At 43.5% G+C, this 576716-nt stretch overlaps 3 protein-coding genes across 3 annotated transcripts; all 3 read right to left on the minus strand.

Moving 5' to 3' along the window:
• Positions 1-34448: 34448 nt before the first annotated feature.
• On the minus strand, positions 34449-82229 carry Anxa3 (annexin A3). The gene is made up of 13 exons (XM_057771885.1): positions 82120-82229; positions 78708-78760; positions 67174-67261; positions 63221-63315; positions 59740-59853; positions 53379-53469; positions 49904-49983; positions 45907-45963; positions 45468-45561; positions 43781-43876; positions 42116-42174; positions 39635-39757; positions 34449-34941 (listed from the first exon to the last, which is right to left on the minus strand). The coding sequence occupies exons 2-13, from the start codon at positions 78720-78722 to the stop codon at positions 34882-34884; spliced, it is 972 nt and encodes a 323-aa protein (XP_057627868.1). The 5' UTR covers positions 78723-78760; positions 82120-82229; the 3' UTR covers positions 34449-34881.
• A 4514-nt stretch (positions 82230-86743) lies between these two features.
• Fras1 (Fraser extracellular matrix complex subunit 1) lies at positions 86744-437343 on the minus strand. The gene is made up of 73 exons (XM_057772897.1): positions 437323-437343; positions 337060-337167; positions 329064-329156; positions 321054-321213; positions 317930-318063; positions 312027-312110; positions 310043-310144; positions 309552-309743; positions 304994-305083; positions 302556-302591; positions 301035-301182; positions 299893-300036; positions 298545-298679; positions 283798-283941; positions 276270-276410; positions 274233-274373; positions 272295-272471; positions 259365-259505; positions 255596-255739; positions 234372-234524; positions 233594-233740; positions 228999-229145; positions 226788-226928; positions 226017-226157; positions 224359-224499; positions 221233-221503; positions 217415-217499; positions 214488-214814; positions 203047-203200; positions 197739-197926; positions 193793-193909; positions 187007-187121; positions 185183-185320; positions 182823-182855; positions 179309-179440; positions 178227-178352; positions 175995-176242; positions 170787-170935; positions 170418-170580; positions 168752-168887; positions 163409-163599; positions 162284-162437; positions 160948-161211; positions 158353-158541; positions 156453-156572; positions 156026-156205; positions 146010-146134; positions 145612-145752; positions 143932-144159; positions 141098-141211; positions 139261-139411; positions 138089-138248; positions 136017-136185; positions 133776-134022; positions 132198-132542; positions 130306-130466; positions 129020-129167; positions 124034-124239; positions 118900-119056; positions 116525-116725; positions 114283-114470; positions 112937-113212; positions 109707-109939; positions 107115-107275; positions 104341-104555; positions 102025-102175; positions 100910-101017; positions 99874-100033; positions 98946-99062; positions 94400-94566; positions 93132-93337; positions 91283-91429; positions 86744-90277 (listed from the first exon to the last, which is right to left on the minus strand). Exons 1-73 carry the CDS (start codon positions 437341-437343, stop codon positions 89684-89686), a joined length of 11961 nt encoding a protein of 3986 aa, XP_057628880.1. The 3' UTR covers positions 86744-89683.
• A 130312-nt stretch (positions 437344-567655) lies between these two features.
• On the minus strand, positions 567656-568524 carry LOC130876185 (peptidyl-prolyl cis-trans isomerase NIMA-interacting 1-like). The gene has a single exon (XM_057772637.1). The coding sequence runs from the start codon at positions 568518-568520 to the stop codon at positions 567957-567959; it is 564 nt and encodes a 187-aa protein (XP_057628620.1). The 5' UTR covers positions 568521-568524; the 3' UTR covers positions 567656-567956.
• Between the last annotated feature and the right edge of the window lie 8192 nt (positions 568525-576716).

Genomic DNA, 576716 nt, shown 5'->3' on the forward strand with positions numbered 1-576716 from the left:
GCGGTAATATCCTTTTTATTTCCTGTCTAATGCTATTAGACTAGGTTTTCTCTGTCTTTCTTTTGGTTGGTTCGGCTAAGGACATGACAGTCGTGTTTATCTTTTCAAAGAACCAATTATTTATTTTATTTTTTCTATTTTTTCCTCTTATATTCTTTACTATTTTCATTGAGATATACATTTTTCTCCACTCCCCTCCCTTTCTTTCCCTTCCCCTTCTACCATCTCCCATGGTCCCCATGCTCCCAATTTACTCAAGAAATCTTGTCTTTTGCTACTTCCCATGTAGACTAGATCTATGTATGTCTCTCTTAGGGTCCTCCTTGTAGTCTAGGTTCTCTGGGATTATGAATTGTAGGCTGGGTTTTCTTTGCTTTATGTCTAAAAGCCACTTATGAGTGAGTACATTTGATATCTGTCTTTTGGGTCTGGGTTACCTCACTCAATATGATGTTTTCTAGATACATCCATTTATCCACAAATTTCAAAGATGCCATTGTTTTTTTTTCTGCTGTATAGTACTCCATTGTGTAAATGTACCACATTTTCCTTATCCATTCTTCGGTCAAGGGGCATTTAGGTTGTTTCCAGGTTCTGGCTATGACAAACAATGCTGTTATGAGCATAGTTGAGCACATGTCCTTGTGGCTGATCTCCAAAATATACAAATTCAAGAAATTGGTCATTAAAGGAACAAATAATCCAATAAAAATGGGGTACAGATCTAAACAGAGAACTCTCAACAGAAGAATTTTTGTAGCACAGATGCCACTCTCTAGATGCCGAGGATGTCACAGTAAATGAAACAGAGCAAAGCCCTTCCTGGGGGGCTGAGAGTGCAGTTCAGCATTGGGACAGTTGCCTGGGATGCTGCCAGTCCTCTGTCCGACCTCAGGCACTAAACACTAATTCTATGAGTTAACAGGTGAAGAGAGAAAGTAAAACCAACGCATAGTCTATTGGTGATTGCTCAGCATAACAGAGGTAAGCGTGACTAAGGAAGAAAGAGGGATAGTGTCAGGACAGATATCACCTTATTAGGACTAGCTCATAGGAAGATGAGCCAGTAAAGACCGGAGGGATCCATGCGGAACTGTGGAAGCAGAATAGACAGACCTCCTGAGATGTACATAGAAATCATGGCAAGAAAGAGCCTGGCATAGTCACAGAAGAGCAAAAAGAACAAATTAGTTAGAGCAGGGATCTCCAAAGGGCATGGGTAGAGAAGCGGAAAGGAACAGGTTTTACAGTCATTAGAAGAATATCATTTTACAGTTAACGAAGCAGAAGCCTCTATGAGATGGTCAGAGAGGTAACATGAGCTGGCTTATATTTTACTAGGAACATTTTAATTGCTGTGTTGTGTCATTGGTTGTAAAGCAATGAAACCAGTAATAAATTGTTGCAACAGACTCATGAGACATAATGAGGATATTTGCTGCTGGATTTGACATGGTATAGAAGAGTCAGAAAGATCTTCAGGTTTCCAGCATGAGAAAGCAAAGAGATACTATTCCAATTCATTTCTATGCAAAGGGCATAGGAAGAGCCAGTCTGGAACAGCTACGTAGTTTGATTTTAGACACACTAATCAAATACCAAGGCAGTTGTATATCAAGCCAGGATGTAGGGGATAGGGAATATTTATAAGTTGAAAATATAATTGGGCATTGCCAACCTATGCATGATATGGACAGAAGAGAAAACAGCACGTGTGTGTGCAGGGAAGCAGGCAGGAGATCAGACGTGGTGTAGGCTCATGGAAGGTGTCTGCTGTGTAACTGCTCGTTTTCCAGTGGAGGCGAGGCTATCCGATACTCGGTTGTAAAAGGTAAGAGCGATTATCCAACACCATACCGGAATCTAAATGTTCTCTTCTAAGATCCCTGGAGTCCCTTCTCTGAGCATCCCGTTTATCTACCGTTCTTAAGTCTCGTTTTTTCTCATATTCATCCCCTGGTACAGTGACCATACAATATGATCCGGTCTACAGAAGGAATTTGAGTTTCATGTCTTGGAAACGCTACCAGAGTGCCAGGAAAGACAGAGGAGGAGCCACTGCTGTGTGAGAGACCCTGAAAAGCACCACCAGAGGCAGGGGAGGGCAGGATAGAGCCAGTAGCTAGGAGAACAACAGGAGAAATGAAGAAAGTAAAGCTACTGGGGAGTTCTGCATACTTTCTGACTCCTCCCAGCAGTGATTCAGGGGACCTGTTGGGTGTTCAACCTCACAAAACACTGTTTGTCTCAGGCTAGTTTATCTGTCCATAACTTTAAAAAGATTAGATGGAATTCTGACTCCTAACCCCATTTATTTATTTTGCTATTATTATTCTACATGTGTGGGTGTTTTGCCAACATGTATGTTGTGTACCATGCGCATACTTGGTGCCCATGGAAGCCAGAAGAGGGTGTTTGATTTCCTGGAACTCGAGTTACAGATGGTTGTGAGCTGTCATGTGGGTGCTGGAAATTAAACCTGGGACTTCTGGAACATCAGTCAGTGTTCTTAACCAAATAAGCCATCTCTCCAGCTCCCATAAGCTCATGTATTGATATGAATCCCAAGGAAATGATTTTAGTTGTGTCAAAATGTTTATAGATATGCATGTTCATCATAGTATTACTTAATGAAAGCTAGAGGCAATCTAAGTGTGCCAAGATGGGAAGAGAGTGAATAAATTGACATATAGCTATAAAATAAGATATTATATATCAAATGAAATGATTTTATAAAGTATTTAATTATATGGGGGAAATGACTTTATAAAATAAAAGGTACTATAAAGTTTTATATAATATGGTCCCAACTTTTTACTTTTCCATGTTCAGAGGACAAAGAATATAAAGAAATATATATACATATATAACAATTATGTCAGTGGCAGTTTAAATTTTTTATGTACCATATTTTTATGCTTTTTATTTTTTCCTTAGAGATATTTTTATAATTATGTTTAATTTTTATTGGTATTGTTAGACAAAGATTAAGATGAAGGATCCGCGTTATCCCCAGCACTCCTGAGAGCTCTCTGACTTATTTTAATTCTAGACGCTAATATTTGGTACCTTTTTCCTAGAACAAAGGGTCAAACAGAAGTGACTGTGCAAAATGCATCAGGGCAGTAGCAAGAGCTGAGCTGGCAGAAAATGCGTCCACTGGCGTGGGCAGTGTATAAATAATCTCCTTGGAACCCTGGGCTCTTCATCAGCCTGGGGCTTCACCCATTGGAGCTGGCAGCTGGCCGTGCTGCTCTCTGAGCACCTAGGACTCTGTGCCTAGGCTGATTATTCATCACATCCCTAAATTCCTTGAAGCTGAGCCATTTCCTGTTGAAATAGCTTCCACAGACCCCACCCCCAACCCCACAGCCACCTCTGGCCCTGGACTGACTGAGCAGGCTGTTCTACAGGGCAGGACATAGTCTTCATGAAGGTGATGTGTTAGTCTGTCATTAAAAGGGGGGAAGGGCAAAATAATTGCAAGACACAACTCATCCACCTGCTTAGGGAGCTGTGGATAGTCAAAGCAGATGGTGCGCATTCCTCCACTGGATCAGTGCAGTGTTTTCTGCACTGCTAAATCTGCCCCCGTTTTTGTTTGGAAGGCTGAATTCACCATTCTTCTGCTTCTTCAAAATTAGGAAACCACACAGGGCTCCCAGCTCTTGGAAGGCGACGGATTGGCTTCATCTTGTTACTCAGCATTGTGTTTCTTAAAGAAATGCTGGCTCCACACATCACGCCCAGTTCCTAAAGTCGGAAGATCCCCTGGGTGTGCCCAGAGTCGGCAGCCGAAGGAAGAAAGACCTGAAATGGACAGAGTGGAGGTAGAGACAGGCTTTACAACTCTGATCAGCTCAAAGCAAGCCTAGTCAGCAACCTAAACTCCTCTGTCACTTAGAACCTTCCTCTGCCCCTGGCAGTAATCCTGTGACTCTTCTAGAACACCCCAAATGCAGACTCATCAAGCCTAACACAGATTTGTGTGTTTTTAAAATACCTAAGCTATTTTGTGTTACGTTTTTTCCTTGTTCCACCCTTATGTGTGGCTCCAAACTCATCAATGTTCTGTAAACGAGAATGGTTCTGTTTGGATTGCATGCTTGTCTTTTAGCAGGAATACTTTGAGTATATTAAATAAAAGTCTTGACTTACATGAATCTCAATCTGAGGAACAGAAGAGATATGAAGATGCTGGGGACTGTGCAACTCATTGCCCTCCCTGAGTTTATAAGAAAAGGCCATAGCCCAGGCTGGTTATGGCTTCTAGGAACTGTAGCCTTTGTTGGCCTTGGTATCTGTCATTAGATGAAACCACACTGGTTTCAATAGTCCATCTACTACCGCCGTAAAGACACTGAGAATAGCTAACCGTGTTTAATAATAAAACTCTGTCTCTGAATAATAAATAATGAAATGATAATGGAGATCTGTGTTTGTTGCCATGGAAGGATGCTATCAGCATGCCAGTGTGGAGCAGCGAGAACAGCAAGTTCACACCTACAATGTAATTTAGGATAAGCAATCAGTAGCGAGTTCAGCAAGTTCACACCTACAGCGTAATTTAGGATAAGTAATCAGCAGCGAGTTCAGTGAGTTCACACCTACAGCGTAATTTAGTATTAGCAATCAGTGGCAAGTTCAGCGAGTTCACACCTACAGCGTAATTTAGGATAAACAATCAACTTATTGCCTAAAGAATCACCCAGATGCAACTTCAGAGAGAGACAGAGAGAGAGATAAGTCTAGAAGTCTAAGAGAACCTGATGAATTTGAAGCAACTCATTTCCTGAGGGTAAATCCCTAGCCCTTTTGGTAAAGGGTTCTTTCTTCTCTCTCCAGAAACTTCCTCCCTCCCCTCTTACTCCTTCTCTCCCTTATCTTCCTCCTTTTCTAATGCCATGACACAAACTGAACAAGAGAATGGCAAATTCTCCAGTACTTGAAGGTATATTGGAAACACATCCAGAGTAGAAAGATGGGAGAGGCTGCTGACCTTAACCAAGAGCTGACACTTTATCATAGAGAAAGGACACACAATGGAGTAGACATCTCTTCAGCCCTTCTAGAGGACTCACTAGAGGCTGCATAGAGAACAATGGAGAAGGGGGGAGCCTGCTCTTCCACACCCCTTCCGGGATGCTCTCTGGAAGCGACTTGTCCTGCAGACATGAAGGGACCTAAGGAAGGAGAGTTTGTTAGCAGCAGAAAGAAGATGAGGTTTGGAGTCAAGGATTAGAAGGTAGAGCTTCATGTTCATGGCTCGTGGCTTCCTTTTGACCAAGTCAAACGCTTCCTGAGACCCAACTTCATCTTCACGACCACCACTTAGTGCTGTAGGGAGAAGCGTCCTTCTGCGGAACTTTCTGGCATTATTGATTTGCTTGGACTGACACCCCATGTTCTTGACCTCCCAGGCCGTAATTTGTTTTTAGTAAAGTGATTCTTTTTTGTTGTTGTTGTTGTTTTTGTTTTTTTGAGGCAGGGTTTCTCTGTAGCTTTGAAGCCTGTCCTGGAGCTCCCTTTGTAGACCAGGCTGGCCTCGAACTCACAGAGATCCGCCTGCCTCTGCCTCCTGAGTGCTGGGATTAAAGGTGTGTGCCATCAATGCCCAGCAGTAAAGTGATCCTTGAGCAAGAATTGTTGAACAGATCCTTCATGCCTTGGAGTGATACTGTCTCCTCATTTTATGAAGGAGTAGGGGTGAATAATAAAATACTTGCACAAATCATTTCTCAGATTTACAGTTGTTCTAGTTTGAGTCCTCCCTCTCATATCTCATTTTTCTAGAAGGATACTTTCTCCTTTGAAAGTGCAAACACATTCTGACAATGCCAAGCGTTCTAGGACTTTTTTCTTTTTCTTTCCTCATTTTTACTGTTCTTCTTTTCCTTTGGGGATGACCTTGGGGATGGCCTCTTGCTGGGCTGCCCAGCTGGTCTTGATTTCCTAGATTCAACTGCTCTACCACCTCAGTCTCCCACGTAGGTACAGATGTGTGCCACCACACCCAGCCAGTGCCAAATCTTCCCACTCACAGGGAGGCAGGGGTGGTGCTGTGGGCTACAGAGGGAGGAGCCTCTTTATTGGGCTCTGCTGAATTGACTAGAGCTAGAAGAGGTTAAAGGAGACACTGGAGGGCCTCTCACACAGGTGTCCACAGGTAATGAGGAGGGAACTGGAAAGGGCTGGCTTGGCCTCCCTTAGGAGAAATCCAAACAATGATGGAAGCCAAGAGAGAGCATGTCTCTCAGGGGTGATAGAAATTGAGACATCAAGAGAGAATAAAGTCAAACATTCCTTTTAGAAGGAAAGAAAAGCTGAGAAGAGAAATGCCCCAGAATAAAAGAAAGTCAGAGACAAGCTTAGAACCGGCTGTTCTCTACTTGTGTGGTCTGTTCAGAGACACACTAAGAATCTGGGTATTCTTTCTCTACTTGTGTGGTCTGTTCAGAGACACACTTAGAACCAGGCTGTTCTCTATTTATATGATCTGTTCAGAGACATGCTTAGAACCTGATTGTTCTCTACTTGTGTGTTCTGTTCAGAGACACACTTAGAACCTGGCCGCTCTCTTGTGTGGTCTGTTCAGAGACACACTAAGAATCTGGGTATTCTTTCTCTACTTGTGTGGTCTGTTCAGAGACACACTTAGAACCTGGCTGCTCTCTTGTGTGGTCTGTTCAGAGACACACTAAGAATCCGGCTGTTCATTCTCTACTTGTGTGGTCTGTTCAGAGACACACTTAGAACCTGGCTGCTCTCTTGTGTGGTCTGTTCAGAGACACACTTAGAACCTGGCTGCTCTCTTGTGTGGTCTGTTCAGAGACACACTAAGAATCTGGGTATTCTTTCTCTACTTGTGTGGTCTGTTCAGAGACACACTTAGAACCTGGCTGTTCTCTACTTGTATGATCTGTTGTATTCATCTACGAAACTGTGGTTATCTGGAGTTAAGAGCCTGGTGGGGAGGACTAAAATGGAATGTTATGATGTATCATGTTATATCATGAGATGAACATCCTATAATTTATATGTGGTAATATATTACATATGACATAAACATGGTAATGGAACCTACTAATAGGCTTTCTGTATTGTGATAGTAAACCTATAAGCCGCTATCTCTGACAATGCAGTAGGTCGGATCAAGCCGAATTGAAAAAGTAAAAAAACAGGTTTATTCGAGCAAAGCAACTCCAGGGTGAGTCCTTCAACTCCAGAGACCAAGGCAGGAGAAGTCACACGCCTGAGCAAAGCAGGGAGTTTAAATGTCCTATAATCAAGGGGTGATGTGCCTGCCACAAGCTGGGGTTGTGCCCAAGTATGGTCAAAAGCTGAGCACTTTAGGCAGGGTCTTGGGCTCTGGCAACTTCAGGGGAGGAGCTGCTGTAGCCACCAAGAATTCTGAACTGGGCTTTTTGGTGCCTATTCTTTCTTGGAGATTCTCTGAGAGGGTGGGGTTTGGAGAAAGAGAGGGGAATAGGGCTTTCTGGATTATGCTGGGGCAAGCAGGAGGTTCCAACCAAACCTCTATAGTAAATCATATTTATATAGATTAGTGATAATATATAAAATGATATATGGTTATTATATTTATACATTATTCATTAATGTTATGTTATAATGTGTAAAGAAGAATATTACTATTATAATGTTAGAATTAATATTCATAATGTAATTATGTATAATAATCTTAATTCTATAATATGGCATTACATTTTAATATAATATTTTTATTAATTCTTTATGAATTTCAGGCATGCATATATTTTTAGCATATTCACCCCCATTCTTCCTACTACCCCTTCAACCTCACTACCCTTTCCCAATTTTGTGTCCTCTTTTGAAAAAAAATAACCCACCAACTTCAATTTGTACCACTCATACTCATGAGTATGGAGTCACCCACTAGAGTATGGTCTGCCTACCAGAAGTTATATCCTTAAACAAAATTGTCTTTCCCTGCCCGAAGCTATCAACTGTCTATCAGAAGGAACCCATGTGTCCCTGCTGCTCATGCTAGCTAGACTTTGTGCAGACAGCTAGCTACAGCCGCTATGAGCTCATGAGTGAGTGGACTTGCCAAATTCAGAAGATAGTGCCATTTGTATGGATAGTGGGACATATTGCCAAGACTTTCGCAGGAGGCAGAGATGACTTAGTAAGTAAAGGTGTTTGTTATGAGCCCGACCATCTGAGATTCACAGAACCCACATGGTAGAAGGAGAGAAGTACCTCCCACAAGCTGTCCTCTGACCTCTACAGGGGTACTAAGGTGAGGGCAACCACACACATACACAAACACACACATATTCAAACACATACACACGTTCACACACATATATACACACACATACACACATATACTCATATGCACATTTGCATACACAAATACACACACATACATACATACACACATTTCTACACACACACACAAATGTATTAAAAAGCTTTATATTTTAAAACATACTGCATGAGGCCTGGGATGTTAGATCAGTGGTATGGTTTTCTAGTATATGTAGGAACCAATCATGATGAGCTGAATAGAAACAGACCACCCAAAGGAAGTTCTAAACTTCCACCCATCATTATCTGCCAGTGTGGGACCTAGCCAGGATAAGCTTAACGGAGGCCTGAGTCTCAGTAGTTCACCCTGAAGCAATACCTGGTTGCAGGAAGAACCACAAACTGAGATTACCCAGGCACCACTCAAAAAAACAGACCGTCCAAAGGAAATGCCTAACGTTCCAACCGCTGTAGATAGGATCACCTGCCAGCACACACTCACCAGGACACCCCTAGACAAATGTCAGCCAATCAGGAGTCCTGAACCTTGGAAATCCCTCACCCCACCTTTACTACTATAAAAACCCAACTCTAACTGAGCTCAGGGCTCTCTAAGTATTCCAATATGTTGGACATACGGAGAGACTGAGTTTGCAAGCTTGTATAAAATAAAGGCTCTTTGCTTTTACATACAGGACACGGTTTCCTTGTTGGTTTTTGGGGGACGTTGTGGATCTGGGCATAACAATATACATAAGATATTGAGTTACATCCCAACACTGGACGAAGAGGAGGAGCAGGGGAAGGAGGGGGAGGAGAGGGAAGAGGCCCACATATGAGGAACAGAAATATCATTGGAAGTGAGGTGTCCAAGAAAAAGGAGGTCTGAGGTAAGAGTTGAGATTTCTGCAGGGAGATCACATACTAACAGATAATTTTGACTTTTCCTACAACATCCTAGGGCCTGTGACACCTGGACCACTCACAACTGAGCTCTCTCTGGCTGCGGGCAGAAAACGATACTGTGGATAAGCCACGGACATCTGATTTGTAGGTTTCTTCTGGATCCCTGCGACAAAGAAGGGAAGGAAGAGACAAGATTTGTCTGGTCCTGATGACAAGGTCCGGATGTGACTAGTTTATAGCAGAAAATGGAGGATATACAAGGTTTGGACTGAACGATCAACGTTTGCTTAGAGGCACAGCTGTGCACCTACACCCTTCATCCCTGCGTGAGACTTCAGAGCTTCAGGCCTAAACAGTGCCTCAGTTGAGCTTGTTTTCTAGAAATACAAATAAAGTTTCTGAAAGAGGTAAAGCTAATAACACTCCTTGCAAGGTAAGAATGCAAATGAGCAATATATGGAAATGCAAAAGAACTTTAAACAGAAGACGGTATCTCCACTCACCTTACTGCAGGGGAAGTGTATTTTAGGAGCTAGTTAGGCAGCCCACAGGGTGAACTGTCCACTTGCTTACTGGACTGGCTCATTTGTTAGTGGCTTTCTCTCCCTTTCTTCTCTCCCTCCCTCCTTTCCTCCTCCTCGCTCTCCCCACTTTATTGAGAAGGTTCAGTGTCGCCAGAATCTTGAGTCTGTATCAGTTGTCTCCTTCTCCCATCTTGTCATCTTCATTTTATGATAAACTTTCTCAATAAAGGTTTTCTTTTCTTTTTCTTCTCAGTCAATGTTTCCAGTCCTTAATACCCTTCAAAATGAGACTGGAGACCCTAAAGATTCAAAGTCATGATGGCAAATGTGGAAACAAAGTATGGACGAAAGCACAAGAATCTACGAATAATTGGCAGATGAAAAACTGACAGTGGGGTCCCTTCCTGTCTGTGACTTCAAACCCTTCTAAATGCTGGGTGCTCTCGGGGTCAGCACGTGCTATGCCTCCAACCTTCCTTTGTCCTTCCCTGACAGTGTGCACTTTGAAAAATATAATTAGTTTTGTCTTGGAGTTAGCCTGATATTTTATGGCCAGCATTAAACACCTAAGGGTGCAGCAGTGGCATGCAAACTTTGGTGTTAACCAACAGATCTCTAGTTAAGACTTAATTAGATTTCTGTACAAAAAAGAAGTCATGCCTGGTACTGGAAACCTAACCAGCTCTCTAGAACTAGCAAAGTCGTGGCTCTTGGAAGAAAACCTACAACTATTGCTTTATCAAATCAGTATAGTTCCTGTCTATGTTCTAAAAATTTATCCTTATAACCATAGAGAAGCTCATCAACTGGGCTAGGCTGGCTGAACAGGGAGCCCCATCGAGCCTCCTGTCTCTCCTTCCACAGTGTCTGGAATTCAAGTGCTCACTAACACACCAAGCTTTTATGTGGTTTGGGGGAGCTAAACCCAGAATCTCGTGCTTCCAAGGAAAGTCCTTGACAGACTTTCTGTTGGCACCACAGCCCACCTCTGCTGCCCACAGCCCCTCTGCTCCAAGATAGCAAAATGGACTGGCAACTTTGGCCAATGTGGCACATTGTTTTTTCAATCTTCACTTTTTTTTTTTTTAAGACAACCCATCCAGAATAAGAGGCTCTCAACCCTCATCTAAGTTAAGTACATTCCTCAAATTTAGATAAGATGTAACAGCAAGAATTTGACCTAGGTTCTCACGGATTACACAGACCATGCTTTTAACCTTTCTCACTCTATTGCTGGCCTAATAAATCAATCATGCTTGATACAAAAGCTACAGAACTCAGTTGTATGATACAAATAAGAATAGAACAAGAAACAAAGAAGGGAGTGGTCCCTACAAGGTTGAGTTAAGAATGACTGTACCTTTGTACTTCTTCTCTGCAGGGTTCAGTTCCTGCTAAAGCTCTTTGTATAAATCCCCAGAGCCAGAACGGCTGGAATTGCTGCTTACCTCTTTCTAGGTCATAGTATCCAATGATCTGTTGTGGGAAGAAACAAACCTCGTGGTGTTACCTGGGCCCCAGAACATAGCAAGGGTTTCCTCACTGTAGCTCTTGCTCATAGTTTGCAACTGTTGGTGTAGAATCTTTTCTGGACCTTACCTCCTAAGACAATCCAAGGCATGGCAGGAAGTATATTTTCAAGTACGTAAAGTGTGAGACTATGCAAAAGTCATGTCAATCATATTCCACAGGGGAAGACTAGCTCTTTTAATTAAGGTATAATTTAATCATAATATGGCATTGGACCTTACTTCTTCAGTTAAATGGGTTTTGTCAGCTTTATATGTTCATACAGTCACCAACCAAAACAGGATAGAAACCATATTTATCAAACCAGAATCATATTGTTTGATTTTTGTGTCATGCACCTATTTTTCAAAACTTGGCATGATGGAGATTTATTAATACCAGTAATCTGTGTTTTCATTCCCAAGTAGTAATGACATATGACAATTTGTTGATTTACTCTCCTGTTGGTATTGATTTAGGCTGCTTCCACTTGGGGGTTCTTAGGACTAAAGATGCTGTGTGAACATGCATTGTTGTTATTCTTGGGTAAGTATCTAGGATGGGAACTGCTGGGTCAGAGGGCAGCTGTATATTTATTCCTGTGAGAAGCTGCCAAACAACTCTCTGGAGGGTTGAGCTATTTTACATGCCTCCCATCAGTATTGCTTCTACACTCCCAGAGGAAAAGCTCTCACGAAGTCAAACTGTGATGACATCTTAGTAAAGAATATTTACCATGATGTCTAGGGTGGGAAAGATTTCTGTGGGAATCATCTGGAAAAAAAAAAAAAACCAGCAAAAAGAAGACGGCAGATTGGCACTCACCAAAGAGAGTTTACTAGGAAGCTGGCTCTTGGGGACCACGTGGGCAGTGGGCTCCATAGCTACCAATCAAGGCTGTATTCTTTGCTGATGACTTTCACGCCACATGCCAAGCCCTCTGTCCGTGATCCAAGAAATCTGGGTAACTTATTGTTTTTGCTCAAGTTGTACTTCATTGAAATTCTTTTTGGAGTGTCCCTTTTGGTCACAAGTTCCCTTTCTTGTCCATGAGCCAAGGCAGTGGAGCTGAGCACAGCAAGCCTTTTAATCCCTGCTGCGAACTGTACTTTGGGTTCCTGGTACCAAAGTTGGCCAAGCTGAGGAGCTCGGGTAGCTTTCCCTGGCTGTTACAAGTTGAGAACACATTATTTATCTTTTGGCCTCTTCCCCCTAGATTATCCTTAGCCAGATTTTGTTTTGTTTTGTTTGTGTGTGTGTGTGTGTGTGCACTATTGTGTTCAGTAGAGGGCAAGGCCTTTGGCACTGCTCTAAGGTTATTTCATTTGAGACCAAACCTTATTCTCTAAGTCCTTTTTATAAGGTGATCATGGCAGAGGCCAGAAAGAGTGGGAAACGGCATTGAATAAATGACTCTTAGCTTTCTTCAGTTCTAACTCATCCTGGCATGACTTCTATTTGATTCAATCCTGCTAGGAACAGACTTGCTAATGTAGATGGCCAGGGTCTTTATTGCTCTAACCATACAGTCTGCTCATGTTCCTGTGTCACACATTCTTAATATCCAGTTCTGTGTCTTCCAGTGCTGTCAAAAGAAAGTGTCCAGGGAACCTTACTGTCTAACTAGCCATCAAGTGTTCATCCCTGAACCACCTCCACAGTCCAGAGGAGCCAGTTCTGTGGTCAGGTCTCAGCCTGACATCTGTCTCAATTACAGGAGGCAGATTCCTCAGAGATGAGAGGACAAGATGGCAGGCGTCTTTCGTAGAACACCTGTACCAGGTTTTCAGTATGCCCGGAATGTTCCTGGGTATCTTGTACCACCTGTCACCCTCACACAGCTCCAAGTGTGCTTGTCATCGGCTTTCAGATGATGTCACTGTACGAGGATTACTTCTCTCCACCAACACCCGTGTCCCTTTTGACTGCCCTTTAGCTCTTATGATTTATGAGTCTATATTCATTTGTGTGCTTAATACCTCAATTCCTGGGCTCTAACTGCAAAACCCAAGACAGTGTCTATGTTGTTTATTACATTTAGGTTTTCAAAAGTATCTGCAGAATAATCTCAGGGCTTGTGCGGGCTCCCCTAATGTTCCTTTTATAGTCAAAGGCCAGTAAATGATCATCTGGGTGAGCTTTAGACTCAGCTGTTTAAAATAAAATATCTCAGTTCAGAGACGATACGTGGCTCACCAGTGCTATTGGGGTACAATGAAGTCTTTGCTACGGTTTCTGGGGCAGAGGCAGACATTTTTTCCTTGGCCTGACACAACTGGAATTGGAACTCTGTAGTCAGTTTGCTCCCAGGTGGAACCAGAGACTGAAGCAAAGGAGAGAAAGACAGATTTCAGAGAAGAAGAAAAACCACAGCCTCACAGTATATTCAGAAGGCTGGATGCCTGCATCTCATACTGTTCTTGTGTTTTCAGCCACACAACCCAAGAAAATCCACCTCTGTTTATGTCTTTATCACCTAGAAAAGCATTAATATATTCAGATGAAAATATTAATTGAAATAGTCCTTAATAATGTATTCGCACTCAATAGTATTCCTGTACTTTCTTAAGAGCAGGAATAGTGAGTTCCTGGGAATTTACTGCAAGGAACAAAAGATCAGCTGCTGCAAAACTTAACTGAAGTGGCTGGAGGAACGGTTTAATGGTCAAAAGCACCAGCTGCTTTTACAGAGGACCCAGGTTCAGGACCGAGCACCCACATCGTGGCTCATAACCATCTTAACTCCAATTCCAAAAGAGCCAATGCCTTTTTGTCCTTTTATCTCTGTGGCAGGTATGTGCATGGTACGTGTAGTCAGAACACTCACACACATAAAAACTAAAATAAACAACAAAACAAGCAAAGCCACTAAACATCATGTTGGTCGCACCTCCCCCCAGTCCGTGTTTCACCTGACTCTGTTCTCCTTCCAGTTACTGGGGTAGACACCTCCTCTCATCTGTAGGACAGACAGACTTACACTATGATGGTGTCATACCTTGTCAGCTATCAGGTTTTCCAGGATTTTCCCTAAGTTTTTCACTTTTAAAAATTTTATTTTTTTTTATGTTAAGGATTGAACTTGGGACTTCGGATAAAGTAGGTCTAAAGCAAAATTGTCTCCCAGCTAATTTTAGGTGTTTATTTAGTTCACAGCTACAGAGCCTTGGAACATTGTGCCGGATTCATCTTGGCTCTGTGAGGGCCATTGGCACCATGGTGTGAGTGGGAGGAGGAGGAGCAGACACAGCCAGACAGGACTCTAGAGAGTGATTCAGGGCTCTGGCTCCCTCTTAAAACAACTGTCTCTGGAGAACTCAGCATCCCATGATGCCTTTGTTAACCCGTCATTGGGCAGCAACCTTGCTGATTGAAGAATCTTCTACTTGGTGTCTCCCCCTCCCGTTAAGATCACCACTCCTTCGCGACATCATCACAGTAAGTCCCAAACCTCTGACCCATGAACACTTTGGGAACACACTTAAACCATATCCAACCTTGGGGAATTTGGTGTTCTAGATGGCGTTAATACAGCTCAAATTCCCTCCAGCTGTCTGAACCTACCATCCTTACTCTGTCAAAGATCACTGCAAATCGACCTGGGGTAGGCGGGGGGGGGGGGGGGGTGTGGGGACGGCAGGAGGTGGGGTGAGGCTTGTGGGGGGGACGGGGATCTTTCAGAGAACAGAATGCCTAGCTGTTACCTTGTTTACAATAATGTGCTGTCCCTAAGTTAGGCCTACATAATCACTCCCTTTTCAGATGGCCATCCTCACAAAGACAAGACCAAGGAGAAATTTCTACAGCATAGTCTGAAGGACAGAAATATTTCTTATACAGGAAAAATTAGTTGGCAGCAATGACTTCAGTTACAATGTTTTACTTTTATTTAAAAATTTAAAACACGCTGCCCTTCCCATCAACTCCTAAGGCAGGTTGCAGAGCTTTCCCTGAGGTCAGAGGGGCAGAGGGGCAGCCACCAGCTGTGAATAGACCCTGCACCTCTCCTGGGCAGCACAAGAGAGCCAACCCTGTGGGCAGAGATGTGGGTGAGCCAGCCCTGGAGTTCTTTGCATGGGAGAGCTGTCGCCATTAATCATCTGTCATAGTGACATGAGCCCCCCCCCCCAAACACACTACCCATCCATGCCTGAGGCGGGGGAGGGGGGGAAGCTGACTCTGAGGTCAGAAGGGTGGGAACGCTGCCCTGGCCACCAACTGTAACACTGGGAAAGCAGGCCCTGCACCTGCCTCAGGCATGGATGGGCAGGGTCTGGATGCATAAAATGAGTGGCTAACTGTAACCATCGGTCACTAAAATAGAGCACTTCCTGAGGGAGTTCCTGGTCACAGTTTGGCGTGCATGACCAATATCAACAGAACCGAAACCCAGCTCGTGTATCTCAAAGACATTTGTGGTTGACCATAGTAGTTAGAAAGAGCTGAACCGGGAGGAAAGGAGAGTCGAGATACTGATGTTCGTCATTCGTTCCTTCATTAAGTACTGTAGAGTACTTAGTGAGCATCAGGTCCTACTGCAGATGCCGAGAATATGCTATCACAGAAAGAATTCCCACTCCGCTGTCATGGAGCATGCTTTCCCAGAAGGGGAAGATATGTAATACACACATAAAAAGAATGGCTTGGGTTTAAGTAGGAGACAGATCGAGACAAGAGAAAGGAAGTGCCCGGTTGTTCTTTCGTGGAGGGTAGCTATGGATAACGGACCATTGGAAGAGAAACCAAGGCAATTTCCTGTTCAGGAGGGCAAGAACAAGGGCCCCCGAGGTGGATGGAGGGTGCCTGGCCTGCCTCAGGAGCAGCGTGGAAACCTGTGCTGCTGGGGCAGAGCGAGGAAGACAGGAGTGAGATGGGAGGAATCCCAGCTCCCAAGGACTGGGCTTGCTGCTTTCTTGGATGTGAGTGCTCTCAGACTCTTCTCTGTGGGTCTGTTGCTTTCAGAACAGCATGGGAACAACACAGAGCTCTAAGTGCAGAGTCCGAGACTCATTGTCACTCCTAGCCAGAGACACCAGGTGTTCCCTAGGGGAGGAAGCAGAAAGCCTTTGGTTCTCAGCAAACTTTAACTTACTTTCCATCAGTCTCCCTGGTCCCTGCCTTTTCTCACAGTGTACTGCTAAGTCCCTGTGATGGGCATGTCGGGGCAGCTCCTCTGTGCTGGTGGTTTTTCCCACCTCGACATAAACCTAGGCAGATCTGGAAAGATGGAATCTTAGTTAAGAAAATGCCCCCCTTAAAACATACACACATACATACACACATACACACGAACACACATACAAACACAAACATACACATACACACATAAATACACACATATATACACATACACATACATACACACATACACACACACAAACTGCTCTTGGTCATGGTGATCACAGCAGTAGAAATTCTAAGACACATTCCAACCAGCTTCATGGGAAAGTCTGGTATTGTAATGACTAGAAAACTTTTTCTTTCTCATTTTAACTAGTACATGAAAGCATTAAATTGTATGTTTGAATTAGGTGTCACGTGATGTTTTAATACACCAATACACTGTATGCTATTTAAATCAGGTTAAACTTATTCAACCCCCTGGGACACTGATCATTTCTTCATGGCAAAATCAAAGTCCTTCCTTCTTGCTTTCTGTCACATAGAGAACATCGTTGTGATCTGTAGTATGCCATTGTTCACAAACATAACAGAACTTAAAAAGTTATAATTTGTTGTGCATGTATGTGTATCTGTGTGGGTGTATGTGTGAAGAGCAGTGCTTGTGGGCGTTGGAACTCTGGCAGGTGCCTTTATCTACTGAGCCATCTCACCATCCACAACAGAATTTCATGCTTGCATCTAACTGCGATTCACCCACTGAGCAGCCCTCCCCCAGCACCTGGGTCTCCCCAGACAACTGCCATTCCACTCTCAGCTGTAGGAGACCATACACACCCGAATGTCTTGTGGCAATTGCCGTCCTGGCTTGTCTCACTTGATATCATCTTTAGTTTCCTCTGTGTTGTCGCAAATCACAGAATTTCATCTATTTTAGGGCAGATTCGTAGTCCATTATGTCTGAGTAGCACACGGTCTTTGTCAGCAGTTGATAAACACTTAGGTTATTTCTGGGTTTTGCTACTGCTACTAGCCCGGAGACAAGCACGAGCATGCAGATACCTCTTCAGGGTGATGGCTTCATTCCCCTTAGATATTTACCCCACTGAGGGTTGTGTTCCCACCTGCTGTGTGCACAGCGCTCTCTTTTCTTCAGATCCTCCCCAGCATCTGTTATCTTTAGTCTTTTTTATTGTAGCCATTCTTGCAGAGGTGAGGTGCTATCTCCACGTGGTTTTGATTTGCGGTTCTCTGATGAACATTTTGTCATGTACCTGGTGGCCACTTTTACTTTTTATTTTGAAGGGTATCTAGTTAAATGCATTGTTCTGTGTAAAGCTGGTTACTTGGTTTCTTGCTGTTGAGGTTTTGAGAATTTGTGCATTCTGGATATCAGTCTATGTAGCTTTTTGTCACTTACAGAAACACCCTAAGTGGTAAAAGTTTAGTTCTGCTCGGTTGAGAGGCTCTGGTGTATGGCCAACAGGTTCCATCACTGCTGGGCTATTTTGAGGTAGTGTACCGTGGTGGAAGGATGCGAGAAAGCTTAGTTGTTGTCCTGACTATGACACAAGCTAGAATCATTTGAAGAAACTCAGTTGAGAAAATGCTCCCAGTTGATTGGCCTGTGGTGAATTTTCTTGATTGATGATTGACGGGGGAGGGCCCAACTCACTCTGGGTGGTGTCATCCCTGGGCTGGAGAGGGAAAGGGACACACAATAGGGCAATGGGAGAGGGGATGAGTAGGTTCAAATATAATGGCACACATGTTTGAAAACGTCATGATGAAGCCCATTATTTCGTCTTTTAGCCAAAAAAAATAAAAAAATAAAAATTTGTAAATGACCAAAATTAAAGCATTTTTCAAAAAGAAGTTATATATGTCCAGAATTCAAATGGTTTAGAACAAACATCTCCACTCTAAAAGGACAGAAGAGGGCATAGAGAGGAGGGGTAAGAAAAAATGAGATCAAAACTCCAGCAGGACAAACATTAAAGCCTCTGGTCTCATGTCCAGCATTCAGAATGCGCGTCGTGGCATGGCATGAGCACACAGGGCTTGGGCAGCGCCCTTTGCGGGCTGCAGTCTCCTGGGCTGGCTCTGCTCACTGCCGGAAGTTTTGTTCCGCAGATATTTATTATTGCTGCCATCTCTGGTTTCTTAGAATCTGTGGCATCCACAGCTTCTCTCTCACAGTTCCATGTACCACTCAACAGATCTCCACAGGGATTCGCACACAGCCACGGGCTGCCTGGCCCTCCAGACGTTCCTTTGAAATCTGGCTAGAAACCTCTATGGCCATGTAATAGTTAATAATAATAATAATAATAATAATAATTCTTTCTCCTCGTACTCTTCCTCTTCTTCCTTTTGCCTTATTTTTTTAAACTGTATGTATGTATGTGTGTTTTGCCTGCATGTATGTATGCGCACCACATGCATGCCTCATGCCTGCAAAGTCCAGAAGAGGAAGTCAGATTCCCTAGAGCTGGTATAAATAGCTGTGAGCCACTATGTGTAGGCGACCCAACCCAGGTCCTCTACAATATCACTGAGCCATCTTTCTAGCCCCTTGCATATTTTAAAATTGATGACAGAAACTATGCAATAAAATTTATGTATCTATTTTATTCTTTGCCAGCTTCATACACTCATATAATAAACTTTAGTCTTTTTCACTCCTGGTTCTCTCTCTCATCCTCCTCTGACCTCTAGATGAAACCCATCTCCCCCTTTGTTTCCATGACAGTAAAATTCTTTCTTTCCATCCTCCTATCAGCACAGCATCACATGGGCAATGCCAAGGTCTTCAATTGGCTCAAACAGTAGTCAGGTCTCCAGGGCTGTGTCTTCTGTGGCCTCTGATAGTCTGATTGCTAATCACGATGAGAAAACCTTGGGACTGTGACTTCCTAGGCAGCCTTGTGTGGGCAGGATGCCACAGCAGAACTTCCTTCCCTGGAGACAATCTTTCAAAGGAGAATAGTTTTCTACCCTCAGCCCACAATAGATGCCCTCTGTTCAATCTGGGAGTTGCCCACAGGGCATCTTTTTGTCCGCGTACACAATGCTTGGCTTCACTTTCCTGGCACATAGCCCTTCACCTCTTTATCAGCCATACTTACTTCCTTAGCACCAGCTTTGCAGAGTCCTTGTTGTTGTTGTTAGCCAGGCTGCGGTTCTTCAAATCCTTCCATGCTGCTTTTTATTCTCAATCCTCACTGCACCCATGGCTATAAAAGCAGGTATCAGTTTCCCTGCTACAAGATAAATATAGCCTGCTTGGGATTTTCCTTTGCCAGATGGATTAGCAGCACTGGCTCATTCGCCTTCATCTTTGCCTGGCCCATCATCTTCATGGACCACAGAATCCACATGAAACTCTCAGATTCTGGAATCTCAGCTTTGTTTTTTGATCTGCCTCAGTCAATGTCCCTCACTCAGGCTTGGTTTTTATGCTGTAATTTATAGCCCATTTACAGCATGGCCTGTTGTCTTAGTAAGGGTTTCTATTGCTGTGCAAAGACACCATGATCAAGGAAACTCTTATAAGGGAAACATTAAATTAGCGTGGCTTGCTTACAGTTTCAGAGGCTCAGTCCATTGTCACCATGACAAGGAGGGTGGTGCTGGCTACATCTTGATCAGAAGTTAACAGGAGGTCAATTGTGACACTGGGAGTGGACTGAGCACAGGAAAACAAAGCCCACCCCACAGTGACACACTTCATCCAACGAGGCCACACCTACTCCAATAAAGCCACACCTCCTAATAATGCCACTCCGTGTGAGCCTGTGGGGGCCAATGCCATTCAAACTACCACACCTGACATTTCTGTGATGCCAGAAAGGAAGCCCACATCCACCTTTCTTGGTCTCTCTCCTGCTCCACAACATCTTTCTTGCTTTCTTCACTAATTCTGCTTGCCGTTATTTCTTCCTGTCTTGTTTTCTGATTTAGCTTCCCTATATGCTCTCATACCCTGGACCTGACTTTCAGAACATCTTGGAAATAAACTCAGAGTTAGTAGGAAGGTGTTGTAATAAGAGCGGCAGGGCTGCATCCCCAGCACCCGGCCGCCCGCATGGCTTTACCAGAAATAATTACACGGAAACTGTATTCTTTTAAACACTGCTTGGCCCATTAGCTCTAGCCTCTTATTGGCTAGCTCTTACATATTGATCTAACCCATTTCTAATATTCTGTGTAGCACTACAAGCTGGCTTACCAAGAAAGATCTTAACCTGCGTCTGTCTGGAGTGAGAGAATCATGGCGACTCACTGACTCGGCTTCTTTCTCCCAGCATTCTCTTCTGTCTACTCTACCCACCTAAGGGTTGGCCAATCAAATGGGCCAAGGCAGTTTCTTTATTAGTTAACCAATGACCTTCCTCCATCATTTCCCCTTTTTCTGTTTAAACAAAAAAAAAGAAGGCTTTAACTTTAACAGCAAAATTACATATAACAAAACAGTTATCAAGTAAAAATTACAATATTTACATCTATTTTATCTTTATCATAACTAAGGAAAACTATAACTACAATTAACTAACCATTCTTCAACTCCATCAAAGACTCCAGAAGGATATAATATTACCTAAGTAAATGAGAAGTAAGCAACTTACAAAATGCTAGAAATCACAGAGACATCTCGCTGTCTGGACAGTCACCCAAAGTTCCTCTGTACTGTTGGGGCCTTGTTGGAGAAAGTGTGTATCTGTGGAGGCCGGCTTTGAGGACTCATATATGCTCAAGATACTGCCCAGTGTCTCAGTTGACTTCCTTTGACCCCTGGATCAAAGATGTAGAATTTAAAGCTCCCCTCCAGCACCATGTCCCTTGTCCCAGCCTGCATGCCTCTATGTCCCACCGAGATGATAATGAAGTAAACTCTGAGACTGGAAGGCCCTCTGTTAAATGTTTTCCTTTATAAGATTTGCCATGGTCATGGTGTCTCTTCACAGAGCAATAGAAATCCTAAGACAGTTCATAGTGTCAGTTCATAATAAAATGGGTCTTTCCCTTTTTTTCTTTTAATTTTAAAGAGATATTTATTTATAAATGATGTTAGGCTTTGAATCTAGAACCCCCTGCACACTGGGCAGCTATTCTAACCTCGAGCTCTACCTTTAGACTCTCTCCTTTTCTTTTGCTACCCTATTATTCTCTTCTCTCGTTTATATTCCTCTCACATGTTTGCAAGCATCCTCTCCTTTCAGAGGGAGGCAGAACTGAACATGCGGCCCATTTCCTCCTCAGCGCTGTCTGCCCTGAGCTGCACCACAGCTCCTGCCTCTCCATCTTCTCCATCTTGTGGTGACTTCCTAGAACATCAGCACAGAATTCTTCTTTCTAAAATTCTTCTTTCTTTAGAAGCCTCCATCTCTTCCTTTAACTCCTCAACCTAGTGAGCTTAGAAGGTTACACTTATTAATTTATGGTGATTGCTGACACAATCCTTCCTGTTTTAGAATGATCATGCTTCAAATGGGCTGAGAGAGGCACCAGGCAAGGAAGGATTCCAGGCAAATGCAAGCAGGACTGAGAAAGAGAAGGATGCTCACACAGGGTACGGTGTGAACAAGTTTCCGCCGTTAGACCTGGGCTCAGTCTCACTGGAAGGCGGAGGGAGCCAGGAGACTCAGCATTGTCCATGGCTTCCCATCTCTCATTGGCTGAAAGTTGCCTCTGGGACATTACTTCCTGCCATTTCTGTTCTGTCCTAGATGGTGATGGCTACAGCATGGATTTCACAGCCAGATCGGCAGCAGAACTGTCATGCACTTGCATCAAGAATGGTCAGCGTGTGGAGTGTTGAGTGTGGCTGAGTTTGAATTAGATGTGTTCTCTCTCTCTCTCTCTCTCTCTCTCTCTCTCTCATCAAGAATGGTCAGCGTGTGGAGTGTTGAGCGTGGCTGAGTTTGAATTAGATGTGTTCTCTCTCTCTCTCTCTCTCTGTTTGTGTGTGTGTGTGTGTGTTAAAGGTTTGGTTTCTAGCACAGGTAGTGTTCAGAAGCGCTGCTTTTAGGAAGCAGTTGGATGTTGAGAGTTCTTCCCTGATGGCTCCCAAATCCAAACAGACTGTTGGGAAATGGCAGGACAGTGGAAGGGGCTGGGTTAGAGGAAGTAGGTGGTTGTGGGCATGTCTTTGAAGGGCATTGCATCCTGGCAACTTTTCGTGTCTTCTCTCTGTTCAATGACTGCCATGAAGCTATCTTTCACCATGTCCTGCCATCATGATGCTCTGACTTACAACGCTCCAAAAGCCACCAGTCACCCAGCATGGACTGAGCACTGTGAGACGGAATGAAAATAGCTCCTCCCTCCCTTAGTGTCAGCTATGTCAGACTACAGGCATCATGTCACAGCCTGGAGGGAATCTGACTGACACAAATGTTGGGAGCACGATCCCGCACACCTGGCTCCCACAGCACGTCCCCCACATGTCCCCGCACACCTGGCTCCCACAGCATGTCCCCCGCACATCCTCACACACCTGGCTCTGAAGGAACATGTAATCTCTGGTCTAGCTTGTTATCTTTTTTTAAAGAAACTCTGCTTTTATTTTATTCCCTTCACCACAAAATTTGCTGTTGTCCTAATTTTTGTAAGACAAACTGAGAAATTAAAAGTATGTAACTTCACAAAAGTTACCTAGCTAGAAAGTTCTGGAACTGTGACTTAATAACTTGAAATCAGTGTATTTTCTAGTACAGCAGAAGCCCAGTGTATTATTTAGTACAGTAGAATGTTGGTACACCAGTCTTTGTTAGCAATGTCTTGGGTAAGAAAGGATGGCTTCAGAGTAGAGGTATTTATTTTGGAGCAAGAGAGAAATTTCTCATTGCAAAAGAGTTACCACAACTGTTTCCTAACTCTGTTTCCAGTGACCCAACTTTTCTTTGCTTTATAAATGATTTATTTCATTAAGAAATATTTTTAGGAGCTGGAGAGATGGCTCTGTGGTTAAGAGCACTTGTTGCTATTGCAGAGAATCAAGTCAACCCATCCACATGGCTGCTCACAAGTACCTGGAACTCTAGTTCAGAGGTTTTGATGCCCCCTTCTGGGCTCTAAAGGTACCTTACACACGTGTGTGTATAAATACACGTGCAGCAAAATGTAGGCGGAGACATTTTCAAACAAATACATCCTGTGTATCGGTCATATTACTGGCAAGCCCTTTCCTGCCCTTCTGGCCAACCCCTTTTGGTTTTCTACAGTTTTGTTTCTACCTTCATGTAATTGACAAATGTTAGAAACAATTTTATTTCTTTTTCTGCAGTGTATAAGGTTTTAATTGTAGAGCCATTTTATTCTTTTGACAGGTTTATTCTTTTCCGAAATTAATACGCGTTTTTGAGGGAATTGTGAATGAGATCCCCTCTCACTCTGTTTCTTTCCCAATATGTTTGCTATTGGCATATAGGAAAGCTACTGGTTTTGTATGTTAATTTTGTTTATTGTATGGTTACCAGATCTAAGAGTTTTCTCAGTCTTTAGGTCTCTTGATATATAGAATCACACCATTTATAAATAAGGGTACTTCATCTTTCCTATTTGTGTCCATTTTATGTCGTCTAGTTAAGATTTTAAGCACTGTATGGAGTAAGAGTGGAGAAAATGAGCACTCGCTCCTGGCTCCGTGCATCGCTCCTGATTTCAGTGGAAATGGTCTCAGCTTTCTCCACTTCAAACACTGCTGTCTTGACTGGAGTTTTCTGTCCTACCCGATCCTGCAGCCGTTAAGTCCCAAAGAATCACATAGAGGTCTACATTAGTTATAAACTGATTGGCCTATAGCTCAGACTTCTTATCAACTCTTTTAATTTACATTAGTTCATTATTCTTGCCTATGTTAGCCACGTGGCTCGGTACCTTATTCAACGAGGCAGTCACATCTTGCTTGCTCTGTGTCTGGGTCACGACTGCTGAATCCTCTTCCCAGAATTCTCCTGTTCTCATTGCCCCGCCTCTACTTCCTGCATGGTCTCCCCACCTATATTTCCTGCCTGGTTACCAGCCAATCAACATTTTATTAAACAAATACGAGAAACAAATGTTCACAGGGTAAAACCATTGTCCCACAGCGTTGCTGGCTGTAGATTGGCCCAGCAAAGCCTTTTTTTTCACAGTGTTGCCATTCTATCCTAGTCTGCTGGGGCTCTTATCATGAAAGGATATTGGATTTTATCAAAATTGTTTTCTGCATCTGTTGAGGTAATTGAAGATTTCTGCCCTTCAGTCTACTTGTGAAACATATTATATTCATTTCTTGCATATGTCAAATCATCCGTGTACCCTTGGAATGAAGTCAACTTGATCATCGTAAATAATCTTTTGATATATTCTTGAAGTCCATTTGCAAGCACTTCGTGGAGAATGTGTAATGTGTTCATCGACTTGCTAGGTCAGAAGACTGTTACCCTTACCAGAGAGCCTTGTGAATTTCTAAGAAGGTAAAGCACAGTAAACAATGTCTGGCACGTACGGTAATAAGCACTTAGTTTTATTCAACAATTACATGTCAGTCACCCTAATGTGTACTAGACCAGGCTAGATGCTGAGAGAACAATGGTGGACCACAAGTATTCACTGACGCAGCTTTGAGTCAGCTTGGGAATGTGACTGTGTACCACATTCTCAGGCTGACTTTAATTATACGAAGCCATCAAATAATTGCAGCCTTTTAATTTTGCAAATCAAAATGAACTATTGCTCAGCAAGTAATGTTGGCATGAAAAGAACACCTTCAGTATAGGACATCTGCGAGGCTTTAATAATCTAACAACTGTCAAATTCTAGGCATTGCTGTGTGTGGGTCTATATTTTCCATGAGCACAGACTGAATTTTTACTTCTGTACATGCAGAATGTAAAGTGGTGTTTGGTTCCTTTTTTGAATTCATGTTCTTCATGCAGTATTTTGACATATTTTATCCCCTCCCCATCACCTCCCAAACCTTGCTCCTTCCCCATACACACAATTTCATAGTTTTTCTCCTTCCTTCCTCCCCCAACCCCTTAAGAAAATAAAAACAAATAAGCAGACTTTTGAAAAAGGAAACCAATAAGACAAAAAGTTTACAAAAGTAAACTAAAAAAACATGGAGTTCATTTTGTGTTGACCAACTACTCTTGTGCAAGTGGCCTGCTTTGGAGTGTAGTTGATATACCTGGGGCACTCCATTGGAAAAACCTTATTTTCCCTTTCCCAGCAGGCACCAATTATATAGCCTCTTGGGTAGGGGTGGGACTTTATGTCCACCTCCTCTTCTTGGTGCTGGGATTGTCTGGTTTGGAGCTGTGCACGTTCTGTCATAGCCTTGTGTGAGTTCTTGTGCACAGTCTCTGTGTGTTTGTATATGTACCAGTGCTACTATGTCTGGAAGATACTGTGTCCTTGGAGTCCTCCATCACCCCTGCCTTACAATCATGTAACCTAGGATGATCTTAGCTTTTCCAAGATTTGATTTTCTAACTGTGAAATGAAAATACTATCTTCCTTGTGTCGCTGTTAGGTTTGAATGAGATGACAAATATTATCTTCCTTGTGGGGCTGTTAGGTTTAAATGAGATGACATGTACAGATTGCTCTTGGCGCCCGGTAAGAATGGTGGTGTCTGCGAATCACACACCCTGAAAGGGTGCAAGGTGATGATTATGGAATCTTTGGGTCAGTTCATTGAGAGGAGCCTGCGAAGTCACAAAGCCAAAATCTAAAGGGAAGCTGGAATTCCCTCTTTGCAAGAAAGTCAAGAATATGCTGGAGCTTATGACATGAAAGTACTGCATGGGGCTTATGTAGAATTTGGAGGCTTCTCCTGGTTTTCCAAGAAACTAATAGCAAGTCTTCTGGGTCAAAATGGTCTTATTTTGGTATTTTATAAGGCCAATGAGAATGGGGGACTGGGAGCGGGTGGTACCTAAACCAGTGATTACCATGTTTCAAGTCTTGTGTTGGGTGCTTTAATTTTGCCATCTCACTTATTTCTGTATTGATTTATATTTCCTGTCTACTATCTAAACATTCCCTCTTTCTTGGAAGTTCAGCCTTCCAGGTAATCTTTATAAATTGCATTTTTTTTCTGAATTAGTTGTATTTTTCTCTTCTTTCTTAGAACTGGAGAGGGGATATGATGTAAGGTTGAGTGACCTGTCAAACATTATACATCAAAATGGTGTTATTTGAGCTCAGAATGCACCCTAGCCTTTGTTTTATACCTTGGGAAGAAAGGTTTGAGAGACATTTCTTGAATAAAGGTAGGACAACCATATCAAGAAAGTCCAGAACATCCCAAGAAAAACCAGACAACAGCACTGTCCAGAGGCAAACCCAGAAGAATCTGTGGTGTGTCTTCGTGGGGGCTTTCTTGGGGTGGATTCTGAATCTGGGAAACTTTGGACTTCCCAGAAGTTTCTGGCAATACCTGATCCAGGCAGACTAGTTACTCAGGACACAGGAAAGAAGACAAGAAGATCAAGTGAGAAAGTTTGTTGTCTGGTAGCTAGGGAACGCTTTGTAGCTGAATGAACTGCAAACAGACCAAAGAGGGCAGGCAGCAATTTTCTTCATCCTGTTGACAAGAGCTGGAGTTAGCCAGGAACTAAAACAGGACTCAGAGGAGACAGAAGGTAAAGGACGATGTGGCAGGATAGAAAAATGTGGGACAGGAGAAGAAAAAGGAGTCCTTTACCCTTGAGTGTGGTTGAAGACTCAAGTCAACTGAATATTAAGGATTCCAGAATAATTAGCAGCAATTTCTGTGAAGGTTGTCTACTTGGAGATCAACACTTGGGAGGCAGAGGCAGGCAGATCCCTATGAGTTCAAGACCAGCCTATTCTACAGAGTGAATTCCAGAACAACCTAGGCTAAACTGAGAAATCCTGTCTCAAAAAACAAACAAACAAAACAACAACAAAAAAGAATGTTAAAACAAACAAACAACAAACCAGGTTTAAGGCTTAGCTCTACACGGCTCTAGACAAGGCTTCACTTCTTTCCTAAATGTTTCCCAAGAGTCTCTCCCATGAGCAAGGCAATTATTAACTATTTGTCATGACAACACGCTAATGTCCTGCGTGGGCAAGCTCTTATGGGTTGTAGCCCTGCAAGGTACACTCCAGAAAGTACCCTGCAATGAATCTCATTTGAGTTAGATAGTGCTGTAAAGACACAGCGATTTTAGCAATCACCCGAATCCTGCAGGAGACTGCTGTAAAGTTAAAGGGACAATGAGATGGAAGGCTCCGAGAAGCAGATATGGGTGTGTCTAGTCTTCATCCCTGCACTGAAGACTCTTCCATTGAATCAGGTCTGGTCATTCAAGGCCGCAACATGAGTTACAGGAACTGAAGGAGGAGGATCAGACACTGAGGCCAGCCTAGGCTACGTAGCAAATTTAAGGTCAGTCTGGGCAATTTAATTAATCTTGTCTCAAAATAAAAAGCAAAGGGAGGGCTGAGGCTGTCGTTCAGTGGCAGAGTGCTTGCCTTGAGCGTGTACAATCAGCCACCTCTCCAGACACCTAATGCCTAGTTCTGCAATTAGCAAAAAGTGTACAAACGCTGTTGGAGGTTACACAGCAAACCCAGATCCCCCCCTCCTCATGAGTATAATACTGCCTTGCTAATTGGCCAGTACCATCTTTATTATCCTCCTTCTCCATGTAACTTCCTCAGCAGGAGGGAAGGTACTCTAAAGAGTCACACTTGTGCTCCCTCCCCTTGTTTATCAGCTATTGAAACATTGAACCTCAAGGAACAGAGTTTCCCCAGCAGGCTCATGCAGAAAGAAGGGAGAGACTGAAGACCTGGTTCCAAAGGAGGATCTTGTCTCCTAGGGAAGAATTTCACAGGGTCTGACAATGTGTGGGATTATCTTGTAGAACGGGTTGGAGCTGAAACAGTGACCAGCCGGTGACCACACCTTGGCCAAGAGTGATTAGCTGTGCACACGTCTTGCCTTCATTCTAAGCTGAAATCTCACAATCATGACACAAAGGTGGACTTTGGAGTCACTGGACCTGAATATTTTTTTTTCCCAACGTGACTACATAAATGAGTCTCTCATCCCTACATTTCACAACTGTCTTTTTAATTGGCATACTGTGGATGGGTGGCCAAGCTTCGTTTGTGAGGACTTTCAGGATACAGATTGTAGTCTAAATGCCCTGGTGACATTTGTTAGGTCTCAGGCTGTCCAAATATCCAGAAACCAGCTCAAGCTGGACTGTAGGATTTCCGGCGATTAGTGAAAAGCCAGCATTCGCCCCATGAACTTGTGAACCTGGTTCCTATCTACCAAAAGGAGTCATTTCCCTTACCTCTGGCAGCAGGGGCTCATGACTCTCTGTTGACAGTACCTGTGTCTGTGTCCAAGTTCACCACTAGCCTCCTGGTTCCCTCAGCCCCTGTTCACCAGTACTTGTTATACATTTCCAAGTCCACCTAGTCTCTCCAGACCCCTCTTTCCAGGATATACGTTTTTTCTCTTTAGAACTTTTTTTTTTTCCCTCTGTCCCTGCTATGCTCCCCTCCCCCAGCCCTGGCCTTGTCTGCCTTGCTGGTTATGTCCAGTCTACTTCTTTTTCTCTCTGCTCTGGACCTTAATATTTCTCCAGATGGTTCTGGATCTTTTCTCTTTCGCACCCACAATAAAAAGCCTTCTCCCTAATGGAAGGGTCATGCCACCAGTGTCTGTCACCAGTTTCTTTATGGTACTCCAACACAACATTCTGTCCACAGAATAGCAGTTCCTTGAAACCAGGAAATGCATGGCTGCATTCACCCTCCTCGCCCTAGCACATTGCAATAGTTCCATGTACTAAGTATCAAAAGAATAAAAGGCCGGGGCAGTTTGCTTAGAGTGGTAATAATCAAAGTCACCATTTTCCATGATGAGGTCAGTCAACACCTGCTTAAATAGGATTTGCAATGTGTGATCTGGGCTTTTCTTTTGTGGGCTTGGCTTTCTAACATAACACAGCACCAAAGAAGTAGATGTTTCCACACTGGACGTCTGTGGAGGCCCTCTGAGGTAGACATGGTAGACCAGTGTGCCTGGTCCTCTGAAGGGAGGTGCTAATTGATGCTCATTGTGTCTCTCCCTTTGTTCTCTGTCTTCTCCTCCTCTATGGGGCATGCTTCTTCATGCCGGAGCTGGCTAAGCTCAATACCAGTTTCAGCCTTCTCTCCACCACCAGCTCAGGGGGGTCAGTGTCAGTTGGCAAGTCACCACTGCTGTTTTAATGCAATACCAGGCCTCTGCAAAATCACTTTGGACTGTGGTTTTGTTGCTTGTTTGTTTCCCTCATAGAGTTTTCCCAAACAAAGCACACACAGTTATTGACAGCCAGTTTTCTTGAGTGGTCTGTATACACACACACACACACACACACACACACACACACACACGAAGCTGAACTGACTGGGTGGCTTGGGTTGGGCTGTCATTTTCTTTTTTTTAATATTTATTTTGTATTATGTATACAATATTCTGTCTGTGTGTATGTCTGCAGGCCAGAAGAGGCATCAGACCTCATTACAGATGGTTGTGAGCCACCATGTGGTTGCCGGGAATTGAACTCAGGACCTTTGGAAGAGCAGGCAATGCTCTTAACCACTGAGCCATCTCTCCAGCCCTGGGGTGTCATTTTCAAGTGTGCTTCAGCAGTTACCCAACAGAAGTGCTATTGGGTGACTGACCTCTGAAATTCCCTCTCTTTGATTTTGGAAAGGTGATTGAAGAACATGCAAGCTCTGGTCTGGGAGCAGGGCTGCTCATGGTGAAGAAGCTGCCACCAAGCCAGACTTACCTTAACTGGAAAAACAAAGGACCAGCAAAATGGCTTAAGTACAAAGCGACCAACACTCAGTCAGTTCTCGGGGACTGGGGGGATATCCAGTGGGTGGAAGGATCTGAGTCTACTCACTAATTGGGTAGTTTTGAAAAGAAATTTGGGGTACTTTCCACGCTTCAGAAAGCATGGCTTGGTAAGCAGGGACTTGCCAACGTCAGCTTGATCTCCTCTCATAATTGCAAACGCAAGGGAACTTTATAACATCCCACGTCCCCTAGCTGAATGAGTACAAGCCATTGTAAGTTTTCCAAAGGAAGCCAGAGAACAACAGCTAGCATTTACAGAGCACTTTACAGGGTGCAGGCCCTGGGCTGAGCATGCTAAACTGACTTACTGAAACTTCACACGTATTTACAACAATCAAAGCCTATGCCTCCTGACTGGACCATGGACCTGTTGTTGGAGCCTGGAATCGCCAAGCTGTACATATTTGACTCATTGTCAAAGGAATATTTCCCCCAAAGACTTCCAATGACAAACTTGAAGATGTTATTACTGTGCAGGACAAAGATAAATCTTATTTATTTTCTCTTCAGATGTGTACTGAGCACTTACTGCTGATTTCTGCGGTGCTGGGGACTACAATCAAGGCACGTCCCTAGCGCACTACCTAATTTTTATAGACCTTAATCCTTTATATTCTTCATGCCATTTAATATTCATAAGTCTTTGAGGCAAGTACTATTATCCCTAACTACAGTATCAGCTAGTAAAGAGAGGGAGGGGTATTTGCGAATTATGTACTGATTTACTATACAGTACATATAAAGACAAGATGTGAGCCCAGGGCAATCTGATCCCCAAACCAATGCATTCAAGACAAATTATAATTGGAAAAATTGGAGGTTATCAATGATATGCAAACGATATGAAAATGAATGGCAGAGGACACACAGAAGAAAAGCCGGGATTGTGTTACTTGAACATTTCTTTCAAAAGCCCTTACAAGTAGGCTCTTTGCAAATCATCTATCCAGTATCTTCATTTGCCGTTTTGTGCTGCACCCAATTTCTAGACCAAGCATATTCTTGCTCCAGAATCTCTTGCCTTCCTCAGTTCACCACATCACAAGCCCAGGGCTCCTCCCAGCTTGCAAGGCTTCTCCTTCGCTATTTTCAGGGACTAAGCACAGTGCTCAGTGAGCTGACATAGGCGATCCATGGCAGGGTTAGTATATACAACATACAAACGCAACCAGAAGTTTCACATGTTCCACTGAGAAAGCGTTTGCCGTGATGGCAAGATGCCTGCGCCGTGACGCACCCTCCATGAAACACGTTTTGAAGTAGTTCCTATTTGAAACAAGCAAGTCAAGTTGGCTTTGCCATTGGGACACAAAGCTAACCGTTTGGCTTTGAACTTGACCTGCCACCTTGTGGAAACTGGAGGCAATGAAAACTTCCAGTCTTGACTAACACACTGTAATAAAGTATGCAGTCAGGTAGCAGCAGCTTCTTTCTTCTTGAGGTAAGATCTCGGAAGTGTCCCAGCAGGTGAGAAGATACTCTCCAGAGAGGCAACTTTGCCTTCTCTTTGGCTATCAGACCGTGGAGACAATGAACTCCTAAGGAATTTCCCCAGTCAGGTCGAGAGAAGGAAAAGGTTATGTCAGCCAGAAAAGGAGCTTGTCTCTAGAAAAGAGACTGCCAGCTTGTCAGGCCCCCTTGCAGGACAGACTAGAGCCTAGACAGTGTGTCAAAGGTGGCCGGGGCGATACCTTGACCAGGACTCTTAGTTATGCGTACCGATTTCCCTCTATTGCAACCTTAGTGTCTTAGGTATTGATGTGTGGGGCCACTGACTAGTTTTCTTGGTTCTTCTTTTGAATGTTGCTGTTTTCAGTTTTTCATTATTACCTATTTCTTTTTCTTTTTTTATTAGATTTTTTTTAAAAAAGAATATCAATCCAAATTCCCACTCCCTCTCTTCCTCCCATTTCCTCCGCACACCCTTCCACTCCACCCTCCTCTAATCCTAAAAGAGGGTAAGGCACTTTGCTTTGTAGAAGGTCCAAGGCCCTCCCTATGACATCTAGGCTGCTATTTCTTTAACTGATATATTGAGGAAGTGTGTCACTGTGGGGGCAGGCGTTGGGGTCTCCTGTATGTTCAAGCCACACCCAGTACACAGTTGCTTCTGCTGCCTGTGGATCAAGATGTAAAACTTTCAATTCCTTCTCCGGCACCTTGTCTGCCTGCATGCCACCATGACAATAATGGGCTAAGCTTCTGAAACTATAAGCTAGCCTCAATTAAATGTTTTCCCTTATAAGAGTTGCTGAGGTCATGGCGTCTCTTCACAGCAATAGAAATCCTAAGACACACCCCTAACCAAGAAGCTATTTGCAAGTGATACCTGCTGGGAAAGGGCGAATCAGTTTTCCCCAGTGGAGCCACACTGTCACTCACACCTCAGGGCAGTACTCATGCCCAAGAGTAGTTGGCCAATACAAAACTAACACAATGATTTCTTTTTTTCTTTTCTTTGTTCCTTCCTTTCTTTTTATGATCTTTTTGTTTCATTAGGTTTTGACTACTTTTTTTACTGTTTTTTTTTTGCTTGTTTTGATCTTCTCTTATGTGTGTGTGTGTATATTTTGTGGGTTCTTTGCTTTGATTTGTTTTATGAAAGAGAGAGAAAAAACATAAAGTTGGGTGGGTAGGGAAGTACAGAGCATCTGGAAGAAATGGGGGAAGTAAAACTGATTAAAATATATTATATGAAATAAGTTTAATTAAAAGAATATTAGTTAAATTTAGTAGGGGTAAGTACAGACATGAACCACCAACCATGATTTAAAATACAATTTTTGAGGGTTATGGTCTATGGAATACCTTTTTTATTTTAAATCTTCAAGATCTATTTTTATTATTTTTAATTATGTGTATGTGGGGCAATGTTCACATGAATTCAAGTGCTCTTGGAGGGCAGATACTTCTGTAACCTTCTGGAACTGGGGTTACAGGTGGTGGTAAGCTGCCTAACATGGGTGCTGGGAACTGTATTCAGGTACACTGGAAAAGCAAGAGGACACTGAACTGATAGTCCATCTCTCCATCCCTGTGAATACCTTTTTAAATACTTTGCTTCAGTATAAAACAGTCTGTGGATAAAGGGTCCAAGTATTCCTCAGAGACCTGCCAGAAAAGGCCACTTCCCTTAGCGTGTACCTGTGGTTATATATCCAAGCCCATGCTTACCTCCAGGTCTTGGGTCCTTATTCAGAGACATGTACCTCTTATGCATTTCAAAGCCCACATCCTGTCCCTTCTCACCTCCCCTCTAAACACCCAGGTTGCTGCTGCAGCTCACAGGGTTCACTCCCCTTGGCTACCTGTGTTCCTTATACATGATTTTCTCATGCCCATTTCTCTAGCCCTGACCATGGCTGTCTGCTTCTTTTTCTCACAAATGCTTCTGGCGGTTTTCTCTCTCTTATTTATAATAAAAACCTTCTTGCCGTTCATAAAGTAGCTATTTCAGTCATTTCTTTACTGTGCCCTCTCTTACATCTGGTGCTGAGACCTGAGGGTCTAAGTAAAGACAGAGAAGCTGAAAAAACTGACCGATCCACGGGTGGGAGGAAGGTTTTTACTATAGATATAAGATATAGAATAGTCAGAGGCCTTTGGGAAATTCTGAAACAGCCATGGCAATATCTCTGGGGCAGAGAGGAAAGGGGCAGACTGTCAAATGCCAGAGCTGCCTCTCTCTGGAGCGGAGAGAAGAGCAGGAGTAAGAAAAACCTCATGGGTCATACAGAAAAGCAGCAGCTGCGGGGTAGGGGAGGGAATTCTGTGAACTGGAGCAGTTTGGTAGGGACCAAGGAGCCGGTGGATTAGCGCTGGCATTGGGCATGCACTGTAGTACTTGGAACCAGATGCCTCATCCACCAGAGGAAGGGGAGATGGGGTGGTAGCTCTTGCTGGCAGACAGAAATCCATTTCACAGATTCCTGAGGAATGCTGGAAGTATCCTCCAGCAATCCTTCTGTTTTTCCTGACAGCATCCAGTTCAATATTATTACCTCGTTTCCTGACAAAACTCCACAGGAGACCATTCTCCTCCCCTGAGCCCTGAGCCTCAGCCACACTAATGTTAATGGACTTCTTCATATCTCCTGCAACTTCGCAAGGATGATCCCAAACTACTCATCCCCCTGCCTCCACCTCCTAAATGATGGAATTGTAGGTATACACCAGCATGCCAAACCACTATTATTTTTTCAGACCACACTGATAAAGTAATAAATAGAAGTAGCAGCAGCATTTACAACAGGCATATCTTTAGATATTTGCTGACACCAAGCAACACACAGTATTGGTAGATGCTGAAAGCAAATGCACAAATTATATTTAACAAAAGCAACCATTTTTAGAATCCTGATTTATCTTTAATGGCTTCAGACTACACCGATGCCAACATTTTAAGCAAAATAGAAAATTATTAGTAGGTCTTTAAATGTAGGTTGAATTTCCCTCTACATTACGAATGAGGTGCTCTAACATAAATTCCTGTTTGCAATGGTGACGATTCCTATCAGGCAGACAGACTACAGTCTTGCTTTTGCTTGCACTTTGGAATGTTGTAGAAAAGTAGTAGGCAGAGCCTTTGCCATCGTGGAGGCCCTCGGTCGGGACAGTAGCCTTCGGAGACCATCTTCTTCAGTCATCTCCTCCACAGATCTTCAGGAGTATGGCCCTGTAGTCTCCAGAAGTATCTGACTGCAAAGGACAGGACAAACAGAGAAGAATATGCCGTAAATGATGGGGGAGTTAGAGGTGAATGAGACCCCACAGTGCTAGGGCACGCCCTTGGACAGGAGATGGGTGAGCTCCCCTGTTCAGCACAGCACACGTCATTCTTTCATAGTGAGTGCAGCTCCGCTTCTACCTATGTTGTTCTCTGCAATATATAATGTTCACATCCTCCTGAACTTCAAATAGGACTTTAAAAAAGAGGAAAAAGATTTCAACGATTACATGATATTACATAGTAGGTGCTAACAAAACACCTAAAAACTACAGTTTAGTAACACTGAATGTTAATTTGGCACTTCTATTTGCAACTCAAACACTTACCCTGGAGAACTGGAGGTGTTACTCAATAGTTAATGTGCACAAGGCACTGGATTGAATTTCCAACGTAAAAAGCTCAAAGGAAAAGCTGACTTTAACTATGGCAACCCTTATACAAACTCTATGCAGCGGGGTATGAACTCTATTTCAATGCAATAATTAAATGAGAAATACAGAGGGTAAGAAAGGTGGCCTCAAATCAGAGAGCCTGGTCGTTCATTCTTGTTGTGTAAGTGTCCTCAGAGATTCAAACGTTCCATCCCGCAGGCAAGCTCCTTAAGCTGGAAGGTAAACAACTCAAAATAGCTTTAGGAAGTCCCCGAAACTGACCAGATTCATTAGGCCCTCCTCCCTGTCAGAGTAAGCAATAAAAGATGAGAGTCCCTCCCAGACAAGCCGCGCTGCAAAGACTGTGAGACCAGACCAGCTACCCAGGAGAAACAGTAACTAGCTGGGCTGCCTAAAAGATTTAGACCGAGTCACTGGGAAAGGACACTCTCTAACCTGTTGAGCTGCCTGCCGTTTGCCCCAATTTCCCAGCTTTGTGAGCTGTCACCCACGCTGGGGTGGGCCTTGGCATAGCAGTCTTTGAGTCATTTCGGATCCTGTAGGTAACCCCTCACCCACATTCCTGTCAGTAACCCAAATAAATCTCCCTGATTCACCAAGTGGGACCTTGGTGGTGTCTGTGCTTTGGTCTATCATGGGATCCCTATCTGGGGCTAGAAGACATGTGTTGTGTCTCCAAGAAAAGTTTTGTCACATAACAACTCCACTTTGCACTGGTGAGAGGCACCACATCCCTGAAAGGAGGCTTAGCAGCCCCTAAGCCAGCAGAGGAAGGTTCTGGTTGAGAAAAGATGACCATGCCAGTGGAAGGGGTTAGTGCACAGTGGTCACATTCTCTTTGCAAAAGACAGCAGTAGAGGCAAAAATCTCAGCTTTTTACCTGGATTTCCTTAAAATTTCTTATTTGTTTCTGTTTAATCCAGTCTGTGACCACCTCTTACCATTTAAGTTTACATGTGGAAATGTGTAGCTAGGTAGATATTAGAGTAAGGTCAATGAGTGGTAAAGTCACTGAGTGGAGATGGCGGGCGTAGCGTCATAGTAGGAGACACAACAGAACGAATGCACATCCTGTTGCTGTTGCTGTTGCGGATGGTGGAATGAATTCTTCCCTCCCTTGCTTTGCCACATGCAGCCCTCTTTCGAACTGATGGCAGCCAATCACACTCGAGTTTTGTATTTAAAGATGGCCTTCCAGTCGCTCTGAGCAGAGATGTGCACAAAGGCGGGGGTCTGACTGGTCATGAAAAGCCGTCTCACTGTGTGATGGCTCATCGGGCAATGGTGCATGCCACCAAGCTTAGCGGTCTGAGTTTGATCCCCAGAATTCACAGCGTGGAAGGGGAGAACCGCCTCCACAAGTTGCACGCACACTTGCACGCACACACAAACATACACACACACACACAAATAAAAAGATACCCAAGAAGCTCCCAACACGACTGTGATTTGCTGTGCCACTAAACAAATATGTGTCCTATATCTTGCCTCATCACCCTCTAGACAGTCTGTTTATATTGCACTTTAGAAATGCTATTTCACAAAATATTTTGCTAGGTTAAAAAGAACTTTGTGCATTATTTATATCTTTGTAATTACATCCTGTTTATTGTCCCCCCTCCCCCATCTTAAGAGTCAGGTATGGAGCCGGGCATAGTGGCACACACCTTTAATCCAAACACTCCAAAGACAGATGTAGACAGAAGTTTCTGCCCCAGCTGGTCCCAAATAAACACACACAATGTCTCTCATCCTCACATTAAAGTAGTAACATTTATATGTATTCATAATCTCATAGGAGAAAAAAATGTTTCTCCTTGTAACTTTAGCCCCGAGTCTAGCACATGGCACTAACTCAATAGACATGTTTCTCCTTGTAACTTTAGTCCTGAGTCTAACATACAGCATTAACTCAATAGACATTTGTGACTAGAACACAGCACAAATTCTCCGACTTCAGCACTCTGGGGGAACTCATTTCACTCCTGCCTGAGCATTTCCTAAAGCATATTTTTCTAATTAAGCAACTGACTTAAGGTTCCTTTTTCTTCTGTCTCTTATCAAGGATCTGTTTCTAGAATGCATCTTAGAAGCCTGTTGACCAGAAGATTCCCGAGAAGGCACCCAGTTCCTGTTGCTGACCCGATAGGCAGACTCATGACCAATTGCTCTGAGAAATATTCCTTCCCAACCCCAAAATGTCTTTTCTACCTATTCCTGTACTCCATTTTCCATAACGCATATCTAGGACTTAGCTAGATTATGTAGTTCCAATTATCACATATGTTAATGTCTACTTTAAGCCTTCATATGAGGTTTATATTGTAGGCTATAAGAGTACTTAGGGTAGTCACTACATTGTCCTTACAGAGAACTTTTTTTTTAACTGACCAGGGGAGTCTAACAAAAATGTAGTTGCATATAACGTTCCATTAATATCTTTTTTTAGACAGGGCCTCACTATGCAGTATAGGCTGGCCTCACACCAGAAATCCTCCTGCCTCAGCCACTCCCAAATTATAGGTGTCATTAGCATGTGTCATCACACCTGAACCGTCTTGTCAGATAAAGATGTGGGTTTTTCTATTTCCATCTATGTTCTTCCCTTCCTTCTCCTCTTTACCAGCCATCACCCATGAGAGGGGTCAATAAACAGTTAAATGAATAGTCAGAGAAAGCAGAGGATGACAGAGTCAAAGACTGGGGTGCACACAACATGGAGTTCTACCTCCTGAGATTCAGAAACAACCATCTCTAAGGATCCCGCCGTCCGCTCAGGAAAACGTGGACGAGATTACCCGACAGTGCGCACAGGAGGTAGAGAGAATGGGAGCTGTAGTATTTCACAGCACAGACTGGACTCTTCGTGACAGATTTTTCTTTTTATCAAACTGCAAATAGTTTAAATGTCCCCTAACACAATGAGCCTCCCTCACCCAGACCATGGGGGGACCGAGAGCCACGGCTTAATCAAATTTTCTGGTTGGCCGAGGGCGAAGCAGAAGCCCCCCTGGTGAGTCAACCTTGTTACTGACAATTGTTATAAAACGTATGAGTCTGCTTTTCTGCTTTGGCAAGCACAATGAGGGTAACATTATTGAATCTTCCTACAATGACTGAAGCTATTATAATGTGTCAGGCAATTCAAATGGGATCCAGTGTGGGCTGCTGCTGAAACTCATGCTAAGCCCCAGGGAGACCCTGCTGCTCTTTGGGATCAGTTATGATTTCAACTTACCCACGCATCTTTCTCTGTCAAAGTTTAGCGTGGAAACAAAGGCTCTGGTTTGAAAAGCACAAAGGAATTGGTAAGTGGGTCTAGCTGACTGGTTGAAGTGAATACATTCATTCATTTGTTAAAAAAAAATCATTTGTGGGCCCTGAGGCTAAAATGCTCCCAAGGTACTCAGACAACCAAGTCAACATCTGTGCCTGGTTAAGGGTGTCTGTCATGGGTAGGGCTGCATCCAACTACTCAATATGACACAGGAATATGGCCTAGGCCAGGCCTTCCCAGTGGTCATGGCTAGACATCACATTCCTAAGGGAGCAGGGTTTCAGAGTCCCAGAGGTTGGAGGGGTAGATCCCGCCAAGAATCAGGATGCGCACAGTATAAATAATCCTGCAGCTGTGCACCCTTCTTAGGACTCTCAACACTTCCTGCCGGCTGCTGATTGCTATCCCATTTGTCCTGGCCTCTCTGGGTGCTGGTTCTCAGCAGGTACCAACCTGATTCTCCAAAGCTGACTTTCCTGAGCAAGTTTGTAGAATATCTAAAAACTCAGAAATAGGAGAGTCATGCAGCCTGTGGAGCCCAGGTGGAGTCAATGCCAGACTCGACCTCTGTGCGTGAGTCAATGTGGTACTGGGTGACTGGGCTGGTTAAACAGCCTCACTCTAATGATTGAGGGAACAAGTCTGGATTAATTCTCCCAACTATCACAAACTTTTGGGCATTCATTGCCCACAGAAGCCAGAAAAGGCTGTCAGATCCTCTGGGTCTGGAGCTGTGGATGGTTGCCATGTGGGTGCTAGGAACCAAATCCAGGTCCTCTGCAAGAGCAACGAATGCTCTTAACCACTGAGCCATCGCTTCAGTCCCAGTCCCTCCTTTAGTGGATGTTTCGGTAGAACTGTTTTAAACTCAGAAAACACATGGACAAGGAGAGAGGAATCTAATCAGATCTAGCTATGTTTGAAGGACTGGGAAAGGAAGATGATGAGCAGAGGAAGGGGAATTATGCCTTGTTATTTCCAGAGCAGACTTACCTGAATGGCTGAGTATAGAGAATAACCATAATGCTTCTTGAACTCCTGTCGGATGTCCAGAAGGTCAATCTCTGATCTGGAAACCATTATTCTATTGAGAGTGAACTCATCCGTTCCAGCACCCTGGTATCACAATGTCATACAGAAATTCCGTTATGAGTGACAAGTCATCGTGCACAAAACCCTTAACCATAGTAACTCCTCTTTCTTCATTTAGCTCTAAACCCCACCACTCATTTGTTAGACAAATAATGTGTGTTGAGCCCCTGTAATGAGCATAGCCATGCTACAAAGAACACAGAGAAGATAACCCCATGAGCCTTTGATGCTATGAAGGATCAGGCTGGAAAACAAGGCGCTGAAAATTAGTCTGGTACTAAGCCCAGCATGCATGGGGGTAGGCACAAAATGGGGGTAGGTAACTGTTAGCTGCTGGGGGAAGAAAGGGGCAGTGTTCTCTAAACGTGTAGCCACTGCTAAGGTTCCCATGCTCCAGTGCAAGGCTACACAAGCAAGAATATTAGGGCAGCTCAAATTGACCTTGATCAAAAAATAAAAGAAAAAAAGGAACTCAAAGTTGGGTACAAAGGGAAGAGGAGTGGATTCTGGAAGAGCTAGGGGTGGGAGGGTAAATATCATCAAATCATGTACCAACTTCGCTATGAGCTAATAAAATTGTTAAATAAAAAGTAATTAAAATTAGTCTGATAGATGGGAGATATTGAGTTTGATAGAAGTGTGTTTTAGCGGAGCCTGAGAAAGACTAAAGATTAGGAAAGGTCTGCTCTAAAAAGTGAGGTACATGCTGGAGGCTAAAATAATCAGTTGGGAGTATGCTGGACACGTGAGGCATGCCTGTGAACCTGCGGTTCCAGCCCTGGAAAGACTGCGGCAGAGGAGCCAAGGCACGCATGCTATACATGTCTGTATGCATCAGGGAAGGAGGAGGGGATTTGTGTAGGAAGCAAAGATCGCTCTAGCAAAAGGCTCTCCCCTCTGTGGTGTGTGTGTGTGTGTGTGTGTGTGTGTGTGTGTGTGTGCGTGCGTGTATATGAAAGTATGAAACTTTAGGAAAAGAGATTACACCACATCTGAGGATATATAAATAATGAACAGCGCCAAATGATGCGTCTGGAAGATCTAGACCTTGTTAACCATGAGATAAAATTCTAACTGTATCCCACACACGTAGGTAGAGCTGTTGCAATATTTTAAACTAAGAGTGCTGAGATTAGATCTTATCTGTGGTTGTTTTCAAGACAGTCCGTTTGCAATATGAAGCAGATCCCAGGGAGAACCAGAATGAGGACCAGGCGTAAGAGGAGAGATCCTGAAACCCACCCAGATGTGACCACTGCAGTAAAGAGATGGGCTATGGCAGAGCTGGAGAAAAGAGGGAGATGCGAGAGATGCTTGCCGGTGGGCAGACAATGGGGGAAGAGCACGAACAAGCTCAAGGAAGCTGTTCGGTGAATACTGGCTCTGTTGATTGATGTATCCAACAAATGCCAGCTGGACACCTACTGTGTACCAGGTATTCTCCTCTGCACCATGCACACAGACGTGAATGGATTCTGTCCCCATGGAGTTTATTTTCTACTAGATGGAAATAGCAAACTATCTGATTATTTTAATAAATATTAAAAAGAATGAGGAACAAAGCCCAGGGAAATAGAATGCAGAGTGATGGAAAGAGAACAGTTGGCCACATCGTCGAGGGAGGGTTCTTTCAAGAGGAGACATTTGAGCTGAGACCTGAAAAGACGAGGAAAAGCCAGCCACATCTCAGATGGAGGAACCCTACAGATGGGAAAGGCAAATACAGAGACGCCAATGGAGAAACAGCCTTGGTGACCAGGGAACGGCAAGAAGTAGGAGTTGGCTGAGGCAGAAGGAACAAGGCTGGGAAGGTCATGTTCGATTTCCAGAGCTGAGCAAGGCCAGTTCTGGCAGGTACAGCTATGAGCACTGGACACAGGAACCAGGATGGGGGGCAGAATGAGGCGAGGGGAACGAGATGTTCAGTCGGATGCTACTATTACAGCCACGGGAAATGTCCACTAAGACCGAGGAAGCATTTCCTCTGAGCTTAGCCGGGTTGTCGGGAATGAAGACATGAAAAAAAAAAACACGAGTCATCGGTATCCTCCTCAGGGTGCTGACTCGGCTGGGTTCACTTGGAGTAAGAGACCTGGAGAGGCCAAGCCTCTCAGCGGCTGTTTGAGGTTTACATTCTACAAGTTCTCCTTCCTACACAAAGGAAGTGAGGGAAATGATTCAGCTAACGTTTTACAAGCTACCTCCATCCTGACTGGCGCATTTATTATTATACTTTGAGGCAAATTAGTAGAAAAATTAGCTACAAAAAGAAACTCACTGAAATGGAAAAGAAATATGATATTCCACCAATATTAAACAGTATTTTTTTTCTCTCCATGAGGGATGTTATCTATGAGTGCAACACTAAAATTCCAGACCAACCTTCAAAGCCTGATGAAGTCTTTCCGCTAAAAAAGCCGGGGTATTCCTCGTACAATGTACTGTTTGTTGTTAAATAAAAAAAAAAAAAGCAAAGTAATGATTAGTTGCACTTAATAGAAACCAAGTCCATCTCAGAACTGACTTTTACTTAGAATGAGAGAAAAGCTGCTAATCCTGGATTTCAAAGCCTTATAATGTTATATTTGCACCTTTAGGATGGGAATTATCTTCAGGGGAAGATAAAATTATATGCCAAAGACACTCCCACATTGTCTGACTCATCTCCACATCTCAGACACACTGCACCCCTCATCTTATTCTCCTCATCATAACCCCTGCCATGATAAAAAAAAAAAAAAAAACCCGCCCCAACTGAGCTCGAGGCTCTCCAATTTCATACCTCTGTGTCAGACACACAGAGGGTCCAAGATCGAGCTTGAATAAAGGGTCTTTGCTTTTGCATATGGATTTGGTAATCTTTGGGGAACTCCACAATCTGGACATAACAAACTATCTCCCCACAGCTAGACACATACATGCCTTCTGGGCATAGTCCTGCCTTTTCTTCATATTCTAAAGTGGAAGATGTGTTCTTTGTATCTGAAAATAAGGGAAGTGGCAGTAACTTAGCAATAAGGAAACTTACTTTAGCACCCAACATCATCGGAAGGGAAGTTGGAGGATCCACTTCAATTATAACCATCACCAAAGTTCACAATTGCCTATTTCCTGGCCAAACTGTAACTTGGCAAAAGCTCCTAAATTCTGGCTTGCCAAGATCTTGAGCAAGCATTAAAATGAAGGCCATATCTTTTCATCCATTCACCTCACAAACTCAACTGCTCACAGTTCAAGGAAGTAAATCTGACCCCCACCAAGTGTCTTGTGTCACCAAGGGGATGAACATGCCTTGAAGCATTGTCAAAGGTTTAAAGGAGATGACATTGGTGAGGAGTTTAACGTGATACCCAGTACACAGAAGTCGCCTAAAAATAAAATTTCAAGCATCGTAGTTAGGAATCCCTCTTGAGAGGTGAGAATTGGCAACTGGAGGAAGAATCCCGGGTACCGCTTCACAGAAGAGATCAAGAATGCGGCTGTCTTTGAGTAGTGCCTCGTCCTTTGATCTCACCTTTCTTTTGAGGTGCTCTCTTAGTGCCTGGGGGAGCAAACTGTGAGACCTCACCACATGTACAGCAGCATTTCCGACCACTCATTAGTGGCTGTGTCTTTATGGGCATGGATTCAGCCTGATTCATCAACCAAAGAGGAAGAGATCTATAGCTCTGACCTTGTCTCTAGTCTGAGAGGAAACTGATGTCTTCCAGACTTAACCACATACAGTAGGATACCAAATTGATTAGGGCTCAGTTTCAACAAGGCTCTATAAAAATGCCAGTAGCATGTAATATTCAGCTTTCAAGAGAGTATAATCTAGACAGGATAACAAGCCAAGTACAGATTTAAAAGGCAAGGTAGGAAGCAAGTACATAACTTTTCCATGCATTATTTAGCAATATTTGTTGAGATAGCCGTTTTTACCGTAGACTGCTGGGGGTTGTAAAGCACAGAGACGGATCAGTTAGGATGCTTAAAATTAGCTCACCTTGACACTGACTTCAAAGAAGGAGAAACAATGTCACACATTAGCACTCTAGGGCTTACCTATGGCCAGCAGCAGGTCTTCAAAATGCCCAGATAATTCTCCTTTAATGCTGTCCTCAATGTCCTTCTGGCTAATATTTCTGTACTCGTCAAATGCTAAAAAGGAGGACCATAAAAATATTTAAAGCATCCCAGAGGGCCACACATGAATATATTTTACATTTAAAATGGCAAGATGCAGCAGATGAACCAGCAAGTTCAGAAGCTCAGCCGTTAAAAGCTGAACATGATGAAGACTGAACTCCTTAGGCCATTTCTTCAGTCGTCTCCCGTCCCTCCAGCCTGAAGCAGTTAAAATAGTCTGAAATGTTCTGTGACAAATAACTTACCTGTTTTAAAATTATAGCACCCCCAGGAACCAATGTTGTGGCCAGAGTCAAATGTGCTTTACATGATAAAAAAAAGTTGACTGGGAAGATTTTTTAAAACATTTAATATTAATTTTATGTTGTGTGTGTGCACGCATGTGAGTGCACACGTGAACACATGCATGCAAGCATGTATGCACATGTGTGGAGGTCAGAGGACAACTTTTAGGAGTTGAGTTTCTTTTCCCATGACATGGGTTCCAGGGACCAAACTCAGGGCCACATTCATGATGGCAAACACCTTTACCAGAGGAGTCATATTCTAGCCCTGTCTGGGAGGGTTGTGCTGAGGAAAGCAGTCTCTAAGGCACTATGACCCACTTCCCACCGACCAGAAGCAATTTAAATTTCTTGATCAGTATTGGCTTTAAGTAAACCAGTACATATGTGATCTAGTGTACAGCAAGATTTCATAAGTCAAGTAAATTTCTTTTCAAGGTTTTTGTTGATGCTTTTTGTTTTTGGCTTTGTTTTGTTTTGAGATGGGAGTCTTACTTATGTAGCCCTAGCTGGCCTGGAACTTGCAGAAATCCTACCTCTGGTAGGATTAAAGGCATGGGTCATTTAATACATTTTGAAAAAAAAATTGCTAAGAGATGTAGGAGTCACTCTATCTCTTTTTCAAACCACGACCTTAGTAATATTGCACCATTATATCCCCAAAAATCGGTGTTGAAGTTAAAGAAGTACAATTTCAGAATTAAAAGTCACAGCAAAAGCCTTCTATTTTCTCAGTTCAGCATCGGGTTAGTCCTGCATTGCTGTTCTCTAAACCTGGAAGCCATTGCCATAATATGGTCACACTAAATGGAGCTCCGTGCTTCTAGAACAGCTCAGGGAGACACATGAGGGAGAGGGCGGGTGGGACCCAGTTACTGGTCTGAAAAGAAGGGCTGGTCCTCCCTCCCACTGATTTCCATTCATACCAGAGAGAAGCCACTGCCATCACCATTAATCCATCCACCAAACCCTCTCTCATCACCATTAATCAACCAATAAAACTCCCTTTCAGTGCCTGACTTTCTCAGAAGATGGTGGAGCTGGCAGAGATAGGTTAGGAGTTTGGTAACCAGTGCCTCCTCCCAACAGCAGCCAGCCTTGCTGCTCTCAGCAGGAGAGCCTCTCTCTTCTCCATTCTCGTCTACTGCCTGCTACTCACAGGGTAAGCAAACTACTCAGTCTTCAGGGCAAAACAAAAGAGAATGTCGGTGCTGCCTTGAGTTGAAACGCAACTTCTCCATTTGGTTTCCTAAGAGGTTTCTACGTGAACTGTGAAGACAGCTGGACAAACAACGTAGAGCAAGAGACTTGAGTCGTACTTAGTTTCAGCTGAGGGAAGCTCCGTAGACACAGGATCTCGGTGAATTTGTCTTCATCCGTGCCCCATTTGTTCTCACCGGCATTATAGAGGATCTGGACAGATGGAAGAAACCCGGCATGTCATCACAAATGCACGTATTTCTCTATTCAAGGGGATGGAAGGAGAAGAGTGGGGATTTTACTTGACTTGACTTCAGAGACCAATAAAACCACCTAGGATCCAGACTTCAAATCTGAAGGTCAAATGCAGGACCTAGTGGTGGTGGTGGTGGCAGTGGTGGGTGGTCACCACCACAGTGGCTGGCAGAGGCTGGGCTGGATGACACTTGTCCCCAGGCTTTGACTTAGACAGGACAAGAGAGGACAGCCCTGGGCAGTGCCATCTTTTGCAGAAGCCATCAATGGTGTGTGTAAAAGATTCTTCTGGCTGTTACTAACCTGGGCATCTTTTTTGGCCAGATGTTCATCCACTTTCAGACTTTCATCTCTTCTACCCTAAACCAGCAGGGATGATAAAAAAAAAAAAAAAACCAAGGTCAATTCTTTAAGGAAACAGAACTCAAACCAGCAGTTCATTTTTGGTTTTTCGAGACAGGGTTTCTCTGTGGTTTTGGATCCTGTCCTGGAACTAGCTCTTGTAGACCAGGCTGGTCTCGAACTCACAGAAATCTGCCTGCCTCTGCCTCCCGAGTGCTAGGATTAAAGGCGTGTGCCACCACCGCCCGGCTTCATTTTTTTTTTTTATGTAAACATGTAGCAGAGACGCATCAGGCACCCTTGGCTGCAGATCTGTCTCTGCTACTGATAGCATAGCAGGCACACAGTCTAGGGCCTCCGTCTCCTCTGGAAGCTCAAAGGTGTTAGGATGGAAAGACAAGGCACGGACAGAAAATATTTACAAAACATATCTGATAAAAGACTAATACTCAAAATATATAAAGAACTTTAGAGGCCCAGTAAGAAAATAATAAACAACCCAATTTAAAAGAGAACAAAAGACCAAGGGGACATCTCACCAAAGAAAGTGTATAAACAGCAGGAAAGTGTATGGAAACCACTTTTCATCCTGTCCCTGGGGACTAACACAGGATCTACCGATAACACCAAACGCTGGGGAAGACCGGAAGCAACAGGAGCTCTGTGTTCATTGCTAGTGGAGACATAAAGTGTCACATGCGCTTTGAGAGTCCATCCAGCAGTTTCTTACAATGCTGGGTATGTTCTTACAGTATGGTCCAGCGACTCTGCTCCTTGACATTCACCTAAGCAAGCTGGACACATGTCCATACAAAAGCTTGCATATAAATATTTAACTGTTTATAACTGACAAAAGTTGGAAGCAGCCAAGTCACCTTTCAACTGATAAATAGTTTATACAACAAAGTACTATTTGGTAAAATTAGACGCAAGCTGGTCGGTTGTAAAAAAAAATGCAATATCCGTTTTATTGGTAAATTGCCATTTGCTGTTTGAGGTCACTGAGAAGTTGGCTCTGGAAACAACACTTGATGTGGGATTTCATTGCTCAATAAAGAAACTGCCTTGGCCCATTTGATAGGGCAAAATTTAGATAGGCGGAGTAAACAGAACAGAATGCTGGGAGGAAGAGGAAGTGAGCTCAGATGCAGGGTAGCTCCTCTCAGAGCCAGACGCGATGCAGCCAGCCGCCAGGTCAGACATGCTGAATCTTTCCTGGTAAGACTGGTGCTACACAGATTATTAGAGATGGGTTGATCGGGATATGAGAATTAGCCAGTAAGGGCTAGAGCTAATGGGCCAAGCAGTGTTTAAAAGAATACAGTTTGTGTGTTGTTATTTCAGGGCATAAGCTAGTCAGGCAACCAGGAGTTGGGGCGGCAGGAACACAGCCTGCAGCTCCTCACAACAAACACTGATTCTCCATGTTCAGGCTCAAGCATGTTTATGTCGTGTGTCCTCCGAACGCCCCTGTCCTGGGTCAGGCTGACCCCCTGACTCTTTAACGCAGAGAGGGAAACCAGCAAACATCTAAAGGCACTAAAACATCTTGTTTTTGAGAATAACTAAAATGTGTGCTGTCTCCATCCAAAGGTGACTATTGTCTATCCCATAATATTACGATGTCCACAGTGGGAAAGAGGAGGCTGAAGCTCACTGTGGAGAACACTCTGCCCTGCCAGGAACTTTTCTTAAGCGTGACTGAGCAGGGCATCCCCAGTCATTTGCGCTAGCTCAGTGGTTCTCAACCTTCCTAATGCTGCAACCCTCAACAGTTCCTCGCGGTGTAGTGACTCACAACCATAAAATTATTTTGTTGTTATTTCATAACTGTAATTTTGCTACTGTTATGAGCCGTAATGGAAATAGCTGATATGCAACCCCAAAGGGGTCACGATCCACAGGTTGAGAAGCACTGTGCTAGTCTATTTGCTGCCTGATGATTGTTCTTTTGCTTGGAATGGGGCCCAGGACTCTCATCCCAGATTCTAAGCTGGCTGTTTCAATTGGCTTTTCCCATTTGACTTCTGCTGAATCTTTGTGATTACCAATTTGACAGGGTTACCTTTTGTTACTCTCTTAAGTGGGATGCTTCAGTGGTTTCTGCTGGATGTTGAGTGCCCAATTTGATGTTTTTCTGTCTCTCTGCTACTACTTTTGATTTATTCTTTTATTTTTACTTGCTATGTGCTTGGGCAATCACTCGTTCAAAATAACTAAACCCCAGCTATTATAGGTGGGTCTGCTAAGTGTTGGGAGCTGGTCTGGAAAGACTTTGTAAGAAATGACATCAACTACTGGACACTATGCAAGAGGCAAACCAGAAGCAGAAAGATGAATAGCTCCTGTGGAGAGGAGAAGGACAACAGACACAGGCAGAAGACAGACTTCCTGAAGCAGTGGAATCATTCTACATGAGACTGCACGGCCGGTACATTTGTTAAAGTCCGCCGACCATTTGAGTAAACCCCAACTGGCTAATCCCCTTCTATGCACTCAGCACCTCACTTACTCTCTCTTAACCTTCAGAACACCTTAAGGGATTAATGCTATCTGAAGTGTAATTTCACAGGCATGAACACGAATTCCTTAAAGCTTCAGGGGACTTGTGCAGGTACAGAAAGCCATTAGGTGGTGGGAGGTTCCAGTTCTGTTTGATGTCAAACCAGCCCTGGAGCTCTCTTACTCCTGCCTTCTGCCTTCTGTGGGTGAGCTCATATCACACATGGAGATGTGCACTGCCTAGACCTTGTCTGCCACCACCCTTCATCTGTTCGGGTCTGTGGATTCAACCTTCCTGAGGTTTGCAGCAGTTAAAGCACCTCAAGCTATAATGAGGGTGAATTATTTCCAAGCTGCATGATACCTCACTTTGGCAAGTGCTGCTTCAGCCACCATGCTGAGCCACTGGGGACTTGTTCACACATCAGGCACTGTGTAAATCAGCTGCAAGAAATCAGCGAGACAGGGCTTCAATCACGTCCTCTCTTATACGAGCCCAGGAATATGTCTCATCCTTGATTTTATCACCTTGTTTTTTATGTATATGGGTGTCTAGCCTGCATGTGTGTTTGGGCACCATACACATGCCTGAAGAGGAAACAGGATCCTCTGGGACTGGAATTACAGGTGATTTTGAGTGTTGAAACTCCAACCTTGGTCCTCTGAAGAGCAGTCAGTACTCTAAACTGTTGAGCCATTTCTTCAGCCCCGACTTCAGCATCTTTCAAATATATAGATTATTGATTACTATATGCTTGCGGGGAGGCTCAGTGCAAGTGTAGAGGTCAGAGAACGACTCTATGGAGGTGATTCCCTCTCTACTCACGTTTCCGTGGGTTCAAGGGATGGAACCCTGGTTGACAGCGTCATCGGCAAGTCCCTTTACCTGTGACAGTGCCCCGGCAAGTCCCATCTTTACTACTAAAATCAAGGACCTTTCAAGTAAAGTGAGCCAAGGCCTCCTCTGCTCACAGAATGTCTTTTCCAAGGTCACAGGGACAAAGCTCTGAAACAGATACTTTGTTTCTGGATTTACTACCCATCTCTGAGAACAGTTCTTCTATGTCTTTACACTTAATTTAAACAAAGTAAGTATTCTTTGGGATCCAGAGGGAAATCTACATGTTTTAAAGGTGCAAACACGCTGAAAATGAGCAATTACGAGTTTCTGTGGGTGGCAAATCAGAAGAGCATGCTGTGAATCTCGGTGGAATCATTTCTAATCTACAGATAGATCTGACCCAACCAAGACATTTTGTTGTACTTACGTCACCAGATAAGCTTTTGTGATCTTCGTTAAATCTGTTATTGATGTTGGCAATGCAAATGTGATGTGAATGAATCATTTCACAGGAAAATGGAAAACTCACTCTATTCGGTTTTGTTAACTTTCTGAAAACGATTTCTGAGCTTGCAGCTTATTGGGGAAGGTAAATAATAAAAGGTAAAACCTTACATCTGCCAGAGTCAGCAGAGCTTTCCGGAAGTCACCAGATGTTTCAGAACTAATGTCATCTCCGAGACTCTTCTTATACACTGAAACCAAACAAGAATGAGATTTAGTCATGAGAAACAGAAAAGGCTGCTACACATTAGAGCGTGGGACCAGGTATCAGTGGAGCACGGTGACCGAGTATTCTTTCTGTTTGGCGTCCTGGTACACTGATAGTGTGGGAGTGTGTGGTACAGGCATTGCTCCGGCGGTGATCTATTTCTGCTGTGTGCTCTGAGAGGTGAACACTGAGAAGAGCTGTCTTCTCCTGTCTAATATTCCTCTCTAGGGCTGGGATTAAAGGTGTGCACAATTACCACTGGTTTCTATGGCAAACTATTATGGCTACTGAGATTAAAGGTGTGTGCCATCACTGCCTGTCCTGTAAAGCTGACCAGTGGGGCTATTTTACTCTGATCTTTTTTTTTTTTTTTTTTTTTTGGTTTTTTGAGACAGGGTTTTCTCTGTGGCTTTGGAGCCTGTCCTGGAATTAGCTCTGTAGACCAGGATGGTCTCAAACTCACAGAGATCCGCCTGCCTCTGCCTCCCAAGTGCTGGGATTAAAGGCGTGCGCCACCACCGCCCGGCTTACTCTGATCTTCAGGCAAGCTTTATTTATTAAAATACAAATGGAATATCACTACACAAAACAAAACAAAGCCCCAACAAACAAACAATGAAAATAAAGGTAGTAGAAGAAGGAAGGGTGGATATGGTCACTGTTCAACACACAAATGTATGGAAACGTCACAATCATACTCATTAATATGTGCAACCAATCGGTACCAAAATTATGATAAAAAGAAAGAAAAGAAACATTCAAAAACAATTCCAATACAGTTGAAAGTACCTCATGCACTTTGAGGCATAACAGCTGTGGCTGTTTGAAGGAAAACGGCCCCCAAAGCGAGTGGCACTACTAGGAGGTGTGGCCTTGTTGGAGCAGATGTGGTCTTGTTGGAGGAAGTGTGTCATTGTGGAGGCGGGCTTTGCAGTTTCATATATGCTCAAGCCACGTCCAGTGAGACAGACCACTTCCTGTTGCCTGTGAGTGAAGATGTGAGACCTCTCAGCTACCTCTCTAGCACTATGTCTGCCTGCACACTGCCTTGTTTCCCACCATGGCAATAACAGGCTAAATCTCTGAACTGTAAGTGAATCACCCCAATAAAATGTTTTCCTTTATCAGAGTTGCCATGGTCCTGGTGTCTCTTCACAGCAATAGAAACCCTAACTAAGATAGCAGGGTGAGAGTGTGCAGATGGTGTTGCATTAGGAAGGGGTTTGAGCTAGGACATAAGAGTTCTGGATCCTGGATTCGTGTTCTTTCACACACCAGTAACTTCAGAATACTGGGGAAAGTTGTTAGCTGTTTATTTAGACTATTGTGTCATTTTGTTGATGAGAGAGCTTATTACTTTTATAAAAGCTAAGTTGATGACCTCCTGTGATAGATTTGTATGCATGGGTCACTTTTCCCATTTCCCATTATAGGACTCCATAAAAACTTTATACTCTTTATTACTCGTGTGTGTGTGTGTGTGTGTGTGTGTGTGTTACGCATGCACATACATGGACCATTTATAGCAGAACTTTTGGAATAAGTTCTCTCCTACCGTGAGTCCCTGGAATTAAAACTACATTTCCAGGCTTGGAAGAATGTGTGCTTATCCACTGAGGTCATCTTACCAGGCCAAAAACTTAAGTATCGTAAACACTAATTATGTACGCACTTGTGCCTATTATTAGCCAGGTCTCATCTACTTCAAATTCACATGCTGCTTGTTAAGTCTCCCTGATGGCTGGGAGCGAAGGGAGACCAGTGGGCAGGGAGAGGAAGAAATGTGTTGCCCACCTGCCTTTGCTGTTAGTGCCAACCTGAGAGGAAGTGCAGGAAGTTGTGTGCAACACCAGCTTCGGACAGGTGGGGTCCTCTTCCTGGAAATCTGAGTTCCTCCTTACACCTGTCTTCTGAGTTCCTGGGGTACCAACACCAGACAGGTGGTACTGTCCTTCCAAATTTACAATTTCAATTAAGCCCAACTTCTTTGCCATGGAGTCCTTACCTCGGGAGTCCTTACCCTCTATCTTCTATTTCTGTTTTGTTTTTTTTTTTTTCTGTTTTCCAAAAGTAGGGATGCAATTATCTCTAGTAAACTCTCTCTGTTAAAATACCTAGTACTGTTTGTGTTTTTTTTTCTGATTGGACTCTAATTAGTGCGTCAATAACAAATTAGTCATCTATAATTGAGGTACCAATCATTTAATAAGAATTTCCCAAAATAACCTTTCTAATCCCCATCTGGAGTACAGGATTCCCGTTTCCGTGGGCTTCTCTTACAGCAAAAGTGAGCCTCTTATAAACACAAGTTTAGAAAGCCTGGCACCATCACGGTACTTAGAGAACTCTATGGACCTGTTGTGTAAGTGCTCTTTGGTCCTTGGTTCTTGGGACAAATCTTCACTTTCCTCTGGTAACTGAGTCCCTTATTAACGTTATTCTTCTGAGTTTTACTAACAAGATAACTGAGAATAGAAAGCAGTAGGATTAGAAAGGCTTTGAGTCACTTGACATAGTCAGTCATCTCAGCCTCTGAGGGAGCCTATAGGCTGAGCTCAATCACATGGACAACGATTAAACCAATCACATTTGAGGAACAAACGCTGATTAAAGCCAATGGCTCCCAGTGTTCAAGTGAGCATGTGGGTGGTGAGTGCTGTCAATATGCCGAGGGTGGAAGATTTCTAGTGGGGCCTCTGAGACCTCTCTGTGTGTCTTGTCATTTGGCTGGCCATGACTCACTTCCTTCATAATACCACTGTCATTGGGAGGACGGTACTTTCTGGAGTTCAGGGTGACTTTTAGTGAGCTACTAAACCTGAATGGACAGGGAGAACCCTGGATTTGTAGGCCACTGGTTAGACACATGTGTGGCCTGGGAACGTCTGAGCTGGTGACTGAGTTGATGGGAAGTGACCGAGGTTTTCATACTACCTCTGAGTAGAGGCAGAATTACAGTGTGAGGACCTGATTTTTACACAGACTTTTAGGACTTCAGCCAATTTTATTGAACCTAAATGCTCAGCACGTCCTCTAAATGGCTTACCAAATTTCCCATACCAAAAATCAGGATTCTGAGTGGTTTTTAACTTACAGAAGAAGTATACGATGACTCGAGACTCTAATATTGATGAAAATGGTTGATTCAATGAAGTGGTTGCTGAGGGCAAAGTCCTCTGAAGCGATACTGCTGTAAATGCAGGATGTTATGTGGCAGATCATATTCTAACTTTCCCTGGAAATGCACAGTCCCTATCAGAATGCACATCTCTTTCCATGGCCTTCTCAAGATGTTTTACGATAGGCGAGATGCTAGGAGCAACAACTTGGCTCACACATGTGCAATCAGTGGTAAAGACAAGAAGAAGACAAGGTCACCTGTATAATAGGCCTGTGAGATCTCCTTCATCTGCCTGCTTGTCCTGGTGGTTAAGATTTCAATCAAGGCACCTTCATCAGTCCCAGTTCCCTAACAAGGAAAAAAAAATCTAAATTTAAAACACTTAAAAAACTTAATTTCATGCTTTTCAGCCTTAATATCTTATTTTGTACAGATGAAAGAGCAGCTCTGAGTAAATCGATGTAAGATCTCATATTGCTCTACAGTGGTTTTCTGACTTTTCCATGCATCTTAGAATTAAAACAAAAACTCATCTGGAGTAAACCCACATCAAGTGTGCCCTACTCCAATGTGAAAAGAAGTCAAATGATTTTACATAGAGGAAGACACCTGTGTCGTTAACGATCAGACACGATGGCCTAATAGGTTCCGCCTACTAAGCCTATGCAGCTCTCCGTATAGAAAGGGCTCCACAGCAATTGTGATTGCCTTCATCCTTGCACCTCTGGGCAGGGCTGGTCAGCATGTCCCGGCCTTCTCAACCACAAAAGTTTTCAGATCTTCAGGTAAACGTGTGTCATGGGCCTTGCTGGCTTGGAGCCCAATTACCTCTAAACCTTGTCTATATCAAGGTCGCGCACTCACACTGTACGTTGTTGCAGCGGGACGTGGTCAAATAAAGCCAGTGAAATTTACAAACAGAGACCCAGTTCTGGCCAGAGTGCCTGCCACCGGAATCATTCATACAACTAAATTCTGACTAAGGTAAAATATGCAGAAAAACTGTAGACGGGTACTAGGAGCGTCCTTACAGAGAAGCTATAACCTTCTGTATCCCTTCCTTCCTTCCTTCCTTCCTTCCTTCCTTCCTTCCTTCCTTCCTTCCTTCCTTCCTTCCTTCCTTCCTTCCTTCCTTCCTTAATAGTTGACTATGGCTGCCAACTTTAGCCAAAACGTATCCAGGGGCTAAGATGGGAGAGCCCAAGACCAAAGGGTTTTGATACCGGTACTGCCACCATTCGCAGACCACAGTCCTTACTGTTGATTTCCTCTTAACCAAAGAGACCATTTTCCAATACAGGTCAGTGAATCTGGCCAAAAGAATCACAGCTGCTAAGCTCTACCCACGTGGAAGCCATTGACAGACAATGCTCACGTCTCACCTCAGGACTGTCTGCTGCAACAGGGACTATTTGCTAACCGTCTCCAATTGCCACACCTTTGGGTCGGCCCTAGAGTTCATGACAAAGACTTGTTGCTCTTGGTAACTGACCGAGCAGATGTAGGTGAGGTACCAGAGCTGGACTGTTCCTGCTCAGCATGGACCTCCTCTCCTATGCCACTGCTGCCTGCCGCACTTTCTCAGAGATGGGCCATGTGCTGGGGCTCTCCCCCAGGGGTCAGACCCTCAGTGCGGACTTAAGGCTCACTTGTTTTCCCTGCTGTCTCTCTTTATCCTTCACAGGCATTTCTCTCAGAAAACCTGCATATCAGCTTCCAGCTGGCCACCTGCTTCTCAGACGCTCATACGCCTTCCAGAAGAAAGCAAGGACCCTCTTCTTGAGGATGGGAGGCCAGAATCTGGACTATGTTCATTTCCCATCTACTTTATCTCAGACTTTGATATAGAATAAGAAATAGAGACTACAGCTTGTAAGGTTCCCTTAGCATAATAAAGACTCACATCTTAGTTATATGAAAAAAAAAAGACAAAGAAATGTTCCTTAAAAAAAGAAGAGAACGTTTTTAGGCGGCAATAAGAGAAATAGAAAGTTCTTTCTATGAGGGGCCCTGTGGTAATCTACAAACAGGGTTCACTGCTCACTCACTTCAGAAAACCCCACAGAATTATATAAATTAAGAAAGAGGTACAAATCTTAAAACCTACCTGCCAAACTGCCTAGGCCACCAGGTGCACAACTACTTACCAACTACTCGAAGAATATTACTTTATACAAGTCACATGGAGGGCGTTGTGGCTGGATGTTTATAATTCCAATAGTTGGAAAGGCAAAGCAGGAGGTGTGAGTGAAAGGCCATCTGGGCCATGCAGGGAGACCTTGCTTTGCTGTTTTACTTTTTAAAAGGGAACCATCCCACTGACACAGTATAGGACTTGAGATAGGCATGCCCAGGAAGAAATGGGATGAGACACAAGGTCAATGGCCCAAAAGAGGTGCTGAATTTTTGCAACACACACTTGAAAGTGCAGAGCATATACTGAGATTCAGATTGTGTCGCTTCTCTGGTCATTCAACATAACCAGGTGAATGAAGCACCCAGGCTCCCCATGCTCTCTGAGTTAATAGGATCAGGTTATCTGAGCTACCTGCATGGAGAGGACCCTCAACAAAGATGAACAAACTGCTTCTACACCAGAAGAGAAACATGCACAGAAGAAAAGGGGATCCCATAAAAGCAAAACAGAACAAAAACCCCCAAAACTTCTGGTGTGGGAACAAATTCAGTATAAAGTAAACACAAATGAAAGTTAAACAAAAGACAACGGGTGTGGGAGGTTCTTCTGTATATGTGGCACTTTTATTGGTTAATGAATAAATCTGTTTTAGCCAGTTTAGCAGAATATAGCTAGGCAGGAAAATTAAACTGAATGCTAGGAGAAAGAAGGTGGAGTCAGGGAGAAGCCATGTAGCTGCCCACAGTAGACAGACACACCAGAAACTTGCCAGTAACTCATAGCCACATGGCGATACACAGATTAATAGATATGGGTCCATTTAAGATGTAAGAGTTAGCCGAAAATACGCTTAAGCTATTGGTCAAACAGTATTGCAAATAATATAGTTTCTGAGTGATTATTTCATGGTCTGGGAAGCTGAGAATGAACAAGAAACTTTCACCTACAAATTGGCACACCAAAATGGGTAACTACATCCCCATAAAAACCTGAGAGAGCTTGCAAAGGAATTCTAGACATGAAAAAACAGAGTCTAGTGCAGCTTCTTGGTAATCACATTTTTTTTTTCAGAGAAGCAAGCATAGGCATGATTCCTTTAAAAGAGGTCTTCCTGATTCAGCAGTAGCAAAAAACAAACAAACAAAAAACATGTGGTTTCGAAATGGCAGCTTCCTGGCCATGTTCCCAGCATGAACTCTGGCTTTTTCAGGAGGCCAAGCACTTAAATGGGGTTTGCAAGCAATGTGTTACAAACTGCTTATGGTGTGACACAGACCCACTGTCTACCTGGAATTAGGGTGGTGTGCATGGTTCACAGAGGCAGTGAACAGACCACCACCATGTTGGACTGGGTGGAGCCAAAAGGCAAAGCAGCTTTGGTCATAGCCACGCTGCTTAGCTTAAAAATAAAAAGCTCTCCTGGTCAGAAAATAATTACAATATGCATGCAATAAAGACAAATCCAGATGGAAAAAAACCTCTAAATGAACCACAGTGTGTTTAAAAATGTACATAGGCTTGGAAAAGAGAAGAAAAAGAGTAAAGAGACAGTAAATGTAATATAAAAGAGTACAGTCATAATAGTGTAAGAAAAATTACCAATGTAAAGATGGAATATAAACAGGGAATCTGGATTATGTATATTATTGTTTTCTTTGAATTTTTTGACTGCCGAGAGACATTTGATTCTGGAGACTGCTAAGCTAAAACAACATAAATGTTTTAAAGGTTTCTTGACTTCAAAATTTGAGTCTAAGGATTTGTTGCTTTGGAAAGAGGGTTTTCTTTTGTTATCCACAGAGGATGAGAACTTGTAGAATCTTTCAAGACTAATGTGGTTTGATGGACCAAGACCCACCGAAAGGTTGCTGTGAATATCCCCCAAAATTACCCCCAATGAAAAGTAGGAAGCAGTTTGGAGAGAACTACACCCAAATTCTCAAATAAAGTTTATAAATGTTTCTTTACATTTAAAGGGGGATAGGCTATAGAAATGAATAGTTTGCATTGCTATGGATCTTGGTTTATTGATACACATTAAGGTCAATTTTATTATATGTTTATTTCTGCTCTTGATTAAGGTGTTTGTGTAGCTCATTTAAAAAGTAATGTATAATTAAGAAATATAGGTTAATAGATAATCATCTATAATAGTCAAACTTGTGGTCATGCTAATTAGGTTTTTTAGATATATAGAGATAGATTTCAACTAGATAGATGTTCTTCAAATCTTTCAAAGACCTTCAGAGTATGGCATTTAAAATGTTTTAATAACTTAGGACTTTTAATGACAATGATACACATCTGCTTCTGGCAGCACTAGCTACTTCAAGAGGAGATGGGCATCAAAGAAGCTCCTCATAGAGATTGTTAGCCATTTGGGCAAGAAACTGCTCTTGCCTGGACTGCTTGACTAGAGTTGCAGGACCCACAGAAAAATGACTGCTGAAGTTACCTAAAGAAGGTGAGACAGTCCTTTGGGGTTCCTGCTTCATGAAAGAGTCTGCCAGAGATTCTGCAGGACACAGAAGAAAGTGACTGACAAACTGCCAGTATAGGTGAAACTGTCTTTGAGATTTCCTGCTTCATGGAAAAGTCTGCTGGACACTATGGGCCTGTGGGCTGAAGATGGATGCCCCAATGACACAGAAGAACTTTGGGTGACTGTCCAGGCAGCGAGATGTCTCTGTCAATTCTAGAGTTTTGTAAATTGCTCACAATGTACTTCTTGTTAACTTAGGTAATATTATATCCTTCTGGGGTCTTTGATGAAGTTGAAGAACAGATAGTTATAGTTTTCCTTAGTTATGATAAAAGATAAAGTAGATATAAATATTGTAACTGTAATTCTTGATTGATACCTGTTTCGTTATATGTATTTTACTATGCTAAAGTTAAAACCTTCCTTTTTATTTAAACAGAAAAAGGGGAAATGGTGTGAGAAGTCCTTCTGTCTATGTGTTGCTTTTATTGGTTATAAAGAAGCTGCTTTTGGCCAGTGGCTTAACAGAGTAAAGCCAGGCTGAAAGAGATACAAAGAGAGAGTAGACAGAGTCAGGGGATGCCAGGTAACCACCAGAAGGGAAAGATGTGGGCTGCGAGCTGGAATCTTGCTGGCAGGCCACAAGCTTCATGGTAAAATATAAAATAACAGAAATGGGTTAATTTAAGATAGAAGAGTAAGCCATAAATATGTTTAAACAATACGCCAAGCAGTGTTTTAATTAATACAGTTTCTGTGTGGTTATTTCAGTTCTGGGCAGCCGGAAAAGAACATGCGGCCTCCCCCAGCAGACAATAACAATAAAATCAAGTAAATCATTTCTGCGGAAAAGGAATCCAGATGGAGCACCATGGATACAGACTCCCAAGCCAGAATGCTCGCAATGCTCAAGAAGCAGAGAAAAGGCCAGCAAGGCAAACTCCGTGGAGTTGGGAGAAGAGGAGTGCGGTGGTCAGTTTTATGTGGCAGCTTGGTTGGGCTACAGTCCCTGGTTATCCAGACAGATTAATCTGTGTGCTGCTGTTGAGGTATTTTATGAATAAAGTCCATTGATTTTAAGTGGGATGCACTTCAGACACTCTGCGTTCTGACTGGGCCTGATTCATTCTGCTAACAGCCCTTAAGGGCAAGCCAAGGCTTCCTTGTAGAAGGGGCTGTCCCCATAGGCAGCAGCTTCAGAGACTGATGAGGGATCCGGTCTTCCCTGACCACTTTGCCCTGCAGTCTAGTCCTTACACCCAAACTCACAAGGTATACCCAGTGCCTTACAGTAAATTTCTTAATGTAAATGTCTGCCTAATGGCTCTGTTTCTCAGGGGAATGCTGGCTGGCAGGGCTTTTAAAAGAATTGCAGACAGACAAGATGCAGGATTGGGTGAGGAACATAATAAGAAGTCTGGTTTTTAAGTGTTCACTGGAGATTTAGGGTGATGAATGACATCGCCTCGCTTTAAAACATCTTTATAAAAGCAATTTTGCTCGTCTCATAGAGAATAGTTTCAAATGGACAGAAGTGGAGCAGAAGGTACCTTCTTAGGGTACTGATACGGTATAATCAAGAGGTGCAGGTGGTCACAGCAGAGTGGAAGCCGTGGATGGAGACAGCCGCTTGCAGTAGACTTTAGAACAGAGCTCATGTGGACGTGGTGAAAGCCTGGGGTTCTGAAGGGTCAAGGAAAGCAAGGGGCTAATAATAAAAATCATAGGGCCCAAGTGACGGATAAATGATGGCATTTATGTTCGATGAAAGAAAAAAAAAGACTGAATATTTAGTTTAAAAAAGAAGAAAGAAAGAAAAGAAATGCAACTATCCTCACAGCTCAAGGACATTTGGACTCTGGACTGCACAGAGCTCCCAATAGTTACCCCATCCCTTAAAGAGTGCAATCATAAATGGCATCCAAGCCCACTAAATCTCAAGTGAGTGTCAGTGGAATCGGCGGAGCGACAGTTTGTTTAGTTTGTTAAGGGCTTGTACCTTCATGGATTTCTTCAGTTGCTTTGCATCGAACAGGGCTGGTGCAGTCACAAGAGCCACCATGACGTGCTCAAAGTGGCCAGAGAGGTCACCCTTCAAGTCATCTTTCAGCTCCTGAAATAAAAACCCCAAGGAGGAAATCATGAAATATGTTCTTTTCTCTTTCTCAACAGCCACCTAGGGAAAGGGAAACGCAAGGATAACATCAAGCGGCAGCTTGCCCCTCCATAGGGAATAGCAGGAATGCTGAGAACATCGCGATGGACACTCATCTTCATTTTATGACGTCTCCACCATGTCCTGCCTTACACAGTCATTTGCAAAGCCCAAAGGAAGCCTGGCAAGGGCACCGGAGTTTGGGACTGCACATTAAAACGCTGTTCCTCTAAGTATACCAACACAGTACACATGGACCAAACGACCACACCGAGCCACGCATATGCATGATTAAAATAATAACTGATAACTAGGAAAACAGAATGAATGCATTTCCTAGGTCCTTGGTGCTCTCCAAAGGAGGGGAAGGGAGGTCGGGAGAGGGCTCTCTCTGGTAAGCTGTTCCTGAGTACCTTGCTTCTCAGAGACCCCTGGGCTCCCCAAAGAAAAGGGAAGACAGTGGCTGGTCGGTCTCCTTTAATGGATCCTGGGGCATGCCCTGTAGGACTCTAGTGTCCTTTGGCACGGCCTCCACATAGTACATTAGAGTCTGCCCCCCCACACACACATCTAAGGGCAGGGACGTGGTTCCTATTTCCAGTATTAAAAGGAGTGACATGTAACAATTTGATTTCAGGCCTGGCAGCCAGCAGCCTCTCGGGCAGTTCTGATGATAAAGCTGCCCTCCACAGACATAGTCGGGTCACGAGATGGACCAAGAACCACCCGGTCTACTGTAACTACAGTGAAGATTTTTTTCTCTTCAAATGCTGAATTCTGAGCCTGGAGGTGGTGGCGCACGCCTTTAATCCCAGCACTTGGAAGGCAGAGGCAGGCGGATCTCTGTGAGTTCAAGGCCAGCCTGGTCTACAAGAGCTAGTTCCAGGACAGGCTCCAAAGCTATAGAAAAACCCTGTCTCGAAAAACCAACAATAAATAAATAAATAAATAAATAAATAAATAAATAAATAAATAAATGCTGAATACTGATACCATCTGTCCTCAACCTATCGGCAAAGAAATCTTACCCCACACGCTCTCATTCCATCACCCAGTGAGAAATGACTGTTGCCCTTCGCCTCCGTTGATTCTTCCTTCTCATTTTACAGCGTTCTGAAAGGCCACCGACCTATCTGTCAGGGGTTTTTGCCCAGATGCTGACAATTCATTCATTTGAATACATGATCAAGGGGGCCTAATCAATGCTAGACATTTAAAGGTAGCCGCGAAGCAATGCTTATGCCTAAGATGGTTACCCTAACAGGAAAATAAAAGTATTCAAGATGAAATTCAATTTTACTGTATAGTATATTAGTGTGTGATAAAGGGTGCCTGAGAAAGGAGCTTTAACGCCTGGGGGGACCGGGGATCATTCTCAGGTGATGTCTCTGATAGTTAACAGCCTGACTGCTCTGTGTTTTACTCCTTCCTTTCCATAATCCATGACCCACAGCATCCCGAACAATCTTTCCATCTTCTTTGTAATTCTGGGGATGCAACAAAGAGCCTCAGAAGTGCCAGGCAAGCATTCTGCCATTCAGCTAAACCTCCAGGTCCCCAAGTAATCTTTTAAGACTAAACATTGGGTTATATTATCCCCCTGCTTACATACTTCCAATGGCTCCCAACTGTAGAATAAAACCAAGACTATGCACTGACTCTTAGAGATAAAACCAAGCCGAGTGGCATGCAGTAGTCTTAGCACTGGGTAGGAAAGATGCTGAGGTGGGAAGATTATTTTAATACAATTGCTCAGGACCAGACTGGCAACATGGTAAAATCCCATCTGAATATCCACAAAGACAAACAGTCCGGCACAGCGACACACGTCTATATATACACAGCACCGATTGTCCTCACAGCCAGCTAGGCAGCAGCATCCTGCTGGCACTGTTTCCTCACCCCGTCACGGGAGCCAGTCACCAGTAACCCTCATCATCCCATTTTTCGCTTTATCACACTTGCCAATGACTGAACTGCTTATGTTTCCATTAGGATGCTAGCTCCACAAGAGAAGGGACGAACTGCCTCTCCTACTGTCCGACAGAGACAAGACTACTCCACAAATAGACGACAAACCAATTGTGTGGCAGTCCTGTTCCTTTTCTGTTTTATTTTGCTTTCTGAGACAGGGTTTCTCTGTATACCTTTGGGAGCCTGTATTGGAACTTTCTGTGTAGACCAGGGTGACTTTGAACTCAGAGTTCTGAGCGCCTCTGCCTCTTGAGTTCTGAGATTAAAGGCGTGTGCCACGTGTGTCTTGTTCTTAGGTATTTATTTTTGGATACTTAGTTGGTTTCCATCTGTTGAATTTACTGAGCCTGTGCTTACATAACTATTTTAAAATTAAAATAGAAACTAAAGATTATCTAAGACAGTCTTTGCCAGACAGCTGTTCTGGTAGCTCTTTGTGGGAAAGCTATCCTCCATCCTGTATGATGTTTAACAGTATCTCTAACATCTGGAATCACCCTCCACCCCATCATAAGGTCTCTATGCAGTCTGGGGACGTGTCTCAGGTGGAAGAGTATTTGTCTAGCACTCGCGAAGACCGGGGTTTGATTCCCCAGTATCACATAACCCGGGCCTAATGACTCCCGGCTGTAATTCCAACACTTGTAAGTTCCAGGCCGGTCTGGGCTACATGAGACCCTATCTCAAAAAAAAAAAAAAAAAAAGAAAAAGAAGCCGGGCGATGGTGGCGCACGCCTTTAATCCCAGCACTCTGGAGGCAGAGGCAGGCGGATCTCTGTGAGTTCGAGACCAGCCTGGTCTACAGAGCTAGTTCCAGGACAGGCTCCAAAGCCACAGAGAAACCCTGTCTCAAAAAACCAAAAAAAAAAAAAAAAAAAAAGAAAAAAAAAGAAAAAGAAAAACTAAATCTCCCTTTTAGGCCAAGTGTCCTGTAGGGAGGGGATTCACCGATGGCTTGGAACCATTTTTGCAACTCTTCCATACAGTTCCTCGTGTTTGTTGATCCTCAACCCTAAAATTATTTTCATTTCTACTTTACAACTGCAATGTAAATAAGTTCTGAGCAGGATATCTGCTATGGGACCCCTGCGAAAGGCTCATTTGACCCTAAAGGGGTCACAACCCGCAGTTTGAGAACCATTGCTCTAAGGTGACGTTTTTCATTCCACAGTGAAGACACAGACGCCCCAAAGCCATTGCGATGGTGAAATGCAAAACCAAGACTCAGAGGCCTGGTTCTCGAGTGGATGCACATGGCATCTCCTGCCACACTCAGTCTGAACCCAAAGATCTGCGAGTGCCCCACAGAGGAAGACCCAAGACACGGGTGATTGTCTCTTCAGGGTGGTACCTGTTCATACGTAGCTTGATACTCCTTGGTAATCAGCTGTCGCTGCGCATTCGACCGCTCTGTCAGGATGCTGATGAGGGTTTTCTCGTCAGTTCCTAAATGAGACCAAAGTCATTTATCAGCTGAGGGTTCTCCGTATTAGTCATCAAGTACTTATAGTAAGGCATTTTAAATTTCAGTTTACAGTTTCTTACCGGGCTAGAATCTGTGTGTTCGCCTGGGTTTTGTTTTTGCTTGTCTGTTTGTTGTTGTTTTGTTTTTGGAAAAGAAGTTTAACTATTTGGGCGATTTGGGAGATGGAAAAATAAAAACCTCAGTCATTGCTTGTCTAGTCCTCCTGTGCATGCAGAGAGGAGCACGAAAAACCTCCTGCTTCACCCTCAGGAGGCTGAGTGACTCTCACGGAATTTCAGCTCTCACTCCATAGCTGGCATCAGATCTTCTATCCTCTCAAGGGCACAGACACAAGAAAGATTTATTAAGAAACAGATATCTATAAGGTGCCTTTTTATTCCTTGTTATAGTGAGAGTTACAGGGTCCCCATACTGTGATAGACAAAGCTGCCCTAAAGATGACATTAGCACTCAAAGATCCTATTTCATTTGTCAAAGTCACAGGGCTTCTAAGTAATGCAACAATCTCTCATCCCCAAATACGATTTTTGCTGTGGTTTGAATAGGAAATGAGCCCCCTTCACAACTGTGTTGAATATTTGGCCCCAGCTGTCATTTCAGAAAATGACAGACATCTCACGGGGGGGTGGGACCTAGAAGATATAGGTCATTAGGGACGTTCCTTTAAAGGTTATTCTCTCTCCTCTCCTCTCTCTCTCTCTCTCTCTCTCTCTCTCTCTCTCTCTCTCTCTCTCTCTCTCTCTTTCTGCGTCTTGTAAGCCTTGAGGCAAGGAGGTAAGTAGTTTGCCACGTGATGATCTTACCACAGGCCCAGAATCAATTAAGGCAAGTACCACAGACTAAACCCTCTGGAAACCACGAGCCAAAATCTTTCTTACTGATCACAGGACATTAACCACAGTAACACGAAATCTGGTTCACACCTCCATGGTGCATTTCACATGCGTGTGTTTGTAAGGTCAGATGGGGCAAGAACTGAGGCCAGATCGTCTGAGAATGTCCTCGATGCCACTAATCTTCGGTAGAATACTATGGCAACTGTGGGAGTCTGTGTCTACGTCACTGGCTGGAGAGAACTGTCCTAAGATGGGAAGTGCCGAGGGGCTTGCAGGCCTTGGGGGTGCATGACTAGAATAATGGGAAGATCAGCTGGGATTCGAGGCTAGGTTTCTCTGTGCCGACGTAGCACCCGTACACCATATCTACAGAGCCTGTGACTGCACTACACAGTCTGTATCTGTGGAGAGGGGAAAAAAAACCTGTGTGCTTGGCTGCCTGTTGGCCTCCCAGTGTGCTTGCCTTTGATCTTGTGTTTTCTACAGAATCAGATTGCAGCGTACTTGATCTGTGAGTCTGGTAGCCAGCTTAGACCTGCAACAGTATCGATACCAATGCCCAGTTACTGTGCCTGTCCATATGGCAGCATGTCCTCACGCTAGACTTCATCTCTGGCTTGTTTTTACTCTGTTCATTCATCAATGTCAGAACTATGGATAGAGCTATCCAAAAACAAAACAAAACAAACCAACAAATCAACAAATCCTTAGGAACTGGGGCTGGGGATGGAGCGCTTGTTTTACTTCAGGAAGGCCATAAGCCGGGAATGGGAACTCACACCTACAAGGCCAACACTCAGGAGGAAGATGCAGGAGGATCGGAAGTTTATGGCCATTCTTCCATTCAGAGTGAGTTCCAGGTCAACTTGGGACACATGCCACCTTGACTCAAAATATATTCTGGGAACTATTCTCTGTTCTTTCTTTTTCTACCCCCTACACTGCAGCGCTCATCTCTACAAGTCCTCTGTTACCCTGCCCTTATTCTTTACTTCTAGATAATTTGTATGTTTCCTAATCTCTGTGTGTGCACCTATGTGTGCGGATATTCACAGAGACCAGAAGAGGACATCAGCTCAGCTTAGGAGTGGTTGAGAGGAGGAAAGTGATGTAATTACATCTTAATAAAATGCATAAAAATTTTCAAAAGGAACAAGCACTAAAATATTAACCAAAAAGTTTGAAAGATAAGTGAAAAAAGTTTTCATTAAAAAAACAAACAGTCTTGTATAAGAGAAGATAATGCTGACATAAACTCTTAAAAACATATTTCACAGAATTACACAGGTTGTCGTTAAAGCCACACTGGAAGAGGAAGAGTCCCTCTACAAGCCAACAAGCAAACAAAGAGCAAAAACAATCCCCCAACATGAGCAGCCACTGTAAGGCTGGAGCAGCTGTAACAGGGTACTGAGATGGGTACAGACAGAAGAGCAGGGAACTCATAGCCAAGCAGGGTCTCTGTGAGTTCAAGCCCAGCCTTGTCTACAGAGAGAGTTCCAGGCCAGCCATAGTCACACAGAGAAACCCTGTCTCAAAAAACAAAACAAAACAAACAAAAGCAAAACAAAAGGTACAGAAGTCATGAATCCTAGGAAAAATACTAAGCTTGATTTTTGCTAAAATATAAAACTGGATAAAATGTTTTGGTTTTGGCCATTTCATGGCTGGAGATTTTATTTACAAAAGGTTGTATACAGAAACCAATGACCACTAAGCAACAAAGCCTCTCTTGGCACCCCTGGAGAAGACGGTGCAACTTCATGGCACGATACTTGGAACCCCTAGAGAAGACAGTGCCATGTCAAAGGGCTAAACCATGTGAAGAAGTCATACATGAAAGAGGAAACAAAAAGAAAAACTGATGCTTGGCTTTATCAGTATTTAAAGAGAGGGGATGGGGGAATTCATACAGCTTCAGACCTAGTCAGTGGGAAAAATGGCATGGTACTTGTGCAGCCTGTGTTAAACAGTATGGAACACAGATCAAGAGAAAGTCTCATGCATTGTGGAAGGAGTTCTATGTATTATTATTATTATTATTATTATTATTATTATTATTACTGAGTGCACACCACAGCATGCACATGGAGATTACTCAGTTTTATGGAGTCAGTTCTTTCCTTCGACTGTGGTTTCTGGGGATCGAACTCAGGATGTTGAGTTTGTGTAACAAATACTTTACTCTCTAACCTACCTCATCAGCCCCAAGAGTTATCTTTATAACCATTTTGGAGAATAAATTGGCAATGATTCTAGATAATTTAAAAGTGAGTATTCTGGTAATTTCCACCCAGAAATCACAACTCTTGTCATGTCCTGGAGAAATACTAGCCAATGTGCACAACGGAGTTAAAGCAGGGACATTCACCAAGGACTGTCACGCAGTAATAGAAAAGAATTATAGGCAATTTGAATGTTTCATCAACATTCCAAGTTTATGATATAATATACAATAGACTACTATGCAGTTAAAATTAATGACCTAGAGCTAAACATATCAACATGAATAAATCTCAAAAACATTATGTTAAGAGATAAAACCAAATGGCAACGGAATGTATAGATCACTTCTCCAGTTTGCCTGGTGGAAAGTATAAAAGACGGTGCGTACATACGTATAGAGCTGTGGTATCGAAGGCCCACAAGCATAAAGTCTAATTTAGGAAGATGATTTTCTCTAGGTAATGGGGTAAGAATAAAGCCTAGGAAGAATGGCCAGGGACTGTGTCTGTAATGATTTGTGGTTATGGCGGTGATAACTGTTGGAAGGAGCTAGGGTGGTGTTCAATTTTAATTACGTCAACATTCCAAATGCTTTCTTTACTAAAACTCACTGTCCATGATCTTCTCATCACAGCACACTTTAAAATGTCCGCTGACAAATTCTCTCATTCAGGATTCAATTGCGGCCAACTGGCTTCTCAGATGGGAACTTCCCTGGTTGGCTTCAACACTTACAAGGGCTTACAAATCACTCACCGATTCCTTTGATTGCTTTCCGGATAGCTTCAGCATCCACTGCTGGGCTAAAGCCTGGATAATCTCTTATGGTTCCTCGGGGTCCAACCTAGAGGGAAAGTTCCACCAGGTCAAAACCTTTACTTATATTGCATTTAAATGTACTCGACTAAATGTTCATCTCAAGTGGTCATTATTGAAATCATCTAGAAGTGTTTATGTTGTTTAAAATGCCACTGTCCCCAAAGGCCCAGTGTGTGACTAAATAATTGTTCTTTGTCAACAAGAAACCCACAGCCTGAACCCAGCCCAGAGGCAGCGTGCTCAGAGATATTGTACTGGCACAGCTCGGGGAAGATCCCAGCAGTTTTGTGTTTGCATAGTTAAGTACCTGGAGCAAATGCCTTTAAATTGTTAAGAGGTCCATGGCAGAAGCTTCTGGTTCTCTGAAAGAGCAGCAAGTGCTCTTAACTGCTGAGCCATCTCTCCAGCTCTAGTGTGCATCTGTGGCAGCCTGGCTTCTTGTGTTCCTGGCACAGTGCAACAGTTTCCCCTCCCTAGACACACAGGCAACATGGCTTCTGCTCCATGTAAGAAGAATCCCCTCCCCAGCCCATGGCCACCAGGAGCATACGTTCTTTTGTGTAACAAGCTGCACACATGAAACCTTGCTTCTCTAGGGCAATGAGTTGTTTCAACACCTGTGGCCCTGTATACAAACAGCAAGAACACTTCCATTGTCTTCATCCACTGTTATTTCCCTGCAAGAATTCTCAGTATGCTCCTCACCACGCCTCGCACAGAAGCAGATGTGGTTGGGAAGTTCTGGGATGGTTTAATTAATGTTGACCACTGTCCTTGGGGAATGCTACTCTGAAGGATTAGTAAGTGAAAATGCTATTAAGATTGTCGGCTCTTGTGCACTGTTTAACAGATGTGTGATTGAGAGCCATGGATTGTGTTTTTCCTGAGAACTCCACTGACATCCTGGAGCTTCAAGAATGATATAGAATTATTTAAAAAAAAAAATAACCACATTACTGATTTTAAGCACATAAATTAGAAACATGACAGTAAACTGGGAAAAAGCATATTGCTAAAAGAATAAAATAAAATATTCTTTTATTTTATATTCTTTTATTTAAAATATTCTTTTATTTATTTTATGCTGGAGAAACAGGATGACAGACAAAGGGTGTTGAGAAGATTCAAAGTTAACAAGTACTTATATAGCATACTCTGACCTTATAAATAAAAATCTGTGCTAATAGCAGTAACATTTAACATTTCTTTTTAAACAGGTCTTTCTATCCTCCTACTGATGGTATTGACTGTGTTGTTATGAACTAATATGGTCACATTTCCCCTCTTTTAAAGTCTAATATTTTCCTGAAGGGACATTATCTTGTCACACTACAGTGAAAGGAGAATTAATGTACCCTCACAGGAGCAATGAGAGCCTGCTGACTCAATATGTCAGAAGGAACAATTTGTTGCAATGTTGTCAGACATTGTTTAAAGTACCCCCAATAAAAAAAAATTGAACTAACGAGTTAGAATGTGTGAGATGGGAAGACAATAAAAGCGGTCTAATCAGTCACTTTAGCATGATCTTCAGACAATTTTCTTCCCTCGATGCTTAATAAGCTTTATAAATTGGCAGAGCCAATTGGCTTCATTTCATTAAAGTCCACTCCTACCACTGAGCTCCTGTGTTCCCCTTATCTGCTCACCTCCGATGTTGGGTGTTCTGGAAGGACCACTTAGGTGCCCAATGCTCGGCACCTTACACACGTCTATAGCAGCCTCGCTACTAAGCATGATCATCTCTGCACAGACGGCATCAGGATTTAAGGAGACTGCAGAATTTGCTTCCATCCGCTCATCTATTTAAGCCAGAGATCTGCGTTTGCAAGGAGTCTTTTCTGTTCTAAATCGTCCTTGGCATCCTTTTCCTGAAATATCTCTCTGTACCTCTAAGGTGACATTTTAAAACGCATGTGACCATGCCCCAGATTTACTTTAGATAGACTGAATTTTATTTTGAGGAACCAGGTGCTAGGTTTTACTTTCTTATGAAGTTCTATTTGTGTGATCCTATCCCATGAAGATACTCAGCATGGCTACTTCTGAGTACAAGAAGGACAACATTATGGCCCGATCCCCAATATTCGTGTATTACAAAGACTTTTTGGAATTTACACCCTCGCTGTGACCTCTGCACTGCCCTCTACAAAACAGAGGAAGATAAAATTCCTAACTTATTATGCAACTCTTTCTATGAGATGATGGGGGAGGAACAAGTTATATAATGAAGGATTCCTCTCCTTCTTCCTCCCCAACATACACACACATCTGTCAACCTGGAAAAAAAACCATGGGATGTGGACATGAGTGTAATTGTCTGTGGACCTCAAGGACATTGGATCCCCTGGAACCAGAGTCAGAGATGTTGGTGAGCCACCTGATTTGTGCCCTGGGAACTGAACTTGGTCTTAACTACTGAGTTATCCCTCCAACTTCCTCTGTTTTAAATAGAAATCATTATATATACCTTATTAAGGCCACACTTTCCTGCAGCCTCTACTTCTCCACCTGCTGTGGCCTTGGGGTCTCCCTCCTCCTTGTGGCTGAGACCCAAGCCCAAGAAGACTTTGATGATAGAAGTGGTGCAGAGCTCCGTCTCCCACACCAAGTTCCCTTCAGGACTGCAGGGCTTCATCCTGGCTCCCTATGCTATTCCCTCTTCTGAAAGGTCTCAGCCTCCCCTCTATGGAGCTAAAACCACTTCCAAAATTTCCTTACTCACGAAAGCACCGCCACCATCCACAAGCTCTCTCACCTTAGCACACCGCACCTTCCCTCTGATTGCGGCACTGGCAGTTTTCCTCTGGACGAACCACGGAACGTAAGATCCCGTGTCCTCATCTGTCAAACTGCATCAACCGAGTCCCCAGCAAAGAAGGGAAATGTCGGGTGGGGAAGGGCAGCTGCACTCTGCTTGTCCCCAGGAACACACGATCACGGGTGAGTTTAACCTCTCCGCAGACTGCTGCCTGTAGCGTTCCTCAATGTTTCCAGTCTTACAGATCCCCCCTCCACACACACACACACACACGCGCGCGCGCGCACACACACACACACACACACACGCCTTGGGGAAGGCAGGCAAACACTCTAGCACTGAGCTACATACATCTCCAGCACCAAAGGTATGATTTTCATTTCTTCTACGCGAATCCCGTGTTCCAGAATGTTTCATTTTGCCAATATTCATTGCATCCACCTACTTCCCATTTCCCTAGTGGTTAAAGATATATTTTACAATCAAAGCTTCTAATCAGCATTGTGATGGTGCCATTGGTGTCAGTGCCACTATAATTTCACTAAAGGAAGAAAGGCAGATGTGCTTTTGGAAACTCAGAGCTGAGACGTGAGTTGCACGGTGTTTTAGTGAGGATATGTTTGGCTTTGTCCCGGTACTTGACAAAGAGTTTCAAAATCCCTGGAATTTCCTCGGTGGCAGGGATGCCTTTGCTCTGAGACCTGGGTGACTCATCATTGGTCCTTGCACAATGTCAGGATGGGAGTTGGTCCCCAGAAAGACTACGTAACTTAATTTCGAGGGCTGGAATTGGAGTCAGCTCCACCTCTTGGGAAAGAAAGAAGTCTAGATGTTGAATGCAATACTATAATAACAATTTAATAATTTAATCATTCATGCCCAGTTAAAACTCTGACCACTGAGGCTCAGGGGAGCTTCCCTGTCTGTAAAGAGACGCTAACATGCAAGCAGTGCAGTACACTCGGATTCAGTGGGGGAAGGGCATGGAGCTGCACACACACACACACACACTATGTCTTTTTAAATAGCTGTTTTTATTTTATGTGCGTGGGTGTCTCACCTGCATATATGTCTGTGCACCATGAGCTCGTCTGGAGCCTGCAGAGTCAGAAAAATGAGCTGGAGGCAGATAGGACCCACCATGTGGGTGCCAGGAATTGAATCCAGGTCCTCTAGAGGAGCAGCCAGTGTACTTAGCCACAGAGCCATCTCCCCAGACCCTGTTATTGTGTCTTAATAGGAAGTTACACCCTGGAGCTGAAGAGACGGCTCCATGGTTCCTCGCACTTACATCAGGCAGTTCACAACCATCTGTAATCCCAGCTTCAGGCGATTAAACATCTGTGGTTTCCCCAGGCACATGCACACATGTGTGTACATACACACAGAGACACGGGCACTTACACACAAATAAAAATAAAATAATTGTTTTTCAAAACGTTATATTATAAGCTGTTCTACTTTTGAGGCAACATACAACTTCAGCACAGAAGACAAACTGAGGCCACAGAGATAGAATATTTATCCACAACAGTGGCAGAGTTTCAACAGCTTTAGCTAGAGAGCGGAGAAACCAGCCATTCCTTCCTCAGAGGAATGTACCAAAAAGTGCCTGAAAACTTCTTCCTTGACCCTCTTCTGCCCGAGGCCCTAAGGGCAGGACACAGAAACACAAGCTGTGGGGTTCTTTCCAGAGACCTCAGGTGAAGCTGGTGACTCCTGACTGCACCACAGAAAAGAATTTGGGGATGAGCTGGCATGAAGCCTGGCTTAAGCGTGGGCATTAAGGAGAAAGAGGTGTGTGCATATTCAAATGTCAAAAGGCCTTTTATACGGACAGTCCTTGCATCTCAAGAGTTGATCATTCTTTCCTTTCTGGTAACTGCTATTAGATAGGATTTCAGCTAATGAGATAAACCATGGGCCATACAGGCTGCGTACGTAAGGTAAGGACTTTCTACTGTAAACCAAGTACACAGTCTTGCTTTTGAGATTCCCAGAAAGCTGAGTTCTCATCTAGGAAAGACTTGAAGGGCATATACTTAGTTCTTAAAAGCATAGCTCACTGTTATTTTAGCATTCTTATTTAAAATAGCTCCAGGAAAAAGGAAAGTGTCTCAATATAGGTAACCTTCACAGCAAACGTCATCAATTGTGCTGGAATCTGTGACTTTGGGCTGGCGAAGACTCCAACCGGAATGGGAGACTCCTTGCCTTTCTCATACCTTCCTAAGTTTCTCTTTTAATCCTGAGCTAATTACAGTAAACTAACCAGACACCGGTAACCCCAAACTGACCTAGGTGTGTGCGGGAATTGTGGGGGCAATCACATTTGTATTGGGGTGTGTGTTTGCTTTTGTGTGCCAGGAGAAAAAGAAATCCCACTGAGAATGAACACAGCTGCAGCCTTGGACACAGACTCTGTAAATAACAAAGTTCTTAAGCTGTGTTTCACGTAATGCATCCGGAATCCTCTCGAGAACAGCTTGGAACTAGCTTTAGAAAAATGGATTTGTGCAGAAGTGAGTTTGTCCAGCCAATGACCTTTTGATGTCACAAGCTCAAAATCCCCAAGTCCCCAGGGCAGCACAGGACAACTCCCCTAGAGAACAACGGTGACTCAGGAAGCAGTGTGATGCCCATTTCTGCTTGTGCCGTACAAGACTCCCCGCTGCACCATCCAACCAAACAGCAGTTACCTCCCTCTCCTTCTTAAGAGGCCCCCTGCTACAGCCAGGTGGACGCAGCTCTGAGTGCCTAAGCTCCCAGGGTCCTTGCCAGTCAACCATGCAATAAAGATTATTTTTTCCTTGCCACAGGGCTGGTCCATATGTGAGTAGGGTGCAAATCTGTGTCATAACAGAACTTTCTGGAAAGAATATAAGCCCAGAGGGCTGGGAGGTAGCTTAGTTAGTGAAGTGCTTGCTTTGTGAGCATGAAGGACTGGGTTCTGATCCTCAGCTCTAGTATGCATTTAATTAAATCTGTAGATTGTTTTTGGTAAGACTGCCATTTTTACTATGTTAATTTTGCCTACCCAAGAGCATAGGAGATCTTTCCACTTTCTGGTGTCTTCTTCAATTTCTTTGTTCAAAGATTTAAAGTTCTTTTCATACAGGTCTTTCACTTATTTGATTAGAGTCATTCTGAGATATTTCATGCTAGTGGCTATTATGAAGGGTGATGTTTCTCTGATTTCTTTGTTTTTTCTTTTTGGAGAGACACACTTTTTTTTTTTTTAAGATGTATTTATTATGTATACAACTTTCTGCCTCCATGTATACCCACATGCCAGAGGAGGGCGCCAGATCTCATTACAGATGGTTTGGAGCCACCATGTGGTTGCTGGGAATTGAACTCAGGACCTCTGGAAGAGCAGACAGTGCTCTTAACCACTGAGCCATCTCTCTAGCCCTTTCTCTGATTACTTTCTCAGCCCATTTATCATTTGTTTAAAGGAGGGCTACTGATTTTTTTAAGTTAATCTTGTATCCTGCTACATTACTGAAAGTGCTTATGAGTCGTAGAAGTTTCTTGGTAGAATTTTTGGGGTTGCTTATGTAAACTATCATATCATCAGCAAATAGTGAGAATCTGACTTCTTCTTTTCCAATTTGTGTCTCCTTTGATCTCCTTTTGTTGTCTTACTGCTCTAGCTAGGACCTCAAGAACTATATTGAATAGATATGGAGAGAGCGGACAACCTTGTCTATTTAGGAGTCTTGATCATGTTCTCCACAGATGGGAGAATTTTAAAGGCAGGGGGAAATCACAGACACAACAGGCAGCAACAGGTAACAAACTTTACTTTAAAAGTAGAAGTGTGTGTGTGTTCCCATGCACTCTCTCACACATGCACACAATCGCAAAGGACATGGTCAACAAGACAAAAGGACAGCCTACAGGATGGGAAAAGATCTTCACTAACCCCACATCAAACAGAGGGCTCATCTCCAAAATATACAACAAACTCAAGAAATTGGTCACCAAAAGCACAAATAACCCAATTTTTAAAAAGAAGGAGTACAGACCTAAACAGAGAACTCTCAACAGAGGAATCTAAAATGGCTGAAAGACATGTAAGGAAATGCTCAACATCCTTAGCCATCAAAGAAATGCAAATCAAAACAACCCTGAGATTCCATCTTACACCTGTAAGAATGGCCAAAATCAAAAACACATGACAGCTTATGCTGCAGAGGATGTGGGGTAAAGAAAACACTCCTGCATTGTTAGTGGAAGTGCAAGCTGGTATAGCCCTTTTATATCACTGTGACAATTTCTCAGAAAATTTGGAAACAACCTTCCTCAAGACCCAGCAATACCACTTTTGGTTATATACCCAAAGAATGCTCAATCATACCACAAGGACATGAGCTCAACTATGTTTGTCATAGCCAGAACCTGGAAACAACCTAAATGTCCCTTGACTGAAGAATGGATAAGGAAAATGTAATACATTTACACAGTGGAGTACTACACAGTGGAAAAAAATAATGACATCTTGAAATTTGCAGGCAAATGGATGAACCTAAATAACATCATACTGAGTGAGGTAACTCAGACCCAGAAAGACAATTATCACATGTACTCACTCAAGAGTGGTTTTTAAACATAAAGCAAATAAAACCAGCTTACAAATCACAATCCCAAAGAACCTAGACAACAATGAGAACACTAAGAGAGACTTAACATGGATCTAATCTGCATGGGGAGTAGAAAAAGATAAGATCTCCTGAGTAAATTGGGAGCATGGGGACCATGGGAGAGGATTGAAGGGGAGGGGAGAAGCAGGGAGGGGAGCAGAGAAAAATGTATAGCTCAATAAAATCAATTTGAAAAGAGAAAAAGAAAAACAAAACACAAAAAGCCTTCTTCCTAATCATGGAGCAGCCATATCCATGGCTTCTTTACTCTACGCTTGATTACAGTCTTTACATACATGCTCACATGTTCACAAGCACTTACACACATGTGCATACACGTGAACACATGCACATAAGAATTAATATTATACCTGTAATATTATAATATTTTACCTGTAAGTATGAATTTTGGGTAAATTTTAAGCCTTCTAAAATACATAGTTCAGAAGTAGTGAGAATATTCACAGTGTTCTGAAGCAAGTCCAGAGCCTTATCATTTTGCAGAACACAAATTCTATACTGGCTTAACAATATGTCTTCTTGCCCTCCCGTGTTCCTGGCAACCACAGTACTCCGTGTATTTCTTTAGATACCGTACATAAGAGAAATTATGCAATGTTTACCTTTTCATGACTGCCTTATTTTACTAGCTGAACATGCTCAAGCTTCGGCCACTTTTAAGAAGGATCCATTTTAGGGCTGGCTGATGATCTCGATACTGTAGAATAGAGAACATTGTGTATCCTCTCCCCTGCTCATCCAGAGGGGGATGCTTTTACCTCTTAGCTTTGAAAAAATGGACCACCATTAAAATCAGCTCATATTGCAGGTAGAACTGTGAGGCTAATTAAAAAGATTTGGTAGGTGTGTGTGTGTGTGTGTCTGATGGGAGTGGCACTAAAGAACCCCACTCTGTCTTGAACTTTCTGTGCAGCAGAGAATGACCTTAAACTCCCGACCAACCTCCCAAGTGCTGGGGTTACAGGTTTAGTGTGACCACATGCAGCAAACATCCCATATTTTTTATGCAGTCCCGAGGATGGAACCTAGAATCTTAGCGTATGCTATGTGAGCACTCTACCATGGAGGAACATCGCCAGCTGTGTGGTTTATCGTCTCAGTTTATAGTCATTTGTACCACTGACTAAAACAGTCTAAAGAAATGCCCCATGGGTAGGTGGATCCCGAAATTCCTGAGAAACCACCACACTGTTTTCCAAAGTGGTTGCACAAGTTTGCATTCCCACCAGCAATGGATGAGTGTACCCCTTTCTCCACAACCTCTCCAGCAAAGGCTATCATTGGTGTTTTTTATTTTAGCCATTCTGACAGGTGTAAGATGGTATCTTAAAGTTGTCTTGATTTGCATTTCCCTGATCGCTAGGGAAGTTGAGCATGACCTTAAATGTCTTTTGGCCATTCGAACTTCTTCTGTTGAGAATTCTCTGTTCAGCTCAGTGCCCCATTTTTTAATTGGGTTGATTAGCCCTTTACGGTCTACTTTCTTGAGTTCTCTATATATTTTGGAGATCAGACCTTTGTCTCTTGCAGGGTTGGTGAAGATCTTCTCCCAGTCAGTGGGTTGCCTTTTTGTCTTAGTGAGATCAATGGCAATTGGTTTTTGATCCTACTGTACGTACTGGCTTTGTGGGAGCCTAGGCAGTTTGGATGCTCACCTTACTAGACCTGGATGGAGGTGGGTGGTCCTTGGACTTCCCACAGGGCAGGGAACCCGGATTACTCTTAGGGATGATGAGGCTGGGAGACTTGATGGGGGAGGGGGAGGGAAATGGGAGGTAGTGGCAGGGAGAAGGCAGAAATCTTTAATAAATAAATAAAATTTGAAAAAAAAAAAAAAGAAATGCCCCATGTCTCATACTCAACCAAGGTCTCTCTCAGTCAGCTCCATATCAGTTTTCTACTGGATCAGGGTGAGCATTTTTGAGAAGCCTCTTTTCGCCTGCCCCTGGCTCTGTTAGAGATTCATAAAGTCAGAAGGGCTTTCTGGGATAGAAAGGGGAAGGTTAGCTTCTTGGCCAGTGCATAGCACACTTGGCCCTGCACTGGCCCTGCCGAGGGCATGCCACACCTCTGCATGCTTTTCTTTCACCTTCACATACTCATAAAAATGTGTGCTCATGGCTTAAAGGTACAAGAGTAGAGAGGCGGGCACAATGGAAAGAACCAGCTGCCCAGGTGCCACCTAGGGAGTTGTCAGCAACACTGTCTGCGTGGATCTCTTTCGTGTCCTTTCTTTTGTACTGTATCTGCTACAGAGCCACTGTATCTAGTACTCCTGTGACTTGAGTTTTTCATTGAGTAACACATTTTTGGTACAGCTGCTAATGCCATTCTATTGAGTTTAATATCTCCACATCCCTTTTGAATGATTGCATTAAAAATGACTGCAAATTAAAAATTGTATCTAGTGGATGCTTGTTTATATTGTCTGCATATTTTCAATAATACAGACAAACAAGCTTTTGCCCACATTTTTCAACCTTATTCACATTTATGATATATAATGAGAAGTCGAATTACTGGGGTAAGGACACTAAATTTAGCAAGGACAGATATTGACCCAAACACTATGCAAAAGTGTGACATAGACTCCTAAGAACAGTTTGAGAGTTCCTGTTGAGTACACAACTTTGTCTTGCTATTTTTTTCCAGTTACCTAGTTCTTGGGTAGAAAATAGGCCCTTGTTATGCTAAGTGGTGCTTTAGTTCTGCAAGGTTCTGTGGACATGTGTACTGGAGACTTGTAATTCTTTTCACGTGCTACTTTGTGTATACAGTTTCCCACTGAGCTCATCTTTTAAAATGTCTTTATTCAAGTCATTTGTATGTTACATAAATGAATCTCCTGCCCTGTTGTTCTACAAATGCCTCTCCTGGAGGTTTTCTTCTGGCTCTATTTAATATGTTGCTGCCACAATTACAAATATATACATAAACAGATAAATGCTTTGTAGACTTTTGCTTTAGGCTTCTAATTGCAATTGCTTTCCCCATTCCAAATTCACTCTAGAAGATTCACTTGAATTTTATTGTCTTTGTTTATATGCATGTATTTGTTTTTTTGTTTAGTGTGTGCGTGCGCACGTATGTGCATGTGTGAGAACACGCTCAGGGCTGGGTAGGTGCGTGTGTGTGCAGGTGTGAGTCCATGCCCAGGGCTGGGTAGGTGCATGTGTGTGCAGGTACATACAGAGGCCACAGAGCATCTGCTGTCATTCCTAAGGAGCCCCTCCCCTTATTTTTTGAGACAGGGTCTCTCACAGGACCTGGGGCTTGCCAGCACAAATACTTTACTAACCAGCTTATTTCTATATTTTACGCATCTAAATTTTATTTTAACATATGAAGAGAGATGGAGTATAGATTTATTTTTCCCCCAAGGAGCTGGAAGTTTCCCTAATTTTACTACTGGAAGAAACTACCTTCCCTTGTCTGATAGTAAATGTCATCTTTATCATCATGTATGTCGAGTTATGCACTAAATTTATTCTCCGTTAAGACCTCTTTGCCAAGTATGGAACTCTATAATACCTTTAAAAACTGCTAACTTCTCTGTGTGTGTGTGTGTGTCCATGTACACAGAGGTGTGTGTGTGGAGGGGCTGTATGCACATAAGCAGGGGTGTCCTTAGAGGCTGGGGCATTGGATCCCATGAGGCCGAAGCTACAGGTGACTGGAAGCGTCCTGATGTGGATTCTGGGAACTGAAACTCGGTCCTCTGCGTGCAAGTGTGCTATTGAATCATGACTCCAGCCCCTCTAATACATCGTTTGCTACTCGTTCTTTTTAGATGGATTCTCCCTAAATATCTCAGTTCATTCTCAAACTTGACATGCCTTCATTTTCTGAGTTCTAGAATTACAGATATATGCTACCACACTGGCTTATAATATATTCTTTTATTATTTATTATTTTTAGATATTCTCTAGCTTTTGGCCATAGATATTACAGTTAATCAACTTCCAACTGTTTTTCCTGGTAGTTTGATTTTCTGCGACTCACGTAAGTCACTGTGTTGTGCAGCTTTAGCTCTTTTACTCACCCAGATAGATGCCATGACAGTCCACCTTGTGTTCAAGCTGAAATCACAGTAACCTACAAAAGAAACAACAAGCTGTACTGTGACTCAGAACAACATCTCCAGACCAACTCCTAACATTTAAAATCCAGAAAACAGGTTTCAGCAGTTAATGGGAAATTTCTCTGGAAGGGGGTGTGAATCTGAGCTCAGGAAACCCACTTCCTGGGCAAGCATTTAACTAGGCATTTCCCAAATTCAAAGTATTGGCAAGAGTCCTTCAGGTCTGGTCACCTGTCCTCAGTACACCAATTAGAAAGAGACAAGTAATAATGAAAGTATAGAAAGAAGATTTACTCAGAGTGGCCTATTGGGAAGGAAAACAAACATGCCCCCATGTTTGCCCTCAGACTACTGACGCAAAAGTGGGCAGGAGGCATGAACCCCCATGCTTGCCCTCAGACTACTGACACGGGGAGGCGGGCAGGAGGCATGAACCCCCATGTTTGCCCTCAGACTACTGACGCGGGGAGTGGGCAGGAGGCATGCTCAGTCCAGCAGCGCTGCCTGACCAAGGCAGGGGCCTGCCATTACTGCTGTGGCTCCAGTTTGTCCCATAAGTTGTTAAAACTTTGTAAAATCTCTTCCTGGGAGACAAGTTGTCTGACTTCCCCTTCCTTTCCTCAGCATGAGACTTCTGGGGAAGATTTAAGTCTTTGAAGACCACCATTTCAGTAGTGTGGTCAAAGGGAGGCGCTCCGGTGTCTTCCCCTCACCACCCAATTCCCTAGGCCTTACAGCATCACAAGGGGGGTGGGTTGGACCTGGACCCTTGAGGGCTCTAAGATAAGAAAAATGTAGTTCTCCACTTCCACATAATATAGGAATACTTTCTGGAAGCCTCTTTTTACTTATTTAAACCTAGTTGTCAGGGCAGTGCCCATGTCTGTAGTCTGAGCTTATGAGAAGCTGGAACAGAAGGATCACCTGTGTCTATTACTGATTTCTTTTAACCTGGACAGAGTGACATCATAACAAGGAAAAAGAAAAGAATAAACAAACACTCAGGAAGTTGTTCCTCACCCCAAACCAAGATAATCCCAACTGGCCTGAACATTTTCCAAAGTCCAAGCCTATGCAGCTTGCTAAAAATATCCATCTCCAGTCTTTGAGGAAGCCAGGCTAGTCCCAAGTAGGCACAGATGTGAAAAGGCCTCTTCCTTGGAGCCAGGCACACTAGCCAGAGTAGACATTACTCAGGCCTGCTGGCGTGTCTCCGGGATTGATTTAGAAATAAATATGACCTGCTCCCACCCATCCTGGCAACAAAATATTCTAAAAATTCAATGGCAGCTCAAGGGCAAAGTTCAACAGGAAATCATATTAATAGCTCCTGAAGATATTTAGCCCCTGACTTTGCCCGTTCTCTGTGCCCTAAGCAGCCAGCTCTCTGGTTAGAGTCCGACCCCTCTGTCTCTCTCCATATAGTATGCAGTGGGTATGATAGAAGATTGCTTCCTGTTGTCATATAGGAAAGGAATTTCTATTTTGGTTTTGAACACAGCAGTGTTCAGAGATCCTGACTGGTCCCTCTAACCTTGGCAGCAGACCAACCCATTGTTGATTTCATAATTTAATGAGCATCTGGGAAATGAGGGAAACTTAAGGGGTAAGACTCCCTAAGAGAGGAGGGCCATGACAGTGTGCCTTACAGGTCTCCATTTGCCCCTGGGGCCACCCTCTCCTGCTCTCTGCTTCTTGGCTGCACAAGGTGGGCCTCCTCCTCCACCACTGACTCCCGTTGCCAGTATGTCCTGACTCATCTAAGAGAGCTTAGCAATGGAGCCAGATGACCAGAACTAAACTAAAACTTCTAAAACCATGAGCTAAAAGGCACCTTTCCTCCAGTTATATTGTTTCTCTCTGGGTATTTTTGTCACACTGAGAAGAAACTAACACATCTCTTAAAGTGAAACATAGTTTGAGTCAGAATTTCCTCATCTGTTAAACAGAGAGACAGCTGATGCTGGTACTGAAAAAAAGATACATTATGAAGCCAGCCAGTATCTTTGTTTTACTATGTGCCAGGTGATAGGAAAAATACTGGAATGTGATCCACAAAGCTGGGGATTTGTGCAATGTTTATTCCCTGGTGTACATGGGGAAAATGCATTCAGTGATTTAAACATAAGCCTCAGCATATGCAAGTGAGTTAGGGAGGCATCATAAGTAGGAACATCTCTGCTTTGCCTAGGAAGACGCTGAGGCACAGAGAGTTCGGACAAAATTCCCGCCACAGAGCTGTTGGGTTGATCCTACTGAGCCCAGGCATCCAGATCCCAAAGAAATGGACACTAATCCCATGCCCTGCAGTCCCTGACCTAACTGATGCCTAGTGCTTATTGATCCAATATAATCTGTAAATTACTAAAGAGTATTACTAAACCACTCTCTAAGCGTTTAAAAAGTAAAGAATTACTCCATAGTGGAAGCCAAATGACCTAACAGGAGAACTTTAAACACATCCTTCCGGAAAGGGAATTTGTGGCTACATAATTTCCTTGTACTTCCTCCAGCTCTCAGGTCTACAGATTTCTCAGTAGGAACAGCTAACTTTCCATACAGTTTAAAATTACCTTTCTGGGCAATCTGAAATTTTCCACCTTCAGGAAAGCCAGTAACAATTTTCCACAGAAAAACCTTTTAGTCTATTTTTTAATGATATTTGTTAGGAGTAGAAACTGAAGTTTCTTCCGGGGCAGAAACCCTTCTCTTGCACAAGCCTCCTGGAGAAGAATTTTGTCCCTTGCTCAACTTTTATCAGCAGAGGGGCTCCAGGGACCCAGAACTTCTATATATGGTCATTTGCAACCTACCTGGATGCCTCACCTGCTGAGTCAAAGGCCAGGGGAGTGATTCATATCTAGGGGAAGAATGCTGTACACTCAGAAAACATTTTTTTTTTCCAGAGAAAACCGAATTTCCCCAACTCTCCATGTCCGATACCCTAATTCACCTTTCTCCTGCCTCTAAAAAATAAAAGTAATACAAACTGCACTCGTGAGCTCATAGGAAGGGTGGGGATAAAGTTCTCAACAACACAGAACTCCGAGTAGAGGCTCCGAGGCCCGCCCCTTCCCCTTCTTCTTCTTTCAAATGTTTCCAAGACTTTTAGGAATGAAGGGCCCGACGGGTCTGGATCCCCTGGAAGCGAGCTCGGGTCACCAAGACCCGGAGTTTAGTAACTTCCTCCAACATTGGTGGCCGGGTTCAGTCTCCTCCATTCCGACCGAAGGGGAAGGGAAGTGGGCTTGGTTGGGGGGAGAGACAGGGAGGGGAGAGTGCGGGGACCAAGCTGCGCTCGCGGACGTCGCGGACGGAAGAGGCTGGGATTTGCTGCCCCGTGGGCGCAGCAGGGAGGGCGTGGGAAACTTACCCTTAGGCGCAGCGGCCGCGAACCCGAGGGAGAAGCTGCGGGAAGGTGTACGCTCGGCTGTCGCTCCGGGCTGGTCTGGATGGCGACCAGACCGCGACTGCGCCCTTCCGCAGCCCCTCCTCCTTCCTCCACCCAGTGGCCGCCCAGGCCCCGCCAGAAAGAGTCCCTGGGAGCTGGGAGCTCTGCCTTGACTCACCCATCACGCTCCCCCGCCCCAGCCACCCTATCCCCTGTACTCAAACCTTTCCTCCGTCTTTATTCCCACTACCTTCTATCTATTTCTTCAGGGATTGGCTTGTTTCTAGACATCGTGAATTCAGAGTTCCTCACAGGTACTCTAAGTAACACTAACCTAGCGGGTACTTCGTGGCAGGCACCGTTCTAAATCCTGCATAATAGCCACTCTACAAAGTGGATGCTGTTTTTTAGACTCTAATCCCCGTTTTACAAGTAAGGAGATACAAAGGCAAGGGAGGTCAAGTCACACTGAAAGAAGAGCGGAGCTAGATTTGGAGCGCAGGAATCTGGGGAGTCCCCACGGTTAGGCCTGTTGACTCCCGGGTGAGTATTAGCGCTGGGGAGGCACCGTGGTATTCTAAAGGCATTGGAAACCTCACTATGTCAAGGAAAATAAAAATTAAAATCCCAGTATAATGGTCAATCTTATCAACTCGACACTAGCCATAATCATCTGGGAGAAGGAAACCTCCATAAGATGGGGCTGTAGGCAAGCCTTTTTCTTAATCGGTGACTGAGGTGGGAGGGTCCAGTCCGTTGTGGGTGGTGCTACCCCTGCGCTGGTGCTCCCGGGTGCTTCTGGACTGAGGCGTCCTGGCGAGCAAGACAGGAATTAGCGTTCCTTCCTGGGCTCTGCACCAGTTCCTGCTTCAAGGTTCCCGCCCTCTGCTTCTTTCCCTTTGGGGATGGAATGTGCTGTGCAAGTGTTCGCTGAAATAGACCCCTCAAGTTGTTTTTGGTCTTGGTACTTTATCCCCGCAGTAGAAGCCTTAAGGCAGTGTTCTCAACTTTCCTAACGCTGCAACCCTTTAATACAGCTCCTCATGTTGTGGTGACCCCTAACCATAAGATTATTTTCGTTGCTACTTCCTAACTGTAATTTTGCTAATGTTATGAATCGTAAAAATGTGTATTTTCCGATGGTCTTAGGTAACCCCTGTGAAAAGTTGTTTGAGCCTCACTGGAGGTCTCGACCCACAGGTTGAGAACCCTTGCCCTAAGACATGAACTTAATGCTGGGAAGTCAGGAGTAGTTGTGTGTGGGAGGAGGTAGAAGGGAAAGCTGACGGTTATCGACTTTGAAGATAAGGAGTTACATTCATTCTTTTACTTACCTCCAAGTTGTTTATAGTATGCAGCATCTAACTAAAATGGTAAACTTCTGGTTCTGAGGGAGACTCTGTGCTGAGGGAATAAAGCAGAAAGCAATGCTGGAAGACATACTGCTCTGGTGTCTGCATGCTCAGACACACAACCAACATAGCACACACATACATGCACACACCATGACCTCCGTCAACAACGGCAACACCACCGCCACCAACAGCAACAAACAAAACATAAAGAATGTACGGAAGAGGAAACAAGCTTAGGCGAGTTGAGTGAGGAGGAAATTTACCCATGAGCCAAGTTAGTGGACAATGGTCAGTAGTAAATCCAGCCCTGGTGTTACTCTACGTCTGTGCAGGACTGAATCAGGAACCACATTGGGGCATAGTTATATCCAGTCATCATATGTAATCTTAGACATAATATAGTTCCAAATATTTATGTAGTAGTACAATATAATACTATTTATGAACTCTTAGTTTTTATTTTTGCATTATTTATGTGTGGGCCTATGTGTGCATATCTGTGAGTATGTGTATGTGTGTGTGCAATGGCATGTGGGCTCAAATGGTGTGTGTATATGTGTGTGTGCAATAGTGAGTTCAAATGGTGTGTGTGTATATATGCATGCTTGTGTGTATGCAATGGCATGTGAGCTCAATTGCTGTGTGTGCATGTATGCTTGCATGTGTGCAATGGCATGTGAGCTCAAATGCTGTGTGCATGTATGCTTGCATGTGTGCAATGGCATGTGAGCTCATATTGGGTATGTGTATGTAATGGCATGTGAGCTCAGATGGTGTGTGTTGTATGTGTGTGATGCTTGTGTGTGTGCAACGGCATGTGAGCTCAGATGGTGTGTGTGCATGTGTATGTGTGCAATGGCATGTGAGCTTAGATGGGGTATGCGAGTGTAATGGCATGCAAGCCCAGATGGTAGGCTTAGTGGCAGGTACCTTTACCCACTGACCCCTGTGGGTGGTGCTGCTGTCAGGTTTGAAAACTTGAAACAAATGGCCAGGGTCATAGAGTTATCAACAACACACTTGCCCACATGGGACAGATTGCTGGTCAGAATAAAAAGTGGCCCAGTCATGTGGAAGATGATTTAGGTGATTTTTACAAAGGTAAATATACTCTAATTATATAATCTAGGAATTGCACTTGCTGAAGTTTGTCCCAATAATGTGGAATCCATGCATTCATTAAAAACTACACATGGATGTTTGCACCAGTTTCCTTCATAACTGCTGAAACATGAAAACATCCAAGAGGCCCTCAGGAGGTGGAGGAACGGTGGACGGTGGCACATCATATATTGGAATTCTACTCAAGGCTAAAAACAGATAACAATCAAGCCATGGAGACACCTGGAATGTGTATCACGGGGTATGTCCCCTCTGTGACACTCTGGAAAAGACAAAACTGTGCAGATAGTGCAAAGATCCGTGACTGCCAAGAGCCGTGGAGAAGGAAGTGTGAACAGGTGAGGCACAGGTCATGTCAGGACAGTAAAATCACTGGCCAGCGACTCCAAAAGAGGTAACGGAGCACTGAGGTTTTGTTTTGTTTGTTTTTGTTTTTGTTAGTCCGTAGCACCTAACAGGGACTTTGTCTTCTTATCTGGGGAACTCCATTCAAACATATGTATGGTTTTGTATTCGAGGAAGCTTCTGCTGTAGCAACTCTTCTTTCTTCTGTGGTGCCAGTGCAGCATCAGCTGCAAACAGTTGGTAAGAGGTTTTCGTGTGACTTTTTAAATGAGGTTTTTAGTGTTAGCTATCCCCCTCATGTCAATCTGAACCCTGTGAGCCACGATATAAACCAGCCCGACTGAATGCTCCCAGTAGTGTACTAATGGCATGAGTGTCAACTTTGAGACCTGCTCCAAAGGTGGAACCCATGTTATCAGGGCCCAAACTGTCATAGGACTTAGGAGGGGACCTAGTACTCTGTCTGCTAAAGAGACACAGTATTAAACCAATTCCTACTGATTTTTTGTTATACCTATAGCAACTCTTCTCCTTGTTAAGGCTTTGAGATTCTGGCGTTTGAAATTTTCAAAGAAAATTATCTAGGGCACCGGCCTCAGAGTTGTTATGAGGTCGAGGTGGAAATCCTGATGGGTTCACGGTACTTGGTGTTTTCCAGACATAACTCAATACATCATTTGACCTTGTCCTTAGACTGTGACCGGGCTATTTACTCAAGGCACCATTCTGATAAGCTCTTGTAAGCTCTCTCTCCAGCTCATTTTGAGGAAGCATCTATAAAAGACACTCTGGTATCCCGAAATTAAGTGGTGACATACTAAACTATATCGTGGACTTCTCATGACCTATAAAGTCCTCAGTCTCATGTGTCTGAACATAGTAAGATAGTCTAGATATCAGTTTTCCACTAAAAATCATACAAACCATTTTAAGTTCTAAATGGAAATGAATATTCTGTCACTCACAATTCCTAAACATTACGGTGATGAAATTGCAGGTCTCAGGGGCATTTTTGTAGCCAATCACAAGAGTTTAGAAACTGGTTTCTGGACCTGTTCCTCCATGTGCTCCACAGACAAGGACCCGAGAGCTGAGTCTGCTGCTAGGCAAAGGGTGACAATGGGACAGTGTGGGGAGATGAAGATAGTTAGGCCCTGGGGTCATTGATAACTTAAGGGCTTGGCTATGGCATCCCTTCCCTGGGTTTTATGAAAGTGTGCTAAGCTTTCAGGCCTTGCTGAGTTTGCAAATGTGCCCACAGAGCCATGCTGATTGCTGTCCTTGGCAGTTTTTCATATTATCAGAGGGTAAAGACACACAAATGCGCAGGCTTGCAGAATGCCAAAATTGCTTGGGCTCACTTCCATTCTGTCTCTGCCATTGTGTCCTTCACGAGCCAGTAAACTCTTGCTTGAAGATTCGACTATCTCCCGGGTATTTGGGGCACTCAGCAAGCCTTTGCTTATGCAACAAAAAGGGCACAGCCATGCTCACACTGTATCGGAGATCTTGAGAAGATTCAGAGACAACATTCACCCTACTGGATTCGCATGGAAATTAAGTTATTTCTCTTTGTTTGGACTGCAAAAGCAAAGCTAGATCTGAGAACATGAATTTATTCAGCATCTTGCTCTTAGCAAGGTCAATATGTTTCAGATTCAATACTAGTTTACTTTTGCTCTTAAAAAAAAGCCTCGAGTTGCAGAATGTTGCGCCAGCTCAGTGCAGTCTATACTAACGAGATGAATAATGGAAAAAGAACAGAGTAAAGCAAACAACAGACAACCAGGCTGCCATTTATTATTGATACAAATTTATATAGTGGCATATGTTATTGGAGAAATCAGAAATTCATAACACACAAATTCATACTGGAAATTAAAAAATCACTTGAGGGTCAAGAACTCAGGTTGACAGCACCACAAATGTTTTCCTCAGTCTGAGCGGGTGAGAACTAACCAGGGGTAACAAATACCTACAGGAGACTGGGAGTGATTGTTAAGACTGTGCAAATGCTTTCCTACACAATTTCCTATCCGAAGGGAGGAACCTGCAGGAGCTTTCAGAAGACCCTGGTACAATAAGGGGGCAGGCAAGGCAGAAAAACGGTGCTGACAACTGTTTCTTTTGACCTTCCCAGCCAGCGTCTGACAGCAAGGAGCAATCTTGCTGAGAGTTTTTCCGTGCCTTCCCACCTGAAGGTAGGATATAAAAGGTTAGTAAAGCACACACAAGGCATTCGTGAATAAGTAAGAAACGTGGAAAGCGGAGCTTTCACTGAAATAGAATCCGCAGTAGTCATCAAACTACCCAACCCCAAAGATGAAGTAGAAAACACAAATGAAAAGAACAGTTCGACACCCATGGGGCAAATCTCAGCCTCGCACCGCTCAACACTCCCTGTGGAAAAAGTGGGCATCCATTAGAGAAGAGCTGGCTTCTAATAAACGTCTGGAGTGGCCAGGCAGGATGGCAGGGAGGCAGGGCAATCTCAGGAACTTTTCCTTCGAGAGTTAACCACGCCCATGTCCTGTGGGCCTGCACAGGCTGTCTCTGTCACTCCCACCCTGTACCTGAAGGCCTCTGGGTTCAGTCCTCCTTCCCCCACTGGGCTCTTTATGTCACCTCCTCACCCATCCGTGTCCCACCGGCTGTGGAGGAAGGTGTGTGTGAGCAGCACATGGGAGCCCATGGGAATTTGTTCCTCTAATGTGTGAACATCCCACCAGGTGTGAGCAGTAAGGGGCTAAGTGGGGATGGGAAGCTGCTCTACAGATGACCAGCTCCCTGTCCTTGCTCTAGCCTTCTTGGTTGCCCTGGAGATTTAGTGCCTGGCTCACTAGCTTTGTCACATGAGATGGGTACCAATTCCAGATTCTTGAGGCTATTCCAGAATTTCTGCCCTGAATTATGGAAGCTGGTTTGCAGCAGCACCTGAGCAGCCAGGAGCGTCCGTCTGGGCTCAGTCCAACACACACTCTCCCGAACACACCACACTACCCTCAGAACGTGAAATCGGCTTCCCCCCTAATCCGTTCTAGATGCCAGCACACAGCTCACATATGATTGCAGTCTTTTCTATTCCTTCCTCCTTGGGACCACCACCAGTCATGCCCACCTAAAAATGTGCTTCCCCCCTCACTCTCCCCATTGGAGGACTATTTCCCAATCCAATCAAGTACAACAGAGAGAACTTCTACATGCCCTGTAACACTGCCAGCAGACGTGCTCATCTCCATCCTGCATCTGCTCGCTGCCACTCATCCGTCACACCATCCATTTGCCCCACTCAGCAAACATCCCAGGCATGCTGGTAACGGGCAAGGCACTGCTGAAGAACGAGGTGTGGCTGGCACAGGCTCTGTGCTCAAGCTTGGGGGCTGCAGAGTTGTCTGTCCATTTCTCATGGTTCACTCATTCTAGATTTTGGGAGGAGTCTGGAATGTTCTCAAAGAGTTTGGGTCGTTTCCATACAAATACAACACAAAGCAGATGCTGTGATATTTGCTCAGTGATAGGATGTGCCAGGCATCCGAACAGCACTCACTGCTGGCTTGTGGGACTGGGCCTCTGGCTGAAAACACAATGCGCACGCCTAATGTTTGGCCAGTAAGGTAGAAATGAAGAGGAAAAAAAGGCAAGTTGTGTGCACACCACACGCAGAATATTCAAGTTGATGTTTGAACACTATGCTATGTAAAAGCCACAGGTTTGTGGCCTTGTCGTGAACTGATATGGGGAAATAAAGCGCCTGAGCTACCAGAAAAGAACCCCCGGAGAGAAATCCCAGAACTATAGTGCCAGGGACAGTGCCTCTATGCGCTGTGTGACAGACAGCGAACAGGCCCCATGTGTATCTATAAACTCTGGTTTCACTCCAGCTTCTAGTGAACTTGCTTATTCAAATGATTTACTTACTTTTCAGAAACACTCACAAAACTAAAAACCCAAAGCACATGGGTTCCTGTTGCATTGCTGCACCGCAGAAGGTCTGGGGAAGCGGGGGAAATGTGGCTGGTTTGTAAAAGCATCTCTGGCACGCCAAAACTGTGGTATTTTGCAGCACTCTTCAGGGCCCTGACTTGAGCCCTCCCCGATTTTAAGTATGCATGGACATGCACTCCAGTCTAAAGCATGTTGAGATCCCCGTTCAAAAAGATCTCTAGAGAAGCCAAGTGTACTTAGAGGGCAGGATGCATAGGACATCAAGTGGAAACAATGCCCAAATGTCTAAGTGGCACCGATTAGAATTCTTAATGGAATCTGTCAGCAGGCTGTACTCTGCTGCCCAGAAGTCCAGAAAAGCCCACACAGTAGAAAGCTGGGGGCAGAGGAAAAAAAAAACAAAGGCTCTGTATGCTCAGATATCTGCTACCCACACTATGTCCAGCACTCTTGATTTGACCGGTAAACCTAAAAGTCCAGTGTCTGTCCTAATCCTAAAGCACTTCTGTGCCCAGCCTTACAGCGTGGCGCTGTGCAGCCACTGAGACTGTTACGGGGACCTGTGCGTATAGCTAGCTCTGCTCCGCTACCCTGGGGGTCTCGGTGGTTCTATTTCCTGAGGTAGCTCAGTTGTGAGTTCTATGCATGCGATGTGTGCTGTTCACCACTCAAAGCTAACTTTCCCTTTTTTTTTAATCTGAAGGATTATAAAAATACCAGTATTTCTCCCTGTTTTATCAAAATGAGTTTAGAAAAAAAATTATACATGGGTCTTCTTGTTAAACTTCTGTTCCGTCTTGTAAATTGTTGTGGACTCTGACTTCCAGATTCATTTTTTTGACTTTAGCACCTTTGAAGGTATACGAGCCCTCACAGTCACTCAGGATGTTGACATTGCGCACAGTGCAGTACTGTCTGTTGACGTTCTTCTCTACCTTGTCCGTGCTTCTCTTGGCTACGTCCACCTTGGTATTCAGGGGGTATTCCTCCAGAGTGTCCTCTGGGGGCTGCTTCTTCTTCTGTGTCTGGCATTTTCTGGTGATGAAACAGGCCACCAGCAACAGCAGAAAGAGAAGCATAATAGCAGCCAGGGCACTGCCAATCGATGCTCCAGTTTGGGACAGGGAGGCAGCTACGATGGGCTCCTGCATATCTAGGTTCAGGGACTTCATGTTGGTGCCGTTCTTCACTTGGTCTCCTTCGTTGTCATAGATGAGGGAGTCATCAAGAGACAACCAGCCACGGGGATCCACCAGGTCCCTTCGGTGGCGTCTCAGAGAGGCTGTGAGAGAGCGTTGGACCCGGGGCCTCGAGATGCTGTCAGGGCCAATGACGTAGATCACCTGGAGATACCACTGGTGCCCTGCTTCCACCTGCAGAGGAGAGAGGCAGGGAGACTAGCGTGTTATCTGGGAGCATTCGGATGGGAGGAAATGAAGACACCTGCTGTGACAGGGCGCAGAGAAACGGTCTCAACTAAGGGTTGCCAAGGATGCTCCTTGTTCCAAGATACAGGGAACTAAATCAAGCACCAGGGATTCTGTTTTATTCCAGATTACGGTGATCTCGGGGCAGCTATACACATTCTTTTCACTGTCCCTACTCATGTGGAATAGTCTAAGAATTTGTCATGGTCTCTTTAGCTTATGCTTATGAGTTATTGGTCCTTATTAATAGCAGTGAAATAATACTATAATAATACTATTAACTACCATATTCTCTGTGCCCTTCAACTGCTCCTTATGCTAACTTACTATTTACTGATGAACTTCAGTTAAATGAAGTCAGTCAACAAATTTTCACTAAACAATTCTAAACATAATATACAGCTTCGTGACAAAAATTGCTGAACTGGAATACTTTCTAGATCACCCCTCAGAGGAGGACCATCGAGTACTTTATTGCCCCCTCAGCTGCTTGCCTGAGAACTTCACGGCTTTGAAATAACTTCAAAAAAGCAGCCCAGAAACTCTGAAACCTAAGGTTGTGGATAAATAACCACTTGGAGACAGAAAAAAAGTGCAAAATCTAATCTTGGAAGGTCTTGTTTGTTGCTTGGGTGTTTTCTTTCCTATGTGGTGCTAGTCACTTGCGTCCCTCTAACTTGGACACTGTGACTTTGTTCGGTGTTTTCCAAAGGCCTGTGAAATCTGCTGGTCCACTTGACTGCCCCAAAGCTAGAAATTCAAAAGAATTCAAGAAGAATCAGAGCAGCCCATATACTGATGGACAATGAAAGATGCTCAAATGCAAATCAAAAGATTTTATCCTTGCTTTGGTCTGCTGGGGATAGGGAAAACTTGGGAGTGAATGATAGGTTTCATAACAAGGATAAAGATCTCATGGCAAGAGACTTATCAAAAGAAACTGGCGGTCACCTTATAGAGGGCGTCTACTTTGAGGGTGAATCCATCCACACCTGGCATGCTACTGACCACATGGAACTCGGGCAACTCAGAAGCAAAGTGGGCCTCAAAAGGCACATCGTGGAAGTACTTGTCAGTGACCTCCGGCTGGCTGCGGTCCTAGGATGGGAAAGAGGAAGAGGCAGGGCATGTGAACTGGAATACTGAGATGGGGAGGATGTTCTCCCTGCTTCTCTGGGTTGGGTGAGAAGTGTGTGCTGTGGACAGTTTTCCTCCAAGTGAGTGCTGCCTCTGGACACTACTAAGGAGAGCTTCTGGTAAGTTCTATTTAACCAGTGTCTCAGAGGCCACGTGTGGCCAAGGACAACTATAACGTCGATCAACACAAAATTACAAACTTAATTTTTTTTTCTGTTGTTAGTCATCTGTGAAGCCGTTGACAAGAGTCTTGTATATGAATTCATTTTCATGTCTAAAGGCTGGACATGCCCAGAAGACCAGCAGTTCTCAAACTACTTGGCTTTAGCACTCTTTCCATTGTTAAAAGCAAAGGCCTCAAAGAACTTTTATTTATGTGATTTTCTTCTATCAATATTTACTATATTAAAAATTAAACCTAAGCAATTAAAAAAACACTCTTGTATCAATTCATTTTAAATTTACAATGAAAAGTTCATTATGTGCTAACCTAAGTAAGATTTGTTTTTTAGTGAAATATGCCCACATTCATCTTTGTTCCCAAAGAGACTCTGGTTTTTTTGAGATTCACAACTGCTTTTGTATTCAGTCAGTTGTGATAAACTATCTTAGCTGATACATGAAGGAAATCTAGCTTAAACACAGTCGTAAGTGGGAAAAAGGATGTGTCCATTGACGACATTTTTCAGGTAATTGAGGGAGACTGGTAGACAGACTGACAGAGAGATGAACTGTGTGTGGTAGAGGCATGCTTGTTTTGGAGTGTGTGCTTGTGTGTGGATGTCTGACATTGCTATGGGGTATATCACTTCCTCACCTTATTTTTAAGATGAATTTTTCACTGAGATTGGATCTCAGTGGCTGGTTAGACGGGCTGGCTAGCGAGCTACAGGGGTCCTCCTGTCCCTGTCTTTTATAGGACTGGGATGATAGTGACCACTCCTTCTGTGTGCTCTGAGAATCAAACTCAGGACCTCATACTGGCATGGACAGCACTTTACTGACTGAGTCAGCTCTCCATTCCCTGGGTAGCCTTCAAAACCTCCTCCTCCTCCTTCTATTTAGTTAGTTAGTGTGCATGTGTGTGTGTGTGTGTGTGTGTGTGTGTTTATGGTGGGTGGGTATTTATGTACACACGTATGTGAATGCTTGAGGAGAGGACATTTGCCAGAAGAGGGCATTAGATCCCCCGGGGGTTGTGAGCTTCCTGATGTGAGACCTGAGAATCAAACTGGGTCCTCTGCTAGGCTAGTACATGCTTGTGACCATTGAGCCATCGCGCCAATTCCTAAGGAACATGGACTCTGAACTCATACTAATACACCTTCTGGTGAGGACACGAACGTGCAAAGGTGGCACCATTATACTATGAGGAGGGCAATTTCCACCTTGTAGACTCTTAGAAGGAGTGTGAGGACCACTCGGCCTTTGAACCAGACTTGAAGAAACACTGGCTTAGACTTTCCTTTTCCTGGAATGTCAGCAACTGCATGTCATGCAGCCCACCATAGCCAGTAAACTGGCCATGTGCTAGGTGACTGATCAGAGAGAGAAAACAATAAAAAGAAATACAGAGAAAACACTGCGCTCTTATTGGAATTCACAGCCGAGACACTGGCTCACTAGGCTCCTTGGCTGGCGTTAACAGTGACGGAGAGCCTACCAGCAGGAGGAATCTGTGCTTCAAGTGTTTGTTTGGCTGAATGCATCCGTACTGCGGCCCTTCGTTGTAGATTGTCCCAGTGGGATCAAAGAAAGGCACGTAGCCGTCCTTGCCAGTGCAGAGATAGACTTTCTCCAGCTGCAGCTTGTAAGCAGAGTGAAGGCTTTGTTCTGGGTTCCAAAGGACTCGGCCATAGAGGATCTGCCCTGCAAAGATCCAAAGAAAGACACCAACCTAATTGGACTCTGAGGTTAAAGAGGAAGAACTGTCAAAGGCAGAGAGGATTTGCCATACGTCCTCAGAATCAAAAGTACATCTTCTATGAAGAGCTCTGATTCCAAGAGTCCCCCCGAAATACACATTTACCGTTCACCACTTCTCTAATTCATTAATACTACTGGAGCATTTGTTGTATTACTAACCACTCAGCTGTGCACAAGGGATGCAGAGGTGAGATGCAAACGAGAAGGCAGATGTGAGAGCAAAGAGTTTAATCCCATTGATTGACAACATTTATCAAATCCAGTATTTGCTGCACTAAATTTTTTCTCAAGCAGTAAAACTCATGGAGGCGGTGGCGGATTTCTAGCTGAGGAAACTGAGGCACTGAAGGGCGGAGCTGCTGAAAGTCACCAGGAGTGCCGGAAGTGAAGGCAGGAGGACTCAGAGAGATGCAGAGCAAGGGGACTTTGGCTTGACAGTTCACACTAAGAGCATGTACAACGTTGTACATCACCTGCTACAACTGAGGAAAACGCTTTATACTGAAGACTGAGTTGGCAGGAATCCTAATATAGGAACTGTTTTTTGAACAGCATCTGAAATGGTCTCAAGTTCTTTATGTATTTATTTAATTCTTCCAAGAGTTCAAAAGAAAAATCTCAATCATTATTCCCTTAAGTAGCCTATGCTAAGGAGGTCCACAGCATCGACAGTACAGCTGGGATCTACCCCTGCAATCTTTCCAGGGAATTCAGAGCTGAGATAACTTAGCCAAGTTAAACATCATGTTAGAATTAGATTGGAAATGCCAATCCTCTTCCTACCCAGAACAATGCTTTCCCCCAATGCCAATCGCTACAGCACTGAGACTAAGCATGTATTTTATAAGTTGATGGAAGAATGGGAGTCATTCCCTTACTTCTATCTTGGCTGCCCTGGAATGGAAGCCTGGGAGATGTTCCCTGCAGAGTTTACTGACTGACACATAAGCAGAGAGTCTCCTCTCTAGGCAGAGCCATTTCCTGCGGCTTGAGGAAGCAACTGACCTTTGGAAAAGGCGCCTTTGTAATCCATTTCTGCCAGTGAGAAGTCAGATGTGTTGGGGTCCATCAGGAACACCTTCTCGTTATTGCAGAGCTGAAACTCGGTGTTGAGCGAATACACGACCGGCACGGGGCGGTTGGTCTGCTGGAACGCAATGGGGATCAGGAACCTAGATGGGGAGAGGTGAGAGCTCCTTGAGGGCAGAGCCAGTTTCACATGGCATCTGAGCTGTCCTCTTGGCCGCCCTTCTGACAGGGTACGCAGCTTCACCATGGGTGCCGACCATTTACTGAATGTATTCATGAGGAAAATGTCTTTTATTTGTTTTTATTGCTTGAGAAAGGGTCTTGCAGGATATTTGATCACACTGTGAACCCTGAGTTTGTGTCATTTACTGGAAAAACCTGTGCGCAGTGGGGCTCAGCCCTAGCACACACCTTTAATCCAAGAGTTTTATGCTTCTTGTAAACAGAATTAAATAAAAACAACATTCCATAGGCTAAGAGGAGGAACAAGCAACCAGCTGACAGGAAGTAACCACAGAACATAAGCAGGAGTCCGAAAGACGGATAAAGAGATGCACAGGAAGTAAAATGAAGGGACATTGAGTTTGGTGGCCTTTTGGTTTGAAATGACAAGGGGTAGTCTCTTTCTAGGATGTTGGCAAAGGAGAAAGGTCAGCTAGCTGTTTTCTCTGCTTCTCTGAGCTAGCAGGTTTTCACCCCAGCATCTGGCTTCTCAGTCTTTACTGATAAAATCAAATGGTTGAGATTTAATTAAAAACAACGTTTAGATTTAGATGAAAACTACAGGGTCTTGTGTAGTTTAAGGCAGCTTAGACCTTTCTTCTTCTTTCATTCCTAACCCTAGGATAAAAGGCATGCACCCCACCCACAGTCAGCTTCTACAGTGTTGACATCACTCCAACACCCTACCAACTGAGCCATATCCCTGGCCCCAGCCTCTCTCTATGAACAGGATAACTTAGTCTTTAGAACCTTTTGGTATCAGCTGCACATTTTCCCCTCAAAGTGGTGTGTGTGTGTGTGTGTGTGTGTGTGTGTGTGTGTGTGTGTGTGGTGTATGTTGTATGCATGTATATGTGGGTATATGCACATGTGGTGGCCAAGGGTTGGTGATGGTTCTTCCCCTTAGTCACTCTCCATGGTATTTTTTGAGGCAAGGCTCTAGAGAACCCAGAGCTCACTGATTTGCTAGACTTGCTGGCTCCCAGAACTTGCAGGCTGGATCAGAGTATGGACTCATATCTGAATTACATGGAGAATTCAAATCCAGCCTGACTGACAGCAAGTAAGACTCTGTCTTAAAGGCTGAGCAGAAGAAAACACCTCCACACAAAATACCACAAATAAAAATCGCTAATCACTGGTACTGTTCTATTTAAGACAGGTGCCAAATATATGTTTGTCACACATGTGTCCCCTGAGAAGCTGACACCGTCAAAAATGAAAAATTTTAATGTTAAACAAATTCATTAACGTGTCCAAACGTGACTTACCCTCTGTTCTTCATGGATTTCCGGACACCATCCCTCCCGCCTGTCTGTGGCACACTGGGGCCTCTGGTCTTTCTGAATTCCATTCCACCAGTCCCCTAAAGTGGCTCTTTGATTACCACAGTGCCCCAGCTAGACTTTTCCGAGATTCACGCACCAAGTCCTGAACTCTTTTGGTAAATTTTTTGATACTCTGTCACAGGCATATACGAAACTGTTAAAGTGGCTGAGAACGCGAGACTACATAGGCCATGGACATGGGGGAACCTAATATTATGCCTGCTAACGGTACGCAGCAATAAAATGATGTCCCATAACATGCTGCTCTCCCTGAAATTAGTGCCGCTGTTCAACCCACATCAGAGATGCTTCTCCTGGCAGTAGATGGGAATTAACACAGAGACCCACGGTGGACTACAAACCGAGAATGGGAAACTTGGGAGCACTCTTTCCTGCATGGGAGGTCTTTACCGAAGCCTCAGGGATTTGCCTGGTCACCACGTGACCTTTATGTGGCTGACTGGGATACTTTCAAACATTACTGCCATCAATTATGGTGGTTCAGTATTCGGACAGAGACCATCTAAATCTTCACCTCCTTTCTTGCCAAGGGCTTTTTCTCCACGCAACAGCAGCTACGCTATTTACTTTCTTATTGTTACAATGGATAAGCACCCCAGAGTCCATATTCAAACACCTCACATGCTGTCCCCTATCTTTTTAGCTCCTCTCTTCTTTTATCGCACCATTAATCTTTCCACCTGCAGCAGGACCTTCCTGGACACTCTTCCCGGAATGCAAAGGACCTGGAATACTTTACACAGCTCTGGTGGAGATAGCCACACATAATTACTTCTTTATAAACACTTGGGAGATTAGCCCGCCAACTTTTTAAGTTAAATCTACACCTACCATATGACCCAGCCATCCCAAGAAAACAAGAAACATGTATTCACATAAGGATTGCACATACATACGCAGGACAGATCTATTTAAAATAGATCCAAGCTGGAAAGAGCCCAAGTGCCCGTGTAATGATGAACTGATGGACCGCTATTTCCATAACAGGCAAGACAACTCAGCAATGGCAGAAACTGCTTATACAGTAACACAGAACACCAAACAGTCACGCCACAGAAAAATAACTGCGGTTGTATGATAACACATATGGCTCCAGAAAACTCACTCTCCTCCTGGTGACAGAGAGCAGATGAAGGGACACCTGGAGAAGGGGAGGCGTGAGGGGGCTACAAAGAGGCGTGAAGAGACTCCCGGGGGAAATGGCTGTGTGTTGTCTTGATCGCTGTAATGTTTCACAAGGATACACACGTGTCAGTATGTATTAAACGTGTATGTGTGCAGCAGGACTTCGTTGGCCATAAATAACACAACAATTTAAAGATAATTTAGCCTGCTTGCCAAGTCTCTCTGCTCACTTCCTCCTTTCCCTCAGACCTCCATGTTTCCCTTGCTTCAGGCCAAGGCTGGGTTTAGTCAGATGCCTATCTTGCCAGGTTTAGTCACCCAGTTCACTTCTCTGGAACCCATAGGCTCTGCCTGCACTGTTTAGTGGATGAGCTGACTGTCTTGGCTCCAAGCTAAAGCTAGTCCCTTCCTTCTTGTCCAATGACTGCCCGTTTACTACCCTCAATGACCAGCTCCATCCCATGCACCGTTAGCTCTCTCTTTCACAGCAGCATGCAAACATCTGGAAGTGTTGTCTGCCCTAAACCACAGCCTAGTAAAAGCTCTTAAAAAAAATAGGGCTTCTCATCTGTCATCAGTTGCTGTACCATTTCCCCAGCATTCTTTTTAGAGAAACCCCTTATGCCTATTGCTCCTGCTTGCTGACCTCTCTTGAATTCACCCCATCCCCCAAGGTTAGCATCTTGTGTATCTCACCAGTCTGTGTGCCAACCCGGCATTACCAAATCTAGCAGCTGACTCTCAATCTTTCAACAAGAAAGTGATGCCTCAAGTAGTTCTCGCTTGGTGCCAATGCTGTCATTAGCATCTTCTCTCAATGTTTTTTGGTGGTGCTACGTTCTCAGACAGGTGGCACTAAACTATAAGGTATTTGAGACCTGGGTGGTTTTTAACACACTGTTGTAATGTAATTTTATAACCTTAGTGTTCAGACCATGAAAAACACTTGATAAGACCTAAGCGAATACTCACATGGAATGAAGGAATAAGGCAAGCCCAGTGGGGTCTGAGGTCCAAGGTAGATACAAGCTGGTTCTTTTAAAATATTTTGTTAATTTATTGAGTATTTGAGTGTTTGCCTAAATGGATGTCAGTGCACCACAAATGTGCCTGATGCCCCTGGTGTCCAGATGAGGGTGCTGAAGCCCCTGGAACTGGAATTACAGATGACTGTTAGTTGCCATGTTGGTGCTGGCGTTCCCTAGAAGAGCAGCCAGCGCTCTTAACTGCTGAGCCACTGCTCCAGCTCCATATAGTTGGTCTGTATTCTTCTCCATAGTTTGTGTGTATAAAGCCTCTATGAACATTGGATTAGTGGGTGTGGGACACTGCTCCCAGGAGATAGAGAGCTAGGTTTCTGTGGATGTCTGGTTACAGCATTCCACCAGCCTTTCCTTATGTGTGTTCCTGTTTAAAGACCCCTTTATTCAATACACATTGTTGATTCATTAGCATCAGACTCACAGCCACCAGCACAATAACTCGTGCCTGAATGGAGTTTATCTAATACTCTATAGGGCACATGACAGCCCTTATGTGCTTAGGAACAGTAGAAAATACATCAGTTCTGTGCTTAGGAGTCACTCAAAACAGCAAAGCCACCGATGAAATGTACACAAATAAAAACACGCAGCATCCAATAGACCGTGAGGGATCACTGTACTCAGAGAGCTGATATCAGAAGTCAGAGGACTCTCTTGTTGAGCTCTAGCTGGGGCTGTGCCTGTTATGTTTTGTGCATCTGAGAATTACAAACATGTGTTAGCGAGCAGGAGAATTCTTAAGTAAAGACACGGAATTAGCGGGGAGCACCGATATTGGCCTACCTCTCTGGGGCATGTGCAGTGCAGGCCAAAGGCTTCTCTCCCGGGTCCACCCATGGCTGTGTGGGCTGCACGGTGCAAGGGATCAGGTAGATGGTGTATTCCCCCGAGTAGTCCTTCCTGGAAGCAGGCAGAGCAGATTGGTGCCAAAGGCAACACCCGATGGTGACTTAGCCCCAGAAAGACACGGCTTCATTGAGCAGGGTTCAGGAGGCATTTATGTCCCGACAACTCTGTGAGAGCCTCTTTCAGGGACTCATCTCTGATTATGCCAGCTTCAGAGTATTATCCCAAGGTGTTAACAAAACAAAGCATTTTCATTTACTCCAGCCCTTCCTATGAGGAAAACTATAAAAGGCGCACTGCTAATAAAAATCTGGAAGGTTCGGGGGATGGCGAATAGAGAGTTCAGAAAATCTGCCTGGCAATTCGGCTAGTGTTTCTTGTCGACTGACAATCTGCTAACATATTCTTAAAGGCAAGAGCTTCTGTCTGTTAAAACGTGGCTGTGTCAGGAGATGTTACGGAAAAGGAGGCAAATAACACGGAGACAGAGCATCTCTGCAGAGCAGAACGGAAGCGGTGTCCTTGCAACACCCACCTCCACCTGACTAGATCTCCATTTCAGGGTCCCCTTCCCAGACTCCATGGCCTCCTTCCTTTGCAGAGTTGAAGAACACAAAACAATGGATTCTCCCTGGGGGTCACTCAGTGGGAATTTGTGTGCTCATGGCGAGACACAAAATTCTCCAGAAGCCCTAGCAGCCATCACTGACTTGTTAGTAGCAGCTCCAGCCCTGGCAGCTTAAGAGGAAGGCAGGAGAACGTTCAGAAACATCTGGAATAATCCTCAACTGTTGATGTTTCAAGCTCATGAATAAAGTCGAGAACTTCTCAGATCAACCCCAGAAGCTTCCGTTGTGGTATTTACCTGTTGTAAGAGCTTGTGGCTCTCCAGAGTTGATGTGGGGAATCAAACGTCTGAGCGCTCCATAAAAGTTGCAGGTCAAACTCAATTCCTCCTAGGTGGTCTGGAGTCAGTATGAAAGACTTCACATCTGGGAGAGTGTGATGCTCTATCACGAACTGTCCTGTTTCGAGGCAAATACACTGTGACTCGTGAGTTTACTGTGTTTGCCTAAGGACCTGACTTCTGTTTTTATAGCAATATGCCCTTGAGGATACATCTGACAATGGCTGAGATAGCATAGCATCTTATTCCAGCCCACCACCCTACTCACAGTGGCAATGAGGGTCACATGATATACACATATAAGCACAAGTGGAAATGTGCTGAGCTCATATGCAATTTTATTGATATTTATGGGACCATGGACACTGAATATACTCAGCTTTGAATCTCAACAGACACATTTTGGGGTCTTAGTGTTTTATAGATGGAAATATCAATGTTGGATATAGTCATATTCATATCTATTCAGGGTTTGGTAGAAGAAAACAAGTGCAGATGTCGCTAAGAATATAAAGGTGATTTTAGCAAGACATCATGGCCCTTAAACTTCAGTGTTAGCATTCAAGGGATAGTGACAGTTCTGGAGGGAAAGAAACAACCAAAATGTAACACGGAGTTTGACTGAATCTACTTTCCTTTATGAGTATAGATATGAAGTAAATGTAAAGAAACATAAAACAAGCAGGAAAAGCATCTGCAAGGTGAGAGGCTGTTTGCACGGGACTACTGGTCTGTGTCGGGTGCACTGTGTGTGGAATGGTACCGTGATTTCCTTGTTCTTAGATGAGGTCTACTGAAGGGTCAAGGGTAATGGACACGAAGACGGAAATTTCCTTTCAAATGAGGTTGCCCAAAAGAGTGTGTGTATGTTCGTACATGGATGGTAAAATGTGAACAGTTATTTAATTTTTCTTCATGGTTCTTATCTTTGACTTTTCTGAATGTTTAAAGTATTTTTAAATAAAGAAGTAGGAAAAAATCATGCAGAAATTACCCCTGAATTTGGCATGGGTCTTGAACTCAATGACGAGACGGCCATCCTCTCTGATGTAGATTCTTATGATCTGAAGCCTTGCCGAGAGCACACTGTCTGTCTGGATGCCTGGACAAGCAACCACACACAAAACAAAGTCAGGGCATGGAGAGGACCTCCCAGATAGTGACCTGCTTAGACATTGTCCCAGAGACATCTCTGAGAGGATCCAAGTATTTATGAAAATGTAATTTAGAGAAAAGTTATTTATTCCCTTGACAACAGACATGAGTGCCGATGGAAATAATACGCAGCTCATTCTTGGTTCTGCTTTTCCAGGTTCACCGTCCCTGTAGGAGCACTTTATCTATGTGGTTATCACTTATCCCAGATGCAGGTTAATCCACTTTAGAAAACAATGGAATCGAAACTCCAGGCACCAGAGTGCCTCCATGACATATTTTCTTTTACTTTTAGGACCTAGAGGAGTCCCGAATTCTGACATCTACATTTTATACTCAAACCATGGAGAGGACAGGGAACCTTGTAGAAAGTCAACTGTGGCTTGACACGCAGTAAGTGGAGGCAGTTACAGACATGATTCCCAATGGGTTCAGAATGACCAAAAATAAAATATAATCAAAGGAGGAGAAAAATAAAAGTTATGAACTCCTCTCCTCTCAAAAAGACAAGAGCCAAAGGCCCAAGGGTTGATTTGGTTCAGACAGGAGAATGCCAAGCTCTTTTCCCTTGGAGAACATAAAACAAACATGATTTGAGCTCAAGCCATTTGACGAAAGGCTGCATCTTCAGTTGAGATAAGGCCTCTCTAAAGAATGCTCCTGAAGTTCTTCAGCATCTCTCCCACAGATGGAGGCTGTCGCCCCTAGAAAGGGAAGGGTGAGCAAGGGAGCAGCGGAAGTAAGGGCCGGTGGGCTTGGGGTCATGCTGAGCACAGGACATTGGAAAGGGGAAAGAATCAAAGAGAAGCCTAACAGAGCAGCATACTCTCTAGATCCTTGGCAGCCTTTCGGTTTTTCTAGAAAGCCATGGAAACATAGCTACTGTCAGAATTCATTGCTGAGTTAGTCACGATCAAATGTGAGGTAGAGCAGCTAAGGCATCCCTGGGCATACCTGTCCTCCAGAGAACCGTGTCATAGAAGAAAGAGAATTCCATCTCCGTGTGGTGCTCCAAGGAGGCCCAGCCCCTGGGGGCTGTCACATAGATGTAGGACACATAGAGAGGCACGTGCACTGTTAGGAACGACTGTGCTGAATCCCTCACCTGCCGAGGAAACAGTGTGCAAGAGACAGGCTTACGTCTTTCCTGAGAGGAAAGGATAGACAACATCGCCTCTTGGCTCAATGTCCACCCGCTCCCTTGGTCACTGGCTCATAGAGTAATTCCTCATCAAACGCCTAACCTGCAGTTTGTCCTCAAAACATAAAGAGGGTACATGGTGGCCAAGAGGCATCTTCAGAAGAGGTGACCTCCAAGGGCTTTGCTGAGAAGGTGACACTTTGACACAAACACTTTGAAAGAGTTAAGAACCATCTTTGCTTCCCATCCTCAGTTTCTAGAGGCATTCTCTGGAAACGTGAAGCCTCACAGGCCAAAGGATGAGCCCGCTGACTTGTACCGTTCTGTCAGCGTGCTTGACCCGAGATCCGCAGGAGACGCTGAGCAATGGTGATCGGCAAGGCACCCAAGTCCTGTCCTCTGGTATGAACACACGCCTGGCTCAGGTGTCTTTGTGAGCATCACAGTCTCGTGCCAGGAGCAAAGGCCACACTGTGACACCTAGGAAGCTCACCAACAAGTTCAGGGCTGCAAGGCTCCCTCCCGCCGTTCCCTGGCACAGACAGTATTGTGGAGACATGGTTGACAAGATTACCATTCAAGGGAACACCACTCTCTGGGGGCTCCCTCACTATCATTACTTGGGTGCACTAACATATGTTTTACTTGGCCATGAACAAAAACTGGATGGGAAAATAACAAAATGGTAGCAGATGTACAAGTGTGGATGGGAGAATTTATTTAAAAAGTCATATTTTTTGCTCCATAAATATGTATTTCTTCTATAAGAAAAAGCTAAGTTAATAAGTTTGGAACAATTCTATTGTGTTATTGGGCAAGTACTATGAGATCTTGATGCATGTGTTTTCCTCTCCATTCTCACTGGTTTCCTTTATCCTAGATAATGTTTCTTTCTAATCTTTAAGAACGTTCTCCGACAAATATTTCATGCATACTGAGCCAACATTTAATGTGGACTCAGGGAGTTGTCTCCGTCCTAGTTGAGAGACACTGAATAAGACCTTATTTTCTGTTTCTCTGGTGTTTCTTCAATTACAATTAGCAATTTCTATTATTTCTAGAGAAACGAACAATAAAATATTTCATTTTTTTTTTTTCTGTCTTAAATTTTAAAAGTGGACATAAACACTTCTTGCCTTTGGGACTTTTTAAAGACTGTTACGAACAAAAATACCCAGCTCTGCAATTGAATAAAAATTATGGCGACCAGGGAATGTTAATTTTCGAGGGAGGAATAATAAGGTTTGTGACTGTTCACACCCTGGGACTATGTGGGCCAGGCATCTGCAGAAACAGAAACAAACGCAGGCCGCCTGGAATTTTCATCCAGTAGAGGGCAGTGCTGCACACAAAACCAGAGGCCCCGGGCACAAAGAGAACATAATGAGAGAAACTCCCCAAACGATTACACTCTCTCTACAGATTCTCTTATTTAGTGAGGTTACACTTGTTTTTGGAATGGAAAACAAGCAGATAACAAGTTTTGTCTCACTGAGATAAATGCTCAAAACTTGGATGGGCCTTGGGAATTAATTTCCCCATGAGACAGCTTGGTCCTACTGTCGCTTTTACAGAACTGCCCGACGTCTCTGGCTTCTCCCTAGAAGAGCTGCTGTCATCAGGACTGTCCAGTGGTTTGCTGAACATGCACACATACACGCATGCGTGTGCATGCATCGGGTTGTGAATCTGGGCTAAGCATGGAGTGAAAGCGCTCAGAACAATGGCCTCTTCCCAGCGTTGCAGAATCTAGAATTGTCTTCTGAGAGGCCTGCCACCTGCTATTCTAATTCTTTGCAAGCGGGGAAGAGAGTACACGCACATGAACAAGCCCAGTATCAAATGTAAATCTTCTCTACATTCCAAAGGATACACAGAGAAAAGAACCACACAGACATCTAAAGAAGCAGGTTCTTGATTGTTGTACAGATGACTTGCCACAGTAATTTTCTTAGACCTTAACTTGATTTAGAAGACTGCGGGGCTATTTTAACCACAATACCGCCCAAGACCCAGAGAAAGAACTTATACAGAATCTATTCCCTACCTGGCTAGACCAGTTAGGACCGTTATGTGCTAGCTGAACAGAGTTGACACGGCACCCAAGCACAATAGCCCAGGGCACCCACCTGGAAGTCGGCAGTCACGGAGCCCCCACATACGTCGATCAGCTCGGTCATGTCATAGAACGCATCGAAGGTCCACACGCAGCTCTTCAGGTTCAAGTGTCTGTACAGCTGGATGGTCTTAGGCTCCCGGACGCTTGGGTCAAACTGGAAGGGGCGGTCATAGCCGGGGCCCAGGGCAGTGCTGTGGAAACCTGCATCATCCAGGAACCCTGCCTCTGCAGGGGAGGGAGAACAAGGGACAGTGACGTGGTCAGAGCCTGCCAGGAGCTGGGTGAAGGGGAGATTGCTCAGCTGTTCATCTCAGACTATGGCTGGGTCTCTCTTGGAATCCCAGTGTGCAGTGAGATGAAGAGGAAACCTCCTAAATGGGTGAGCCACCTGCTGGGGGCTGAGGACATGGCTCAGCAGGCAGACTGCTCCTCACAGAATATGCATGAGGTCCTGATCGGGGATCCCTAGCACCTATAGAAAAAAGCCAGGTATGGAGGCCATGTATGTGTAGTTCCAGTGCTGGAGCATGGAGAGACGTGTGTGGTTCCAGTGTTAGAGCATGGAGGCACATGTGTGCAGATTCAGTGCTGGAGCATGGAGACACATGTGTGTAGTTCCAGTGTTAGAGCATGGAGACACATGTGTGTGGTCCCAGTGCTGGAACATGGAGACACATGTGTGTGGTCCCAGTGCTGGAGCATGGAGGCACATGTGTGTGGTCCCAGTGCTGAGCATGGAGACACGTGGGGCCCTGGAACTCAGTGGCCAGTCATAGAGCTCCAAGGCTTACTGAAGGGATTGTGTTTCAAGAAGTAAAGGGGAGAATGACTAAGGAAGACACCTTTAATGGAGCTTTGGCCTACACATGTGTACAAACACACACATGCAGATGAACTCGCACATATGAGTGGGGGTAGAAAAGAGAGTGCACTGAACTGCCTGTTGTCTGATATTAAATAGGGCACTGCCCCTCTAGGAAACTCAGGTACCCAGGAGAAGGACGAAGACAACATGACATCATGGATGAATAAAGCAATTTCCCAAGTGTTTCCCCAGCTCCTGTGACTCACCACTGGTCTTCCTGAAATTGGCCTGCTCTATGGATCAGAGCCACGAATAACTATTTTTAAGACCAATTTGAAAAACAGCCTTATGAAAAGTCGTCAAACCAAGATCTGACTTCCTTCTCACCCTTCCTCCAGTAGTCCCTGAACTCTTGTGGGGATAAAACTGCCTTAATTAGTAAATAAATAGTTTGCTAAAGATGTCGGACTCAACCTTACCCGCTACGGGTCAGAATTATTAGATCAAACGCTGCCAAGCCTGTGAGTTGCTGTGAAGTACAGAAGACAGTTGAATATTGGTACAGTTTAGAACATTTGAAATGCAATGAACTGTCTCTCTGTTTTTATTTGTGTGTGTGTGTGTGCATAGATGCACACACCTGTATGTGTGTGTATAAGACTATGGCATGGAGGTCAGACGGCAACTTGTGGGAGTCTGTTCTCTCCACCTACCATGGTCCTGGAGACCAATCTCAGGCCATCAAGCCTCAAGGCAAGTACCTACACCATCTGAGCATCCTGCTGGCCTCAGAGTATAACTCTTAGAGTACTAAAAGTGGCCATTGTATTTAAAAGAGCTAATGTATACAGAATGTCTGCCACCAGCAACCAGCCCTTTGTCCTGTTTGGGACTCAACTGACCTGTGATGAATTTAAATATCTTTAAGAAGGGAGAGGTAGAGATTTTCAATTTTTAATCACGGTGGTTTCCTTCATTGCCTATGTATTTGGACCAATTCACCTTTCATGTGTAGTTCAATGGTTTAAGAATAATTTGGGCTCAACTAATTCTACTGTACAAAGACCACCACTACCAAGAACGGTACCTAATGAATATGTAAGAGCAGATGAATGCTCTTCTGTCTTCCAAACCACTGTTGAATGATTCATCAGTTGAAGCGGTGGGGGCAGGGGGCAGTGGGTGGGCACACATTTCACGGGCACTAGCCAAGGCAAATGGAAACAGACAGGACTTTCTGTACAGTGCAGTGTCTGCTGTGGCGAACCAAGACGTGATGTGTGCCGTTAGCTCTTGGCTGCGTCAGGCCCTCATCTGCTGCGGAGTGCCCAGCCAAGGTCAAGCTCTTGCCAAGAACAGCCCACCGGTGACAGGGGGAGGTGGGCTACCCAGCATTCTCCTCAGCCTTTCTCTCTTTGCTAGGCTGCAGCACTGTTGGGCGTTTCCCTCTACCCAATCCTGCTTCTCCCCCTTACCTTTGAGTAGATGCTGATCTCAAAAGAAAACCGTGTTCCCTACACTTTATCTCAGTTCCTGCTTCTAGAGTATCCATCCTTCAGCATCTAACGCTGTACTCTCTAAAGGTGTTGCTGTCATGGGATCCCAGAACTAAGAATGGTCTTCATGGGTGGGGAAGTAACTCATATTTACCATGGAAGCATTTTAAACTTAACAACACATCGGATCCTCCCCATTTGACTGGTAGAAAGAGCTGTTTTTGCATCACAGACAGATAAGAACACGGTGGCTGAGAGAGGTCAAACCACTTTTGTTCAGTCAAGGTAATGGCTCAGAACAGGCTTGGAATCTAAGTCAATTGCATCCGAGAGCCCTCCTTTGCCTGCTTACTTCAGTTGAGCCTCCCCGTGTTTGGAGGCTTTCAAAGAAGGAAAACTTGATACAGAGTTAAGGGTTAGAAACCACACAAAGTCTGTTCCTCCCCATGGAGTCCTGCCTCCAGCGCACAGGAGCAAGCTCACCTGAGAGTCCTCGCAGGTCACGGGCGGTGACTAGATTGGAGCAGACGTGCTGGTGTCTGTAGATGGACTCAGACAGCAGGAAATGCAGGTTGTGCAGGGGCATGGTGGAGATGAGTGGCAGCATTCCGTCCTGGTGGGGGATCTGCACGGAAATGTGGATTCTGGAAGGGAGAAGACAGACATGTCCGGCCGTGGGTTGGAGCAGCCGACTGGACACATGACTTTGTCGTCACCGATTTGTCTTCGCCAGAGAATCTAGCAGTTTTTATCCCCTTGAAGCAGTTTTCCATGTGGGATTTGTATTTGAACACGAGCATGTGGATCAGTGGTTCTGAACCCCCCGAATGCTGCAACCCTTTAATATACAGTTCCTCAGGCTGTGGCGACCCCGGCCATGAAATTATTTCCATTGCCACTCATAACTGTCATTTTTTAAGATTACAAATTGTAGTGCAAATATTGGTGTTTTCTGATGATCTTACGAGACCCAGGTGAAAGGGTCAGTTGAGCTCTGAAGGGGTTGTGACCCACAGCTTGAGAACCTCCGGGTCACATGCAGGGTCACTTTCACTCCCAAAGGATCTTCAAGACTCATGGCAGTCAGGAAGCATAGGAGTCTTTTTCTTTCTATACAGGATAACATTACACACACAATTACTTTGAAGCTTCCATTTTCGTTAAGGGGCATCCTGTGTCTTTGGGAGCTAAGGCTTTAGTGACTGATGCAGCTGCTGTGCCTGCTCTGTCTCCATATATACCAGGGGCTGACATGTTCACATGCTTCTTTGTATGTGTGTGTCGTGTATGCTGTCACGTGTGTACATGTTTACATGTGTGTAGGCATATGTGCACCACGTGTCTTCATGTGCTCTTTAGGAAGCTAGAAGCTGACATCAGACGTCCCTCTGGATCTCACTCCAGGTCAAGGCGGGGTCTCTTGCTGAGCCTGGAGCTCATTGGTCTAGCAGTCTTGGCTAGCCATGTTGCCCTGGTGAACCCCAGTCTGTGTCTCCTGAGTGCTAGGATTACAAGTGGCTTCAACAACTGCTCAGTTGATTTCACACGGGTTCTAGGGATCTGAACTCCATCCCCCATACTGTGTGCCAGGTGCCTTTAGCCACTGAGCCATTTTCCCGGCCTGTGTATGTTTTTAGGCATTTATTTTAATAATAATAATGAATAAAAAAAGGTTGAATTCTTAAAATTTAAGGTCAGTTTCTTCACTTAGCTACACTAACCACAGTGTCTTTGTCCTCTCTCTTTCAAGTCCTCCCGCCCCCGAACCCCTTGCATTCCATCTGACCATCCTCCATGTGCAGCAACCTTTGGCTCAATCTCTACTCCTCAGCGCCGGAAAGCCTTTGTCCCAGGCTGTGTGTAACTCATTTACACTGGTTGCTGTTTTCTTGTGTGTTTACAGACTGCTTATCTCGCCTCCCCACTCCCGAGGACAAGGACCATTTCCTTCATTGCCTTTGTCTCTGCAGTGCATGTAGAATACAATTCAAAATAAAACATGAACTTAATAAATACCGGTTAAAGCCCGGGACGCAAGCAGAGCCGTACTTATGGGCTGCATTTGTTTTCATTGCACAAGTTTAAATTTTCACGAAGCTTATTGAGTGTGGGCTTTGAGTTTCTAAAGCTCGTCTGCGAGCTCATTTTTTTTTTTTTAGAGGAATTCAGACATGAGACATAAGGAGCGTGGCTCTTCACCTAGGAGAGGGCCGGTGCTGCCTGCATTCTTCTGTTACCGTTCCCTAGCAGAAATAAATCCTACTCTGCTTGAAAAGACGAGGGATTTGCATACACTCGGCCCCACTCAGTTGTTCATAAAGGTAGATGCTTAAATTCCATGAAGATTAATGAATATGTATGACATGGAGGACTTCGCCTGCTATGCAACGAATGAAAGTATCCGTCTCCCATTAAAATCGTGGGGGCAGAGGGAAAAAAAAAGTCTAGTGACTTGCAGTTTTGACCGGGTTGTTACTCATTAGTTCAGCAAATATTCAGCAAGTGTGTCTTGGGGACCAGCGGCACTGAACTAGATGGAAGAGATACAAAATAGATCATTTGCGGTCCCTTCCCTTAAGGTTTTCACCATCTATCACACCACATGGATGCCAAGAACGATGATAACACACTGAAAGCAGCATAGATGGGCATCAGAGGATTGGAGGAAATGCTAAAAGTGTTCCTAGAAGAGAAGTCGGGTGTTCCACATTATAGCACAAGAGAACTTAATTACGGCAAGCAGAGGGAGTGGAAGAGCTGGGGTTGGGGCTCTAAAGCATGTAACACCAAAGCCTCTGGAGCTCTTGGGAGGTAGCGTGATTCTCTGCAGGTGGCTGGCAGGGCAGGGCAATGCACAAGGTGAGAAGACAGGCAAGTGGCCAGACCTCGAGGGGCCTTTGAAGAAAGCCTTTCTTCTGGGGCTCTCTAATTACCACGATTTAAACTTGCAGAAATGTCTCTCACTGATCTCGCTGATCTTACTCATCTGAGATGGAAAACACACACGGATACTTGTAATCCATTCATGGGGGCAGGGGTGAGGGACAAAGTGGGAGGGGGAAGATGTTGCCTGACCTGTTAGGATGCTCTTTGTGTTTGACGTCCAGGTATTTCAAGGTGGCAATGAAGGACTGTGCCTGGAAGCCTCGAGCTGTCCCAGCTACGACTGGGGTGTGGCAGATAGCACTGTCTGTTCCAATGGTAACAACATTGCTCCTCAAGGGGGTCCCAACATGGCCCACCTTGTCCACAGCCTTTGCCACACAACGCACATGGAACCTCCGGCTGAAGTAAATGCTGTCTAGGACCTATGGGACAAAGCACCACAGATATGAATATACTGCATAAGCACTGTAAATGATGGGTGTGATACAGGAAACACTGTTACAGAGTTAGCTATAGAGGCCATCCACCCATCCATCCATCCGTCCGTCCGTCCGTCCGTCCATCCATCCATCCATCCATCCATCCATCCATTCATCTATCCATCCATCCATCCATCCATCCATCCATCCATCCATCCATTCATCTATCCATCCATCCATCCATCCATCCATCCATCCATCCATTCATCTATCCATCCATCCATCCATCCATCCATCCATCCATCCATCCATCCGTCTATCCATCCATCCATCCATCCATCCATCCATCCATCCATCCATCCATCCGTCTATCTATCCATCCATCCATCCATCCATCCATCCATCCATCCATCCATCCATCCATTCATCTATCCATCCATCCATCCATCCATCCATCCATCCATCCATTCATCTATCCATCCATCCATCCATCCATCCATCCATCCATCCATCCATCCATGCATGTATGCATCAACCCACTGATACATACATCTGCTCATTTATTATGTAGTGCCAATAATATCCATCATGAACCAAGCACTATGGTCAGAGAAGTAGATACTTGTAGTGTAAGAGGAGGAGACAGAAAATGGGCAAGTAAACATGAACAAGCATCCAAAGACAGTGTACAGTAACTGTGTCTGTTGTTCTCCTTAGACCGGAAGTTCAGCATCAGGGCAACACAACTGCTTCTCACATTTTCCAGCAAGACTCGCTGGCCTCCAGGCTGCAGCTGCTGAGAATATGCTGTAATGAGGTTAAGCCTGGACACATGGGACTTATTTCTTTATCTTCCAGGAAAAAGCTTCCCCTCAGAATCAGCCTTTCAAGAGTTAATGGAAGAGGCTAAGATATCTGGCCAATGACATCCCAAACTCAAAACCTTGGGCACAGAATGCAGCTTGCTTCCCAAGGGAATGTGTGTCTCCGTCTTGTCACCCCGACAGCAGCAGCCTTTCTCCTCCCCTATTCCTAGAAGTTCTCCACTACTGGCTGATCAGGGAGGCCGACTGGAGGTGTTAGTTTCTGATCTCTGTCAGTCGGATACTTAATAAAACTTCATCTTTTTGCAGAAATCTGTTGTAGCATCCTGACTTCTGTGTGTTAGACAGCGAGCCCTTCCTGAGCAACAGAAGCAGAGAGTTTCCCAGCACTCCCCATGACATTGCAGAGGTCATGGCATCGTAAAAGCTTGAGGCTAAGAACTTGGCCTCTGATGCCTCTTGGCCTTTGAAAGTCTCTCGCTATGGATTCCTTCCCATTTCTAGAAATGGAGAAGCAAGGGGAGCAAGGGCAGTTGAGAGGCAACGTAGGTCCCTGTCACCTGGACATGTCAGGTGGTGTGTGCACACATGGGAAGTACAGGTCAGGAAAGTTCTGTGTGCCTAGACCTCCCACAAAGCAAGCACATAAATGTTAAATTCCTCCCGTGGAGACAATTTTCATTGAAGTCCATTAAAAATTAAAGAAAAATTTCCCATTAAACTTTTTTTAATTAGTTGCCATCTCTTCATTTATTTATACATGGACTTAGTCTAGGAGGGATGTTAGGCATGGTACAAAAATGCATAAACACAATGATATTAAATAAACAACTGAAGAAATGGGCATAAAGCAAAGGAAACTAGGTAAAGGGTATTAGTCACCAGTTCATTGCAGGAGAGAAGTTAGAGCCACGATGCTATAAATTTAGTACCTTGAAAAACGTGTACTTTTGGCTCAAATACAAGGTTCTGTTTGAAACAAAATTAGATACTTATAATAAACTGTTAAGTCTTACTTTAAAGGGTTCTCTCTATATATATTTCTCTCTCTATGTTTCTCTCTCTCTGTTTCTCTCTCTCTATTTCTCTCTCTCTCTCTCTCTCTCTCTCTCTCTCTGGACCTCTGTTGTTTGTCACTGTCCTTGTCACTCCAGGCTAATAAGATTCCAGGGATATTTCTGTTCCCACCGCCCACTTCACCATAGAGTCACTGAAATGATGTGCTGGCCGCCATGTCCAATTTTACATGGGTTCTTGAGATTCAAACTCAGGTTCTCGTGTGTGTATAGCAAGAGCTCTATCTCGTAAGCATTTCTTAAGCCCTTAAAAATTTTAATAACACAGAAGGCAATTTAAATTTGTGCTATATTGCAAAATAACAGATTTCCCAGTCTTTGTAAGTTGACCTGGTGACAATGTCTGTAAGTGACCCTGCTCTGTTGGCCCTGTCCTTCAAGAAACACAGTCTGAAAATGATCTCAGAGGCCCAAAACTAGTCAGGAAAGGAGTTACAGTGAAAATGCATAGACATTTTGCTATGTGTCAGTCAGCTAGAGTCTGCATTGAGACCGAGTCTTGACTGTCTTAAAAACCGTATCCCTGGTGGATGAGGATATCTGCTGTGGGACACGTCTTTCCAAGTCTGGGCAAACAGAGCAGTGACTGCTCTCTGGTATGCGGTGGGTGGGGTGTAGGTGTGCTCCACCTAGGAGCTTCTTTTCCTGTCCCCCTACAGGGCTTTGTAAATGTGGGAGAAATCTGAATCCCCAAGAAGTTTATATCCAAATACTTACTGAATGATTAAAACTAACATAAAAAGGAATCACTTAATGGCACCCACCTGGAATCCTGGTCTAGCTTGATCTTTTATAAACCACACTGGTCAGTGATCTTGTCAAGTGGCCAAGTGGAGGAAATATTCTACAGATCAGGAGACTAAGACAGGTCAAAGAACAACTTTATATTAAGTGGCCGAAAGGTGGGCAGACCTGGGATTTGTAAACAGGCCAGGAGACGACTGGCTTAGCTCTCTTTCAATTGTACCTCTCTTTACTTTGTCTAGCATCTAAGCCTAGACCTGATTATTTGTTTTACTCTAAACGCCACACACGGACTCATGGGATTTGACAAGAGCAACACTAACTCTTTCCTTCCTAATGGGTTGAGCCTGCCTTACCTTGTGGTTAACGCTGGTGAACGGTGTGTTATCAGTGATGGTCTCAAAGGGAGACCGGGCCCCGTTGCCATCCGTGGGCGCTGCCACTTCCCAGCTGAACTGCACAGATGTTTGGTTGATGCCAGCCTCGCTGCAGCGGTCCTTCATGACGGCATACCTAGGGAAGTGGGGGTCACAGGGCGTGACACAGACCAGCGGGTAGCCTGGAGATGGGGCTTTCTTGACTCCTTCCTTTGAAACCTCTTCCACATGATCATAGTCAGCAAGGGTGACGACCTAGGAGAAAGCAGCAGAGTTTCAGGTTGGGTTGAGGAACGCGAAGATCAGGGAACTATGGCGGCCTTCAAAGACCACTACAACCTCTTAACTCCTAAGGATTCTGTAAGCCACAACAGGAAATGGTAGTTCCTTGCCAGGCAAAGGTGAAGGTACTATATGTGGAGGAGACCCCCCCCCCCCCGAAGCCTTCTTAACATACCAGCTGCATTCCGGAAACTGGAGTCTTATCTCTTATGAGAAAAAAATACTTTAATTCTTTTACGCATTGGATCGCAGATTCTGTTACGAGCAGCAGCTGCTAATTTAGAGTTGCATTAAACTGTTGATGGTGCAGAGGGGCATGCTTGTCCAAGACAGAAAAAAAATAATAACGAAGGTAGCGTATTTGTTTCATAGTCAAATAAGAGATAAATTTTGAAATGATCATCTCTAATACGTAAGAGACGAGTTAGGGGAATTTGGAAGAGTAGTTCTGATTACTTGACTCATGGATTCAGTGTCCACTGGTGACCTTTGGGCATTTTCTCCTTAGCAGCGCTCATTCTATTCTACCCAAACTGAGAAACATGGCACCACATCTCCACGTGTACTTAATTCTGTGTGCTAAGTATGGAGGGTGATAGCTCTGTATAGTAGCATTGCTTTCTTACTCTCCCACCAAAGCAGTGAGAAGATAACCGAATTGCACTTTCTGTCTTTATACAATCAATATGGCGATAGCTTGGGTCTTGCATCAGGAATGGGCTCCTGCACCCTCCACACTATTAGTATTTGCACCAAATAACTGCTTTTTGTTGTTGGGGGCCATGCTGTGCACTGAAGGGTTCTTTGTAGAATCTGTGGCTTTTACCCACTAGTTGGTCATAGGACCCTGTGTGAGAGATGTACCAAGCAGAAATGTCTCCAGACATGGTCTGCCATTCTCTGTAGGGGGTCAGTGGGCAGAGAGATCCTCTTGGTACAGTGCCAAGAGCAAAGAAGCACACACTGTATCTATCTCCTCCCCAGTTCTCAACTACAGGCCACTGAGACATAAAACCAGCCATCCTTTGGAGCAAGCAACTCACAATGGGTGGTGCTGGCAATATGAGACTTCCTGCTGCCTCTTGGTCTAGAATCGTCACAGTGGTAGTGGTCATGTCCCCAAGTACTGCTTCCACGGGATCATCTGGGCCAAGGACTAGAGAAAAGGATTCATGCCATTCTCGATCTTCGTTGGACAGGATCTCGACTTTGAAGAAGATATGATCCACACCTTTACCAAGGACAGAACAGAAGGAGCAAAGGTGAGGGCACGCACTCAAGAGTGTGCAGGCTGGCATGGCTCAGACATCACATTAAAATATGCCCTGTCCTTTCAGGGACTTCTCACAGATGCAATGTCTGCTAATCACGCAGACCCGTCTCAAGTAGAGGCTGTTTTATAGACCAAATTCTACCTGTGGTAGAGACTCGGATCTGCAGATTCACTATTCAACACCACATAAGGATTAATGGCCCCTGCCTGACACAGGCTGGTTGTAATAAAAATCCATGATCCAAAGTACACTTCATCCTGGTTACTCTTTTTATCCTTTTTCTTTTTTCTTCTTCTTTTTTTTTTTTTTTTTGCTTAATTTTTCTTTCCCTTTTACACTTACACACGAGCTCTCACGTGACTGTAGGGCTTGTGCACAGAGGCCCTTCGAGGCAAAGGTCCACAAGCTGCCTACCAGGCCAGGCTTTGCAAAGATAATAACACAGAGGACCAGATGCCGGGAGGAGGCAGGAGACGGCTTTAGAGGTTCACGCCTTCTCTTGTAAAGTGCAGGGCAGTAAGGACCTTTCCTCCCCTCCCTCTCGCATCTGGTCTATGCTGCTTCTGACCCGTTCTTCCTTCAGGATCCTAAGCAGCAAAAATAAAGAGTAAGGAGCAATAATGCAGATGTGGAAGGCTGGCTACAGTTCCAGCAAACAAGCTGGACACACAAAAGATGGAAGCAGGGCTGCCTAGTTCTATGTCAACTGGACACAAGCTAAAATCACTGCAGAGGAGAAAGCCTCAGTTGAGAAGATTACTCCATAAGATCTGGCTGCAGGCAAGCCTGTAGTGTATTTTCTTAGTGACTGACGTGGTAGGGCCATTGAATGTGGGTGGGACCGTTCTTGGGCTGGTGGTCCTGGATTCTAGAAGTAGGCAGAGCAAGTCACAGGGAGCAAGCCAGTAAGCAGCACCCCTCCATGGCCTCTGCATCAGCTCCTGCCTCTAGCTTCCTGCCCTGACTTTCTTCAGTCATGGACTATGATGTGGAAGTGAAAACCAAGTAAACCCTCCCCTCCTCAGCTTGCTTTAGGTCATGGAGTTTCATCATGGCGATAGTAGCCCTGAGTAAGACAGCAGAAAGCCCCATAAAGCTCCAGCAAGGTCTCTGAGCTGCAGGAATCACTATCCATTTCCTCTACCAAATCAATGCATCAGAGGGTCAATTGGTCATGACTGGATTTTTTTGGTTCTCCCTTCCCAGACCTACCACCATTTTTGTCTCTAGGATAAAGTATTTTTGGAAACTTGTGACAGGCTATCCTATTTCCCAGTAGATGTAAAACCATTTGCACATTGCTATTATGTCTTTCAGACTTTGGTAAGCCCTAAAGGGATCAGAACAGCATTTCCACCATATATCAGATGATACATGTGCATATATTTGTATTTAAAACTGAGTGTTGCTTCACCCAACTAAACAAAAAGCTAACAAAAATCCTTTCAAATAAAACCAAATGCCCAGTGTGTTTTATGAATGGGTACTTTTTTTTTATAACGAGCTAAATTTTTGCCTGCAATCTCAAATATATATTTAGTAAATGTTTTATTCTATTGAAGCTAGTACATTCTAATTCAATATTTTATCCTAATCCTGTATTCAAATATAACATGTTTTCCTCTCCACTAAGAAAACCCCAGCTGGTAGTAGTGGCGCACGCCTTTAATGCCAGCACTTGGAAGGCAGAGACAGGTGGAAGTCTGTAAGTTTGAGGTTAATGTGGTCTACAGATCAAGTTCCAGGACAGCCAGGGTTACACAGAGAAATCCTGTCTCTCAAAACAAACAAAACAAAAAACAACAAAAACAAAAAGATCCCTATAAACGGGACTGGTGGGAATGGGAGGGACAAGAAAGGACAATGCGGGGAGGGGTGCATATTATCAAAATGCATTATATTCAGTTATAAAAATAGCATAATGAAATCTATTATTATGTATAACCAGTACATGCTAACATTAAAAACAAGAAAAAAGAAAACCCAAAGACTGAAATTGGCCCTCACTTACCAGGACTGAATTTCAAGACTCGGCTCTTGGGGTGATAATCCACCCCAGACTGGGCAGAGCCATCGCGTGTGCTACAGCGGATCTTTGAAGTCCGGTTCTGATCACCTCTGCGGATGACCTTGATGCTCAGAACTGCGATGGCATCTGGCCCTGCAGGTTCCCGGACTTGGTAAGCAGCCTCTTCAAATTCAATGGTAGGGGCTAAGGAAATGTGGGCAGGAGAATAAGAGCAAGTTAGAATAGCTCAAAGGATCAAACTCCGAAGGAACTAGCTGCTAGGGACCAGAGAGAGCTGTTCACAGTACCACGGCCAAGTGGCTAGCAGTCATAAAAATCACCAGCATTTACCCCTCAGTAACGTTTTAGACAAAGGAACTCATCTGGGCTCCTGTAGGATTTATTTCTCACTTGATTCTTATTAAAACAAAAAAAGAAGTTAAGACTTTAAAATGTTTGCTATCCAAGCTTCCACTGTGACATTATAGTTCAAAGAATGTTTTTAAACTAAAGCTTTTAAAATTAAAATTTGCACAGTTCATCAAGTGACTGAGACATAGGTACTCAATAAATATCTATTGATTGATTGCATAAATAAACTTTTTAGCTAAAGGTACAAGTTTTTATGGTTTATAAGGTATCTCATTTAGATATTCCTTAAGTGAGCTAACTCCATGTTTTACTTCTGGGCCTTCAGACTGCTGTCTGTGTTTTGATCTTCCCTATGCTAGCTTTTCCTAAGATCTCAATATTTATTTCAGTCAGTATACTTAGCTTAGGAGCACAAGCTTTCTTGACACAATGTCTGAGACACTATTGTTGCTGGAAAATGATTCATAATAATATTCATTTTTATCCCATGAATTCGAATTTCCTGACGTAAAGGATGGCTAAAATGGTGACAGAGAAGAAGCTAAGATGAAGGGAAAATTGAGAGCAGTTTTTAATTTTATAATCATCTTAGCACATTACAGAATATTTTAGAAGTTTCTCATCTCTGTTTTTTCTGTTTTCCAGAAACTTTCATGGTGACTTTATAGTTTTAGGAGAGAAGGTCTTTGAAACAGGCTGAATTTGTTACCTTTTGAATCCTTCTCTTTCATCTGTATTCATGTATATGTATACACTGTGCAGATGCCCAGGGGGTCAGAAACAAGCATCGGGTCCCTTGTGGCTGGATTACAGGCAGCTGTGAGCTGCTTCAAGTGGCTGCTGGCAACTGAACTCCTGCTGTCTGCAAGAGCAGCCATTGCTCTTACCCGCTGAGGACCTTCCAGCCTCAGTCTTGCTGAGTCTCGATCATTGTGTTTTCTTTGGGTCTGAGAAAGATTCACCTTGGGGGTTGAACCTAGGTTTGTATACAGTACTAATTCAACTACAAGGCACTCTCCGTGTGTGTGTGTGTGGGGGGGGGGTTGTGTGCATGTAGAGGCAAGATGTCAACTCAGGTGACATCAATAGTCATCTACTTTTTTTCTGAGGCAGGATCTCTCATTGGAACCTGGGGCTTACCAACTAGACAAGGAACGCTGAAAACCCCAGGGCTTATCCTGCTTTCACTTCCACAGATCTGGCTTTTTATGTTGATGTTGGGTATTGAATTCATGTTTTAACCCTTATGTTTGAGAGTCAAACACTTTACCACATGAACTATCTTCCCAGCCCTGAGGCCAGCTTTTCTTACTGATGTCCCAGATGGCTCCTGACTTTTCATTAGGACCCTAGGAGGTTTACCACTCTCAGAGTAGTTAAGAATACAGATCCTAGAATCCTGCAAAAATCAAGGTTCTCATCCAGTGTTGCTGCTCAGAGCTGTGTAGCTAAGATACAAATTAAGTGCTTTGTGTAGGCTTTGCTTTTTCATATCTATTTTCATAAAAGTAATGATGTTTTCATTAAAAAACAGGTGCTGATTTCCTTGGGTGTCTGGTCACTCTGCTGGTCACGTGATGTTAGAATTTAAAGCTGTTTGTTTTTGTCAGTGTGAGGAGTCAATAGGAAATCAGACTTTGCCAGGAAGACAGCACTGTTTTGGATCAGTTCTCAACGATGTCTGCTTGTATTTCCAGCCCCCTTCCAGACCTGGAGCAACTTACACGGTTTTTATTTTCCGCTCTAAGATCCCGGTTCTAGCTTTGAACCATATCTGTTCTCTATCTTTGACAATGTAGGGAATGATGAGATCAAGGGTTCCTGTGAACTTCCAGGGCCCCGCAGAAGGTGACTCTTTGTTACAAGCATTCTATAAAAATATTCAGAGGTTGCCGTCCATAGGCACTTTCCTAGCTCTTTCCCTTTCAAAACACTACTATTATCCGTAAGCCCTCAGTTTGAGTCCTAGCAACCTCAGAGGGCTAAAAGGCATTCTCTGTTCTTACCATCTTCGTCATTGGATATGGTGACAGTGGCCACGCTGATCTTCCCGACTCTGGCTCCACTCCAGTGGTTCCCGAGAGGACGGCCAAGATGGACTCTGAACTGCTCCTCAGGCTCAAACATGGAGTCATCATGGATGTAGACAGTGCAGTTCTTCACCTACGACCAACACACAAGACATACTCAGCCTTGTAGAAGGAGACCCGTGATATATGGCTTTCTTAGATGATACTTTTCTCTCTTTGTAGAGAGAACTGGCACAGACTCAAAAGCATCTCAATGGTTTCATGTATAAAATAAATTTGTAATTCTAGCGGTTTGTGCCTGAGTAGGATGTACCTATATGGTAAAGCTTGCATTATAAAGACATTCCAAATCACTAGAAATCTTGGCGATTAATTTATGAAAACCAAGCCAATACAATAACAGCCCACCAAAACACACCTGCAAATACTTTCCCACAAGGTGTCTGGACAAATGAAGACATTTAACATGTTATAAAGGGCGGAAATCTAATGATGGGAATCGGCATACGGCTCTTCGCCCTGGAGGTTGAATAAACTCCCTTTCCTTTGTGAAAATGGAATAACTTCTTAAGGAATTCAGAAAGACACCATCTTAAGCTAAACATAACGTGAAACGCTGAAGATTTTACATTTTCTACCACATAGCATCTCATCTGAACACTAGAGGATGGAAAACTGGGACCAGAACCCAAGTTCTTGGTGGAAGTAGGAAACCGAGCATTTCTCAAACTGAACATTCTCCACTGAGGATCATGTTTCTGAGAAAAAAACCCAAATCATATATTTTTTTTAACATATAGCAGCCTTAGCAATAGATTCATGTGATGGGATGTGGGATATCGTTGCCTGACCACTTTATATTTACTACCCAGCTGTCTTTCACAGGCTGTGTGTGGGCAGGAAGGAGTTCTAAACCATACTTCTCAAAACCACGCTAAATGTAAGACTTCCCCGCGAACATCTGTATGTGGCTTCTCAACATCGTTTCATGTTCCTCAAGAAAGACTCTTCCCTACATCTTCACATCTTCCCTACAGTAAGAATTCATTATAGAATATATGAATTCAGTAGTGATTTTTCAATCTGAGTGTGCCGAGGAATTACCACGGATTGTAGAGTGGGTAGCGAGCGGTCTATTCCATCTCTTCTATTAAATGAAAAGCTATTTCTTGGGGTAGGCAGTGGATTTTTTTTTTTTGAGCTGAAAACAAATGCAGATGCACAGACTCGGAGCTCAAGAACCATTGGCAGTGTTTGTCCACGCCCCTACACTCAGGTTCTAACTTGCCACTACCAAAATTCCCAAACCTGGCACTAGCCTCTGAGTCATGACTCTTCGTAGCTTTATTTCCTTTTTGTAGTGAAGATAAGCACAGGAGGAAGAACTCTGCAGTAGGGGAGGCCTTCTCAGGCTAAGGGTCAGAGGATTCACAAGACTTTGATATATTTGGTTACATCAAAATGGGACACTTCTGTTCAGCTAGAAATATTATGGCTAATTTAAATCAAAAACACCAAGGATAGCCTTTGCTGGAGAGGTTGTGGAGAAAGGGGTACCCTCATCCATTGCTGGTGGGACTGCAAACTTGTGCAACCACTTTGGAAATCAGTGTGGCGGTTTCTCAGAATAATTGGGATCAACCTACCCCTGGACCCAGCAATAGCACTCTTGGGAATATACCCAAGAGATGCCCTATCATATGACAAAAGCATTTGTCCAACTATGTTCATAGCAGCATTATTTGTAATAGCCAGAACCTGGAAGCAACCTAGATGCCATTCAATGGAAGAATGGATGAAGAAAGTGTGGAATATATACACATTAGAGTACTACTCTGCGCTAAAAAACAATGACTTCTCGAATTTTGCATGCAAATGGATGGAAATAGAAAATACGATCCTGAGTGAGGTAACCCAGACCCAAAAAGAAGATCATGGGATGTACTCACTCATAATTGGTTTCTAGCCATGGATAGGGGCCACTGAGTCTATAATTTGTGATCCTAAAGAAGCTAAACAAGAGGGTAAACCCAAGGAAAAACATATAGATATCCTCCCAGCTATTGGAAATAGACAAGATTGATGGGCAAAATATTGGAATCTTGGGGGTGGGGTGGGATGGGGATGAGGGGTGATGGGGAGAGAAAAGTGTGAAGGAGAGGATGAGGGGAACTGGGGGAATCGGGGTGATTGGGGATAAAGGAAGGTTGGATAGGGGAGCAGGGAAACTCATACCTTAGTTAAGGGAGCCACCTAAGGGTTGGCAAGAGACTTGAACTTGGAATGGCTACCAGATGCCCAGGGCAATGTCCCCAGTTAGTTCATTGGGGCACCTGTGGATAGGGAACCTGAAATGAACCTATCCTATAATCATACTGATGAATATCTTGCATATCGCCATAGAACCTTCATCTAGCGATGGATGGAGATAGAGACAGAGACCCACACTGGAGCACCGGACTGAGCTCCCAAGGTTATAATGAGGAGCAGAAGGAGAGAGAACATGAACAAAGAAGTCAGGACCATGAGGGGTGCACCCAACCACTGAGACAGTGGGGCCGATCTATTGGGAGCTCACCAAGGCCAGCTGGACTGCTACTGAAAAAACATGGGATAAAACCGGACTCTCTGAATGTGGCGGACAATGAGAGCTGACGAGAGGCCAAGGAGAATGGCACGGGAACTTTCATCTGGTGATGGATAGAGAGAGAGACAGAGACCCAATTTGGAGCAACGGTCTGAGCTCTTAAGGTCCAAATGAGGAGCAGAAGGAGGGAGAACATGAGCAAGGAAATCAGGACCACGAGGCGTGCACCCACCCACTGTGACAGTGGAACTGATCTATTGGGAGCTCTCCAAGGCCAGCTGGACTGGGACTGAATAAGCATGGGTTGAAACTGGACTCTCTGAACATGGCGGACAATGAAGGCTGATGAGAAGCCAAGGACAATGGCACTAGGTTTCGATCCTAATACATGATCTGGCTTTGTGGGAGCTTAGCCTGTTTGGATGCTCACCTTCCTGGACCTAGATAGAAGTGTGAGGACCTTGGTCTTCCTGTAGGGCAGGGAATTTGGACTGCTCTTCAGTATCGAGGGGGAGGGGGAATGGACTGGGGGGAGGAGAAGAGAAGTGGGGATAAGGGGAGGGGAGCGGGGGGAGGGGGCAATATGTGGGAGGAGGGGGAGGGAAATGGGAAACGGGGAGCAGTTGGAAATTTTAATTAAAAAAGAATAAAAAAAATTAGAAAAAAAAGATTTTTAAAAAGGAAGTATATAACCATACAAAATTAAAATTGGAGTTATACATACAAAAACAGGTCTAAACCACTTGAGAATCTCATTTAAATCATTATTTTCTCTCTCTCTCTCTCTCTCTTTTTTTTTTTTTTTTTTTTTTTTTGGTGTTTTTCAAGACAAGGTTTCTCTGTAGCTTGAGTGCCTGTCCTGGAACTAGCTCTTGTAGACCAGGCTGGCCTCGAACTCACAGAGATCCGATTGCCTCTGCCTCCCAAGTGCTGGGATTAAAGGCATGTGCCACCACCGCCTGGCTCAAATTATTATTTCTTGAATTTAGGAGTTAGAGAAAACAGCAGGAGAAGGGACAAGAAATGTTTTTTATTTTCTTTTGTACACTCATATAAATGCAAAAGTAGATGAGAAAGAAATGTTCCTATATGTAATTTAAGATTTGGACTTAGCAAATATCCCTTTGTCTTTATAGCCACTAAACTACAGCATTAACATAAATTATATTAGAACACATCCTTGCTTCTAATTTTATATTATCATAGTAATTTTTTAAGTAGTTTGTTTTTATTTTTAAATATGTATGTGCATTAGTGTTTGGCCTGCATGTATGTCTGGTAAGAGAGCTGGATCCACTGGAACTTGAGTTACAGACAGTTGTGAGCTGCTGCGTGGGTACTGAGATTTGAACCTGGGTCCTCTGAGAAAGCAGCCAATGATCTTAACTGCTGAGACATCTCTCCAGCCCCTATCATAGTGATTTCTAAATTGATAAAATTCAAGTATATTGTGGAAATTTAATATTTATTATAACACAAATAAAAATTTTGGGTAAGTAAAAAAAATGGTTAAAGTTGGTTTGGGTCATGGTGTTGTAGCACATCAATAGAAAACCCTAATGAAGAAGCTGGAACCAGAAGTGGGTTATTGATGTGACAGACCTGACCATGAGTTTTGGGAGAATTGTGGAAAGACTTTGGAACCTTGGACTAGAAAAGCCATTGAGTGCTCAGAGTGTAACGAGCTATCACTCTGAGAACACGGAAGGCAATGCCGAGAACAGGGCAGATGATGGGAGGAGCATTGCATGGAATGAGGATTATGTGCCTTGAATAAAGGGTGCATACACCTGACTTTGCCATGGAAACTGAGACTTGAAAATGGTTAGTGCAGTTCTTTCGGTCACACTTCTAAGATTACAATGAGATTCAGAGGCAGTTATATATGAGAGACAATGAGTGCCTCCCTTGAGAGTTGCTTTAAGTTAACTGAAAAGGATGAGCAGCTACTATGCCCACTGTCAAGACAACACTTGAGGCTGTATAGTACAGGCCTCTTGGCTCCTGTGTTGAGATCTATTTGCCCTGGGACAAAGACCTTGACAACAGAGAACTCCCTTTCACTGTTGGAACATTGGGCGAGGTTTCTCTCTTACAGGTTCAGGCTAAGAGGTCTACATTTGGTTCTGTTGGGTTCCATCTAAGCTTCCCAGATGTATGCAACCAATGATGTATGTGTTTGGCTGTAACCAAAGACAAAGAACATAGCCAAGTGGAATAGGTGGTGTTAATAGCATTTTTATCAATTTGTAAAGAACTATAAGAGCTAGGTCATGCCGGGCGGTGGTGGCACACGCCTTTAATCCCAGCACTCGGGAGGCAGAGGCAGGCGGATCTCTGTGAGTTCGAGGCCAGCCTGGTCTACAAGAGCTAGTTCCAGGACAGGAACCAAAAGCTACAGAGAAACCCTGTCTCGGAAAAAAAAAAAAAAAAAAAAAAGCTAGGTCATATCTCATTTACCTCATGGACAGACCAGGGCTACAAGGAGAGAACGTCATTGCTAGCCACCATGTACTCACTTACCTTCTCCCCTTTCAGGAATGTAATCCGGGAAGAGTCTGCATCCCTTCTCTCCTCAAAGTCCTCCATGACCTGAGCAGAGTGGCTCTGAGTGTAGCACCTCACAGATGACTCATAACTCAGGTCCCCACTCCTGATGACAGGAACGTGCAGGACACCCTCCTTCTCCTTCACCAGAAGCAAGTCCTTGGCAAACTGCATGCTGGGAACTGGTCAAGGGATGGGGAGATGGGGGCCTCGTCAGTGGGAGACAGAAGACACAGCAACCACAGTGGTGCTCCGCTAACAGCCAACCCAGGATGGCAGAGCACAAATGCTAAGGGGATCTCAAGGATGGCTATGGCTCTCCCTCCAATACAAACAGGTGACACACACAAAAACAATACGACAATGATTTGACTGTGCCACTTTGCCCACTTTCCTCCTATGGATACAAGAGAAAAAAAACAAGGTTGGTGACAATTTAAGACCCCTCATACAGATCCTGGCGTCAGAGAGACACTAGGGAAGAGTAGAGATGCTAATAATGAAAAACAAAACAAAACAAATAACCAAACAGGCTCAATCAATTTAAAGCGCTTTGAGTTTGTTTTGTTGTTGTTGTTGCCAGATGTTACTTAAAAGTTAAATCAGCGATCTAGATTTTTCTCCAAAGTTAGTAACAACAGTAAATAAATGCTACAAAGAAATTCCATATGGGGTCCAACTTATTTGGACCAAACTATATATATATATATGTATCTGTATGTGTGTATATGCATGCATGCATGTGTGTGTGTATGTATGTACATGCATGTGTCTGTGTGTTGAATTTCACAGGTTGTAACTGAGTTGTGATTAGAGCTATGGAGTAAGCTGCGAGTTAGCTGCTCCCTGAAACCTGATGATCTTTTTGACTTTAGAAAGGAGTCCAAAGAACGGTGGCTGGAAACAAAGGGATTAGAGGAAACAGGCTTGACCTTCCATGCTGGCTGCATGACAAGGCAAATGACGTAGACTTTCTGAATGCTGGGGTTTTAAACTTGCAAAGCAAAAATATGAGCCTCTCAAAGGAGGCTGAGGGGACTGGCTTTCAAAAGGTAAGACCTGGATGGAGGGGGGAGGACCTTGGACTTCCCACAGGGCAAGGAACCCTGACTGCTCTTTGGACTGGAGAGGGAGGGGGAGAGGGAGCGGGGTGGGGAGGGAAATGGGAGGAGGGGAAGAGGTAATAAATAAAAATGATAAGAAAGCCAGAAACTGCAAACAAAACAAAACAAAACAAAAAAACAAAAGGCAATGCAGACATGATACTCAGGGTTTACAGGAGTCAATCAAATATGGTAAGTTGAACATATTTTGATTTGCACGTGCCGCCAGATTCATGCTTCTTCATCCAGGGAATTCTTTTCCTCTCTGTTGCCCCAGGGCCCATGGTGATGCTCTACACTGAGACATTTCCCCAAGCCCAGTGTGGTTGACTGCGGGTTATCAGTTTCTCCATGAACAGTGCCAGGAGTCAGATGTCAAAGCCTCCTGAGATGAATTTTGTGTTCAGAGCTATAGTAAAGCATCCCCAACACTCCCATCACTCTCTTGACTGTATTCTGCACATGCTCTCCCAAACCTAAAGAAAGAGGTGCTGGGAGCAGGTCACCTCTCTGCAAGCTCATACCTAGAAATGTCTGTTTGCCTTCAACTGATTCTAGCTTAGAGGGGTTGAATGTAGGAAGGAAAAACCCATCCTATTATCAGAACTGAGCCTACTGGTATCAATGATAACCTCACAAAAAGACAGTAGACTCCTCCCCAAACGATACTATTCCTAAGTGAAAATTAGTGACTACATCTTAACTATGTAGGGGTCTGTCACTCAGTGCAAGGTGTTTGACACCAACAGAGGTGTGTTGCCATGGGGAGAACAAAACAAGAGGAAGGCTGTGTTGCTCTTGGCATGTGTCAAAAGCTTAAGACTGGCCTGGCATGCCCCATGCCAGAGGAGAAAGCTAAGGGCTGAAGTGGTCATATTTTCTCATACATTAATCAGCCCCAGATTCTTACAGAGCTGTAAACACTCTGCTCTCTCCATCTGTGACAAGATATTCACTGTCACTTCTATCCCTACATGTTGGAGGTTGGAGACATGGACACTCCTGTCTGCACAGAAAAAAAAAATGAATAAACACCTCCTTGTCTTTCAGAAAGCCCCAGACACCAGGAGGTGGGTAAAAGACAATCAGACAGTGGAACACGCTGTGTGTGGTGATCAGGCAGTGTAGATCACGATTTGTGTTTAGGACTCTCATACATATTGGTGCCATCTGTCAACTGTTTTTCAGGGCAGTGCAGTCCTAGAAAGAGGCAGCAGTGACCAGGGGGATGGGTTTTCCAGGATTTCAGGGGCCTTTCTTTGTTCTGATGGGGTACATAAATGCATAAAGAGAGTATTTTCCAAAGCACGTGGGCTTGCAATGGACATAATGCATGTATCACTGAGCAGCTCTCTTATCACATTGGTTGTACATGACTAACATATTTATTTACATAAGTCTTAGATCCGGAAATAAAACACAGGATTCTGTTCTCTATTACTGATACAATACTGAGCACCATATTCAGGCACACAAAATGTACCATCGACACTATTTATTATTCTGCCCATCTTTTTGGTCATTGACAAAGTGAATGTGATAACAATGCCTGCTATGTGGTGGCCTCTTTTCAGGCAATGGTTAAGTTGGAGAGTTAACAGCGATCCCACCTGATTCTTTGGAGTTAATGAGTAAGGACTACTCCGCTGTATGAACAGGGTACAGAGGCTACAAGATCTTTCTCGTCTGCCGGTAATATTCATATGCACATTAGAATCTAATTTCAGACAAGGTAAATAAAACCAAGAAAACCTAAATTATTTAGGGTCCTGAATTTAGCACAGTAGCAAAAGAGAAAAGTACCCAAGACTGCATCAGAAACGTGAGCAATCGCATCAGAAAGGTGAGCGGTTGCCTCTGGGAGGCAAAGGCTGATTTTATACGGTTCTCAAGTGAGCAGACATTGCCTCCAAGAGGGAAGATGCCAGCTAAAACTGCATGGGGAAAGACAGCAAGGCAGGGGACATGGAACCAGAAGACAGAACAGGATGGCTCAGATCTGATTTTTTGCCTCTGCATCTCTTCACATGGTCTTACACACACTATTCAAATCTCACTGTCACAACTTGAATGGCTACTGTGAAGGTCAGACACAGTGTGTGTAAACCTCTGTACCCCAAAGTGTGCACAATGAATGGTCTCAACAACAACAGATGACCACAAGGAAGAGAGGTGACCAACCTAAGAAAATACTGTTGGCTACAACGATCACTAAAGTATGCTTGTGGGTTTCTTTTCTGGGGTAAATTCTTGATATAAAATACATGTGGTAGCCTTCCTAATAGAACAGAAGCATTTTTTTTGTATATCAGATTCATAGAATTGTAACTCCAACACCTACCAATAAAATAATGGGGAAAAATGAAAAACTTTTCTATGTTCCTCAGAGTGCAATGAAGATTGTATGTGTTACTGGAGTCTGACGGGTTCATATGATAAATTATAGACATGCCAAGAACAAATGAACATGCCATAAAATCTACTGTGTGCCAGATTACAGAATTTATCTATATGACATTCTGGGAAAAGCAAAAACTTCAGGGACAGGGAGCAGATACATGGTTGCTAGGGCTTCAGGTAGGGGAGAGACTGCCTACAAAAGGCATGAGTGAACCCTACAGGGGGTGGGGACTTCTCAACATCTTTACCATGGTGACTGTGTATCAATGTCTGTTTTCAGAGCTTGTAAGACTCTTTTACTCTTTTAGGGCACATTTTGTAATTTATGTAAGTTATACCTTAATGATTTGTTACATATTTATGTAGATACACAAATACACATACACACATAAACACATACACATTCCTCATAAAATGCACACTAAATGATTGTTTTGGGGCATGGATAATTGAGAAGTAAAGTATGAGGAAGATTAACTTTTCACAGTGTATCTTTGCCATTTGCAGTTTTTGCTCCTACACACATGACTATTTAAGAATGAATAAAAACATTAAACATTATCCCGTGGCTTGTCTCTTCCTACGTTAGGGGATTTTTTTTTTCAACCCTGACTCTGTCATCAGCCACTGGGCCTGCTGCTGAGAGTCCTCTTGCCTCACTTAGAAACTATGACTCGATCTCCAGTCTCCAGACCCACCTATGGATCCAGATGCTCTGAAAGTGCTAACTTCCCTCACTGAGAAGCAGCTTTCACGTTCACTCTCTCACGCACGTCATGTCTTCAGAGGTGACTGGGTTTGGCCCTTTACTGCTTCTATGATGTTTGCCTCACTCACGTACACCATGTCTTCAGGGGAGACTGGATCGCGGTCGTTCACTGCTCTGTCCACTTGTGCATACGATTTTCACTACTGCCAATATTGCTTTCCTAAACACCTCGCACCACTTCTGCTCATACCACTTCCATGGCAAAGCCCTTTGGCCAGCACATAAAGCCCCACAGGACCTGACTCACTGCAACTTCCCGTTCATGCCTCTGCTCACCTGCTGTCCTGTTCAGTGCAGAACTCAGCATTCCAGTTCCCCAAATAGGCATCGTTGAATATTTCACACTTGTCTGTATTTACCTCTCTATTTAAAACAGGCTTTCCTTCATCATCCATGGCTAAAGTCCTATCAGAACCGACACACCTCTGTAAAACCTGCTACATCAGACAGTGAACTTCTTGAAGATAAGGCCTAATGCTTACGCATCTCTCTGAGCCCGCTAGAGTACTGGCAACATGAGTGGTTGTCTCCTCCGCGTCTATGCAAGCACACATGCGTGCATTTGTACATGGATATGTATACACACAGATCTCATGAGTGAAAGTACGGATGACATACAATGTAACGTGCATGGAAATTAGGAAAATATAGAAATAGGCTTTAAACCAGCAGGTATCCCCAATCACTTACCGTCTTGGAATGTGTCATTAATTGCAATGACAGCCTGAAAGGGTTTGGTCAGTTCTGCTCCTTGTGCTGAGCTGAGGAAAACCACAAATGTCTCCAGTCCTTCAATCACTGGGTATTGTGTGTCATCCAAGATAGTCAAGGTGCAGTACTACAGGAGAGAGCAAAGCGAACTTCACAGAAGGCTCAATACCTAGCATTGGCATCTTTGTTGTCGTAAAGTAAGCTTATTTTCATTTAAATTCATAATAATAATCTCATTATCACATTCTCACAATGTCTATTCTAAGCTTGCACTGTTGGATATTTGGTGCTAAAGAAGATTCTCTCATGGATTTGTGCAAAGTGTGTGTGTATGCGCATGTGCCATGGTATAAGTGTAAAGATCAGAGGACAATGTGCAGGTGATGGTTTTTGCCTTCTATCATGTGGGTACCAAGGATCAAACTCAGGCCATAAGCTTTAAGATGGTGAGGACCATCTTGCTAGCTTCTGTTTGTCTCTATTTCCAAAGAAAGTAAGAAATGAAGTGTTGTAATATTTTAATATATTGAAGCGACTCAGAAAGCAGGCAGAAACTGCACTAGTGACATTCTGCAGGAAGAGTCTAAAGTAGAGGTCTTCACTGAGTTCCTCCAGTTGGAACTCAAGGAATCCCATGGAAGATGGGGGACTGTAGGAGTCAGAGGGGGTGGAGGACCCCAGGAGCACACGGTAACTGAATCAACTAAGTAGACTCTTGTGGGCTCACAGAGACCAAAGGGACACGCAAGGGCTTGCAGGGTCTGCACCACATCCTCTGTGTGTGTGTGTGTGTGTTGTGTCTGCCAGCTTGGTGTTTCCGTGGGACTCCTGACAGCGGGAGCGAGTGTGTTTCTGGCTCTTGCCTGCTCCTGGAACTCTTTTCCTCATAATACCTTGCCCAGCTTTGGTGTGAGGGCTTTTGCCTTGTCTTACTGTATTTTGTTACATTGTGTTTGGTTGCTGTCTCTTGGAGGCCTGCTCTTTTCTGATGGGAGATGGAGGGGGGTGTATCTGGGGGAGAAGGAAGGCGGGGAGGGTGAGCTGAGGAGTGGACGGAAGGCAGCTGTGGTCGGGATACAGTTTATGAGGGAAGAATCTATTTTCAAGGAAGGAATGGAAGGAAGGAAGAAAGGGAGGAAGGGAAGGAGGGAGGAAGTAAGGGAGGGAAGGCGGGATGGAGGAGGGAGGAAGGGAAGAAGGAAATAAAATACACTGGTAACAATGAGACTCTTGACCTTGAGGTGCTTTGGCTGCTGTGGGCTCACCTGCTCAGTGATACCTGGCCCAAACTCCACCTTCCTTGAGCTTGGGACATAGTCAACTCCTGGAGTGGCAGAAGCTGGGTCTGAGGGTCGTGTTGCACACCAGACAGATGTGAAGGTGGAAAGGTCAGTGCCATGGCGGATGACTGGAATCTTCACTGTGCCTGGAGTAAGGTAATAGCGGTTTTTTAATGTCCAACCTTGAACCACAAGATCAGCGGGCATCTCAGGACACTCATCCCTCAGTACAACAGTGACGGAAGCTTTCCCACTCCCGCTGTCTAATGTAACCTTAGCCATGTTCCTCCGCGCCTCTGAGCAGAGCTGAGAGGCATCATAGCTCCCTTTCCTTGACCCCAAGGTCAAGAGGAGACTCACAGGAGGGTCTCAAGGGGCGGGGGGTGATGGCACTGAAAAAAATAGCCCTCTGAAAGAACAGGTTTCACATTCACCTGAGGCATGACCTGCCACCCAGAATCCAAGCCTATCTGAGGAGAAAAAAACACTAAGATAAGAGCCTCAGCTAGAAAAGTCAGTAATGAGCTCAGGGGACCCGGGGCTGCATGTTCTTAATGAAATGTTTTAACTGGGTTGATTTTCTTGTTTATCCAGCAGTGCACACATCATTACTCAAACCATATAGGCTTATTATCTTAGGAACAAGCCTCATCTTTTGGGTTCACCATATGTGCAGTACCCTAAAGATATTTAATTCTCATAACCATAGAGATTGAGAACCCCATCAAACAACACATTCTCAGTATAAGTCACATATCTTTTTGTATATAAAGATTTTTTTTAGAAACTTATCTACTTGTTTTTATTTTAACTGTATGAATAGTTTGTCTACATGTATGTGTGTATTGGTATCCATGGGGACCAGAAAAGGGTACTGGATCCCCTGGAACTGGAGCTTCCATGTGGGTGCTGGGGCCCAAACCCAGGTCCTCAGAAAGAGCAATAAGTGTTCTTAAACACTGAGTCCTCTCTCTAGTCTCTGGCTGAGTAAACTCAGGCCATTTGTTTGACTTCTGTGGGCCTCAATCTGCTTTTCCATGCAATGCTACCTGATCCTCTGAAGATGGAATAAGAATGCACAGGGCTCTCATGACATCATGCTTGACATTCAGTGTGTGTTAAAAAATATTAGTACTGGGAACTAGAAGGACAGCTGGGTAGTTAAGCGAGCTTGCTGCTTGCATAGAGGATCTGATGTCATCCCTGAGCTCTGAGAGACCTGCAAACCTGTGAATGCATTGTGTGCATGCATGCATGCTTGTGTGTGCAAGCATGTGCATGCAAACACACGTAAACACAGACACACACACTAAATCTTTAGAAGTGTTAGTTCCCATCACAGCTCAGAATCCCTTCAAAGAGTTAGAAGGCTTTGATTTTCAATACAATTGCTGTCTCCCTCTGCCAGTGGCATGTGATAGACTTCGGGACCCTTAAAAGCCACAAGAAGGAAAGGGCCTGGGCTCTAAAACAGTGTATAGAAGAAACTTACCAGTAACTTCCTTTGCGCTGACATATAAACGATAATGACCCATGTGTTAAGACACTGAAACTTGGAAGCTTGTTTCAGCAGTTGACAGTACACTAACTATCTATATCCTCAGTGATTCACATTGCTCCACTTCACAAGCCATAATAATTAGGGCCATATTGTCCCTCTGGGCCACAAAGTAAGACCAGACCCTGAAGCTCCATGCCAGTTACTTCTCTGCCATTAACCAAAAGAGCAAGCAAAGTGGGTAGAACTCTCTTTTTTCACTACCTTCCATTGCTGGTCTTGACGGCCTATTGTTCAAGACCAACAATAGTGCCCCAAAGGAATGACATTCTCCACGTCTTTAGGACATTGTTAAACAGGAACCTGGACTCCCAATTACCTGCATCCTCACTGATTGTGAAAGCCGTGTTGCCCAGGGAGACAGTCGAGGCATCATTGGGCCCACTAATGAGCACCTTGGCCATTGCCAGCCTTCCAATGCGGGCATTGTCAGAAGCATCAGCCAGGGCGATCTCAAACTCCTCTTCCTCTTCATACTCGCTGTCATCAATGATCATGACATCACAGGTGGACATGGTGACACCGGGTCCGAATATCACACGACTCTCTGCAGACCGCCCTCTGGACTTAAAATCAGAACCTGATTCCAGAGCGTAGAGACTACTTCCCATAGCCGATTTGGGGACCGTGTAGCAAACGGCAGACACAATGCTGCTTGAGTCTCCTGCAGCGCACACGGCGAGAGAGTCGGAGCATGTGAGTGAGTGCTTCTCACATGTGAACATTTCTAGCAACTTAATGAGCTTTTCCCTCTGACACATTCCATCACTATTTCTGCTCAAATCTGACAGGCAACCTTCCTGAACTGCAGTTTCTATTAAGCCTGTGGTATAAACCGCTTGAGGATTTAATATACCCCAGATACTTCCCCAAATAACTTGGAATGGATTTCCTATTCTGTAAATTTTGTGCTCTGTTAATTCACAAGACTCATTGCCCACCATCTAAGACCACAGCGGGTGGAAAGATAAGAGGCATATTTGGTACTTTAAGTAGCAAAGTAATTGTGTCCTGAAGGAAGGGAGTTGAGAACAGTTCACTGCCTCTCTGGGGAAACTTCTGCACTTTAATTCCCCGAGAGAAACAAGCTTGTTTGAAGAAAGGAAAGACGAAACAATACAAAACAATATAAAAGAATATAAAGACACAAATGGCCTCGCTCATTAGTCACATCCCTTGGTGGCAGCCTGCTGCAGGCCTGGCGTGGTGGCCCAGAGCAATCAGTGGGGCTCGCTTGTCTTCCAAGCGGTGTTTGCTAAGGTTTTGTGCTACCTACAGTGTTTATCTCATTAACACCCAGTCAGCAGATTCGATACTAAAATCTGACATCGTCATTTGCATTCACCTGGTCTTGAAAGGGGAATTCATGCCTGTGTGTTTTAAAGCGTCAGGACTGCACAATCATAAACCCATAAAATCTCTGTTTGGAATGCCCAGCCTTAAGAAATTGCCCTTTATTTCCCAAAGGGAGTATATTTTTCATCGGAACATTATACTTAACATCCAAGTAGGGAAATCTTTGAGTATATTTGCTGCCACCCAAAACCCGAGATTTACACAAATATAACCTCTCTCCTTGACCACAGTTGATAAATCTTTTATGGAATGGGTGATTGATTAGAAAGACTAAGTTAATGAATAATGCAAGGAGAAATCTAACTAGTCTTTCCATGGCCTTCAAGAACAAATGGAGCTCTAACTACATGCCCTGAGAAGGGAGGCCTTCTGGTAATGCGCAATACAGGCGGACTCAACATTACAGCTGCTCTGGGGCCAGTGGCTCATATAGGAAAAAATACACACAAGTTGATGTGAAACCTGAGCTCTCAGCACACAGAAGAGCTCAAAAGGCATTAGTTACTATCATAGCTCCTCGTCACCTGTGGCAACAACAGACCTTTTCTCTCAATAGGTGCAAAGAGAAACCCAGTGCTCTCGTTGACCCGGTAGGTCTTCTTATCAAATTCCAGGGTGGGCTCATCCTCCGTGTCATTGATAATGACCTTCGCCTGGGTGAACTCGCCTAGCAGGGCATAGGCTGGCATGCTGAGCTCCACAGTGAAACTCTCAAAATTCTCAAACACGTCATCATCATTGATGACGATGGCGCAGGGCTTTGTGTCCTCTCGCTCATCGAATTGCACCTGCCACAAGGAAACAAAAGGAGGTTAATCATGCCTTCCCTGGCTCAGTTCCTCGGGGAGACTGTGAGAAAAGAGCATCCGACTTGATCTGGCAAAGAACTGCATGGTACCTTTGGGTTGTTCCATCCACCACGTCCCTGTCCTGCCCACATTATTAGTCTCCTCTCCTGTTCTTCCTGCACAACTGAGGCTAGTTTATTGTAGAAGAACATGGAGGGCAAACAGCTGTCTTACCACAGATGACTAGAGAAATGGGTGACAGCTATGTATGTTCTTTTTATTAACAATTATCATTTGGCTGCTCAGTGCTCTTTCTAATTGGGCCAAGCTTAAGCAGAAAGAGCTCCACTTTCAGAGTAAGAAGGTTGAGTTTCAGGTGCTGATTGCCCTCCCCCCGGAGGTAAAATTATGTCAATTTAAGAACATCAGGTACTTAGTTTATAATGATATTTCTTCTACACTATTATCATGAAGACAAAAGAAAACTATATGACAAAAGTGTTAAGATATTTTAAAGCACTACACAAATATATCACCACTTCCTTGATTATATTATTCATACAATTAAAAATTAACAAGAGAGTCTTGTTGCACTGAGTCATTGAGTTTGAGTCCATAAAATGTCACTTAACACAGCAGGCTAATCTTTTGCCCTAAAATGGGCTAGGCCTGTGAGTGAATTTAGCAAGTACAACACAGAGAACTTATATTGTGTGCATATAGCTATAAATGTAACATTATACCCTTGCCAAAAAAAAAAAAAAAAAAAAAAGAATGCATGAACGAATGAAAAAGAGAAGGGAGTAGAAGAGAGAGAATAAGGGAAAAAGGATAAACCCTTTAAACAGAATAGAGTTGTTGGTGTAAACTGAGGCCGTTAAAATAAGAAGCAGTGTAAGAACTAGTCAGAAGTCTCTAAGGACATCCAAATCTGAAGAACACCTAATTCAAATCGGTCAAAATCATTAGTGCATATCAAACCGACTGATCAAACTGAGTTCTTGCTAATCTGTGTTTCAAAATGCCCTCAAGAAAACAAAACACTATTAGATTTCTGTTTAAGATCTGGAACACACTAACAGACCTTTGTCTTTTCTTGAAAAACGTGACATCCCTGTGCTGAAGACTCCTTACCCTCTCTGGTCTTTTACTGCATCCTTTCCATAAAAGGCTTTCACTTGGTCTAGCTGATGCCTGACTGTCAAGAAAGGACATAGTCCACTTTGCTTTACAGAGATTTAACTCCTAATGTGAAGTTGACTTGGAAAAACGGAATAAATACCCTTGAAGTATGAGCATTGTTCCTGTAGGCGAAAAGGAGCTCACTGTCCACCCGCAGCCCTCATTCGTGCTGTGCGCTCTAAGTGTGCACTCACCCTTGACTTCTACCCCTACCCAACCTCCTCAGTCCTCATCTCCCTTTTCTTTCTCACCACCACCCTCAAGGTAAAAGAGATGACTTGGAAATTTCTCTGTAGCCCCAGCTCAAGGCAACTGATACTAAACGTGCCTAAGACAAAAATCCCAGCACGGAACATTGTCAAACTTGCTCTTTCTGGCCATCCTCTCATAGTCAGGGCAGCATCACCCATGCTGCCCCCTGACCCTCTCTGCAGTCCACTGCTCAGTCCTGTCAATTTTACTATTTGAAGCTCCCCCTCTCATCACCTCTCACCTACTCTATCCTGAGAACTTGCTAAGTAATTTGCTTATGACTCCTCCCATATCTCTAGGAAGAGAAGGGAGGGCACCAAGAGCTGAGCGGGGATATAATACCTTGATGAGGTCTTGCAGGGAGGTAAAATGTAAGCACCTAGAAGCCAGATGACGATAATAAGCCCTGGCAGATACTTCAGGGAAGAGCAAAGTTCTATGGGAAGGGTGTATGAGAGAATTTCTTGAGGGGGATGTGGGTGGGAAGGGAGGTGGGTAAGGAGAGGGCACCACAGTAACCTGAACCATGCCGAGGAAGGAGTGGCCCTCTCCACACTTACCTGACCAGCATACTCCATGTAGTCCTGCTGTCCGGGATGAGAGCTGACCCTGGAGCTGGAGCTGGCTGTGCCTTGTTCGGTGCGACACAGGACAATGGCATACTGGTTCAGGTTCCCAGTCCTCTGCACCGTGACACTGACAGACCCGGCCTTCTCACTGACATTATAGCTAGGGACATATAAAAGTCACGCTCCAGAAATCTGTCTTGGGGCTATAAAGAGACCACTCACTGTGATATTTGGTCCCAGGACTCAGACATTTCAGAGGACAGGCAGTTTAGTGCTTTCAAAAGTTACATAAATTAATAGAAGATGCTTACGAGGGACAGTCACAGCCCCTACGAACAAGCATACTGGGGTTAAAGAATGCCACCTACTCACTGCGGAGGAGACGAGAGTCACCCAGAGCATTATAACAGGAGTTACAAACTTCAGAACTCAGAGCCTGGGGAGGCGACAAAGAACCTTCCAAGTGGGCAGAGTAATCAGAAAAGGCCAGAGATGAAGCTGTGTGGACGGTTGTTAGGGACAGCTTCAGTAGGGGCCCACTGAGCCGGATCTGAAGGATGCCTGCAACTGAGCTGGGGTGGTGGCTGAGCTGGAGCTCAGAGGACAAAGGTTTCTACATAGAGTTTTATGATGTGCAAGCCTGGGCAGGGAGGGCTCTCAGCCTAACACGGGGGTTTGACTGGACGTGTCGAGAGCTAGTTCTCAAGATCTTAATTCATAATGAGTAGTTTTGGAAAAGCCAGAGGAGAACAGCAGTGAACTAGGCTTCGAATTTCATCAATGAGGACAGCCATTCAGTCTGTTGTGTGTCTCATTGGATGTTTTAGACAAAATGCCTTTGAGAGAGGGGCCCACACTGTCAGCTCCCTGGGCAGCTCAGTCCACTAGAATTAGAGGCTTGCTAACAAAAGAAGATGTCGTTTACTCAACTTGTTTAATTTTAGAGGTGATACAATCAAGAGGTAATTAAAGGCAAATCTCAAAATATGACATATTTTACAATTGATTCTAATTATTCTGAGTATGTCCAAGAGTGGGGAAGTTATGTCTCAGCTTTCTAGAAGCAAGTTTAGTTGTCCTATTGTCCAAAAATTGATATCTTAGAATAGTGCTCTCTGAAATGCTAATTAAAAAATTGTTTACTCTAGAATAAAAACCCTAGTTTAACTCAGAAAAGCAGCACCATGTCTGTCCATCACTATTATCAAATGACAGCTTCTGAATTTCAGAAGCATCTCAATCTACATATGTGATGGACAGTTCTATGAAGTTCAGAGAAACCTTGGAAAAACACGACCTGAAGGTTTATTTTCTGTTTTTCCTACAAATTCTATTGGATTATCTTCTATAACTTGAAGATAAAAACAAAAGAGTCCAAAAGAAGCATTGAAAGAGGATGGTGAAGATTACTGGGCTTAGGGTTGGAGAGATGGCTCCGTGGTTAAAACATTGGCTGCTTTTTTAGAGGACCTGGGTTAATTCCCAGCACCCACATGGCACCTTACAACCGTCTGTAACTCCAGAACTCCAGTTCCAAGGGAACACTCTCACACAGACACACATGCAGGCAAAACACCAATCAATGCTCATAAGAAAAAAATAAATGAATTACTTTTAAAAAGATTACTGGGTTTAAGATCTTGTCTTACTGCTTACGAGCTACATTGTTAAGGGTGAGGAATTGAACCTTTGCCTGCCTCTGCTGCTTTGTTACTGTGGGGACAGGAAGAGAATCTCAGAATTGCACGTTGCAAGCAAATAGGATGAATTATGTTGAGAACATAGCACTGTACCTGGTATGCACATTATATTATCCAATAAAGATTTCAAGCAATTATTTTAATGATTGTTATCACTAGCTTCAGAACCACTGTCTACCACACCACTAGCACCACCGCCGCCACTGCCACCACCGCCACCACCGCCACCACCACAGCCACCACCGCCACCACCTACACCACCACCATCAAAAGTAATGGACCCGCCTTCTATAGTATTTCGTCCTAATTTCTTCTACTCGCTTGATTTATTTCTTACTACACAGTACACAATAAAGACTGTACCTGGTATATTTGAAGCTGATGACAGACCACTGGATATGGAAGATATTGTCGCTGACCACATTGGGTTTACTGTCTTTCACCAGAAACTGAAAACTATCCATGACTTTCTGGATTTTCTCCTCATGCAACACATAACGAATCACCCCCAAGTTCACATCCTCTGCGAGAAAAAAAAAAAGAGTCCCAGAATCCACGGTGAGATAATGTGGAAGGGTAAAGATACTCTCATAGGTCCCAGGCCAACATATCGAGTCTAGTCTAGTCTTCTAATGGGCTAGAGGGACTGGTTGTCAAAACTCTAAAAAGTATAATAGTCTTAAAAACAAAAGATTTGTTCTAGTTTTAAAGCAAAATCTTATAGTTTCATATCCAAATACCTATCTTACAGAGAGCCCCTTTATGCTCAGAGAAAAGGAGAATCTTGGGGTCTGGACAGAAAGCACCCAAGAGCGTGTCTGTGGGGTGTTGAAGGGCAAATCTGAAAGCTGACAGAGACAAGGCCTTGACCCCATCCTCTGTGCAGGAAGGTGTGTGCGATAGAGACAAGGCCTTGACCCCATCCTCTGTGCAGGAAGGTATGTGCTGATAGGCAAAGCCTGGCTGACAGCAGCAGCTCACACACAAGACAGCTCTGCATGACTGAGAACGGGCTGGGAAGGGAACACAGAGCACGGACCTTAAAGAACAGTGTCACCCGCCAAGAGTGCCTAATCACAGCCGTCCCCCAAGAGGAGCAGTGATGAGCTTATACAGAATGACCTGTTTTATGTTATTCCAAACGGAAACTATTTCTGTCGAGCAACTTATACACTTATAAAGCAGACTTTAACATCTTGGCAGAAGATGTTTAAAAGTAAATGCCATCGGCCTTAGAGAATAAAACAATAAACTTCTTAGATCACAAATCTTTCGGGCCGGCAGTCCATTTGTTGTTTGTCTTATAAGGAAACCGAGCAGTCCCACATGTCATTTCCAAAACACCTAGAAAGCTAAGGGCAGGGAGCATGGTGGAGATGAAGCTCTCTGGTTCAGAGCGACAGGAAGAAACCCGGGAAGAGCAAAATGTGCAAGGGGGTGGTTAGATACTAGATGGTCCATTTGCAAAAGTAGCTGGAAGTGACCGTGAGGTCAGCATTTAAGCATGGCCCCTCTCTAGGCTCCTAAGAACCCACCCTGGGTGAAGGTGGCTGCGGCTCGGCCTGGCTGCAGCTTGTTCTCCACGTAGCCGTGCATCGGGCCCATGGTGATCTCATAGACAAGCTGCGAGTCCTCGGTATCCGGGTCCATGGTCAGCAGTTCCTTCTTGGTGATCAGGTTGGTTGCCTGGAATAGAAACCCATTAAATTTAATTCCTGAGGTGGGAATTAAGCTGGAGCAAGACCCTTTGACTCAGATTTAATTCGGTTGCACAGTGATTTACTGAGCGCATTTGCTGCACAGAAAACTGTTAGGATGGAAACTATGCCAGCCTCTGCTCTGGAAGATTTCACAAAGAAAGGCTCCTGAGCGGGGTCAATGGGGCAAGAGTCTTGTGGAAATAAGCAGGGGATTTCAGTTTGGCTTTGAAAGAGGATTGGAACCTAGGAGGAATGATATAATGGCTAAGCCTTATACCTTAGGAGAATCGCTGAAAATCCCGAGGTTGATTAGGATAAATATACTGTCCCCTGATACTGCTCAAATATACCAGCTACGCTTAATTTCTTTACCCATTTGCCCAGTCAACACAGGGTGAGATCCGAAGACCATGGAAAGAGAGCAGTGAGCAATACTATATGTTAGTGGGCTTAAACAGATAAGGGCAGAGCATTAACTTTTAGATTTCATAAACTAGAAGTCTTTGGTGACTTCACTATACATTTATTTAGTCACCCAGGATCTCGTTATGGACTGCAGACTATCCTCTAACTAGAATCCTAGATCCCAAGCACTCAGTTTATAGCAATGTGCTACTATACCTGGTCTTTGGAAATGTTAATAACTGCTCTCGGAATAGAGGAGGGATGGGAAGTAGACCCAAGTAATGAGAAAATAATCACTCTAGTTGAATATTGAGAAAAAGTCAGAGTGTATAAGAAGAATTTACACTGGTGTGTGTGTGTGTGTGTGTGTGTGTGTGCATGCACACTTGCGTATGCACGTGCACACATGTACACATGTGGATGCCAGAGACCCATGTCAGGTGTCTTTTTTATTGTTCTTTACCTTGATTTGTGGAACAGTCTCTTCCTGGACCTGGACCAGTTAGACTAGGATGGCTTTCCGTTGAGCTCCAGAGATCCGCTAGTCCCTGTACCTCAGGCACTGAGGTTAAACACATGCACCAGTGTGCCCGGTTTTTCACATGGGAGCTGGGGATCTGAACTTACATCCTCATGCTCTTTAATGACAGAGCCATTTATTCAACCCTACTGTATTCATTTTAAGAAGCCCAAAAGTTCAATAGCTAAGCACCCTCACATCCCATCATCAGTCCTTGAGGATGAAAAAGGCATGGCAAAGATGAACATCACTAATCAAAGCTCTGAAAGGGGAAGAGATGCGCTTGTGCTGGTGCTGGTGCTGATGCTGATGAGTTAGTGCTGAGTTGCTAGCACTTCCAGATGACGAGATGTACCTTAGAAGGGCCTGCTGGGAACCGGGAGATGGAGGTCTCCGAAGGAGGACTCCTCTGAGGACAATTGCTGACAAAGATATCTGCTCCTTTCTATCTAGGGCAAGCATTTAATGCTCCTTAGAACCCATTCTCCCCTCTTAGAAGTTAATAGTTTTAGCTGAGTGCCTGCCTGCCCAGCTCGAGACAAGATTTCCCAGCCTCCCGTGAAACACCTGTGCTCATCTGACCAATTTCCTGCCAAGAGAATAGAAGTGGAAATAACACATTCAATTTCTATGTCTTTTGTTTAAAATAAAGTTCCTCACTCTGAGCTTTGGTGAAATCTGGTGTATTCAACAGCAGTCACTCAGCGATGGGTAGCTCCATCCCAGCGAGGACCCTGAAGGACTTACCTTGCCATCCATATACTCCAGCCACTGCAGACCCAGGTTGGTGACAATTCTAGGGGTGCCATCGTCCACCGGGAGGATGTCCACGCGGAACTGTTGAGGTGCTGCAGTCATAATCTATAGGGGAAGCCAGAAAAACACTCATTACCAACACTGGAGTTTCCCAGACACTGTCCTTAAGCAGCTGGAATCCCTGCACGTGTCAGAGATGAAGCGCAGGCTGGGAAGCTAGCTTCTACCTCTTATCACAACTGACATGAGGCCTCAGAGAGAGTGACGACGGACAAGGACAATGCAGCATGGACCCAGAAACAAAAAGCAAGGGTGTCTCCGCTTAACCTCAAGGGTGTCAATGCTGTAGAAGTTGGTTTTCACGTGTGTGTGTGTGTTATATTGGGGTTATCCAGCATTGCTTAGGCTGGGCTTGAACTTCTGAGCTCAAGAAATCCTCCTGCCTCAAGTTCCCGATTAGCTAGGGCTATAAGTATGTGCCGTGTTGGTTGGGTCCATTTATGTCTTCTTCAGGGGATGTCATGATGCTAGATTTGGAATAAATGATAAATATTGCATGTTTTCTCTGATGTCAGGTTCTATATTTTACTGTGTACAAATGGCGGAGAAAGGGGACCATGAGAGGAGCAGCTCTAAAGGGAGTGGGGAACAAGAGGGGACAATGGAATGAATATAAGTCACACACACGAACGCAAAAGGTGGATCTTTGGGGGAAGAAGACGGGGACTGCCAAGAAGGGAAGCCAGGCAGGACAGTGGGGTGTATAAAACAGAACAAAGCAGAACAGCACAGACATGAAAATGCTGTAGAGACTCATTACTTTTTATACTAACTTAAAAAATAATTTTAAAAAGAAAAAAAAAACCCTTCCTAGGATGAAACAATACACAGATACTTTTTTCTCTCAATTTCTTGTGTTAAAGTTTTCACTGGAAAAAAGTCTGGAAAAGCATCATTAAAATGTTGATGCTGAAGCCTCCAGGTGGGATCAGCTCAGAGAGGGAGGGAAGCTTCTAAGCCCAGAGAGCTTGTCTTTTCCTTTTCTTTCTCTGTTTTGTTCTGGGTTGTTTTAAGGACAGTGCTCCCTCTGTGGGTAAGAGGCAGAAGAAATGAAGAATAAAAGCTTTTATGGGAACGAATGGTGAAAGGGAATTCACATTGTAATTCCACCCACAGAGAGAGCCCTATCTATAGACAGTATACATGCTATAGTCCTATCCCATGCTCACGGGCTCTGAGAGGGTACCAGTTGCAATGCAGGGCAGTGAGATACTAGCTTTTCAATCTACAATTTACATAATTTCAATTTTTTAGGATGACATGGTCCCACGAAGGCTTGCTCTGACACTTAGGTGTTTAAGAGGGTAGCCATTGCTGGTATGTCTTGATTTATTTTTCTCCTTTGAAAGTCAAGCTAACCAGGAGCAGCAGCTACAGCAAGAGAAAGGACAAAGTGATAGCCTGCTATGGAACAGACAGGACAGATGCAGACAAGGCAGAGGAATCCCAAGAGTCACCTACAGATGCAATGACCCGCAGAGGATGACCTTCTGTGTCTCTAAAGGACACAGGAAGATCTCCCTTCCAGGAATATAATTATCCACCAACAGTGTAGGACAGAAACTCGCCAGGACTGAGACTCTTGCTGTCCTGGGGGTACAACAGATTGTGGGCACACTGCTCACCAACACTGCTTCTGTGGAGCCAGACACAGCTGTGTAGGGGGTTGGGGTGTCCCTGGCCCATCTTCTACCAGAGATGCAGTTATTTCAGGGGGAGTTTATAGAATAGTGGAATTCTGCAGAAGGCAGTAGATAAGGAGTCTGAACAGAGGTCATTTGTGTGTATGTGTGTATACATGTGCACGTGTGTGTGTGTGCAAGCACACACATGTAGAACCCAAGAATCAACCTCAAGTGTTGCTTTTCTGTAGCTAAACACCTTGTGGTTTTAAGGCAGGGTTTCTCTCTGGAACCTGGGGTTTACTAAATACATTGGCTCCAGGGATGAGTCTGTCTTTGTCAACCTCCCTAGTGCTGGGATTATAGGCACACACCACCATGCCCTTCTCTTTACAAGGGTTCTGGAGATTAAACGCAGATTCTCACAACCACATAGAGAACACATTCAATCTGAGCCACCTCCCCAGCTCCTTCCTCCTCAATCTTGAAGGAACTAAAGCTTGGAAGTTGCTTGACATAAGCAGCTAGGCCTCTTATTATAGAACTTAGAGGCTGGTGCCTACAAATTCTCTGATGTTTCTGTGGGCCTGCCACGGGGCAGAGGCCCCAATGTACACAAAGAGGAGAGGTACCTCCTCCATTTTATAGATTGAGAAACCGAGGTTTTCAAAAGGAACATGACTTACAAAGACACTCACTCGGCTAATAAGTGGCAGAGCCAGGATTCAAAATTTGCGTGTCTCCTGTACACAAAACCACTCTAAATCCCCAAGACTGAGCGACTCTGGTTGGAATGAGGAGTCTTATTCCAAAAAGAGAAAGAGAATATAGAGCTATGTGATGTTATAGAAATACCAGATGGAAGAAAAGAATAAAAAATAAAGAGTAATATGGGCTTACTAGTTAACCACAGTGTCAAACACTCGACCAGGACTGTCTCTTTTGGTGTTTAGATAAAGCATCCAAGGCCAACAATGATTATTTTGTCCATTTTATAGATGAAAAATGAAGATTTAAGGAAAAGTACTTGTCCAGGACCAATACACTTAACATTCATGGAGTAAGAACTAAGCTACATGGAACTATTCCCACACGGCCTCTGACAGGCTCTGCTGGGCCTCTCCCTCCACCACTGGCCCTCACCTCTTTCCCTCCTTCCTCAATGATAAAGAAGGGGTTGGTCCCATCAGACACAGTGAAGGTAAATCTGTCTATGAGGGAGTTGCTGCCATCATGGCTGTAGCTGACACGGTTCTGGTAGATGTCTTCCATAGTGAAGGAGGAGGTGAGGAGGAAACGTTGCCCCCTGGCAGCTCTCTCGATGGTGCCATGGCGTGGGGGCTGCACGATGGTGAAGGTGATAGACTCAGCCTGCCAAAAGGAGAAAAGCAAGAGGCAAGTTCATAGAGGGAGTGGCGGCCGGAAGCTGGTAAAGGAAGCAGACTAAAGCCATCAAATACAGCCTGCGCTTTCTTTATAGATATAAAGAAGGTAGTGAGAGATACCACCTTCTCTCCTACAACTGGGCTTCCATCTTAGAGCCTTCGTCAGAGTGCGGAGTGTGTACATTTGCTGTCCTCAGGCCTCACGGTGCAGGCTGGATTAGAGGGCAGGCTTGGACTTTGCCCCTTGGTCACTAGATTCCAGCCTCCTGGCTTCAGGATAGAAAGCACTGGAGCCTGAGGCTTCTGCACTGTGTCCTCTGTCTGGAGAGCGAATTCTCCTTGGTATCTGCACAGTTTGCTCTTCCACTGATGTCTCGGTTCAAAGAGCATCTCCTTAAAGATGTTCCCTGATTACTCTGCCTAAAATAGCGCGTCCACCAATCATGATCTCACTTAATGCTGACCAAGTCTGATTGGTCCCTGTCTTCCTCCCTCCACCCCTTTCTTTCTACACTTTTTCCTTCCTTTTTCCCTCCCTACCTGCCTTCCTCCCTCCCTCTCTCCTTCAATCAGAAAGGTTGTAAATTTGTGGACTATTTTCTGTTTTCTCCACAGCTAGGCTCTTAGCACATAGAGCGGGTCTACAGCCCAGTAGGCAATGCACATTCGATGAAGGCACAGCTGTGCAGTGAAGCCCGGGCAGAGAGAAGGGAGCACATGGACCTATATATAAGTCAGTGGTGAGCTTCATGTGAGTCTAATCAAGTCCACATGCTAAATGCTCGACCCGGGCAACATCTTGAAAGGAGAGCTGCCCCCCTCCTAATATGCCAGATTTCTATTTTTTTTCTGGACAAAGTCTCTTCTTGGAGTTTGCTCAAATTGTGATAACCAGTAACCATGAAAAAAAAAATTCTGGGTGGCCGGGCGGTGGTGGCGCACGCCTTTAATCCCAGCACTCGGGAGGATCTCTGGGAGTTCGAGGCCAGCCTGGTCTACAAGAGCTAGTTCCAGGACGTGCACCAAAGCTACAGAGAAACCTTGTCTCGAAAAACCAAAAAAAAAAAAAAAAAAAAAATTCTGGGTGCAAGAGGTAAAATAGAAGAGAGGCACAGAGGGGCACAAAGTGCCCATCCACTGAAAGACAATACATGTTTTGGGTAAAGTGTCACCCCCTTATTCTCTAGGAACCATAGTAAAATCAGCATGTAGAGGGTGGTTTTGTGCAAGCTGAGGTGAGAATGAATTGAATTGAAAAGCAATTTGATTTCTAATTGATTTTTCCCAGAAGGCCAAAGTGTCTTCTGTTTTTACCATTTGGGAGGGCAGGGCTTGCATTCCCCTCACCACTGAGCACAACTCTTAGGGTGCTCCTCAAAGCAGCACCTGCCCCCAACCCTACTTCTGCTCAGCCCGAGAGAGCAGGGCAGCCACTGACCTCTGTGTCCGCATCCACTGCCTTCAGCTCAAACTCTGTGATGGTCTTCCTCACGCCCTCCTGCACACGCATGCCCTGGTTCTGCACAAGGGGCAGTGATTCATCCACAGGGTGGATAGTGATGTGGAAGGTCTGCGTCACCTAAAACAGTAACAGGTGGGTGGGGTGCCCGTCCCCAGTACCACCCTCTCCTCAACCCTTGGCCCGGCTGACTCCAGAGGGAACCTGACATGAACCCTCTGGGACTCAAGCCCATGGCTGTCGGAGGCTACTTCTGTTCTGTGGCTAAGAACAGAGGAACACAATGATCTCATATCTCCAGTCTGTCTGCCCATTACTCTCAATGAAGAAGACCAGGGATCAAAACCCACTCAAGGATGGATGGCAGGACCTCTTACCTCATGCACGCCGTCAGACAGCACGAAACTGAAGACGTCCGAGTGTTTCCCAGGCTCACCAGAATGGACATACTGAACACTTCCTGAAGTCAGGTCTGCTTGAGTAAAGGAACTAATCTGGATGCCTAATGAGAGGAGAAGAGAGAAACAGGAATATCAAGACACGAGCCATCCCTCCAGGCAGGGAGATGCCAGACTCTCCCGCAGAATCACATGTATTTTATGTGTTCATGCCCTGTCCTTGAATACCTTGAATAGTTCGTAGACTATTTTTCTATAACAACATATGTTCTTTGATAGTATATGCTAACTTGATTATCCAGGCTTTAGTTTGCCATGGCAACGGGAGGTGCTCGATAAGTGCTCCTTTCCTTTCTTGGATGCAGCGAAAATCTCTGAAAGACTTTGGAGTCATTGCTGTCCCAACTCTATTCTCTTAAGTTTTACATTCCCCCATCCCTTCACAATCCTTTCTGAAACTCTGCCCTAACTCTTGATGGTGTGTGATGAGTTACCTTTGGCCACTGCAGTTAGGAGGTTCAGTTACACAGTCCCTTTCAACTTCATGTATGTGAGCCTAGCATCTCATGCTATTTTAGGCAGGCAGGTAGTAGTGAGATTTACTGCCAAATTTTGTGGTTTGAACAACCATCCTGTATCAACTGAACATGACCTAGAAAATAGTGGTCTTTAATAATGTGACATAGAAAAAGAAATCATCATTTCAAAATTTAAGCAATTTTAAATAGTGATGTTATTCTTCAAACATAGATTAGCTCTGTTTTTAAATCCCCCAAATTCAGCAAAAACAGTCCAAAATCCTTGTTTGTACCTTAGACCTACAGGAATTTATATTCAAGCATCCATCAAGACTAAAACATACTGGGTTGAAATAGACCTTGGGAGGTAGCTGGAAGATCAGGAGTTCAAGGTCATCCTCAGCAAAGCAGTGAGTTTCAGGCCAGCTAGTCTGGGGCTATTATAAATAAGGCTACTGTAAATATCTGTGTTTTTGACTATATACAGATATGAGTTTTCATTCTGCTTGGATAAGTCTCTAGCAGCGGAGCATTCTAGAATACACACCAGGCATGCATACAAGAGAAAATAAAAACAAAACGTTGAACTAAAGGTGGGCGTGTAGTTCAGTTGGTTGAGTACTAACCTAGCAGCATAAGGCCCTATGTTTGAGCCCCTGCACCATAAGAAAACTGAAACGAGAGATGGAGATAAAGTCCTGTCTTTCTGATCTAGTCAATTTAGTCTGTTATTCTAGCCTTGACATTCCTTTGCCACTTCCTAGGAACTATTGTATTTCACTCTTAATCCTGGTAAAACCAGCTTTATTTTACAATAGAATCTGCTTTGGCTGCTATCTACTGAAGTGTGATGTCAGTACCCCAGGTTTGTCTTTAAGAAATCAACCCACAGGGCTTCCACTTGTGTCTCTATCTTCTGAAATTCATCACCCAGATGCAAGGGCCTTCTGACGACTGGGGCATTCATTTTCTGATGAGGCATTTGTTTTTTTCTGCACTTGCCACATCATTTCTTGACAGGGAAAAAAAATGCAGCTCCAGTTTCACAGCTTTGTCTTATGGCTGGACAGAAACCCATGCCATTCTTTACAAATTTAATAACTCCAGGCATTGGAGAGATGGCTCAGTAGCTCAGCACACTGGCTGTACAAATATGACGACCTGAGTTTGGATGCCCATCACTCATGTTTGAGACCCGCGTGGTAGCACAAGTTTACACCTGGAGTAGAGAGCTGTGGAGACAAGTGGAGCGCTGATGCTCACTGACCAGCTAACCTAGCTGAACCCGTGAGCTCAAGGTTCAGTGAGAGACCCTGCCTCAAAAATAAGATCAAGAGCGGACACTTGAGCTCTGGCCCTGCACACACGTGCAAGCATACATGTGCACACACAGGAGCAAGTGTACATACCCCACAGGCATAAACACAGACACGATTTTCAAACTGCAGATGGACTATGCTGTGGAATTTGTCTCCTCTCTCTGTTGTGGATCTATCTTCACAATCCATGGGAAAATAAACATTTATACTGTCAGGCAGCTGGCTACCCAACTGCCTGATCCCTTTACGAATCACAGCCTGATTAAGATTATAGTTAATTCCTTCTTGGGACTTAGGCTGTGGGCTTTGGGATTGAAACAGTTTTATTGAGTTAACCTATGAGTAATTTTAACATCTTATTGTTAGAACTGGCACACAATGAATTGCATGTAAGCTTCCAGTGGGACTTCCTCAGTCAAAGTAGTGAACATGTCCATCAGTCCAAAAGGATTCACACTGACATCCCATAATCCTTCCACCCTTCCATCTCTACTCCATCCTTATCTCAAAAAAGCCATGACCGGCTCCTGCTACTCCACATTGGCTGGTGGTCTCTCCTTTTATAAACATATAGTATGTAATCTTTTGTACCTGGCTTCTTTCTTTTAGCCTAGTTAAAGTTTACTATGCATTGATAGTTTAGTTCTGGGCTGTGAACATGGCCCAGCTGGTAAAATTCCTGTTGTACAAACTTTAGGAACTGAGTTTGTCACTTTAGGATGTAAAAACCGAGTACAGTGACACACATCAAGAACCCCAGAGCTGAAGGATTGGGGACTGAAGACAGGTAGAGTCCTGAAACCCACTGGCCAGTCAGTCTAGCTGAACTGAGTTACTTCGGTTTAATAAGAGCCTTTATCTCAAAAATAAGGTGGCAAGTGATTAAAAAAGATGCTGGATGTCAACTTCTAGCCTCCGCTCACACATGCCCATACCCACACAAGCATGTACCAATGCTGCCCTCTCAAAACGGTCATTCTTCTTATTCCACCAAATGAATATATCATCATTTGATTATGTATGCACTTATTGATGGGTGTTTGGTTTACTTCTAACTTGGGGCTTTTACAAATAAGTCTACTGTGAATATTTGTGTGCTTGACTGTGTATGGGCACCAGTTTTCATTCTGCTTGGATAAATCCTAGCAGTAGAGATTTATTTATTCTAGAATACATTTATTTAGGAAATCACCACAAACAAATTTTCCAAAGCAACAGAGCATCTCCCCTTTCTTCCAAGCAGAATTGGAGAGTCTGATCTTTGCCCAGCTTTCCCAGTTGAATCAAGGAAAAATCAAGTATCTTTTATAAGCAGAAAACTACTTCTGACATCCTTAGTGACATGGAATTTTACCTGGCTCTGAGAGGTCAGGGTGGGCATAATACCTCCATTTAAGATAAATTGTGATGTAGTAATAGAATTCTTATGTAATTAAGAAGCTATGGCATCTGTCCAAAGTCATACGCTTGGTAGAGGGCAGTAAGGGGGCTGGAACCCAAGAGAGTTCCATTCTAAAGCTGAGATCTCTTAGTTCTTACAGTTAAGAGTCACCTGGACATCTTGTGTTTACCTTTACTCATAAAATTTCCAGGAAAATAGTAGTATGTGCCTACTAAAGAACATATAAAAAGACACAGGAGAGTAGGAATCACACATGTGATTCATATGTCTACCACTGAAATACAACCATGATAATATATTTTAATTGTCCTTCAAATATACTTCATGGATCATAGTCTCACTCTTTTCTGAACTTCTGGACTTGATGGGGTTAAATATTGATGTGGGAGTGATTTCTTTCTAATCTGTTGCTTTCATTGATTAATTAATAAAGAAACTGCCTAGGCCCATTTGATAGGCCAACCCTTAGGTGGGTGGAGTAAACAGGACAGAATGCTGGGAGAAAGAAGCCGAGTCAGAGAGTAGCCATGATTCTTCCACTCCAGACAGACGCAGGTTAAGATCTTTCCTGGTAAGCCAGCTCGTGGTGCTACACAGAATATTAGAAATGGGTTAGATCAAAATGTAAGAGCTAGCCAATAAGAGGCTGGAACTAATGGGCCAGGCAGTGTTTAAAAGAATACAGTTTCCGTGTAATTATTTCGGGTAAAAACTAGCCGTCCGGCGGGAGCCGGGTGGCGGGAAGCAGCCCGCCGGCCGCTTCCTATTACAACAAAATATTATTTAAGTGATACACATGCTTACCTGCCAGAAAAATCAAGAACTGCGGATAGACCGTGAACTTCAAGAAGACATGGATTTGTGCGCATGTGCGTACGTACATGCACACACATGTACTTCTCCATAGTATGCATCTAGAATAGGACCTGGTAAGCCACAGCCACGCAGTGTCCGGTGAACACGATTCATTCTGCCACTACCACTTACATCTAGCAGGCTCTACCGAATAGAGTCGCAGTCTCTGTACACCTTTAAGGTTAGCCTTTTTTAATTGGGTGTTGGACAAGGCCAGTTACTCGCTTGTCAGCAAGAAGGTTTTTCTGAGAGCACAGTCCCCTCCTGGCTGTCACAGCAGGTAGCTGTTGTCTGAAAGACTTGAAGGCTTTTAATCCCATTGAAGGTGTTTTGAGTCACCAGCCTGCTGGTTAAACTATGTATCTGGCAGCATGACAAGAGACCCATATTAACCCTGTCAGTTTTTCCAATTCTCCCGGAAGGCCCACACATTAGAGAAAGCCTGGTCCAGGTCAGGAAAATAGGTGGACGAAAGCCTCTTCAAAAAAAAAAAAATGCCTTCTTAAAGGGGTGTTTGGTGATGCTGCTGCCCGCAGTCAGTACAGCAAGCAGTAGGGGGCCCTGTCATGCTGTGTCCCCTGCAGCTGTGCTGGCTCATGGGGGGGAGGACCTCTCTACTTCCTGGATTCTGAGTTATTCCACAGCATCTTGCTGGGGGCACAGCTGTGTTTGCCCTCACTTCAAATCACACAAAGAAACCTCAACTTTTTGTACTGCAAAGTAATCGTCTTTGGAAACAGGGTCCACGTATGTGAGATAGAGAGCAAGAGGCGGATCAGGCAGGCGCCAACTCCGTGTGGCTAGTAGGTTCAGAAGAAAGGCAAGTCAGGGTAGACCGATCCTGGGGGCGAGGGTGTGTGTGACAGCATGCGGAATGAAGACAGTCGTTTAGATGACAAGGAGGGAAGCTGCACAGACCCTTCACTCACAAAAAAGGAGCCTAACCTACCCACACCCACACTTTGAACTTCTGGCCTCCAAATCTGGCCTGAGACAGAGCATCTGAGCCTGCCCTGAGGTCCTCACTCTGCTATCTTCTCTACCCACACTCTCGTGCCCAGCGTTACCTGTGCAAGCCAGGCAGACTCTCACAATGTGCTCCATCCATTCTAAAACCCAGCTGGGGTGATCCTCTCTAGGCAAAATGCTGTTTCCATGAGCATGCTCAGAAGGGGATTTAAAAAGCCAAGAACTGAGCATGGTAACAAACCAAGGTAGGGAAAGGGAAGACATCTGTGTTTGAAAGGTAGTTATGTTTTTTGGGGGGGCAGGTTGAGGAGGTTGATTGAAGTGCTTCTGAGAAGGGAGGTCTTGGAAGCAAGGGTGGGTCAAAAAGCCGAAAGTTATGGCAACACTGTGGTAAATTATCTTTTAATGCAGGACCCTTTCCTGTGGCTCACAACAGCAATCAACCCTGCAGCAAATAATACTTCAGCATGAAAGAACAATGGCGTGCTTGGTAATGAACAATAGGCTTCAAGCGATTACACAAGGGTAGAACTAACTATTCAGTTGCTTGACTTAAGATTCGGGAGCAAGGAAATCTCTTAAGGTAGGCATGCAGCTCTCAGAATGGTGGAAAATGCACATTTTTAGAAGACCTGGGGAATGAGCCTCCTCATGTACCGTACCATTCACAGAGGCTAAGTGGACCTAGACTCTGTGAACTGCGCATCTCTTTAGTCAATGCCTCAAACAGAATCAAGATACTTTGGTGCTTACAGATGGAGAGACCTGCCTTTGGGGTTCCCTGGCAGTACTTTTGTGGACCAGAAGTCAAACTTCACCCTTACTAAATGATATGCCATCACTCAGAAAGGTCATCCAATTTTCAGGTTGGGCACCTAGTGGCTCTGGCAGGGAACAAGGCCACTGGGTCAACCTTGCATATTGACATAAGTACTGGTGACCCATCAAGAGAGAGCCGGTCACTGGGCCTCATAGTGTTTGAGGGATTTAAGAAAGCAGTACTTCATTTCAACTTTGAGGATGGTGTGTTTACTTGCAAGAGGAATCCAGCAGGATTCCTTAAGTATGCGAGGGACAGCAGCTACTCCACACCTCCTGAGGTCCTTGGAGGGAAGAGAAATCATTAAGGGGTCAGAGCTGTATGTTCTGTTGCCTGCTAGAGCCTCAATGCTATCAATACACTCTAGGGGGAATAAAATTAAAATTGAGACAAGGATACAGATTTTGGTTTGATTGTCACAGTTCCTCGTTAATAGCAATATAGGAGTTTTATGCATAGTAATTATTTGGTTCAGGAAAGAGCTATTTCATTGCAAGACATATGGCCTTCCATCTCTGCCCTCTAAAAATCTATCTAGTTACCACTACCCCTGCCCCCCCCAGTACTTGAGTCAGTGTGACTACACCTTAGGAGTGACAAGCTCTTGGTGCCTGGGTCTTGCCATGCTGGAGAGAGCTATATTCTAATATTATTCCTCCCTGAGTGAAAAATGTAAGCAACTGGATGCCTAGGGAGATGCTCCATTTGTCTCCACCTCTCAGCTGTGTGTGGACATCCTCACACAAGAGTGATGCGTGTCCATCCAGCAGTGCTGCTAAGACACACGGTACATGGGATCTGAGCCCCTGGCTTTCTTCCTTCTGCACAAGTCAATTACAGCAGCCACCATGAACCAGAGGTGGAGCTACCTCCCAGCTTAGGCCTCTAGATCATTCTGTGATAGAAAATACATTTCATGCTTTCTGGGCTTTTTGTTGTTGTTGTTGTTCTAGTATCTTAGCTTTTTTTCTAGTTAGTATCAGCCTTGATTCTAATTTCCCAAGAAAAAGAAAGTCATTAGGGCATAGGGGAGGAGGGAAAGGTCAGGGTGACAGGGTGGCCTTCTAACCTGAATCAGAGCTCCATGAGGCCTGGACCCCCAGCCTTGCCTCTCAGCAGTGGGAGGCTCATGCCCACCTTCTGCACAGTTCACAGAGGGGAAAACAAGAGGTTTCACATAATTCTTTTGACTCTGTTAGCGTCACAATCAGTTCTGAGCAGCTGACATCAGATCTCATGGCTGTCTAGCCATAAGTCCGCTCTGTGCAAACAAGTAAGAGGGGCTAACACACACTGGAGGCCAGAACTTGGTCTAGGAGGCCTCAGTCCCTGCTGTTAAGAGGCACACCTAAATGTACTTACAAATTGTTCTGCTCTCGGGAAGAACTGGCCCTGTCCCAACTCCAGATCCTGGCAGACTCAGGCCTACCAGGGACAAATGTTCTGGTCTAAGTCATAGCTAACTGTCCTAGGAGGAGACAAGTACATGTATTCCTTCCAAGCGGACTGCGGCCATTCAAACAGGAACAAATACATGATGTTCTAACGGGAGGGTGGGGAGACCAGCGGAAGAGGATCCTGGTTAAATGCATGAAAAGGGACTTGGTCTTGGTTTAGAGCAAGGGAGGGGTGGGGAAATCCCCACCTTTGTGACAATGAAGAGGGAACCTCAGCTATGAGGAGGACGAGGGTGGGGGTACATGACATGGGACGTGACATTCCCATCAACCACTTTCTGTGACTGGAAAGGGGCGGGTTAAGAAATGCTGGTGGGACTGAAGACGGCATGCATCAGGAAGTTAAGTCTGTTCGGAAAGAGCAGATAAAGCAACATCCTAGGTAAAATGAGAATCCTTCTGCCTTTGTGGGGGGTACCATCCCTGGAAGAGGCAAGAGCATGGTATCTCCTGAAACAGGTACAGCTTGGTCTTAGCAGAATTGAAAGAGAAAAAGAGAAATCACATTCAGTCCCACCCCATAGGACTGTGAACCAGCCTGGGGTCAGAGGAGCACAAGGGCTGGGACTGCCCAGTAGGTGGGCATCTGGCAAGGCCTTTCATGAAGCTGGGGGGCTTTTTAAATCTGTTCACTCGCCTCCACCCAACACCACCGCCAAGAGCCTGCCCTTTCATCTTTGTGGAGATACAATCAGCAACCTGACAGAATTCTGGCAGAAGCAATTAGCGTATGAATTAGTTATTAACTATCTCAGGCAGCAAGGTATAGAAGGTGCTGATCTGCATATTTCCCGCAGGAACTCTGGGACAAAAGGGAATGCTGCCTGCTTTAATTTGCCAATCTGCTCATTCCTTTTTGCACCCCCCTCCCGCCCCGTTCACATGCACTGGGCATCCTCCCTACCACCAGGTGGGGCCAAGGGAAGTCTCTCTCAATCTTTCTCCTCTGCCTTTTAAAGCACACGGTCCTCCTAACTGAGCTCTGAGAGTGACTTGCCCGGCTGAGCCCTCTCCAGGATATTACAGTTGCTCACACCTCTACCAATCCTTTCTTCTCTTATTCACCAGCATGGCCAACTCCTTCTCTGTCTTCAACTTTCCTCAAATGTCATTGTCTTGTGAGGGAGGCCTTTCCCGCTTCCCACTGGGCCTCTGAATGCTCATGCCATCCTCAGCATCCCTAACAATCCCTCGTCTGTAGCAAAGATTCCCGTGTTTGTCTGTTTACGCTTGCCTCTGCATGAGAAGACGAGTCTGGAAGGGCAACCATGTCCCCGGAGTGGATGTTTTGCATGGATTGAAGAATCTGTCATATAAAATCCAAGGAAATTCCAAGAAAGACCTAAACTTTTCCAACTTGTCCCTGCCTCTAAGAAGTGATGGCAATTCTACCTTTAGATTTAGTGGGCAAGTATCCGGGGCCCTCACGTCATATAGCTGCCAGACTTTACAGGCTCTCCCCTGAAACCTCGCCCCTCTTCTCTCGCTCTCTTTCTCCCATATCACCTGAGTGAATACTTCAAAGGGACCTGTCAGTCACTCTCATATTCCTCCTTTATGTTGCCACAGTTGCCTGTCCAGGTGAAGAAGCCTCATTGCAATCTACTGGCCTGCTGTGGAACCTTCCTTACCATGGCCATTGTCTCACTTTTCTTTCCCCCATTTCTTTCCATCGGATATTTGACTTCCTCCCCTGCTCAAAAGTCTACAGTGATACTCTAATCTTTTTCTGGTCATCAGAGATGATCTATCGCAGCATAGAGGACTCTCCATAGTGTGCAAAAGTACCCATGAGTCCTAGCTCCTACTATTTTAGTCTATGCTAATATGGTCCACTTTTGTTGGTTTCTACTTTTTCCACCTCTGAAAAGAATGCAAACCTAACTTCCCTGAACTCTGACTCCTAGGGACATACCTAAACCCTACTCAGTGTGGACTTTTTGGTTTTTGGACTCCTTCAATTCCAGGTCTATACCTGTCTTCCCCGAGTTACAGGATCTAGGGAGGTTCCTTATCCCACAGTAGAGAAATTCAGAGGGTAAGGATTCATTTAGTCCATCTTTGCTTCCTAAGTAGCTGCTGAACTGCAGTCTTGTCTGGTACATATTCTCCTTCACCCTCTGTTGAATTCAGTTTTTCTCCCCGCTGGTGCTGGGAACTGAGCCTAAGGCCTCATGTATGCTAAATACACACCATACCACCGAGTTACACTCCCAGTTGAGGTCAATATATAAATACTGTGCATTGCAGCCAAGTTAATGTAAAAGACCAGAGGGGTATAGTTTAACAATTTGGGCTATCTAGCTATGGAGATAAGAGTGTTTACTTAAAATAATAGTTTTTTTGTGCGTGTTTCTAATGGTCACATCCAGGGTTTTACTCATATTTAGGTTATACCCACCTCCAAGGAGCTATTTCCTTACTCCACATGGTCATTTTTTTCTAATTTAGTTTTACCAACTATTATAAAGTGTTTAATGTATACTAAATACAATGTACCAATTGTATTGTATACAATGTACCAACACATAATGGTAAAAATTAGTGAGGTAGAAAATAAAGATAATTAAGACAGACTGTGGGTGTATATGCACAGAACGCAGCAGTCCCCAGCACTTACTGAGTCTGCAGGATGGAGCAAGAGATGCCACATACCTGGTGATGCCACATGTTCCAGGCGGCCCAGCTGGGGTTGGGCGGTGATTCTGTAGATCAGTTCTGCAGGCTCGCTATCCTGGTCAGTAGCTGAGAGCTGCACAGTACTGATTTTCTTCATTGAGTTCTCATCCAGGACCAGCCCTTTATTGGTGGTGATGACCGGTGGGGATTTGGCTTCTGAAAATACCAGAAACAATGGTTCATCATGGGAGGTTTGCAGCCCCCCAGCTTCAGGTCTGGTGCCCAGGAGGTAGACTCAGCAAAATCCTCGGAGCTGTCTCTCAAAGGCCTCAGCAAGGGGACAGTTCTAGATTTTCACCATTACCGTGTGTGTGTGGAAGGCAGGAGGGCTCAAGCTCCAAAGCGAACATGTGGAGACTACAGAGCTGCTGTGTTTTCTGCTGGAAAACTTGACACTCCTTACCTAAAACACTGATGGCGAATGATTGGTCAGCCAACTTATTGCCTTCTCCATCAACCACATCAAATTTAAAAGCAAAGCTCCCACCATGTTCTCCTGGTGCATGGCTGTACTCTATGTGCCCTATAAAAAGGAGGAGAAAAACAAAAACAAACAGACAAAAATAAGATTTGTTATTAGTTCTGTTTGCTACTTATTTCTGAAGTGAGAGGTGGAACTTCAGGTGGTGTTCACACCAAGGACTCGGTTTACACCTTCCCCACCTGGCACCATTTTGACGCTGAAATCTAAAGTTTTCATCTCTTCTCTTCCTCTCCTACCACCGACTTCCTCATATCCTAAGACCTCCCCATGACAAATTTCCTCCACGTGACATTTCTTATGCTCAGTGTTTTTGAAGGACCTATCTTAGGTTCCAAGATGGTCTTATAACTACATAAACAATCAGAATGACTAGATGGGTGAATCTGCACATGTGTACAACGTGCACTGGCCACGCCCACATCACAAGGCAAGAGAGTACGGGCCTGCGGTCTACCTCTCAGGACCCACCCCCACCCCCACCCCCGCGCCATGGCCCAGTACACGGAAGACCACCAGCTACTGTAGTGGGATTTCATTTGTATTTTAATAAATAAAGCTTGCCTGAAGATCAGAGAGTAAAACAGCCCCACCCGTCAGCCTAACCAGGCAGTGGTAACACACACCTTTAATCCCAGCAGCTACATTAGTTGCCATAGAAACCGGGTAGTACATGCCTTTAATCCCAGCACTAGAGAGGAATATAAGATGGGAGGAGACTGCTCTCAGGCTCAGTCTCATTCTGAGATTCCTGGAGGCAGGATCACCATTTCCTGACTAAGGAGAGGTAAGAGCCAGTGACTGGCTACTTTGTTTTTCTGATCTTCAGGATGAACCCCAATATCTGTCTCTGAGTTTTTATTAATCATGTTGCAGGCTACATTCGACAGATAGAAAAGTTGGCACATAATCTTTACAAAGAAGTCAGAAAGGCTCCATCAAAAGAAAACAGTGCATCCCATTCTGTCCGCTCGAATCATTTGCATGGACCCATCAGTGTAAATAGAACCAGACCCTCGGACGAGCTGCTGTGTCTCAGTCTTCACCAGGAGACACAGAGGACGCAGTAATTAAATAACTACTATTATCCTGTAGCTCACCACACCTCTTCAATGACCCACAGACCCAGTGAACACCCAGCTGCTCTCAGGTTGAGGCGTCAGCACACTGACAGAGCCCACAGTCCTATTCCTTGTGTATTGTGTGTGTGGGGGGCGCATATTTCTATCTCTAAAAGGAATTGCACGGGGTCACACGGCTTTGGACTCTTTTTCCTTCTCTAGCCCTAAGAGCACTGCACAGTAACTGTGTAGCATTTAACACCCAGGCCTTTGCATTACATCAGCATTTCCTGAAGGAGGGATGAGCCGTGTAATCTCCCCCAGGCAGCTCCAATTTATGCCCTTCCATTTCGCTTAGTTCATTAACTTGTGCTCTTTGGGGAGCCAGGAAGAGATATAAATTGCTCACCTAAGGAAGGCATAATTTTTACCATAATCCATCTCGACTCGCTTCTTTTCTCTTTTGCTCTCGCACACATACTTTTTATCAACACAGCAAGACAAAATGATATCTTTTCCCGCTATCATAGCCTCAAATTTCTCAGAAAATACATTTTTTTCGCCTAGAAAAAAAAATAGCTCTCTCTCTTTTTAAAACAAAAGAAAAGCGAGATCAAGAAAAAAAATGAAGCTATAACTCAGCTCGTATCAGAATCAAAGAACGCATGGGTTCCTGCCATAAGCTGCCAGGCACTTAACCCCCCTTTATTATACCAGACAGAGCATAGGGAACCTGGACAGGCAGGGGGAAATAGGCTGACCTTGGTTAATGTCTGCCTGGCTGAAACTGTGGATGGGGCCTCTAACAGAGATTTGCTCCGGGGGTTCAGGCTTCGCCATCTGCAGGCGCCCTGCACCAGGGTCTTCCTTCATGATGTATATAACCTGGCCATCATCTGAGTCAGCATCTGTCGCTTTCAAGTCCTGCTCCGTGATGCGTGCTACAGACCCTGGGGAAGAATGGGAGAGAGAAGGTCATTCCCCATCATTGCCTTCAAATGGGATGCCAAATGATTTTTTTTTATCGCACGTTACTCGGGCCCATGTACCAGGCATTTGCCTGTCTCCATTTCCAACTGAATAAACTCTAATTTCCCTAAATAAAATCATTTAGAACTATGCCCTTTGTTTGTGTCCAATTTTACTCTTTCCAGTGTTCATTCTGGTAGTAGCCTGCCAGTTAGAACCTGGTAAGACCTACTTCTGTGACGCAAATAACTTCTAGATCTAGAATCTACTTTGATTCAATTTCTTGGATGTCTTTAGTATAACCAAACCAGAAAAAAGCAGTTGTACATAAGCTCGTAAACATATCTCATTGTCACCTCGGATGAAACAGTCAAAATCAGTGTCTCCTAAGTCAGAAGGTACACTAAGCTCAAGGGTCAGGTTGAGGAGCTGTGTAGAAACTGGAGACAGGGGCAAGACACTTATCGTAAACTTGGCTTCCTGCCTGGCTACTTTCTCATCTTACAAACAGCCAACACTAGTAAACACTCACCATCCATGCCACATGTTCAGGTATTCGGAGTGGCAGACACTTTCGGGCAAGAATGCCTTTAGTGCTCAACCCAGAGCACTTCTTAGTAAGTGACCTTGACGGATGAGGCAATGGCTTCAGACTTGCTTTTCTAGAATATGGAATATCCCCAGTCTCACTGTTCCTCTTGTGTCAAGTATCCTAGTATGATGTGGGATGGTCATCTGTCTATGTGTTACTCTCACTGGTTAATAAAGAAACTGCCTTGGCTATTTGATAAGGCAGAATTTAGGTAGGTGGAGTAGACAGAACAGAATTCTGTGAGGAAGAAAGCAGGGTCAGACACAATGGAGCCATCCGCCAGGTCAGACATGCTGAATCTTTCCCGGTAAGCCACCACCTCATGGTGCTACACAGATTATTAGAAATGGGTTAATCAAGATGTGAGAATTAGCCAATAAGAGGCTGAAACTAATGAGCCAGGCAGTATTTAAATGAATACAATTTGTGTGTTGTTATTTCGGGTGTAAAGCTAGCCATGCAGAAGCCGGGTGGGACAAAAAGCAGGCCTGCTCGCCTCATCTCCACACCAGTACATGAGACCTCACCCCTGCGGTCCCTCGGTAACACCTCTTGAGTCTGAGAAAACAGAGGGAAGTGGTTTGGATTTTCTGATTTCCGTGCTGCCTGCCACACTCTAAGCAATTCAGTACTTTTTCTTCAATTGGGGAAAAAAAATCATGTCTTCTCCTAGAGTCCATGAAACAGTATCAGACCACTCTGCTTGGAAGCAGTGAAATTCTAGAAGCTTTGGTAATTCTCAAAATTGAAATTTTTATTTATACCATGTATTTATTTTTCAATACAAAACATATAAGAATTTAGGACTAGAAAACTTAGAATCCCAGGGCACTGAGACTCAAGTCCAAAGGTCCACTCCCTGTTCATATCTTACTATATATGAAGTTCACGGCTAATGCATGCCATTGCTCTTTTAATGCTGCTAAACATGGCAAAAGTATGACAATTTGAAGCTAGAGTAATTTGCAAGTATTTGCATAATCTTTTGATTCCTGGTAGCCTCCCAACTGCTCTCCCATGCCTTTTAAATTTTCTTTAAAAATTAAACGTCTTGAAAGTCTGGTCAGAATTCTTTTGTTGTTGGTTCCCATGATGCTGGCTGGACAGAGGCTCTGTTACAGGAAGCCTGGGTCTAAGCTGCACCTTATGGTTTTGAGGATACTGAAAACACGGTAAACTCTGCACAAAGTGTTCTCAAATTCACAGACAGAGGTGTCTTGTCAGCTCATATTTCTTATCAACAACTCAGTGTTCACAAACAGTTCCCAAAACCCTACTTTTTCTTAAATGTTAACTAGTTCCCCTAAGGTGCACCCACAACAACAGCATGGAAGAAAGTACACTCTACACGGGCTAAAAATTAAGTAACCATGGAAAAATGAGGCTACTCTCAGCTCCTGCTGGAATTGCTGTGGTTTGAATATGGATTATTCTCAAGGGCTCACGTGTTGAAGGCTTGAATCTTAGCTGATGCCATTTTTTTTTTTTTGGAAGGTGCTAAGAATGTTAGGGTGTAGGGCCAGCTGGGGAAGTAGATCATTGGATTATGACCTCAGATATTGCTAGATATTGTTCTGGTCGCCAGTCCATCTCTACCTCCTGCTTGTCATAAAGGCAAGTCGCTCTGATCTACTATGCCTGTTTTCCCCATGGTGTTTTACCTCAGCACAGAAAACACCAGAAGCAGCCAACGAGGAACTAAAGCCCGTGAAACCATGAGCCCAGAGAAATATGCTTCCTGTTACAATGCTTCTTGGAGATGTGTGTCATGTGACAGAAAGTTGGACTACCACACCTGCTGAGAGCTGAAGTCCTTGGTTTATTGCCAAGTGGGGCGTGTCGCCTGTAGGCAGTTCTATGTAGATCTCCATCCTCCCCGCATCTACATGGAGGCCATCAGTGAGAGAGAACCGAAACTCATCTACTGCCATATCACTGTCACCAGGTAAGTACCCGACCAGCCCAGCCAGGACATCCTGATAGGTGAAAGAGGAGCCTTGGTCTAGAACAGTCCCATTCTCTAGAGGGTCAGAAGCAGTGGGCCTCCGGAGTAGGTGACCTGCAGAAGCAAGAGAGGAACAGAAAGAAACACAATGGTTTTAGATATTTGAGTCATCAAAACATAGCCCAGTTTTGCCAACTAGCATGAGCCTACATAGAACATCAACTATCTCAGGAGACTCTTGGTGCCAATACTAGGTTGTGCCCTGTGGTCTTGTCTATAAATAAAAAAAGACAAAGTCCCACTCTTGTGGTTAAAACTCTCCTAAGGAGAAACAGGGAAGTCACAATATAGTGGCTTAGAAATCATATCTCCCTCCCTGGATTCAAACACACTTCATGATCTGAACTTTATTTTCCCTTCTGCAGAGTGAACAGAGCACTCTACTCTGTCCTTTGCCTATAGGATGCAGACCGAGGGCCTATGCTTTGAACTCCTTTTCATTCAGGAAGGCGATAAGCATGCTCATATTGAGGTTCATTTTTTTAAGGGGTCACACACCCCAAGGGTACAGTTCAGAATGCTTCATCAGAGAAAGTGGAAGTGAATGCAGGCAAGCTGAAAATGCAGTGTCCAGTGGTCTCTTCCATCATCAACCCTGCGCAACAGCAGTAGTTCAGTCTTTGGAAGGCCGACCTGTGTTAACAGTGATTGATACACAGTGTGGCTCTGGAGCTTTAGGTAATGCTTGGGGGTAGCATTTAGAGGAGGGGGTGGAGGGTCCCCACAGTAGTTCCTACATTGGCTTCGAATTAAAGACTGCTCCTCTTGCAAAGAGAATAGGTTCGTGAGAGACTTCTAATGTAAGGGACAGGTTGCATGAGGAAGCCTTGGTGAGCAAATGACAAACCCACCCTGTAAGATGCAAACACTGGAACCAGGAGAGCAAGGAAAGAGCTGAAGTGGAATTTCAGAGATGCCAATTACTTAGCACGCAGGCTTTTAAAACAGCATCTACCGCAACTCCAAAGGCTCTTGGCTAGCTGTGAATCTGATTATATTTGGATGCAAAGAATGGGCTGTAAGTAGGGAAGGAAAAGGAGTGAAGGAAGTAATCTGCAAGCCGGTGCTCACCACCCGTCAGGCACCTCAATTAAGCCACCGCTTTCCACTGTGGCTTGTGTCTTACCGTGGTCAGGCTTTTTCATCAATACAAAAATCAGCTCGTTATCTGGGGTGTCCAGGTCTCGTAGGCTCAAGGAAGAATTGCTTATCACCACTCCTGAGCTCAGCCGCACTCTGAGCGGCCAAAGGGTCATCCTGGGAGGCTCATCATTCTTCCTCTGGTTAAGGGAGAAAAGACTGGGTCTCACACAGATGTTAGCTTACGAAGGAAGCGGCACGCCTCAAGAGAATACGTCACAACTGCAACTGCTCTCATTAGCCACACAGCATTAATGTTCACTGTGCTTACTGCCTTGTCAAAATATTAGTTAAAAATAAAAAGTCACAGAAACAGAAGGCTGATGGGAATTCTATAAACAGTTTCTAAGATGTTTTCCAGGGGTACAGTGGACCATATTTTTCTAGACTTAAATGATGGACGTATGATTTAGAAATACAAGTATATTTGAGGATCAACAGCTATTTTACACATACCACCGTAGCTAGAGAACGTCACAACACTGGCAAAGCTTCCTCTGCTGCCTCCCAGCCCTGCTCCAATCCTGGACCTTATAGTTGTTGAAAGTTCCACACGTTTTATTTTCCCAAGGCAGAAGGCATTCATCCATTCTGAGATTTTTATCTTTTTCTCCCCCTCTTTGATATCATAAGCAAGACTATCATAATAGTTTCTCAAATGAAAATAAGTGCAGGATTGGGGATCAAATTTCTTTGGTGTTATTGTTAAGTGAATAAATGAATTTTTGAAAAAGGCAAGTGTGTATGCAGACCCACATGTGATAATATCAGAGAAAATGGGCATATGTTTGTTTCCATTTAATGGCATGGCTTCTCTGATTCTTCCAAACTGCTTTACCCAGAACAAATACATGTTCTACTAAAATAGAAATCCAGATTTCCAACCCTGACCTTCCCCAAATGCCAACTATGATTTCACACATTTCCAGAGGGTCAGGGTTATGTGTTAAAACTGATATTTGAAATTGAAGGTCACATCCAACCCTTAGCTTGTGAGTCAATGTAAGGCAGCTTGTTTAAGACTAGGACATCACATGGTTTAAGGACGGCTTTTTTCAGAGTGGGCCAGTGTAAGGCTGAAGGCTTCATCTCCAATGGCTAAAATCCTTACCTCAATGGTGATATTGATGCTGTGAATTTCAGAGCGACTGTTTCCATCGCTCACATAAAAGCTAAACACATCATGGGTCGGCTCAATGCTTTCATGAACACTCTGAAAGTAGTAAATGTAGTTTTCCAGGACATCTTGAATAGGGAACGAGGCCTCTGGATCACTGGTGGCTCCTGGACCAAAGCGATCCCCTGCATAGCATCAAGAGAAAACATTTACCTCAACTGATCAGTAGCCGATCGCTGGGCTGATTTAGAAAAGAAGACATCGTTATTAACATGGGATGAAAGAATGACTATGGGCAGAGTTAAGAGAGTGGAAGCCCAGAAACTGGAAGGCTTAGGTTGGGTAATGTTTCCAAGACCATCCTCCACCTGTAAACAGAGAGCACCAGTCATGCTGTCTCCACGGGGAATCAGGTGAGACGATGCACCTGAAACCATTCAGTTGTTTACCTTTGACATAGCACGGAATCTGTGGTTGGTTTCTTTCTAATCATTTATATCACACACTGGGGAGTAAACAGCAACACGATAGCCAGTGTTCTAATGTAAACTTCAGCAATTTCAAAACCACTCTGTCTGGTTTATCTTTCAAGTGTCAACAATTTCTCTATATAAGAAAAGTTGACTCTAGCCCATTCTATTTAGAACCTCTACTCCAGCACCTTTCCATTTAACTTCCAAGTTTCTTGTTTTAAGCTTTTATTTCTTTAACAATTTCATGTGTATATTTATGTAAGTATATATCTATATATATAATGCATGCATGTACAACAAACAGTATTTACACATGTAATCAAATATGTGTATATGTATATATCCATGCATGTATAATACAATGTATGTATATATTATATATATGTATCCATGCATGTATAATACAATGTATGTATATATAATTTTATATATATGTATCCATGCATGTATAATACAATGTATGTATATATATAATTATATATATATATGTATCCATGCACGTATAATACAATGTATGTATATATATAATATGTATATATATATGTATCCATGCATGTATAGTCTTGGATCAAAGTTCTCCCATTATCCCTCTCATTCTTCCCCTTCCCACCTAATTCTTTCTTTTCAAGAATCCCCCTACTTTCATGTAGTTTTTTGTTGTTATTCTTGTTTGGTTTGTTTGTTTTTAAAGAGCAATTTAGGGAGAGAGACCTCATTTAATTGGGGTTACTGCTTGAGTAAGGGGCGATGTACCAGGGGACAAACCAGTGAGAATGTGAGTCCCCTTAACCCCTGTAACCTTTCTTTCTCTTAGAGTGGCAGCTGGGACGCTGACAGACGCAGCCCTGTGGACTTGCGAAGGAAGCCACTGCTGCTGAGGTCCTGGGTACAGCAGCTATGACGTCATTCAACAACACTCTTTCCCTCATTCCAGGGGTGATCTCCCAGTTTCTTGGAGGAAGCTATACATCAGTAAGAACCCAGCTCATGGGATAGCGTGCCAGAGCTACTGGGTGCCCAGAGGTCATGCAGACACCATGATACTCAGGAACCTACAGACATGGAAGTCCTCAGGTCCATCTCAGGGACAAAGTGCTGCCATAGCTTGGATAAGTTTCCCCCATACACCATGTGTTAGTCTCCATAGTCTCCAGTCTGTGGTGCGAACCTTCAGGGTTTGGGATTAAGTGGGCGGTCTGAGACTCACTAGAGGTCCTTGAAGGGGATTCTAGGACCATCCATCAATCCTTTCTCTTCTTTTACATCCTGGACTTAAAAAAAGAGTTTTGTTCTACTATGCCATTTTAGCCAAGGTGAATCGTCACAGCGAGGGTCCAGCTGATCACGGACTGCTACCCTTGAGATCAGGAGTAAAGCAAACCTCGTCTCTAGAAGCTGATTTATTGCTGGTGTGTGTTACAGTAACTGAAAGTTGATCAACGGGTACATTTGGGAAGTAAGACCCTCATGCGGCACTTTTCAAACTTCTGTGCTTTACTGTTTCCTGCTCCCTCTTCTCACCTAAAAACAAAGGCTGCAGAAGGCCAAGGGGAGAGTAAGCAATGTTCAAATGATGAACAGGCTTGGCCTGTATTTGGTTCTAGCCAGGTCCTTCTAATTGATTGGTTTTTAACTTGCTACCATAGTCTTCAAGAGTGGAGACAAAAAAAACCATGTCGACACATTTCCAAAGTAGAGGTGGTCCAGAGGGAAACAAAAAAGGCTTCCTCTCCCTTCTCTATGACACTTTCCAAACACCAGATTCTAAAAAGGCCATTAACTTCCCGACTCTAGACGGTGCCATCTGTTGGTACCCGTTGCACAGACAAGGACTGAAATGTCTTTTGTTGGTTTGTTTTTCACAACTTGTTTGAAAGAAAAGAAAGAAAATTGAAGCTGAGAGAGACCTAGGCAGCCAGTGACTCATTGACCCCTGCGACACCGAGATTAGGGTTTCTGGAACCAACTGCTGAGAATGCCTCCAAGTTTTACTTTCTCCGTTCATTGATCCTTAGAAACTGGGAAGTGTGGCTTTGTTATCTGGGTCAAGAAAAGCCTCAGCAAATGACAACCCTGAAATACACAGAATACAAGAAGCCTTGTTTTAAAATTGTTGGAGCATTAGTTGGCCATCAAGGGACCCAGATACGAAGCTGTAAGCACCAGTCATTCCACGTTTGAAAGCCACACTTTCTATTTTTACTGTACATCATCGATGTGTGTTCCTGCCTTCCTCAGCAGAATGTCCTAGGTACAAATTAAACAGCCCCTGGTGAGTGTGCCTGTCATCTTGGACACCTGCTTTCCTCAGCACTAGAAGACAGATGTCCCCAGAGCGACTCAGGGGGTCTTGCCCTGATTAGGACAGTCCTGGAAGAATTTAGATTTTACGCCATTAGCTTTCACACCCAACACTGCCGTCACTCTGTCTTCCCTCCAGCTAGGTAAAAAAGTAAAAGCTGCTTTCCCCAGACTTAAAAATATGTTCCAATAGGCTACAATTAAATTTAGGTTGCTAGTTTCTTCAGGAAACAAAACACTTAGTTCAAAACTGTGCTTACTGGGCTTCCTCCACGGAGAAAAGGGCAGCATCTTTGGTTAATGTAAACTGGACAACTATTTCGTGCCCTTGAGTATCTTGCCTTCCCCTTAGGTTCAAACTCATGCCACCAGAGGATGAAGAGTCTCTTGGCAGTTCTAGTAGGCTGAAGATGGATCCCCAACGGCATAGAAGAACTTTGGGTGACTGTCCAGGCAGCGAGATGTCTCTGTCAATTCTAGAATTTTTGAAAGTTGCTTACAATGCACTTCCTGTTTACTTAGGTAATATTATATCCTTCTGGAGTCTTTGATGGAGTTGAAGAATAGATAAGGTTTTCCTTAGTTATGATAAAAGATAAACTAAATATAAATATTGTAACTGGAATTCTTGCTTGATACCTGTTTTGTTATATGTAGTTTTACTATGTTAAAGTTAAAGCCTTCCTTTTTGTTTAAACAGAAAAGGGGAAATGGTGTGGGAGATCCTTCTGCCTATGTGCTGCTTTTATTGGTTGATGAATAAAGAAACTGCCTCGGCCTGTTGATAGGGCAGATCTTAGGTAGGTGGGGGGAAAACTAAATGGCATGCTGGGAGAAAGGAGGCAGAGTCAGAGAGATGACATGGAACCACGGCCAGAGTCAGACATGCCGAAACTTTAGCTGGTAAGCCATAGCCACGTGGCTACACAAAGATTAATAGAAATGGGTTAAAGTAATATGTAAGAATTAGCCAATAAGAGGTTAGAGTTAATGGGCCAAGCAGTGATTTAATTAATCCAGTTTCTGTCTGATTATTTCAGGCCTGAGCTAGCCAGGTTTCCTTCTCCTCCAACACTAGGACCAACAGCCATGATGTCTGTCACACATGGGGTGACAAAAAATGTTAGTTTGTGGGCTACACCAACCTCTTCAACAGGAATACTGGGGCTCTGTCTGAGAGACCATGCTTTCACGGCCCATTCAGATAATAATAATGCACATAAAAGTTTGAGAATCACTTTCTAGAGTGGTTGAGACTTGCCAGAATTGTGACTATGTAGTCTAGATAGTACCTAGTCAGTGTGGCCTATCTTCTACCTGGTGTGCTTCAGGTAAATGTCAAACTGTGCTACAAGGGCTTCCAAGGAATACCACATGGAGAGGAAAGGTGGTAAGGGCAATGGCCTTTCAGGATCTCTCACCTCACCCACATGCTTGTCTCTGCAAGAGATACCATTTTTTTTTTTTTGCCCATAGCGACCTCTTGACCCTGGGGCTTTTCTGCCTTCTCATGAAGACGCAATTGCTTTGTTCTATACCCTCAGCACTATGTTTCTATTCCTGTCATTTATCATCCAATTCATCAGGCTAGCTGTCCCTTACTCCAGGCTGGGTCAATGTCATTTATGTTAACATTGTATCTAGCGCAAACATTTGTTGAAAGGAGCTTAATTAGGCAATAAGAAAAGCTGCATGCACACATGGAAAGACCAGAGAGGGAAAAGATCCAAGACTTTTGATAGTAAAACATGACCATTCTAAATGAGCTTCTGGTTACCAGGCTCAAGTGGCAGGCACCATGCTGGCCACTGACACCTGCAGTCAATGGTCTGACTGTAGAAGCTGCCAGCTGCCTGCCAATTAGAGCCTAGCACTGACACCTGTTCACTTGGGAATCTTGTTGCAGACGCAGCAGCTCAGAAACTGGCAGGAGCTGTCTCAGCTGCCAGTCACAGCGGGTCTCAGGGGGCCGGTGGACGGCACATGCCTTTGCCTCTCCTTGTGTGATAACCTCCAGAGAGTCTAGGGCAGATGGTAAAAGGGAGGGATGTTGACGTGGGTGTCAAAGATAGACAGCAGACATTTCCATTTCTGTTATCTCCATAGAAGGAGCAGACGCAAGCTTTAGTTCATCGGAACGGCAGAAGAGAACAGGGATCTTTATTTTCTTGACCCCTAATTCTGAACACAACTTGTGAGTCCCTCAGCCACATAGCTCATACTCCAAATACCTTTACTCTGCTCCAGTTTCTCGTACATTTATGAGCCTTCTCGCATGCTATCTCCCCATTCAGTCCTTTCTCTCTGCTAGCATACAAGTCAATAAGAAGGTGGACAGGGTTATCTGTTTTGTTTACTAATGTATCTTTGATACACAAAATGCAAAGTATAAAGAATATGCTAAGTAACTTTTTTCCTTTTTTAAATGAAAAAACCCTTTTCTTCCATTTTCTTGAAATGGGTCCTTCTCATTTTAATTCTCCAAGTCCAGGTTTAATTAGAATATCTCCCATCCCCTGTTTCCAGACCTTCAATAGTTCTCCAGCAAAGCTGCTACGGTTACCTGTTCCTGTGTTCTCAATGCAGCCGTACTTGGGCAGAACACTCAGTTTAATGACAGCATCACCATGAAGGTTGTCGTGATCATCAGTGGCGAAGAAATGGTGGAGGGAGAGTGGTGCTCTACCGCCCTCATCGACCTGAGGAAGACAGGAAAGGGGGATGGAGGGCTGAGGGACAGGGGTGGCCTGCGGTGACCACTTCAGTGAGAGGCGGACCTCTGCAGGCGAGGGACGTGCCTCTGCCAAAGCCAGGCAAAGCTTTCAGCCCCTCCTCAAGATGCACTTGGATACCTCAGCGCTGTGTCTCTTCTCAAAATGCCACTTCATTTGGTGATGGATCTGGTGATAAAGCAGTTCTGACCAGTTCTAACTAACCATCTCAACAAGCTTCCAGACAGGAGAGCTGCCTTCCTGGGGCATCAGAATTCTACAGAGCGTAACTGGAGAATGATAGATGTAGCCCTCCTTCACATTCCCGAGGTTGACTGTCCTATAGGTGTTACCATCCAGAATAAAAATCCCATTTATTCCTTCATATTGTATATTTATTGGGATGTAGGAATAAAAGACTAGCTACACGTTAAAGTTAATGCATACCTCAACATCAAAGAAGGAAATAAATCAGCATATGTACAAGCAGTTGCTGGAACTAACCTTTTCTTTTGGGGTCCGGTTCTATGTCCTAACGCTACAGTTTGGCTTCGATGCTTTTTACTGACTTGATGGAAGTGATCAAGGCATTTTACTCTGAACTCTTGGCTGCACGTAGGCTGGTTTATAAATTACAAAATGCGACTCTCGGATTGAGGTGGTTCAAGTTACTTCCCCAAGTTGTAGAAAAGGAAAAATAAGGGGAATAGCACAACTGTCTAGAAATGATTCTGAGTTTCATGAATATTAAAGTCCTTGCTCGAAGCAGGAAATGCCTAGGCTTGGGGCACTATAGTTCATATGTGAGGCAGGGGAAGAAAATGAATGAGTGTTCAGGACTCCCCTGCTGTGCACCAGGTACTGTGCTAGGAGAGATGCCGGCTATTTTATTTAATCACCAGAGAAATCCTTTATGTAGGAGACATTGTAGTATTTAAGTAAGAAACAGAGGCTAGAAAGAATTACGTACCTGTTGCAAAGCCAGCCTGCTAGTACCTAACAAAGCCGGTACAGGTCCTCGGCTGATAATGTCAGCGATAGACACGTGTTATATTGCCTCTCACACACAGGATTTTTAATCTTGTTAATAATAATAAATATTGGTTTGATTCACGTGGGGTCAGCTTTCCACATTTTAGTTGTTACCAACTAAAATCCTCAAAGGTGTATTCTACTTCTATTTCATTGCCATTGCCAACAATATCCAATATTGTTTTTATATATCTATCTATGTGTGTGTGTGTGTGTATGTATATAGATTATACTCTCTAGCATGCACATGTGTATGCATGCTTTGACTAACTCATATGAATATAATGATTTGATCTTTTGCATATAATTATTTTTTTTTCTTTTACAAAAAGTTTACAATGACAGCCACAGACGGTCTGCTATCACTGCCCAGATACTCTGGGGGAAGAGTTTGGATGCTCATCTTGGCAGAAATCCTTTAGCTACATCACCAAGGATCCCAGCTCTCCCAAGCCCTGGGTGTTTATTGATCTGAGAACTGTTTACCGTGATAAGGTCAGCAAAAGCGATGATGTGTGGTGGACTCTTGGCAGGAGTGACCGTGATGGTAAAGACCTCGTTGTCCACACGGTTGTCGTCCATGTCTGACACAGAGAACTGGAAGTGGTCCATAAGCAGATGCTCTTCCGTCTCGAACACAGCTGAGTATCTATAGGACACGGGAGAATACAGGTTGAGCCACCCTGACAAGTGGAGTGAAAGGATTGTAAAACAAAACAAAACAAACAAAAACAAAACAAACAAACAAACAAACAAAAACAAGATCAGAAACAAGGCGTTCTTTGAAGGAGCTGTAGGCAGCTGCTACCTACAACGCTTAAAAACCCTTTCAAAGAATCTACGGCGCTTATGTACCTAATGTTCTTGCTGTTGATGTCCTCCATTGTGAAATTGGAATCCTCTGAGAGCTCCTCCACATCAGGCCCCGAAGTCTTTAAGAGCACACCATACATGGGCAGAGAACTTAGCTGAATCCAGATCTCTGCGTCAGGGGAAGAATCGTCCTAATCAGGCAAACATGAGTCAGGACATGAATGCAGAGACCCACAGGGGCTTACTGTCTCCTATGCTATAGGCAGCGGCCCCCTGACATAAAGCAATACCTTTCCCAACTCCATAAAAGCTCAGTATTTATCCGTCTTCAAAGGCCTCTGGTATAATGTCTTCTTGGAAGAATAACTCAAGGTAACAGTGCAGAATGTGCTTATGGTATAGGGAGTGGAACAAAAGATGGTTTACTGTTTCAGTAAGAGTCATAATGGTTTATTTTTATTGCATGTACACAGTATAGACGAGAAGATGGCCAGCTCTAACTCGTCATTCTATAAACACAGGAGAAGGCTTCCCCTGCAGTTTCTAAGAACACTTTGCATTTTAGAAATATCCAAAATTCTATTATAGTATATAATACACTCTACAATGACAAAACTCTATGAAACAGAATCTGTTTAGCCAATGATTCACTTCAAGTAACACCAATGTGACAAAAACTTGGATTAACAAAAGAATTTAGAAGGTCTTGTGGATTTCCTTCGACAAGGACTGAATTAATGGCTCCTCGCTTCCTAGGGCACTTAATCTTAATAAAGAACATTTCCTTCTCCTCGGTGGCTTATTGAGAAACAAGATCAGCTTTCTGTTTGTCTACATGGACAATAACAGAATATCTTCATTAACAATTTCCTCTTTCTTCAAGAATATTTTTTTTGGGAATGTCTAGAAGGCAGGCGATGTCATTTTGGGGTCCCCCGGACCATCTGCCTTTTAGAGGAGTTAAATGAAAATGGGGACACTCTGCTCTACGGCAGCAACAATGAAAACAAACGCTGCATGATCAATTTCACTGTCAAATGCAAGTTTTCCTGGCTACGCCGTGCAGCTAGTGAGGGATGGAAAGGAAGTGTGAGCAGATAAGAGGTGGGCCAGGCAAGCAAGGTCCGGGTCCTTGGAGCCATGTCCATCCCTGGGGGCAGCTTTCCTTCAATGAACAGTTAGAAAGAACCACAGTGCAAGATCTCAGAATTGCCTCAGCTCACCTGACACTGGCCCAGAAGGGAACAGGAACATACAGAGGCAGCTAGACTTCAGAAAGTTTCTAAATGTATAATCTTACTGTTTTCTCCTTCCTCCGTGTGGGGGGTCAAATGGAAAACACTGGATTCCAAAAAGTTACAGCCTACTATTCCTGTGAGTTCTCACTGAGACAGACCTTTAAAGGACTATGGAGAATTTTCCAGTGCCCTCTTCTGAGATGTGAGAATGACAAGAATAGGGTACCTGATTCTTAGTGAGAATAAAAAGCATCTGTCTCAAACACTGGCAAATCCAGCAAAGAGATGCTTACTCTGGGCCAGGCATTATCTCATTATACTCCAATTTTCAAAACCTTTCTGAGTATCAAACGTGAGAAATCAGCTATTGTTTTCTTCTTCTGAAAATACCTTGTCATAATTTGAAAAAAAAATCATCATATTAGGCCAGCCAAGAGAGCATGAGTTAATCAAAACTCCTAAGAAAACAGATCCTCTTCTCGTGTTATTTCCCTGTTCAATGACCTTCATGTTCACTTTGGATGAATTTATATTTTCATTTTATTCTTCTCATTCATTCTAAAGAAATTGATGCGTGATATGTATATAATGAATATAAATAATTATTTAGCTCATATGTATCCATGAGAATTAGAAAATAATTAATTTAAGGGTTCAGAAGATAGTTTAGTCAGGAAAGTGCTTGCTATGCAACCATGAGGACCTGATTTTGATCCCTAGAACCTACATTAGAGAAAGCTAGATTAGGTGGCACATGCTTATAATCTCAGTGCTGAAGAGGTCTGCAGGCAGAGCCCTGAGGCTCACTGACCAGTCAGCCTAGTCGACTTAGAGAATCCTACATGAGTGAGAGACACTGTCTCAAATAAAAAGAGTGAAACCCGCATGCTCACACAGACCTACACATGCATACAAACACACAGAAACACACACACACACACACACACACACACACACACAATTAACTTACACGCACTTCTTATATTCTGCTCTTGGACCTTTAGTCAGTCTTAATTTTGTTTTTGTCTTCCTTTATTACTATTAATTTGGTTTTTTAAGGCAGGGTTTGTCTGTGTAGCCCTAACTGTCCTGTAACATGCTCTGTAGACCAGGCTGGCCTCAAACTCTGTCTATGGCTTGCAAGGGTCGGGAACAAAGGTGTGCACCACCATTCCCAGTTTCAATGTTTAAATATGGCTTGATAAATTATATTACTAGACTGAATATTCTAGGTGTTTGGAGACTTCTTTAAATTTCTTTCTTTTTATATTTTAGAGACACTTTTTTTTTTTAATGTAGTGCAGGCTGACTTCAAATGTGAGGGCCTCCTATTCTCCTTCTGAGAATTCTAAGTGCTGAGATCAGAGGTGTGGGCCACCATGGTTGACTCCCCCTCCTTCCCGGTTTTCTCTTATTTCTTTTTCAGAAAATTCATTTGGGTACATTGCTGGCTATGACTTCGATTTTCCCTGGAAGTTACATGTATTTTGTTAAAATTGATTCCTAGCTACCTGATATATAATAAGATTAACATATCCTATTTTGAATTATTTCAGTTTTGGATGGCATATAGAAATGCTATCCACATTTTAATGTTAAGCTTGCACTTCTCATAGAGAGGCAAGATGGAATTAAAACATCAGTTCAAACTCCAGAACCCATACACCTAGGAAACTCTCTCTCTCTCTCTCTCTCTCTCTCTCTCTCTCTCTCTCTCTCTCTCTCTCTCTCTCTCTCTTTCTCTGTGTGTGTGTGGTTTATTTGGCGGAGTGCTTGACTCCCCAGTACTGATCCCCAGTACTGCCTACAGCTGTGGATACAGACAATGTGGTAGCACACACTTGTAACCCCAGCACTTGGGAAGTCGAAGAAGGAAATGACCAGATGTTCAAGCTCATCCTTGGTTTTACAGCTAGTTTGCGACCCTGTCTAAGAACGAACAATAAAGTAGCCTTATAGAGGAACCATGCCGGGTCCCACTTTTGCCGGGGCATATTCCACCAACCTCTCATCTTCCCCCTGGTGCCCACACTCTAATGACGAGGAGACTCGGCTGCTCTCCTCTCTGTACTCTGTCCACTTATGACCGCCATTCTTAATACCTTTTCCATTACCAAAATCTTCAGTATTTCAATTTTTTTCCATACTATACAACCCAAGGGATAGCACTATATATCCTACCAGTGTCTGTAGTTTAGCAGCCTAGAAGAGTTCCCTGAAATCTTTCTGCTCTGGTGGGTAAATTCACATTCAATCAATTTTTGAAAATATACGTTCAGCTGCCAAAGAGCTCCCATTCTGATGTACAGCTTGTGATGTGTGGTTAATGGGCAGGCGCTGCTCCTGGAGAGCTATTTCCGTCTGTCAAACATTTTTCAAGCCTGGTGATCTATCGATTAAATCTGAATTCATACATTTTTACAAATTCATGACTTTCCCAGGATCAAAGAACCATAACATAGGATGAAAAATAATCGGCCAATTAAACACCATCAGAACTTTGCTGAAACCATAGCGCACCCACAAGGGGAATCAAGTGGTGCTCGGTTTCACATCCTTTAGGAAAAGACGATTTAAAGGAGGAAAGAGTCTTCAGGACCTCATCCAAGGCCTACTGTTTGGGATTGAACCTTACAGTGAGATTCTTCTGCTCAGAAAAGGACAACTCTTTTTATGTTGTGTTTTGTTTCTCAAGACAGGTTTCTCTGTGTAGTAGTGGCTGACCTGGAAATCGTATTGTAGACCAGGTTGGCCTTGAACTCACAAAGATCTGCCTGACTCTGCCTCCTGAGTGCTGGGATTAAAAACGTGTGCCACCATTGCCCAGCAAAAAGGATAACTGAAGCCATATAGTGTTTAAAAATGAGGGGTAGGGATAGGCTGTTCACCGTAATTTTGAGGCCAGTGAAGGAAAAATTCAATACTAAGAATGATTACCATTCAAATAATTATCCTTCCTTTCAAAGCATAACAACTAATCATCATTATGTTTATACAGACAGTAGTCATCTCTTTACAACATATGTAACTGCAAAATAAAATTAATTATCCTCATTATCCTTTGCCCCAGATGCAGAATCAAAGAAGGCAGACGAGTTTAATTACCAAGATCACTTAATCAAGTTTGAACCAGACACAGGGGAAATCCCCAGCGTCCTTGGTTCTCCCCTTCTCCCCAACCACTCTCCTTCGGGCAGGGCATGGCTATCAGGCCAATAGGGCTGGCCTAGGAAATCTGCAGAGAGAGGCACCACCAAAGGGTAGGGGGCAGGGCTTGTATTCTGTCTGAACTGGACAAGAGCAAGCTAAAGAAAGTCAGCTTTCTCTCGGGAAGTCAGGATCAATCATTACTTCTTCATCGCTGACCAGACAACTTTTCTCTTCCTAAAATTCCCAGGACCTTCTGCCCTCCACACTGAAAACAATGGACCTGGAGCTTATGTCAAGGGGTTGTTGCATATTGACCATCAAAAGCCCTTGGGAGTCCCAGTATTTTCGTCCTAAGTTTTTCCTTCTTTTTGTGTGTGTGTCTGCGGTGTAGATGCATGTTCACGTGTGTGTACACAAACATGTGGAGGCCAGATACGATGCCTGGTGTCTTTCTTGATCATTTGAGGCAAGGTCTCTTGCTAGACCAACCTTGCTGATTCAGCTAATCTAGGAGCTCCTCTCTCTCCTTCCAGCTGAGACCCCAGGTTGGCTGCTGGGCCCACACGGCTCTTAGACGGGTCCTGAAGATCTGAGCTCCAGTCTTCACACTTGTGCTGCAAGCACATTAGCCACTGAGCCATCTCTCCAGCCCCCATCAGAGATGTGCATTCACTTGTCTACTGTTGAGACGCTATCTGAGGCCAGGGTGTGCAGTACGACTCCAAAGAGAACATAGCAGGGTGCTAAGAGAAGAGCCTTTTACACTGCATATGCCTGCTGTCTCGAGTACCCAGCTATGGGGCATCTTGCTGGGTGCCCAGTCAAAAGTACAGAGAGCAAGAGAGTAAATGTCAGAACTCACCACATAGGCAAGGTTTGCCCTGGTGATTACGGCCGTCCGTTGACTGGCAACAGTCATGCTCAGGGAGGAACCAGGGGCCAGCCGAGGCCCTCGGGTCTCTGACGGGGACACCTCCACTTTTACTTCAGAAGTTGTCACAGTCAGGCCGTCCGTGACTGAGATCTCCATGCTGTCCTCCCAGGCAGAGGACCCATCATGTATGTACTGCAGGGCATTTCTCTCAACCTCGTCATACGTGAAGGTGTCACCTTCCGAGAAGGAAACAAAGCCAACATGTAAAGCCAGTGACTTCTGGGAATCACACTTCCCATTCAGTCAACCCCTTCGCTCTCCCGATTTCAAAGTGCACGCAGCATCAAATACTCTGGGACTCGGAAGCTACTTAGTTCAATTGCCCACCCAATTTGGCATTCCCTCTATGACTCGCCAGAGAGAGGGTGGGTTAGCTTGCTCCTCCACACTTCTCAAGGTGAGAGGCTGTTTAACCAGATAGCTAATCCCTCTGAGGGATAGCCCTGGTATATTTTGTTTTTTAAGGCTCTAAATCACTGTGAGTTAAAATCGGACTCTGGGAGAACAGTCATCGCTCCCAGTTCTAGAAAAACATAGAACATGCTTATATTCTTCTTGACTGCCCTCTGAATCTAATCAGGGCACCGAACATTGCTTGAAGACTTAAGAAAAGAGACAACACTCTTTGAGACACCAGAGGCACTGATTTAATTTGTACATTTAAGCTTTTAAAAATTAAAATGTGAAAATACAATTGAGAGTTCAGTTATTGGTCAGTTGTTTGGAATGTCCAGGGCCCTCATTTTGAACACTAGTGTGGGTGGGAGTTGTTTCTTGATGCTTAAAGTGCAAGCTGCATAGCTCAGGGTACTAATCTACAACATCATCATAATAGATAAAACAGACAGGATGGCAAGTTTTAGGATCACAGAGGTTCAAACAAAATGGAATTACATGCAATCCAAATTTACATCTTAAATTGTAAATTTGATTGTAATTTTAGAAAATTTAATACACAATATCAAAGTTACTCAAAGTTTTTGAGCCATGGAATTTTTTTTTCTTTAGTGAATCATGTCTCTAGTCATGGGCTATCATGATTACACAGAACACAGCTGGGGAAATTGTGTTCTGGGGTGTTCTCCCCAGTTGTAACTTTTGGAGGTTCCTTGCTAAGACAATGATTAGCTGGGACTAATGGATTTAGTGCTGAGAGGGAGGCATTTCCTTGATCTCTATATTTACCTTCTATGCCCTAAGTACATGACTTCGCCAACATTGGTAGATCCTGCACCTAAAAACAGGTATTAACTCTTTACAAATGCCTCCAGATGTCACTTGCCAATCATAAGTCAGGTTAAGTGTGACACTGGAAACAGGACAATGAAGTGCTGGTTACAAACAACACTGAGGAAACAGGATAAAGGCTGCTGTGCACACCTCCTGTCCTAAGGATGCTGCCCCAGGACGATTGTCTTTGTGACCCAAAGAGTCTAGTCTTTGTTCTTCAAAACTTTAATCTGCATCAAACGGGCAAAGATTTACCCAACCAAGGAAATTCAGAAGTACGAATCACTAAATCTCTGAAAAGCAGGCATCAAGTATTTGAGAAAGCACAGATTATGGAAGTGAGATACGGCATTCCTGGATAACCACTTTAGAAGGGAGAATATTCACTTTGCTATGTAAGTGCTCACTGTTTAAATAAAACACAGAGATTTGGTTTTTTTTTTTTTTTTTTTTTTTGGTGTGTGCTTTTCTATACTCCCTATGGGATCAATATGTCTTTAAAATTATTTTAGATTTGTTTTGGTTGCACGAATGTTTTGCCTGTGGGTGTGGATGTGCACCATGGGTGTGCCTGGTGCCTGGTGTGTCAGAGAGTGCTTTGGGTCTTCTGGAGCTGGAGTTCGAGAAGGCTGTGGGCCACAGTGTGGCTCCTGGGAACTGAACCCGGGTGCTCTGAAAGAGCAACAAGTGCTCTTAACTGCTGAGCCAACTGTTTGGCCCCAGTGGGTAGCAATAAACACCATTTTAGGAAAGCTGACTGCCCCGCTACACTGTTACACAGTTTAGATATCACTTTAAAGTGTATCCTTTCTCTAACACAAAGCTAACACTACCAGTAATTTCACATATGCATGCCACTTCATTTCTAAGTCACACAAAACTAATTGCAGAGACATCCCCAAGCAGGCCAGATACCGAGAATGCATCTACCTGCAGCCATGGGCCCCGAGGACTCTGCCGTGGACTTGAGGAGCGAGCCATGCTGTGGAGGCTTCTGCAGCTGGAAAAAGAGCTCTTCTGGTATCACCCGAGCATCTGTGGCTACCAACTGCAGGCCTGCAGGAAGGAGAGAGAGAGGCCGGCTACAGCGACAACTGCGTGCTCTCCGTAGATTAAAACCAGAGGGCAGGCTGCGGAGCCAGTGATGAGTGCTCGGCAACCATAAAGCAGGGCTCAGTCACAGTGAGCGCAAGATAAGTGAAGACGAACATGGCCAATCCACCAGCTGCAAGGAGGTGGTTCTTTCAAAAGTTCCCTTCCGAGTGGGTAGCTCAGAATTGAGAACATTATTTTCTCCCGTACAAGTGAAGGCAAGCACAAACAGCCATCCGTAGGTCTGTCCTAGGCGGCATCTTTTGGAAAGATCCCATGAACTGGTCTCTCTGTTTATCTGACTTCTCTGAATTTCCTAAATCTACTGAGAGCGCTGGCTTCGTGATGGCTGCTCCAGCCGTCAAGAAAGCCATCAAGAGAGCATCAACTTTCACGTTGTCTCTATAGCTTGTTTATACCATAACTTTTGGTCAAATTGTACAAATGGCATAATTAGCTTCAGGACAAAAGCCACGTGTAGAAAACACACATGGATCCACAGAGTACACATAATACACACCACTAATAGAATGTCCTTGGTAAAAGAATAAACAAACCGTAAAAGAATAAGCGCACTTAGAAATAAATAAAATCATGCACTAGAGGGACAGGCAGCTCCTCATACTCCTGAAGGTCACTGCGATCCATCAGTTTTAAACAGAAACCAGAAGCAGTCGCTGAAACCTGCTCCCTCTCTTCTCAGCTCTGTTACTTTATATTGTAGCAAGGATAACAAATCAAACTCGAGGAGGCTGGGAAATAAATTCTGATTTGCACAGGAATGGACAGGAGGGTGGATGCAGTGGGCTTGAACACACTTCTGGAAGAGGAGGCCACTGCTCTGGGCAGCTGTCAAGAAGTTCCCACAGTTGCTGCAACACAGTTTGATTTCCAGGCTTCTCCCAGACCCTAGTTCTTACCTAGAGAGGTTCGGCCTCCAGGGCTAACCTCCAGCAGCGGAGCCCTGACCTGAAATGCTGGCGGTTGACGATCAGAGCCAAGTAAGTGAATGGTGAGGGCCGTCTCTGGGCTCGTGTGCTGTCCATCAGAAACTGGCAAGAATAAAGACACACACATACACTCATGTGACTGAGCACACATATGTAAATGTAAATCAGCATACAGTCTGGTCACCTTTACCCTATTTCCACAAACAGCAATTTGTTGAGATGCTTGAGTGTAGGAAGAAGGGATGATGAGCAAAGGATGGGAGTTCACAGGGCAAAGTTTTTTTTTTTGTTTGTTTGTTTCCTAAAAGGTTACAAATTTTGATTTATTTAAATAAGAAGTTTTTGACAAAGTTGTTTTTTTTTTTTTTTGGATTTTTCGAGACAGGGTTTCTCCGTAGCTTTTTGGTTCCTGTCCTGGAACTAGTTCTTGTAGACCAGGCTGGCCTCAAACTCACAGAGATCCGCCTGCCTCTGCCTCCCGAGTGCTGGGATTAAAGGCGTGCGCCACCACCGCCCGGCTTGACAAAGTCGTTTTAAGAAGGTATTCTCAAAGGGTGATTTTGAGGCTCATTGGTGGAAAACAATGTAAAATAAGCACTTGAAAAACAAACAACAGAAAGTGCCCTCCAGGATCTCACATAGCTCACTGTGGCCTCCAAATCATTCTACAGCCAGGTATGACCTTGAATTCCTGGTCTCAACCTCCCGAGTGCTAGGGTTAAAGTTCCCAAGTGGTACCGGCAAAGACTTTTATTTATAGAAAGGTTCTCTGACTACTTCATTCCTTCATTATGCCAGAAAAAAAAATACTTCCTTTTAAGCACTCTTTTTTGGAAGTGACTGTCTCATATTATTTCTTTTGAAGGACAGACATCTGTCCCTGTCTCTCGCAGCATTTGTGCGCAAGTAAGCAGATGCATTTTTACCCTGTTGCTATGTCCATGGCCATAAATAGGAGACACCACTGCAAAACAGTGACCTTATCTTCTATTTCCCTGGCTTAACTCCATCCAAGAGGACCCTCGTCTTCCACAGGAAATGAGAGTGGAATTGTCTAACCCTTGACTCTCGTTTCTGGGTTTTCTGTAACTCCCTCCATCCCCTCTCTAAACCCAGGAGTGGTGGGTACAGGAAACATCAGTGTGCTATCTACCATGGCTACTGAGAAAACGGTACTGTTTTACTTGCAGGTGGTATGGTTACAGGAAACCGTTTTCTTTCTCTGTCTTCTGGACATGTCAGCACGTTGGCAGGAATGTGACCTCTCAAACCATGTAAACATGGTTCAGGGATAATGACTAAAGTTGCTTTAAGTCTGCCTTGTCCTGGAGACAGAACTAATTGACTGCGGCTTTACAAGACAAGACACCATTCACGTCTATCATAGGAAGGCCCAAACCGCCCCTTCAAGTGAGAATGAAGGTTTTGTGGCCCTGGTCATTTTAGTGAAGTGTCAAAACCGCTGTCACTGTTTCTTTGTATATGTTTAATCTCCTTCTCTTTGAATGATCAAGGATAGACAGGGAGAGTCTTGACTTTAAAGGCTTGTGGACACACATACAATCTTCTGCCAATTTCAATGGACTCGGTACTCTCTTGAGGTCCCTAGAGTGTACAGTAGAAGTCTTGTGTTTAAAAAAAAAAAAGAGAGAGAAATAATTGTGAAACTAGTTATATTTGCTATTACTTCCATTGGTTTTACTTTGAAAGAGAAAAGGCTCAGGGAGATTTCAACAACCCTACATAGTGAAAGACAGCAAAGCCTAACACTACAAGAGCTTTGACCTGATCACACAGCTGTTCACTGTGATCAAACACATCCTTGCCTCTTTAGGGGCAGGGAGCTATCTACCAGAGAGTATTATATAATTAGAAATCATGTCACACGGTTGCAGTGTTTCAAAAGCAAATGTAAAAACTGCCAATAAAAATATTAAGAATTTGACATCTTCCCTCTCTTAAGGAGTATTTTTGATTTCTCTGAACAACAGTCATACTGCTTATTTGGGTTAAAGGATTCCTGCGGGCCCCAATTGCCTGACAGGTGTTTCTTGCCTAGACCCTCTCTGCAGAGGGCCTGTGCATATCGTAAGGCCGGCCAAGTCAGGAGCACTGGCTAGCTTTCTGGTGTTAGCAGATGCACCACAGTGAGCTGTTTGCCCTCATTCTTCGGGTTAGGGTCAAGGTTTGGGCTGGTCACTGCTTTAGTTCATGATCTCTCCAGTTCAAAATTCTGCCACAAATCTCCTTTCAAAGAGGCTGCTGCCTTCCCACTAGATTATAAGAGCATCTCTCCAAAAAACAGACCCTCCCCGCAAAAGACAGGAATCTTGGGCTGGAAACAAGAGAGTTGAAAGTCAGCCCAAGATCCATTCTTTTAGCCTTATGGAAACTTAAGGTTCATTTAGCCGTAGGTCCTGAGCAAGTTAACTGTTGACTTTCAAGCCTGGTTAAAAGGATGGGGCATGGTACATCCTTTGCTTTTCATGACCTAACCCCATAGATTTCAGAACACAAAACCATCCCATATTGCAGATCAGGAACTTGAATTAAACGCTACTCTGTCCTTTTCCAGAGTACATGAGCCCAGTAGGATTGTTAGCTTGAAATGCTGGAAACAACAGCCATCTTCAGAACACTACCAGGTAATTCCTAAGATGACATTTGTTGTAAATTGATTTGAAAAAGAAAAGAGAAAGCCACTCCTAGGTACTGATTGCGTGTATGACCTGCATGCAATGATGCATGAAATGCAAGAGATGACCGGTTCATACAGTCGCGGTGCAGCACTAAAGTTTGCTGCAGGGTTTTTTCCCCTCAAAGAGAACAGAAATGCAGGGCAGTTTGGGGGAAGATTTTTCAGTCCCACCAAGATTTCTGCCCACATAAAATATAACAGGATCCAAGGAGGATTGGTTCCAACAGAATGGTTAATCCCAGTTGAACAACTGACTTAAAAATCAACCATCTTCATTCTACCCTGAACAAGAATGCCTTTCCCTATGCCAGCTCAACATCTATTGCAGTATGAAGTAAAATTAGGATGCAGAAACTTCTAGAAGCATTTTCATTTCATGCTCTGGGTCCAAAGATTTTTCTCTCCAGAGGCAAGGCATTTAATACATGGCGCTATTCAAGACTCCATAGAATTACTACACATCAGCTGGGTGTGACACATGGATGCTCACATGCCAGTTGTCCTGGGAGCTGAAGATGCATCATGATTGTGATCTCCATTATGGATAAATTTCCATGTACACGGGTCTTAGGAAACCTTCCCAGAGCGGCTGAACTCCAGTTTGTGGGGCCCCAACTTTAAGACCTTAACTACTATTGTCTCTTTTCAATAAATAGACAAGTTCCACTAGAGTTCAAATAACATTAATATTGGGCATTCTTAATAGGTTAGATAACATAACTTCTAGGAAACAAAAAGGGAAGGATATATTTCAGTTTCCAATAAAACCAAGATTAAAGTCTTTACCTGTGAAGTAAAATTTCACTGATTCTGGGAGACCTAAAAGAGCAAAAGAGGAAAATCAGTGTATTGAACATTTTGGGATCAGAGAGAGTCAGGGAAGGCACAAAATATAGAATAGCAATTAGGGAGTAAACAGTGTTTAAATCGAAATTGATCTGGTTTAAGGAGCAGTCAGGAGGTCCTCTGCTCATGGAATGTTGGACTTAATGATGCTAGCATTAATTTTAAGCATAAAAAGGATACTCATACTGGAATAATTTGGTGCCATAGCGGTTAGGGTGACTTATATATAATACATTCATTAAGATCCTATTTTATCAGTACATGAACCCCTACAAACTGGTGAATGTGGGTGATATATAACAGTGACAGTGTATGGGGGGTCAGTTCCACTATAGAACTGAGTGACATCTGGACACTGATTTACACATTGTGGCTGTGAGAGATTTATCTCGAGGCATCTATCCCACGGGTTAGACAGGGCATGGCTCTACTCCCTCCAAAGCAACTCGTGCAACTAAGCCAAGCCTAGCAGACCTGGAAATTACTCTACGCACAGCTGGCAGAGTTTCTTTTTCTCTAATCTCAGTATTACCCAAGCTTCCTGTAAAGTGGGGGCTAGAGAACCAAGCATACTTTAGAGGGGTTATTAGTTAACCAGTTACTAGATACCGAGGGTACTCCTCAGAGAATGGGCCTCTGCCTGCCCTTAGGGATTTTCAATCTAATTGAGGAGTTAACCACTTTCTGGACAATTGAATTTATACTAAATAATGACAAATATCAGTTTATGTTTACTTACCACAATCAAAAAGAAACCTCATAATTATTTAATACATATTCAGTTTCCTAAGAAAAATAACCAGCTGCTTTGTTTGAACAAATTTATGATATAAATGTAATATCTATTTATAAAGTTGCATAATACACATAGCTTAAATATTATGATAAACGCACACCAAGATTTTCAGAATCACCCAAGGCACAGAACTTGGGAGTGGGGAATCACAACTACTACTTCCTAGTTGCGCTAACTATGGGTTCAAGGGAGGAAGCGATGGAAGGCAGCATTAAGGCTAGTCTGCTGCTGTGGAGGGAGGGAGGAAGGGATGGCGGGCAGTATTAAGGCTGGTCTGCTACACTGGAAGGAGAGAGGAAGGGATGGCGGGCAGTGTTAGGCTAGTCTGCTGCAGAGGAAGGTTGTGCACTGGCTTTAATAAATGAACAAAAGTTTCATCCATTTGCTTTTCTACTCAGCTTTTAAAATAAAACTTTTTAAACCATCTTCTGTCAAATCCTGGAGGTCAAGCTGGAAGATCACCCGCATTCTCCATGCATGCATGGATTTCCCTTGAGAAACTGCGGTCCAGAGGGGGCTCAGCATTCCAGAAGATCACCCTCATTCTCCATGCACACATGGATCTCCCCTGAGGAACTGCAGTCCACAGGGGACTCAGTGTTCTAGATCACCCACATTCTCCATGTGTGCATGGATCTCTCCTGAGGAACCACAGTTCACAGGGGACTCAGCGTCCTACTCTGGCACCCTCTCAAGTTTGCTTATGTCACTGTAGAGAAAGAGTTCTCATGAAAAACATTCCCTGCAGTTTCGACTTCCCCTGGATTCCTCGCAGTTTTGAGTTAAACACGCAGCTCTTTAGGAGCTCCTGTGGAGTGTAAACTCTGGCTTACTCTCCCATCAGGCCCATCCTGGCCTGTTCTGCTACATTCTGGACATCACAGGAATATCATTGCCTCTTTTGCAATCCCTAGAATGTTACATTTTCTTTTCTCCAAGACATCATGGGAGGCACACTGTCTCCCTCCCAGAATCCTCTCCGTGCACCCCTCGTGCACTTAGCTATTTTAGCTACTACCTGTCCCATTTTGTCAACAGCTACCTGGACAGCCACCTCTTAACTCTTCAGTCTGGATCAGCCTTGGGTTTGATTTTATGGCTGAACATTCCCTCTTTTTCCCAAAGCATCTCATCTTAAATCTGCAACTAAATATTCACTATTGTGATTATTTACTTAGCAGTTTCCATACAGAGCCTCGACTCAGTCCAAGAGCAGGTCAATGACTCGTTTTGTTTTCTACTGTATCTCCAACCCCTCAATCAGTGACTGACATACCTGAGCCACTAAATCGAAGTTGGCTGAAAGTGCGCCTGTGGTGGGAATCAGCGATGAAAGAAGACAGACCTGAGCCCAAGTCACAGACAGGCTGATAGGCCCCAAGTTACATTAAGTAGGAAGAAAAGAGTGTCAGCAAATTGTATAAGTTTTTTGACAGAGAAGGAGAACCAGCCATGAAGATTAAGAAAGACTTGGGCGCCCCAAGGCAGAGAAAGAAAGCATTACCGACAAAGGAGTAGGCCATGATCTCCTGGAGGTGGGGGGCCGCAGCAGGAGGACGGTACATGATTTTGCCCTGGTTAATATCTTCCTGAGTGAAATACTGGATGGGAGAGTGAGGTCGGTCTCTGTGCTCAATGATACCTGGGGAGGAAGAGACTCATGAGTATAGACAGCAACTTCTGGGTGACAGGATGGCAGGTCCACCAACCCCGCCCCTTGCCCGTGCGCGGGAGTCTTTATCATTCAGGAGCACTGGCTCCTGGGCTGTTCTTCCTGCACTGCTGCTGTCGCGTTACTCAAGAAACGGACAGGTCTGGAGCCAGATGGTTCAGCCAGTAGAGCATTTGCAATGAAAGCTTTGACTCCCCAGCACCCATGGGTGATAGCACGCATCTGTAAGGCCAGTGTTGGGGAGACAGAGATAGGAAGAACCCCTGGGGCCAGCAAGCCTAGGTGATTTCCAGGGTCAGACGGAAAGACTGTTCCACTAAGAAGGTGGACAGCAAGTGAGAAAGACCCCTGATGCTTACCGCTGGCCTCCGCGGCTACGTATGTATGCACATTTGCACACACCTGAGCACACACACATACAACATGTACACACAGAAAGTTAGATGATAGGTAGAAGGATAAATATATTACTGGGATTTGGGAAACATAAACTACGGAGCAAATTACTGCCCCTAATGTCATTCAGTGCACATGCTTTTCCATATATGAATGGCGTATTACTGTCACTAGGAAACTTCCAACTGAGTTTCAATACAAAGGCAAAAGGTCTTTAAGGCATGGGTCCAAAGTGATTTTCTGAGGTGCCAAAGGAATATTTTTATAGGCTTCCTTTTAATTTCAGACACTCCTCTGCTTCTGTGATGATCCCAGCATCAAAAGCCTGGCTCTTGACTATTGGAGGACAGACCGAGGCTTACAGTTAGCACGTAGGTTACGATCAGTGCTTTCATGGCTGCAATTCAGAGACTTTTCAGGCATGGCACTTGTTCTGCGTTCCTCTCTCGTGTCTCATTTAGTCTTTAGAGGGAGGAATGTGGTCTCGGAGCTGCCCTAACTCCCCTGAGATAGGTGCATTCTGCAGGAGCAACCTAAACCAGCCCGAAGGCCCACACCAGGAGGAGAACCTCTAGATACAACTTGGTGTCTTTTCATTTCCTTAGCTTTTATCAAAGGGCAACAGAGTCATTATTATGCTATTTTTCTTCTTGGGGATGTGGTCGTGAGAGAGACTTCCTGCTTGAGAGGCAGTCTCAGAGGCAAGGGCAGAGCTGCTTCTATGGAGCTGGTCTTCGTATGACCTCTCATGGGCACAGACATGTTAGTTATACCCAACACCAAGATAAGTAGAGGCTGGAAATGGAGGGGGGCCCCACCTGGCCTCTGGCTGTAGTACAGGTTTCCAGTTCTTCCTATGGGAAGATTGGCCTATCAGCTGAGAACGTGTGCCTCAGTCGCCTTTGGATTTCAAGAGACCCTCTAGTCCAAAGCACTTGTTCCTCGTGGCTGTCAGCCTCTCTGAACTTCTTCAGGCCTCTTCCAAACAATCTCTCTCTGTGTGTGTAAGCAACTAGAAGGAGACATTATGTCTCTAGTACAACTTTGTCAGAGCCCAAGCCAACATACACCCCAATTCTCCTCTCTTCTAAACCAGATACCACGAGTATGGAGTGTGAATATCAGGTCCTTCACAAACCCTCTGTAAGTATCACCGTGTAATTCTTGTGTAATTCAGGCAGAAGCTCAGAGGTTTTAGGATTGGTCCAGAATCACAAGGCAAGAGCATCAGTCTCTTAACACCTTCACGGCATAGCTTACCTTGATTTGGACGCAGAGGTGCAGTGATATTGTATATAATCTTCCCAGTGGGACTCTCCGAGTTCACGAAGGACAGGGAGTGAGGCTGAATGACAGTGAGACCATCTTCCCGAGCCTGGCCGAGATGGAGGAAGCAAGAATTAAAAACAGGAGCAGGATGATAACAAGAGCCAGAGGCAAACCCAAATCTTAAGAAAACAAAACAAATGTGCTCTGGGCTTTTTAAAGTAGTCTTATTTGGCAAGGTCATCCCAAGGTCATCTCCAAGTTCAAAGAAAGGATCTGCTCTCTCACATGATGAATGCGGCCAGGCCGGAACCCTTTCAGGTGATCCAGGCCTGAGCAGGTTTCTCCTCCACAGTCCCTGGATTTATGTCAGAGCATACTGTCGGTGTCCAAGATGATTCTACCTTTCCTAGACGGGCCTTGCCGTAGAACACTTTGGGAAATGAGGCACCAGAGCTGGCAATTCTACTCGCCACAGCTGGCTCACTGCATCTCTGCTCCTCTGACTCCGTGGGCTCATGGTGACTGGCATGCCATCGAGAGAACCAGGCTGAAAGGCTTAAGTCTTAGCCCCATGAGGTTCTTCAGAGAACTTCTGTGCCCCAAGTCTTGCTAATGGAAACAGCTCAGCATTCTGGCTTCAAAGGGCTAAAGAGAGTGCAGCCAGCCAGCACAGCAGAGCTGACCCTATGGACAGGAACATGGTGAAGGTCTTGAGAACGTGAGCGTGGGAGATCTGCCCAAACCCATAGTCTGCCATATGGTGGTGTGGGCAGCGGAGAGATGCCTGCCCACTCGCCCTTTGCCATCTGTGGCACATAGGAGAGTTGACCCTGAAGTCATGAAGAGCTGGAGAGCTGTCCCTGCCCCTCACCAGCTGCAGCACTCAGGAGAAGAGGTCACTGCACCTCACAGCACAGTAGAGCTGGTCTGGATGATGTAGGTGTGGGCAAGCTAACCCTGAGGGCATGAAAGCGTATTGCTGCAAGGTGAACTAGCAGGGGGCAATGCTGGAGGTGAGGATGGGGTAGAGCAGGAGGACTGGCCAACCCTGCAACTACATAGGCCCAGAATCAGACTTGTAAGTTGGCCCATCCTAACATCCACCCCGTCTATGACCTGCAGGAGCACGCAAAGAGGCCAGTCCAACAGACCCAAAGCTGTAGGATCTCCATGACACACGGCAACAACAGGGTATCCAAGAGGAGTCCCAGTGAGGGCCCAGGATCAGTTGTGCAGCAGAAACCAGAGCCCTTGACCAGAGCAATGACTCTTGCAATGAACACTTGCAAGTGAAGATGGATGAACAAACGTGTTTACCGTGTGGCTCACTATGTCACACACAGCTTCCATGATGAGATTTTCCCTTTTTTTTTTAACTTATATTTTATTTTACTTGGTGTGTGTGTGGGGGGATCAAGGGCAGAGGGTGGATATGAAAAGATGGGGAAATGAATGGGATTGAGATACATGATGTAAAAGAAACAAAGAATAAATAAAAAGAAAATTTAAAAAAAAAGATGAGCTCAGTTCCCACACCAAATGTGGCCAGCTGCTTACACTCAGAAACATTTGCTTATTAAAGTACATGAAAATCATCTCTATTATCTTCATATCCACTGTCCGGTTCAGAGGAGCTAAATAGCACCGATCTCTTCTACCTCTCAACGAGCAAGAGGAGCAATGTTAACTGGACAGTGTGCCTGCAGCATCCACCATCCGTCTCCTTGCTCATATCCACACCTCCTAACAGTGGCAACACACAGAAGCCCAAAGGACAGGAGTCCGACTCTCAGCTCCTGCATGACGGTGGATAGTGGACAGCTGTCACATAAACACAGTGCATCAAGAAGGAAAGGGACAGCAGTGTGACCTGGGTCTGGGCTTGGGCCACAGGTGAGATTTTAAGACAGCACTGAGCAATGCCCGCCGCAGGCTCCTCCTGATAGACCCTGAAGGTAGGTTAGAGTTTGACACTCTCGTGTCTTCAAAGCCTTACTCCTTCCAGAGGAATTCCCCCACGCAGAAGAGGATTAAGTGGGGCTCATAGGAGGGTGTGGTGTTCTTATTTTTAACCATAAAAACATGAGGGCCACAGTTGCTCTGTAATTGTCCCAAAGGCATAGCTGTCCCAGGAGAGGCAGTGCCTGCAGGTTAGAACAATCTCCTAAAGTAAAGAGTCATATTTCAGGCCCTAGCACAGGTCTGGAATGTAATGAGCAAGGAAATTAGAATTTCCAACAGCAGCTGGTCTCCCCCACCCTGCTATGCTGACATATAACAAGTAAGGACAACAAATTAAAAATATACGCCCCATAAAAGTTGTTTGCAGACCATCCATGTGGGTACAGATACATGGACAAAAAGTACAGCTCCAACACCCTGTCAAGCGTGGTTTGGTACCTTCCAACGTCAAAACCACTATAATCAATATCCTCAAAGTGCTATAGAATACTTCTGAAGACTCAGATGCCGCTAAGCAAGATAAAGTGATAAGAAAATAATTGTTATAGAACTACTGAAAAGGGAAACAAGTTTTAGCCAAGACGACAGACACCCTATTTTAGAATTTAAAGATTCAATGTCTTTACTAATCAAAATAGATATTATGTGGAAAATGGGAGGACTTAATTTTGTAAAGCCATATTGAAGCAGTGATGTATCAAAGTAGTCAATTTTAATTATCTGGAGTTGTCAATATTCATCAATTAAACACACAAGAAGTGCGAGATTAAACCTCATGAAATAATCACAGGCAACATTTTTTATAAAATCTGGCCAAAGATTAAGAATAATAGCTTTCATCCTGCTCGCATTGCCTCTGACGACACCCAGAACCCAAACCCTTCTGTCCCAGATGTCACTGCTCTGCTCAGGGCCGGCCCCTCCCTGGCACTCGCAATGGCTACACACTTCTCTCAGCTTGACTACTGGCTGTTTCAGCCAGGGTGCCTGGAAGATGATGGATCTTGTGACTCACCTGCCATGGCTCTCTACGGTATGCAGTATAAAAGGACAGCTCTCACACTGACCTTGGCTCTACTGTATGTTCCAGACAACTGTTACAAACTCGTCCCAACCTGAGGCCGCCATGCCTCCTCACGTTCCTGACCTCAGGGAAAGACGCAGTTACACTCTAGGAGCCAGGGTCTTTCTGTGTTCTAACTCGCTGTGTCTCTAGATCTCTCAACCTCTAACCGTGTTTTAGCTTTTTAACAGTCTCAACCACTTCTAAGTGTAGAGTAGGGCTAACCATAATGCATGTTGTTCTATAAAAGAACCCCAGAATTCTGTCACCTTAAACAACTGAAACTCTATATCCACTGAACAGTTTCTCCATCATTCCTTCCTCTCCTCGCCTCTCAGCCCTGGAAACCACAGCCCGGCCTTCCTTTCCTAGGATCTGACTACATCACTGTACAAGGGGAGTCGTCTTATTGGTCTCTTTTGTTCTTGGCTTCTTACACTTGGCATGTCCTCCAGGTTAACCCATGTACCTTATGATGGGATTCCTTTCCATTGTATGGCTGTATCATGTTGTACTATTTGAGTGCACACACATACACCACACATACATCTTCTTTATCTGTTTTTCTATCAATAGACATTTAGGTTACTTTCATCTCTTGGCTCCTGTGAAAAATGCCATAGTGAATGCTCAAGAGCAAACATCTTTCTACATGTTCTCCCGAACTCGGAAGCTGCAGTCCCACTCTGTGGGGTTTGTGCTGTAACCTGGTTAGCTATTTCTATTCTTCAAAGGTCCCATCCAGATGCTCGGGGGCTACAATAATCTTCCCAAATTGATTGCTAAAATTCTGGTCACGGCTTTTCTGCTGTAAACCTCCAACAGTCTTTTGGAACAATGGAACCACCATTATGATTAAGGTCCCCTGAAGTCTGACTGACATGTCTTCTTGCTTTTACATTGAGTAACTTCAGCTCCTGCCCACTGAACTACCTGCAGTGTCTCAAATGCTCAAGTTTTGTTTCTACCCTTTTTTCTCTGCTGTTCCTGTTGTCCAGAAGGAATTCCCCGCAATGAGTTCAGATCAGTAGTTCTTCAAGTTAGTTCAAGTGTAGTGATGGGGACAGCAGGAAACAGAATCACCTGGTTCTTACTAGAGACGAGGATTCCTGACTCCACAGCCCGACTTACTGCATTAGAACTTGGAGTGAGTTCCAGTGTACTGTAATAACTCTCCAGGTGATGCCCATACACACTTACGTCTGAGACCTTAAGAACCCTGATCTAGAGATAATTACACTCAACAGCTTAGCTCCTCTCGCCACACAAGGCACCCTCCTACTTGTTCCTGAATGGCTGCTCCGCTCTGGCATCCCTCGCAGTATGATTCCCCTGTTTATTTATTTGCCTGGCTCCTTCTCTATGCAAAAATCCCTGAACTAGAAACTCTGTTTTGGGGTGTTTTTTTTTTTTTTTAGGTCACTGAATCTGCAGTGTCTTCTTCAGCACTTGTCATGGGCACTTGCAAGGACTAATGAATGAATAACTGTAGGAATGAGAGGCAGACTCCTCTCAAACCCGTATATGAATACTCGTCTGGAAAATACAAAAACATCTCATCTGTATTTACCACATATCTGTACAATTTACCAAATGCGTGCAAAGCCTCAGTGTTTAGGGGAGTCCGAACCACTGAACAGAGGCTGTGGTTTTTGTCACACGTAACAAGTGTGCCCTACAGTAAGAGCCCCAATTAACGTCAGAAGGAATAGCAACTCTGTATATCTTAAGTAATGTAAGCTAAATCACATTTTCCAGTCAGCTGACTTTGGAAAGATCCGAGGTTCAAGCAGACAGACCTAATCTGCAAATGCACAGCCAGAGACTAAAGCTGAAGCAAGATGGAGTCTCTTTAGGAGACCGCAGCAAGGCGAACGACACCACTTCCATGGCTCCCGGCCCATTTCTTTCCCTTCTAAACTCCAAATAACAGTGCTTTGCATTTGGCAAGAAATGTGTATGCACATTTTTCTTTACAGTTTAGAGAAAACTCTGATCCAAGTTCCTCCAGTCAGAATGATGAATTATAGACTTTATAATGCTGCTGAATTATGATTTCTTTAAATTACAGTTTATGCTGGAAATGCCGATACCAGCTATTCATTAAAAACTTTCTACATTCACCCTTTATGTCTCTGTCATTCCTCAGCCCCATAATTTCTGAAACTATCACTGCTCTCTTTGTTGTGGCCCAAGGCTGATGCCCTACACCGGAGTGTAATTATGTGGGTGCTAACTAACACATGGACCCATAACAATGAATTTACAGGGGTTTGCATGCTCATAGCTCTGTCTGAAAGAGAAGTCTGGCATTCCATCTACTCTAGGCACAGGGTTACAGTGTACTCTGTACTTCCTACCCGTCTTTATTGAGCTTTATAGGCCAACCCAGGTGATATCTTCCTTCAGGCATATCCAGCCTTTGCCATTGTAATATGATGTTGGCATTTATAACCCTCATGCTTGAGAGTCATGTGACCAAGCCATTAGAATCTGCAAAGAAAATCTTAGTGGTTTGGGATAGTTTATGTATAAAGAGATTGGTATTACTGCAGGACCCACCCCCTCACAAGACCAAGTACTCAACACAGAGGGACAGAAGACAAGGATATGGGACAAAAGTCAGGAAAAGAGAAGGGGAAGGGAACCAGGGAGAGTGGGCAGGGAGATTTGTCCTGGAGGGACAAAGGACTGTCGCTGGATAGAGAGGAGACAGATGAGGCTCATAGGAAAATAGCAGTTTATAAAGGTAAAAGGGGAAACCCCATGTTAGGATGAGGAGTTTAATTATAATTGGGCATGTCCAATTAGGTGAGTCAAGGGGGGTTTTCACTGATAGACTTCAATACTTTGATAATTGAACCTTGGTAGTCAGCCTCAGGAGGAGGACGCGGCCAAATAAGGGAACAGACCTTGGTGGCTAGCCTTAGGGGTATAATCTAACAGCTTTTAGCAAGGCAGTGGGGATAGGGGAGAGGGAAAGGCCTACAGAGTCATGTTAGCCATGCTCAAACTGGCTAGAGCCCCTTCATTATGATTTTGTGTTTGGGTTGTATTAAAAACTATTCTCGACTGCATGCATGCCATGGGCCATGGTTGCACATGAGTGCTAGATCTTTCCATGGGCCACATTTATTCCCACAGAGTCCACAAGACCTTCTGGGATTGGGCATAATGATCTACACATCCCAACCATGCTTTCCTCATCTCTCCAGGTGACTGAACTACCTGCTATATCTCAGCCATCATGCTTTCTCACCCCTGGGTCCCCCATGTGCTCTGAAAGCCCTGGTCATCTCTCCTCCACTCACCTGCCTTTCTTGATCTTTTACTTGGACAATTGTAGCTGCATATCGCCCTGGACTCAGCATTGACACCACCTACTCCAGGAAGCTCTTACACTAGAAAGTCAGCTTCTTGTAGAGCTTTACAACATGAAGAGCAGCCGCACCAGCTAGGTGGTGCTGTAAACGACAGACTAATTCTACCCTAGAATAGCTGTATGGGGTGCTGAAGAGAGTCAAGGGGCAATGGATGGATGGCCAAGAATAGATTCTACATATCTTCTTTTTCTGAGGGGACTTTTCAAGCTAGTGAGAAATGTCTTTCAGGGCTGTTCTTGTTGGCTTTAGGGTCTAGTTTTGGGCCAAACATTTACTGCCTCTTACACCAAGGCATTGGCTCACTTTGCCTCTGAACGGGTGGGTGTGCTTTGTCCAAGAGGAATGCATTAGCCCTCCCATTCAACTCACGGTCATATGGAGAGATGTCCCCAGGGAGAGTTTAGGTGCCTCAGGTGCCTGAGGTAAGATTGCAATGTTGAACATGTGATTTTCCAGGTGGGCCTGGGCATCAGTGGCACTAGACACCTGAGAAACAAAATCATCATGGTGAGCGTTATTCTTCTACAGAACACATTTGTATGCATTTAGACTCCCCACCCCCAAACCATCTGGCTTTGAATTCTATATGTGCCTACATCACAATTCTCTTTCTGTTCTTTGTATTTTATTTCTAATCATTTACTGATTATAAAAAAAATCTGCATAACCATTTTAGGCAGTTCTTAAAATCCATGACAGTATAAATCAGAAAGAAAATATAGAATTTCACTACCTAGAAAGAGTGATGGACACATTGAATCATTTCAGATTAATCTTTTTCTGTGATATCTCTACATAATCTTCTTACATAAACTCACATGTACTTGAAATTCTCTTCATTTAACCCAATCCTATGATACTCTGCTATGGTATTAACCATTATTGAGTGTGGATCTTGTTTATGGCTATGGAACATGTTTATAGGGCATCTATAACACGGTTCTTTCTTACTCCATTCCGCTCATCTTTACTCAGCGTAGATACAGACATCTGGACCATTAGTCACATGACTTAGCTTTATCGCTGCACATCAGTAATATTTACAGCGAGGGCAATGGTCACAAAGTCAACTTCTTTTTCTTGCTTCAAAAAACACCAAAAAATGTGCTAAAGACAGTGGCACGAGCCTGTGCTGGGGACAGTGTCACAAGCCTGCAATACCAGCACTAGGGAAGCTGAGGTGGGAAGTCAGAGACAAACCAGAGCTAACTGGCGAGACAATGTGTTAAGAAACAGGCCAACAACCCCTATGCTTTTCTGCATCTGTTTCTCGAGCTTCCTCCTGGTGCTGCTGAGCCCGTCTTGTCTCTACTGTCTCCTCAGTCCTGTCACAAGAGCAGCTGAGCCTTGTGTGGTTGCAGGTAGCTGTCCGACCCTGCTGACAGAAGGCAGGATACTGTACACTGTGCCCAGCAGGAAAACCATCTTCTGGGCTTTCATCTAGATTAGGTCAGATGCCTGCAGTGAAGTTTCAGGACATTCAGATGTCTCCCAGGGGCTGTCAATCCTCCACCATCCCTGGAAGTGATGGCCAACGACCAGTTACACTTTGCTGATCATCTGAGGTGGGCTCAGCTCTTAGTCTCTTTTCAAAGGTAATTTCCCTGTTCCCCGCAAAGCAACACAATTATTCCCCTTCGTACAGAGGAAATTAAAAATTAAAAAAAAAAAAAAAAACAACAGAGCAATGTCTCAAAGTCAGAATGAATGGGCCAGTTGGGTTCACAAGCTTGCCACTGTGCAAGATGACTCACTTTGGTAGACTTAAGAAATTAGGAGTTAGGGGAGGTATTTCCTTCTATCGTGAAGGCAGAGAAACAGCATTGGCCAGGCTGTGAAACACGGGCATATTAACAGAGCAAGTAAATCAGGCTGGTCTCTGCATAAATACACTCGCAGCGAAATATCATGAAATATAATGGTGGTCTTTTTCAAACCACATCCACGGATTCTGTGTCAACAGGATCTGAATACACAGTTATTTTCTTACATAAAAATGACTGGATGTACTTGCCCTCTCGCTAGACCGTCTAGTGATTAAAAATGCCGTGCAGCTTACATAAATCCAATCATACATGCAAAGTAACAGACGGGCTGCCTTGATGGCTCATGACAGCACATCAGCATCAAAATGAAATTAAATCTACGCAGCTCATTAGATTACATTTCCGGCTTTAAAGGGGAAAAAAAGGGAGGGGAAAAGAAACCGACATCATGACAGCCTCCTCTTGGTTTAAAATCTTCCAGGGACACTAAGATGATAAATGGGGAAGTTACTAACCATTTACTTTAGCACACAGATAAAGTGTCTGGGCTTTTCAGACCAAAATATGAAGTATGCTTTCAAAGTAATAAAAATTTAAAAACAGACAGCGACACTTTTATGTCCAAGAGAACCTCATCTCAGAGTCACTTCACGCTCAGAATAAATATGCGGTCCCTGCTTAAAATCAGTCTCTCTCAGCCGGGCAGTGGTGGCGCATGTCTTGAATCCCACCACTTGGGAGGCAGAGGCAGGAGAATCTCCATGAGTTCTAGGTAAGCTTGGTCTACAAAGTGAGTTCCAGGGCAGCCAGAGGCCAGAGAAACCCTGTCAAAAATCTCTCTCTCTCTCTCTCTCTCTCTCTCTCTCTCTCTCTCTCTCTCTCTCTCTCCTTCCAGAGGGAGTCCATAAACCATCTTCTAAAAAAGCAAGCTCCTGACCGCAGAATTAAGGTCCTTCTTAACCAGAATTACTGCTCTTTGACCCAGCACACCACAGTTTGGATAAGTGGGGTAGTATAAACCCACGTCCCCAAAATGATACTCTTTCGTTCTTGAGGCTATGCTTCAAGAATGCCACAAACACTTCTGAAGCTATCTGAGCGGAAGTTCTATCATGTTTCCTGTAAGGAGCACGACAACTCTACAGGCACCGACTTTCTAAGAATCTTCAGTCTTATGTTGTAAATCTTGTAAGTGGGCTACTTTGTTAGGTTTGAGGCTGGGCCTCATGTAGCTCAGGATGGCCAAACTTGTTATGCAGCTGATGCCCTTGAACTTCTGACCTTTGTACTTAGGATATGCTAGAAGTGTAGGTGTACACCAGCATATCTGCTTCAGGGAGTCTCTTTTTTTTTCTCCCTAAATCAGTACCTTTTAACTTACTTTTCATTATTTCATTTCACTCCATAACCAAGTTGAAAAGCAACTTCATGTCATTTTGAACAGGTGCTTAGAATTCCCTTCTAGGGAAAGACTCCATAGTAACAGCACGCTGTCTTGACCCCTGAGAAAGGGAAGGCAGATCTGTGGGCTCTAGTTTGCTGAGGTGACTTCTTCTGATTGAGGTCTTCGCCTCAATTCTGACTCATTCTCTCAGGACTGCTGCCGTCCCGGGGGCTGAAATTGAGACGTTAACTCAAGCAAAGGCCACAGAGCATTTGCTGGCTTTGGAACCTCATTTTAATAGTTTCCATATTTCTATCAGCCTGCTTTTTGGAAAAACACTGATTTATCAGGCAACTAAAACGTACATGCCAGGCATAAGAAGTGGAGTGCATTCTTAGACGAGAGAAAAGCCTGGAACTTGAAGGGCATGCTGTGGGCACCACCATGAACCAATGTATTTCCCGACATCTTATAAAACTCTGCATTCTGGTTAGCCTCCCAGTCCCTTATTCCTTAGTGTTCCTGTCTAAGTTTTATTTCTCATCCTTCCAGCTGTAGGTTTGCTTAATGTTGCTGCTCTTGTCAAACAAATCGGCCTCTGTTCTTGTTGCCATCACAGTGTTTTGGAATTAACCAGATTCTCCTTTTTGCTTTCCTTGCGGGTTGCTAGGCTCCCATGTTAAACATTTGGCCCACTTATTTTTGTGTTTTCTTGCTCAATAATAAATGGTACCACCAGTTTTTTGAATAAAATTTTGTACCCTTCACGTGAGTCTTCAAAAGTTATTAAAAGTTATTTTCTCCTCAACAGTTCTTAATGGTTCACTCCTTTGATTTCCTTTAAGAACATTTAAACTATACCAAGTGGTTTAACAGTCTTGTTTACTTTTTGTTATGATTTCACTTGTATTTACAATCACCAGTAATACAACCTCGTATTCTTTCTTATTCTTTTGCATTTCTGCTTATGGTCTAGCCTGTCACCAATTTCGATAAACGGTAATGGCAGAACCCTAGGTAGCACCTGTTACTATTCACCTGAATAAACATATTTTACAAAACTCTTAATGTTATTAATTACGCCTCCTGCTCCTAGACAGGCAACGGAAGAAAACGGCCCGTGTGGCCTGTGAAAATGGATGGCCAGGATGTAGACAGCGCGCACCTGGAAGCGGAAGGCGTCACTCTGGGCCGTGGCTCCTGAGTGTCTGTACCACACTACGCCGTCGTCGATGTCCTGCTGTGTGAAGGTGCTGGTGGGGGTTGCCATCCTCCCATCAGGCAGGTGCTGCCCTTCCTCGGCAGGACTGGCAGGGCTGTCTGCTGGCAGATTCATCAGGAGGACCACCTCCCCTAGGGAAGCACAGGCCGTACCGTTACATCTCTGGGAAAAGCCAGCTGGAGACCTCCTTCTTTACGAACTGAAGAACTACGTCTCTAGAGCAAAGGAAAGGCCACTAACAGAACTCAATAAATATCACTGAATTCCCCTTTAGACACAGAATCCCCAGTCTCCACTAGCCATGTAACGGCAATCTATGTATAAAGTTGTTGACTAGTATTTATTAAAATTACACAACAAGATTGAAATTGTAGTGGGTGCTATAAACAGACACACAATAGGCACTGGATGTATTACTTTCTATATGGAACTTTCGATGTAACTCAAAGTGGTTTTAAACAGTTGTAGACTGGAAACATAAGAGGGAGAGAGTTCAGTGGGAGTTATTCCCGAGAAGACTGCCCAGTGGAGGCAATGCTGGCTGACACCAGGACACACACAGGACACACGTGCACATTCCTGGTGCGGCAGCGCAAACCCAGCTCTGCCTCTCCCAACTCATGAGCTTCCTCACACTCCTAGAGCTCCACTGCTCATGGGCAATGTAAAAACAGCTCAGGTTGAACATCCCTCATCTGGAAGCCCACGATCCAAAAAGATCCACAATCCCAGGCTTTTGGGGTGCAACATGACACACAGAAAATTCCAAACTGGAGTGATCTCGCGCAGCAGGTCAAAACTAGGAACAGGAAGTCTACTGTGGGAAGTCACTTTCAGGCTTTGTTATGTAAAAGATGCACATGACATGTAAGTGATCATGTGCTTAGATTTCAGTCTCATTTTCAAGATATCTTACCACTTATTTGAAAATACTAAATAATTTTTAAAAATCCATATTTAAAATACTTTTGGTATTTCTTGGCATTTTGGCCAAGCAACGCTCAACCTGTTGGAAACAAACTTTAAAGGAACTTAAAAGAAAGCTGGTTACTCGTGTGGGCACTTCTGTGTGTCATGTAAATAATGTCATCTCCCTTACAGATGTCTTTAGCCGTAGAGAAGTTCGGAGACCTGCTGGAGGTCAGCAGAGAAGCAGGGATTTGAACTGAAAGTTCATATTCTTAGCCATGAAGTTTTATTACTAACCCTTACTGTTTTCTGTCCATGTGTCAGTGTTTGTCTTAGCATTTTCTCCCCTTCATTTCACACTTTTATTTGAAACACAGCAAGGAAATCTAAATCCAAATACCACCCACCTGTTTTTAAAGCTTCTCCCTCACCTGAAGCTACTGTCATCTTCTGGTGAGATCACAAATACAGAAGTGTTATAGAAACAATTAAAATTTCACAAGAATATACCCTAGAGTGAAGACCACACAGAAAAATAGATGCCCTTTTGAAAACAGGCTGTGTTTTGCAGCTAACAGTAAGCCTCCCAAAGCTACTTTGCCATTTTGATAGTAGGAGGGATGGCAGGTGTGTGTGTGTGTTTGTGTGTGTGTGTCTGTGTGTGTGTGTGTGTGTGTGTAAGAAAGAGAGGGGGGAACCAGAGGCAGGGAGGGAGAACACACAGAGAGAAGGACAGAGAATCTATTTTTCTGTTTTTAAAATGTTTTGTAGGCGGATGCCCAATCTTAATACTCTAGGCATATTGAATAACTGACAGCAGACTTCTTTTTTCAGAACTGGTAGCTTATTTTCATTACTCCAGAGAAACCCATCTTCCACCTCAAAGTAAACACCCATTCTAATATTTGTATGCACTAAATTCAAGCTAAAGATGACCAAAACCCACTGGGTGGTAATAAAATACTGAAATAGGAGAAAAACACCAGCGTTCATAGAACCATCTGAGGGAATGGATTCACTCTGGTTCTGTGTTGCTGCTCATCTCCTGCTAGATAAGCAATTTTATCATGATCTCTCTTGGTGAAAACCCACATGGTAAGATACTGTGAGCAGACATGGCTCCCCAGGACCAGACCTGTTCGTGAGTGTCAGCACAGCTGCAAAATGCTCTGAAAGGAAATTGTCACAATGAAAAGAAAAAAGAGTGGACAGGAAACATCCTACAGCTGACTTCCTAGCTGCTCTGCTTTGTGACAAAAGAGCCAAGCAGAACTTCCCTAACAATGCCTATTGAAAGAAATACATTTCCAACAACAACAACAACAACAAAAATCACTCCCATATGACACAGCTTCCCAGGTATTGCAGGATATTGACTAGCTCCAACAATTTTAACGCAATAGTCTTTGAGTGTCTATTAGATAGCATCTGCTACAACAGGCCTTTTGGAGTACAGGACCCACAGATAATCCGACGCAGCTCCTATTGCTACTGCTGCAGATCTGCACTGGAAGCAGCAGGAAGCCACTGGAGAACTTCTGCAGGTGATTGGTGTTCACGGATTTGGGACATGGAATTGTGTGGCTGGAATCCAGATGGTCTACAAGACTTGAAAATACTACTAAGGAGGCCAGACTTTATCAAAAATGACAATGATCAGCATTTACATAGACAGTTTAAGCAATCAGAAGGTTAGTACAAAATCTTGTGTTGAGGTTGAGACCTGAACTAAGGTAACACACAATTTGCAAAGAGACAAGCAGACAGTGGGGAGATAAGCAACGCAGGCTGCCAATCACAGCTCTGGAAATAAGAGAAGACTGAGTGAAAGACCATCTGTAGCCAGGGCGGCTGCTACTGATGGGCGCAGTACAGAAGGACAGGACAGACACATCGAGGATGGAGAGTTGGCCACTGGATGTACCGACTGCGGGAGTCTTGGGAACAACAACTTGAGAAGAAAAGGGGAAATTTCGAGGCCTTGGTGCCATAGTCATAAAGAGGGGAAGCTAATACCATGTGTGGGTGCTAACCACTGCTTTCACCACGATAGCACCAAAAATAGAAGACACATTTCCAATGCAAAACTCTACACTTGAAAACCAGTAGTCGCTTCTGTCTGGGATGTATGGGATACTTAAGGCTGTGTTTAATGAAGAATTTTGAAGAGAAAAATTCATGCTATTAGAATTAAAATCTCATTTGAATCGCCATGAATTATGTTGGGATTGAGGCCATTTTTTATTAAACTTTCTTACAGTATGATAAATAATTTAGAGTTGCAGTGATTTAGAAAAAGTGACATTCCTTCTCAAATGATGTCCAAAGTACTTCGATAGACTACTAGACTATTTTCACCTCTGCAAAGACACTAAGGATACATGTGTCAATCAACTGGTTGATTCTGAAGTGTGGTTGAATTTAGTTTTGTTTGTTTTGTTTTCTTTTTTGTTTTGTTCCTGTCTCACTCTATGGAAGCCAAGCTTTCCTGGATCATAAACTAGTGGCAATTTTCCTGCTTCAGTTTTCCAAGCGCTGGAATTGCAGGTGTAACCATCATGCCTGGCTGAATTGAAGCTCGTTACACTCATACTGTATAAGGGATTTGTGCTCAGCTCCATTCCCAATGTCAGTTCTCCATGAAAAGCTTAAACCACATTGAAGGTTCTAAAGTGGTGTGCGAGCACAGAGCGGCCAGAAGCCTTAATGTGGGGGCCACAGGCGCATCTCACTGGGACAGGGGGACGGGAGTGGATTTGTGTTTGTGCGGGTGTCTAACTCCAGCCATCCTTTTCGCTCTTGGATGGTTCTCTATAGTGACATGGTTTGATTACTATTAACAGGGAGAAACACACACAGAGAAACTGGGTTACAGTAGAAAAGACTCCCAATCAAGCATTTATTAAGCTGGAATGGCAAACTTTCATCTGCTTAAAAACCACTTAATTCAATGTTGTTCTGTTTAATATTTAACGAAATACTGGGCGGTTTCTTAATTTCTGGCTTTTAATAGTCATAATAAAGTTAGGGGATTTAATATATCACAAGAGTCAGAGGCATTTAGAGATGAAAAGGATTTAGAAGTCACCTAGCACAAACTCAGCAGGGCAAGTGCACTGGAAACAGAACATGAATGAATTACAGATAGGAGAATAACTGTAGTGGAGGAATTTGGCAGCTGACACCTTAATCAAGGGATTAAAGTTAATGTAAGTACAATAAAACAGCAATATCATGTATCCCCAATACAATACATCAAAAGTCGAAAGAGCAAACCCTAACCCCAAATGAGAAGCTACCAAATGGATCCAAAGCCAGCAATAGTCCACAAATATATAAATAGTTCTCTTCAAAATATTAGTCAAGGGCTGGGGAGGTGGCTTGATGCCCAAGCACCAAGACCCAAGTTGAAATCCCAGCACCCATGTTAACAAGCTAGGCATGGTCTCGTGCATACCTGTAACCCCAGCACTGTAGGGGTGGAGCTAGGAAGATGTTTGAGGCTTGCTGACTGCCAGTCTAACCAAAAACTGTGAATACTAGGCTCAAGAGTGAGTGCTGGGCAGACACAGGGCACTCTCCACCCGCTTCTGTGGCCAGCACTTAGATATTTCTCTTCATTTCTGGGGAGTCACTTATGAACCATACCTCAGTATAACTCTTGCTAAATTGCACTTCCAGTTGACGTCAACCAGAATACCTTAGGTTATTACATGCATTATCTTTCTTGGGAAAGTAATAATGGTGAATATTGAAGAATATTTCTACGCAATTTCCTTTTCATCCTTATTAAGAGCCTGGGCTGCTAACACGGCTCAGTGGGAGAAGGAGTCTGCTACTGAGTCTGACATTTTGACAACTCGAGTTTGACTCACAAGGCAGAAAGAGAGAACGGTATTGTAGGCATGCATAGACACTTATGTGCTCTCGTGGACACGCATGTGCCCTGGCATGCGCACAGTAAATAAACAAATGCAAAAGAAATTTAAATTAAAAAAAAAAAAACAGGGAGTCTAAAGATCGGTCTTAGAGAACAAAGGTAGCATCTGAGAGCCTGGCCACTGAAATCCTCACAACACGTGTTAGCTAGGTGACTGTCAGAAAGCTGCTGTGTCCTAATGTCATGTATAAAATAAAATTACATAAAACAAGCTACTACCTTGGATGTTATATACAATGTGCTGATAAGGTACTCACAAGAGTGAACAGTGTACCAGCCTACATGATCACTTTGCCCCTCAGTGAGGTGCATGAAGTATGAGGAAGCTTACTGTGTGGCATGGTGTAACACCAAGTCCTAACCCTTGATGCAAAATGAAGCCACACTAAAGAAACACGTTACCAAACCGCGGGTGGTCATGCGTGATTTTGTAGATGATATCCTCAGCTCTGACCCCGGGAGCTTGAGCCTGCAGTATTCGGTTGGTGATCTTCAGCATCCCCCCTTGGGGAACCCACACCATAGAGTTGGTCACAAGCCGCAGAACTCCATCATTCTGGAAGGAAAGAAAAGTATAGCACTGGGTTCAGGCATACTCAGAAAAATGGCTCGTCAAAAATGTAAGTCACAGGGGCGCATTGTTGCTAGAGAGCAGTCCACAGCACAGTGATACCGTGGGCCACGAGCATCTAACAGAGAAGAGCAGTCCACAGCACAGTGACACCGTGGGCCACGGGCCGACTCTGTGTAGCTGGGTACACATGGCTGTATATACTTAGATGTCTTCATACTCTGCCTTTGCTTGTCATAAATCTTCAGTAAGTGACTCCCATCATTCAGGACACTAAGCCTTTCCATTTCTTTCTTTCTTTTCCCTTCCTGCCTGTCTTTCCATCCTTACCCACCGCATATTATCTATGAGTGGTTCCTTAAGCACATATACTCTGCCGGCTCCTTCTCTGGAGTGAAGTATCTAGATACATCCCGACTGCAGAGCCTAGCGGGGGAGACAGGAAGAGTCAGATGCTTCACATCGGCAGTCTGTAAGAAGCTTGAGGAGGGGATGTCAGGAAGAGAGAATGGCAGTCTCAGGAGGACTTTCCGAAGGAAATACCATTTCAGTTTGGACCAACAAAAACAGGGGCTTTCTACTGATATGAGTGGCAGCAGATTCTAGGCAGAGGGACTAGCTTATGATCAAAGGCAAAGATGGAGACAATATGCTGTATGCGAAACAAAATATCCAAATGCTTGGCACCACTAGAACTGACTTAAGGAAGACTAAGAGAAGCAACAGCAGCTATGCGGGAGTCTCGATCCAGACATGCAGAAGGGAACAGGAGTGTTTAGGAAAGACAATAGGATGAGCATGATATGAGATGATAGGTCTGTGTTAGCAAGATGGAGTCCACGGCCAATGAACTGCAGTAACTGACACTGGATGAAGGGGCAGTCCTGGAACACATTTTACACATTCGTGCAAAGGCTCAGGAGAAAGGAGATGGAGGCCTACAAGGGGGTAACTGTGGAGGGGAGGAAGAGTAACCTTCCATTGAAGAGGCAGAGTCCAAAGGCCTCGGGACTGCTGGAAGGTGAGGCCGCAATAGCCGGGAGAATCCTGCTGGAAGCAGGGCTTAGCATCCCAGGGAAGGCAACTGTTGTTCTTACAGAAGCCAGTGCCATTACAGCGCATGGCCAGCCCTGGTGACAGGGTGTGCATCCTTTTCCTAAGCCTTACCACTGACATTTCCCCAAGAATAAGAGGAGCGAGGCTGCCTGCTTTCTCTTCTCAGTTTCTTTCCAAAATGGAGAACCCAAAATATTTATTTTGGTATTTTGGAAAGAATGGCTTTCAAAATTACTGTTTCTTTCAAATGTGCCACTAAAGAACAGAGCACACAACCTCTCAGGAGGGTACTTTTCAGACGGGGAGGTGTGATTGTTCTGAAGTTAATTATACTTGCATAGTTCACCTCCAGAAGGCTCTTTCCACCATACCTACACCCCCCAAGATGTAGTCAAAGGGTATCTAGGAGAAGAGGAAAAAGGTCCTTCTTACTTTGGTTGATATTCAGTGGCAAAATTCCAGAGAACTTTCCCCCTTTAAAAATGGTGATAGCGTAATATCTACAGAAACATGAAAAGTGTGCCTAAGACATTGCTTATACATCTCTGCAACAACTTCAGATATCATGATATGCATGGGCCTGGGGCTTCTAATCACTAGGCCTCTTTTTAATAGAAGCAGTTTAGTCAACTTTGACTTTTGTTGGAGAGAACAATTATGCACTGATAAGCACATTATCAGCCTAATCAGGCAATGCAGCTTTCATAGTCCAAACCAGCAAGCACTGTGACCCTGGCACACCTTCCCCAGACAGCTCTCTGCTGGGTCTTCATCTCTAGAGCACTTTATCATTGCAATTCCGTGGCTCCTGGGAATACCGCCACCATTTAGGGGACAGTGCAGCTTTCAAGTCAATGTTCAGAAGAGTGTGCTCTTTGAGTAGCACCCTGAAACCTATTAGGACACTAACAAACAAAACAATAATGACACCAACAAAACGATACCAAAATCAGGCCCTACACTACACTGTGGAGTAAGACTGAATATTCCCTGTTTAAATGACATGGAAGACAGGTAGGCATGCCAGTTCATGAGGAATCCAGCCCAGGATAGACTGCAATATTCCCCATGTTTCTCCTGGAAATATCATGCCTCTGATTTTCAATTATTCTTTTCAGTAGTTAAGAAGAAACAACTACTAGGAATAAAACATATAATTCTTGACATCAACAATATTGCAGAATAGAAGGTTCTAGTCTTCAAGCTTCCACAGAAACTCTAATTTTAACAACTACCCACAGAAGACAGGACTTTGACGGGAGCCCTGGAGTCTAACCTAGAGGTCCCAGCACCTTGATGAGGCAGAACAGATGAACTGAAGACAAGAAGGAAAACTTCTTCCTGTTATCTTCCTTCAAGATGATGCAGCTTAGTGCCTGGAGACTTTCTATCCAACTTCTCCCGCAGGGAAAGCATGAGAATCCTTTGCTTCATGAGACCGTGTCTAAGGGCTGAATCCTGAGCTAGCTAAATATTCTGGGACCTCTAGGAGCAGGAAAAGGAAGTGAAGTTTTCAGTAATCACTTTGTAGAGAGTAACAAGCACCAGAGAGCAATAGTAACCAACTCAAAAAATTCACCAACAACCCTGTCCATGGAACTTGTAAGAAATGCTGATTGTACTTTCCCTGTTTAAGTGGTAATAGCCCCAGTTGGTGGAACTGTTTGGGAAAGATCAGAAGGTAAAGACTTGTTGGAAAAGATCTGTCACTGGGGGCCAGATTTGAGGTTTCATAAGTCCATGCCATTCTCAATAATCTCTCCCTGCCTTGTGTTTGTGGACAAGGATGCAAGCTCTTGGAGACTGCTCTGGTGCTATGCCTACCTGTCTCCTGCCATGCTCCCACCCAGTTGGCTGTCTTAGTCACTGTTCTATTTCTATAAAGGAAAACTATAATCAAAAAAAAAAAAAGCATTTAACTGGGTCTTGCTTACAGTGTCAGAGGTTTAATCCAATTATCATTATGGCAGGAGCAGGTCTGGTATTGGAGAATTACATCCTGAGAGCCACATCCTGATCCATAGGTGGAGGGGCATAACCTGGGTGGGCCACCCCTAGTGATACACTTCAATAAGGCCAGATCTCCTAATCAGTTTAATCCTTTCAAATAGTGCCACTCCCTGATGACTAAGCACAGATATATGAGTCTAAGAGGGTCATTATTATTCAAATTACCACAATGGTACATGCTTATCCCCTGAAGCTCTTTCCTCTGTAGGTTGCCTTGGTCACAGCAGCAGAAAAGTAACTATGACACACCCAACTAGCCCATAAGCACCAGCACACTCCACATGGCTCCTTTCACTGCCAAAGCTCTATGTTCCATGGACAGTGCATATGAGACTCTACAGATAGTACATAGCCAATAGGTAGACTTGAACACATCAGTGCACTGTCATAGGTAAAATGGTGGCTTTTAGCACAAAGCTTGGCTCTGCAGTTTTGAGAAGGTTTTAAATCCTCAAACCTTCCCAAAAGAGAGATCAAAAGAACTAGAACGCATTGTACAGAGATGACATTTTGAAAAAACTTTAAAATCTTTAGCTGAAACTGAATGCCTAAAGCCTTTTCCTCAGGAAGCCAAAGAGTAAAGACTAGTAGAGATGACTACTTGGTCACGTGCAATCAGCAATGTAGAATTCCAAGGAATACAGAGAAGATAACCGAAGGAACACCGTATCACTGAAAGGAAAAACCAAAGCTACAAGGTCTGGCTCTAAAAACATAGAGGTCTATGAACAGCATGACAAAGAACGCAAGACAAAGCTGTCAAAGAAGCACAGGTAACAAGTGGATGCAGACAGCAAACTAAACGCAATGAAATCAGAAGAGAAATACACACACAGCCAACAACCATAAAAAATTAACCGAAATTGGAGCTAAATAATACAGTGTATGAAATTAATAACTCAAGAGAGCTTCCACAGAAAACCCCATGGAAAGAGAGAATTCAAGGACTGCAAACAGATCATTTGAAACCACCCAGTCCAAGGAATGAAAAGAATAAAGAGCAGAAAAATAAAAAACAAACCCTTGGGTACAGAAACAATGACAGAAAAATTTTCCTATCTGAGTATGTTCGCCCAAATCACTGACATTCAGAGAACTAAAAGCAAATGGAACCTGAAGAAGAAGTCACATGATGATCACGTTTCCAAAAGTCAACAGAGAGAGAATTCTGCAGGCACCCCACATGATGAGCACTGGATTCCACAGCACAGACCCTGTACGCTCGGAGACAGGGATTGCACACAACTAAAGCAATGAAGATAAAACAGTGATCTAAGAACCCTTCACTAGTGAAGCTGTCATTCATAGATGAAAGAGGGGCTTTCTGGACAAACCGAGGCTAGAATTGCTGACCACAACTGGACCTGTCTGACAAGAAAGGCTAAAGTTCTTCAAGGGGAAATGAAGAGACGTCAGTTAACAGTGTGAGAACTCACTTGCAGAGCAGAGAGCTGGTTGCTCCTACAATCTCTACATACATGGACTCAACCAACAGCAGTTTGGACACATTCAGGAAAAACCATCGTCTCTTCTGAACAGGCACAGCCTGCATTTTCTGTACCATTATTCCCTACAGAACACTCTGCATGTGAGCGTGTGCAGGCATTTACACACTTATGTAGGGCTTTTATTCCTTGGAAAGACTGGAATAAGATTTTTAAAGGCAAAAGCAGTAAAGACAATTATAACTGTAGGAATTTGTTAGCAGGACTGACGATATACAAAACCATAAACTGTGATACTAACAGTGAAGTATCAGGTGTTAGGGACACATACACGTGGAGAGCAGTGTGTGGTCGAAAGCAACATATCGGCTTAAATGCACTATTATAACTTCAAGACTTTATGTAAACTTGATTGTAAATCGGCAGTAGGTATGGAAAAGACAAAGACATAAGAATCAAGCCACTCAGAACCCCCAACATTATATCAAAAAAAGAGAGATATTATTCAGCCATTATAAAAAGGAGGGATGACAATGTGGAAGACATTCAGCTAAAAGATATAAGCAGGACACAAGAAGGTAAAAGATGTGTGGTCTCTGACATGGGGAATCTAAAACAGTCAGATTCCCAAGGAAAGCAGAACAGGAATAGACCGGGGGCAGGAAACATGGAAAATGGAAGTTAATGGCCACATGGTGTGACGCTTCAGTTGCACAAGGTAAGTCAGTTCTGAAAACCTACACAGTGCAGCCCACGGTAACCGATGTCATGTGGAAACCTACACAGTGCAGCCCACGGTCACCAGTGCTGCACGGGAACCTACACAGTGCAGCCCACGGTCACCAGTGCTGCACGGGAACCTACACAATGCAGCCCACAGTCACCAGTGCTGCACGGGAACCTACACAGTGCAGCCCACGGTCACCAGTGCTGCACGGGAACCTACACAGTGCAGCCCACAGTTACCAGTGCTGCACGGGAACCTACACAGTGAAGCCCACGGTCACCAGTGCTGCACGGGAACCTACACAGTGCAGCCCACGGTTACTGGTGCTGCGTGGGAACCTACACAGTGCAGCCCACGGTTACTGGTGCTGCGTGGGAACCTACACAGTGCAGCCCACGGTTACTGGTGCTGCGTGGGAACCTACACAGTGCAGCCCACGGTCACCAGTGCTGCGTGGGAACCTACACAGTGCAGCCCACGGTCACCAGTGCTGCACGGGAACCTACACAGTGCAGCCCACCGTTACCACTGCTGCGTGGAAACCTACACAGTGCAGCCCACGGTCACCAGTGCTGCACGGGAACCTACACAGTGCAGCCCACGGTTACTGGTGCTGCGTGGGAACCTACACAGTGCAGCCCACGGTTACTGGTGCTGCGTGGGAACCTACACAGTGCAGCCCACGGTTACTGGTGCTGCGTGGGTTGCTTACTTTTGTTAAGATGACAGATCCAGAAAGATAAGCTATAAAGGTAATGAAATCCGCAGGACACCTTGGGAAGTGATGGTGCCCATGACTCTGAAGCAGTGATGGCTTCCCTGCTCATAGTTCCAAATGCTTCATGTTATAAATATTAAATATATAGGGCTCTTAATTTTTACTCATTGTTTTGAAAAAGAAATACTAATATTCCCATTCATCTTGATTATGGTTGTTTTGACTGTTTTGAAGAGGAGCAGAATATTCAAGCAGAGATGGATAGAAAATCACATATCATCTTTTCTATAGCTAATGTGCACAAAAGCCAACTCTTACTATTATTTCCCCTTCCTTGTTAAAATTTTGGAATTGACGTTTCTCCTTTTAGCTTTTCTCCATTGCATATCCCCATCAGCACAATAAATTGGTTATTTTACTAGTTGAACAATCCTGCCCTCTGATGTTTTATGTATCCCTCAGAGTACATTAGCAGGCAATGAAATCCCAATGAGTAAAATTGAGGACATGGTTAAAACAGTGCTTTAAATTAAATAGCTCTTCTAATTCATTTCATAGAACAATAGGCATAAAAATGCTGGTAATAAAATATAGCCATTACGTATTGTATTACGAGTAAAAATATTAACGTTGTGATCCGTAGTAAAAGCAGAAGCCTCTCTCCTTTAAAACAAAATACAATCCCCTCCCCACATGAAACTTGAGCCATAAATAATGGAACTTTAACTCAAATGATACCATAGCCCAAATATTCCAGATCAAAGTTTTCAAAACTCTGCTGTTTAGCAAATGGCTAGTTGGGCGGTCTTGTTTTTCTTCTTCACTTATTCTGTAAAGTAGGAACTCATTTATAACACAAGTTTAACATTTTACTGGTGCCGGGCATTATTGACTAAAGGGAAGAAACAGGAGTTGTGGAGGGCTCAGAGTGAAATGGGTCAGTAGAAGACAAGGGAGGCTAACAGGCATGGCTTTGCGTTTGTCAGCAAGAGTTCAGAGGTTTGCTCTTCCAAGGCAGGAGTGTGCAGCCTTTGCTTGGTGTAGAATCCAACATTTAAGCCAGTCAAAATTTTCTCAGTGGGTGTCTTATGAGACAACGCACTGAACAAGCTAAGGAGCCCCCCTCCATCAAAAGGAAAACTGATATTCCGAAGGGACTCAGTCGTGCCTACTCACACACATATCAAATATTTTTACACCACTGACCTTTGAAATTCACCCAAATAATTGCCTCTAACTGTGTCCCCATAAAAGCACCAGCGAGAGGCATGCGTGAAGTTGAAGGAAATACAATAGGCATTTTCAATTACATACAGGCAATGCCACCGCAGAAAGGATCCTCAGAGACAGGTTTCCAGCCAGGTCTAACTACGGCATTTGGGAGATTTTTAAAATTAAAGCATTAGCTAGCTGTAGAAAAGAGATGCTCAAACAATAAAGGAGCTCAGTAAGATTATCAAACTGGTTCCCAAAATGGACAGAAGGCACGGGTTCCAGAGGCACTGTAATTAACAGTGGCAAATAATACCTCGAAAACCCAGCAGAAGGGCCATTGTCCACAGAGTTGAGTCCCCTGCCCACACTGTAGCCCTCACAAGATGTGGAACTTCCTCAGACGCATTTATCTCTAGCAGGTTTGGGTTTGGAGTTACCTAATTAACCCAATTAATGAAACCTGTTCAACAGAACATTCTTTATTACTTTTTAATCTTTCTCCCCCTTCTGCCTCCTGCCCCAGTAAAGCATGTTTTGACACCATTCCCAGTTCTATTTCTCCACGAAAGCTCAGCATCCTCCTGGAAGGGGCAGTTAGGTTTATTCGCTGCCAGACCGAGATAGGGTGAAGTAGGAGACAACTTGAAAAACAGGGCCGAACTCACAGCTCCGTTGCTTCACCCAGAAGAGCCACAGCAGTGGCAGCAGAGGGGCCCTGAGCATTGTACCTGGCACAGACCATCTAGAAGACAGAGACGCAGCCAGGCGTCTTCCTCAAGCCATTACACCATTACAACCACCCGTCCAACAAAAACACAAAATGTGCCCTGCTCGGAGAGAAAAACTAAATCAATACTTGCTCTCACAAAGCTTCCTTCTATCCCTTCATCAGAGAAGGACTAGGAAATCAGGCTAACTTTTCCATTGAACAAGATAGGGATTCACTTGTGTACCCATTCATAAGGATTTACAACATCCTCACCTACTTCATTAAGAACAACAACTAAATACCAGCCAGTAACTGGCTTGTCTCCAGAATTAACACATAGGCAGCCTCAGGGAAGGAATTCCCAGACCCATTATCAAAAATCATTCTTAGCACACATCTGACTACATATCCACCAGACACTGGAGCATACGAGTTTTATTTCCTGGGCCCAGCAGACCTATGACTATAAATAGCCTCTCCAGTAAAAAGCTGTGGCAAATCCAGAGGGAAAATTCCAGAAGGTACTGGGCCCAGCTTGCTTGGATAGGACACCAAGAATAGATTTTTGTCTTCATTTAATCCATCAAGGGAATGGGACTCCATATGCCTAAAGTATTGAAAGCTAGAGGCCAGAGTGAGAGAGCATCCTGACTGAGTGTGGGAGGCAGGCAGACTTGAAACAAAATCTTAGCTCCAGTGTTGAAAACCTTTGTGAAAATGATTATTTCTAGATCTCTTTTTGTTTTAGTGTCCTCCTTCGGTAAATTCGAGATAATTGTACAAACACCACAGAATGAACAGGAAGATTCAAGAGATAATTCACACCCAATTTTAGTGTCTAGTAAATGTTAAAAACAAACAAACAAAAAGCCTTTCTACTCATGCTATAATTTCCTTTAGAAACAATGAGGCCACACAACCAACACTCTAGCCTTCCAGTAGGGCAGGATAAAAAACCCAGAGAAAAGGTGCAAGGAAACATTTTAATTCCTAAAAGGAAAAGTAGTAGATACTTGCATACTATAATCATGGATATGGCCAAATTTTTATTAGCACACTGATGATGCCGAGGCCCAGGCCACCGGGGCCACAGTTCTGATGCATGGTTGCATGCCACTGCCTGGCTCAAACAACAGTACTCTAGGAGATGCTGGGATGGGAAGGTGGAGGGACAAAGGGTGCCACTTGAACTCACTTTCCAGGAATCAGCAGCGGACCCAGGAATGCACTACAGGGCTCACAAGGTGTAGGGCTTGCAAGGAATTCAAAATCTGTGCTCTGTGTCCCCTACCCCCTTGCGAATTAAATTCTATTTTTCTTTGTTTTGCTTTGGTAGTCAAAGCAGGGAAAACTCTAGAAATGCCCTTTCATCTTACACTGTCTTGTACAAAATTGTGCAATTAGTGGGGCTGAGCTCCAAACACAGACTGAAGCCGTGATATGAGAGTCGCTGGTAAGAGCCGCACTGAAACCCACTGTGGGCTTTGGAAGGAAACCAAGAGGGAGGAGAAGAAAACCTTCTGTGTCTATCTCTATCCATCTCCAGTGAGAGTCCATCTCACTAAAACCTGTAGGGATGTTTAGTATGTGCTGTGACAAATAAAGCTTGCCCGAAGATCAGAGTGCTGAGCTAGCCACACTAGTTAGCCACAGAGGCCAGGCAATAGTGGCACACACCATTAATCCCAGCAACTGCAAGGCAGAGGCAGATGTATCTCTGTAAGTTCAAGTCCACTCTGAGCTACAAGAGATTGAATCAGTCTAAAAGAGAAACAGCTCATACCTTTGATCCCAGCACTTGGGATCACATGCCTTGAATCCCAGCACTAAAGAGGTAAAGACAGGAAGTAATATGGCCAGGTGGAGAGCGGAATATAAGGCGGGAGGAGACAGGAGCTTGCAGTTCAGTCTGAGGTCTCTGAGACAGCATCCAGTCTCTTGTAGAGACAAGAATCCCATTCAGTCGGAGGATTTCATAGAGCTAAGAACTAGTGGCTGGGTGCTCTGCTTCTCTGAGCTTTCAGCTTTCACCCCCTAAATATCTGACTCTGGGTTTTTAAGAACAATTAGAATTCACACTACAAGAACCGAACCTCATTTCCACAGGTGTCCATGAGAAGGTGATAATTAAATTTAGCTACAAGGTGGCCACCTGAAAGCTGTGCTACACACTCAGACTCCCCAGACTTCATCTCTTTCAGGCCTCCATCTCTTCTCTCTCAGGACCACATCTCTTCTCTCTCAGGACCACATCTCTTCTCTCTCAGGACCACATCTCTTCTCTCTCAGGACCACATCTCTTCTCTCTCAGGCCTCCATCACTGCTTTCAGCAGGAGCAAGTCAGCACATATGAGACTCAGACATTGCCTGTCTTAGGACAACATCACCTGCCTTGACTGATCATTGGTAAGAAAACGGCAAGCAATTTTAAACTGTCCTAAGAAAATCTTTCTTTAGCTAATCATTAATACTATCTCCGTGGGTGGTGATATTTAGAATGAAAATCGAAAACGACTTCAGGTTTCTAGAGGTACTGCCATGGGAAAGGACTGCTAGCGGTGAGACTATGGGAAGGCCCTCCACTGAACACGCTTTGAGAAATGCAGGCAGGAGTGTTTGCTCCTGAACAGGTTAGCTCAGCATCTCCTGAGGTGTGACAAACATCCCAGCTGCAGTGTCCTAGAACATTCTGTGAAGGACATGGACAAAACTATACAGAATGGCTATGTATTTATTTAACAATTCAGTGAGGGTACAATTCTGCATGAAACCCATGGTTTTATGAGTATTATTGTTAGAATGGGACCATCATAAAAGAAGCAAGGTGACTAATGGAACAACATGAAGTGTAAGTGAAGCAGCTAATACCACAGGAGCTCATGGACATGGCAAGATCATACACAGGCGCCATGCTGGTAACTCAGAATGGGAAGCAGGTCCCTGTGGCTCAGGACAACTGCTGTGGCTTCCGACAGTTTCTTCACATTCTTTCACCTTCCTTCAGCTTGGCTAATAGAATGTCTGAACTTCCTCCTTCTCATTACCTTCAATAGCAAGACAGTGAGCTTCTTAGTATATGGGCCGTGGAAGAACACACATAAACAGACATGCCTTGATCCCCACGATCATGGCCAGGCAGGAGACAAGAGGAGAGTGATACCATAGTTCTGTGGCTGCAGGCCAATGGAGAATCTTCTCAGATCAGCAGTGGACCTATTAAACTAGACTGACCTCATGTATGAGATACTTAATCAGCACCTATTAATAGACTGCTGGAACAAACAAATGAGTACGTCATCATAGCCTAACTTTACGAGGATTGCCAAAATAGTTCTAAGAGTCAACCTTAATAGGTAGACACAAGGAAACTAACTCTAGGGGTGACACCTACCTTGGGCACATTCTTCACGCGGAACAGTATATTTTGGAAGGAGTGTCCATCATTGGCCTGCAAGACTACAACATCAGATGTGCTATCTGAGCCATCGTGAGCATAGAGGAGGAGACCCCTGGAGAGCTCATCCAGATGGAACTGATAGATGGGGGCCGCCGGGGCTGGAAGCGTCTGGAGCAATTGGCCATGAAGCGGAGGATCAAGCACATTCACGACCACATCCTGAGGGTTGTCATCATCCCGGATGTCAAGCAGCTGGGTGGTGATGGCTGCCTGCTCGCCTTTGCTGATGTGGAGAACCTCATTTCTCAGCACATAGGGGGCCTGCGGAGTTGGAGGAAAGCAGGAAGAAGAGCCATTTAGTAGGTTAATGCAGGACAAGACAGCAGTGTGCTAACCCGACTGAACGGCTTTACGAAAATCATGAAAGTGTCAACTATTCCGTGAAAAAGTTATTTGTCAGAGGTATGGTGGGCCATAATGATAGGGGTTATTCCATGCCTTTGGATTCCAGAGGTTTCTCAAGTCACTTCAAAACCACAGTATCGATACAATGCAATCTGCATGTGCTACTTATTTCTGGGTTTCTAATTTCTTGGCCATCTTGGATTGAACCACACCCCCTGCATTAGCACAAGAACACGGCTCAGTGTCAGGAAACAAAATCAGATGCCTGAATCCAATAGATATGTATGTGATTCTGGGCCTTGAGTTTGGGAGAGAACACTTCACTCTAGGCCACACGGAAACAAGCTGACGCCGTGGCATAACTCCGCCCTCTGAATCCATGCTATTACTTGGCCTTCTCGGTAAGCAACGTTTTTCCACTTCCATCCATGTCCTGGCAGAGCCCCACCCCAATTTAGCTTATAAAGTCATATAAGATCCAAGACCATGGCCTGGTAAGACAACCACCTGCCCAATTCATTTGATTCTGCTAACACAGCAAAGGTTAGGATGTTCTCCTAAGAACTGTCTGCTTGCTCCTGTTACTTTAGAAAGAAGATATATGTTCCTTCACAAAGAGAAAAGTTAAGGAACCACAGAAAAATATACCCCCATCCCCCACCATACACATGGAGGGAGGGAAGGAGGAAGATAGGGAGGAGAGAGAGAGAGAGAGAGAGAGAGAGAGAGAGAGAAAGAGAGAGAGAGAGAGAGAGAGAGATATCAGGCCAGAAGTCAAGGCAAATGATATATTATGTTATGTTAGTTTTTATGTTTGAAGTAGAACTGTTTAGGATTTTCCTCAACACTCATCTTCTTTAACCCAAATGGCTTTTAAAACCACACAAGCGCCCCTCTCCTGGTCTCCTGGAAGTCACAATCATCCATCATAATATGTAACTATACATCACTATAATCATCATATATGACACAGCTACTCAGTATTCTCAGGTGAGAGAGAACTCTCACACTGTGTGTAAGTCTGTGCAGAGAAATAAAGAGAGGCCAAGGATGATATTTAAAAAAAAAATCTTACAAAAATAACATATCAAATCAAGTTACATGAGAAGACCTGAGGGTCAAGATGACAACGATATACATACTTAAAATAACAAAAAGAAGTTAAATTTCTTTCTAAAAGTCCATCCTTAAAACGTTAAATTGATCAAAGTGCATCATACAAATGAATAAAAAAAACTAAAACATGATATTGTTATTTGTCCCCCTGACCATGGAGAAACAAACAAAGCCCAGCATCTCAGAAAAGAAGGCTGTTTGTCAGTATCTATCTCAGATCTTTCATTGGCCAGACTGCATTAGCCTAGATACAAAAAGCAAAATCAAGACATCTGAATTTAAGAACTAAAGAACATCTAAGGCATTGAGCCTCAAGATGGCCCGTGTTTACAGAGTTACATGTGTTAGCTTTACGTACTGACTTTAGGCCCAGTTTCTAATCTCCCCTAGGACAGCACCTCTGATGTGGCCGTGTCATTAAGAGGAGGCAGGTGTCACCATCACTCGGCAGTCACTTCTGCCTTAAGCTTCTGTTGTTACAGTCTATGGTCAGTTTTGGGACAGAAGATATGAGGTCTCGGTATTTGGTATCTGGTCTCTGAAAATGATATCTCCCATCTTGCTGTTCAGTGGGCCGAGATAAATATGTAAAACTAGAGTATCCTTCAGACTAATCACAGCATCCAAGTGAAAATTCAATAGCTATGAGTGCGTGCGTGTGTCTGTGGTGTGTTTATTCTTTTGTATATTTCACTTATTCAGTCCCTCTATATGGATTATCGATCTGGAAATACAACCTCTCAAGTCAGTGTGGAGACATGAACGTCAAGGGCCATTTTCTTGAATTTCCTTGTTTCTTCAATGATTTCCTCGGGTCTCTGTTTGCTCTTGACCACAATGACACTTCCTTTAAGTAGATTCCTAACAGCATGCTCTAAGCACTGTAACTATTACACCCCTGAGAGGGGCTGTGGAGAGAAAATAAACGACCTAAGAACAAGGAAAACATTAACAACTGGGGCAGTTTTAAGCTATTTTGCGGGTCCAGCTTCAAGTTCAGTTCATCACAGTGCCAACAGGCCACCGTCTAGAACACAGACTGTGAGGCCAAATCTCCAGACACAAACTTGACTTTTATTAACTAGGTCACTCCGGAAAATGTAGCGGATTTCCAGTCCCTTTGTTTTTGCATCTGCAAACTGACACTACCTCACAGGGTTGGCCGGCAATTCCACTCAGAACCACGTGAAATTTACACGGGGCAGAGATGCAAGAGAAGAAATTATTACTGTCAGTGCTATCATCCAAAGAACTAAAAGTAAACCAAATGTTATTTCATGGTAAAATTGTGAGAACATCACCTCAGCTCAACCATTTTTGTTAAAGGTTCAGAATCTCCGGAGCTGTTCTTGAGGACCATTGGGCACGTCACCTTATACATTGTTGGGCATTTTTATTACCTGAGTTGAAAAGGCGTGTATGTTGATCAGCTGTGGCTCAGAGAAGAATTGCTGGTCACTAATTTTCAAGGAAAAGTAGCCTTTTCTAAGGGAGGCCCCAAGGGAGAAAGAAGAGAACATGATCATGACATTAGTTTTTAGAAAGAAAAGGATTAAAATATCTTCAAGCTGTAGTCCTACAATAATTTAAATCAAATCATTACAGTAATACAGTATCTTCACTGTAAACAGAAAGTACCAAAGATAAAACTGGTTAAAAATCTTCCTCATGGGTCTTGCTGGGTGGCTCAGTGGGTAAAAGCATTTGCTATGCAAACCTGATAACCTCAGCTCCTCAAATCTCATGACAGAAGACAATTGACCGTGAAAGTCATCCTGTGACCTTCACATGTGTGCTGCGACACGTATGTCCCTGAAATCATTCATACTCACAACCCTCCACATGCACACAAAATAACATACTTCTGCAATTACTGTGTTCTAAGATCTCACTGTAACATAAAAATAACACAACCGAAGCCGGGCATGTTGAAGAATGCCTTTAATCCCATTAATATTAATGAGGCAGCTAGATCTCTGAACTCATTGCCAGACAGCTAGTTCCAGAACACCCAGGACCACACAGAGAAACCATGTCTTTAAAAAAAAAAAAACAAAAAACACAGTTTGGCTTCATATTTTCTAAAAATGAACACACAAACACACACACCAGTAAAACTACTTGTTGGACTAGATTGGTTGTGGTGGTTAAACAGGTTAGATAACAGTTAAACTGAAGAATGGAAAGGAATCGTAGAGCTTCACCATCTTTCAAGGACATCTTTAGCCCAGCGATGCACACTTCTTCCAAATTCTTGTAAGTGGGCCCCAACAGTGTTTGAAGTACTGGGCTGCAAAATGCTATTTCTAGCTTCCTACCCGCTCCTTAAACCTGTTTACTGTGGATACAGCTAAGAAGGGATAACTGGGTCAGCTCTGAAAAATTGGGAGTAGTCTGTTAGCCAAGAGGCAGCCTGATCATTTGATCATGGGTCATCAACTAGTACGTTGAGGAGAATATGGAACATGCCCATCTGTAGGAAGGAGGCAGATGACACCCGTGAGCAGACATGGGGCAAGACCTCAGTCCTACTTCCGTTTTCTAGTTCTAGCTCCTGAACTTACTTTGGAGCAATTGCTCTTAATGTCGTTGAGGTATGAGCCACCTCTGCAATGTCAGGGTAGTCTTATTGTTTATTTTGCTTAGTCAAAATTTATTTCTACTACTTGTAATCAAAAAGACCCAGTGAAGCCTCAGTCTGCTGTGGGCTGACTTCCTACCCCAGATGTCTAATAGCTTCAGGCCCTGTTAGGAGGGAAGGCAGACTTGTTTGTCTTCACTGACCAGCCAAGCACAGCTCACTGCAGACTGGCAAAATGTGTGGTCAACACATTATAGGAGATTATAGATTTTGGTCGATTTGGGGGTCCATTTTTAAAGGTTCTTTGAAAGGTATACTTGGAACCAACTACTCATGCCTGAAATATGTGAGTGGATCCAGAAAGCAACTGCAGAAACAAAACATACATGTTGTGTTTCCAGTCACATGACATTTTTAAAAGGGTAAAACTATGAGGGAAAAACCAGATCATAGCTCCCAGAGACAGAGATGAAAGAAGCAACTATTTTTTTTTTTTTAAAAGAAGACCAGAGTAGGGTTGATGGAACTGTTTTTAACAACATTGTATACACTGTATACACATTGTATACACTCAAGGAACAGAACACCTTTAAACAGAATTTCACCGACTGGGGATTCTAGTTGTGAGTACTAAGCATTGGAGACCTTACTGCTCTTTTTTCAAGTTCTTCCTCCCATTCACTTTCCATCCTATTTCAATCTTGCTGTTCCACAATCCCACCTCAAAGCTTAAGAAGGACGTGACGAATCGAATCAGCAGCATGAAAGAAAGGGGGACAATGAACTGCACGAACTGGGGGCACTAGGAGTGCTCAGTATCTCAGTTCCTCACAGTTGCTCTGGCTACACCTACAGACTGGCTCTTACGACACAAGAGTATCTAAGCCCAAAAGGACTCAATTCTCAAGAATTCTTATCTTGATCATGGCCAGTGCTTTCATGAAGACAAAGAAACATACACATGTATGTCAGACTGGCTCTTTTTGCTTCATCAAGAGACAAATGATTTTATGCTTTATGTGTCTCTCCCATTTCATTTTATTATTTTTGTCATTTTTAAAATTTTTTTAGATAAAGAAAATGCAATATTTAAATGGATATTCATCCCAGGAAAGAGTACTGCAAAAAATCCCAAATTGCTGAGTTTTATCCCATTTAAGAGTGCAAAACTAATTCTGCAAGAAATTAGGTGAGGTGTGGAGAAAATTAAATAGACAAGAAGCTTAACTTCGGTTGTCTAGGGAACTTTGCATTTTTCCACAAATGACTTCAAGGCAAATGGGCCCAGACTCAAGAGTTTGTGTAGCTCTGTGAATGTGGTATGTGTGTACATACATGTATGCATGCGTATGTGTGCAAGAGAGGGTGTGTGTGGGGAGAGATGCAGATACTTAAGAACGAGGCTTATACTTTCATCCAATATAAGCTTAGGTGGTAGAGAAGGATTTGGGGAATGACTGGATGGCACAACACTGCACAGCAGTGTGTGCTTGCTGTGCACTAACCCCACCCTTCAAGGACTAGAGCAAGTCTGTTAACACTAGAATAGTAAGGAAGCAGAAATCGTCATAGCTGAAGGCATGGAGAGTGTCGGCTTGGAGGACCAGCTCTGGACTTGTTACTCAGGTTCTTCAGGCTGTAGAATGGGAACATAATTTACACAGCTCGCATGGAATGCCTAACATGATTCCTGGCTCCACGCGAGCTCAGTAAATGTTAGTTGTTCTTGCTCCTGCGATACAATCTGCGCAGATCACTGAAATCATCAACTCTGAATGATGATAGAAAAATTTCCATCATTCTTCTTAGATAACTTTTAGCCTAAATCTCCACCAACCAATGGATAAAAGTAAGAAGAGAAACACCCATGTTTAGTTTGGGCAGTAGGAAATATTCAGACGTGTCCTATCCCTGTTTCATGGGCTTCAATACCTTGTGCACACACAGTCTATGGTGAGTTATCTGGGCTAACGAAGCAGAGCAAGGTGATGGAGAACACAAGAGGCTAATCTTTGGGGGTACATTCTGTGCTTTCTGCTTAGTAGATTGACTTTGTTAATTATAATGCTATATTTGCTTGGGTTCCTGTTAATGTATTCCAGAAGCAAGTGTCAGTCGGGGTAGGGAAGACAGCCAGAAATGTATGCAGCACCCGGGGAAAACTGGATCACACCTAGAAATTAGCCACAATTAATCCCATAAAGAGGATAATAAATAGTCAAATGTGACTACAAGTTTTCTCCCCAAATTCCAGGGGTCAAAGGGCACTTTGACAAACCAGTCTTCCATCCTTTGCCTGCCCATGACGTCCTAGCATTGCCCTCGTGCGGAGGAAGCAACTCCAGCATCTGGCTATGTAACAAGTTTTCTTTCTGTGGGGCCAAAAACCTGGGTAATTATACTCAGAATTTTCCTGTCACACCAGAGAATTACCCATAATTACGTGATAAAATGAAAATGCCTCAAACAGAAGCATACTCTCGAAGCAATTACGAGGGAAGGTTGACAGGCAGCTAGAAGCATTGTGGAGTATCGATCTTTCCCAGTGGGAAGGGGTGGTTATTAAGAAGGAGGGTGGAGGTGGGCGGGCTGAGAAGGAAGGAGAGAGCAGGCGCAGAGCAGGGCTGGCTGGCTCACCTGGGCTTCTCTCTGCTGTGGACAAAGCGTACTTCATTTGCATTGACGTCTTCCCAGCTAAAGTGGCCGGCCTTTTCCAGCTGGACCTCTTTGCCGTTTCTCGAGAGCAGCAGCTGGCCATTGGTGGGCGTGCTGACAACATGGAACAGCAGGTCTTCCACTCTGCCGTCCTGGTGTTGGACGTTCAGGAGAGAAAAGTCCAGGGGCTTCATTGAACCGATACCAAGGGTCAAGGTGCCATTCACGTGAAGACTTGGAGTGTACATTTTGTCTAGAAAATGAATGAACCCAAAGGTCAGGCCTGTCATCGTCACGAATTGGATTCCAAGTATTTATTGTAAGGAAATGGGACTTTAGTGCTAATTCAGAGGCACACAGAGGACATCTGGGCTATTCTTCAACTCCAGCATCCGCCTACCCCAAGGAGTCTCATCTGGACGCATGAGGACACTAGAGCCTAGACATAGAGTTAGAGTGCAAACTCGTTGGAAGACAACATAGAAATAAATTAAAAAAAAATAAGCTAGCAATTATTGCTTGGGTACAGCAAAACTGTATAAGATACAAAAGAAAAAAATAAATTAATTGGAATCATTAAATTTAAAACATTTGTCCTTAAAAACACCAATATAAAAGACAACCCCTAGAATGAGAGAAAATGTAAATCCTCAATCTGGGGGATTTGTATCTATATATCAGATACAGACTTGTATCTAGGATATATAACAGGTTTTAATATCTCAACAATGAAGGACAAACTAAAAATGCATAAGAAATTGAATAAGTTTTTCTGTAAAGATCTACACACAAAGGCCAATAATCACGCAAGCGGGCATCCAACATAAGTTACCAAAATGAAAATCAAAACCTCAATTATATGGCACTTCCTCTCTCTTAGGATAGATAATAATAATTGCTGGCAAGACATGAAGAAATTAGAATTCTCACTAGTTAGTAAGTATGGGAAATAGTGCAATCATTTAGAAATATAGTCAGTTCCTCAATAAAACATAGTGACCATGTGCCCCAACAGTACTACAAGCAGATGCCATGGAGAACTATAAGAATATGCCTACACAAAGACTTGCCTGTGGATGTTCATAGCAACACTGCTCAAAATAGGTAAATTGAAGAGACAATTAATAAAAAGATAAACAAAGGCTGGATATGTGGTTCAGTAATAGTGCCTGCCTACCAAGTATGGGTTCAATATTCAGTACTAACAACAAATAGAAACAGAGGCGAAGAAGTAAACAGATCAAAAGAATGTGGTATATCTATAAAACATAGTTATAGTAGCCATAAAAATGGAATGGAATGCTATACTGATGCAGGCTGTAACCTGGATACACTCTGACATTCAGCTAGATGTGGAAGCCAGACATGAAAGGCTATGTATGTGCTGTGTGATTCTATTGATGGGAGATGTCTAGCATAGGCGAATCTGCAAAGACCGAAGGCAAATTAGAGATCAGCAGAGGCTGGCGAGACAGGAAACTAAGACTGTTAAGGGTTATAAAGTTCTCTTTTAGGCTGATGAAAATATTCCGGAATTAGATATTAATGACTGTCACACAACTTTGTGAATGTACTAAAGAAAATCACTAGGCAATATAATTTAAAGGATAGATATTTTGTACGTGTTATGTCTTAGTAACTCAAACAAGGGTGCATATAGGGATATTTTATAATAATAGGGACACTTGGGCTGAACTGCGGAAGATTCTGAATTAGATGTTCTGAGATGGATCTCATTAATTTTATAGACTCTCCGGGCAATACTAATGGACTGGCAGGTTTGAAAGCCACGTCTTTCCCTGACACCCTTGGCACATCGGATCCAGCAAGAGTAAGTGGAGGCAGGTGTCTGACGCCGTTCCTAGAAGAGCTGCAGCGAATCCACAGAGGAATGGTTCAGAGTCAGAATTCCTGGGCAGAACATACACAGTGCCAAAAGATTTTGATTGTCTGTCCACACGGAACATCTGATGAATTAGGATCCTCAGCAAGGATGTAGAATTGATCCTCCCTACTGCAAGGTATTTTGTCAAGGTCTCTAGCTGGCAGTGTTCCCTTCGACAACTGGGTCACAGAGGACAATGTGGGAATGCCAAGTTTCACGGGAGTGACTGCTACATAAAATTATTTTAATGAAAGTGAAATCCATCCTCACAAGCTGACATGTGGGGTATCCCAAGAGTCTTAAGCTAACTTACAAGCGCTTGTGGTTCCCAGGAAAATTCCAATAAAGGAGGCCAGAGATGGGTCATTTTTCTTTTTAAAAAGGTCTAATATCTTTAGAGATCAAAAATGTGGAGATAGACTACATGTTTGGCTGTCACAAAAAAAAAAAAAAATGCCCTGTGCCAGTGCTGGGGTCGTGGCTCAAGGGTAGACTACTAGCCTAGTATGCATGAAGCCCCAGGTTCAATCCCCGACACTGTCCAAACAAAACCAAAAGAGCCCTCATATTATTGACTAATTAACCCGAGGGAACTCCAGGCCCTGGTAGAACTCTCAAGCTTTATATGCCTAAAAAACACAGAGTTCACAATTGGGCTGAATTTAAATTCATTTCTCTTTGCTTTTTAAAGAGAGATGTCTGTTCTGTGTTGGAAGAGATTGCTCCTAACAGAGACCCTTCCAATCAATTGACTTCAAACACCTGCAGTTAATGGAACAGTCTCCTCCTCCATGATTCATTTAGAACTTCTCTCCACCGTGTGCATGAAAGATGCACCACGGTACCTCGGCAGAATTAGCTAAACAAGTTTACACGAACACAAACAATGCATTAGACATGCAATCTATACGTGCTTCCCTAAAGCATCGCTGCAATTCAAGAACACACCTAAGCCTATACCAAATTCCTTCTCTGATTGTTAAGACTTTTAAGGCACAGATCCCCCCCTTTTTTTTTCATCCCAAGATCAAAGAAATTAAGAGTTAGGTTTTCCTAACTGCCTATGTTCTACAAATAGCGCCTTATGTAGCACCAGGGGGTTCTGCCCTGCAGGATGTTGAGTTGCACATGACAGGTGTCAACTGGATCTGGAGACCCATCATTTGCACGGAGAAATGACTGCTCACATCACCAGACCGTACGTCCAGCAGAGATGGACTTACCAGCACAGGTTTCATTAGACAAGTGACCAGAGAAACCGGGGACACAGGCGGGCATGCAGAGACCACTCTTCAGAAAGAAGCCGTGGCCACATAAGTGACACCGGTCTTGGTGGCTGCACTGCAAGCATCCCTGAGGACAGGCTGCCAAAGAGAAGACACAAGTAAGGCACAGCCAAGCCACGGCGCCCGGTCGGACCACACAGGGAAATAAAGGGACTACAACAAATAAATGGCCCCCTCATTGCAACCAAAGAGAATGCAGTTTCCCTGCTGATATTCATAGGGAGCTGGTTTCCCCTCCGGAGAAAACAGAATCACGAGGTCTACAACTCAATTTATGCAATGTCATCTAAAGAACGCCGCATACGGACGGATGTTCTAAAAGGCTTACTGACTCGTAAGAGGCGGTGTTTAGAGAGACTAAGAGCATCTGCTCCTCTGGGGGTATCATTCCTCCCCTACCTCTTACCAGCTGTGACCCTGGACAAGTGTCTTTTACAATCTGGGCGGCAAGGTTCTTAACAATGAGGGTAGAAATGGAACCTAATATAGACAGTAGCTGGGAGGACCACAAGCATTACAATCTGATTTTACAATGTCAGGCATACCAGGAGGGCTCAACTGTTCCACCACACCTTGGCTCTGTCGCCTGAGAACAGGAATAGTGACAGTAGTGTTAACCACATCTAGAGAGCTAGCTCTCGAAAGACCCACAGGACTTCTGCTTTGGATCAAGTTAATACCTTTGAGAAGACAGAGAGCTTCATGCCTAATTGTTCTGTCTTCTTAGTTGGGATTTAAAATGGTGAAGCTATGTAGGACCGTGTAAAGAGTCCTGGACAGGAATCAGAAATCTAGGGCTTAGTACGCTGCCTTAACACTTCAAAGTCTCTTTTGTCTTCATGCTTGTAAAACAGGATTCTTTCAGTCTATCATATTTCACCAAGCCATTGGGAACATTAAATGAGATATTACAGATGAAGAAAACGCGGAAAAACATAAAACTCAAGGAGTTCTTTCCAAAGCATTCAGCAAAGACTCAAGTTCTCTGTGCTTCTTAATGACATTATTATTAAATGTCAAGTATTCTTTCTTGTGGGTGCACTGGGCAACAGGTTTCAATAGAAATGAATGCTAATGGGAATTTTTTTTTCCGGGGATAATCCCATGCACAAGGAGGTTAAGACTTTGGGTTTAGCTTCAGTTTACTCCTAAAAGCTCCAGTATTTCTCACTAAATTATCATCCAAATCCTATTCTTCCAAGGCTATAGTATCAATATTGGGGTCATGAATGATTTAGTCTACATGCTGAAAATTCTATGCCCATATCAATATGGCTGATCCACTCTTAATGGATACCACACGGCCATTCAATATAAAGCTTTGCATTCCATAAAATGTTGGCTTCATTTCCACAAAGACCTTCAGGAATGGAATTGATTTCTGCGAGAGAATTATTGGCCTGTACTCCTATATTATTCTGTTTAACCAGCACCTGGCAGACACACATGGGAAGCTATCAACTACTTAGACCAAGCTCCCCGACCGCTATTCTGCGCCTGTGTGAGACGCTCCTGGTTACTGGAGAGAGTGAGTGCACGTGACACACTGGCTGACCTGAGTTCTTCCCAAAGCTCGCAGCAAAGACTCAAGGTACCTGTGCATTTGTGTTTTGCATGATCTGCAAAGTATCCCTTCCCACATTCTTGGATGCACTGGGCTTGGTAGAGGAGAAATGGCTCTTCGCAGCCTGTGCACTCATGGGGACCCTGGCACTGAAGACAGTGGCTGTTGCACCCTGGAAGGTAGAAGTTAAGTCAACAGGAATCCATGTAGTTTCCAAGTGAGCTCTGGGCACTTATGGGAAGGGTCAGGTAGCAGCAGGACCCCATACACCGTCAAAGCAGTTCAGGAGGAACTAGGGACCCTGGGCCTGGTTGCGACTGCTACAGCTATCGGTCGAGGACTTGGGGATAAGCCGCTCTACCTCTGCAAACCTCCATGTTCTTCCTACGTAACAGAAGTGAAACTATTGTCCCCAACTCTTCCCAAGAAGTTTGGATCACACAGTGGAAAATGCTAGACGAACACTAAAATGATTGACAAATGTTTATTTTTATTATAATTATTTATCAGTCTTTCCATTGGTTCAAATTCCTAGGGATACAAAGCGTTCTATCTAGAGAACAGGATTGTTAAATGTTTAAGGAAACCAGAATATTGACACGAATATGTTTGTGTGGGCATATAACTCCATGGTTGTCATGCTGACATCAGATTTTAGCGTACGTCTGCTAGGGTGTAGGAAAAGGAGAAGGGGACTCATCACTGACAACAAAGATAGCCCTGGGGAAGGAAACCAGGACCAGCAGAGAAGCCAAATGGAAATTTGCCATGGGCTCTGCAGAGATCACTGACAGATACTTACGCTTACAGAAGCCTGCATCCTGGTAGTGCCCCGGTGAGCACTGCCCCATGCACACGCCATCCTGGAGCACATAGCCATCCATGCATTGCAGGCAGTCTGTCCGAAGAGGCCCGCTGCAAGCATTGCAACTCCAGTCACACTCTGGAAAGAAAGTCTCCATTAGATCAGCGTCCTCTTCGCTACTCCCAGCAGCCCACTTAGGAGGCCACGGTCTGTGGCTGGGAGAGGGAAAGCGAGGACAACACCAGAGATGTCAGATAAGCGAGCTGTAACAAAGCCCTGGCTTGTAGGTGTTTAAATGCGTCGTTTCCTAATTATGTCAAACACAGGCATGTACAAGGAGCGGTCCATGCCTGTGCAGAGCTCCTTGTCAGCAGGGCTGTTGCTGAAGAGTCAGATCGTCTTGGCCTCATTCCAGGGGCACCTGAGTACCTCAGCCTCATGCCGCCCCAGTTCTTCATGCCAAACCTACCCTAGGAAGTACACCCCCCCCCCAGACCGAATCCTGACCTCTAAATACTCAGGGCTCACGTGCTAGAGAGATATCAGAGACATAACTAAGAATGCTGTCACCACCACTGACGCCAGATTCATGACCCTTCCTATTTAAAACCTGACGGGGACAGCATGGCAGAAAGAATAAACAATGTGTATAGAATGCTCCAGAAAGAAGGGGAATACTGGACAATGTGACACCTCATTTAGGGCAGAAACAAGTTGTTTAAATGTTCCTCTGTTCAGCAAGCAACAGTTCACTGCATGTGGAGACACATGGACCCAGGCATCCAAAAGCTTGTACCGCAAGAAGGCCAGCCTTGGATGTGAACCTCAGTGGTCCAGGAAGACTGTCAGAAATATTCCTCAAGCTCAGCGTCAGACCTATTGAGTTGGGAGCCTTGGGGCCTGGGGCAGAGAGAAGCATCTTGCTGCTCTTCTGGGTGATCTGGTTAGAATCACGATCGTGTTTGTGGCTGGTATGTTTGATGTCCCAGCAAACACTGGTGCAACAAGAAAGCTCATGTTCGAGAGGCAATGCTCTAGCTGGTCTTTCCTACCTGGGTGATGGGAGGGAACAGTCTGGGGAAGTATATGAGTTTTGAAGTAGGGCAAGTTTATTAAGCCATCATTTTGTTGAGTTTCCTTTGCATTTTCCTGACTACCTTTCTTAATCCTTTGGCGCCTGAATTAAACATACACTAGTTGATGTATATTTACTAAGGCCACTGGAGAGACAAAATGAAGCAACGGATGTTAGAACAGAGGCCGGAGATGGAACTTGGCAATACAGCTGGCTCTCAGGATGGGGCTTCCTGGCTTCAATCACTGTAACTAAACAAGTACAATGCGCAGTACATGTTAACAGCTCGACAGGGGTTTGTGGAGGAACTGGTTTTCTTGGAGAACATGTTTTCACCCAAGGCTGTCACAAGCCCTTTTCTCTACCCAGCTAGGAAGCTGCAAGAACTCATTTCTCTATTCCTTCATGCTGTATTTCTAAGTCCTTAGGTAGCAAGTACATGCGCAAGATGGCACATGTGCTCTGGAGGTTTATAAAATTAATCTCCTTCGTTTATTTGGTTGAATCAGTCCTGAGGGAAAATGACTCAAAACAGAGACTTGAAAACCAGCACAGTTATGAAACCATTTGCAACATGGAAGGATCTGAGAGAATCTTGTTGTTCACCACAAACTGACAGGCCCTGGTTAGAAGGAAAAGACCAGAAAAGTCCCTGCGCTTGTGAACACGGAAGACCACCTAAGCTGACAACCAAGTTCAATTTCTTAGAATGGAAAGTGTGCAGAGGCCAAGGGCTTCCCGAGTTTACTTGTCAGGCATTTGACCTCTGTTTCAGAGCTGGACCTTCTCTGCAGAACTAGAGGGTTAGAAGGAAATATTGAGAGAAGCTAGCTTAAGAAGAGACAAGGAAAACAAACCCTGCTTTTCCCAGGCTTAATTCTACCACAGGACTTCCAGCTACTAGTGAGCAAGGAGAAGATACTTGGTGTTCTCACCCATTTGAGTATGGGCAATTTGAAGGAACTCAAACATGGATGAATAAATGAATGCACATCAGTAATTCATTGTTGCTATCCTCACAGAAAGTGGAGAACACACGATGGAAGTGTTTGCCTAAGATGAGGAGTGGGTGTCTCGAGTAAAGGAATATCCCAAAATAAAGGAATCCCCATACAGCTCAGGAAAAGTGTTACCTCTACAAGTCTTGGTGGAGACGTCGAGGTAGTACTGGGGGGTGCAGCTCTCATACTGGCATTCCCCAAAGAGCAGGACCTTGCTTGGGTCTCGGCAGGAGGTGCAGGCGCCCTGTGAATCACAGCTTCTGCAATGCGTGTTGCATGCTGAGTGGACAGGAAAGGGAAATGACCAGATGATTACAACCACAAGTATGGAGGCCCAGGGCAAGGCTAGACAGATGCTACCACAGAGCGAAGCCCCACTCCAGCCCGCTTTTTAATTATGGCCCATAACCTTCCTCTGTGAGCAACAGAAACAGAAAATATTAGCTTTATTTCCCAAAATAGAAGAAGGTAATACATTTTCCTAGAGATGAATGTAAATCCAAGGCCAAGAATCCCAGATTCAAATTGCTCTGTGATTTAGCAACAGGATTCATACTGACTCTAAGACCAATGACTTTATTTGAACATTACTTAGGAAATCAACCCCTCTCCTGTCATTTGTGTTATAGACACACATTATTTTTAGGTGACAACTTTATTGTGGAGATTGTGAAATCCTGTATTTTAAGACATTGGACTTAGACGTGACCTGTTTTACTGGCTTACCCAGTTATAACTCTCAGCAGCCTGGCACATAATTGATGCATTGGAGGATGCCCCTAACTGGTCCGTTTTCATCTCTCCAGTTTAACAACCATCATTGCCCCTTCTACTCAGCTATCCATGATGGAAACCATAGTGCCTATCCTGATTCTTTCCTTTGTCCATACATATCTAAATACTCACCGAATCCTAGGTGTTCAAACGCTCCATTAGAAACTCTATGCTTTTCTCATGTCCACAAGTGCAGATGAACCGAGGTTACTGTCTCCACTGCCGGAGCACTCTCATACAGCCTCCCTGCTGGAGCACTCTCATATAGTCCTCCCTGCTGGAGTACTGTCATACATCCTCCCTGATGGAGCACCCTCACACAGTCCTCCCTGATGGAGCACTCTCATACATCCTTGCTATTGGAGCACTTTCACATGGCCCTCCTGCTGGAGCACTCTCAAACAGTCCTCCCTGATGGAGTACTCTCACATAGTCCTCCTTGCTGGAGTACTCTCCTACAGTCTCCCTGCTGGAGCACTCTTATACAGTCCTCTCTACTGGAGGACTCTCATACAGTCTCCCTGCTTTTCCCATATCTAGTCTGACCCCCTTGCAATGTACTCTGCTGGTAGTGATGCTTCAAGCAACTTTATTTATTAAAATACAATTGAAATGCTACTCCATGAGGGCACTGTGATCAGTGAGACACTGCAGTCAGTGATAATGGTCAACTTGACAAAATCTAGAATCACCTGTATAAAACATATACATGTCAACAAGCAGTGAACAAGGAAGCCATGGATTCAAAGGTGAGCAAGGAGGGGTCTGTGCAATGCTTTGGAATGAGGTTTCCTCACTTGGGAAGGCTTCCCTCGCCTGCAAGATGCCTGCGGCTGGTGCTCTCTACATCATATATAACATCCAGCCTACATGAAGGTGCATTCTAATGCAGCCATGTCAGCAGGACCTCACTCAGAGAAGCAGAGGCAGTTCCCGGAGAATGGTAACAGAGATATCTCTAACAGAGATATATTACCAGTGTCCTTCATCAATGAGGGAGGGACTTCACGGTACATGGAGCTCACAGTCTCTCTTAATACGCAACCCAACTCAGGTCTGAAAAACGCCCAATGCCTCTGCTTTAACACTCCACTGACTCCAGCTCTGCCCCGAACAAAGTCCAGGAGGAAAATGAGTTAATCACAAACTCTGGAGGACAAATATGGGAACAACAGAGGGGGCTTGTTCTTTATTGTTCCAAAGAGAAATTCTATGGCCAGTCAGACAAAAATAGGTCAACCAGTCCTCCCAACAGGGAAGCTGACTTTTTTCCTTTACCCATCCCTGCTCTGAGTTCAAGGCTGGCTCAGGCACTCTGGAGCTCTTCCCAAACTCCAAAGCACAGAGTTCCTACCTCATCTGAATGAATTGAAATTAAAGTCCTGGCAAAGCTGAAGCAGGCATGGGCAGCCTGTATAAGGTGGTTCTGTTGAACTTGTCCATGTTGGGTTTCACGGTCTAATTTGATGAGGATGACTGACCAGGTCTCTTCCTCAAGAGGGCACCAGATCTCATTACAGATGGTTGTGAGCCACCATGTGGTTGCTGTGAATTAACTAAGAACCTTTGCAAGAGCAAGCAGTGTTCTTAACCGCTGAGCCAACTCTCTAGCCCTCCTACCTCATCTGGCTACTCTGAATGTCTAGGGATAATAGAGTGCACTTTTTAAATAGTTCTGAAAACAGACTCTTGTGAGTTCCACAGTCCCGACTTTCTTTAGCAACACAGTTACCGCTGCTTCCCATAATGCTGGTTACAATTCCTCAAAACCCCTTTTACCACTCAGTTTCTAAAATTGGCATGGTATAATTGCCTGTAAAGATGAGCCCTACAAAGGGGCATTGCCGATGCTTTTCTGTGTGCTCCACACAACAGAAACTCAGCCCAATTCAGGGGCTTATTTTAGTCCATTACAGGAAAAAATGAAACTTAAAGATGAGAGCGAGGAGAATCTGAATTCAAAGGAAACGCTCCAAGAGACCCCATATCTGCAGGAGCGCAGCAGACTGTGCAGGGGCCACCTGGACAAGGGGAAGCCATCCCCAGGAAGTATTGCGATGCAATATGCTTTTGTTCCCTGTGCTTTATACAAGGGATTCCGCTTATTTCTTTGAGTTGCTATTTCTGTGATTCTGAGGCTGTGAATCTAAGTCACTATTTCTCCGCCAACAAACACTCTCTTGAACAGAAATGCAAGTATTTCATTCCTGCCACTGCGGCAGTATAGAATGTGCCAGATACTGGCAGACAGCTGATGTATTCCAAGCCGAGTCTTCATTACAATGTGAGGAGATCTTCTTGTTGGTACAAAAGAAGTTCCTGTCTTTTCAAAAGATGATGCAAAACTCTGGGTTTTATATAGCACCTTACAAATACAAATGCTTATATGTAATTCGGTGAACTAGGGGCATCACCATTCTTCCTGTCTGTAGCTACAAAAGTACCTGTCATTGAATGGGCTCGATAACAGTAGTTCATCTATGGGCGAAGAAATCACACTCTCAACTAGGGTCTGTGTTAAGTGCTATAGTTCAGGATGCAGCTACTGTTATAAGTCCCCCGCTCCCCGCTGCAGTTTGATTGACAAACGACTTCCATAGGCTTACATGTTTGGACATTTGGTACCCAGCTCGCTGGAATAAGTGGATCACTGAGGGTGGCCCTTGAGGCCTCACAGCCCAGCCCCACTTCCAGTTCCCTCTCTGCTTCCTTTCTTGTTTGTGGATTCTATGCCTCCAATCAGCCTCCTGTTCCTGTCACCATGACTAGGCTGCCGGCTACAGATCATCTCTCTCACAGTGCACTGTATCCCTTTGGAACGATAGGTCTAAATAAACCCTGGTTCCCTTACGTTGCCTTCATCAGGGTATTTTTACCACAGCAACAAGAATGTAACTAAGACATTCCCCGTTTAGAGAAAGACCCACGGTCAAAGGTGGTTTCCTTAAGGGCATAATGTTGGTGAGTGGCATTAGCACTTAGACTTCTAGAGTCCCCCAATTCTAGAGACTCCCCAAAGCCATTAATCTGTAATGCCTTCAACATGAGAATTCCTACATCATAAAATTGAAATATCACCACTGTATTTGTTCATGGTGATTTTCAAAGATATAACAAATGTTTAAGGGTTTATTTACTTGTATTTATAGAGTGCTTTCGTTCATGTATGTATGAGTACTACATGGTGCAGTGCCGTGGAAGCCAAAAGGGGACATCTTATCTGTATGTGAAGTGACAGTTGTATGCTGGCAACCCAACTCAGGTCCTCAGCAACACAGCAGGTGTTTGCCACTAACGAGCCACCTCACTAGCCCCAGGATGACAGGTTCTTGGGGGACTTTCAATGACTGGAATAACGTAAGGAGCCTCAGACTTCATCTGTTCCTTCATCTGTGAAGAATGCCCTAATTGTTTTCCAGATCAGTTCTCTAATATAGCCAAGCGTTTTACGTCTGATTCAATGTAATTAATTATACCCATACTGTTTGAGATGACATCTATACATGTAACTCTTGTATAAAAAAAGAATAACTAGCATTGTGGGAGGAAGCGGAAATATTTTACATGTCATACCTTGCACGTTGCCAGTATCAGTAGATAAAGGTAGACGATAAATGCACAGATGCGCCTAGCCTACTAACCGTGGACCAGTCTAGGCTCCTCTCTCTGCTCAGGATCAACGGGCTGGATTGCTTGATACCATAAAGATGAAATTGACTAAGACTTCTGTTCGCATGAGGTAACCAAAACAAGACGTTCGACGGCTCACCCAAGATCACACAGCTACCACTTAGAAAGGGTTGCACCTTCAACTGGGCTAATCCATATGGCCTTCACAGAGTAGCTTCCTTTCTTAGATAAAACAAAGGCTACAGGAGGAAAAGGTGGAAGCAAGAACCTCACATTCCTTCCAAAGGCCCAGAAGGGCAGGGGAGACAGCTCAGCACACTTACGCTGGCAAGCTTGGTTATCATCCAGGTAATACCCAGGGAAGCAGGTGGTGCTGCAGGTACCGGTGTGGGTCAGAACCAGACCAGTGTCACAGGAGGAGCAGGAGAAGGGCCCTCCGTTCTGACAGCTTCTGCAGGAAGAATGGCACCCTACGGAGGGAAAAGAGACACAACTAAAAACTGTGAACCCGGATGCTCTCCTTGTGATACTCAGTGTGGTCAACCTGCCATGACCTAGGCTCGTGAGGAGACAAAGCTCCGTGTATGTTTGCGGCAGAGCCTCCAGCTGAGGTTAACTGAGGTGGGACGATGCAGCCTAAATGGAGGCAGCACCGTTGTGTGGGCTGACTCCCTGGATTACAAAGGAAACCGTAAACGCCCCAACACTCATTCCTCTCTACTTCCCAACTGGGGATGCAGTGTGTTGTCTCACACTCAGGGCCCCCACTTTCCTGCCACAAAGGGCTGTACCCTCCCTCCAACTGGAAGACAAAATAAGCTCCTTCTTCTTTAACTAGCTTTTCCCAAGTATTCTGTCCCAGCAGTAGGAAGGCAACGAAGGTACCCCCAAAAGAACATGTGGAGATGAAGACTTCAGATGGGGCACTCGCTGGCTGGGGATGCTGCAGCCCTGCACAATGCTTCCAGCCTTCTTTCTCTTCGAGACACCAAAGCCTTCTCTGACGTCAAAAGTACTTCCTCACCGCCCTGCCCCTTCCCCTGCCTCTGCATCACCGCCCTGCCCCTGCCCCATCCCCACCCCGGTCCAGCACTTACTCACTTTTACAAGCGCCCCTCTCTGCATAGTGTCCAGGAGGGCAGTCAGCCACACAGTGATCCCCGAGCAGCAGGTGGCGGGCATGCTGGCACTTTAGGCAGACACTACCGGTGTCGTGGAGGTTAGCCACACAGTGCTGGCACAGAGAGTGGCAGTCTGGGGAGGGGAGAGGAGGGAAACAACACTGAGGCTCAAGCGCCAAGATCTAATCAGTAGGCCACAGGGCAGAGGGGCTTCAATTGCCAGAGCCGCAGCTCAGCCATCTAGAGAGGAGCCCTGAGGCCTCACCTTAGTAAGGCTGAAGCTGAGGACTTGCACAAATTGCGGGCTGAGGTTTTTAGTAAATGGTTTTTAGCAAATTCTAGGCCTAGCACAGGAATTGAGTTTTTATTTCTTTCCAATTGAACGACCTTCAAGTACTAGGGCTTTGTGTGACAGATACTTCACGAGGTAGAGAGAAAGTCAGTCCAGTACAAACAGCGTGATCACTACTTATAACTTCTGGCCCACCCCAGGAACAAGCACCCTCAAGGGCTGAGTCCTGTCTCAGCGCTGGCTCCGAGCCTGCCACAGGAGTCCTCCATGTGGCCTCCAGAGCCAGAGCTCTGTGTTCCGCCTTTGGCATGGGGAGAGTAGGGTTAGTAGATAATTGGATTGAGTTGCTTGAACACTTTAGTCTTTAAGTGAGGACAGGATTATAACAAAAGGCCGTGAGTGGAAAAATCATTTTCCTGACCTGATAGATGGTTCTCAGCAGCTCTGTCATACCAGCGGTGATTAAAGCCATAAAACAAATTATCTGGTGCAGCTCACGCTCTCTTGTTCTCACTCATATAATAGTCATCCTTTTAATACAGAGCTCAATTGGGTTCGGCTGCCACTGTGGGTGAGCACGTCCTCGGCCCTGCCTTCAAGTGGTAATTACCCTCAAAGTCCCATTCATAATCCTCCATCGCTACGGCAGAATACACCCAGGGATTCCAATCACCGCCAAAATGAGAAGAGCTCAGGTGTAGGACAGGGAGGAAGGGCTCTGGCTTTGGGCCCTTCCCTTGTTTTCCCTGGGGGAATCTGAGCACGCATCCACACCTGTTCCTACCCTACCAGGCCTCAGAGGTCTAGTTTCATCTCTTGGCATTACAGGTCATGACAGTGATCTGGGCCACATTCACTCTTTAAAAAGCCCATGTCAACCACACAGATGGCATCCGTGATCCCTGCTAAAAGAGATCTGACTCCTGCACTTTGGGGGAAATGTTAACTGTTGATTCAACTGTTAATCATCGACAGATATTCTTAGTACAGGAAGCACAACTCATTCCCACGCCGGCACTCCAATCAGCGTGAGCCCATTGCCCTAGAGACCCGCTACTGCTGCCCCAGAAGTTAAGTCAAAGGGTCCTCTCCAAAAACCTCCCACTCTTCCATCACACATAACCGAGGACCCTGACCTTTTCTGAGCATGAGTTTCAAATAGCAGGCAGCCTTTGGCCAGCATTAGAGACAATATGTGGTACCCTAAATGCCAAATGAATTCTTACTACGGCCCTTCAGAACATCACCAAGAAAATGGCTACCGCATTAAGGGAAATATGAGAGAGAGGCTGTGTATGACCCGTATGTTGCCAAGCACTTTGTTCCTACTCTGTGCTGCCCTCAGAGGGTAGAAGCACAACCTTGGAGGTGTGCCTTAAGAAGCTGAAGTGCTTCAGAGAATAAGAGCAAATGAAGGTAGTGTCTGTCCTATGAGGATGCACTAACTACCTCATAAGGGCCCAGTAGCTGGGGTACCATGAGCTCATCCTCCTCCAGTAAGTGTGGGCAGAGCACTCTGGGGTTGGGCACACGTGGACAAGATTTGCAGATGTTCGGTTAGGCTACAGAACAGCTGCAGCTGACTGAAGTTTTCTTAGCCAGAGACAAGAAGGAGAATAATCATCACGGTGACACTCTGAGGACAAAGAAAGCAGGTCTCTGGAGCAGTCTGAGGGGAGGGTAAGTTGGTATTTATTGCTTTGTCTCATTCTGAGGAGCTCTGCAAGCTGTCTGCATGAAGAACAGAATGTGTATCCAGTACACCATCCAGCTGCGGCTGGACTGTGAGCCGTCCTCTCTGCTCTCTCAGCAGCCCTCCCCAGACCTCCTCTACTCCTCCCAAGAGGCCATGCCCACCACGTGTTCTGGTCAACTTCACCTGGTCCGTGTGTATCGCCCTCCATTTATTCCTTCCAGTCCGGAACTTCTAACCTCACTCATTTCCATCCCACTTCCCACCTCGCTGGAGTCCTTGGGACATTCTGGATTCTGTTCTCAGTGCACTCTCCACCTCTTCACTCTACCCTGACCCAACCCCTGAACACACTGCCCATGACCTCCAGCCCCCCTGGGATTTCTTTACATTAAATGTCTTGGCTCGCTGTCTTTCCCTAACCACCCGTGACTGCCTTGGTTGTATAATGCCCCTCGTTTTACAATGTTTGGACACTCTGTTGGAAATGCTGTTTCCCAGGCTGTGGGGACCTTCAGGAAGGAGGACATGGCTGAAAGAGGTGGTTTGCTGGGTTTGGGAGGAGTAGGTCCTGAGGTTACAGTTCATCCTGGCTTCTGGGTTAATTTTATCCACTTCTGGTTACCAGACAGGAGCAAGCCACTACTCTCTCCTACCATCTAATACAACTTTCCCTCACCATAATGCGGAAAATCCCCTAAAACTTTCGGACAAATAAAACCCTTTCTCTCTTGACTTGCTTCTCATCACCCAGTTTTCTTTCCTTCCTAACACCTGCCTCGGTGTACCCTGTTTCAGCTTCCACAACTATGTGTCTTGAAAATGTCTCTGGTGGACTCTAAATGATGAAATTGACTGGAATCCTCCTTATCCTATCTGAAATCCTGCAATGTGTGACGCTCGGACAAGCCTTTCTCCTAGCGCACTTTCTCCCCTCTTAGCCTAGTTCATATTATCCCGGCATTGGTTGGGTCCTCTTTCTATGGCTCCAGTTGACAGACATACAAGACTTCATCGCAGCCCCTGTGACAGTTAGCCTTAATCGTGATCTGGAGACTTAGAGCCACACCTCCGGGACTGTCTAGGGCAATGGTTCTCAGCCTTCCTACTGCCATGACCCTCTAATATAGTTCCTCAAGTTGTGGTGACTCCTACCAAAAAATTATCTTCGTTGCTACTTCATAACTATAATTTTGCTGCTGTTATGAATCATAATGTAGACATTTGCATTTCCTTTTCAACCCCTCCCAAAGGGGTCATTGGAGTAGGAGGTCCTTCTGTATTTGTGTTGCTTTCATTGATTAAATAAAGAAACTGCCTTGGCCTTTTGATAGGGCAGAACTTAGATAGGCAGGAAGACAGAACTGAACTCTGGGAGGAAGAAGGCAGTGGTAGACACCAGGAAGCTCCTGCCTGAGACTGACGCTCGTTAGAATCTTTCCTGGTAAGCCACTACCTCACGGTGAACACAGATTAATAGAAATGGGTTAGAACAAGATGTGAGAGTTGTTCAAGAAAAGGCTAGAAATAATGGGCCAGGGAGTAACTTAATACAATTTCTGTGTGGTTATATTGGGGGCTAAGCTAGCCAGGCAGCGGGACGCAGCCAGCTCCTCCAACAACAAGAAAGCTATAGATGCAGAGGGAAGACTCATCTTGAATGTGAGTGGCACCATGCTCATAAGCTGGGGTCAGAAACTGAATCAAAAGGGGAAAGCTGGCTGAATACCAGCATTCATCTTTCCTTGTCTTCGTACCTCCCATTGTTGCTGTCATATCTTCTCTGCAGAGCTCTCCCTACCATGCCTTTCTCTGTTCTGAGTGTTCTCAAAAGCTAAAAGCCAAAACAAACGTGTCCTTTCTCAGGTTGCTTCTTCGGTGTGTCCGACCACAGCAAAGAGAAAAAGAACTGACACACCCTTCCATGGATTCTGCCCTCCCAACCACGTCTGTGGAAACCTCAAAGCCAACGTGGCAGGATGTGCACACTCAGATCCCAGAAGCCAGCGGGGAAGGGCTCAAGAGTGCAGACTGCAATCACTCAGGACCTCAGCTGCCTTCCATAGCTCCCTGTTAAAGCAGCCGTAAGAAGGCATCCATCAACCCCATGGCATATCACATGGCGTGATCGAGTAGATACCCAGAGGCAAAGGAGAAATCAATAAATGACATCTGAAAATATAAAAGTCAACCATGAGTTGCCCACAGTGTCACATCCATCCAAGTTAGACTACACCTCTGCCTTCCACAGAGAGCACAGCGACTTCGGTTGGAAAGTTGGACTTTCTCTTTTTGTTCACTGCCTATATTTATTCTGTTGTTCAAAGAGTCGCATTGAATACCCAATCCTATGAATAAATTCACTCTGCAACCGCAGTCTGGGGGAGTTCCTGCATTAATCCCTTCGCACTCCTGACATACATACACCGGCCCCAGTACAATGCCACTTAAAGAAATATGCTGTGGGATCCCGATGTGAATCACGGTTGGTTGACTGATTTTTATTAAACTAAGGGAAAAAAAGAAAAATATATTTCTAAAATCAAGGAAACAGACGTTTTTTCCTCAGAAGCTTGAAATCAAAATCTATTTGGAAAAAAATTCCTTGGGAGACCTTAGAATGACGGATGATAAGGGAAGCCAGAAGCCACATCAACAGGAGACCGAGGATCAATATGAAAGTTCTGACTTATACTCAGAGAGGTGTTGTTCCCTCAGGCTACAAGTGGCCAGTCCCACTGGGCACCACCTGCAAGCTGGCTTAAGGCTCCAGCCTGAGAGCTGTAGTGATCTACACAGGAGAGAGACTATGCAGTGTTCAAGATATATTCGGTGATTTTATTTCTCTGACAGCAAAGCTAGCTATAGAATAAAATATGAAAAATAATTTTTCAAAGTATAAACAAAAAGCAATTCACCTTAGGAATGTTTTTCAGAGTTCAGAGCTACTACCGTTGACATTATATTTTCTTTTGCGCTTTTTCCACACAAACTTGCGCATGTAGATTTTCACACAGACGAGATTATATGAAATGTGGATACACGGCACTTTCAACTCCATCCCACCATCATTTCCGCATGCCATTGAGGACGTTTTGTCAACAATGTTTTTGAGAACTACATGATATCGTGGCTTCAAGTTAACAAATAGAAAAAGGTCACTTTTATTACAGTGTGCACAATGGTCTCCACACTTCTACTTAAGGCCGCAATAAAAAACTTTATGCATAAATTTTTATCTGCATTCCTGATCATTTTCAAAGGACAACATTAAAAGGGCATAACTAATAACACCATAGGAGCTTGTATTTGTGACCGGTACTGTCTCAACGGCCACCATGCAAATCTCTTCTGAGAGACAGACCGCACCATGCCATCTTGTCCCCTTGATAAATGAGAAAACCGAGACGGAGCGCTTAGGTAAGGACTGGCTCACACATGCCAGATCCAGATGGACGCATGCATTTACCACAACGGGTGTGAAAACAATGCACAATTCCTAATAGGAATTAGAAATTTCTTTCTAGAATGTTCCTATCATTTTATGTTTCTAAGAAACAGTTGTCTACTTTGTCATAAGTTATGACACTATGAGTATGTATGATATATTAAATGTATATTTAAATAAATATATACACATAAATGAACATATACATATATACACATAAATACATATTTAAATAAAACAACCTTGATTAATCGGGTTAGTGAAAAGTCATCTTGCCATATTTTACCTTATTGTTTTAGGATTGTAGGTGAAGTTGAACATTTGAAAAAAAATAATTTTCAAACAGGATTCATAGAGATTTTTGGCACAGTGGGTTAAATGACCCTGAGATATGATTCTGTCCAAGCAGTTAATGTGTACAAGAAAGCAATAATGTGTAAAACCAATCCCTGAGTTCCTTCCTATTCGTAGCCACCTCCCACCGAATAGGCAGTATAGTGTCGCAAAGTTCTCCCTGGGAAGTCATCCAAACCTCATCTGCAGATATCAAATTTATAAGCCCAAGGCATAGGTAAAAGACAAAAATGGGGGAAGACACCAACAACCCAGCCCTGAATGTGCATTTGAACAAACAAACCCAGGCCTTTCTCTATCAGTATGGTCCGTATCCTCTCCAACTTCTTACCCCAGCCTAGAGAAGCACTCTCAGTGGAGGGGAAAGATCAGCAAGTCCTCCACTTTGAACCAGATTCCCCTCCCAGGGAGCAGGTTAGATGCTGAGCGGAACTGGCTTCTACCTCTCACCTTCAAAGGGCTGTGTCTATAGTGCTCTGGGATGCCGGGTGATGCTGGAGAGCATATAGTGAGCGTGGAGTGTTAGCTGTCACAGAAGACGCACAAAGCTACAGGGATGAGGTCAGGGGCCTGGGCACTGGGTACCAGGAGCCAAACTAGTTCAAAGGTAAGGACACTTTTGGGAAAGGGGGTTGGGGGGAGAGGAAACCGAGTTCCCTACAAAGACAAGAGAACTGGGCAGCGGTCATAGGGGATGGAAAGGGTTTCAAGGACCACTTAGAGCAAAACCAGCAGTGGAATAAAACAGGATGTCTTCATCAATGAATTTCCTTATGATTGCTCTGACTATGTGTCCAAAGCTGGGAGAAGTGGTGCATACTTGTAATCCCAGCATCCTGGAGGTTGAGGAAAAAAAGATTACCACAAATTCAAGGCCAACCTGGGCTGCACAGAGAGATCTTGTCTCAAAGAACACACAAAGGAGCCATGTGAGGTATGGCTCGAAAATTCTGAAGGACTGTTACACAGAGAAACTCTGGAAAAACAACAAAACAAACCAACAACTAAAAACAACAACAGCAACAAAAGAAAATTCTGACAACCTGCAGCTCTCAGTGTGAAACCTTCCTGAGAGAGAGGGGTCCCTGCTGATCTTTTCTGGTCTCCCTCTGATCCTTTCTTGTTCCTATGCAGAAGCCCCTCCTCTGCGATAACATTCCACAGAAGGATCAGGTGAGCGTTTAAACAAGCAGGCTTAAAATACTCAACAAAAGCACATGGCAGTTTTGAGGTATACCTTGGGACGGAAGATCATGTCTGATGCCTGACTGGAAATAATCTTTTGACAAATGCCAGTCCTTCACAACCATACCTAGGTCAATCTGGGTCAATTCAATAGAAGCAGGAGGGAACCCTGATGTAATTTTTGTATGACGAAAAAAGAGAATGAATACACAACTCCCTTGTCAGTTACAATCTGAGCTAATGAAGAGAGAAATGTCCCTAGGGCCAGCCAAATGTGTCCATTATACAATCTAAACGAATTTAAATGTGGCATGAGTACCATCTCCAGGCACTGCAGGAGATGATTGTGTGTCCCGTGAACGACTGCGACATCAGTCGCTTCCTGCAGCCAATTCCGTACTTTATAAGAACTGATCTGATTTGGAGGAGACTTGATTCTTCTTGGTAGGTGGTAACCATCCGACACATTGTAATCCTGCTGCCACTGGACACCCCGACGGTAGGAGTACAGCCAGTTAGAAATGGTGTCCTTAACATGGTGGTGTCCTCAGAGAGACCAACAAAGCCCAGTACAAATCCCCCTGCGATGTTCCCCATTCTCTTTTTCGTGCTCTTGATACATCTGCAGCAGTTCCTCGGGACACCCCAGAGGAAGCTTCTACAGCTGCGACTCCATCTTTACTGGTCCTGCAGTCGCTAAAATAGGGACCTGCATTTCCAAGCCACCAATTGAATAGCCTTGGTAAGGATTAACATCCCATCCTAAGGCCCATCTGTGCAGGGAGGCATTCACAGCTAGCTCATCTTCCCGCCTGGAATCAAAAAGGAGGAGGTTGACCTCAGATATGCCTAGGTGATGTGTACACACATTGATGGCTTAAACAGTGCCTACTGCAGGAAGCTGCCTTTCAGATTCCTCCCACTGCCACTCAGTAAGGAAAATCTTCTTGTCACTATTGCAATTACAGTGGAGGGTCTTTAACTATAACGCTCATTAATCATGACAAGGAGAAAAGTGAGACTCGGCAGACATTTATGCTCAGTCCGTTTCAGAGTACTGCTGTATAATGAGCGTGTGTGTGATGGGGGGCGAGCAGATGGGCTTCCAGTTGTTTATATACGTGCACCTTGTTAATAAACAGTGAATTCATGCTCAGAGCAAGCAAATTAATGAACATATTACAGGGAAGTCTGGAGACAGAGAACTCGCTCCAGATAAAAATAAATACATTTCTTGTTTTAAGCCCTAGAAGATTCTATTTGTTTTTGAAATAGACACAGCACGCAGACAGGCTCAAAATTTAAACAAATCAAGAATTAATGCTTGAACTCAGCAGCCGCAGCATCCTCTGATATGTCCCCCTGCAGCTGCGAGGAAACTGCATGTGGTCATCGCTGGGTGATGCTTTCTCCGTATCAGAGGCTCGGATTCGAGGATCAGGGAGGATTGTCTGTGATCATGATGGATGGCGGCACACACCGGTGACATGACTTATGTCTCATCTTGGGAACAAAGTCAAGAAAGCTTGAAGATATTCAAGTCAATGTGTGCTATTAGAGCTATGGTCTGAATGTTAATTTCATGGGGCAGTGACTCTTCAGCTACTAAATAAAGGTCTATAAAGACAGATTTAGACATACAGGGAGATTTTTAATAGTATCTTCTAGGGTTGATTAGGTTCTTAATGCAACTGCACTAAGTGCATTTGGAAGTACTTAGAATAACCAACACTTGTAACTGTTCTCCACCAGGTAAAAGAGAGATGATGCCATGCAAAAACTCCAGGCCGTTTTAAGTATAGGATTCAGTAAACCTGTTCACAAGCCTGGTGGGGAGGGTCACAGACTGTAGCAGAGAGCCTAAGAGTACTATTTTGCTAAATGATCTTGCTATTCAACTGCCTTCTGAATAGCAGCATGAGATCCATAGACTAGTGAGGTACCCAATCAGAGATGCTTTTACCGTAGGGAGTGGAGGTAACACAGAAACTCGTAACCAAAAATGATGAGGCTACGTGATTGGTGGAGTGCTTGGCCTAAACGGAAGAGCTTTATCACACCTTCCGATACTCACTGAACACCATGGGAGAAGCAGGAAGTCTGTGTGAGCCAGAGGATGGGAAGGCAGGCAACAAAAGGACATCTTCTGGAGAAGACGGAGATGCTCTCATGAAATCTGTGCAAATTCAGGCCAATACTGGGCCCCTGAACATTTCGTCACGCGTGTGGGGTCTCATTATCCATGAGACCACACCCCTTCCTGAAAGACAACTGGCACATAAAGATGTCGGGGGAGGAGGGGTCATTTCTTTAGTGGTGTCGTCACTGACAGACACCTTTGCTCTATAATCTACCCACGCTTAGGATGGAGCGAACTGAACTCACTGGGCTACACGGTATAAAGCAGCCATGAAAGTCAGAGCCGACTTGAGGAGAACGTGGCGGGGGCAGTTGAAGATGACAGAAATTCATTGTATAGGTGCATGAGCAATAACACAAAGACTGTAGCATTTGAATTCTGCTTCCATTGTTAAGAGCTGATGAGAGTTCCATTTGTGAGATAAGCACAAAAAGAAATTTCAAAACTATGAATGGCAGAAGAGAAAGAAGCAACCTATTCCTTTCCCATTTTAATTACTACGTTGGGCTCAGCCCAGCCAAAAGTGCTTAAAAATCAGGTCCTTTATGTCCTTCAGAGTCTAAATTAGTACAATAGCCATAAAACAAGCAAAGCAAAACCAATGGACCAAGCAAGCAAATGAAACATCTCTATCCAGTGCCGTTGGCTACCGTTTTACTCTTAAATTGGCCAAACAACCTCCCCTGCACACACACACACACACACAGCAGACTGACCTCAATCTGACAGGACAGTGGTTTCTACCGAGAAGGCTCCAACAGGGGCCACGGGAGCAACGCAAAGACCGAGGCAGCTAGATGCAGGGACTGGAGATGTCATAGCTCTCAGTTTGAGGGCAGCTCCGACTGCAGACAAGTGACAAGAATTCCACCTTGTATCCAACTTCTGCTGCACTTGATTTGGTTCCAAACAGAGAGTGACTCTTTTCAATTAGTACTTATGGCAAGTCAGGCTTGGCTGTGCGGCCACCTGGACGGTGCTACAGGAAGCAGGAGCGGAACCTTCCCCAGAGATGCTCCTGACAGGATAATGAGAGAGCCAGAGGCACAGGAGGGACATGGAAGATTCAGAGACATTTGACAGAAATGAGGCTTGTTTTGTTTCATCTAGAAAGGGTGAAAGGAGGCCCAGGGCATCTTTTATACACAAGGCATACAACTTGGACGCTTAGCTGAGGCTTGCAAATGAAGGCGTCCCTGTCAAGAGAGAAAGCGCAAGAGAGTACCAGCACAAAGGAGCAGAGCGCTGTAGAATGGAGGGAAGAATTAGTAAGGATAGAGCTTCAGTGTTCACACAGGGATCAAAGGAGAACAAGGGCCCTGGAAATCAGGATAAGAGCATTAAAGTGGGAGACAATGGGAACCGACGTAGCATCTTCGTCTGCTATTATTTTATAAGGGGAAGCAATAGGAACTATCACAACATCTTGGTCTTCTATTATTTTATTAGGGGAGGCAATAGGAACTGTTGCAACATCTTGGTTCTATTAATTTATAAGCCAAAGCTCATCTTTTAAGGTTGGCCCTCATCTTGGGAAGAAGTGGGAGAATTTAGCAGAAAAGACACTATAGGCGTGTGTGAGGCTACCACGTGGGAGACCTAAGCCTGGGGTTTTGCAATAGGAGGAGAAAGAAGGAAGCACAGCCAATGACCACTGCACAGCGAGAACCGTTAGAAAATGGGAGTCACTCAATGGGTCTGAACTGTGTTGGCTCCAAAAGAGTCATGGATAGACAAAAGAGAAGAAAGAAAACAGCTTTGTGGGTGTGGCATAAAGTTTGGGGTTTCCTTGGAGCTTTTTCAGTCTGGAGTTCCTCTGGGTAGAGGGGAGTGAGAGTCTATGCACTTGGAACAGAACCCAAGGAGGGAAAAAAGAACACCTTGGAAGATGAGAAGGTCCTAAACGATGAGGCCGGCGGGGGGAAGAGCGGTTCAAGGGAGCTCCAAAGGGGCTGTGTGAAAAGGGAAGAGGAAACAGCTGGCTGGAGGAGTCAGCTCAAGGAGAGATGGAAGGCAGAAAGGAAATAAAAGAACAGAAATACCGAGACATTTGAGAGAAAATATGAGGTTTGTTTGTGTTTTATTCAACACTGTTATTCCTTCAAACAAAAAGAGAATGCTGAATTGCAACCAGGTGGTAATGCCAACTGAGGTTTGAATGGAGGAAGGGGTACTGAGGTGTGGGAAGGCTGTGTGGGCGAGGTCCCCAGGACGTCTAAACTAAGTGACTGTCCAGGAGGGCAGAGTAGGTTGTGTGGCAAGGCTACACATGAGCCCTCGGAAGCAGAGCTACTTGTGTGCAGGGCGTGGCTGCACTGGCTGTCAGCTGTATAACTGGGTAAATGGACTCATTCCTCTGATTCCAGTTTCCTGGCTTGCAAAATGGAGGCATCAGTAACTACAGGCCCAACCCTTGGATGCAAGGGACCAACCCATGCAATGACTTACGTGATGAGCAGGTGTACTGTAATTCAAAACCTTTTTATGTAGTGGGCCCAATGTTCATGCTGAAGACGGGCTTAAAACAAAGTCAGTATTTTTGTTCACTGCAGTCAGCTGAGGAGATTTACAAGTGCTTGGGAAAATCAGGTATGTGTACTTATAGGACACTATTGCCTTTAGTATTGAAGATGTATCCACATCTAAATTCTGCTACATAAGCCCTGCCTGCTTTGGGGCCTGTCATTCCTGAGCAGCAGCAACAGTGGCCACAATGAAAGCCTGTGATTGGCGTGTTAAGGTCATCTGTCCTTAGAACAGCTGGGTAGGGTGTTGTTTAGGAAGTCATGCAAAGGTCAAAATACAAGCTCTTTTTCTTCCTTATTTTAATTAAGGTCATCCTCAATTCAAGCATATATCATATCATTTTTTTTTCTTTTGAAAAGGCTCAAACAAAAGAAATGCCTTGAAGTGCTCAATCATCCCTTCGCCGACCCTGTGGTCTCTTAAATAAAAACACAAATTGAGAGAATAAGGAGGAGACAATCACTGAAAGTTCCAGGAAGAGATTGGATATGCAATTCATAGTTCAAGCAATAGGAGATGGGGTGACATGAGGAGAAATAAGAAAGGAAAGTACATTACAAAAGAAGGAGATAAGAGAAATAAAGGAGCAAGTGTTAAAAAGAATAGAAGGCACAAGGAAATTGAAAGTATACAGAGATAGGAGAGCAGGGCCAGATGAAATGAAGAGGAGGGCGAAGAAGATGAGATATCACTCTAAGAATAAAAGCTCCTCCATCAAATTACCATAGAACAGGAAGGGATGGGATCAGAGCATACGAGCCCGAGTCCCCAGCACTCCCGAAGCACAAGCTATGTGCTGGTCAAACAGACAGTGATGCACATGGTGGAATGTCCTAGTAATTACAACTCTGCAGAAAGGTTTTATAGGTCGATCCAATGAGAAGATTAAAGTACTTAGAACATTGTAAATCCATAAACACGCGGTTGCTACTACTAACAACAAAAGCATGGTTAGCCACAGGTGTAGCCTTGCAAGTCATATCTAACCTGCTAGCTAATCTCTCCTGCTTGTCAACAGCCATCACAACAGGAAAATTGCCAAGATCGCTGAATGCTACCTAATGATTAAAAGTGGCAATTATGCAGATGCTTCTAATAGTGTCAACACACACAAATGTATATGCTACCAGGAGAAAAGAACAACGTACCTATTGGCTACCACTACTAAAAGATTTTGAAAGATTTAAGTAGATGTGGATTGATATAGGTTATTTATATATATAATATATAAATTTAGCATGAATGAGTATTTTTCTTTTCCATTTATTCAGTTAGCTGGAACACCACAGAGCAGGGGCTTCTGCGTAGGCGGGGCAGCCAGGGCAGCCAATCAGCTTTGTCAGCATTCACAGGAGCAGAGCGTGCCTTGCCAGTTTTTAAAGAATGTCTCTCTAAGCTCCCTAGTCATCACAGCCATCCCCGCCAATCCATCTTCCCGTCCTCTGGCCAGAAGATGGGCCGTGGCTCAGGCTGGAAAGTGGTGCTGTACAAGCAAGAGAACCAGACTTGCATTGTCAGAGCCCACAAAAAAATGCCGTGCATGGGGGCATGCGCACACAATCCTAGTGCCAGGAAGGGAGACGGGAGAACCTGGAATCAAGTGACAGGCCGGTCTGGCAGAACCAGGGAGTTCACAGCCAGAAAGAGGCTCTGTTTCAGAAGTGAGGTGCAGAGGGATTGAGGGCGACACCTAACACCAACCTCTGGTCTGCACATGCTTGTGTGCATGAGAATACACACGTGCACACATGAACACCTATGCAGACCAACACTACATGTGTGTAGATGCACGAAATGTCTGATATAGAGCTGGGGATATGCTCAGTTAAGAGATACATATTTTTCACACACATGAGGATCTCAGTTCAATCCCTGGGACCCATTTTAAAAACCAGGCATGATAGAGTGTGCACTTGTAATCTGTGTTGAAGAGGTCAAGACAGGAGGAACCCTAGAACTCAGTCTTCGGCCATTCTACCATAATTGATGAGTTTCTGGCCAATGAGATGCTCTGTCTCCAAGGGGGTGGATGTGGATGGCGTTCTTGAAGATGACGCCTGAGGTTATCCTCTAGCCTCTATATGCACTTGCACTGCACATACTCAAATACTATACACACATGCATAAACACACACAATAAAGCAAGCAAACAGACAAAAACAAGAATACCTGTTCCTCAGTCCCTAATATGTGTGCTCAGTCATACTCAGCACCATGGGGGTTCAACAATGACAAAGTGAATTATGAAATCCCAGTCTCTGGATTCAGTTCTTGGTTCTTTCATGCCTGTTTGAGTCAATTATTTAACTCTCTTGCACTCTAGTTTGTTTATACGTAAAACACGGATTGGATTACCACCTCCCTTGAAGATCACATGAATAAGAAAAGGCAAAATTGCATCACAAACCATCAACCCAGCGCTTCTCGCATCATCCCCAGGGACATCAGCTATTATTAGATACCCATGCAGATCACCTGCAGAGAACTTGAGTTAGTCAGTGCCAAATGGATGAGACAATCGTCATACAGAGAAATTACAGCATGGAAGATGCCCAGGGGTAGCTGGTTCTGGAAGGAAGACTCTGAGTTAGGTACTGAGGGATCATGGGTAGGACTTTGATGACCAGAATAAGGTACAAACACCAAACCACTACACATTCAGTCTATGCTTTCTTCCCCTTTTGTCATTGTATTGGTTCCTCCAGCTTACCTTCCTGTGACTGAAGCCTCTGTGAAATTGAACCGTCCCCTCCCGTGTCTGAGTGTGGGAGCACGGGATCCTGCAGGGCTCCTGCCCAGGGGCTCCCTCCTGTGTTCCACGTGTCTGAGTGTGGGAACACGGGCTCCTGCTAGGCTCCTGCACAGGTGTTCCTGTGTTCCATGTGTCTGAGTGTGGAAGCATGGGGTCCTGCAGGGCTCCTGCCCAGGGGCTCCTGTGTTCCACGTGTCTGAGTGTGTGGGAACACGGGCTCCTGCTAGGCTCCTGCACAGGGGCTCCTGTGCTCCACTCAGACCCCACCAGTTCTTGGTGCTGCAGCTGGATCAACTACTAGAATGCAGACCTGGGCTCTGCTACTCTGGCCATGACTACACTATCACCAAAGAACGCAGGCCCTACTTTCAGAAATGTTAGCAATGAATGGAGAAAACCACAGTAATGACTCAAAAACGGTTGAGAGGATGTTGTCTTAATGATTTGCAAGAAAAAATTTTTAACAGCCATACTCTTTAAAAAGAAAAGGGTATTTTGTTTTTCCATATAAAGTTGATTATTGTCTTCTCCAGATCTGTGAAGAATTTTGATGGGATTTTGATGGGGATTGCATTGAATCTATAGATTGCTTTTGGTAGAACTGCCATTTTTACTATGTTGATCCTCCCAATCCAAGAGCAAGGGAGATCCTTTCATTTTCTGGTGTCCTCTTCAATTTCTTTCTTCAAAGACTTAAAGTTCTTGTCAAATAGATCTTTCGCTTCCTTGGTCAGAGTAACCCCAAGATATTTTATGCTATTTGTGGTTATCGTGAAAGGTGATGCTTCTCTGATTTCCCTCTCTGCTTCCTTATCCTTAGTGTATAGGAAGGCAACTGATTTTTTTTTTTAAAGAAAAAAAAGAAAAGGGTAACCAGGCGGTAGTAGCGCATGTCTTTAATCCCAATACTCGGGAGGCAGAAGCAGATGGATCTCTGTGAGTCAGCCTGGTCTACAGAGCTAGTTCCAAGACAGCTAGGGCTACAAAGAGAAACTGTCTCAAAAAACAAACGAACAAAAAACAGAAAGGAAACAGTGACAGGTCTATCTGTTGGGGTAATTCCACTGTCTAATAACAGAGAAAGGAGAGAAGGAAGGAAAAGAGGAAAGGAAGAAGAGAATGAGGAAGGAGGCAGAAGGCAGGGAGGGGAGGGGACGGGAGAGGGAGCCAATCTACAATCTAGGTACAATCTAGGTTGTACAGGTTAATAGTCTCAATTTATTTAGGTAATTGCCAATGAATTACTTAAAATATTAACACGAGCTGTTAGTTGAGCATTTCCCCAAAGAGAATTCTGGAATCCACTGGCAACCTCAAGATGCTCTAACAGGAGAGGGGATGGCTATTCAGTCACATGACTGGGAATATCACCTAGCCCTGTTACCATAGTGATTTACATCTGTAAGGCTAGAAAGCTCCCGCAATGATGAAAGTTGCTCAATTTAGCTTAAACAAAACTCCAGGCTAAAAAAATTAAGAACTGTCTTTCATTTTCCAAGTTTTGGGCCAAAAGCCTTTGTTGCATTTAACAACAATAACTATCTTTAGAATTAAACTTTATTCAATATAAAACTGCCCAGACTAGCATTTCTTTGATACTTTCCCCCTTTTGTTTATGCTCTTACACAGACTGGAGGATGTAAACCAGCATTTAAAACATCACCACACAGGCAAGAGTCGAGTTTAAACTCCCTAGAATTCTGCCACTCCAGTGAACCAGCTCATTCCAGCAACTCACCCTCAGGACTCTCATCTCTTCCAGAAAGATCTGTGAAGCCTGGCCAGCCTATTAGGCACTCACCAAACCCAGGGCATGGTTTTCTATAATGCCTCTACTCTTGGACATTTCCCCTTTAGGGCCTTATCTGTGCTTTATTTTTCATTTCACCCTCTTCTGTGAACGGGAGAAAGCTTTCAACTGAGAAAGACAAATGGAGAAGGCACCGCAGGCTTTGGAAATTCGAGATAATGTTGAGATGTGCAGTGGGGGAAGAAAAAACTCTAAAGAAAACGCCTGCCTTTCCAAAGCACTTGGCTATATCTGTAAGAGGCCGATGCACCCCTGTGTCTCATCCCACTTCATTTGTCTTTGCTGCAAACCTTCAGCCCTGACCTAAATCTTCCAACTATCTATTTGCTTTGACAGACTTGGAGGAGACGCTCCCGCCCCACCTATGACATCTCCATATGTGAGAACACACTGAGGTGATTGGACCTGTTCCCAGGATGTGTTTACTCTTGTCCGGGTGATAGATTAAGTGGAATTCTCTTTTTGAATAGCGAAGTACAATTAAGAGGTCTTGGGTGATGATCTCGGTTACAGCTAAGATAGGGAATAAATCCCAGGAGTAATAATAACCCCCTGAAAGGTGCTTCCATACCACAAAGAGGACTGAGGGGGTCCTCTCTGTGGCCCAAGGACACTTGCAAAGACACTGCATAGTAGAGATGTGTGTCAGCCTGTTTGGTTTGTCACCACACAGTTCCTCACTTCCTTCCTTCAGATCAAAGTCATGTGATAAATTCCCTAACACTTGGTATGAAGTAAGGCAACATTTCAACATAAAAATAAAATTCTAGGACCTTCAGTTCAGGGTAACAGTAAGCAGGACCTGAGCTGGTAGCTATTTATGTATCCCTTCAACCTCTTCTGGGACAGTACCCCGATGTCCAACTGTCACCCCAAGTCCAACTTGTCCAAATGCAAACCTGAATGTCTGTTACACTTGTTCCTGTCGTCTCTTTGAATTTCCATGACTTGAAACCCAGACACCATGTGACTCTCCCGCTCCCTCACCACTAAGGCAAGAGAGCAACTATCTCTGTTGCTCTATTAAACCAAACCACATGAAATTGCCCCTCTTGGACCATTTTTTGCTGGCAAATAGCAAAAATCTAATGGATCATTTACATCCAGGGAGGCCAAGTCCCTTTTTTCCACTTCACCCTTGCCTTAAAAGCTCATCTGGGTTCCTGGAATTATCTAATAGAGGTCTTCCTGCCCTCAGCATCTTCCAAGCCATCTTCTGTAATCTTTCTCTTCACAGAAAGAAAATCATGACACTCCCTGCTAAAAGAAAAAAAAATTCCCAGGCCATGCTTGAAATCCCAGCCCTGGGGGATAGATAGAGGGAGGGAAACTATCATGATTTCTAAGTCAGCTTGGGCTACAGATCTATCCCCCAAAGAAGATGGTCTTACAAAGGCAGACATCTTACAGCAAGGAGAGACCTCTAGGAAACCATCCCGTGGGTACCTTAGTCTTGGACTTGCATCCTCCAGAGCGGTGAGAAAATCCATGTTTTGTTGTTAAACTCTCCCATTCTCCAGTACTATGGTAGCCTTGGCAAACAAATGTGCCATCCTTCACTAAGCTACACCTTAGTGAAGTACAGGTAACACATCTTCATCTCTATCCCCAGAGCCTGCACAGAGCCAGCCTGACAAGGAATATGAGTTTACTAAACACTTGATGAACTAGAAAGTCACACGCTTAGTGAAAAAGTAAACCTCTACATCAACACATCTTTTATGATTTCATAATAATTACACTTATAACAATTTCTATGCAACGAAATATTTCTGAGCAATGGGTGATAACTGCACTTAAATTCAAGAACACACCCAAATGTTCAGGGAGAGTCAAGGCTTCCCCCCAGCCCATTTTCATGAGGCTTGTTCTTCTGAGACTCGGGACTCCAAAGCCATTGAGTCCACTACTATGATTCCCTATTCTACGGTTCCATTAGCCTTTAAAAAAATTAATGCAGCCCCTTATCACCTAATTTACCATCAAACAGTGCTCTGGACTTTGGAGAGAACAGAGCTCATTAACTATTAAACCTTTCCAATCTCCTTTATATGAGCATTTATTTATAAAATATGTCATAGCATAAAAGTTTTAGGGTCCACCTGCAAAACAGACAGGAACAGAAAATCGACCACAAGAGGAACAGTTCACACTCTACCACGAATCTTATCCCTTAAGTCACCCCTCGACTCTAGCCTGTCCTTCACATAGCACACCCTTAGTCAAGGCACAGCCCTCCCCAAAACTCTCCCAGCGCTCAAGATCCAGTCTCAACTTTTGCCCGAAACTTCAAGCTCTCTATTTTCTGATTTCAACTTAAATTTCCCAAGCTGTTCTCATCATATTCTTCAGTGCCGGCCACGCTCATCACCAGTACTGGATGACTCACAGGTCACATAGGACCCATATCCTTTACTTCCGAGGTCTGCCCCCGCTCTGTCTAATCCAACCCTTGCTTTTCTGCAGGAAGCAAACCAAGTTTCAGCGGCTCTGTGCAGCCTTCTGTGTCTTGTTCTTTCCCCTCCCCGGCCCACACTGAATGCCTGCAGTCCTTAGGACCTGCAGATATTTCGGTACAAACCTATTGGTACCATTTGTCAGCTGTATCTTCAGTTCATCCCCTTCAGTAGCCTGAAATGTCTCTCTGCTTCCTCACAAGAGCAACTCAGTCTAATCCACTAATACACTTTCACTACCCACTGTCAGCGAGGTTTGGGACCTCAAGGTTCAGTCCCCGGCTAACAATACTGCTGAAGTTGGTAGGAGAAGCTTTGCAAGCCTGTTGAGAGTGTATTGGTCACTGGCGGCATGCCTTTATGGGGACTGTAGGACTCCAGTCTCGGCTTCTGACTTCCTGTTCTATAACATAGGCCTTTCATACAAGTACGCTTCTTCCCCGATAAGACATAGCAGACAGAAAAGGCCTCTCCTAAACTGAGGGAAAGCCAGTGACAAGGGCTTGAACTTTTGAAATTATAAGCTAAAGGAAACATTCCTTTTTTAAAAATTGATTTTATTGAGCTCTGCAATGTTCTCTGCTTCCCTCTCTTCCTCCCCCTTTCCCTTCAACCCTCTCCCATGGTCTCCATGCTCCCAGTTTACTCAGGAGATCTTGTCTTTTTCTACTTCCCATGTAGATTAGATCCATGTATGTTTCTCTTAGGGTCCTCATTGTTGTCTAGGTTCTCTGGGATTGTGATTTGTAGGCCGGTTTTCTTTGCTTTATGCCAAAAAGCCACTTATGAGTGAGTCCATGTGATAATTGTCTTTCTGGGTCTGGGTTACCTCACTCAATATGATGTTTTCTAGGTCCATCCATTTGTCTGCAAATTTCAAGATGTCATCATTTTTCCCCTGGTGTAGTACTCCATTGTGTAAATGTACCACATTTTCCTTATCCATTCTTCAGTGGAGGGGCATTTAGGTTGAAGGAAACATTTCTTTTTCTAAGTTAGTTGCATCTGGTATGTTACTAAAATAGTTACACAGTAGTTACATGACTAACACACATGTTGGGAATCTACGTTTTCATGGCGGAAGCTTGTATACCTTATAGTGAGGCTCCTCAAAAGTGAGGCAGTCACTGCTGAAGGCATCCCTATGCAAACTGCTCTACAATTCACAGAGGACGGTGGAATATACAATAGCCTCTACTCTCCTGAGCGGCTGGGTCATTAACATACTTTTTCTCCTTGTAGTCTGAGAATCTATCAATTAGCAGACTCAAAAACAGATATTTTGATGTTGTTCTGTGAATGTCTAGGTGGATGCTCGCAGGTGTTGTATGGTTCCAATGCTGTTGACCCTTCAAGTCCTTCTTCCCTCTCTCTTTCCCTCCCTTCCTTTGGATTCTAAAATGAGGAAGAAAAGATTTATCTCCTGAGGAAACTGGTCTACATTTTTTTAGTTCTCTCTCTCACTTTTTTTTATTTTTTTGACCCAAGGTTTCTCTGTACAACAGCCCTAGCTGTCCTGGAACTAGCTCTGTAGACCAGGCTGATTTTGAACCCACAGAGATCTGTCTGCCTCTGTCTCCTGAGTGCTGGGATTAAAGGTGTGCGCCACCACCACCTGGCTGAAACTGGTCTACTTTTGGCTGAACCTCCCTAAGATTCTGTGCCACCAAAGAGCAGATAATGTAAACATGGGGGAAATATGTTCAGAACAAATGTTTTGAAAATGCACTTTTGGTACTTTAAAATGCATATAAAAGTACTATGACCATCACTTCGTTTCCCATTAATATGAGACTCTAATTTCCTTTCAGGACTTAGAAGAACATTATTAAATGTCTATCTGAAGCTAAATGTGGTGTTGCACATCTGTAATCCTCACATGTGAGAGGAGGGGGCAGGAGGGGCAGGAGATCAAGGCCAGCCTCAGTTATATACCAAGTTGATCCCAGATTGTGTATGATGATTAGTCTTCATTACCAGCTTGACTGAATCACCATGGAAACATGGTGGGAGGGAGGAAGGAAGGAAGATGCACCCAGAATGAATGTGGGGGCACTGTTCCATGGGTTTGGAATGGAAACAGGAGGAGAAAGCAAGGGAAGCGCCGATATCCATCTCCCTCTGTTCCCTCACTGCAGATGAAATGGGACCCGTTATCTCAAGCTCCTGCACCGTACCTTCCTATCCATGATGGGCTGTGCCCGCAAACTGCGAGCCCAAATACTCCGCCTTTCTCAAGTCACTCTGGCATTTTATGACAACAATAAAAAAAAGTAACTAATACACTGGGCTAAATGAGACCCTAATTCGAAAAAAGAAAAATAAGAAAGAAAAACAAACAAATGAAAACGGTTACATTTGAATCCCCATTCATCAAACGCTTGTGGAAATACAGTGAAGTCAGTTCCTGGACAAGGGACAAGTATTGACTGGAAAAAAGTGCTTCTAGTCTGAACCAAATGGGCAGGCACCAACACCCTTTTGCCTGGTATGACGCCCTTAGCAGCCACCTCAGAATTCCCCAGGACCCCAAAGAGGCATCACTCACCAGCACAGTACCCAACCAAGTTCAGGAACTTCTCTTCCTTGCAGCTGGTCTTACAGCGCCCATTGGTGAGAGTCAGGTGGGGGTGACAGGAGACACAGTCCGATTCCAGGGGCCCATGGCACTGCCTGCAGGAAGGGTGGCACTCTGGGGAGAGGGACAAAAGCTGGAACTAGAATCAGCAGCAAATGCATGAGTTACTTCATGCACCCCGCAAATCTCTAACTCTGGTCATCTGCTGAAGACTCCTGAGCATGCCTGGCATATGCCTAGACTTGACCCAACAATTGCCATTTCTGGAATATTGAAATATTGAAAGAGAATATTGCCCACAGACATAACAAGGATCGAAAGCTATAAAAATTTGAATCATCAGTCACCCGATCCAAAGGGGCATCCCCATATATATGACTAGGAAATTCAAACCCAGACTTAGCAAACATCTTCTACTTCAAAATACCAGGCGGGGGTGGGGGGAGGGAGGGAGAGCAGACAGAGACAGACAGACTCACACACAGACACATACACAGAGATGGGCACACACACACAAAGACTGATATAAAGACTGAGAAATAGAGACACACGCAGAGAAAGAAACAGATGAAGACAGACACAAAGACCAAGGCAGACAGATAAAGATATACACACAGATGTACAGACAGACAGACAGACACACAAATGCACAAACAGACACAAGCACACATAAACACAGAAGAGAAAAGAGAAGAGAGAGTTTTGCTTTTCAGAAATTCCTGGCAGACAAGCAGAGGACCAGACACGCACATGGCACTGAGCCTCCCCATCAGAGTGAGTTACTAGCCAGGCTCTATCTTCAGGCCTCATCTTGGATCCTTTTTATCAGTTTAATCAATAATACTTAGTTAAATACAAAGAACAGAAAAACGTTCTTCCTTCTGGAGGTTATCATGAGCTGCATCTGAAGTTCAAAGCTTTAGACAAAATTATGGCAAAGTTATATCTTCCTCAGAAAACCACCAAATTAACAAGAGGCACAGCAGTGTAAGACTCCAGGTGAGCCTCTCGGAAGGAGTAGACAATAAAGACACAGACAGGGGAGAAGCCAGGCAGGTCATGGCTGCAACCGGTCCAGACTGCCAAGGCGGGTGGCAGGAGATCTATGTGTTCCTAGCCAGGAAGAAGAGATCTAAGACTGTCTGCTGCCAAGGGCTGGGGGCGGAGGGTAGGAGCTTGTAGAGCTCGCTGACACCAATACGCTCCCTCCTGGAACAGGGCTGGTGAAGAGCAAAGACACAGGCTCCAACTCAAACCAAACACCTCTCCCTTCGGGCAAGAGGCCAGGAGGAGGTAAGATACTTTTTAAAAAAGGAGTGGGGACAAGAAAACAAAGTGTTGGTTAGAAAGGATAGATCAGTCTGCATTCCTGAGACTCTGAGAAGCGTCCAGAAGATGCTGGCATTCCGAGGATAATTGTACCACCCAGGTCTTCCGCCTTCCTAGAATGTCTGCAGTGACCTGTGTGCCCTGCTTCTGGGGAGACCATCCATATACTGACAGGAAAGAAGTGGAGCAATGGAGGAGGCTCTCCTTCAAATAGTTTACACACAGGAACCACGGGGGCCTGGATGAAAGCCTCTCCAGCCAGAAGATCTCTTCAAAGGCACAGCTAAGGACAGAGCAGGCAGTTACCCTGCAGAGCTGTGGGCGCCTTCAAGTAAAGCTGCCCAGGGCCCAGAGATTAAAAAGGTATTTGAGGGAAAGAAGAAAACTGCAGAATAAAAATCACACTGATATCAATATCCAGTCACCTATATTTAAATCGACTCTATATTTGCTCTTCGGAGTTAAGGCCAGAAGAATCTAATATGTGCTCATTATTTATTTATTTGTTTGTTTTAATATTTAATGGGGGTGGAGCGATGGCTCAGTGGTTAAGAGCACTGGGTTCTCTTTCAGAGGCCCTGAGTTTGATTCTCAGCACCCACATGACAGTTTACTGCTGTCTGTAATTCCAGTTCCAGGGATCTGATGCCCTCTCCTGGGCACTAGGCAAACACTTGGTACACAGATATACATGCAGGCAGAATACTCATACACATAAAACAAACTAAGTTAAAATATTTCATAAGTTTACTATACATTTTCTGACTCCAGAAATATACAGGCAATGATTTCATCACAGCAAGCTTTTTTTTTTTTTTTTCCTATCAACTAGCCTCAAATCTCAAATGTCTATTTCTGGAAGCAAAACAGACTCCTGGGAGAATGTGTTTATCTTTTCCGCCCTGCAGGTATAAGAATAAACAGCACCACCCTAGGGTGCTTAAGTTTTACTATTTTGCCAATTCCGATAAAATGCTTTACTAATGTGAACCTGTAAGTTCAGAAATCTCTGTTATGAACTGTAGAGGTACTCTTAAATTGGGAAGATACGTCAAAGAAGGAAATAAAGTCCGTATTTCCTTTTGCTCTTTTTCTGCTGCATCCAAGGGAAACAAGTCTGGAGGCTGTCCTTTACTTCCTTCCTGGCCCTCTCTAACACAACTCCAAAGCTCCAAGTCACCACCACTGGGCCATTCTCCTTCTCCCACTTCACCCCTCAAACTAAGCTGCACTGCTTCAAACAACAGAGAAGGGGCAATGAGACCCCCAAAGTTAGGTCCCAGGCAGCCAGTAGCTTCTGTTTAGATTTCTTGAAATATTCTCTTCAAGGAAAGACAGCTGATTTGGAAGTAGGCTAGCCAACTGAGACTACCCTATTGTGAGAACTGGCTTCATAAAATGGGGGCAGGAAGGATTCTTGACCCATCTAACTCACTGATACATCTAGATTGGCCTAAAGGATCCTGAGGGAGAGAATCCAAACTGAGCCTATGGATCCCAGGGACTGCAAAAGATAATAACCTTTTGTTTACAAGCTGCTAACTTTAGGTTGTTTTAAGCCATTAGTTCTGGGTGGCAAGAAGTAAGAAGGGCAGAACCCCACCGAGAGAAAGCAAAGGGGCTCCTGAGTGAGTCTGTTTCAATCCCACATCTCAAATCCTTTCTGCCCTTCTGAGGAAAAGTCACGGGGATTTAAAAACAGCAGAGTACGCAGAAGAAAATGGCAAAGAATTGTGTAAATACACAGCGCTCACGATAATTTTTCATAATATGGGGGTTTGTTTATGACAATATTTGGAGACAATATGAAAAGGTACAACTCTAATTTTTCCTCACTTACTGGACACCAGAGGGAAAAGATAGCCCGTGGAGCATATCACCAGGTTAGTAGTTCCTGTTTGGGAGTTGTGGGATTTCTACCCTCAATGCCCCACCTTCTTTTGCATTCTGAACTTTTAAATCTGGTACACTCAGCACGGACTCTTGAGATAACTACAAAAGGTAGCCTTAAACTTTAAATAGAGCCATAGAAATGAAGAGTTATAATGAGTTAAATTCTGACTCTTATACAACACAAATGTTTTATTTACTTTATGAGAGAAGTTCTCTGATGTGATTGATAGTCTCTCAGAGAAGAGAAACCCAACACAGAGTGAGTTTGTTTATGTATTATAGTCTATAAGGCAAAGCTGCCTATAATTTTCTTACTAATTATGCTTCCTCATGGGAAGGTTAATTCCCCTTGTTCTCGTCACATGATACCTTTCTACTGTCGAGCGTGAAAATAGGATTTTTGAGCCCAGCCACATCACTGCTAGGATAAAATCTTTAATCAAATGTCTTGTTGCACCAGGAAGAGCAAATGTGAGAACAGGAACCCTGCCCCTGCCCTAGCAGGGTACACACTCACCGGTACAGGTCCCTTCCAGGTTAAAATGGGTCTCTGGACACTGGGAGAGGCAGCGCCCCGCTAGCAGCACACTGGCAGGCCCACAGACCGTGCAGCTGTGAGGGGTCTTCCCTGCACACATGAGGCAGGATGGGTGGCAAGCTGAGAAGAAGAGCAGAAGAGGTGATCAGGACAATTCCACAGGAGGACAGCATTGCCCTGCTGGAGTTCACTCTGCCCTTCCTGTCCCAATACCAGGACACACTGATAACACCTTTTCTCTAAAGGTATTATTCTACAAAGTCAAGCACAATACTGCCAGAGAAACGACCCTTATAGTCATATAGTTTCTCCTCATGCTGGAAGATGTCAAATGGAGAACCAGAAACCATGAACAGTTCTCCTGTCCCAGGGAGAGCTGTCACTCTGGAAACCAGCTTGCTATGCAAAGAGAAAGGGTCTCTCTCTCTCTCTCTCTCTCTCTCTCTCTCTCTCTCTCTCTCTCTCTCTCTCTCTCTCTCTCTCTCTCTCTGTGTGTGTGTGTATGGAGTGCTTTGCTCACATGATGCCCATTCGAAGATGGAGCCTGAGTGTACACAGGATGGAAAGAGTTCATCAACATTGTAGCGATACAAAATCCGTCACAACAAAAGTAAAAACCAGGATATGCCTGTGTGAGATGAGGGCCGAGTCTACCAAAGGGAGTAAGAACATTGCCCTGCCTCTCTGTGACCTCGGCTAAAACAGAAAGGCTCTTGCCATCTAGAAAGTAGTGATTCAATGTTGCAATGGGACAGATGCACTTACAATCTCTAGACTCAGGGTGTGGTCCTTATGAACCTCAGCTGTAACTACTAACCCTAAACACAACGTTACAAGTTCCCGGAGGTGTGATGGAAACAAAAGAAACAAAGAGAAAGAATGCCTGAGCTGTTACTCTCCAGCCCTTTGAGGGTAACCAAAGGCCTCTTCTCTGAGGAAGAGCTTTCACAATAGAAGGTGCTATGCAGCTCTGAAGGGAAGGGAGCATCAGTAGTCCTGCTAGACAGTGATGATGATGAGTGACAACGATGGCCATCATCACAAGATGTCCCTGAGGGTGTGAAAATGGCACTCTCACCTTTGTGGTAGCCAACAGCTGGCCGGTCTGACTTCACTCATGCAGCGGGAGGGAAACCCTGCCTTGCATTGAAACCCCCCATGGCTGGTGAGGTCGAGAATGTTCGAGGAGGACCTACTGCTGCCACGTGACTACTACACCAACACAAGACTCAAGTGTACTCCAAAGAAGTGTAGCTCTCCACCCTCATCAAAGAAGCTTCTCTGTGCAACAGATGGCAGCCAATTCAGAAAATCAAAAATGCAGGGGGAAACTGCTCACCAGGAACTCAATCCCAGTGGCTACATCTACAACACAGCTCTGGCAACAAAGGCACAGGGAACCTTTCAGAGAAGGGACAGGAAGTTTTGAAGAGCCAGAGGACCAGGAAATCTGCTGAGAGATTGTGACTCGGAGAAACGACAGGGAAGCTTCACAGGTGAGACCCCCAACAACACAATTCCCTAAACAAGACCTTAGCTAGGACAGCGCCAACAGACATGCGAACACGGAGGGGGGAGGCTTCACAGGGCCACACCCACAGACAGAGAACCTCAGGGATCAACCCCTAATTTTTTTTTTTTTGAAAACTGGCTTGGAAAAAAGAAAGGAGAAAACCATCACTGTGAAAAGTCGCCTGTAGAGAGACAGTTGTCCCTGTTCTGAGAGATGTCTCAGTCAAATGTTAGAGCAGCAGAGAAACCACGTGGAAGGCTGTAGTATGTGGGACCTTTGGATAGAACCTTTCCTTCATTCCTCTCTCATCACTAAGCCTGAACAATGCGCCCAGCAAACCACACTGGAATGTATTTGCAAAAGTGAACCAGCTCATATTCATTTTTACTTATGGTTTAGACTCTGCTTAATCTTTGAACCTGGTTGTAAATTATCCCCTTTGAGAGAAGTAACTTCAAAAGCTACATAATCATATATAGAGCTAGTTATAAAACTTGGATGCCTCTTCTTCCCTCCCTGACTCCGTCTTCTCCCTCCCTCTCTCCACTCATGCCAAAATCTAAACATGTGCTATCTCTTCCTAAATGAACCCAATGCTTCATACTGACTCATCCTGCAATTAGCTTCTGTACTGTTAAGCCGTGATCCCAGCCACGCCTGGGTAAAAGCCTGCAGGAGAGCTCCTTAGACAACACAGTGTCTTCACTGCTGCTGAGCATTAATTATGTGTTTTTATTTTCTCTACCTCTGATTCTTTTTGACAGCTGGAAAAATGTTTATTCTGTAGAAATTACCCTCCGGGGGGGGGGGGGCTATATTTCTGAAGACTGTAAGCGATTAGCTTGGGAGTATACATTTCATATACCAACTAAGCAAAGCCTAGGCCTCCAACACCTCCTCTACAGCTCTTCCATTGATTCACACTTGTGCTGAAGAGGGCCCAGATCAGGATCCTGCCCGTTCAGATGACCACAGTCTCTGTCAAATGGACAAGACCCTCCAGAAGATTGAAATGCTCATCTCCGTTTCTCTTGCCTCCTCTGCCAAACACCCAGAAGATTCACAGGTCCTACAAACTTGGCAGAACCAAGATGTCTGATTCTATCAACCCCTAAAATAATGTCACACATAATCTTTGCAGAACAAGATGCTGCTTTTCAGTGAGCGTAGCCAGGTCCTGCAGGATACTGTTAAAGTATTAGACTAATCTCTCATTGGTGGATGTCTGGCTGTCGACCTCCACCCTAGCATCTTGTCTCACCTACCACCCAGCACCTAAGGTTAGATAAACAGCTACTCCAGAGGACCCAGGCTCCTGCACTGAGCAATGGCCAGTGTCCAGTCTCAATGGGCCATGTCCTGGTTTGATAAATACGATCTTCCCACTGTTTCATTGTCAATGGTTCCAGTGTAGCAGCATAGACGGCAGAAATTTATTCCAAAGTATTTTCAGAATCCTCAGAAAGGAGGCAGGGTTAGTAAACTAAGGTTTAAGCAAACAAAAGGAGGCATCTTGGGATTGGTATGATGGCTCAACAGGTAAAAGCAAGTTGCTGTGCAAACATGAGAACCTGAGTTCAAATTCCCAGTAAACCGTTAAAGGATGGCCATGATTATTTTACACCTATAACCCAGGTGCTGTAGGGACCAGAAACATAAGGAACATCGGGCTGGGCAGTCACCGGCCTAGCTCCAGGCTCAGTAAGAGATCCTGCCTCAAAGAAAGAAGGCAAAGAGTTTCCATGATGGCCAACGTCCTCCTCTGATCTCTGGAATATTCATACATAGGTATACACCCCCAACATGAGTATGTGGTGTGTGCATATCTGCACGTGTGTGCCCGCACACATCTCTAAGCACAAAATGAAACAGAGAATATTGGAACATCAGGTGGCAGTGCTTTTAAACACCCAGTTAAATCATATTGTCAACACAAAGGATTTTCTTTCCCCAGAATGACTTGGGGAAGCAATCTGAAACAGCAGGGTTTCCCACAGGCCTAAATAAATACGCCTGTGATAGCACTGATATGCTTACATTACATTTTTTAAGACCATTAGAATCCCCAGGTCTTCCTCTTACACAGCCTTAATAAATAGGAATCAGAATGTATAACTGTGGAATTGAAAACCGAGGCAAAGTAAGTTAAAGCATTATGAGCATAAACCTGAGTTATTTGATTCTATTTGGTCACAAAGGCAATGTGGCAGTCTGGCTTACTGTGAGTGGAGGTTATTATTCCATACAAAACAGCAAAGAAATGAAGATGAGAAAGGTGGAAGGCTTCCAGGCTGAGATGTGCGAGAGAAGGACCCTTTGTTACCCAGTAGGTTTCATAAAGTCAGCTCCTACCACGAACAGTCCACCAGGCCACAGGAAGGAGGCAAGCATTGCCTGTAGGTGCCCTGAGTCTTCATCTCTAAAGTTCTTTATATTAGTAAAAGCATTCAGATCTTTATTCTGTGCTGGTTTGGGAAATGTCTACCTTACTCCAGTGACTTTTATTAGGACTGATCATTCTGTGGAAGCTATTTCCTTGCAGGAATTCTGTTCAAAGTCTCCATTTCTTCAAGGAAGACTTACTCCATCGCCGGGCCAATCTGGAGGCATTTGAGAGTTCTATGAATAATTCCTTCGCTAATACCACATTTTTAGAGACCAGCTTTCCAGTTGCTGACTAAGTATATTTTTGAGAAGGTATAAATGAACAGCGTAAACCCTGAAAGACCCAGTGCTAAAGGAGTCCTTGGCTTGCTGTAAAATCCAGTCAGCTCCACGGTGGCAGTTACACCGGAGACACGGAGAACACAGCAGTTCCTGTTGATCCTGCTTTCTGCTTTGGTTTCACATCGATATGACTTTGCTTTTTCTTTAGTTTTTAGTTATTAATTAATTAATTTTGCTTTTTTAAAATTGAAAACAGATTCTTCTCCCACACAGACATCAAGACCACAGTTCCACTCCTCAGTAGTCCTGCATCCTGGCTTTCATATAATGTAAGAATTCCTGGGTGTCCATGTCAAAAAGCAAATATTGAGTAAACATTTGTCAAAAATATGATGTAGATGTCAAAATCCTCTAGGATATACCATAGGAACACCAAAGTAGAATGAAAATGTGAGTTTAGCTCAAATCAATTTATTTTCCTTCTTCTCACCCCCAGCCCCATTTAATATGATTTATCATCCTCCATTTGTTCCCCATCCCCTGCCCCAACTACTGAGGACCCCCTTCAAGGGTAAAGGTCAATCAATCTCTTTCATCTACGATTCCTGTGTATCTTTCCTGGATGCTGTCCTTAGCATGTTTTACATCCCATCAGCGTCACTCCACAGACTAAGTGGGTGGGTTGGAGGTGTATAAAGAACCTGCAGATGGAAGGAGATGCTGACATCACATTCAGTTTGTCATCCTCCCTGATCATTTCTTTGGCCTTTTTCTTGATTTTCTGCATAAACATTAGAACTGCCCCCACGTTCCACCCTCTGCCCTCACTCCTCGCTCTTCTTGTTCTGCTGGACCTGCACACAGCTTTCCTGACCTCTGGGCTGCTGAGTCTAGAATTTATGAGGACAGAGCTGGCCTTCGTGGACTCCAATAAATCCACTGCCTCCGGGGGATCCTCACATGGCCTTTCCTGGGGATCTCACATCCCTCCTCTCCAAATACTCCTTGCCCACTGCTTTCTTTAAAAATAACTTTTCTTAGCCTTAATGCACTTCCTTTTCTCTTTTAAGAAAATTTAGCAGGCATTCAAAATAATGGGTTTTACTACTGCATTTTATACATATCTATCACTCTATTTTACTCATTCAATTTCACCTTCCACTAGCCTCCCCATCATCCCTCCCCTCTTACAGGACTCCCTTTCTCCATCGATAGTCCTCCTAGAGCTTCCCACGCTTGTACACACAAACACACACATGCACCCCCACACACACATATATGCCCCCCCAGGTTTCCTTATGAGATAGAACATGCAGTATTTTCTTACAGACTTCAGCTATTTTTGCTGTCAATCATGGCAGGTTCCAGGAACTGCCTTCCTTACTCACTGCCACTCCCATGTGACTCCCCTGCCTGGAGTCTGTTATACATCCTCCATGTCACCGCTGCCCACCATGTTCCAGCGTTCACATGTGAACACAGAAGACCCCAGACTTTTGCTTCTGATGCCTTTACTTCCTACAATTCTATCAAGTCTGCCTGAACTTCCATTCCCAGAACCCCTTAGTGAGGCCCTTCAAGATCATGGACTTGGACTAGTGGCCCAGACTTACATTCAACCCCTCTTTATTCCCTATTTATCTGCCACAAAAAGAGCAGAAACAATATTTATAAAGTGAAAAGTGAGCATGTTATTTCCCATACACTATGTCTGGCCAACAATAGTGTTAGCTCCAGTCTCTTTGGTAAGTGCAGAGCACTGTGCGGTGAGGTCACAGAGTGCCATGCAGTGAAGTCACAGAGCACTGTGCAGTGAAGTCACAGAGCACTGTGCAGTGAAGTCACAGAGCACTGTGCAGTGAGGTCGCAGAGCAGCGTGCAGTGAGATCACAGAGCAGCGTGAAGTGAGGTCGCAGAGCACCGTGCAAGTGAGGTCACAGAGCACCGTGCAGTGAGGTCGCAGAGCACTGTGCAGTGAGGTCGCAGAGCAGCATGCAGTGAGGTCACAGAGCAGCGTGCAGTGAGGTCACAGAGCACCGTGCAGTGAGGTCACAGAGCACCGTGCAGTGAGGTCACAGAGCACCGTGCAGTGAGGTCACAGAGCACCGTGTAGTGAGGTCGCAGAGCACTGTGCAGTGAGGTCGCAGAGCACTGTGCAGTGAGGTCACAGAGCACCGTGTAGTGAGGTCACAGAGTAGCATGCAGTGAGGTCGCAGAGCACTGTGCAGTGAGGTCGCAGAGCACTGTGCAGTGACATCCCCACTGCTCCTCACCAACATCATCCTTGTGGGTTCCCTCTTTGGTCCTACACAGTAGAAATCCAGGACTTACTGTGCTGCTCTAGAAACCCCAGGTTTGCCACTCACTGCTCGCTCACCCTCAATGCCTTTCCCACCTTCTGACGAACCCACTAATCCTTCAGTTGTCTTTTATCTGTCCTCACGACCATCTCTCTGGAAGAGCCAGACTCTTTCATGCCGCTGCTTCACCTTGTACCTTCTTGGACTTCAGCACGCACCACGTGCTTTTAATTACTTGCTCAGACATCAGTTTCTCCTGTTTGAGTAGGTTTGCCTTGAGGCATGGCCTCTATCTTTTTCATCTTTCTCTTCCCAAGCCTGGCACAGGCCGGCTCTAAAAGGAAGAAGGGGAAAGTGAACAGGACAGAATCTTATCAGAAGGCACGAATCTGTGTAGCTCTGTCAGCACCTTGGGGACCATATTAAAGATAATTGTTTAATATAGATTCCATACGTTTTATTCAATTACTGGAAAGGGATTCCAACTTCATAAACAGGCACAGATTCGCAAGTGGTGCAGGCAGATTCCTGCCCATCTATTTCTTTAATTAAAACTCCGCCTAGAGGCCTTTGGTGAGTCCTAGCAACAACAAAATAGATCAAAACACACACGAAATGCTGTATTTCATCCTGTTCATCTAAAGCAAGTTAATTAATAACCGAAACAACGAGGGCATTTATCTTTAAGAAATAAGACAAGACCAAACTCAGTCATCTGCAGTTTTTTATTGTGTGGTAGGTAGGACTTCGTCGAAGAAGCTGGGCTAAGTTCGGTACTAAAAAAGAAGTCTCACAAGGCTGAAGCGGCTGAAAACCCCATCACCAGCGTGAACATAGAGAGCCTTCAGCTAGTGCAAGGAGGGGACGGGGTGCTCGCAATCTAAGCACCCTGCAAAACATGTCTCCTCGGAGACAAGTTGTCTAACAATATGGGAACAAAATTCAGTTATAAAAATAAAATCTGTAATTTCTTCAAAAACAGTGTCAACTTTAATCCCCCCGGTGCAGCATATGAACTGAAAGAACGCATTGTTAGCCTGCCATGGAATCGGGCGATTACACGGCGAACATAATCACCTGCGCCATGTTCACAGCCCGTCCTCGTCACCAGGAGCAAGCTGTTCAACAGTGGCTGGCTGCATCGCGAATCAGATGACCTGGCCTTAAACCCTATGGCCTTACTGCAACACAAAGAGCAAGAGATTCGCATGGTTGGAAGAAAAGGCTTATTTCTGAGAAACTACATCTTCTATGGGAACCCATTGAGCACCACTGCTTAACGCTTACTTGGTTGCTTCCAAGACCCCATGGCATCAAGGACTAACTAACAAGGCCTGAAAAACCAGAGGGAAAGAAGGACACTAAAGTGTGAGATGCTTCAGTGATGTCTGGGGAAGGTTTCCACTAATATGCAATTGTTTAGTTTTCTTGGGGAGGGTGAGTATGGATTTTCATTTTTTTACTATTCCCCATTTTCATTCTTAAAAAACTTCAATCTGGCAGTACTGGCGGACACTCAGTTGAACACGTGCAATAACTCTGGACACTTCTTTTCACTAATCCTACGTGGTGCTATTTAGTTCAAATGCACAATTTTGGTTGACCACTACAAATGCTTCCAAAACATCTTTCACCATTAGTAAAAGACTGTTGTGAGAGGCCGCTTGTTCCTTTCCCGGCCACCCAGACTCCCAAAATAACCACACAGAAACTATATTAATTGCAATACTGTTTGGCCAATAGCTTAAGTGTACTGCTAGCTAGCTCTTACATATAGAATTAACCCATTTCCATTATTTTATATTTTACTATGAGACTCGTGGCCTACCAGCAAGGTTCCAGTTGGAAGCTCATGTCTTTCCCCTCTCGTGGCTACATGGCATCTCCTGACTCCACCCTCTTTCTCCCAGAATTCAGTTTAGTTTTCCTTTTGCCTAGCTCTGTTCTGCCCTGCTATAGGCCCAAAGTACTTTTTTTTCAATTAATCAGTGGTAATCATAGCACACAGATCACATCAACAGATTCTCTTTCATAGCAGCCTTTCTATCTACAATGGGAAGCACAGACACTATGGACGAAAAAGCACAATTGAAAGTCTCTCTTCTGACCAGTCCATCTATCTGTTGAGCATGAGCCAAAAGTACAGGGCAAGCACACAGGAACAGTTAGTTCCAACTCTTCAGAAACCTTCCGCTGCTGAGCCACCTGAGTGCATTTCTCAACCACGCCCTTGCCATATTGCCATGAACCTGATAGCATGGATAACCATCCAAAATTATATAACAGAATTAGTTACTACTGCCATTCATTCATTCATTCATTCATTCATTCATTCATTCGTGTTTCTCTCGGGAGAATGCTTTGCACAAAACAGGAAGTTTGACTTGACTCATTGGCATGGACATCTCTCGAGTTTAGAACTGTCTGGTGCCCAAAGGGGAGACACCCAGTCAACACTCTTGTAAGGAACAAATAAGGAAAGAGTGTTTCTGAGAAGCCGGGTTTTCTCTGTTCAGAGTTTGTTAATTCACACACACACAATCATCTACTCTAACTCCCAACACATCAGAAGCTTCTTTGTGTAATGCCTCTGCTCCTCTCTTTCATTTACCAATCCCCCACGCTGCAGTCTCCAAGAAAGGAAAGAGAGAGAGAGTTCCAAAAACTAGTTGTTTTTCTCTTCTTTATAGAAAAGCACTAGTGAGAGAAGGTGCCCTACCTGAGAAGCTGTGGGAAGTGGAGACCCATCCAACCTCACAGAACTCCCGGGATGGATTTTATAGACACCACTTCGGCAACAATGAAAATGGAATAGATTGTGGGAAGGTTTGCAAAGAAGCAGGATGAGTGGCAGGACACACATCTGTCAGCTCGCCTGGTACCCAGGGAAGGCTGGAAACAAGGGGTAGTCCCACTCGGTTTCCCCGCAGAACCCTGGGCAACTCAATTAACCTCTTTCTGCCACATTCTTGTCACGTACAAATTGAGTGCAGCAGCCTACCTGGTGGAGACTGTACAGGGATTTGCTCATAATGTGAGCAGACAGCGTGTGCGGGATACCTAATCTCATTACGTTAACGAGCATACAATCATGGTCTACCAGGGACTCAAGAGGTCACAGCAGTCTTTCTATATCTGACCACAATTAAGCCATCCCAGGGGGATTGGAGTCTAATCTTTTCTAAAAGATGTGTATATAACAGGGGTCCTGGGACGCTTTTCTTTGCCCTTTCAAATGGAAGAATCTCCAACCCCTACATCAGTGTGCTAAGCTACCCTTGTGCTGTGCAGAAAGGGAAGACAGAAGTTGGGCACATCAAATAAGATATGTGGCCCAGGAATTACAAGTACAGACACTGAAGTCCCCTGACTCAGGTTCCACCCACCCACACTCCATGTAGCCAGTGTAATTTGGGGTAAGTCACAACCTGGAACTTCCCTAAGCCTTGGTTTCTTCTAGCACGCAGCTCTCTCACCTGCCCCCAAATGCTGGTGTTAAGATGATCAAGAAAAGCAATTTCTCATGGTGCCAATTATTGTTTTCCCAGCCAAATAACAGCACTAAACATAATTTTTTGTTTGCTTAAAATTCTAATTCTCAAAAATGTTGATCATTTTGCTTCGTCTTTTGAACTCACTCCAAATTCTGCATTTTATTTTCAATAATAATGCTCAAAACTATGAGGTGATAATTGTGCACAGACCAGGCTTTTCTTCCTGTCCTAGTTTCTCCTGGGATCATGGAACCCATGGGAAAACAATCATAGTCTCTTGGCAGGGTGAACTGGGTCTGTCCAGCATCTACACAAGCCTCAGGAAAGCCAAGAGCCTCTCACAGCATCTGCATGGGGAAAGACCTGTGTTCACGGAGGTCTGTTCCTTCTCCACGCAGATCTCGGCACACAGTGTCCCCAGCTGGACATGTGGAACCACACAGACCAGTCTCTCAGATCCCAACACATCAAAAAACCTTTCTGTAAAGATGGGGGGAGGGAGAAGGAAAAGAGGGGGAGGAGAAGGGAGAAGCAGGAAGAAGAAAGAAGGAAGACATGTTTTTCTCTTTCTACTGTGTCCTTCTGTTTTATTTCTGTACTTTCCCATCAAGCAAGGCTATGCATTATACTTAATGTTTCTTAGGGTGCTGGGAGTTTGCTACAAAAAAAAAGAACCATAGGACACTTTTGCAAAACATTTTCCTCTGATTTGACGAGTTCCATCTTGGATGGCAGCTAGGTAATGCTCAGGAAGTCATAGAGGGAGAAAACATTCACCAGGGAAATCTATTGGAACTCACATTGTTCCAAAGAAGTGGTTCTCAACCTGTGGGCCTCCACCCCTTTGGGGATTGAACAACCCTTTCACAGCGATCACCTAAGACCATTGGAAAATACCAATGTTTACATTATGATTCATAGCAGTAGCAACAATACAGTTATGAAGTAGCAATGAAAACAATTTTGCAGTTGAGGGTCACCACAGCATGAGAAACTGAGCTAAAGGGCCACAGTATTGAGGAGCATTAAGAACCACTGTTCTAAAGGGAGGCTCCTTGCAACCTCAGAAAGCAAACACTCAGAAGCTTCAGGAAGTTCCTGAAATTGACCAAATGCATTAGGCCCCTCCCTCTCTAAACTTCTGGAAGCAGTAAGAACTGCTGACAGGTAGTCTGAGATCGCCTGAGTTGCTTGGGAAGGAGCAGGCCATCTGAGCTGCACGGACGAAGCAGAGACTAGCAAGCTGTCTAGGAAAGGCAGTCTCTCCACTTGTGAAGTTGCTTACAAGTATTGCAATGAACTCCAGGCTTCTTGTTATCACCCATGCTAGAAGAGGGGTGGGGGTGCTTTGGTGATGCAGCTGCCTTTGAGTAATCCCTAGCCCTTCACCCATACTTTTGCAAGTAACCTAAATACAATGCACTGGTTCAACAAGCAGGACTTTGGTGATGTCTTTACTTTGGTTTTATCATCCGTTTTCAATCTGGGGAGAGTAGATGCTTGTTCAGATGTCCTGAGGAATAGTGCTGCTTAGTGGAAGTTCATTGGGTGAACCTAAAATCACTGAACACGAGAGCAGAGTGTTCCTTCACCCTAACCCTAAGGTCAGTTGGTCCCTAGTAAAGTGGACACATCACTCTCCATCATAGTACCTAGAAGGAACCAAGTCACATGAAGAAGGCTGTGTTGCATGTGCCCTGGGATGGCATCAGGACTCACTATATCAGCAATGATTCCTGTATTCCACAAGTGGTTATGGAAATGGAGCAATAGATTTTGGAGATCACAGAGCTTGGGCAATGCATGTAATACACACACACACACACACACACACACACACACACACACCCTGGATAGACATCAGGACTTCTGAAGAATGATGAAGTTTCTGGGCCCCATGTAAACCCCTAAACTCTGCACCTTCCTGGAAGCAAGGGGATCACATTTTCCAGGAACTATACATTCCCGAACTTCTTCCACCCTGGCACGCTGCCTTTGTGTAAGGCCATTAAAATTCTAATGCTGTGAACGCAGAGCTCAGAGAGATCAAGGGTCTGGGTATCTGGCGTCTAAATCTACAAACTTCTGACTGTGTTGTGCAGTGTCTGAAATATTCGCCCTATCTTTCAATCCATGATTTTCCTTGAGCATCCATTCAAATCTGAAGCTGAAACCAATGTAAGTTAGTGGGAACAAGGTCAACTCTGAAGCGTGCTTACAGTGACAATGAAACCCTTAAAGCCGACAAAAGAACAAAAGATTCAGGGTACCACAGCAAAATGCTAAAAGCTGTGGTGTTTAAAGCAGAAGGAAGCCATGTTTCTATTCTTCCTAACACCGAAACATCCTTTACAAGACTGACTACAAGATGCTGTGGATTACTATTTTCAGTTGCGTAAAGCAAGCAATTCCTATACAAACACAGCAGCTTCTTGCAGGATTGGAAAGGAAGCCATCCCCACCCCCCAACCTCTGGAAGCCATGCCTTTCACTGTCTGCCTTTCTCTCTGGTGACCTGGCTACCGAGCTGGCGTTTAGGATGCCATCAACCCTCTGGTGGCAACACGAACAACCTCAAAATCTCAACCCCCCTTTGAATTTTGCCTTAAAGAGAAAAATTCCGATTTGAGTTTCAATTAGAAAAATCAAAAACACTAATAAATGAGAGCGGAGTCTTCCTGAGCTAGCTACACAGGGCTCTGAAGGAATTTCCTGCAGGGTCTTCTGAGAACAGATCTTAGGGCTCTTGAAGATCATCCATGATTCATAGGGCAGAGGAGATCAGTGCTGACTCGTGCATGATGGCCTCCTAATTTCCCACAAACATCTAGAAGCCTGTTCACAGGAAGTCCAAGATCTTCCTGACTGCAGTTCCACCTCGTAGGATCTTTAAATGGTAAGCCATTTACCCCTTATATCTGTCAACCAAGCTTACCTTCACACCGTCCATTGCTCTCCAAGTAAAAGTGGGTTCCACACTGGGGCACACACTCGCCATAAGGGACACTTGCCCCGGAGTGCTGTGTCACCCGTAGTCCTGCCTCTGGCTTCTTACATTCCATACAGTGAGAGGGCTCGGGACCCACACAAGTGTGGCAAGAGGCATGGCAGGCTGCAAATTGGAAAAACAGGCAAAAAGCAGCTTAAAGACCAAGTATGGGTTTCAATCACTGTCGGTCCCTCCCGAGGTCCAAAGCACTTAGAAAGTTCAGGAGGTAGATCCTAGCAGAAGAGGATTCTTCTAGATTCCACACGAAGCACAGAGCTGGGGAGACTGCTGGCGAGGGAACGTGAGGAGGGGAAAATGAGTCTCATCCTTCAGCTCCTAGAAGGGCTGTCAGGCAGGATGACAATAAAACCCAGCAAACTGGACAATATTTGCTTGGCTCTCCAGAGAAGCACATTCACTGAACGACCATTTAACATCATGCCCTCGGTTTTTATTGAAGATTTTCAGACGCATTTGTACGGAGGCCGTTACTCTACCCCTTGAAGAACCGGTCGTTATGTGACTGACCGTTATGCTCATCCATCATGCGCTATGGAGAGGCCCAGGCAACAGAGTCTTCTTGGGATTTACTGGGGAGAAAGCTGACTTCCTAAGCAAGGAAGGGGCCCCTTGAGCATGAGCAAAACTTTCCAGTCTTTAACAGGGCTTTGTTTTCCCTGGGGAGCCTTAAAAATCAAAGCCGGGAGTCTTTAAAATCAAAGGCAATACTGTATGCAAACTTTCTCGTGTCCAAGTATTGATATAATTAACTCACTGTTCCTTTAAAAGATTCTCTAAATGCTTTCTTCCAAACACTTACTTAATGAAGTTTGGTATAATTTTTCCTTCTGTTATTTTCACTTTTCTAAGGTGCAAACAAATACAGATTTTTTAATTAAAGGCTCACCCCCAGTGTTCTATGTTCACACGGCTCAAATGCTGCCACCCTCCCCAGGAGCCCAGAGCCTTTTGGCGTACAGCAATTTAAGATTTTCTATTTTGCTCAGCCAGAGGCACCGCTAGTGAATCTCAGTTGGCTCGCACTATCATTAGTGAAAAGTTCTTGGGGGAAAAGCAAATGAAGTCTATAAACATTAGCAATACCAGGAAAGCACAGAAAGGAGGGAGTAAAAATAAAATCAATGCATGCCAACAGAAATAACATGCCCTGCAAGGATGGCAAAAAAAAAAAAAACAAAAACAAACAGACAACAACAAAAAAAAGCATGAACTTTTGAATGGGCTTGGTGTATGTGTGTTTGTGTTTAAGATTATCATCCCTTCGTAAAACTATTAAGATAAAAAGAAAGAAAACAGCATATGCAGTTTAGCCTCCATGTCCTCCAGAGGACTGGATTCTGGGATTTCCACAGATATCAAAATCTCCTTTATAAACTGGCCTGGCATTTGCATATAGTCTACAACCGTCCATATATATATATCTGATCTCAGATTCAGTAAGTACTTAACACGCCATCCACACATATCATGTACATGGAGTGGGTTGAAACTTTGCCTTGGGAAGATTTCTGAAATTTCTACTTTATATTTTTGATCAGCAAGCGGTTGAATTTTGGGCTGTGGGACCAAAAGCCAACAGAGAGAAATGACACAGGCTCTGATGTGTTCGTAGCTGTTTATGGCACATGCCTTTAATCCCAGCACTCGAGAAACAGAAGCAGGCGGATCTTTTTGAGTTCGAGGCCAGTCTGGTCTACAAGAGCTAGTTCCAGGACAGGCTCCAAAACTACAGAGAAACCCTGTCTCGAAAAACCAAAAAGATACACGAGAGGAAAGGTTGTACTGAAGGCAATATTTGGGAGTGGGGAGTCAACCTATGTTCTTGTGAATGGGCAGGAGGAATAACAGTGATACCAACCGTACCTTCACAGACCCCGTGGTCCGGATAGAAGCCCTCTCCACAGCTTGGCAGGCAATGACCTTGATGGAGAACATGGGGCTGGGTGCAGGCTGCACAGTGAGATGCTGCAGGTCCAGAGCAGCTGGCACACGAGTCGTGACAAACTGAGGAAGAGAGAGGAGCACAGCAGGCTGCAGGCACCGCAGGGACAATCCCTGGATGGTTTTCCTCCCCGGGGATAAACCACACCCAAGAGGAAACATGTTAGCAGATGGCCACATTGTCAGAACTGTCCCCATCACCCCACACTCATCCTTTGCTCATATTCTACCTGTTTGTCAGCTCCCTCTGCTTGCAGTAAGTGCTTTATATGCCATGGCCTTTCCTAGTCCTATGGCAACATTCAGAAGCAGCTATCGCGAACCACATTTTACGGTTAGGGAAACTGAGGTCTTGGGAGGTTAACTTTTCATCCAAGCACTGGGAAGATAGCCCAGCTAGTAAAACACGTGCTGTGCAAGCATCAGGTCCAGAGAACCAGGGGAATAAGTCGAAGTGGGTGTGGCGATGCACATTTGTGGCTCTAGTGTGAAAAAGTGGACGAGAGAGAGCAGATCGCTGGTGCTCACTAGGCAGCCGAGCCAAATGGGTGAGCAAATCCCCAGGCCAGTGTCAAAAATCAAGGTATATAGTTCCTAAAGAACTGAGGCTAGCCTCTGAGCTCCACACACATCATGTGCTCTCTCTCTCTCTCTCTCTCTCTCTCTCTCTCTCTCTCTCTCTTTCTCCCTCTGTCTTTCTGTATCTCTCTCTGTGTGTATCTCTCTCTGTGTCTCTCTGTCTCTCTCTCTCTCCCCCCGAGATCACAGAGCTCACTCTGAGCAATGCTGGGATGTTGTTGTGGGTATCTAAGCCTCCCTGTCTGAACAATAAGAGAAGGGGACAGTTCATGGCCTGGCATTCCTCTCAGGCAAGTCTAGTTCAGTCCTGGTCCAGAGGGTTGGTTAGATGGTGACTGAACATACCTCCAGCTTTGGCAGTCTATGCTTCTAAGAGTTACATTATTGCGGGAAAGAGTCTGACTAGTATGTATGACAATGTTAGGGACCCCCCGAGAAACACACATACACACACACACACACACACGCATGCACGCACGCACGCACGCACATACACACACACTAAGAGCATGACCCAGACTGAGCCTTCAGAACCTCTCAGGACAGCAGCGAGACACAGGCAAAATGTTCTGGAGGATAATGGTCAGGAGCCAGGCAGGGGGAGTCAGGGGATGGGATGAGAACTTTGGGGACCGAGGAAAAGTGATGAACTTTGGTAACTTAAGAGGTTGGCAGACAAAGGGAATTTGATCAGGAGATGACAATGGCCGAGCTCTAAAAGACAATGAGGCAGAAGTAAGAACTAACACAGTGTAAATTTCAGTGCAGAAGGACGACCAAGTTGTGTGGGGCAGAATGCATTCTTTGGTGCCTATGAGGAAAAGACCAAGGTCAATCCTCTGTAAACTGAAGTCAAGACAGTCTCAAAAGGCAATGATTCATAAGTCTATCAATACAAAAGAACCATTATACAAACTGCACATTAAATATGTTTTTAGCGGAGGTAGACTTTACTGACTATCAAACTGTTTCCTTTTTTACTTAATTGTTGCCGTCATGAGTTTATAACTCATAAGGAGGAGATGGCTTTGCCACTGCCGACACAGATCAGTACTGGCTCACAAGCACATGAGAGCAGCATCTTAAAGATCTTCTGGACATTTCAAACAGAGCAAATGATCTCTGGGGATGACTGACAAGCACACAGCTTCGACGTACTTACCCCATCCTATGGAATCCAGTCATATCTCTTGTTCCCACACTCCCCTCTCCCATACCAGACACATAGCTTCTATTATGAAAAAGCTGTACCTTTAACGTAACCTGTTCCCTGAATACACCCATTACCAATGAGGAGCAGGTAGCACCAAATGCTGCCAAATATGCATGAATACGATGATGGTGGCAGTGATGATGATGCTGATGTGTCCCACTTCCTACCTTGGCATCTTCCCGTGGCATCAGCATAGTATCCATCAGGGCACTCAGAAACGCATTTCCCGTCATGCAACACTGTCTTCTCAGCGCAGGTAAGACATCTGGGACTACTGGGGCCACAGCTCTTACAGAATTGGTCACAAGCTAATGGGAAGGAAAAAGCCACCAGAGGGGGAGTGACAGTGAGCAACACAGCAGTGACCCTCTCTCTTCACAATGCCCCAGATTGGCACCAGTGTCTCATTCCCTGGCTGCTCAGAAGAGCTCTGTGCCCTTGATTCCAAACGGCTCTGTGCTTTCCTTTTCACTGTAGAAGGATAATGAAGGAATTAGTCACCAAACAAAGCGCCACAAATACTCCAAGGCATAGCCGCCAGCACATCTGATTCCATATGAGATTTAAAGCTGAAATGGCTTCAGAAGCAGGACTGACAGACTGAGCAAATAAAAATACCAACTTTCAGTTAAGTTTAAGCTTATAAAGAATTTTTAAAAAGTAGATTTTGTGTAACTAAGAACCAAATAGCCTCAATTTCACCTACTTAAAGCAATACTTCAGCAGTTCAGAATGCCACTCAGACCGTGCTGGGTAAAAACATACTGAAATTGATGAGCTTTTTACAGACTTCCAAGACCTACACATGTATGCACGCATTGATATACCCACAGAACAATGACATGGACCTGCACGGGGTGTTTACTAGGTGGTAGAGACACAGAAATTAAATTAACTCAGGCTCTAGTCCAAATGGCATATTAGTATAATCTAAGGAAAGTAAACACAGATATCAAACACACCATTCAAAAAGTGTGCGAGAGAGGAGGGAAGAGAAGCCCAGAAGGAACCTTAAGAAGTTATCCATCAATCAATCAATCAATCAATCAATCAACCTTGTCTTAGAAACTGAGTCAGACCAGGTAGGACTGACAGGAATATCTGCTAAGCTGAAAAAGCAGTGCCGGCTCAAGACATGGAACGATATGCTGTCCAGGAAGCAGCAATTCCATGACATAGGGCAGCCCTAGATAGAGGGAGCCTGTAGCCACACTGACACTTAGATTCTTATGCTCCAGAAGGCACGGCTACCTGAGAGTTGCTTGAAATTCAGATTCAACCGGGCACTCCTTAGCCTCACCCTATGATAGGTACTGAGAGGCCGTGCAGTTTTAAGCACAGTGGAAGGATGCCCGCACTTACAGATAAGAAAGACCCTTTGGCTTCAGTTTGAAAACCAATTTGAAGGGGTGAAAAGAACTGGAGTTCACTTGAAAGATCATGGCCATGCCCTTGGAGCAAGATGATTAGGAGTTATATCAAGTTTATGCAAGAGGGGACAGATTTGAGAGGAGTGAAAGAGAAAGTGTCTCAGGTGAGTTCCAAGAGTCTGTCTTGGGGGACAAAGGGATGCCCCTCAGCCATCAAAGAATGCAAGGAGGGTGATATGGAGGAGGGAGTTATGAGTCCAGTTTGGGGTGTACGTGGTCCAGCATGGTTTGTAGTTCTGGTACTCAAAAGAGCAACTCATTGTTCCTTATATATAAAACTAGTTTTTTAAAACCAGATCTGAGTTAACTTATTTAAGAACATCATGAAGGATAACACAGAACAAGGGAAGGATCTGTGGACAGTGTAACAAGCAAGTAAACAAACAAAAGCAAAAAAATGGTTCAATGGCAAACAAAAGAAAACAAAAGAGACTAAGAGGAAAAGGGCTCAAGAGACCATTGCTAACACAGAGGACAAATAAGGTCATCAAAGGTTCCACTATACTTGGAAATTGGGCTCTTGATGACCTGTGCCACATATTCCAGTGGCTCCAGGGACAGGAATTGAAGGCTATGATGATGAATTGTCTGCTACAGGCCCAGGGCTGTGAGTGAAAGGGACAGGGAAAGCCATGATGAAAAGGGTTGAAGGCTGCAAGTATAGACCCAGAAAGACGTTCTTGAAAGAGAAGTTTGAATGATTAATAAAAGAATGTCTAGAAACAAAGAGCGGGTGCACATTCAAAAGTGTGGGTGCATAGCCTGGCCCGGAAAGAGGCTCAGAGCCTAGGTCTGTAGAGCAGAGGATGGAGGTCAAGGAGATGCTGTTTTGAACGGCTCTCCAGCCTAGGCTCACTGCCTGAAGATAAACACAGGTCTTCGTCAGATTAAGGAGAATCAGCATCCAGGAACCAAGAACTGTTGGGACTTATGCAGTCAGCTCCCTTTGGACAGTTCCACCCTACAGCATTTCAAGGATGTAAGACAAAAGGTTCTAGGTCATCAGGCTTTATGTTCTATCCACTGTGGTGGGGAGCTGCCCATCTGCCTAGACCCAAATGAGCAAGAGAAATCAAGACTGGGCCATGGCAATGGCCTCAAAGAATAAGAGCATCACCCTCAACTCACATAAAATCAAACCAGAGTCTGAGAAGCCTCCTTCACTCTCAGTCCCCATAAAACTCATGAAGTTCCGAATCTAGAACAATTATCATAACAGAATCATATTTCTTAGAAGCTAAATAAAATATCCTAGAAATGAAGACCTGAAGAAATTTGTCAAAATTAAGAATTGACTAATAATAATAATGTTATGTATCGAACATTTTAAGACAGTGCTAAACAAATCATTAAAGGAAAACATAAATTTAAATACAAGCATTTGCAAGATGTCTTTTCATTCCAAATTAGCTTGTAACTTCAGTATAATAGCAATAAGAATTCTAGTTGAATTTTTTTAATACATGTAGTCTAATGCCTAAGTTAACTTTGAAGAGGAGTTGGGAGGGGGCTCCCCAATCAACTTTATGATGAACTACCAGGCAGTAGAAGTCAGTCAATCAAAGAGTGTGAAGTTGACACCGGGGCAGAGATGCAGACTGTAGACCAGCAGGCACAAAGGGATGCACATGTGGATCTTTGATATACAACGGACATCAAAAGGAAGGGCAAAACTGAGCTGCTAGTCATGTTGGGAAAACTGAACAGCAAAATTGAGAAAAACCAAACTGTGTGACTTCACAAGTCACAAACATAAATGAGATCTCAGGGGGTCAGAAGCTTAAATTTACATTGCTAAATTAATGGAAGAAAATGCAGAGCAATTAGTTTGTGATTGGTGGTGGCATATCTTCTTAAAAATTCAGCAGCAAAGCTCTTAAGCAGAGAGTAATAACAAAGATGAATTAATTGTTACTGTGACAATGTGCTCTACACATGTCTGAAATTGTAAAAAAAATTGTAAAAAAGTTAAATCAATAGAAATAAAAGAAAAAATTGCTCAATAAAGGACATCATAAGTTCAAAGTTAAAAGAAAAGAGAATGGGAGATAGGTACATATTTAAAATGAGATGGTCAAGAAGTAGCAGAGTGGTAATGCTTGCTTAGCATGCTCAAGGCTTAGCTTCAATCCCCAACACAAAAAAAAAAAAAAAAGTTAAACAGAACAGAAATAAAATATAAGGAACTACAGAGAAGGCAAAATGGGTAAAAAAAATTAAAAAGAAGATTTATACAGAGGAAAGTCAATGTCCCTTTATGCCTAGTAATCAGGAAACCTAAGGAGGTTGGTAGTACCCAGTGAGGGCAGCACATGCAGATGACAGAACCACCATCCTTGAGAATGGAGATTGCACAGCTAAGGGAAAGCAGCCTGGCACTGTTTATCAAATAAAGCCCAGGTAGAATCAATAAACCAGCAATGCTGGTCCTGGCCCAAGTCCCAGAGAACAGTCCAGATAAGCCCATCAAGGGGCAAGACTGGCGTAAAATGTGTGCACCCAAAATATAAACCCTGTTTAGAAAAGCTCCTAAGAGCAACAGCAACTTTAAAAAGCTCTAGGGGGTGGAGATATGTGTCAGGAGTTAAGAGCATTTGCTACTCTTCCAGAAGACCTCAGTTGGGCTCCCAGCCTTAACTCCAGCTCCTAGGGATCCAGTGCCCTTTTCTGATCTCCATGAGTACCAGGTATATAGGTGATGCACACACATACAGGCAGGCCTAACACTCACATACATAAAGTGAAAAATGAAATTAAATATTAGGAATTCAAGTAGTTACATGGGTGAGGAAAGAAAAGAGGGGGACAAGGAGAGGGGAGAGGGGAGAGGGAGGGAAGGAGGGAGGAGAGAGAGAGAGCGAGAAAAAGGAGGAGGAGGACATGGGAGTGGCTATCAGAAACCTGTGGATTTGACCTATTTATTGTATTACTTAGCTAGGCTTATACCAGTCCTTCATAAGAAAGAGGCTGAGGCCGGGCGGTGGTGGCGCACGCCTTTAATCCCAGCACTCGGGAGGCAGAGGCAGGCGGATCTCTGTGAGTTCGAGACCAGCCTGGTCTACAAGAGCTAGTTCCAGGACAGGCTCCAAAAAACCACAGAGAAACCCTGTCTCGAAAAACCAAAAAAAAAAAAAAAAAAAAAAAAAAAGAAAGAGGCTGAGTACCAAAAAGATTGGTGAGGTTTCCCCGGAAGTGTCCCACTCTTTATATTTACTACTCGTAAATTCCAAGACACAGACCCCAGACTGGCATGGCAACAGCCGGCTCCTTCCGGTGGAACATGATGCGGCTTATAACAGGCTATACCGAATGTCCACAACACCTGGCTTTGTGATATCTGCAGACAGGGGCCAGTTAGTTGTCAATACTTAAACCAACACCAGCCAGTCCGTATCTTCAATATCACTAATCTGAAATGGAAATAAGCCACCATTACTGGCATCTAAAGTTTTAATTAACATTCAGATACCCATCCGTTGGTTTATTGTTGCTTTGGAAAACACGACCATTCCTAAAGGCTCCAATGCTGTCGTGAAAATGTAACCTGCAGTTTTCCTTACTCAAGATCCCCAAGTTCGGTGCCATTAGCATCACCTGCTGCAAAGCAAGTGGTGTGGGCTGACACCAGCCATGATCTATCTTTGTGCCTAGAAGCCTTCAGACATTCTTCAAAATTCAAATTTCATGCAGATGTAGTACTGCCTTCCCCCAAATACTCAGAAGGTTGTTTTTTTGTTGTTGTTGTTGTTGGTTTGTTTTTTATTTAACTTAATTTAACTTTTGATTTTTAAAGACAGAATCTCAAAATGTCATTGGCTGACGCATTCTGTAGATCACTGTAATATATACTACCTCATCCACCTCTGCCTCCTTCCCCTTCCCCTCCTTCTCTTGACACTCCTTTGTTTCTCTCTCCCTTCTTTTGTCTTCAGATAAACTAGCCAACTCTAGGGGCATTGCTAAAATCAGTAGGTAGCAGTGTCCTGACCGTGGATAAAAGGTTTGAGCTAAGCTGAATGACTATTGTACCTACTGAAGACTATGCGGACTATGATAGGTTCCTGCCAATCACTAAGAAAGAGTGTGCAGCCCCTAATCGTTCTGACTTGTTCTTCTGTTCACTGGACAAGAGCAGCAATGAGCTGCTTTCAGAGTCTAATGACTCCACTTGTATAGGGAAGACAGAGGACCCTGGCAGCTGTTTGTTTAAGGCTTTGGGGGGTCCCCAGCTCTCCTAGAGTGCAAGCTCTCATCTGGGGTTACTCCATGTGAGGGCAGAGAGAGAGGCCAGGCTGCCACTGGCCCCGCATGTTAATCTTTCTGCCACCATCACTTTCCTGTTCAATTAAGCCCAGTGTATTCTCTAAAGGTGGACAGATGTCAAATTCATGCTAATCCTAAGGCCTAAAGGCATTTACACTTTAAGTCCCCAGGGAGGCTGCTTACTGCCACTGACAGAGGAGCTTGGCTACTGTCTGCCACTGAGACTAGATGGTGTCTTCTGCTGGTAGCATGCATGTAAAAGGAGGAGAGGGTGCAAGCCTGGCAGATGAAGAACGAGCATTACCTTTGGCTCCGGAGTTCAGTGTCGGAAGCCTGTGTTCCTTGTAGACTGGAAGGATTAAAATCAGAGGCCAGTGTGGTGGCTAATGCTTGCTGCACAGGACTGACCATCAGGATTGCTGCTATTTCAAAAGATAGCCTGATCTACAGAATGGGCTACCAGTGACACTTTGAGACTCTGTCTTTAAAAACCAAAAGTTAAATTAAATGAAAACAAACCAACAAAAAAACTTCTGAACACTTGAGGGAAGGCAGTACTACATCTGCATGAAGTTTGAATTTTGAAGAACGTCTGAAGGTTTCTAGGCACAAAGATAGACCATGGCTGGTGTCAGCCCAACGATGATAAGTCATTTCTGCCCACACCACATGCTTTGCAGCAGGTGATGCTAATGGCACTGAACTTGGGGACCTTGAGTAAGGAAAACTGCATTTACATTTTCACAGCATCATCAGAGCCTTGACATTTATGCCACCTGACTTTAGGAATGGTCCTGTTTTTCAAAGCAACCTGAAGACTATACCCGACTCTCATTCTGGCCCGCTTTAGCTATGAGACCCAAGGCATGTTTATTTCTTACTCTCTTTGCTTCTTCATCAGAACCACGAGGATGCTGGTCTCTATCTAGAGAAGTCACTGGTGCAATGAAACATTGAGCCCTGGTGGCAGTTATTCTGACCTTCCTAGCTGGGTGTGACTCAGTGCCTGTTATTGTGAATTACCACTAACTCTGGCATGAAACGACACAAATCTACTGTCTTACAGTGTAAGAGGTTAGAAGTTCTAAAAATCAAGGTTTTCTCAACTGCATTTCTTAGAACCCCAGAGAATTCACTCCCCTGACTTTTCCTATATCTGGCATGCTCGTGCTAGGAGATCCCTCCTTCTCCGTTCTATCATCCCATCTCTGCATCCATCCTCATGTCTTTTCCAACTCTGGCCTGCTCCCTCATTATCACACAGATACACCTGATGCTCCAGGACATTGTCCCTGTCTCTAGATGCTTCTCTTAGTCATCCCTGCAAAGGTCCAGCTACCCACTCAGTGATGAGCTCACAGGTTCTTAGCCTTAAACCATGACAACTTTGGGGTCATTATTCTGTCTACCATGGGAGTTAGATTTATCCCCATTTTACAAGCAGGAAACTGGCAGGCTGATGGGGTGAGTTGTGCCTGAATCTATGCTTCTGCTGCACTTCCACAGCTCTTGGTGGCTGGTCTCCATGCCTGGCACACAAGGGATGTACTGGGCTGGCTACCATCACATGACTGGGAAGAATACCAGACAGCGATCCATCAACTTTAAGTCAGTGATCCCAAAACAAAGGCGGGTCTGCCCACGCTGGCATGGGTCTCTGCTTCACTTAATTAGGGAAGAGGCTTGGTATGAATCATGTTTGAGATTTAGGGAAATGTCCCAATGGGGACGCCATTCCTCTCTCCACAAAGTTGTGAGTCTTAAGCAGGTTGCCTGGGGCAGGATAGAATGAATACCTCAAGTCTAAGAAGTCATCAGGGTAGTTAAAGGAGGTCCCACTTGTTAAAAAAAAAAATACAAATGACAAGGGAAAGTGAATATCAGCAGACATGCACATACTCATTGAGCAACAGATATGTTCATTATCAATGATATGATTTGAGTATAAGGGATGTTGAAAAATCAAGGAGCTGTTGCTTTGGCATGCCCGCCTGGCACTTACCTAGACAGGTTCCCTGCTTGTTGTAGAAGCCGTCCCCGCAGGTGCTCCCACAGCTGCCATCTCTCAGCACGTGCAGTGGGTCTCTGCAGGCCACACAGTGCTTCTCCGTGGGACCCCAGCAAGCTGCACAGGACTTGTGACAGACTGCAGACAAGCACCAAAGTCAGTGACCAGACTGATAGTCACAGAAGAGACTATCCACTTTTGCATTCCAAGGTTTAGAATTTACAGAAAGATACAGGTTGGCTCCTTGTCTCCTGAAAGGCTATATACAGAATTGACCCAAGAGAAATGTACACCAGAGGGGGGGGAGAAAGAGGGAGGGAGGGAGAGAAGACAGAGAGAGAGAGAGAGAGAGAGAGAAGAGAGAGGGGGAGGAGAAAGGGAGGGAGGGAGAGAGAGAGAGAGAGAGAGAGAGAGAGAGAGAGAGAAAGAGAGACAGACAGACAGACAGAGGGAGGGAGGAAGGGAGAGAGGGATGAAAAGAAAGAGAACACAAGACTATCTCTGAGGGTCAGAAGCACAGCTGCAGTAAGGGATGTGGCTAAGGGATCTGGAACAGGAAACTGATGGCTTTAGAGGAATGGGAGTCGCAGGAAGGAACCGTGATTTTCTGGATAAAGACGGGCTGTCTAATGAAATGCCATGGCCTTCATTCCCTTGTCCATAACCACACTACAGAGTGCATAGGCACAGGAATCCCCGCCCACCTCTGCCAGCTTCTTAAGGATGAGCTAAGGAGGAATGTCATTGGCCAGTGGACCATACAGAGACCTAGTGCTATCTGATCTTTCTCCTTCTTGTCCTCCTTCCTTCTCCCCATCCCTCCCCAACACTCCTCCATCTTCCCTCCCATATCTAGTCTCTTCTCCCCACAACACTTCCCCACACGTGTATCCCCAGGACTCCCAAGGCCTTCACACTTCTTCTTTCTGGCTCTAAGTGCAGGCTATTCCTAGACTAGAGCTGTGCTCTTAATATTTCATTTTTCCTTATCTTCCAGCACTTGCTGGTTTATAATTATTTGTGCCTCTCCTTTACATTAGCACTTCTGCAAAGACAGGCTTACAGTTAACAATGGAATGTCCTGCCATTGGCTACTTGCCTGTTTTGAGAACCCTGCTGTAACTTGCTTAACACATCTTAATTTTAAAGCATTTCCTTCACAACGGAGAACAATCTATCTTCCAGAGGCATTGATTCTGATCAACCAAATTGGCGGAGAAAATGAATGCATTTGCTGCCTACAAGTGATTGGGTAATCATACCTTAGCAATTTAATTAAGTATTTGTTTGGGAGCAGAAGAAAAGACACCTACATTGCAAACTTCAGAATCCAATCCCCCTCTCTCAGTTCTAAATTGCACAACAAAGTCTTAATTTCAGACAATTTTTCTCTCTGGTGGATTTAAAGATAATTACGAATTGTGTTAACTGCCAGGAAGACTACGACAGAGTAACAGTGGTGGGGGTGGTGGGACCAACTTCAGTGGAGCTGAAGGAGGGGTATCTAGCTATGGGGAGCACCAGAGAGCAGCCCAAGCCACATCTTTTGGAGGTGGAGATTGGGTGTGGGGAACTGGGGCAGCCCTTGTGTTTGGAGCTGCTGGGCCTCTATAGAGCACGGTAGTGCAACTCTCGGCCTTGGACATCATTGGGCAGCATGGGATTTTTATCCTAATTGTACCATGAGGTCACCAAAAGGGATCATGCAAAAGTGATGCAAGATCTAATTTAAAGTGTCGAACCTCTTATGGTTGCCATGGAGAAAGTGGGTGAGGTCATACAGGTAAGTGAGGTGACCACTATGGAGTGTACTCAATGTCCAGGTGAACAATTACAGAGGCTTAGGCTAGTGACATAGGAAGGAGAGATGAGCCAAGTCTTTGCTGTTATTATCTAGTCCTGTCTTGAAGGTGTAAGCTTCATAGAGGCAGAGCCCATTTTTACTCTGTTGACTGTGTCTGAGCACACTGTTGGTGTCTCACAGACATCTCTTGAGTTGAATGCATTTATACTTAACTCTCTTGTTTATATTTTATAAAGGTCACTCAGGAATTCTTAGCATACTTACAGTGAGACTCTGACACTATATCATAATACCAATGTGTGCTAAATGAATATACACAGATTTTGATTCATTACAGGACAATCATGTCATTGGCCACCTTCTGCATAGAACCAGCCACCCACAGGGTGCCAACCTTAAGGGTATAAAATTTATTTTTAAAATACTAAAACCCAGATGTGTTTTCAATGATGAATACACTGATATCTACTAGCAAATTCAATAGTGGTCGCTGCTCTTTCCTCCAGCAGCAGGTTCGGTGCAGGCACAACGCCAGAGGAGACTCTATTTCAGGACAGGCTGCCCTGAGCTGTCAACTTCGGGCGACACGTACCTGCTGGGCTTTACATCTGATGTCTAATTTCCAACACGGAGCATGCGTGCCTGCCAGCTATCTCCTCTTGCACTTAGTTTACAAGGGGCTCCTGCTCCACTGGGAGTCTTAGGGAAAGCAATGAGTCACTCACTCACTGACTTTTCAGCATCGTGTTGCTTGGTGACACACCCCACATCATCGAGGGTTTGTGCTGTACATCGTGAATATCGCGGTAATGGATATTTGAAAGTGAGAACGAGGCAAAGCCGCCTTCTCATCTCTCTCTCAGTACATCATGTTATTTGGGAAGAGCCCTGACTTTTCTGAGGCATAGCTAGGCATGCGTTGACTCATCAAACAATTCATTTCAAAAGTGAAAAGAAGGGATGGCCTTTCCTTTGCCAGCTTTATACTGAAACCCTACTCTGAGAACAAAAAAACAACAAACAAACAAACAAAAAAAACCCTTTTGCACTTGATAATATAGAAGTAGAAGATTTTAGAAAACTTTAAAAACCTATGCTTCTTAAAGAATAATATGCAACCCTGTCTCAAAAAATAAAAATAAAAAGAATAAAATGCAGTACCCCTTCAGAGTTCAAGTCCTCCCTGCAGGCAGCTGCTTTCTAGAAAGCCATTGCTGAGTGTAGACAGGGGGTCTGGTGCTCACAGACTCCAGCTTGAGAATCAGTGTCCCAGCAGGGAAGAGAAGCAGCCTTGGCTGGGCTCTCCACCCCCTCTGCAGGCTGGAATACCAGTTTGGGGAATCATCTTAGATCACTAGGGAAGCCAGGTCCCAATTCCAGGCTACCAGAATACTCTGACAACTACACAGCACCAGAAGCAGCCTCAGCCACAGCAGGACTGCCAACACCAACCAAGCTCTTCTGTACTGTCTTTCATTCATTTTAGAACAAGGTGACTTTTCGTTCCATCTCACGAAGACTGCGAAGTGCTTGCTGAGGATTGTTGTCAGGAGCTAGTGTGTGTGTGTGTGTGTGTGTGTGTGTGTGTGTGTGTGTGTGTGTGTGTGTGTATGTGTGTGTGTGCCCCTGTATGTACTCACGGAGCCCAGAGGACATTGCGTATCCCGTTCTATCACTCTACCTTATCAGTTTAATACGGGGTCTCTCACTGAACTTGGAGCTAGGTTAATGACCAGGAAGTCCCAGCAATCCTCCCGTTTTCTCAACAGCTCTGGAGTTATAGACCCATGCAGAGCCATGCCTGGCTTTGTACATGGATGCTAGGAATTTAAACTCCAATCCTCGTGTTTGTGTAATGAGCAATCCTCACCCACTAAGCCACCCCCCCACCCAGTGATTATATATAAACAAGATGCCCTCTTTCCACTAACTTTCCTTCTATTTCTTCTTTTAAGACATATCTCTAGCTCAGAGTGGACGTGAGCAGCCTATGCAGCTGAGGATGACCTTGAACGTCTGATTCTTGATTCTGTCTCCCAAGTTCTTGGCCTACAGATGCCAAGCACTACCACAATTCATTTATATGGGACTAGAGGTCCTCGGGGCCTCTTCATGCTGAGAAAGCACGTTATCAGCTGAGCTACATCCCAACCCTGTATGAGGCTCTTCCTGGATGAAATTATGTTTCTACTTTAAAGTCAAGTTCATGGTTCCTTGGCTTTCTATCCCATATGATGAGAATAATGTTTGTTGTGCCAAATTCTCAGGGACACAATGAGACAAGTCCAGAGAAGCAAACTACTGGATGTGATCCCACGAGTGTCTGCAGGGAGACCTGGAAGATTGTGTCTCCCCTCTTGCCAAAGGCAAAGTAATTTTCAAGGGAGAAAATTAAAGTTCACCAAAGACGGGGAAGACTCCTCCTGGAAAGGTAGACTCAGTTTGAAGGGAGGAGAGAAACGGAGCCTTGAGGTGTATGTCAGTGGCTGTACAATGGGGATCCACCCCTTCCCAGACACTTCATGCTCCACATTTCCCTTACAATCTGCACCAAGCAATGAAAGTTCTTTGGGAAGCCACTAGCAATAGTACGGTGATGCTTAGGCATCCAGAAGGTCCCCTCCACCCACTAGCACCCCTTCGTCCACAGTCCCACAAGAGACCAACCTCATTGCCTAGAAGCTCAACATCACACAGGCTTTAAAGGGACATCTGAGAAGTCATCATATCTGATCCCTCAACTCCAATGCTACGTTCCTTAGCAGGCTAGGCTTCTGCCTGCTTCCCTTTGCCAAACAAGGACTCCAAACCCCCAAATGAAAATGTCTGATCTCCAGGGATTTTGAAAATGCACAAGTATGTGATATGGTTCATTAAAAAAAGATGACTTTATAACCTCACAAATAACCAAACAATCCAAATATATGCAAACCAAACAGATAAGCCATAACTAGGCAGGATGGACTGGACTTAAACATAGCAACACATATGTGTCTTAGACATGTTGCTTACCGAGGAAATAAGGGGAAGAAGGAAGAATCCACCCAGAAATTTTCTGAACCATACCTTGTACTAAAGCAATTAAACATACATATTCCAAAACATGCAACAAACTATATTACAGTAGTTACATTGGGGCTAGGGAAAAGGCTCATTCAGTGAAGTTCTTGTCTTGCCATCATGAGGGTCTGAGCTTGATCCCCAGAATAGATGTCAAAATGGCAGACGTGGCGGGTATACTTGTAATCCCTGAGCTGGAGGCAAAGACAGCAGGACCCCACAGCCTCTGGCCAGACAGTCTAACCAATTTGATGAGCCCCAGGTCAATGAGAGACCTGTCTCAAAGGACATGGACAGTGTTCCTGAGGATAATAACCAAAGTTGTCTACTGGTCTCCACATGCATGTTTACACAAATGCACATACAACCGAACACACATGAACATGCGTGTAAACACACAGAAAAAATACCATAGCTGCTTGTAAGGAGATGGGTGAGAAGGGGCAGAAATACGGTGCAACACCAAAGCGGACAGACGGAGTGATAGACAGAATGAGAAAGAAACAAGAAAAGAGCCCAACAGAGGCCAGTGGTAAAAATGAGCCGTAAAATACAAGCCTGACTCACTCAGCCTGTTTCGGTTCTCGTGATCCAGAAATAAGTAAAAAACAAAACAAAACAAAAACCCAACAGGTATCTATTTTACATGAGTCACACTGGGATGTCCCGTGTGAACAAAGGCATGGCAAGGAGGCACACCCATGCATTTCTGCAAGAGTGAACACTAACACCACCTTCTACAAGGGAGTCATGCCAATGTGCATCGAAAACTTAACCATGCACACACACATCCAAGCCCAGCAATGGGTTGTTTATGAATGTAATTAAAATGACTCACGACAATTTCTACTGAAGATGTTTATATCATTGTTTTTTATGATAATGGCCAATGAAGAACAGATATCAAACAGCAGAAGGTTGGCTCAATGAATGACTGCATAGTTAGAGAAAGAAAATCATGCAATAGCTTTAAAATCACGAGTTGCAGGAGATAAGAAACAACATGGGGAAAAGAGGCAAGGCAGCGGCATGTAACGAGTGATTTTAGTTTGGAAAAAAAGGAGTGTGTGCATGCATCCTCACATACACACATAAATGAATTCATAAATTAGGAAGGCAGACATCAAGATACTAACAGAAGTGACCTGAGGGAGTTTGAGCTAGGGACTTTTGTTGACTTTTTATTTTACCTTACATTTTATTGCCTTTATCAAATTATTTCTGTGGAATAAACATGGAGTTATTGGTACTTAAGGGAAAAACATTACTAAAGGAGAGTGGCTATAATCTGCTTCCCCCAGGCACATAATAGGTAAATAGCTAGTTAATCTTTTAACCATGCTCGGAATATAGCTGAAAGATTTACTGGTGTTGGGTAACAGTGTCTCTGTAGACAAAGTGTGGACCCAAGAAAGGATTTCCCCATGGATGGAGGCTTCAGGAGGTAAACATGAAAAGAGATTTTTACACAAGGCTGGCTTTCCATTGGTCCGTAGATCAGAAAGTAAGGAAAGACGTCCAGTTGCCCATGGACATGCTACTCTGTAGTCAGTACTAGCAGTATAACAGGAGCTGGGGAGAGCACAAGCTGCAGTGTGCCTGGGGAAGTCAGGGGACAGCTCTGTGTAGGATGCTCTCCCTCCCTTGTGTGAGTTCCAGGGGAAGACCTCAGACCATCAGGCTGTGTGACATGCACATTCACTGACTAAACCATCACACCAGTCTGCTCTGGGAACGTTCTGTCTCCAGCCCCTAAGCTGCACTCCTGGGTCTTCAACACGAGATGCTGGCAAACACAGTGACCACTAGGCTGTTCCTCGGCTGTATAGACCTCTGCTGAGCATCCATCTCGGTCCCGGTTCCCTAGCTCCACCCTCAGTATGCATCCACCGAGATCAGGGGTAACCCCGATGCTGAGCATCCGTTCCAACCTGTCCCCTAGCTCCTGTTCGTGGCACACCTACTGAGTTCTTCAGCACTGCCTATTTGTCTACAGACATGGAAAGCCAAAGGAGGGACCACAGGGCCAAGCCAAGCCTTCGACTGGGCATGTTTTCAGATTTCCTGGGTATCAGTACAGATGCTCAGGACTCAGAGGGGAGCTAATGTGAGGTCTGTAGGCAACAGGGAAGGCAGAGCAGGGACAGTGTAAGAGGATTAAGTGTGAAAGAGAAAGAGTGGATGCTATACAGTCGAGCTAAAATAACAGAATGGCAAGAACTGGGCAGGAAGCCAGCAGATGTCACTAGTTTGTAACCTGTCACTGAAATATTTGGGGGTTCATATGTGTAAGAAAGAATGAGATCTGTTCTGTAAGACAGACTCTCTCATCTGTAGTGGGCTTCCTCTCGTCTGTGAAATGTTTGTTTGCTCAGTGTCACTCTAAGAAGTGCAGACAGATGCCACATAGTCTCTGGTTACAGCAGTGTTCCCAGGCAATGTATCATCAGGTACCTTCTCCATCATTGGGTCCCTTCCCCATCACCAGGTACCTTTTCCATCATCACCAGGTACCTTCCCCATCACCAGGTCCCTTCCCCATCACCAAGTACCTTCTCCATCACCAGATACCTTCACCGTCAGCACCAGGACCTTCTCCATCACCAGGTACCTTCTCCATCACCAGGTACCTTCTCCATCATCACCAGGTACCTTCCCCATCATCACCAGGCACCTTCTCCATCACCAGATACCTTTTCCATCATCACCAGGTACCTTCTCCATCACCAGGTACCTTCTCCATCATTACCAGGTACCTTCTCCATCACCACCAGGTACCTTTCCCAACACCAGGTACCTTCTCCATCACCAAGTACCTTCCCCTTCCTGTGCTTCTCCTATACAGGCATGCCCAAAGAGAAGGGGGCCTGGAAAGCCACTGTTGCCTGCTGCCCTTCAACTAGTTTACTCATGAAATGCATATTCTACAAAGGCCATGCTGTTGGCCTCCCCTCCCTTTGATGAGTCTTGAAACACTCCCTGCACTCTACCCGAGACAGTAAGCACTCTGCTACCTTAGGCAAGAGACATAAAAAGAAAGAGGGAAGGGAAAACAGAGACTGTGTGATTTTCCCGAGGCTACACCTAGCCGAGAACTGCTGACAAGGAGCTAATGTCAGGAGCTCAAAGAAAAGCAGGTCACCCGCAGGCCACTGTCGAGGCCTGCCTGAACATTCCTGTACTTCCCCATGCAATGGCACATGACATTTTTCTCCCATCAAAAAGTATCCCAGACGTTTTGCATGTATAATATACTACGTGAAATTCATAAAGATGAGAGATAACCCTACTTCAGTAACATGTTTTGAAAACTGGCCTCAAGACACTAATGGATATACATTCACATAAGTATAAAGACAACAACCAAAGAGACCTTATTTATCTGCATAGGGGACTGTCTCTCCCATTGAGAAGAAACGTCCCTAACTGCAGGAAAGCTGTCTGTCCAGCTCACTGTTCCCATGGTGTCTGGTAAGAAGCCGGATACATGAAACAGGCTAGACAGGCATTTGCTGCATGAGCAGAAGGGAGGGACAGGAATGGCACTTGAAGGGAAATTCCCCTTTCAGAGACAGCAGCTACATAAGTGATCACGACCACAGAAGGAAAACAAAGGGAAGGGCAATGCAGAGGATTCACAAAGCTGAACAAAATGAGTGGAGCTGGCATGGCAGGATCACTGGCCTCCAGACTCACCACGTGCCTGAGTAGGAGAACTGGCAAGGGCACTCTGCCTCTGGGGCATATTACATGAGCTGTGGGGGACATGAGCCTGAAGGTGGCTACCCTAGTCAGGAGCTGCCGAGGAGGGTGCCTGTCTGGTTGAGAGTTCATACCCTCCTTGTGGACACCATGAGACTACCATTAGTCACAGGCACAAGCATAAGCCATTAAGTCCTTATCACAGTGAACCATGCTCCAAGGAATCAGCCCCACTCCTCCAATGCCAATGACAAGGTGTGCTAACCCACCACACCCTCCGACAAGTAACAAATTTTAGAAGTTCCTCTGCTCAAACCTTATGTTTAAGATCTTAGCCAGTCCAACCTCTCATTATATATGTAAAATTTGGAGCTGCTCATCATAAACGTTTTCTCTAAAGATACACTAATTCTGACTGAAATCCAAGTAATTTCAGCATCTCATCATTTAGTCCAAACACTGCAAGCAAATGAGAAGAGAATTTTAACTTGGGAGACGTGAAATGTGATCTCTGCATTTTATTTACTCATCTATCAGATATGAGTGTATTCTATTTTTAACCAGACGTTAATGTCAAAATCGGCTTGTCTCTTCATGCAAGCCATGTGGTGTTCCTCTCCCCAGGTTGAAAAATAAAAGAGTGACTTCAATCATGTCTGTAGCTGCCTTCTATCACGCACGTACTCCGTGCCAGGCAGAATAGATTGATACTTTTCAAAATTCTCTTCTAGTCCTCCTCGTAATTGTTTGAAGTCCATAATACTATTCTCATTACAGAGTTGAGGAGAATGAGCCTCTGAAAGGTTAAATGACTTGCCCACAGCCATATAGCAGGATGTGGTAAATGGAGGTTAAAATAATCTCCTCACTTACAATCCTATAAAATGTCCGGCTGCTTGATTCCTTGGGTTTCTGTGCATAAGAACGTTCAAATAGAATGCACTTTGCAGAATTTGCTGTTTCAGTTCTGATTGTTGTTATTTTGGTTTTGGCTATCTCTATAAGTAACAGCTAGTCCACCTTGATTGACAGCTCACTATAGACAATGACTGGGTTATTTACCCCATAGTCTAGGAATCTAGAGTGGGGGTTCAAATAGAATGACTAGAAAGATAACAGACAGGGGAGAAAGCCAATAGGAAGCAGACTTGCAAGGCACCTGGCTCCATTTTCTAACTAAGTCACATGAACTTGGTCTTTTAATATTAACAACAAGGATGGGACAAACATCTCTGTCTCCATGGTACCCACAGTCTGTTGAAGCATGGGGCTCAGACACATGCATATGACAGACCCAAAATGAAAACCCAGGTCTTTGCCTCCAGTTCTGAAGTTTATACAGTGTCCTTCACTCCTTGCAACTCTAGACCTGCAATGCAAAGGTAGCCTTGCACTGTGACATCAGCCTCACACCTCCCCCAAGCAAATAAGAGAAACACTGACACATACATCTTAAAAAATGGGCAAAATCCTACCCATGCCTCCTCAAAGGCTAATCACAAGTCGTGACGGTGGTCCTCTGAATGAGAACGGACCCACAGGATCATGCATCAATACTTGGTCCTCAGCTGGTGAAACTGTTTGGGAAGAATTATGAGAAGTGGCCTTAGAGGAGGTGTGTCAGTAAGGGCTGGCTTTGCGGTTTCCAAAGCCATTTGCAGTGTTCTTTCTCTGCTTCCTGCTTGTGGATGGAGATGTAAGCTCTCAGCTACCGCTCCAGCACTAGGAACTCTAGCCTGCTGAAACCATGAGTCCAATGAAACAGTTTATGAATGGCCGTGGTCACAGTGTTTTGTCAGAGCAGTAGAAAAGTTACTGAATCTGTGATATTAGCTTCTTTATCTTTCTTTCTTAGGGCATCTTTGGCTTCTATTTATTTTGTGTGTGTGTGTGTGTGTATCCTTCAGGGGTCTCACCAAGATAAAACAAAGGTGACTAAAGAGAGGGGTAGGGAAAAAAAGGAGGAGTGTTCTCAGGCCCTCGGGAGTGCAGCCTGGATCCAGACTTAGAGGGGCAAGGCATTCAGCAGAGGGAAAGCACTCACACATGGAGAAGGCTTGACACCTGACTGCAAGTGACTAACAGATAGATTTTTGGTCCCCGAAAATAAATCAGAACAGGAGAAGTAGCAAAAATCCAGTCCTGGGACCTGAGGTATAAGGAATCAAATACGGGTGGGGTGCAGTGAGCAAGAGGCTGTGTTGAAGCAGATCGAGCTGGTGGCAAAGGATGCATAAAGGTTAACATAGAAATCTAAGGGCCTTACTAAATGCAAGGATTGGCACTGACAGGGTGATTCCTCCATGGTCCTATCTGGTAGATAAAAGAGACAAGCAACACATCACTGGTTTACAATTTTTTAGGTTACTATACAAACTGGGCAGTGCTGAGTCTTGGTATAGCATGTCAATATCAATCATCAAACTTCAAACCTGAAGAAAGCAAGGAAATGAAATGGAGACTTGACAAGCTGTCATCCATAATTATAGCATTATTGGGCTTAATCAAATCTGAAATGTAACAATACTGATATATGTTCAGATGTTTATAAGGCACAGTGTATATGGCTACATATCTCCAACCTCCTGAGGAAGGAAAAATGATCTTAAAAAAAGAAAAAAGAGGAAAAGCCCTGTGGAAGAGATTCTCTGTCAGGACTCAGGGTCTTTCTTTGCTGTTTCATTTACCTGCTCACGGTCTTGTTTTTGAAGAGCCATGTTTACTTGTTACTTGGCTTTGTCCCATATTTTTTACTCTGCCTATATCTAACATAGCGAGCATGAATATTAATCAGGAGATTTCTGTTAATTAGTTTCCCTGGCGAAATGCTCACTTTCTCTTGGTTTTGATGGGTCAATAAAGTGGATAAATATCCCAGTCAAAGCATAAATGACTCTGCCAAGAGAAATCAATTCAGGAAACCCTGCCGCTGTAAAATGGCAGGCATCTTTTTGAAAAGTTTAGCACATATTGGAAGAACATGATCTGGCTGACAGACTACCAAGGTCAATGGTGAAAAGTCAACACAAATGGCACAAGCATAAGTATTGCAGGAGAGAAAGAGAGAGAGAGAGAGAGAGAGAGAGAGAGAGAGAGAGAGAGAGAGAGAGAGAGAGAGAGAGAGAGAGAGCGCTTTTTGTGAAGAGCGTTTACATAGTCTCAATGCCAAGACAGTAATGGCAACTGGTCACAAATCTTGCTTTAGCTTCTAAGATCACACCCTCCTCTTCTTTCCTTCCTTCCTCTTGCTCTGCCTTTTCTCCTCCTTCTTATTTTATGCATAAAAATGCAACCAGCCTGAACTAAAGCAAATTGGTTTAATTCCCTGGAGGGAGCGCGAACAAATTTTCCCAGCAACTTTCTACCAGAGGCGTTTGCACGAGGATTTGTGGATGGAATGTGAAGCAGGCGGTTATGTAAACCAGTAATCAAATGAAACATTACCTGCTTCAAAGTGCCCTAAACCAGTATGAGCACCACCAATTAAAACAGTGAGCGTGACAGGGGGAAATGACCAAAGAGAAGAAGGGAGAATATGTAAGTGGCGTGTGTCTTTTTTTATACGTATGTGAGTGTGCATGTTTACTTGTATTTATGCACGCGTGAATGAGTGTTTGTGTATGTGTATGTTTGCATGTATGTATTTGTAAATGAGTGTATGTATCTGTTTGTACGTATGTTTATGTGAATGAATGTGTGTATAAGTGTGTATGTATGTTTATTTATGTGTGTGTATGTTAGGAGGTGAGGTAGGACCTTAACTTTCTTCAAGGGGACATGGGTCATAGATATGTTAGCAGGAGGTCTCTTTGATGTTAACAGGAGAAAGAAAGGGAATCTATTCAATAATTTCATCTAATTGAAATTTCAGCTGTTTCCCTAAATTTCCCAGTCATTAATACTTGTAAGGCTGTTTTCACTACCCACTTTGAGCCTGTTCTAAGACATCAGGTAAACAAAACATGGTGAGATGTAAACACAAGAGGTCTGGACTTTGGTTTCTGCTTGGTTTTGTTTCCCTCTCTTTTATAGCTGAGACGTTAATGAAAACACTGGTCCTACAAGAACTGTCCATTTCAAGAACATTTTATTTAACACTTGCTCAACAAATGTGTTAGCCTTTCATGCTGGGGAAACAAAAATGGAGAAGGTATGCTACTTGAACCATAAAAAGAACCCCCAGGCCAGACCGAAGCTACCCTGTGCTCCATGTTCCATAAAGTGATTGGTTGGTAACTAAACGGACCTTTGGCTCTCACATCACCATCGGTATGGATAGTTCTAGCCTTTCATTTGAATCATTTTCTCAGTGCCATGGATTTAGACTCTTCCCACAGCTTGGGACCAAGGGAGCCAGCAGCCACTTCCACATAGCACCTGCACAAGGCATGGGAGCTACTTTGTCCCACATAGCTGATGAATGGCATGTATTTATTCTTCTTAACTCTTCTCCATGCCAACCAAGGGCATGGGGAACCACACAGAAGATTCCAGCTGTGTCACAGATGGGCCCACCTTCCACTGTTCATCACATATTCATCCCTTCTCCCTAGAGTGGCAGGGGCAACAGCCACAGTCTCCTTTCCCCACCCCACCTTTCATATTAACCTGATACCACACACCTAGCTTTGGGGTCAAAGTACATGGGCGTATTTCCTTCCAAAGATGAACACCATTCTCTGATCTCTGCATTTCTTTCTCAACGACCCTCTTTCCCCACTTCTGCATTTAAAAGAGTTTTAGAAACAAGTGTAGTGGTACACAATTGTATTCTCAGCACTCAAGAGGCTGAGGCAGGCAGACTGAAATTATAAGGCCAGCTGGGGCTCAACAGTGTCTCAAAAATAAATAAGTAAAGAACCCAAAATTAACATAAAAAATTGGCACATTTTAACTTACATTTATGATTCCAAACATTATTCAAAACTTGGTTAAGCATAAATAAATCAAATTAAAGTATTAAGTATTTGAACTTTATCTTAAAGAAATCACACAGAAGAGGGTGAGCAAACAGTGCTCTCACTTGAAACAGCCTGTTCTATAAGTTCCACAAAACCTAGAACCCCGCAGAGCCGGCAACAATACATTCATGTGTTTCCAGCTAATTAAAATATCCTCCCCTTGGCACCAGCTCTTAAAGTTTACTACATGAACATGACTCCATAAAGAAACAAACTTGCACCATATGAATGCCCAGGGAATGTCCTGGTCAGATTTTGTCACATGTCACAAGCTAGTTGAGGTAGAATTCCCCTCTGTATGATGTGAATATGTTTTATTACCATTGGTTAATAAAGAAGTTGCTGAGAAGTCAAGAACAATGGCACTGGGTTTTGATCCTACTGCACGTACTGGCTTTGTGGGAGCCTAGGCAGTTTGGATGCTCACCTTACTAGACCTGGAAGGAGGTGGGAGGTCCTTGGACTTCCCACAGGGCAGGGAACCCTGACTGCTCTTCGGGCTGATGAGGGAGGGAGACTTGATTGGGGGAGGGGGATGGAAATGGGAGGTGGTGGTGGGGAGGAGGCAGAAATCTTTAATAATTAAATAAATAAATAGAGAAAAAATAAAAAAAAGAAAGAGAAAGAAAGGAAGGAAAGTGTGATATCTAAAAAAAAAAACAAAAGTTGCTTTGGCCTATGGCAGTGCGGAATAGCAAGGCTACAGTCATTTAGGAAAAGGGCACTTCTGTTGAAAAAAAACTAACCCTGCAAGATTGGTCAATGAGCAAGCCTCTGCCTGTATTATCTAGATTAATGATTGATGTAGGAAGGCCCAGGGCACTGTGGTTGGCGCCTTCTCTGCCCTGAGCTGGAAAAGAAAGCAGGCTGAGCAAACTACAAAGAGCAAGCTAGTAAGCAGCACGCCTCCGCGGCTTTGGCTTCCATTCACTTCCTGTCTCCAGGTTGCTACCTTGAATTCCTGTCATGATGGACTGTGAGGACAAAGTGTAAGGTGAGGCGAACACTCCTCTCCCACAAGTTGCTTTTGGTCGTGGTATTTTATTACAGCAATAGAAAACCCTAACTAAGGCAGGGACAAACCCTAGAAGAACCAAAGCACACCTCCCATTCGAGTGACTTGATCACAGCTGCTGTCAGCCTCCAGTTTATGACAGGCTGGGGCTGTGGCAGCTCTCTGTAGCACACCCACCTGGAGCCCAGCCAGCGTTTACCTGCACAGGAGTGGCGGTCTTGGTAGAAGCCATCCCCACAGGTAGACACACACTGTCCCTGCTTCATCAGCAGAGGAGGCAGGCAAGATGAACACTCCAGTCCACTGGTGCACGCGGAGCACTGGGGCTGGCAGGCTTCTCCCAGACAAGGTGAGAAGAAAAGCAAGACCTGAGGTTAGCTGGAATATACCACTCCCAAGCTGACTCTCACAGACCCCAATCCTGAAGCTCTGGGTCATAAACAATTCTTTAGACTAAATAGCTCATGCCAGGCATTGGGCAATGGTTTTGTAGATATGGACACTTTAATCCGCACAACAACACTAGGGAGTAGGCACGATTAATCCCGATTTTACATATGAGAGACCAGCACCAGAAATTAAATAACCTGCCCAAAGCCAACAGATACTGGCATTTGAAACCAGGCAGTCTGGCTCAAAAGCCTTGGTCTTTTCTACTTATCTAATAGTCCTTAATACCTTTATTATCCAACTTGTTTTCTAAGAATGTCCCTAAACACCCTTCAAAAAGAATGAAGACTATAAATCAAGAAAGAAAAAGAAAATAATTAAAATAATAGTGATGAAAGTAGCTAACCCTTAATAAGAATCGCCTGTCTCCTAGACACTCTACAACACCCTTAACCATGTTCACATGCTTAATCCTCATCACTACCATTTGAGGGAACCAGGAAGTTAACTATTCACAGCCAGGCCATAAACCAGTAAATGAGTTTTTAGCTTTACAAATCAGAGGTAAAAGTGACAAAAGGCTCTGACCTCAACCAAGCTGAGCTTTCCTAGGTAGGATATTCTCAGATGCACAAACATTCCGTAGTGCAGCTGAACTCATTCTGAATCCTCTGATAATTTCTAAAGAGAAGCTCCATTAGTAGTTATCTGTGTGACATGGAACAACACAACAAATTCTGTCTGGCCCACTGGATCCTTGAGGGCAGAATTGGCAACTTCTAATAAATGACCTTGAAGATCAACTTCAATTTGGAAACTTCCACTTTGGATTAACTGAGCATTGTGGTAAATGACAGCAAGCATCTGGACGTTACCATCTTTTAAGTCTTCTAAATGAAAGAAACCAGCGTGACTATCAGCAGTCATCCGGTACCCATATCCCCCACCTTCCATGAAATATTGGAGCATCTATAAAATGTCAAAAGAAAGAAATCTGAAGGTAATGAAGTCAAGGTACCTATAAGTTGTTGTAACTGTTAGGTGGCTATTTCCCTGCATTGTGGTCCCTTCTGTAACAATACCGTGGCTCAGCTGCAGAATAAACCCCACTGACAATCCCTTTAACCCTATATAACCCTACCTCTGGATTCCCATACCTAAACAGACACCGCCTGCTTGGTAAAAGCCCAGCCCACAGCTGTGCACACATCGCCCGTTCTGCAGCAGCTTTGTGGGATCCTGGCAGAGGTCACAGTGGTCTGGAGAGTGAGAGCAGGTCAAGCAGTCCGAGTGGCAATGAACTAAAACCAAGAACAAAGAAGGGAATTCAGTACAAAAGACTACAGTCTCTTGAAGAGTCCACAGGACGCGAACATTATATGGAATAGGAGGGACAGAGAACATTAGACCCCAGGTGCAAAATGATCCCATAGAGTTTTCAAGACCCTGATTGCTGTGAGTGTTATCATACATAGCATGCTAAATATTTGTTTTGCAAAGCCCAGAGAGCCACTTTGGCAAAGGCATCATAATTAAATATGAAGTTCTGCTCCTTTCCCCTGGATACAGTCTCCAGTGAAACTCTGATGAGCCAAAACAAGGTGCTGGTGAGAGTAGACACCAGCGTGGGAACCTGTAGCTCACAGACGGAAACAATTAATTAGGAAATACAAATGGACAGAAAGCCACCCGTCTCTGAGAAGGGGCTGTGCAAGGGGAGACTCAGTGCTGAGCTGGGGCCGTCGCGGCGCCTGCCAACAATGACTAACCGGAACTAATTCAACCCCAGGTGACTAGACAGCACAACTGCAAGACATGTAGATAAAATTTTCTTTTGGAAGAAATTAATGAGTCTTGAAACTTTAAAACCTCATTTGAGAACTGCAAAAGGAGCCATCTGCTTCACAGTTCACCTTAAAAAAATAAATAAGAAAGAAAACATCTCTGGCAGATTTTGTAGAACTATTCTTATCTTTTCAGCAGCAGAAGGCAGACAGGCCTGGACTAGCACAAAAATTTTTTTTTTTTCAAGATAAAGAAGGCACCTTTAATAATTAAAAAAAAAAAAAAACTAAGACATTGGAAGGGCCAATGACTTGCCCAAAGTTATATGGTTCCAACCAGATGAATTCTGTAAAGATTAATAATAAAAATAATTTGTCCAAAAAATTAAGAAAACAACAAACTCCCAAACTTGAGCAACTAAAAAGAAATGTGAAGAAAACCAAGAATATATCTGAATTTTCTTGACAGGAAAAAAAAAATCACCTCAGCGGGACTAAATGGGACATGAACCTACCTGGTGTGCAGTCGGGACAGCACCGTCCCTTCACCGCCAGGGCTAGGGTGGCCACTGGACATGGCGGGCAGGATGGCTCATAGCACGTGACCTGAGCCTGCTGGCATTCACAGACCTTACAAGGGCCTTCTTCCCACTTCTCCCCGTCCTGTGGGGGACAGTAGAGACAGTGACAGGGTACAGAGATTCAAAAGAGAAACTCCTGAGGCAGAACAACAAGCTTCCACAGGGGCCAGTAGAGGCTCACCATCAGCCCCTGCCCTCCCAACCATGCCATCGGACAAGAAGGCATTTAACAAACACGGTGCTTCTCCTTTGTTTTTAATTGCTTTCTTTTAATGTGCTGCATCAATGGGAAGATTTTAAGCACACTCGGGAGATAAACTGTGAGGTACCTTTGGGCAAGCAGAATAGGTAAGAAGAATTTAAGATGTGTTTTTCAACACATTTCAGCCCTGAAGCCTAAACAAAACCCACCAGGGGGCATTACCATTGCCTGATGTACCTAGTGGTTAGTGGCTCCATTAAACACAATCTCTGTAATAGGAGTGAGAAGCTTGGTTCAAACCCTGCATTTCCTTATGGTTATTACAGTCGAAATAACAAGAAAGTCATTGTATTCTCAAAATTAAAGCTTCCTCACGTCCATTTTTGTGGGTTACACATGAGCCAGGAGATCTCTCTACTTAAAATATCCCTTCTGGTCAAGCAAATTATGGTGATATGCACAAATAGTCTGACAGAGGATCTATTCTGAGGCTAGAAGTGATTTCCTTGACAATCCACTAACCCTGGAAATCGGAATGAGACCAAGGCCCCTTCGCAGGCTGCCCTGCATTGATCAGAGAGGAAAGATGAGAACATAGGAGAGTAGACTGTAAAATAAAAGTCTTGATAAAATGCTTGCTGAGCTAATTAAGCTATCGCTAGCCATGAACTTGACGGTATTTATCAAAGCGAATGGAAAAACATCAGACAACTGAAGCACACAGTCATGAGAAGGAAGCGGTCATATTCGACTTGGGTTCACAGACACTTATCCACTAACACGAAAGATGAGAAGCTTGCTGGCAGGAATAAACATGCACTTTGCCTTTAAGAGAAGACACACAGCACTGCGGAGCTAACAAACTAGAGAAGGAAAGCCCGGCTGTTTGGGGAATGACCCTTCACCATCTCAAGAAGCTCTTCTTTCAAGAAGGGACCATTCCCAGAGTTCCCTCAGAGAACAATCTGTCTAGTCTAGGCTGGAGAAAATCACCAGAAGAAGGGAAAGGATGTGTGTAGGTGCCCGTGGTTAGTGAAATGTAACTATCAATTATAGACAAATAAGCAAAAGAAAAGAGCCAAACTTAGTGTACAGAAATGTTTTTGTTAACGTCATTAGTTTCCAACCATAGTACGATCAAACGTAGCTATGGAAAATGCTAAGACACCAAGTCCCCCATGGTAAATTCATGCAAGTCCTTACTTAAAACAATTCTGTAAGGATTTGTGCATGAATTAAAAATCCATACTTACTGGAATATGCTTAACTTCACTTGCATTTAAAGACATCTAGAAAGAAAGAGAAATGTATTTATGATCCCATTAGAAACATCATTAGGACAATTTTTCCATTAGGAGCCATCCATTGCCACCAAGCAGCATGCAACTTTATTCATTTTGTATGAATAGAAATAAAATCTGTCTACATAGAAAGCTTGGAAAGCATCCCAACTGGGGTGAGGACAATATGCTGACATATTGGCTGTTCTTATTCATGCTTTGAACATGAGCACACAGGTTCTCATGAATGTTTATGGTACCAGGACTACTATGGAGATTCATTTTTATTTCTAACACATAGTTTTCTTTAGTTCCATTCGGTTTAAATTACTTCTAAAAATGAGGTGGATGGACTGATATTATGAAAAGAAACACAAATTCAACATTTATAGAGAAGCATTAAGTTCCTAAATTCTTAGAATAATAAAGATAAATAAATATCCCCATGAGACAAGTGATGACAGCATTCTAAAATTATCAGTGTTTTCAACTAAAGATAAGCAGCCGGCTGCTCTCGGTGCTTTGCACCTATCGTTCTGAATAGGCCAGGAGGGGAGTGCCATTTTTATCCTCACTATATAAGGAGGGTACGTATTCTGCTAAGGATCAGTGTGTGGCATAGGAGGCATCTTACAGCCTGCCTTGCTGACCTTACACTGTTACCTCTGAGACTATACAGAAGCATTCCACATTGACAGATGCAACTGAGAGCTGTCAGTTTACCAGCCGGAGCAATGACTCCCAATTCTTTCCAGCCTACTCTGATCGGTCAGTGAGACCACTGTGTTGATGATCAATAGATATATGTTTAAAAACACAACAAATCTGTCAACATCCCAAAAGCCATATGAAAAATATGAGCCTTAAAACCAGGACAGGGCTGGAGAGACAACTCAGATGGTAAAGTGTTTCCCACATAAGCATGAGGCCTTGAGTTTGAACCCCAGCACCCACATGAAGAAGCTGAGTGGATCACATGCTTGCAATCCTAGCACTTTGTAGACAGAGACAAGCAGATTCCTGGAGCTCATTGGCCAGTGAGCCCTAGCCTATTTGGTGAACTCCAGATGGTGAGAAAGCCAAGGTGCGTGTCATCTGAGGAACGACACCCGAGACTGACTTCTGGTCCCACATGTCTGTGCACACACATGTGAATGTAAGGCAAACTGAAAAGGATCAAGGTAATCCCTTTCTTTGCCAAAGAAATAAATCTTTAGCAAGCAGAGTTTCACCCCACATTCAATCCATCAAAATCCTGCCATGTCTTTTACTCTTATTGTACACTTGGGGAGTGTTGGTGTGTGTGTGTGTGTGTGTGTGTGTGTGTGTGTGTGTGTGTGTGTGTGTGTACAGCACAGTGTTCATGTGCAGGTCTGTGGACAACTTTGGGCGTCAGTCCAGGAACCCAACTCAGGTTGTCAGGCTTACACACCAAACCTGTTTACCCACCGAACCATCTTGCTTTCACCAAATGCTGCCATTTCTATCTGAAAAGTGAATTTGGGGACTGCTCGTTATTTACCACATCCTTAAACCAAGCCACTGGCAACCTTCATTGAGAGCAGTTGTTCTCAACCTTCCTAACGCTGTGACCCTTTAATGCAGTTCCTCATGTTGTCCTGACCCCAATCACAAGTTATTTTGTTGCTAATTCATGACTGTAATTTTGCAAGTGTATCATTTCACTGTTATGAATCATAATGTAAGTACCGGATATCCAGGATTTCTGATAAGCTACTGCTATGAAAGGGATCATGACCCACAGGTTGAGAACTGCTGATCTGGACAACTAAAAACATCTCCCAACACTGGCAGTCTGATCCTTTCCAAGTTAGGGCATGACTACAGGGCTCCAAGCTCTCAGGCACCTCCCAGCTGTCTTGACTTGAGGCTTCTAGACTCCTACTAGTCCTCAACTCTTAGCTCCTCTCCCATGCCCTTTCTTCCAGACTTAACCAGTCCTGCAATTTCCTAACATGCCAAACAGGCACCTGCCTCTGTGCCTTTGCGTCTGTGGTCTCTCCTGCTGGTCTGTCCTCCAAATAGCCATGTGACTCTCACCTCCACCCCACCCTGATTAGATTTCTTGGCACAAAAGACTTCCCCACTCATCTTAGGGAGAAGAAACCACCGTTCACCACAGCTCAGCACCCCGCTACTTTGTGTGTGTGTGTGTGCGCGCGCGCGCGTGTGTGCGTGTCTATCTGTCTGCATGTCTATTTTCTTACACTAGAAAGTACCTTCCACCATGAGAAAAGACACCATCTGCTGCTTGCAGTCCTCTATCCCCAATGCCTAGCACATTCTTTGTATGTATATATATAATAGTTTGCTGAATATAAAGATCTTCTTATTAAGTTAATTTTGATCTATTAATTTTAATAGTCTTCTGTTATTAACCCGATACTCACAATTTCTGCCTTCTGTTCATAAACACAATAACCCTTCCTTGAAATGCATTCTGGGCAGCACTTTCCCTCTAAGTGAACTAATTCTTCACCCTGTAGGAATAAGAATTGTAGCGGTACATATCAAATTAACATCTCCAGGTAGCAGGGCTAAATTGAGAAGCAGCTGGGTTCCTGACTGGAATGAGAAGCTCCACGTACTCCCGGCTTCAGCCCACCGCTTACTTGGGTGTGCCCCCCACCACAACCCCATTGCCTCCCACACCCTACACCCACCCCAGTTAGCTTCCTCTAGGGACAGCTCCTCGCATCCCAGGGCACTCTCCAAGGGCTTGTTCTCCCTCGTTCTGATGATATGGGCGTGTGTTCTGTTTTCCACGCCATAATTACTGACCTACCCATGAGCAGGAGCTCACATGAGTAAGAAGAGCAGTCAAGGCAATGTCATAGCCCAGCAAAGATGAGTAGCAGAAGGAGCCTGCTATCTCAGATCTATACAGTGAGAACTCCCAACCTTAGTGTCAACAGCAGCATGCAAATCAAGCCAGTATTTGAATACCAAATCAGATGGATCCTTTTATGCACAGATGCAGGCTCAGGCATAAATTAAGTAGCAGAAGTGGAAGTTTTATTCATCATTCTGAAACTCTTAGTGTTAGCCCACTTACAGCTAATTTTCTTTTTAATTATAGGAGGAGAAAGGGAAATGCCACATTTCGAAGATGGATGTTTGCTTACAGGATCTTCCCACTTTAATAATTTCAACTTATTTTTATTACCAAATAATGAATGCTTGATGCTTTAAAGAAATCTAGATATTCTCAATTCTGTAGATTAGAAAGTTTAAATTGCACTGCAACCCCACGTTCCAGGGACTAGGCTACTAAATCACAAATGTCATTTGAAATTTGTCTATGTAAACAGTAACACCTTACACTAGGAGGCTGCAGTGTGCGTCAAAGCAGTGTCTACTTTCTGAAGACTCATTTAGTTTCTGTTCAATGATACTGTTTCTTTAAATATTTAATATTCAGCTTGGGGGCTCTATATTATATTTCAAAGTATAGAAACCATATTAAATAGAAACAGCACTGTAAAACTAAATACTCATATTAAACAAGGATGGTTTATGTTTAAAAGGCTCTGCTAAAGAAAAACACAATGTAAAAGCATTAGTTGTCCTTGGGTTGCAGCGTTAAGAATGGATTTTTAGGCTCTCTGCTAGAATCTGCAAGGTCTTCTCAAAGGAATATGTTTCCTTTTTAATGAAGATAAACATAAATTTCTAAAACAAACACAAAATTGTAAGAATGGTTGTAACATTTTACAATTCCTAGAAGTTATTGGAAAAAGAAGGGAGCTGTTTGGATGGCTGTCCATCAAAATTCACACTCCTCAGAGGCCACCAGAGCAGCGGGTGCCATAGGGATCGGGTGTATTTACATATAAATTGTTTTCCAGAAACACAAAGAATCAGCTGCAGTGATGGCATCTTGGAGAATCAGATTGAAATTTACTTTCAAAGCATATAAGAGGGTTTATATGCGTGTAATCTAAGTTGCTTAAAACAATATTTTGAAGCAAGACAGAGTATGTACTTCTATTAAAAAGAAAGGGCATGGCAGAGCTTGGGAGCTCCCACAGCCCATAGAGAGAAGAAGGCAGCCTTTCTGAGCCTTTGCACAGAACAGTAAATAGCAAAAAGTCCCGCTCCTCGGGAACAAGGATTCGGATTGGGTGACATAGGAGGATCTAAACAGATTTACTATTTATAGAAACCGCTGTCCCCAAACACTTCAGTTCACTGCTGTGAGGAACCTGCCAACTAGCGCTTGACTTCTGCTTTGAACAGAACTGAATTGTGAAACAAACTCATTCACTTCATTTGTAAGTGGACTCTCAATGTCAAATCTGTTAGACCTCCTCCACTGGCTATCTATGCTCAATGGAAGGACGACCCTGGAAGTCAATCTAACGCCCATTAGACCAGGATGGCCTCCAGTGGGAGGGAAGGAAAGCCTCCCCCACCCCGACCTGCTTACGCTTGCCTTCCCTCTTCAGTGTGTTGTGCTACAAGCCCATTCCTCCCCATACAGCATCTTTCACCTGTATACCATAGGTCCTTTTAAGAAGAAAGAAATAATGTGATATCTTCATCTGAATATATGTTCAAAGACACTATAATATCTGGAAATACAAAATCAATCATACCTGTTAGTCTACCACTGATCAATTTACGTTTCAGTGTCTAGGGACTTTACTGAATAACATCAGAGACAAAGAACGTGCCATTTCCTCCTTTTCACACAAGGACAAACTGCACGTTGATTTCAAGGCGACTCAGAGCATTGCTGCGAACGGATCTGGTAATAAGCAACAGTAGGGAGCTTTGTGATTGTCACCAGTAGAAAGTGACGTCTCTGCAGCTTCGTGAAGATGTGTGACTAGCATCCAATGCACCTTGGTCTCCAGGATTAGAAGTCAAATGACCTTGATATATCTGAGAGGGGAGCAGAGCGCAGGGCGGGACTGAAGAAAGTACCAGCAGTGCTGGCCCCCTCACAGGCATTTCCCTCAGGAGCTCGGACGGCATTCAATTCATATTTCCATAATCCTCGGTGCTCCTGCAGACCTCCGTGTAGAATCACTTCTGTTTTTGTGTCTGGCTTCCCACAAATCCCAGGAACTCTCAAGGTCATGGGATGCCTTTTTCATCTTTTTATCACCAGTGATACAAGCACAGCAGAAATTAAGAAGCTATTAGGATAACCAGACCTTAACGAGACCATTAACCAAAGCTAATTCCAGAATTATGGTGTCTGAAAAAGGTCTGGGAGTATTCTTTTCTTCCTACGATTCTATTTTGGTTAAAATTTTACTACTGGCAGTGTTTCCAGCTTAGAATATACTAGTGGACACAAACTGGGGTACATGAACACTCTGGAAGAGACTAAAGACCGGAGAAATGGGCTCTAGGCTTCAAGTCCTCAGTCCACGAGGCCACGGCCGACAGAGGATGAGAATGACTGGAGAAGCCAGGCACTCTCAACCCTGACAGCCCCTCCTCGTTTCCCTTAAAGGCCCAAGGAAAGCCTAGCTTATGCCCCCACAATAAGGTGTCACCCTACCCCAAGTGGGCCAGCAGACACATAGACGGGTGCTACCAGAGGAGAAGTGAGCTATCCTCCTGCCTGTGAGGGGGACTAACAAGCGGTGTCTGAGAAACCCAGCCTACCAGGGTCACCTCTCCACATTTTTCAAAAACCCTGGAGTAGTCAACAAACTAAACCTTGAAGAATGACCCAGCATCCTTAGATGCAGAGGGAAGATGGCAGAGGAGGGAGATGGCCCTCGTTGAGCCTCTTCTCAACTCGTTCCAACCATTCAGACTCCCCTCACATCAGGAAAAAAAAAAATGAAAAGGTGTATGGGGGTGAATACATCTAAGAGAAGGCGAGGCCCTTTCTGCCCAAGTATGCTTCAGCTTGGCCAAGATCTAGATTCAGGAGGCAAAGTCAAAAACAAGCTGTAAATGACAGCCTTGTTAGGAAGCTTGCTCCTCCGTAGGCCCAGTGCTGGGAGGAGCTGAGAAGTGGAGGAGAGGAACCAGGGGGAAAAATGCCTTCACTGATGGCTATGCTTCAGATCTCTGTAAAGGCTCAAGTTCACAACCCTGAGGGAAACTGGAGGGGCGGATGGGAGCAGCAAGAGGAGGAGGGAACTTTAAAAGCATCTTCTTTTTTAAAGTCATGGGTCAAAATTGAGTTCAAAGGGGGGGGGGGTAATTTCCCTAAAATATACATCTGAAGTCAAGAAAGAGGTTGCTATGTGAGAAGTGGCTAGAAATTCTGTGGATAGCAGAAGTCAACAGAGGTCAGCAGAGTTCATTGTTTATGAGCTCCCCCTTGCTCCTTCCTTAAAAGAGTGAGAGAGAGCAAGAGAGAGAGAGAGGGAGGGGGAGGGAGAGAAGGAGGGAGAAAGGGAGGAGGGAGAGAAGGAGGGAGGAAAGGAGGGAAGGAGGGAGGGAGGGAGGGAGGGAGGGAGGGAGGGAGGGAGGGAGGGAGGGAGGAAGGAAGGAAGGAAGGAAGGAAGGAAGGAAGGAAGGAAGGAAGGAAGGAAGGAAGGAAGAAAAAACATTTTATTTTATTTCCCAGTCCACAGGAGGGCTCACGGGTGTTTTCTACTAAATGCAGCCAATGGGCTTGCAGAAAGAGCCCTGCTGGGTACACCTGCAGACCAAACACGGCAGTCCACTAGTGATGAGGTCCAGCTGCACCAAATGACAGGCTAATGTCCCACATCATGTCCTTCCCTTTACGCCTCTGGCTCCGCTCTTCTAATCTGACCAGATGCACCGATAGACAAAAGCTCCAGGGACTGCTCCAAGGTGGTCGGAACCGTCAGTGACATTCACTTCCCTCCCCAGCATCTCTGTGCTACGAGGCCCCTGGAAGAGTGAGCCATCAGCCTGGCATCCCTTCTGCTGCCAGGAAAGAAGGAACACCCACCAACTGCTGGAAGGAGCTGCCACCGCACAAATGGAAATGCTGTCACATCTTACCAGGCCACAGGCCACCTTGGCACACTCTCCCATCTGGCAGGTCACTTGGCCCTGGTCACACACGCAGAACTCACAGGCCGAGCCTTTCCACATTTCATCTGGGTACCGCAGGATCCCACCAGCCAAGCAGCTTCTGGCAGGAGACACACATTCTTCACAGCAGTGCCCGTGAGGCCGGGCTCTGCTTTGACCCTGAGGAGACAGAGAACGGTGAGGGAAGGGACAGTCCCTCGGAGACAATGGAGCTTCCAGTCATCAGGTGGGAGAGAGACACAGAACATTGGCCTTGTGTAACACAACCCCTGCTGGCCCAGGGGAAGCATTTCCCACCTCAGCTCTCCTGTTGGGAGGCAGGCCCTTTATATCTTTGTATAACATTCCACATTCTTTAAGGCTTTTGATTCTATCAAAGGACACAGTACACTAAGAAATGCCTTTCTAAAATGGTCCAGAATCAAGCTTAGAAGAGCAAGCCACACACTTTCAAATACCTTTTCACATTTCAGCGGAGGGCAGGCCTGTTTGTGACACCTGACCTCTCCCTGGTCACACACGCACAGGGTGCAGGCGTCTTCTTTCCACTGTTCACCGTGCTGAGGAAGGAAAAGGGAGAACAGCACGTCAAAGGCCACATGCGTCAAACAGAAGCGCAACATACTTTTACATTACATTTTTTAATGTAGTCACATATAATGTATTCCTGAGATTACTTAGGTAGAAGTGGCCTGTAAGAGAAAAGTCAATGAATATTCAAATAAATTTGCATTTGGATTACATGGATATAATCTGCTGAGGGTCACTTAGAGGACTTAGGAAGACCCTATTGGTCAGTTTCTTATTCCTTAGGTCTTCCTTGCCAGGAGTCTCTGATAAAAAATTATTTTCTCAGCTTCCCTTGCAGCTAGGGTATGGGAGTCCTAGATTTGCTCAAATATTAAAGGTCAAAGAAATTATTCTCTAACAAAGTATTTCTTTCACCAAGCAGTAGCAATACATGTGTGAGCATTGACTTCCTGGCAATAAAAGGTCATCCAGGGGGACAAGGAGACATGATTAGGGCAAATATTCGCATGGGGACAACACAGAGACCTGAACTGATCGACCCTGGAGACCCCTCCCTCTTGGGACATCTTGTTGTCTACAATGTTGCCATTTTAGTTACTTTTACTGGGGCATTTCTGAGAATTGCAACCAAACATATCAAACAGTTTCAAAACTCGTCTCTCAAAGAAAATTAACCTCACACAAACCTGCCCAATGAAAACACCAAATGAGACCACTGTGCCAAGCAGTATACACACAGCACACACAAAGAGTTCCCCACTGCTGGAGAGAAGGCTTGGTGACTCGAAGCACTGGCTGCTTTTGCAGAGGACCGCAGTTCGGTTCCCAGCACCCACACAGTGGATCACAACTGCCTATAACTCTAGTTACAGGGATCCAATGTCCTCTTTGGTACTTCAAAACTTGAGGTATGCCGGGCGGTGGTGGCTTAATCCCAGCACTCGGGAGGCAGAGGCAGGCAGATCTCTGTGAGTTCGAGGCCAGCCTGGTCTAGAAGAGCTAGTTCCAGGACAGGCTCCAAAGCCATGGAGAAACCCTGTCTCGAAAAATAAAAATAAAAAAAAAAAAAAAAAAAACTTGTATGCACACGGTGCACATCTGAGGACACACACAGAAACACACACACACACAATAAAACAAACCTTAATTTGAACATCCTTTTCCAACTAGTTATTTCATTCCGATCTCAAGAGAAGCATCTAGAATTAGTGGGACTCTCATTCCAGATTCCCCTTATTGCCACAATCCCAGTTTCTATTTCCTTTCCTTAGAGCAGGGAACAAGCAAGAAAATAAGCTGACTTTGTTTTGCCTCCATGTTCTGCTTCAGAACAATGTGACTTTGGTGTACCTGAGCACTCCGAAGACAGAACATTTATTCATTCCCTCGATTTGCTGGCTACTACAGGTTACTACATACTACAGGTTAGGCCTGGTTGTCTAGACTGTTTCAATAGCAACATTCAACTTCCAGTTTTCTCAACCTTTAATCTCTCAATGAACCCGACCTGTCTACTCTGCCATCCTCATGTTTCTTCCTATATAGGCCTAGGTGTCATTGGGTATCAGTGTATAAAATCCAACTAAACAAACATCTCCAGAGGCTGGAAACAGCATAAACAGTTGGCGACAAAAGACAGCCCCCTCTTCTCTTCAGCATGCGTGTGAACAGTAAGCTTTCCTAAGGTTCACGAACTGGGTTCTGCTTGTCAGCACATTCTTTCATATTTATAATCCTTTTTAGCTTAATTTTTTTCATAAGGGCCATTTTCATAAAAGCCATTTGTGTACTGAGTAACTAATCCTGGCAATGAGTCAGAGAGGAAGGTTGGGAGGTTCTGTGGTTGGAAGGCATGGGGCAGAAGTGTGAGAACATATGTCAACACACCCATGTGGGGCACACAGAGGTTACCTCATACACTTGGCCAGCTGCAGAACAGGATCGTGCTGAGCACTGAGGACAGCATTTTCCAGGGACTCGGACGACGATTTCATCCTTGACACCCGACAAGGGACAAGCCACCAAAAGAAAGGATTAATGAAATTCACGTCCATAGGAAAAATCTACTTCACAGCAAACACATGGGACAGCAGTTCCTGTCATCCAGCATTCATCTGCACCCCAGGGCTCCAGCAGGCATCAGTCTTTCAAGGTCAGTCGGAACCTTAGGAAGAGTGTGCAAGCCCCACCTTTTACTAACACCTATCAAAGCACAAATACTATAAAAATCAAACAATATTAGTCCTCACCAGGCATATCCTAATTCCTGTATGAGGTAGGTAGTCTTGTTCCAGCCTGAAGTGAGAACACTAACAGTAGACAAGCTGTATAAGTTACATAAGGTTATATGGCTGACTACTCATGGTAAATGGTTGAAACAAAACTCCAGAGCCCCGACCACATTAACACTTAAGAATATGTGCACTCCTGACCCGCATCTAAACCCAAGGGCAAAGGCAGCCCCTTTCTTAATCAACTGTTTTACTATTCTTCTACACCTTGATATTAATCCATATTTGTATCTAGGTGCATTGGGGTGAATCCATAAGTTTATGCAGGTGTGTTGGGGATGTTCTTAACACAAGTAAGAGTCAATCACCCTTTAAAAATCTTAGAATAGCCAGTGTAGAGAAATGTGACAGAGACCCTGTGCTGAAGAACCATTCCCAATGCCCTTTCTCTCCATCTTCAACTCTACAATAACCACTACCACAGAAGAGTCAGGTACTTATCCCTGTTGTCACAGCAACCGCATCCTCCTAACCGACACAGTCAGCTTCCCACTGATCCCCACAGCCTTCTTCAATAGCAGGAGAGAGGATCAATTAAAAGGGGAAGAAGGATGAGAACAACCTAAGTTGTCAAGACTAAGAAGTGATACATGCTACACAGAAGAGAGAACCTTCTAGAACAGTGCCTCCACTTTGTCTTACAAGGAGATAGTATAGAAGGCTTTACTACCATAGTTACTTTGGTATTCCTTCTGGAAGAACAAGTACAGCATAGCTAGGATAGAAGAGACAGGGTCTTATCATGTCAACTTCTCATCGAAAGTTCCAGGAATACACCTCCACAATCAGTTAACAGTTACACGTTGCGATTCAAGTTTCTGCATCACTACTTGATAGGTCTATTGCAAATGCTTAAACCACTGGTATTAAAACAGCAGCTCTTTTCCTTGTGGAGATATCTTATTAGTCTATACGTAAAGTATTATGATCATGGATGGCCAACAGAATGCGTGAAAATGGGATAGGCAACAAGAAAACTGAGAATGTCTTGATTTCAGAGTTCTTCAAGGAAATTTTGGCTGATGAAGTAAAGTAGTGGATACATTGAGTCGCACAATCCAGTAACTTTGCTGCAGTAAAGAAATGAACTAAGCCTTGCTCATTCTCTGTCTTAAGTAGACTCAGTGTTAAGTCTTTTGAAAATGTTTATTTTATTGTTCATGCATATGTGTCTACATATGTGTGCACATGTGTGTGTGTGGTTATCCACAGAGGCCAACATTAAGCTTTTGAACCTCTGGAGCTAGAGGTGCTGAGACCCAAACTTAGATCCTTTGCTTTTAGAAAACAGGAAGTGCTCTAACCACTGAACCACCTCACTGAACCACCTCCCCAATCCCTGTGTCAGTCTTTCTTAAAACACGGGACAAATATAACCACTACAAAGACTTTAACATATATTTTTCTGGCTTTCAGATACTCTTTTCAAATACAGGGCTGAACTTGGGCCAGTAAAGTATGGACTGTAAACCATGTCCATCTTACCACCTATTTTTATAAATAAAGCTTTATTGGATTATCACCACGCACCCATATACCTATATGTTATCTATCATCTTTATGCTACAATGGCAGAGCTTGAACAGTTATTTTAACTGTATTGCACACAAAGCTGAAACTACTCAATCCTGCCCTCTGCAGAAAGATATATGCTCTGGATAATATGATATCCTCCATAACTGCAAAGATTCAGTACTATAAAATATGGTGAATGTGATTACATTTGGGAAGGCAGAGTTACCAGGAAGGCTATATCGAATTATGGCTGTCCCTAAATAAAGAGTCTTATGATAATGAAGTTTACAGTGCACCATGGGAGAGTCTTGACAAAACACTTTTCTATCACAGTACACTGGAGGATACCAGAGAGATGTCACCACAAATAAAGTAGAACTGACAGTCATCTTCCCCTCGTTGCTGGGAAGCCCACCACTGTAAGACGCTGTGTGGCCTTGTCTTGCTGTTTAAGAAGGAGCACAAATGAGAGCCCTACACTTCTCCCCAAAGCCAGTCTTTCCGGATCAGGGCTCAGTCCTCACCGACTGCCAAACGAGGCAGGCAGAGTGCCAGGCACAGGCTCTCAGCCCTTCATATCTTTCTACATCTAGTCAGAGCCCATAATATCAACAACACAACATAATAGGAAGGGGTGTCAAGGGGTCACAGAAAGTGATTAAGAACCTGGGTGGCTAAATGTCAAAGGAACGGAAAAGGCCCTGGGGACGGCAGTGCACACCGGAGATGACGGTTTGCTTCTTGTGTTCAGAAGGTGAGCGGATCAGGCAGCGGAAATGGGAAAGATCTTATCTCACTCAACACACAGCACGGCGAGACCATGTGAAAGTGGATCCCAGCCGAGTGCTGAGCGCCTGGCCACGCATCCAACGGACCATGTGGGGAAAGGCCACTATTATTGTAGCATGAGGGCAGGGAATGAAGAAAGATTTCTCCTGAGCAAGAATGAAAAACTGGATGTGGGGAGAAAACCCCAAAAAAAGAATTATAAGAAAATGAAAGATCTCCTATTCACTTTGACTTCAAGGCTGTTTACTGAGAGCTATATAACAATCAAAGCAGAGCGTGAAAATGTATTGTTTTAATTGACTCCACAATACTCATTAAGGGGGAAAGATCCGAAGAAACACACTTCTCTTATTTCTCTTTTCTCTTTGGGTTTGTTCTTCCATTTATTTTTTTCTTGTGCTGGGAATTGAACTTGGAGCCTTGTGTCTACTAAGATGACCTCTATTACTGGAATATGCCAGCCTCTTATGGTAGGGTCTGATGAGAGTGGATGGTGGGGGTGGGAGGGTAGGGGGCTGTGCAAGAAGAGACAGCGTGATCTAAAAGCGACAAATGGGACAACAAACGAAGTCTTTGTTTCTGTTCTTCTCCCATCTCTGCATCTGCAGTTCTGGAAACAGCAGATATAAAAACAAGATCTCCTCAAAGCTACAGAGAGAGACTGAGTAGCAAATAAGAAAATGACTGAGAAAGAGTAGAGCAAGGAGAGAGTCAGAGATATTTCTAAAGAAACAAAAATTGGAACCAAAGTGGTTCCCTAAAGCCAAACGTGAAAAAATAAAAACATCAAAACACTGGAGCACAGTAAGAAAAGGCTCTATATTAAAGGCAAGATATAAGAAAAGCTACACGGGAAGCTTCAGATTGACAACAGTCATAGCGATATTGTTATTCTACCAGCCTGTTCACCAGATGAACTTGGCATGCATCTCAGACCCCATCAGACATCATCATCCGATTCCCCAAGCATGTGTGCTGACCTCTGATGTCTGATACATTGATGGGTTTAGAGAAAGGCTACGTACATCCTGGTATGGCCCACAGCCATTTAGGCTCACAAGCAGGTAACCTCCTCCTGCCTCAGCAAGTAGGAACCCATCCATCTTTAAAATCCAAGATACAATCTGTCTGTAAGTCCTCAGCGAACTCCACTCTGTATGATCATGAATCTGTCTCCCTAGTTTGAGTGGCCCAGGGCCTTGTATCTTTGGCAGACAGCTCTCATACATGGGGAATGGGTTTTTCCAAACAGTATTTCACCGAGAAACATCCCGGAAGGTGTTTGAATTACAAGGGTTTAAAACCATCCTACAAGAATACATCATTGCAATCCTAGTTGTAAATTACAGACTAGAAATGAGGCACCTTACAAGAGAACTAAAGAAAAGAAAATGCCTTGGTCCTCAGGGGAGGGGTATTGAAGTAAGAAATGCCTCCCCTAAATCCTCTTCTCAAACAAAGCCCCAAACCTGAGACCAGAAGGTGGTTAAGGGCGGGCACTTTGAATAAGAACAGAGTAAGGGAAAGGCTGTATGTCTTGCAACAAGGGCCAAAGCAGGGAAAAGAGAGGCCTCCGACTTCTCTGTGACAGTGGAAACCCAAAATCCAGTGGAAATGAGTCTTCAGCCCTCTCGGTTCAGACTCCAAATTGCCTTTGATGGAGACAGGAAGCAAGAAAATGTTTCTCAAGTGCGTGAAAGCTTGGAGGTCATACAAATGATCTCTTGGTAAAGATACCTAAAGATGAAGCTCAAATGACTTATGTTAATCAATAGTATGAGAAATTTGTGGTATTCAAACCAAAACAACCCTGCGGGTGGGCTGAGGATGTGGCTCAGGAATGGGGCACCTGCCCCAGATACTTGAGGCCCTGGCATAGATAGATGCCCTGCAGCATAGTAACCAACTAAATATTGCCAGGATCACATCTCATCAGACTGCAAAGATCATTTTAGTGAGTGATGATAAAGGTGACAGGGTTGTGGTTCAGCTGACAGGGTATCTGGACAAAAGGGGAGAGGAGAAAGTTCCGTTTGAATTCATTATTTCATCGAGGGAATACAACTTCTCTTTTTCTGTGGATAATCACCAACTTTTTGAATGTGATCATCAGCATCCAAAAAAAAAAAAAAAAAAAAGCGTGAGTCTCGATTGTCTATCAGGACTGGGACAAATTGCCAAAGAAAGAAATCAAGCATCAGGGATTATTTTTGTTCTGCTTTCTGCCTTTCCCAAGCTTTCCTTAACTAGTGGGAAAAACTCCTGCTATAATTAAAACAGAAGCAAACAAATGAACAAGTGAACTTCATAAGTCATGGAAATCCTTAAACGGGTTAGAAATGTTCCAGAGCTCAACTTTGGTACTAGAATCCAGTCTTTCAATTAGATACATTTCCCTAGATTTGGCACTTAGCATTTCATGGCTAATTGCCTTTCGTCTGCCTTTAAAGTATTGCCCAATTGTCACAATATGCCATGTTATTGATTTTGTTTTATTTGACACAAAGTGCTACTCTGTAGCAGCTAAATCTTGGTTTCCAGCTTTTCCTTGGATCAAAAAATGAACTATTTTTCCACTGGAGGCAAAACTCCTCTCACAGTTATCTGTCAGCTTTCCTGGCACGTCCTCAGGAGCCTCTGGAAGAGGAGAAAACTATAAAACACGGCCTGAGCCACATATATTGACAACGGAGTCTCTCCTCTAGATTTGTGTGAACAGCCTAATGTTTTGAAAATTGGATCAGCATTAAATGAAGATGATCCCTCTGTCGTGAACACCCCCTGAGAAAACACTTTGGGAACTTGAGTCACTATCCTAAATTAAATGGTGTACATCTGGATAATCATGTTCAAAGGCATGCCTAGGTCTTTAAAAAAGCAAACTATACCTAAACATGGGAGAAAAGTAACAAACTTCATCTTTTTACCCAGCTTTCCAGATGTTTAGCCTTACTTTTTTTTTTAGAACATCTGTATTTCAAGCTGGAGGCTTCCTTACTTGTAGCCCTCAGGTTCAGTTTCATTGTGTAGCAATTTGACTAAATGGCTGGTAATCAGACCTATTCGTAGCTTCTAAGAGGGGGAAGAATCATCTCAGATGGGCGCCTAACAGGATCTCAAAACAAACAAACAAGCAAACAAACAAACAAAAAACCAACTCTTCAAACTCTTTGGCAGGCAGTTCCCTGCGAGAAGTCGGCTCTGAGAGTCCCTCCTTACCTGGTCACAAAAAAGAGGTTGACACTGAGCTGTGAAGCACTGGGTGAGGCCATTCCTGCACACGCACTTGGCACAGCGGCTCAGTCGCCACTCCTCTCTGTCCTGATATATGTGGCCATCGTAGGAACAGGATTCTGGAAGGACAAAGGCACAGGGCTAGGTGAGTATTTCATGTGCTGGTCTCAAAGCTGACTGCATGAGTGCACTGGGCCCAGGGTCACAATCATTGGATTTTATCAATAAAGACTCTGGAGCCAGATGCCAAGGTGAAAGCCTGCTTGCTCAGAGGGTAGAGAAAGCACCCAGTTGACTGTCCTCCTCTGGTCATGTTCCAGAAGCTTCCTTCTCCTATACTACCTCAAACCAAACTCCCCAACTCCATGTGATAAGGGATGTCCTTCTGTATGTGTGTTGATTTCATTGGTTCATGAATGAAGTTGTTTTGGCCAATGGCTTAGGAGAGTGAAAGCTGGGCAGGAAGTTCAAACACAGATACACCAGTCCCTTTCACCTGCTCAGGAAACTCCGTTCCAAGAGGGAGCCATTTGTTCATGTGTTCTCTGTACTACGTTCTGGGGGAGGCGCAGGGTGCTGGGGAGAGGGTTAGCTCCTCTCACCCTTGAGTGTTTGCAGACCCATAGGAGTAGATGAAAATACAGAATTTTTACATACAGAGAGACCGCAGAGGCAAAGTAGAAGCTTCCTTTACTCTTTGAGTGGAAAATGTTGCATTTTTACTCATTAAGTAACTGTTCCTGAATGAATCTCTAATCTCTAGAAGAAAAATGTCTTAAGTATGTCTTTCTCATAGAGAACCAATGAAAAATGCTCCTAAGATTTAAGAGTGAACCCCAGAAAATGAGGCATCACCATCCTGTGCTACCCCCACTTGCTGCTTGTGTGGTTTCACATTCAGGCTTATGTTACTTAAAGGTGCTGACGGTGAGTCCTGACATGCACAAGTAGACTTTCCACTCCCATGGTTTCCTGGACATGCCTTTAAATCTCTGGTATGGCTATCTATAACAAAAGGCCTCAGAGGTAGAATAACCAGGGACTGGGAAGAAACAAGGGATATATATATAAAGGGCATGACTCTCAACCAATATGGAATGAAAGAAGCATCTTAATCATTTTCTAATCACTACATGTCAGCAGAGAGCATGACAGACTGATGATATAATTCCTACGTACAATAAAGTCCATACAAATACCTATGAAAGTGCAACAGGACACATGTGTCTAAAATATAATGAAACTGATACACGGAGAAAGCATAGGTTCACAGGACAGGTCTGGAAGCGTGCCCCCAGCTTGCTGAGAGAAAGCGGGGTGTCTTAGTTAATAGCAGGAGTAATCTGTTCAGCGAGGTTGTAGGAAACATAATGAAGGGAGCCCCTCCCCGACTTTGTGCTTGTCTTAGAGAAAGACATTGCATCAAAGACCAGATGACAGAACCAGAAGTAGCAGTACTTCATGAAGAACAGGTCTGGGACTTTGGTCAATCGAGAGTGAAGGAGTAATGACCTGGGCCTCATGAAGTTCAATAAAAGGACTGTTTCTCTGCTCCTTTGGAAGAAAGTATAGAGATGCAGCTAGTCAAGGTACAATATGCTGACGTGGGTTCCCCTCTGTATGCTATGAATCTGTTTTACTGCCATTGGCCTATGGCAGGGCAGAATATAGAAAGGCGGGAAACCCAAGCACAGATAGAAGAGGAAAGAGGATGGAGTCAGGGAGATGCCATGTAGCTGCCAAAGGAGAAAGACGCCAGAACCTTACCAGTAAGCCACAGCCTCGTGGCAATACATAGATTAATAGAAATGGGCATCAGAGCGCTGGACTGAGCTCCCAAAGTCCAGTTGAAGAGTGGGAAAAATGAAAATATGAGCAAAGAGGTCCAGACCATGATGGGGACACCCACTGAAACAGTCTATCTGAGCTAATGGGAGCTCACCAACTCCAGCTGGACTGGAAAGGAACAAGCATAGGACCAAACTAGTCCCTCTGAATGTGGGTGACAGTTTCATGGCTAGGGCAGACTGAGGGGGCCACTGGCAGTGGCACCAGGATTTCTCCCTACTGCGTGTACTGGCTTTTTGGGAACCCATTCTCTTTGGATGGATACCTTGCTCAGCCTAGATATAGTAGGGAGCGCATTGGACCTTCCCCAAAGCAATGTGCCTTAACCTCTCTGAGGAGTGGATGGGGGTGGCGTGGGGGATAAGTGGAGGGGATGGGAAGAGCAGAGGGAGTGGGAACTTGGATTGGTATATATAATGAAAAAAATTAGTTTATTTTCTTTTTCAAAAAATAAAAAAAAGAAATGGGTTAATTTAAGATATGAGAGCTAGCTAGAAATATGATATAGCCATTGACCAAACAGTGTTTGTTCAATATAGTTTCTGTGAGATTAGTCAGGTCTGGGCGGCCGTGAAATGAAAGCAGAGGCTCTATTTACAATGTGCAAATAAGGAGACAGAGCACAAGCAAGGAACTCAGGACCGCGAGGGGTGCACCCACACACTGAGATAATGGGGATGTTCTATCAGGAACTCACCAAGGCCAGCTGGCCTGGGTCTGAAAAAGCATGGGACAAAACCGGACTTGCTGAACATAATGGACAATGAGGACTACTGAAAACTCAAGAACAATGGCAATGGATTTTTGATCCTATTGCACGTGCTGGCTTTGTGGGAGCCTGGGCAGTTTGGATGCTCACCTTGCTAGACCTGGATGGAGGTGGGTGGTCCTTGGACTTCCCACAGGGCAGGGAACCCGGATTACTCTTGGGGATGATGAGGGAGGGGGACTAGATGGGGGAGGGGGGGGGAAATGGGAGGTGGTGGCGGGGAGAAGGCAGAAATCTTTAATAAATAAATAAACAATAAAAAAAAAAAAAGAGAACGGCAGAATTCCACAGTTAAAATGAAGCCTAAAGATCTGTGCCAATCCAACTCTATGAGGCATCACTTGCGACCAAATTTAAGGCCACACCACCTTGGCTCAAGGAGGAAGGGAATTTTAGAATCTCCGAACCACAACAAGCAAGAAAGACAAGAGAAAAGATGTCATCTGTAACCTCAAAGACAGAGAGGGCCCCTGCCCACCAGCTGATACTCACTTCCTGCTCCCACACAGATGGGGCAGCAGGCTCCTTCGGCAAGGAATTCCAGCTCCTGCGGTCCACACGATAAGGGAGCGCACTGTTGGTGGGAACACCTCACCTCTCCATGAATGCAAGAGCAAACAGTGCATGGGGCTGAGGCCCACTCTGTGCCGTGCTGCAAGGCAAATAGAAAAGAGAAAGTTAGCTGTAGACCCCAGACTCCTGCCAACCAAACAGATACAACCCTTGTACAGCCTGAGGGTGGAGCTTGGGAAAGGCGGGAAAGGACTGAACCAGCCCCGCAAGGTTGAGCAGACACTGCAGTGCTCTCTGCTGGAGACCAATTTAAAGATGGGTTTTCTTCGTATTGCCTCCAAGATTTTTGTATTTGAAAATTTCAGAAAGATGCAAAAGGGAAAAGACAACACCAATCCCACTGTCTCGAGTTTCTTTCCCTGTTGCTGAGATAAAATATCTGATCAAAGCAACTTGAGGAAGCGAGGGTTTACTCCAGATTCACGGCAAGGAAGTAAAATGGCAGGACCTTGAAGCATTTGGTTCCATCAAATGCATAATCAGGGAGCATAGAGATGGATGAAGGCCTTGGCTCGGTCTTTCTCCACCTATGTGATCCAGCATCCATCCAGGGAGCGATCTCACAATGGGTGCAGCTTCCCACCTCCATCAATGCAATCAAGGAAATACTCCACAGTCATGCCCAGAGACCTGCCTCTTGCTTAATTCTAGACTGTCATGACATACCATCACACCCATCATTTGAAGAAATAGTGAATCCTAAAGGAAAATGTATATAAACATATTTTGGGGGATTTTCATAATTGCTCTATCATCTATTTCAAGACAAATGCTCGCACTGCTACTTATGTTGGCCTCAAACTCCTTGGTTTAAGTGATCGTCTTGCCTCAGCCTCCCAAGCACCATGGGACACAGATGTGTGCAACCGCACCTCGTTTATCAAGCTAGTCTTTAATTGGGGAGGTGCTGGGGACTGAACCCAAGATCTCTGAAATGCTAAGCACACACTCAACTACTACTGAGCTATACTCCTGGCCCCTGGATTCTATCACTTTAAATAGATCTCATTCTAATCTGATTCCTTCTTTGACTTTCAAGCCTGATTAGCCCACATATTCTCATTCCTCTTCAGACTTATATTCTCTCTCTCTCTCTCCTATAGTAACACATACACACCCCCACTGATCTCCCATTCCTAGAAGTATGTAGAAGGGCCAAAAGAAGGTCCCTACTATATCCAGTTTCCCCAGAAACTAGAGAGCAATAAATGGTTCCAGTGAGGGTACCCATCCACATATACAGAATATTTCTAGAATGCTTAGTTACCATGTTCTCCAGGTTTAAGCACTTAATATAAATTTAGTTAGTATCCAATGTAACTAAATTAGTCATTCTTGGTGTGAGGGCAAAGGAGCCAGTTTGTCAGCACTGATGTGTGTGCTGCCTGCTTAGAAGAACAGCTACCCCAGCATCCAGTCTCTGGTGCAGGACGGGTTGATGGGGGCACTTCCCAAGATACATAGCAAATTTAGTTTGATGAAGTTTCCTCAATCCTGGAACCTGTTCCAATGTGCCTCTTTTAAAGCTAGCTATGGTGGATGAGCTTCATCACATATCATATATGGATTTTTATCAAAGTACCACGCGTTCTAGGCAGTCAGTCCCCGAAACATAACCTAGGGATTACACCTAGAGTTGTAAAAGGAGATTTTCACACCGGCGTCCAAGATAGTTTTCCACCTCATACACAAAGGAGCCTTATCTTACCCAAACAAGTCAGCTCTTCTTCACTCTGCAAGCAGGCCAAGTCTAATGTTTAGGAATTAGGAAAAGGCTGGGCTAGAACTGTAACAACCACAGTATCAGGTAACCATTGCAATCCAGGGATCTGGAACTCAGCCCACTATCAACCAGACTACTCTGTCCTCCAGATAGACACCCAGGGAAGGCAAGAGAGCAGTACACACACATGCTGTGGCAGAGCCGAGCATTTCCAGCAGTGGCCTGCACACTTCCAGGGCTCGGTTCAGGCATTTTTATCTGGGGAATGGAGTTACATCAATCTTGCTTCCTTGTCTGGGAAAATAAAACAATGTAACAGTATGTCCTTCACGAGGAGCTTCAAAAGGTTCAGAAGGTACCATGTTGAAGGGGCAATTAGCGTTCATGTGGGCAGGCAGAAGGACCTTGCATTGGATACAGCTGTGCTGGACAGCATCCAGAGCAGAGCTGGTAAATACTGCAGAAAAGATACCCTTTTCTTGTGAGGGAAGATGATTCCCAGATCTAATGCGCAGCATGAGTGGTGATGGTTATTCTAATTAACTTGACTGTGACATCACTTCACAGGGTAGATGCATACCAAATCATCACACTCAACACCTAAATCCAGGCAAGTTTTGCTTATCAGCTAAACATTTTAAAGATTTTAAAAACAAAGGAAGATGATTAGTCCTCCCTGGCCCTTCCCCCACAAGTTCATGAATTTCTTCTGCTTTTGTTTATCTTGTTTTTGCTTGGTTGTTTGGTGGGTATTGTTTTTTTTTTTAAGGTGCTTTTTTCCTGTTAATTTAACTTTTAAGGAATTATCTGAAGAAAATGATCAATAACATGCCAAAAGGTTCCAGTTTAAGGATTGCACTTTGCTCTCTGTAGTGAAAGTGGAAACTCTCTTTCAGTGAAAACTGAGAAGCCACCCAATGGCTACTAACAGAGAATAACGTTCTCCAAGAGTGTGACAGGAAGCTAACATTATTCTATAAAGGCGGGATGTAAACCATGCATTCGACATGGTTTCTACCTGTGTGGAAACACATCTGTGTATTAGCAATCTACCCATCTCTCTACCCATCTGCTTATCTGCCTCATCTGCCATTTCCCCTGCTGGCAACACAAAACAACAGTGAAGAGACTGAAAGCAATGGATTCAGAACACGGGAGCTACTTAAGATTTTAGTTTTGCTTGTACAATTTTCTATCATCCAATTTTTCACCAATAGGATACCGTAATTTTTATCATAATAGAGCAAATTACTATTAAAACAGCTAATAAATCACCTAATATTAAATCCATTGAAGAAAACAACTTCAGGTGATCAAGTTCATTTTATTAAAAGGGAGCCACTGCTCCCGTGCCCCTTCTCACCAAGTCCAGCCTTGCTTTGTTTCTGAGATTAGATGAGATTGGGCACACACAGGCTCACATGGCCATAGAAAACACATCCTATTTCTAAGTGTCTAGACAGTTCAGTTCACTAAAACAAGACCTTGCTTTTTGCTACTACAAAAAAAAAAAAAAAATCCCTGAGTTGTTTCTAAGACATCTCTGATCATACCACCTTTCAGACACAGGACAGAGAAATTAACTGTAATAACAGCCTGTCAATCACCAAGGTTTCTCATTTGAAAAATGAAAGGGCTGTGTTAGCAAAGCCCTTAGGTACCTTTGGGCTCTGGGATCATACGAATCTAGCATCTCATTCAGGAGACACGAGATGAAGCAGTGGCTTCTCCCTTCACAAAACCTTCTGAGTTATAGGAATACCAAAGGCCATTCAGGAGAGAGGCAACATTGTTTCATGTCAAAGCCACGCAGCTGGCTCCTGTGGGTGAGCCAAGGTACACAGGGCAAGGGAAGAGAATTACTCTCCATCTCCTGGGAGGATGAGCCAAACATGTCCTCCTCCATCTTTGTCTTCTGCCTCTACCCATAACGAGTGTCTCGTCCTTCCCCAGAGTGTTTGAGGATTGATAATGTATGCAAAGCATTCCTGCCTAGAGATCAAGGGGTTCAGCACCTGCCAAATGTTATTTATATCTATATAAATAATTTCACAGGGTTCTCCATACCCATTTACAAATGCATTACTTTTAATAAACACTGTGGCAGCAAAGAGAGCTACATAAAATCCAGGAGTAATAGACACATCAAGCAATGCCCCCACAAGGACCAGCTCTTGCTGTGCCATCTTAACCTCATTAACACCCTTTGAAAACATGAGATTTTTGGAAAAAGCAAATCTTACAGGTGACATCTTCAATATATTCTTCCATGTAGTCAACTAATAAGTTAGTAAATACTGACATAAGTCCAAGGAATAGACTAAAGTATCTGCCTGGCTTGCTGACAGAATATATATACACATATACATATACATATATATATATATATACACACACATATATATATAAATATTTTTCCTCATCTAATTTATCTTTTTATAAGGTTATAAATTCAGAATACTAAATATCTCGGAGTTTTTGGTGTATTTTATAATTACACCCTCTACTCTGAGTAGAACAGAGCTGAATTTAATATGAATTTCTTCTCTCACATACATAATTCAGCTCTCCCTTACCCTCTTGGAAAGGAATATCAGGGTCCAGGCTCCTTACTCCTTTTTTCTCACTGGGATTCACACAAGTCGTCACCTCCTGACCCCTTCTGTCTTTGGTGACTCTTCATGTGCTTTCTCCTTAGACTTAGGCTATTGTGTGATAGGATCAAAGGTGTGGAGAAGAGAGAAAGGGACAATGGGGGCTGGTGTAGGAGGTTCTTCTGTCTGTGTGTTGCTTTCATTGGTTGAATAAAGAAACTGCTTTGGCCTTCTGATAGGACAGCAGCTTAGATAGGAAGGGAGACAGAACTGGATGCTGGGAAAAAGCAGACAGAGAGCTTCCATGGAGTCACCAGAGTCAGACATGCTGAATCTTTCCCGATAAGCCACGACCTTTTGGTGACATACAGATTAATAGAAATGGGTTAAATCAAGATGTAGAGTTAACCAATAGGAGGCTAGAGCTAATGGCCAGGCAGTATTTAAATGAATACAGTTTCTGTGTGGTTATTTTGGGGGTTAAGCTAGCCGGGTGGTGGGATGCAGCCCACAGCTCCTCACTACTACAGGGGGACCCCACCTCTTCCTAAGCCAACCACCCTGGGACAAGAAAATAATCATTTAAAAACCTCTTCAGAAAAAGACACTTAAGCATTGTGCCCTGACTAGTTGGCTTGGTTGGCAAGAGCCCACAGAGAATGTGTAGGGACCCCATTAGCAAGGTTAGAGATAAAACTGCCTTCCCCAACCCTGGCCGTAACAAACCCCACAGCACTCCTAAACAACCTGGAGGCAGCCCAATGGCTCCAGTGTTTTCCTCACTCAAGGAAAAGGCTTCAGGCTTGCTGAGTTCAGAGCTGGATATGATGCTGACTCCTCTACAGGCAGAGGCATCCTTTCTTGAGGCTTAGCTGTTCACTCGAGGGGTACCTATCATGTCGCCCTGAACTTAGCCTTCTGTTGACACCCCTGAGCTTAAACCACAATCAGGGGAGACAGCGTCACTTCAGCTGTTCCCTCCTGCCATGCTCAGGCTACCCTAAAGCCTCTACCAAATCTCTCTCTCGGGTCCACGCTTCTACTTGGGAACACCTCAGCAGTCTTAAAACAGCAGGTTAATTTACAGCTGCTAGGAAAGTTGCCATAACCAGCCCTATATGAGGCGACCCAGCAGCCAAAGAGAGGCTTACTGAAAATGGCTTCCTAAATAGGCTGGAAGGGAAGAGAGAGGTGGGAGTGGGGAGCTGAAAGCCAGGGAAAAATCCCAGGCCAGACCCAGACAAAAGCACATGAGTACATTAACCTGCTCAGGCAAATCAGAAATGTGGGATTTGGAAGAGAATCTGGAGGTCATTGAGGTGGGGGTGGGGCAGACAAGGATGGGAAAACAAAGATCATAATCATTGTAACTTGTGACAAAAGTTTGATTTTATCATAATTTTAAAAAGAACCACTCTCCAGTCTGTTTGAAGAAGTAGAGCATAAAAGATTTCCCTGTAAAGCCATGGTTCTCAAAATTCAGCCTTTTTTTGCAGCTACATCAAGTACCAGAAATATAATGATAACTTTTTCCGAGGGGATGAATTTTGAAAGTACACACAGGAAACCATGCACGCGGACCTGTTTCTATCTAGTCTAGAGCTTTTAGCATTATTGCAGCAGGAGTGAGCTCCAAGGGAGGCAGAGGGAAAGGCAAAATTAAGAGGCACGGGGGATTTATAATTAACCCACAGCAGGTCTGTGGCCTCAGAAATGCCTAGCCACCCACGACAGCGACTACCCTGGAGCGAAGACACTGAAAAGGATGGAGAAAAGACTGAATATCAGCCTGAGCTTTTCACTCTTTTATATTCACTGAGCATCTGTTTTGAAGAAGTCAGGGCCACGCTCTATGTTAGTTTAACAAGCAAAGATGACTATGAAGATATCCAAACTACTCTTAGTGCTCTCAGATGACTTGAAGATTACAAGATTATAATGTGTATAAATGTAATATAAGTAAACAAATGGTGTCCATTAAAAGACCCATGCTGAATTGCAAGGATAACCCTGGCAAGGGTGTTCTTAAAATCAGTTTTAAAATCTCTACGTACCTATCTCGGGTACCAAGTCTTTTCGATGTGTCTGTTTTTTTTCTCTCCCATACCAGATCCTGATTGTATTTTGGTTCTTAGTATCTCCTGGACATCACACATCCAGCAAAGAGGTCAGTCAACTTAAACAACACACCTGTGTTCAACGTGATGAACTGGCATTGAATCACATCACCAGCCAGCCCTGTAGCACCTCTGCGTCACAGAGATCATATGTGGCAGTTCAAGGTGACACCACCCTATAGAACAAAGTGGCTCAGGCTACACATATTGACAGCTGGGATCACGACATTCCCAGCGTAGATCCTGCTTAGGTGTCTCTCATCTGGACATTGTGTGGAACGGAAAGAGACATTTCCTACTGTTCCTGGGAGACAGTGGGTTGAGTAAGCTGACCCAGTCCATGGGGACATGAGCATTGTGCTCACTGAGTTTTGGGTACATATACTGAATAGCACCTGAGAGTGGGCTTATCAAATCCTGCTAACCCATGCTCTCTCCTGAATAGGCAGAGATGCTAACTCCGGGAACATACTGTATCAGGTGGAAAATGAGCATTAAAGCAAAGAGCCTCTCTCTCTTCACTGAGCTCAGCTTTCCCTGATACAACAGGGTAATGTTTTAGCAATAGAAAGGAACTAGTTTCAAAATTTCTACTATAAATCTCACAATGTTGCGTTTAAATTAGTATTTAATATCTACAACTAAGCCTGTAGGATTTAGGAAATGTGATCTAAGGAGGAAAAAATAATAATCTTTGGGCTAGATCCTCAGGACTCTGGAAATTAATCTTTGGGCCAGACTGTCAGGCTCTGGCTCTTGATGGAGGCAGGGAAGGTAACAATCTGAGGAAAGTCTGGCTTGTGACTGACCTTTCTAGTTGTCGTGCCTGAGGGCTGCTCCTCACATCCAGTGAGGAAAAGCCAGGGAAGAACTGAACTCCCTGTAGTTCCTAGGATGACCCCAAAACAAAATGCCAAAGGTTTATGGTCCTGAGACTGAAAACACTATCCTAAGGGACTCATCCCTGAACTACGAGTCCAGAGACCAAACTCTCACCTGGACTGCATCATTTCCTAACAGGTAACAGGACACTGACAAACGGTTCGAGGTGTTTGCAACTTCATTGTCTTTTTCAACTTTAGCATGGGAGTAGTCACATGTGCCCTACTCACCAGCTCAGGGTTATAGACAATTGTCAAACAAAAATCTGTATGTAATCTACAAAAGGGGGTGGTACTGTTATTATTCGAGACTGCGAGCCCTTCAACCCCAACATTCTCCGTCTGCTCTTAATGCAGACACAAACTCAGTGTACAGATATTTATGTAGAGCTTATGGGATAAATAGGACCCTTTTCAAAAACAAAAACCAAACAAACAACAAAAACCCTCAGCACTCAAGAAAGTCAAATGAGCCTCCTATACCTGACTCTGTAGTCAGACTACACAAATAAACAAGTGAAAAGCCCATCTGTTAGCATCTGGGACTTAACAGTAGGCTTTCTTCTGTCTGTGACCACAAGTGCACCTTGGACCTCAGAACACAGAACACTTACCTCATGGATTTTTCCCTCATGGTGACAAGAGCCAGGAGTCCTTGGTACACACTGCGGGCAGCACTGGTTGGGGCCGATCTGCAGCACTTCTCCCTGGATATTGGAAAGCAGTTCAGTATGATATGCAACCCGAAACCCTAGTTCAGCAGACCCCAAGTTTCTGAGATTGCCTAACCCTCCTGCATTTCCACAGGAAACAATGACCGACATTGGAAAGTAAACACACCAACACAAAGGATTCTCTGGCAAGAGGGGCTTTTTGGAAAGCAATTTCTTTGGAGGAGAAAAATCACAATCCTCTGGGCCTTTTCACATGCAAATGTAATGGAGTGGCGGGTTATTTTCAGTAGAAACCCTGCACACAAGGAAAGCAGAGGGAAAGGCCTCGTCTCTCTAACTGCACGGCTCGCTTCTGCGGGAAGAGAAAGGACCCTGGCGTAGGAACCTGCTACAGAGCAGAAGGCTTAGCGCAGGAGCGGGAATGGGGAATGGAGTGTCTAAGGATTTTGGTTCACTTCTGGCAGCAGAGAAGAGCGACAGAGGTTGAAGGACAGCGTTTTGACAGGAAGTAGCTCTGTGGTGGGGACATTGCGTGACATGCAAAGGAAACCTAAGCAAGGTTCCTGCGTGCCAACAAATGGCTGCTCTTGAGGTTGCTACAATTCAGCTTGTGATATTATAAAAAAAGACAGCTCAGGATCTGCCTCTCATGCATAATAATAATAATAATAATAATGCATCTGCCACCGTGAAGAATCTGCTTAAGAGATGTCACAAAATTAGAGGCCAAGGACGGAGCTCTGTGGGGAAGCACTTGCAGTGCGTGTATCATCCTAAGTTCCATCCCCAGCACCACACACACAGACAAAAAGAAGTGGACACACAAGGAGAACAAAGACATTATTTCTAGGAACTAATGATCCACCTATTAGGTCTTTCCCACAGTTCAGAGATAAGAAACTACGGGCAATGAGTGATCTAACCCCAGTGGCTGGAGGCCTGTGTTAGCCAGGAAGACATGACCACCTGCAGGATGAAGAGCTACAAAGCATCTACTCAGAACACAAGCAAGAGACTCCTCAGTTCATCCAGCTACATCTGAAAGAGTCAATGAGAAAGGAGGAATATTTTAAAGTTGTAAACCTACTACAGAAATCCATCCATAACAGCATCATCAAATTATCTTTACTTGCTTGATAAAGAACAAAATTTATATAATATGAGATTTTATGAAATTCCCCATGCTATGCAACAATGACTGTTTCAGAAGGGTGTCCTCTGCACCCGAAAAGGGAAACTACACTTTAATCTCTGCCAAGATAGCAATGGAAGCTACATTAGCATTATTTCCCCTAAGCATTTCATACAGATAGAAAATGACATAATCCAATTGCTTAACAACAAAGAATCAAAGAGCAAGAGAGAAAGGCCGGTGGAAGGGAAAATTCCTAGGGGTATGTCATGCCCCCAAATTAGTTTTCCACCTTCTCTAAAACAAACTAACTTTCAGATTCAACATTCAAAAAAGCACCTCAGAGTATAATCTTCTTTATTTGTGAGTGGCAGTTGAGGAGGAAGAGTTGGGTCCTCGCTTGGGTCAATCTACTGAATGTCTTGGGGAATGCTATAGACACGAGCTAAAGGAGGAGCCAAGACCGCTGCATGCAGCTATCTGGAAAACAAGACAAGGGGATGCTTGCCACCTGTCCACGTGATCTGGAATGGCTGCAGCACACACACAGTACACTGGCCTACTCTCTCTCCAAGCTTTACACTATAGCAATGAATAGTGGTTGCATGAACAAGACCTATCAATGGAGATTGCAGAGAAGTTAGCAAAATGAGTTTTTTAGGTTCTGAAAAAAATCAACTAACAATAATAATGAATACAACTGAATGATTATAGCTAACATCTACTTAATGCCCTCATTTCTATGGGCAGTGTATCCTAGGGCCTCTAACAGATGCCTGAACTGCAGACATCCCAGGTCTTATATGTACTGTGTTTTTTCCCCACTCATAAATACCTACAGTAAAATTTAATTTACAAACTAAAAACAGTAAGATTAAAAATAATAGCCAATAATACAAGTCTCAAACAATTTATAATAATATGCTATAATAAATGTTATAAAAATGTAGAATGCATTATAGATCTTAGTAGCCTCAACACTCATTTCTTCTATAATAAGTGGACAACTTTACCAATCTATTTAGGGGGAGCACTTTAGGGTTTCCCTTCAGTATAAGTGAACTGTCACCATCTCTGTCCTTATGCTTTGGTGAATCATGAAGTGAAATAAGACTTAGCTGAATGAAAGCATTGTCCTGTCGAGATAACCACTTATGGCCAGTGAGAGGAAGCACACACAGTCTGGCTGTGTTGGATCAAGGGAAAACTGAACAGGATGGAGGGGACCAGAGTGGTGGTTTGAAAGAAAAGGCAGTGTGGTCTTGTTGGAGGAAGTGTGTATCTATGGAGGCAGACTTTGAGGTCTCCTATATGCTCAAGATACTGCCCAGTGTCACAGACCACTCCCTGTTGCCTTTGAATCAAGAGGTAAAGACTCCCAGCTCCAGTTATCATATCTGCCTGTATGCGGCCTTGCTTCCCATCATGATAATGGTGGGTTAAATCTATGAACTGTGAATGAGCCACCACAATGAGATGTTTTCCTTTATTAGTTTCTCTTCATAGCAATAGAACCCTAAGACAACCAGCAAAAGATTTCTGTGCATGATGTCATACAATTCTTTTAAGAGTTTTGTAGCATTTGCTTGTCTAATGGTGTATCTGGAGGGATGGATGCATGCCAAGACATGCACATGGAGGCAAGAAGACAATTTACAAGTGTTGACTCTCTCCTTCTACCCTATAGGTCCTAGGGATACAATTCAGATCGCCAGACTTAGCAGCAAGTGTCCTTAGTTATCTAAAGGATCCCATGTCCCATAATTTAACACACGTGGAGTATTTATGTCTGGAATTTTCGAGTTAATGTTTTTAGACCATGAGGAAGAAATAAAAACAATAGATAAAAGCAAGCTCTCCTGCCAAGCATGTAGACTATATGTGTGAGCAATAATAGTTACACATATTAATCGTGTTTGCATAGTTAACTGCTACAGTTTTACCAAGTAAATACCTTTGCTGATCATCCTCTCAGACTCACAGAAACCTCGGCATCCGATCTAAGTTCTGCCTCTGTTTCTAAGCATCATCCTGAACAACTTCAATGTGAAAGCGGCGAGATCTAACTCAACCCTCGTACATTCTTAATCGTCTCAGTTCAATAAATCCTTCTCTCTACTTCTGAGAGCCTAGGGGCAATAGTCAAGTTTGCCATCTTCCCATACTCTAACCCGCTGCAGACCTCAAACCTTCAGCTCTGCAAGCAAGGTTCCCAGGGTTCAGCAAGCCTTTGTTCCCACTCACCTTTCCATCAAAGAGAGCCTTGAACGCATCTCTCCTTGACTACGTTCAGTGTCAAGTTGGCCCTGTTTGCCCCAGTACCTGTCACTTCCCATCTCTTTGCTGCTTTCTTTCGTTAGCAGAGTCAAATCCCAGTCCAGGATGCACTGTGCCTCTTTTACAGGAGTGGCTTAAACTGCCATGGGAACAGTATCACTAGGCAAGATGGAACTCCCGCTGGTTGGTGGCTCCCTGCTCCTGAAGGTCCTCAGCATCCCCACTAATGCTTTACCTAACCTGGGTCCCTCCCTTTCCCTGATATTCTCTACTCTCACACACTCTGTGGCAGCTGGCAGTCACTGCCCACTTGCTGGCATTGAGAAGCACTTAGGAAATGAATAAAATGTTTCCCCGAGGGCATGGGCAATGCCAAAGGGGACAGGCTTAGGAGCCCCTCCCTGAGAGTCACACCCTCCTATAAGCTGGGGTCCTGGATAGTGGATGGGAGAGAGAAAGGGCAAACCTCATAAGTGAAAGCAGGGTCTCTCGCTTTGCTCCTTGGCTCCCATGAGGAGAGCTACTCTAAAGGCCTGTGCTATGACAGACTGCCACCACTACAAAAGCGACTCCTTTGAGTCACCTGCATCGGGTGCTCATCGCTGCAATGCATCACTGTATTGCCCGCTTCTTGCCCTCACACTTAAATGCATTGTACCCACCCCTGGCTCTTTTGTCCATTCCTAGAGAACAGGATGATTTTCCTACCTCCACTCCACTCCTGCTCCACGCTCTGGAGCCTACTCCGTCCTTCTCTACACAGCACTCTCTTCTTTAAACCTTCATCAAGTTCTGCTGACTTACCCTACATATACATTTAACTCGACATTTCCTCTTGATCCCTACACTACCAATGCTGCAGTCTATGTATTTGTTCTCTCCCCTGGGCTGGTCTCGTCGCCTCTGGATTGACATCCTCACTTATAATGTTATATATTAACCCCCCAAAAAAACAGAAAAGTCCTTCTAAAAAGAAACTTGGATATTTCATTCATGCATGACAATGCCACTAGACTATATCATCTTAAAAATTAAGCTCTGCACTACCTCGTACAAGTTCAAACTCCTCTATAATGTAGGACTATTCTCCAGCCTCATCTTTCATTCGTTCTCCTATACATCATTCAAAAGTATTGACTGAGTACCTACTGCGGTCAGGTATGATTGCAGGTATTAAGGAAATGCAGTGACTAAAAGAGACAGTACAGAAGAAATTGATAAAATATAATGTGTTCGATAGTAATGAGTGTCAATAAAAAGAGAGGATGTATGGAAGAATAATTGAAATGTATGCTAGGTGGTGGAGAGTTGAAATTTTTAATAGAATAGCATTCAGGCAAGACTTAAAGAAAGTGAAGAATTAAGCCATGAATTAACGCATAGACATGCATTATGTTATGCTAACACACACACACACACGGTATCCATGATACATTATGTATGCTCACACACACACACATATACTCACAAGGTATCCATGCATCATACATGCTACTGCTGTGGGAATTTTCCACTTTGCTGTTCCCACTAAGAGTTTTTTCCTCAGGTGTGCATGGACAGGGGAGAGGATGCACATGTACAAGCGTGTGTGTGTGTGTGCACGCATGTGCGTGTGCGTGTGTGTGTGTGTGTGTGTGTTGTGTTTATCCAGGGAGCAGTACTGAGGCTCAATATCTAAAGCAAACTGAACAAGAGAAAGGCTAACAGATGATTAATTAAACACAATGGCAGTATGAAGTACATTGTGAGTAGTTATTCTAATTGGGAAGGGAAGTCACTGGAGGGGTTTAAAGAGGGGAGCAACATGAGCAGGCTTCAACTTTCATAGCATCATTCTGGCTACTATGTGACTGCTGCCATGAAAAGGGGAGGTTCAGAATCAGCCAAACCAGTTAAGGGGGTGCTGTGGGAAGCTGGGAAAAGGCCTGTCCTGTGTGTGAGAAGAGAAAGCATACCTAGGATGCACGGGTTGGAAAGGAAGAGCTGGGGAATTTGCTGGGTGTGAGACGTGGGAGCAAGTGATGAATTCAGGGCAATTTAAGTTATCTGGCCTGAGGAGTTGGGAGGAGGGGTTTTCACAGTTGAGAAAAAGTAGGAACAAGAATCAGAAACTGTAAAAAGTCAGAGACTTGACATTAGCATTTAGGGGCCACATGCAATGCACATCAGAGCTACAACAACCTATCACAAAAGTAGTAAAGCCACTAAAGACAGAAACAGGTGAGGCTCCTGCGTCTCAATAAAACTTTATTTATGGACACAAAACATGGATTCCATACAATTTTTCTAAATTAGGGTCTTGGTACTTTAGTCATTTAAAAGATGTAAAATAATTTTTTTGTTTTACATATTTTTACATGTACATTCTGTATGTATGTGTGTGCATGTATGCATGTGTATAGAAGAGAAAGATACTTCTTTCAGAGGGCCTTTGTATTCCACTGTTCTTTGCTTGTTTGGTTGGTTGGTTTGCTTTTCATTTCGTTGGATTTTGTGTGTGTGTGTGTGTTCCTTTATTTAGAGACCACCCAGGCAGCTCAATAAGTGAAGCCCAGTGATCAAGAGAAGCTAAAAAGATTAAGCAGAGGGGCTGAATTTGGATTACCCTTGCCTTGGCCTCTCAAATGCAAAGACAGCCAGCAAGTTCCAAGGGTTCGCCTGTCTTCACCCTGACTATACACTCACACCACTATGTCCAGTTGTGGGTTTTGTTGTTTATTTAACTTGGATTCTGGATATGGAATCTGGAACCTCAAGCTTGTGAGAAAGCACTTTACTGACTTAGTTCTCTCCAGCCCATAATATTTTTAATTAACACAAAATAAGATGCAGCTGAATTTAGTTCACTGACCCCTGGTATAAAGGGCTTTAGGTCTGCATTCTTCAGATGACTTTTTCATGCATTTGTTGGCCCTCTGCACTCCCTTCGGGGTGTCTGCTTATTTCATTTTCCGTTTCTTGATTGTTCTTTTGCCATTACATTTTCCTAGTTCTACATTGATTCTGGCTATCACTCCCCAGGCAGATAAATAGCGGGCAAAGAGCTTCTCCAGTTTTACAGGAAATACCATAATTAACTCCATTACTTTTGACTATTAACATATGACAGCAAAAAATATTAAAAACTGAATTTAGTTTTCAACAGTACAATCCAAACTTTCTAACATTTAATTCAGGGTTTTTCTATAATAACATAATATTCCTGTGAAGTAGGAAAATGAATGATTTCTTAGAAATATTTGTTCCATATGATAGAAGAATCCATAGAAATAATATAATATTAGCAAACTTAAACATCTATGGACTCCCGGCTTCTGTGCTGGTTGGTTTTTGTCTACTTGACACAAACCTAGACACATCTAGAAAGAGGGAATCTTAATTGAGAAAATACCTCTCCATAAGACTGGCCTGCAGGTGAGTCTGTAGGCTATTAATTTGATTAATGGTTGGTGTGGGGGCCCAGTCCACTGTGGGTGGTGTCATCCCTGGATAGGCAGTCCTGGGGCATACGAAAGAAGGCAAACAAACCATGAAGAACAAGTCAGTAAGCAGCGCTCCTCCTTGGCCTCTGCTTCAGTTCCTGCCTCCAGGTTCCTGCCCTGACTTCAGTCAGTGGACTGTAAACTGACATATGTAAGCCAAATAAACCCTTTCCTCCCCAAGCTGCTTTTGATTATTGTATTTAATTACAGCAATAGGAAGCCTAACTATGTATAAAGCACATTTTCATTCTGATCTTAGGGAGAAAAAGAGAACTTTATTGCCATTAGAGGCAGAAAGAGTCAAGATTAATTGTTGGGGAAAGGGAATAGTCTAGCAAACCCAACTGTGCTTGTGAGACTGACAGAATGCTTTTCAAAGAAAATAATTGTTCTTCTCTGAAGAGTTCCAGTTTTTGCATTTAGAAGTTAAGCTTTTAAAAAATAGATTGACTCAAAAAGAGTCAGCAACCAGAAAACAGTTTCCCAACAAAATAGGTATACACTATTTTGAGCAGAAGAGAGAGAAAAGGGGTTAAGGGAGATGCCGGAGTCAGAGCTCTCCTGCTTCCCACGGGTCCGGCCGTGTAGCACGGCTGTCACCAGAGCCAAGCTCTTTCTGCAAACCCATCTTTAGAAATCCAGTCAATGGCGCAGAGAGAGTGACTGCTGTCAACGGCTCCGGCACCCGTCAGAACCAGGTAAAATCCCTGAGCTGCAGTTTATTAACTGCATAGTCATGGCTAACTGCTAAAAGTCCCCAGGCTTTACCTTTCTCACCGTGAAGTGGGAAAAGACACTAATCTCCCATCATACTAAAGGAAGTGACATTTTTAAAACCTTTAACCACGGGCTTTGCCAAGAATATGTGGTCAATAAATGAAAATGAAGATATTCTTACCTGAGGAAAACTAAAATTTTCTATTTCGTTTCCTTTAGCTTCCAATTAGAGACTGGAATCGATGCAAAAATGTGACCAAAAAGATTTAGAAACTTGATCATTTGCTGACTTTACCAGTAAGTTTAGGCTACAATTAGGGAACCATACCTTCGCAAAGGCACACCGAGGGTTTTTGCAAACAACAGGTTTGCAGATCACAATATCATCATGGCAACGACAGTTCTGGCATGAATCAGGCTTCCAAATTGTTGCATCCTGCAAAGAAGCAGAAGCTCTGAGTTAAAAACTGATCAGTGAAGGTCTGCAACTCTCAGAGGCAGCACCATCAAGAGCCCATGTCCCGGGCGTTTAAAAAGGCAAAAGAAAGTCACGGGTACACCACGCACAGAACATGCTGGGCACTGATTAAACCCCAAGTGGCAATAAAAGCATGTAATCCATTTCACAACAGTCAGCCCACGTAGCCAAAGACAAGGGCATTCAGCAGAGAGCTGTCGATACCCAGAGTAAAAACTATTGATTGGCCTGAAACCTCAGGAGGACACGCGGCTGGCAGCCTTGAAGTTTCTTTATATGCTGCTAACTAGCAGAAACCACCCGAGTCGACTGAACAGACAATGACACTTTAGAGTACTAGCCAGCATCCAAAAATCAAGATTTCCCACTAACTACTAAAAGCGTGGCTAAGTCCATCTTGCTAGTTCTCTGCTGGTCCATATTCAGTGTTTACCAGTGACGAGGAGGCTGCGAGGGGCGGCACAATGTTTTAAGAGAGATCCACCAACACATGCATTGGACGGCTGCCGCCTTTGTGCCTAGCTGTGCGCTGGAACACGGACACTCCTTACGCCCGAGTATGGATGGCATCCATGAGGATCTCACCATTCCTTTAATCAGGAATAGAAGGGAATTGGAGAAATAGAAACTGATGATCTAGAGCTGTTGTTCAACAATTTGGAAAGAAGAATAGAGTGATCATGAATAGAAGTGTATCTGGGCTGAGTTAAAAGTCTCAGAAATGTTTATAGTTCCTTGTCTTCCCTCATGCTAGATCCTTATTCCAAGTGGACTCATTTTAAAGTCACACTTGGCCCAGGTCTCACAGAGATGCTACAGAAATCTCTATCTGGCTGTTGAGAAGTGGCTCTGATGGAAGCAATGAGGAATGCAAATGACAAGGGATCCCAACACACGTTCCTGCTCTGCCTCTCCAACAGCCATACTGACCTGTTGGCTGCAGTTGAAACACTACCCTGCTTTAAGAACACTGTGTGAGTCTCTGTTTCGAAACTACTCTGGGGAGCATCTTTAGTTCCAACAGAACAAAATGCAGACACTCCATGGCCTTTCCCTATCGCCAAGGGCAGGCTGAGGCTCTCAGTCCCAGGCTGAGCCACTGGCTTCCCCTGATCTGGTCTCACATTCCTGCAGTTCCTGATCTGCTCTGACTTCTCCAAAACAAGCTCATGAAGCCAGCCTCCATCTCTGGGATGAATCCTTTTTGGCCATGGACCCTACCAGGGTTCAGCTACTCAACTACTCTTTGACCCCACTGTGTCTGTGAACACTAACACAATTTATAGCATTGATTGAAGCTCATGATTGCCTTGCTAGACAAGACTATAGGCCGCTTAAAGCATGAATTTCCCTTGGCCTGTCATACTAGAGATGCTTAAAGGACTAGACATTAGTTCATGGGTTGCTTGGGAAAGTCTTTTTTCCTTTTTTCCTTCTTTCCTTCCTAAACTTTCTCAGCCATATTTTCCTCTGCCAACCCATGGAAGTACTTGTCAATATATTAAGAGCCATTTCTAACCCCTTGAGAGCTACTGGAATTCCTGTATTACTTAGGTTAGGTTTTTGGATGAACTGAGTTGATGGTGGACGGTAAAGTCTATGTCTCAAAGTGGCTAGGCTACAGTCCCCTCCTCTTTGACCAAATGCTAATTTGTGTTACTGTGAAGGTACAGACGACCACAAATTTATACTCTTGTTTACTGGAGAGTAATACAAAAGATATACTTGTTCATTAGCGATCGCCTCTATAGTTTTGGATTTTGATCTTTTCCTGAGATAGAAAGGTACAGAATGGTGATCTCTGGAGATGCTAGGTGGTGGCAGAAGACCAGAGCTCTCAGTGAAACATGTCATCACAAGGGTCAACAACTAGGTGGCCATGATGTTCTGGGGCTTACCTTATTAATGACATTTTCAATTTATGTTTCTAATTTACTACTAGTCTGTCTTCTACAGATGAAACTGATGCATGCCATCAGCTGGTCTTGAAGCAAGAGACAACCTTCTGCAACATCAATGGGTCCCAACCAGCGGTTAGCCTTAGTTATAAACCTGAGGAGTGGTGGAAAGTGGGGAATTTGGTCTCAAGTTTGGCCTCAAGTCTCTAAACACAGAAATTGAGTTTCCAGTCAGATGACCTGCCTTACAGATTACTAAACCTGGTACTCACAACAACTGCACAGACCGATTACTTAGAATACAGCAATCTCCCCTTAATTCCGTTCACCATTAATTTAGTTCTTCTAGAAAATCATGACTAATAAAGCGACGTGTGCGGATTTGTGCTGGATAAGCACAATATCCCCCAGGAAAGCACTTTCAGTTCAAGGCTAAACTCATAAGCTCTGAGATTATGAACTAGGCTTTATATACGAGGGCCTCTCCACAGACATTTAAGAAACCAAACCTGGGCTGCAGAGATGACTCAGCCATTAAAGGTTAGGCTCACAACCAAAACTATAACAAAATACACATCAGACACAGAGTCACAGACCTGCAACCCTAGCACTTGGGAAATAAAGATAGAAGGAAAATGAGTTCATGGCCGGTCTCAGCTATGTAGAAGATTCAAGGCTATCCTGAGCTACACGAGACATTGTCTCTAGCAAAGCAAAATCCCAAATACAAATTATATATACATATATATATACATACATATATCACATATATACATATATACATACATATATGCATACATACATACACACTCACACGGATATGTATGTATACATACGTGTAGATTCTGGGCATGATGCCACATGTCTGTAATCCTAGCACTTTAAATTTGGAAGAAGAAGGATCACAGCCTGGGTGACAGAGTCACACCCTATCTAAAAATGGAAAGAGGAGAAAGAGAGGGAAGGAGGGGAGGAAGTGCTAATCCCGTGGGGCAGGGAAGTTGTGGTTGGTTTCCCCAACAGGTGACTTAGTCCTGGAAGGCTAAGCACTGTGCCTAGTCAGGCCCCACTCTATGCAGCTGGAACTATCACTATCAATCTTCTTTTATTTGCAGATGAGGAGATAGTTAAGGGACATCAATCCACTTGTCCAACTTCTCAAACTTCTTCGGCAACATGGGCACTTGGCTCTGAAACAGCTGCCTCTGTTCAAGGCTAATGTCACCCCTTGTTAACTGTGCATCTGTTCTCCAGAGAAGGGTTCTAAGTCCCAGGTTCCTCATCTTCAAAGCAGAGTTGCAAAGGCACGATAAATAAAGTTGCCGCGAGGATAACACGAGATGATGTATGATCCATATTTGATACTTAGCAAGAGACTATGAATTTTCTTCTCTCTGAATGCTTTATAGTATGTTGTAGGCACCCAGCACCTATCTCTGAGAGGTTCATTTTCCCAGAATGAGTGTGGTCCCACCAGCAAAAGCTCGGTCTTTCCATCTCCTCATCTCTGTTCTACACAAGTAAGAGCTAAATCTAAAACTAGTATGTGACTGGCACCCTAGCATTCAGACAACTAAGAGCGCTGTAGCAGGAGGCAGGCATGAGTCTGGAGGTGGAAGGGTTTTTTGTTGCCTTTATTGGCGGTTCCTATTTGTTCGCTCATTTGTTTCGAGAACCAAGAGTATAATTGAATACGGTGTCACCAATATTTGGATGGGGCTCCAAGTGTTACACTGTACATTAGCCACGGCTCTTTCTGAAGTGAGAGATGCTTAGGTAGATGGTGAAAGCAAATTCCCAGACATCTATTGGTTTTCAGGGGGGTTGGTTTGGTTTTTATTTTTAATATTATAATACAATTACAATATTTCACCCTTCCTTTCCTCCTTCCATACCCTCTTTTCAATTTACAGACTTTTCTTTCATTTTTATTCCATGCATATATATATATATACATACATACATACATATATATTCCTAAATACAACATTTTGTTTAGTTTGTATAATGTTGCTAGTATGTATGTTTTCAGGGCTAGCCATTTTGGCACTGGACAACTAACCAGTGAGTTCTACCCTGGGGAAGGCCATAAAGGTGAAGTTTTGTTGCTTTTAATGCCTTTCTTTTAGAATGTTCTTTACTGGCAGTTACTGGACAAATATGAGACATGCTCACAAGGCTATCAAGTTAAGCACAGAAAACATTCTCTCAACAATTACAATCCCTGCCCCTATGCACTTCAATGTGTCTTGCTCTCAGATGTCAGAGCATGTAGACCATGTTTCGGGAACCCCCATGGAATGTCTGAAAAAGGAGTGAGCTACTGCACACACAGCCAGAAGGCGACCAAATCTGCCCCTATCCTCACGACTGCATCCCCAGTGCAATAGAGAACACACTGGAAATTTTTTTGTTGTTTGTTTCTTCATGTTAGAGCAATGTATCCAGGGTTCATGTTTCTGCATTTAACACTTCCCAGAGATCACTAAAAGATGTCCAATAGTTTCTATTGCCGCTAGAGAGGTTTTGAGAGGACCTAGGTGAGTGGGAAGCTGGGCTACGCTAGCCTGAGCCAATCTTCCTTTAACTCAGCCTGTGAACGGCCATACCAGTGTGAGCTGCTTCGTGCTGACTGAAGGGGAAGCAGGCATCTGCCTTCATTCCTGAAGAAATAACATTCCACAACAGACTCCAAGTTCTTCTCCATGCTCTGCCATTTTCACACTGACTCTGCCTTGCTAACAATCCACAATACCCACGCCACAGAAGTTAGCTGGCTGAACCTAAACAGGTCCTCCTAAAATACACGAAGACTTCACATTCGTTCACAAAACCATAACTTGTCCTTACACAAATTCAGAGGGGAGATTGCTCTGGAGCTAGAAAACTTGCCTGACTCCCATTTCCTAGCTGCCCAGCAGAGTACAGTCTTCCCAAAGCCAGATCTCATTATCAGCTTTCTCTCTGCAGGCCCCTTCCACGTAGCGCATTTCGTGAACATCAGCTTAAGCAGTAAATAAGCCTAAATGACGGCGTGTCTTTATGAGATTATCCACCTGAATTCCGATGTTCTGCTTGGGTTGGGCGAGCTCCCAAAACAACATTTAACTGAGGACGCTCCTAAACCCCACAGCGCTGACTATCACTTCGCTGGTATCTAACTGTGCTTGAAGAAACTATTTCTTCATCTAAGCACTGGACCTGTCAAAGTACTTCCTCGTATTAATGTCCTCATGGATGTAAATAATATATGGGTAATTTTAAATAAAATAAGCCTTTCCCAAGGCTGGAATAGATAGCCATATATTTTTCAGGCCTAAAACTTTACGAATCAATTTCTATGGTCCCATAAAATTGGTTTATGAAGGTAGGGGTGCAGGAAGTCCTCAGCAGCTTCCAACTTTGGATAAAGTCATAAAACCCGAAGGAATAACATTGTAAAGGAAGTTTTACAGATTTTTCCATGTTACTACTACAATTACATCACCTTATAATCCTCTCTTCAAATCTGACACGCTCTACAAGAGAAGCATTCTTTAGCCTCAGATTACAGACTAGAGAACTATATCAGGACAAACCTAAAAAGCAGCAGAAGATATGTGCTCAAAGGGTGTCAGTGATTTTAGTAATAGGTGAATCACGTATTTCTATCACCATATATTATACTGCCACGTGGCTCTGGAGTAGGGAAACAGTACTTGCTTAGCACATGCAAAGCCCTAAGATGGACTGATCATTGGCACTTGGCGGGGGGTGGGGGGGAATCACACATAATTCATTAATTTGGTTAAGTATTGAACATTTGAGTAGTGCTGAAAATAAATAATGAATATATCCCTCGTTAGTACTCAAGTTTGTGAAGGCGAATTATTTAAAGCATTCTAAAGATCAATATATCAACTGTCAACATAAATTTTCTTTCACTGGAATAGTATAATAACCCCACTATAATGACCGATTAATTAATCTCATTTTTAAAATAAAACGAAAAACTGCATAAAGCGCTCTCTAAAATCTGTGCTTTTAAGTTACAAAACAGTATCTAGAATGTGATTGTTTTGCAGGAAAATGTATTTACTAGCATAGAAAGAAATGTTTGGGTGTGGGGCACAGTGATTTTTCTTCTTTTGCTTCTTTATTTTACTTGTATTTTCTCTTCCTTCAAAAAATAAATTACATAATTTATGGGATCTTTCATGCAAAGTTACTTCTAAAATATAAGGTGGAAGAGCGCGCGCGCGTGTGTGTGTGTGTGTGTGTGTGTGTGTTTGCGCACACGTGCGCATTCGTGCATGTATTCTTTTCTTCCTGCCAATCCTTGGCCCAAGTAGACCCCTGAATGTGCAGTTGAACTGGGAGTAGTGGCACTTAGACAGAATCCCTTACCAAATACATAACAGTGGGCAATTCATCGAACTCTCCTAACGCTAGCTACAAACCTTGTTATACTCAATCAGTTTAAAGATTAACTGTGCTCCCTACGCGTCCCTCAAACAATGGGGGAAAGGCTGCATTCAATTCGGGTTCACACCTTCACTTCCACAAGTTCATTCCCTTGGCAAGTCTGGTTTCCAGGAAAGACAATCCATAAAAAAGAGTTCTTTGACCCAGCTCCAGTTCGGGCACAGAAGTAATGGTCCTTGCTTGTCAGGGAACCATAAAGAAACAAATCAATAACTTTCATAAGGTTATTTTAGAGTACAATTCTTCTCCCAAGTGCCCTTCCACAGACAGCTTAGATAAACAATGCCTTTTTCATTCGGTTTCATTTTAAAGTTCATGGAAAGCTCCTCACTCAGCCCCGAAGAGAAAGGAGAAGAGGGTAGTTATTGTCAACAAAAGCCATTAGATTCTCCATTTGAGAGGAATAAATACAAGTTAATACTACGGAAAACAAAATGGCAAACCACTTCTTCTTGGAAACCTATTTCCAAGGTTTGCTCCAAATCAGACCTGTTTACAGAGCATCTTTTTTTCACACCAAGGACCCAAGCAGCCCTACTTCTGCAATCTGAGATGAGAGGCCTATCACCAGATGTCTTAGAATGACAAAGTCAAAGCCATTCACTACAAGACTGAGCCAAGATGCAGAAACAACAGCAAGAAACACAGATGAAAAGATTGCTGTGTGTAACTGAAAATACGGTCATTCAAGAGGCCTCAAAGAGCCTCGCCAGCTAACATCATGTTCCTACAGGGATGGCTTGGACAAGCACTGGACCAAGGGATCAGACAAGGACAGAGGACAAGCTCACTCTAAGAGCCCTTAAGTCCCAGCTCTCCCACACTCTCCTACTCTTTTTTTAATTAATTAATTTATTTATTTATTAAAGATTTCTGCCTCCTCCCCACCACCACCTCCCATTTCCATCCCCCTCCCCCAATCAATCCCCCCTCCCTCGTCAGCACGAAGAGCAATCAGGGTTCCCTGCCCTGTGGGAAGTCCAAGGACCACCCACCTCCATCCCGGTTTAGTAAGGTGAGCATCCAAACTGTCTAGGCTCCCACAAAGCCAGTACGTGCAGTAGGATCAAAAACCCATTGCCATTGTTCTTGAGTTCTTAGTAGTCCTCATTGTCCGCTATGTTCAGCGAGTCCGGTTTTATCCCATGCTTTTTCAGACCCAGGCCAGCTGGCATTGGCGAGTTCCCGATAGAACATCCCCATTGTCTCAGTGTGTGGGTGCACCCCTCGTGGTCCTGAGTTTCTTGCTCGTGCTCTCTCTCCTTCTGCTCCTGATTTGGACCTTGAGATTTCAGTCCTGTGCTCCAATGTGGGTCTCTGTCTCTGTTTCCTTTCATCGCCTGATGAAGTTTAATATTCAGGAGGATACCTATGCCTATATGTTTTTCTTTGGGTTCACCTTATTTAGCTTCTCTAGGATCACAAATTATAGGCTCAATGTCCTTTATTTATGGCTAGAAACCAAATATGAGTGAGTACATCCCATGTTCCTCTTTTTGGGTCTGGCTTACCTCACTCAGGATAGTGTTTTCTATTCTTGGGAATATACCCAAGAAATGCCTTATCATACAACAAAAGTACATGCTCAACTATATTCATAGCAGCATTGTTTGTAATAGCCAGAACCTGGAAACAACCTAGATGCCCTTCAATGGAAGAATGGATGAAGAAAGTATGGAATATATACATATTAGAGTACTACTCAGCAGTAAAAAACAATGACTTCTTGAATTTTGCATGAAAATGGACGAAAATAGAAAACACTCTCCTACTCTTGTGGAATGCTGGAACCAAGGCATTAGGACCCTCAATTTACAAGTGAAGGAATCAGCTATGGACAGGAGGCATCAAATGCTTGCCGGCTAGATCTGGACTCAAGCCATCCTTTCCCCACCTTATCCAGTATCGATAACAGTGCACTAGAACATCATAAATCACTCTTCAGGTACCATTCGCTGACTTTTAGAGATGAACAAGGGAGAGTCCCTGGGACAATGTTTTTAGAAAGGATGAAGGGGCTGTGATGTTTAAGTGACCCATGCTAGCCTAACTTCCACACAGACTCCAGACATTAGATACTGCTTTTTCCTGCCTTCTTAACAAAGTAGATGCCCCCCTGCCCTTGCCCAGCTCCTGCCTCTATCATGCTAGCAAAGCCCCTTCCTCTTCCAAAGAACTAAACCAGCTCTTGCCAATTCTGTTTGGCCAAGGACGAAATGAAGGAAGAGAGCACCCTCTGAGTAGTCCCAGATATTGTATTTATTTTTAAAACCTCATAACATAGTGGTTTTGTTTAATCATCATTTTTTTTTAGAAGGGATCACTGAGGCTCAGAGAGGGTGAGTCCTGCTTCTAAGGGAATTTAGTTACCTGCGTGGAAGCAATCACTGTGCCCACTTGACTCTAGAGATGCTGAGATTGTGTTCCCAGCACACATCTGTGTACACAGGGCTCACTCTACAAATTAACCTGGCTCGAGTGGCAGTAACCAATGGTAGTGTGGGGGAACATCAGGTACAAAAGCCCATTCAACAACTTGCCAGCTTGAGGACTTTGGACAAGTCCACCTTTTTCTGGGTCAATTGCTTCCAAGGCTGTAAAGATAAGGCTCACTCCAGTCACAGTGAGGATGAAAAGAGCTGATGTTCTTGGCAGAGCGGCTTGCCCATTGGAAGCATGAAACCAGCATGAGCTGTGACATAACACACATGCCACGACCACAATCACTTGATCGTGGTGTTTTTCTGTTAATGGCAGAGGAGGGTTTAGCGCTTAGGACTGTAGAGCACTCTCCCCTGGCATCTCTGGTGCCCAGTATAAGAGAACGAGATTTTCTTGTGGCCTCAGTGTTTAAACGATATTATAATCTTAAGTTCTGTCAAAACTGCTTCTGGAGAAGTACAGCCTGAAACAAAGTAGGTTATCTTTAAAATACAGAACAAAATTAAAAATCCAAATAATATGTCCTCGTTCTAAATTCTCAAAGCAACTGAACCCAGGCTTGCATCCACGGCCCCTGCGCTCCTTGCATCAAGCTTCCTGTTTGTTCTAGCACAATCTTATTACAGGGAAAGTCTGATCAGAGAGCCCTCCAATGACAAAATAACGTTCGTAAATTTCCAGAGATGCTAACCACAGTAAAATTTCTATTATGACTAGAAAGGCAGCCCCTGGTTTCCACTTCAATCCAGATGCTGGGAGACCGCACCACAGCCTCAGCTTGTAATTACTTCTTTCTCTCTATCAATTCAGCTCCCAAAGACGTCATTCCATATTCCTAAGGCAAACGTGCGGAGGGAGGGAAAGGAAACGTTCAAAATGTTTGCGAATGAAATTAAACTATAGCTATGCCATTATCTTCCATATTAAAAATTATTTAATTTTTTTGTCTTCCTTCTCTACTAGATTCTTATCATTCATTTTATAATTAGGTTTTTAGTTGTCCCTCTCCCTTCCCAAGAGGAAGGACAATTTCTTTTTATTCAGGCAGCTTTGGATTCCCACAGGGATAAAGCACAGCAGGCGCCTAATGTTTCTGAATGAGTTCACGGGTGGATTGAAGGATGGATGGGTGGATGTTCCTAGGAATAAAGAACTTTGTGATGGAGTTGCCGAAAAGCCACGCCTACAGGCCACAGCCTTTCATTCCCATAACTGACCTTCAGGAGCCTTGCTGCTGCCATAGCCTTTTTCAGTCCTTACCATTTGAGCTCTCACCTTCTAAACCTACGACTCAGTTAAGACCTTTGCTCTGGAGGAGCCCCTCCTACTCTGACTGAATGCCAAGTTGATGTTGTGTTCCAGCACGCCTGTGACATTGTCTGAAGCTGTTCTGTGTATCCTCAACAGCTGGCTTTTCCTCTGGCTAGCCCACTGCAGTAGCCCCAGCAACAGCTGGTTTTTCCTCTGGCTAGCCCACTGCAGTAGCCCCAGCAACAGCTGGTTTTTCCTCTGGCTAGCCCACTGCAGTAGCCCCAGAAACAGCTGGCTTTTCTTCTGGCTAGCCCACTGCAGCAGCCCCAGCAATAGCTGGATTTTCCTCTGGCTAGCCCACTGCAGAAGCCCCAGCTAGCCTGACCATCCATTGAGTTTGTATCTACATTCATGTTCGGCCAGGCCACAGAAACCCAACTAGTCTGTCTGTCTTCAACCAAATGAGTCTGAGGCTTCCTCACAATAACCCTCTCTTATCTCCATGTAAATCAAGACTCCTGAACAGGGGCTATGCTGCCCTGGGATACTTGAAAATCTGTTTGGCTACTGAACAGTGTGGTAAAAATGAAATTCAGAGAACACGGATGATAAATTCTAGATGTGATGTAAAAAGCAAGGCATTCATTCCCAAAGAAAAATGTCCCCTTTACACACGACTTTCAAAGGCCCCACAACATATTTATGTCAGTGAAAGCCACTACATAATTATCTGACTACATACCCTAATTCACTTTTAACATAAACACAAACACAAGTGAGTTATCAAATAGTAATAAACCAAATTAGCCAGAATGTAGCTCTCATCTAGTCAGGAAAAAAATTGTATCCTATTCTGTTAGAAAATTTGTGAAAATAATTAAAGATGATAGATACATACTTTATGTCTAACTAACAATTTCATTAGGTAACTAGAATCTATAAGCATACCTTTCAAATGCAGAGTTTTTTATTTGATTTGTAAGGTGTGTGTGTATGTGTGTGTGTGTGCACGCGCACATGTGAAGGAGGGTGCATATAAAATAAGAAAACTGCATAGAATCCCTTAGAGATGGAGTTTCAGGTGCTTCTAAACCACCTGACAAGGGCACTGGGAACTGACCTCTGCAAGAGCAGTATGTGCTCTTAACCCCGAGTCATCTCTCCAGCCTCCTATAGACACAACTAAATGGAATTTCTAGAATACAAAAAATCAAAACAAATGAAAATTTTTGTTTAGTGGAATACTAGTTATCACTAAAAACAAATGAGAATAGAAATCAGTAGGATATATCCAAACTGACACACAAAGAACAAAAAGGACAGGAAAAGGAAGGAGCATTAGAGGCTCGTGGAACATGTTACAAAGTTTACCACATGGGTTATCCACCTCTAAAGACAAGAAAACAGAACATGAAGAGAAAATTTTGTGGGAATAGGACCAAGAATTTTCTAAAATTGGAAGCCATAAATGCAAAATAAATAAGTAAATAAATATGTTATGGCTACCAAATAGAAAGAAAATAACACTTTGTATTATATCAGAGTAAGACCACTCTAAAATCCAAGAGCAAAGAAAACAATATTAAAAGTTTTAAAGGGTAAGGGAATTATCATCCAAAACAAAATGGAAACAAACTTCAAAAAATGGTGAAATTAGTAGAAATAAACCTTGAATAAGTAAAAACAATCAGAAACATAATTTCACTTCTTCATTTTTTTTATGTGTGTGTGAATTTACATGTATGGGCATACATGTGCCCAAATGCACATGTGAAGTCAAAGGACAATTTGGGGGAATCCATTTTCCTGGTCCCAAAGATCAAACTCAGCTCAATCAGATATGAAAGATGACACCTTTAACCTCCGAGCAGTTTCATCAGAGTCAAGGTAAAATTTTATACCCAACAAAAATATCCTTCAAAGCACTGTGGAATAAAGACATTTTAAATAATAAACAAAACCTATGAAAATTTGACTCCTGGAACCCCAAGCTGGAAAAAAAAAAAAAAAGCACTCATGAAAATTCTTCAGTAGTTCTCAACCTGTGGGTCACGATTCCTTTAGGGGAGTCACATATCAGATATCCTGTATATAATGTATTTATATTACAATTCATAACAATAGCAAAATTATCATTATGAAGTAGCAACTAAAGTAAGTTTATGGTTGGGGGTCACCACAACATGAGGAACTGCATTAAAGGGTCATAGTACTAGGAAGGCTGAGAACCATTGATCTAGATGGAAATAGTTAAATAAGAAGAAATTCAGATAAATGCAAGTTACATATATGTATAATTCTAATGGATAATGGCTATACAAAACAAAGCACAGCAAACATCTTATGGGATTCAGAATATGTCTAACAACACAGTTCTGTGTATTGGAACTTACCAGGAAAAGGCAAATTAGATGTATTAGATAACACATTGAGACCTCTTGGCATAATGCCCAGCGCTCCCAGGCAGAGCCGAGGCCCTTCCAGGCCACCCTCACACCTGTCTGCACATTCCATGCGTGCTGCTCACTCGTCATGACCTGCCTCTCAGAGGGCCGTACACCCTTCATGGAGCATGCGCAGCCCCACACCACACACTGGTTCCTCCCTGGGCCTGCATTCACAATCATGTTCACTAACACAAATGTGAGGTGTGCTGTTGAGGATTCAGAGGGTGAAGCGTCCACTCTGGGCTCACTCACCCCATGTGGAAGGATACAAGTGCCCATAGTACGGGTTCCTACCAACTGACCTGCCATGGTTCACCTCTGAGTATTGTTACTACTGTCAGTTGATTTGTAATTAAAGCTGGAAAGCAAAGAAGGACGGCGGTCGGGGCCAAAAACAGATAATCAACTTTAATGAGCACCTAATCATCTCTACTGACTCTCCTCTGTTTTCCATGAAGCTACTCAGCTCTTGCCAGACAAGTCACCCTCCCTCATGAGGAACGAGTCTACAATACAGGCTTCTGTTCTCTATCAGTACTGTTCCCAAGAACACCCTGGCACCGACCACAGTTGGTACGTGAGCTTCGCATCTTCACTTCCAGGACTGTGGGTCCTGTACCCCACCCCCAACACCACCCCACTGCCTCCAACCCCTCTTCTCTACCAAGGCAGATTAACTGCCAGTTCTCATGAGAATGACATATTGACTAAGTACTCAAACCAAGTCATCCATTCCCTCAGTCAGCAAAATGCACACTGGTTATTCTCCAACAACACAAGGATGCATGACTGAGTTTGCTGCGAGCCTCCCTGTTTCCCGGGAACCACCGAAGTGAAGCGGGTGTCCAGTGTCTCTGAGGAAGACCCTCTCCGGCCTCTGCTGTTAAATTCAGAGCTAGAACCCAGAGCCAAGTGCACCTCTGGAACAATTACTGGCACCATCCACTCCCTGCCGAGAGAGCAGACGTGGCAGCTGAATAATGCGGCTTTCATTTTACATTTCTACTCCAATTAGCGGACAGCACCGGACAATTGGATGAATGAAACGAAATACAGAGGAAATAGAAATATCTCTGTGTGGTTTGCAGAGCTGTGCCTTCTGAACAATGATGGGATGAGAGGCACTGAAAATCAAATTAGGGAGCCCAGGGCAGCAGAAGGGCAGGCAGCAGAAACCCCACAGGTGGCACGGATGCGGTAAGTGGTGCAATGAGATATTTAAGCTTAACGCCCATCCCACCGACTGTTTGTGTTGCTAATGGCAAGAGAATTAAATTGCTGCCCCTGGACTTGCTCACTGCAGAGTCTAGCTGGGACTTATTAACTTTGCGCAGCTTACACATGTGAAAGCAAACATTCCCCCGAGAACGGCAGCGTCTCCCACACTGCCCTGCAGTCAACACTCGCACACAAGTTACTCTACGCTATGTCCCGGAGTGCTTAGAACTTGTTAGGCTTTTTAAAAGGGAGACAACGAGTTTGCAGAGGAGCTCACAGCACCTGTGACATGAAACACACGCAAGGGAAATGAATGAAGACCATCCAGTCGTCAGCAGGAACATGGGAACTTGGAATGACGCAACCATCAGGGTCATTTGACTGGGGCCACAATCCCAGGTGACTTCTTCAAGAGCAGTCTAGTGGACTCCACTGGTTCTGGCTCAAAAATTCTAATTACTCTCCCAAATTTGAGCAAAATGAACCAATGCCTCAGGGCTATGGAGAGGCCACACTGAACCAGGGCAAGGTTCCATGTCTCTGCCCCTCTCCTACCCCCTCTCATCCCCTTTCTTTCAGAAAGTACTCACGTAATCACAGCCACTCTATAGTCAAGAAATTCTACATGGCCATACTGTGGCTGAGCCAAAGAGGGCCAGTACCCTTACAGAATGCAATCAAAGACAAAGCATATATAAGAATTTGTTTCCTGGACTTCATCAAAAATATACCAGTCCAGTCTTTATCCCTGGGTTTTATGATTGACCATTAATATGAACTAAATCGTTTCTGTGGACCTTCTGCTAAAACTAACTCAGATGTAGGAAGGAAGAAGCCTTCATTTGCAATCAGGCTTTGTCCTGGTGGCTCATTTCACATTATTTCCAGGCACAGCACTGTTCAACACACACTGGAAACTTAACAAGGCGGCGCCACTACTCTCCAGGTGAGGAGAGAGTGGGCAGCGTAAGAACTGGAACGAGGCTGGGCAAGAATGAACATTAATCAGAAACAGACCACAGCCAAAGAGCACTAGGGAAACGAGGATCCCTCCCAAGACATACTAAAATGTTTACTTAGGAGCTAACGGATAACTCGTAAATGACCCCTTACTTACCTGCTCTGCATAAAAACAGAACATCTGCAAATTGTCAAAGTTTCTGATGCATATTCAAAAAAATCCTCTGGTAATTTTACTTCAACTATCAATTAATCAGACCAGGAGTTGTTTATCATGAGGTGAGTTTTTTGGGTACATATTGACAGCAAGTAAAGACATCTGGAAAGAGTGGTAAAGAAGGTGCAGAGACCACTGAAGACAGCACATGCATGCATGAGGTCCTGGCTTCAGTCTTCAGGACACTGAGGAAATATTTTTAACCTCTGTAATAAAATCTACATTCTGAATTTTAGCTAAAATAGATACCCATTCCTATATAATTTTTATAATAAATATGCTGATTTATTTGAGAGGAGGGGAGGGCAGAGATGCCAGTGCTTTTAAAATTCGCAATGTCCACAATAACAAGGTAATAAGAACTCCTAATAATATGACTAGGGTGAAGCTGATAAAAATCAATGGGCATACTGATCTCACAGCCTAGAGAATTTCCTGTCAGTTCCTATATTCTATCGCTTTGATAGTTCCTTCAATACAATACAATTCTAAATTTAAAAAAAAAAAAAACATAAGAAATGTGCTTAAGAACTTCCATTTGGTTTCTGAAAAAAAATATGCATATATATGATATACATATTTTCAAAGCACAGAAAAATTACCAGTACAGGTAAGAACAAGATCCTGGCTTACCATGTGGTAGACAACATTTTTATTTAACTACCTAACATGCCTCAACCAGACTTGGTGGGTCATTTGCTCTATCTGCTGCAAACACTCAACTTCAATGTTAACTTTGTCAAGATTGCAGAGAAAAAGCCACAAGGAGCATGTAAATAAATCTGCACAACTGTGCTCCAATCAACCTTTACTTGAGCACTGACATACGGTTTTCACGTGTCACGAAACCATCTGCTATTCTCTAGCTGTCTAAAAATATAAAACCACCTTCAGCTCGCCAGCCAGAGCCTGGATTTGACTCACAAAGCCATTCGGCATCGAAAAGGATGAGAACCTGTGAATGTAAAAAAAAGCCATTGTGGCACTCCAAAGGGATAGGCAAAGGCAGGAAAGGTCCCACTGACTTGTGGATAACAGGACAGGAGCCTTCGGGAGTTAATTATCTATTCCCATTCCACACTGCTCCTGCCCCCAGCTCTTGCCTGCTGATAAAATTGCAGCCACTCTTCCTGTCCTTGAGATGTTCTAAAAGATCTGGGACAAGCCAACTGTCATCCCCACTGTCAGCAAGAATGATCAGCCACCATTACGTGATTCCAGACCAAACGGGAAAGCCTCAGCGAGTGGCTACCTGCCTATCACACAGCAAAGCAATTCGTTTTCTGCCGAGGAAACAAAAGGGCTGAACTTTTGCCAATGCAAAGATCAATTGTGAAATTTACTGTCAATGGACTGGCAGCAAAAACAGGTCCAACAAAACGCTAAACACCAAGTTGGTAATAGCAAGGCAATGACTCAAACCTGACACCTCAAGCAAACCCCAGGGGAGGGTCAGCCCGCTCAAAGATGATGGCTCCTTCAGGACGAAACAGGTGACACGCAGATATCACGTGACTCCAGCTCGTTATTTAGACGCCTAATCAATTTAACCAGCAGGCTGGTCTTATGAAAATGGTTTTTTGTTTTGTTTTTAATTAAATCTGTGTGTCTCTATGTTTGTAGGTCTAGCTGTCTGTGTTTGTATGTCTGTCTCTGTGTGTAACTGTGTGTCTCTCTGTGTGTTTCTCTCAGCCTCTCCCTCTCCCTCCCTCTGGCATGTCTGTGTCTCTCTGCATGTATACATGCCACAGAGCTCAAGAGGAGGTCAGAGGACAGCCTAGGGTGTCAGTCCTTGCCTTCCATCCTGGTTGCAACAGGATCTTGTTCACGGCGCATGGATGAGCATCTGAAACACAAGTTTCCATCTTGGCACAGGGAGGCTGGGATTAGAGCGGTGGCATCCGACTGTATGCTGGTTCTGACCTTCCTGCTTGCACAGTAAGCACCTTACCCCTGAGACTCCCGCACTCACGTTAGGAGAGCCTCCTCTGCTGACATCAGTGTCATGTCATCACCCATGACGAGCTGCTGCTCCGTTGAAAAGAACGCGAGCAGGAAGATGTGTCGCCTCTGATTATATTCTCATTATTCATTCCACATGATTTCTTTTTCTTTTTTTAAAGTCTAATGTTTTGGTTTTCTAAAATAATGGATCTCTGGTGTGAAGTAAAACATACTTGTGAAGTTTCAAGTCGAATTCATTTGCTAATAGAAAGAAATGGCCTTAAATGAGAGAGAACTTCATTCTGGAGCAAGTGCGCAATTTACAGAGATAACAGATGTGTAACTAGGCATGGACTTGGTGGATGTGTTAACTGATGTTTAAAGCACAGGGAAAAATAAAATCATCTTCAGAGTGTCAAAGGGGAAACTCAGCAAAGGAATGTAATTACAAGAACCTCCTAAATTCTACCTGGACACAAAGCCCACAGTTAGGAAAAGGAACCCAGAAACACAGTGCTTCTTCTGGACAGATGAGAGTAATACATGATACAATTCTAAATTCACATTTTTGTGAATCAAAAGGGCAGATACAGAGTTTATTTTAATAATCATTTCTGTGGAATTTTCACGTTTTGCATGTTGAAAATCGCACAGAGAGAAGACAGAGTTCAGAATATTTTGAGTCACAGCAATCTCTATCACCTTCTCATGGGTCCTCCAAAGATACCCAATCCTATCACTTCCCACAGGCACAAATGAGTGACTCTGTGCTTGGAGAAATGCAGCATCACCATTGGCTTCAAAATCTCATGGAAGGCTGGTCTGACGGATCCTTGACTAACTGTAATTTCAACAGCACAACTAAACAACAGCAGATTAGCGATTCTATATCACCAGGACAAACGGCACTTAGACTCATTCTAAGAGCAAGGTCGGCCGGGCGCCATACAGCAGACAACACTCACGTGGAGGTGAGTCACTTCTGGTTCCTGCCACCCTCATTCAGAGCTACAATGTTCACACTCACATGCAGGTAAGTCACTTCTGGTTCCTGCCACCCTAGCTCAGTGCTGCAATGCTCACACTCACAGGGAGGTAAATCACTTCTGGTTTCAGCCACCCTGAATCAGTGCTCAATGCTCACTCTCAATGGAGGTGAGTCACTTCTGGTTCCTGCCACCCTGGCTCAGTGCTGCAATGCTCACACTCACGTGGGGGTGAGTCACTTCCGGTTCCAGCCACCCTGACTCCATAGTACAACAGTCACATCAATGTCTGCGAAAATTACCAGCTACTCATCTAAAGTCAGAATACATCTTAGAAAAGAGCACGTATGACTATATATTCCAGATACTCTTTACAGAAGTCTCAACCTTCTGTGATGAAAAGTAGGGCTTGGAGCAATGCCATGAGCTATAAAAAAACAAAAACAAAAACCACCCTTCTGTAACCGCCCCCTTGTTCCTGTATCTCCAGAATAAAGTTTTTCATACATCAACAGAAGGCGAGCACCCACGATGGACAGTCGTGACATTTCCTTCAGCAAAATATGTATTTACACACAACTGCTTTGGTTCCCTCCTGAAGGGAGACAGCGGCTGACAATGGCTTTTGTCTACTGAACTGGGGCTGATCACCTGACACAGAACCTGGTAAAATTTCTCAAGAAAATGACTGTGTTGACAGGGACAATAGATTCTGAAGACACCGAGAAACCGCCTACAGAGGTAACAAAATAAACAGAGAGCAGGCAGGCAAGACGAGGGTGATGAGGAAGAAAGGAACCCTCTGTCACCATGTCTCTCAGCTGACCCTGGCCCCTTACCCTCACTGCCTCCTGGGTGTATATTCAGTGGCTGCTCTCAGAGGAGCCCTCTTCTGAATGTAACTCCAAATCTTTCTCACTTCCCCTCCGCTATCTCTATCCTCCCAGCCCCCTTCACAGAATAAGACATCCATCCTGCCCCGCCCTTGAGAATTCCACCATAACTCTTTTACCCCACAGGCTTGGTTTCTCTGAAGAACCCTGAATACATTGAGTTAAATGCCAATGGATTCTCGATGATCTGAAAGGTTGAAAGTCTTCCTCTAGATCTCCCATGCCCACGACCACTGTTCCAGCCCCAAGCTTTCTCCGTCACATCCGGCCACAATGGGCTTCTATTAGCTCCCACCGTGAGTGGTCTCCCATGGCCACAGCTACTTCCCTTCTCTGATACAGTTTCTCTATTCATCAGACTCAGTCCTCTTGTGCTTATGATTTCATTCTCTCTTCTGTGACTTTCAACTTCCCCGCTAGACATAGGCTCCATCATTCACCATTATGGCTTCCAGGTTGCCTTCATGACATAAGAAGCAACTGCTTATGTCTGACTGCGTCTGATAGGAAAATCCACAGATCAGGAACCAGACCTGCTGCATTTATTGATGAACTGCAGCGTCCACAACCAGACCTATTTGGTCAATGAGAGAATGATCTACATTCCTCTCCCTTTCCATCAATTTCTCTTTCCTGTCTCAATGAAGGCTCTCAAGAGCTGTATCATTCACCAAAGTGCACACTTGTTGGCTCATTTGTACAATTGTTCCCTTGTGTATCCATCTATTCACCAATCTGGTGATAAATTGAGGACATATATTGAGAAACTACTATGTTCAAACCGTGGAGAAGAATGCAGGTAATAAAGGATAGGCTGCCCTTCTGCACGCTGACTACACATACAGAGAAGAACAGCTACTTTAATCTGTTGTTAACTTCTGTACAGACGTGAACCAGGTGTCTGTGGGAATCCATTGAGCCAATTAGCTTTTGGGGGTCTGGGCCTTCAGGCATGGTCTGAGGTGCTACATGTCCACTGAGAAGCTGCAGGAGAAAGCATACTCACTCTTTTCCTCTGGCTCTCGCTTAGCATGAGGGAAGCCCCAGGGCAGCGGAGAGCCCATGCAGGATGAGCGCGGCGCCTGCCCTTCCTCTGTGTTTGTGTGTTGTTCCCGCCGCAAACCCTTAATGAGTCGGAATTTAGTAACCTCGGTGTGATGATGCAATAGATACCTCCAAAGATGGGAATGTATTCTGGAATGTCAAGGATTTTATGGAAAAGAACCACTTTTTATTCCCCTCAACTTAATTTTACTACATTTAATCATCCACTTGTTTAATAAGTACCTGCCGAGCACACACTGTGTCTAGGGTAGTCATAGTGACGGCAAGTCTCACAGCAGGCCAAGAGAAGAAAGACCTAAGACATCGGTGATGATATGCTATTGTAGGTCCTCAGTGACCTTAGGCTAGGAGGGATGAAATGAGTGGGAACTAAAAGCAACCAAATTCCAGACAAAGCAAAGGGGCTCACCTAAAAAGACACATTTTATACACCCCCATGTTCATAGCAACATTATTCCCCACACTCAAACTGTGTGAGCAACCCGCGTGCCACTGACAGACAAGCAGGCAAACGAAATGGATCTGCACAAACAATGGGACAGCATCACCACCTTACAGAGGAAAGGAACGTGGACGTAGGTCATAGGATTGAAAGATTTTGAGAGTATAAAAATCACTAAAAGAAGCTGTTCACAAAAGGTCAAATATTGTGGAATTCCACTTATATGAAATACCATAGAGAACAGGGGGTAAAAAGGATGGGGGCTTCCAGGCTTTGGGGAAGGAGGAATCATTCAGGGGATGAGGAATGTCAGTCTGCAAGACGAAAATGCTGTGAGCTGAGATAATAACATGAACAATATGTGATTAAGAAAAAATAATGGGATGTTATGCATATTGTCCAAGGAAAACTTTCAAATATATAGACCAGGGTAAAACTTAAAATTAAGCCCAGGTAAGACAGTGACAGGAGCATCCCAGACCTCTGTTGCCCATCCCTTGAAGTCTAGCATCCAGAAAAACACTGCAAACTTCAATTCACTGCTTGGAAAATGGGAGAGGGGACATACTTGTTACACCATCATCAATCTTAAGGAACATGGCTATGATCGTATGTCATAATGGCCAGGAGGAAAGACTTTGTCCCCTAATTCCATGGCAAAGGCTTCTCAGTTCATTCAAGGGCTAGCAATGTCTGCTGGGTGAGGGCAGATGGATTAAAATAAAGCGCTACACTAGCATACAATATAAGATTGCTTCCAAGGTTATGAATGGAAAAAATAATTGGTCTTGGCACAAGCAACCTATTGGTTCAACGAAATTTCCTGCTGTAAAATCAAAAACATTTTTTTTCCACCAGAGGTCCTTGTGAGGTACCCACAAGGAGCACCATTTTTATTAGTGTGTGTGGCAGGACATGGACAATGACGGATACACTTCCAGTTTTCCCAGCATTTTCAATGGGGAGGATGGAGTTAGAGATGGAGATACGTATTGGTAGTAGGAGAACATTGGTCTGATAGGCACTAAGGCTTTGAGTTTGGTCCTCGGCACCAGAAGGAAGTGGGAGGAGGGGACTAGATGAAACGAGAGTGGCAAACGTTAATAATTTCTGAAGTAAGTTGAAGGGTGCATGAGGTTCATTACATTATTCTCTCGGTTTTGTGGGTGCTTAAAATTTTCTATAATAAACAATCAGTGATTTAAAATTTGTCCGTGTAGCAAAACAATTTATGACAGGCTTGTGGATGACTTCGAGACAGTCACAGAATTTAGATTACTCCGAACCTATCAAGAGACCATAAAATTAAGCAAGATTTATTACCAATAGAATGTGACAGTGTCTTTGCCTAAACAAATCTAAGAGCAATGAACAGGTGAGGAAAGAGAGCTAAATTTAATAAAGAAAATATCTTTAGCCTTGCATTCCTCTGCTTTTTCAACTAAATTAATCCTGCCTACACAGGAAGACACAGCAGAAAACAGACCCAATTCTGACTAGGTTCCAGTTCTGTGTAAAACCCATGGGGGCCCTTAAGAACTATTCATAAGAAGGTTCCCTACTTGGAAAAAGCACCTACAAAGTGAGACTAAATTTTGAACTAGGGCCAGGCAGTGGTGGCGCACGCCTTTAATCTCAGCATTTGGGAGGCAGAGGCAGGAATCTCTGTGAGTTCAAGGCCAGCATGATCTACAAGAGCTAGTTCTAGGACAGGTTCAAAGTTGCAGAGAAACCCTATCTTAAAAAACGAAGAAAAGAAAATTGAACTAGGGACAGGCATAACGACCTGTAAAAACTGACCAAAACCAGGGGGAATTTTCCCTAGGTCAAGAAGAATATTTACTAAGTGTGTGCCTACCTACTTTTGCTTCTCTGGGGTTTACATATTTGATACAGAAGCCAAAAAGAAGTTTGAAAGTCCATCTCCTTCCATCATTTATATTATCTATAGTCTGTACCTTTTAATGATATTTATCCTGGTTACAAAAGTTCAATGGACTTATTCTAGAAAACTTGAACAGTATTACATGAAAAAGATGCCAAGAACCACGCTTCCTATTTTGCTTTCCTTCCAGTATACATTATAGGGACAAACAAAAAAGAACTAAGATCCCAACCAAACTGAAAAAAAAAAAAAATCGTCTGTCCCTGGCCATTTGAACCAATAACAAAACGATAGAAGGGACCCATGAGGTTTTGCAGTCATGCCAACTGTAGGTCACTCAGAGACAGGAAGAAGAAGAACATGCCAAGGTCTTTCCTTTCTCTTGGCACGCAGATGTAATAAGCTTTCTTGACCACATAATGCCTGAGAGATAGCAGCTAGCAAGGACCTTGGTTCTTCAAAACTGGCACCACACTCTTGGCACGGTAGGACCCTCAGCTCTCTCTGTGACGGATGAAAGCATCCCTCCTCCGACTTTTTAACTGCCAGGAATGCTGCCCTTGTCTGAAGACAAGTTTCTTCTACAGCATCATTTCCCCTTCTGGGAATTAACCTGTGCCCAGTTATTGATTCTCAGAGAGGAACAAAGTCCTGGTCTTTTGCTGATACGCACAGTCAAGTCTAAATGAGCATACGGATCCGAAACTCCATGGGACCTCCTGAGATTGCTGTGCTGTGCATAACTTGCCGGGTTTTCCCCAAGAATCAATAAAGCACCCCCTCTGCACACTGACATACACCCAAAGCCTCTTTCTTGGGAACCCAGTCTTAGGCAGAAAGTCACTATCTTTGCTGTCAGAGCAAGCAGATCTACTGCAACTAATTCAAGTACCTATCACATGCCAACCTTAGTGCTAAAAGTTCTAAGTTAGATATCACAGCCTTGACTTTGTGTATTGAATGTGCTACAGTGGGGGGCATGCAAATAATAATAATAATGCAAATAATAATAATGCAAATAATAATAATATTGGCAGGAAAACTCACTGGACCGGGACTCATAAAAGCTATTATGTCTGCCCAGCACCACGTCCAAGGAAGAAATGGTCATTTTGTTTCCATGTCCTAACACCCTTACACTCCAATTCTCTGCTTCCCTTAAGACGAACCTTCAACTCTTTCATCAAGACCATCTGCTTATACTTACTTCTTTCATTTACCAGCCTTGCCCTTTCTCAAGCTGCCTTGACCTGAACTCCCTTGGTCCAGACAAGAGGCAGTACCTGGGGTACTCAGGAAGGAAGAAGACAATTCACTAGGTACAGAGACGGCGAGAGCAACCCAGGAGGCTCCACAGAGGAGGTAACAGTTAGTTGAGGCTTAAAGGTCAGATAATTCGCCATGGTTAACAATTTTCAATTTTTACATAATTTTGAAAGGCTTTACTTAGGTAATATCCATTGCAAACTTATTCATAATAGCCCAAATGTGTACATAACCTGTTCCAATAGCTTCTCTGCTGCTGTGACAAATGCTGATCAAAAGTAACTTAGGGAAGGAAGACTTACGTTAGCTTACAGATTATAGCAGTGCATCACAAAGGGAAGCCAGGGTCAAAACTCAAGGCAGGAACTCAGCCAAGCAGGAACCTGAAGCTCACAACAGTGCATCACAAAGGGAAGCCAGGGTCAAAACTCAAGGCAGGAACTCAAGCCGGATCCTGAAGAAGGCACTGAAGCAGAGACCATAGAGGAACAGTGCTCACTAGCTTGCCCCCCATGGCTTGATCTGCTTTCTTATACAATCCAGGACGTCATGTGTAGTGGTGGCACTGCCCACAGTAAATTGGGCCCTCAATAAGTAATCAATAAGAAATCAAGGAAATGCTCCCACAGTTAAGCCCACAATACCCTCTGATGGAGCCAATTCCTCAACTGAGCTTCCCTCTTCCCAAATGATTCTACTGTGTGTCGTTGACAAAAATATTGACCTCATACAACCGACATGTCCTTCACTGATAGACAGATAAGCAACGTGTAGTAGATGGCTATGCACAGCAGAATATTAGCCAGTCATTTAAAGGAGTGATGTTCAGATATATGCAGCAATGTGGATAAACCTGGAGGACATTATGCCAATGACATCAGCCTGACAAAGGACAGCAAATATCATCTGATTTCATTTCTGTGAACTATCCAGTACAGGCAAACTCAGAAAGAAAGAACACAGCAGAGAGGTCAAGAGGGGCCAATGGAGTGGGGGAGTTATTGTTTTCATAAAGATTCTGTTTAGAGGGATTTTATTCATGTTTGGGAAACCAATGGTGGTTCTGGTTGTATAGCACTGCGAATACAATCAATGCTACCGAAACGGGCGCTCCACAATAGTCAAAGAGGCAAACCATGTACGTATTTCATGACAGTTTCCAAAGACGAACAGAATGTCTTCTGGGATCCACAGGACTGGTTCTACTCAAGCCCCCAAACACCAAATACATGTGCTCCAGGTTGCTGACATAAAATGATAAAATGGCACAGGATCACCTACCCATTCCTGCACACGTTACTTAAATGAACTATAAATCACGTATGCCACCTACCGCAATGTGACTAGCTGCAATTCCATAGTTTTCAGAAAAAAGCTTGAATACAGAGTCTAGGCACATTCTCTATAATGACTTTTAATTGCTCACTGGTTGACTTTGTGGATATGAAAGTAGGGACAGTACTTTATGTCAGTACATGAAACAATTCGATGAAGTGAGTCACCCCTGGAGACTCAGTATGGGTGGGGAGAACCCGGATGGACTAGGAAAGGGAAGGGCACAACCTCACATTCTGCATTCGCTGTTTTACACACACCATACGGAAGCCTGACGAGCAGACACACTTGAAGGTGGCCTTTAAGTCACGGAGCTATTTTGAGTGTTAGAACTGACTCCCTGCCTCCGTGGCTCTTCCAAGTGACTTCAATTTTAAAGTTTACTGAATGGTGGCATTCGTGCACAAGGGACATGAAGTATATTTGTCTTCAGCTTATGGTTCGATGGTATTTTTTACACAACAAACAGCTGTGTATAAATGGGCAGCACACGTTTTTCCACACACTGCCCTTCCTGCCCACCAGAAGATCCTCTATGTCCCACCCATCAACAACCTACAATTCCTAGAAAGGAATTCCATTCCAGTCGCCATAAACATCAATTACCTGTGTCAGGTAATTTCGGGATGAAATCTCTCTGTGTAATTTAAACACCTGAACACCGAGCTGCCTTTCTTTCGCTACCAATGACCATCCTACCTTAGAGTGACCACAATGTCCACTGCTATACACACAATGAGAGAATACGTCTACCTCAGTGAGGACTGCCCTGAGTGTTTGAAGCCTCCGTGGGTGCAGGCATTGGCTGTCAACAGGCTCCACACCACGCACCTCGGAATGAGCGGCTCTCTGCTTCTCTCGAGACACTACCAGGCACTGCCACTTAACAGACCCTCTGATTTTATCAGTTAACTGCCATTGATTTTTGCCAAGAGATCTGACAACCACGATGCCCTTGCTCCGTGACAAGATGACTGCAGACACAGGTCGCACATGCTGCCACACTAGGCAAAGCAATTTCCCAGAATGGAATCATTCTTCTGAGCGGCAGGGGCTTAACAATGGCCCATGAGTTACATCAATGGCCCCAATTTCTGAGCATACACAAGTGTCCTTGAGATAGGGAGAGTTTACTACAGAGGAACACAAAGGAAAAAGCTGACAGGCTCAATGAAGGGCAGAAAAACTCTAAAATAAGATTGTTTCTTACAAGTCCTAGCATCTTCCCCCAAGGTGTGCTAGATCTACTTACTGCCTTCAAAGCCCGGCATTTGCTGCTATGCTCCAAAGCGATCTGGATCTAGATCGATGAAGCCCACTGGAGAAATAGAACAGTCAGCTCCAAAGCGTATTACTTGGGTAGTTTACACACAGGATTTTTCAGTGCTCTAGCAGAGACACGTGGAGTGGAAACAGTTTGGCTCAGGAGCAGAAAAGAATTCTGGGTTATGACTGTGGCCTGTGCCTGGCCCTGAGTTCCATCAACAGCACTGGAGAGAAAGAGAGGGGAAGAGGAAGGGAGGGAAGACAAGAAGGACAGACAGAGTGCGGAGGGGGACGAGACTCCTAGGAAGTGGCAATGCCTAGACTGAGTCTTGGAAGCGAGAATATAGATTAAATCCAATGGAGTCACAGGGACTAGGGAGTCGGGAGCTCATGGCGAGCAGAGCAGCAATGTGTTGCAAAAGACATACTGAGCTAGAGACAGGTGGACTGGCAGAGGCCTGGACAAGAGCCACAGGAAGCCAAGGGGTCAGATTTGGTGAACTGTTCTAGACAACACGGGCTTCAGTCGAATTGGTCGACCTGCTGAGAGGAGGTCACGAGACAAGAATATAAAGGAACTCGGCCCTCTCACAGACTCACTGAGAATCAACCCTTCCTCTTAAGATGGGTTACTTTGAAAGATCAGTTTCAACATACTAGCAGGTTAAGGTTCTTGTCCTCCTGTCCATGGAAATACACAAACTGCAAGGACAATAACCAGGTGGTAGTCATGGACTTGAATTCAGTTTTGGACCCTGTTCACTCTCTCTAAATTCTCTCTTTACCCAGCTCCACTGGCTTCCAGGTCTTAGTAGGCCTTTCTTTGCCACCTCCAGCCCATATTAATGCCCCAATGCCCGCTGCTTCCACTTCTGCCCCAGGACTGAGCCCCTACTTCAGCTACTTCTCCATCCTCTTAGGTATGCCCTAGGATATATGGTTCCAGGAGTTAAAGACTCAGACTTAGTGATTCCTGGATCTCCAATGCCAGTCCCTAGCACTTACTAGATTTGCATAAGGTGTCTATTGAATCCATTTAGCTACTGAGTATATGCTGTGTGCTAGCCCTGGGAAGGCACATCTCCTCTCTTATGGATTAGAATCACCCAGTAGTTGAATCATGTGGCTCCTCTGGGCATTCTCTTGAACCATTCCAGAGGGGACCACACTGAATCTAACCACTCTGCAATTCCCTTTGGTCTAGTTTCCATCGCAATTTGGCTGGCGCTACCAACAGAAGGTAAGAACAAACACGACATTCATTCCCCAGGAATTTGCTGGCAGGTAAAAGGGAAGAGCCTGTGTGCGTGCAAACCAGGGAAGCCTAGTGTAGTCACACTACCATGTGCCCTGTTCCGCGGGTCTCTATCACTGTCTACCTTCTCAGCTAGGGTCTGTAATGACATCATTTTCAGCTCAGCATGTGCTGAATTGAACAGACTTGGTGTCATGAGAGGAATATGCCTGTGATTCAGTCCGAACAGAATATTTAGGTTGGTGGAGTAGGATGACATTTGAGTTAATTAATCAGCATCAGAGATGTATAAATAAATCTTACTTGGTTTTCCTCTTCTCCAAAAAATAATCCTTCCCCTGTGATGATGCATTCCTTTGTGCTGCTAAACCCTCTGGATTAAATGCCATCTCAATATCTTGGTAAACTCCCAGCTTCCCAAAGACGGTAAAGCATGTTTTGCTTGGCAGCAATTCACTTCCCAAAACCAATTTTTCCTCTCAGGATGTATTATTTTTGCACAGTGATAATTCCCTCAATTTGATGTTAGATCGTACTGATTTCAATTTCAGGAGATAACATTCTGTGTCCTTTATTTTGGAAACTTCTCTTTTTGGGGACATTTATCACCTGGCTCTGTATTATACAGAAGGAATGAGAATTGATTAGCCACTGGGTTAGATTTATGCTGAACTTCAGACAAAATAAGTTTCTTCTCTCGATTCATAATCTCCACTTTAGATAGATAGATAGATAGATAGATAGATAGATAGATAGATAGATAGATAGATGATAGATAGATAGATGATAGTTAAGACATATAGATGATAGATAGACAGATAGATGATAGATAGATAGATAGATAGATAGATAGATAGATAGATAGATAGATGATAGATAGGTAGATAGATAGATAGATAGATAGATAGTACAAGACATATAGATGATAGATAGATAGATAGATAGATAGATAGATAGATAGATAGATAGATAGATAGATAGATGATAGATAGATAGATAGATAGAACAAGACATATAGATGATACATAGATTAGATTAGATAGATAGATAGATAGATAGATAGATAGATAATGAAAACAATACCAAATGGGCCACATCACATGCTATCTTGGATAGTGTCTAATACCTCTTTCAGAGATAATTCTCACTAAGTTGAAATCTGTAATGACAGATAGTGGAAATGGAGAGAGGAAAGGTGATTTTGATACTAGTATAAGAAGAGAAAATAGAAGCCCGTACCCATGGGCAACAGGGTGAGGATGGCCCAAAGAGAAAAAAACCAAAGTTCCTGTTCAGACAGAAAATAGATAGCTCGTTATAATAAAGAAATTGAGAAAAATGTAAGCAGAGACCATGGGCAAATGTGTGGGCAATGCGAAGAGAGCCCCGGGGAAAGAGAGGAGCCATTGACATCACTAGACAGGAAAGGACACGACGAGATCGGTCCCTAGAACACGGAAGAGTTGTGCCATTAGGAAGCAGAGGGACCCAGCCCAGCAGAGGTACCTCACAGGTGAGACCTTGGAGGACAAATATTCCCCTCCCTCAGCTCTCTGATCTCCTGCCAGCGTTTCCCACTGTTGATAGCCAACAGTAAGCTGGAGGGAAAGAGGCTAAGAAATGCACCAGTCTTCAACCTTGTAGAAGAGCATCAGTAGCAGGTTCACAGGGGCAAGCATGAGAAAGAGTCAAAACACTCTGTTTTCTGCATAGTTTGGTTTCAAGGGTCCCACTCTTACAGTGGGCAGAGGGGACACACAACGATGATGGGCAGGCGATCACCTACCTTCTTCAGAAGTGACCAGCACTGTGCTAAGCTGGGAACAAGCTGAGTCACTCCTGGCAAGACTGAAGTAAGAGTGAACTGATCCCTTACAGAAAATAGAGACAAGTTTCTTGAAGGCCAAAGTTTGAAGAGGCAAACCATGAACCGCTTGAGAAGGTGGGTATTACCTAAAATAAATTTTGGTAAGCAAGTTCCATCGGGCTTTTGTGGGTCAGAAGTTCCTTTCTCCAATGAATTCGGTATGTACTCACTCCTAAGTGGATACTAGCTGTAAAGCAAAGGATAACAAGCCTGTAGTCCACCACCCTTGAGAAGCTAAGTAACAAGGTGAACAAAATTGGGAGCACGGGGTAGGGGGGAGGAAAGAGGGCAGAAGGGGAAGCGGAGGGGAGAAGAAGGGAGAAGAACTTGAGGGAACTGGATAGTCGAGATGGAGGAAGAACAGAGATGAGAGCAAGGAAACAGATATTTTTAATGAGGGAGTCATTATGGGGGCTAGCAGGAAACCTGACACTAGAGAAACTCCCAGGAATCCACCAGGATGACCCCAGCTAAGGCCCTAAGCAATACAGGAAAAGGGGCCCAAACTGGCTTTGTCCTGTAGTCAGACTGATGACTATCTTAGCCATAGAAACTTCATCCAGCAACTGATGGAAACAGAGGAAGAGACCCACAGTGGAGCACTGGGTTGAGCTCCCAATATCCAGCTGAAGAGTAGGAGTGAGAATACGAGCAAAGAGGTCAAGACTATGATGGGGACACCCACTGAGAGAGTCTACATGAGCTAATGGGAACTCACCAACTCTAGCCAGACTGGTAAGGAACAAGCACAGGTCCAAACTAGTCCCTCTGAATGTGGTCGACAGTTGCATGGCTGGGGCAGACTGTGGGGCCATTGGCAGTGGCACCTGGATTTATCCCTACTGTTTGTACTGACTTTTGGGAAACCCATTCTTTTTAGACGGATACCTTGCTCAGCCTAGATTATAGTAGGGAGGGCCTTGGACCTTCCCTAAAGCAATGTGCCTTACCCTCTCTGAGGAGTGGATGGGGGTGGTGTGGGGGGATAAGCAGAAGGAATGGGAGGAGGGGGCGAGTGGGAACTGGGATTGGTACGTATAATGAAAAAAGATAGTTTGTTTTCTTTTTTAAATAAAATTATAAAAAAGAAGTTCCTTTCTTACAAAGAGTCTTGAAGTCACTTTAAGGCATCTCCTGTCCTGTCCAGGCAGTTCCTTCCACTGGGACTCTGGTCCAAGAGGCTTAAATACATACTTGGTTCCTAGAGCTACAACCATCTCATTATTTGTCCATGAGTAACATAAGTAGAAATTGAAGTACCCAAGACTACATTGAAGATGAATAAAACTGCAGATAAGTATTTTAAGGTGTGAGTGAGTGTGTGTGTGTGTGTATGTGTGTGTGTGTGTGTGTGGTTTATAGTGAGTAACTGGAGAAGAACTCAGATCACAAGTCTCTAAACTGAGAAGATAAAGCCTCATTACTTCTAACCTGGCGCTCTTTTTCTACCTCTGTGGTCTGTGCTGGGTATTTGAATGCATATGGTAGGTGGTGTGTGTGTGTGCGTGTGTGTGTGCACGCGCGCGCGCGCGTGCGCGTGCGTGTACTGACAACAGAATGTGTGTGGAGACCAGGACAGCTTTCAGGAGAGGCCTTGAACCCACCATCTTATTGACACATAGTCTCTGTGTGTAGCACTGTAGAATTCAGGCTAGTTCACCCGGGAACTTGTAGGCTTTTCTCCTGTCTCCATATCTCTGTACTAAGAGAGCTGGGATTACGGACACAGGTTACCACATCTGTCTCTGAACATGGGTTTGGAGGATCAGAGTCGGGTTGCCAGGCTTTTACCTACTGAGCCATCTCTTTGATTCCAGAGCAGAGTGTAAGCCCCGAAGCGAACAAACTGTAGGCAGTGCCGGGGCAGTGTATGACTAATGGCCTGCAAATCACATCTTATTCCTCTCAGGTCACAGGTCCGAAGCAGAGCATCACCTGTCTTCAAAAGTTCTACACTATTAAACATTGTTTGAACCCAGAGAAAGCTCTGGAGGCAAGCCCACACTTCAGACCCTTGAATGCATTGAAGACCTCTTATAATAAGTATGGATTATTCTATAGCAAGCTCTAATGCAGAGAAGTACAATGTAAGCGTATAATTTTCTTAAAGATAGTGCTACGAGTAAAAATCATTACCGATGTGGGTGTGCCTTCACTATACGAGAGGCATCAGTCGGGAGGGCTGATTACGCATACCTGGGGCATTCACACACCCTGCATAGATCACAGACAGTAAAAGGGCATCGGGTTGGAAGAAGCGGGAAGGCCTGATTTAACTTAGAGCAATGGTTCTCAACCTTCCTAATGTGGGGACGCTTTAGTACAGTTCCTCATGTTGTATCAAATTATTTTGGTGTTACTTCACAACTGTAATTCTGATACTGTTAGAAATTGCAATATAAATATCTGTTTCTTACGCGACCCCTGTGAAAAGGCCATTAAAGCCCAGGGGTTGCGACCCACGGATTGATAACCATCGATTTAGAGTCTCAGGGACCTGAATTCTTCTCTGATTGTTCACGGGAACTCTGCTAATCAGTTTAGCTCATTAATCTATAGTTTCTTGACAAGTAAACTAAAATAGCATTATTTGCTTCATAAGATTGTTGAGAGGATTATAAAAACTGCCAGAAGCAGGATCAAACATTACTTTATCTTCCTTCTCTCCTTTAAAAACATAAAACACTTTGGACCAGTATTTCTACAATGTTTCTGAAATATGCAGCTTAAATTATATCACATTTTCCCTATCTAAATGGAAGAAAAATCAAAACTCTGTTCTAAAAGCTTCCTTCTAATTGTGGCTGTAAATATTCCCTGCGAACCTCACTTTATCCGAGACTAGAGTTTAAAAGAAAGCAGGGGTCCCAATTACTCTCAAGCTTGAGAGTATTATAATCAAGCCTGATTTCAGCTGCATTCCTATGTGCCCTGGATTAGTCTCCAAAGAACCAATGAAAGGAAAGAAACACTTTTCACTGGGGTAGCTTATGACATTCCATTTCATTCTCAGACACGCAAGAGCTGGATGGCAAGGAGTGCTGGGTGTGCCGAAGAGCCATCCTCTCACTTCCCAATGAAGGCCTAAAACCTCTGAATGCAGCATACTTCGTAGTCCTTGAGTGCACATTGCATATTCAGTACCACCTTTTAAAGTTGCTTATTCCAACTGCCACAGATTTCTATACAGTCACCTTTCTACTCTAAACTGTATTGGAGCTGTAGGTGGGTGTAGCTCGGGATGAACAGGTTCTACTGTGACTGTCCACAAATTTCCACAATCAACCATGGTGGCACCTTTCAGAGCCGAAGCTTTTACACTAATTAAGGAAACAGGGAATTCCTAAGAGAATACTAGTCAGTGAAAACGTGACTTGATTTCTACCGTTCTACCAGAAGTGAAGGGTCAGGGATCAGCCAAATCTTCCCTAGACCCTCTTGAATGGTGTCATTTCATGATTCTCTCTGGTCATTCCTCTAAGCATGCTTAAATTCATTAAGTCACAAAATAAGGAAGACATTAAATGCAAAGGAATGTCCACACAAAGGTGTATTAATACAAATATTATAAGTTATATAATGGAAATAATATCACAGCAATGTCATAAAAATACCCTTTGACACTGCTGTGCTTTGTGTAAGAACCCATTAAAGGGTGTGGTTCTAGCCCACTGTGCTCTCAGGAGATGCAACCTTATGGTAAGTGGTCTAGCCTTTAGGGATGCACCCAAGAACTGTGAACAGGGACGTTCGCTCCTTCCCATCTCTCCTGACTATGCAGATGCCATGAGGGAAGAGTTGGCTGCACCATACACCCTTCCATGATTCTCTGCCTCCCTCCGAGCTCCCAATCACAGTTTCAAGCCAGTGACTGAAATCACTGCTTGGCCAATCACTTAAGTGTATTGCTAGATAGGACATATATCTTTGGTTAACCCATTTCTATTATTTTATATTTTACCAGGAGGCTTGAGGCCTACTGGCAAGGAAAAGGTTCCAGCTGGTGGCTTGCCTCTTTCTCCTCTAGCAGCTACATGGCGTCTCTTGACTCTGCCTTCTTTCTCCCGGCAATCAGTTTAGCTTTCCCGCCTAGCTCTATTCTGCCCTACCACAGGCCAAGGCAGCTTCTTTATTCATTAACCAATAAAAGAAACACATATAAAGACGGACTTCCTACATCAGTTTCTTTTTTTTTGTTGTTAGATTACCAAATAATGGGCCTCATCATGGCCTCTTCAAACACTTTTGTCTTGTTCATTTTCCTCCCGCTCTGCCCTCCACTACGCTCCCACTCCACGCCAACTAGTTAGTTCTCTTTCGCCATCAATTAGTTGCCCTTCTGTTGACATGTGTTCCATCACCCCCTGCATTTCTCACCTCCCTTAATGTCTTTTTCCTCCATCCTAGTTTCGTGACCTACAAACATACACATACATACACACTCACACACACACACACACACTCACATACACACATGATTTTAAATACAGTTTCCATTTGTCTTTTTGACCCTGCCTTATCAGGCTTACCACAATGATTTTCGGTGGCATCCCGTTAAATTCAGACGGCATGATTTTATCCTTCTTAATGGCTGCATAAATTATCATATATGTTACATTTTCTTTAGCGATTGATGGACATCTAGGCTGGCTCCATTTCTTGTCTGTTATGTAGCATGCAACAATAACCATGGGTACGCAAGTCAGTCGAGTGTGCATTCACATGCAGTCCCGCTGGGTCATATGGTAGCTCTATTTTCTTTTTTTTCTTTCTTTTTTTTTTTTTTTTTTTTTTTTTTTTTTTTTTTTGGTTTTTCGAGACAGGGTTTCTCTGTGGTTTTGGAGCCTATCCTGGAACTAGCTCTTGTAGACCAGGCTGGTCTCGAACTCACAGAGATCCGCCTGCCTCTGCCTCCCAAGTGCTGGGATTAAAGGCGTGTGCCACCACCGCCCGGCTAGGTAGCTCTATCTTCAGTTGTTTGAAGAATCGCTGTGTTGATGTCCATAATTGCCACACAGGCTTAAACTTCCATGAGCAGTAAGAGTGTCTCTTGCTCTCCAGCATTTGTTTTCTTGATGACAGCCACGATGACTGGGGGGCAGGGAATCTCGATTCTCTCTTTATAAGATGGCTATCTCACGTATTTTTTACACTTGAGGGATGCTAACACAGTCATACACTGGTGTTCTTTCACTGCTACGATAAACTGTCACAAACTTAGTGGCCTTAAACTCCTCTAAGAAATGTTACTGCAGTTACAGAAGTCAGAATCTGGACATTGGTTTCCCTGAGCTGAAGTCAAGGTCTTAGCTAGTTGGTTCTTTCTTAAAGCTCTCAAGCAAGAATCTCTTTCCTTCTCTCAGATCCAGGGGCTACCTGCCTGTTCCTTAACCTGCAGCCCTCACTCCATCTTTGATAGATATTATTTCAGCTGCAGTTTCTGTCAACACATCTGTATCAGAAAGTTTTCTTGTTTTTCATTGGTTCGTCGACAATATCACACAATATATTTTGAACATCTTTACTCCCTCCCCTCACTCTTCTCAGATTCACCCCTTCCCTTCCCACCCAATTCTGTCCTCCCCCCCCCGAAAAAAAAACATATAATATGCAATTTATGCTGCCCATGTACCCTTTAATGTGTGATTTTCTACTAGTCACCTGCTAGGGGCCACACCCTTAACAAAAACTGACTCCCCTCCCCCTATCATCTGCCAATAGCTTCTCAGCTAGGGTTGGGACATCATACCCAACTCCCTTCTCCATGGTGGGGTTTTGTCTGGGTCGAGCTTATGCTGGGCTTGAAGGGTTAGCACTGCTACTATGAGCTACATGGACAATTCCCTGCTGTTCCCCTCTATCCACTCTCTGCCTCTGGCTCCTCCAATTCTGCCCCCTCTTCCACACTGATCCCTCAGCCTTGGGGGAGGGGCATGTGGAGATCTTCAGTCTAGGGCAGAAGGATTTTCAGTTCCATTCTCTGAATCTTGATCAATTGTGAGCTTCTGTGTTCATCACTATTTACTGAGAAAAGAAATTTTTTGGACAGCAGTTGAGTGGTGCACAGTGCATATACCAATATTATTATTATACCAATGTTATACCTATGTGATGGAGAAGGGTCATCTTTCTATCTGTTGCTTTCATTGGTTAATTAATAAAAAAAACTGCTTGGCCTCTGATAGGGTAGAATTTAGATAGGCGGAGTAAACAGAACAGAATGCTGGGAGAAAGAAGCCAAGTCAGGCAGTCGCCATGATTCGCCCACCAGACACAGACGCAGGTTAAGATCTCCCTGGTAAGCCACCAGATCGTGGTGCTACACAGATTATTAGAAATGGGTTAATCTAGATATGAGAGCTAGCCAGTAAGAGGCTAGAGCTAATGGGCCAAGCAGTGTTTAAAAGAATACAGTTTCCGTGTAATTATTCTGGGTAAAGCTAACCGGGTGGCGGACGCAGCCCCGCCGCTCCCACTTCAACACCTATGGGTAAAACAGGAAAGCCATTTGGAGTTAGTTTGATACTACACCCACTTATCAGAATAATAGTAGTCGATTGTTCCCTAGAACCTATGACTTGTCTAGTCACAGTTCTTGGCCCTAATGATGGTGACAGGCATGAGTTTCAGTGTGTGAATCAGTCCTTAAATACAACAAAAAGTACTTGGCTACTCCTATGATATTCTTGCCACTTATGAACCAGAGGTCATGTGTTGCCAGGCCAGTCACTACTATGGTTGACAGGGTTCACACACTGGAAAGTTGACGATTACAAGCCTTCCTATTGAAAGGATCTTGTGAGTGGACCCACTGGGACAGTCCAGGTTTCTTCTTCCTCTTTCAAGATCGTTAATGTCATCTCATCTTCAAGGTCCCTTTCGTGGTACAAAGATCACATCCGACTAGATGTTACCTGTCTCTAAGTCCACTTTAGGTCCCAGTTCTTAAGGCCCACCTGATTTTACACCGCTCTGCCATATGCCTTGGAATGGTATGATAAAATTCCTAGATGACACAGAAATAAATAAAACTAGTCTATCACCAAAGAAAGTTTTAATAATTTAACCTAAGTCAGATTTAGAAGACTTCAGTACCGAAGTTCCAGACAGCACTAACAATATGAAGAAAGGGTACCCTAGAGTGATGAAAGAAAACGGCTTCCACCAACACATCCGGTCACGAGTGCCAGCATGAACATGCGTACTTGGATATGTCTCAGTCGTCATTACCCGGAGTGACAGTGCAGCAGCACAGGGTGAGGGATGCACAGCAGATCAGAAACAGGCCAGTGCCTAGACCTCAGGCCCAAGAACAAGGAAATCATCACTGTGTAACCTACTAACACCCCCACCTGATCTATGTTCTCAGGGCAGCTCAGAGGTGTTGAGTGCTGGATGAGATGTGAACACCTTGTGCTCCAAACCAGACAAAACCCTGAAGTAGAACCAGAAAGCTCTCTCCCCAGTTACTCATCCAAATTCACATTTGATCATCAGTGACCCATTAGCAAGAGGGTGTGTTGAAGAGGTACATGTTACCAAAGTCACAGTTCAGGTTTGATATTCACTGATCCACAAGCAAGCTGGTGTGTTAAAGAGACATAGTTACACCTAAGTCAGAATATCTAAGTTCCAAAGCCCAAGCCAGGAACACTGAACCTCTGTTCTCCCATCTGTAAACATGATACTTAATTTACGAGGTTTCTCTACCAGGACACTACTGACATTTTACAGTGGGTACCTTTGTGGGGGGGGGTTACTACTGACATTTTAGAGTGGGTACCTTTGTAGGGGGGTTATTCTACGTGAGGTCATACATTTGGCGGCATCAGCAGCTTACCCATTAGGTGATTCTAGCAACGCCCCAGTAGTAATGATCAAAAATGTTTCCAGACGTTGCCCAGACTCTCAGAAGCAGGAAGAGGGCATTGGAAAGGGCAAAATTCCTCCTACCTGAGACCCATCGGTGTGAAGTATCATTGGACCTATTGCAGGGGACAGCAAGGAATGTGCTATTCCCCAAATGGTTCTTTCTTCCCTTCCTCTTCTCTACGAACTCAAACTTGACCCTCCAGAAGAAACCTCCGACAGCTCTTCGTAACACCCTCAATGCGGTCCTACTTTAGATGCCTCCTTTGTTTCTCAACAATAAAACCTTAAATAGTGCCTTTGTAATTAGTTAAGATGACTAGACACTGGTCTGTGAGGTTCATGTGATTTGGTTCATCATTTCAGAAATCTTCAAAAGCAATTGGCCAGGCCTTAACTTTAGACTTTATGTGTATTGCACACAGGATGATAGCTGGGAACCTTATGATGGTATTAGAATTTATTTGACAACAAGCCTTTAAAGGTCAGTTCTCCAGTTCTCCAGTCAAACTACCAAAAGGATGGGAAAGATAACTCAGAGGGATTCCAATCCAAAGCCAGTCAACAGTTCCAACCCATGGTGGGGAAAAAGTTGGCCTCAAGTCTAGAATTCTTCCTAAACTCTTCATGCTGTGGGCGTTGATACCTAATAAAGTAACACCAGTATTTTAATATTGTCTCAATAAACATTTCAATCATGCAACAGTACTTGTCTATTTTTATAAAAACACCAGCTTTTCCCAGCAACACCAGAATGGATAAAACATGGTTCATTCCTCAGTCGTGACACAGGCACTCTGTACAGCTGCAGCAAGAAACATCTGGGATTAGGACAAGATAAGGACAAGCTCAAATCATTGCTGAGAACTCATTCTGCTTGAGAGAAGAAAATGGATGAAAACAGAAACAGTTGGGAATAAAAAAAAAAAAAAGATTTTCACTTTTCCTTCCAGACCTGAAGCCAATCAAGACAAACGTAAACTCAGGGCAGGCCAGAAACTTCAAAGTGACCATGTTCTCACCACTTTCTGCAAAAGAGAAGTCCTCTCCCCTTGAAGGACAGCTCCTCTGAGTGCTGAGAGCTATGGCTGTGGGGGTAAACGCACGGAGTAATTAGAAATGGCAATTTGCGGGAAGGTGCTTCATCAAACCGAGGCTTCACTAACGTCTTTGGCAACCACTTTATCTGAACCAAAAGAAAAAAAAAACTTGATTCATGGCGCTTGGGGAACCATGGGTCTGCTACTTTCTTGCACAGAAGGATCCCATCAGTATTGCTGCAATCCTTTTACCAGCTTCAAAATAGCATAGGGCGACGTTGAAAGATGGGCCAGAGGTACGTGTTAAAAGTTGCTCTCTATTTTCTCTCAGCTGGGGTACATCTTTTCTCTACTCCAACCTGCCCAGAATTCATAACCACCAGGGCTGCTCCGGGAGAACATGCCAGCAGGAACAGTCGACGGAGGTGTGGCCAGCCCTGGAATAGCAGCACAGACTCGGGCTTCCCAGGGGCCTTGAGGGAACCATTCGTGGCTGAATGCTTGCTGCGTCGGGAAACAGTTCTTTTCATGTTGGGTTAAGTTTATATCTATTTACAGAACTAACAACTCAAAGCAAAAATAAGGTTCTGGCAGGGACCAGAAATCTGTTGACAGTCCCATTTCACTGCTCCAGGGGAACCCGAATTCCTCTAGTCGGAAAACAAGGCCTAGTTCCAGTTTCTTCATATTGAATAGGTATCTAAGCTCAGGTGGGAGTGTTTCTTGCAGCTGCCTGCAGGTTATGGAGCGAGAGAGACAGAGACAGAGAGTCAATGCCAAAACTTGTATCTAGGAGGCAGAAATCTGAAAACTTTGGCTACCCACAGCTCTGCCCACATTTCTCCTTATAAAGTCAAGAGAGATAAATTGACATTTCAAAATACTAAATGTTTCAAAATATTGATGGATTCTACTTTATTTTGACCATTTTTTACTGATTTGTTCAATCACTGTGTGGAAAAAATACTTTCACGACCTGTAGACAAATGGTTGTCTACAGATTGGCTGGTGTGTCCTCCCTAAGGAATTAATTTCTTTATCATAAGAACAAATCAAAAACAGAAAGCCAAGAAACTTTACCATTATATAATCGGTTATCAAGATAAGGTGGCAGACCTCAGAAGTGACAGTCTGTGGAAGGATAAATTACTTACAGAAACCACAGTGGTTCTTGAGCTACAAAGATCACCTGAGCCAGCCCTCTTAAAAACTAAAATCCCCAACCTAATAGAACTCATTTGTCATTTGCCATGGGCTCCTCACTGCGAAAACCAGATTACTTTGAATGACAGTCACAAGAGGACATGTGAGATTCAACTAGAGAGCCAATCCATCAACAAGTGTGCCCACTCCCAAGTGACAGGAATTGAAGAGCACACAACACAGGTTTCAACTGCCCTGCCCTCTAGAAGTTTTAATGCAGTTAAAACAAGTTTCTAAGGCGTCTTAGCAGCAGCTATGTGCCACAGAGAACAGCAACTGCATCCCAAATGCAGGCCGACCTCCTGGGAGTCTATGCACTTTCTTTCATTTTCCTTCCTGTTTGGTTCCTCCCAAAGCAGAAGCTGAGAGCAGGTCAAGGACGTAAATACAGATCACTCCTTTGAAAGGACATGGTGGAAAGTATGAATAAGTGCTCCAGAGGGAAAAAATGAGATCAAACTGGAGAATGAGCCAACCTCAGGGTGTGTTGCAAAGATCAGTCACCCAGGGCTGCTAGCTTTAGGACTCTAAGAGTAGGGAGTGTGTCCGGATTGTCCATGTACAGGACACTGCAGTTACAGTTGGGGTGGTGAAGTGCTGGGGTGATAGGGCAGGGGGCGGGGGGTGTTGGGGTACTGGGGTATTGGGGTGTGCTGGGATATAGGGGTAATGGGGTGTTGAGTTGGTGAGGTACTGGGGTGCTGGGGTATTGGGGAGGTAGGGTGCTGGGGTAGTGGGGTGCTGGAACAGTGGGGTGCTTGAGTACTGGGGTAGTGGGGTGCTGGGGTGCAGGGGTAGTTGAATGCTGGAGTGCTAGGGAGGTGGGGTGCTGGGGCAGTGGGGTGCTGAGTTGGTGAGGTGCTGGGTGCTGGGGCAGTGGGGTGCTTGGGTTCAGGGATAGTGGAGTACTGGGGTGCTGGGGAGGTAGGGTGGTGGGGTAGGAGGGTAATGGGATGATGGGGTGGTAAGGTGGTGGGGCAGGGGGTGATGATATGATGAGGTGGTGGAGTGGTGACGTGATGGGAACATAAACAACCCTGTTGTTGTAGGCTGCACTTGTCTACTGCCATGCTAGCTCCTGTCAGGTCCTGAAATGGAAAATTAAAATAAGACTGAACGATGGCCAATGTCAAGTGAGTCTGACCACCCATGGACAGTCACCCTCCCATAGTCCCCAGTGGAAGGTGCCACAATTGGAGGTGACCGGTGGGGATGCACTAGAAACAACAACATCACCTGATACTCAGTCCCACCCTAAAAGACTTCTCTTTTAGCTTTTGGTCTATATTGTTATTATCCCATCTTTATGCTCCAGAAACAAACTACATTATCTATCCAGCAAATTGTTTGGTTTCTGAGCTTCACACTTTAAAATTCTTTTACAATGTCACCTTTATCACTAGAAAAAAAAATCCTCAATTAGTCAAAGCAATGGTTTCATAGAGAGGAAAATAATGTGGGTGAGGATGATAGCAAAAGCAGCAAACTATCAAGGTCTGATGGTACGACAGCCCTACAGTGTAGGAGCTCAGAGGTCTGACTGTACGACAGCCCTACAGTGTAGGAGCTCAGAGGTCTGACTGTACGACAGCCCTACAGTGTAGGAGCTCAGAGGTCTGACTGTATGACCATCCTACACATGTAATAGCTCATTCAATGTCCAGGATAATTCTTTAACACAATTTCCTGATGTGTTTTTGTTGCCTTGGGGCACAGAAAGTTTCAGTTTCTTTCACAGAAAGTGTCAAATGAAGGAATCAGACTGCAAACCCAGAACTTGAAAAGGGAAAATGAGCATATATAATAGTAATAAGTCAGCTAGGCAAAAAGTATGGTTATCGAGGTAAAAATCAATGAGTTGTCGGGAGAAGAAAAAAGGGATGAGTGGAATTTTTGTAGTCTTTATTGAAGCTTCATTTTAAGTACCCACACATGAGCCCTGGACTCTCACACAGATTTCAATGCTATTTGTCCCAATTGTTCGTTGGCCCTGTTCTGTTCCTCAGGCTTCTCTACACCAAAACCAGTTTTTGATAACTCCTAAGTTTTGTTTCAGAAGGTCCATAAGCATCAACACATATGCAATCTTGTCGTTTGTTATTTATACACTACAGAGAGATAAAAATTATCATTCAAGCTCAAATGACTTATGTTGAGGTTTTCAGCCTCCTCTGTAATAAGAAAACCATTACCCTGAATTCTTCACATACACCCCACCCCCGCCCCGACATACAGCATTTCTGGGGACTAGGAAAATACTAAAAACTAAAATGAAAGCAATACAAGTCGTTCTCAATAATGGTGGTGAATATCTGTCTACAGAAGCCATTAAGATAAAGCTGTAAAAACCAATTCAGAAAGGAAGAGAGATCATATCAATTTAGCTCTAAGCTTTCATTTTGAACATCTTGATCAAGGAGAACCATGCAAAATAACCAAGAGGAAATGCTGACTATTCTAGAAATCCTTAACTCACTAAGCTTTCTAAAGACTTCTAAGTTTTTACATCAAAAACTGGGCAGGGGGTGGGGAGATCATCATGGATCCAGAAAGCATTCACTTTTCCTTCAATAAATTTTTGTGCTGATACTGAATTCCACAGTAGACACCCCACCGATGTAGATGCTAAGGATACCACAATTAATGAGACATGATCTTTGTAAGGAATTAACTGATTAGATTAGATCAGATTGGAGACTAGTGAGAATAAATGAGCACTTTTCTATATAAAAATGATGTAAACACACCCTCCAAGGCCTGATAGTGAGAAAATCTTTCAATGTTCTTTATTTAATGTTACTTTAACATTTTAAAGTGTTTATGAATTTTCAAATTCATCAGACAGAGCTAACTCCTATGAGTAATAAAATGTCATCTCTCAAAAGCTAAATGGCAGGCCAGACAAAATTAGTAGACAAGAAATAATGAGGGAAAAATTTAGAACACTTAAGGAAATAAAACCCAAATTACATGTGGCAAGATTCAGACATGATTACAAAAGCAGTCAGATCATGGTGGTCCAGGACTGTGATCTCAGCACTGCGGAGGCTGAGGCAGGAGGAGGGAAGCTCCAGGACAGTCTGGATCACATAGCAAGGCCCCGTTGAAAAGGAAAAATGGAAAGAAAAAAATATCTACGACACTGTCACCATGGCTCAAGCCTTGCCTTAATCTGTGCTGCCTAGTATAATCACATATCACAGACTGAGTGACGCGAACAACAGAAATGGATTCACCACGATTTTAGAAGAGATGTCAAAGACCCAGGCTATGGTATGGGTCTGGCTTGCAGAAGGCTTCCCTCTCAAGGTGCACTTACAAATATCTTTTTTGGAGATGCACATACAGAGAGAAAGAGAGACAGAGACAGACAGAGATAGAGAGTGAGGCAAAGACACAGAGAACAAGAGACAGAGAACAGGAACTTGGTCTTCGAGTTCTTCCTCTTCTAATATAGTCCCACAGAAAGCGGCTCTTCAAAATACAAATTCTAAGGGACCCAGCTGAGCACACAGCATTTCCCGAGACTATCAGCCTAGCGGAGTGCAGGCTATAGACCAAAGGCATAATAAAATGAGCACTCCTCCTTCAACCATTCAATTAACATTTATTAAACCTGTACTTTGTATTGGGCACTATCTTGTACAGAAGGAAGAAAGAGGAGGGGGAGGAAGGGAAGAGGACAAGGAGAAGGGGGAAAGGATGGAGGAGAGAGATGGAAAGAACCTGACTTTACAACAGTACACTCTAGCAAACAGTAATAATAGTAAATAACCAAGCAACTAAATAAAGAAAACCCAGCAGGCGGAGGGACATCTGGGGCTGCAAACTATGGGGGCAAAGTTTGATGGAGTAATTCTTTTCAACAAGACCAGCAGTGAGCCAGTTTGGTGCTCTTCCCGATGACCTCCTCACCTCTATAAATGAGGCCTATGAATCACCATCCCTCCCACTGGGAGGAACAGGTATGAGGCTCACACCATCCTTCTGGGTACCCAGGTAACCAGGACAGCGGCAGGCCCAGCGATCTCACATTAGCCCGTGATGGTGCTTTCTAAGACATCACCCTGTTAAAGGATTTGTTTCTAGAGGCAGAATCGCAGAGAGAATTTGTGAAGCGTCTCAGCTCTGACTGGGCCTCCAAACACCAGGGAGGCAGAGAGACGCTGTCCTTCTCCCACAGTCTACACACAGAGCTGAGGACACTCTCCTTATGCGTGCTCAGGTGCTCAAAAATATATGTTTTGCGAGCTAGAAAAAGGAAAATAAATCAGATGAGAAGACATTAGGCTCCCTGATTTGGAGAAACTAAGAATATATGTTAGCATAATACAAATTGACATAAAATATACAAATAAAAATCACATAGAATTTAGACACATCGCAGTATCATAGAGTAAGGGAATGAAAAAATGAGCGGGAAGACAGAGAAATAATGCATGATATATTGGGGCATTTACCCTTGGGAAACTGCCACCAAAAAGATGGTCCTCTTGCTATTTATATATTGAGTTGGAACAGAAAAGTAATTAATCAGAACACGAATTTGATGCCATCTGCGGGGAAATCAACACAGAACAAGGCTACAAAGGATCTGGGCAGAAATGTGTGTCACTTTGCACATCTCGGCAAAGTGACAGGCTCTGGATAACAAAGAATTTGTTTGTTTAAAAAAAAGAATATTTTTACAGGGAAAGAACTCAAGCCTGTCCTGACCTTGTAAATGTTATTAATCCCTATGTGACCCAAGCTTAGCATGCCAGCTCCAAATTACTATAGACTTCCTTCCACCTAGTTCACAAGTGACAAGCTTTATGATGAATAGAGAGCTTCTGTAAGAAAGCCATTAAAGGTTTGTGACGCCTGGGACAGATGGCATTTATAACAGATACCGCTGATAACTGATCACCATTTAGTATCCTCAGGCTAGGCTGGAGGTTTCACAATTCTAGGAGGAAAAGGGAAAGAATGCATAAGATCTTGATTCCCTGAGCCGCCTGTCCAACAGCTGCTTCACATAGCCCTTAATAAATAAATAAAGCTATTCATCAACGCTGTTTGGGAGGAAGGGAAAGGCAAATAGGAGTCTTCTGTAAGCTGAGTCATTGCCCACCATTTTCCTGATCTATTTACTTTCTGATGTTATGAACGAGTAGTCCACTTTACACACATCCCCTTTCCCACGACAACTGTGGGATGCTCAGCGTCAGGGTTGAGCCCTTCCGGGAGCCATGAAGCCTGTGCCAGCAATGATGAGCTGCAGGTTTAGAAGAGAGGGCAGTAATCAGGGGAACCTAAAAAGCAACCACCAAACATTTTAAAAAGAAATTAAGCCTTGATTGACACATGACACATCAGGACAGAACAGTGGAGATGGAATAAGAAGACAAGTTTTGATAACTTTGGAGAATTGGGCAAATTACATTAAGCTTCACAAAGATTTGTGTTGCCTTGATCTGCACCAGGTGCAGATATGTTTACATCCTTACCAAAATAACATATGTTCTAATACTAAAATTGTATGAGATGCAGGTGCCCAGTTGCATCTTGTTATTACATGCATTCCAACAATGAAGACAAGAAAATAACTTTTCTGGATTAGGAAAACACACACTCACTTGTCCCTTTAAAAGATCTCTATAGGAAACAGGGAGAAACAAATAAACAAAAAAACACCATTCACATAGAGCTTCAAACACCATCTGCCACTTGATTAGAAAGGCCAGCAACTAACTCAATCTATAAAGCCCAGCACAAACACCTTCCATCTAGATTCTGCAAAGCAATAATCTTGATAAATCAAGTTTCTTTTCACAAAGCTCAGGCCACTAAAACAGCTACCTGCTGTAAACCACGTCAGGCCACTGACCTGGACTTCCCTTTACCTGTGCCCTTATTGGGTAACACCTGCCACAGGCTCCTACATAAGACACAAGAGCCACAAGTCACCACCGCACTGACCTGCCTGAACTCATCAACGCATTGCGAAGACTGTTCATCTTTCCAGAGACACAAGGTGACATAGTTCTAGACGGAATGTCAGGGTACCATTCTCCAGCTGTTATTAACCAAGACAAATTACATGGTTTTTGTTTGCTGAGAAATGAAGATCCAATTTTCATGCCAACTTGGCGGAGCTACAGGACAGAGGAGAGAGCCATAGGAAGCATGCATAAACCTTTCCTTGTTATTTAATCAAGGAGGAATCTAGGTGCTACTATGTGAAATGTTTGTATATGTACCGAAGTCCCTAATCAGTTGATACCATCTTCCCATGCCTAATGTAATCAAGTGAGTACTTAAAAAGAACTGGGCTCTTCCAGTCACACAAGACTGCAATGAGCATCTGGGCCCACAATTGTTCTTCATTCCTATTTCTGGAAAGTAACTTTAGCTCGTGCTCAGGGGTTCCAGGCTACCTACTAACATACCTTACTGAGTACTGTTCTACCGGTAAGGTCTTGCTTACTCAACCACAGATTTTGATAAGTCAATTCTTATGGAAAACCTCATAAAGGTAAGTCCTCCTGGGTCTCTTTCTCCTGAGAGTACCAACTGACACAGAGGACTTCCATTTGCCCTACAGAGCTTGGTGACTGAGGAGTAAATATGATGATTTAAAAAGCACCTAGAGAAATGCTCCTTAAACTCTGCTGTGACTCAAATTCCATGTGAGGCTGACTTGAGAAGAGGTTCTGGGAAGTGAACTCTGCATTTCTAAGATGTTCTCAGTTGACTTCCGCATCATGTCACTGCAAGAAGTTTGATTAGCAAGAGTCATCCTAGATCATAATACCACTAAGTCGATACTGGTCTCCCTCTCCACCGGATACCCTATACTCTGGCCATCTTCAGGTTTCTGTTGATAATACTGGATTTTTCACTTAATAAATAAATAAATAAATTAGATAATTAGTGCATTAGAAGTACCTATAACACAGTGGCCATCTTTTAGAACTGTGGATAAATGTAATAAAAATTTTAAAATAAAGCCCTAAAAAGAATCTTTTTTAAAAAGGAAAAGGGTACAGAAACAAATAATAAATAATGCCTTCTTATACCCATGTCCAGAACCAAGGTCAACTTTATGCTTCTTATAATCCAACTAGGAGAAGACATACATTCACACCAATTCCCAAAGAGATCACTCAACATCAGAGTAAGGCAAGACTATTATATTGAATCCAAAATAAGGCAAAGTCAAATGTCAGCAAAGAAATAATGGAATAATTTTTCTGAGCACAGTGACCACTTACTTGCATAGGTAATGTGACCTCAAGGATGATCAAATACCCCTCTGTGGAAATTAATACCCCTTGCTTCCTTGCCAGTGATTATTCATATTCTATAATAATAGCTCTGTTTTGTAGCTTAAAGCTTTTTTTATTTGCTTGGTTGGTTGGTTGGATGGTTGGTTGGTTGGTTGGTTGGTTGGTTGGTTGGTTGGTTGGATGGTTGGTTGGTTGGTTGGTTTGGTTGACTGGTAGGTTAGTTAGTTGTTTGGTTGGTTGGTTGATTGGTTGGTTGGTTGGTTGATTGGTTGCTTTGGTTGAGTGTTTGTGTTACGACAAAACCTTGAGAGATGGTGATTATTATTTCTGCAGAATGTCTGTATCTTCATCCACCCTCTCTCTTGTTGGTTCTTGAAACTGCACCTGCTGGTGATGCAGACAACTGTGCCAAACCTAGCTCCCAGTAAGTCCACAGTCAGCTTGACTCATCTACAACTGGACATTACTGACCCAACCACACCTGGGTGTCTCTGTGACATTATCATTCTGCCACACTTCTCTACTTCTCTAGCTGCTTCTCCTATCTCTATTTCCAGCTCTTCTCTGTTCCCACTTCCCTCCTTCCCCTTCTGTTTTCATCTCTAAGTACTGCTGAGAAATCCTAAGTGATCTTCATGCTAGACTCCAGATCCAGGTGTCTCTCTACCTTCTGTCAATCTTAACCAAATAGCAGGAAGTATCTCAGACTCAGAGTGAAACAGATCAAACTCTCTATCACTCTCTCAAATACTATTCTCCTGCAATCTGTTTTGCTGAATGGTATGAACACCCACCCTGAGGAGAAGGCTGGAGACCTACAACCCCCACTGTTTATTTGTCTCCCAAGATCTGGATACTGCCTCTCCCAAAAGCCTTTCTATAATCCACCACAACTGGACAAAGCTCTCCTCGACATGTGTCGTTGTGTGTGTTTCTACATCAGCCATTATCCCATGGAATAATTAAAAATAAAACGATGATGGGCATGGTGACTCTGCCTCTTCCAGTCTCACAACAAGCCAGGGTCCTATTATATAGAATTTCTCACTCATATAATTCATAGGTTATTTGATTTGTATAATCATTAACTCTATGAGTGCCTCACAAGACTGAAGATCTCATCTGTTCAAACAACCCGACATGGCCAGTGCCAGGGAGCTGTATGCACTCAATTAGCAGTTAAGTGGACACATGTTTAACTTTGTGCCTCTTCCACCAAACTAGAAACTCTCCAGATGGTAGAAATGATTTCTATTTCTACAGGCTGAGTGTTTACATAGTAAGGGTCTGATACCTGTTGGTGGGCTTTATACTTTAATATAATGATGTCAGCAGGAGTCAGGGAGCAAACTTCATCTATACAGAGGTGTTCTTTACTCAAACCTTTTCAGCCACATCTATCCACGGATCCTGCTGAGGGTCACGGTACCCTCCACTAGCTGCCTCGCTCGCTGCATGTCCCTGGCTTTGCTACTATTTACAGAGCCGTCAAAAATGACAGCTATGTCCATTTGTCTCACAGTGACCGCCAGTTAGATCTAAAGACATACAACAAGTGTCTCGACAGCATTAATCTTCAATTCTGCCTCCAGATGAAAGTAAACTCCCTGAGATAAATTATTCAGGCTAAATGGCCATCTGCAATCTCTCTCCTTCATTTACCTTCTTTGGAGTGTTGAATACACAACACATTCAAAGGTTACAGATATGATTCAAAGTATATTATTCTGGGTGGGGGAAAGGACGGTTCTTCAAAGCTCTCCTTTACAGAGAGTTTTCTGCAACTCAAGCTTTTAATGAAATGCTTCCCACTCATTCAGGGGAATTCCATTTTCTTTCATCCAGAGCCCGAGGAGACTGTAAGCAGTGTCTGTCTCAGCATAACCCACCCTCCCTACCTGCTGGCATTGGACAGTAAAAGGAAGAAGACACCACAGGTGCTCCTCTGTGGAGAGTCAGACATCAAAAAAAGCCCCTAAGGTTGAGAGATGGAAAGAATTCAAATAAATAATCCAAAGAGGCCTGGACTGATATGAACTGATAATTCAGTGCCAGCGAGGACAACAGTATTTCCCCAGCTTGGTTCGGGTTCCTGGTTCCAAGCAACCTTCTCAAGAAGTTTGCCTTTGTTGTGAACGTAAGTGGAACACCAGAACAAGACATGGAATGAAACATGATCACTTCACCTTTCTCCCTGTTTCTTCCTGCTTCGGAGCTTCAGTGACATTGGTGCGTTTGATAGATGGGAATACTCAAGTCCTGAAAAATATCTTGAAAGGCAAACAGTGGCTTATTTCAAGGGGACTCTGCAGCAAACATTGAAGCCAATCAATGCTACAAGACAAGACTCTGTCTCAAAGAGGGTGGTTTCATATATACTTTAACCCTGCCAGCCCCATGCGTTGGCATGGTGATTCACCTTCACTAGAGGTGTGTGGTGCCTGAACGGTGTAACCAGAGATTTTTCGTTCATTTCCCAGCTTCCCAGACCCAAATAATCACACTGAAACTATATTAATTACAACACTGACCTATTAGCTCAGGCTTCTTATTAACTAACTCTTACATCTTAAATTAACCCATTTCTATTCATCTATGTATCACCACAAGGCTGTGGCTTACCTAAGGTTCCAGGGTTCTGACATCTTTCTCCTTCAGCAGCTACATAGCATCTCTCTGACTCCACCTACTTACTCTCTCTATATATCTCTGTTCAGATTTCCCACGTGGCTTTACTCTGCTAAGCCATTGGCCTGAAGTACTGATGTGATGGCGAGTTAGCCAGAACAAAGAACAGGTTGTACAACTGTACTCTCTGATATGGGCTAACGATGAGTCGGGCTCCACCTGGGGAAGGTTCACTATTGGTTCCCCCAGCGTCCTTTCCTTGTTCTTTTCCTGTTCAACATTTCCAGATGTGATTTGTATGAGACCTTAAGTACGTAAGTTAAACATCTACTCAACATACAGCCTTCTCGCTTGTACTATGGTATTTATATTTCTCTCCCCGACATGCCATAAACTGCAGGTGCACCCTCCTGGAATCTGGACCAAGTGCTCTGCCTACAGCTGAGGGCACAACAAATGATTCTTGAAATTAACTTTACCATTTGAGGATGGGGGGAGAAACTGGCAATGTTCAGTCCGGAAATGAGGCGCTATCACTGAAGGGATGGATTTCCTCACATGTCTTCTCATGAGGAAGATGCAGTTTAAGATGTGTAGCATTTGCGAGGAGAATTGGAGCAACTGTTAAAACCACAGCAAGTTGAAATCTATCCAGTGTAAAAAAAATTACTTTCCAACAATTACACCCGATGGGAAAGGGGGTAGGCTGAGAAGCAAATCTTCCTTCTGATGATTTCTGCTAAGACTTTAGTAAGAGACTCTCCACTCTTAAAAGGAAAATAAACACACACGCACACACGTACACACACGCGCATACACGCACATGTGCGTGCACACATATGCGCACACGCGCGCGCGCACACACACACACTGGGTGGTGGTGGTGGGGAAGGAAAGAGGGAAAGAAAAGATGGAGAAGAGGAGAGAGGAGTGCATGGAACAGAATGGAAACTCCTTCCGGGTTCAGGTTTCAGTAACACTGTAGACGTCTCAGTTCTCAGTACTTTAACTGACACTGCCAATTTTTATAAAAATTGATATGGTATTTAAAAAGTAGTTTCACAAATAACAGTAAGGTACCAGGGGGTGAGGAGAACCCCTTTATTTCTGAAATTACGTAAAACCAAGTCAGAGTTTTTAATTTGGTCAAAGTCAACATAAAAATCCTCCCGAAAGTCAATACAGCACTTGACATTCAACTCACTGATGTCTGAGTGGCTGAGGTCTCAATGCTATTGATTTGGAAAATGACAGTCGCCAAGAGACAACCGTCTAGCATCTGGCAGGGGTGTGGTTGAAGCACATGCATGAGAGAGCCTGTGCTCCCCCATTTATCACTGTTCTATGTGGACCTCATGAGCGGCCAAGCAGGAGGTCTGAGCCAAAGGAGGAAGTGCAGAGGGGAGGGAGCGCAGCCAGTGAGTCTGGCTTACCCGCTTGCTCCCTCTCTGCCATGCACTAAGTTCTGCCCAGGAGGTCACAGCTCCAACAGAGCGAACCTCTCAACCACCAGGTTCGGATCATTACCCCCGCCCCTTGTCCTTTTAGATGAAAGGTCAGTATTGGCTTTCTGTAGTCACTAGCCCTGGGGAAATGCACCATTCTGGCCATATCCCTACAGAATGCCCCAAGATCACCTTAGAAAGAATCCCTTTATTAAACTCTCTCAAGTTGGCCAATTTAGGAGTCTTGTGCCAGAGTCCTGACAGTGACAGCCTGACACCCACAGTCAAGGCCAACATCTGGAAGAGCGCATCCAGTGGCAGGAGAGTGTGTCCATCCCTGACAGGTCGCCCAGACGGAGAAGCTGACATCCCGCGTCTCCCGGGAGTCCCGCCAATGAACTGTTCTAAGGTAGAAAGAATGTGAAATGCAACCAGAAAGCTGAGAGAATACACTCAACTCCAAAGAAAATAAGTTTGATTTTTAAGTGAACCAAGAGATAAAAGTTTTTGTTTGTTTGTTTGTTTAAATGAGAGTGGAATCCACATTTCATCTAGTGAAATCTACATGGCATGAAAAAGATGTGGTAACAGCATTACTTTCTGTTCAATACAAAGATACATCCATCTTAAGATTTAACCAGCTAGGCTTTACGTTACAGAGACCTGCTTCCTAGTTTGATGCATCCATTAACCAATCTACCATCACCCCTCCTTTTATCCTAAATGTCCTCTGCAATGCACAACCAAGACCAATGTGACTTCCTGAGCTTACTATGACAATGCAGAAGTCAGACAAAATGAAGGCTAAAGGCCTCGTCCCTCCACTTCAGCCACCTCGTCCCTCTCTCCTTCCACATTTTTTCTGTCTCCTTTGCCCCCTCCCCATGAAAGCAGAGAGCAGAGAAGAGCACAGCCTACTCCAGGCTCAAACCCCAGTTCTACTGGCCAATGACCTTAGAGACATTTACTCAGTCTCTCCCCGCTCAGCCTTCTCATCCATAAACTCGAGACCATCATCCACCCCTTTGAGAAGCCATGATCAGGGTTAAATATGATAGGAATTTAGCGGAGGTAGGACTGAGTGTTTCTTACCATGGCTAGACTGTCTTCTTAAGGACTCAAACAGCTTGGAATCATGGAAGGCTAGCACCTATGTAGCTAATGTGTTCAAGAGTACGCATCAAATGAGGGAGGAGAAAAGTGTGGCAGAAAAGAGGGAAGAACACAGAGGGTGGGACTCATGGTCAGGGCAATGGAGGAGTGAGTGTGTGTGTGTGTGTGTGTCCATAAGAAGGGAGGATGTGTAGAACACACACCCAGAGGTAGGGAGAGATCAAGCAGTCACTAATAAGAGTCAGGAGTATTACTAATAAAATGATCAAAGGGAGACCCTACCATCATGTCCCAGCAACCACAAAGATGGCCCCCAATTAATGCGATAAAGAGCTAAGTCTCCGGACAGTGTGAAGATGGAGCCCACAGGGAGAAGCAGCTGTGCTGCAGGAAGAAGTGGGTAACCAAGGCTCACCTCCCCTACTTCATCATTCTGCCTAAAACCAGGCCTGCTGAGAGGCAATAATGAAAATCTTCACAGCACATTACTACATATAGTAATGCCTTTCTGCCTCAGTAATATCGCAGCCTGCGCATGAACATAATGCATTATTTTGAAGGTACAAGGGAAGAATCAGTGATTTACATTTAGGGTTTATGTTTTGCTTCTGATCAAAAGCATCCATCCCAACAATCCCTACCCAGGTAGTCTTACTTCAAGCAAATGGCTCATGATTTAGACTTCTTCTCTGGTCTGAAATGCCTGACCTGATGCAGCTTTCCAGCTCACTGGACTTAAAGGAGTCTAGTTAAAGATTTATGATCCTGCGTGTTATCTCCAAGACAAACGATACTCCAGGCTACATAAAGAAGACCAAGAGTACTCAGCCAAGCACTGGGCTTATGTGGATAGCGAGACAACTGGTATCCTCAGCATTTGTGAAACAGCTAAGTGAGGAAACTCCTTCTCTTTCCCTTCCTTCTATATTGGCTCTATCCAGGACAGACACCCTATCAGAACACAGAGGATCTTGTGGCATGGGGTAGGGATGACATGGGACTGTAGCACCCTCTACCATCTTTATCAATAAGTACTGCCACCCATCAAGCTGTTACATCATTATCTTCTGCTTACATACATGAAATGAGACCCAAAAAATCACCAAATGTGGAAGAGAAGCATTGATATAAGTATGTGTGAAGGCCCTAAATAAACAGTAAGGCAATTTATGGGACCTGAGCGGACAGTGATTTCCTGTAGTTGAGAACAGGAACCAAGACATTTCTAAATTGAAACAGTGAATGAAGGAAAATTTAGTTTACAGAGAGAGTTCCTGGAAAACACAAAGCTCGCTCAGAGAAGCTAAGCATCAGAGACTGGTCCTAAAAATATAGAAGAAGCTGCTATGCTGGTCTCACTGATGTAGTTGCCTACTCTGTGAAACACTGGGGCCACTAGAGACACTAAAGGACATGGTGATCAGGAGTTAGTCACGTAGAGCCCACCATACCATCTGTACAGTGAAAGCCGAGAAGGCATAGTCGCCAGCCAGCAACATTAGAAAGAATTATTAGCACATGCAGAAACAGTATAGCACAAATAGAACTGTTTCTATTGTCTCTCTCAGCCAGCCTGTCACTTCTGCCCAAGATGGTTCTCCAAAATAACACTTTCAATAGGTACTCAGTACAAAATGAGAATGGCTTGAGAAAGCTAACAGCTCTCGCTATTAGGATCTGTTCCCATCACTAATCAATAAACACAGTTCTAACTTTATGCACTTTATACGAAGACATGTGTTGAATAAAAAGGAAGTACACCAGGTCAAAAGATTCTTCACACTGCCAACAGTCTCAACACTTAGAGCAGAGGCAGGAGGATGACAAGTCTGGAATCAACTTGAGCTATATACTGGACTTTTCTTTTAAAAATTAAAAATAAACAGACAAATGATAACTGCATGTCCTTACTAAATAATTTTCAAGGGATATTTTCCTGTGCAGTTTTTGTTGCAAGTTTTCCTTCCTGTTTAAAGACGCACAATGTCTTGGAGATGGGAGACCATGAGAGAGAAAATGAATGGGAAGATTTTCATGGTGATTGCCTTTAACACTATTCAAAACAAGAAAAAACAACCCAACTTAAAACTACATGCATCCTTTAACTAAAGAAAAGGAAGAAAAAGATTCTATTTTTTTAATTGGACTTTCAATGTCAGAGTGGAGTTAAGTCATTTTCTTTGGATCCTAACCCAAATAACTGATATACCTCAATAAAGTTGTGTTCTCAAAATTCAGTTTATCTCCCAAGCTAAATATAGCCAAATTTCCAAAGCATTTAAACTTGTTTTCCTTTTAACAGCTATAACTAGGTCAGAGAAAGTGTTATCAATGAATTAATTAGAAATCGTGAAGGATGTGTTGTTTTCACAATTAAATTATTTGGTTAAGCAAGAACAGTGTTTATATCTGATCTACTGAAAATGTTTCTAAAATGCCTTCTTTTCCTCTGTGTTGTAAATAACATGTACTGGCTATAAAAGCTTATCTTGGGTGATTCTATTTGATTAAAACCATTTACTCAGGCTAAGACATTTACAATTGTTGATGCAATAAGTCCAGTTATAGCAACTGCAGCGGGAAGGTCAAGAAATGTGTAGAAGTCAAACTCCGCCATGTAGACAAAGCAGCAGAGACTCACAGGGAGAAGGAAAACGCAGTGGAAGACAGAAGAAGAGAAGAAGAGAAGAGGACACCTACAGAACAATCCAGGAGTCAAGGCCAGCAAAGGCTGCAGGAGGAGCCTGCATCACAGAATTAAGACTCGGTGGGCTTCACCTGGGAAAAATGAACCAAGGCTATTGTAGGCCTGGGAGATAAAATAAGAAATGGAGTTTCTGACAGGAAACAGGGTGCCATTAGAAGTCTCTAAAGAAGGAAGGACAAACACAGGGGCTGCACAGATGCGCTGGAGAGTTCCTCTGGCGGAGGACTGCAGGGGACAGTTTCATGGCTACATATTAACTTTCTGTTTTCCAACAAGGAGATAATAAAAACCAGCTCGTGAACAGCAGTGGTCTCAAGAAAGGAAAATATGGCAGAAGATCAAATAGAAACATCTGATAACAACATTAAACTGTGCATACAGGCCTTCAACTGAGCCATTCTTAACAACGCCATGCCCTTCTTGTCATATGTATTCTGACAGAAACAACCAGGTGAGTTTCAGTCTAGCTCCAGGCTTAGTCTGCAGCATGTGGTCACATGCACGTGGGCTGAACATCACAGTGACAGTAGATAAGGTGAAGGCTATTCTTCACTTCCTGGCAGACAGGAAACAATCGACAAAACACCAAGAGACCAAGAACAAAATTCTCCAACTTCTTCCAGTCACAATGAATCACTGTGACCAAAAAGCAAGTTGGGGAGGAAAGGGTTTATTGGGCTTAAACTTCCACATTGTAGTTCATCACTGAAGGAAGCTATGGCAGCTGGTGCCTAGTGGAGTTACCAGAACCCTGATAAACGGCACTGTCATCTGAGACCAAGCCTTTTGAGAGAATGTTTCTTACCCAGACCACAATGACCACATTTCATATTTTATCAAACATCACAGCAACTTTCTCAGTAGGAAGAGAAAACATCATCAAAATGCCCTCCCACATGTTTGTGGGGGTCACATGGGCACATACAAAACACAAGAGACAGTAATGAAGTGTGAATGGCTCGAGAGTCAGAGTCTCCGAGTTGAAACCCTCACTATGACAATCATAAGCTCCGTGGCCACAGAGAAAAAAGATACTTAAAACTACTTAGCCTCCCTGGAAGGAGTGGGCAGGAAAGCAGAATTGTATAGGGAACATTTTAAGAATCAATAAAAACATTGGTCCAAACAGTGAGGTCCAGCTGAGGTTGGAGGTCATGACTTTCAAAATTCTAAAACATGGCAAAAACAGCACCAAGTAGATTCAAGCTATCCACAGAGAAAACCTGGACCCAAAAGCAGCTGATCCATTGTGAACTTGGGTGAAGCTAACGGTACAGACCGGGAAAGTAAAGACAGTTAAAAACAGAAGAGAGAACTAAAAGAGAGAAAGGGACCAAGATACTGAAATCCAAGAGGAAGGTAAAGGGCGGTTCCCAAAGGACAGGGACCTGAGGAAGGAATTGAGACGCACAGCTACCTCATAATTGGATGGAATATGTCCAGAGTGGGACCACGATGGGCCACTGGGAGAAGCACACAAAGAATGGCAAGGACAGAGGGTCAATCTGCCTTCATCCTTCTTTAAAAAGAAAATATGACATTTATTTGTTTGTTTGATGTGTGCGCACTCACACGTGCGAATGCGCACATGGTGTTCTAGCGGAGGTCAGTGGATAACTTGAGAGAGTCGGTTCTCTCCTTCCAGCAGGCATGTCCTGGGGGTCAAACTCCAAGTCACCAGGCTTGGCAGCAAATGCCTTTATTTACTGAGCCATCTGGCTGTCCCTTGATCTCATCTTTGTACATGTCAATGACCAGGATTACATTGTAATCGGTAGACTAGATAGAACTAGACAGAAACAACAAAGAGGCCATCCTAAATACATTCTGACCTCGTGACATGTTCCCAAAGTTATCATCTTTAGTGAAACCCCCAGAAAGAATCTTCTTCCCGGTTCATTTATTCAGCAAATAATTACTACGCAAGGCACTGTACAATCTGTGAGCTCTCATCTATGGCATGGGCACTTAAGGGCCTTACTACCTATTGGAGGGGATATGAAAATAATTAGCCATTTTACAAGAGCTAATTAACAAGACAACAGGTGATGTGAGAAAGCAAGATGAAATGAAGCCACAAATAAATGACACGGGTGTCCAGAGCAGAGGCAGCGCTGCCGGCTGCCATCCTGTCTTGCTGTCCCGTCTCTCATTTGGTCATTTAGCCAAGATTTATTGAGTACCAACAGCATGCAAGTGGAATGGTGAATAAAGCAAGCACCAAGTCACCAGAAAGAGAGACCTAGCACACAAACAAACAGATAAGCACATGAACACCAACTGAACTAAGCCCAAGGGTGGAGGATGCTTAGAGAAACAGGAGACCTTGTTGGGAGATTGTGGGAGCTCAAGATGACATCTGAGAACACCTTAAAAAGTATACGGAAGCATTTTGCCATCTCTTGCCTCCACTTTAGGGATAAGTAATGAGTGTTACTTACATTAACATTATCGTCTTCTCTTAGCCTAGGAATAAGTAAACTAAGTCTTTCCAAGGTCAAGACTAATAAATGGCAGGACCAGAATGCAAAGCCGGATACTGCTCCACCTCTGAAGCTCACTCTTCCCACTGGGCCACACAGACTATCAATTCAGGTGGGGCCCAGAATTGCTTACGTTGGTTCATGAAAATAATACTAAGAAGAAAAATGCTCCAACGATAATTTAAATATATATAATTAATGAAATGGTGTCATTAAATAGCGGTAGGATCAATCTTTTCACAAAAGCACATCTTTGTGCATTTTAGGTATTTTGCCAGCATCATCCAGTCCCGAGGCTCGATTTACAGGTAACACGCATTGAATGTAGTCATAACTAGAATTTAATGGGCAGCTATTATGTTCTAGATATGGCCTTGATGATGTCCAGATACTGCCTTGTTTTGCCAAGTCCTGCTGCAGGACTTGCTTTCGGAAATCTGACTGGGGTCAATGAGGGAATGAAGAAAAAGCAGACACAGAGAAAAGCTCAGATGGGGTGGGGTGGACTTACTCCAATGGATGGCACTTTGCAATGCAGAAAAGCTGTTACGTGCATCAGGGGGAGGTCAGTGGGCGATCTCTGTAGGGGAGCAAGCTCAGGAGGCAGGCATCCCAGAGGAGGGAGCAACAGTTGCTGGATTTTGTACACCCTGATCAATTGTTTGCACTTGCTGATCAATCATTTATAAGCACTTAAACTTGAACTAAAGGAAGAATTTGCTATCCTTCTGAGCCTTGTTCGGGCATGGTTTTGCCATTTCTATGTGCCTGAGGCATTAGAGTCCTTGACATAGCTGTGCTCACGTCAACAATGCACAACCATATAGGACTTCATCCATTCGCCATGTTATTTAATCCTTGAACAGCCCTGTAAGGCACAGGGTCCTCTCCACACTTCAGATGCGACATCAGAAATCAAGAGATTAAGTAACATCGTGAGGGTTTCACTGGATAAACGGGAGAGTCAAGATGCAAGCTCTGTCATGGGACACAAACAGTGTCATCCCCTGCACCAACCCAAGACTTCCAGGAGTCCTAACTGGTGTTGCCACAGAGAAGAGAGGCAGGACAGTTTTCCAAAGAGAGCAGGGCTAGAAGAAAGTAGATCCAGTCATGGAAATTAAAACCTCAGGCTCTTTGTTTACCATCTGACCTCAGGAACATCACTGGACAAATATAATGAATGTGTGATGATTGAAAAAAATTTGCTGAACTCATCCTTGAAGGCTCGAGGCGATTGTGTTCAAGGAACAAAGGGGTGGCCTGTGGTTTACAATTCTCCCTTGTCAGCTTCGCTGCACCCCCAAGCCCCTTCTTGTAGTGCACGCAGCAGATCCAACGTGGATCATAATTTACATCTAAATTTCCCACTGAAGAGCTGCCAACATCAGTAAGCTGACACTGCCCGCTTCCTGCTTTTATTCTTTCGTGCCAGAGAGTATACACTCAACACCTCCTCACAGAGTCGACAACGAGCAGAATTAGACAGACAAAATGGCCCCAGGGAGAAAGGATTTCCATGAATATTTCAGAGCCTGCTTAGCCTCCTGACTTAAACAAAAGTCAGGGGTAAACAGCGGGCAGCTGATGGGGTGGGTATGCAGGATCTAACAGCCACCTTTCTCTGCAACAAAAAATTAAGCACAGGATAACAGGAAAAGTAGACCCTCAGTCACAATATTTTAAGGAAAACTAAAATTATCTCCACTAGAAACTCCATATGCTCTAAGGCTCAGACAAAGGGTCCAACACCAAGAAAAATGAAATAGAAATCTAGCTGATAAGCAATGAAATTGACACTGCCCACATCCCAATTGAGCCCAACAAGAAGGAGAGAAATGTGAAGTTTAGATTAGATTAGGGTTTACTAACAAGAAGGAGAGAAATGTGAAGTTTAGATTAGATTAGGGTTTACTAAAGCAAATCACGCTGTGTGAACACCACAGAGGACAAAACCAAAACGAACTCAGTGTCAAAACATTGGTGGCTCTCTCTGGGAAACCCAACCTCGAAGCACTGGAGAGAGAGAGAGGAATTTAAAGATTCTGTCTGAGGAAGCACTCAGGGTAGATGCAGAGAACAAGGCCTGTGCTTCTGATGGAAGAGGTCCAAGGGCACAGACTCTACCAGGGCATTATTGTGTGTAACTTCAGTAGAAAGAAGATCACTGGGAAAGCAAGCCATTAGTACAGACAAGGGTCAATACTACACATTCTAAATACTTGAAAACTCATCAAAATCATCTTGGGAAGAAAACACATGGGCAGCTGTTACCTCTGACACGTGTTGTAGGTGAGTGTGTGTTGGCCTCGAACTCACAGAGATCTGCCTCTCACACAGACCTCGAACTCACACAGACCTGTCTCTGTCTGTTGGGATTAAAGGCGTGTACCACCACTGCCGGTTTCCACCTTCCTTTTTAAGAAAGAGTCTCTCACTGAACCTGGAGCTCACTGATTTTGCTAGACTAGGTGGAGAGCAAGCTCCAGGGATCCCTGTCTCCATCCCCAGGTGATTTGGTGTTGGGATTACAGATGTGTGCCACTATGTGTAGCTTCTCATGGGAGGCCTGGAGATCACGACACAGATGCTTAGGTTGTCATAGTAATAAGCATCCCACTCATCGAGCCATCATGCCAGCCCATCTTTGAGTCTTTTGGACTGGCACTACCTTTCAATGATCACAGAAATTCACAAGATGCCAGAGAACTCTTTGACAAACACTGATATCACAGGACCATACAATGGCACATAGAAAGTATCAGAGGGCAAGGTCACCACCTCAGCCTATGAGCTGAAGGAACACACTCCAAACATCAAATGTCCACCAAGATCCGTAAAACAGTCTCTGTTCTGGTCAACAAAGTCAAGTACATAGTCAACCTGCTGGTCTAAGCATTGCATAGTGGGTAGCAGCCTAGACTCCGGTTATCTGGTCTCAAAGCCCAGGTGAGTAGCATCCTATTTACAGGAACCAATGTTGCTTACCATGTACACCTCAGTTTCTTTATCTTGAAAAACACTATGTGTACTTTGTAAATGTAGTTATTACAGTTAAAGATAGAGATTGAGCCTAGTACACAGTACTGCCAATTAATGTGATCTATAATAACAGTTTTCAATACCAACCACTTATCCACGCTATTAAACCATCTTCAGAGAGCCAGCTACTTGGCTCACTTCTAAATTGCCTAGCTACCTCTGAACTGCCATAGAAAAAGAATTTTATCTTGTTTGGGTTCCTGAATAATGAGTTTTCTGTGGTACTTTCCTTTACTTTGTACACTATGGAACAGTCATCTGCTTAGAAGTCTGCTTTTCCTAACAAATCCTGAGCTTGCTGAAGCAGAAATATCAGCAATGAGCTTAGTCTTTCACACATGAGAGATAGCCAACTTCACACAGTAGTGGACAGAGACAACAACCTAGGAAAGCAATTATGCTTTCCTGCCTTGATTTTTCAAGCTAATGTGCTGTTTGCTACATTCGTTAGGGCAGTGTTTACTTGTGAAACACGCAGATTTCCCATGTAAGGGGATATGTCTCATTTGGTTAACGTTCGAGGGCAGATGTTCTCTATGACAGGGGTTCTATTGCAGGCACTCACTTAAGAATGCAGGTGCCTCCAAAGTCCCGCTATGGTCAACCCAATGCGCTAGGAAAAAAGAAAAAGAAATAAAGAAATGAGAAGTAGCTTACTGTGGCAAGTTTATGGATCAGGACAGGAGGTGGCACGTTTTTTCACTCACACCCCATTAGAGGAAAATCACATAACATCTTGAGCTGCAAGAAAAGCTACAAACTAAAACAGGGGAAATAGAATTTGGTGAACAGCTAAGGCATCTTTTCTGGTGGCTGAAAATAATCCTGTTTATTCAAAGCAATATTTGCCTGAAATATGTAGAAGCTCTTGAAAAATTAAAGCATTCTTGTGAGACTAATTTAATTAATGGAGAGTCCATAGCCAAGATAAAGCTGCTCCCTTAAGCAAAATGAAAGGGCTTTCATTTGTTTGTTTAGGTTGTTGGTTGGTTGGTTTTGTTTTTCTTTTAGTTCATGATATATGGCCCTAGATGACTGGGATCACACTATGTACATTAAGGTAGCCTCAAATTTGCGGTGATGCTCTTGCCTCTGATACCAGAATGTTAGGATTTTAGACACGTATCTCAATATCCAGTCAAAGTTAAGATTTAAGATTAATTATCTGACAGCAAATTGTTTCTTTCCCTTTCTTAATAAAACTTTTATCCTCTTTCTGTATATAAATAGTAGAGATTTAGAAAGAAAAAAGTGCCTGGTTAGTGTTGATCTCCACACTGACAAGAAAGCCTTCGAGGTTTAGCACACAATTCCCACCCATGCTTACTTCTCTCTATACTGGAACTCAAAGTCTCCAACTTCCCCAAAAGAGATTACTCTGAAATGTTTTCAATTTTTTAACAGATGAGGCTTATCTATTTAATAATATTTCTAACTCTTTGGGGGTAGCTGTTATCTTGTGTTTGTTTGGAAAACGAAAATCGTTTTCTAGTAGGTAAAATGTCTTCAATATAGTCACAAGCTATTCTTCTCATCTGTGTTTCTGTCCATACCAAATTCCCTGGTAGATATTCAGGGAATCAACCAATCAGGATCACAGATTGAAGGAAAAGTTACAGACCAAAAGAGCCAACAGTAACTTGACTGCAAAATGGTTCTAATTCCACACCCTTCCGAATGTCTACATCTTGCTCTTAGATTTGGAGTCAATTTCTGCATCTTTTGAGTCTGATCTAGCCTGGATAGGTTTTTTTTCAGCCATTAGAATGTGGTGGAACTTGGCAGACTTTGAGAGGTCTCCTGTATATCTGCTCTCTCTTTGACACGTGTGGAAGGGCCATGAGAATGAGCCCAAGTGACCCTGCTGAACAGAACGAAATGCACCATGTTACCTTGTTCCATCAGTAACAAGCCATCTGCTAGCCCAGAGTGTGAGGTCATGTACAGCAGCGAGCCCTAGACACCCCATTAGCTGACTGCAGGAGCCAAAGCTCATCCAATCACAACCAGGAAGGCCTGACCCACATCAGGTAAAGGACCCAGATGGCCCACAGATGCCTCCTGGAGAGTCACAAATGCTTATTGTATCTGTGCGCTAGTATTTGGTATGGTCTGTTACACAATAATTACCTGATACTGAGAAACTTAACTGTTGCCTACCATAGCTAGTCATGGCAGATGAGTAAACAGAAGGCTTCAACAGTAAAAATAAATAAATAAATAAAAGCCAGTACCAATAAAAAATAGATTTGGACTTAGAGTTTTCTTGCCTACCAATTTGATGTGCTATCTACTAAATCATCTTATTTCACCAGCAAGATAATTGGGTTTCTCGAGTCAACATAAACACACAGGTACAGTAAGTTAGCCACTGATGGATGCCATGCGCAGGATTGCTAGAACGTTACCTAAAATAAGACATCAGCACACCTACCATAATACAGTCCTACGAAGAGGAACGCTGCTTACTGCACACGGGGGCAATAAGGAAAGTTACAGGCGATGCCTCGCCAGAGGAAAACCACTCTTCACCTTTACCATCTTTTAGCTCAGAAGACTAACTGTTGCCCGGATGTAAATGAGAAAGGGGAAGGGAGAGGAACAGGGGAAGGAGTTCAACATGATTAATGCTCATGAATTTTTAGGGCATCAAGAGAATTGCCCTAGAATTTGTCTTTTTAATTTGTATTCTGACTTAAAGAACTAAAGGCGAGAAGGGCAGAAAACCTGACTTTTTTAATGATTACACATTCTCACAGCTTAGATTTGGACCTGAATAAAATAATAGATGACCGACTCCTAAGCAGAGTCTGTCTGATCTTCCGGAAAGTCTTAAGAATTGATTGAAGAAAGCACAAGTTTTGGGAAGGACCTTTGACTGGTTTTATACAGATGAAGGCAGAAAGGCGATGCTAATTTTTAAACACCCTGCACACATACACAGACACACACACAAACAGTTTACAAACATGAAGGCAAAAGGCAATGTTTTTTAAACACTCTCACACGCATACACACACACACACACACACACACACGATTTACACAGATGAGTGCAGAAAGGCAATGCTGCTTTTTAAACACCCTCCACACACACACACATGTACGCAAGAACACACATGCACACGTGTTCACAAAAGACAATAAAGGGAATGAGGAAAACATTGTAAAGCATTTTAGAACAAAAACACAACAACCGTGCCGTCTATACTTAAATTGGTCGCATTCGATTCCGACTGCCTCAGCTGTACACAAGGATCTAAACCATTTGTATCTTTACTGTGGCTATGGTTCAGAACACAAAGTCCTTGCCACCCAAATGTGAAGGCCAGAGTTTGGTTCCCAGCACCTACATAAAAGTCGGGTCTCCCTGAAGAGATGGCAGGTTCTGACTTGCAGAGACAGGAAGGTCTGTCCTGTAAGTATCAGTCCCACTGGGACAACAAATTCACTGGAGAAAGCGGCTAGCCAACAGACACTTCCAGGTTCATCAAGAGACCTTGCCTAAAGGAGGAATGACTGAAGTCAACTGCAGGCCTCCACATGCAGACACCCACATCCATGTGTGAACGTGCATACATGCACACTCCCACACCACACACATGTAAATATGTACACAATAAATAATTGCTAAAACAAAAATAACTAAGTTAAGATGTTAAGTGGTAGGTAGGCACTACAAAGGAATATAATAAAATGGATACTGAAAAAAATAAACTCCAAATGTGGGTACGAGTTTACAACTAGAAGTTTTTTTTTTTAATTTCTGCTATTTCTATAATAAACATCTCCATATAATAAAACTCTGAATAAATTAAGAACTGTTCCTCAACATACTAAAAGCCATCTGTGAGACAAGCTAAATTATGCAAAGTGGGGAGGCTGCAGTCTCTCTGAGTAAAGCCCGGAATAGCACGAGGGTGGATGTTTTACCACTTTTAGTTAGCCATCTCTTACAGGCTTTGGTCTTTATACCACCTCTGCCTAACACTAAGCTCTGTGCTGTTTACTGTCCAGCCATGGGTCAGCTGACTCAGGGTCTCCAACTGATGTCTTTGCAGCCCTCTGCCCAGCGCAGGAAGCTCCATTTGTCTTCACCTGCTGGAACCCAATTTCTGCCCTAGCCAGGTGACCAGTGTATTCCCTTTCATAGAGATGGCGACACGGGACACCAGACGTCACAAGCTGGTTCCCGATGTCACCTCAGTCAGATGAGGTCCCCCACAGTCCTCTCATGTCGCCACATGAGAGAGGAAAAGGAATTAGAGCGGCTGCATCTGCTCTGATTGGCGGAGAGCAGCAAGCCTCTCCTCGCATCGCTCTTTCTGTCAGTACTGGAGCTGTGTAGGAAGCTGCACGTGGTATCACGACTTGGAATTAATCTTTCCAAAGAAAGAAAATGTTACAGCCTTATTATAATTATAGAACTTTATAGGAATAAGCCAGTCCATTATAGATTGCAAAGATTTGTGGGTCAGACTGGAAACATAACGTTCATTTGGTAATTTGAAAGTTTCTCTTTGTGTGGCAAGGTAAAGAACTGTGCCAAACAATTCTTCATAAGTGCCTACCAGTGAATAAAAAAAGCCAATTCCTAAATTATGACCCTTGATAGCAAAACCATTATAAATCCTACCAACTTTTACAATAATTAGCTAACTCTATTAACTGGCCCCAGGAATATCTGAAATCTTTGACTCTAAAACTTAGGGTGGATACGGGAGCAGAGCAATATATATCCTAATTAAGGGAGCCATCGTAGGGTTGGCAAGAGACTTGACTCTAGAGGGGCTCGCAGGTGTCCAGGGAGATGTCCCCAGCTAGTACCTTGGGCAACTGAGGAAAGGGAACCTGAAATGACCCTATCCTATACTGATGAATATCTTGCATATCACCTTAGAACCTTCATCTGGCGATGGATTGAGATAGAGACAGAGACCCAATTTGGAGCAATGGACTGAGCTCTTAAGGTCCAAACGAGGAGCAGAAGGAGGGAGAACATGAGCAAGGAAGTCAGGACCACGAGGGGTGCACCCACCCACCCACTGTGACAGTGGAACTGATCTATTGGGAGCTCACCAAGGCCAGCTGGACTGGGACTGAATAAGCATGGGATGAAACCAGACTCTCTGAACATGGCGGACAATGAAGGCTGATGAGAAGCCAAGGACAATGGCACTAGGTTTCAATCCTAATACATGAACTGGCTTTGTGGGAGCCTAGCCAGTTTGGATGCTCACCTTCCTGGACCTAGATAGAAGTGGGAGGGCCTTGGACTTCCCGCAGGGCAGGGAATTTGGACTGCTCTTCAGTACCTAGAGGGAGGGGGAATGGAGTGGGGGGAGGGGGCGATGTGTGGGAGGAGGGGGAGGGAAAAGGGAAACGGGGAGCAGGGGGAAATTTTAATTAAAAAAAGAATAAAAATAAAATAAATTAAAAAAAAAAGAATAACTGGCCAATAAAGTTAGCTAAGTTCTACAACAGTGAAAAAAAAAAAAAAACAAAAAAAGAAAGTTTGCTCAAAAAAAGATAAAGACAGAATGAGAAAAACATGGCAAACAGTACTTTCTCTAATAGTGAGGCAGTTTTCTAACAGCCTCAATTAAAAGAACAGCGGCTTCAAAGTCTCTCTGTCAGCTCCGAATTGCATTTGCTTTTCTGGAGCCATGCAGAGGTGGTGACAAGTGTCTGTCATTTGCCTGTTGCTTCTCATTTAATCACAGCTAACAGGACAGCCTCATACTGAGGATGAGCCCTTCTAGGACAGGCTGGAGAAGGGGAAAGAGCCATTAGACAAACTATTAGGAATTAAAACAGTCTGGGTGTCGCTCCTCTGAAGATCCCTTCCTTTGGTGATCACACACTACTGTCGTCGGCTCAGGCCAGCTTGTACCAACACAACAGGGCACTGAAACCATGACTAACTTTCTCTTCAGAAAAGACTGCTGGGCACTTCAGGATGAAGCGCGCCCTGAGAACACTTCTAGCCTGGGGAGAGATAACTTGGGTTTCTATAGCGATCAGATAGATGAAAAGCACCCACCTAACTGGCAGTGACAGGGAGGGGATGAATGCAACAGCAACAACAATTGCAGCCAGGCACAATTTACAAGATTGTCCACATAGAAAAGCCAAGAGCTGAAATAGATTTGTGTTTCTGCAATCATTTAAAAGGGCATTTTCCTGACATGTAGCACACCACACTCCATCTTCGTTTACAACACCGAGCCGCCCCCTACTTCCTCACATGGACAGAGGTTGCTCAGCAATATGGGATTCCTTGTGTCCAAGAAACTGGAGTGCAAATCCAAGAAATAGTTCTCATGACATCAGTTCTATGTCTTTCTGCTTGGAAACATTTTTTTTTTTCTGGAAAAAATAAAGAGGAAGATGGAAGGACATGATCTTTGTCGAAAGCATCTTCCCAACTTAATGCTTCATCTCATGGACGATGGTCAAAAGGCATTTGCTTGTGGAATCGTTTTAAGGCATAGGAGTAAACTTGCTTTTCTGTCTTCCAAACAAGTCAACATCAACTCAAAAAAAAAAAAAAAACTTTAAAAAAGAATACTCAAATTATAAAACACGGCACATATCAAAGACAAAGTACATTCTTATATCAATCAATCAGTGCTTCTTTGTGTGTCTTTTGGCAACAGCTCTAGAGCTGGCTACAAAGAACCCGAGATGTCATGGAATTAGGAATTGGAAGCTTGCATCCGTCTTCATCAAACTCACTTCTGAAAGAAGCACTCCTTGAAGACAGCCCTCTGCCAAAGGGCTCACTCACCACCGCCATATTCGTATCTGCAGAGAGAACTTCCTTCTTCTGACGGAGAAGGGCTGAAGACCCACGATGAAATGTCAGGCTCTAAGCTGATGGTGAAAGCACCGGCTGAGGCAGAGTGCTGCAAGCTGCTGACGGGCCCAGAGCCCAGCCAGAGACCTGCAGTCTCTCTCCGCACTCAAAGCACAACCTCTCCTCTCCACTGCCCCATCTTTAAGATCACATGCTCTGTCCCTACATTGCAAAACATCACACACACACTAACATTTGCACGTATACCCAGCAACTCTTTTTCCTGTTATCTGGGCATCAGAAAAGGCCTCAGCGTCCCTTCCTCAGAAACTGTTAAGAAGGGACGCGCCCCCTCCACTCTCCTTCATGGGCCAAGCTGTCCCAAGAGCCCCTGCCATACTGCCGTTCGGTGATATTGATAGTTCTACTAATAAGTCCCATCCCCAAAAGTCAGTCCTCTTCAGTGTCACCTTCAAGACCCTAACCTCAGACCTTTTAGACAGGTAATACAGATCTATCAAACATTCCCCAAACACTGCATCAGGATTTAGTAAAATTAAAAACAAAAGTTGGGGCTGAAGTTGTAACCCCATAACCACCCCGACAGAAGCCAAAATATTCTAGGTTGAGCCTAAGTTGTTAGGGATACCAGGCCCCAATCTCTGAGTAACAACTCAATAACAGAGTTCTTTCTTTGTATGTGTGGGACCCTGAGTTTCATCTCTGGCACTGTGAAAAAGAATTTAATTTGCACTAAAATGAGACAACATGTCAAAACTGTTTACAAAGGAAGAATAGCTGGTTTGTTTATTAAAATTCATTCTGAGCCAACCGCCCTATCTAGATTATTCCATCTTATCATCAATACAATCTTCCAAGGTGGTTGCTATAACAATCACCATATCATTGATGAGAAGAACAGAATTAAGGCACAGAGAAGCTTCGACGTGTCTACATGGTCTGTATGTGGCAGTCAGTATTTCCACCAAAGCAGCCTTTGCCGAGTGTCCACGTTCTGTGCACACAGAGGAAACTACCAGAGATGAGACATGAGTCTCAGCTCACCTTAGCAACACAGATGGTGGCTAGGATCCTGGAAAGACAAATGCTCATCAAAAAGAAAAACTACTTCTAATTAAAACGATCCTATTTCTTTCCCTTTCTTGTCAGACAATTTTTAAGACTTTTTTTTTAAAAAAAAATTAAGACTTAGACTCAACATCTCTACCACAAAAGAAGCATTGAAATATCCCAGAGTCTGGAGGATGGGAAAGGGTGTCATAAAACACTGCCATTCATCAGATATGGCATGACCAGTGTACCCATGATCACAGCAGCCTGCATGCCTGTCCAAGACTGGGCCCTCCAACCTTCCACCCTGATAGAGGAGAAGCCCATGAGGCACAGCCCTTCCTGAGGGACCAGTGGCTCTCAATGGTTGCTGTAGGAGGGGTCGTCATGATCTCTGACGGTATAGGTGGGAAGAAAGAGGGGTTCAGAGGGAAAGAAGGGGGGTACCAGGTGGTAAGGAGCAAATATAATAACACTGCATTACATATACATATGAAGATGTCAAGATATCTCAGAAATGAAAGGAAATATTTAAATTAAAAGAAATACATTTCATATTTAACATTACAGAGTACAAAGCGTGCTGATAAATAACACACACACACAAAAAAAAAAAATAGCAGGATCCATCACTTTGTCTACCTCGTTAGAAACAGCAGCCCCAACACAAACAGAAAGAAAGCTTCCAGTGCATGTGGAACAGCTGTGTGGAATAGTCTGCTCATCTAATGAGCAAAACTGAGAAGCACATCAGAGAACATCAGCTGTCATGGGCTGGGGAACTGATGTCCCAAGCCTTCCAAGTGTTCAGAGTAAGCCGACAGTCAGATTTTCCCGTCAAGTCTCCATAGCTGGCATGCAGGCAAGAGACAATTGTTTTGAATACTTTGGAGGACAAATGTCTGCAGACTGTTGGTGACACTTGTGACTGGCCGTCCTCTAGCTCATGACCCCTGGAACTACTGTACACCAAGAAGCACTTAAAGCACAGTTCTCTGTTATATTCAGTACACATGGAGACATTACATAGGCTTCATTTGTCTATACCTGCTTTCTTGCTTATGAAAAATTTGGTTAGGGGTAAATTAAAAACTATAAAAGCACAAATCACAGGCACAATTAATAAGTGGTAATTGCCACACTGATTAATACTGACAGGCACCTATTCTGAGCTATGGGATAGATAAGATGAAGTGAAAATTATTCATGATATAGAGACTCTCTCCCAAGAGAGAAAAACATCCTCAATGATTATGAATAAGAGCAATAATACCCTATGAAGAATTATGAAACTAGCTACGAATTATTTTTAAAGGTAAATCATACCCAACTTCCAGACTGCTAATCACTGCTACGGACTTGCGAGTTCTTTTTTTTTGGGGGGGGGGGCGGTTCGAGACAGGGTTTCTCTGTGGCTTTGGAGCCTGTCCTGGAACTAGCTCTGTAGACCAGGCTGGTCTCGAACTCACAGAGATCCGCCTGCCTCTGCCTCCCGAGTGCTGGGACGGACTTGCGAGTTCTGATCCACACAGCCTGAAACAAAGTCACGATGAACGTTCCAGCCCAAACGAGAATTTCTCTTCCTCCCACCACTTCTCTGCCTATGCAGAAGCATCCAAGGAGACAGTCCAGCAACCAAGAGCCCATCTTACTTTATTCTCAAGTCCTGTGCAATATGGGGGAGCTACTCACACCTTGCTCCACAAAAACTCCATCCACACCCACACTTGTCTATCTGCTTTCGTTGGGCACATCCCTCTCTCTACCTCCTTTATCCACTCACCAATGGTATGTACCTCATTCTCCCCGAAATATAGCATCAGAGGAAGGGCTTTGGTTCTTTAACTTGATAGCTTTCTGACAAAGAACCTGATAGGTGATATTGTACTTTCTTCAGGGAGTGTAAGAGAGTGTAAGAATGGAGAAACGGTGAGTGCCCACTCTCAGTCTGCTTTGCCCCAACACACCAGCGTTGTGCGTGGTACCACATCCCTGCTATGTTGATATATGACTGAGAAGGGCTATCTTCAATGTCAGAGATTCAACCACTATCTCATTAATGATTACAGTTGAACTCTTCCAATAAATGTCAAACAACTCTAAGCACTCTTTGGGACACCTCTTCACCACCATGGCCAGAGTAGGGATCATAATTTAGATTCTGTATCAACCGGGCCTCTGTCGTCTAGTAGGATCTTTAAAGGCTAAAGCAATAGTGGCATAGTTAATTAGACATGAGGTTCCAAGGATGACCTTTCTCTGGGAAAGGAGTCCACATATGTGTCAATACTGTAAACCAAACTTACTTTTGCTACAAAGAAATAAAATCAAAAGACCGCAAGTGCCATCTGCCTTGGGTTTATTCATGACACAAACCTAAAATCATAACGTGCTGTAATTTTAAAGTGTAAAGGAGATACTTTACCTGTTGATTCTGACATGGTCAGCGGCACTCATTGACTGCTTCTTCAGCATACGGCTGACAAGGAGCAGAGAGATTGCAAAGGTTAGGTGAAAAGGAACTGCTGGGACTCAGAGGCCAGACATAGAAGCATGCAACCCCTCAGCCTTGGGCAGTGGCAGCAGAGGGGAAATGCAGCAGGAAAGAGATGGACATTGCATTGTTGACCCCGGCAGTGGCTTCTTCCCCTAGAACCAACACCATGGGACAGTCACCACAGCAACAGCAAGATGGGCAAACAACTGAGATTAAACCATAATTTCTCTAGGTCCCCAAAGTGATTCTTGGACATTTTGCCCTAACGATGCAACACTTAGAATCAGTCAACTCAATTCAATCATTGCAAAGGCCTCAGTGACACAAAGGTCATTTTGTAGACCGTCAAAGCTACCTGGGGACAGTGTCTCATTTCGGTAATAAAGAAAAAAAACAAAACAATTGCTTCTTTGGGAACGCTAACACACAACTCAAATTCAAGCTCTCACAGCAATACAAAAGAAAAATAACCCTCATTGTCTAGATAGGCGCCATTGTTTGTGCTGGTCGGGAAATTGTGCTCATTCTAAGAGACATGGAGCAAAGAAAAGGGACACCAAGTTCTACTAAAGAAAATCCATGAAGAGTTTTCCACCACCACTACAGATTCTGTCAAAGAGGCAGACAACACTCTGGAGCAAGAGGACTTCATGGACGTCTTTTCTGCAAGGGGCACAGAACATCGGCAAATGCTTTGTGTGCACGAAGCTTACAAAAGTCAACCTGACAATCCTTTGGTCAATTTCTAGAGTTTCTCAATTCCATTGTGCACACCCATGCTTTGAAGGGCTGTGTGTGGTCACCTACTTGAAATCAAGCTTAGACCAAGATTCCAAGAGCTAACCAACAGCCTAAGGCAAAGGAACTCATTCATGGACTCTGTTTCAGAAGTAGCAAGCAGCTGGCATGAAGAGCCCAAAGGGAGAGATGGCCGCATGAAAGAATTACATTGTTTGCTGCATTTTGTGTACTCTGTTTTTTGTTAACTCTAGCTGCTTGGCAATTCTCCTAGATCACAGTTTTAGAAGCAAAATGTATTTCTCTGATGTAAAATGAGCTATCAGAGATCCCATTGATGGCCCACTGACCAACTCTGCAAGAGGCCACAGGTTTCACCCTACACAAGAAACAACCAAATTGACTTCCCATAAGGCAGGGTGCTTAGGCCAGGTATATTGGCTCAGACATAAAAGATACCGTGATACAGTGGAATAACATTCATCCTGGCCACATGGAAGCACTGGGTGGAAAAGCATAATTAAGCTTTCTTCTTCACTGCTGGCTCTTCACGGGAGGGTTATAAATAAGCCCTGGAAGGCTGTGTGCTTCTGTACTAGAGGAAGCAACTGATTGTCTCATCAGTTAGCTGAAGAGAAGGTCATACCAGAAATAATCATTTTGAGAAATAACTTGGCTTTCTTGCTATGATCTCACCCTGCCTTAGATTTTCTTTGTTTGCTTGCTTTTCATTACAAATTGTACTGTTTATTTTATCCTCTGCAAATGTACTTGGAAGTAAAATTAGGTTAATTTAATTTTCTTCTTCAGTTTGTTTCCAGGACAATAATAGTAGTTTTTTGGGGTTTTGCTTTTTGAGGGGTTTGATTTTTGTTTTTTGAGACAAGGTCTCTCAATGTAGTCGTGGCTGCTCTGAAACTTGCTCTATAGAACAGGCTGGTATCAAACTCACAAAGTCTCACCTACCTCTGCCTGCCAAGTGCTGGGATTAAAGGCTTGTGCCACCATGCCCAGAAACAGTGTTTTTCTTGTATCAAACACAAGTCAAACATGTTTTTGTTTAGACTGTATTTGTCTACTTTGAAATTAAGCAGTCCACACGTGGGTCTTAACCAAAGGCACCTTGCCTTGTACAGACTCTGCCTTAATCACCGAGAACCTACCAGAAACCAATCTATCCTGAGTGCTAGGTGTCTTAGTTAGGGTTTCTATTGCTGTGAAGAAACACCATGGTCACTTAAAAAGAAAAAAAGTTAATTGGGGGGGTGGCTTAGAGTTTGAAAGGTTAAGTTCAATATCTCCATGGTGGGGCATGACGGTGTGAAGGCAGACACGGAACTGGAGAAGGAGCTGAGAGTACTATATCCTGAACACAAGTATGCATCATGCTGGGCGTAGCTTGAGCACAGAAGACCCCAAAACCCGCTGCCCACCATGACAAACTTCTTCCAACAAGGCCACACCTCCTAATAGTGCCACTCCCTATGGTAGCCACTTTCTTTCAAACTACCACACTAAGAATAGAAAGACAGCGACACCATAGTCTCAAAGACCTTAGAGCTTAAAGCACCAACATTCATGCTTAATATCTAACGAAGCCAGGAGAGAAGTGCATTGAACAGACCTAACGCCATATCTTCACAAAGTCCAATCTTATTCCCTCTCTTCCTCGTGGACCAGGAAAATGAAGGAAGCACATTGGACCACAGAGGGGAGAAGACCTGGGGTCAAGCCAATAATTCACTGTGCAAAGTTCAAGGACAATTCCTCTCCAAACAGAAAGCACACTCTCAGGAGCATGTACCATGCATGCCAGCTCTCCACACAGGATCCACACTCTCGGGAGCCTGGACCGTGCATGCCAGCTCTTTACACAGGATCCACACTCTCGGGAGCCTGGACCGTGCATGCCAGCTCTTTACACAGGATCCACACTCTCGGGAGCCTGGACGGTGCCCACCAGCGCTCAGGTGATGTCTCCACACAGGATCCACACTCTCGGGAGCCTGGACGGTGCACACCAGCGCTCAGGTGATGTCTCCACACAGGATCCACACTCTCAGGAGCCTGGACCGGCACGCCAGCTCTCAGGCAACTTAGCCTTGTTTGCTTTTAATTACCCATCTGCTAAGGTTTCCAGTTTGCTTATTTTTGTTTCACTTTACAGAGATTAAAAATGGATTTCCCTAGTTTTGTATGTGTTTTTAAATAATACCACGAAGAATCATTTCAAGTATTTATGAGAATAATTACCTAAATGCAATTAAATTGAGCTAAAATTTTTAATACTTTCTGATCTTCCAAATGTCAGGCAAATGTCTTTGGGACTTAAAAGGTACAAAGCAAGCACAATACTGGAGAAAGGGCATTCAGATAGGCAGGTGTTGGTACTGTCTACAGCTGAGTAGGGAGTACTGGATAGCTTCATACAATTTTACTTTCTCCTTTTAAGATCTTTTTTATAAAATCTTGTGCTAAAAAAAAAATACATGTGTTTAGATGAAGACCAAAATTATCTAAATCAAGCTACTTGAATCCACAGTCTACAGTCCTTTACACAAAGTTAATACTGTCACTTCTTTTATTTTCAAGATTCATTTCTTTGATTTTTATGTTTATCAGTGGTTTTGCCTACACGTATGTCTGTGTATCCAGTGCATACAAAATGTAGAGACAAGGAGAGGGTGGTGGGGTGTTGGACCCCTAGAACCTGAGTCACAGACAGTTGTGAGTGTGGGTGCTAGGACTCCCACCCAGGCACACTGGAAGAGTAGCCAGTGCTTAACCTCTGAGTTATAATTCTAGTCTCTACAATTGCTTCCAATGCATATACCACTCATCACAGAATATGAGAAGACAAAGGAGAGCCTAGGGGATATACTTGTGTTTCCAAAAAACACAGCTCAAAGCACCAACCCCACGGTGAGTGTAGCCATGCTGAGAAGGAAGGCCATGTCATGTATTAGCTGTATGTGTATTTATGTAATCTCTTAGACTTATGAAACAGAAAGAAGAAAAAATAGCCCATAAATTACAAGCAGCTATGAAGAAGAAAAATCACAAGGAATAATATCAACAATCCAAATTTAATACACTATAATTTTTTTAACTCAACAAAATAATCTGAAGAACTGTCAGAGATTTCTAAAGGAAAACATTTGATGAAGTTGGACAAGAGAGGTCTCAAAATAACATGAGGCTCATAAACTTTGGTTAGATGTTACTGGGTAAATGCTAAAAAGTGACGTCACAATGAAAGCTGTTTTAGTGACCTCTACTCAAGATAACAGAAAGGCAAAAGATACTGGCGAGAACTCAGTGTGGGAGAATCTTGACAATTGCTCTGCTTCCCCCACTGTCATTTTAGAAATTAATAACACCTCCTCCTATCAGATGAGAGGAAGGACACCCTTAGGAAACATGCAGACAGTCTTTAACACTCTTCAAGTGCTAAATTTTATATATATATACATATATATATACACACACACACACACATACATATATATATATATATATATATATATATATATATATATATATCTGTGTTGTGTAGGTAGATATTTATAGAGTTGTGTTACTCATAAGAAGAAAGATCCATCTATTCTCCATATCTCAAAATGCCCTAACAAACATGCCACACGCTTGGCAGGGTCACTTCTTAAACTCAAAATGCTTGTTTTCACAAGGGAGGAAATACAGGACATGACTTAAAAGATCATTTCTGAATTAAAATATGAGCCCTGTTTTAAACTGTCAGATGCGTTATTCTCCCTGGGTGTCTGGGCTAAGTAACCTTTCACAAAGGTACGAAGACAAGAAACTCTACCTGATTCCATATGGTTCAGTCTCCTATTTACATCATGGTCTTTCTGGGAGCAGGACAAAACTGCCTTCAGACACACCTCATCTTGCAAACAGCCATGAAAAAGATAGTTCTCCAAAGACACATGGATTCAACAGAAAAGGCATCAATTTCAAGACCCTGCATGGAGCAGCAGATTATACGGCGGTGTGACAGATCAGATAGGCTAAAAACCTGAGCTGATACTTAGAACTGGTCCCTTTCAGAGCGATAGTGGCCAACTGCGATTTCATTCATCCACCCACAGATGAAAATACATATTGCCCAAGTGAACGAAGGTGCTCACCACCCTTAAAAGTCAACACATCCTTCATTGAAGGTACAGGTCAGCTGCTCAACCTTTGTACTCCTGATAGGAAATAGGGAGACAGGAGACGAGGGGAGGGGAGGGGAGGAGAGGTTTAGAAAGTCACCTCTCTGGGCAGCAAGAACAGCTTCTCCACACAGGCAGGTTTTGGATGTCTTGGTGCTTGTTAGCAGAGAATTACCATGGAATACCGTCTCTTTTTAGGTCTGCATTACACCTAAGGGGGCATATGTTTTAAAGACAGCATCTTCTTCCTGAGCCTACCTGTGAGTGGCAGCATGTTTGAAGAACCTTCGTCACTGTGCTCAGAACAGGACTGTGCTCTTTGTCTCCCATTAGCCCTGCTCTGAAGACACAGAAAATAAGAGCGCCACCAACATGGCAGATTCCGCACCCTGCAGCATACTGACTCTCTCCAGCAACGCCTTTGGGCAAGAGCGGGGCAAAGGACTTCTCAGAAAACTTCTCTAGAGCTAGTTACTTAAAGATGGGGATGGGGCTTCACTGAAGGCAGGCCCTGGGCCCACTCTGTTGCCTTTTAGATCTCAGTGACCTGCAATCCCAACGGGACATGGTGGGAGCTCACTAAGCATTTGCTGGTTTTGTTTGGCTGTTTGGTTGGTTCTTTGACTTTTGTTGTTACTGTTTTTCTTTTTTTTAAAGGCAGGGTCTCACTATGTAGCCCAGGCTGGCCTCAACCTCACAGAGATCTACCTAACTCTGCCTCCTACATGCTGAGATTAAAGGTTTGTGCCACCCTGCCTAGTCCTCATCAAGAATTTTTTTAAGGGGGAGGGAGGTGTAGAGAATGGGATGAGGGGAGGGAGTGGGAATATAGGATTAGTGTGTAAAATTAATTAATTAATTAATTAAATGAAACATCCTATTTCAATGTAGGAGAAATTGAGGTTTCCATCCATAATAAAAATGAGAGGACTGGAGAGGGAGGGGGAAAGGGAGTGGGGGAGTGGGAGGGAAATGGAAGGAGGGGAGGAGATGGAAATTTTTAAGAAAGAAAGAAAGAAAGAAAGAAAGAAAGAAAGAAAGAAAGCTCCATAAAAACCGATACTAGTTTTGATCAGCATATATTTTATTTTGAAATTTCAAATAATTATGATATATAAAATCCCAGATATACATGATATATATGTTTGTAAGAACTACATTTCTTTAGTTCTTTCTGATTAATCATAAAATCTACTCCCTCACTGGTGGTGGCAAAAACCTTGGGAAGAACTGAAGCACACGTCTGTGCCACAGACTCAGTAGGACTCCCTAGAAAGCCTTGATCCACTGAACCCCATAAACACAAAGAGGCTGGCTTGGGCCGCTGGCGGAATACACAAAGAAAGAAAAATGATGGACGTAGTGACTATCCCCAAGATAAACAAGGTTTAAAGGGCCTCAAAAAAAACCTTATGGTTATATGCAAACATCCTCCCTGCACTCATAACATAAATCACTCCTCAGAGGCCGCATCGCAGGGTTCTGGTTAATCATTTGGCTGTAGCAAACACTAAAAGCAATCAATCTCACAGGCTTTGGAATTTCTAGAAATGTTGGCTGCCCTTACAAGCTAGTTTCTCCAGTCCGAATACTTTTAACTTTTCCTTTAGTAGCTAAAAGTTAACTGAAATGATACACCTTATCTTCAGCCAACAGAAAGACCCTTCCACTTAACAAAGCAAAAGCGGGCCCATTAAAAAAGGGACCTAGGAGGAAGACATTTCCTGTGTGAGGTTATGTGTAAAACAGGGACTCTTCAGGGAACCTCAATTCTAAAAGCACATGCTTTGGTTGAAAAGAAATACCATCTAGTCAACCATCTTTCAAGCCTATGTTCTTAGAGGATGCTAAACCGCTAGAATTGCTGAGAAAAACAAGGCAGATCCCAACACCCCAGAAACCTACGTTCCCACGTGGTTTCTCCCTTCTACATACTTGAGACGGTAGAGGCAGTCTTTTGAAAAACAAGTCCCTCTTCTATGAGAAGCTTGAAAACTACTTATCTAAAGTTTAGCCCGCTTCCTTGAAGGCAAGTGAAAGCTGCCATTTCAGTTTCCTTTGGGAGTGTGTGCCCTCTTTCCGAGATGGGCTTGAGAAGCTCTGGGACCTTCCTCCTGCCCAGGAAGACAGGCGAGGCTGCTAGGATGAGGGCCTGTGCTAACCTGACTTGAAAAGCAAGTGAGCAGCGGCACTGACCTTGAAAATTCTGACAGTGAAGCGTCTTGATTTTCTGCTTCATTATGTCCAGTCTAAGGGTTCGCCACTGACAGTACCCAACCACCCACTCACTTGGCCACGCTCCACTGCTTCCCGGAGCCACCACAGCAGCTCTGACTTTGGCAAACACACAAACACGCACCACCTCGCCTATGCTGAGAGGATACAGGGAGGAGAAGGTAGTGACAGTTAGCTATAGCCCTTCCTAGGTTAGAAAAGCAGCCCTCTAGGCAGCCCCGGACTTAAGTGGGAGATGCCTTCAGCAAGGATGCTGCCTGAGGAAGAGAGGAAAATGTGTAAGAAAACCGAATAAAAATGGGACACCCGCCTCTACGATGGAATAGCTAGGCATTTGGAAAAAAAATGAATTAGCTATATGTCATGATAAGAAATATTACATGAAAAGTCAAAGATCACAGCTGTTTCTATGTCATGTTCCTATTAAAGGAGCAACATGTACGTCTGTACATAGACACAATCTAGAGGGAGAGCTGGGCTGACTTCCCTCTACAGGAAGAGAGGAAAGGATGCGTAGAAGGCTCTGTTCATCCTCCGCAGCCGGACTCTGCACTCTGGTAGCAGCGTATGGGGTCATAGAGGACAGAGAAGTGCAAACACCTCACGAACAACCGAAATGGAGAAGGAGCAAGCACAAACCCAAAGTTTCAAACTCTCCCCGCACATCTGCAGCTAAGGATGCTGGGGCCGTTGGGCCAATTAGTTAAAGCATAGCACTCACTGTGAGACTTTCTGCTCTGCGGGCACTGCCCCAGTTCTGCCACTTCCAGGATCAAGCAGTTACCAAGCCTCTGCAGGATGCTAGCGTACAGAGAGAGCAATGGAATTCCAAATCTGGACTTTGAGTCGGCGCATAAGGAAGGGAGCAATATTGAAAAATGCCCCCACCACCAAAGAGCATGGATTGCATTCTTGGACTGTGAGTTCTCAAAAGAAAAAAAAAAAAAAAGGTGGGGGGCTGGGGCCTTCTGCTGCCAACCAGAGGAATGTCTCCTGGATTTACCGGTATGCGGCTTCCTTCGGTTTCACAGGACTTTACAAAACCCGGTCCTTTCATTCACAGTCACTATAATTTGTAACAACAAATTTTGGGAAGTAGGTGGAGCCTCCTGAAGAAGGTACCCGCCAAAAGAGGTCAGTTATCTGGGCAAGCTACTGAATATTCGTGACCATCTTCCATAAACTAACAGCGGTGATCACCGAAATTCTCAAAATGGGAGAAAATGATGCTTTAGATACATTTTGAGTTAAATAATTAAAAAGAAATACATAATTAATAGCCCTGTAGCATATGAAAATTAGGGTGTTAATTTAGAAACTCAAAAATGCTTACCAAATCCCAATGCACTGATGATTTTTTTTTTTTTAATTTTCTTGCATAATTCAGATAACTTGTTTAGAAAGCCCTTTGGATGGATTCTACCTGATCCACTCTGGTCTGTCACTAGCAAATAGCAATACATACACATATCCACATACGCATACATATATCTCAACACAGTCATGCTTCTACTGAAATTTAAGAGGCACAGCTATTTTCTTTGGCTTCACCAGTTCACAGCTGTGTCTTGGACAAGTGTCAGCCTTTCTCTAACTTAATTTCTTCATCAATAAAATTAAAATATTTAATCTCATAGTCCCTAAGCTACTTTTCAGTTCCAAAAGCATGTGAGGCTCCATCACCATATTGCTCACCAATGTAAAAAAGGAGTAATTTCTACACTGTTATAACGAAACTAACCAAATATCCCCAATAGCTGAGTTTCTACCCGCTATCCTGTCTGGCAGGAGAGAAAACCTTGGGACTTGGAATGAAGCAACTACATTTTCTTTCTATGGTGTTCTAGACAAGGCAGCTCATTTTAATTCTTAATTCTTCCAAGGTCACCTCCAGATTTCATTTCATGAACACATGGAAATTATCACTATAGGCAATTAGATAGAAGCTGTCAAGAAAAGTCCAGCCCAGGAAAGTACCATAAGGCGCAGGCTGGGAAGAAGAGAAGGTCCAGTGGCTGATGAGCTGCAGTATTTCTTCATCTTAATTACACGTAGCCAAATGCTTACAGAGGGAGGAGCTGCTCATAGCATCCTGTTGCGTACAGTGCTTACAGCGGGTACCCAAGAGAGAGATGGTATCTCAGTTTTAAACTGAGTCCAACCTGAAGAAAACTATCTTAAACATCACAGAGACAGGAAGAGGCAGAACCAGAGTAAGACTTTGAGTCGTTTGACATTCCATTTCCCCTAAGCAGTTTCTTCTGGTTATATGGTCTCTTCATCCAGGCCAGCTTCAAGGTCAAAGGCCATAGACGTGTGCTATCATATTTAAAATAGTATCTGATGAATGTGATTGTTGTGTCCATTTTATAGTTAGAGAAACAGAAACTTGCAGAGGACATAAGACTTTCCCTTAGATTCCAGATGTTAAAGTCAAAATCAAAACCAAGGTTGCGTTATAGTTTAAGGCAATTTCTATATATTTTATTTATTACTATTTTGTGAGCAAATGCAGGTGTGCACATGCCATGGTGTGTGTTGTGTGTGTGTGTGGGGGGGGGGTTCTGTGTCTGTGTGTAGGTCAGGAGACAACCTTTGGGAACTCCTGCTCTTTCCCTCCTTCCACTGTGAGTTCCAGGAGCTGGACGCAGGTCAGCAGCCTTTACCCACTGAGCCAGTGCGCTGTCCCCTAAAGTCATCTGATTTACCTTCATGCATTGACAAAACAATTCACACTCAAGTTCTACTCTGTAACTGCTCATTCACTGTCCACGCAAAACTATTTTATCAATTCAAAAGGCCTTTCTTTCTTTCTTTCTTTCTTTCTTTCTCTAAAATTGAGGTCAGAATTTTACAAATCCATGAACTGTTTAAGCCATTAGAAAGCATGTCTCATTCTAATTTTGATTCAAAGGAATCAACAGTGCCACATGAGAGGGAAAACGAGGAAGAAAAAGAAGCCAAGATAGATTCTCATCCTAAAGAGTGGACCAAAGAAGATGGAGGGAAGAGAGAGATCACAGTTGTAATGTATTTCCAGACTGAAGGGGACAACTGAGAGGCTCTAATGTTCTTTGCGTGGTAGATGAAAATACACCACAGTATAACATCACGAAATTTCAGAGAACTAAAGATAAAAGTCCTGAATATTCCAGAAGGTTTTAAATTGTTAATCACAATAGTATACGCCCTCCGACTAACAGTGGGAGGAAGAACACAATGGAAGAATCTTCAACGGCTTCACAGAAATGGTTACCTGAAAGGCTAAGCCAGCCTTCATCTCCTTCATATTAATTAAGACTAAAGGTAGACCAAGATAGTTGGAGAGCATGAAGTCTAAGTAACTCACTTCCCTCCAAGGACACATGAAAGTAGTGGCTCTTCTGAGCTTGGTATGCACACTAAGGAAGTGGAAAGCCACGGATCCCACACTTGGTATTTAGTGCAGGAGGGCACATGAGGAAAGAGCCATGAGAAACAGTTCTCTTACAGTCCCAGAAAAGAAACAAAAAACAAAAAAACTGAGACACTGGGGGGGGGGGGGGCCGGCGATCTCACAGGACACTTATGGGGAAAAAATAGGACCATCAGAACATCTGAGGTTTGGAACCATACTGGTATCAACATAAGAATTTGGTCAGAGGATGAGGAAATTATAACAGATAATGTAGGAAGTTAAACAATTGGGACAGAATTATTAAGTCAAAAAATAGTTACACAATAAATCAATGAAGCCCTGTTCAGTATTCACATGCTCATAATAATAAAGTCACCACTGGAAATCAACAAATATTGTGACGACAACACTGTACAAATTAGAGACGAAAGGACGTGCTGTGTGATGTGGCCTCAGAGCTCAGCGGGAGGTGGCACATGGGGACAAAGACAGTTCAACCATGGCTTAGAAGGTACTGACGCACCGTGGGAACACGGAGGCCTACTCTGCTATTCCCAGTACTCTTTAGTATATAGTATTCTATAATTCAAAATTCTTTTTTTTTTTTGGTTTTTCGAGACAGGGTTTCTCTGTGGCTTTGGAGCCTGTCCTGGAACTAGCTCTTGTAGACCAGGCTGGTCTCGAACTCACAGAGATCCGCCTGCCTCTGCCTCCCGAGTGCTGGGATTAAAGGCGTGCGCCACCATCGCCCGGCTCAAAATTCTTTTTATAAACATACTGAGTTGGAGGAAGGGAAAGCTCATGACTTTTTTCTTCTGATGTGTTAAATCTTCCATAAAACTCTTCACTGAATCTTTAGCTGCTTTTTTCAGTTAGATCATTTCATTGAGTTCTTCTTTTCCAGTTATCTCAATTTCTGCTGTTCTAAATGCTTCATCGCTGTAATGGTTAATCTTTATTGCCAACCCGAATGGACTCAGGTTTATCTAGGAGACATGCACACCTCTGGGGGTAGCTGTGAAGACTGTTTCCGACAGGATTCACTGAGGAAGGAAACCCACCCTGAACGTGTGCAGCATCAACCTATGGCCTGGAGTGCTAGACAAAACAACACAGAGAAAGACTGGCCACAGAGCAAGCACTCGGCTCTCTCTACCTTGCATCTGCAGATACAATAAGCATGGTCAGCTACCTAAAATCCCTGACTGCTGTTCTTTCCAACAATGAGGCAACGTGAATCCTTCCTCCTTCCTTGAGCAGCTTGTCAATGGTATTTTGTTAGAGCAATGAGAAAGCATGAAATAAAATGTAGTAATAAAGTATACTAATTTTAATAATTTTAAAAGTACAGTTGAAGATTGGTTTTGTTATCTGTACGCCCGCTGGGTCTTCTACCGTATTTTTCCATTTGTTTTTCACATACACTTACTGTCCTCTCAGGGTGCCTGGCTATTTTTGTTGAAGTACAGGAAATTTTAAGAAGGTACATGAGTTATTTAACCCGACAGCATCCTGGATGGTGCTGGCTTCTCCAGGGAGAAGTAACTCTGCTTCCAGTGGACAGTCCTAATCCCTCTAGACCTGTGATTCTCAACCTTCCTAATGCTGTGACCCTTTACTGCAGTTCCTCCTAGTGTAGGGTTGGCCACAACCATGAAGTTATTTCTTTGCTACTTCATAACTTTGCTATTGTTATGAACTGTAATGTAGGATATCTGATATATAAGCCCCAAGGGTATCATGACCCACAGGTTGAGAACCACTGTACCACCTCACCAGCTTTTCAATTGTTTTTAATGGGAGAGTTGATCTAAAATAGCGATCTAATTTCTCCATTGGTTTCTAACTGAAATTTGAAGTTAGAGTGAGGTTTTTCCCCTCCAGGACTCACTTCTGTTCATCACTGGACCACACTCACTCCACAAAGGTAACAAGAATAGCTTATGTGATCAATAGGTTAAAGGTCAACTCCAGCTTCTCTGAGAGTACAATTTCCTCTAAAATCATCTCTAAAAGGACCTCCCAAACCATCACCCAACATTTATCTCCAGCCCTAAGTTTTGTCCATTCTAAAAAACAACAAAAAATACTTCCTTTCTCACAGAAAAAGGTCAAAATGTTTCTTTCCCCACTTATTTCTCCCCAAAACTTGACAACCATAAATGACCTTAAAGACAATCTAGTTCAACATTATAAATTTACAAAGGAGGAAAGGGGAACTCTGTCTGAAAACATGGCTGAAGAGGTTGGGAATCTAGCCCAGTTCTCACAGAGGGCATGGGAAACACGCAATGAAATGAAAATAGAACTTGCATTAAAGAGAAAAATGACATAGAATAGAGTGGTCAGAATCGCTGGACCTGTAGCAGGGCCTTAAAAACAAAGAAAAAAGATAAAACCACATTAAAAATTTTAGCATAATAAATATCTAAGGTTATTAAGGAATTGTTATGAGCATCATATCAGCTAGATTTTTAAATTTCCATCTACATGTGTATATTAAAATATCTACTGATAATGTGTTGCTATGTTACTAGAATTTACTTGAAAGTACTTTAATATAAGGTAAGAAGAATGGGTAAGATAGAGATTAAATAAACAGGCTATGAATTAATAGATAGCATTATTCATGAGAGTCATTAAACCATTCTCTTGTATTAGTTTGCAGTTTCAAGGGGTGAAAGGTAAAAATAAAACTGGAGAAGAGTTATGCAAAAGCTCAACTCTGCTGAGGATTTCATCACAATTAAAAAAAAACCAAATCAATGAATCAAAGGGGCTGGAGGTCATATGCAAGCCACGGGTGATGGCATCTGCCTTTAAGTCCAGCAGATTTCCTTGTGTTCAAGGTCAGCCTGATCTACAAAGCAAGTTCCAGTACTATCAGGGCTACACAGAGAGATACTGCATGAAAACCCAAACCTGTATGAAAAACCATAGATAGGGAGGGACGGAGGGAGGGAGGGAGGGAGGGAAGGAGGGAGGGAAGGAGGGAGGGAAGGAGGGAGGGAGGGAAGGAGATAGATAGATAGATAGATAGATAGATAGATAGATAGATAGATAATAGGTAGATAGATAGTTATAGCTATGGATATATATCATCTAATACCTCCAAATAACAAATCTCGGCCAGTGACCCATGTGCTTTAAATAACTGCTGTCAACTAGATAAAGCAAGCACAAAGGCGGAGATATAGGTTAATATAATTCAACTTCCTCTTAGATATTTTGTTATGTAAGTGCGAAGGATGTTCACAAACCTTTTTTAAATTAGAAAGAATTGTTTCATTTATGCTAATGAAGCACTCAGGGCTCAGTACCCTCTCACGATTCCACACCCCAGAGTCTTCTCCGCCAACACGGCACCCCACTGTGGAACAGACTTTGGTATTTCAGAATCCAAAGCAGTGTTATTAGACAGAAAAGGGTAAACCAGTAGAAGCAGGAGCTAAAGGGCAAAATCAAATTAAGGTTGTCACAGGTCTCCTAGCAATTGTTTTTGAACACCTAAGTGGGTCTTTAAAAATCATAACCTGTAGGAGGGGAAGTCCAAACACAAACAGGAGAAAACCTTTAGAAATCGATCGTACCATATACACCTTCGGATTTCCTTGTTCAAGCAACAGCAATTCAGTTTTTGGCTGTGGCCCAAGTTCTTTCTAGAAGTCCTTGCATTTGCTTGTCATAGCATCACACCCCCAGTCCAAGGGACCAAGGCCTGCCTGCTGCCTTCTGCCATCACCGTGACAATGCACGCAAGACAGTGCTTTGTTTTAGAATGTAGATGGGCATTTACCTCCAAAGAACACTGGAGAACTTTCCTCAATTGGAACTTTCTGCAAGCCCTACAAAACATGATTAGTCTAAGGCACATACACGCACAGGCCTACATGTGCGAGCACTTAGAAACCACAGGAACCAGGAGTAGAGAGAGCCTCAGCATTTGGTGCTTACTTAAGGCAAAGGAGGCCTTCTCCTGCCAACAACTGCATTACAACTACAGGGCAATGGCAGCTTAAATAACAGCTAACAATCGTCAAATGTTTACTGCGATACTAGGTAGGCACTGTGCTAAATTGTGAACGAACATCATCATACATGCATTCATTTTCCCATAACTATCTCATTTAATCCTCAGACTGGCCTTAGGAAATAAGGACCAAAAATATTCTCCCTTTATAGGAAGAGCAATCGAGGCTCAGAGAGATTAAGTCATTCATCCAGGAGATCAGAGTGGCAGGCCACAGGGAATTATTACATAACAACTGTGATCTTTTCATCCAGGCAGAAACAAATCAATCCTGATTATGAAAGCAGACTATAAGATTGTTTGGTTCAAAGGCATCGCCTCACCCACTGGATATATCCTCTGTACACATCCTGGAAGAAAGTCTGGCTTCTCTGTGATATTGCTGACCCCAGGTTAGTTCTCTCTGATCCTCTGACCACAGCCTCACCAGATACCAGCAGGGAGCCCTCTAGACTCAGTTCACAGGTGAGGCCCTGGACCTCAACTGCTCCCTATGGGCAGTTATTTTTTTCAGCTAAGCTCTACATGTGGACGAAATAAAAATTCTAACGAGAGTGGTGCTCATTGGACGTGATGACCACTGTTGCTGCCCAGGACGAGACTATGTAGGGTTAGGGAACAGCACTGTGACATCAGCACCTCTAGTGAACTTGGAGGTGAAGTGGCCAGGCCATCTGACACCACCTGGAGAAGGAAGGCGTGGTGCTAATTGGCCAGGCCAAGCCTGGAAGCTCCTGCCTTAAAGAACACCAGCGTGCTCCAATCATATGCGTTACCAATGACATCAGGAACCTACTGACCACTGGCTACCAGCAATAAAAACACTCACTGACCTTCTGACTGTACCAAGCACTGCCACTGGACACTTGATTCTATTGCCAGTATCCACTCTCTAAACCATCAACTGAGGTTCATTGTCTAATACCTGCTCCACTGGAATGGGAAGCCTCAGGTGTGCCCAAGGTGGCAGCAAGACAGCGTTAGTACCCAGGCCCACTAGCCAGAAAGTAACCTCTAGTAACTACTATACACATCACACACACACACACACACACACACACTCCGCATCTGGGTATTTATGCTAATCTCATGAACAGTGTGAGAGTGTAGACATCCATCAAGGCCAGGATGACCTAGGCCAATAATGAAGCCACTTTTCCTGGAGCACAGTCCAGATTCCTCAGGCAGTGCCCGCAGCGCCCTATGCAGTCACCGCCATGTCTAAGAGAGGTCATTTGCACTACTTGGGGATGAAGAGTCAAGTGGAAACATATCTCTCTAGAGGAGAACCAATATTAGCACTCAACAAATTAAAAAAAAATCTGTACTCTCCAACAAGAAAAGCTACACAGTCAAATATCTTTTCTTTATGTTTAAAAGGAATACATACCTATGCAATTGCTAATGTGCACACATAGATATCAATATTTAATTAAAGAGGGTATCTCACCTAACATTTGATAAGTAAGAATTGATTCAAAACGACCCCCTGTAAACTACAGACCCTATAAAGAGCCACTGGACACTTTCTTCTGGCCAGGAAAGAGATGGCGTTAGACTGTCGTGAGGAGGAGAAAATGAATCAAAGAATGACAAAAGTCACATCAGCAGTCGAGCCTTTTCGGGCCCAGAAATTCCCATCTAGGTGGTTGACATGAGAAGCTTCTCGAGACCAAACTGTGAAGAGGCCTTCCATGGCCGCTTCTCTGTTCTGGTTCAGAAGCCTGTTCCGCCTGTGTGCACTGACACCCAGGCCTCAGTGACAGTTCCTGTGGAGGTCTGTCACTCTATATACCAGTAACCCACCAAGAGCCGGCATCCAAGAGAAAAGCAAAAAGCAATTCCTCTGGGCTAGCAAGCCCCAGGCCTTACATTTGATCCCAGCACCATAAGAAGACCAAAGGCTTCCTGTAAGACACAAAGAAAGCTTCCTGGTTGAGGAGTTGGGCAGACGGGGTAAGAAATCCTGCCAAGGGTAGCCAGTGAATTCAGTGTAACAGTTCCAGCTGGTCCTGTGTCAATTCTCCCAGTGACACACAGAGAGGGCAGGACAGCACAGTGTCCAATCACTTCCCAGCACAAAGGCCTGCTGCCACTAACTCCCTGTGGCTGTCACCAAGTCATGTTATCCCTTTCTTCCTCAGCAGGGCTGGAGGGATGAGAGGAATCGTCTCAACATCAAGGGGCTTCCAGCTCTGGAGTGCTACAATCTTATTCCACTAAGGCTCAGCCCACACCGCCCCTGGGTACGCCTAGTTCTCATCCTAGAAAAGGACAGCCGATCCTCATTACTTGTTGATTTCATATTTATGGATTCACCTATAAACTAAAACGTACTTGAAGACTAAAATCAATACTATGGCCCTTTCTGTGGCACTGGCGTACTTATACGGAAAAACAGGGAAAACTGAGACTCCCAAATTCACACATGTTCCCCAACAGAGGTCAAACCAGGCAACACTCTGGTTTCTTGTTTTAGCTGTATGCACGTGACCTTTTTGCAGTCTTTGGAATGTCACATTCTTCTCTTTTTGTGGCTGTTGTTGTTGTTGATGATGATTTCACTTTGAAGTGGCCCCAGACACAGCAGTGAAGAGCTGTTTTGTGCTCCCACGAACAAGAGGCCGAATGTGTCTTCTAGAGAAAGCACGCATGTTAGCTTCATTCAGGCATGAACTGGAGTGTGCTGTCGGCCATACGTTCAGTGATAATGAATAGCAATGTATAGCAAACAAGGTGTTGTTAGGCAAAATATGTAAAACGAGGCTGGGTATTGATCAGCTACAAGTATGAGATCAGAAGCCACCCCAGACCAGGAAGAAACACAGGTCCAAGACTGCATTTCTCCTGATAACATCAGTTCAGTATCTGATAATCATTTGCTACTGTACATGAGACTCGACCATGCACGTTAACACAGGGTATACAGACTGCCCCATACACTTGAACAGAATGATAAGTGGTACTCTGGAGTTGTAGAGTGTACGACCTCCCAACCACATATGCCTACAAAATGAACACACACTCATGCACACATACAAGTTGTGTGTGTCCGTGCAGGCGGTGTATGTGAGTCACAGAGGCCATAGGCTGCCATGAGTGTCTCCCTGTATGGAGTTCCTCTATTTTTTGAGGCAGGGCCTCTTACTGAACCAGCAGCTCACTAATTTGGGTTAATGGCTGACCAGTGAGCTCCAGGGATTCACCTCTCTCCCCTCTCCACCATCCCACTGCTAAGATAACAGGAGCATGCCACTGTAGCTGGATTCACAGGGGTGCTGGGGATCCAAACTCAGGTCCTAATGCTTGTCCAGCAGGTACTCTGTCCACTGAGCCATCTCTCCCTCCGCCAGTATAACAAAATTATAAGTAAATCAACAAAACCAACAGTTTTTCTATGGCTCATGACAAAATTATTTTGGGTGGTCTGGGGTCCTGAAACAGGTATACCCAGATGGGTATCTATGTTTACATAAATATCTTGCATTTTGAAGCCAGGCGGTGGTGACTCATGTCTTTAATCCCAGCACTAGGGAGGCAGAGGCGGGTGGATCTCTGTGAGTTCAAGGCCAGCCTGGTCTACAGGGTAAGTTCCAAGTCAGCCAAGGCTGTTACACAGAGAAACCCTGTCTTAAAAAACCAGAAAAAGAAATCTTCTATTTTGAAAGAAATATCCAAAATGTTTGTAAGCTTTCTGCTCAGATCAGTTAGTAACTGTTGTTGTTACTGCTGTTAATTGTGGATGGCACCCTCATGGGGAAGCCACTGCTAAAAGCAGGGCAGTGCAATAAATAATTCAAGCACACACCTGAAACTCTTCCCAGGGAGATGCACTGGAACATTTTGAAAAGAACACAGGAGCCAGAAAAAGAGAAACCTAAAAGAGAATGTAACAGGAAAAAGGGGAGGGGGAGGAAGAGCCAAGAATAAAAGACAAAAATTGACTAAGAGCTCAGGGAATAACCACCGCCTTTAACAGGCATCAGCAAGGAAGATCACGATTTATAGAAAATGGCAAGGTGGGGTAACTGTTGGGCCCTTTAACCATATGGCTTGCTACTCTGTATCCCCAGTAAGGTCAGGCCAGCTGCAGCTCGGGTGCTACAATGATTGCATACCTCAGACCCCTGCTAACCCTCAGCTGCCCTCTGAGGTTGTCGAGACTGAAAAGGAGTACTCTGAACCTCACCCGCATGGCTCAGCTAAATGACAGTCACTAGAGGCTTAACTTTTAAATCTCAAGTTCCACATTGACCAAAAAAAAAAAAAAAAAAAAAAAAATTCTTGCTACACCTACCACACAGGCTTCTTTTAAAATAAATAAAGGACCAGGGAGAAAGCCCAATGGGTAAAGGAATCTGTCATGCAAATCTAATGGCTGTGTTCGAGCCCGGAGACCCACATAAAAGCTGGGATAAAGTGGCATCCATCTGGAACCCCAGCACTCTTATGGAAACTGGACGTAGAGACAGGAAATTCAGCCCAAAGCTCCTTGGCCAGCTAACTTACAGTCCAAAGTGCAAAACCCTGCGTCAAAACAATGTGACAGGAAAAGACCCGCCCCAGCTCTCAAAAGGCTGTCCTGTGACCATTACATGTGTGCTCCGCAGGGGCAGCAAATGCTCAGGAAGGCACAAGTGAACACACACACACACACACACAGAAAGTCAGTAGAAAATAAAATTAAGACTATCGGATAGCCTGAAGTGTATGTCAGTGGCGGAGTATGGCCTTAACATGTATAATATTCTGAGCTCAATCCCCAGTATCTGACCCCCCAACAAGACGTTAAATGAGGGAGCGGAGAGTTGGTAGCACCCTCCTGCAACCCCAGCTCCTGGAGGCTGAACAGCAGCGTGAACATGAGGTCGGCTGTACACACCAAGATGGTGTCAGCACAACAGTGGGAAACAGAATGCAAACCAAACACCAAGTATCACATCCGGGATGTTAAAAGTGAACATGACTCCAGAGCACCAGAAGCGTGTCTCAGAACCACTTTTAGAGTGTAGAGTTATCAACCATGAAAGGAGCAATTTGATAGGAGAAAGATTCTGACTCAGTTCTTAGGAGGCACGGTGTTACACCATTGACAAGAAGGAGGGGCAAGTGTCAGGAAGTTAAGTGTAAATGAACAAGTAGCAGGGAATAAAAGAACAAAAACAAAAAACACTTCTCACTAGTCACTGCCCACCACAAAGAGCTAGGACCGAGAGAAATGGAAAGCTCCGAAAGCCACAGAGTGAAGCTGTTCCTGAAGCCTCCAGCCCAGACTGAAAGAGGAGAACATCCATCTGCAAGCTCCATCACCTACCAAGACAGCTTCTGCAAGGCAAAGCAGGAATGGCCATATAGCCTTCCTGTATGCAGCCCTCCTGCATGAAGGTCATGCAGTTCTCCTGTATGAAAAACCACAGCAGAAGCTTGACATAAAGTTAATTATTTCTGAGAAAGAATTTATTAAAACATTTCACTAATAAAATGAAATGCAAAAAAACTAATAAATATTTGCATCGGCATGCAATGAATGCCTTACTCTCCCACCAGCACAGTTCCAAATCTCCCAGATCTGATAATAAAAATGTACCTGCAAAGTTGGCAAAGCCATTAAGAAAAAAAAAAAAAACCGATCTAAAGACTGGCTGTGGTTATCACATTCATCACATGGCCTGCTTAACTTTCTTTTGTTCTTTCTTTCCCCTTTAGACCGAAATGAAATCTTGGCCCTTCGTACAATCTTTCAGGGCCTCCTGTCCAATCTTCTGCAATAAGTATGAGTCCTGTGCTTTCAAGACCATTAATGGAATTGGGACGAGTAAGAGCAGACAGAACTGAAATGCAGCCCTGTGACAGGGAGCTCTGCCTAGCATGTGCTGGGTTTGATTCTCAGCAACATTAAAGAAGAAAAAACTGAATGGGTAGTCGACAAAAGCAGAAAATGAGTCTAAGGCTCCCAATTATACTTCCTCCCATTTCTGCAGCCTGACACCTCCTCTGCTCTCCTTCCCCTCTCGGTCTATCTGTTGCTGTCATCTCTCCTCAGGACTCATAGAAGCCATGGAATGCTACTTCAATGGCATTCCTGCCACCGGCACCATTAACTGTCTCGCCCAGGTATCTTGCAAACAGCTCCTACAAGTCACTCGCTATCTGGATCAGTCTCTTGGCTGCTGTACAGGACAGGACTCGCCTGGCATCTGCCTGAGGTGGCTCCTCATTCCAAGCCTCTAATCCTCCTAGCCCTGTTCTCCTCCCTCTATCTGCAAAGATACACAAGGTAAAAGAGAGAGCTGACTGCCTGTCCAAAGGTGAAAGAAGTGTGGGTTTTCATTGCTTGTATATTTGTTTTGGGAGAAAGGGTCTTACTCTGTGGTTTATTGATATCCTCCTGCCTCTACCCCTAAAGTTCAAGGATCACAGACATGCAGAGAACAGAGTCAGGGAATTGCTCCAAGGCTCAGAAAACAAAGAAGCTGTTTACATGTCCAACCTGAATGATGCGGCTAATGCATGAAACCAGGCTGGAGAATCAGAAATCAAGGAGTTAGAGAGCACAAGACAGGGTGTAGAACCTGCAGAATCCCAAACCCAGACCTACAGCCATGCCTCCAGCAGGCCCATTCATTGTATGCTAGCCTCCACTGTCTTCCCCCGGGTGAGCTACTCCAGACCTGAAGGGGCTCTTTCTACATTCCACAACCTTTCTACAAACCTTTCCAATTTGTGTGAGCCTCCATTGTAGCCTCCACTGTCTTCCCCCGGGTGAGCTACTCCAGACCTGAAGGGGCTCTTTCTACATTCCACAACCTTTCTACAAACCTTTCCAATTTGTGTGAGCACCCTATTAATCTCACCCTAAGGCCATTACTCTTTCTTCATCCCTGGAAAGGGCCCTTCTCCTTCTTTCCCAGGCAAAGTGCCCTGCCTCTGCTTGGTACACATCTCCTGTCTCTCAGCCAGGGAAGCTCATCTGCAATTCTGTAATATTTATAGCACTGTCATTCTTGGGTACATCCCATGGCCGTTAGCGAGGGCTCTGTACGTGCCGCACTGACACATTAAAGCTCTGAATCCCCTGTATCGGCTACTTTTCTCACTGCTATGACAGGATACCTAAGAAAGTAACCGAAGGGAAGAGGGGTTCACTCTGGAGCATAGTTCAAGGCAGGGAAGTCAACGTAGAGAAACAAGGCAATTGGTCATACCGTAGCCAGTCAGGGATACTCCCTTTCTCTTTTGCACACAGCCCAGAAATGGTGCCACGCACATTCAAGGTTGGGTCTTCCTTCCTCCATTAAAACGATCTGAACATACCCTTGGAGACACATCCACCAGGTGTTTCCATGGAGACCCGAAGTCTTCTCAAGTCAACAATGAAGGGAACCATCAGCCAACCTCTACTGCTAAGACTGCAGATGAGACGCACTTCTTGGCCGTTTCTTGATGGATGCTCTTAGCCTTACTTTTGCATGTTTATATGTGTGGAGTGCATGCTCATGTGCATGCCTGCTGAAGCCGGTGGCCGTGTCAGAGGAACAGCAGGTGGTAACTAAAATTCAGGTGTCAACCCACCAGGAGGAAACTCCCTGGTGGGTGAATCTTGGATCAGAAAGGCCCTGAGAGCACAGAGTCCAGAAGCCTTTGCTTCTGCTGTGCCTTCACATATCTGCGTCACCTTTCTCTGGTATCTGGCACGGTGTGAATGGGTGTGGGAGATCCCCACTGCCTGTGAGATAGTGTGTCCATCTCATGGAAACATCCTGCTCTACTGGGCATTTTTACCTGTGGATTATTATGAAGATGATTTTTTCTTAAGCTGTACTTTCTAATAATAATAATGTTAGCTTAGAGTTTTGATGATTAAAAATAAATAAATAAAACAAGCAAGAATACATGAGTTTATATTAGGAGTCATACAGACTGTGGCTTAGGTTACTGATTAAGAAAAACAACTGAGTCCCAGTAGCCCAGTTAGCCTAAATTCTTTTAACCTTAATGTTGGGAAGCATGTTCACAGGTTTTGGACGGAGTGCATCATAACTGAAACAAGCCTTGAAAATAACTTAAAGTTAGACTCAGATTTTTTTGTTAAATGACTTTGAGGTGAAAAACCCAAGAAAATAATCTAAAAAGTTTAGAGAGGCACATAGTTAAATGAGGAACTCTTTAAGGTCAGGGAGCAAGAACAACGCAGCCCGATTATCATTGGCTGATGTGTCTTCTTACAATGATCCGCTGATGATCAAAGATCATGATTAATTCCTTGTACCCATTTCTGCCCTCAATCTCCTGATATAAAAAAAACATTCATAAGTGGGTATGCACGCTAAAGATTTAAAAGAGATGACTGATTCCTTTTCGTGTATAAAAGTTTAGGTTTGTGATTCCTTCAAGATTTCTTATAAGATTACCTTTTAATATAGGTAATAAAGTGATTGGTCCTTTCTTTGTAACTGCAAAGCACAGCCTGCCAGTAAAGAATACCTTGCTCACTTACACTCTGTTAGTCTATAACAAGTTGCTTGGGGGTTCTTGGGATAATTTGTTTTTCACCTATAATACGTAAAATATTTAATCATGTGAGAGAGATGGAAAACGTGCTGTTTTTTTACTTGTGTTCATTGTAATCATTCACCTGAGAAACAGAATGTAGCCACACTGCATTGCCTGAAAGATTCTGCTGGGCTATATAAGCTGTAAGGGAAAGAACAACAGAGTTAAATGAGTTAGAAGGAAAACATCAAGAATTATAAATAAGAAATAATAAAGATAAAAGATAGAGTCAGAAAGTATTATAAGGAACATCAAGAATAAGAAAAGGAAATCACCAAGAAAATAAAGAATAGAGAATACAAAACAATAATAAAGAAAAGGTCTGAAGGAAACCATCAAGGGAGTTTGTGAGTGTCTTTTGCCTAAACCCCTCAGATAAAAAAGGTTATAGCATGCTCCGACTCTGTGGATTCCCTTTGAGCCCTGCACTGCTGGAGGGTGGTCCCCCAGACAATGACATGCTATGGTGTGTGCATGTGTGTGTGCATGTGTGTGTGTGCATGTGTGTGTGCATGTGTGTGTAGATGTTCACACGTTTGTGTTAGTGTGGAGGTCAAAGGTAGACATGAAGCATCTTAGGACTCCCTAGCGTCAGCCTCCTGAGTGCCGGCAACACATGTGGGTTACCTGCTCAGTAAAAACACAAGTTCTGAGGGTCGAACTATGGTCCTCACACACAGCGAGGGTCTTACCCACTGGGACATCTCCCAACCCCACTTTTGTTAATTTGTTCTAACAAAGGACATGCAATGCCACCAGCACACAAAGACCTGCTGTCTTCCACAGACAGTAATTCTCAATTAAAGTAAGAAAGGAATTGTTATTCCAGACAAGCCAAAAGTCGAGGGCATTCTTGCCCCCTATGAGGACTGTGTCCTCATCAGGGAGGGACGGCCTCCGTAGTGATAAGAGGCCAACTACCAAGTACCAAGCCAGCCCTCACGGGGCTCCAGCCTTGCAGTTGGAAGGAAGCAAGCATAAGAGAGAGCAGGAGATCCATTCAACATTTACAGCCCAGGGCTGGCATCACAATGAAATAATGAGGAGCTGTAACAGCCCATTTAGTGGGTTCATTTAGTAAAATAAACTATCCCCATGGAACTGGTCCCAGGTACCTACTTATCAGCAACGACTTAATTCCATGCTGGCGTGATTACATAGTCTTTGATTTAAAACTCAACTTAATGCTGACAAAATAATTTCAGATTTCCGCACTCAGGTAGGATGCATGCCTCAGTAAGTAATTAACAACTGGCTTCTTTTTTTTTATCCCTCCTCGAGTGGACACCACCACTCATTCTACAATACCATTGGGCCACCTTGACGCAACATTCAAAGGTTCTGAGGTTCTTGACACTGCAGAAGATCCCAGCCCCATGAGGCCGCAGCGACACGCGGTCCTCTATCACATCATTGTCTCCAAGTGGCAGACACTCAGGCTTTAGGAACGTTGAGCAGTCTGGGCAGCCGCCTATACTGCTTTTATTGTGGAGATATTTTTAACACAAGAGTCATTTTCTCCCAGCAGATTCCATAATTCCTCTATAATCGTGACATTGTTAATGCACTCTTCACTTGCTATCAAAAGAAATAATGTAGCCCTACAGGTTTGGGTGGGAATGGGAGAGAGAAGTAAAGAAATATTGAGTCTGGGTAAGACAGGGAAGCTGAAAGGAAAAACCAATCAAACAAGTTTCGCTCATCTTTCTTAGATGTATTCAAGACGTTTCCTGCAAACTTAGATCGCCGTATTCAAACCTAAGTCTGATATACACAGACATACATATAAATGTCAGAATCCAAATTCTAATACCAGCTCCACTGGAGACAGGGGTGTTTTCACCTATGGTACAGAGAGCGCATATGAAATGCAGCAAGTTGCAAGATTTTCTTCTTTTTAAGAAAAATAAAAATTCTGGTATATGTGTTAATACCTCAAAAAGTCAAAAATGATCTGATCTCGAAACTGGATTTGTCTAACTAGTAATACCAAAGTCACTAGCAAGCACCCATTGCTGGATGCTTCCTGAAGATAAGACATGACTGTACCATTTACCTACTGCCTGAATCGCAGTGGGCACAAATGTCAACGTACACAGGAGTTAGCAAATGCTGCGATATGGAGAAGAAAAGGCACTGAGACTCGCTTACAATTCCCATCATTCAACCTTTGGACACGGAAAAGCTAAAGTTTCAATCAAAACGGTGATGGATTGTTAGGGGAGCCTGGTGGTAGCAGTTGGCCTATCATGTGCAAAGCCCAGGTTCCACCCAGCAGTGTCCAAAAAAAAAAAAAAAAAAAAAAAAGCAAGTGAAGGCAAGAAAAGAAGGGAGGAAGGGAGAGAGAGGAAAGAGGGAAGAAGAAAGGAGGGAAGGAGCAAGAGAAGGGAGGGAGGAAATAATTAATTAGTTAATTGATTAATTAATTGTGGGAATGATGGGATCCAAAACTTTGTACACATCCGGATTTGCCTAGGCTCCGTAGACTAATTAGCCCTAGCAAACACGCAGTACTGAGTCTGTTCAGAACCGTTAAAGCCAGAGACATAGACAAACCCACGTGTTGGTTCCTTTACCCCTGAAGTCAGCCTCAATTCCTTAGCCCTAACGATCACACTCCCTAATGTCCCTGAAGTCCTACCCCTTGCTATACCGTGCTGTAGCCCTGATGAGAACCACCATTATCCAATCTGTTCTCCAGGACATGACCAAAGCATCAACCTCTTTATAAAACTGCCATTCAATTGTATCTCTCTCCAGATGAAACTGCTGCCGGATTAAAGGGGTTTCCCAGTCTGCTTGGCCAGCCCAGGGTTATCCATCTAACCTCACCTCCACCTGACATACCCTGGGACCATCCTGACTCCTTGCAGATCCTCCAATATGCTTGTCATTCTTCTCTCCGTACCACCAAAGTCTTTGTGGTGTTTTGAAAGAAAATGGCACCCAAAGGAAGTGGCACTGTTAGGAGATGTGACCTTGTTGGAGTAGGCGCGGTCTTGTTGGAGAAAGTGCATCACTGTGGAAGTGGACTTTGCGGTCTCATAGATGCTCAAGATAACACCCAGTGTCTCAGTTCACTTCCTGTTGCCTGAGCAAGGTGTTGCACTCTGATCTTATGGTCCAGCACCATGTCTCTCTGCATACTGCATGTCCCACCATGATGATGATGGACTGAACCTCTGAACTGTAAGACACCCATTAAAGGTTTTCCTTTATAAGAGTTGCCGTGGTCATGGTATCTCCTCACAGCAACGGAAACCCTAACTAAGACAGCCTCCCCACACAGTTCTCTGCCCAAACCTCTAGCACATCCCTTGCATGTTCTCCATTATAACTCTTTCCTAAAACACTCTCCATCATTAAGGGTTTGTGTTTCTGTGAACACGGAATTGCATATGCCGGTTTCATTGTATCCTGGTGCCCGTGCACAAACAGTTTTTAAATTAGCAAACAAATGAACAGTTAGGTTTCTCTCTGAGTAACTTTTAATTATCCTCAGCCTATAACTTCAAGGTTTCATTAGCATACTTCTAATTGGAACAAAGGCTTTGACTAAGATAAAATATATTAAAGATGTAGCATGTACCCACAAAGGTGGTCAGCTGCACTCAGTGTTGAGAACATTCACCCATTTCCCTCTTATTTATCCATTGCCTGTGACCTAATATTAACCCTGTAATAGGATAAAGTGGATATATAAATTGTCACCAAACATGGTGTAACATAGATAAAATCCTAGAATATGAAAGGATCAGAAGTTTGAGGGCAGTTGGTTATGTAGAAAGCACAGGGCCAGCCTAGACAACATAAGTTAAAACTGTTTATCAAAACATATATATATTATATGAAATATAGATTTTGTACGTGTCCCAAACTTTTGTAATGTGCTAGACTCAAAAACAAAGCGGAGGAGTAGGAAGAGATTTGAGAGGGAAGGGGTTGGTGCAGCAGATAGACAAAAATCAATAATTTCCAATACATGGTATATTGCAGTGGTTAATCTTTACTGTCAGCTTGACTAGATTTAGAATCACCATGGAAACACACCTCTGAGTGTGTCTTTGAGGGTGTTGCTAGGAAGGTTTAGCCGAGCAGGGAGGATTCACCTTCAGAGAGCAGGCTGAACGCCAGCTCTCGTCTGTCTTCGTTCTCAGACTGCAGGCAGAGTAACCCCACGCCCCACGTCATGACTAGAGCTTATGCCCTGCCTTCCCCACTGTGACACACTGCTACCTCCTTCCTTCCTGTTTCCTGTGTCCTTATCAGGCATTTAGTCAAATACCTGAACAAAAAAAAAGTAAGAAACTAGAAGAAATGTCAACTGCTTCTTATCTCACACACACACACACACACACACACACACGCACACACACCTGTTGCATGTCTGAGAGCAGATACACAAAGACAGAGATCTTCTATATCTAGAGTGAACAGCCTAAGGCAGGCAACAGCCTAGACCCCTTCACCATCTCGACTTCTTCACCAGCCTGAGGTTTATCCAATAAAAGCTGTTCGTATTACAATTACCAGTCAGTGACTACGTGTGAGCACAGCAACTCTCTGCACCACACACAGGCCAATCTGACGCACAGTTCTAACCCAGCCAGTGGAGCTTTTGTTTGTATAATAAATCAGAAGGGGAGCAGAGAGACTGATAACCCCAGCTTTATATCCAGCGAGGGGAAAGCCCCAAGGCCGGGCTGCCTCATTCCTGAACTGTATCAAGTGCCTTCCCAGGGTGTGCCAAGAGGCACCTGAGATAGAGTATGCTTGATTACATTCCTTGTGGACTAGGGCTCCACGCACTCCCCAAGGGAAGGAATGCAGTCCAGCGCTCTGCCAAAGCACCGTACCCTCACCAGGCTCCCTCTGCACTGCAAGACACCCGAGATATGTGGAACTTGATACACATACACATAAAAACTTTAAACCCTGGACAGGACTAGGCATACACAATTAGCCAGGTGCCATTTAGAGCTGTCCAAATAATCTGTCTTATTTTAGCCAACTGTTTTAAATAAGACATTTTTTTAGTTTTTAATCTTACTATCATTTATTATTATCAGTACGTGTGTGTGCACCCATGTGTGTGTGCCGTGGTATATGTGCACTCATATGGAGGTCACAGAACAACTTCGTGGGGTCAGTTCTCTCCTTGTGTCTTTACGTGGATCCCGAGGTGGATCTTAGGTTGACAGGTTTGTATAACAATCACATGTACCCTGAATTGTCTTGCAAATCTTTGAAGAAGGATCTTAACCTGGCCTCTTCCTACCCTACCAAATTACATGAAACTTTGCATCTGTGGCCAAGTGCTCCAAGGAGAAAGGCATATCAGGCACCCCCCTGGGGCCACTCTAACAGAATACTGAGACACTGCTGATGGCATTCTCGGTACCTGGCGACCCAGGTGCTGAAGCCCACGTGGCCGATGATGTCTAAAGAGATCCACCTGCCCCTGCCTCCCAAGTGTTGGCATTAAAGTTGTGTGCCAACATGCCTAGCACTTAGTAACTTATTCATTTAAGTTCTGTACAAGTCATTTCTGCAGTACAAAATATTAATGAGTTGAATCCTAACCATCTGGATAGCATATTAGTGTTTTCAAAACCCACCACTAAAAGACTTCAAGAAATAGTTGTTAGCCAACAGGAAGGACTCGCACACTTTAAGAAACACTGTAAAATGAACTGATTATCAGTGCTCTCCGCCTCCGTGAATCAGCAAATGAACTGGCTGCAGATCCTTTAAAAATAATATTAAATAATATTAAACATTAAATAATATTAAAATAATTAAAATATTAAAATAATATTAAAAGCCAGATTCTTGAAGGGGGAGGGCTTTCCACACCTTTTTTTAAAATGTTATTTTTCCAATGAACTTACAAAGCATTAAGTTCTATTATGGCGTTTCATTTTAAAATTGTGTTTGCCGGAGCCTGGATATGGCTCCATCATGTCCCACAAGCCTCGTGTCCTGGAAACTAAGTCCTCAGTGTCAGGATGAGGGCAAAGGGTGGACCTTTGTGAGGAGGTGCCTCGCGGGCACTGGTTAGATGATGAGGAACATTCCTTGGAAGGGATTACTATAGAGCAGGCAAGGCAGAGTGCTGCAAAATCCTCACGACCTGAGTTCAAGCCCTGGAACCCATACAAAGGTGGAAGAGGAGAACCAACTCCACAAATTGTTATTTTCTGATTTCCACATGCACACCACGGCATGAGTACACACACCCACATCACCTCAGACACTTTAGAATAATAATTTAACTAAAAAGAAGGAAATATTCACGGGACCATGGTTAGCTTCTACAACTATAAGTTGTTTTTTTAAAGCAGGGGAAAGGTGGGAGGAACAGGCCAGGCCCTCTGGCTTCCTACCATCAAGTGACATCCGCCTCCAGTGTTGCATCTATATGTCGTAAGGAAGCCATGAGACTACGAGACTGTCACCAGGGAAACAGACACTAGTGTGATGCACTTGAATCTCCAGACCTGTGTGGGAAACTTGCTTTCTTTGCAGAGTACCCTATCTCTGCAAGTTTGTGATAGCAAGGGCTGTACAGAGAGGTCATAAGTGTAACTGAAAACAAAATATGCTGACCACATACAATCAGACATGTTTCCTTCCTGGTTTGCAGAATGCTTAGTTCAGCTAAAATTTAGTTTTAAAACGACACAACAAAACAACAACAACAAAAAACTCACCAGAAAGGTCAGTCTGTTCATTATGGGGAATTAGAAGGAAATTGCTGGCAAAGTTAAACAGTTGGCATCTCCAACAGTTCAAAACTTCATTTTTATCACGTGTTGGGTAGTATAAAAGCTTACACTTTATAAGAATAACCTCCTTAAAAGCTTGACTAATTCATACCATCTTTCAGAAGCAAAGCTACCGGGAAGGCAAGCAGCAACCCCAGCCTGCCCATCCTCCTGCTCTCCTGGCCGTCCACTGCGCTCAGATTCTTTCTGAATGAACTATTCACGCCTTACATGACTGCCAAGTGGGCAAGAGCTCGCCTTGCACTTCACAGTATATTTACTGATTCATGTCCCATCGCTTCCTAGTTTAGTTTATTTCCAAATGTTGCGTTTCCCCTTCTGTAGTGTCAAAATCAGTATGTTCAAAACAAGTGCTAGCCATGAGTCTCCCTCACTGTCTACAGTCAAATACACACAACTGGATTTCTGCTGTCTTTAGCGGTACCTAGGAGTCCTTCTCATGTTATATTTCCTTACATGTCCCTCTGATCCTCTGAGAAGAGCAACTAAAGACTCTTTTGCTTGCCTGTACTTGGGATCCTTTTCCTACTATTAGGTTACTATTTCCAGTCATGATATGAGAGATTGTGCCCAGTCATTGCATCTTCTTAGGTCATATTTGATGGATATCCCTGGGAAACCTGCTGGGTTTTTTTTTCTTTAAGGAAAATTAAAGAGGAATCAGAGGGCGCTGAGGGAGAGCGGAGGTGGGGAGAGGGGGCTGAGAGGAGTAAAGGGAGCAGAAACTGCGGTCAAGATGTAATATAGGAGAGAAGAAACAAGTTAAAAAATAAAAAATAAATTATGGAGCCTGGAAGCTGCCTTTACGTGTACTAAGACAGACTGTATCAGTACATCTAGAATGTTTTGAATATCCGACTTGACCACAATAACGACTCTCCACCACAGCAATCTTGTTGTCTTCCCCAAAATAACTGTGAGTGACCCTCATGTAACTCTATAAAATTATAACATGTCAGGGAAAGCCGACAGTCCGGAGCAGATAAGAAAGGCAGGCATTTCCATTAGTTATTATTACTCAGAGGGCTATGCAAGTCAAGCCTACATTCTGGTTAGGATTCTTTCAGACCAGTGAGAGCAGTCTACAGAAAGCTACCTGGTGCCAGGGTGGGCAAGTGGGAGACAAGCAAGTTTCCCAGATAATCAGGACCTAAAGTAAAGGCAGCCAACCCGCTGCTGAGAAAATAAATTAATGTGATCCTTTTAAATTACTAAAACAGCCCATTGGAGAAAGTCAGTAAGAAAGATTAGGTCAAACACCTTGTCCGAGGGGCAGAATTAGACAAATTTCATTACAAAATTATGACAAATATAAAACATGCCATAATTCTAATTTTTTAGAATGTTGCAGAGCCTGAAAAGAGAGGTTTTTGATGAGGCTAATATTTTAATGGATGATGAGACATTTCTTTCTCCCCATTCAGTCAGGAGGTCCTCCGGTTGATGGTACACTCCTTGGAGACAGTGTTTGGTCTTTCATCTTTGCTCCCCCCAGCATCCACCATGGAAGACAAACTGGCTGTGCATTAAATTTCTGCTGAATTAATTGAATGAAGAAATGCATATCTACTTCTCTCTGAAATGAATGCAATGAAAGCAAACATGAAAGTCAGCCAAAAAGTGCATTTGGAGAGTCGCTAAATCCCACTCTCTCACCAGAACCATTTCTTAGAATAACTGAAGATGATGGGGAAGGTCTTAAAGACGTAAGATCACCTTCATCCGTGCAGGAGTTCAAAGGAAGGGAAGTCCCACTTCTTCCTCTGCGGCATCACCTCCCCCTCCGCCCCACCTCTGCCATGCTGTAATGCCTAGCTTCTCATTACCTGGGACCTTGAACAGATGCCTAAAAGATGTTCTTAGGAATGTCTGTGCAGTGTGCAGCAAATATATTAACACTAAAATGGAAAAGGGACCTCTAAGGAGTCTTGTAATAACCCAGTTTTATGTGAAATTAGTGAGTTCATTAGAAATTAGAGTTTCTGTTCTGATTAAACTTCTTACTTTAGCTTTGGACATAACGTCAAGGCTGCCACCAGCATGCCTGGAACATGCTGTCGTGAAATATAATACACAGTGCAGTCCCACTCCTTAGTGAAACACCAGGGTACTCTCTGAGCACACTGAGCTAAGTGAGCTCTGAGTTGGCAGGGGTGGGATATCTAAAGGTGGGACCTCTGTTCTAACTGGTCCATTAGGCTGGCTCCAGGACAACAGTCCTATCTGGCCATGGCCCGTTGTATAGAGCTTAGATCCACCACCTCTCCTGATCTGCAGAGCCAAGGTGAAGAGGCTATAACAAAATAAACAGGGTAGCTTATGGAAACCAGAAGTTCACTGCTCACAGTTCTAGTGGCTGGGCAGCTGAAAACTCATGGCACCAGTCAATGTGGGGACCTGCTTTCTCAGACAGCACGTCAGTGCATCCTTGCACAGCAGAAGGGGGCAACTAATTCTTGGCGGTCTCGTTTACATGAGAGGCAGAGGCAGGGGGATCTCTGTGAGTTCGAGGCCAGCCTGCTCTAAAGAGTGAGTTCCAGGACAGCCGGAGCTACATAGAGAAACCCTATCTGGAAGGGAAAAAAAGAAACCAAAAAAGAGGACTGGGGGTGGAGCTCCGTGCTGGCTTGATGACCCCTGGCGGGGGGTCCATCCCCAGCAGTGCATCACACTGAGTTTCCAGGCTCAAAGTTGTCATCCTGTACTCAGGAGGCAGAGGCAGGAGGGACAGAAGTTCAAGGTCGTCCTTGGCTACACAGTAAGTTTAAGAAACTGCTGTCTCAAAATGTTTATAAAGACTTGGAAAGCCCATCAAGGATTTCTCAGAGGGCAGGAGAAAACTGAATCACTTTGGTTTTGGAAACTCCAGGTGTATCTCTCACTTGTGGCTCCTAGATTTTATACAGAAACATGAAATCATGCAAGTTGATACGATAAGACGCGACAGTAGAGGAAAACTGTCTACGGGGAAAGGAACTCATAGGGGAGGGAAGAGGGCAGTGTGAAGGGAACATGACATGCACCGCAATATACGCTTGTACAAAGGCTTATAAAACAAATTTTATAAAAGACTAAAAAGCTGAATTTTTCATCTAAGAATAACAGATGTTTTAACAATTAAAATTGTTCCACAAAAATATTTTTTCAAATGCCAACAGAGTATCCTCCAGCTAGTGGATACCAGGGGAAATATCGTAAATCTAAGAACAGCACCTTCATGGTTTGGAAGCTGGGTTCTGGGGTTTGCTTTTTTTTTTGGTTTTTCGAGACAAGGTTTCTCTATAGCTTTGGTGCCTGTCCTGGAACTAGCTCTTGCAGACCAGGCTGGCCTCGAACTCACAGAGATCCGCCTGCCTCTGCCTCCCGAGTGCTGGGATTAAAGGCATGCGCCACCACCGCCCGGCTGGGGTTTGCTTTATGACTGCTCTAAAGCCACCTGCAGGCCAAGCATCTCCTGAGCCCTTTCTGTGTCTGAGTGGGAAGGCAGAGAGAGCAGTTCCTTAGCTCTCAAGAATCTGATTCCTTGGTCTCCCTTTCTGTTCCCAGTGAACAGGGATGCCAGTCCATCCCAGAGGTGAAAGGGAAAGCCACACACACCCCCACCCTTCCAAAGGGTGTTAGAGTTCTGGCAACAGCCGTCAAATGAGCGTGTTTCCATCCAGTTCAGAAGAGAGGAGCACTCCTCAGAGCCCAACCTCCTGATCATGTCTCTGCATTAGATGAAGCTGCTTCCCCAGCCTCCCTCAGCCTCAACCGAGGTCGGGGCGCTCATTTGTACTGCAGCCAATTTAGCTCCATCTGACAGAGATAAACTTATTCAACAGCTTCAGTCTGGATGTAATGAAGTTCGTGGTAACCCTCACTACTTTACACAGGTGCCTCAGACACACTCTTCAACTTGGCAGCTCCCCTCCAACTGTCCTTTGCAGCGACAAGTTCCGCTACCCTACAAAGAGTGGTTTCAATGCCATCCTAACTGGGAGAAAAAAAAGAGAAATCTGTAGAGTCATTCACTAAAGTGCATACCCGGTGCGATACTGATCACAGCCAACATGGACGGAATAAATCCAATTAGCATATGGGTGCTTGGAGTTCATTCATTTAATAAGAAGTGACATTTTGATAACTAAAGAATTGAGCCATTAGCAGTCTCCGGTTACAACCTGTCTGACAGATTCTGGGCAAGCACTTCACTAATTGAGTTTTCAAGGACTTAGGTGAGGTTTGGAGCTCCAGGCCATGCTGGGCTCTTGTTTCCCCTGTACAGTTTCTGCTGGTCCTTTGGAAACAGCTTCTTTCCTGAGACTCCTTGTCCTCGAGGGCCAACAATTCAAAATTTTAGAGTGCAGAAGAAATACGTTCAATTTTCCTTCTGAAAAAACAAAATCACCAATTCAACTTTGATCAAGAAATCCCAATTGGTTAGAATATTCTAGAAGTGTGTCACTCAAATTAGAAAATGGTACTCAGACACAAACTGCCACTTTAGATGTCTGAGAGTCCGCTGCAATCTACTCTCTGAGAGTCTCAGTGAGCATTCGCTGGACAAAGGGCACTAGACACTAACAGAACAAAGAGCCCCGCCCTCAGCTCTGTGCACCAGGCTCCTGATCGTAAATTCACTCTGCTCGCTTCTTACTCAAGAACACCAGTGTTCTTCCAATCCTGCAGACTACCAGGGCACCATCCTTCCTCCCCTCAACTCCTTCCTTCAATAACAACTGTGAAAATATGCTACAGAGCACACTCTGGCTCAAACAGAAGCTACTAGCACTTAAGGCATCACGGGAATCAAGATCATTAGCCTCAAAGGTCTCATGTCTTTAAGAATTTTCTCTTATATGAAATTGTTCTCCATCTTAAGTGACAAGAGAATTCACCAACAAATGCGTGGACCAAAGGAAAAAAGTTTAGCATCGTACTCTCTTCATTGGAAGGATGTAGAAGGTGAGAGACGGAGGGAGGGAAGATGTCAAACACTGTATGGTTTTGTGATCATTGGTGAGAAGCTAAAGAAATGCGGGAATGGGCTCTGTTTGGGAGGCTGTGGAACCCTTAAGGTTACCGTCTCCCTGGAAGAAGTGGGCCATATCAGGGTGTGCCTGAAATTTTATAACCCAGGCCTGCTTTCTGGTCATTCCGAACAAAGAACCACATTTCTAACAAAACATCTGACAAATCCTTGGAGTGCCTCAAAGTCCAGAAAGGACAGCATGACTCGCTGGGCTGACTGGTCACTCCGACATGAAGAGAGAGACTACTTGGTTCCTTAACCTCATTTGGGGAGGTGGGGGGAGATACATGAAATTAAGTTAAAACTACCAGGCATAATGACACACACCTTTAACCCCAGCACACAGGAGGCTGAGGCAGGGGGATCTCTCTGAGTTCAAGACTAACCTGGTCTACATAACAAATTTCAGGCCTGCCTAGAACTTTTTTGAGACCCAGACTAAAAAGTAATCATTAAAAAGAAAAGCACTGGACATTGGTTTTGTTGTGTTTTAATCTTAAGATCTCTGTTCTATTTCTTGCTTTGTTTTCACGACAATCGTGTCAGTAGGAGAGATACCAGCACCTCTGGGTAAAGAGCCTGCAGATGGGGCAGCATCTTCCTACAGACGTGCTCCTAAGCAGATCTGCTCTCCTCACCCAACTCCAGGCTCCTTCTAGGAAGGCCGTTCTTCCCTCCAGGGCATTCCTTGGGAAAATACTGCTTTTCTGGTTCCTCAAGAAGCCCAGAAACCTCTAAGATTGTCAGTGTCGCCACCGCAGAAGCGGGACAAACGCTATAGTGGGATAAATTCAAGGTCAGGTCAGCATGAGAATAAGCTGTTTTCCCCTCATTCCTACACAAACTGTGCCCACCGCGACTCCTTCCCTTCGGTCTCTTCCACATAGTCAGGACGACTGCTCGCTGTGCCTGAAAAGCCACTGTGGTGGTTGTGTGGCCTGCAGCAAGATTTTTCTCACAGGACTAAATGAAAGCTGTGAATGAACCAAGTGTGCTGACGGAACAGGGGCAGCAGGGAGAAGGCCGCGTCATGGTGGCTGCTGCAGGTGGGCATGCCTCCCAGCTCAGCCATTATTCCTGTCTGGAAGAGTCGGGGAAGAAGCGTCCCAAATGTCCCTGCCTCGCATTTCACAGCCTCCATTTCAAAGACAACGCGAGCATGTCATCACATACTAGACAGAGACGGCACTCAACTTACAAATGAACCCAAGGTCTGAAGACCATCACGTCCCTCCCCCAGACACCCACCCACCCACCCACACACACACCCATTACCCTGCAGCCTCCTCGGCATCCTCAAAGAGGACAGAGAGACTGGCAATGCCACTGGAGTCTTTTTAAATTAAAGCAAGTAGTTTCATCATCTTGTCCTTTTTTTCTTAAACCTGTAGATGCTGAATCGGGAGGAGGGGAAACAAGATGAAAGCGGAAGGGACTGCTCTCCACAGCCAACTCTCCCAGCTCCACTGTTCTGCTCCACATAGCCACAAGCCTTAAAAGCAGGCCTTCTGGGTGTGAGCGTCACCCTCCTCCCCCCACTCACTGTCTAAAGCTCCACAGAAGGCCATCTTTAGGGTACACTCTGGCTTTTAAAGGAGGGCATTTCCTGAAGTAATGGCTAAAGGCAGGCTCCGTTTCTGGCTTGAGAGCACATCGCCTCACTCGACCCCGGAGTTCAGACATTCATGAAGATCCCTGCAGGAAATAGAAGCCAGAGCCACCAAAACGACCCAGTCCCTGGCTTTATCTGGAGCGTGTCTAACCCAGCCACACCCAGTGAGTTCCAGAGAGCTACAGGAGAGCCCAGGGCAGCAAGAAGGCAAGTCCCACTTCTGTACTTAAGAGCAGCTCTCTTTTTCAGTCCCCGGCCAGCTGGCCATGGGACAAAACCGGTCTCGCTGAACATAATGGACAATGAGGACTACTGAGAACTGAAGAACAATGGCAATGGGTTCTTGATCCTATTGCATGTAATGGCTTTGTGGGAGCCCAGGTAGTTTGGATGCTCACCTTAATAGACCTGGATGGAGGTGGGTGGTCCTTGGACCTCCCACAGGGCAGAGAAACCTGCTTACTCTTTGGGCTGAGGAGGAAGGAAGACTTGATTGGGGGAGGGGGAGGGAATGGGAGGTGGTGGCGGGGAAGAGGCAGAAATCTTTAATAATTAAATTAATTAATTAATAAAAAAATCAGCAAGAAAAAAAAAAAAGAGCAGCTCTCTTGGGAAAATGAAGGTGGCAGACCATCTTAAACAACTAAGTTCAAGGAAGATCTGAATGTCTTATCTTAATGGCCTGAAGACTTGGACCTATTTATATGCAACTCAGCCTTTCCTGAGACCTCACTTCAGTCAGGAGTGGAGCGTAGAGAGCCACGGCACTGTCTACACTACAAACCTAGTTCCTGTTCACCAGAGCTGCCTTACCGTGAGCCACATACCGAATGGCTTAAACCGCAGAAAGCTACCTTGGAGATTCTGGAGGCTGGACATCCACAGTAAATGTGTCTCAGGCTTCATTTCCCCTGGGGTGACCTTTCTTTGGTCTATGGAGGATGCTACCTTCTACTATCATCGCCATATGGTCTTCCCTTTTCATGTTAATGCCTTCACGCCCTCTTCTAAGGAAGCCAACAGTCATCTTGGATTACGGTCCATCCACCTGCCTTTGTTTTATATTAATGAATTTTTAAAATGCCTGTCCCCATACGGTCCCATTCTGAGGTCCCAGGGTTGGGGCTTTTCCATGTGAACTTGGGAAGAATAAAATTCAATCTGCAACAATCTTCCACTATCAAGATTGGAACCAAATAGCATAATAGTGAGAGTTGACCAAGCATGAAGTAGATCCCACCACTACTTACAAACTATTTCATGGGAGGGAGGCATGCTCCGACTACCAAGTAAACAACTAAGAATATTCATTTATCACTACGAATATTACAGGCCATCTAGAAATAATCTCTTCTTCCTTGTAGTGTGGCTTTCATTGCTTGAATGAAACCTAAACAAGCAAGATCTAACAGCTTGGGCACCAAGTCTCTCTCCTCCTTCAGCATTTTAAGATTCAGAATAAAGCTGCTTCTGAGCAACAAGATGCCTTTAAGTATTCTCTATTGGCTGACACTGTATTACTTTCTGACTGTGGTGGCTAAAACTGTTCCGCAGTAAAGCGGTGGGACCTCGGAAGGTGGTAAGGATGGTCATGGGCATTTATTCCCGCTGACCTCCAACCAGAGTGCTTACTTCATGCTTCCTTGCTTCTTCACTGACCCATGGGAAGATGTTTAACTAAAAGCAAGACCAGGCAAATCTAACCCATAGCTTTAATCAAGCCAGTTTCGTACAACAACTAGAAGGTTCACAAGATGCTCTGCCCTCAGAGAGGACATTGTCCTCAGTAGGACAACTAAGTCTGGCCACAGCCATACTGGCTGCTTTCAAGTTTATTACCTAGAAATCTCTTTGTAGCTTTCTTACAATTCTTGGTTATTTTTTTTTCTTAAGTGTTCTTGATTATAACAAAATTGCTCTCTCTTTCAAGGAAAAACACAAAGAAAGCATAGGACCTTGCACAAAATAAGATACAAACTACAAAAGAGTACAATAAGAGGCGGTATGTGAATTCATGTGTTCCTTCTACCGCCTCCACTTAGTGTCTGAAATGCTAGAAGGTAGCAATCACCTTTCCCAGGCACTTGAAAGTTTGCAAAGGTTGCAGAGGGAGGCACTTTGCTGTGAGGCCAAGCTAGGTGTGACTCTTGGCCCTGCCACTTCCAGGAAAGCCCAGGGAAAGTCACTGCCACCCTTCTGCAAGCGGGCCTCCCATGGTGTGTACTTGAATAAGCAGAAAACCGAGGCTTAGAGGAAGTCATCATCCTTCTAAACTCAAACAATCACTAAGAGCCCCCTCCAGTCTCCAGGGGTGGTGTCAGGAACCCCTTTTGACGGATACTGGTGAAATGCTTTCATAATGAACCAGCAATAAACCGGCCTCGTTTGCATCCTCCTCATCAGCCACATTTGCTTCCCCCCGCTGGGATCCTCAGTGTCACCTGCTTGCTTCAGCAGCAAGTGACCCAAGCACCGCTGTCCACTACTCAAGGCTCCTACAGATATGGACCAGCACCAACGCAGACTGATAAGCCCTTCTCAGTTGAGGGAATGAGGGGTAGAGAAATGTGATTACATTTTAATTAAAAATAAAAATGTAAAAAAAATGAATAAACCAAAAGAACAGCTGTGTTGCCTAGGATATTTAATTACTATCACTAACAAATGGAAAGTAAACTTTTTAAACAAAGGTAAATACAACACAAAAATACTGTTCAGTATGCTCTTCCAGAACGAGTAGAAAATTCTCAGGAACAGTACTTGATCAGAATAAAAGTATTTAATTTAAAAACATGAAAAATATTAAGGTTAATAACTTTCTAATGTTCTCGCTAATATTCTAACATCAATGTAGACTCATAAATGGACATTAAGATTTAAGTACTAACTGATGGCTTCCAAAAGAATTAGGGAATGAATTATCTGGTCCATACTATCTTTTACCTCACTCTCCCTTCTTTTCAATCTTCATGGTAACTCCAAAGAGGCTGCAGAAGAATCTGTTGGCTGCTTATACTGCAGCAAACACTGTAGTAAAGATATCAACTCATTGGACGCCCAGCAACGGCCTCACAGGTATTACTAGTGCCCACTGTACAGGTGAGAAAAGGCATGTCCGTTCTAGGACTTGCCCCAGGTTTATGAGCTGCTCAGCAGAAGAGCCAAGATCTGAATCCGGATCACCCAGCTCCAGAAAAAGTTACTAGGTGCTGGTCCTGTGTCCAGTTTCCTATGGTGTTCTTCTCAGCCTAGAAACAGATGCTGTTGAGGTTTCTAACAATGATCGGGTTTAGCCGGTTAAGTATGCACTTCAAAATGATCCAATCATAATTGTTTTTCTTAACCATAAGGTCAATTCTAAACTGGGCAAACTTTTCACACACACACACACACACAGAGAGAGAGAGAGAGAGAGAGAGAGAGAGAGAGAGAGAGAGAGAGAGAGAGAGAGAAAGCAGGTTTCTCTGACACAGCATTTATTAGAACACCCTATACTATTAAGATTCTATTATAGACAAAAGTTCAAAAAAACCAATTTAAAAATAAAGATTCAAAGATATATTTAATGTAATATAGAGAGTGAAGAAGAATGTTGCACATGGTTTTAATTCAGTTTGCCTCAAGAAAAAAATCTAAATATTTAAATTAGAGCATGTTTCAACTTTTCCATTTTTAAAAATTTATACAAATTCCCATCCTATGTGACCTAGAATTTGTTGGAAATGCACAGATAACGTAAAGATAGAATAATACACCCTTCCTAATTTCAGCTTTATACTTTTTTTAAAAAAGCCACTTGCTACATCATGAATGATTTGACAAACTGCTTTCAAACTGACGGTATATGTCTAACTTCACAGTGCATTCTGGGTAGCCTGCTGGGATACCCCAGGGTCCATCAAGACCTAGGAGATGTGAGGAGGACAAGGGCATTGCTTCCTTAAAAACACGTACTGCAACCAGAGCTCACTCTCATCAGCTGTAACATAACATGGCATCTATTAAAGCACAGTTAGGAAATTGTTGCTTGTAGTACCCGTAACAGAAACAACTGAAAATGTATGCTTTGTCAACAGAACCCCTCTAAACAGAACACTTCAAATTGGTCCATGGGGCATCAGAGGATTTTTTTAATTTTGTCTTCATAACTGTGTTCTTTTACAATCCACTGGCTTTGTGTCCTCAGATGCTAATTTCTTTTGCTCCTAGAAAAGTTAATAAGAACCTCCACTTAGAGCAGATGGTTCCTTAGGAAAAATAATATATGTACAAATAAAAAGTCGGAGAGCAGCTGGCCACATACAGCAGATCTGGCAGCTCAGATTTTAAATACCTGTTATTTTTGTTCAGATAAAAAAAAAAAATTCTGATCCTAGTTGCTTAATCTCCTACCTTCTGAAATATTAATAAGGGCTTTGGGGGAGTCAATATTAAATATAACCAGTTGTCATAGAGGTATGGATGCTGTTTTGTCTCTATATAAGCAGTGTCAGCCATCACAGCTGTAGAAAGAGATTCTCTTCGATTACACTTGGCGCTCACCTCCGGAACTGCAGTGTTTATTTTTTCATGGCTCCTGCACTGGCGTTTTTATGCAGGTACTTGTGGTGTTTTTCCTTGGAGATACCTTTATCCTATCAGAAAGCACTTCTATGCGTAGTTAATGATCTCAGCAAGGTAGAGGTTCCTTCCCTGTAGCTGCTCCTGAATCAAGACAGGAATGTAACCACAGGCCTGGCCACAGAATTTTCCCGGGGTGAACTGGTCTTTTCAAACAAGAGGTGACGGTGATTGAAAGTCATACCTGCCTCTCTGCGATCAGCAGCGACAACTGAACGAGAAAAGAAAGGGCAAAACCCACTGGGCTTTTCTCCCCGTCAAGCCATCACTCAGAATAAATCGTGAGTAGCTCCTGCTCTGCCACAGGTCACCAGAGCTGTCAATGAAGGCTCTCCAATGCCTTTGGGAGATCTGCAGGAAGTACCTGCCCCGTAACCTGTGTTCTATCCCTGCCTTTGGGAGTGGTAAAAGCGCCAAACTTAACTCCAAGAAACGGTTCACTCTGTGAGGATCTCTACCACAGAACTCACTTCCCAGGATCACTGATGAGCTCCAAGAACAGCCTCTTCCACGTAGGAAGCCCCTCCCATTTCGTTTCCCATCATGAATGAGAACTGGGACTAGACATCTGTGCCACTTACCCAGTGCGTGTAAAATTTCTTCAGAACAAAAAAGCAGAGTAAGTTTTGAACTAAGGTCTACCTGAACTTCCCCTGTTCCCAGGAACGGCTCAGTTCGTAGGAGAACGGGGTTCAAACCCTGGAAGCGAAAATGCCCTGCACTTGTAATTCCAGCACAGGGGAAGAGGCTGAAGGAGGATACCTGGGCTCACTGGTCAGCTAGAACAGATTAATTGGTGAGCTCCAGGCCAAGACCCAAAAACTCCAGAAATAATACCAGCCTGAGAAGTTCTTGCTTTCAAGTCACATCATTGCCCTTAAAACTGAAGCAGTTTATATTTTAAAAACCTGTACTTGGAGCTTGGATGATAACTCAGTCAGTACAATGCCCGTCAAGCAAGCATGAACACCTGAGTTCAGATCTCCAGAAGTCATGTAACGAGCTGGGCACAAGCTTACCTGTAGTCCAGTGCTTAGGGAGCATACGGAGACAGGAGGATTCCTGGGGCTGCCTGACCAGCAGTCAAGCCAAATCAGTCAACCCCAAATTCAATGAGAGACTCAGTCTCAAAACCTAAGGTGAAGAGAGATGATGAAGACACACAAAGGTATACTGTTGTGCACTCCCAGGTACATGCATACACATTCACCCCCTCTATGTGTGTGTTATATACATATATATACATACATGTATGTATGTGTATACATACATACATACATGTGCACATATACAACATATACGTGTTCACATATGCATAGCCAGTCTAACCTAATCAGTGAGATCCATGCCATTAAGAGACCCTCTCTCAAAAAACAGGGTATATGCAGACATCTGAAGAAGGACACCTGAATTTGTCCCCTGGCTGTCATACGCTTGTGCACACACATGCATGGGCACCCACAAACATGTACGCCTGCCTACGCTTACACAGATACACACCAAGAATCATTTAGAAGGAATGTCTTTTGAAAAGCAGCAATGACCTAGGCCCATTTTTCTTCAGGAGTGAAGAAAAATGTTGGACCCCGTTCATTACGCACCAGAGCAATCCCTGGCCTTCTGAGCGAGCTGACTGCACTCGTATGGACAGAGAGAAGGCGTGGGGAAATTGTACACAGGGGAGCAATGTGAGAGTCACCCACTATCCCAGCTGCTCTTGATACTGAGTAACATGAATTGAGAGGCACGAGACTAAATAAAGGAGATATGTTTGTGGCCACTCGAGAAACTGAGCTAAAAAAGCAAAAGACGGTGGTAGGAATACCAAGAGAGATTCATAAAGATATGGAAAGTTAAACAAGCTGTTATGACAGACTAGATGTGGGCGTGCAGGTCACAGGAAGGAGGAAAATTAATCTACACTGATTTTAATGTATGCCATTGTTTCAAAGCACAATGAAATTTACCTCACGTAAGCACAAATTTCAATCCCAGATACCGAAAGCCTCCCCAACTGCTGAAATTCCTTCTAAACCCAAATTCAATTATTTTTAACAATGCAGTTACTTCAGGTTTTACTGAGAATTGGGCTGCTGTTGAATATTAATGTCGATGATTTATAAACTACAAATTTATCCTGCATGCCACACATAATTGCAGCGTTGCAGCTCCAGAATTGCGCTCCTTTTGGAACTTTTACATCTGAAAATTCTGCTCAATGCCGAGAAGGATAATGGAAACCGTTCACTACAACGACAGCCTGGACATCACCAGAGGGGAAAGGCCTTGCCTGGGTTGTTAGGGTTGTGCTCCAGAAAGCAATTCCTGCGGTATTTGTTCTCCTAATGACAAGAAGAAAGTCATTTCTGGAGACACAGATGCATTTTAGGGGCAGTACAGACTCACTAATCTTCGGTGATCTTGAGCAAAGGAGAATTAATAGTTTGGAGGTCATGGAAACAGCAAGTAGCAAATGCAAAGATGGAGTTAAAAAGTTTAGAAAGTTTAGAAAGCCCTTTCTGATCTACAGCTCCCCCTTTTTTAGTTAGGCAAATCTGACTGTCTGCTATAGAAATTTATATGGCAGATTTTAAAAATAAAGAAGGAAATTTTTCAATGGGAGACATAACTTTGAACCTTAGTGTTATTTCAAGACCATGCCTTTTTACCTTGCTAGGCATCTGAACCCATTGGCTCTGAAGCCCAGAGGTGTTTGCAACTTCCCACATGGCCAGACCAGTTCAGGAAAAGGAACTGTAGTCAATGCATGTAATCTGTCCCTATCTAAGTAAAACAGCATCCTTCCCATTTGAAACTTAATGGCCCGTGCCCCCTGCATATCATAAATGCACTACTTGGGGTTTTGCTGGAGTCGTGAGTTGCTCTTTTTAGCAGGAGTCCTCCAGATAGTGTACACTCACAAAACTCAAACAGCAAAGAAGCACCGTCAAGGCCAGTGGATTCCTGGAGAGTCTAGACACAATTATGTACACTTGGGTAGTGGCTGACATCTGCCATAAATCTCCAACTTGACTGATGGCAAACAAACATTGAAAAGCAAAGTTTGAAGATCTATTTCCAAAAGCTATTTCCTCCTATTTCTTTCTAGTCCTTTCTATCTAGAAGTCTAGACAATGAAGGAGATTTGCATCACATGTTTTTCAGGGAGACAGGATTCATGCCTAGGATTACTTGAAGTTTAAAATGCCAGATAGAAGAACTTGGAGTCTGGGAAAAGAAAACAATGAAAAGTCGTCAAAATACAGAAATCACAAGCGATCCAAACCCACGGCAGTGCCATGGGCTCCGCCTCCATGCGTATGCTAACAGTGTCACCCAGCAAGCACACACAACCAACTCCCCCAGCCTCCACCACCTCTTTCCAAGTGAGTCCCTTGCCTTTCTGGGTGGAGGGACTCCCAGAAGCAGGATAGGGACACAGGGGCAGATCTTGCAAATGTCCAAAGCTGATACCTCTACTTCTGTTCGCCCTGGCTGCCCACCTCCTCTGACTGACTGGCAATGCTCCTGCCGATTGCTTAGAGCCTGTGAGTCGGACTTTCAACCTTTTGACCAAGATGCCATCAGAGGGAACTAAGACAGTCAAGCCAAAGTGATTCAGACTTTGCTAAGAAATGGAGACAAGGCAGATGCACGAACAGACAGCTCCAACAGGAGATGTAAACTTGAGTGCAGTGGGTCCGTTCACAGCCCAACTACCAGCCCTGTAACAACAGACAAAGTAGCAAGGGAAACATATCTATTTAGTAAATAGAATATTTCATTGCATTCCAGAGCCTTCAGAATATAGAACCGAAGAAAGGAGGAAAACTGCCCGTTTTTATGTTGCGGTGCCAAGAATGGCCAGCCATAAAGAAATGAGACTGGATAAAGGCTAATGCCACCAGATAAAGGGGAGAAATTCAGCAGAGCCTGTCCCTCCAGATTCCTCTTACCCTCTGGGCATAGCATTCCTCCTTCCTCCACGGGCACAGTATAGGGTATGCTGCACGGCCTCGTGAGATGAGGGTCTCAAGATCTATCATCAGATAACATGGGACTCGGAAAGCGTTTCAAGACCTTATGACTGATTTTGGAGCCCAAGGTTTCTGCAACCTACGTTAGGTAAGTGGATTCTTGTTTTCTATGTCTTGCCCTGGAGTGGGCGGGGTTGCTGCTGGAGGAAAGAGCAGAAGCAGGTCAGCAAGCATCTTTACTGAAGTCCTGACCCACCAACCCACCAACCCAGTGTCCTTCTGTTCTCAGTACTTGGCATGACAGGTGCGACTCATGGGGCTCCCATTTCTGAGCCCCAATATGGAAACAGTTGAAACCATGTTAAGATACATTCCTTGGGGCTGGAGACATGGCTCAGTGGTTACGAGCACTGGCTCCTCTTCCAGAAGTCCTGAGTTCAATTCCCAGCAACCACATGGTGGCTCACAATCATCTGTAATGAGATCTGGCGCCCTCTTCTGGCATGCGGGCATACATGGAGACAGAATGTTGTATACATAATAAATAAACAAAATCTTTAAAAAAAGATACATTCCTTGTTTATCAGATTCACACTGACAACATACATATCAAAGTCACACTGACAACATACCTATCAACATACATACCAAATTCACATTGATAACACACCTATCAACATACATATCAAATTCACATTGACAGTTCACAATGACCACATATTGTGTGATTACACACACAGTACCATTTCAAGTGACTGCTTGAAGCACTAAATTTTGACTCTTTCTTCAGGCCAAGGACACTCTATAGACCAAAGATGGCTGAAAGCCCTTCCAGCTCTGCCGCCAGTAGTCATGGTGAAACTGACGCTCACTTTTATCCACCTGAAACTATCACACACATGGAGGAGCCCAGAGTACATGCCAGCAGTCATGGATAAATTTGGCATTCAGTTTTATCAACTCAAAATTCTCAACACATGTAGGAACTCGGTGTCCATGCCAGGAGTCAAGGGTAAATTTGGCCTTCAGTTTTATCCACACACATGTAGGAACCCAGTGTACAGGTGTAATCACAATATTGTCATTGGAGAAATGAACAAAATCAAGGGAAGTGAGACAAACGTGGCTATGAATTATTGATTACTGAAAATGGCTTATAAACACATAGAGGTTTATTATTCATCTTTCCTTCTTTATATATGTTTTCAGTCAATTTCTAAAACTTACAACGACAACAAAGATCATTAAAGTCCCAGGCTAGGACAGTTGGTAGAACACATCTTTCATTTTTCAAAATTATCTTTAATTATGAGTGCACTTGTGGGTACCGACATAAAAGCCAGTGTCCTCAGAAACCAAAGGTACTAGATGACCCAGGAACTGGAATTATAGGCAGCTGTGAGCCACTTAATTCGGGTGTTGTCAATCAAACTTGGGTTCTCTGAAAGCACAGCACATGCTCCACTTCTCTAGACCCTTAAAGAAATATTTCTATACAATGCAATATCCAAACAACATACCTGGATGACCAATTAAATACAGAAAACAACATCACTATACTTCAGTGAAATGCAAAGACAGATGTGATTCTATGTTAGGCCTTCTAAGATGGCTACAGAATAGGAAAGGAACAAAATTGGGAAGGATGTGGAAAAAAAACTAGAATGCTTTGTTTTCAGAACCACTATAAAATACTGTATTTATATAAACAACTTGTCAATTGTGACTTCTTTTAATGATTTATTAAAAAGTAAAACTTAGGAGTTAAATATTAGGGAAATAAACTTAACAGATCCAGGGAGCCATGGAGAAACAAATTCCCACTCTCTTCATCTTTCCCCACTCAAAAAGGCCCATGTATCTCCTTAGGCCTCTCCTCCTTCCTCCTGTGTGTTCCTCTAGCTTCCTCTCAGTCAACCAGAAAACTCTATGGTCCACTCTGGCCAGCTTAGCACAGAGTCTGCCCTTTGGACCAAGGTCTGATTCCATTGGTAGGGTAGCAATGGCAGCACAAACAAATCTCCCACAACATTTTCCCTTTTTTTGTCTAAAATGGGAAGGGTTTTAATCCTAACATAGCATCCAAACAAAGTAAAATGATATATGATGAGAACAATTATCAAGAAACACCTTCTCAATGTGCAATCCATTAGTGTTTAGTAAGAAAATACTCCATTATCTATCCTACCTTGGGTGGGTTCAAAAATTTTTACCTGATTTATTTTCTATCAAAACTATGAAAAACTGTAACTATAACTATCTAATCTTCAGCCCCATCAGAGACCCAAGAAGGATATAATTTTACCTGGTTAAACAGGAAGTGCAGAGCAAGCAACTTCCAAAACTAAGAATGACAAAGACATCTGGCTACCTGGACAGTCACCCAAGGTTTCTCTGTAATGTTGTGTCAGGCACCATTGACCTACAGGCCTAAAATATCTGACAGACTTTTCTGTGAATTTTGAAGGACTGTTCTACCTTGTCTTGTCAAAAGTTCAGCAATTGCTTTCTTTTGTACCCTGCTTGTTCAATTTGGACAGCATACTGTCAGCAGTCAAGGCAAGGGCAGTTTCTTTGCCCAGCGGCTAACTTTGCCACAAATGTAAGCAAACTCTATATGGATGTTCTTTAATGACCATCATCCTCTTTTGAAGTAAGTTAGTGTTGCCAGGAGCAGACATGTCTCATTGTCATGAAAAGTCTTATATTATTAAGACATTGTAAACACCATATTCTGTAGGTCTCTGGAGTGTTTGAAGACCATCTATCAATATATCTATTTGGCCTTGAAAATATGCCTAGCATAACTATAAGTGCAGTGTGAATTCTAATTGGTCTTAACAATAAAAACCAGGAGTTGGATATTAGGGGGTGAAAACTGAAAGCTCAGAGAAGCAGAGCAGTCAGTCACTAGTTCTTATCTATGGAAATCCTCAGACTGAATAGGGTATCCTCTCTCCACAAGTCCTCAGACTGAACGCCTTATCTATGAAACCTTAGACTGAATCTGAGCTCCTGTCTCCTCCCACTTTAGATTCCTCTCTCTACCCAGCCATATCACTTCCAGCCTCCATCTCCCTAGTGCTGGAATTAAAGATGTGAGCCACCACCACTTGGCTCTGTTTCTCTTTCAGACTGATTCAATCTGCCTCTGTCTCCTGAGTGCTGGGATTAAAGGTTTGTGACACCACTGCCTGGCCTCTATAGCTAACTAGTGTGGCTAGTTCTGCACCCTGATCTTCAGGTAAGCTTTATTTGCTAAAGCACAAACAAAATATCACAACATATAAGTTTGTTATAGATGACTAACTATTAGTCTGTCTTTCTTTATTAAACTTAATAGCTTTCAAGGACTAGAACTTAACTTTTTTTTAAATGAGTGCATAGGTACAATACCTCAAATAAGAATAGAAACATAAATATAGTATAAAATAAACCTAAATTTGTATCAATATACAAAAATTCATGCCAAGGTAAACTATTTGAGATTGGTAGTTGCTTCTTTAGTTTGAAAGCAGATTTAATCATCTATCTTTTTATCCTATCATTTCTATACCTCCCCCTTTTTCTTTTCAGAATGCAATCCCTGAATCTAATCTCTTTTGCTTAGTTTCCTCCCTGACCATAACCAATAGCAATTTGTAATCAATCCCCCTAAACAATGACAAACATCTATTGAACTACCAAAAGTCACCCAGCCCATCTCTTGGGAATGTGGGCATCATGTTCTTAAAATTACTTCCTGCTGTCTGGGAGTGATGGCATTTTTAGAGGAACCTGGGAGAGCTAAATGTTGTCCACTCTCAGGGTGATCAAAAAGTGCAGGGCTTAGCTGAAGGCCTGGCTGGAGTAGTCTATGAGGCTGGACCACCTTAGCTAACTGCTTTGAACTCGTCCTGAGCACTCTGTAGTCCAGAGGTGATCACTGGGTGGTGTTTGTCAACTTAGTGGAGCTTCACAATCCAGGTGGATTCACTGTTCAGGGGCCCCAACATCCTTTTGGAGACCTCAAAGGTCACTGTTAGGAGCTGTTCATAGTTCACTGCAGAAAACTTAAACTTTTTAAATGTCATATGCAGCAGATCTTGGTGAGGTTATAGGACCATAATCTATTAAATACTTCTTGGGTATATAAGCTTAATTCCTAATTACCTGTTTCAGACTCAAGCCCAAAATCATGTACAGGAAGCTATATGGAACCTATTTCTACAATTAGGTAGTATTCTATATGATCATCAATAACATAATAGAAAGTTTAAATATATGTATTCTGTGTATATGTGTGTGTGTAATCTTATAAATTTTGAGATATTTATACCTTTAGAAACATCTTAAAGAGTCAAAATAAAACCAATGAATTATGAGATTAGTGACAATAAAATAATCCCTTAATATTGGTTTTCTTCTGTCCCATACCAGATGACTCTTCTGACATGAGACAAAGACCTTGGATTTTCCTCTAACAAAGCACACTTGGGTCTAGAGAAGGAGAGCGCCATACCCCAACTCCAAAGTCAGCTTTAAATTTCAATTGAATTGGGACTACTCTGGTCAGTTTAGAGAACACCACTTAAAACTCAAATTCTGGGGTTGTGAGGTAAGGGTCAGTGGCAGAGCACTTGCCAAGCATTTCAAGGCCCTCTACCCACCCCTGTGCCACAGAAAGAAGTGGGGAGGGGAAACACTTTCTCTCTGTCCTTTCTTTCTATTCTGACCTGCTGAGGACAGCATTGCGCCTTAAGCCAGGTCACTCAAGGCTCCACGCATCCCTGCTGTCCTAGTACGCACCACCACCCCATCACAGCCAGAGGAACAAGAGACGAGCACTTCCCTGGGTCCCTTCTGAAGCACAAGAAAAGATGTCCCAGAAGCCCTCATGGTTCTTGCTAGGACCTATAGTGCATGCCACGATTTGACCAATCAGCATTCTGAGGGAAACCACAGAAATGGGCACTAAACCAAGAGTACTGGGGGACTGCTTACCTGGGGCCTGACATCTCCTGAAGGACACAGAACGAATGAATGATCTAAAGAGAACACATGATCTAACGCACTTTCCAGACCCCATGGCTCTATTTGTTCTTTCCTAAGACTAGGCAAGTTTTCTCACTACCTTCCATTACAAAGGAAAACATCCGTCACAGCTCCCCTGAACCTTAATATAATACAGTATTCTGGGATGTCAAACGCAAGGACATTTTGAAATATCAGTGTATTAAGAAAGGAAATTACTCTAATAACTCATAACCAATCCTTCTGCAAATCAGGTGATAGCCAATGCTTTGCTCTTTAACAAAACTAAAGAAAGACTTAGATCAATTTTTTAGTTGATTATTAAAGATCATTTTTAATCACCCGTCATAATTGATTTTTGGCTTATAATTCAGAAGATGTCTGAAATGACCAGAACATACTCTTTTCCTTTCCCAGCTACTTATGAGGTGAACAGATTTTACAATGTTTACATTCAGACTACTGAAAATAGGATTGGAATTGATGCCGAGTCCTGTCTCCTCTAGCAAGAAATACTATACATCCTGCATGGACTAATTGAAGAAAAGAAAGTCCCATCGATCTCATTAAGAGATGCAGTTGCAAGAGAGCTGTGGTTTTGAATATCTAACGTGTATTTATCAAAAACTTTAATGTATTTATGTTGTTTTGCTCAACCGTGATAACTCAATCCAAGAGAAATCACTTAACGCGTGAAGCCTTATGTTCACAAGAAACATTACAAATGTTTTTGCTTTATATTTATAGACATACTTTGTTGCAGAGAAGTATCAGAAGGTGATCAATAAAAGACTTAACAGTCACAAAAATAAATCACATCTGGATAAGTTCTGCGCACCAGAGATGAAAGTTTCATAAAAAATATGTTTCCTATAGTTAGGAATGAGTTTGAATAGTTGATTGTGGATGCTAGCAGGAATCCAATTGCTACCGTCTTCAGATTCTGTCGGATACACTTTATAAAGAGAGGTTTAACATTTCCAACCTAATACTCCAGTGTTTCTCATAACCAAGCCATTATATGCAATGCAACCTGGGTAGTCTCTGCATTCACGCATGCATACGTGGGGGAGGCAGGGTAAAACCCAGGCCTTCACAAAAAATGTTGTGGCTGTTGATTTTTTTATTTTATTTGTTCCCTCATTAGGGTTTATTTTTAATTTTTATCAAGTGAACCCTTTCTTTCCAGCAGCTAACAATTGCCAATCCCTCTGTAAAGGTGAGGTTGTGTGCAAATCTCCCCTCTCCATGCTGGAGTTGGGTCCGAACCTACCTGGTGCTGTTACAAACACTGTGAATTCCTATTGGAGCGGCCCTGCTGTGTCCAGATGTCTCCCTGTAGATACCCATCACTTCTGGCCCTGATACTCTCTCCACCCCATCTTCATCAATGAGCCTTGGGGTGGGGGATGTGTGGGGAAGAGCAGAAGATAGATGGGGAGAGCGATTGATTCCCTTCAGAGATGAGCATTCTTCCATCTTATTCTTTGTACCTTCGCCAATTATGGTCTATGTGCTAATCACTGCTACAAATAGAAGCCTCTCAGATGAAGGTTGACAGATGCATTGATCTACAACTAAAACAATAAGTCATTAGGAGTCAGTTTAATACCATATCTATTTAGAGTATGATAGTATTGGGTTCTCCCCTAGGGCCTATGAGCTGTCTGGCCATAGATTCACACACAGTAATGGTGTTAATTATGCGCTCCATCTTGTGGATGAGGACTTAAACCCAATCAGAAAGTGGTTGAATACTCCCATAGTGTTCCTGCCACTATTGCACCAGTGGGCATGTCTTGGCAGGCCAATTTGTTTGTCTTGGGGGGGGGGTTGATCTTCTTGTTGCTGTTGCTGTTGTTTGTGATAAGGTCTTTCTATATAGTCCTGGATGGCTCGGAGTGACAAGGACAGCCCTGAAACCTGGAGAGTCCTGCCGGCCTTTGACTCTCAAGCAATAGAATTAAAACTGTGTCACTATATCCGCATTGACACGATATTTTTAAGGTAGAAGGAGGAGTATATGGGTTTCAAATCCATGAAGGGGCTTCGGTTTGTGGTATTGTTTGGGGGTATATTTTTTTGAGGTTGTAATAGTGAAAACGGGGTAGAGGGATTGAAAACAAGATAACCTTCTTGACTCCTGAGAGCTCTGACTCAAACCAAAGAAAATTCATCTCTGAGCCTAAGGAAAGGGCCCATATATTTCAAAAGATACGGCTACAAGAAAAGGTCCCTGAGAGAAATTGGGCTCTTTTAAAGAGGGGGGGAGAGAACTGAGGTTTCTTAAATTATCAAAGTGTCTGTCCAGTCATCCTCTGCCTATGATGCCAAGGTAGCTGTGAAGCCTGGAGCTCCTGGCATCTCCTGACTGTGTGGCTCCCACAGTCTTCAACCATTCCATTATAAATTTGCTCCGAGGCTGAGTAGGGGTCGTTCGCATGCTCACCAAATATACCTAGAGTAAAGGATGCTTTCTGTGCACATCACATCTTTGAGAATGTCCACATAGAAGCTCCCAGCACAGCTGGCCATTTCTATTTTATTCAAAATAAATAAACCATGCACTTCCTCTTTGGCATGTTCCAAGTGCTTCCTAGCCACGTGTTGAGTGGCTGCCAGCACAGACACGGGACGTTTGATTATTGCATCAAGTTCTATTGGAAGGAGCTGGTCACGCCCAACACCACGCCTTCCTGCCTGCAGTCTCACGTCACCCTATCATCACAGCACATGACGACACTAAATACCAGCGTGACAACTGTTCTCAGGGTCAAAGCTATTTCCCAGGAGGACCACACATCTCAATTGAACCAGAGTATGAACTTACACCCGGATCCGGTATTTACCATGATGCTACCATCATCAGAAATGTGCATTTCTCCAACACATGAATCAGGGTGGGATTTAGTGTAGCCGATCCCATTTCCATGTCTGCACAGACCAGGTTCAGATCCAACCCAACCAAAGTCCCAGGGGCAGATTTAAAAGATACTGGAACAAGGAAGGACTTAAGTGAAAGAAGAAACATCTTGCCACACAAATGAAAGATTTAGAGGTAAAATAAATATTCCCCAACTATAAAGCAATGTCAGAATTGATGCACCCAGCATGCACCTGCGGAATGCTGACAGGTACCTGCTTGTGCAGGACATGTGTGCACTCCCAAGCGCGTGCTCACATGAAGGCAAACCGAGCGGACAAAATTATTTCACATGGTGCTTCCTAAAGCAGCCCCATGGCAGATGCCCAGGGACCCCCAACAGTGTAATGCATCTTACTGTAATGCCCCATTCCACCAGGGAAAGATGCAGATAAAAGTGATTTTTAAGTGTATAATTACAAGGAAACAAGAGCTCCAAATCTTTGGCTGAAGTGCTCGGCTATACATTCCACCCTTCCCAAACCCTGGCAGAGAGCCCCAGCCTCCAGGAAGCTCAAGACTGCTGAGCCTGCAATTAGGCAGTCCTCTCCTCCAGCCCAGGTACACTGACAGCAGGAGGCTGTGCTCTGGGGCCCAGGGGAATAAATCAATCAGCCCTTCTAGGCATAGACAATGTGGTATCTATTTTGGCTCTTTCACGGGCCTTTTGTTGTTAGTTCCTGTTTCTTAGCTGTATTCCAAACAGGGGAGATTGCCCGAGAGCTGAGCTACCGAAAGGTGAGATATCTCTGCATTTGCACGGGGTAAGCCGCACATAATACCACACCTATTACTGAGGCTTGGGCCCACTCCGACATCCAGAAGGCAGCAAAATCTAAGACAGAACCAATACTAGAAGCATTTCATACACACACACACGAACATACATGCACATACACACGCACGCACACACCACATACATACACACACATATATATACACACACACACCATAGTCAGAATACAGTAAAAAAAAGAAAGGAAAAGAAAAAAAGCAAGGTGGCTATAAATGAAAGCAACTCCTAATTCACTGTTCTTCCATATTTTTTTTTCATCTGAGTAAAATCTGAGGCGTTAGGACGGAGACACATGGGTAAAAACTGAAGCAAAAATAGACATGGGAAAATACTGAGTTCAAAGAAGCCTTTATAAAGCAGAGCTGTACATTGGGGTGGATGCCTGCAGTCCCAGCTACCTGAGAGGCCCAGGCAGGGGAATCTCTTCAGCCTACAAACTAGAGGTAGGCCAGGGTAACACAGCCAGGCTTATGCTCAAAAGAAAGAGGGCAGAAATATGCACGGACTTCTATGCTAACACTGAAGCTGTTCCAGCCGCTCCCCACATCTTCCTGCAACATCTTTAAGGTGCACTAAAGTGAGACACAGCGCAGCCCACTAAGTCACACCGCCTCGGCTATTACACACACACGCTATGCAGGAGCTGCAAACGCTCTTTTCCCAAAGATCTCTTAGACACACATTTCTGCTTCCTAGCACCCTATTCCCTGCCTACCCCCAAGGAATATAATATACAGTTCCCATAAAAGTCTCCATTTCTCTATGTTCACAGTTTAGCTTAACACTGACAGAAACTGCATGGGCCTTTTACCCGGGACATCAAGATATTCTTTCTTGACCAAGCCCCACCTACTCCCTGCTTGATGTATACAAATCCATCCACTCTCGTTTTCTTTGCAATTTTTGTGGAGCTAGGAGAAGCCATGTGGGGGACTTCATGTGTTTCGGAGTGCGCATGTAGTTCCTCAGGTGTGTTGTTGTTGTTTTGAGACAAGGCTTACCAAATAGGCTAGGCTGGCTGCCGAGTAAGGCCCATGAATCTACCAGTCTCTACCTCCCCAGCATGGGGATTCCAAGCACATGACACCACACCCCACACCCAGCTTCTTTTTTTTTTTTTTTTTTTTTTTTTTTAGACAGGGTTTCTCTGTGGCTTTATAGCCTGTCCTGGAACTCTAGTAGACCAGGCTGGTCTCGAACTCACAAAGATCGGCCTGCCTCTGCCTCCCAAGTGCTGGGATTAAAGGCGTGCGCCACCACCGCCCGGCCCACACCCAGCTTTTTAACGTAGGTTCTGAACATCAGACTGAGGTCTTCAGATTTCTGTGGCAAAGCTTTCCAGCCTAAGCCATCAGCTCCCTTTGTGTGGGGGGTGGGGGGGTCTGAACTCTCTGGGTCACACGGACTAGCATAACCTAGAGAACACCTCCCCCAGGAATATCCATATTACAATGGGAGGTGGTACCCTCATTTCTGTGACTGTGATAAAACATCTCCATCAAAGCAACTTGGGCAGGAAAGCGTTAACTGTAGCTCACAATTCTAGGGTCGGGTCAGGTCATCTCAGGGAACTTGAAGCTCCTATAGCTCTTACAGAGAGAGAAAGGATTCAGTCAAGAGCAGAGCGTGCATGCATGCTTGCCAGTGTTCAGGGAGCGCTCCCCTTCCATCCAGTCTGGAGTCAAGAGCAGAGCGAGTGCATGCATGCTTGCCAGTGTTCAGGGAGCGCTCCCCTTTTTATCCAGTCTAGGGTCTGGTCCATAACATGGTACTTCCCACATCGGGAGTGGGTGTTCCCACAACAGCTCAGTTTAGAAAATCCCTCATGGGCCGACCCACAGGGCAGCACACCCCAGGCTATTACTCACTGAGACTGTTGTTCCAGGTAGTTCTAGGCTGTTCAAATCTCAGCCTGGAGATGCTGACATCCTATCTGCTAAAGCCAAAGAAACTGAGTCTTGGTTTTGCTCGCTCTTAAAAGAATTCTCATCAAAGAGAAAGAAGTATATATAAAACGTCCCAAACAAGACTTTCTGTACAGTGGTAAGAGGGACGTTTACAGGCACTGTGGGGTGTTCATTAACAATGGGGACGGAGAGACTTAATGTACACCCAGTGTCACAGGAGAAGAGGCAGGGCTGTGCTGCAGCAAGGATGGAACTGATGAGCACTCATTCAGCTACTACTCCACGGCTCCAACATGCCAAGTGCAAGGGTTTAGCTTACTCCTCTCCATCCTCACCATGGGGCAAGGTTTTGCCATGGAAACCGCAACAAGCCTTCCGCTCATTTCGGAGGACCAGAAGAAATGCCTAGGCCATCACTCTGAACTTACCATTCCCGTCAACACATTTTCAGACTCCATTATAGACTCCCTTCCCTTTCTGCTAGTCATTTATCAAAGGAAAATAAATGAAACAAAGAACTAAGTGCCTGAGAAATGTTCCACACGAGCATATCGCAAAGCAATAAAGCAACCCATTTCAAAACATATTAACATCTCACCTGCCACCCATTTCCTTCACTGCCCCACCAGGGAAGATGTCAGGAGCCCTAATTCATCAATAGCCCAGACTTTCTCTTTTCAGATAAGGGAAGTTTTATTGTAGGGAGAAATATATCCAATAACGTCTTCCTGGTTTCCAGAAGAAAACAAGTGAACATGGACACTGCTCTCGGGAAAGAGCTGAAGTGGGAACATGTGAACTTTGACCCAGTGCAGCAGAAGGAATAGACGTCCTTAGTCGCAGGCTGGTAGAGCCATTCCACAGAAGAGTCTGAGGTCTAAAGTCAAAAGGGCAAGTCCCAGCTTCCGGCCAAGAGGGAAGACGGGAGACCAGGTTCTAGTGGCTTCCCCAACAGTGACGAGGCTAATCAGGCAGATGGCAGATTTCACTTAAGACTCAGTAAACAGCCGGGCGGTGGTGGCGCACGCCTTTAATCCCAGCACTTGGGAGGCAGAGGCAGGCGGATCTCTGTGAGTTCGAGACCAGCCTGGTCTACAAGAGCTAGTTCCAGGACAGGCTCCAAAACCACAGAGAAACCCTGTCTCGAAAAACCAAAAAAAAAAAAAAAAAAAGACTCAGTAAACAAACCAAGTGACTTCCAAATGTCTGTTTGCCCTTGAAGAGAACATCTGCTCCTTTTTCTTTGGCCAGGCTGCTTTCGTTTTCAGAGCACCCCGCTTCCACTTGGTGATGGGATCAGTCACGTGGTTTCTTCTTCGCCACAGGGGACCATTATAGCTGGGATGAGATCTTTGATGGAAACCACAGCAACTAAAACTTTCCCTGGAGCTGTTTCTGGAGATGCCATTCCCCCCCACACACACAAAAAAGAGCCCTCTCTTAATTAGAAATAAAAGCTACTTAAGGTATGTAAAACAAACCTGTCATTAAAAAGTTGCCTACAAACGATGCCAACCCAAATAAAGCATACAGTGATGAGATACAGCTTACGGAGGTCCTAATGACACCGTGTTGATACACAGATACAGCTATCTCTGCCATTGACTTCATATCCTTGGACTTGAGGCTAAGGGAGCAATGGAGCTAAGGGAGCCTTTGGGTTGAGCATCCATTACTTATGCTAAAAACCTTAATGATTTAATTTTCATACTCTTTCTCATGCTTGGCTCCTTTGAAGACAGCCTCTTGCTTATGTGTTCTCTGTAACTAGGGGGTTGACCCCTTCCTGCCAATCTTGCCGCTTTCTAGACTTTTTCCATCCACTATCTCCTCGCCTCCTCTCATCACTGGCTGTGTTCACTACTTCTAATCCTTCTTTGTCCTGTTGACCAATCTTGTTTCTCCGCCCCCAAGCTAAAATCATAGAAAGACTTTTTTTTTCAAAAGGTTTAATCACAAAATGTGAACCCATAAATGTGTCTGAATGGCCAGATACTCTTCACAGCTATCATTTTAACAACTGTACAATCTCCTGTTTCAAGCTAACTTACAGCGATTTACTTAACTACTCTTCTATTTGGATACTCCTTACTTTATAATATAATTAATACCGGAAAGAACTTCTTTACACATAACTGTTCTTAATACCTTAGAGCAAATTCTGAGGAGTCACAGCCAAACTGAGTTTGATCACTGAACTGTTTTCTAATGGGTGTAAGGTAATATCTCATTGTGGGTTTAGTTTTAATTTAATCATTAACAAGAATGATAGTGGCTTATTTTCGCAGAAGGTACTCTGTACCAGAGGCTGGCCTAGAACTCACAATCTTCCTGCTTCGGTCTTCTGAGTGCTGGGATTCTAGGCATGTGCCATCAAGCTTGGCTCTTTGTTACTAGTGTTTTCACTGGTGTGCACTCTATTCTCAGTTTAGTCTCTAAAGTTTGACGTTCTTAAATAATTGCATGAATCCTAAGTACTATGTGATTCTTTGTAAGATTACATCTTTCAGAAATCTGAACTCTCTTGGTCTTATTTAGTTTTGTACCATTAGATATTTTTAAATGTGAACTAATTTGTCAACATCACCTTCTATTCCATCCTTTAAAGTCAATCATTCTAAAACTCAGTGTTGGTTTTATATTTACATTAAAGGATACAGAAATCAGTGGCAATGAGAATCATCAGGTCTTCCTAAAGGGTAAGTTGATAATTATGTATTAAATGTATACACAGACGTGCTCTTCAAAAACACACACCACGTGCCTCAAATGTCACATCCCTAAGGAATGCAGACTCAAACAATAACAAGAAAGCATTAAGAGCCTTTATCATGAGTTACTTACAATCCTAAATTAACGAGTTACTTACTATGATACCAGTCAGTGGAAACTGGTATCTTACAGCCGATCTATGAGAGATCACAGTACAAATAGACAAGTATTAGAAAAAGAGGCACGTCTTTAAAAATAAATCCATTATATCACATTAAATCTAAAAGCAGGCAGGGAAAGTACATGTATTATGATCCTTATTTTTCGTTTAGTACACAAAGCACACGCATTCAAAGAAAGGGTTCTAAAATATTGTCATCCAATATTCAATAGCAATTACTTTTATTTGTGAAATCAGTAAGGTTAATGGGGTTTTCCTTTTCTTCAGTGTAGTGCACATTCTTTTAGGAAAACCCTGAATTATTTTAATATAATAAATAATACAAGAGACTACTCCACTTACAAAAACAGTCAAGAAACTTTCATCTCTCAAAGTTGGTACTCATTTAGTTATTTTTTACCCGTGTGTAATGCTTTTATGCATACTATGTGCATGCAGGTACCAGGTGGTCGTGAGCTGCACAACGTGGATGCTGAGAAGTGACTTAGTCCTCTGCATGAACTCTTATCCGCTGAGCATCTCCCTGGCCCCTGTGGCTTAGTTCTTAAGGAACACTACTGTTAAGGTTAACCAGGAATGTGGTTGGTGGAGTGTTTCACTAACATGTAGAAGCCTGAGTTCCATCAGAGGCACACAGAAAAAAATGAACATGAGGGCCCAAGCCTATGTCTTAGCACTTGGGAGGTGGAGGCAATAGAAGGTCAGAAGGCCCAGGTCCCCCCTTAAGAAGTTCAAGGTTTGTCCCTGCTAGCAGCAAACAAAGCCATTATTATTTATCTAAGTTTTATTTTTTTTTAACAGTAATAAACTAACAATACAAAAGAAAAGCCCGTTCTTAAAGACAGCCTCCCATATTCTGACTCCTGCACACTTGTACGGGAATGAATATCTCTTAGGAACACCCATGCCTGGGCGCATACACACTTCTTCCCTCATGGTTTATATTCATATCCTGAATGGGATTATTGAATTTTTTTTCTCCAGAATCATCAATGAACCCGAGTAAGAACTAAAAAAAGATGTCTTTTCTTCAATAGCTTGTTTGATTCTTTTAAAGTGGCTGCCAAAATGGCCGTTTAGTATGCGTCCCTCCTTTTCATACGCACTTGAGCTGTCTCTGCCTCAGAAATCTCCCTTGAAGTTCTCCCAGGTCCCCAGGCTGTCAAGAATCTTTTCCAGCAGAACACATTTTTCAAGTGGTCCTCCTATCCCTAAAGCTTCTGATGATACCTGATCTAAGGAGAAACATTTTAGACGTAGGATTTGGAAAATTGGAGAAAATAATAGAAGCTACCATTGCACACTTATTTCAGCTGTCCAGGATGAGAGAAAAACCACACTCCTTAGTCTCTGGGGTAGTCCATAGAACAAAATCAGCCATCTAATTTCATAAGAAATTTGAATACGACAACATGTACTTTATCTTAATACTGTCCAGAACATAATTTAATCTTTGCCAATTGTGAAAAAGAAATGAGAAATGAAACTAGATTAAAGAAGAATGAAAAAGGTTATAAGGCCCCTTTATCAAGGGAGATCATGATAGACAGCAAAACTACAGAGGGCATCAGTGCCCATTAGCAGGGGAACCTACTTGTGATGAGCTGACGGTGGCCTTAGCAGTACTGACCAATGTGAGGAAACGCCTGCACATCGACCGCACTTGTACAAGGTGCTGATTAGCAACACAGAGCCATCTACACACTCTCCAGCTCTAGAGACCGACAACATCTGGTCACAGCTGGAAATGAGAGGAGAATGAACACAGCGGCGGGCAACGCGTCTCATCAGTTTGTCAGGCAGAGTCTGAATTCATAATTCCACTTCAAATGCCTTATTCCAAGCCTATGTGAGCTGGAGTTTAAAGACCCCTTCTCGTTGTTTTATCCACCCCTTCTCACACTTCAATCAAACCAGACTCCCTTTGCCACCTCAGTGAGTACTCGCGCTGATCCTCTGTCTTAGGAGCCCCCTCCCCCAACCTCTTCCAAGTCAACACTGACCCACATTTCAAGAACAACATCAAATGTTGTTTTCTCCTAAGAACAGTATTTTCGAGAGCTTGCATGTACTGACTATATCCCAGGTACTTTCATGTATTATCTTATTTATCTTTGCAACAACTCTACTCCACAGGTCCACGGTCAAAGGTCCAAGATCAAACAGTAGAGAAAAGCTCACACTCCCCATCTTAAACATGATACTATAGTCTTATTTACTAATACTTATCCCAAATGTAGACTGCACCTACTATCTGGTATTGGTTCAAAAACTGAAGAAACAGAAAAGTCAATTTGTATTGGCTTAAACAATGAGAGAATTTATCCATCCATCCAAGAATTACCCAGGAAAGTCTGCCCCTATGCTAGTTAAGTCTTCAGATTAATATCCAATCTCTTAGAGAAACCAAGCTCTTTAATATTTCTCTTCCACCAAGCTTTGGGTGTTAGCTAAGTTATAAAGTGGAAGCAGCAGCTCTGGAGATCACGTCTCCATGAGCCAACATTCAAAATCCATCCTTCAAAATTTCCCATTGGTAAACATTTTTGCTTTCCTACTCTTGAGGATTCTTCTTTTTCCCCCACAGGGATGAAAATGTAGTTCCTGGCCTTTCTTACCTTCAGAGGAAGATAGCATGATTTATCTAACAGGTCAATGCAAAAAAAAAAAAAAAAAAAAAACAAACTTGATGTGTTCAGCAACTCTGCCCTCTCTGCTCTGCTTGCTGTCCCAGAAGGCAAATCTATCAACAAAAATCTTTCTCTTGCTTCTACAAACAGTGATTCTCGTCTATACAGTCCTTCTACAAGGGAAAATTCCCATCAGAGCTCCCCTCTGAATGCCTGTGTCTGGCTAAGAGAACTAAAGCTCTATCCTCCAACTGAGATATATTAGTTAAAAATAAATGACAATGTTTATTTAATAGCAGTGCTTGGGATTCGAACCCAGGAATTTGTTCATGCTAGGCAAGGCTTCTACCACTGCCCCAAACCCTTAGGGTAATATTTTGATTTCTGTATTTACTCTTTATTTTATTTCTCAATCTGTTCAGACCTAGGAAAGGGGGAACCTATGTATGGGTCTCTATTTCAACACCCAGCAGTCTTAGCTGACCTCTTTGCACATCTCATTGGCCACAACTCAGTCAGACAGTCACACAAGGGTGTTAAGTAATCCCTGGCAAGAAAATACGCAACTAAAATACATACAAGCAAAAGAGGGAAGGGATTGAGTTTTTAAAAATCAGTTGTGTGAGCAGAAGGGAGAGAAAGATGTTGGGTAGTTGGCCCAGGGTCTGCTAGTACATATAACGGTCTAATTCATGTGCTATAGTCTTCATAGATCCAATCACAAAGGCCACCGCAAGGAAGTTGATACCTTTGAACTGTGGCAGGGCTCCCTTACCGTCTATACCTCCAGCAAGCATAGGTACAGGTTCCTGCTTAGCACATACTTCAAATTCCTTCTAGCCCTGATTTCTCATCCTTTAGGCAAAGGTCCCTCCAGGGAGTTGACCCTGGAAGCATACCAAAGAATATTATATTTCTGTTAATAATTCTCTCGTGCCTTCTATGTGCAGAACCGTGTGAAGAGCGTAACAAACAAAGAACAATGAAATCTGTCCTTCCACGCAACTCTCTCCTGCCCATTCAATTTCCCTTTGGAGGAGAGGAAGGGCATTAAAGTTACTTAATCTCAAAAACTGTTGGGGAAGCATTCACGGGTCATGACCCAAACTCAAGGGTTTTTTGGACACTAACAATAAGCTGTTTCTTACGAGGGGCCTCTCCCTTCTTCCTTCACTCCAGCTTAGGAATACCAGCAGCCGAAAGCCTCATCGCTGAAAGAACATAGCGGGGGCACCGGAAGTGAAGCACTTATGTCACAAGACACTGCTCAAGGACTTTTTTTTTTTCAAAGTTATTTTGTGTCAGTTTCATATATAAATGTCCCTCCTGTCACAGACACAAAACTCTATCCATTCAAATATTTCAAGACTTTTCTTTAGACATTTGCAATTCAAATCCCAAGAAAATAGAAGCTCACTTGCTAAACTCAACTGTCATTTGATATTTACATATTAGCTTTCCCTTAGTAAGCAAAAGACTTGAAAGAGTAAATAAACTATAATAAAATAGTATCCTAAGTTGTCACACATAACTGGCAGTTCTCTTCTAGGGACTATCTGTATGTGTATATATATATGCATGCATAAACATACCATGTATAAAATAAACATGCATATGTAAATATTTTATAGTTATACACAGAAATGTAGAAGAAATAAAACAAACTACTAGACTGCGATTTTGAGGAAAAAATGGCACAAACTTCAAAAAATAAAGAAAAATGGGTGGTGGGCACGTATGGACTAACCAGAAAAATTGAGATATATGATTACACATAACACAGTTGGAGCAAACAAATATGGTTGCCAAACTCAGTTGTGTCCTCTACATTCCAAACAAAGCATAAGAAATGTGTTTGTTAATTTAAAACATCTGTTCCTCCAACAAGAATATGAGTAAGAATGAAAATGCATATGGATTATTCGTCAATAAAAAGTACAGAATTTCTTGTATTATTCCTCTCACATACAATTATTCCAAGAAGATAGCAATTCCCACATAAGAAACAGTGCCTCTGATGAAGATGTATAACATGCAAAGCCCCAGCAAGAACAGAGCATCATCTGTAGCTCTGACTGGCCACTCCTCACCATCTGGCTCTCAAGGGTACAAACTCAGCAGTACATTCTCTTAGGAGAATTGCATACTAGCTAGCATGGTGGTGCATGCCTCTATTCACACTTGGAATGAGGCAGGAGAATCTATGTGAGTTCCAAGGCTGCATAGTGAGATAGATAGATAGATAGATAGATAGATAGATAGATAGATAGATAGATAGATAGATAGATAGATAGATAGAATAAATGGATGGATAGATAGATGGATGGATAGACAGATAGACAGACAGACAGAGATGATAGGTAGATAGAACAGATGGATAGATAGATGAGATAGATATGATAGGTAGATAGATAGAATAGATGGATAGATAGATGATAGATAGAGATAGATAGATAGATAGATAGATAGATAGATAGATAGATAGAATAAATGGATGGATAGATAGATGGATGGATAGACAGATAGACAGACAGACAGACAGAGATGATAGGTAGATAGAACAGATGGATAGATAGACAGATATGATAGGTAGATAGATAGAATAGATGGATAGATAGATGATAGAGATAGATAGATAGATAGATAGATAGATAGATAGATAGATAGATAGAATAAATGGATGGATAGATAGATGGATGGATAGACAGATAGACAGACAGACAGACAGACAGACAGACAGAGATGATAGGTAGATAGAACAGATGGATAGATAGATGAGATAGACAGATATGATAGGTAGATAGATAGAATAGATGGATAGATAGATGATAGAGATAGATGATAGATAGATAGATAGATAGATAGATAGATAGATAGATAGATAGATAGACAGACACACACACAGACAGACAGGTGGATAGATATGTAGATACGGATGGACAGACAGACAGACAGACAGACAGACAGACAGATAGATAGATAGATAGATAGATAGATAGATAGATAGAATAGATGGATAGATAGATGATAGATAGATAGATAGATAGATAGATAGATAGATAGATAGATAGATAGATAGATAGATAGATATTGCATGCTTAGGTCAGGCGCTTTCTCACCCTCTCAAAGAGTATCCTTAGTAGGAAAAACACAGCTCTCACCTTCAGTCTGCACAATGAAAACCCAGAGCAACTCTTGGAAATCAGCTAAAAGAGATCCCCTCCTCCGTCCTGATTTTGTCTAGTCTCAACCCAAATACCCCCAACTAGAATCAGGAAGCTAACCAGTCCTTACGTGTATGTCAGGACCTAGCACAGTCATACTGCATCGCAGAGGAATTCAATTTCTGATATAAAACAGATGCGTCTTAATAAAGACTGGACTCCCCGCTTCAGAGCATAGTGCTCTGTATTAAAAAATAAATAGGGGCGATGGTGGCGCACGCCTTTAATCCCAGCACTCGGGAGGCAGAGGCAGGCGGATCTCTGTGAGTTCGAGACCAGCCTGGTCTACAGAGCTAGTTCCAGGACAGGCTCCAAAGTAGCCGGGCGGTGGTGGTGCATGCCTTTAATCCCAGCATTCGGGAGGCAGTGGGAGTTCGAGGCCAGCCTGGTCTACAAGAGCTAGTTCCGGGACAGGCACCAAAGCTACAGAGAAACCCTGTCTCAAAAAAAAAAAAAAAAAAAAAAAAAAAAAAAAAAAAAAAAAACCTCTAAAAAAATAAATAGGAAAGGGTATCTTAGTTTGCTTTCTAATGCTGTGATGAACACCATGACCAATGCAGCTTAGGAAGGAAAGGGTTTATCCATCCTGAGCACAGCTCATCATTGAGGAGAGCCAAGGCAGGAACCCAAGGAAGGCGGAATCTGGAGGCAGAAAACTACAGAGGATATGCTTACGACTTTGTTCCCCATGGCTTGCTCAGCTTGGCTTTTGATACAACCCAAGACCACCTGCCCAGGGATTTCATTGCCCATAGTAGGCTTGGCAAGAAAATGCTCCACAGACTTGTCGACGAGTCAATCTAATGGCGGCACTTTCTAAAATGAGGTTTCTCTTCCCAGGTGACCTTAACTTGTGAAAAAAAAAAAGATATCCTATAATACCCAGCAGAAAGGTATTGAAAAATTATCTAACATACTTACAGGAAATTACAGATCTGAGGAATGGCTAACTCGGCTAACTTGTTCCCCCTCTGAATAAATCCGAGGAAGCCACATATTCACCCCCATGTCGCAAAGCCTGAGATGTCTTAGCTGCAGCCACTAAGCAAGATTTCTCTGGTTAGAGGGACTTGGAGCACTAGCTAGGGGAAAGTCTGTAGCGTTCTTCATTTCTCTCCTTCAGAGAATCTCTGAGCATGTTGATGAATACCAATACAGATGAAATGTGGGGACTTCAAGCCTACAGGGTCACCTCTACTACTACAGTTCCAAATAAAAGCAAGCCGTGCTTCCGAGCACACCTAAAGAAAGACTGCAGCCCCCAAGTACCCCGTGTCTCTCGTAGGTTCGCTTGGGCCTCCAGAGAGGAACGAAAGGTCTCAATTCTTTGCTATGCACAATGGAAAACACTCCCACGGGTAGACTAAATTTTGACCAAACAGATGTAAAAGTATTCAGGAAATATGTAGGACAGAGAGGCAGGGGACGGCTCGACTGTTACTCTAGCTTTTTCTTTAATTCTAGAAAACCTATGGCACAGCAGGAGCAGAGAAGGACAATAGAGGTAGCCTCAAAACTGCTCAAAGTATATGAAAACAGAAGCAAGGGCTTACAGCTGATCTCTTACCACCTTGCTCTCAGTTCCTACAAAGGCTACAGAACATTCCCATCTCCCCGGGGCCACACCCACCCATGAAGCCACCTGCTAACTTTAAGTACTCCAGAGTATACCGAGAACTTTACTTCTGTAAAGCTGCTTTAGCCAGATGGGCTGTGCGTTATCTTGATCCCAGAACTCGGAGGCAGAGGCCAGCAGATCTCTGTGAGTTTTAGTTTGAGGGTAGCTGAGTTTTCACAGCGAGTTCCAGGCCAGCCAGGGCTATAGAGAGAGAGCCTGTCTCAAAAGTAAGCAAACAAACAAATGAATAAAAAGTGTGACCTGCCTAATATATAGTCAGTAGCCACTAGTCACAGGGGCTATTAAATTTAAACTTCTGGGCCAACGGGATGGCTCAGTAGATAAAGACACCTGCCGCTAAGCCTGACCACCTGAGTTTAATTCCAAATACTTATATGGGAGGTATTTGTTGTACTCTGACTTCTACATACATGGCATGTGCTCGAGAACTCACACAAGCGCACATGTGTACATGCACATACATGCACACATACATACACACATGCAAAGCAAATAGACAAACAAATAAGAATGTAATAAAAATTTAAACATTTTATTAAAATTAATCAGAAGTCAGAAGGTAGAGGTAAATGGATGTCAGTAAGATCGAGCCTGGTCTACAGAGCAAGTTCCAAGACAGTCAGGGCTACACAGAAAAGTCCTGTCCCTCCTCCCCCCCCCAAAAAAATTAAACTTATACCTCAGTTCCTAGGGTTCACCAGCCACATGGTGTCTACTCAGGAACCACGTGTGGCTCTGAGGTTCCTTGGTGGACACTACAGCCAAGGATGCCCCCATCAGTTCAGCCCTGTATTATCTTGGAGAGTCTCTCTAACTCTCAACTACAAACTCAGAAACTGACTTAGTGTCATCCCAATGGCTCACTCCAGGCTTCACAGCTGTTCCCCTAGCACCAGGACCTGAACCAAGAGCTACCGGCCCCTATCGCTAAGTTGCGTCCACTACTGACCCTGCCACCATCTGGATGATGCGAATGGCTGCTCTTTGTCAGGGCAGTCTGAGGTTCTACCGCAGGCACTCACTCAGCTGACTTCCAATTAACCCACGAGGGGGGTCACCCCCTACAGATGGCAAAGCTGAGGCACAATAGACAGTCATATCCAAGGTCATGCAACACATATGCTGTAGTCCCAAGGGCCAATGGTGTGGGATGTCCTTCTGCATATGTGTTGCTTTTATTGGTTAATGAATAAATCTGCTTTGGCCTACGGAAGGGCAGAACATAGCCAGGCTGGAAGAGATATACAGAGAGAGTAGACAGAGTCAGAGAGATGCCACGTAGCTGCCAAAGGAGACAGATGCCATGCAGCTGCTGAACAAGAAGGACCTGGAAACTTTCTGGTAAGCCACAGCCTTGTGGCAATACACAGATTAATAGAAATGATTAATTCAAGAGGTAAGAGCTAACTAGAAACATGCCTGAGTTGTTGACCAAACAATGTCGTGATTAATACAGTTTCTGTGTGATTTCTCGGGTCTGGGCGGCGGGGGAAATGTAAGCACAGTCTCCATCTACAGTTCTATCTCCAACACTCAGGTCTTTCTACTATATTTTATCATACATAGCAGACATGTCATGCTCTTATTGTCCTTGATATCTTTTCTCAAATTTGTCAAAAGTTGATGGTTTATGACTCACTTTGCCAGCAGTTGCCTGAAGAGGATCTCAACATTTGGCACATCTGCTATGGAGAAGAGGAGCAGTGTTGCTCACTTCTGTGGACCAGAACTGTTCTATGGTGATGGCTGAGATGCATTATCTCACCAAGCTTTCTTGGACTGAGCAGTCACGTTAACCTTTCGCCCTGCTTGCAACTCTGTGATGGATGCAGTTCAGATTCGCTTTACAGAGTGAAATGGTCGGGGTAGCTATCAGACCACCCATCCCCAGAATTCACAAAGGAGAGGGGTTCGAAGGAAGTGATGAAAAACCCGGGCAGTTACATTCTTGGTATTCAGTTTACTAGAGAAAGGGCAGAAGATAAAGACGCATAAACACGGAAATGGGAAACGCCTCTTCTTCTGCCTGCAGTGATCATGTGTCATAACTGCTTCCCTCTAGTGAACCCTGACCCAGGAAATGCTTTCCTACAGGGGCTGACCTTGATGGAAGTCTGGGTCTGAAAATGTAGGAGTGTGGTGGGCGGGACATAAAACAGACCCAAACATTGTGTTCACTGTTTCTTCTGGTGTTCCTTCTTCTCCCTCTGGCAATCTCTGACTTGACAAATGAAAGAATATAAAAATAGGGGAGAGAGAATCAAAGAAAGAAAGGGACAGCTGAACTCAGAGTACACATCTAAGAGATGCCTTTCATGTGGCTCGGGACCAAGCCATCCTCGAATGCCACTGCAAGGCCGCGTGGTTGGTTCCCAGAAGTTGGACACAACCCAGATTGAGTAAATACGCACACACACACATACACACACACACGATACCTCTAAACAGTATAGTATGCCTATTAAGATGCATCGAGTCCCTAAATGCCTTTAGCATCACGTCAGAAAGTTAGTGTACACACACTAACATGGGACAGCGGCAGTCAAATGGGAGGAGGTTACCAGGGACAGCTGGCTTCTCCAGCAGTCAGCGATGAAGACTGGCAGAGACAACTGCAAGGCAGGTGCCACAGGGAGGGGGCTGGGAAAGCAGGACTGAGGGTAAGACATAAGCTAAGCATGCTCAGAGGCAAGTGTGGCTAGAGAAACAGAGTGCGGACGAGATGGTTTAGAGGCAGAACCAGGTCTGCTTGACCTCCTTCTCCTCTGGCATTTACGGACCGTGAGACTCAGGACAAGCAATGTATACTTTCTGAACCTCAGCTTCCTTGGCTACAAAACCAACACTTATTTCTTGAGATGCTGGAAGTATTTAAACACCAGAAAATGCTCACTCACCATGCCTTTTCCTTTTCTTCTTTATTAAGAAAGAGAGAGAATTTTGCAATGGCAAAAACACACATCCTGGGCATTGTATTGGCACACAGCCACACACACACACTGCCTTTTTCCTTCCATTAGAAATTCTCCTGGAGGGGCCTCATTTGTCCCTGTTTCACACAGTAGGCAACAGAGCTTCTAGCTCTGCCCAAGGTCACAGAGCCAATCTGCAGCAGAGAAGGATCTAAACCAGGTCACCACACCACACCAGGGCCATGAATGTTCTCTTTGGCAACCTCTTAAGCAGTGAGGAGGGCCAAAGGGGATATCAGTGAGCGGTGACTTCACAAGACACAGTTGGGGCAACAACCAGCCACTAAAAACTGCCTAAAACCCATGTTGTCAAGTACTTGATGTTTTATTAAATAAAGTTTTTTTTAAAAAACTTTATTTATTTTATATAGATGAGTATTTGGCCTGCATGTAACCTGTTTATCACATGTTTAGAATTCCTTCAGAGGCCAGAACAGGCACTGGATCCACTGGAACTGGAGTTACAGACAGTTGTAAGCCATTAGGTGGTTTCCAGGAAACAAACCCAGCCCTCTGGAAGAGCAGTCCATGTTCTTAACCACTAAGCTACCTCTCCAGCTCCGTTTTAAGTCTTTTGGGTAAGCTGACACTTGCCCTTTTTCAGCTAACCAGGCCGCCTTCTGGTTGTCCGCTTGACAACTGAATGAGACACAAGAACTTTATATTCCTGCCCTATTTTCCTCGGGTATAAAGCAAGAACCGCAGACAACCGGGTCCCTGATGTCATTTCTAGATCTGAAATAAGGAGCTTGTGGGTAGAATTCTAAGATGGTGCTGAGCCGCCCCATGCAGGGCTAGCTCTGCAGTGGGGTGTGCTTCTCACCCACAGAAGTAAAGAGCTGCTGAACTAGGAATTCCCAGAATTGTATACTACACTGCTAGACTAGAGCATTGCTCTTGGATTCTTGAAATTCAAAATATATTCATGTATATTCGTTCTCCAATCTCATTGTCTTCGTTAGGTCACGTGAAGAGGGACTCATAACAAACTATGTAATTAACTACTACCACAATAGATTACCTGGCATTTCTCCCCACCCCACCCCCCATTATCCCTTCCCTTCCTTCTTTCCTTTCTTTTTTTCTCCACCCCCCCCCCCAACTCCCACTATGATGTTGGAGATCAAACCCAGGGCCTAGTGCATTTCAAGCAAATAATCAACCTCTGAAGTACACTCCAGAAGCTACTGTCAATTTTAATATCATTAAAACAAAAGATGGTTATAGATAAATCAAAATGCAGAATCTATAGATTTCCAGCTTTCCCCGGGCTTTTGTGTCTGCTTCTCCCACACCTGATTTGACAGCAACTCTGAGTGACTCACCTCTACAGTCTTTTTAAAGTATTCAACATTGTTTCCCTAGAAACAAGAGTGCTATTTCCTTTTACATTCCTATTCTAACAGTTTAATTAAGCGATAAGTCAGGCTTTATCATTTCTCTTCCCTTGCACTTCTAATGGTTCACCCACCTCTGCTGAAAAGACAAGCAAAATCCAGACCAAGGCTGGACACTCCACTCCGTCCCCTGCCCACCCTCCCTCCTGGCTTCCTCTCCAGCTGTTTTCTTCCTTGGGTATCTGCAACAGCTGTTTGACCTCCAGGTACCCGACAAATGGCCAAGGGAATTCTGACTCACTCTTGACATTTACCTTTAACCCTCTAAATGTCCTTCTCCTCGATGTCTACAGGTTCAGTCCTAGAAGAGCCTCTTCCAGGTCTTGCTTCAAATGTCACTTTTTCATCCTAGTTAAAGTGATAGACCCCAGCTGAGTCATTTCCATCTTCCCATTCTACACTTCTTTATTTTTGTTGCCTCTTTCAGTTCTTGAAAGCATACCTGACGTACAATTTGAACTTCAAGATGGCGGAGATTTTCATTTGTTCACTGATGTTCGCCAGGACCTAGACCAGCAGGTCCAGTGTCCCGTTAGGTAAGTAGAGTCTTTGTTGTGGTAATTACCATCTGTCTCTCTGACTGAACTGCATAAATACAATACTAAGTACTTCAAGAACTTAGGGCTGGAGCAGGGTGAGGAACAAAGATAGGGAAGTCTGGGAGCAGAGATGGCGGCTGGAGGATGCTCATGAGTGCGTTAGCGGATACAGGGAACCACTCTACTAGGCATGACCCACAGGGCGTGGACAGACAGGAATCAAGGGGATCCACTCAATGCACCTGGGGTTTCTTTTTTAAACTGGTTAGAACTGACCCCTTGATGATCTTATGGTATTTTTTTCTTTTTATTCAAGTACACACAGCAACAAAGGTGAATGGGGAGATAGTCTAGATACATCTCCAGATAACGGTAAGAAAGAGAGAGCAGACAAAGTGATTGGTGTCGCCCACCCCTCAATGGCCAAAGACCTCCAGCCAGTCTCTTCATCTCCCTCTCTCTTCTTCAATTCTCCATCAGAAAAGGAGGGCTTCTGGGCTTGGTGAATCACTCCCAAAAATCAAGATCATGGGTTCAATGCCATAGTAGGCTCCATAATATAATAAGACCCTGTAAGGGGTGGGGGATGGGGGTGCACGGCCTGCCTATTACATTGGTACTGAGGCCAATGAAAACATATTGAAAAAGTATGAACTAAAGTATATACCATTACTCCCCAGAACTGATGAAAGACTTTGATTTCAGAATGATTTCTAAAATGTATTAGAGAAGAAACAGAAAGAAAATTCTGCTTTTAGGGCATGGAATGAGAACGAGGGAAAAAAATAGCTTTTTCCAGTTCTTTAATGGAAAACTATCAAGAAGGATATGTGTGTGTGTGTGTATACATCTTCAGAACAGCAACTATAGCATATAAAGACCATATTACTTCGAATATCTATAATTATCTAGACTCCTGAAAACTTTGGCTACTCCTCATCTATTTCAGCACAAGGATAACGGAAGATGACAAACTAAAATCACACCGCCTATCAATAGCAGGCTGGGACGGAGTGAGCACATCCCTCCCAACCCTCGGAGTCTGCTTTATTGCAGCATGTGTTAAGCCCCAACTGAAAAAGCGGTGAAGAATGGCTTGTCATAGCATTTATTAGAGTTGATGGAGTGTAGACAGTCTTTTCAATAAGGCTTTAACACACTGTTATGCACCACAGTGCATTATTAATGAAAAGGAACGCACAGGACTTGCATCAGCTTTTCCCCCAAGTCATTCTGACATTAAATTCAAAATCAATTCTGCCTACCCCGACGTGGCAAAGGGTCAGAGATAAAAATGCTAATTTGTTTGTTGTTTACCAGAAACTTAAGCTTATCACTCAGAGAAATCATCGAGAATCTCTTCTGTTGTACTGAATCGAATAAGAGCATCTTTTTTTAAAGATGGGATCAGAGCAGGAAGCAAATGTAACGGGAACGTAAACACGTCGTGCCTGGTTTGCATGTGACGAGAGGATGGGACCCAATTATCCCTGACTGCAAGAACACAAAGGAGAGCCACGGAATGCAGATGGGCTGGGGGCAAACTCCTCATTCAATACTTGGGTATACAAATGGAACTAATTCACTCTCGAGGGGTTATTAAGTAATTGAGCGCGATGGTACGGGTACCAGCAGAGGAGGAATCCTCAACCCGTGGAGAAGAAAATAAACATATTTTACAGTGACACAATGCCCTCACTCACTCAGTCCTCTCAGTCAAGCATCTCACTTAATCCAAATGAAACAGAATTAAGAATGACCTACCGCAAGCAAGGAACCCTGATAGAGACAAGCACCTGTGGGAGGAAAAAACAAACAAGAATTACAAAACAATGCGAAACAGACCAAGAGTCACTACCCGGCATGCTTATTTCTTAACTCCACCACTCTCAGACCTAGCTAACGACTTTGTTTTAAAGGCTCAAACGTTCTTACCGTGGGAGAATAACCCCTTCCATCAGATCAACTCTTGCAGACATGTGACAAAGTGCACGATTAAAGCGTATTATTTGGATTTTCAAAGAAATGTCTTTAAACCTCAACAATATGGCTGCCTAAAGATCTGAACAAGGAACACATCAATAGACATACTAACACGGGTTTGACAAAGGAACTGTAGGCATCAAAGGGATGCTCAGAGTAGGAGAGGTAGTCTTCCCTCAGAGAGGGAGAAGTTGGTTATCCAATACCAAGTGGTCAGTCCTGAAATCATGTTCATGCAGACATCACTGAGCAGGCTTAGTAGTTTGTGTGTGAGTGTGTGTGTGTGTGTGTGTGTGTAAAACAATAATTAGAAAAGAAGAGACCAGAAGTGCAGAGAACTGGTGGAGGAAGAAAAGGGAATGGAGGGAAGTAATATGACTATATTTTAATAAAAATAAATGCATGTATAGCGGCACAGTATAAATACGATGTTATTATCTATGTGCTCTGTCACAAAAGCTTCCATAATCCGCTCTGAATTTATCTATCTAAGCCATTCTTTCATTCTTTGCTACATAAATTCTCCAGATCAACTCAAGGAGCCGATTTATTCCATAGTAATTTTCACATCTAAAAGTTTCTTTCAGTTTCAGTTCCTGTGGAGATGTGTTTGGTCTCTTGGGGGTTCGTGCACTAGGTCCCATCCTTCTCCTCTGAACTCATAGCCCTCCGTGCCCGAATTATTTTGTCGGATCCATTCTTGATACTTTCCTGGGGCATGCTATTTGTCTTTGTTGCTGCTGTCTGTTCGATTGCTTTAGGTTTGTTTGTTTTGAGACAAGGTTTCCCTATGTAGCCCACATTGGCCTCAGCTTCTGGACAGCTGGGATTATAGGCCTTTAACCACATCCACCGGCAAACATGATAGAGATGGTGCCTCTGCCTCACCACCTCAGTACACCCGCTCAGGAAAGGGGCTGCCTCTGTCTTTGAACTTCTTCCCTCCTGTCCACATAATAGGCATCCGCTGGGTGACTATATAAACACAAAGACACCTATTTCACGCCTTTCATTTAGCACGTCCTTCACTGGGGAGGTTAAGCCACGGTGTGGGGCAGCACAAATGGCAGCAAAGCACTCTCCTACCGAGCCCTGACCTCTGAAACTCTTCTCGTTCTTGTTTTTCCTTGATGGGCTGCTTATGAACCGATACATCTTTGTATTTTCCAGTCATTAGATACCAAATGAAAAAAGAAAAAGATAATCTGTTCTAAATGCAGAAGAGGGGAGAATTTGACTCGGGGTGCTCACATTCTGAACAGCTAGCACAACAGAAAATGAATCTATGTTTTAGAACAATATGAAATCGCAATCCTAATTTTAAGCAGCATACACACATTCTCCGGAGATTTCTGAACAACACAACAGGTGTCCTTTAACCTTTGAGCAGCGTGCAGCACGCTCCCAGCGAGCCTCACAGCAACTGAGATACCAAATAGAGAGCAAAGAGTGCAGACAGAACACAGTAGAAACACGTGCAGACAGAACATAGTAGAAACACGTGCAGACACACACAACATGGTGAAAGTGCAGACACACATGGTGGAAACACTTGCAGACACAACACGGTAGAAACATGTGCGGACACAACACGAGGGAAACACGCACAGATTCAATACAATGGAAGCATGTCATGACAGGGCATGATCAGTTTCCAAGGAGGGACGGACAAGTTTATTATAGGATGTATCCCCACAGATCCTAAGAAGGCTAACTTCTCAGTAGAGAGCTGGCCTGCCTTTCCTGTCAATCACAGAACTAACAATCTTTAAAGGAAATGAGCTGACTGTTTACACTTGGGTTTGGAAGCAAGATCTCTATAGGTAAATTTGCTGAGATGGCTTATGTCCTTGACATTCAAATAAGAAAAACTTGAGATAAAACCTTGAGGGAAAATTCATCTTAACTGACCTATTTCTAAGAAATTTTGTCCTGAAGATAGTATTTCAATCTATAATATGTTATAAGAACAGATATATATATATGTATAAATATTAAACAATCATGTGTATCTGGAAGAAATATATACCTTATCAATTCAGTTTTTGAATCATTTGTGTGTGTGTGTGTGTATGTAAGTGCGTGTAGTGCGATGCACATGTGGAGGGCATAGGTCACCCTCAGGTGCAGTTGTCATTACATGGGTACTTTCTATCGTGTGTTTTAAGACACGGTCTCTCACTGACAGGGACTTGCAAGCAGGCATGGCTGAGTGACTTGACTCCACCTCCGTAGCACTGAGTATTGAACTCAGGTCCTCATGTGGGCACGACAAACACTTTATCAACTGAGCTGTTTCCCCAACGAACAATACATGGTGGGGGGGGGGGGTGAGAGAGGTTTCTCTGTAGCTTTGGAGCCTGTCCTGCAGCTAGCTCTTGTAGACCAGGCTGGTCTTGAACTCACAGAGATCCGCCTGCCTCTGCCTCCCGAGAGCTGGGATTAAAGGTGTGCGCCACCACGCATGGCTAACAATACACTTTTAAAATTTTACCAGCACCATATTCAGGATTCGCGGGAATGGGTTTCACGATGGGATTTCTACGTGTGCGTCTTCCATGCCTTGATCCTAGTCGCTTCTACCACCCGCTCTCGCCCTCCCTCCTCCCACTCATCCCGTTTTCTTCCCAAATGGTGCCCTTTCATTTTCATGACTACAATCACTTTCGAAGTTATTTAAACACACATTTACTTATGACTGATGCTTAAAATGTACAATGATGTTTTTAAAATTATAATGGAGATAATCACCACTTAGGTACAATTTAACAAAATTGAATCATTTTTTCAGACTATTAATCTCTTAATGGCTAAACAATTAAATATCTGTGACATATCCAGGTTTTCTTTTACTTGACAGACAAAATTATATGCACTTATCATGTATGTCACGATGTTTTCAACTGTATGTAACCTTTAAAATAATCTTATAAATTTCAACTTTTAGGGGGGAAAAAAGACACTATTTACCCTTTAGAATAAACCATTCTCCCATACAATCATATACGGCAACTTTCCAAGAAGTGCATGATTGGGTAATGTCGTTGTCATGTGGACATCACAGAGGGTACCGACACAAACTCAAGCACAAGACACGCCTAGGCAGCATAACCTCCAGAGCCAGTGCACACGCAGGCCACCATTGGCCACCACGTCTTTACAGGGTATGTGACTGCAATGTTAGTTCTGGGCTCCATCCTGTTGTCTTGCAAAATCAGCTTCTTTCCAAGGCTTGTAAAGAAATCCAGCACCAGGAGAACTAAGCAAAGCCCATTTCTGGAAGTCTGGATAGACCCTAGAGGCTCACCGCAACAGGAAAACACTCAGCAGTCTGGAGAATGGCCCTACATTTACACTTGTTCAAGCCAAACATCTGGGACAGATCCAAGTCAAACAATATGTAACTGATAAATTCTATCATTAGAAAACGAAACAACTCAATGTGGGTTACTCCATGATGTGCAATTCCAAAAGAAATTAGCTTTGCCCTCTGAGGGCTTCCCTAAAACGAACAGTGCTACCCGGAAGGCAGCCGCCTGCATGAGTCTCCATTAACACACTTTCCAAAACCTCATTTCTACTCTCCGGAGAAAAGAAAACATTACAGTGTGATGCCCAGTGCCATCAAACATTCATCATCACCCAAAGCCAGACGAGGCCATCCAGAGCAAGCGTATTTCTCCTACACTATGGCAGCCTGCACACCCACCACCAGATGAAGCTGGAATGTTTTCTGGCAGTTGGTGCTGGGTGCATCTCCTGGCACAAGAAAAGCAGAGTCCCTTGGAAATTATAATGTATAATAATTTAATATAATAGTCCTTTATGAGGCACCTGTAGAAAACTTAATATTGTCAGGGAGATTTTGAGATAAAAAATTTTAAGATGCTTCCATCTAAAAACTATTAGCCACAAAGACAGTGGCTGGTAACTAAGTCAATTAAGTAAATCCAACAGACACAAAGTGTCGGGCTTTGGGGACCAGTTTCATCCTTGACGAAAACTTTGCATCTTGTAGGGAAATTCTTAAATGGGATTCTTACAGGAAGGTGAAACATCAGAATGGCCCAAGGAGAAGTAAAATACTGCAAGGGACACTTCTTAAGACAGGAAATAAACTCAACATAGCTTCAGGAAGTCCCTGAAGCTGACAGATTCACTAGGTCCCATTCTCCCCACTAGCGTATAAAGAGTAAACACTTCTGAATCATTTCCAGAGAAGCCAAGTTATAAAGGAGAAGCAGAGACCCATCAAGGAGCCTGAAAGAAGCAGAGGCAAAAAAAAAAAAAAAAAAAACAGCTGTATTTGCCTAAAAAGGACTCAACTGAGCCACCTGGAAAGGACACTTTGCAACCTGTTGAGCTGCTTGCAGACCGTGCAGTGTGCGCCAGGCTGTCACCCAGGCTGGGGTGGGCTTTGGTCATGTAGCTGTCCTTGAGTCACTTCCGCACCTGTAGTCCTGCAAGTAACCCCAATAAAATGCTACCAAGTTACACTTCGGTGGTGTCCCGCTTTGATCTGTCATGGACTCCCTGTTTGGAGTAAGCAGCAGTAGATTGTGTGGTTGTGTCTTCTGGGAAAGATCTGCCACACAACACAGACACACAGGTCAAAAGACACCGAGGCACGTAGAGCCAGTAAGATGAGAGATTAGGAGAGCAGGATGCCCTAGACAGGGTGACTTGACTGTTGCCGTGAGGAAACACCACAACCAAAGCAGCTTGAGGAGGAAAGGGTTTACTTGGCTTACACTGAGGGAAGTCAGGACAGGAACTCAAAACAGGGCAGGAGCCTGGAGGCAGGAGCTGATGCAGAGGCTATAGAGGGTGCTGCTTACTGGTTTACTCTTCATGGCTTGCTCAGCCTGCTTTCTTATTGAACCCAGTACCACTAACCCAGAGGTGCCACCACCCACAATGGGCTGGGCCCTCCTTCATTGCTTGCTAATTGAGAAAATGACTTACAGCCAGATCTTAGGAAGCATTTTCTCAGTTGGGGTTCCCTCCTTTCAGATAACTCTAGATTGTTTCAAGTTGAGGTAAAATGAGCCAGCACACAGGGGTATCACAAAAAGATGACTCGTTAGGATCAAGCAGCCACAAGTTGGCATTTAAATGTTCATGCTTGCTGTTGTGCTATAATTTGGCATATGGCTGGGCACGCGGTGGAATAGTTAAAATAGAATCATTTCTGGACTGGCAGGATGACTCATGCCCTGATTGCTCTCAGCTAGGATGCAGATCAATTAATAGAGCACTAAAACCGAAATAGGCCAACTGCCTCTGGACTACGAGACGATTGGGCACGAGGCTCCAGCTCTGCCGTGTGGTGGTCTCTCCCCTCTTCCGAGCCCTGTGGTAGAGAGTGTTTTATGACTTCTTGGGCCTGAGTAAAATTGAATGAGGTTGCCACCCAAGTCCATAACAGTGAATCTAGATGGCTGTGTCCCCACTCCAGAATGTCTATGGGGAAGGTGATACTCAAAATCTAATCCCACAGGGGAATGAAAATGCAATATATTAGAAACAAGAACCTACGGTAATACATCATATACCTATATCTACTCACAGGTAGTGATGAAAACCAGAAGCTGCAGAGTTAGAGTCAGTATCAATCACCTAGAGCCTGGAAAAACTCAGCCCTGAGGAAGCCAAGAAGGGCTACACGTGCTCAGAGCGCTACTGCTATTTTACCAATACTATAAACTTAAGGATATGTAAACTTCTTAGAAGGAACGTTCTACATACAAGGGCTATTTGGCTGATTCCCTATGATGTCAGAATTTCCAACTCCCACCAAACCTAAGAGGACATAAGAGCTCTCAACAAAGGTTTGCAGAATGAAAGACGGAAGGAGGTTGTTTTTGTCAGTGAAGAAGCCAGCACCGTCCGTGACCAGTACTGAGTCTTAAGCACTAAATTCCTCATCAAAGAAACTCTCTGGCCAAATGCAGAATCAAAACTGTTGATACACCTGTAAATAAAACAAAATCTCAATCAAATGGTCCTTTACAATGTAATCTGTTACGAGGGAGCTTGTGGGATTAGCTAAAGTCACCGGGTGGGGCCTGGTATTGGGACACAGACTAAGAGCCAGGTCTCCAACAGTATTTCCCAATTCCATGCCAACTGTCTGTCTAGTTTAAACTCTCATAATTTCCGCACGTGAGCACAACTCAAGATGAGTCTCCAAAAACTGATGTTGCAGTTTCTTTGATGCGGGAAGCAGCCACTTTTGAAGCCACCTGTGACTTCTTGGTTTTATTAATCCTTCAAATCATAGTTTATCAGTTTAGCAGTCTTGAGGCCATGTACAATAACACAGCCAACAACTCGGTTATAAAAATTCATCTTTCTCTTGATTACTTAAGATAAAAATTTAGAAACTGAAAATCTCAGAAAACCCTCTTTTTTGTTATTGTCATGTGTGGGTATTGAACCAGGGCCATGAGCAAAAGCTCTATCACTGACCTATAGCCCTGACCCTTGATCACTTTATTTATAATTAGAAAACATATTTAAAGCTACCGCCACTGAGTACCTTCCTCATTTAGTTAAGGAGTTCATTCAAGGTCAGTCACTTAATCACGGAGGCTGATCTATTTAAGTTAATTGAAGAGAATGTTATCTGGTAATCCCTCTTCTGACTGGAACTCACTGCGCCAAGCTGGAGACTCCGGAATTCCTGGAGCTGCTCTAAGATCACAGGCCAGTGAGGAAGGACTCACCATAACAACTCTAACTGTGGGAAGAATTAACTGGAGTACACAAGCATTCTCTGTTGCTGGCTGAGAATGAACAATAAACTCTTCCATGAGCTGGCAGGTTCATTTGTGACTGTATGGCCCATCCAGCAAGACATATGTAGATGCCTGGTTTGGTTTTGTTTGTTTGGTTTTGGTTTTTCGAACAGGGTTTCTTTGTAGCTTTGGAGCCTGTCCTAGAGCTAGCTCTTGTAGACCAGGCTGGTCTCAAACTCACAGAGATCCGCCTGCCTCTGCCTCCCGGGTGCTGGGATTAAAGGTGTGCGCTACCACCGCCTGGCCAATAGATGCCTGATTTTAAAAATCTTCCCCTGGGTCAATATCACAATTATCACTTGAGGAAACCTCTGAGGGCCAAAGTTTTCCATTTCAACGTCTTCGGTTTTTTGGTTGGGGTTGGTTGGGTTGGGCTTTTTTTTTTGTTTTTTTGTTTTTTTTTTTTTTTTTTTTTGGTTTGGTTTGGTTTGGTTTTTGGTTTTGGTTGGTTGGTTTTGGTTTTTCAAGACAGCGTTTCTCTGTGTAGTCCTGGCTGCCCTAGAACTTGCTTTGAAGACCAGGCTGGTCTGGAACTCATGGAGATCCACCTGCCTCTGCCTCTGGAATGCAGGGATTCAAGGTGCCTGGAGGCAGTCTCTTAGTTTCAAAGAAAAAGAAAGCTTTAACTGGCCCAACGCAAAGGCCTTACCAAGACTATAGCTGACTTGTGAGTGTGAAACCATTATCACACAAATGATCAAATTATATGAGCTAAAGTGCTTAGCATGGTGCAAAGAAATAATGTGCTTAAGATGTGCTAAGCAAGGGTTGATTGAGAACTTGCAGACATCTTGCAATCTAGGATCTAGTTTGTGAACTCAGGCAGAATGCTCTGAAGGTGGATTAAGAAATCGGATGCAAAGTTCCCCTAGAATCCTTGGAGGACTAACACACATGCACACACACACACATACACACACACACACACACACATATATTCAACTCGGCAGTTCATAAACTTTGCCAGCTACCTCTACCAATCCTCCAAAGAGCATACCCCACAGCCTCTTAATAATAATGGCTTTTGTCATTTCAAGAGATTTGCTTCCGAGAAACAGCATTGTTCCAACTGCCCCCTGGTGAGCAATCCAGGAGTGATAGCATGTTTTCTGTGTTGTTGGGATATAATTTTTAAATAAGAAACTGCCACCAGGTGAAACTATAATTTTTCTAAGTCCTAAGTTGAAGTTTGGGGAACCTGAGCTGACTCCCCCATTTGGTTAATTACTATAATTAAATTTTTCAAGTTTTTTATAAGTATGCATACACATGTATATATACAATTCTAAAAAAAACCAAAAAACAAAACAGGTTGCTCACAGTTTAAAAAGGGCTGTACAGCCCCCCAGGCCTGCTTTTCCTGGGAATAGTACCCTTTTGATATAATTTCCATGACCATGTGAGAAGGTGGCGCCTTAACCTGTGGGGACAGTCTGCGCGTGAATTCCCAAGGCTAGCCGAGAGGCGCCACTGCTCTGGAGGCTGGAAGCCCACCTGAGGTTTTGTCCTCCCGCGACCTCCAGCCGTCCCCACTCCCCACCACGTGCACAACACCGCCTATATGATTTGCAACTGGGCAGGTGAACTCTTTCTGCAGCTGGATGAATAATGAATAGAGCCGAGAGAGGAAACGGAGAGCCCAGCCATGGATGGAAATCGTCTCCCCTCCCAGCCCCGCCACTCCCTTCCCCCTTCATAAGTGCTAACCCTGTCACAGTCTCTGAGCAGGTGAGAGCTCGCAGCGCCTGAGGGGCTGTGGGAGGGGGGGGGGGGGCCGCGACGCCAGACTCAGCATGTCACCCACCCACCCTCAAATCTTGATTTACTAACAGATTTATTATCTAATCCGAGATTGCATACACTACCGTAGTCTTTGAGGAAGTGGGTTGAAGCCCCCCAATGAGAACCCAGGGAGAAAAGAAGAGCCTATACTCTTATCAACCACTTTTTTTTTTCCTGGAGAAGCAGGCAACCTCGTGCTCTCGGTGCTGGGGAAGATTTATTTCAGAACAACTGAATCGTCTACAGTCAAAATACTCTAACTCACTACTTGTAAAATCCTAAACGGTCTTTAAGGGGGGAGACTTATTGAGTGAGGAGGGCAAAAAGAACGATGGAGTTTGGGTTGAGGATTTCACAGGAGTGAGCAACTGCTCACTCCTCACCTAGGCTCCATGTAGTTGCTTTTTCTTCAGGGGTTAGGATAGAAGAGGAAGGAAGATCCACTTTCAGAAATGTCACATCAAGAGGACCCCCACACACCCCCCAAAAAGCAGAGAGGAGGCCGTAGCAGGCTGTGATTTGACCTCAAGAGAAACCAGCAGTGGAGATTTCAGGAGAGAGGAAAACCCACTCCATGTCCACCTCTCGCCCCAAATCAGAAAACTTCCACCCAACCCACAACACTCGAAAGGCTGCTGCGTGTTTTAAACTGCACGAAGGAACACACACTCGGCACCGCGCTTTTTACCTTACCTTCGCAATGAGGCAATACTGCAAATTCCGCCAGCGCTAGGGCCACCCCGAGCCACGCTTTGAGGACACCCATCGCCGCCGCGGCACTCTCGCAGGAGGAGCCCAGCCTTCAGCATCCAAGAACCCGCTCTCGGCCAAACCCCAGGCTGCGGCGCCGGGAGCCGGGACGCGCAGACACGGGAAAACGCGGGCTGCTCCGCCGAGAGCTGAGCTGGAGGAGGTGGGGGGGAGGTGGACCCGAGAAGGATGCGGCCGAGAGCAACACTCAGCCCGGAGGCTCACCCGCCTCCCCAGCAAGCCGTTCAGCCACCTACGGGAGCTGAGGCTGCAGGAATGAGGCAAAGCTCAGCCCGCCGCCAAATCTAGCTGGAAAGTTGCGGGTCAGCGGCTGCTGGGATCTCTCAGCATTCCCTCGGGCTAGACCCGTTCCTCCTGAGGTTCCCGACTGACGAGAGGCAGGCGCAGGTTCCTCCTCAGCAGCTTTTCAAAGTTCTCTCGGCACGCCCCCCGTGTGTCGGCGAGCGGTCGTCCAAGGGGGTCGCCGCGAACACGCCGGGCTGGGCCACTGCAGCGCGTAGGGAGCTGGACCGTGCAGGGCCGCTGGCTGCAAACTTTGTGAGGCCCTGCGGGAGCTCCGGGACTCCCGGGCGCTGCAGCTGCACCGCGCCGCCGGGCTGCTGCAGGCCAGAGCTCCACAGAGAAGGCGTGGGGGGCGCTGCTGCCACTTTCTCTCCCCCGCCCCTCGCCGGGAGGGGGAGAGCAAAGGGGCGCGGCTTGCTCCACACCGACGCCCACCTCCGCACCGTGCAGCCCCGTGCTGCGCTGCAGGGCGGAGGTGCGATTACTCAAGTGGAGGTGGAGACATAATTGTGAATGCACCCAGGAAAGAGAGGCTAGAGAAGACCCCGAACTCAATGATCCTCGGATGAGGGACCTGGAAACGCACAGAATTAGTCCCCGAGTGAATCCCAGCATTTAAAGCACACGCGCTCTGACTTCCTCCGCCTCTCTCGCCTCCTTCCTCTTTCCTTTGCTGGGCGTGAAAATGGACTCAGAGATTCCGAGCTTTGGCAAAGATTCCAGAGAGTCACGTGGGGAAGGGGAGCCGCGGTGAGGGGGTGGGGGAAGCCGAGAGAGCAACCTGATACCCCTTATTCATCCGGCAGGAGTTGGATTGGCTTTGTCTGGGGCGGGATCAAAAGTGGTCACACCGCGAGAGCAGGGTGGAAATAGGAGGTAAGATCTCCATTCAGACCCTGTTGAAGGGTTCTCGAGCCAGGTCCGCTCCCCTCACGCCTGAAGAAGCCTGATGGGCACAGGGTGCTCCCAACCAAGTCCTAACTGCTACCTCTCCACCTCTCAGTTTGCCCACTCCTGCTGAACACGGAGCATGAGGCAGACCTGGTGGTCGTCTTCGCATTAGGGCCCTCAGAAGTCTTTGAGCACGTGTGTTCTAGGTTAAGACTTCCATAGTGAATGCACCTTTAGAGCTCCCTAAAAGACTCAGTCTGAAAACATCGCAGAATCTGGGTGGGTCTAGCTGCGCCCCCAAATGCCAAAGATTGGGAAGCCAAAGTCAGGGCAAAAGCCTCTGGTATGCACACTTGAAGAGCAGCGGGAGGGAGCGGGGAGGGGGGAGCAGCGGGGGGTGGGTGACTTCCAGCCAGGACTGAGAGTAATAGCTATTTTTGGAGGACTAAATAAAAATAGCTGGTCCAGGTTTAATCATTTTGAGCTGGGGATGACTGCATGAGTAAGATGCAGGCTGAGTTCCAATGGGCTGGCAGAAAAGATGCCCGGGTTACCTCGGCAGAGTTGTGATGGCTAGACTGTCCGGACAGGAACTTGAAGTAACACAGGAATCCTAGTAGCTTCCGATATTCCTGACCACCATAGGGCAGGCCCGTGTTCTAGAACACACTGACACTACCTGAACTCCTGGCTTTTTAGAGTAACCGAATGAAATGGAACCAGAGGGTCCCTGGGATTGTCACCACTTAGTCACAGCATGGGGAAACATAAGACAACCTAGGTGTGACTGTTGAGTATTCCGAGGACTTAGGAATTGCCCAGCTCTCCCTCAGTGCTCTCCTGAGCTGTGTGGTCCTGGGGACAGAGGCGTTTTTTCATATCTGAAGCACATACAGGGCCTCTGTAAACATGTTTTGGGAGAACGAACTAAATTAAGACAGTAGTCATGGCCCTCAGAGTGCAGCCACGGCTTGGGTGGGATCTGAGTTCCTTCCCTCCTCCCTCTTTTCATTCAGAAAAGGGATATTTTCCTCAGGCCAGTGGGAAGTGCCAATTATGGCACTCAAAAGGGTTGCAAAACATCTCTTATACCTACTAAATGAAAACAATCTTTTTTTTTTCAGAAAAAGATGTGAAGGACGAAGCAAGAGCATAGCATTCCCGAGTTCTACAGTCAGATAGGACATGTGCTGTATTTCTTTATCACACGCCCCCCCCCCTTTATCTCCAGCCCTTCACCAGCTCCCGTGGGCTTCTCTCTACCCCAGTAGCAAACAGTCCCAGGGGTCCCACTCCAAGATCACTACAGTCTCTGCTCACAGATGAATCTAAATCCTCAGTGCTCTTTCTTCCTATGCCCACGGCGCATAACTTTTGTTACTGTGGACCACAGTATCTTCTTAGATGAGTCCTGTCCTCACATCTACCGAGTCTTGCTTGACGCAGCTCACCTGGTAGATAATACACCCCGAGTACTTTGTGCCACTGGTGAGACACTTGGCTATGGAATCCGCTAGTAACCCTGTGAGGTGGGTACCGTTATTTTATTATTTTCACTGACAGGTGACATGGCTGATGGCCCAAGTCAGACAGTTAATTAGGACAGCACTCTAGAGCAAACAGCCCTACCTGTTTCTAGGAGTCAGACTGCCACATCTCAGGATCTTAGCACAATTTGTCTGTCTATCTTGTCCCCTGGACACTGGTGGACTCTGCACATTGTGCCCTGGACATTAGGGACTCCTTCCTGTAACCAGACCAGCATGGCATATATAAAACTCACTGCTGCACAGGGAGACAAAGGAAGCACCTTCACTGTTCCTCTTGTCGTCCAAGAATGAGTTGCTTGCCCCCTACCCACCTACCAGCTACCGGAGAGACTAGGCCAAGGATACATAGGGGAACATGCGGGAATTTATGTTCTCTCTGTACCGTTTCTAACAGAGGCCCTGCTCTTACCTAGCTTAGCTTCCCTTAGCTACACTGTCAGCAACTCTAAAGCCAGACCTTCTCTGATGTCACCAGGACTTGGCTGGCCCTTGTCACAGAGTCTACACTTTGTCTTCTATTGTTTTTCTGCTTCCGGTCTCTGATTCACTGACCTCTTCATCTCCATCTTCCCCTCCCTCTGTCTTCCTTCTATACAACCACCCTCCTCCCCTCTCTCTTCTGGAAGTCTCTCCTGGGGTCTTGTACTGCCTTGGGAGGTCTTGCAATTTTAGTGCCTTTGTCCCTATTTGTCAGCTGCTGCACGTGACAGTATTTATTGCTACTTTTCTCTGCTTTGTGTCCTTTAGGATTCAGGGCTGGAGAGGTGTTTTAGTCAGTAAGGTACCTGCTGTGTAAACATAAGTCCTGAGTTTAGATTCCCAGAATCCACATTAAAAGCCAGGGATGGGGGAGGCTCTGAGCCTACTACTGGAGAGGAAGAGACGAGAATTTCCCTTGGGTCTTCTGGTCTAGGCCATTCTAGCCAAACTGGTAAATTCCAGATTCAATGAGAAAATAAAGTGGAAAGTGATCAGGGAGAACATGAGCTTTCCTCCTGGGACAAGTGTTTTATGAATCTGTATTCCTTTGCTCTGGGGTTGGTGGGCACCTTTGCTTATCTTTCTGGATCTCTTTCTTCTGAGTGGTCTGCTTCTACTTCCTTCTCTTTGTTTCTACATAGAAATCTTGTATTTCTCATACAGTCAGTATATTAATCATTCTCTAGGACTTCAGATACTGTTTTAGAGAAAGGAAGAGGCAATTCACTGCTTTGCAGGAAATACGTTTCCTTATCAGTATCATTTGAAATGCATGCAAGGTTGAAACCAAGAAAAAAGGCTTTAAACCTAGGACGATTTTACTGGGATAAAGTAGGCAAACCCTCCAAGGTTTTAAAATGCATTTTTCTGTTTTATTTCCCTCACTCAAGGTAGCTACCCAATTCTTGCACTTGTTTAGACCATAGCAATTGTCTTGAGCAAGGTTTGTTTCTCATTGGTTGAATTTCCTGCCTTAGCAATTGTGAAATATTTTTAATACACTTTCTGTGCCTACCGCAGCAGAAAGCCAGACACTGGAGGTCGCTGAAAGGGCCAAATGGCCACAGCCAATAAAAGGAAAACACGGAAAACATCTTAACACAATTCATCAATTTCTTTCTTGTGTGGGTTACTCTGGCTTTGAGTTTTTATAACAAAGCCATCCTTTCCTATGACATATTTCTGCCCTGGTTTTTCAGATGTCATCTTTTGTTCTCTAGATACCCTGGTACCCCCTTCTTCCACCTAGAATACGCTGAATAGCCACAGCCTAACATTTGTTGGTTAGGAATGCATGACAGTCACGGAAAAGACAAAATGACTGACAACTCTACAGGAAATTCAGGTTTCCCTTTACTAATTAGTTACTTTGTTGAGCTGAATATTCTCATTTGTGGCTGTTTCCACTGCAAGACCTCAGAAAAGAACAGCTATAGCAAGAAAGGGGGAGAAAGAACACAGCAGGAGAGGAGACTACAGAGCGTGACTGCGGGTAGAGCGCCTCATGAATCCAACCTGTATCCCCAGTACAGACAGCCAAGAAAGGACTGGATGGTTGCCCTGACTGACTCGTATCTGGCTCTGGTCTGGTTCTTCCTTTATAGGCCCCTATTCCTCTCCCTTGGGATGGAAATGTTTACCTTGTGGTATTTATTGTATCTGAGTGTTTTATTTTTACAGCAAGGAATTTGCCTCAGGTTTCAGAGCAGACATTGAACTTGGACATTGGGGGATGTTGTTAACTGTAAGGATCCTTTGGGGTTGGTTGAGAGGTTTTTTTTTTTCCTCTCCTTTATTTGTCTTCTGAGACAAAGGTTAACAGTGTGTGCCAGGAAGGTATGAGACTCATGGTCCTTCTGCTTCTTCCTCCCTGGTAGTGGGATCACAAGCACATACCACCATACCTACACACTGGAGATGGAGTGAGACTTTGTCAGAGGCAATACATTGTGCTTAGTTCTTGAACATTCCCCAGGGGTCATGTGCAGATGGCCTGGTCTCCAGCTGATGGTGCTATTGGGACACAGTAGAACCTTTAAGAGCTGACGTTAATCAGAGCAAGTTAGATTCTTGGTACGTGTCCTTGAAGGGTTTTCTGAGGTCCAAGCCCATCCTGTCACTCTCTGCTTCCTGGCTGCTGTGACCTCAATAAGTTTGCTTCAAGAGGTGCTCCCTGCCTGGTGCTCTGCCTCAGCACAGGCTCCAAGCAATGGAGCCATGCGACCAAGAACGGACCAACACCTCAGAAATCAGAAGTCAAAATCAACCTGTCATCATTGAAGATGATTTCCTCAGCCTCCTGCCCAACCCCCAGAAACAGAAAACTAATACAACTGGATTTCCAAACACTCTGTTCTAGGGTCATGAAAGGAAATATTCAAAAATAGACATTACATCTGCCCCATCCCAATTTAGACAGAGAATTATTCTCAATGGCCTATAATATAGGACGGGTTGGGCAAATTATGAGACCTCCAGATGAAGGCACAAAGCTCCCTGATGTAAAGCCCCATATAAGAAATTTCCCAAATATAAAACTTATATGTTATAATATGATATGTCATGTGAAAATTCCATATCTGACTGCCGTCTACAACCACGCTAAGGACAGGCTCGCCCCTTTGTTTGTCTGAGCCTTCACAGAGGTAAGAACTGGTTAGTGGCTTGGCTGCTTCGCTTTTCTAATCTTCAGCTTGAGCCCCACTATCTTACTCTGAGTTTTTATTAATACTACATCTGGCACCCAATGTTTGGTGTAAAAATCTGAAAAAGGTGTTTCCCTGTGGCTTTGCAGCCACTGGGATAAACCAGTTACTGCCCTACCAGCTAGGTTTTTCTTTTTTTTCTTCTGGCAGGCTCTCCCTGAACCTCCTTCCTGGGCTGCTGCCAAACTAGGGAGCTGCCTTCAAATCCAGTGAGGCTTTTGCTTCTCTACACAGCAGCAATCAGCTTCACATCTTCATCATCATCATCGGTGGCAGATTTGGTGAGAAAATTGGGAATTCTTTAAGTGAGGAATAAGTTAACAGGGAGAGTTTTTCCCATGTTAAAAGAGAGAGAGAGAGAGAAACACAATTACAATAGAAAAATTGAGTCTGCATGATTATGTAATACATGATTTTAAGACATAGCAACCAAATGAAGGGACTGTCAACTTTACCAGGATTGGTGTACTGTTAATTATCATTTTGATAATTCTTGGGTTATCTCTTAAAACATTGTTTGGTTTTACTGCCAAGATACAGGTCTTAGAAGAACTTAATAAAACAGATCATAGAGTTCTTCAGATCCAGACAGAGGAATTTAATGGAGAACCACTTTCAGCATTGCATTGTAAGGTTAGAGAAGCACAGCCTAAGGTTTAAACAGCCAACCTTAATATATCCAATAACCTTACAGGAATTACCAAAGATAGAGGCTCTGTAGGAACTAACTGGACTCCTGAACCAATGTTAGCTTTAAGGAGATTCAAGGAAGCAATAGTCCCAAATGCAGGCATTCGCCTTTTGTGAAGCAAGTGTTAAACTTGTGGTCATTTTGTAACAGAATTATCTCTAAAGACTAGATAGACTTGGTTAAAGCTGTTTTAGAGCCTGGTCCACAATTATTATGGAGTACCTGCTTCAGAGAAGAGGCTAAGATTATGAACAACAGAGTAAAGCTGGAGGTATGGAAATCTCCCAAGATCAACTTCTTGAAGAATGAGATTATGCTACTATAGAAAGGCAATCTTTATATGATGGTGACACCCTGGCTTTACACCACACAGCAGCTTTAAATGCTTGGGCCATACTGCAGAAGTAGGAAAGAAAATCGAATCATTTACAAAAGTTATATAGGACCCAAAAGAGGTCTTCATAGATTTCTTACAAAAATTGACTACAGCAGTAAGCAGAATGATAACAAATTCAGAAGCTAAGATAATAGTTGAATCTCTGGGTTTTGAAAATGCTAATTCTCAAAGCAAAAGGATAATTAGACTTTTAAAGGCAAGGTCAGCACCTTTGGAGGAATGAATCTGAGATACAGTCAGTATTGACTCTCATGACACGCGATGATGCTTGGATAGGAGAAGTGATTCCCAGAGGTTTGAGGAAAAATCAAAATGTCAAGGGTTATAATTGTATCAAAAAGGTCACCTTAAAAGGGATTGAAAACAAGGTGTTCCTAGAAACAATGTTTTTTTCTAAGAATAATTTATTCAGAACGCCCTGCCCTTCTGGATTATGTAGAAAGTGTGGGAAAGGCAGGAATTGGACTTGTGAATATAGATTAACAAGAGCTATTCAAGGTAACCCTTTGCCATTGGGAAACTCCTGAAGGAGCCTCTTGCAGGCCCCTATGCCAAATCCAGTTCAGTCATTTCTGGCCATCATACAGGAAACTCCTTACCAGAGCAATTAAAGAACCTAATGCCTATTGCAAGAAACCATACTGCTCTGGAAAAAAAAAATCTATAGAAAAGAGAACAAATATTTCAGGAGAAACCATAAAGCAAGTATTTTGGCAAACTTCTATAAATGAACAAAGACTAAAATTAAAAATACGAATAAATGATATTGTCATTGAAGGTCTAGTAGACACAGGTGTGAATGTAACAATAATTTCACCAGAATTTTGGCATCCAAATTGGAATCTTCAGGAGGTAAATGTTCAGCTTTTAGGGATTGTAACTTTATCTCAGGCAAAATAGAGTGCAAGATAGGTTGAATATATAGGGCTAGAAGGACAGAGAGGAGTACTAAAACCATATATGGTTAACTTAGGAATGAATTTGTGGAGATACAATTTGTTACAGCAATAGAATACTCAGGTTAACATTTCCCCAAATCTTAGAAACAAACCATAAATTAACATATGTTTCTGGGAAAAGTAATAGAAAGTATTATAAAGAACAGTTACCAAACATTCAGGTTATACAAGAACAGGGCATAACAGCTTCTGATCTTCGAAAGGCATCAACAGCCCTATCTTTAAAATGGTTGACAAACTTCTGTGGATTGTGCAATGGCCTTTAACAACAGATAAACTGCAGGCTTTAGAACAATTGTTACAAGAGCAACTAAATGCTCAGAATATTGAGGAATCAACCAGACAGTGGAATTCTCCTGTATTCATTGTTAAAAAAGAAATCTGGAAAGTAGAGAATGGTAAGAGATTTAAGAGCTATTAAAAGGTGATTCAGCCTATGGGATCTCTACGGTATGTAATTCCTTTGTCTTCTCTATTGTCTAAAGAATGGTCTCTTATAGTTATTGACTTAAAAGATTGTTTCTTCAATATATCTTTACAAGAAAAAGACAGAAAAATTTGCCTTCACAATGCTATTTATAATAATTCTCATCCTGCTAAAAGGTATCAATGGAAGGTTCCCCCTTGAGAACTGTTAAATATCCTCACCCTGTGCCAATATTTTGTTAGCCATTGGAAATAATGTTAGCAATTTCCTCAATTTATAGTTTACCACTACATGGATGACATTTTATTAGCTGATTCAAATATAGATAGTATATTTAAAGAAGTAAAGAAAATGTTTTCTTGTTGGGGATTACAAATTGCTTCTGAAAAAAATACAAAGAGGAGTTTCTATTAATTATTTAAGCTATAAAATAGGTTTACAAAAAATTAGGCCCCTAAAGGTAAAAATTAGGAGAGATAAATTGCAGACTCTTAATGACTTCCAAATGTTGCTAGGAGATATTTCCCATTTTTGGCCCACTATTGGAATAAAACCTGATGAACCAATTAATTTAAACAAAACCATAGATAGTGACAAGGACTTAAGTGGTCCCAGAAAATTACTTACTACAACAGAAAGAGAATTGGCTTTGATTGAAGAGAAATTACAGAAGTGTACATGTAGATCAGACAGATCCAAATCTTGACTGCATTCTGGTCATATTACCCTCCATGCATTCCCCCACAGGAATTTTAGTGCAAAAGGAAAATTTTATCTTAGAATGGATCTTTTTATTACATAAACCAAGTAAAAAAACTAAAAACTTTTGTGTAAAATTATATGAGTTAACTCTAAAAGGAAAATTGAGACTTTTGCTAGGAATAGACCCAGCAGAAATTGTAGTACCATTCACTAATGATGAAACTGACAAATTATGGACAGAAAGTAAAACCTAGCAAAGAATCTGTAGTAATTTCTTGAGAAAGATTAACAACAAATATCCCCCAAACAAGGGAATTTAACTTATAAACAAAAACTAACTGGATCCTTCCTTGCATTTTATGGGACACACCGATAACGGGAGTCACTAATCCTATACTGAAGCAAATAAATCAGGAAAGGCAGGTTACAAATCTGAAAGTTTAAGTAAAGTAGAACAAATCCCTTATGATTCTGCCCAAAATTCACAATTATATGATATTCTCATGTTACTAAAGGATTTTAAGAAACCTTTCAACGTAGTTACTGATGAAAAATGTGCAGAAAGAGTTGTTTTACATACTGAAACTGCTGAGTTAATGCCAGATGATACAGAATTGACTTCATTGTTCATTTAGCTACAAGATATAATCGGGAATAGGAATCATTCCATATATATAACACACATCTGGTCACATATGGATCTGCCAGGTCCTCTAGCACAAGGTAATGCAGAAATGGATCAGTTATTGATTGGAAATGTGCTGGAGGCCTCAGAATTTATAACAAATATCATATCAATTGCAAAGGTTAAAAAAACGTCTTTTCTATCGTGTGGCAACAAGCCAAGGAAATTATAAGGAAATGTTTCACCTGTTCTTTATAAAACCGAACACCATTACCTGTAGCAAATAACCTAAAAAGTGCTCAAAGGAATAAAATATGGCAGATGGATGTGTTCCATTTTGTAGAGTTTGGAGAATTACAATATGTACACCATATCACTGATACCTATTTAAGCTTTAAATGGGCAACTACTTTGCGTTCAGAAAAGGCTGGTTGGGTAACCACACACTTCCTAGAAGTTATGGCCATCATGGGTATACCTGCTCAAATAAAAGCAGACAATGTTCCAGCATATGTCTCTAAGAAAAGGAAACGGGTTTTGGTTATCATAATATAAAACATATTACAGGTATACCACACAATACTACAGGACATGCAGCTATAGAAAGATCAAGAACTCTAAAGGATATGTTAAATAAACAGAAAGGGATGATAAATATTCCCAGAAGGAAATTACATAATGCTTTATTAACTTTGACTTTTCTAAATGCTAATGAGAAAGAAACAACATCTACAGAGAGACACTGACTAGTAGGAAAAAAAACTACAGAATTAAATCAGCTAGTTTACTTTAAAGGTGTACTGACCTCAGAATGGAAAACAGGACACGTGTTACTTTAGGGAAGGGTTTTTGCTTTTATTTCTACAAAAGAAGAAAAGTTCTGGCTACCATCAAAATTGATAAAGATTCAATTTGAACAAAAGACATCTCTTAATTAGAAACAATGATAGTTCATCAAACATCATGGCCAATTAATATAAACTAATGTATAAAACTAACAAGTGTTTTTCATTTGATCAGATATAATTTGTCAAAAGAGAACTCCCTGAAATTAGGATTGGGGAAGGGTTTTGTTTCTGTCTTTTCAGGAGAATAAAGGCATCCAGCTAAGGAATCCAAGACCACAGGACAAAAGAGACATCTAAAGAAAAAGGACAAATTCAGAAAAAAATCTCAAGAAAAAGACTAAATTGACCTATTGATATATCACAGTTCCAACTGGATAAAATTTCATAAATCTTCCCAAATGTTTGTTTCTGCTATTCTCTACAGACATATAATGCAAATGGTCTTTTTGTAGTCCCAACCCAGTTAAAGATTAAAGCTGGCTTTGGAGTTAGAGTGTGACCCTCTCCTTCTCTAAACCCAAGCATGCTTATTAAAGTAAAATCCGAAATCTCTGGCTCATGTTGGAAGAGCACTTGATATCAGACAGAAGAAAAACAAATATTTGAGAAATGTTTTATTGACAATAATCTTAAAATCTTTTATTTTATATTGACTCTTTAACAGTTTTTCTTAAGGCATAAATATCATCTCAAAATTTATAAAGCTTAATATGTATATTAACATTTTTAATATAATCTAATATATATTTTAATATATATATACTTTTGTCATGATATTAATGATCATATAGAGTACTAATTCTAGAAAAAGATTTAATCTACCTTCCTGTACATGATTTCGGGTTTGAGTCTCTATCAGTTTTCTGCAGTGAACCATAAGTATACCTAACAACTTTTGAAGTCTCCAAAAGGATAATGGGGTATAGCAAGATTAATAAAAGCCCAGAAACAGAAATTGGTATTTAACCTGAAGGTCAGAAAATCAAAATAGCTAGTCTCTTGCTCTTACCTCTACCTCAGTCCAAAATGGCAATCTTGCCTCCAGGAATGTCAGAATGAGACTGTGTGTGAGAGAGCTGTCTCCTCCCATCTTATATTTCTCTCTAGGGCAGGGATCAAAGGCGTGCACCAATACTGCCGGTTTCTATGGCAAACTAGAGTGGCTACTGGGATTAAAGGTGTGTGTCACCACTGTGAGGCTGACCAGTGCAGCTGTTTAACGCTCTGAACTTCAATCATACTTTATTTATTAAAATACAAATGAAATATCATTACAATGGGGCCCCATAATGACGATTCCTCCAGGACTATGATAATACCACTAAGCTGAATAACACCACCTAAAGATCAGCTTTGAACTACAAACTGCTCAGAACAATTTCAAGGTGGCTAACTGAAATGATCCAACCTAACAGATTACTCTAGCTAGGACTGGAAACAAGACCTGCACTTTCCCATTTGCAGAAACTAGACAACAAATTAATAACTCAACAATTAGCCCAAATTTTTCTTTTTAGGATTTCTTAAAGATGCCATTGCCCCCAGACAGCAGGAAGTAAATTTAAGAATAGGATGCCCACATTCCCAAGGGGTACAGTGGGCAGTATTTTATCATGATTGGGTTATGGATATTTGTCATTGTTTAGGGGGTTTGGTTATAAGTTGTTATTGGTTACTGTCAGGAGGAAAGGTGAAGAAAGGAGATTTGAAAAGAAAAAAGAGGATACAAATGTGATAAGATAAAAGAAGTAGAATATGGAATCTACTCTGAAAAGAAAAAAATGGAGGTTATAGATATGATAACATAAAAAGATAAATTATTGAGCTTACTTTTAAAAAGAAACTACTAGGCCGGGCAATGGTGGCGCACGCCTTTAATCCCAGCACTCGGGAGGCAGAGGCAGGTGGATCTCTGTGAGTTCGAGACCAGCCTGGTCTACAGAGCTAGTTCCAGGACAGGCTCCAAAGCCACAGAGAAACCCTGTCTCGAAAAACCAAAAAAAATAAAAAATAAAAAATAAATAAAAAATAAATAAAAAAAAATAAAAAAATAAAAAGAAACTACTAGTTTTACGTATTTTACATTGGATTTGACTTTTGTGAGATTAATTGTGTTAAAATATACTGTATATACATTTCTAATCTTGTTCAAGGTATACAGCTCATTTAATGACATAATGCAAATTTCTAGTTCTTGAAAGTTATTATTTCCAACTGTTTAGGATAATAAGGAAATGCAGTTTGGTAATTAGTCGCCTATCATAATTGAACTTGTAGACACATTAGGTATGCTTTTGAGGTCAAGCAAAGATATATTTTAGATAGGTCATCTTCAAACACTTCAGAGATCTACAGAATATAGCATTTAAGATGTTTTAATAATATAGGTTCTTTTTTATGGCAATGAAATATGTGGACTCCTGGAAGCACCAATCTACTTCAGAGAAGATAATGAGCATCAAAAAAAAAAAAAAAAAAAAAAAAAAAACTCCACATGGTGTTTACTTTCTTTGTGACTAAACTGAGCTACTGAGCAAGAAAATTCCCCTGCCTCGACTGCTAACAGTATGCTGTCCTAATTGGACAAGCAGGACACAAAAGAAAGTGACTACCAAACCTTGTCAAGACAAGGGTTAGACAGTCCTTCAAAAAGCCTGCTTCATAGAAAAGTCTGTCAAATATTCTAGACCTTTACACTGAAGATGTATGCCTTAACATTAAGGAACTTTGAGTGACTGTCCACATTTTTCTGGAAGTCTCTTGCTTGTTCTTCCTGCTTATTCAGTTAATATTATTTCTTTCTCGGATCTCTGAGGTATTTGAAAACTAAATAGTTATAGTTGTCCTTGTTTATGAAACTCAGAAAAGAAATTCACTAAAGAAGTGTAAAATGTATAAGGCTGAGAGATATCAAAAGATAGTTCTGGATGGTAATGCAAATTATGATAGATAACTTGGACTCACCAAGATAGGATACATAATGGTATATTTTCTCTGAATTTGTCAAATACAACTTGACTAGACACTGTTGATGTGCTTATAATCTGTATATATTATATATATTTATTGTATATATTTTTCTTATATTGGTTATAGCATCTTTTTTATTTTAGACAAAAGGGGGAAATATAGTGATATTTTATTTGTATTTTAATAAGGTTTGCCTGAAGATCAGAGTGCAAAGCTAGCCATACTAGTCAGACATAGGAGCCAGGCAGTTGTGACACACACCTTTAATCCCAGCAGTCACACTAGTTAGCCATAGAGGCCAGCCAGTGGTGGTGCCTTTAATCCCAGCACTACAGAGAAATGCTCGACAGGAGGCAACAGGAGCTCAGTCTGCAGCCCGAGATGTGATAGAGAACATTTCAGTCTACAGTTATTCTAAGGACAGGATTGCTTCTTTGTCTAAGCCTTGGTAGAGGTAAGAACTCTCCAGTGGTTGGGATTGTTTGCTTTTCTGATCTTCAGCTTGAACCCCATTATCTGTCTCTGGGTTTTTATTATTAGTGCTACACCTGACCTTATATTCATTTTGTTTGTGGCTGCACGCATACCACAAACCTAAAATGATCTTCAAGTTAAAATTATAGTGTACAAAACATGTGAATTTTGTGTTTAGACTTCAGTCTTAACCCAAGATATCACATTACATATATCCAAACATGCAAAAATTTTCAAATATAAAATCTGAACTCCCCAACATTTCTGGGCCTAAGAATTTCATATAAGGAATATTCAATTTGTATTATGTAATAATTAAAATTGGCATCTTAAGCATGTATTGTATTGGAGGCACACAATTCAGTACACAGAAGTTCCTGCATTTTGTTCATATTCATATACTCTTACACACACGCACACACAAGCACAAATCCATACAAACATCTTTGAAAATTGTACATCAAAATATTATTTCTATCCGGGCGGTGGTGGCGCACACCTTTAATCCCAGCACTCGGGAGGCAGAGGTAGGTGGATCTCTGTGAGTTCGAGGCCAGCCTGGTCTACAAGAGCTAGTTCCAGGCCAGGCACCAAAGCTACAGAGAAACCCTGTCTCGAAAAACCAAAAAAAAAAAAACCCAAAATATTATTTCTGAGATTCCAGATGACTTTCCATTCCTCTCTTGAGCTTACCTAGGTTTTCATTCTTCTATACTGAACACACATTTACTTTTACAATGAAAAATGGTATCACAGAGATTTTTTTCAAGCAACAAAAGGAGCCAGTACAACTTGCTTCATACATTTAATTTCTGTCTATGGAAGGAAGAAGCTTGTATATTAGAAGTTATTCAGGGTTTGCTCGCCTGAGCAGCTTAATGGCGGTTATTTGCTGTACTCTGCTTCCGGAAGACAGGACAGTGCTCACCATCATTTTCTGGATGCTTGGGATATTACATTTTTACCAGGTCACCAACAAATGGATTGCGCCTCGTGATAAAATCTATCCGCACAGCATCCAGTACAACATCTGTGCTCACAAATGGCTCCTGAGTCTTAAAAGGAGTTTTGTCCACACTGAGAAGCGCTAACTGATAGAATATAGTTATGTTCCAAGCACTTGGTAAAAGGAAATTGCACATCAAAATAATAACACTTTGGGTTGTGTTAAGCACAATGTGTAATTAACATTGACGTTAATTGGGTGTGATGGTACATACCTCTAAATAATACCCCACTCAGGAGGCAAAGGCAGGAAATCGGGAGTCTGAGGCCAGTATAGGCTCTACAGCAAGAACCTGTCTCCAAAATAGAATTCCTTCATTTGCCCGTTTCTCTTTGTTTTGTTTTTAATAAAAAGCAGTTATTAGAAAACTAGGCTAATGTGTTCACTATAGACGTATGAAGTAGTTTTTTAAAATGAACTGATAATATCAAGCACTGACACGGGGATGAAACAAGTTGAACTCCCATAAATACTGGTTTGTTCATGGAAGACAAGAGCCAACTTGGAAGACAGTTTAATAGTTTCTTATGAAGTCAAACATAAACTTTCCAGACGACCTAGCTGCCTTACTCCTAAATATTCACCCAAGAGAGATTACAGCCTGTTATAGTCATACAAAATTCTATAGATGACTGTTTAAACTGGCTTTCTTAGTCACCAAAACTAGTAAACAACACAAATCCCTTGACTAGAAAGGAAATGAACTGTCCATGTAAGAGCCTATGACTTAACTGGGCATGATGATGCACGCTTTTAGTCCTGCCGTTCAGAAGGCAGAGAGAGACAGATCCCTGAGTTTGAGGCCAGCATGATTTACAAAGCAAATTCCAGGACAGCCAAAGAAACACAAAGAAACTCTGTCTCAAAAACAAACAAACAAACAAAAAAAACAAAGCAAAACAGACAAACTGACCTATTAGTAAATGAAGCAAGCCACTGGCAGACATTATAGGATCAATGAACAGCCAGTGCAATGCAGTAAGAAACCAGACTCAAAAGCCTACACACCTGATTCCACTTACATCCCAGCCTCTCAAAGCAAGACTACAGGATGAGAAAAACAGCTACTTAAAAAGACAAGAGGGCTGGGTGGTTGTGGCGCACACCTTTAATCTCAGCACTCAGGAGGCAGAGGCAGGTGGATCTCTGTGAGTTCGAGATCAGCCTGGTCTACAAGAGCTAGTTCCAGGACAGGCACAAAAGCTACAGAGAAACCTTGTCTCGAAAAACCAAAAAAGAAACAAAACAAACAAAAAACAAACAACAAAAAGACAAGAGGGACTTGCCTCAAAACAAAAACAGATAAATTTTAACTTTACTACAAGTAAGCTCACCCCTATTTTAAAATAACCAAAGAAACCTTAGGAAATAAGCACCACCCTCAGACTGGCGATAACGGTAATAATAAAGTCAATTAAAATGACAAATCTGGTGCCCTGCCACAAAGCTCTACCTCCACACAAAGGAGTGATAGCATTCCAAAATGGCCAATCTCCAACGAGCCAAAGTTTCCACAGCAATATGGAGCAAAGCCCCACGCCAACACTCAAGGATGAGGGACAAGCTTTGATTCCCTGAGCATGGACATTTCAAGCTGCTCGCTACTTCAGCAGAACGGAGCCCATTCTGACAACTGACGCTTTCCTCTGGGTCACCTTTACCTTCTGCTGGGGTCCTTTTTACATTCAAAATAGCCTTCCACAGGTCAAGTCTACAGGGTCTAATCCAGGTCTAGGAGGAAATTTGTGAGCCTACAGCAAACTTTCTCTTCTGCTTCATTATACCAAACTGACTCCCTACACATCCCTGAACCGACACAGCTGACAGAATTTTCAATTTCACCAAATTAGCTAAGACTTGACCTTTATGACATGCCGTATTCCAAGAGTGAATAGAGTTAACATCCCCACAAATTAGGTTGATTAATTTATTGCCCCACTCAAGACACTTTTAAGAGCAAAAAATCCTGATACTAATAAATAACACCAGAATAACAAAAACACAAATCAAGGTTCCCTGAAAGACTCGGCTTCCTGGAGAAGGCACCTGAACAATCTGACCATTAGGAAGAAAAGGTATTGAGAGTAATGGGTATGGAGAGACATCCACAGTGAACAGACAAGATTTTGAAACACATACCTTCAAGAAAATAAGAACTTCATATGGTACTGAGAGAGCTACAAAATAAATCGTCTGTAATGGAAAAGTCAGTCAACTGTAAAACGTGTTCCTCCCACTTTTTTTTTTTTTAACAAGGTATTCTTTCCAAGGAAATACAGCTGGGACTCGACTGTAGGGAATATAACCATCCCACTGTAGCCTGGGTCTCCCTGTCTTCCATCACCAAGGCATCCTACGCACCTGAGAGCAGACGTGCCCAAAAGTAAAAGCTTCCACCTTCTCAGAAGCAAACTACAGACTTGGAGATTATTTTCACTATGATCCACTGATACCAATTCCCACAAATGTAGGAAGGAAGACAGCATTATCTTAGGAGTCCAGGGAGAAACCCCCAGAATGCAATTTAAGTTCTAGGGCTAGTTGGTTAACTGACTCGAGATAAGTCATTAATAGATCCTTTAAATTGTTGTCTGTAAAGGAGAGATAATAATATTTGAGACCCACTTATCAAACTGGGTTCTGGTGAGACTCAATTTAAGAAAATGGACATGAAAATCTTTTCAAACATTAAGAGCACTTACACACCTGTAGCATTATTACAAAACTTCAGCTAGGTCAGGCAGTTTCCCGTGCAAGGCAGTCTTAAGGGTATAAATAATCACCCTGTTGTAATTGGATATGTAAATGCTCCCAGAGGTCTATTTCAGCCAGCTCTTCAGATAAATCAAAACTGATGATGATGGTAGCGATATTTTCTCTAACTATGAATGAAAAATAGAAAGAAAGACAGATGGTCTCCTGTTTTGATCGATGCAAGAAGACTAAGTAGCCCCTAGTTGTATCATTTGTTCTAGGGATTTTCAGGGAGCACATAGGCAGATGAGAACTCACCCACGGTCGGGGTGTGTTTGGTATGTTTCTGTACCTACCAGCCTCTAATCTCTCTATTTTCTTTCTTAGTCTGTGGATGTCCAGTATCAGCCAGATTGCAGTGAGTCTGGCTTCAGACTCTCTAGAGTCAGTCAATCTTAAGGTGACTGTGGACTCTGAAATGACAGGGAAAAAAAACGGCTCTAGCTCCTCCTGGGACTTTCCTGGCAGACAGACAGCCCTAAGCCTGCTGTCGTTTTTTTTTTTTTTGAGGAGGTTACAGAGTTGAGAAATTGTTTCCCCTCTGGGCAGAAGACAAAAAGAAGGCAGGAACAATGACAAAGAGGAGGCACGGCATGTGTCCTTGTCCACCTTTTAGCACCATAAAATATACAGAATTGGAAGGTTTGGTGCCTTAGCGATGGGAAAATGTTTGCCTCCGAAGCTGGCATGCTCTTGTCAACTCAGTATCCTCCCTCAACATCTGCTGGTGTGCTTCTCACCAGCGCAGGCCAGCCTGGGTTTGAATCAGTGCTAGAGCAGCAATGGCAGCAGCAGGGAAGTTCAATTTCAATAAAGCCGAAGCCAAAGCTGCTCATAAAAAGTGAAGTACCATCTTACTTTACATAAAGACTTTTCAATAGAAAAAGATCCCACCCCAGTAAGAAAGTCAAACAGCGCTAAGACTGTGTAATTAATTCCACGGGCATCTAAGGATAGGACAAAGCCTATGCATCTCTAGACTCCAGCATGGCCACTCTGTCCTCCACTGGAATAATGCAGAAAAGTGGAGACTGTGGTTTAACTGCATTTCTTTACTTAAAAAAGAAAGGCAGTTATTTCCATTGACTTCTGAGCTTATAGTCATCTTACAGTTTGAGGATATTAAAATACTTAAGTTAAAGTTTGAATTGAATTGGGAGTTGTTTGTAATACACAATGCTACTTTTTGTAATCACCATCAACAGCCTCGGGTCTTTTTGTTTCCAGTATAAGAAAGAGTGGGGATTCCCTAATTGCCTACCTACCTCATATTAAAACAAGATAAAATAACTCTGAGCAACAGACATCTTAATTAGCTGCACTTAGTGTATTCAGCCTGCTAACTAAGGGGCTAGAGAGATGGCCTAGTTGACAAGGTGTCGCCATGCAGAAGGTCCTGAGTTCAATCCCCATCACCCACATAAAAACCTTGGCACAGTGGAACACACTGCTAAATCCAGCACTGTGGAGGTGGAGACAGGTGAATCCCTAGGGCCCGTAGGCCAACCAGCCTAGCTTAATCAGTAAACAGGTACCAGCAAGAGACTCTACCGGAAAAAAAAAAAAAAAAAGACAATGCCTTAGGAGTAATAACAGTTGTCCTCTGACCTCCACATTCCTTACCACGATCTTGAAGTTTGTAGAATACAACAGTGGTCACCTGGGGTTCTTTGAAGGGTTTAAAAGGTGTCAGAGAGAGAGAGAGAGAGGTTGGTTCACAGGTACAAAATTACATTTAGAAAAGAGGTGTGAATCCCAATGTTCTGTAGCAGAGGGGCGTGACACACCTACATAATGGTAATTTATTGTATATTTCAAAGTAAAAAATAATCTTAATACCCCAAAATGTAAATGTTTACACTGATGAAAATAATAGTAAGCCTGATTTAGTACCACACATGGACAGACATATTAAAATATACTCTGTAAATATGTGCGGTTACATTATAACGATTAAAAATAGAATTGTAAACAGAACCCCAAAGATAACTCTCTACCTTGGTCATCAGGGGGTCGGCAGCTTTCCTGCCTGCCCTGCCTTTGTGTGTTTACCTAGATCACTTCACTGAGCTCACCTGGGCATCCCCAAACACACACACACACACACACACACACACAGAAGATGCCCTGAGGTCACAGCAGCTACCACATTGGCCAGCGTAGTCCTTTCTTAAACATGAATAGAAACATTTGAAAAAAAGGAACACAGATTGAAAAAGATGCAAAAATAACCAAATAGCATACGGGATCTTGGAGTTTAAAAAAAAAAAAAGTCTTCATAGAAGAAACAAGAAATTTTTTTTAAGCTGAATTTTTATCCTCAGAGTTTTTTTTTTTTTTTTGGTTTTTCGAGACAGGGTTTCTCTGTGGCTTTGGAGCCTGTCCTGGAACTAGCTCTGTAGACCAGGCTGGTCTCGAACTCCCAGAGATCCGCCTGCCTCTGCCTCCCGAGTGCTGGGATTAAAGGCGTGCGCCACCATCGCCCGGCGAAAGGGCAGCATTTCTGTAAAGCAAGCCTAGCTACTATGATTTTGGAGAGGGATAAAAAAGTAGCCAGACACATAAAGAACCTTTTAAAAAATAAAGATATGCTTGCCAAGAAAAAGTAATATAAGTTCTAAATTATAAAACATAAATAGCTGGAGACCATGCAGTAGCCTGGAGATAAAACTGAGGACATTTTCACAAGTCCGAACAATAAAAACTCAGGACCACTCGAGGCCAGGGACTGCACCCAGAGTGCTCATGAGGGAAGAAGAAAGAGGCAGCTAGTGTTGCCGGCTGGGAAGGTGGCGCTGAGGTCACAGCCGCTTGGCTTTTCAGCTGATTCTGTAGGACAAACAGCAGATGAGAAAGGGTTTTAGGAGCAGAAAGGGGAATGAAGACAGTATGGCCTATTTTAGATTTTGCATCTGAGGGAGACACTTTGCTTAGCCTGGTTTGAGTAGTTTCTGATCATTTGCAACGCTGAAAAGAAGAAGAGCAGTTAGGAAGGAGGTGAATCACCATACGGAAGCGGAAGTGATGTGCATTGATTTTTGCATCTACTGGAACAACATCTGTTTGGACCTGAAGGCTGTTCCCAGCGCAGGCAAATCCTCTACCTCCACCATCGTGAGGCTTTCTCAGAAGAACCTGCTGTCTATCACCACCCGAAAAATCCGTCAGCCTGCTGGACGTACCAGTATTGCTTGTTGAAGAGCAAAAGGGGGCCTCAAGCTATTTTTTTTTAATGAATTAAATATTTGAACAAGGAAAACCAATGCAAAAACCAGGATAGCCATCTCTTACCACATTGAGAGCAGATAATTATAAAATGTACAGCAATCAATGGCATACAAGAAAGAATTGGTAAATAAAAGATCAGAAAACCAAAATTATTTATTTGAAAAAAGTTCTAACTTCATTATGGAAACGTCTAAATAGGAGGAGCACTCCCGCAAACAAAATTCAAAATGTAGGATGTAGGAACCATGACAACATAACCCCTTCAAGTAAAAATCAAAAGTCACAAGTTTAAAGACAGAATCATGATGAAGAAAAACTGGGGATTCAGCTCAGTGGTAGGGCGCTTGCCTAGCAAACCCAAGGCCCTGGGCTTGTTCTTCCCCTCCCAGGGTGGCGGGTGGGAACAAACAAAAAAGAAGATTAAAATTGCTAAAATGAAAACATACAAATGAGAGCTTTAATAAATGATAGCTTAGAATAAATACGTAGGCATAATTACTTTCTAAAATGATACACATTTTTACAAAATTGAATAAAATTGTTAACAAAAATTACATCCTTCTGGGCATTAATGCATGGACAGGGGAGCTTAACACAGAAAAGAAAGTCACGTCGAGTTTCTCGCATGGGAATAAAAGGAAAATACTGGGCGGGCAGGGGGAGTGGAAATAAAAAACACTGGGAATAAAATGGAAAATATGTTTACATGCTTTCCAAAGACTCAGAATAACAGTCGAGAATTCTTTACCAGCCCAGAGCCATACCTGTGAAAGGGGAAAAATGCACACAAACACAAGGTATATAACTCACATAGGTTATTGCTGAAAAGGTCAAGAAGCAAAGAGAGAAGTAATTCAGGACAAGTATCTCAGGCCCGTAAAGATTGTGCTCACAGAAAAGCAAGGAGGACAAAGACAACTGCTAGTTTTTTAAAACAAAAAGTGTTTATTAAAATCAAACTCCAACATAATTTTGAAGTAAAACTTATAAAAAGGGAACTTGATAAGTAAATGATAATTTACAATCACAATCCGAAAAAAAAGACAACCCCAGAAATTATGGTTGTAAAAAGAGGATTAAGAATAAAAGGAATGGGCTTGGTACGTGTCTTTAATCTCAGTTCTTGGGAGGTAGAGGCAGGTGACTCTCTGAGTTCTAGGGCAATCTGCTCTATGTAGTAAGCTTCAGGATGTCCAGAGCTACATAGTGAGACCCTATCTCCAAATAATAATCAGAATCATAATAAAGCAAAAGAAATACATAAAAGGCATAGAGAGAAGGGAAAGGAGGAACTGAAATAAAACGGTGAATGCCGTGGTTTTCCCAGCACCACAAAAAGAAAAAAGAAAGTACTTTCTGTCGTCTGCTACAGAGTTAAGGAGGCCTATACATTCCAGTTTAACATATGTCATTTCCCCAAAGAGACCACAATGCACCGTGCTGTGGTTGCACATACTGTAATCCAAGCACTGGAAAGGCTGGGGCAGGAGGCTCATGAGTTAGAGGCCAGCCTGGGCTACATAGCAAGGTGTCGGTGTGTGTGTGTGTCTGTGTGTCTGTGTCTGTGTATCTATGCCTCTGTGTATGTCTCTGTGTGTTGGGGAGAGAGACAGAAACAAACACAGAGTCAGAGAGACAGAGATTGTCTCTCAGTTTGTTCAACGAAGGCTGTCCAATTATATTCTGAACATGACATGGTTTCATAGCAGTAAGGTCTGAATCATACCATATTTTGCAATTTAAATGTGATAAAAATTGTTCCAAATCAATAAAACCTCACTACATTTTTCTTAAAAGTCTTTCCCTTAATTTCTCTCTCTCCATTTCTCATTTGACTATGATCACCAAGAAGAAACAATGCTATACCTTCGATACATTTTCTTTGAAATCTGCTAAGTTAGAGGACCAAATGCATTACTTATAAACACTTTTCCACACAACTTTCAGACACAATTCAGGTAAAATGCCTGCCACTGTACAATGAAGATTCTTTTTCCTCCTGCTGGGAATAAGATAATAACACATTCAAGAGGCTGAAAACAACGCAGTTTTAATATACAGTTCTAAAGAACGGGATGCCAGCATACAGTTTTAAAAAGTAAAAACAGCTAGCTGGCTGATTTGGCCCAAGATGGTGGTTTTTAAAATCTCAGATCACAAGGAAATTTGTGTTCTCTTCTAAGTCAGGACTTGTGCCAAAGTCCCCAGCACACTGACTGGGACACATGGGCCATCCAGTGAATACTCCGGAACTTCAGGTTGGCCCCACCCTGTCTGATCTGCTTGCAGTCTCTGTCACACCCTGTAGCCTCCTGCCTCTCAGTCCTGAGACAAGCACTTTGCTAGACACTAGGGAAAGGTGCCTAGTGCACCCTGCCTCTCTGTGACTCCCATGAACTCTAAGTGCACCTCTGTGGGGATGAACCCTAACAATCGTTCATACATTCTAGTTTTTGAAAACGTGTTTCTGGCCTCCTCCTGAGTTCTCACTTGGAGAGCACAGAACATCCTCACTTCTCCCAAGAATCTATTGAAAGGTAACCCATGCCTTTCCTCCTGCGGCTCTACCTTCTTCCAGCCTGACCCTTCCAACCTCACCCAAAACAACACTTAGAGTTTTAGGTGCTTATTAAGCATCCTCCCACTCTAGGCATTGGAATTCTTATTAATTCCCTTCAGGGACTCCAATAACTACCACTTGGCAGTGTAAATAACGTAGATTTATTGTCTGCTGATCCTAGAGGTTGTTAATCCTAAATCCGTTTCACTGGCCAGAAAGCAAAGGGCCTCATAGCTGTGCTCATTCTGTGGGCTGAGAGGAGAATCGCCTCTGAGCCCATCCCATTCTAGAATAGTATCCTGTGCATTCCTGAGCTGGGGCCTCCAACCACCTTCAAAGCCAACAGCACAGCATCCTGCTTGAGAGCCCCATGGCCTTCTGTTTTGTAATCACACATCCCTCCTCTTTCTTCTCAGGAAACATGTAATTACAGCTGGAGCCCACTTGAATAATCAAGGACAGTCTCTTCATCTCAAGCTCTTTAAGCCACCACATCTGCAGCGTCCCTTTTATCACATAAAGTAACACTTACAAGTCCTCAGGGTTGGGGTGTCCATGGCCTTGGACTAGTATCCAGCCCCTCAAGCGATGCGCTTGTTATCGGAGGAGGGGGCACGAAACTATGAAATCTTGCTTGTTCAGTGCTAGATATTCTTGTGTTTTTGAAGAAAGTTTAGTTATTGGAAACAGGTCGATTCAAGGCTTGCTTTGATATTCCATTGGGTAGGAATTCAAACAATCTTTATCAATGTCTGATTCCAACACCCTTTTGGGTTCGCTACCCAATGCTCCATGAACTATGAGGCTTCTTACTCTCAATGATTAAAAACACAAAGCTTTTTCCTCTACTGTATTTAGGTGGAATTCTTTCTCTCTGTAGTCATAGACACAACCTACATACAAAGGAAGAGAGAGAAAGAGGTGGGGAGAGAGAGAGAGAGCATGCAGTAGGACCCTCTGCAGAGCCATGGAACTTCCTTGGCAGCTCTCCCCTCCTTAGTAGGCTGCTCCAGGAGCTCTCTCGATTCTCCTCTCAAGATTCTCCAGTCTTTCTGTCACAGCAGGGAGACTGTTGGCTGCTGCTGAGTGCTCTTTCCCTGCTCTGTGGCCTGGAAATTCCTTCCAGGCAGGAAAATGTGCAATTATACAGCTTATCTCATTTATGTCTTATCTCTCACTGATCAGTGTCTAGCATCCAATGTCTAGAAACTATAGTTTTATTCAATTTTCTAGATGTTTTGGGTATGAGGGTAAATCAGGTCCCTGTTAGTCCATCTTTGCCAGAAGCAGAAGTTTATAAAATTTATGAAATAATACAGAGATACTAGCAAAGCAGAATGTTTTTGAAAAAGAGTGTTTGAGGGCTCACAATACTACCTGGCTTCAAGCCTTATAATCACATTGCCATCAAGATACTGATATTTGGATAGGGAAAGATGTACAAACCCCTGGGAAAGCAGAGTTCAGAAACAGACACAGAAATATGGCCAATTGCTTATCTTCCAAAAATAAGGTAAATGATGATCTTTGAAACAACTGTTGGTTGAACATATAGATATTCGAATGTAAAAATAACAACTCTTGATCCTCACTTCACACCAGATGCAGAAATTAACTAGAAATAAATCATAGATACAATATTACAAGTGTCACAACATTCTAAATTAGACATAGTAAAATTTCGTGATACTAAGCTAGGCAGTTTTCAACTAAATCACAAAAGGCACAAGTTATTTCAATTTTTAGCTTAGTTTACTTTCTGTGTGTGGACTTTTTGCCTGCATGTGTGTTGGCACACTGTGAGAGCCTGGTGCTGGCAGAGGGCACAAAAGGGCATTGAGTCCCCAAATACTGAGTTACAAAAGGAAAACAAAAAAAGAAGTGATATCCAGAATATATGAAGAAATCTTACAACTAAACAATGAAAAATAGACATAATTTTAAAATGAACAAAATATTAGATGAATACTTTAAAGATTATTTGACTTGTAATTTCATGAATAGGTATTTAACAATATTCATCACTGAGAAAATCCATGTTAAGCTACAACAGAATATAATACAGACTGACTGGAACTGTTCAAAATAAAGCCTGGAACTGCCAACTGCCGAAGAGAGTGTGGAGCTCTGGAATCCTCACACAGCACTGATTAGAGCCAAAGCCCTTCGGCTTCTTTGAAAATACTTTACAGGGTTTTTTTTTAAATTAAGTCTTTACTTAACATATGATCTACAAATCCCACTCTCAATACTTACCCAGAATTAAAGAAGTACAATGTCACCAAGACTTACACAGATATAGAAACAGAATAAGACAGCCCAAAGTTGTAAACAACAAAAATATTCTTGAACTAGTAAATGAATAAACAAATTAAAACACATCCATAAAATGGAATATTACTCAATAATTTAAAGAAAGACAAAACAAAAACAAACAAACAAACAAAAACTCCACCTGGGGAGACAGTCAGTCGGTAAAAGACCTGTCGTAGTCAGGGTTATTATTGCTGTGATGAAACACCACGGCCAAAGCAAGTTGGGGAGCCAAGAGTTTATTTGACGTCCACTTCCACATCACTGTTCATCATCAAAAGAAGTCAGGACAGGAACCCAAACAGGGAGACAGGAGCTGATGCAGAGGCCATGCGTGGATGCTGCTTACTTACTGGCTTGCATCCTGTGCCTGGCTCCGCCGTTTGCCCTACCGCCAGGACCCCTAGCCTAGGGATGGCTTTGCCCACAGTGGGCTGTGCCCACCCCACCAAACACTAGTTAAGAAAATGTCCTACATCTGGATCTTGCGGAGGCATTTTCTCAATAGAGGTTTCCTCCTATCAGATAACTCTAGCTTGTGTCAAGTTGGCAAAACTAGCCAGCCCAGGACCTGAGCCCAGAAACGCAGCACCCTGGTACAAACGGCACACAGTGGCATGAATCTATAGTCTCAATGCTAGGGAGGCAGAGACAGGTAGATCCCAAGTTCATTAGGTGTCGAGCCTAGCTGAAATGGTGAGCTCCAGGTTCACTTAAACCAGTGGTTCTCAACTTGTGGGTCACGAGCACCTTGGTCAACTGACCCTTTTACAGGGGTCACATATCAGATATCCTATATATAGGATATTTATGTTACAATTTATAACAGTAGCAAAATTATAGTTATGAAGTAACAACAAAACAATCCTATGGGGAAGGTCACAACAACATGAGGAACTATAGCAAAGGGTCACACAGTATTAGGAAGGTTGGGAACAACTGACTTAGATTCTTTCAAAAACTAAGGTGAAAAGAGAGAGAAAGGAAAACACTGGCATTGATCTCTGGCTTCAATATATGATGGGGGAGAGTCTTCTGTTTTGTGTTAATTTCATTGGTTAAATAAAGAGACTGCCTTAGCCCTTTAATAGGACAGAAAATTAGGTAGGCGGAGTAGACTGAACAGAATGCTGGGAGAAAGAAGCCGAGTCAGGTAGTCGCCATGATTCTCCCACTCCAGACAGACGCAGGTTAAGATCTTCCCTGGTAAGCCAGCTCGTGGTGCTACACAGAATTTTAGAAATGGGTTAGATCAATGTGTAAGAGCTAGCCAATAAGAGGTTATAACTAACGGGCCAGGCAGTGTTTAAAAGAATACAGTTTCTGTGTAATTATTTCGGGTAAAGCTAGCCGGGTGGTGGGAAGCAGCCCCGCCGCTCCTACTACTACAGATAAATGAACACACAGACACACATACATACACATGTACATTTACATGCACACATCAAACATATGTACATCATATACACACACATTAAAATGCCAACATTATGCATATATCTCAATTGCACAATGATGAGAGGAAGAGTCTACAGGGTCTACATGTATACTATATGATTCTATTTCTATAACACTATGGAAAAACAAATCCATAGGAACCAAAGTCAGATCAAAACCTAGGAGAGTGGGACATGCTGAAAGAGTGTAAAAGAATTTCCTGGGGGCAGGGATGAAAACATATTTTATTTGTCAAAACTCATTGAGATATGTACCCCAAAAGTCTGGATTTTGCTGGATATAAAATAATTCCTCCAAAATCTAGTCACACAAAAATATACAACAATCCTATTTGGGTAATGAAAACCTTAAATTGTCCGTAGTAAAAAGACAAAGGAGAGAGGCAAAGGAGGGTGAAACTTTGAAGCTTGGGTTTTTGGAAGCAGACGTTGATGCCAGGTTTGTCTCCAATCATATTAGTAATAATACGAACTTGTAGGGGAGCATGGGAGTGAAAAGTTGAACTGTGGTGTGGCCGTCCAGACTCAGCAGTTTCATGGAACACTCTGGAACATAGTGGCTGTTTCGAAGTGTCCTTTGCTTACGTAAATGACCAGGCTTTTCAGTCCCTAGTGAATTGTTGGGAGCTGTGGATAAAATACCTGTTAACATAGAATAATAAAATAATTTAAAAAGAAAGCCTACTTGGAATTGCTTGGTCTCTCATGGTATCAAACACTCCATCTGGGACTAAAATCCACCTGTGCAGCAGGAGTTGCTTTTCAAAAGGCATGTCATTCGCTACAAAGGCTAGTCTGCCCACAGAGCCACAAGGCTCACATTTTCATTCCACCCCAAGGAGTTTGCCAGAAGCCACGCTCAGCCTGTTTTCCCCACTCATTCGCCTCTGGTGTCACAGGGAAGTGCCAGATCACTGGGTCTTAGCAACAGAGATGCTCCCATTGTAGCAGCAACCCGCTGTACAGCTTTTTTGTTCTGGACCTACGCAATGATGGCAGTTTGGGCAGTAATAGCTTTCCCAGGTATGGAATGTGCGATCCCCTGTGCCCCAGGTATTGAATCTCCTTCCCCATGATGGAAGGTGGAAGACTCCGTAATTTGTTTTTTTATTTTGAAGGGATATTTTTGCACATCCTGATTGCTGAGTATCTGAAAATCATTTCCAACGTACTAGACCATTGAGACTGGTTTAAGTTTGGCTTTGGCCGTCAGGCACAAGGATTCTTTGCCAAGGTCCCTCGTATCCTCACTCCTGTCACTCATCAGTGGGTAGTATCTTTCACATGGTAAGTCACTGCATTATTCTGGATGATAGCCACACAATCTTGCACACCACATTATGATATATCATACTATAAAAGAACCCAATAGATTTTAAGTACCCCTGGGTAAAATACTGTAAATAAATTTTTACATTCCACATGATCCTAGCTTTTCTACAGTTGGAATAATAGAGAATAGGTTTAGCAAGGCAGTGACAAGTTCCATGTTGTGAGACCATGCTAATTTGCCAGCGATCCCACATTTGGCTCGGCAAACTGCGGCAGGGGCTATTATGTGGTGGGGTTTGCCTTAGTCTACTGGAGCCCTCTAGGCACCATCTGGTTACTTTGGTGGCCAGACATGCAAATTAAGTAGAGGAGGATTATTGTACGTGTTCACTTCCTACTGCTTCTATAACAAATTCACAGAAATTTGGTGGCATCCACAGCACAAACATGTCATTTTATAGTCTAGAAGTTGCCATCTAAAACAGGCTTCACCTGGCCAAGAGCAAGGTCAGTGCTTCTGGGAAGGACCCATCTCCTTGCCTTCTCTAGCTGCTTGACACTGCCCACATTTCTTTGATTCATTGGCTGCTTCTGTGCTGGAAGCCAGCCAGAGCTGGTCAAGTCTCCTGATAATGTCCAAGTCTAACATGCTGATTTTCTTCTTATGGAGAACCCTTGACACTGGGCCCAAGTCAAGTGGAAGGAGGAAGGGAAATTTTCTAGAGCCTCTGGAGGGAAACAGAATGGAACGAGACAGGGAGAACAGAACCTTGGAAGTTTCTCAGGACCCTTCCCAGCAGTACCCAGCAGCACCAAAAGGAGTAACATCTGCTGGGGGCGGGGCTCTGCCGAGACGACTCAAGAACCGTGAGCTGAGGAGCTGCCTGTAGCTGTGCAGAGAGCTCCGGCTGGGGCTTCCTTGAGTTGTTATCCGTGTGCAGGTGGACTCTCGGTCATCCCACTGCTCCTGAGTCATCCCTGCTCCTTTTAAGTAACCCCTCATCCAGATTCTGTTAGTGACCCCAATAAAAACCCATTGGTTCACCAAGTTTTACACTGGTATGATTGTTACTTTCTTTCATAGGTTCTCTTTCTGGGGTGACTAGCACTGGGGGGGAGGCATAGGGTGTGTGTTGTGTGTGTGTGTTGTGTGTGTGCTGTGTGGTGTGTGTTTGTGTGGTGTGTGTGTGCTCTGTGGTGTGGTCTGTGTGTGTTTGCTGTGTATGTATGAGTGTGTGTGGTGTGTATTTGTGTGGTGTGTGGTGTGTGTGTGTGGTGTGTGTGGTGTGTGTGGTGTGTGCTGTGTGTGTGTTGCTTCTCTCCAGGAAAGTCTATTACACAACAGACTAGGGGAGATTCAGTGTTTTCTTTACAAAGTCTAGGACCTAAGTTTTATACCCAGAATCCACGTGAAAAAACAAAATCTGAGGGTGGAAGTGGACTGGAGCCATGACTCAGTGGTTAAGAACACTGGGTATTCTTCCAGAGGACCAGGGTTCAGTCCCCAGTGCTCACAGAGCAGCTCAGAAGCATATACAAAACATAGAAACCCAGTCTCAGGGGACCTGACGTTCTCCTGGCTTCCGGCACTGCATGCATGTGGTGCACAAATATGTAGGCAAAACTTCCATATACACAAAATAATAAAACACTTTTTTAGTCAAAAGGGCTGGAAAGATGGCTCAGAGGTTAATAGCACTGACTGCTCTTCCAGAGGTCCTGAGTTTAATTCCCAGCAACCACATGAAAACTCACAACCATTTATAATGAGATCTGGTGCCCTCTTCTGGCATGTAGGCATAGCATACCTGTAGGCAGAATACTGTATACATAATAAATAAACAAATCTTTTTAAAAAAATAAGAAAAAAAGAAAAGAAAGCTGATTGTGGTGGTGTGTTTTATGACCCCACTACGGGAGAAGCAGAGTAGGTAGATTCCCTAGGGCTCAATGCCATCTAGCCTTGACTATTTGGTGAGTTCAGACCAATTGGTGTAGGAAGTCATTTTGTATATGTGTTGCTTTTATTGGTTAATGAATAAAGAAGCTCCTTGGCCTGTGATAGGGCAGAGTAGAGCTAGGCAGGGAAAACTAAACTGAATGCTGGGAGAAAGAAGGCGGAGTCAGTGAGACACCATGTAGCTGCCAGAGGGGAAAGACACAAACTGCCAGCTGGAACCTTGCCAGTAAGCCACAGCCATGTGGCGATACACAGATTAACAGAAATGGGTTAGTTTAGGATATGAGTTAGCCAGAAATACATTTAAGCTATTGGGCAAATAGTATTGCAAATAGTACAGTTTCTGAGTGATTATTTCGTGGTCTGGGTAGCTGGGAACGAACAAGCGGCTTCCACCTACAGGAAATCATGTCTTATTAAAAGCAAAACACACCCCCCCCCAAAATGTGAACAGTATCTGAGGAACACATACACATGCACACGTGTGAACACATACAACATGCATATGAGTACACATACAAGACAGATAGGTGATAGATAGATAGATAGATAGATAGATAGATAGATAGATAGATAGATAGATAGATAGATAGATAAATAGTAAATAAGAGGAAAGGCCTTTAAAGCTGATTAAGTCACGTGGTCAGAGCCCTCATGAATGGGATCAGCCACCTTGTAAACAAGGTTGAAGGGAGAACCTGGGTCACCTTTGCCCTTTCCGCTGTTATGCCAGGTGAAGGCACAGCAGGCCTCCGTTTGTCCCCTCTGCCACAGGAATGCAGAAAGATGGCACCATCTCCAGAGCAGACAACAGATTTCACCAAATCCCAAATCTGTTGTTATTTTAGTCTTGGGATTCCCAGCTGCCACAACTATGAGAAATAAATTCTCATAGTTTGTATAGATAAACGACCCAGTTTGTAGTATTTTGCTAGTATAGCGGAATGGACGGAGACTCTCTGACAAGTCATAGAGCGCAGTTGCGGCTTCAGGACTGTTATTCTGCCCACAGGAACTCCTCCTTTCCAAGAGTTGGTCTCTTGAATAACTGGAATCCTTTCCAAGAAGGGTTGGGAGAGTTACTGACACAATAATTGTCATGAAGAGGCAGAGGCCATCTTCCTATAGGTCCAGCCTCATCTCAGGCCAGTGTGATACAAGTCCAAAAGCTGGTTTGATCTGGATTGGACAAAGGATTTTTGCCTTTTGTTACAGTGCTTGCTCACAGCCTTCTGGCCACTCGTTCTCAGTTTGCTAAGACTGCACAGACTGAGTAGTTCCCATGTCTGCTTTCAGCTGTTTCACCCCTGGGGTCACCTGTTCAATTAGCCACCTAGATAACCCTCTTCAGGTCAAGGCCCCTTGGCTGTCATTCCAGACTTGTCGCTTGTTAAAATAATTGCATCCACCTGGCTTCTAGAAGTTAAGTGCTGCCACCTGGCCTCTGTGCTCCCGGGTTCCTATCGATCTGTAATAGCCCCCGCTGCCACCCATCCTGGCTTGCACAGCAGAGGCACCGCTAAGCCCTTCAGTGCAGCTGGTAACCTCTCACCCACCCCCACATGCTCTCTGAAGCCTTGGCGGGTGAAGGGTCCTGGGGTTCCCTGGAGGAACATGATTCTCCAAGAACTCCTAGACTTATGTGTATACACTCCTCAAGGGGCACATCTGCTTTCCTCATGGCCTCTTTTGTACATAATACACCCAAGGACTACAGGTGACTCCAGACACGCCCACTCTGTGTGCTACTGTATTGAATGCTTAAAGAATGTATTCGTGTGTCACTTGAATGACTTCCATTTATAAAATTATGAAAGGGAAAACCAACAAGGACATTTCTTCAGGCCAAGAAATCATAGAATCTTTAAATTTTGTTCTTAGAAAAACTAGTGACAAAAAAAAAATTGTTAAGAATATTCTGGAAATGCCCCCAGCAAATAGTTCAGGGGGTAAAGGTGTTTGCAACCTGATACAAGCATGGCAACCTAGTGTAATCCCTGGGACCTACCATAGAAAGCTGCCCTGCTGCAGCAATTCATGGATTAGGACACACAAAATATCAATAATAACAAATTAAGATAACATGAGCTTTAAAAAGAATGTTCTGATAAGGATTTACAGCTTTAGAAATTTACTCTTTTAAAGATTCCAAATAATCACATCTCAGATTTAGATTTTCCATCTTCACTGCAGAAAGGCAACGAATTATTTTCTCCAAACTTATAAAGGAAAGTGATTTTGAACCTAAAATGCCATACAAATTTCATACAAATATATATACTCATCAAATTGTAATACAAGTTAAGGTATTTTTATTCAACTGGATATTCAGAAATTTTATTTCCTATTCAATCTTTCTCAAAATCTCCAAGATACATTCCTATGGATTATAAAAAGCATTGAGAAAAAAATCATTTCTAATTAGAAATGTAAAGAAATGTTAATATGCATAAGGATTGAGAATCAAGTAACTAAAATAAGTACAACATAAAAAACTTAAAATGTAATTAAAACTAAGGAACTGATAAATGTTTGAGATGAAGGATAACCTGAATATCATTATATGATTATAACTCATTATATAATGCATGGGGTAACAAAAGGTTGCAAACTGTTTCCCATAAAGATGAATAATTGTTATCTGACAAAAATAAATGTCAAAATAAAAGCTAAAATAAACTTGTTTCAGGGAAACAGGTGAGTTTAGGGGAGTCAGCACACTATGAGGATGATGTCATATTGGAGGAAGTCATGGCCACTCTGACAGGACAGAAGAGCCTGGCCAGGAACCAACTCCCCCTAAGTCACCCTTCATGATCAGACAGTTGAGAGCTCTGAGCGGTGAGCTTGACCTGACCAACTGTCTACTTCTTCTGTGGTAGATATGTGGACTGGACACTGTGTGTAAACCACACGTGGAATAAGAAAAGAAGTTAGCTAAATACAAAACAGAAAGAAAGGAAGAGAGGGAGGGAGGGAGGAAAAATGGAAGGAAGGGAACAAGGCCAGCAGGTCAAGAAACCAAAATATGTAAGTATCCCAGACTATCACAAATGGGACTAAGTCACTAATAGCAAAAGACAAAAAATAAAATCAGCAAACACTAGAAAAAGTAACAGAAACAAATAAAGGGACAAATACAAAATGTAGCCCCTTCTCTGCCTTTGGCCAAGATTAAGTGTATAGAAACCACAGAAGGAAATGGTCGGAATAAAGTCGAGACGTTCATTAAGGCCCTAGGTTTGATTCCTGACAGTGAAGAAAATCACAATAGGTACAAATAGACAGCGTTGCTTTTTAAGAAATGACCTTCAGCCATATTCTACATATGAGCTATAGCTAGTATAAAATGACCCCAAAAAGTACACAATAAAAAAGTAAACAGACATAGCAAGGAAACTCCTTGTTTGCAGTAATAATAACATAATATTTAAAGGACAAAATGTTAACCAGACAAAAGGAATAATTTATGCTGATAAATATTACTATGTAAGACATATCTTCCAGCTTTGTTGGTCAAGCAACATAACATCAAATGCTTAAAGGAAAAAAGAAGTGTAAATACAAAAAAAAAATAGAACAAACCATGTTGTTTTGGGTGACTTCATTATAATTCTGTTAGATAAGACTGAACCAAGTGAAAAGAGGAAGACACTGTATTTATTTATTGAGACATGTGCATCTAAAATGTGTGCTCATCATAATCATTAAAATGGAATTTGAAACTAATTAAATTCATGTTATTGTTCACAAATAAGGACTTTGGAACTAGAGAGATGGCTCAGTGTAAAGAGAGTTTGCTGCTCTTGCAGATCTGAATTCAGTTCCCAGCACACATGTTGGCCAAATTACAATTGCCTGTAACTCCAACTCCAGAGGACCCAACGCCCTCTTCTGGCCTCCTCAGCCACCCACATGCACGCACGTACACAGGCACACAAACACATACGCATGTCCATATGAATAAATAATAAAACGAATCTAAAAACATTTATTAGTTGGGTAAAATTAAAAGTGAAAATAAGACCCGACTGAAGAGCCATTTATGAGTTGTATGAACATAGCTGCCTTTGAGAGAAGACGTACAGACAGAAGAATTCATGAGGTTTATTTCTCTTTCTTTATCTTCACTCACATGGCTTTTAGCTAACCCTGTGAGAAGTGCTTACACCTTTATATCGGGGCAGACAGGTGCCAGGTAGACGGTAAGTAGGTAGATAGACGATTGAACATTGAGATTCGATCAGAAAATAATTATTTCATTATTTTTATATATAATCTAAGTATGAGGGAAAGGTTTGGGACTAGTATCAATCAACATAAAATTGTATGCTCATCTCTTACTTACATTCTCTCTTAAAATTCACTTTAAAAATTTGACTCGGAGTAAAAATAACATTCTGAATAAATAAATATGAACCCAGATTGATTCTGTGAGCCTTAAAAACTTGCTTTACAAGTCACACATATTAATAAATGTAATATCCATAATTTCACTTCCCTGGTTGCAATTATACAGAGAGAGAGAGTCACCTAAATTCTATTACAGCATATTCTTATAATTGTTTTGCTTTATTACAGTCAGTAACAGATTAGTATCATGAAATAAATTTTATCGTATCTATGCATATGTATCCAGATGGAGTATTGCTGTGTTTTCGGGGATCTCCCGAGGGCCTTGGAAATATTCTACATGATGAGGAGGACCACTTCAGAGAAATGAAATAGAAGGAGACTTGATCATGAAAGGAGGCATGTTCTTACCATGGGAACCTTCAGCGCCATTAGGATTTGTGCTCAACTCTTGTATTCAGAGCACCAGTGTTCTGTGCTGTAAAGACAGGGCCAACTCAGACATAAAAATGACACCATACAGAGAACTGCAGACACAGCTCACAAATGGTGGCACAACATCCTCTTACTAGTGAAACGACATGGGCTTGGAATGCATTTCAATGACAGAGCGCTTCCTGACAGTGTTCAAGATCTTAGGTTCAATTCCCAGCTCTGCAAAAACAATAGTGAAATAACTACAATATCTTATCTTCAAGCAGTTCCCATCCACAGTGCCCCACTCTTCTCTTATTTTACAACCTGCGAGTTTGATAGAGTCTGCCATCAGCAGCTTGTCCCGCTGAGGCTAGCGAAAATGATGGGCAGGTGAAAATGAGATTTCTCCAGAAGCAAAGGAAGTGCAAAGACAGCAAGGGGGATGGTGAGGAGGGAGGTGGTCAGTCTCTGAAGCAGGAAGGCTGTGATGATGGAAGGAAGGACGTGTGGTAAGTCTAGCAATGATCATTGTGGTAGTCTGAATGTAATTGCCCCCATGAACACAAAGGAAGTGGCCCTGTTACGAGGTGTGGCCTTGTTGGTGGAAGTGTGTCACTATGCAGGCAGGCTTTGAAGTCACATATATGCTCAAGCCACATTCATTGTCTCAGTTCACTTCCTGTAGAAGTCTCAGTTCCTTCACCAAAACCATGTCTGCCTGCATGCCACCATGCCCCACCGTGTGTTGATAGTGGACTGAACCTCTGAAACTGTAAGTTGCCCCAATCAAAGCACTTTCCTTTGTAAGAGTTGCTGTGGTCATGGTGTCTCTTCACAGCAATAAAAACCCTAGCAAAAACAACCACTGACTGTGTGCAAAATGGCTTTGGGCAAGCACCTAAGAGATTCCTATGAAGATGAAGGGTTAATTAATTAAGAAAGTTTATCAGAACTTAGGAAGCTTGATGCAGAAATAAACAAGAACTAGCAGTCCATGAAGTGGTAAAGAGAACATTAGAAATGGCATAGTACTTGTTTAAGTCAACCTTAATCTAGTTGACCAACTCTATTATAATGGAAAGATTTGGTTCTTGGTGCAGAAATGGAGAGAGAAGAGTCAACAAAGTCAGCACTGGAGGTCTCCTACTTGTTACCACTCGGCTATGCTGTCTGGCATTTCCCTTTCTGAAAGCAAACAGAACTCACAAAGTCAAAACATAAAGACTATATATATTGGACAGTGACTAAATTATTGAGAGAATGAAATAAAATATAGAAGAACCAATTTCATCCTCAGTTCTCCCAGTGGTTTTAACACATGAATGTCTATGGTTTTGTTACTGTCAGTTCCTTCTTACATAAATTGATCTGACATAACTATAATAGACCAATACCAAGTGAGTCCTCCATCTGTATTAATACAGATGGTGGGGGTGGGGGCAAGCGTGCCAGGCATTGTGGTACACATCTGTTGTTCCACTACCTGGAAACCAGAGCTGGAAAGAGTGTTCCAACTTTGAGGTCAGCCTGGTCTATGTAGTGAATTCCAGGCATGCCAGCTCAACAAGGGGAGAGCCTGTCTCAAGGAGCGAAAAATTGACAAGAAAATAAATGGATGTCCTCCCAAGTTGATGTTAAAACACTATCTGTTTGCCACATCCTTCTAGTTCTTCATCTGCCCTCAAGGAGGCATTGCTCGTTACATATACTTGACTATTCATCAGCTAACTCTAGAAGAGCCTATTCACACTGGTAGGGATTTTGGTTAAGTACCTCTCATTGGTCTACGATTGTACTATAAATTCCAGACACCTGAGTTGCCTCCAACTCTTGGATTCAGCCAGATCAGAGCTCTTTCTCTCTGCATTCTCCAGGCCTACATCAAACTCTACCAAAGGTTTCTAAGTAGAAATTTGTGACGATTATAGGTCCCATTTGTCTGGTTCCTCCTCCTGGCTATACACTGTTGTACAATGTCTGACTACACTCCTGTGTGTTTGTTGAGAGTTTCAGCAGTTTAAGTGGGAATGCATGGCTCTCCATTATTCCCTCAAGTCCAGAAAGAGAAGTCTGCATGATGTACTGCAGAGAAAAGCTTCTGGTATTAAATTTTATATAATAAATTCTCTAAGTTTGTTACCGGTTCTTTGGATTTTGTATTTTTAACGTTTATTTTGTAGTTTTTATTTTATTCTGTTTGCCAGGTACTTTGGTGACTCATCTGGATTTTATTCTCATTTCAAACCCACTATTGCCTTTTTCTGTCCTGAAATGCCTCTGCTTATCTCACTTCTCTTCATCTTAAAGTCCTCTGGGTAGAATTAGACCATTTTTAATACTATAGCATTGAATCACAATGATAGTTTCATGATCGCCTCTTCAGAAATTGGCCACAAGGGAGGTCGGCTTTGTTAATCTTAAGAGTACCATCCTAGAGTCATGAGAGACCTTTTCAGAATATCTATCACAATCCCTTAATTTTACTCACAAGGATATTGTGGGCTACAAAAGTTCAGTAATTTACGTCAAATTATCCAGTAATTGCTCAGTAGGATTAGAAACCACATTTTTCCAACTTAATCTGTTTTTGTTTTGTTAGTACGCGTATTTTACTTCATGTTGACTCCCTTACCAGAAATGGTTTTTTTTTCCCCAAGACAGGGATTCTCTATGTAAGAGTGCTGGCTGTTCTGGAACCAGCTCTTATAGACCAGGCTGGCCTTAAACTCACAAAGATCCGCCTGCCTCTGCCTCCCGAATGCTGGGATTAAAGGCATGCACCACCACTGCCCTCAGAAATGGCATTTTTAAAAAAATCATCATTCCTTGTAGGAATCAGAGGGAATGGAGGACACCAGGAGAACACAGTCGCCTGAATTAACAAAGCAAGGCTCACATGGGCTCAGCAGAGACTAAAGCAGCAACCACGGAGCCCGCATGGCTCTAAGCCAGGCTCTTTGCATACATGTTGTTATTTGCTATCAGCTTGGTGTTTCTGTAGGACTCCTAACTGTGGGAGTGGGTTTGTCTCTGACTCTTTGCCTGCGCTTGGGACTTCTTGCCTTGTATCGAGCTACCTTGCTCAGCTTTGCTGTGAGGGCTTTTGACTTGTCTTGTTGGATTTTGCTTTGTTCTGTTTGGCTGTTGTTTCTTGGGGGCCTGCTCTTTTCTGATGGGAGACGAAGGGGAAGTGGATCAGGGGCAAGAGGAGGTGGAAGAGACCTGGGAGGAGTGGACGAAGGGGAAACTGCGGTCAGGATGTAGTTTTTGAGAAAATAATATATGTATACAGTATATACAAATATCCATCTTTCCAATTTATTTGCTTAATAAGATTCAGGACATCTGCCAGCCAGTCATGGTAGCACACACCTGCAAACTCTATACCAAGGGGCTAAAGTTTGAGGATTGTGACCTGAAGGCCAAGGTGGAGCACACAGAGAGACTGTGCTTCAAAAATAAATTGCCTTCTCTAGTACTTTTCAGTTTTTGAAAGTTTTTTTACTAATGCTAAAACTTTTTTTTACTGTTTCATAAATCAATCAATTTAGCTGATAGCAGCTAAATCATAGTGCTTCCCCTGCTGGACAGAAAAATAAGTACAGGTAGTAAAAAACAATTCTGCCAGATGGCAAAGAAGGGATGATGAGGGAGGAGGACTTGATGGGGGAGGGGGAGGGAAATGGGAGGTGGTGGCGAGGAGAAGGCAGAAATCTTTAATAAAAAAATTAAGGAAAAAAAAAAAGAAAACACAAAAGAAATTGGGGAGCCAAGAGGGGTGACTCACAATTGTGTTCCCAGTGCACGGGAGCCTGGGGCTGAAAGATTCTCACAGTTTGAGGTCAGCCTGGAATACCCAGTGACACCCTATTCCAGAAAAGATAAAACTAAATAAAGAAAACAAAACAAAATGAAAGCGGGCAATCACGCAGAACGCAGAAAATATGTCAGGCACACTATGAAAATAACCATTTACGTAAGACCAAAAATCTTCACTGTTCCTCTACGGCAGGTATTTGACTCTGAGTCAAAAAAGAAATACCTGAATCCTCAAGGCTCAAGGGAGAACATGGGAGAAGGGGCAGACAGAATGCAAGATTGGCAGATGGGAGAGGAGATATGAGATTCTGATTTCTAGATATGACATAGCTACTGCACACTGCATGCACACAGTATGGAAGCTGTGGGTTGTTTTTTGTTTTTTTGTTTTTTTTTAATAATATCCCAAGGAGGTTAAACCCTTTAAAATTCCAGCAGAACAGGAGCTCAGAGACCATGGTAGCACACATGAGACCTGCCCAGGATCCAGCCAATGCATCCCAACACTGAGAGAAGGAAGAGAACCCAGGGCCCTCCCTACCCCTAAGCAAGAAACTATCTGCAACTGATAACTAGCAAAACAAAAACTCGTTTTCTCCAATGGAGAGTCCCTGGGTATCAACCAGGCTCTAGTGTAGGCCCCATGCCTAGGAGTAGTTGACCAATACAAAATTAACTCAGTGGTATATTTACAAAGTTTTTGTGGTGTGTGTGTGCGTGTGCATGCGCTCTGATCTTTTGATTGTTATGATTTTTGTTTTTGTGTAGGGGGTTGCTATTATTGTTTTTCTTTTTGTTTCATGGTTATTTTGCTTTTTGTTTGTTTTGTTTTGAAAGAGAGAGAAAGAACATTGAGTTGGGTGGGTTGGGAGTTGGGGAGGATCCGGGATGAGTTGAAGTAGAAAAATATGATCAAAATAATTCTATGAAAAAAAATTTCAAAAAAAAAATTTCCAGCACAGAATTGGGAGGGGCTCCTGAAGCCTCACCCTAGCTGTGGAGCTCCTCACAGCTGGTGGCTGTTGCGGGAGGAAGACTCCCTTTCCTTTAAGGGGTGTTCAATGCCCCATTGAAGATCCCATACACTGGTGCACACATGGGCAGCACTAATTGGACTCTGGGTTATTTAAAGAAGAAGGAGGAGGAAGAAGGAGCTAAAATGGAAATAAATAAATAATAAATAAATAAATAAATAAATAAATAAATAAGGGAAAGAGGCAGAAGGACTTGAAGGGGTGGGTGCGGAATAGGTATTATTAAGACACATTTTAGACATCTATGAGATTCTCAAGAATTCCTTGGGTAAGGCTGGTGGATGTAGAGCTCTTACCTAACTGGGTTTGATCACAGCACTGGTAGGAAAAAGGAAGGAAGGAGGCAGGGAAAGAAGATATGTAGAACATGATCAGACACGCTACACTCATAGCCCACTCAGAAGCTGAGACTTGGAATGTGGTTGAATGTTGCAACGTCCCGCAGAGCAACTACCGCAAATGAGGTTTGCACTGCCGAAGGCCACTCTCAGGGCTAGTAACAACTTCACAATCAGCTCCCTCAGAAGGAGGGCCTTGCCCTTGTCCTGGTGCCTCCCACCGTGCATATACAGTTCCTTTTTGGGGTGTTAGCATAAGCAGACATGCTCACAGGTTTTTCCTTAACTCCCAATGTAGATCATTTAAGCCACTTTCAAGTCACACTAAGGAGAAAAGTTCCACAAGAATTGAAAATGTACTGCCTTCTGTTTGGTTAATAATTGGTTTCTAAACATCAACAACAGGCAGGCAATTGCTAAAGGAGTCCCTCATGCAATTTCTTGAACATCTTGGAGGTAATGTCCCTGTTAACAAGATATAAAAGTGGCATTCACTGCTTTACAAGGTCATATGGAAAAGAATAAATACTTTATTAAGGTTACCAGAATTACTTATTGACTGTCTTTTCTCTCCTCTCCTTATAATTACATGGTATTGCAAATAAAATAAATCAAGAGTTACACATCCATTTATAGTCCTAGGTCCCAGTTTTACTTAGCTCGCCCTGAAAGCAAAGATACGGTCCCTGATTTTGTTTGGTTACTATCTAACTAGACTTTATGAGTTAGGGTGGAGAAAGAACATTTTTAGAATTACAGATGGTATCAAATAACATTGAGCATGGCTTGCACGCCAGTCGCTGTGCTAAACACTTCTATTCTATCTTGGGCGATTGTCACAACAATGCTATGAGCTGGGTGCTATTATTATGGCTCTATTTATATAGTGAGGAAACTGAGACTTGGGGAGTGAAAACAGCCTGCTCAGCATCGCGGAGCTGGTAACTGGTGGTGACCGGCCTCACCCTCGCAATGAGGGATTTAAACCATGTTCTCACAGCCATGCCCTCAGCAGGACCTGGCATGCTCTTCTGTAGACAGGCTCATGCCAGGGTCTTTAAACTGTACGATGTCTCTAGATTGTTTGTAAAAGACCAAGATGGGTTCTTATCCAAAACCAAGAAACAGATAATGTAGTCCAGTCTACGGCCAACAGTGTTTAGTTTACTAGATATTGGTTATGATTCACACCTTGTGTGTGAGTGGGTATGTATGAACGTATGTGTGTGTTGTGTGTGTATGAGAGAGCTCTCTATGTGTGTTCTCTCTCTCTCTCTCTCTCTCTCTCTCTCTCTCTCTCTCTCGTGTGTGTGTGTGTGTGTGTAGGCCAGAGATCCCTCCCAGGTATCCTCCTTGAATACAATTACTGTACATTATGTTTGAGGCAGAACCTGGAGTTTCTGATTTGGCCAAGCTGGCTCGCCGATGAACTCCAGGGATCTGCCTGTCTGCCCCCACAGCACTGTGGTTACAGACCCATACTGACTCATGGTTTTTCTATGGGTGCTGGGGAACCGAACTCAGGTCCTCATGCTTGTGTGGTCAACACTTTGCTGAATGAGCCGTCTCTCCAGTCCCTCACACATTTTTCTCATATGGAAGAAGGCATAGTTGAAGGCAAATAGCAGAAAGTGGCAGCATTTAGAGAAAATCAGGTATTGTGGGAGAGATGGAAACCAGGGATTGTGGGAAAGATGGCTTGTTGTCCATGAATAAGGAACCGAGTTCAAATCCTCAATACCCTTGTGAGAAGCTGGGCATGATTCTATGGCCCTGTAGCCCCAGAATTACAGGTCGGAACTGGGAAGATCTTAGGAATTTTGCAGCCAGCCTAGCCTAAGTGTCAAGTTTTGGGTGCAATGAGAAACCTGATTTCAAGGGAAGAAAGTGGAAAGCAATGGAGAAAAGCACCAGGTATCCTCCTCTAGCCTCCATATGTATGTTGTACTGGACACATACTTACACATATGATATACAATACATACTCTCTATGTGATGAAAAATAATTACAAACATCTTAAAATTCATAAACTTTCTCCATTTTTTAAAAAGCGATTTTGTTGGAAACGTTAATGCTTTTGTTTATTTTACTTAAAATTACTTAGGATATTTACTAATTACAATATATTACAGTGTCTAACACTTGAAAGAACTCCCTTAAAGTATTACTGAGTATCACGCAAGTAAGTACAGGACTCAGATGTCTGAGACCAGAGGTCTAAGCCCATTCCCATAATAAAGGAGTGAAGGACATTGATTAAATCACCTACTTTAATACGGATGGTAACGACAATGTGACTCGCTGTGTTGATAAGATGGTCAAAATGTAGGGCCTCGGAGCTGGAGTTGTAAGGGCAAAGGTATGGTGTGTGGTGTTTTCTCTCGTGGGGACTGTACTGTAAAGTCCTTCTTACAGTGTGTTTTCTTTTCTCTTATACCACGGGTAAGACACCTGGGGGAATAGAGAATATTCAGTAGTGGACTGAAGAGATCGTACCATGCTTACCAGTGCTTGATGCTCTCAAGGAAGGTTCACATCACCTGACAAACACCTGGGATTTGTGGTCATTCGCATGTACATACACACACACACACACACACTCACACACATACACACATGCATGCACACACACTCACACAATAAAAAACAAAAATCTATAATAAAAATAAAGAATATTAGGTAAATAATGAAAAAGACCTGTAGGAAATTTGCTTTGGAGTTACATTAACAAGGTGCGTGACCTTGTCCATCAATGTCCAACTCGGGCAGTGTACAAACTGGGGAAGCCTGACTGTCTTAGTGGTGGGATTAGGGGTCAAGGAAGCTTCTCCTAGAATTTGACTCTACCACTGAGGTAAATCGTGACTGAGTTACTTAAACTGTTTCCTCGGGTGTTAATGTTGAAAAATAATTTCTATTTTCAGAGTCAAGGGGAAGGAATACTAATATAAGTGGGGCTAAAACAATGCCCCAAACAGCTGGGCAGTGGTGGTGCACACCTTTAATCCCAGCACTCGGGAGGCAGAGGCAGGCAGATCTCTGTGAGTTCAAATCCAGCCTGGTCTACAGAGCGAGTTCCAGGACAACCAGGGCTACCGAGAGATTCTGTCTCGAGCTCCCTGACCAAAAACAAAACAAAACAAAACACAAAATAATACCCAAACAGAATGGGAACTAAATAACTGTAGGAAGTTATTTAACTCTCTAAAATATGTAAGGCATGGTTTTACGAACAACTGTTGAAAAGAGTAGCAATGACCTCATCTACAGACATTGCAAAAACTCTCACAATGACAGAATGATCCTGATGAGTATTAATGGAGATGTTTTATAAATTAAACTCACATGGTAATACCTGGCATTCTGCCTCATACCTACAACCCCAGCTGGGAAATAGATGTAGGATGAGCAGTTTGAGATATCCTTGGCTACACAGCAGAGTCAAGGCCAGCCTAGCCTACGTGAGACCTTGTCTCAAAATAAAACAAAAATCCAAAACCAGTTTAATGGTATGAAAATTCCACTGACAAAGAAAACACAATTCAGGGCTGGAGAGATGGCTCAGTGGTTAAGAGCATTGCCTGCTCTTCCAAAGGTCCTGAGTTCAATTCCCGACAACCACATGGTGGCTCACAACCATCTGTAAAGAGGTCTGGTGCCCTCTTCTGGCCTGCAGACATGCACACAGACAAAATATTGTATACATAATAAATAAATAAATATTAAAAAAAAAACACAATTCAGCTGAGCTCTGCATTTTAACTGTGAACCTAGAACAGTATCTGTTTCTGCCAGAATTATACCCAAAAGTGGCATTTTAGTTCAATCCACTTCTCCCCTAACTGCTATCAAATGAGGATGGCAAGGGCTCTGCCTTATTTATTTAGGACCTCATCTTTGCTGGGACTTTGTGTTGTGTCTTTGTTCTTTTTCAGCAAAGTAAGATGGTCTGCCTCCGAGTTTAATATAACCGAATGGGTTTGTGGCTATCAAGTAAGCACATTAAAAATATATCCATGGCCTTCTGGGAATATCCGACGCTGGTCCTTAAGTAGCCATCCTGCAGCTCACGGTGTCCAGAAATTGCACTTTGTATCTTATTACCAGAAGGGATTAAAGGAAAACTATAGATCAGAACATAGTTCAGAGTTGTAGTTGCGAGAGTCCCGTAGTTTTAAAGAACCTAAAACTCCCTCCAACAAAGCTAAAAGGGAGCAACGTTTTGGCGCAGCGACTCTGAATATCAAGTGAATTGCCCCAGTTCGGTCGGCTTGATTACTTTTCTGTAGCTTGATTGTTTCTCTCTATCACCTTGTGCCATTAACAGATAAATTAATCTTTGAAGTCCTAATGGCTCCGCATTTTCAATTATTCATCTCAGCCGAGGAATTATTTTTAAAGAAAAGCTCAGTGTTCTGACTTACGATAAGCCTACCAGCAGACACCGATACCCATCTGAGCTGCCACCCCCAAGAAGCAGCTTTGGCACAGAAAATTTTTCTCAGGATTAAAAAAAAAAAAAAACCTCTTCCACTGCTTATTTCCTGTCTTAAAGTCCAAACTCAAATGCAGCCTAAAAATTGCTTAATAGGCATCTATGACATTTTTTCCCTAAAGAAATTTTCAGAAGGGAAAGGGCAGGAACAAGGAACAGCGTGAAAGGGTGAATCCGCAGTCATCATCGCGTTCATGCGGGGCAGGTGCCAGCAAAGCCCCAGGCTTCAAAGGCAAAGGTCCCCATCCTCCCGCACAGAGAGGAGCGCTTGACTGCAGCCTCCTCAAGTCTTCCCGAAGACGTTTAAAATATATTTTTATTTTTAATCAACATTTGTTTATGAAACCCATTATAGCATTTCAAGCCATGTACATATACAATAACTAGATCAAGGTAATAGGCATATTTGTTAGTCAGACAGTTACCACTTCTTTGTTTTGGATAAGTTGTGAATCCTCCCTACGAGCTGTTTTTGAAACGTTCTTTATGTCAACCGCAGTTGCTCTACTGCGCTATAGAACAGTAGACGTGACTGCTCCTATCCAGTTCCAGCCCTAGTGGGCTGGAATCCTCCCTCCTCAGTGCCCTTCCCACGCTAAATCTTTTCAGCCACCTTTCCTTGAAATGCATATTACAAAGTAAATGCGATGCAAGAGGTTATTATATTGTGCAATTTAGGTAATACCAATACAAAAAAGTATGTCTGTTCAGTATAGACACAAATCTTTTTTAAAATATTTAACCTGTTGGTCGAACCAGTATATGTAGAAGCCACAGATACAAATGGGATCTACCTTCTTCTTAGAGCTAGTCCCATAGCCCTGTGACCTCAACTACTCTATCCCGACACATGGTCCACATTTTTACCTGGGTAGACTTTAGGAATACATTGAACTCATCTAGCTGGAAAGCAAGACCCAAGAAAATGTTGTCCCTACCAACTCTCTCCCAGGACCAGTTCAACCCTTCTTTGCTTTATTGAATAATTCCTTCTGCTAACTACCATCCTACTTTGATGAGAGGACAAGGGCCCGTGATCCCATTAGCCCTTATTAACATATTTACCAGACAGACTATCAATGTGTAAGGAAGGAGCCTCTGCGGATGTCAGCAGCATTCTGTTGATTTGGGCTGGGCGCTGTACCTTTTGACTTCACTATGCTGTGTTTGCAGATTTAATTTTTTTAAAAAAATAAAGATTCGTTTTAAAATTACATGCACGGATGTTTTGCCTGTGTGTATGAATGTGCACCACATGCACACATGGTACCCACAGAGGTCAGAAAAGTGCATCAGATCCCCCAGAGCTGGGGATAGTTTCTGAGTATCTTTAGGTATTCAGTTGTAAGCCCCTGTGTGAATGCTGGAGATTAAACCAGGGTCCTCAGCAAGATCAGAAGTGTGCTAGCATCCAAGCAATCGCCCCAGCCCCTACAGTCCAGATGTGAGCATGGACAGTTACTCAATGGAGATCAAAAACTCTCTTAGGTTGTTTATTAATTCAAGACATATGTGGCTCTTAGACAGTATGATGCTAAAATGAAACCCTTCTAATAAAAACCCAACAGTCTAGATTTTAAACACCTCTATTTTGGTGATGATTAGATTGAAGGTGTAAAATCTTCAGAATATATTAAAGAAAAAGATCTGCTAACCAATATGCAAAATTTCTCATTAAAAAGTTCTATTTCTGCAACCCTGCCCAGCTTCTCACGGGCTGCAATAATGCGGACATAATCTTCTAGTTATAATTCATTTGAGTAGTGAGCACAGTGCAAAGGAATTCAGTCTCCAGAGATCCATGTCTTAATTCCAGGTCGGGGAAGACATGGGGTCCTGGGACGGTTTTCTGCACCCCATGGCACGGCTTGATGCCTGCATCAGTAGCGTTTATAAGGCCACTTCTCCTTCCGGTCACAAGCAATGACAGGGCTCCACATAGGCTTCCCCATCCTGCTCTCTGGAGCATCCTTGTCACACTGCTTTCCATTTCACCACCCCAGTTCTCTCACGCAGAGCGTTCATCACGACACGTAGGTGTTTTGAGATGTTTATTGACTGTCTAAATCTATTAGAGTGTGAGCTCTTGAGAGCAAGTCCGTTGTCACCTTCTCCATTTCTGTGTCTCCAGGGCCATCTCTATGAGGATTAAATGCGTTCATATTTGCATGTTATTGGGTTGAATAAAGAGAAACTGGGGAAAAGCCCTGCTTCCTGCTCACTTCCTTTGATCTGGATCACTGTATAGACGTTGTCTTATTCCACAACTCTCTTCTTCCGCAATGCAGTAAATCTGCTTCCTCCTTCCAAAAGCTTGTTTGCTTGCTGCTTGAGGATTTTTTAATTTTAACCTTTATTTATATAAGTGTGTGCACACGTTTGTATGTGCGTGCATGTGCATATAGAAGCAAGAGGTTGATGTCAACATCGGGTGTTTTTCTCAGCTTCACTATGATCACCTAGACAGGGTCTCACACAGACCCTGGAGTTCGCTGGTTTGGTTTGGCTGCTCTCTGTTTCCCCAGGACCAAAATGATGGATCTAAGTAGCTGCTATCCCAGCTTCTCCATTTCCCTGTGCCCCCCATTTCAATGTCAGGTCTGGAGCTCCAACTCAGGCATTCATGCTTGTGGGGCAGGCATACCACTAACAAAACCTTCTCCCCGTCCATGTTTTAGGTATGTGGGTTGTTTCCCCTGAATTATTAACAATTAATCCATGTTCTGTTGACTGAGGTTTCTGTCCCACCCAGTCCTGCAGTCGATCAGTCCCAAAGAAATACACAGAGGTCTACATTAATTATAAACTGGTTGGCCTAGTAGATTAGGCTTTTCTTATTATCTAATTCTTATATTAGCCCATTATTCTTGTCTATGTTAGCCATGTAGCTTGGTACCTGTTTTGGCAAGGCACTCACATCTTGCTTACTCTGTGTCTGGCTTCCTCTGTGTCTGGATGTCAACTGCAGACTGAGTCTTTCCTCTTCCCAGAATTCTCCTGCTCTCGTGGTCCCGCCTATACTTCCTGCCTGGTTGCCCTGCCTATACTTCCTACCTGGCCACTGGCCAATCAGCATTTTATTAAAATACAATTGACAGAGTACAGACCATTGTCCCACAGCAATGTTCATTTGGAGGAGAAGCTGAGCTATGTAAGGATAAAATTGGAGTCTGGTGATATAGCTCAGTGGTAGAGCTCTTGCTTACCATGGATGATGCTCCAGGTTCAATCCCCCACCCCACCGTTTGCTCAGGGACACACATCAACCTAAGTGGGGTAGGGGTGACACACTCTCTTTGCCTCACAAGTGTGAGGCTCTAGTTTTGATTCCTATTGTTGAAAAAATGAAAGGAAAAACTACTTGGTGTGATTAATCATTCTGGTTTGCTCAACGTGGGAGAGGGGATCCAAAAAATAGGGTTTGAGAGCCAAACCCAGAAAAGGCCAGGGTGAGGTGCTTCCCCTACATTTCCCTCTCACACTATAGCTACCATCCATGATTTAATTTGCTTTCTTCTAGTATTTTATATATAATTACATTGCATGCATGTGCATATATAATGCATAGGTGAGACTTCTTTCACAGAGAGATTATTTTTAATTTTTGAGAATTTTATTTCTTTACAAAAATTATTTATTTTATGTTTTTGTGACTGAGTATGTGCACCACATGTGTGCAGGCGCCCACAGAGGCCAGAAGAGGGCCCTGGATCCTCTGAAACTGGAGTTACAGGTGGTTGTGAACTGTCTGATGTGGGTGCCAGGAATCCAAATCCAGGTCTTCTACATGAGCAGCAACTGCTCTTAACCACTGGGCCAGAAGATGGCGTACATCCTCAGCAACTGAAGTTACTAATGGTTGTAAGCCTCCATGTAAGTATTAGGAACCAAACCCTGGTCTTCTGGAAGCCCAATCAATGTTTCTAACTGCTGAGCCATCTCGCTAGCCCCTCCCCCCAAATTTCAACAAATAGACAATTTTAAATTCAGTCATTTCTGATTCTATTTCATAAGAATTTTCCAACATCATGAAAATATTGCTCCCCATCACTATAAAAGTTGCTTCATATTCAACATTATACTTCAGAAGTAACATAATAAAAGATTTAAGGCCCTATGCCCTGGAGCAGCCTGTGGGTTCAAGTCCCACCTTGCTACAGGCTCTTTGTATTTTCTGTGCCTTGGTTTCCGTTTCTCCAATATAAAAATCAATAAATTACTGGGCGACAGTGGTGCACATCTTTAATCCCAGCACTTGGGAGGCAGAAGCAGGTGGATCTCTGTGAGTTCGAGGCCAGCCTGGTCTACAAAGCTTGTTCCAGGACATCCAGGGCTGTTACATAGTGAAAACCTATCTCAAAAAAAAAAAAAAAAAAAACAACCAAACAAAAAGAATCAATAAATTATGCTGTGTGTATAAATAAATTTATTTTCAATGTATATTATACAGGATTATTGTGACAATTAACTGGGACATATGTGAATGTTATTAGCACTGTCCACCGATTTTTCTTGATAGATGACCATGATGTATGATAGAACATCTATAACCTATCTCTATCCTTGACAGAAAGTGCTTCATCTCTCCTTTATCTTTTGTGGACCCAAATACCAAATAAATCTTAGTATTCTCCCTACCTTTCAGAAAGATGCAACCAATGCAAAGATTTTGCTGATTTGACATGGGAGGGATGTCGTTGCATCATTTTAATTATAGCTCTTTGCGTGGAGATGAGGTTGAACATTCATTTCATGTTTTCCTTCGTGTCTGAAATAGACTCCCTTGAGAACTCATGTTCTCTAAGTATTTTCCTGCAGGGGCACTAGTGTTTTCCTTGTCCATTTGTATCAGCTGTTTATATAGGAACTGCGTTAGCCCCGTGGGCTTAGCTGGCTTTCCATGTTCCGAGGGTCTACACTGCTGCTTAAGCAGACAGTGATGAAGACCTTTTCCGTTTCATCTCTACTCGGATGCCAAGGAGACACTCTCTTCCAGAGACTGGTCACTTACAGTCTCCCTTTATTTGTTAAAGTTTATAGTCCTTTGGGATAAATATTCACATATCATAAGCTGGAAGTCTAAATTGAATTTTTTTCTCTTACCGCATCTCTCCAGACCATTTAGCGGACAATCTTAACCTCTCTAATTGGTTTGACGTGTCTTCCAGCATCATCCATGAAAATTTTATAGATGTTGGATTCTCTTCCTGTCTTGTGAGTTTCTGTTTCTGCTGTACTCTGTACTTGCTAAATGACTGTAGCTTTATTATCGGTTTTAATCTTTGCTATGTTGAGTCTCAATCAATAAACTTTCTAGCCTTCTGTACTTTTTCCAAAATGCAGTTATGGCACTTTAGACTGTGCCTGTGCAGAATCACTTCATCTTTCTCTTACTGTCCAAAAACTGGAAAGACGCTCTTGCTGAGGCTAGCGGAGATAATAATGCAGAGAATCTCATAAAGTCACCCCATAAAGGGGAAAAGCTAATTTGTAAAGTAGAGCTGCTTGAAATACCATACAAATGTAATCAGAATGACCTCTTTAGCATGCATAGGAGCCTGCCAGCTTTATCTATTTTGTGGTGCGGAGCAACCTGAGGGTCTGTGATGAAGGATATAACTTTTTGTAACCAGGAGTGGTGTATTCCTGAGGCAATGTGAAACAATAATTTACAGTGAGTTGTGTTGCCAGAGGCTCTACCTATTCTCAGGGGAAGACGATGGTCGTATGGACAGAAAAGGGCATGAGAAAAGAATCGTGAGCAAGACTTGCTTGGTGGCCTCTGTTGCCTCTGAGACCAACTTTTTCAATAACTCTGGCCAACGCGAGTTCTGGAGTAGGGAGGAAGGGAGTGGAAATGGCAGAGTCAATGTTAGGCAGTAGAATGCCAGCCAGCAATGCTAGAAGATTCCTACTTGGTCGTTCCCAGAATAAACACTACTAAGGAAGAAGAAGAGGTTCAAGGGCTTGAAAGAACTTCAGAATTCCTTCTTAACAACACCTCTCCAGCTAGCTGCAATTGTGCAAATGCGCTTTAGTTGTGATTTCACTTAGGGTGCAATTAAGGCCTTGTCCTGTAATCGGGACCTGCCGCAACTGGAATTTTCTTCATATCTGTGGTAAGGAGGTTCAAATTATTCTCCCCCTCTCCTTTCTTTCTTTCTTTCTTTTTTTTGTTTTTATTGTGTCTTTGTGTCTTTGAAGTGAGCTTAAAGTAAGTATATACCTTCAATTCACTGAGATGAACAGATAGGAAAAGGTCAAATGCACAATAAACTCAACAAGAATGGGGATAAACACACAGCTGAGCCTTGTATATGTGAAGTACACTCTACTGACTCTGTATATTAGTGTTCTCCATGAAAAATAGAATGTTGTGGGTATATTAGATGAGATTTAGCATAACAATTGGTTCACACAATTATGGAAGCCAAGAAACCCTACCACAATCTGTCCACAAGCTGAAGAACCAAGACAGTTGGTGTGGTCCAACGGAAGATGAATATTACAGCTCAAAGGACAAGGTAAATGCGCTGCCGTGTAACCAGCCTGGTTGAAATGAACGCAGTCTACAGGGACACTTGTGTCTCTCTGACTATTCAACCATTGACACAACACACCTGCCATGAGAATTTCCTCCCAGAATCTCATGATGGGAGCAGGAAAAGGTGCCATCCAGAGGGGACCTTTTCTTCCCCAAAGAGGTTTTACACAGTTCTAGTAACTTGTCAAAGCACGTTACAGAATGAGATTGAAGCTGGATAATGACAGGTGAGGGCAGGTGAGGGCAGGGGACCACACCTTCACCTCAACTGCTCGATGTGCGCACACACCCTAGGCCCTCCATCGTTATCTTGTCATTTCAGGGCCCCAAGACAAACTCAGGGGAGTCTCCGAATTTTTTTGCCCCTCTTTCCAAAGTGGTTACAGTGAATAAATCTCCATTTTCTGCTTTCCACTATTTTGGCTCTCCTAATTGGAGTCAGTAACTGAACCTGGCTTGGGGAACAGGCTGGGACCCACCCCAAGTTTGGTAGCAATCATCCCAGCTTTGCGTTCTCTTCATGCCCTTAGCAGATAGGATGGTGCTCACTCATGGGCAAGAGTGATCTTTATCGCTTACCCTTCTAAATGCTAACTTCTTCTGGGATACCCAGAAATGATGTCTTTCACATAAGCTCTCTAGGCATCCCTTCGCCCCGTGAAGTCAGCATCGTAATCAACCACTGCACTGTAAGGCATTGCTCCCAACTGGATCACACTTAGATACTAGCAGAAGACAACATGAGTTCCTCTCCTATTTTCCACAATACAGAGGCAAAGGGGAGACTGTGATTGCCCATAGCAGAGACTGAGATTGCCCATAGGAGACACTGTGACTGCCCATAGGAGAGACTGAGATTGCCCATAGGAGAGACTGAGATTGCCCATAGGAGAGACTGAGATTGCCCATAGGGAGACTGTGATGCCCATAGCAGAGCCTGTGACTGCCCATAGGAGAGACTGAGACTTCCCATAGGAGAGACTGAGATTGCCCATAGAGAGACTGAGATTGCCCATAGGGAGACTGTGATTTCCCATAGGGAGACTGTGATTGCCCATAGGAGACACTGTGACTGCCCATAGGGAGACTGTGACTGCCCATAGGGAGACTTTGATTGCCCATAGGGAGACTTTGTTTGCCCATAGGGAGACTTTGATTGCCCATAGGGAGACTTTGATTGCCCATAGCAAGTCTTTTTGCTCAAAAGAGTCCTCTAGATTCCTGGAAACTTCTCATAGTCAGCTCAAACCATTCCTTCTTGAGCCCCTCCTATGAAGACAGAGGACAACATCATGTCTTCCTTAGTGATCTTCTAGATACCACTCTTGACCAAGTTACAGCTGGGCAAGGATAGAGAAACTGGAGCATTCAGATACTGGTGGGAATATAAAAAGGTAGGTCACTTCAAAAAACAGACGGCAATTCCCTAAATGGTTGAGCCTGTGGCCCATCAATTCCCCTAGGTTTGTAGCCTAGAGAAGAGAACACATTGTGTGAGGCAGGATTCTCTGCAGGAACAAAACTGATGGAATACATAAATTGTAAAGGGATTTATTCAAGTGGCTTACACATATGAGTTGGGTAGCCCAACCATGATTCTAGCTACTTCATGTGACTTACACATACAAACTTGGTAGTTCAATGCTGGGACCAGCCTCGACAAAAATTCCTCTTAGCAGGGTTGAGGCGTGGGGATTTAGAAAATATTAGTAAAGAATATGAATATGTGAAAGAAAATAATAAAATGGAGAAACATATAGAATAGTATTGGAAGGGAATTCCAGTGAGTACTGGAATTTGCCCGTGTTTAATTTCCAATTGCTTAAAATACAACTGACCTCAAAAGGTAGGAGTAAGACAAAAAAAAAACCTGCATTAACATGATACAAGGAAATGAACAGACCAGTTGAAGGCTGTGGGCTACATCCATAGTTAAGCATTCTGTTGCTAGAACAAAACAAGTCATGGTCACACCCTGGACCAAAAGATTCTATAGGCAAACCACTCCCTGGGTGGAATCCAATAAGGAACTGGACCCTTAGTTGGATTCTTAGACTTTCGTTTAAGGAACAAAATCTACTTTTCTATTCCTGAAATACAAGGTCTGGCTATTAGCCACACCTGTTGACAATAACCTTGAGAGAGTAGAACTCTCTGTTCTACCTCTAGGTGGGACCTTTGTTTGAGGTAGAAACACAATAACCTTGAAGGAATAGAAGTAAGTTCCAACTCTCTGACCTTTGGTCCAGGTAGAAATAGGCTCACATTTCTGGGCCTCCACAGTTCAACCGTGATTCTATCTATCCATATGTGGCTCACACATATGAGCTGGATTGTCCAACTGTGGCTAACCACATGCTGGAAAAGCCAAGAACCTTTTAGCCACTCAGCCCACCACACTGCCTTCCTCAGGAGCCCCAATGGAGACTGAAGGCCTAGAAGATAACTGGAGAGCTGCTGTGTTCAGCCCATGTTGGAGACAGAAAACGCTGGAATTTGATGTCCTTGGAGAACGGCAGCAGCAGTGGGATGCTGGACACATGGACACATTCACCTAGAAAGAAACGGAGTCATGGGGGACACACTCCTTTTTCCTTGTATCGCTTTACATCTGGGCTAACCAATAGAAGATTCTGGCTGTTTTGAGGGAGAAGCTTTCTGGTAAAAGTCTCTCAGACATGCACAGAAGTGCCTCCTAGTAGATTCGAGATTTCCAGGTTTTCTTCTGTTTCTCTTAGGAGCACCTCAGTATAGATATTAAATATGACATGGGCCGGGACGGAGGGGGAGTAGTTTACTGCACAGCAGAGCCAAGGACTTGGGTTTGATCCCATGTACAAGGGAGACAAAAAGAAAAAGATTGACGAAGTTAAAAATATTATCTTTGTGAGAATAAGAGTTTTATCAAATAACATATTCTTTCAAGCAAATTCCATTGTATGATATGTAAAATTTCATAAGTAGGAGATGAGGAAAAACTATAAAAAGAAAAGAAAGTCAGAAGAGGCATGTCTCTCTTTAAAATAAAAAGGCAGTTCTTAAAAGGGGGCTGGAATGTAAAACATCCCAACTTGGCACAGGGGACATTTTCTCCTCCCAAGTCCATCACACTCTGTCATCTGTCTCCGAGCTAAGGAGGCCAGAAGGCACAGATTTTGGACATTTGCCAACTATATCTGGACTCGGACCTATGAGGATTCCTGATCTTCGCCATCTTTAGTCTACACATAGTTTTTGGAGCTCACTGCTTATCACTGGGACATTGGGATAATGAAGCACTGGCTGCCATAAACAATTTCATTCTGATCATATCAAATATTTTAGAACAAATAATTCTTAATTTAGGAAACTTTTTTGGAAGTTAAGGTCATGTAAGTCAAAGTATTTATACGTTTGAATAAGCACCCATGTACATAGAATGGCTTGAGCTTTTAGAGAACAGCTATAAAGGCTGTCCAGCTTTGGAAGGCTCTAATCACTCTGTCCCTTTGACCCTTCTCTAGTTTCTTCAGAAAATCGTGCTAAGAAAGATTAAAGTCATAGGCAATGGCCGGCCTAAATTTAAAATCCAAGTTCAACGATTTTCTTAATATGTCCCAATTACCTCATCGAGTTTCAGCCTCTTTCCTGGGGCTGAATTAGTTTATCCCATGTAACATTTGCCTTTCAAATGAAAGGGAAGAAAGGAGGGAAGGAAAAAAAAATGTTCTTTCTTGGCAAAAGAAGAGGAAGTCTATTTCTTCACAAATGAGAAAGGAGGCTCCTGTTAGCCAAGGAGAAGAAACGCAACCCCATGCTCTAATGGGAATCGGCAAGTGTTCTGACTGTGTAGCTGGGCTCCTGGACAGGGACTGATATGGCACTTTCTGTGAGTGATTTATTTTGCTCTTTTATTTAAAGCATCCTTTATTTTTAAACCATTTGATTAAAAGCCAAATCACAAGCTTGACAAATTTCATACTTGGCAAATTTAATATTCCAAAAATGTCCTTACATTCCCACCTCCAACTTCAAAACTGAACTCACCCCGTCTTCAGGACACTGGTCAAAGGCAGATCATCCAGAAGCAACCTAAGACTTCCTAATATATCCAAACTGATCAGCTATGTTCTGAAAAGGCAACCCTTCTCTTCACGCCCGGCTGTCCCAGGCTCTCTTCACGCCGCCGGCTGTCCCAGGCTCTCTCCTTACTCTCCTTAGTCCACTTCTTTTCTATTTTCAAAATTTGTGAGTTTCTAGGCTGGTTGTTTTCTAGCGAATTAAAATTAGTTAACCAGATGCCTCAGAATCTTTCCCATAGAATATTTCTAATATTTGTTTCACCTAGCCATTGCTGGTTTACATAAATTATACCGTAAGGCCAATGAAGTGGAAAAAAGGAGGAAGACAGAAAAAAAAAAAGAATGATCAAGAGGAGACAGCTGACAAGCTGGCAAGCATGAACTTCGCCCGACCGGAGTTGAGCTTACAAAAGGAATATGTGCGGGGACAGAAGAAGGACCAAGAAATTGCACTGAAGGGCACACTTGGCAAGTGTAAGAAACTGGATGTTAACAAGTAGAGCATGTAAAGAGTGTGTAGACCCCCGCAGACTGAGTCCAGGGACAAGAATGGAAGACGACCTCTCTTCACCATGAATCATGTCTTCTTACTTCCTACCCTCCACCACTCCTTTCTGAGATAGGGATTATGACATCTACATATTTAGGATCACCTTTACCCTCTGTGAGCATGGATACGTCCTATTGAGCTGGCTCTACTGCTGAACACAAGGGTTGAGGAACATACCTAGTCCAAGCCAACCTGTTCATTCTGTCCCTTGGTCACAATGGCTGGTTGAGGCGATCAACACGAGTGATGCTGGGATCTGAACCCCCTTTGGTTGGACTCCTGTGGGATGCTGTAGCTTCCCATAGAACAGCTTATAGAGTCTCAGGACAGAGCCCTCTCCTTGCAGAGTAGCTGAGTACAGAGGGTTTCTCAGTTCTGCCAGCACTCCTTGGGTTGCAAAACCTACTCCAAAAGAAGTTTCTGGAGTTTCCTTCATGAGCAAAGAATTCCCCATCTCTGATTTAAAAAAAAAAAAATGAATTGTGTATTCCACCACTGACAACAGAAAGAGTAAAACTGATACACATTTCATTTCTATGAATGCCTTTGTGTCAGCTCTCAAATATGAATACGGTCATACTTTCAGCCTCTTCTCTTGAGAGAAGACTTGCAGGTTCTGTTGAACTAGACCTTGTTGATATATATCTGAAACAAATGGGAGCAAGGATGGACTTTGTAAACTAGGAGACTCTGCAACATCTCCGCCCTGCTTGAGAACATTATTGCAATCGGAAGCCCTTCACATGCACATCACTGGCCACCAGCGGGACCGCAAGGGTCTCCACCAATCTGAGGTCAGCAGTGCCCACGCTGCCGTGTGTAGAGAGCTGTTGATTTATGTAAGCAATCAGAACTTAGTAATTAAACTGGGCAGAGTGGTGCTTCAGTATATGCAATGCAAATCAATTTGAGTTGCCAGTGACTGGGTACTGATAATAAAATAATAGGGTTATTTTTAAAAACTGAATGGAAAAATAACACTGGCTATAGGTCAGGAGAAAAGCACAATATTCTATTGGCTTCGTGTATTGGCTCTGCGTTTTAATACCACCACCCATCCCATTCCCATCTTGCAGGGGACTGAATGATCCAGGACCTCACACGCATGAGGCTGGTTTTCTGTCACTGAGATCGATCACTAATGCCCTAGATTAAGTCTTGATCACTTTAAAGACAGCACTGATGAAGGGAAAAGGAAGCGGGCATTTATTTCTCGGCATCTGTTAATATATCAGCTACAAGGTTTTCTACAGCACCTACAGGATTTAACCTGAGCTGGGCTCAGAGAAACAGGGGATTCAGTGACTCGCATTACTAGGAAGGCCAGAGGAAAAACTTCATGGAGAGTTGACTCAAAGGTTTGTAAGATAACAGGGCCATTGCTTCTGTTAAATTATTATTGTTCTATGCAGCTGGTTAGTTTGCCTGCATGTACGTCTGTGCACCACATGCATGTGTGGTGTCCACAGAACCAGAAAAGGGCACCAGTTTCCCTGGAACTGGAGTTACAGATGGTTATGAGTTGCCATGTGGGTGTTGGGAATCGAACCCAAGTTCTCTTGAAGAACAGTCAGTGCCTCTTAACTTCTGAGCCATCTCTCCAGCCCTCTGTTGTTGTTTGTTTGCTTGCTTGTTTGTTTTGCTTTGTTTCATCCCCATTTCTTCAGTGTTTCTTGTATTGGCCAACTCTTCTTAGAGTAGCAAAGTGGAAAGACAAATGTGTTCTCATTTACATCAGGGGCAAGATGGTCTTCTCTTTCTTTGAACTATAAAACCAAATCCAGTTTTACACTGACTAGATTTGCCCATTTCTTTTAAAAAATAAAAATTGAACTTACTCTGGCCAAAAAGTTCACATGCAATGCTCATTTCCGGCTGGAATAAACAATCCATGCCTGGTTCAATAACATGAGGAAGTCCACACTAATGAGAATCTGCTTCCTGAGCTGCTGAAAAGGAAATGATCCCTTCATCCACAGAGTTCTTACCTAAAGTCAGGGTGAAATGGATGCTGTGAGAGAAGCCATCATGGACCTTATTACTGTGAGCCGGACTGGAACTGAACTGAGCAGAGTGCCCCGGGGCCAAACTGTGGGAGTTTTGGGTGAAAATGGGCTTTCCCCTCTAAGTACATTTGGAGAAAGTTATGCAGAGCCACCTCATGTGAGAGCCATAATCCTGAACTCTGGCATAATTCCACAGTCATTTTCCCACAGGAATAAATGGGAACAAGGGAGAGATGAATTCCTTCAATACACAAATCTATTGCCGTTATTGCCTCATTTTATTTTGTCTGCTTTATAGTTTCTCCAGATTATTTCTTGTTTCCTAGCATGCTTTCTCCAGAAGGACTAGCACAATGTGAAGGTATTCAGCCTTATTTTGGCATGTCTAATTGCTATTCCAAACACACTGAATTTAGGCCAATTTTATTAGCGCTCTCATTTGGACCACCTTTGAGTGAAAGCTCTGACCGGATTACTATTGGATGCTAAGCATGTTTCAAATCATAACAGTGAATGTAAAAGCAAAAGAGCTGTAATTACAAGTGCCTATAGAAGGCACTTTAGGTGCCCTGATGACATCCCCTAAACTCATTTCTAACTACTAGTGAAGGTCACAGTGTAAGGTAAAAGAAAATAATAGGTTTGTCTTTGCTTCTGGCTCCCAACCCACTCCTAAAACCTTTATAACTCTTTGAGATGCACAGAGATTAGGGTATATTTTGTTGTGCTATTTGATCTTTGACCTTGGTTCCTAACCAAAACAAAACAAAAAGCACACACACACACACACACAAAGCTCTTGATCTCTTGGAATGCCCTGGGTGACAGGAATTTTTTTTTGTTCTAGTGAAATGACTCTTGGTGGCCCCCTCAGTGGAGGATTGTTGGAGGAGGCCACTTGTTCTTCCCGGCTGCCCAGCTAGCTTAGACAAGAAATAATCATACAGAAACCATATTGTTTAAAACACTGCTTGGCCCATTAGTGCTAACTTCTTATTGGCTAACTCTTACATCTTAATTTAACCCATTTCTAGTAATCTGTGCATCACCACGAGGTCGTGGCCTACCAGCAAAGTTTCAGCACGTCTATCTCCAGTGGCAGCTCCATGGTGTCTCTCTGATTCTGCCTTCCTCATTCCATGCTATAGGCCAAGCCAGTTTTCTTTACTCATTAACCAATAAAAGCAACACATAGACAGAAGACCCTCCCACACCAGAGGATGGTAACCAGAAAGACCATGACTAGAAGTTTGGGACATTATCCCCACCTCTCACCCTTTGGAGATTGAATTAACAATCCATTGTGCCTATGTGATCAGTCTTCATAAAATATGGGTTAAAACCCACAGAGTCTGACAGCTCCAAGGGAGGTGGGCACAGCAGAGAGGGTATGAGAGCTCACTGCTTGTCCTGGCCCCTAGCCATATGCAACTCCTCAGCCCAGGATTCCTAGACTACTGTGCACAGTAAAGCCGTCCAGCAAGTGAACTGTTAGAAGTCATCAGAGCCAGTCTAACAAGTGATAGCCCCTAGGGGGAGGGTGGCAGAAGCTGAATTACATATGACCAGTTGCTCAGAAGCAGAAATGACAACTTGGCCTTGTGATTGCATGGGGAAGGGAGCCTTCTGAGACTGCTCCCTTACCTGAGGGAATTGGCACTATCTATGGTTAGTCTCGGAAAAAAAACGAACTGTAAGATAACTGGTTGGTGCCTGCGGAGAATCCCGCAACTCTTTGTGGTAGAAAGCACCCGGAAGTATGAAAGCAGAAGTGAAAGGTGATGATTGAGATAAAAGCAATGCGATTTTTATATATGCATAAAGACCATCTCAGCTCAAACAGCACCCTAATCTTTTGGGCTTCCGTCTCAGGGACTTCTTTGAAATGTTAGACTCACCTGACAAAGCCAGGAACTGTAGTAGCTGCTCAACAAATCCTTGTTGAACGAGTGATACCAGTACTGAATGAAACTCCCCTGCCGGAACATGAACTACCCAGGCCCTTGCTACACGGTAAACAGCAAACTTGTCTGGAACAGGATGGAGGCTGAACACCACATCCTGAATTTCTTGGGACCTGACAGTACTGTCCAGGTGATGGAAAGGCTCGACCTGGGTGTTGTCCGATCCTTGTGTTGTAGATATTGAACACTCAGAATGTAGCTGGTGTGAGCAACTCAACGGAAATGTATTTGAGCTAATTTGCATTTAAGTGCAAAGAGGCGGAACTGGCCAGTAGCTGACATACACGACAGCGAAACAGCAGGTGCTTCCACAAAAGTCTCGATTCTTTGCCATGTCCAGCTGAAGAAGCTATTTAATAACAGATTGCGGATACACAAAACTATTAGCCTGCCTGGATAGAAGGGGCTTAGAGCCGTAGTTCTCACCTTTGGGGTGGTATATCAGATATCCTGCATATCAAATATTTACATTATTATTTACAACAATAGCAGAATTGCAACTATAAAGTAGCAATAAAAATAATTTTATGTTTGGGGTCAGCACAACATGAGGAGCTGTATTAAAGGGTTGCAGCATTAGAAAGGTTGAGAACCACTGGCTTAGGACCACCCCACGCCAGGCTCTAAACACACTCTTTGTTTTATCTACTTAATTTGTTTTATTTATCAGAGTTAAGACTCAGAACAACAAGCAGGTGGAACTAAAACGTTATTCCTAGTGTAGTTTCCCTGGTGTGGGTTTTTGATGCACTCTAAGCCCACATTTTTAGCACTGGTTCTCTTTGGGTTGGCTTAGGGAGCAGAGGGGGCTGTGACTGAAAATGCATGGGACAGTTTCTAATCCAGCCCTTTCAGGTTCATTTCCATCTAAATGAGGCAAAAATGTCTGCTTTAAAACAGCCTTCTGCATCTATGAAAGTATCTTTAAATCCTTTATTATTTGAACATGCCCCTTTGCTAAGAAGGAAAAGGAATAGGCGCTTCACATGACTGTCACTGTTTAGGTGGCAAAGATGGAACCTCTGGTTTCACGTCACTAAAATTAAACACACTTTGCCTGCATGCACCTTGTTCTGGGTGGTTTAGCAAGTAGGTCAAAGGCGAGCAGGTGCCAGGGGCTCTATTCTCAGCTCTCCCAGGTGCCAGAGTTCTATTCACAACTCTCCCGCTGACTCAGACTCTGACCTCAGGAAGGTTGAGGTAGATTTAGACACAGGCTCCTGATCATGCAATCTGTATGAAGTGTGTGCTTTGGGCTTTGTGCCTCTTCTTGAGATTCTCACAGCATCCGTGGAAGCAGTTGGAGTTCAGCCACAAAACCATGTTGACAATTCCTGGGGCTTCCCAGGGACCACCCTCTGACATCCTGACCTGAGAATCTGCCTTCTTCATTTCTTGTCTCCCACAGTGGATGTTTCTCAGGCACAGACTTAACCAACTGATTAGCAGCAAGCATGGCCATAGTGTTTTTTCAGATCTTAAGAGGATAAGTAAATGCAGGTGGGGAAGTCTCCTACACTGTATCATTACTTAAACCCGAGGAAAGCAGCCAATCACATTGATGATGTTCTTCATTTGAAACAGATTTTTGATACAAGGACACCTGCCAGACCCAAGTCCTCAGTTTATGGCATTCCATGTTCCTCAGAGTGAGATCCAACAGCAGCTCCTTATCAAGTCCACCTCTGGATGAAGTCTGCTGTCTGTCCCAAGATTCCAGGTTTGTTGTCAGAGCTCTTGGAAGCCCTAGGGAACCAGTGTGCCCCAATAGCATCGGGGCAAGTGTCATTTTTAAAGAATCCAAGAATGGAAGCCAAGAACAAAATGGTACCTATAGCCAATTTCCATGGGCACATCTTTCAAAGTTAGATTTCACAACTACAGCTTTTACGCTATGTAAAATGAGTTGCCGCTGGAGAATCACCGAGCAAACCAATTGGACTTAGCCCTTTTTTTTTAGTACTATATTTGTTTTTATTTTATGTGCATTGGTGTTTTGCCTGCATATATGTATGTCTGTGTGATCTTGGCATTGTAGACAGTTGTGAGCTGCCATGTGGTGCTGGGAATCAAACCTGGGTCCTCAAAGGCAGTCAGCCCTCTTAACTGCTGAGCCATCTCTCCAGCCCCTGGACTTAGCTTTCAAAGTTCCTCCGGGGGCTGGAGAGATGGCTTAGTTGGTAAAGTACTAACCATACAAGTGTGAGAACCTGCATGGCGTCTCTAGCACCTGTAGGAGAAAGCAAGGCAAGCAGCCTATGCCTGCAATGCCAGCACCAGGGAGGCACAGACAGCAGGGTCTCTGAGGCTTGCTGGCTAGCCGAAAAGCCAAGCTCCAGGCCAACAGGAGACCCCTACCTCAACAAACAAGGGCTCTTGAGGTGGGGCACCCCCACATTGTTCTTCGGTCTTCACTGGGATACCTGCACATATACATAGACAAACACACTAAATAAATAAATAAATAAATAAATAAATAAATAGGATTAGTTTCTGGGCTTGAGTTTTGAGCACTACTCACACCTACACTTCTCATCGTTGTGAGTGTTCCTAAAGTAAACTTTATCCTTCCTCTGTCTGCTGGCTTGCTTCCTCTCCCTCACCATCTGCAGCAGGTTCCGTGCCTTCAGAGCTGTGCCTCCATCCCAGCTTCCATTCCCTCCCTCTATCAGCTGGCTCCACCTGCTGACCAAGCAGCTCTCTTCTCGGCTCCTCTGCTCCGGTGCTGAGAACCAAGCACACTGACTCCTTACAACATTGAAGATGAAAGGCAGAGGCAGGCGGATCTCTGTGAGTTTGGGGCCAGCCTGGTCTACAGAGCAAGTTCCAGGACAGGCTCCAAAACTACACAGAGAAACCCGTCTCAGTGGGGGGAAGGGAGGTGGGGGGTGAGGATGATGAATTGATACCTTGTTGTTGTTGCTCAGTACTGAGCTCCGTGTCTGCTTCACTTGACATGGAGTTGTCACTCCTTTCTCGGGGCCAAGATGGCTGAAATCTGTGAGCACTCCTATTTTCCATGATTGGGGCATTGACATTTGCTGAGCCTTTCATACGAACGTTCCCTTCCTCATAAGGGTGTTCCCACAGTTTTTTGCATGGGAATCTCTGTCTTTTGATTGTTAGAAAAAGCAGTTGAGTTAGTTTATGGTTGTTATTTAACTCTTCATCTAATTGTAGGCATCTGGAAAATGTAGATAGGTTTAAATAGGATGTTTATGTGTAGGCATCTATGACCCGCCACCTAAATATAAACACATTTTCTAAAATTATATATATAAACATAGTTTACAAAATTAAAAAGCGAATAAACATTTTATTCTGCTTTTTAACCTTATATTACATATATGTAACTTTATAACTTTACATTACACATAATACGTGTGAATTTCCTAATCTTATTAAGTAAATGTGATTGCAGCAGATTCCACTGTAGTTGTGTCGTTATTTAACCATCCTCTTATGTAAGACTATTGGCCACGCCCAGGTTTACGGTATTGCAATCAGGCTATAATAAGTGACTCATACACAGATAGCTGAATTTCATTTTGTTAAATTCTTGGAAGTGGGCTTACTGACTCAAATGATAAAAATATATTAAAGGTGGGATAAGACTCTAAATGAAAAATTCAAATCCCAGGAGTAGAGAGATACAAGAAGATTGTCAAGGCGCTCACGATCCCCTGACTGAGGGCAGAAGTCAAGCTGAGGTGGATTCTAGAAACCCTTCAGCCAGGCCTTCAACCGTTTCAGCTAAGTTCTAAAGAGACTTGCCCCTGCCAGTAGATGCTAATCAGTGTGGATGAAGTCGCTCCCGCTATCAGGGGCGGCAGATGGAGAAGAAGCACACCTGGCCTCACACGGTTACAGCTTCTAGTTCTTGAAAACGAGCAACAGACGTCGCAAAAATGTGATCATTTCAACCCTTGGCCCAGGCAGTGAGGCGGTCATTGAACTTTGCTCTGATTCCTAATTAAACTTTAAGGTTATACTAACTCTGAAGAGCAGTTATTGAATGGACATGAGCAATCTGTAAGGCATTACAGCTATATAGATCCCGGATCGGGGGTGGCAGCAGATAGCTCAGCACGCGCCGTCAGCAAAAGAGCGCACAATTTTATGCAGACACATCACAGACAGAACCAGAGGGGGATTTTTTTTCTTTGAGCTGTTTATGATAATCACCTCGGTGTGATTATTCTCCTACCATTGCACAATGATCTTGGGCATATACCTATGATGTAAGTCAAAACCCCGGCGATGTCAAAGCCAACAGACTATTTTTGTCAGAACTCATCTGTGCACAATTCATTAGCTTCCTATGAACTCTGCTGTATTGATTTGTAAAGGGAATAAAGACAGGGAAGGCAGCCCACCCAGAGAAGCAAAGGCTGCTGTCCCAGCACACTTAGAACGCAGCAAAGTCAGGAATCTATCAGTGAGGGAGTGAGCTCGCAAAACCTTGGAGCCGACACTGGGAAGCAAGCGCTGCAAATGATGATGTAATCTCTTCTCTGGGAAATTATATGAATGGAGATGGAACGCGCAGATTCCTCCTCTCTTTTGATCGCCAGTGATCAGACCCGTGTGCACCCAATCCAAAGCTTGTGAAGATGAGGATGTCCTCTTTAATCCCTTCCTACTGAAAGGATTACTCTTTGTAAAAGCTCACAGTGAGCGTCAATTTCCACGTAATTAAAATCACTGTCTTTGTTTGCATACTAGGAGAATGCCACATCACACATGATGCTGGTCCAAGAACAACAGATTTAAATGAGCAGCTCTGTTTGCCACTGTAGCTGCCTTAGGGAAGCAATCAACACTGGGCAATTCGGTGATGGGCTGGAGGGTTGTTTAGACAATTTTCCTCCCTCTTTTTTCCTGGGGTTGCTGGACACTTCCCTATCTGCTGTTTACTGCTTCCACCTGGGCCTGTACAGCAGCAGCCGGAAGGGCAGGCATCCAATATGAACTCCGTGATAGTCCTGACCAAAGGGATTGCTGGGAGACAGTGCTGGAGTATGCAATGGCATGATGCTTAGGAACGGTAATTGGCATGCTACTTCCAACTCGTTTTTACCTGAAGAAAGCTAATTAGATATTGCTGGAGTCAAATATCCATAAGCTTGTGTCTTCCAAAAATGCAAATGTCTAATCACTACTCATTCGCAAGCTGCTTGTCTTCTATTTTCATAGGGGGTCCAGACAGTCTGGGGCCCATTGCAGCTTTAGGGACGAGAATGGATGTCTCTGCGGCCAAACGGGCTCATGCCCAGCTGCTGTGTAACAGCTGAAGCAAATCTACTGATGAGAAACAAATAGTGAAGCTGGAGACACTGGCCCTTTACGGAGCCCATCATTCCGACTTTGATTCTGTTTATCAGGAAGTGAGTGTTAAGGAATGAATCATGTTCATCGAATAGAGATGCTCGCAGGATCGATAGACACTCTGCATCGCGTTCGTCCCTGACTGCTGCCAAGGCTAGCATCTGAGGCAGACTCACACCCAGCCGCGCTCCCACCATTGAGAAGCCTTCCGCTCCGGCTGCGTCATCTACTTTTAATGGTAGATCAATTTTCACTCATCATCCTTTTCGATGTCCCCCGTAGTTGAAGAAATGAGCTCAGCAGTTTGGGATCACCTAGCCATTCGAAATAGCTCTTGCTGCGCCGGGATGAGATGTTCAGTTTAGGGGGACCCTTGACTCCTTCGTGGAAATGGTTCTTACAGTGCTTAATCAAAGAGTGAATCACTGTGGCTTACTGACTGATTGCCAGGATGGAATGCATCGTGCCTCAAGGGCTCATCTCTAGCCTGGGGAGCCATTCACTGCAAGGTGATGGGAGGTCCACCCAAGAAGACAAAACTCTCACCTCCGCATTGTCTGCATAGTCAGATCTGGGCCTGTACCTCCAGATCCCACTTCATTTGCCTTGCAATCTTGGAGGAGGAAAAAGGAATGGGCATCCCTTTCCCTGGCATTGTTGAACTCTGACTTTATAATAAATCTATGTTGTCATGTAGTTTAGAACGTGGGAGAACACACAAAGATAAAACACTCCCCAAATCAGGGTTGGGGAGGGCATGAAGAAAGATTTCTGAATAACTGCTTAGGGAAACTTTCAGCTTTCCCCAACTGAATAATGGTTCCCATTATGAGCCCTTCAGTGGCTTCTATACTGTAGTGGCATTTCAATTGTATATTAATAAATAAAGCCTGCCTGAAGATCTGAGAGTGAAACAGCCCCACTGGTCAGCCTTATGGGCCAGGCAGTGGCAACACACACCTTTAAGCCCAGTAGTAAGACTAGTTTGCCAAAGAAACTGGGCAGTGCATGACTTTAATTCCAGTGGTGCACACCTTTAATCCAGGATTATAAAACGGGAGGAGACAGCGCTCAGACACAGTTTCATTCTGAGAATCCTGAAGGCAGGATCGCCATTTCGAACTGAGTTAGAGGTAAGAGCCGGTGGCTGGTTGCTTTCCTTTTTGGGTCTTCAGGTTGAACCACAGTTTGTCTCTCTGAGTTTTTATTAATCGTGCTTCAATATACACTTAAGAGTTCTTTTTGGTCTCCCTTGGAGCTGAGTAGGGCATTCCTAACTGCTACCTTGCTCGGTTTAATGTCTCGCTACTGAATCAAACAAATAAGCGAGTCTGCATTAAAGTTTAATAACTAAACCCGTAAATGGTAATTCTAGTAGGAGACTGGACAGTGATGATAGAGCTAGCCTGGCCTGTGCCAGCACCACAAACAAAAAGAATGCCCCTGTCAGTCCCTTGCTCAGGCCCTCCATCCCTGTACATTCCTGTGGACATCGCTGGGTCAGTCCCAGTCTGGTCTCTCCTTACCTGTGCGGTGACTCTCACCTCTATCTCCGACCTCTCCCACTATATAGGATATATTATAGCCTCAGACCTTTGGACTGTGTAGTTCTCGAACAGACGTCCATCTCTTCTCCTTGGGTAACTGCACGTCTGCCATTCCCTTTGGCAGGAAGGAAGAATTCCTTCTGATCAGGCAAATTAATATTCATGCTTACTCAACCTTCTGTGAAGCTAGCCCCAATGTCTATATTATCCACCCATGACTGTTTCCATATTGATGTTTGGCAGCATCTGACATGATAGGTCCCTACTATTTGTTCAACCAGAAGTACAGAGTCAGAGACACGTGGGTCCCTGGACTCCCTGGCCAGTCAGCCTAGTCTGTTTTGGTAAGCTGCAGGCCAGTAAAAGACTCTGTCCCAGAAAACAAAGTCAACGAATCCCCAGTGACAGCACCAAAGGTTGTCCTCTGGCTCCACGCGTGTGTATGCTGCACACACACGGTTCCATACAAACACATGACAATTAAACACTTGAGTAGACACACTCTAAGAAACTTCTGTACATGGTAATCGCATCAGTCTTTGCTGATATTTCATTGTCCTGATTGCTAATGGTAATGGTCAATTTGGCAAATTCCAGGATCACAGAGGAGACAATCTCAGAGCACGCCTGTGAGGAACTGTCTTGATTAGGTTTGCTGAAGTGAGAAGACGCACCCTAGACGTGGGCCAAAACTCTGGACTGCATAGAAAGGAGATCACTAGCTAAGGATTCAGCATTCCTTGCTCTCCCTAACTATGAACAAAATGTTCTCAGCAACTTCTTTTCCTTATGCCTTGCCTTCCTTGCCATGATGGGGCGAGGTTCCTCAACCTGGAACCCAAATCAATCCTTACTCCCACAAGTCCCTTCAGCTGTTCTTTACACGTCTGCCATTCCTCAGGGTGGGGGTTGAAGGAATGCCGTGGGGTTCGTGTGGCGGCCCAAGGACAACTCTCAGGCGACGGTTCTCTTTCCACTCATGAGTCCTAGGGGATCAAGCTCAGGCCATCAGAGTCAGCGGCAAGTGTCTTTACTCGCTGGGCCAACTTGCCAGTCCTTGCTAGGTCTTTTGTTTTTAGCTTCTTTTTGTTAGATTTATTTCATTTCTATGTGTATGAATGGTTTACTTGCATGTATGACTGTGCACCATGTGCATACCTGGTGTCCATAAAGGTCAGAAGAGGGCATTGGATCCCCTGGTGCTGGAGTCATGGATCACTAGGGTGAGTGGGTAAGCCACGATGTATGTAGGGAATTGAATCTAAGTCCTTCTAGAGAACAACAGGTGCTCTGAATGGCTGAGCCATCTCTCCAGCCCGTTGCTTGGTACTTTTTTATGGCAGCAATGGGGAAAAACTAAGAGAACCGCTATGACAGAGTTCCTGAAATAAATGATTGAAATGGAAAAGACTCTTTGGGCTCATGGTTTGAGAAGTTTCATTCCATGGTCACTCAGGTCCATGGTACAGTGACTAGTCATGGCAGAGAAGGCATGATGGAATAAAACCACCCAGCTCATCACCTTCAGGAAGCAGAAGAGGAGGAGGAAGAATCAGGGAACAGGATATAATGACCAAGAGTACACCCCTAGCGATCTGCGTGCTTCAGCTACATGCCCTCTCCTAGTCTTACCACTGTTGTGAAATATTATTTGAAGATGTGTTACACTTGTTTATGCTGTGGAACATTTGTGTAATGATGCAAAGATGTGTCCTATTCTTTTATGTTGCATTTGTTTAACTTCATGAAGCTGTCTTACTTTGCCTGTCTGAAACACCTGACGGTCTAATAAAGAGCTGAGTGACCAATAACAAGGCAGGAGAGAGGATAGGCGGGGCTGGCAGGCAGAGAGAATAAATAGGAGAAGAAATTTGGGCAGAGAAGATCAAAGAGCAAGTAAAGAAGGAGGACCTCAGGGCCAGCCTCTCAGCTACACAGCAAGCCACAGAGTAAGAAGGAAAAAAAGATATACTGAAATAGAGAAAGATAAAAGTCTAGAGGCAAAAGTAGATGGGATAATTTAAAAAAAAGTCAAGCTAAGGCTGGGCATTTATAAGAAAGAATAAGACTCTGTGTGATTTATTTAGGGGCTGGGTAATGGCCCCCACAAAGAGTAAAAAGAGTTAAAAAAAAAAAAAAACCAACCATCTACATGCTACTCCCAACCATGCCATGAAAATCTGAACTCGTAAGTAGACTCACCCACTGATGAAGGCGTACCTCTCATAATCCAATCAATCACTCCTCTGAGCCCTGCTTCTAAACAGTGTTGCTTTGGGTTCCAAGTCTTCCACACCCGAACCTTCAGCAGAAACTTTACATTCAAACCATAATGCAATCCTGCAGTGGGACAAAAGGTCAAGTAGATTTATATCAAATGCCTGGCTGGTACGGCAGATTTATAAAGAAATTACTTTGTCATTTCTGTCAAGTAGATATATTTTCCATATCTGGCTTATTCTATGCAAGACTAAGCATATTTTTGATCATTTCAATTCATTCTAGAAGCTGGCATACACAGACTAATAAAAATACCTGATTTCTTTCAGAAGTGGCTTACTATCAGCAATGAAGAAGAGCTATACGTTCATAACAAAGACAAAATCTACATTTGAATGTTAGGTAACGAGCTAATAAAAGGTTATCTCACAGAAACAAAGTTCAAAGGAAAAATCATCTTCTAAGGCACCTATTAAAGTTGAGAATTGGCACAAAGGAGGTTTTTCCCCTATAAAATGCTTATTCAGTTGAAAAATGTGCAAAACACCATAATTTACTTATGACTCCTTTGGTGTGTTGACTTAGAAAATGAGCTGGGTGATAACACACCGTGCAGGAGGCAGCAGATGGCAGAAGAATTTCCCTTACTTAGCAGCTAATATGTTATCTGGGGTAGGGACTGTCTGGAGTTCTATGCTAATGTACAGTGTTTGAACATTTAGCAGCAGGAAGCCCAACACCTACAGGATTGCCTGTGAGCCAGGTGTTAAATAAATGGCAAGCCTGCTCTAAACAAAGCAATTTGAACTTGGTGTTGTTTCCCCCCTTTTAATTTGAGGTATCTTAAAGTGGCATGATCTTAAGATCAGAAACATGCCATCAATTTGCATTTATGCCATTCATTTCATAGATATTATATAAAGTAGACCTTATAGTTCTTTGCAAACCTGTGATCTACTAGAGAGGAGCCTGAGGAAGCAGAACAGGTCAAGGGGAACAAGACGCATCTGGTGCTGCGACTTGTTGGCTAGTTTAGCTCTAACAGACACCTAACTCATTTCAGTTCTGTTAGTAAATAAATAAAAATATTTCTCCGCTCGCCAGAGAGACGTTGTGAAAAGAAAAACAACACAAGTCACATAATATCATCTCCATGAAAGCAGAGAGCTTTTTAAAGCTGTGAATTATTCTTCGGTCATTTTTAATTAAACTGAAATCCTAGGAATTTGAAAGGAACAGTTTTGCACATGAGCTTCCTAGAGACAGCACAAGAAGGTCTGGTCTTGTGTCCCACCATGCTCGGCTGGGCTTTGTCCAGAGTTGCTGTCATCCACGCTCAGCCGATGCTCCTCTCTCAGGACAGAGTCCCCAGGGTAGCTTTCCTAGGTTTCCGGGAGTTGGCTCAGGCAGAGCTCTCTTCTGAACAATGCAGACTGTGTGCTTCAGTCAGACTGTTTTCTATAGTTCCTCACAAGCAAGACTTGGAATTTCAGATTCCAGTTGGAGAGCAACAAAATTATGATAGCTTTTCTATTTTGATAGCAGCCCTGGGATGTTCAACTCCCACAGATGAGTTCCAGGGAGGCGCTGGCCTTGAGCTGCTTCTGTTGAACCTGACACTTGCTGAAGCCAAGGCCAGGTCCTCGCTGCTTACCCATGGGATTAGCCCACAAGGGAGCCTCATCTTCTGGGGCAAAAGGAGAAAGATTAGAAGTAGTGGCTTTTATCTTTGGGGTTCATAAATATGTCTTTAATACTCTGAGGAGTTGCTGGAACACAGTAGTCCTTCAACGAGTTCTGCAGAAGTGCTTTGAATACCATAGAGACTCAATGGATTATAAGCAAGATGTCATTATTACCTAGACCAAGGCAGCCAACTGAGACAGAATGTAAGTGATTTGCATGAAAAGCAGATATAGAGGTTAATCTCTTGACATTTATTTGACCATTTGAGGGCTCATACGATATGCCAGGATGGCACTGGGGGATAGATATATGGTGCTAAAAATATACATAGATGTTGGAACACAGTCCAAGGATGGAGTCGTGTGAGAAAACTCCAAAACGAGAGTCTTGTGACTTCAGTTTCTTCAAAATACAGAATGTGCTTGGGAATGTATTTTCGTGTTCTTCCCAGGTGTAGCAGATAGGAATGAGCTAAATTCAGATTATTCATTACAGATGCCTATTGTTATTTGTTCATATGTCTCTATGGAAAAACATGGTTTTGCCAAGTATGGCTTGCCTTTGTGAAAGTTTCATTTACTCAGGTGGCTCTTCTTAACTCCCAGAGTATAAATTGTCTGATGCTCTGAATAAAGTTGTCTATTGCATGAGGCTTTAGTCCACCTCAGTTTTAGGCCCCACTCTCCCAGGTTTATGCTCCCAAGTAGAGCCATAAACATACGGTAGTTGAACATGTGAAATACATGTTAAACAAATGAGCACACAAATGAACCAAACAATAATAAAATTGACAAGATCAGAAGAACATCAGATGAGAAAAACAAAACAGGGACATCTATATGGCACCCTCTCCTCCCAAGCTTCATAATGAAGTAAGGGCAGAAAGACTAAGAGGCCAAAGTGGTGGGTAACTAACTGTGAGGAAGCCATGAACACAGCAGGACAGTCACACATGTGCAGCGGTTGGGACAGCATAAACTGGACCTGCATGGACAAAGGCTCGCTAAGTCCCAGCCTGGAAAGGGAAGGTGGGCATGAAGTCCGACGCCTATCAAGCATTTGACAAAATCCAACACCCCTTCATTATAAAAGTCTTGGGGAGATCAAGAATACAAGGAATGTAACTAAACAAAATAAAAACAATATACAGCAAGCCAACAGACAACATCAAATTAAATGGAGTGAAAATCAAAGCAATTCCACTGAAATCAGGAACAAGACAAGGCTGTCCACTCTCTCCATATCTATTCAACATAGTACGCAAAGTTCTAGCTAGAGCAATAAGACAACAAAAGGAGATCAATGGGATACAAATTGGAAAGGAAGAAGTCAAACTTTCACTATTTGCAGATGATATGGTAGTATACATAAGTGATTCCAAAAATTCTACCAGAGAACTCCTACAACTGATAAATACCTTCAGTAATGTGTCAGGATATGGGATCAACTAAAACAAAAATCAGTAGCTCTACTATATACAAGTGATAAAAGGGCTAAGAAAGAAATCAGACAAACATCATCCCTCACAATAGCCACAAATAACATAAAATACCTTGGGGTAACACTAACCAAAGCAGTGAAAGAGCTGTATGACAAGAATGTTAAGTCTTTGAAGAAAGAAATTGAAGAAAATACCAGAAAATGGAAAGATCTCCCATGCTCTTGGATAGGTATGATCAACATAGTAAAAATGGCAATTTTTACCAAAAGCAATCTATAGGTTCAATGCAATCCCTATCAAAATCCCAACATAATTCTTCACAGACCTCAAAAAAATAATACAGCCGGGCAGTGGTGGCGCACATCTTTAATCCCAGCACTCGGGAGGCAGAGGCAGGTGGATCTCTGTGAGTTCGAGGCCAGCCTGGTCTACAAGAGCTAGTTCCAGGACAGGAACCAAAAGGTACAGAGAAACCCTGTCTTGAAAATTAAAAAAAAAAAAAAAAACTCAACTTCATATGGAAAAGCAAAAACCCCAGGACAACCAAAACAAGCATGTGGAATAAAGGAACTTCTGGGGACATCACCATCCCTGACATTAAGTTCTATTATAGAGCTACAGTAATGAAAACTGCTTGGTATTGGCATAAAAACAGACAAGTGAATTGAATCAAAGACATTGACATTAATCTGTGCACCTATGAACACCTGATTATTGACAAAGAAGCTAAAATCTTCAACACATGGTGCTGGCATAACTAGATGTCAACATGTGGAAGAATGCAAATAGATCCATATCTATGCCGTGCACAAAACTCAAGGCCAAATGGATCAAAGACCTCAATATAAATCCAGCTACACTGAACATTATAGAAGAGAAATTGAGAAGTAGCTTTGAATGCATGGAGACTACTTCCTAAATATAACTCTAGAAACACAAACACTGAGAGCAACAATAAATAAATGGGACCTCCCAAAACCGAGAAGCTTCTGTAAGGCAAAGGACACAGTCAATAAAACAAGACAGCAGCCTATTGAATGGGAAAAGATCTTCACCAACCCCACATCCCACAGAGGACTGATCTCCAAAATATATAAAGAACTCAAGAAACAAGACATTAAAATATTAAATAACCCAATTAAAAGTGGGGTACAGATCCAAACAGAGAATTCTCATCAGAAGAATCTCAATGGCCAAAAGACACTTAAGGAATTGCTCAGCATCCTTAGCCATCAGAAAAATGCAATCAAAATGATTCTGAGATACCCTCTTACATGAGTCAGAATGGCTAAGGTCAAAAATACTCATGATAGCTTATGTAATGTGGGGTAAGGAGAACACTCCTCTATTGCTGGTGGGAGTGCAAACTTGTACAGTCACTTTGGAAATCAATACAGCAGTTTCTCAGAAAATCAACCCAGTAATACCACTCTTGGGCATATACCCAAAGGATGCAGATTCATACCACAAGGACACTTGCTCAATTGCATTCATCACAGCATTGTTTGTCATAGTCAGAACCTGGAAACAACCTAAATGCTCTCGACCAAAGAATGGATAAGAAAATGGGTACATTTACACAATAAAGTACTACTCAGAAAAAAAAATTGAAATTTGCAGGCAAATGGATGGAACTAGAAAAAAAAATCTTGAGTGAGGTAACCCAGATCCAAAAAGACACAGTATGTAATCACTCATGAGTGGATATTAGACATAGAGCAAAGGAGAATCAGCCTATAGTCCATGACCCCAGAGAAGTTAGGTGATGAGGAGAACCCTAAGAGACACATACATGGATCCTCCTGGGAAGGGGAAATAGACAAGATCTCTTGAGAAAGTTGGGAGCATGGGGGGAGGGCAGAGGAGGAGAAGGAGGGGAAAAGAAAAAGGGAGAAGGAGGGAGGAAAACATGAGGGAATGGGATGGGCAAGATGGAAGAAGGACAGAGAGGGAGAGCAAGGAAAGAGATATCTTGATTGAGGGGGTCATTATGGGGCTATCGTGAAACCTGGCACTAGGGAAATTCCCAGGAACCCACAAGGATGACTCCAGCTAAGACCTAAGCAATAGAGGAGAGGGTGCCTGAACTGACCTTGCCCTGTAATCAAACTGATGACTACCTTAATTGTCCTCATAGAACCTCCATTCAGCAACCGATGGAAGCAGATGCAGAGATCCACAGCTAAGCACTGGGCCGAGATCCCAGAGTACAGTCAAAGAGAGGGAGGAGTGATAATATGAGCAAATGGGTCAAAACCATGATGGGGACACCCACAGAAACAGCTGACCTACGCTAGTGGGAGCCCACTGACTCCTGACCGATAGTGGGGGAACCTGCATAGGACCAAACTAGGCCCTCTGAGTGTGGGTGACAGCTGTGTGACGGGCAGTCTGTGGGGCACTGGCAGTGGGACCAGGATCTGTCCCTAGTGCTTGAACTGGCTTTTTGGAGCCCATTCTCTTTGGAGGGATACCTTGCTCAGCCTACACACAGGAGGAGGGCCTTGGTCCTGCCTCAAAGTGATGTTCTAGACTTTGTTGACTCCCCATGCATGGGAAGTCTTATCCTCTCTAAGGACTAGATAGGGGATGTGGTGGGGGGAAGGTGAAGAGTGTGGGAGGAGGGGAGGGATTAGTATGTGAAATAAGAAAATATTGTTTTAAAAACTAAATAAATAAATTTAAATTAAAAAAGAATATTGAAAGTTATGACTATGATATATGTAAACATTGCTTTCCCAAAGCAATACACATCTGTTAAATGATTAGTTTTCTCATTGAAAATAGATTCTTTTTTGAAGCTATAGAAACATAATAAAAGCTATCATTTGTTATTTTTTAAAATTCTGAATGAATTCATACATTCATTCAGAAGCTAATTCATCTGCTTTTAACGGTTGATTAATGGCTTTAAGTCTATGCAGAATTGCTTTCTACCTTGCAGACAATATTGGGGGAAAGAAACCAAGAGTTAAAGTCAAAGCTTCTCTTTTCAAATCAGCATTAAAAAAGAGAAAACTGTGTTTTAGAATTTAAAGCAGTGTTGGTAAATATGCTATTTTGTATGATGTGGCTGACAGCTAGAATTTCTAAGGCCAGATATTCCTAATCAATAGCTCCATAAAACCTGAAAAATTAATGGTAGAAGAAATTAGGACTGGGAAGGTGGTTCAGTGGCTAAATCAGTTGCCACACTAGCATGACAACCAGAGTTCAGCTTTCCAGTACCCACACAAAAGCCACGTGGATGTGATGGTTCAGCCATAATCCCAGCACCCAGGATCATAACACAAGACGACTAGCTGGACTAACGGAATCAGGAAGCTGCATGTCCAGCCAGAGTCCCTGCCTCAGTGAACAAGGTGGAGAATGGAAGAAAACACTTGCCATCAACCTCTGGCCACCACATGCACATTCAAATCTGTGCATGCATGTCCACATACATATGTGCACCCATATCCACGCAAACACACATGCATGCATGCACACACACACACATGCAAACACAGAGAGAGAGAGAGAGAGAGAGAGAGAGAGAGAGAGAGAGAGAGAGAGAGAACTAAGGATGAGAAAATTGTATTCACATAGCAAGAGGAAATGAAGTAGAAACATGAATTTAAACATGTTAGAAAAATATGTAATGGGTTTGTAAGGGGCTAGCTTTCAAACACTTTAATTCATTATCTAATTTGCTGTCTAACTTTCTTTCCCCTAGGATCCTTTTCAATTTTGTTTTTAATTTTTTTACTCTCTCTCTCTCTCTCTCTCTCTCTCTCTCTCTCTCTCTCAGTGTGTGTGTGTGTGTGTGTGTGTGTGTGTGTGTGTGTGTGTGTAAATCAGAGGGCCATGGGCAAATTGTAGAAGCTGGTTCTCTCCTTCTACCATACAAACTCTATAGCAGGCTTTTTCTTTGGTGCCACCAACTAGTTTCCAAATCACAACAGGGAGACTTCTTATTGGTTATGAATGCTTGGACCTATCTTAGCTCTTATTTTAATCTGTTTCTCTTCACATACATTTTGCCTTGGGGCTTTTTACCTTTATCTTTCACACACACACACACACACTCACACACACACACATATATATCTATCTTACTCTCCTGCTGTTGCCGTGTCTGGCTAGTGGTTGTCTGACTTCTGGCGCTGGGCATGCTCCTCTCTTTCTCCCTCATTCTCTTAGTTCTTCTTTTCTCTCTTCTCCAGCCTAGATTTCTTCTATTTATTCTCTCTGCCCACCATCCTCTCCTATCTCTTTCTCTGCCTAGCTAGCGGCCATTCAGCTCTTTATTAGACCAATCAGGTGCTTTAGGAAGGCAAGGTGAAACAAATGTAACACATCTTTACATTGTTAACAAAGGCAGCAGCAGAAACAAATGTAACACACTTTTGTACTGTTAAAGCAGTATTCCACAGCATAAACAATGTAACACATCTTTATATAGTTAAGTATTCCATAACAAGGTTTCATAGATTGAATTCAAATCCTCAGACTTGGTGGGAAGCATCCTTTCCTTATGAATGATCTTGCCAGGCCCAAATCATGAGTTTTATAAGAAAAAAAGAGTTCATGGGAGTGCATTTGCACCTCAGTGTGCAGGGTGTGCTTCATGTATATGAATTCCTGGGTTTCAAGCCCAGGGCTAAAGAAAGAAAATGTGTCCCCTCGAAGAACACAAGAATTTGTACAACTTGTATATGTATTCCTAAAAGTCACAACACTATGTAAATCCACTCAATAAAAAAAATTAAGGAGAACTATGGGTTAAAAGGAGTAATAATTATTTCATTGATAGATTAACAATATATTTCCTTATTTTACCTGATGAAAGGGTGACATACTTGGACAGCTAGAACAAACCTCTAACACTCCGGCCACCAACTGCAGAACACACATTCTACATGGGACATTCTTTAGGACAGACCCTGTGGTTGCCCAACCTCAATAATTTGAAAGGACTGAAATTATACAAGGTATATTCTCCAGCTGCCACAGTTAAGTGAATTATAATCCCATTAGCTTAAATTTCAAATTTTAACACAAATTAAATGATGGATTGTTAGATAAATAATGGACCAAAAAAATCAAAAGGGAAACTGGAAAACACTTTGATATGAATGAAAATAGAAAATTAATGAGATCTTCCATTAGACACAGACTACTAAAGCTCACTGGATAATCAAAAACTACCCAGAAAAGGAGCTAAAGCCCAAATTGTTTTCCTACAAAATTTTACCAAAACCTTTAAAAAGGAATTAATAGTAATTCTTTGTGAGTTCTTCTAAAGTAGGACCAAGTTCCCTAATCCAACCCCCAAAATTTCACAAAAATATGTTTTTTGGGTTTTTTTGTTTGTTTTTTTGTTTTGTTTTGTTTTGTTTTTTTTCCAGTGGTTCCAGATTTAATGGAGGTGCATGGGCGTTGCATCACACCCGAGGCTGAGGTGCTGCATTGCCAGGTGTGGAGCGTCTGCTTTTTGCAACTGAACAGGGGAACAGAGCATAAAACTAACAAGAAACAAGGCCCTCCTGCCTGCCTCTGAGACCTGGGTGTCAGGTCACCTCTGGCCCCCTGAGCCTGGGGCTTCCATACCCCCATTGCCCTTCTGAAGTTGATTCCTTCAGAAGAAGCCTGGCTAGGACAACCCCAATGGGGTCAAACAGGAAGCAGGGAGCTCAGAGTTACTATCTAGAGCCCCCTCTCCCAGCCATTTCAGGAACAATAAATACTGTGCGACAGTAGCAGAAGGGCGTCCATGGGCGGGCTGGCCAGGCGCCTGCCCTCATTCGTGCGCAGGACGATATGGATGCCCGAATCTGTGAACACTGGCCCACTCATCTCCCCTGTCCGTAGAGCAAACGATGCATCCTCAAATGGTTTCTGCATCTGACCTCTGCTGAAGGCACCAAGGTCTCCCCTGGCTTTGGCAGAGCTGCAGTTGCTGAACTGTGAGGCCAGAGATTCAAAATCTTCTCCTGACTTAATCTTCTGGATGTAGCCATTGATCAGCTCCAGGGCCTCCTCCTTGCTCCTGGTGATCTTTTCCTGCGGCCAGGATGAGGGCCTCCGAGACTGGCTGTGCTTCACCAGCAAGTGCGAGCAGCGCACCCTGGCTGGCTCTCCCTGGCCGTTCTTCCTACTGCCTCCAACACTGCTGCCGCCGCTGGGCCGCTCCCACTGGCTGGCATTGGTGACGTGATTGAAGTAGTATACCCGACCTGAGCTGCGACTCATGCGCTTCTCCCAGCCCGGCGGCAGCTTCTCCTCGTCCGCCATCTTCCCTCCTCCACAAAAATATGTTAAGAATAAAAATTATATTCTCAACAAAATATTAACAAACTGAATTAGCCCATGCATAAAAAGGGTTATACAATGTAACTATGTAGAATTTATCCTAGAAATACAAGGTTGATTTAACATCTAATAATTAATGAATGTATTTCATGTCAATAGAATAAATAATAAAGTCCATACCATCTCCAGAGGTGTAGAATGAGCATTTCTTAAAAATTCAAAATCACTTCACAACAAACACATATGCATACATCCTTAGAAAACCAAGTTATGTATTCCACTACTGCACCTTTAGGGCTGTCATACCATGCTGGTTGTTGCTGTGGCTCATAGGCTTATAATTGTGCAGGATTACCAGGTGCTTCCCGTCTTTGGAAGCTTGTATTTACCTTCTGGTACCTGAAAGCTAGTTCTCAGAGAGGAGGTGTTCAGAAGAGTAGCATGTAACAAAATTAACAAGAAAAGAGAACATGAATTTGAAAGAGAACAGGGAGGAATTATGGCAGGGTCTGAAGGAAGGAGAGGAAAAATGATGTAGTTCTATCTACAAATCTAGCTCTACAGAAAGTGCTAAAAGAAAAACTTCTACTTGAAGAGGTTAACCACACCCAAGAAAACACAAAGAATAAATAATACCAGACCAGAAAATCAAAATGGGAGGGGGAGCCTACACAAAAACAACAAAATAACATCAACAGACAACGCTCATTAATAACTCTGAACATCAACTGTCTCAATTCCTCAAGAAAAAGACACAAAATAACAGAATGGCTACAAAAACAGGATCCATTTTTTGCTATATCCAAGAAACACATGTTAACACAAAGGATAGACATCATCTCAGGTAAAAGGATTAAAAAAGATATTTCAAGCAAATGAACCCAAGAAACAAGCCAGTGTAGCCATTTTAATATCTGACAAAATAGACTTCAAACCAAAACTAATCTGAAGAGATGGAGAAGAACACTATATACTCATCAAAGTATATTCCATCAAGAGGACATTGCAGTTCTAAACATTGATACACCAAACACAGGACACCCAGCTTTACAAAAGCAACATCACTATGTCCAAAATCACATAATGACCCTCGCATTGTGACAGTGGGGGACTTAAATACTCCACTCTCCAACAGTCAGGTCATCCACACAAAAATTAGACAGAGAAATGCGGGAGCTAGCTGATATTTATAGAATTTTAACCCAAACATAAAAAAAAATAAGCATTCTTCTCAGCAGCTCATGGAACTTTCCACATACTTGTACACAAAGTAAGTATCAACAGATACATGAAAACTGAAATAACAATCAGCATCCTATGTGTCCATCGTGGATTAAAGCTGGATATCAAGAATAACAGAAGCAACAGAAACTTTACAAATTTATGGAAACTGAATAACTTACTACTGAATAAAAAATGGATCAGGAAAGAAAGTAAAATCTTTCTAGAATTGAATGAAAATGAAAACACAACGCATCCAAACTTCTGAGGCACACTGATGCCATTTTCAATTACTCAAAAATTCTGTTACTGATGTATATTATAAGCTGTAGGGATATAGTCCCACCCATTGGGGGCGTGTTCGCCTTGGGCTAATGTTTACTGATAAATCTGCCGGGCGTGATCCCAGCAGCCCCTTTTTTTGCTCTGCCTTTCCTGTTCTCCGCGGGAACCTGTGGTCCTGTAAGTCTATTTCCTTATTAAAGCTGTATATATTTTTATAATCTTTCTGCATTCATTTACGCCGCCACATTTTGGCGCCCAACATGGGGCTATTTTGCCCCCGCCCTGGCACAGGGGGGGCGCAAGCTCCATCTTTCCCAGCCTTTGCAAGCAAGTTAGTTACCGGAGCTCAAGAAGTGTAAAAGCCTGTTAGCTTTTACAATGCGCTCCCTGCTCGCTTTCCCTTCCCCCACTCCAGGCCATGATACAGTCGCAGAGCAGTGACCCCCACGGAGCAGTTAATAGCTCCCTGCCCATCTTCCTCTTGTTTTCCAAAGCCTCACTGCCTGATTTAACGGAAGCACCTGCGGTTTTGAAGCAAAAGCCGCCAACCCCTTCCCTTATCAGGCAGTACAATAATTTTTGTTTTGAGTTAATTGTTTCAGACCAACTCTGGTTCAGACCACGTGGACTCATGTACATTTCTTTCGCCACCACTGGCAGGAAAAGGTCATTACAGGTACATAATTTTCTTTTATAAATAAAAAAAATGTCTAAAAACATTACCATTCAAGACTTTAACAGCCTTTTCAGTTATACCATGTGGGAGATTTTACAAAAAATGTCTGTCAGCCCACAGATATGGATCTTTCTGGGATTTGTAGTTTTCCTTGGTACTATATGGCTTGATAATAAAAATATGATAAAGTCTTTACAAGACAAGATTAAATGCTTAAAAACAATTAAAAATGACAACAATCTTCTCAAAAATCAATTTAAAGTATACTTCAGAACACCCTAGTCCCTTTTAAGTTCTACCCTTGCTAGCCCTGAACACACCAGTATCAGGATTGCCCTGGAACCTGTACCTTCTCTCCTCCTCTATCAGCTTGCTTCCTCAAAATTACTTTGACCCAAAAAACTGAAGTAAACTTCTGAGAATTTTGCATAATTTAAAATTTTAAAAATAATCATAAATTAAAAATATGGAAAAGTCAAAAACAAATTAAAACAAAACTGAAAGTCAGCCAGCTCCTTGGTGTGACTCAATAATAGATTTAAATTACAGCTTCCTAAGAATGAGTCACCTTTTGGTCAGTCTAATTTGGAGACAACCAACAATGGCAATACTTGAGAAAATTATAAGACTCAGCAAATTACCCTGTACATTGAAGTACAGGATGAAAAAGTGTTTTAATCTTCTATCATGCTTCTCATCAACAGCATGACTGTGTAGAGCTCTTGGAAACATGACCCGTATATTAACTATCACATGTTAAATTGTCACATTGTGCTCTATGAATTTGTGAGAATATGAGTCATTTAAAAAATAGCATAAAAGAACACTTGGCCTCAGATCTGTAGGAAGATGTACAAGTTACTGTGCTGTGGGTGATGAAGTGCCTGGTTGTAGGAGAAAGGCCACTTGTTTGTTCCGGGCAGCTCAGCCCTGAAATAACCACACAGAAACTATATTATTTGCGATACTGTTTGGCCAATAGCTTAAGCATATTTCTGGCTAACTCTTATATCTTAATTTAACCCATTTCCACTAATCTGTGTATCGCCACAAGGCTGTGGCTTACCAGCAAAGTTTCAGTGTGTCTGTTTCTGGAGGCAGCTCCATGGCTTCTCCCTGACTCTGCCTCTTTTCTCTTAGCATTCAGTTTACTTTTCCCTGCCTAGCTCTATTCTACCCTATCAGGCCAAGCCAGTTTCCTTATTAACCAATGGTATTCACAGCATACAGAGGGGGATCCCACATCACCTGGTTACTGTCATGCAGAGTCCTTCCAAAAAAAAAAAAAAAAAACCAACAAGGAGACCAAGTCCTGGATGTAAAAGCAAAGAACTCTGTATCCAAAATCCTAAATACTGTTTCCTCCACTACAGGATTTTAGAACAATGTTACATTCGGCAAATTGTTTAAAGATTTTTAAAAAGTTATTGTCAAGGAGAAGGAACACCCAACACTCTATCCACCCCAGGGAGCATCTCTTGGTACATTGACTTTGAAACACTGCTGAGCACTGTGTTTGGTAAAACTGGTTAATTTATGATTGAATAGATCTACTCTTGGGTGGATATCAAAACAGGCATGCATATAAAGTTACCAAAAGAGTGGGAGAACAATGTTAATAAGTTAGCCAGTCTATATGTCCACAAACGGTAGCATGGACATTTGTGACACAATCACATGAGATTCTTTATAAAACAAATTGCAACTACATACAACATGGATGAACTTCATAAACATAAATATTCAATGAATTAGCCCAGTCTCCCAGTCATATCTTCAGCAAAGTTCAAAACAGACAAAATAGGAATCACAATAGTTTTAATGAGGGGATAGATTATATGAGATAAACGAAGGGACTTCCGGGGCGATGATGACCTTACCCTCTTTTTGGATCTATATGGTAGGAATGTGTGCATTTTGGAAAAATTTACCAAGCTGTCTACTTACTATTTGATCATATTTTCAAATTTATATTATACATCAATAAAACTTCATTCCTGAGTAACATTAACAATGTACAGCTGCAGAATTGGGCTCCAAAGTGTGTGTTCTTCACCACCACCACATGCTCATGTTCTTTCCAATAATTTACTCTAGAAAAGTGGTTATCCATACTATCAAAGAGACGTGACGATACATTAAGCAAAATAATGTATTGGAAAAACCATGTTTGTCCAAGGACTAGTGAAACATATATGAGGGTACACAGCTAGTCTATTGAGCTGAATATGGGTATTAATTTCACTGACTTACAGGAGACAAATATTTAATTCCAAGAACAGGTGTGTTCAAGTTTTGCTCTTTTGCTGATCTTTTAGAAAGTCACTGTCCTTTGGGGGAATTCCTTCTACCTCGCGATGTGCATTTCTGGCGAGATTATCAATTTCTCTTTCTCCTAGCCAGCAAGTAGGTATGCAAAGTAAACTAGGCCAAAAGGACGCTTTTCTCCAAGAACTTAGATTTTGAGGAGACGAGGTCTCAAAATGGAGCTGATTCACCTTGCCAGTTGCTATGTGAGGTGACATTCCATTAGTTTTTGCAACATAGATCTTCTGAGGGGGTTCTGCCTCTTGTGCTTTTTCCCAGCACCAGCCTGGCTTTCCTTTCTGTCTGTAACTTAAAGCATCACATCCTTATGATACACCCTCTCTGGTGCAATCAATCAACACCTGTTGATGGAGTTCACTCAGTGTCCCTGGATCCCAAATGAGTTCTGCCAAGCTCTGCTTTCTTCTCCTACTGATCCATGCCTGAAAACTTTCTCAGTTAGATGACCCATTTTCTCAAAGCATACCCACTAGAAGGCCTCAAAAGAAAATGGCAAGTAGGACCAAAGATGTAAAGAAAATATAGCATTCATATATGAGGCAGGAATATAAATAATACAACCACACTGGAACTTAGGCCGCTCACATAACTTATATAGCAATACTTTAAATTAGCTTTTAAAATAAGAATAATTACCTAGTACAATGCCAACTTGAGGTAATAACATCCATTTAATTATGTTTATGTTCTAGTCATATTTTCCTGCAAGACATTAGAGATGTACCTATTTATTTCTTTACTTATTTTGTAGTGATGGAGATCAAAATAGGACTTCATTCATGTCAGGCAAGCCCTCTACCATTGTGTTATACCCCAGGTTCCTTAATTATTAACATAAAATATGAATCATTTATCATTTTATGCCACCAGACTACTCTTCGGCAGTACACAAAATGACAGACTTTTCATATCCACATAGGGGGCGAGGAGGTCCCTGCAGGTGTCATAGATTAGAGAATTAAAATTCAGTTCACATTGACTTCATCAACCTGAATCAAAACTTCTAGAGTCTGATGCCAGGCAGTTTAATGTAGGCATATTTAAACACAATAGAATTTAGAAAAAAGGTTTCCTGACAATAATCATCTCCAGGTGCTAAATAAAGCTTGCCATGTGACTATGTAGACGCTTGTTTAGGAAGTACCTGTGACCATGAGTGGTGGGTCCCATAGCTTCAGGGCCTAGAATCCACTGTGATCTTTGACCGAGATAGCGTGGCAGTCAACAGGCTATAAAGTCCAGGTGACATCTCCCTCTTCTGAATGAGTTCTATGAACTGGGAGCTGAAGATGAAGATCTAGGGATTGGGTCTGGAATAAACATCCTGGAAGATATGAATGAGGTCTGCCTCTATAGGTAGCAAGGTCACAGGTCCTTATAAATATCTACTCCAAATTTTCTGGGAGCAAATATTCCTGCAAGATTAACATCCCTGGTTTCCCCAGTGATCTGTGGGTGCATTGTGTCCTCACCAAGGGAGAAGGAAAAAGGAAATAGAACAAATTTAAATTGCCCTCGGATTTACAGAACAGCAAATCTTTCTTCAAACTTTCCTTTGACAAAATTTGAAGTGCTTCTATTTTTTAAAATATATTTATTGTTTGTTGATCGTCCCTCTTCTCTCTCTCCATCTCTCTCTTTCTCTGTGTGTGTGTGTGTGTGTGTGTGTGTGCACCACGGCCTGCTGTATTTGAGGACAGGTTGGTGGAGCTGTCTCTCTCCTTCCACCTTTATGTGAGTTCTGAGGATTGAACAATGGTTGTCGGGCCATGTGCAACAAGTGTCTCTGAGCATCTGGCCCCAAAAGAATTATTTTCTCTTACTTTACATATGTTTAGATATAAGAATGTTCACAATCTTTCTATTTCTTATGAGAATTACAACTTTATAGCTAAGAAAAATAAAGTGGAAATACAAAATCTTATTTTTTTAAACAGTAACATTTACAAATCCCTTTTTGTGGCCAATTATGTTTCTAAGCTCAGTCCCAAGTACTAGATGATTCTGTCTATTACTATGTGGAAAATATAATTATTAAAGAAATACGTATGATTCCCAATGGTTAGGTTGAAACACACACACAAAAAAACTAGGTTTTGAAAATAAAAATTATAATACAGTTCAGCTACTTTTTAAACTTCTTAGGGTAAGTTGTATGATAACTGGGATTTGCCATGAATTACGGAGGTGGGTACTTAAAAAGTACAGATGAAAGCACACAATGTTGAGTTGCCAAATCTGATTGATGTGCCAGTGGGTGTTCAGTTTTCTTATTTTGTTTCCTTCCCATCTGAAATTTTCTATAATAACAAACTTTCAAACTCCAACACAGAGGCTGGACAGACAGCACTGTGATTAAGAAGGCTTCTTGTTTTTTCAAGCGACCCAAGTCTGGTTCCAAGTGCCCATGTTGGACACGTCACGACCACCTGTTACCTCAACGTCAAGGGATCCGATGCTGTCTTCTGGCTGTGTGGGAACTTGTACATGCATATCCAGAGATAGATATACCAAAAGAAAAACTTACCCATACCCGTTAGACATCCTAACAAACCTCTATAACAAGGCCCTAGTAGATTACAGACAAACCATTTACTCTAAAACAAAGCTCCAACTGGACTCCACAGGAGTATCTTTGCTATTTCATCTGCAGTCTACAGCCATCCAAGTTACATGAAAGGCTACTGTCGCCACCTACTGGACATTGAGGTTGATTGCTGGATATAAAAATTAAAAGTGTCTAGTTTTGTTAACAAGTTATCAAGTTTGCTTCTCTTGTGTATTACGTTAGTATGCTATTTAACCTCATATTACATCACCTTCAACTGCCGGCCACTTTCTAAGAGTGCACTCTAAGATGGTGTTCAGAAAGTGCTCATCTTGACATGTTCCTGTTTGTCTTATTGGACATCTTGCTTGTCAGCAGGGTTGGCACAGAATTTAAATTATTTATAGAGAAGAATAGCCAGAAAGAAACTTCTCCGGCTCTCAGTTCAGGGCACACACGCTTTTGCTATCTAAATCTTTAAATATCGTGGGGCTGGAGAGATGGCTGTGGCATTAGGAGCACTCAATACTTCACGACTATTCAGAACTCCAGTTCCAGGGGCTCTGACACCCTCTTCTGGCAGGTGCATACATGGTATGTAGACAAAATACCCAGACACATAAAATTAAATATGGATTAAATAAAAATATTTAAAATCCTGGTTTATACTACACAATCTTTTATAAGTTGGCTAGTGAAATTCAACAGTGACTTTCAACCAGGTACTTTAGTTAGGGTCACTTGCGCAATTTTAGAGTAAACTGATGGTGGCCTTTTTATTAAATCAGGTTGACAACACTGGTACCCACTAGTGTCCTCAACATCCCACTAGCTGATGAGAAATGCACAATTCTGAGACCAATCTCCTACTACCAGGTGAAGACCGGCTATTTGTAATTGGTAAGCCTTGAAGTAATTTATATGTAAACTAAGGTTTGGGATTCATTTACTATAAAACTTTACAATCTTAATTTTTTAAAAACCAGTGGGTGGAGGACCTTGAAACCATTTTAATGCCTAGCAATTGAGGGAATGCTGCAATAAAGGAATGAAATGTTACTCACTTTCCATGTGATTTGAATAAAATAAATGATTACTTTCAAACAGCATATATTACATG

Source organism: Chionomys nivalis, chromosome 6, assembly GCF_950005125.1.
Source record: "Chionomys nivalis chromosome 6, mChiNiv1.1, whole genome shotgun sequence".
NCBI classification, from domain to species: domain Eukaryota; kingdom Metazoa; phylum Chordata; class Mammalia; order Rodentia; family Cricetidae; genus Chionomys; species Chionomys nivalis.

Excerpts from the sequence above, each read along its gene's own strand:
- Anxa3 (XM_057771885.1), bottom strand. Across the intron at positions 43,877-45,467 it reads CTTCCCTCAGCTGAAACTAA|CATTTGACGAGTACAGAAAT; the intron begins GTACGACTCAAG and ends CCTCCTTTTTAG. Across the intron at positions 34,942-39,634 it reads CTCTATACTCAGCCATTCAG|TCAGATACTTCTGGAGACTA; the intron begins GTAAGTCTGCTC and ends TGTCCTTTGCAG.
- Fras1 (XM_057772897.1), bottom strand. The coding sequence starts at position 437,343 with ATGAACAGACTGACCTTTCTG. Across the intron at positions 337,168-437,322 it reads TGAACAGACTGACCTTTCTG|GATGCAACAATTTGGAAGCC; the intron begins GTGAGTTTTTTG and ends GCTTCTTTGCAG. Across the intron at positions 283,942-298,544 it reads AGACCGCCACTCCTGTGCAG|TCTGTCACAAGTCCTGTGCA; the intron begins GTAAACGCTGGC and ends GCTTGTCTGCAG.
- LOC130876185 (XM_057772637.1), bottom strand. The coding sequence starts at position 568,520 with ATGGCGGACGAGGAGAAGCTGCCGCCGGGCTGGGAGAAGCGCATGAGT.